Here is a 534,763-nt window from a genome sequence, read left to right on the forward strand (position 1 = left end):
AGTAAATGAAAAATAAATCAATGCCATGTTTTTTGGGGGGGTTTTCTCCGGCTTTGAGCCTGCTTGCAGAGTGAGAGGGTTTGGGGGAGGAGTGCCATGTGCACTCCTTAAGTGCGCATATGTGTTTGGCGGGCCATCAGGACTGTCTAAAACACACATTCGCACTTAGATTTCTCCAGCCCGGCTGCATTGAGCAGCCAGGCTGGAGACACCCCACAGCAGTAGCGGTCGGTGGTGGGAGTAGCGCCGGGTGGTGACGTGGGGAGGGGGAGGGGCAGGGTGGGGGGTAGTAATCTATGGATTACGGAGGATTACAGGTAAGTAAACATATAAATAAATAAAACTAATTTTGCTGCGCGCACTGCATCCCCAAATGCGGTGCAGTGCGTGCAACGAAATAATGTAGGGGTTAAGCCCTACATTATTTAATGAGTATCTAAGACCACTTGCCAAATTAATCAAATCACATGACATAAAGTTTGTGAACTATGCAGATGAAACACAATTAATACTTATGCTGAACTGCATCTCTTGTTCCCTAATGGCCTATTTTCATGATTGCATGCTCGACATCTCAGAGTTAACTCTCTTAAATTTGACGGAGATAAGACTGAGGTTATTGGTTGCTCTTCTGGGTCCTTTAGACATCCTTTGGCAGGAGACTTTTGGTCACCAGAGGAGAACTCACTTCCGATTACTGCAATAACAGTTCAAAATGTAGGAGTCGATGTGGATAATGCTTTATCTCTCTCTAGTCATGTTAATAGACTTTTCTCCAACTGGTTTGGTCTAATAAGGGTGCTTTGGGAAATAATACCTTTATTGCCAACCCGTTCCTGCCTTCTTGTGGTCCAAAGCATCATGTTGAGCAGATTGGACTATGGCAGTGCCTTGTTTCTAGGTGCACCGGGCTACAGGCTGCCCTCTCTTTGCCATTTCACTCCTCTGCCTAAACTGCTCTGGATTCTCTTCATTGGCTATAGCAAAGAGAATATAGTTGAAATCGCTGTGCATAGTGCACAGAGTTTCTCATCACATCTTGCCTCATCCATTTCGATAAAAACGACAACGCTACATTCTGCCTAGATCTCTAATTCTAATCTACTGAAGGTTCCCAGATTTAAGAAAGCTCAGACTGGTGGCAAAGCTTTTTCTGTGCAGGCGGCCAGTCTTTGGAGCGGCCTACCAATCTGGCTCCAGTCCATCAGTAACCTCTACGCTTTTAGGAAAGTTCTGAAAAACTTGGCTTGATAATATCTAGGTTTTTGCACGTGTCTGGGCTGGTCTCTGATAGCTAAGCACCAGAATGCCTTTATAAATAACACTTTGCACTACATGAATACTTTTAATAATAATGATGGAATATAGGACACATAACCTCACTGCCCTGTTTGAAAATGTGACAGGACTCAAAATACCAGAATGCACTTGGTCAGAGACTCTTCTCTTTATTGCCCACCCTCTTAATCTAGGAGTTAGCAAGGGGTTTTCAAAAATGTCCTATTCTGGTGCATGACGACGCTTTGAGGGATAAGGTGATGCGAACAAAACAATGCCGGATCTCTAGGCACTGAGAGTCAGACATGGAGGTCCTATTTAAATTCTCATGGCAGTGCTGTCACCGCCGTTAAAAATTGACTTGCGGCCTGATTCATCATAGTGCCGTTTTGCGAGTTTGAAATAGCGAATCATAAGGAATCTCTATTCCAGACTCGCAAAACGGCATTCATGTAGGAATCGCAAAAACAAAAGCGATTCCTACATATTCCTTATTTGCGATTAGCAAATTGCTAATCGCAAATAAGGAATAACTCCCCATTCATTCCTATGGGCCAAAAGCCCATAGGAATGAATGGGGAGTTATTCCTTATTTGCGATTAGCAATTTGCTAATCGCAAATAAGATAGCGATTAAAGGGTGCCAGGGGTGTCCAAAGGGGTGCTACAGGGTGTCCAAAGGACACCCTGTAGCACCCCTTAAAAGTAAATACGAACAGGTGTTGCGCACACACATGTCCAAAGGACATGTGTGTTTGCAACATGCAACTTAGAAAAATGCTTTTAAAAGCATTTTTCTAAGTTTTCGCTATTTACCACGAGGTTTGACCTTGCGGTAAATAGTGGGCCGAAATTGCGAATTCGCAATTTAAAAATGGATGATGAATTGCATTTAAGGAATCTCAAATAGAGATTCCTTAAATGTAATTCCTCGCAAATTTGCGAATTCGCTATTACCGATTTTTGCATTTGGGATGATGAATCCCAAATGCAAAAATCGCACTCGCAAAGGGCCAGATTCTCAGAATCTGGCCCTTTGCGAGCGCAAATCAGCTTGATGACTCAGGCTGATAGTGCACACCACAAACTGAACTGCCCCTTGTGTTTATAATAATAGATAATGCCATTTCCTGACTCAACACTTCTAATTGTATTAACTTTGGAAGGACATATGGTTGAAGTGAACTGTCCGAAATAGCATACAAAATCTGCAGCTTGCGCTTAACCCATTGCGCTATTTTGCAAGGGTTGGAACCTGTGCCCTGTGCAGATCGCTATGGTCGGTGTTTAATCTCACCGGTATTCAGAATATATAATTTACGGTTTGTCCCCTGAATATCGAAGCTAGAATATCGAGGTATACAAATATCAAGGACAACATATTGAATCCAAAATAGCAAAAGGTTTAAGTATACATTATCTATACCCACATGTATATACCTTGATGATGTATGGGATGGGTGTGGCACAGCAGCCAGAGTGGCTCACTCCAGAGCGTGGGTTCACGGTTTTATCCCCGGTGGCAACTAAACTCTGCTCAGCATCATGTGGCTTGGGCAATAGCTCACTTAGGGGCATATGTAGGTAATTTCCATTTTGCGATTCCCAAATAGCGATTTTTAAGGAATCACTATTTGAGAATAGCAAAATGGAATGTAGGTAAAAAATTGCAATTTATTTGCGATTCTCTATCATTCCATAATTGCAATTAGCAAATTGCGAATCGCAAATAAGTAATGAATGTCCCATTCATTCCTATGGGCCAAGAGGCCTATAGGAATGAATGAGGATACATTCTCAAATTGCGATTTTCTATGAGAAAATCGCAATTTGAGATTCGCAAATCCAAGAGTGCCAGGGTGTCCAAAGGACACCTGTTGCACCCCTGGAAAGTGCCTCTAAGTACATGTGGTGCACTTACATGCCCTAAAGGCATGTCTGTGTGCCACATGGCACTTTGAATTTTTAAAAAAAATGCATTTTGAAAGGAAATCGCAAAATACCCTCTACTTGAAGTAGGTGGTATTTTGAGATTCCTTAAGCCAAAATTGCGATTCCTTAAATGCTTGAGCAAAATAAGGAATAGCAATTTTTGTGATTCCTTATTTTGCTAATGTGCACCTACATACCAAGGCACCGTTTGCGATTTGCAAACGCCGAAATTCGCTGATTTTCTGCGTTTGCGAATCGCAAACGCCTACCTACATTTGCCCCTTAGTCTCTTCGATGTCCCCCAGCACGTTAAGACCCTTAAGGGGGTGATATGTTCGCACTTTACAAATATGAATTATTATTATTATGCCCTCAGGGTATGTAGATGTGGAGTGACGAATGGTAAAAATGATACTTTCTCTGTACGCACTTACCATTCAATATGTCGGTCTTTTATATTTTAACTAAAATGTTCTTGCTAGTTACATAAAGAGTGTCACAGATGGTGCTCTAGTCCACTCAACCTGTTTACCAGATTGGCGCATGTAAAGTGCAGGTTACACATAGATCAATGTGGCGGGTACATTAGTACCCAAAGCTATATTACCATGGTAGGAACATGTGACTTACTGGTAACACACACACACATCTGTGTTGACTCCTTCAGGTGGTGAACAACCTTTACAACAAAACTTTTACAACGCACTACCATTACAACGCAGGCATTACAACGCAAACCATTACAACGCATTGCGCTGGGGGGCGCTCTAGGATAGGGAATAAGTTTAATTTTCTATCCAACACCTTCCCTAGTGTCCATAGGGAATGGAGTTGGAATAGAAAATTAAACTTTTCACTATCCAGCACCTCTAAGCGCTATGCGTTGTAAAGGTTTGCGATGTAAAAACCACGTTGTAAAGGCATGCGTAGTAAAAGCATGCGTTGTAATGTCATACATCCCCTTCAGGTATTTCAACAGTACAAGAACATGTGACTTAACCATAACCTGGACAAGGGCACATTAACCCACGCATCCATCTATCTCCAGTCAACTTACTACATCACCTGAAGGTTATACAAAAGTCGTTGCTGCATCTGGCACATATACTTTGGCTGTTTTATTAAGGCTGTAGCCTGTCACCTTAAGGCTCCACATATATCTGTGCAGAAGCATTATCCCCATGAGTTATTTTGGCTGATCAATGGACAGTACTTGTGGGAGCGGTGCTTACTTTGAGCCACTGGTTTCTGGTGCTCAGCACTGGCACTTAATCATAAACACTAACGCTTTTCATGAGCACCAGTTATGGACACATTAACTGATGGGGAGATTAAGTGATTTGCCCAGAATCACAGGATATTAAGCCAACGCAGAGACTCAAACCTGGTTACCCAGCTCCGTAGTCTGCAGCTCTGGCCATTATGCCAAATCTGCTCCCCACTTTCATGGCTAGTAGTTGGTGCTGCTGTAGGCTGCGCTAACTGGAGAAATGGGCTGGTGCAAGCTGCCTCCTGACAAGAGCCCTAGCACTTCCTTTTTTTTTTTACAAATTGACCACTGTGTAGGAGTAACCCAGTTTATTCCACGCTTCTGTATATTGCAGTCCATTGACGCACTGCTGCAGGGAGCTATAAACGTAATATCTGCTCTGAAATTCACATAGGCAATAAAAATCAATTTATACATGATGTAAGCATTCATGTCCTGTGCCTTCCTTCTCACCCGCGTGAATAAGTTGGTTCATGCCATTTCGAGCTCCAGGAGCTAGTCTGGGAGGAGTGACTGACTCAACTCAAGCTCAACTAACTTTCTATGCGAAGGCAGGGCAGATAACCCTCCCCCCCCCCCACCATCCTAGCTGTGTGGTAACAAACTATTGAGTATGTTTTTTAAATATTGAGCTGTGCCTATGTCGACTCCACAATACGGACTACCAACGTATTTAACCCCTTCACTGCGGCGGCTATTCCGCCACAGTGCTAAGGGGGGAGGGCGGCCGAGCGGCGGGCGCATGCTGGTGACAGAACCGCTCCGTCACCAGCATCGGTTGCGTTGTGCTTATGACGGAGCGATTCCGTCATGGCTCCGCCTGCTCAATAGAACGCCCAGCACAGGCACGGAATCCGCGCCGCGCAGGCGCGTCGGGCGGGCCATGACGGAACCGCTCCATCATCAGCACAGCGCCACCGCGGCTGATGACAGAGCGGTTCCGTCATCAGCAGGGGAGGGGTTAATAGATGTTGATTGAAGAATCTTCACTTCCCTATCTGTGCTTACCCTGATGATATGCTGGTAGCTGATAGTCTGCAGTCGAATTCTGTGCAGGTCGATATTACTAACTTTTATATTTTGACAGCCGGCCCTCCTGGCACCGCCTCTAGAGCTGAAACCAGTCTTGGAGATGTTCCATTAAGAACGCGCCACATTACCCTCTTAATACGGCAGACATGCATCTGGCAATTTCTGGCGGGTAGCCTGCATCCACCAAGATCTAATTGACCCTCTATATGTCTATACACTGCCAGAGTAGAGCCACAAATTAGCTGGTGTATTTGATATTTATATTTATAAAGCGTGGCACATGCCTGACAGCATCTTGGCGCTAGTGTCTACAAAAGGAGAGAAATGCTGCAAGTAAAAAATTAGAACCCAAAACTACATAGAGAGTGGGAAAAGCCACGTTTTGAGGTGCTTTCTGAACATCATCAAATTCAACTGGCATCTGAGGTTCCAAGGCAGCTGATTACAAAGCTTGCAGGTGGAATATACAAAGCTTCTGCCACACCACAAGGCCATAGGGATTCTAGGAATCGTCACTGTTTGTGAAGTTGCCGACGGAGGACATCTTCTAGGGGAGTTCCAGGAGAATTTGTTCTTACGGTAATGAGGGCCAGTAAGATGGAGTGTTTTGTGCGCTGTACACAGGGCTTTGAAAGCCACTCTCGTTTATTGGCAGAAATAAAGCTCCTCCAGAGCCTTTTAGAATGGATCAAGTTTCCTGATGTTTTTAATGAGCTGCGCAGCAGCGTTCTGCACTTTTTGCAATTTCATAGGAGAATCTTACTACATGCCCAAAGAAAGGACATTGCAGTAATCTAATCTTGATAAAACCGGAGAGATTATGACTGTTTTCCGAACATCGAGTGAAAGAAAGGGCAACATTTTCCTCAAAGTTTTGAGCTGGAAAAAACAGGTGGAGATCAGCATTTTAGTCTGTTTAGTGAAAGTGAGTTTGGAGTCAAAGATTACCTCAAAGTTCCTCACTTTAGGTCCCAGGGTGGGAAGAAGACCCAAGTACTGAGGCAACCAGGATTTGCTCCAGAAAGAGATGTACCTGCTGAAGAGGATCACCTTGGTTTATTCCGAGTTCAATTTGAGCCAGTGACAGCTCATCCAGCTAACCACCGCTCGCATACAGTTATTAAACTGATGCACCACCTCCTCGATGCTGCTAGTGATAGACCCTACTATTTGTGTGACATCGACATAGGAGATGGTTGAGAAACCAAAAAATATTAAAAGGTTTTCAAGGGGAGCCATTTAAATACTAAATAGATTTGGGCTGAGGGGTGACCCTTGTGGGACACCAGAAGGCTAGGAGAAAGGATTAGCGAGGAAATCTCCAAACAAGACCAATTGGTGTCTTCCTGTAAGTAAGGAGCACAAGAGATCATATGCTGGCCCGCCAATGCCTATCCCCGCTAGGCTTTGCTTCAGGACAGAGTGGCTCACTGTGTCAAAGGCTGCGGATAGGTCTAGTAGGATCACTTCGGACTTACCTCCATTGTCCACAATGTTACGTATCTCCTCTCTGGCTACTACCAATGCTGTCTCTGTACTGTGAGCCTTACAGAAGCCAAGCTGGGGTCCACCCAGCAACTCCTTCTGATCTAGATATTCCAAAGAGCAATGTTCAGATATTTCTCTAACATTTTTGCAGGTAAGGGGAGCCATGAGATGGGATAGGTGATATTTTCTTCTTTTGGGTCTAGCAGGGGTTTTTCTTAGCTATAGAAGCCTTTTCCAATCTCACTGGAAGATGCCCATGTTGATAATTATATTTAATAGCACAGTAAGCTGCAGAGTCACTGTGCCTACAACCTCCTGAAGAATTTTAGGCAGACAAGGTTCCGATGGAGCGCATGATTTATTCTGCTTTATTGGATCTGACACTCTCTCAGTAATGAGAGATGGGAAATTGAGGAACTTCGGATGATTTTGCTCCAGGAGATCCTTCTCTACATAGGGGGTAATCGTGTTTGTAGCTGCATCGAAATCCTATATACTATATCAACCTTATTTTTAAAAAATTGACAAAGTAGTTTCAGAGTAATTGACTGGGCATCAAAATGTTACTAGAGGATGGACAAGAGAGATCCTGTACTGTCTTAAAATGCTCTCTGGGTGAACTTTTTGCCATTTTATGTTTTTCTGTATAGAAGGTAGTCTTCTCATCTTTAACAATGATTTTACATTTCTGAATTAGCTGTTTGTACTTTATTTCTTCTTCTGTAAAGTAATTGCTTGTACCAACATGACCTCTGTATCTGAACAAAATATCGGAAACACAAATATTGTGGGACGGAATATTGTGTCAAAAATATCAAGAATATTGTGTAGGTCATTGTCTACGGGTAAGTAAAGTTTTTCTATATATAACTCCAAATATATGTACTTTCACGATATATAGATCTTCAAGGTACGTAGATCTGGTGATAAGAATAGTAAATGTATGCTTACCTATTTGCACATTCCTTCTCAATATTCTTGTACACGATATTTTTGACACAATATTCTGTCCACACAATATTTGTGTGTCCGATATTCTGTCACTGGTCCCATGGCCTCGGAGTATCAGACCAACACAAGTCTTGCTTGCATGTAACCTGCATGTGCAGTGTAACCAAACTCAACAAAACATAACAAAGCGCTCTGGGAACCATTGCGTCTTTTTTGGTCTGTGTAAAAATGCCAAATAAATGAACAGATCTAGAAAAATATCAAAATGCTGCCTCCGAAACATAACACACCTCTCCAGGGTTGGCAGTTAGAATAAGAAACATTACCGATTACGTTTACAGACGGCAATCCGATGAGAAAAGTTCGTTTTAATAGGGTGTCACGAGAAAGAGCTGGGGAAAACAACTCATTATAAGTATGTTGTTTCATTAAAAAAAAGTTTACAGTTTAAAAAATAACAATAAGGTTATCATTTGTTTGGGTTACAGCATCAATCACATCACAAAGAATTGGTAGCTATGGCAACTGTGGGCACTTCTGTGAAGTTTATCACCCACGGGGACTGTCACTGAGCAGCTCGGACGGGGGACAGTCAAATACGCCTTGCCACAGTCACACGGCGCGTCGGCCGTGGTGCCGAGCTTTGACCGGGCTGTCTCATGTTTCCACTTGTCGTCGACGCGCTTAAACCAACGCCTCCCTCAGCCTCGGTAGCGACAGGTCTGAATTTTGGGTGGACTACCCCTTGGTAAGAAGGGAGAAGAGACCCCCCCCCCTCCTTTTGCCACAACGTCTCCGGGCCCACAGCAGGCCACCTGAGGGGACAACAGCAGCCTCTAGAGCCCTAAATCCGGCCATACTTTATAAAATCTTGCTGGCACGGAGTGGTTCTTCACTTGCAAGGCGCACACCTCCTTAAGGACCACTAACCCCTCTCCCCCCACACGTGCCTATTTTTTGTGCATATTTATATAGCGCGAACTCGACCGGGAGCTATTGGAGCGCTTTACATGAGCACCGTATTTAGATTGCACATTCAGGCGCGGGAGATTAAGTGATTTGCCCAGAATCACAGGATGTGAACGCGACCCCGAGGCTCGAACCCTGGTTTCCAGCACCTCGACCCTGGTCCCTCAGTGCCCAGCGCAGGAAAGAACTATTTGCGTCACCTGCCCTTGCGGTTGCGGTGCGTCCCCCTGCGCCAATCAGTGTCCGCCTCGAGCTCCCTCGCGCGCCCCTCGAGCTCCCTCGCGCGCCCCTGGATGTTACCTTTGCTTCCCCAGCTCCCGGGGGTCCTTCAGCATTTCCGATCCCAGAGTCCGCTCTCCCGAGGTAGGTCGCCCAGGTTGATTTTCCAGTCTGTGAGCTCAGCCGACACCCTGTGTTGGTTTCTGCTTTTCTCACTTCCCTCCCTTGCCTCACCCGGCCCCTCTCTTTCACGTGTTGCAAGAGGAAACTTCCTGCAGCGACGTGAATGGGGCAAGGAGCGCACGATACTTCAGCGATGCCCCCTAGACCTGAACATTAAACTGCAGGTGCGTCATTTGGAAAAGTAAACAGTGCCCCAAATGTGGTGTTCAGAGCTGGATACAACATTCCCGATGCGGGCATACACACCTGGGCACCATGCCCCAGGCGTGGCATTTGAAAGGCACACTGTACCACAGATGTGGCATTCACAACTGAAAAAACAATCTTGATAGACGAGGGGGTGCAGGCATGGACAATAGGCTGCAGATGTGGCATTAGAAAAGGTTACAATACCTCGTGTGTGGCATTCAGAACTGGAAGCAATATACCATATACAGGTATGGAAACCTGGGCAACATGCTCATGGTGTGGCATCTGGAAAATGACACAATACCCCATATGTGGCATTCAGAATAGCGAGCCACATCGCAGATGCAGGCGCCCGTACCTTGGCAACATTCTCCAGATGTGGCAGGCATCTGACAAGAACATAACCCCCAGATGTGACAGTCGCAAGTGGAAAAACACCAACCCAGATGCCTGCATCCAGGCATAAAACTATACTGTAGACGTGGCACCAGAAAAGGGCACACTTTAACAGATGTGGAATTCAGAGCTGGAAACAGCATACAATATGCAGGCATCCATACCTCGGCAACATATTTCATATGTGGCATCTAGTAATGTGGACATTTCCTCAGAAGGGGCATGTAAATAATGCTCTCCACGCCACTGGAGTCAAGCTATCCTGGCTGATGAGGGGGTGAAACCCCGAACCGGTCCCAAGATGCTTGTTTCTGGTCCAGAGAGGCCCTGGCCTGGCAGTTTGGGATGGACTGTTCCCATTGGGTGCAGAGTCAAGACTGATTTGCATATGGCTGGGTTCAAACTGGAATAGCATGTGGAGAAAAAACGATGGATTTAGGCCCAGATCTCTGTACTGTGGTGAATGTTTGAAATTGTTCTGCATTCTGTCCATCAATTGTTCTTTTTGCATGTATCAAATGACACAATGCTCCATATGTGCTATGCAGAACTCACCACAATAAATATTCAAGACGGGGTATCTCTAACTGCGAAAAGTTTGAGGTGTGGTCTCCAGAGTCAGTAGCTGTATATCAGATGTGGCTGAATAACAGAACACAATACTCCACATGTGCCCTTGAGAACAGGGCACTATACTCCATAACAGGCCTCCAGAGCTATACACAGTACTCGAGATGTAGCCTGATGACAGGACACAAGTCACAACTTTCCGTGTACCCCTTGGCCTCCTACCACTAGCTATCCTCTTTGACGTTTCCCGATATCACAGCTGTGTCGCAAATTAAGCAAATTAACTTCCAATTTTCATAGCATCTACGCAGAGGATTGGTAGTTGCTAGGCCGGGCACAGCCCCTGCGACAGATATATCTATCTGGTCTCACTTCCCTTCTATCTTATCACGTTTCCTTGGTGAATCGATTTTTTTTACTATGCCTACTTTTAATCAGATGTTCACAATATGCAGTGTTGAAATGTTCGATGTTATCATATCTTCTGAACTGGTGTGTGTGAGGGGGTGTGTGGTGCTTGCAACAAGGTCTTGGTGCCTTGAACAGAAATGAAACATGCTATGGCTGATCGTAACATCATTACTAGTATCTGGTTCTTTTCGTTTCTTTTTTTATAAAGATTCATAGGGAAGTATTCTTACAATAAAGACATTTTATAGAGTGCAAACAGATTCTTAGTCAGTCAGTCAGTCAGTCAGTCAAAGAGCTTTATTTCGGTAAAAAATACCATAAAAGGCCATACACACAATACACATCAGAATACACAATAGAAACTGTTTAGAAAGAATTTAAATATAAAATCTCATATAAAACACTTCCTACAAATGTTAAAAGACATCAGTTAGAAAACAAGAATATCAATATATAAAAATATTTAAAAAGCAGTGTGACACCCACTAAAAGTGGCCCTTGGCCAGGTGAGATCAAAAAAGAGCATCCACTAGTATTGCAAAGAATGTTCTACTGTGCATGTGGCGAAGTGTGAGCTTCCAACTTTAATATAGCACACCTCGTATACCACATAGACTGGAGGAATCTAGCTGTAGCGGACACTATCAGGGGGGTAGTATCATATTTAAGAATCCTAAAAACCTCCCTGTAGTCCCTGAAGCCCCTAGCCCTACATAACTGCAAGATCCATTTCTCTCTTGCCCTGGCGTAGGAGGGGCAGAAGAGCAGAACGTGCAGATCTGTCTCTCTGCTGCTCGAGCACCCCGGGCAAGGGCTCACCGAAGGGGGGGCGTTTGGCCACTTAAGTGTTAAGTCCCTCAACGGCAATGAGCCGTGTCTGAACTGAATGAAAAGTTTCTTGGCCAAAGGAGGCTGGATATCGTCCAAGAACTCTTCAAAAAGAGGGTGGGCCTTGATATTCAAAAAGGTATCAGTCAACCTGCCCTTGGAGGGGTTACTTATGATGAATTCCATTCGGTGACTCCTTAGTGCTCCGTTCAGTAATTTCTTTGAGAGCAGGGGACATGTTTCTTGGAGGAACGACCACAAGTCTCTTCTACTTAGAGCATGGTAGAGGTGCTTAATATAGTTTAACCAAGGTATTTTCCCCACGGCCCCCCTCTGCAAAATGTCTCTCAGGTCCTCCCTATAGCTCAAAAGCTCAGGGGTCCACCAGAAACGTCTCCAGTACATGAGAGGGCGATTTGCTACAATCTCCTGGATAGGTACCAGGCCCACATCAACCGCAATGGAGTCAAGGGAGTGCTCATAGGCAATCGGAGCAAGCGCCTAATAAAACTATTCTCCCTGAGCGTCAGGGGGGCAGCGCTGGTATGGCCCCATAGCTCTACGCCATAGAGCACGCCCCCTCTTGCCTGAGCCTTATAGATCTCCAGAGGAGGGCTGAGCAGTTTTGATGAGGTGTCATTAAAAACTTTTAAAATACCACCTGATGATTGGGCCAACTTTAGGTTGGCAGTAGCCGTATGGGTCCCAAATCCATTTTGTCATTGAGTGTGACCCCCAAATACTCAAAGGTAGACCCTCGGTCCAACACCGTTCCGTCCTTATGTGGGCGGGGGCAATTAGCCAATTTACTGTTGTAGACACTTTGTTTTGGAGAGATTAATCTCCAAATTTCTCAGTCGGCAGAAAGAACAAAATTCCTCTAGTGTTCGCTGTATGCCCCTGGACGATTTTGACACTAGGAGAGTGTCGTCAGCGAACATTAGGGCAGGTATCTTTCGCCCTGCCAAGCTGGGAGAATCCAGATCTTTTGACCCCGAAAGGTGATCTATCAGCCCGTTGAGGAAAAGGGAGAAGAGGGTAGGAGCCAGGACACACCCCTGCCTCACTCCCCTTTCCACCGAGAAGGGGGCAGACAACTCCCCTCTCCTCCCATACCTCACCCTTGCATTTGTGCCCTGATGCAGGCGTTTAAATAGGTGGCACAGGTAGGCTGGAGCGCCCATCTCCAACAGTAGTGACCAGAGCTTGTCCCTGTGAAGCAGGTCGAATGCGTACCTAAGATCCACAAAGATCAAATACAAACTACCTGCCCCAATGGTGACCGTCTTCCAGTAGACCAACTGTAATCTGAACAGTTGGTCAATGGTGGAAACCTTCGCACGAAAGCCCGCCTGAAGGGAGGTTAAGATGTGTTGTTCATCCATCCAACTCTGCAACCTTGTTAACAGTAGGCGGGCAAAGATTTTCTGGAGGACGTCAATCAAAGTTATGGGGCAGTAGTTGGCCGGGTCAAGGGGAGATGCTTTCTTGTGGATGGGGATTACTTCAGCTCCCAGCCATGTGTCGGGAACCTCCAGGCCCTGGAGGATGGCATTGAAATAGACACAGATATAGGGGGCCCAGACCTTTTGTTCGCTGCGGTAAAGGTCACCGGGGATCCTATCTAGGCCCGGGGCTTTCCCAAGCTTCAAGCTTCTGAGGGCCACCTGCACTTCGTAAATAGAGCAGGGTGGGCAAACTAGGACCAAGGCCTCTGGGAGAGCCAGTTCTGGGAGGCCCGTTTGAATTACGGCCTCGCCATGATGTTCAGAAAGGCCCAGTGAATAGAGGGGCTTAAAATGATCCAGCCAAACATCTTCACTAAGGTTAGTGGTAATGGGCATCCCCTCAGCCGACCCGACTCGCACAAGATTCCAAAATGACCTAAAGTCTCGAGCTCCCAGTACCACCCTGATGTTATCCCACCTTGAGGCTTTCCACTCAAACCTAGCCTCTTTGATCAGGCTTTTGTACGTCTCCCTCGCCTTTCTAATACTGGGTATTGACCCCGATTTTACTTCCCTGATCAGGCACTTCTTCGCATGTCTACATGTTTTGTTAAACCCAGTGATCTCGCTTTTTTACCCTTTGACACTTAAGATCACTAGAATAAAAATAGCTTGCCAGGGAGCCGAAGAGCTTGTTGTGAATGCACCTCAGCCCCTGAAAGTGGGAATGGGGAAGATCACTGGTGGTGGCCAAGAGGTTGAAAACATCTGTAAAGGAGCTTACCACAAGTTGATAAAGTTCTGCCAACCTGTCGGGCGCCAGCGCAACCCTCTCCCATCTAACCCGTCTCCCTCCTGCTGCTATGACTAGATTTGGATTAGTTGCAGTCTCCTCTCGCCTGAGTTCAGTATGGTGACCCAAAGGGACCGATAATTCTAATGACAGTAAATTGTGATCACTGTTGACCCTTGGGATCACAGAGAAAGCTTTAAGGCGAGCCCAGAACTCTACATTCACCAAGATATAATCAATTGTCGTGCTTCCCCCTGGTCTGTTGAAAGTGCTGGTACCCGGTACATCTGGGGCCAATCTGCCATTACACGCCCTTAATGAGTGTGAAAAAAACATCTTATTAATCGCAAGGGCCAGTGGCAGTAAGCACTTTTCAGGGTACATGGTGCAGTCCGGGATCAGCCAACTTTCGTCCTCGTCCGTGGTTATAGAGGGGATCCGCAGGAGCGGTTCAAAATGACAATTGAAATCGGCACCAATGATTTTGTGAACCGACGGGGGAAAAGATTGAAAAAGAACCTCCAGTGCTTCCAGAATTGATAGACCCAGCTGGAGCGGGTGGGGGCGCAAGTAAATGTTAAACACTGCCAACGATGTGCCACCTGTAAAATTAAGTAGCACACACAGAATGTCCGGACAGTGGGAATCTATAACCTTTACTGTGCATCTCAAATGGAGGGCAACCCAGATACATAACCCCCGAGGGTCTTCCTCTCAAGCCCTGTACTGCCGGAACCTCCCCTAACTGGAGGGGTTAGCAGCCAAGTCTCTTGGAAGAGACACAGATCACAGCTGTCCATCTGCTCTCCCCACTCCGGATTTGACAGCTACATTCCCAACCCTGCCACATTTCAGGAGCCAATGAGTGGCAAGTGTAATGGGACATGAGCGGGAGATTCTACCAATGATTGGATCTCTACAGGGCTAGAAGATTCTGTGTGTAGGGGACTACCCAAATCCCCTGCACCACTGGCTGAATCATAATTAGGGGACGGCTGGTGATGTATTTATTATTGACCCGTTCAGACGGGCAGTCAACCCAGAAGAGCCCTCCTCTATGCTCGAATTCCCCAGATCCTTGCTTGCCAGTTTATTCAAGACAAATCCTTCTGCACACAATATTGGTGGTGGTCAATCTATGTGACTTAATGCAGTGAATCATTGCCCACTGGGATATTATATTCAAACTCACGGCCTACAGGGAAGGAGTGAAGTGGTTCAGGCCCGCCTACAACAGAAGGTTGTGAATAAAAGTACCCCAGATGAACAGTATTAATAGTGTCCATAAAGGAATGCCCTCCATTGCGTAATATATGTCCCACAGCCCTTGGATCCCGAAAATTTACAATCACACAGTCACCACTAATGTCCTTAGATCTCGTCCCCAGCCAGCTAACTCTACGTGCAAACAAGATTTCCCCCTGCCCAGCTCCCATTAGGGGTCTATACCTACTAAGCCAGAAGATAACTTTGTTCTTCAGCTCGGGAAAAGATTCATCTCGTTCGCTAGAGAGGGGTGGAACACCTGTGAGCACCACCACGTATGGAGAGGCTTCCGAGGAAAGCTGGGGTGGACCCTTCGCATCATTGTTCATAGGGCGGTGTGGGGACCTGGTCGCCTTTGAGTGCCGAGGCGAATTCCGGGATTTAGGTCCAGGGACAGCTGGATATTTAGTAGGGCAAACAATAGCGCCTTGGCCAATTGGGGCTGGTATAGAATGCAGCATATTAGGAGGGACCAAGACAGGAATAGAGGAATTAGGGCAAAGGCTATCACCCGAGGGTTAGCCCTTCGCAGCTACCTGGATTGATCCAGGGGCCCCTATAGAAGTAGTATTCCCCAGTGTTGAAGCTGGCTGTACTTTCCCCAGTCCTTTACTATTTATCTGGGAAACTAGTCTATCAATCCTAGATGATAATGATTTAAAGTGAGTGTTGATAACCAGTTCCATATGGGCCTGGAGGTCGGTCAGTAGGTGAGTAGCCCAAAGAGGAGGACCAGAGTTGGAAACACGGGGGCCAGGATCACAATCTGCACGGACAGGATTAGATATTGGTCTCTTGGTTGTTTTTTTTAAAACTATTTTAAGCTTCTTAGATCTGGCACGGTGTTTATGCTCCTTAGGGAGAGCCAGTGGGGGGAGGAGACTGAGCAGCCTCCGTTACAAAATTCAGGTCAGACTCAATCTGGGTACAGGGTAAATCTGAGAACGAGGGCATAAGAGAAGACATGAAGTCAGCGGGAAAGGCTGACTACAGAGCAATCATCCAAGAAAGTAGGGGGGCATAGCAGGAGTGATTGAGAGGCGCCTTTCAGTATTTTCTATTGCATTTGCCACAACCCCTATCGTTTTTTGAAGCATTTTGTCAATGGCCATGAGGCTCGGGAGGGGTCTGGTTGATGCCGCTAATTGCCAAGTATTAGGCGGTGAAACAGTCGTCTTATCAACTTTACCCATAGTAGTACACAGAGCCACTTACGGCCAAATGAAGGGAGAAATACAAATAAATTAAAATACACAATTAAACAGGATGCAGGAAGAATATGAGGTTACAACAAAGTGGCCCAAGCAGGATTATCTAATAAAACGGCAAGTGCTAAAATTACCTTCGACTGAAGAATGAAAATAAAAACATTAAAACAAGGTACCGCGCTAAAAGGCGTCCGGTGGTTAGATAGTCTGTTAAGGGGGCACTTAGAGGGGTGGCCCAGCCCGGCCACCTACGGCCCCTGACGGCCACAGACGGTCCTGTCCTTGTCCCGGGCTTCTCCCGGGGCGCTCCCGTGCCGTGGGAATTATGGGTAGCTTAAGTAGTGGGAACCGTTGTGGGCGTGTCTCTGTCCAGGTCCAGGTGAGGTGGTAGGTGGAATCCTGGGACTTGGAGTACGCCCCTGTACTTCCGGCGTCAGACTCCAAGCCCGCGATGGTCAGCGGGCGAACAGCAAATCCGCACCTCAGCAACATGAGCCCCTGCAGACAACAGCCTTCCCGCAAGCACCAAGAAGTAGGAACAGGCACACGAAAAAAAAATCATGTTCTGCGGCGTGGTTCCTGACAGGACCGGATTTTGCAGCTAGCTCGTTCGACCATGGACGCCTGAATGCTCACGATTGGATGATACCATGTCCAAAATTTAATTGGCATAAGAAGGACATATCCAGGGGGAACCACACCGATGCCTCACCAATGAATCAAGATAACTTGACAATAAGATCAGTTACCGTCAGTGCAGATACCCGATGATAAATTGACATGACTACTGTACAGAATCTTATATAACAAGCCCTGAAGAAGTCACAGGTGTGACGAAACGCGTTGGCGATAGGCAATTCTGTATGTTTTAACTGAATTGATTATCAATAAAGAAAGTAACAAATCTACAATCAAGACTTGGAAATTGTTTATCTTTGGGAAATGATGATTTCTTGTAACATTGGACTGTTTCTTTGAGCAATACATAGATTATCATATTAATACATATTGAACACACATGTACCTTGGTGCGGGTCACTTTGTTTGTAACTTCAATCACCCTCTAGGACACTTCATGTTACGTTTATGTTTCATGTGTGCAGCCCACTTGGGGTAAAACAGAACCAGTGTAATGTAAAAAAAAATTGCAATTGCAAATTAGCAGCTTGTAGATATTTGCAATTTAGTGTAGAACTTTGCAATAACTTATTACTGGAAATGGTCCTTTTCAGAGCCTAGGCCCAGCTCTCAGATAGTCCATAGTTATAGCTTGGTAATTGTTGCTTCAAAATGCACATATGTTTTTAATTGTAGCGCCTCAGGGTATTTTCTAAGCGAAACTTGTGTTTTAAAATTTTTAATTTGTGTGAGCACAGATGGATGTGAGGATGAATTAATAATCGGGCGGATGATGCAGTGCATCAATGTATATATGAATGGGTGAGTGGATATATGAATGATTAAATAAGTGGTTGCATTAATGTACCCATAGGTGAATAAGTGTGTTATTTGATGGAAGCAGTTTACACTAATATTTCTTAGACAGCAGTAGGGACAATGGGCCAGGTGTACAAAGCTTTTTTCTGCTAGCAAACGTTCCAATTCACAGAATCGGGTTGCTTGTGACATGGAAAAAACATTTTTAGGGGGCGTGGCCAAGCCGGCGGCTCTGTAGAGAAGCTCCGGGGAACACACGGGTCCATTCGCAATTTCCCCCCATGACGTGACTCACTCTGTGCGGAAAGGCTTGCAGAGTGTGGAGGAAGCGATGCTGCACACCGAAGTCCGATCGAAGATAGCGGACCGTCCTCTGGGGCGATGATAGAACGACCCGGGATAGACCGGGGAGGAACCAGAGTTAAGGCACCCGGATTAACGGCGCACTGGCGCACGGACGGACTTGATGGTGGGAGCGGTGGCACACACAGATTAGAGTGCTGGAGCCGTGAGTGGAAACTGCTTCGGCGAATCTCTACCCCGCCTAGTTCCACATCCACGCCCATACTGCCTAAACTGCCGGCCTGGCCCTGCGACAAGCCCGGCGAGTGCTGCAGTGCGCGTGGACAGGGCCCCGCGCTGCAGTGATCGGGGGCCCGGGCGGCAGCCGTGCTCTGCGGAGACGGGGGAGAGAGAGTCTCGCTGCTCAAAGGGCGAGGGCAATCTGATAGGCCCACCCAATACAGCCACCATCTGATACCGCACACCAGACTGCCATCTAGGCAGCAGCAGAACTGCACCTGCCAGTACCCCCTATGCTTGGTGAAGCGCCTCAGCAACACATGCACCGCCACGGAACCCGTAGCCACACTAGGAAGCCACCCTTTGCTTGAACAAGGATAGCCCTCACAGACTTCCCATCCGCCTCCAGTATCACATACGGCAAACTTCCCTAAAGGTGACAGAGAGGATACAAGCTGGGCTTGGATACAATCTAGCTTCATCACAGAAACTGCACTGAATAGACGCCATTTTGCCTTCAAGTGTCCGGTTAAGCCTTCCACACGTCAGCCACTACGCAGATAGACTAGTGAATACCCATGGTCAATGACTATACCATTTGCCACACTACTGAGGTCAGTAGGCAGCTGTTCAGGCTAACAAGACTTCACTCCTGGCGCCACTGATGAGGCATGGGACGGAAGGACCCCAAACAGAGAACTCTTCCATTCGAGAAAGTGGCGGAGAGGGCGCCCTTACAACCTGCTGAAATGCCAGATACCATGCTAGCCATGGAACACGCATCGGGCCCCGAGTCACCTGTCACCGCTTTACTGCAGGAAATGAGGGCTGGATTCAAGGCACTGGACTCTCGCTTTGACAGCTTAGACAAGAACATTGCAGACAGAGGGGCCAAAATACAAGTCCATGATCGGTGACTGAACGTTGCAGAGGCCCGCATATCGGACATCAAGGATGGGACAGCGCAGTTTCTTAAGAGATTGGAGAGAGCGGAAAGACTACTGAAGGAGGTGGCGATCAAAAATGAAGATTTAGAATCCCGAAGCCGCCCCATTAACTTCCACATAACGGGAGTAACAGAGACATTGGCGATGGCCCGGATGGATCAATTCGTGGAAAAATGACTCACTGACTTGTTTGGAGTGGAGGCCTTCATGCAGAGCTTTCTGGTGGAAAGAGCACACCGATCACTAGGCCCCAGACCCAATCCTGGCCTCCCCTCCCAGACCTATAAGGCTATGGCAGGCGGATCTCAATCCTCCCCGCCACACAGCGGCTCAGATGCAAGTGCTGAGCTTTTTACGAATCCTGGCACTGGTTGACGCAAGTATCTGCTTCTAACGTATTTCTGTATTCCATTGGGAAATTACTGACATCATTCAAAGTTCTCACATATGGCTTATGTAACCCTGTGCTGCCACCCCCCAAGGTGTATACGCTTAGTTGGTTCCCACCCACCATGGGGCTTTTAGTAGGCGTTATGTTTGATCAACAGAGAGTTCCTATATACGACATGCTAGAGAATTCCTTATGGGTCGGCCTCCTCGGGGTTGGAAGGGGGCTGGGTGGGGGGCTGTGGGCGGGGAAGGGAAAAGTTCATTTCAATTGTTTGTTTTTACACCTTACTTCAATGTTCCTGGAAATATTTGACGTTCACTACAGTTCAGACAAGATAAGATGCACACTTTTCCTAGATGACTCGATTGGGCAATATCGCTGGGCCCTCTGCACTATCCTTGATGTCCTGGAACGTCAGAGGCCTCAACAGTAATCGCAAACGTAGGCAGGTACTTCATTATCGACTCCGGCACAATATAGATATAGCATACTTGCAGGAAACACATTTGCCCCGCACCGATGCACAACGTTTTGGCGCTAGCAGGGGTGCCCATGGGTTCTTTGCAAATTATAGCAGCTATGCTAGGGGCACCATCATCTTGATACACGAAAGAGTCCCCTTTAGCCTCAGTGCAATCCTTCGCAACCCGGAGGGAAGATACATTACAGTTGTTGGTTCTCTGTGCGGCCACAGAACTGCACTGATTATCGTCTATGCCCCTAATAATGATACATCTGAATTTTTCCAAACAATGGTAGCCCAGCTGGCAAGGTATGCACCCCAGAAGATGCTACTGGTCGCGGACCTTAACTTACTGCTTGACCCAGTGCTAGACAGTACCTCTAGTGCCCCTGACTCCAAGCCGCAGACGCAGAGAGCCCTGTGCGACCTCTGTGACCATTACGCCTTGGTTGACATTTGGCGGCGCCGCAATCCTACGCTGACTGAGTATACTCCCTATTCCGGACAGCATCACACCTGGACCAGGATCGACTATTGGCTAGTTACCACTGACATCCTTGACTGGTTTGCTCCCCACAAGACACTCCCTCGAACATACTCCAATCACTCCCCGATAGTATTACACCGGAAACTTCCGCGACCGGCGGGATATGAGTGGCAGTGGCGCTTCCCAGGCAGGACACTACAAGACGAAGTATTCAAAGCGGAGTTACGAGAGGCGATATATGACTATTTTGAACTCAAGACCGGTTCAGTTGACACCAGGGCGGTATTGTGGGAAGGCTTTAAAGCCGTTATTAGAGGTGTCTGTATTTCTAAACACGCTGGTGTGCTCAAAGATCTCCACAACACAACAGCCCGTATTGAACGAGACATGGCGGAGCTAGATTCTCAGTCCTCGGTATCCCCGACCCCTCACTATCAGGCAACTAGGCTTGCACTTCTGTCTGAGTACAGAGACACTGCGGATGAGGAAATAATGTTTCTGGGGAAATACCACTCGGATCGGCGTTATGGGGAGGGAGAGAGACCAGGGAGAGTGCTAGCACAAACGCTGAGGCCTCCATATTGTAAGTCATACATTATAGAGCTCCAATCAGCTGTAAGCGATACGCTTGACACTACCTCTGCCATCCGGGACAAATTCATGGACTATTATACTACCCTTTACACGTCTCGGGCGGGCACTAATTACACTGCCCAGACAGACTACCTCGAAGAAATGGCCTTGGTGTATTTGGAGAAATACATGCAGGACTTCATGGCGGAGCCAATATCAGAAGTCTACGTTACACATGCTATCGAAACAATCCAGGGCTCCACTGCCCCAGGACTGGGCGGCTTCACTGGAGATTTTTATAAAGAAATTAAAGATCGAAGTTTATGCAGAGGCATTGGAAAGGCAGATACTCCTCCCCCACATTTTGAGAGGCAGTCATAATTCTCCTCCCAAAATCCGGCAAAGACCATAGACAATGCAGCTCCTATCGCCCTTTGTCCTTACTCAACCTGGACTACAAAATTGTGGCTAAAGCCTTGGCTAATAGGTTGGCTCAATTAATGGAGTTCATTATCTGCCAGGTGCAATCTGGCTTCGTTCCGCATCGGTCCACTTCATTGAACACTGTTCGCAGAGTTGGACAGAATACAACCGGACACCCTCGCTGCTGCGATATTATTGGATACGGAGAAGGCGTTCGACTCTCTCGAGTGGCCTTTCCTCCTAGAAGTGATGAGACGTATGGGCCTACCCTTCGGTTTCACCGCAACAGTTGCTCTACTATACAATAGTCCTGTAGTGCGACTTCGTCTAAACGGCACCCTTTCTAAACCCTTAAAGCTATCTTGTGGGACACGACAAGGTTGTCCCTTGTCCCCACACTTGTTTATATTCTTAATGGATCTGCAGATCAGGCATTTTCAAGAGCGTCACATGCACCGTGGGCTGCAGCTCAACACTGGTCCCCTCTTAGTTTCCCTTTACGCGGATGACACCATCTTATATGTCCGAGAACCGCAGATAAACCTTGCACCCCTCATAAGGGAAATCATACGATTTGGAAGTTTCTCAGGGCTGGGTATAATCTGGCACAAGTCCACCATTTTTCCATTAACTTCGGGCACAACCCCATGGGAATGCGAGTATCCCCTGGAGTGGTGCAAAGACTCAGTAAAGTATCTTGGGATACACATACATCGAGACATCACTCACATCATCCGTTTGAATTACGGCCAAGCCGTTCACAAACTGAAGGAACAGATCGACAAATGGGTGAGGTTGCCATTGTTGTTAGAGGGTCGAGCTGCAATTCTGAAAATGGTAGTCCTTCTTAAATTTTTATATCTTTTAATAATATACCAATTCCGCTAACAGATGGCTTTTTCTCACACTTCGTTCCCATCTGGTCTGATTGGTATGGGGAGGGAAATACCCCCGCATTTGCGGGTCCATCCTAACACTACTGTACGACAGAGGGGGGTATAGTGTCCCCAACTTCCAACTGTATTATTTAGTGACACAATGTTGATATGCACACGCCTGGTATCACCCTGATGCACACATTCTATTTCTAAGACCAGAAGCAGACCTGGTGCTTCCAGATAAACTGTCCACAGTACTCCCTGGAGGTTTCCCTCACGATAGATGTGACATATAGACAGTCTCTACCACCTCCTGAGCATGGGGGAAATCGAGGAAGGTAACAGGCGCTGCACACCTATATTCGTCCTCCCTTCCCCTACCTAACGCTCGATGGTTCCTGCTCACAGGCGAGGGCTTAGTACAACGTACGCTTACTAAACTTGACATTAGTAAAATAGGGGACCTTTCCCTGAGGGACATGTATACTCCTTAGACGAAGACGCCAGGTGGGCAAGTTGCAGTTTTATGTTGTGATTCATTATGACCCGAGTCCAGTCAGTTCTCTGGGCCACAATTCCCACATTCCCACTAGAACTGGAATCCTCCCCCCCCTTTCACTAGTTATAGAGAATCCGGATGGGGCCCGACTAATTTCCAAAATGTATAAGGCAAGCATTAACATGAAACCAGTAAATGACACTAAACTCCGACAGGCATGCGAGGCAGATATAGGGGGACCCATAACTGACAACCAATGGGCTAAGTGCTGCGAGGCCAAAAAAAATACCAAAACCGTAGACACAAACTGATTAATTTCAAATTTCTGCGCCTGGCCTACTTTACTCCTACTATGGCACACAGGATTGACGCCAACAGGTCTCACACATGTTTGAAATGCACCACACCGCATTCCGATTTTATACACTTAGCCTGGACTTGCCCACAATTAGAAGCATTCTGGGCGGGCATACAAACGACCCTGGGGAAAATAGTTCACATCCCACTGAATCCCGTCCCTGAAATTGCGTTGTTGGGTTACACGGTGCAGATCCCCCAAAAAGTCAGAAAGCTGGCCTCAGTGGGGCTACTGTTGGCCAAAAGAGAAGTCGCCATACATTGGGGCCGGAAGTCTGCTCCCAAATTGCAGGACTGGTTCCGTAGTATCGCACATTGCAATGTTAATGCGGAATGTTATGCTAGCTTGATGCCTTTGACGTCCCGTCCTAGGGACATATGGGGGCCTTTCAGAGACTATGTGGCTGCTCGAAAACGGACTTCAGAAACACAGATAGAAAACGACATTGTACCAGAGGGAGTGAGTTGATTAGGTTGCTGCTACACACACAACAGGACTGTTCCAATGTTCGAAATGGTGCATCCATGTGAGACACGGGGAGATCGGGTTGGGGAGGCAGTGAGATGATAATCACATGACTGAAAGGTGGAGATGGGCTAAGTGCAGGTTTTCCGCTACAGGATAAGTGTAATAATGTGAAAATGATTTTAATGCTGTTATGAACGCGATTGTAGTGGAACTTAGAAGTGCAAAAAACTGAATTGACACAGTTTTTGTTTGTATTGACATGTGCAAGATGTTTCAACGATAATTATTAAAGTGTTAAAAACAACATTTTTCAATGTACATAGCACTATTTGCAATTCGGTAGGCTATTACTGATTTGCAATTTGAGATTGCCAGTCACTATTAGGAAGAGACGTGCCAAGGACGCCCCTTCCTAACAGCGAGTCACATTGGAATGTAGGAATGTTTTGCAACCGGGAATGCAGTTGCAAAACAGTTACAGTTACCACCAACCTCAAGTTGGTGGTAACCCATTCCCACGGACCACTGCCTACTCTTTTTTAAAAAAAAAACTTTATTGTGCAATGCAAATATTATTACAAGTATGGGCCTACAACCACAGGGGCCGGCCGCTAGAGCATAAAAGCAGTCGTAAAACAGCACAGAGCAGCGGCTGATCCCTAGAGGTCCGGCAAAATACAGGATACAATTCTCAGCAACGCAGGATGGAATCAGGATATAGTTATTTTTTGTTTTTTAGAAAAGAAGAAAAAACAGACAAACAAATCTCAAGGCGGAAAGCATTATGGACAAAGTAGAGCTCTGACGGGGGGGATCTTCAATACCGGATAGATAATCAGGAAGGCAATAGAGATGACTAGGGGGGGGGGAGTCAGTGGGAAAGTCAGATAATCAGGAGGAGTAAATTCTTCTAGGAATGTCAGGATCAGGGGGACAGAGCAATGTCCGGATTGTCCTCAAATGGGGGTGTACAGATGTTCCCTTTCGGTATACGTTCCATTGACCCCAGATTTTATTCCACGCCCTAGGCTTGCCCCTAGCCAAATACACAGTCTCCTCTCTGAACATACACCAGTCCATATTCTCCTTCCATACTGACATGGCGGTGGGCCGTTGGGAACCCCACAGCTGCGCAATATCCCTCATTGCGATCATGTTCCCCAGGGCCGCCCACCGGGCCTGAGCGACGTTGTAATCATTCGGCTCCCACAAATTCAGAAAGCATCTCCGAGCCTCAGGCAGTAGAGCGACCCCGGTGATACATTCCATTATCGCATGTACACGATTCCAATACTCCGCCACCTCACGGCATTCCCAAATGATATGGAGAAAGGTAGCACTCAATCCACACCCGCGTTTGCATAACCCATCCAAGGGAAAGCCCATAGCAACCAAACGAGGACCAGTAACATACACCCGATGAAGAATTTTGAGTTGGACGAAACGGAGACGGGCGGGAATGGCAACCTTGTTCGGGGAAGACAGTGCTGACTGCCAGTCTTCGTCATCCAACTCCAACCCGTCTCTGGTCCAGGCCTCCCTGAGACGCACAAGGAGAGCTCCCCGATTGTTGATTAATTTCTTATAAATCAATGAGATCGTACTATCGGGCAGATGACCATCAAGTATACGGTCCTCGAGTGGGGAGGACTCGGGAACATTAGCATCGGCAGCGAAGACCGACGTCAAGGCATGGCGGACCTGCGCATACCTGAAAAACTCTCTATCACTCAACTCATACCCACTCTGAAGCACCTCAAAGGTCTTGACCGCGCCTTTTACCCAAAGGTCACACTGCTTATACCGATCATATCCCATTTCTCAAAACCTTTCGTTGTCCAGAGGCATCCCAGTCTTTCGGACGCATACAGAAGGGTCGCTCGCGTCAACCGATCGTTCCATCCCATGGCCGCATTTGCATCCTTCCACACACGCACCGCAATTTTGGTGGGTCCCGGTAGATTCCTCCCCGCTGTCCGTGAGTAGAGCGCCCTATTGTAGTTACCACCGGGTAAATGATGTTTATCCATCTCGAAAGCCGGATTTGGACTGGGCGCATACATTGCGTGGTTGAATGCGGACAACTGGGAGGCCCAATAGTACCTCCTGATATCCAGGAGCGCCATGCCCCCGACATACCAGGGAAGAGTTAGCTTTGCAAGAGCAATACGTGCGCGGCCGTCCCAAACGAGCCTCCTCTGTAAACCTTCCACCTCCCGAAAGTAGCTTGCCGGAATGACGTCGAACGAATTCTGGAGTGCGTATAAAGACCGGGGCAGGGGCATCATTTTAAAGAGCGGCCGAGCGGCGACAATGGCAATCTATGCCACCGAACCACGTCCAGTTTAAACCTGTGGAGAGGAGGAAGGAGATTGTGCTCATAGCGGGCAGTTGGGTCTAGCGATATAAAGATCCCCAAATATTTGAAGCCGGATTGAGAGATCTGAATGGGAAATCTACTGGGTAATGGGAGAAGGCCGCCCGAGATAACGTATACACAAGGTTTAGACCAATTTATGATCAAACCAGAGTTCTTGCCGAACGAGGTGAGAACGTCAAACAGGACGTTAAGGGATTTACGAGGGGAGGTAAGGTACAAAAGGATATCGTCGGCATACAACGAGACTCGGTCCTCAAAATCGGGGGCCCACTCAATGCCCTTCATCGATGGCTCCCATCGGAGCCAGGCTGCAAGCGGTTCTAGGGCAAGAGCAAAGAGCAGGGGGGACAGCGGACACCCCTGCCTAGTACCCCTCCCGAGAGTAAAGGACTGGGACACTCGACCGTTGACCAGCCAGCAGTTCCGTATATAGAAGTTTCACCCACCCGACAAATTCCGAACCAAAACCAAATTTCACGAGGGCGGCCCAGAGATAGGGCCATTCTATCGTATCAAAGGCCATCGTGGCATCCAAGGAAGCCAAGATGGCCGGCTCCGGAAGAGACCCCGCCCTAGCGAGAACACCATGTAGGCGCCGCAAATTGAGAGCAGTGTTCCGGTGTGGAATAAAACCGGATTGATCAGGATGGACCAGGTCACAAATCACTGTAAGCAGACGATTAGCGAGGACCTTGGCAAGAACCTTAGGCTCAGCATTCAACAAGGAGATAGGCCTGTATGATGAGCAGCGATCCCGAGGCTTGCCCTCCTTGGGAATGACTACGATCGTTGCCAAACGCTGGTCACAAGGGAGGGTGCCAAGATCACGTGACTCCATAAACATATCGGGAAGATATGGCACAACTTTATCAGGGCGCAGTTTGTACAGCTCAATAGGCCCATAGCCTTGCCCGAACGGAGAGAACGAATTGCGGTCGCAATCCCGTCCACAGACAACGGAGCCTCAATACACTCTCGATCCTCCTCAGAAAGGCAGGGCAGCGCAATGTCCCGCAGCAATGAGTGGGAGTCATCCTCATCTCTATCGTACACCGGGAGTACACCGCATTGAAATAATCCGCAAAACACTCGACAATCTCACTCGGGTCAGTCACACTCTCACCATATAAAGTCTGAATCACAGGGACCACACGATTCGCTCTTTCCTTCTTGTCAAGCCACGCAATCAATTTACCCGCCTTATCCCCAACATCATACAGTCTACCCTGCTGCTCCCTGTACATTGTCTTGGCAGCATCCGTGACAAGGGATTTATAGTCAAACTGCTTCAGACCAAGGGCGTGGAGTCTATCCTGGGTAACGCCGGATTCTAGGTCAGCCTCCAATTCCAATACTTCCGCCTCAAGACTCACCACCTCCTGATTCCTAGCTTTCTTGGTTTCAGCTATTAAAGATAGGGCCTGTCCACGGATAACAGTTTTAAAGGCTTCCAAAAGGGACACAGAGGACGAAACGGACCCCTCGTTCTCCAGAAAATAATGGTCTAGGGTCTTTATCAGACTATTACGGGTCTTGGGATTACGCAGGTACCAAGGATTGATAGGGGCGATCCGCCCCGCAGCGTTCACCCCAGTGTCCATGCAGGGCCACAATGGAGAATGATCCGAAATGCCCCGGGCCAGGTGTCTGATCTCCCTAACGGAGGAAGACTGGGCAGCGGGCATAAGGATGTAATCAAGTCTGGAGAGACTCCCATGAGCCCCAGAGTGAAAGGTGTACTGACTCTGTGTCGGATGCAGTAACCTCCAGCAGTCCACCAGACCAAAGGTGTCCAAGAACCCACTGAGCCATGACTTGGAATTAGGAAGATCCCTGGGGGGTGGCGATCCATATTGCCAGAAAGCACAGAATTGAAATCCCCACCCATAAGGAGAATACTATCAGAGTGCTCCAGCATCACACGGCCAACATCTGAGAAGGTAGAGGTCTGGAGACCCGGGGGAACGTATACAGTGAGTAATGAAAGAGTCTTACCCTCCCACCTACCAGTGAGGGCGGCATAACGCCCTCTGTCATCGAGTAATACGTCATCAATCTCTAGAGGGAGAGAAGACCGAACCAGAACACCCACCCCTCTAGAACCAGTGGTGAACCCGGAGTGTGCGACAAGGCGATAACCCCACCTATTCATAGCATGACACATATTTCCTACCAAATGCGTCTCCTGGAAAAGTACCACATCAGGAGACAAGCGACCCAGATACTGCAGTACAACACCCCGTTTTATGCGATCACCCAATCCATTGACATTCCAAGATATTAACCTCAACCCACTACCCCACATCCCCACAAGTGATGCATGAGTCACCCCACAAAGAGCAGGACACTTGAACCATAGAAGAAACCAATACTTCGCCTTGAGAAAGAAAAACACATTCACAAACACCCCATCCCACCCCCCAACCAACACCCGTTACAACTCCCCCCTCCCTGCACCCCTGCAGTAGACTAAAAAGCCACCCCAACATGCAGTGTGCCTGTCGCCCTAACAATCCCACTCTACAAAAAGACCCTGGAGGAGGAAAGAGGCCCGTCCCTCCCGCCACCCAGAAGGGAGCATCAATAAAGCATAGTATACAAAATAAATAGAACCCATATGAGCAATGTCTAGTATTCGGAGATCAGGGGCCGAAAGGTCACTTCTGTGCAGGCTCACCACCCTCGGCACCACCAGGGTGCTCCGTCCGGTCGTTTCGGCCAGACAGGGAATCCAGCCAGTCACTCACAGTTTCGGACCGGTCAAAAAAGAATGTCTGTTCCTCGTATTCCACACGAAGCCTTGTAGGGAAAAGCATCCCGTACTTCAATCCTAAGTCCCGGAGACGTTGTTTAACCCCCTGAAAGCCCATCCTTTGTCTCTGGACGAGCTGAGTAAAGTCCGGGTAAAAGTTAACCGTGGAATTCTCAGATTTCACCGTGCCGCTCACTGTCAATGCCTGCAGGATAGCATCACGATCCCTGAAATGAAAAAGTTTGGCGATGATAGGCCTCGGAGGAGCGCCCGGCTTAGGCTTTCCACCCGGAAAGCGATGGGCACGCTCCACTGCGAAGAACTTGCTCAGTCCAGAAGGGGCAAGGTGGTTCAGGACCATGTCTTCAACCAGTAGGTCAATCGAGTGAGCCTCGGGATTTTCCGGAACACCTATGACGCGGATGTTGTTGCGTCTGGCCCTGTTCTCAAAATCCTCCAGCCGATGGGACATCAGGTCATTAGCCGATTTCAAATTGCCAAGTTCGGTCTGAAGTTCCGACACATCGGCCGTGAGGCTTGAAGTCTTCAGATCCAACGACTTCACCTTCTCGTTGGTCTTAGACAGGTCGGCTCTTATCAGGGTGACATCAATGGCAACCGTGTCAATTTTATGAGCAAGAGCCTCATATTGCTGGCCGATGGTCTCCTTCATGTTGGTAATGGCGCCCATGATGTCCTGCAGGGACAGATCAGTAGGGGCGGTTGGGTCCTCCTTGGCGTCCTCCGGGGTTCGACTGGGGACTCCAGGGGATCCTTTGGATTGAGTGTACCGGTCCATAACGTTGGATTGGACCGGTCCCACGAAGGGGCGTCTTAGTCTTCCGTCGACTTCGCCCCTGGCTGCCATGCTGGAAGATGCGCCCCGGAGGGGCCCGCGAGACCTAGTGAAAATGGCCGCCTGTGGGCAAGGCACCAACAGTCCACAAAAACTGGCTCGTGCGGCCAAGACAAAGTCACTACTTGACCCACCCGGCCGAGATGCTATAGTCGCACTCGCACTGAATAGACGCTGGACAGGTCCCCGACCAAGCGGAACCTTCTCGTACTCCGACCATGCCGGGACCCAGAAATGAAACCGAAAGTTGGAGTAGGGCTACTGGGGAGACCCCAATGCCGTTGTTATTCAACTTCGTCCCGGCTTCACAAGTCACCGAGTCCCCGGCTCGCCGCAAGGTGGGCCTCAAAAGTTCAAATCGCTGTAATTTCGGTTTCCCGAGTCCGAATTAAAATCTGAAAAGAGTTATGAACTCAGTCAAGGTTCATCTTCAATAATCCATCCAAGAATTCAGGATGTTTTCAGGATAAGTTGCGAAGAGTGACGAGGGTCCGGGGAGCCCTGTGCTCACGCGACCATCTTGGCTGCGCGCTAAGCTCCTCCTCCACTGCCTACTCTTAAACAAGTATTTGCAATGCAATAGGTCTCGCATTTGCGAGAGCTTGAGCGATTGGCATTGTAAATGACAATGCTTTTTATTTATGTGGTGGTTTTCAAAACAGATAAATAAAAGGCATTGTTTTTTTTTATTTTTATTTTTTAATTTTTGGTGAACCTTTATTATGAGTGCAAGCAAGTACAGGCAGAGGCCTACAACCACCTGGCCGGCCACTAAGGAAGTCATGATAATAGCAAAGCAATAATAGGAAAACATAGCAGCACACGGCCAGTAGTTCCCGCAAAGGCAGGACAGAACGTATGAGCAAACATGTGTGTAGGCAGTCAGGAGTAATGAAGGTTCGTTTTCAAATCTTTAAATCACAGGATCACTATCAAGCAGTCGTTCCAGGTCCTGCAGATAGTCCGCACAAAGTGAGAGGTCAACAAGCAACACGAATGCAGTAGGGAAAAAGGGCTACGCGTACAAATCAGGATGAATGCCAACACAGTCACGTATCATAGTATACCAACGACCCATCCCTCAAAACCGAAAACACTGCAGAGACCCTAAGGAACGGTAATACAGAAAAAGAAAAAGAAAAGAGGGCCATAGAACCAAGGGAGAAACAAAGATCTAGAAAGAAAAAACCCCACCCCCAACCCCCCACCCCGCACCCCTGCAGAAGGCCACAGCCTACCCCCCCAGCAGTGTGCCTGTCGCCTTAAATGAGAGACCCGAAATGTAGTAAGGTAGAAAAGTAAGGTAGAAAAGAAGAAAGAAAGAAAGCGGTGGAGGAGAAAAATCAATATGTCAGCACCCAGTCACCCACCCCCCGAGCCCAGGACCACTAAATCAACACAAAAGCGAGACCAGTGGCAGTCACAACAGTGCGCGCCCCTCTTAGTCACCAGGTAAACTAACACCATTAATCAATGAAGCAGTCCCAGCCCTGCCCCGTGCGATCGATTGCACCAGCAAAGTACAACCAACCAGCCGCCATGATGATAAATGTGGGCGACAAGGAGAGGCCGGTGGGTCGTTTTCCAACGTCAGCCGTAAACAACAGTGTGCAGTCAAGGGTGCCATGAGAGAGGTCCATGAGCGGCACCAGCCCCAGTCCCTAGCGACAGCCAGTAGTCCCGTAGTCATCATGGGAGACTGGCCCCCCAAAGCCACCATATCCACTGGGAAGAGCATAGCCCACCGCGCAAGTGTAGGGTGTGGCATAATGTCCTGAGCGGACGGAAAGTCCTGCAAAACGTGTCCAGCTACGGGAGTAATGGCCTCCAATTTGCTCCCCAGGTCGCGTGCACTGCAGTCCATGGCAACACGAAGGGCACCAAGGGCAATCATAACATCCCGGACCCCTGGCGACGTCCCATGAGCACAATCCACGGCACTCATCCCTACCATAGGCTCCTCAGCAGGCTCCGCCATGTTAGTAAGGGTGCCACTGACCCACGCATCTGATCGGGCATCCTCTCGCCCCCCATCAGAGCACAAGTGAGTCACAATTGCGAAAGTGGCTAACTCCATGATGTTGCAGAAAATGTCACGAAGGCGGCCTCAGCGGTGTCTGGATCTCGATCGCACGCCAGAGCCCCCAAGTCTCAAACACAGATCCCGAGGCGAACAAAATGGCGCTCAGACTTACTTCGGGAGAAATGCAAGGAACAGCCGAGCAGTGCACGGGCGGAAAAATCCCAAATGAGGTGTGATCCCCCGGTTCCTCAATGCGCCACCGGCACTCGACCCGCTTGGTGGGCCGGAGATCGTAGCAAGAGGCAAACAATGCAGGCGGATCACTTCGGTCAGCCGGCTCCTCCCCGTCACAGGCAATCGTTATCGTTGTATCGGGGGCCGGCCGTTCCTTGCACGCAAAGCCCCGGACCATCAGCTATGGAGGGCCTAATAGGTAGCAAGAGCATTTCTCCGGATCTACAGCTGATGGAAAGTTCGGGAGCACGTCACCGAGAGCCGCCACACTTCCCCTTCATAGGAATGCGGCTCGGGGTCAGGATAGAGTTCAGGATAAGTGCACAAAGCAACGGAGACGGCGGAGCTGAGTGCCTAAGCGGCCATCGCGGTCTCCGGCTTGGCTCCTCCTCCAATAAAAGGCATTGTTATTTACAATGCTAATAGCTTAAACTCTCGTAAATGCTAGACCTATTGCATTGCAAATGCTTGTTTGTTAAAGGACCGCATGCTGCACTTTCACTTCAATGGAGGCCACGCCCCTTTCTTTAGACGCTGCTGGTCTAAAGAGAGGAGCACGGCTGCCATTGAAGTGAAAGCACGGTATGGGATGCTATAAAAAAAAACATTTGTTTGCCAATTTGACAAACAAATGTTTTTTCTGTTGTAAAAGCACCCCATTCCACGCTTTCACTTTAATAACGGCCATGCACCTTTGTTTAGAAAAGCTGCATGTGCGCATTCCTTTGAGTTACCAATGCTGAGAGCAATCACATGAGTACAGCTCAAACAGACCACATTGTGGGTACTTGGAAGACTGCTGCCCCCTTTGAAGAGGTCGTCTTTGAATGGGAATGCAGAAGTACTGTAAACCTGCACTAAACGGTGATTGTGCAATATACAGGCGCATAAGAATAAGAAAACACACAAACACAGAAAGCAGGTATTGTCCCTGAATTTCGAGGGAATAGTGCATATATTTCACAAACAAATCTAATGAAATACATTTTGATTCAAAATTAAATATAATGAATGCATTTTCTGTTGTTAAATCATTGTTCAACCAAAGGCTATTTGTCACTCCAATATGGGTGAACCCCTTGCAGCAGGAGGCCATGTGCATGTTAAAACAAGACCATTCTCATACAAACAGGTCAACAGCCAGGGAAACCATACTGCAAAGGCGTCCTTCCCTGCTGTATGAAAAAGCTACATGTAGGAAATTTGCCCTTTCTGCCGGGTAACCCCGAATTAATTTTGCCTTTCGGGGGACCTATATTTTTGTTGGCTTCAGAACTCTGTGCACTTTTCCTCTGCTAACCAGGGATAAAGTGCTTATGCTCCCCCTTTCAACATGATGAAATTGGTATACACCTAACTTGCATTAACATATTTAATTTATTTGTACGTCCCTAGTAAATTATACAAATTGTACCCAGGGCATGTAAGGTAAATGCCACTAATGGACGGCAGCACGACTTGTGCCTTCCACTACAGTTGCAGTGCAAACCTAACTGCAGGTCTACCATTTGTAGCCTGGTTGTTGCAGTTTTAAACTACAAATTCAACTTGTCAAAATAACCCCTTTTGACTGGTCAAAACATTTCTTTTAAATATTTGTGTCACTCCTATGTTGGCCTTATTGCCCATAAGCAATGGCATATGATATTTAAAAGTATGGCATTTAAAAGTTTAATGCCACACATGTCCTTACAGTGAAAAAGACCTAAAGCTTTTACTGAAAACAAAGAAGTCTGTTCCATAGGACAAAACAATTTTACATTATTACCTTTAATAATGCTAATATTAGTTAAAAAATATATAGAAATATACTTCAAGCAATCTTTTTAATAGTTATTTCTAATCCAATTTAATGATAAAATCTAATCTGTAATAACTATTAAGGAAAAGACACCTGCAGAAAGTTACCTTTTCCCTGCCTAAAGCCTATGGAGGCCTATTTGCATGAGCGCTAACTGTCACCTGTATAGCCACCTTGATGAGGTGTGAACTTGCTCCAAAAGCAGGGACAAAAGGCCTTTGGTGTGGGAAGGTGTTGTGCCCCCTTGACAGGATGGCCTGCGTGCTAGTCCACAAACTTTGTGAACTTGATTAACTTCAAAGTGGTCTCCCCTTTCACAGGCAAATGTTAGCTGACAACTGGGCATGGCCCTTCCTTTGTCCTCTGAGCCGGGCAGGCTCCAATAACTGTGAGCCTTTTTTTGACACTACAATGTCAAATCCAGCTTGAATGTGAAATCCTGCTTGATTGGTCTTCTGATAGGTCTGATGGGGTTTGCATATAACACTTGGGGCACATCTCAAAGGACAACAACAGGGTGCAAAATAATTAATATGTATCTACAGTCTAGTTGCTAAAAACCCTACTTTTTGTTCTACCAGATTTCTGTCTCTGGGTTTATTGGGGGGACGAAAGCTGCTTCAAACTGGATTTTGGTGTTAGATGTGGGAGAACACTATGATTACCATAGTACATTCCCCACATACACCCCCAGCCCTCAGAGCCCATGTTTAGTCTATTTGAAGAGTTTCACCTAATGTCCACAATTTTAAAGTGGTCCACAGAAACTCCCCCCCCCCCCCCCCCCCCATTGGTTAGGGTGTGCCCAGAAGTCATTCCCAACGAATAGCTTATGCCAGATGTAAATGTGGCACTTCCGGGCACTCACGTCTGGACCTGTGGAATACCAGAAGAGGACTGAACCTGCTGTCTGAGAACTGGGAAGTGCCTAGAAGACTGAACCTGCTCTCACTCTTCTACCCAGGATAAAGAAGTGAACCTCCTGTTAAAGCTACAGGGACATATCAAGAGGCCTTTCCTGCAACTGCTAAGCTCACCAGTGGCAATTAGACCTGACTGGATCCTACTGCTTGGTCTCTGCCTGACACCCTGTGAATCTCTAAGTGCCTCTCTTCTAAGTGCCTCCCCTGAAACCCTATGCGTTTTTAGAAGTGTACTCCTGTGATGGATTATGATTTGAAGGACTAAAGTCAGAAGGTAAAATCTTTGACCAGGACGAACCTGGTTGGTGTATCTGACCTTAGCTCCATCTCAGTCAGCGTTAAATTGTGCCAAGTCTTTGGCAACCATTGACTATTATTGCCACTTTGTGCTTCTTGGCCCTATTTTTATTTAAAGTGTTACCATTCATAGCTCTGTTTCCCATCATCGGATATTTGTCATTCTGTTGTCATTTTGTTTAATAAATATTACTCTATTATCTAACATAGTTTGGGTTTTTCATTGTTTTGCATTTTCACTTTATAACTGTTTTAGTACTGCATATATATATTACACATTGCCTCTAAGTTAAGTATGTCTGTTTTGCATCTTAGCTACCAGGGATTTAAACCCATAATAATTTAGTGATTTTGAGGGTTCATGCTGGCAAGGATTGTGATCATTGCTTGAGGTGGGTACATAACCCCCTCAACTAATACTCCAATGTTTTACCCTGCAGAAAATTCAAATAATATATTAAAAAAATAACATTGAGAATTATAGTGCATTTACATACTTATTGCATCAGAAATGCACTTTTATGTAATTAAACCATACTTTAGCTAAAGGATACTTGCCATTCTTAGATGGTTTAACTCGTTGCTATGAGGCCATCTTGAAAGAAGGCCATGCTCGTAGAAGCACGCAATAGATCAAGTTAATCCATATTAGAAAGCTGCTTTTTTAACTGCAAGCAGTACTCAATGCATTAAAAATGCCTACTGTAATATATTAAAATATGTGAAAAAAACATCACTTTAAATCCCATGACTTAGTATTTAATAACTTTTTTCATTAAAATAACACTGACAAACATTGGAGTGCATTGCCAAGCTTATTTACATCATATTACAAGAAAGCATTCGTTTACAGCACATAATGTGTTGCTTCAACTGCAAGAAGCCTTCTTTTCAAGATGGTGTCTGGGTTCACCAAGTCGTAGATGCCACCTGCTGCTACTGTCACAGAAAGCAATGCACCGCAATGCCAAAAGCAGAATGGTTTAAGAGAAATACTCATCGGAAGCCCACTTTGTGTATTTTTTTGGGAAAACAACAAGTCAAACGTTGTGGCAGGTACTTAAGCTCTCTATAGCCAGGCCTAAAACGAAGCAGTGGCAAGCCAATAGGTCTGGCTTTCTTGTAGTAAAGCATGAAAACCCTGGCAAGTTCCAATGCTGTTGTGGTGCTCATTTGATGGTGGTAGTAATGGGTAGTGGCGGTTATGGTGTTTACAATGAAAGTGGTGGTGTGATATTGCTGTTTAATGGTGATTGGTAGTAAAGGTGGGGGTTTTAATGGGTATCACTAGAGTCTTGGCAAGCAGATTTTAAAGAACAGACTGTTGCAGTTAAAAGATACAAACAAGGAGTGCTTTCTGTACAAAGTGTACATGTAAGAGATAAAGAATTGTACATGTAACAAATGTGTGTATTTTTCAAATTTGAAATAGTTCCTCTTGCATTGTAAAGCAAGCACTCGACTGGAGGCAGAATGATACACCAAACAGCCAATTGCATGAAGCCAGAGAGTAATAATCCCATGGGTGGAGCTGAAGTCTACTATATGTACATTGTAAAAGTCTGTTTTCAATATGTCTTACAGACGGTTGTGCTGTCAAGTCAGACCTAACAACATTCAAGAACAGAACGATGCTGACACACTCCTTCCCAAGCATAAAAATTCTGAAATTAATGAAATAACACTAAACGGTATGTAAAAAAAGACACCACTGATGCACACTAGAGACAACCTTCAGTGTGCAGGCGACAAGAGATCATCAGCAGGCTTGATTCTCCTCCATCTCTTCCAAACATGCAACACAGCAGATTGAGTATCCTTTGGAGGCATCTCAACCGTTTTGCCAAGTGTGCCCTTACACAGTCCCACCCATCAAATATGTAAGGGGCCACCCTCCCTTTCATTAGACAGGCATTCTTTGTAGTGCTCCAAAGATTGTCACTGTTCCAGCCTCATTTCCACATTTACCTCTGCCCACTTGTCAAGGTGCCAGTAAGAAATTCTGAATCTACCTTCAAAGGCCTAAGCTCAGTTGCGTTGTGCCACCAGTAGCCGTCACTGCGTTTGCCGCCCAGTGGCCGCAAGTAAGAGCAGGGGGGGCGGGGTTGCTGGTGATTCTCATGACAGCCGCCTGCACACAGGTAAAAGCGGGAGCGTTTTTTTGGCTGCCACCCCAAAACTTGTGCCGTCCACCTGTGCTGCGCCACTACCTTAGCCCCCATCTATTGAACAGAACTAAGGTCTATTTGAAGTGTGTTTGTTCATATCAAGAGGTTTCTTCGCAACATGGCCGCCCAATGAGAGAAACCATTCAATATCAACTACCCCAGACTGATCATTCAAATTATTCACTTAGGGGCAGATGTATGACTGTTTTTTGCGGTCGCAAACAGGAATTTGGCCCACTTGCAACCGCAAAATAGTTCAGTCCCATGTACAAACCATATTTTGTGACTCACTTACCTATTAGCGACTCGCAAAATATGGTTTGCGACTCGCTATTAGGAAGGGGTGTGCCAAGGGCGTCCCTTCCTAATAGCGAGTCTGACTGCAACGTAAGAATGTTTTGCGACTGCATTTGCGGTCGCAAAGCACTCGCAGTTTACCACCCTTTTCAAAAGGGTGGTAAGCCACTCGCAAACGGGAAGGGGTCCCAGGGAACCCTTTCCCCTTTGTGAATGGCTGCAAAAATATTTTTTAAGAGCAGCCAGTGATACCAGGGACCGCTGCCTTCCCTTAAAAAATGAAACTGAAAAGTTTCATTTTTCTTTTTTAAATGCCTCCCGTTTTCCTTTAAGGAAAATAGGCTGCATTTAATAAAAAACAAACTGCTTTATTTAAAAAGCAGTCTCAGACATGGTGGTCTGCTGACCCCAGCATGCCATGCCTATGAGTGCTAGCCATTCCTAATGGGGTCGCAAATTGCGCTTGCCACATGAATATTGACGAGGCATTAAATTTGCGACCCCATTTGGAATTACAAACAGTGTCTGAGACACTGTTGTACATTTAGTTTTGCTAGTCGCAAATTGTGAGTCGCAATTTTACGCACTTTGCGACTCGCAAAAATGAATGGTCGTACTCTGGCCCTAAATCCATTCATTCTCTTTAGTGCCCTGAATGGGTGGCATTCTAGCTCTCTGGAGGGACCAATGGGTGTCACGCCAGCATACTCACTCCACAAAGCCCTGAGAGGCCAGGAACGTGTACCCTACGTTTCCCCTGGTATTTAGCAAGTCCAGTCTATGGCCAAAGACCATACAGGCAGTGGTCTGTCCTCTGAATAAATGGCTGAATGTGTGATTGGTGTTGTCATGTCTGAATTCAAGAGTGAGGTCACTATTGAGTTGTAAGCCATGTGTGATGTCATGAACAGTGCACTAGAGTTGGAAGTTATGATTGCATAGTTGTTGTCAGTGGTCTTTGTATTTCAGATCAAAACCATAAGAGCCCTCCAATTTGTAAGTTTTTATTTGATAACACGGTTTTGTTTGCAATACTACTAGAAAACCATAACGTAAATGCTATCCAATCTAAACATGAAAATCAGCATGAAAAGTCCGCCATTTTCAAACGTCACATTTGTTCATGAACGTGAGAGGTGTTCTCAAACAAATGACAATACAGAAAAGATATACAGGACTATTTTTTTTTAAATATACCTACCAGACAATTTCAGGCATGTTTCTTACAAGCAGAAAGGTTACTAACAAACAAACACACAGCTGGTGTTTTTGAACCTCGATAAAAGAAAGATGGCGCTTTTCCATAATGCATGAATGCGTATTCTGCTGCTGCATAATACATAAGGAGGCTCCCAGGGTATTTCCACACCCTTCAAAAGCCCGGCCCTTGACACAGCCGGGGGTATCCACAACCAAAGGGGGTTGTTTACAATACCTGGGCTGGCTCATGGCCACCGAGGATGTTAGGCCTATAGGCATAACCCTTTCCCCCGCCCCCATCCTTCCCTGCCTTGACATGGGGATTAGGGAGGGCATAGTTCACTGGTATCAGTGTTTAATTTGTGAAAAAAAATAAGTCAGGAGGCCTCTCCAGCTTACACAACACATTGCCCCTGCCATCCTGCCGGGGATAGCAACAACTCAGACTAACCATCACGTGCCTCCAAGTGTGACAATTCTGACTACTTCAGGCTCCTAAAGCAATAAGAATGGCTCGTGCAGCAGATAATAGTCAGTGTTAATGTATATCGAATTAATAATTAGCTGTTGTGGTGGTTCTCTCTAAATTAACCAGATAGTGCCACCTTGTGGCGGACTGTCACAAGCCCCGGAGTTGACAATTAAGTGCCCGTGCCAAGCACCTGAAACCACCCGCTCAAATTAAGCACTGATTGGTATTGATAAAGACACTAGGTCTGGCTTTTTTCAGGGAAAGTGCTTCTAGACGTGTTGGCAAAAATTGTTTGTGGGTGTGTAAGTGGAGAATACGAAGTAAGTAAATAAATGGGTGAAACAATGAATTGAGCGCATGGGTGAATGAATGAGTGCCTGTATGAGCAAAAGAACACAAGAGCCAGTGCATAGATGAATGAATGAATGGGTGAGTGAGTGAGTGAGTGAGCGAGCGAGTGAGTGAGTGAGTGAGTGAGTAGATGGTTGGCTGAGTGGCTGTATGACGAATGGGTGAATGTATGGATGAATAAGGGTTGAATGAGCAATCACATATATGGATGAACGGGTAGGGTAATAAATGAATGCACAGAATATTGGTAAACGGTGGAGCATAGTAATGCAGCACCTACATTACAAGGACTTTTGAGTAAGGCCTTCGTTTTTTTCCCTGATATTTACTTGATCCTTGGAGCTTTTCTGCAACCTGGTGCTGACATACCCAACATGTTTTTATTTATGCATGCTGTATCAAAGTGCTCAGGATCTTGGTTGTTTTTATAGAATATGAACATCACTAGCAGGAGGGATCTTGAGGCTGCAGAAGCGTTCATCAAAGTCGTACATGCTAGTTAGGTCACCGAGGTGAAGAAGGTTGAAGTAGCAGGGAAAGATCCGACTTGGAGAGACCATTTTGATTTTTGCCAACGATCAATCAAGTTTTACACTTTGTGCTAAATGTATGCCTTGTTGTCTTTATTGCATTAGGCAGAGATTCCATTCCAATATCCACTCAACCCTTCCTGTTCTAGCTGTCCTACTGTCACCGTCCCAAACTTTAATTGCCGGCCATCTGCTGCAGTTTCTTCCATTTCAGTTAACACCGGGCCAGGCATTGGAAATGCCCAAATTTTGGGCTTTGACTTGGGTTGGGAATTGTTAAAGGCTCATCCAGTGTCCTGTAGGCTTCCTCCTCTCCTTTTTATTTTCATAGGCCTCATTCTCTTATGTCTCCTTGAATTTGCCTAGCCCACTCTAGAGCACACCTACACCTTTACTTGCAACACAGTTACAAGAATCTACCCCTGGACAAATTTGGAAAATGTGGTTAGTGCACCCAGCCATACTGCAGGGAGGCCTCCAGTTGCCCCAGGTATAATTAATTAACCTTGGAACCAGAAGAGAAAGGATGCTAAGTGGCCACATATCACTTTCAGCAAGTCCAGGGTTCTTAGTCATCATTACATTGCTTGCTGAGATGTTGAAGACCATAATAATAATGCTAAAACTGAAACATGTTCAACAATGCAATGATATTTTGGCTAAAATGCTTCAACTGGTCAAAGTTGTCCCGCATGGCATTGGGCTTCTTGGACGTGGCAACCATCGCTCACTGTTTTCGGGCTCTGCTGTTTGCAGCTCATGCAGTAACTCAGTAAAAATCAGAGTTAATTGTAAATACAATTGCTTTAAAACAGATGCCCAGCTCTGCCCTGAACAAGCATAGGTGGTCATGAAATGGACCCAGGCGTGCCCATTAAATGTAGGTGCTGCTCACTGAAATAAAGGGCCCAAACAGAGCCAGAGATGTGCTGACAAGCGTAATAAGAAAAGGGAAGTGTTCAATCACCTCCCTGTGCAGCCTGTACAGTACTTGCATTGCAGACTTGTGATCCTCAAAACCTCTTTCTTTCCCCTTTCTGCATTTTTAGGTCGTGCCTAGGCAGCGCACATGCGCTGTCTGCAAGACCTGTTGCAAGACCTGTTGTTATCTCCTCTATCGGCTTTTGGCATGCTCATGAATTGCCATCTGTTTGTTGTTGTACCATTTAGAAATACAGGGTTTTTGTTGGTGCACTGGGTCTGATTCTTTCACATTTGTGTGCTTGGGTCACACCCAGTTGATTTCACTAATTGTTTGCTTGCGTTGGCCATCCCAATACGTCCGTGGTTCCTCCTGGTCATCCTGATCTGCCTTTTTATTTTGTAGGCTATCAACATTGTTTTAGGCTTTCAGGCCGTTTCACGAAGCAATGCTCTGTTGGGCATCAGCAAAGTGACAAATTATGTCCAGTAGCTGTTGAGCTACGCCAATAGCTCTAACTCAAAAAAATGCGAGACCTAATGCATTTCTAATGCTTGTTCTCAGGAATTATCTGATGAGGGAAAATAAGTGCTGGTCTCTAAAAATGAGTGCCAGTGGCCACCATTGGCAACCACCCATGGTGGATTTTCCTTTACGCTGGCATCGTCTCTCATGAATTTGGGAATTTTCATTAAGCTTGCTATGCACAACTTCTGAAATGATACAATTATGCCACATTGTTTAATTACCTATTGTGCGTGCAACAATGAAACACAACTGAATGTAAAACATCAGAACACAACTAGCTAATATTTGTAGTGCGTAGGTTTTTGCTATTTTGTTTAGCGCAAAAAGTGTCTTCATGTTTAAAATGGATGGGAGGATGCATTTTGTGCAAAAATTTAGCACAACATGCCAGCTATGCATTTCAGATTGTTCTTATAAATTCACATAATTTTTCCAGAATTTAGCAAAAATACACATAGGCAAATTGTTTAAATTTCACAGGCACCTAAAACCAGTAGCGGCTCGTCCCCAGCTAAAGTGGGGGACTGGCGGGACCTGAGGAGGGTGGTGGGGAGGAGGCAGGCGGAGAGGGTTCAGAGACAAAAGACAAAAAAGAAACAAATAAAATAAACTTACCTTAATGCTGCTGCCGTCTCCCACCCAATCATATTCTTCCTGCTTCTGGCCCTCGGCACAGGCTCCCAGCCTGCCCTGTGGCCAATCCTGAAGCTGCTCTCGCATGAGAACAGCTTCAGGATTGGCCTGATTGCTGGCAACTTGCGCTCTCAGGTAGACTGGGAGCCTGTGCTTTCTCTCTCCAGCCCCAGCAATGCAGCTGGGGCTGGAGAGAGCTTCACTGCGCATGAGGGTGCTGCCAAAAACCAGTATTTTGCAGATAAACAGTTTATCTCACTAAAACAATATGTAGTGCTGTTCAAAACCACAACCCATCAGGTCTTCAGGGAAAGATATCACTTTGGCAATCACCATTTCAGAGGGTTTTAGAAACGAGATGGAAAGCATTGAATCTGTGCATAATTTTTAATAAATAATTGAGGGGGCCCAAAGATGTTCCTAGGAGCCCACTACCACTGCTGGCGAATGTCTGGGTTGCCAAATTCCAAGGCTGCCTTGTCTTGATTTCACCTCCTGCTTCCTTCTTCCAGCACACTACACTTCCTCTATTTTTATCTCACTCATGTAGGTTCTTTTTCATCCCTGCTTTCTCCCTGTGTCACTGTTTTCCTATCTTCTTTCTCCTTTCTCCTTTCTCCTTTCTCCCACTTTGGTTTTTCTGTTTCGCGCTCTAGGACAAAGTCTTGTGATGAAAAAAAATCGATGTGCCAAAATATGAGTCCCACTGCCCACTACCTGTACCACCTGCAACCATGGCAAAAAGTGAGCCCTGGCATTGCTGGTGGAGGACTGATCATATTTGACATAGCTGCAGCATGTGACACAGATGACTATGCCATCCTGCTAAAAAGAAATACTGAACCCAGCAGTGAAGGGAATATTTTGGCTTTTGTGTATTTACACCAAATTTTGGAAACAATATGTGACATGCAAAGCTGGTACTTTGCGCTATATTTGAGCACAAATGGCATCCTCCAATTCATTTTTGACAAGAGAACACTTTTCGCGCTAACAAAATTGCAAGATTCTACACACTACGAACAGTAGCCGATTGTTTTCTGATGGTTCACGTTCAATTGTGTTAAATTGTTGTGCGAACAATAGGTAACTACACAGCGTGGCATAATTGCATTATTTTCATAGTTTTGCATAACAAGCATAACATGAAATTCCAAAAATCATGAAAGATTATGCTAGCAAAATGGAAATTCCATACAGATATTGCTTCATTTGAGCTGGTGTTTGGTGGTGTGGACTACAGCACACATTTAACAAGAGAATGAAAGAGAAAAATGAACAAAGGGGAAGGAAGGAGTGAGAGAAAGACGGAAAAAACTACACACAGGGAGAAAGTAGGAACTGGCACGATTGAGATAAATGGGCAAAACGTGTCTGGTAGTAGATTAAATAGGCGTGAGGTCAATTGAAGACTACCCAGACTTGGTATTTGGTGCACTGATGTGACATTTAATAGTGCTGGGTGAGGGCCCCTTAGCAGAGCTTTAGGCATCTGCACTCCTGCAGTTACAAATTAGGCACTGCATTTGGGCCTAATTTCTGGTGCTCTGCACCAGCACTTATGACATTCTGCTACACGGAGGAGCTGTTTGGCTGATTTAGAGTGCACACAACAACAGTTGTTTACTAATTCAATATACATTAAAATGACTAATACCTGCAGCCCAAGCTATTCTGATAGCTTTGGAGTCCTGGAATAGTCTGAATTGTCACACTTGTAGGAGTTTGATAGTAGTTGAGTTGGTACTGGCATTGGCAACACTAGCAGAAGCAATGCGTGGTGCAGGCTGCAGTGGCCTCCTGACGAGGGCCCTGGCACTTATTTGTTCACAAATGAAGCACTGCCTAATAGCAAGTGCAGGGATTTAAAACTGTATCACAAACCTACAGTGGCATAACACAAACTGATGGGGCCCCAAAGCAGAATGTGAGTAGGGAGTCCTCAATATCTCAAAGATATATCTGCCTTGGGCTGAATGGGGGCCCTCTGAAATGCTGGGGAGGGGGGACGCTCAAGTGTTAAGGCCCCCTGCACCGCAGGGCATGCAGGGGCCTATGTTACGACCCTGCAAAGCAAGTTAGATTCACTCAAGGGCTGAATGAAAAGATCAATTTGAATATACGGGCATTTGGCCTGCTTTAGGACTTACATGCACATTGTTCATACATGTATATGGAGGACAAATGCATTGGATGCACCACAACCAGTTCATTTTGTTATTCACTTATTTCAAGAAGACTTCCATAAAATAGCCCTGTCTGCTGGTTCTGCAGAATACAGCACATACAAAACAATCATTTACAATGCAATGGTCTCGGTATTGTTAAAGTTAGAGCTATTGGCATTGCCCATGACATTATTTTTATTTATGTTTTTGTTTTTAAAACATATAAATAAATGGCATTGTCATTTACAGTCCCAATAGCCTAATCTCTCGCAAATGCGAGACCTATTGCATTTGCACCCAAACACAGAGCCACACACACAAAGCCACCCACACAGAGCTACCCACACAGAGCCACCCACATAGAGTCATTCACATAGAGCCACCCGCACACATACAGAGCCACCTACACACACACACGGAGCCACCCTCACACAGACAGAGCCACCCACACATAGAGCCACCTACAAAAAAAGCTACCCACACAGAGCCACACACACAGACAGAGCCACACACACACACACACACAGACAGAGCCCCACACACACACACACACACACACAGACAGATTCACACACAGACAGAGCCCCACACACAGACAGAGCCACACACACAGACAGAGCCCCAAACACAGACACACAGAGCCCCACACACAGACACACAGAGCCCCACACTAAGACACACAGAGCCCCCCCACACACACAGAGCCCCAAACACACACACAGAGCCACCCCCCCCCACACACAGAGCCCCACACCCACACACAGAGCCCAACACACACACACACAGAGCCACACACACACAGACATCCCTCAGTCTAGGTCAGCCACACGCCCAACTCTGCCCAGTAACGCCCCAGGGAACAGAGGCAAGAAAAAAACGATCAGAAGCAGGGAACAGAGGCAAGAAAAAAACGATCAGAAGCAGGGAACAGGCAAGAAAAAACGATCAGAAGCAGTAAACAGAGGCAAGAAAATCGAGCACAAGCATGGAACAGAGGCAAGAAAACGATCACAAGCAGGGAACAGAGGCAAGAAAATCGAGCACAAGCAGGGAACAGAGGCAAGAAAACAATCACAAGCATGGAACAGAGGCAAAAAAATCGAGCAAAAGCAGAGAACAGAGGCAAGAAAAATCGACCACAAGCAGGGAACAGAGGCAAAAGAATCGTGCACAAGCAGGGAACAGAGGCAAGAAAATCGAGCACAAGCAGGGAACAGAGGCAAGAAAATCGCGCACAAGCAGGGAACCGAGGCAAGAAAATAGTGCACAAGCAGGGAACAGATCTGTACAGCAAGGCCTTCCAGTGTACACCAGTTGTCTCAAATCTCCAGCAGGGCAGACCCAGGCACCAAGCAAGATCCCACAACTCACCTAGCGGCAACAATGTGAGTAGCCCGCCACCAGACCCCCCACCAAGGTGTTCAGCGGGCATGTTCTGGACCACCCTCTCAACTTCTGTATGACCTCAGTCCAGCAACTATTTTCAGTGGCCCAGTACTCCCCCCCCCACCCCCACCCCCAGTGGTTAACCAACAGCCACCATCTCCCTCCCTGCACACCAAGACCTTGGTTATCAGTCTCGCTCCCAGAACAGGCTCATGAGACAATAGTTATCCCGCACAGTAATGTCCATCAACGAGGGCCTTCCTTCTCTTGCACACACCAGAAGCCACTGTGTTTCCCTTTCTCCCTGTGGGCATGGGCGTATGCTGTACGAGGTCCAAGCCTCACCCCGGATTTCCACTGTCCCGTCAGTGTGCTACTGTCCTTCACCCACCAAGCTGCTGTCCTATGGTGGGTCCCCCTCACACACCAGTGTGCTCCCCTTCTCACGCTTGCACACTCACCGCTCTGGTCACGAGACCCAGCCATGCCCAACATCTGTCTTCAGCACCTGTTCGCTCAGAGACTGAAATTCATGCCACTCCCTCAGGTCGTACTTTAGAGTCGATGCTGTCATTAATGGCAGATCCGACTAGTAAGTTCAGCCTGTGGTCTACCAGCCTGTCCCAATGCCTGCGCCAAGCCCCACTATAGACAGTTTAGGCATACCCTTCTGGGCACAACCGCAGCTTCTGCGCTCCGTCCCACTGCTCTCCACACATCGCACTCTCTCATCGCGCTGCCTCAGTCTTCAGCCCGAACTAGCCGCAAGTGATTCCTGGAGGCGACCCGAGTTGGCGGCAACCTTTTCTTTGAAGCAGCGTGCCACCGCCACTATTCACAGCAGGCTAACAGCGCAGGTCACAGCCTCATCCACTTCTTGCCTCACCTCAAAGCGGTACAAAAGGGGGTGGTGATGGACGGAGCATCTGAACCAATCAAACACTCGCACCCAGTCAAAAGATCTGGGTTTAATCCATCACCGTTCTTTAGCCCACTCTGCCACCCCAGTTCACACATGGCTATATGCAAATCAGTCTGACCCTGTGCCTCATGGGAACAGTCCAGCCTGCACTGCCAAGCCATGTCTTCCCTGGACCGGAAACAAGCTTCCGAGGACCGGTTTCTGGCATTCCAGCCGTCTTCAGCCCGGCTTGCTTGAATCCAGTGGCAAAGTGAGCAAGGGACTCACGTCTGAGCATACCCTGCCACAGGCTGAAGAAGGCTGATAGCCAGAAACCGGTCCTTGGATGCTTGATTCCGGTCTAGGAAAGACATGGCTTGGTAGTTCGGACTGGACTGTTCCCATGAGGTACAGGGTCAAGGCTGATTTGCATATAGCCATTGTCTGACCTAGGGTGGTGTGGAGTGCAAAAAAACGATGGATTTAGGCCCAGATCTTTGTACTGGGGTGAATGTAAGACATTGTTCTGCCTTCTGTCCATCAACTGTGTTTTTTTAAATTTTCACCCCGAGTGGGCTGGGTATGCTCAGACGTGAGTCCCAGGCTCTCCAGATCACTGGAGTCAAGCTAACCAGGCTGAAGAAGGCTGATAGCCAGAAACCGGTCCTTGGATGCTTGATTCCGGTCTAGGAAAGACATGGCTTGGTAGTTCGGGCTGGACTGTTCCCATGAGGCACAGGGTCAAGGCTGATTTGCATATAGCCATTGTCTGACCTAGGGTGGTGTGGAGTGCAAAAAATCGATGGATTTAGGCCCAGATCTTTGTAGTGGGGTGAATGTAAGACAGTGTTCTGCATTCCGTCCATCAACTGTGTTTTTTGCAATTTTCACCCCGAGTGGGCTGGGTATGCTCAGACGTGAGTCCCAGGCTCTCCACATCACTGGAGTCAAGCTATCCAGGCTGAAGAAGTCTGATAGCCAGAAACTGGTCCTTGGATGCTTGATTCCGGTCTAGGAAAGACATGGCTTGGTAGTTCAGGCTGGACTGTTCCCATGAGGCACAGGGTCAAGGCTGATTTGCATATAGCCATTGTCTGACCTAGGGTGGTGTGGAGTGCAAAAAAACGATGGATTTAGGCCCAGATCTTTGTACTGGGGTGAATGTAAGACATTGTTCTGCATTCTGTCCATCAACTGTGTTTTTTGCAATTTTCACCCCGAGTGGGCTGGGTATGCTCAGACGTGAGTCCCAGGCTCTCCACATCACTGGAATCAAGCTATCCAGGCTGAAGAAGGCTGATAGCCAGAAACCAGTCCTTGCATCCTTGATTCCGGTCTAGGAAAGACATGGCTTGGTAGTTCGGGCTGGACTGTTCCCATGAGGCACAGGGTCAAGGCTGATTTGCATATAGCCATTGTCTGACCTAGGGTGGTGGGGAGTGCAAAAAAACGATGGATTTAGGCCCAGATCTTTGTACTGGGGTGAATGTAAGACATTGTTCTGCATTCTGTCCATCAACTGTGTTTTTTGCAATTTTCACCTCGAGTGGGCTGGGTATGCTCAGACGTGAGTCCGAGGCTCTCCACATCACTGGAGTCAAGCTATCCAGGCTGAAGAAGGCTGATAGCCAGAAACCGGTCCTTGGATGCTTGATTCCGGTCTAGGAAAGACATGGCTTGGTAGTTCGGGCTGGACTGTTCCCATGAGGCGCAGGGTCAAGGCTGATTTGCATATAGCCATTGTCTGTCCTAGGGTGGTGTGGAGTGCAAAAAAACGATGGATTTAGGCCCAGATCTTTGTACTGGGGTGAATGTAAGACATTGTTCTGCATTCTGTCCATCAACTGTGTTTTTTGCAATTTTCACCCCGAGTGGGCTGGGGATGGTCAGACATTAGTCCCAGGCTCTCCACATCACTGGAGTCAAGCTATCCAGGCTGAAGAAGGCTGATAGCCAGAAACCGGTCCTTCAATGCTTGATTCCGGTCTAGGAAAGACATGGCTTGGTAGTTCGGGCTGGACTGTTCCCATGAGGCATAGGGTCAAGGCTGATTTGCATATAGCCATTGTCTGACCTAGGGTGGTGTGGAGTGCAAAATAATGATGGATTTAGGCCCAGATCTTTGTACTGGGGTGAATGTAAGACATTGTTCTGCATTCTGTCCATCAACTGTGTTTTTTGCAATTTTCACCACGAGTGGGCTGGGTATGCTCAGACGTTAGTCCCAGGCTCTCCACATCACTGGAGTCAAGCTATCCAGGCTGAAGAAGGCTGATAGCCAGAAACCGGTCCTTGGCTGCTTGATTCCGGTCTAGGAAAGACATGGCTTGGTAGTTCGGGCTGGACTGTTCCCATGAGGCACAGGGTCAAGGCTGATTTGCATATAGCCATTGTCTGACCTAGGGTGGTGTGGAGTGCAAAAACATTTTGTATTTAGGCCCAGATCTTTGTACTGAGATGAATGTAAGACATTGTTCTGCATTCTGTCCATCAACTGTGTTTTTTGCAATTTTCACCTCAAAGCGGGCCACGCTCCCACCGCCTCCACAGTACGTCCGGGCTGGCCCGGGTCCGAGTCGCTCCTGCAACCACGGTCAACTCCTCTGGACGCAGCCCACCCTTTCCGATTATTATCGGGCAGCACTACGCGCGGTCTTGAATGCCGCTTTTGTCCGCCGTGAGGAGAAGAGGTGTGTACTCCTTCCCTCTGCTCCAGTGTGGAGGATGCATCCCTCCACCGACGACGCCACAGACTCCAGGCCGCACTTGCCTGGCCGGGGCCTGACTCTCTCCCGCTACGCCTTCACAACTAAGGCCTCGACGTTGTTGCTGCACCCTGGGTGTCCGGAGGGCTTGCCCAGCAATCCCCGCGGTGTCTCACTTCAGATGCCTTAAAAAAACTGAGAAATGTGTCGGATTACAGGGATTAGTGGTGGAGCAGTCTCAAAACGCGTCCACCATATTGCCCTTGCTGGGCTAAGTAGCGTATAGCAGACAACATTTTTGAAAATGCGCAAACAAAAATCTGTCAGGCTAAATGCGTATCCAGCTCCACTATGTTAGTGAGATTTGGGGATATGTAAACGAAGATAAGATCTTACCAGTCGGCGTAGCTCACCATGTTTCTCCGAGGCCAAGCAGAAATGCCTCGGAGAAACGCAGCGTCATTTTCGGATTCGGGGGCGTGTTTTTCTTTCTCTCCCCTTCCCATTGGCTGGAATGTAAAATTCCAACCAATGAAGAGGAGAGAAGGAACATGAAAAAACACGCCCCTGAATCCCAAAAAGACGGGGCTTAAACGGACAGACGCCCGTCTTCTCCAATGGCTGGCCTCCGTTTAGGAAGCCAGCCAATTGAGAAGAGGGGCGGGTTCAAGCCCCACTACTGAAAAACATAAAATCTCAGCAGCGGGACTGCGCAAGCGCAGCCTACGCAGGCCGAGGCCAAAAAAGTTACATCTTATCTTATTTCGTTTGCATGCATGTTTTGTCCAGACGCTATTTCAGCTCGGATGTACTCTTTGCTTGTATTCACAAACCTGAAAATACCCACTCTGTTTTTTTTAATTAACGTAAGGCACAGATCCCAGCATCTTAATTTCAATTTCAATTTAGATTTTTGTAGTCGGTCCAAAGACACATTTGAGTGCAAAATTTAAAATGCATTTCAGACAGTGGGGCGGGAGAGGTTAGCTAAGGGAAGTGCAGTGGTACTGGAACAGTGCTTGCAGTGGGATTGCTGCCATCAATGTTACATCACTGAAGTCAGACGGATTGGAAAATCCAAGCCTTACATAAAAAACCCTTTAGCAAATGAACCTCTGCTATTTGGCAAGAGAGCGGTAAAGGTGTGGTTTGTAGCCAGTGGTGCGTTTTGGAACACACTGTTACAAGTATATTACTAAAGCATGGCGCGGTTCAGAACTGTCACTTACTGACGTCACATTTTCTATTGAAATGGTAACAAAATGTGCACTCACATGAATGAATGAATGAATGAATGAATGAATGAATTAATGAATGAATGAATGAATGAATGAATGAATGAATGAATGAATGAATGAATGAATGAATGAATGAATGAAACAGCACTTATAGAGCGAATAGCTACCCGGAACCATCCCATCAATTTTACACATGCAGTATTACTTAAAAAATGATATAGGGCACAAACGATAATATATGGGAAATTTGCTTCAGAAAATATCTATCATTTATACATCATCCAATAAAGTGTCTTTATTTGTTTAAATCCTATTAAAACCTTTATCCATCATAGTTCAAAATTTCAAAAGATTCGCTTAATTTATGCTTTCCTAACGGATATATTTTGAACTCTTTTTACAGTTCATTTACAGGTATTTATATGTTGTGCATAACAGAAAAAATGACATCCTACACCCTTTCCTTTCACACCAGCAAGATTTTCGGATAGCTCATTGCACAAAATCCCTTACATTTGCAGTCAGAGAAGGAAAAGTAAACACCAATCTATATGTTAAAAGAATAAGCAGCAATTTAAGAAAAGACGCAGCCTGGCACTTGACTTCTGTATTTGAATGTACAGTAACTATGAGAAGATACATACAAATGTAAAGGCATCTTTATTGCTCATTCACATTCTGAACTGCAGCATGGTGATTTTTGGGGTTCAGCAGCATCTCCCGCACCCCTACATACAGCGCCTAGAAGGCAATGCAAATTCTTATAAGGATTGTGGCAAATATAGTAAACTAGAAACAAATTTCTGGTTCTTATTTGTGATTGAGCAGCTACAGTGTGAAGGCTGTTAAACCTGTAGGGGTAATTCAGAGAAGTTGTGGTTTAAATGTATTTTTATAATCCAATGCAATTAGTGACAGTGAAAGGCAAGTAAATTGGATTTGTGATACAATGTGCAGCTTTTTGGCAATTGCATCTCATTTCTTTACCGATTCCACACGTCTTCGTGGGTGGCCTTAGGTCAGTGTAGTCATTCCATCACACTGCACCTTGTGCTTAAGCAGGGGCAGAATTGGCGAATTCCCGATAAGCAAATTTGCGCAAATTCGTAATCGCGATTCGCAAAAATCCGCCAAATTCCGCGATCTTGCAAATTATTTTTTTTTGCAAGTTCGCAAGATTTTTTTACCAGTTCGGGAACGAGAACTTGCTCATGCAGTCGCAACAGTCACGAACATGTTGTTTCCACTTAACCAGCCTGCTCACGAGGCCTTTTTCCTATTCCGGGTCGCAATGACGTTTTCGCGTTCGCAATTTCCTGTTCGGGTCGCAATGACGTGTTCGCAATTTCCCATTTCGGGTCGCAATGACGTGTTTGCGATCGCGGCGTCGCTCGGCCAGCTATCAAAATCTCGCAGCGCACGCGAACAGGGAGGTAAACTCATTAGCGAACGCAGAATCATGGTAAGTCAATGCCGCGTGTGCAAGATTGTATTTTTGAAGCGCGAACAAGAAAAAAAAATCCGCCAACTCGTGAATTGCGGATTTTTGGGCAATTTCGCACGATTCGCATATCGCAAAATTGCCAAAAATTCGCAAATTCTGCGAGCAGAACTAATTTTCCGCCCATACTTACTTGTGCTGCTTCTGATGCATATCATTAGACCAGTAGGCGTATTTGTATAGTGCCGGTACGTTTAATATTGGAAACAGGATTTCTGTATCCATGTTTGCAACAAGAGCACATTAAATAGAGATTTGCCAATGCTGGTTCTAAAAAAAATTCTTCTCACTTGCCGCACTATCATTAAGCGGCGATCTTTAAATGTTTTTTCTGATCATCCCAGGATGGCCGCCCACACGTGCTCATGCTCATGCATGTGCAGTGGGTAGTTGTGCCTGTGCTGTGATTTATTTCAACAAATCCCATTGAAAGATGGGCACGGCAGATGCACGAACATATAAGGCAGTCATCTTTGAGAGTGTTTAGTAAAAACTATTTACTAATTTAAAACAAAATGCCTTTAAAGATAGCCTCCTCGAATGCACACACTTCTAAAGCGAATACCTATAAATATAATTTGTTAAAACATATAAAAATACATTCAAAGTTTGCAGCAGTTGATGCATGTGGGCCCAAAACCACCATCTAAGAATCCATTTTGTTATATTTTTCAATCCTGTTTCAAGATGGTCCCCACGGATACACACACATTCGAGGTGGTTATCTAACGCAATAAAGCATTGACAAAACCAATAGGTGTTATAGCAGTGACCTCAAGTGCGTGTTCTTTTCAAGTTGGACTTTGCGGAAAACGTTGACCTGGGACTACATTATTTTCTACCTAAACTACATGTGGCGACGGTGCTATGCTCCACACCAGAAAATGACACCTTGTTCTGTGTAAAGCCATTATACCTTAGCAGGCTTGGGGAAAGCTGTGTGGCTCTTGCTGTCCCCAGTATCAACTAACTAGTTCCTGCATGGATTCAGCTTAACTACAGTGGCTAGAAAACTCAGCAGCATGGATCTTGCTGTGTCTGAGCAACAGTACCGTGTGTCCATATCGAACTGTTCGCAACACTTACGGACAGAGCTGGGAAGGGTGTTCACCACCCAAACTATGGCGCAGCGCACCTTGCATTGCTCTGCTCCAACAATCTCCAGCAAGAGATTTGGATATTACAAACAAATCAGAGCAGTTTGTCCTGCTTGGTTTCACCATGTGATTATCACAAAATTAATGGTGTGCATAATGTCCCTGGCACCTGGATACCTGAGTGATTATGGCGCCACATGCAGATCAGCTAACTTGACACATCTTGTCAGTGCTTGCAAGGCAGTTATGAAATTCTCTCTGTAACTCCAGGGATTAAAGCTACTGCAGACAGCTTTCTTTCTGATGGGCCCTTCACACAAACATATTCCAAATCATATATTTGATACTGATTGCTGTTGTTCAAAGTCCACCAAATGATGTATGGCCTTTACTAGGAATCGCACGCGCCTGCATGTTTGGAGTTTGATATTGATCAAGGGTTTCATAGTTTAAAAGTTTTTGAAATCCTTATAATCCCTGCACAGATTTGGCTTCACGAATGCTCCTTATAGTTGGTATTTATGCGCCACATCATTTTGAATAATGGCCATTTGTGTGCTATTTGAAGCTGCTGCCTATGCCCTTGGTTTATCTGCCAGCCTCATGCTTCAGAACTGCTATTGTGTATGCATGTTTTCTTTGATTAGATACTGATACACATTAACTTATATATTGCAGACCACCCTTTAGAAGGCTAGCATTTTCTATAATGTGATATCGACATACATTAAAACAAAAAAGAGGATTCCCTTTTCATGTACTTTAAAAAAGACTTGAGTCTCTAGGGGGTTCAAACCAAGGATAAAGGGTGAGCCATATGTTGTATCTAAGGTTGCATAGAGATTGACAAATTTACAATTAATTACAACTTTCCTCTGTTTCTGTAGTAAAGTATATCGACATACATGCCATACTAAACTGGTCTGGCAGCAAAGCTACTGGACATTTTACAGCCCACTCCACTAATGACACATATTTATTTCATGAAACTCTCTCTCTCTGCTGTGAAGGTAAAGAGACACAGGCTAATGGGAAATGCCGAATAACCTATCAAAGCAAAGCAATTTTAAGGTTGTATCTAATTTGTTGCAAAAGGCCCCAGAGAGGTTCATTCCTTTGAAAGCAGCAAAACAAGCTCAGTTACATTACCATGCACTTAGTCTCAAATGGAATTTGGTACAGTTACTGATGCAATGCAAATCGCAGCATGCTGCAGGGATCACTGACCCATCCATGTATGCTAAACACCTTGGGCCTTATTTACAATGAAATGGCACAGCACGGTACCGCAAGCAATTTTAGTGCGCGGAGTTTCGTCATTTAAAAACGCTGGGATGTGCAGTATTTACAAGACTATACTGTCCCCCTGTACTCTCCTCTGCACCGGCGCACAAACAGCATCTGTGCTCCAATGCAAGTACCCTTGCACCATGTGCCTGTGTTGCAGAGATGATTGTGTTTGTATTGGAAGGGACACCTTCCTGCACATAAACAATCATCAATGGTGTTTTGCTCTTTCTATGTGTGCTGCAGAATGCGACACGCATAGAAGGAGCAAAAAACCAGGAGAATTTAAAGTATTTCTCCTCGTTGTGCCACTTTAATGCCATCCTTAGAAAGGTGTTTGTTTTTTGGCGCTGCCTTAGATTTATGAATCCTTGTAAATCTGGGGCAGTGTCAAAAAGCCATGGGTGGTGCGTGGGAACACCCACAGCAACACCCATGACACGCCCCTTTCATGCAAAGTATTGCATGAAAGACAGCCATATTTACAAGCCTGTGTAAAGCCACTCAAAGTGGCTTTGCGTGGCCTTGTAAATATGGACCACCACACTGCACCACCGGAGCGTCAAACAAAGTGACGCTACGGTGACGCTAGGGGCTTGTAAATGTGCCCCATGTTTCTAATCTTACGTTTTCAGTAGGCAAAGCAAGGCATCCTGGGAGGTGTTTTTTGTGCTTCAGTAGAACAAATGGCACTCTAATGCTATGAAAAGGTAAGGTAACAACTGTGTAGTTGTCCTTTTTTAATTTTTCATGTGAACGGAGGATCGCTGGACCTTCAAACTGCCTCCAAGTGGAAGAGGACGTGATTGGGCTGTACACATGGCCCTGCATACAATCACCTGCACCTCAGACCCATTTACTAGTCTGTTTACCATATCTATGGATAAATAGATATAATGCCACAGCTGGCAAGTTTCCCAGGTCAATGTATGACTAGTTAGTCCAGTTCACTATTTTTATTAGACTTTTTGAGCTTGTAGTCCTGGTTTTATGCTGGATTAAATAGATCAAGTCCCAGAATTCTAAGAATCGTAACAGAACTGGACTAATATGTCACACATGCTCCTGGCAAACTTGGCACATACTAGTACATCAGGGAGGGTGTAGCTAGGAAGAACGTGTCCTTCCAGACAAGTACGGTGTCCTGAAGATGGCTGCCATCCGAAGACAGGCACTGACTCCACGGCACTGCCATGCGGCCTGCTCTTGCACAACCCAAGTGAGGCAGCGGCATGACTCAACCACAGCCTGCAAGCCTCCAGCGAACACAGCATGAAAATGCAAGGCAACAGCAAGGCCTTATGCAGTCCAAACAACGGGTGGGAGACTGAACTCTGATATAGCCCTAAAGAGACTAATAACCAAAGAAAGAAGGGAAGCGCTGCACCCGGACTTGCTTTCTACACTTGACAGCCCTTAATATACTAGGGGGACAGAAGAGGGGTACAGTCTGAGCCTTACTAGCTATATTTGCCATACAGGTAGGGTATTTATTTATTTATTTTATTTATTTATTTTATAAAACTTGTTGAGCGCACGAATACCTGGAGGTGTCTCGGCGCTTGACAGAGAATCAAGTATAGCTGATATTTTATGAGTAACTAGCAAGTCTATTGATTGAATAACCAGGTTTTTAACTGTTTTCGGAAAAGAGTTAAAGTAGGAATACTTTTAAGGTGGTTGGGAAGCGTGTTCCACAGCTTGGAAGTGGCAATCAAAAACGTTCTGTCCCCCCATGTAGCTTTCTTTGTTTTGGCTATCTTCAAGAGATTCGCTTTAGAGGATCTGATATTGCGGCCTGGCCTATATGGACAAAGAGAATGTTTAAGAAAAAGCGGCCCTTTTTCATGGAAAGTTTTGAAAGCTATGCACAAAGCCTTAAACTTAATTCTATGCCTCACAGGTAGCCAGTGGAGTTTCCGAATGACATTTGAAATAGGTTTAAATTTAGGTGTTGCGGTGACAAGTCTGGCGGCTGCGTTCTGGACCAGCTGAAGTTTGTTTAAAATCTGTTCCTGTGCATTGAGCAGTAGGGCATTACAATAGTCGACTCGGGACATGAGCAGAGTAGAAATCAAGGTTTTTATGGTGTTTGCAGGAAGATAGGGGAGCAATTTCGTGATCATTTTTAACGTATAAAAGGAAGCGGAAACTATAGAGTTTGCGTTGTGTATGTAAGAGAGTTTATTGTCAAAAATCACTCCCAAATTCCTAACTTTGTTGACTGGAACAGGTGGAGGTCCAAGCTCTTGAGGCCACCAGGTAGGGGGCCAAGTGGGAGTGAGTTTGCCAAAAAACCATAACCTCGGTCTTATCCGAGTTAAGCTTTAGGCAATTTCTACTCATCCACTTGCTAATGGCGTACATTCCCAGTTTGAAATTGTTGGCTACTTCCAGACCATTGTTTTTGGTAGCCAGGACAAGCTGAGTATCGTTAGCATAAGATGTAGCTGCTAGATGATGAGCTTTAATGATCCTCACCAAGTCCGCCACATAGATGTTAAAAAGTGTTAGACTTAGCGAGGATCCCTGGGGGACGCCACAAGGAAGAGCAAAAGGACAGGATGAGTAGCCGCCCATGGTCACAGATTGTTCCCGATTGGCCAGGAAGGAGGAGAGAAGGGTGATAGCGCTCATGGAAACTCCGGTTCTTCTGACACGGTCGATCAGAATGATATGATCGACCGTGTCAAAGGCCGCGGAGAGGTCGAGCATTATGAGCACCGCCGCACCTCCTCCGTCCACGATCATTCTGATTTTATCAGATGCTTTTATTAAAGCAGTCTCCGTGCCATGACCCTTTCTGAATCCAAACTGTGAGTCGTCAAGACAGTTGTTATTGTCTATGAATTCAGAGATCTAGATGTTCATGATTTTTTCAATGATTTTTGCTGGAAATGGGAGACATGCTATTGGCCTATAGCTGGTGATATTGGACGGGTCAAGAGTGGCTTTTTTAAGAAGAGGTTTGACTACTGTTTTTTTTCCAGATAGATGGAAAGATACCTGAAGTAAACATAGCGTTGTAAATGTCAGTGAGAGTGTGGCAGATAATATCAGGGGCCATGTTAAGTATAATGGGAGGGCAAGGGTCATCGGGTGAGCCAGAATTGATGGTCATCAAGAGTTTGTGAACCAGTTCAGGTGAAACACGATCAAAGGAGAATATTGGTACGTTGTTCACAATAGGATCCAAGGGAATGTTGGGGTTTATGATGTCATTAGTGTGTTTATTGAATTTCGAATAGATGTCGCACACTTTATCTTGGAAGAAGGTGTGGATAGGGCATCACACATAGATTGGGATGCCTCTTTGATTGTAGTTTTGTCCTGTCCTGAAAGATGTGAAACAACCTGAAAAAGTTGTTTAACCGAGTCTTGAGCTGACTCAAGACTATTTGATACTTTTGTGTTAGTATGTAAGACCATACTGTGATACAGTACTCTTCTTTTTGCCGAGTATAGGACTGAGCCCTACAGCCATCTTACTGCACTTCTGGGTGTATGTTGAGCTCTGAGCCTGCTGTCCCCCCACACTAACCTCTCTGAGTAGCCCGTAATTGCTCACCATCTGAGAGTCAGATACTGAAGAGGTCGTACGTGGCCCAATATGCAAAGCATAGTAAGATCGACCCCAGGACAGTAGAGGAAAAGGAACCCAGCCCCCCAGCGGGGGACCAGTAGCCCATGTCTGCCACTCCGGCTCCCCAAACGAGATGTGACATGTCATTCCAACAGTGGGCTCAAGAAAGAATTGGCTAGATCTGTGCCAAGATTCCTGGCCTGGTGCACTACACCTGCCGCTTTGGTTGATGTGGGTCATGCCTTCTAACAAGACCAAGCAAATCCCCTCCGAGGTAGCCATGGGCTGAATTGTCTCCGAATGATGATGCAGTCCTGCAATATTGCAGTCAACTTATTACCTGTCTCCACAGTTTCCATTACTAGGCTCGTGCTGACATTCTGGAATGCCCAAATGAAGCTAGTCATGACCTCCATCCTGGTGAGTGGCTCCATGTCTTGGTTAATCAACAGTCCACCTGCAGCTCCAGTGAAAAGATCCTACCAGGTTTGCTAACTACTGCTGTTGTGAGGTGCAGAGGAGATTTGTTTAAGAAATAAGTAACTTTATTTATGCGGAGTTAACTAAAACCATTACATGTACATAAAAGTATGCCAAAATATAATTATCATGATATTCCCATGTAACAGTGAAACATTATGGTTAAAAAATCAGTAAGTCAGTGCACAATATCACACTTAACTATGAACGGTTAAAACGTCACAAAATAATAATTTAATACTAGCAATTAAAATGCTGCACCCAATGTAGTAAAAAAAATTCTGAGGCCTACTTCACGGGAAACCCTTTTTTCTAGTAGTGATAAAGTGCATATCTGTTGTGCAAAACTTTCGCCTTAAAGTGCATATATTTTATTTTATAGTTAACAAAATAATATACTGTTTACCTTGACTAGAAGGTCTACGGAAGTTGAGGGGCGAGAGATTTCAATGTATACCACAATACCTGGCCTAGTCATGTAAATCACTTCAAACGTATAAAATACGGTCCGAACCACAGAATACAAATCTGCTGTGTGCCCACCACCTTTGGGAGGAACCAATGTTCTAATCTCAAATGAAGACACAGGTTAAAAGTCAGATACTGGATTTCACCAGCTCCTTAGCAGCTAAGTTTACAAATCTTACTGTTTTACCGGCCAGTTGCACAGAAGCTCCCCCAGTAAGGTAATGACAGCTGGTTGACATGACCTGATTTGCAGAGCTCTTAACAGTGCTTAATTTGAGCCGTGGGTTTCCGGTGCTCAGCACCAGCACTTAATCATTAACACCAGTGCTTTTCATGAGCATGAGTTAAGGACATATTCATTTATGGCAGGCATGGAGAGATTAAGTGGTTTGCCCAGAATCACAGAATGTTCAGCCAACAATGAGACTCGAGCCTGGTTCCCTAGCTTCGAAGTCAGCAGCTCTGGCCATAACGGCTCAGCCTCTCTCCACTTTCATGGTTAGTAGTTGGTTCTGTTTTAGATGGCGCTAACAGGAGAAATGGGCTGGTGCAAGCTGCCGCTTGATGAGAGCCCCAGCAGTTATTTTTTCACACATTAACCACTGGTTCTTAGAGTAGAGCATAGGAGTCTTTGTCTCTGTGTTAACAAGGCTGGGCAAACACACAGCAAATGAAGCATGGATTCTTTTTTTTGGCCATGTCTGAACTTGGGTGGTGGAGTGAGCTAAAGAATGCTGATGGATTAAACCCAGGTCAGTTGACTGGGGGTGAGTGCTTGCATTGTCCAACACTCCTTAAATCATCCCCTTTGGTTTTGCTTCATTTTTGGGCCACAAAGCCGACACTCTGAAATTGTCCAGTGCTATTTCCAGGGGGGTGTAAGATCCTTCGATGTGAAAACGCCAAGACGTAATATCAGACGTTTATGGTTCTCTGGCTCTGGTAAGTGCGCAGATAGGGAACCTCAAGCTATAGTCGATGGTATCTGGTCTTGCCTGAAAAGTAGCTTCAGAGGAAGCGGAGTAAAGACTCTTCAAATAGTGTTAACTGGTCTCCTTATCTTAGTTTTAATGTACATACTCATTCGTGTTGGCGTGTACGCTATTCATCGTTTCAATACTAATAAAGGCCTTGCTCTTCTTTTCCACTGGCAATTCCAGAAGAGGATGATGGAACTAACCTTGATTTTGACATTGCAAAATGGCATGAGATGAAGCTGAATGATTTAATCAATACAATAATGTCCACTGATTTATTATAGATGCTGCACCGTCTGGTGCAACAGGGTGGCATTGAGGGAAAATCAGAAAAATTGCTTTACATTTTCACAATTGATCACGTCACTTTCATTTTTTTACTGCCATTTTGCTTTCCATGTTGAGCCCATATAATACATGGAGCAAGAGAGCAGAGATGAGAGCCTTCTCAGCTCCCTTGCTTCCTATGTATTCAGGCTCGCTCTCCTGCTAGGCGCTGCCTAGGCAGCATTTATAAACGACTAGCTCAGCATCTGGCAGTTTACTTTCGTCCTTCTCATTGCAAATCTGTGCACCTCCCGTGCTCCTAATCTGAGTTTCGGTTCCTGTCGTGCACTCTCATTTAATCAAAGTATGAATAAAACCTATAAAAAACACATCTTGCAAATTAGGGAGGGGTTATCATTAAACTCTCACTGCTGATAGAGGGGGAGCATGCTACCCCGCCGCATAGCAATACTGAACTCACATTATGTTGCTGAATAACCTTGTGCAGACTTCATGTAGGCATATAGGAAGCTCATCCCTTCTCCGACACTCCCAGAACAAGCTGATCTCCCCAGACAGTAGGACAGCAGCCCTATCCAAACCAACATATTTCAAGCATATTTAATGACCTAGGGGCCATATGTATCAAGCATTTTGCGATTTGTTAAGGCCGAAATTCGCAGAATTTCAGCCTTAGCGAATCGCAAACGGCCTTTTTACCGATTTTGAAATGTAAGAAACATTAGCAAAATAAGGAATCGCAAAAAATTGCGATTCCTTATTTTGCTTAAGCATTTAAGGAATCGCAATTTTGCGTTTCCTTAAATGCTATGTATGAAGCTTTTTAGACTTGCGATTTCAGGTTTAGAAATCGCAAATTACCACCAACTTGTAGTTGGTGGTAATTTGCGATTTCTTGTAAATATGCACAATTGTGCATTTGTGAGGGTGGCATATGACGCATATACATGCCCATTGGGCATGTATGTGCGCCATATGCAAACACATATAATTTACAGGGGTGCAGCAGGGTGTCCTTGAGACACCCCTGCACCTTTGCAATAATTCTCAAATTGTGATTAGCAAATTGCGAATTCGCAATTTGAGAATTATTTCGCAATCATTCCTATGGGCCTCCTGGCCCATAGGAATGCATTGGAAATTATTCCTTAATTGTGAATTCGCAAAATGCGAATTCGCAATTAAGGAAGATTAAGGAATCGCTATAAAAAAGCGAATTTCTCCATACATACCATTTTGCAATTCCTAAATAGCGATTCCTTAAAAATCGCTATTTAGGAATCGCAAAACGGAACTTTGATACATATGGCCCCTAGTCTCCAAAGTAAGACCGCAGGGACCAGGGGCTGTGGCATTATGTAAAATGATGCCTCCCCTGAAGAATGTGAGGAAGGCCCCTGAGTTTCCCAGATCTCACAGATATTCATTGACTTTGAGTGGAACAGGCCCCACTAAAAGGTTTAGGGGCCTGAAGGGTTGGGGACTCCCAGTGCCACAAGGGCTGCAGGGGCCTGCGCAAGGACCCTGACCAGGGGGCTGCATCTCAGTCAGTCAGAATAACTTTATTTCGCCAACACAATGTAGGCATAAAAAGTATACTACAGTAAAAAGAAACATTTGCAGTGTTTCACAAGGGGGCTGCATCTCTTGTGAAGGGTGTCATTTGCTGAGCGGGGAGTGACTTTGCGCTGATCGGCTTCAGTTTCCAGGAGTCAGTCTGTTTCCGACTCTGAGCAAGCGGAGCTTGGTTCTGAACCAGCATGCTCCCCAGGTGGCCTCTGCAAAGGTTTTCCATCTCCTGACCATAAGAGCCTTTCTCTCCACCTCCTTACTTGAGCTGGTGGGTCCTGCAACTTAGTTGCCTTTACTTACCATTTACTTACCCCAACATTATTAGTATGAGCTACAGTCGCTAATGGAGCGCCTGATGCATTGCAGCTGTGTGATGGTGACCATTCTATTACCAAATGTTCAGAAGTGCAATAGCTTTCGTCGTCCCACAACAGCCAACTAGCCCCAGCACTTGGACTCACACAACAGATATAATCCTACCACCCTACATGGGCTATGCATGCACTGTACACACACATGCACTTTGCAAGCACATGGATGTCATCACAACATTCTGGGTTTCACATAACAGCAGAATTGTATACAACAGGGGTCGGTAGATTGTGTGCAAACTGACACAGAGAAAAAGGTCTGGTCACACTGCGAATTTTTCAAAACACAATACACTGCCACCACCTCTTTAAGTGTTGTACCTAGAGCAGAAACATTAGCCCTATGCTTAGTATCAGGGTGCGCTTGTTGCATTCCTCTAAGCCACAGAATAGAATCCTTTACATGTAATCAGACCCTCAGGGCAGGGATACACACCCACTTATCATGCAGGGGACATTCTGTCCCAACAAACTGTCAATACCCGAATATCTCTCAGTTTGCAGGGTTACAGTCATGGGCCTTTAGAACAGGATTATACTGCATCTTTATAATGTATTCACCAAATTTCTCATCATTACTCATAAATCTTTAAAAAAAATATGGGGTTCATTTATGATCCCCTTAAGCCGCCGGTACATTACTTTGGCCATATTAAAAGTGACGCACCGATGGCGCAATGGTTTTGTAAATAAGCCCCTATGTATCTTTGTTTTTAAGGTTAAGGTTTAAGGTTAATGTATGTTGGCTTCAATAGGGCATTTGCTTTCTTCTTTTCAATATGCTTGGTGATCCAGCAGAAATGCATTAAGCACCTTTTCTTTTATGAAAAGTTTTTATTGTGTTATACCTATTGAAGCTTATAAGGTAATACATGTACATCTCATCCACAAAATAGATAATGAGTTGACCAACATTTCTCAATTTGTGTTGAGATCACCAATCCATGCTTATCAATCTCTTTGTTTTATCACAAAAAAACCTCTGTGCTCTTTTGGATTGAGTTATTGTTATCTGAAAATGGTACCACCAGAGCCCCCGAAATGTCTATTTTTTTGTGGCCAACCACAGGCCTTATAAACAGGTTCTTCTATATGAGAACATCTATTGATCACTTTCAGCCATTCTCCTTTTAAGGGACCTCTTTCAGGCTTCAAGTTTTTTGCTATGTCTCTCTTGGCCAACAAGGCCCCCATTCCAACCATGCCTCTCTTCCCTTGTGTTCCTCATACATCTTGTAGCACCCACAAAATCATCAGTTTAGGAGACATGTCTATTGATCCTCCCAGCACCAGGTATTTATGATATATTGTCAGTAATGTGTAATGGCGGAACAGACTACGACCATGTGAAATAAGTCTGCCTCTCTTTGATGACACCTGCAACAGTCGGGGGAGGTTGTTCCCATTTTCCAAAGTTTCACTGGGCTATATTAGGTTGTATGAAGATAGTTAAACTGAATGCTTTAACTATCACTCATACTACAGTGGTATTTCTTGTGTATGTCTAGCATTGTATTGTGTGAATTGAAGGACTTTTCACCAACATTTTAGAGCCACTGGGGTTGGTGACAAGAGTGTTTTAGGGATCAGGTCTCCATAAAAGATTCCTCTTGGTTTTGTGTCTTGTAGATCTTGCCGATCAAGAAGGAAGGCTGGAATTTCCTTACCATCAAAATGCTACTCTTTCACAGTAAGCTGTTGTGAATTTCAGTAATACAGTTTGATTTCTGCCATACCCAATCCTCCCTCGTACATTAATTGGGTGCATTTAATAAATGCAATGTGTGTTTTTTTACATCCCCACAAGGTATGACGGTAAAAAAAAATCTGTGGTATTGTGAGCGGGAAGTTCTTCAAAGTGTAGAAAAGTCTCGATAACTCAATCATTCTGTATAAACCTGCTCTACCTGCATGTGTGAAGATCTTGTGCAGGGTTACAAAGACGGGGGACATATTTAAGTGCCAGCACTATTCCATTTCGAGCGCTATGCGGATCCTCAGATGTTTACAACTTTCTGATTGAACCTGCTGTGTATTCTTCCAGTTCAGGGTACCTTCACCACCCTTTCTTTGGATAATACTTGACTACTTCAGTTCACTATTAGGTTAAATGTTTCCCGGTATGTTTCAAGTGTGCACATTACACAGTAGGCACTTTATTGTTATGCACTAGCACCATGCACCTTATTTTATAACAAAGAAAGATTTTTTGACCCCATGCTGAGATGGCATAGTTTTGAAGCGCACTGAGGCAAGGGCAGCATTTAATGTGGACTTGAAATTAAAGAACTATGCTGCATTTTGTGTGTCACTGACATTTTAAAGTGTTTTAGACTTTCTCTGGCTCTATGGAAAATATATAGGTCAATGCACACTCTGTGGAAATATTCGGTATGTCTTTCTATGTGTGCAATCATAAAAATAATGATTGTGTAGACAGTACACAGCACAAAATACAAATGTAATGTTTGATGTCTGCACATAACCACTGACCTATTTTACAAACTAACGTGTAGGCAACAATATGATATGGGGGACAAAAGCATCAACCCCCTGAGCTAGCAACGTAAAATATGAATCTGTAACCTTTACATGTTATATTCTGCAGCAGGCACATTAACCCTCTGAGCCATTTTATGATGATTCAAACCAGACTCTAGCGAGTGCACGCCAACCTTTCCAATGAATGCATTATTCGTCAGATTACATTTCAAGTATTATACCCTGAAACTTGTTGGACACACACAGATTCCTACAGCATGCTCCATCAGCTAAAAAATGCAGTCTATGTGTGACCAAATAAGCAAGTCAGAACAGATTTGCTATCACATTTTATCATGTGGCCTATTTCTTTGGGGCCAGATAAAAGTAATATTTTTAATATATTAGGTGACTTATTTACTCCACTTCCCATGTCCATCCCGTTTGATTATCCCTCCCAATCAATCAATCAATCAATCAAGACATTTGTAAAGCGCGCTACATACCCGTGAGGGTCTCAAGGCACTGGGGGAGGAGGGGGGGGGGGGGGAGGGGGTGCTGCTAGTGATCGAAGAGCCAGGTCTTGAGGAGTCTTCTGAAGGCGAGTAGGTCTTGGGTCTGCCGTAGGTGGGTAGGCAGGGTGTACCAGGTCTTCGCGGCGAGGTGGGTGAAGGATCTGCCGCCGGCGGACCTTCTTCGGATGCGGGGGACAGCGGCGAGGGGGAGGCTGGTGGAGCAGAGCCGGCGGGTGGGGGAGTAGAAGTTGAGTCGTCTGTTGAGGTATGCTGGGCCGGTCTTGTGGAAAGCTTTGTGTGCGCAGATGAAGGTGATCCCATGTGCCCCCCACGGTCCACCCTCAATGTTTGAGTTCCTGGAGTGAATTATTCCATTTTCAGCACTGACTGCAACTAAACTCAAACTCCTTCAACACAAAAAAAATAGAAGATAGCTGATAGGACTCAGGGCAGCCCACCAGTCAGTCTCTAGGCTTCCCCTTGACCAGTCTGCTTTTACCCACACATCTGACGTAGTTACGGTGGGGAGACTCTCTCCAATCTTCTTACCTCCCTCTCTCCACTCTCACTTCCTTCCTGTGACTCACTCCCTCTTCATCTTCCCAGGGGGTTCTCAGTATCTAAGATTCACCCACGTTTCCTCGGCAACCGCTTGTGGTAATGACTTCAGCTGCTCATATCTCCCGCCAGAATCCTGAGTCACGCCGGCTTCCTGTGAGTGCTCCCCGCCCTCCAAAGCACAGCTCATAAGCAGCTCTCTCTTGCAGGGGCTCTCCAAATTCTTTGCTGGTTCTCGTCAAAAAGTTACCTGCCTGCATGGTTTACTACCAGCCTATCAGATTAAAATTACGCCCTGGCGAAATTTCTGTTGCGTCGACATAATCATGCTTAATTTTGCTTTACGCTTGTTTTGCAACATTGTGGAAATTACACAATTGCACCAAATTTTAGCACAGGAACGACTAGAACCCGTGTGCCCTTGCAACTTCTGTTTTTGTGGTTTAAAAAAAAAAAAAATTCTGAAGTTCTAAATGGGTACATCAGTGCATTGTCTGCTAAAATATACCGCTAAATGCTAGTTTTGCATTTTGTGTAATTTCACATAATTTCTGCAGAATTCCGTGTAATTACGCAAAAGAAAATTTCGCACATCCCTTATTATAGACCTCACAAAATATGACGGTATAGAGTAAACTATAGGTTTGCTATACTTAAATCTGAATATATGTCCCTTGGCAATATTTGTGTCTTCAAGGAATGTGGATTCATATTTGAGAAGAGAAAATCTGTACTAACCTATCTATGCATACCTTCACAGTATTCTGGGAGGCGATATTTTGATCACAAGATTTTGGCGGATCGATATTTTCGTCTTCAATATTTTCAAATACAACCTTTTGTCGACATAGAGGAGATTTTTAAAACTGGAAATCCGCACCAAAATGGGCTTTATCTCAAAAATATCCAGTGCAAAATGTAACCTGTGGGGGGAGGGGGGGGGGGGGGGGCACCAGCACTTATTTTTGGGGACACCGCTTATTTTTCCGCATCAGATATTTACTGAGCGCAACCCTCGACCCTGTAGTGGGGAATCAAGGGCAGATATTTTACCAGGGTGGGTGAACATTTATTTGCCTCTCATATAGAGAGTTAATTTAGGAAGAAGGGAGTGACCAAATATGACTATCTATGAAGGGGGAGAACCCCCAGACAGTGGGTAGGATAGTTTTAAGTCACGGTATCGGCTGTGTCCTACGTGGAGCTTATTAATCTGTTTTTATGGCGAGCTCAGATGATGCATCCCAGGATATGTTCTTAGGAACCGACACATTAGCAATAGAGTTAAATAAATAGGATTGGGTGATCTTTACTGATGAGTAGGGATATGTTTTCTCTTCTTCTTTTTTTAGTTTGGTTTTTTAAATCAAGTGTAACTTCCTCACTTTGATGAAAGACCACAGAAAGACTTGGGACTACAGTTGTGAGGTCAACGGTGCAGCTTTTAAACAATAATCCCAACGGTGAGTGGGATTAATACAAAGGTTAACATGCTGAGTATGGTGAGAAGATGGATGTAAAGTGACTTTGGAAATCAAGGGAAGGGGTGGGGCACCGATTTGTGTATGGCGTCCCAAAAGTTTGAATTATGTATGAATGACTTTGGAAGCATGACAAAAGGCTGAAATTGAAGTACCACCACAATCTGGCAGGTGAACACCAGTTGGTTTGGGTTGTACAAATTGATGTACGTGCAATATAATTTTTTAAGATGTCATGAATTATGATATGCATGTGAATATTCTTTTCTTCTCAGTTATATGTCTTTATTGCTCGGGAGATTCATTGTGTTTGTTCTGAAGTAGGTGGGGACCTACAAGTCCAGACCACCGGAACAACGTAAACACCACGTCAAGGGCCAGATGATTGACCATTCCATTTTGGGGGTCGCAAATTGTGAATTTTTGCGACTCTCAATTTGCAACTCTCAAAATGGAAGGTACCAATGTTTCTCAGACACGATTAGCGATTCCCAATGGGGTCGCAAATGACCTGCCTCATCAATGTTCATGATGAAGGTCGCAATTTGTGACCCATTGGGAATGGCCAGCACTCACAGGGATGGTGGCCTGCTGGGGGGGTCAGCAGACCACCATGTCTATGACTGCCTTTTAAATGAAAATGTTTTTTTTAATGCAGCCCGTTTTCCTGCATTTAAAAAAGAACAATGAAACTGTTCTGTTTCATTTTTTAAGAGTGGGCAGAAGTCTGTGGGACCACTGCCTGCTCATACAAAATATTTTCGCCGCCCAAGACAAAGGGCAAGGGGTCCCTTGCCGTTTGTGACTAGCTTATCACCTATTTGAAGTATGTGGTAACTACGATTGTTTTGCAACCGCATTTGTGGTCGCAAAACTATCATACATACCAGTGCGATTTGGTATTAGGAAGGAATGTCCATGGCATGCCTCTTCCTAATAGCAACTTGCAAAGCCTATTTTGCGAGTCGGTAATAGATTACCGACTTGCAAAATAGGGTTTGTACATACCTCAACTCTTTTTGGCGGTCGCAACAGAAAAGCGACCAGTTTGCGACCCCTCAAAAGGGTCGTACATCTGACCCCCAGTGCTTTGACTCCCTAAATATAACAGATCGGTTCCCAATACTGATGATTGCCTGTTTTATGTTTCTCCCTTATTCTTATGTTGTTTTGTTGAGACCTTTTATTGATATGTGTTGAGCCGTATTATGAAGATTCTATTTTAACCTCATTTTAACAATTTGTGATATTGATGTAATGATTTATCCAAATTTGAGGGGTATTCGTTGTTATGTACATATTTGAAGGCTAATATGAAAATTGTGTAATCTCATTATATTGTTGTGGTACTGAATTGGGCCCTTAAGGAGATCGAGCAGTGTTTGTGAGTCCGATGTGTGACTGTTTCATGTATGTCTGGGGAAACTAAGGTCTAGCTCTGTTATTGTATAGTACATTATGGTATTAGTAAGGTATGATGTGTTATTGAGGCATACAACTTATGAACTCCTAACCGCACGCATACACATGCTTTATGCAAGTGTGGATATCACCAGGTACTACAATTTAAAATCATGTAACTTACTGTAGGTTTTCCAAACTTGGGAGAAAGGCAGTATTACACGGAATGCAATGAGGAACAGTCATGAACAAATGCAGCTTCGGCGAATGCTGCAACATGTAACTATTTAAATTTAAGAAGTTGTGTTGTTATATGGCTCAGAAAAGACAGGCCAGAGAAGAGCGACTTACTGGAAAGTGATGTTTTGAAAAATCTGGAAAGCAAACAACAGGCAAGGGGAGCAGGTGGCCGAAGAAGATAAGGCAAAAACATAGGGGCATAAAAACAGCTAAAAAATGAGATAGAGCAGTATAGAAACATCTAAAAAAGAACAAGCAAAATACAAGCACCCAAAAAAAACTACTACAATCCAAGTGCAAGGAGTGTGGAAAAACACTAATCAAGAATTAATCAGTATTTGGTTCATGCTCTAGGGAAGAAACAAAAACACTGAGATGAGGTGAAGCTGAAATGCGCAGACGAGCTCACCAATGAAAAAAGTAGACAATTAGAATGGCAAGGAAGTCAACCAATGGTAAGCAATGGGGCGGCTACAAACCACTTTCTGGTGCTTTAAAAAACTTTTTTTTAGAAGCAATAGATCAATAGATGGTCACAAGCTACAGCGAGCTGTCTCATGCAAGACCTAAAAAGATTCTCGGAAAACCTCTGCTATCCTCTCATCTCTGGCTCAAGGTATATTCCACTAAGAGCAAAACAAGGGCATGCTGTGGAAAGCTCCAGGTTTTCAGAAGGAATTTCTGGGTGTAGTGGGGGGGGGGGGGGGGGGGGGGAGAGAGGGGGGGCAGTTCTAAAGCACTCGGATGGGTGAAATGCAAGCCAGCTACCACTGGAGTGGCGGAGGCATGAGTGACCCTAAAGAAGCTCTCAGAAAAGGTGTCCTGGGCAAACCATGCAATTAGCCAGTCTATGTCTCTTTTATTTTTTTTAATTTGTATTAATGTATGTTCTTCAAATTGCCCCCACTGAGCTAGAAACCCTTTATGACTATCTTCTTCACTGAGACCTCTGGCCTAAGATTTCTCGCTGTATTCTTTTGGTTCTCCACCCAGTTAGTCATAAAAGACTCAGGTCTTGAGAGCAGAGAAAAGTGTTTAGATGCTGACTGTTAGAACTGGGGTCTCTAGATGGCAGGGGTATGTACCACTGTCCAAATAGGGACCCTTGCTTCTAGTCAGGGTAAGGGGGAAACACTCCTCACAAGACCAAAACAACAAAAATGCAACATACACAGTTCAAGAATATGGTTTCAAAAAGTGTTCTTAAAGTTGCGTTAAAATAATCCACAGCTGCGTCACGTTTTACCCAACAGTACCTTTAGATGAGTCAACAGTTCCAAGGGAAAGCTGTAGCGTTGAAAAGCAAGCGATGCGTCACTCCTGAGACCCTGGGGAGGTGATGCGACAACCCCGCTAGACGCAGCGGGCGTGTTGTAGTGACCCTGGTCTGTACGGGGAGGGATACGATACCTTGCGTGGATTCCGGTGCACAGGTTTCGGTGGAAGCGGCTCGCAAAAGGTATGATGCGACGATCTTCGGGGCAGCGACGATCTCCAGTGCGGCGATGATGCTCGGCTCAGCGTCGATCTTCTACTCTCGCCGCCCCTCGATGCGATGGTTCTGCAACGACTCTCGCAGCGACGTGATGGGGTCTGCAAGCAAGCGGTGCAGTGATTTTATCCAGTGATGACAGGCTCTGCGACGATACTCGCAGCGATGGTAATCTTCCTGCACCAGACTGGTGCGTCCCGCAAACGAAGGATGCGACGACTCTGGCAGCGGCAACAGGCGCTGCGACGATCTCGGCCTTCGTAGCGGCGGGAATTTCCTCGCACTGAAGGGGATGCGCTCCGCAAGCGAGCAATGCGATAAACTTTGCAGAAAGTTCCTTAAACCTAGATTTCCAGCTTCCCAACACAGGTACAACTACCAGAGGCACCAAGCACTCTAGGAAGGACAGAACTCTCTCATCAGAGTTCAGGGAAGCTGGGGGTGAAGTCCTTTTGATCCTGGGACTTCTTAACAGGGAGCCAGCTCTTCTTCAGACCCTTGGAGATTCCTTCAAACAAGGGGACACAGCACACAGCAAAGTCATTCCCCTCTCCTTGGCAGCAAAGCAACAGCAGGGCAATCTTCCTTCTTAAGTCTTCCAGGTTTCTCCATGGCAGAGGTTCCTTCTTGATTCCAGGATGATCTAAAGTTAGTACAGGGGTCGGGGGTCCTATAATTATACCCCAAAAAGTATTTGTTCCCTTTGTGCAGGAGGGCTCTGAGCCTGGTCCAAACCAGTTCTGGAGTACTCTGTTTACATGACTCCTTCTTTCCTTTGACAGTGCAGAGCAGAAACATCAGACGCACCACAGGGGGTGGAGCCAGCACTGTGGGGGGCAGGCACAGTCCTAACAGGTCCCAGGTAGAACTACTCCCTCCCATCTTGATGCAGATCTCTCTATTCACCACTGGGCAGATTCATTCTGTCTCCTGGAATCCCCCAACCCTGTCACTCACAAACCAGACAGTCAATTCACGAACACGCCAAGGCACACAGAAAGGTCAAACAAGAGAACAGCCACTTTCTAAAAGTGCTGTTCTCCAACACAGGATTTAAAAAACACCTTTCCTAAAAGATGTGTTATTAAATTCCGAGTTCAGGGATACCAGGCTTTTATGTCCTATCTTGCTCCTATAGAAGATATGCAGGTAACCACTGTAGCCAGCAATCCCCATGATAGCCTATGGGCAAGATAGCCTTACAATAGTGAAAAACGAAAATGGCTGTAATTCACTACCAGAGCATGTCATCTGCACTAGTACATGCTATGCTCTACCTTTCACATACACTGCACCCTGCCCAAGGGGGTACCTGGGACCTTCCACGGGGTGACCAATCTGTACAGAAAGGGAAGGGTTAGGCCTGGTCAGTGGGGACACTGGCCAGGTTGACATGGCAGTTTGCAACTGCACACAGGCACTGCGGTGCAGGCCTGAGACACCATTTTAGAGCTACTTGTGTGGGTGGCACAACCAGTGTTGCAGGCCCACTAGTAGCATTTGAATCACCAGCCCTGGCACACTCAGTGCACTTTACTAGGGACTTCCTGATAAAACAAATATGCCAATCATGGACAACCAATCACAATAACAATTTACACAGAGAGCATTTGCACTTTAGCACTGATCAGCAGTGGTAAAGTGCCCAGAGTCCTAATGCCAACAACCACTAGTCAGGAAAAACAAGGGAGGAAGAAGCAAAATGTTTGGGGATAACCCTGCAAAAAGGACCATTTCCAACACTGACCGTCGCTAGAAAGTCAGGTCCATTTCCCTGTGACTCTGCCCCAAGCATGAGATGTCTGAGACACCCAGAACCTTACAGAGTATTATTCATATTGCTTTAAAGGGCCAGTACCTCAACTTCTCATTTTGCCCTTCTTGAGTTCTGGGACATCCCCAGGCCAACAGACAGTATCAATACTCATGGGATTTAAAATTATGAACCTGTACGTTGAGTCAATCTCTGCAGCAAGCATGTTCTCTGCTTAACAATCTTATCAGAAAGAAAAGATTGCTTTAACTCCCTCCTGGTATGTGCTCCACCATCTGCATATTAAGGAGTACTGTGAGCATCTGTGTGCACACTGTATTCAGAACATATGTCCTGGGTGAGGGGAACCCAGGGCTTAATTTGTAAATGAATGATTGCTGGTGCCTAAACCTCAGCTCAGAAGACAGTGGCCAGTGCAATTAAATGTCGATGTGCCTAATACCAAAGCTGTGTAGTTTTCGATTCACCTCAGGCCTCTTTAATCGGATGTACGTTGTTACAACGCATGCTTTTACCACGCATGCTATAACAACGCAAGTTTTAAAACGCATTCCATTACAACGCATTACACTGAGGGGTGCTGGATAGTGAATATTTTAATTTACTATTCCAACACCAGTCCCCGTGGACACTAGGGAAGGTGTTGGATAGTAAATTAAAACTATTCCCTATCCTAGAGCGCCCCCCAGTGTAATGCGTTGTAATGGTTTTCGTTTTAAAGTCTGCGTTGTAATAGCACTGCGTGCTAAAAGTAGCGTTATAAAGGTTGTTCCCCCTTTAATCCACTACCAGACACTCCCTCCCTGTTTATCTCACTCATCAAGTTTCTTGCTTTCTCCCTTTCTGACAGTTTTTCTGTCTTTCTCTTCATCTGTCTTTCTGCTTTGATTGTTTTTCTCTCTCTTGCTATCGGTAAGTGTCTGTGTGGAGAAATAAGGGCCAGTCCCCTAAAATAAGTGCTGGTGGTCCCCACCGGTAACCTCCTACTCAGATTAAGTACTGAACTACCTACAGAACAGAGAAATAGGAGGGTCTGAATATGTGCACAAATGTGATTATGCCTGCAAAATGCAAACTTGCATTATGCACATTTTTAGAAATTCCATGTTGTTTGCAGCTGCAGATTCGCACATTTTAGCATAGTTATTTTCAGTAGGAGACTGGATCGAGCAGACACTTCAATTTATTTACTTGAAAAAGTCCCTCTGCTTCTTAGGTGACTTATCAATGTAAGGTATACCTTTCAGTCATTTTTTAGCGCCATCTAGTGACATTTCATTTCTTGAAATGTAGTGCCATTTTTGCAAAATTTGGCAATGTTTTGCAAAAGAAAATCTTGCAGCGTTGCTCGAACCTATGAATGATGCAGGTCAGGATAGATGTGCACAGTGAGAGTTCTGTTGCAAGACTGTGAACCCAGGGTGCAGTGAGAATTAGGGTTGAAGGGCACTCTGGGCTCTGTAGGTGACTAAATACTGCTTACAAATGCACACTGCAGTCCTGATGGAGGTGCGTTGGCCCAATCCTGGATGGCTTGGTGGTTAAAGTCCAGTGCAATTAAAAAAGCAGTGGCGTTGTAGTTGGGAACTCTGTAGATGCCTTAGTTCGGGTGAGTGTTGATGTAGGGGACATGACACTTGTCACTTTTCCAGTCCTGGATTTTCCTCTGCATTCTCGTACTTGTTTTTTTTAATGGTCTGGCTTGACAGTGACACTTATGTGAGAATCACCAGGAGAGGGGCTTCTGTTAAGGCCAGATATTGGGAGCCAGAAGGGCATGTTTTGATTGGGCAGGCATTGTGTGTTTCCACAAAAGAAAGTGATTGCCCTCCACACACTTGTGATCATTGGTTTATTTATCCAGCTGTTCGGACTTTCAGGGCCATACACATTACATTGTAAGGCTATTAAAGTGCCTTAGATAACTACATCATTTATGATGCTGTTATCTGGCAGCAGCGCAAATAGAAAGAGATCAGTCATTAACCTACATGGATTTATAGGTCTGGCTTGAGAGTGCATCTGTCACTTGACCTTTTACCTACGCCAATATTGTATGATAGTTCTTTGGTTCCACGCAAACACATATATTTTCCCAGGCTAGCAACATATAATGCTTCACATTGCCATAAAAAAAAGAAATTTGAAGCCAGACCTATTGGCTTAGCCAGTGCTTCTTTTTTATTGTGTTCATAATGCAGGACTAAAGATACCAGAATGCAATGACAAACACAGAGATTGGGAAAACGTATACATTGTGTCTGGCATGGGCTATTTTATGAGGACAATGACATGGAAAGGGAACACAGGAAAACATTATTCTCTAAGAATTTCTTGCGGTAGAGGTCATGCGATCTTAGGCGTGTAATATCTTATACGTTTCTGGATTCCGCTTTGCATTCTGGTACTTGTAGTGTTCCTAATATTGCAAAAGCTCTGCACAGCACTCAGATTTTTTTTCACCTTTAGCTTAATCTGTTCTTGTTGTTAAAAAGGCTTTGTATTATATTTTGAAAACCAGGCACGTGGAGCCTGTAAATTGGGGATGGAAGGTGGGGAGGAAGGCAGAGACATGAGAAGTTCTGGCCACGCAAACTTCTTTGCGTAGGAGGGGAGGGAATAAGTGAATATTAGGGGAAAATGTGGTCTAGTGACTGAATTAATAAGTTTAGAACTTTCAGCAGTGCAGGGACAATTTTCAGAGTGGGGTTGCTGGCATCAATGTTAAATTACTGAAGTCATTGTTATTGTAAAAAATCCAAGGGGCATATTTACAATGAAGTGACGGAGTGCAGCCTTAGCCTTCCTGGCCTAACGCCGCACTCCCCCACTTCAGAAACCTAGGGCTACACCATATTTACAACAATATGGTTCAGCCCTGCGTTTCCCCCTGCGCTGGCGCTAAACTTACAGCCTAGCGCCAACGCAGGCACCCTTGAACCATAGTGCAGGGGTGTCTGTGTTGATGGGAAGATTGTTTATGTGTAGGGGGGTGTCCCTTCCTGCACATAAACAATCTTTAAATGCCGTTTTGCAACTTTTATGTGTGCTGCTTAATGCAGCACACGTAGAAGTTGCAAAATGTCATTTCTTCTTTTTGATTGTTTATGTGCAGCAAGGGAGACCTTCCTGCACATAAACAATCATTGGCGTTTAGCTCTTTCTATTTGAGCTGCACAAACCAGCAGACATGGAAACAGCAACATCGAGGAGAAATAAAGCATTTCTCCTTGTTTTGCCTGTTTAAGACTAGGTTTTCCCTGGTCATAATGTTGGTGCTGTCTCCTATTTACACCACCCTTGTAAATAGGGGGCTGTATCAAAATCCGTGGGTTTTGCGGTCGAATGCCCACCGCAATACCCATTGCCCTTCCCTTTCACACTAAATACAGCGTGAAAGGGGAGCTTATTTGCAAAGCAGAGTTAAGCCACATTAAGTGGCTTAACGCTGCCTTGTAAATAAGGCAAAGCCCCTATCGCGATCACAATGTCAATGAAAGTGCCATTGTGGTGGCGATAGGGGCTTGAATTTTGGAAAAGGTGATGGACAGAGTTTCTGAATGATGCAGAATACTCCTACCCAGTCAAAAGATCAGGGCTTGATCCATCACCGTTTTTTTAGCTCACTGCACCATCCCAGCTCAGAACCTGGCTATATGCAAATTAGTCTGTTCCTGTCCCAGTGCATGATGGGAACAGGGCAAACCAAACTACCAAGCCAATTCTTATACTGGGAAGGAGACAAGCTTCCGGGGACCGGTTTCTGGCAATTCAGCCGTCGTCGGCCCGGCTTGCTTGAATCCTGATGGTGCAATGAGCAAGGGACTCACGTCTGAGTAAACCCTCTATAGGGGCTTGTAAATATGCCCCAAGAGTCAAACAAAGAACAAGTGTTGCAAATGAGCCAAGTCTATTCAGCAGGAGATGGTAAGGGAGTAGTATGTATCTGGTGATGGCCTTTGGAACACACTGTTGGAAATATATTACTAAAGCATGCTTGGTAGTGCACTGTTATTTAAAGACAGCACATCTTTATTTGAAATGGCCACAAAATTCTCACTGGTATTCACTTTTACCAATAAAATTATGTTTTGCACAATCCATCATGTGCGGAAATTGATTTTCTGAAAATATTCATAATTTGCTCATTGCCAAAGTGTCTTGAGTTGTTTTGATCCGATTAAAATGTTTATTTCCATCACCCCTTAGATTTTAAAAAAAGAATATGCTTCATGTATGCTTTCCTAACTGCTGATATATTTTGAAATATTTGCACAGTTGTTTTAGAGGTATTTAAACGTGTCAGAAAAAACCTGACAACTACAGCCTTGCCTGTCACACTTCCTGTATGCTAGCAAGATTGTCAGATAATTAACTTGGCCAAATCCTCTAACTTTGAAGTTAGAGAAAGAAAAGTAGACGCCAATCTCCATTTCAAAAGAATAAGAAGCAGTTTGTCAGAAGACAGCCTGACATTTGAGATCTGTCTCTGAATGCACAGCATATGTGATGAGATATAAAGAAAATGTCAAGGTATCTTTGTTGCTCCTGCGCCTTCTGAAATCTAATATGGTTTTGTTGGGGTGTAGCAGCACTCCTACTTACAGCACCTAGGGGAACCTGGGATCTGGGTTTTAATCCTAGCTTTAGAGCATGGCTGATAATCACTGATCTAGAGTTTGCCAGATGAGTTACTTGGGCACAAAAGTGACAGACAGATATCCAGTTCACCTTATTCCAAGGGCCATAGGATAAAATGCACCTGGAAGGCTGTCCCTCACCTTTATGATGGAGTAACCTATCTGAACACTTTAAATCTGGCACTTAATCTTCCTGTGCCCAGAACTTAATGTGTCCAAAAAAGAAAGTGCCAAGGCTCTAGTCAGGAAGTCTCCGCAGTTTGCACCACCCTTTGCCACTGTCAGCATTGCCAATGGCAGCACCTACACAACTACTAACCTGGACAGTGGACAATGCTACAAGAGTGACAATTCAGCCTATTCATGGCCCCCAAAGGTATCAAAATAGCTGGGGCGACAGGCATTAGTTGTAATAATGCATACTGAATTAATAAACAACTGCTGTTCTGCTCATCTCTGAGTTATACAAACAGCGCCACCATGTCGACAATTAAGAGCCAGGGCCGACAATTAAGTGACTGTGCCAAGCACCGGAAACCACCAGCTGAAATTAAGCACTGCCTGGGCCTAAAATTTTAAATATGTAACACGATAATGCAATTGTAAAAATGTAAAATAAATATGGGATTCCAATATCGAATTACCTATTTTGATATGCAAAATCTGGTAATGTGTGCCACCAACCCCACTGAAATATATAAAAATGCTTTGCAGGTGTAAGAATTTGCCATACATATGTAAATCAAATGCATAGTTCACTGTTTGATGTACACCATCTTGTAGTGTCTCCTAACAGCTCAATCAATGCACAGGGCTCCAGTGCTCCCTAGATAAGTCTGCGATAGTTACATACACACAATATTAAATGGGTCCTTGTTCACAAGCAATACCACATAGACAGTGCCACGTGCGCAGGCTGTAAAAAGGAAGCATATTAGAACATTTAGCAGTTCTGTTAAATACCCCCACTTAACCCTGTTCCTTAACATGCCTGCTCCTACCCTTGAGCCCTGGCACTTCACAAAGTTTAGGAAGAAGCTACACTTTCCCCCCGTTAAACCACACTTTCAGAACAGTAGCAAAGACTGCCAGTCAGTACCATGCAGCAACGTAAAGGATTGTGGTGTTGAAAAGAATCAGCTTTGAATATGAGGGGGGGGGGGGGGGGGGGGGGGGCTAGTCTTCTCGCTCAACATTTTATCAGACACTCCAGATTTTACCCAATGCGCTTGTATCCCATTCCCTTCACTAACGTTAGCCCATCGGAAAACCCATCAAACCTCTAACCAAGTGGACTTTGGTAACAACAAGTGGCTTTTCAAGACAAATGAACAAATAAATACATACAACGATACATGCAAAATATCACAACAGAACTTGACTTAAAACTTCACAAGGGGTCCAAGAAATAGACTCAAAACTCCACATATTCCCTTCAGAACTGGATACAAAGCTCCGGATATGGCCCCAGAACTGAACACAAAACTCCAGGTGTGGCAGCCAAACTTGGACACTCAACTACAAATGGGGCCAATGGAATTGCACACACAACTCCAGATGCTGTCTTTAGAAGTGGACTCATCCCTCCAGATGAGACTCCTAAAACCATACATATAACTCCAGATGTAGCCTTTGGAAGTGGGCACAAAATTCCAGATGGTGTGTTTACATTTGGACACAAGACTTCAGATGTGGTACCTAAACTTGGACACACTACCCCACATGTGGCACTCAAACCTAACATTGCAACTCCAGATGTGACCTGTAGGATTTGAAGAAAACCCCCAGCTATTGCCGTTCGAACTGAACACAAAACTCCAGATGTTGCCTTTATAGCTGAACACAAAACTCCAGATGTTGCTTATAGAACTGGATGCACAACTCAAGATGTGGCCTCTAGAACTGGACACAAAACTCCAGTTCTGGCCCTGGAACTGCACATAAAGCCTGTGATGTGACCTTTAGAACTGGAAACAAAATTCCAGATGTGGCCAGAGACTGGGGCATAAAATTCCAGATGTATGCCTAGGAACCAGCCTCAAAACTCCAAATTTAGCCCCTATAATAGGACACAAAATTCCAAATGTGGCACTACAACCTGGGCACACAAATCCAGGTGCAGCCCTGATAACGAAAGGCTAAGCTCGGGATGTGGTCCCCAGCACTGGACACATAACTCCATATGTGGCCTTTAGTACTGGAAAGAAAGCACCAGATGTGTTAATATAGTTGTACATAAAACTCCAAATATAGCTGGTGTGGCCTTTAGAACTGGACGCAACATTTCAGATAAGGTACTCCTAACTAGACACATAACTCTACCCAGAATAAGCAAAAAAAACCTCATGTCCGGCCTTTAGACCTAGCCACAACACTGCAGATGTGGCCACCACGACCAACAGAACAGCTGGACATGAAAAATGTGCGAGCCTCTTGAACTGAACATGGAAGGTTTCCTTCTGAAGTAAGCGCCTGCTCCGGAGAGCCCAATCGAAATGTCCATAACTTTGTCCAATACTCCAGATGTAACCTATCAACTGGCACCTTATTCCTCACGTGCCCTCCATAAGTAGGCACCTCTTAGGATGCCACACCCCACAATGTGACACAATACTGCTGACGTTACCAAGAACTAGGAGCTGTACTGCAGAAGACGGCACCAGGGCGAGATCGACGGCTACGGATTAGGCCACCAATGCTCCAGATTCAGAAACAGAGGGGCTTAATTACAAGACCCTTGTGTCGCCGGTGCGTCATATTTTGTGATGTATCGGTGGCGCAACCTGCAGCCCCATGTTTACAAGGACACGTAAAGCCACCCTGAGTGAAAGGGGCGTGCCATCGGTGTTGCTGTGGATGTTCCACGCAACACCCATGGCTTCTGCCACATTTCCAGATGAGCCACTCATGAATGGACCTGGGAAGGTGGATAGCTCTGTGACAACACAGTATACCAGTCTGCATCCTGCTGGCTGAGCCTCACCTGAGACTCATCTGGTTATCACCACTGTTTGAAACCCTTAGTTCACAGGGAGGGCACGTGGTGCAGGTACAGCGCTGAGCACAGCCTCGGGTCCTCACTGAGTGCACAGTACCAAGAACAAGTAGAGTACACATAAAACACAGGTCCAAAACAGGGTGCACGTACAGCTCAGGGAGCAGGTACATCAGAAAGAAGTTACATCATACTGGGCAAAAGTAGCGGAGACCCATCACAGATGACATGCGCAGCAGAGGGCACAGGCAGGGTACAAGTCCACGAAAAAGAAGTGGGGTACTAACCAAGTAGCAGTATGCAAGTGGCATCATGGTGCATGATATTGTGTGTGGCATCACAGAAAGTGACATCACAGCAAGTGACATCAGATCTTAAAACCTCACACATATGTTTAGCAGGTCTAATATGACTACATTCGGGAGCATTACAAGATTCAACAAATGAACGCTGAATAGTACTTAAGCCTGTGACTTGAGTTACTTAAGCCTGTGACTTGAGTTACTTAAGCCTGTGACTTGAGTTCTTTAAGCCTGTGACTTGAGTTCTTTAAGCCTGTGACTTAAGTTCCCCGTCTGAACAAATTGACAGCCCAAATGGGGATGAAGTTTAGTGTCTGACTAAATACAGTAGACAAACCACCAAGTTCTGCAAGCTAGGCCTACAAGTCTTGGTAGGAAGAGCAAAGCACATTTCATGCATTGCATGAAAAATGATAGAATCTACTATTGTGAATACCAATACCAGAACTGTAAAATGTATTATCCTACCAAACATGCCACCATTATATACACTGACAATGTTAGCAGTTTGAACATTAAAAAAATGCAAGTGGCACACTGCATTTGGTATTCTGAGCATGGCAAATTATATTTCCCAATAAAGATACAGTTATAACTGGATATTCTACACATATATTAATTCAGGCATTGGACACGGTGGTAAATGTAGTTGTTGGTTGAGAGGGGTGTGAGCCTTTCTCAAGCAAAAACCATAATCCTTGTTATGGTGAGCCACAAAAGTCACTAAATCAACCTGTGCATAACCCTCTGGTAGCTTGACACAAAAGCAGTCAGGTTTGATTACAGGCAATGTGTAAAGCATTTATGCAGCACAAAAACAGTCACAAAATAAAAACACACAAGTAACATCTCAAACTAATTTAGAGAAATATAACAAAATGTAATAAATAAAACTACACCAAAACAACAAATATCCATTCAGTAGAACCAGATGTAAGCAATTTAAAACATTTCAGGTACATATAGCACCTAAAAGCAAAAAGCGCCACTTGTGGTTATCTGGTCTTGCAACACCATGTGAAAGTCACAAGTTCAGACTGACTATGAAGGAGCTGGGGTAGATAAGGGGCCAGATTAGTCCAGCTCAAAAAGTTAGTTACCTTCTAAAGTCCAGCACAAAGACTTCTGTTTACGGTGCAGGTCACGAGGAGCAGGGAGAGCATCACAGATGGTCGTCGCTGTAGCGCGAAGAGCAGGCTGAGTGTTGCAGACCGTCACTGCTGTACCATGAAGATCTGCTGGGGGTCGAGGACAGTTGTTCCTGGAGATTGACGTTGGCGGTTACCTTGCACTGTCGATGCTGTAGCGTGAAGACTATTTACCAAGAGCTGGATTGAAGGCCTCGATTGAGCGGACTCATCTTCACCGGCAATCTCCATCGGCTTCTTTCCTCCCATTTCTGTCAATGTGCAGCGCGTGCTCCAACCCCAATGGAAGGAAATGGTCAGGGTGACTAAGGAAGGTATAGGGGAGGCAGGAACAACAATACCACATTCTGGCTTTTTAATTGGCATGCAAGTGGTGGGTGACCCACTGAAAGCTTAAGCCAGTCTGGAGACGGTCTCGAGCCAGACGGCTGGTTTTGGCTCACTTAAGATCTTCTTCGGCCCTGAGTCCAACATGAGCCACGCCTTCATGTGTCTTCTGCCTGACACCATGCTCTAACCTCCTGCACCAAGAGTTGAAGACAAAGCATTAACAACTAACACAAAAAGATACCCAGCTAGGGCCGGTACTGCACAATGTGCAACACGAAAACCAATGATCCATCAAGGTTATCATGCTCACCAATTACGTGATCCTAGGTAAGTATTTTATTTCACTGAGCCTTTGTTTTCTTTATCACCACATATGAGAGTACCTTCAGATAGGTGAGTTCAGGATGTGCGCTGTTTAAAAACTTCTTGTATGTGATTTAATAGACTACAATATTGCTCCATTTATAATAACATTCTGGGTCAGTTTTAGGGTATGCGTGACAACTGACTTGCTTCCTAGATTACTAATGCCATTGTAGCCGGGGCTGGGATGGGAAGGACTGTTTACAAGTTCATATTTATAAAGCATTACTTTTAATCCACACAGTGATATATTCTGATGTACTATGGTGAAACGCTTCAGTGCACTAAAAAAACTTCAATGAATGTTGAAGACAGCATAACATATTTAAGATGCTGTTTGTTGCAAGATTGACTTGCCAAACCTTTCGAGGGTTCGGCTCGTACACAGGCTCATACAGCCAAACCAGACTCTTTGCTCGACTATTGTATTGTATTGAATTGTAATTGCATTTATATAGCGCTTACTAACCCTGACGAGGCGTCGCAGCGCTTTTTCGGCGAGTAGCACGCTACTCCGGGACCCATAGAGGATTAGTGTTGAATTAGTATAGTGAAACATGCAAGTACATTTTAAGTGGTGGATATGTTAGTCAGATATTTGGATTTGGAATGATAGCAGAAGGATAGAGGAGGACAAAGTTTTGTATTTATATAGCACTTGTTGACGCACGCTATTTAGGAAGCCTATAAAGGATTATTGGTGAATTAATATGGTAAAATATGAAATAATTTCAGTGGTGGATATTAGTCAGTTACTTGGAGTGAGAAGAATAGCAGAGGGATAAAAGGGGAAGAAAGATTTGCATTCATATAGCACTTGTTCCCCTGATGTTGAAGCGCTTTTCTGGCGAGTGGCACGCCACTCTGGAACCCATAAAGGATTAGTGTTGAAAATTAGTATAGTATAATTAGGAAGTAATTTGAGTAGTGGATATGTTATTCAGTTATTTGGGTAGTATATTATTATAGTTGAATATGTAATTTGAGAAGTGAACATGTTGGTCTGTTAATTTTGATTGAAAAGGATAGTGGAGGGATAAAAGAGTGAAGGGTTTTTTTTAGGTCTTAGCCGTAGGAGGAGGCTTTTGGATGAGTAAAAAGGAGTTTTGGAGAGAAGGAGTCAGAGGGAAGAGTTTAGAAAGGTTTGTTTTAGGGGATTGGTATAGTAAAAAGAGGTGTCAGATGATGCAAGGCGGGGTAGAGTAGGAGAGAGTTTAGGAAGGGTTATGTTGGCGATCATAGTAGTGGTATGGGGTTTGGGATAAATGAGAGAGTGGACGCAGAGGATGTATTGATAGATGTATAGGATGAGAGATAGGGTAGTGCATTGGAAGGAGTAGTAGAAAGAAGTTTGAGATGAGTCAGAAGGTTGGGCTAGAAGATATATTGAGCGAAGTATAGGCTTAGAAATAGGGTAGTGCATTGGAAATACTAAATTAGAAGAAAGTGATAAATATATAGATCCATAAGTACATTGAAAGTATATAGATACATAAAGGAGGTAAGTATGTGTAGATTAAGTATGGGTGTAAAAAAAATTTCCGCAATTTCGCGATCCACGAATCTCGCGAAATTGCAAAAAAATCCGTGAAATCGCGCGGAACGAATTTTGCAAAACTGAAAGCACTTAGCAGGTGCAAAAGTTGAAGCTAATTTGTAGCCATTCCCTGTAGTGCTACCTGAGGGGCCCCTCCAGAGTTCAGTTGCCTACTTGCAACTATTCTCTGACCCTGCTCTGACCCTCAAAGCAGGGTCAGAGAATAGTTACAAGTGTGGCACAATGCTCCTGTAAAAAAAACTGCAACAGGAAGCATTTACAGCTAAGGAAGCAGGTGCCAGACTTGAAGCTCAAATTCAGTGACACATTAACCAGCCCCAAATTAATTAATCTCAGTTGAAGCTGTGCAGGTGTGCTTTCCCCCCATAATCTACAGTGGTGAACCAGAGGGTGCTGTGATGAACCAGAGGGTGGCAGGGGTGAACCAGAGGGTGGCAGTGGTGAACCAGAGGGTGCTGTGATGAACCAGAGGGTGGCAGTGCTGAACCAGAGAGTGGCAGTGGTGAACCAGAGGGCTGAACCTGAGGGTGGCAGGGGTGAACCAGAGGGTGGCAGTGGTGAACCAGATGGTGCTGTGATGAACCAGAGGGTGGCAGTGGTGAATCAGAGGGTGAAAGTGGTGAACCAGAGGGTGCTGTGATGAACCAGAGGGTGGCCGTGGTGAACCAGAGGGTGCTGTGATGAACCAGAGGGTGACAGGTGTGAACCAGAGGATGACAGTGGTGAACCAGAGGGGGCTGTGATGAACCAGAGGGTGGCAGTGGTAAACCAGAGGGTGGCAGTGGTGAACCAGAGGGTGCTGTGATGAACCAGAGGGTGACAGTGGTGAACCAGAGAGTGGCAGTGGTGGACCAGAACTTGTAAAAAACCCTCGCGAACTGGCAAAAACCCTCGCAAACTGGCCCAAAAAAACGCAAATTCGCATGAATTTGCGGATTATGCGGATCGCGAATTTGCTTTCGCACGAATTCGCGGAACGCGAATTCGCAAATTTCGCCCATGTAAAGATATTGATAGAGGCACAGGATGAGAAATAGGGTAGTGCATTGGATATGCTTTTTCAGGAGAAAAGTAACCGACACACAGATCCAAGTACATGGAAGGTACATAGATGCACAATGGAAGTATGTACATGTAGACCAAAAATGATTTTTATTTATTTATTATTATTTTTTCTCTTAACATAATATTATTTTACATGTTTATACAAAGTAATACACAAAGATAGGTACATATCTATAGTGAAAACAATTGCTTATATATTGTGGTGCATGCTGGTACATTACTCTGTGCATAGTGTTATGCGTGGTGTGAGTGTGTTGCTCTGTTTGTGGATGTGGATGGTGTGGGCTAGGTATTGCTATGGCTCGGGTCTCCCTGTTCATTTGTTACCTATGTCTATTTGCAACAAAAGTTGATGGGGTCACGAAGGGCGGAGACATGGAAAGTAGGTTAACATTCAACTTTTATTTTTTTTCTAACAACTCTGCCACAAAGAAATTGGCAACAAAGAGAAATGTGACATTAAATCTGTTCTGGCTTAACTGGTTGCAAAGGCCACATTTTAAAATATCTTATGGGGTTAAAGCACCTGCTGCAGAGATCTTTGTGTTCTGAGTAAATCTCAAGGAAAAATAATAATGTGAAGATCACTCTGGTGATAAAGGCATAAGCTGGAGAGATATGTGTTTTGGCTGGTCACAGTTTGGGCTCAATGTAGCATAGAGGGTTAATATGTCTCCTGCAAAGCAAAACATGTAACACGCAGATTACATATTTTATTTTCTGTAGATGGGTAAATTGGTTACTGCTTTTAGCGCAGGGATCATTTTGTTACTTGCACATTCTAAATTGTAATCCTTCTAATCTAGCACAGTGAGCTATGAAGGAGGACGTGTGTCTCCTATACATTGGAACCCTCATTCAGCTCCACTAGAATTATGTGAATTTACAGTCACAGCATTTTCTTAATAATGATGGATTTACCCCATATTCTATCATTTGCTGCATAATCTGCAGATTTCAACAACAATATTTGTTTCTTTCTCAAATGTACTAAAGGTTACTAAAGCACAGATATAGCCACACAGTGGAAGGTCCTTTGCAGAGGTTGACTGATCACCTTTCTTTTGCTTATTTTTATATTTGAGTGTTAAAGTGGTACTAATGAGATGAGTTATTTGCCCAGATAATGTCAACATGTGTATAAATTCCAAAATAATAAGGTAATACTAGCACTAGATGTAATGCATTATGCTGCATAATTTGCCTTTTCATACCACATAATTTGTCATGCCACATAACTAAGGGTCCATGTTTTCAGTTTTCACGGATTTAACAGATGAATACAGACCCAAAACAATGTTTTCTGTCTGCATTTATTTTTAAAGTGAATAGATACAAAAAAATGGTGCTTCTTTTAAGTGACTCGCTGTGCTGTCTTTCATGAATCGTGACCCAACAGCTAGGGAGACGGATAGCATCGAAAATTAAAAAAAACAGGATGAAATGTCTTTAAATAATGTCATATGTCAACATACCTTTGTGCTACAATGCTAATATTTAGTGGATGAATCGTTTCGTGATATTTGGCAGCTTAAATAGCTAAATCCCAACAGACATCAAAGTATGAGTTTGTCTATCAGTTAAATAAATATGGAAATGTATAGTTTTACAACTTAATTTATACACAAAACACAAAATAAATATGGATAAATACAGATAAAATGTCCCAAAAATAATTATAGATAAACACAAACGGAAAGGTAAAAAAAATATATACCATAAAACCGGGTGCCCTACACATAATTTAGTCTACCCTGCCATACAATTTGGACTGTCCCTTCCACATAATTAGTGACCCTGACATCGTTGTATTATGCAACACATCCTGTACGTTGATTTATACACTTGTATGATTTATTGTCAATGTAAAATGTGTGCATGTGATGTAAATCGCTTTGACACCCTACATCGGGAGTAGCACTATAAAAGAATTACATTTAAAACCATTTGGCATTAAAATTGTTATTCATGTAAATACTTGTGCATACACATACATTTTATATTCCAGCGCATATAGAGCTGTTTTTATATGATTGAACAGCTTGCTTCCTAATCCTAGTTTCTGTTAAGTACTTAAGTGAGGCATAAGAAGCTGTGCGCCTTTGCTTCCCGTCCATAGCTCTGGCATCTAGGTGGTTGGCTCGAGATAGCTCCCAGTCAGGGTGCTACTCGAACCGAAGGAGGGCTGACGGCCCTTTAAATTAGGCATTTGTCTGTGGCCCAGTTGGAGGTGAAAGTAAGAAAGCCCCTCTAGCGCCAGCACGTTGCTGGTCCGAAGGGCAAGCAGGCAACGTGCAGGCGCTGCTGAATTTGTCCCGGTGTCGGAAAATTACACCGGGACATGTTCATCATATTAAATGGGGCCTAACTTCTTGAGAGGGGAGAGGGCATCAACCCTGTGAAAATAGTGGGTGGGCGACTTCCCCCCTCGTGTGTGTGCCCCGACTTGTGCCCTGGGCACAGGTGCAGCGCAGAGAACAGGACAGGTTAGGCAGCTGCCGCCCTCCCTCGCCTATGAGCCTGGGCTGGGGTTCCTCTTCCGCCACGTGACGGGGCATCCCATGCCCCCGCGGAGTGTGCCAGAATGTGGGTGCTGTGATGGTACATCCGTGCAGGGTACGTCTTCGGTGCAATTGGCAACACACTCCAAGCTACAGCTCTTCTAATGCGCCACTATCATGAGCTGCAGCACCTCTGCTCTCTAGTCCTGGGACCCGCCCTCAGTTAAAGGTCGCGCGGTGCACCGGAATCCTGTACTGCAGCCAGCACCCCTGCTGCCCTCACAGCCGGGCAGAAACACAGCTCTGCCAACGCACTTCAATCCTGACAGCAGGGAGCCGCTCCTGACCTGCAGCGCCAGGTTGTTCCAACGTTGGGACTCACACCCTGCTTTCAACCCCGAGCTGTAGCGCCCCTGCTATCCTAGCATCAGGAACAACACACAGCTCTGCAGAGGCACATCAGCCCTGAGCTGTAGCGGACCTGCTATCCTAGCACCAGGAACAGCACACAGCTCTGCAGAGGCACATCAGCCCTGAGCTGTGGCACCCCTGCTATCCTAGCACCAGGAACAGCACACAGCTCTACAGAGGCACATCAGCCCTGAGCTGTGGCGCCCCTGCTATCCTAGCACCAGGAACAGTACACAGCTCTGCAGAGGCAAACCAGCCCTGAGCTGTGGCGCACCTGCTATCCTAGCACCAGGAACAGTACACAGCTCTGCAGAGGCAAACCAGCCCTGAGCTGTGGCGCACCTGCTATCCTAGCACCAGGAACAGCACACAGCTCTGCAGAGGGACATAAGCCCTGAGCTGTGGCGCACCTGCTATCCTAGCACCAGGAACAGCGCACAGCTCTGCAGAGGCACATCAGCCCTGAGCTGTGGCGCCCCTGCTATCGTAGCACCAGAAACAGCACACAGCTCTGCAGAGGCACATCAGCCCTGAGCTGTAGCGGACCTGCTATCCTAGCACCAGGAACAGCACACAGCTCTGCAGAGGCACATCAGCCCTGAGCTGTGGCGCCCCTGCTATCCTAGCACCAGGAACAGTACACAGCTCCGCAGAGGCACACCAGCCCTGAGCTGTGGCGCACCTGCTATCCTAGCACCAGGAACAGCGCACAGCTCTGCAGAGGCACATCAGCCCTGAGCTGTGGCACCCCTGCTATCCTAGCACCAGGAACAGCACACAGCTCTGAGCTGTGGCGCCCCTGCTATCCTAGCACCAGGAACAGCACACAGCTCTGCAGAGGCACATCAGCCCTGAGCTGTGGCGCCCCTGCTATCCTAGCAACAGGAACAGTGCACAGCTCCGCAGAGGCACACCAGTCCTGAGCTGTGGCGCCCCTGCTATCCTAGCACCAGGAACAGCGCACAGCTCTGCAGAGGCACATCAGCCCTGAGCTGTGGCGCCCATGCTATCCTAGCACCAGGACCAGCACACAGCTCTGCAGAGGCACACCAGCCCTGAGCTGTGGCGCCCATGCTATCCTAGCACCAGGAACAGCACACAGCTCTGCAGAGGCACATCAGCCCTGAGCACAGCTCTGCAGAGGCACATCAGCCCTGAGCTGTGGCGCCCCTGCTATCCTAGCACCAGGAACAGCGCACAGCTCTGCAGAGGCACATCAGCCCTGAGCTGTGGCGCCCATGCTATCCTAGCACCAGGAACAGCACACAGCTCTGCAGAGGCACATCAGCCCTGAGCACAGCTCTGCAGAGGCACATCAGCCCTGAGCTGTGGCGCCCATGCTATCCTAGCACCAGGAACAGCACACAGCTCTGCAGAGGCACATCAGCCCTGAGCACAGCTCTGCAGAGGCACATCAGCCCTGAGCTGTGGCGCCCCTGCTATCCTAGCACCAGGAACAGCGCACAGCTCTGCAGAGGCACATCAGCCCTGAGCTGTGGCGCCCATGCTATCCTAGCACCAGGAACAGCACACAGCTCTGCAGAGGCACATCAGCCCTGAGCACAGCTCTGCAGAGGCACATCAGCCCTGAGCTGTGGCGCCCCTGCTATCCTAGCACCAGGAACAGCACACAGCCCCGCAGAGGCACATCAGCCCTGAGCTGTGGCGCCCCTGCTATCCTAGCAACAGGAACAGTGCACAGCTCCGCAGAGGCACACAAGTCCTGAGCTGTGGCGCCCCTGCTATCCTAGCACCAGAAACAGCGCACAGCTCTGCAGAGGCACATCAGCCCTGAGCTGTGGCACCCCTGCTATCCTAGCACCAGGACTAGCACACAGCTCTGCAGAGGCACACCAGCCCTGAGCTGTGGCACCCCTGCTATCCTAGCACCAGGAACAGCACACAGCTCTGCAGAGGCACATCAGCCCTGAGCTGTTGCGCCCCTGCTATCCTAGCACCAGGAACAGCACACAGCTCCGCAGAGGCACATCAGCCCTGAGCTGTGGCGCCCCTGCTATCCTAGCACCAGGAACAGCACACAGCTCTGCAGAGGCACATCAGCCCTGAGCTGTGGCGCCCCTGCTATCCTAGCACCAGGAACAGCACACAGCTCTGCAGAGGCACATCAGCCCTGAGCTGTGGCGCCCCTGCTATCCTAGCACCAGGAACAGCACACAGCTCTGCAGAGGCACATCAGCCCTGAGCTGTGGCGCCCCTGCTATCCTAGCACCAGGAACAGCACACAGCTCTGCAGAGGCACATCAGCCCTGAGCTGTGGCGCCCCTGCTATCCTAGCACCAGGAACAGCACACAGCTCCGCAGAGGCACATCAGCCCTGAGCTGTGGCACCCCTGCTATCCTAGCACCAGGAACAGCACACAGCTCCGCAGAGGCACATCAGCCCTGAGCTGTGGCGCCCCTGCTATCCTAGCACCAGGAACAGCACACAGCTCCGCAGAGGCACATCAGCCCTGAGCTGTGGCACCCCTGCTATCCTAGCACCAGGAACAGCACACAGCTCCGCAGAGGCACACCACTGACCTGCATGCCCCCTGCTAGTTCTGCCTTCCTTCTTACCTGACGCGAGGTGTGCCCCTCCGGGTCTCAGACAGATGGAGATGCCGATACAATTTCACTCTCCGCCGATACAATTTCACTCTCCGCGCTGGTGAATACTCTATGTCACCAGACTGTACTAATGTGCATGGTGTGACGTCACCTTCAGTAATTGCGCGCCCTTTTCCGGCGCCGACCACTCGAGGGGTGATGCCAGCTGTGAGGTAGCGCCTGCGTGAGCTGGGCAGTAAAGCGCCTCTCACCGCCCAGTCCGGCCTTCTGACGTTTACAAGCGATTATCTGCAGCACCTGTGCGAGTAACCTGGCAACAGCCGTGAGAACCGAGACGCACTGGCAGAGCTGTGCGTGAATCACAGCGCTGGATTAGTAGGCGACTGTGCTTTTTAAATTGACCGAGACTTAATTAAAGTGTTGTGACCGTCCAACAATCTAGGATTAAATACAGTACAATTCTCTTCCACTCTTATCTCTGTCATACATCAGGGTCACAGAATCACCGGATGCTGAGCCAACGGATCCCTTGCGCCAAAGTCGGCAGCTCTGGCCGTTGCGGCACACCCTGTCACAATGCCATATAGGGAATCCTATATCCGTCCTATCTAAATTATACAGCTATGGTGGGAGACTGTACCTATAGCAACCTTTGGGAAGTTGAATAACAATTTGACCCCAATATTCAGTGCATAATCAAGTTTACCCTTGGGCTAACCGCCACCCTTCTCTGTCCAGTGGCCCCATAAACTGTGACTGGCTTGGCAGTTCGGGCTGGACTGTTCCCATGAGGCACAGGGTCAGACTGATTTGCATATGGCCATGTCTGAACTGGGGTGGTGTGGAGTGCAAAAAAACGATGGATTTAGGCCCAGATCTGTTGACTGGGTGTGAGTGTTTGATTGGTTCAGATGCGCCGTCCATCACCACCCTCTTTTGTACCACTGCGTTTACGATGTGGGGCATTCACCATTACCTGTTACGTCACTGACAATCGATGGGGGGGGGGGGGGGGGGGGACTATGGGCAGCGATGCGCTAAATTCAAATCGCACCGCCCAAACACAATTTGGCCCTGGAACCCATTCGCCTCCCTGGGACCACGCATGCACCCCCCTGTTCAATGCCACTGACACCACCCACCACCTCGAACTCCCAGTGGCGCCTAGTGGCGGCTCCTCCACTATGGCGAAGGAGCATTGTCCCACTTCTTTTAAGCAGTGCAAATAAAGGAAACATAAAATGATAACTTTGAGTTATTAATATTTTACGCTTCCTGCTGCTTTGGGGGGCGGGGGCTGCTCTGCTGTCGGAGCAGGACACGGGTGAAGTGGATTGTCCACTCCTAAGTGCACATGACTGTTTGGCCAGCCCTCTGTTTGGCTAGAGCACTGTGCTGTCTGGCACCAATGCAGGCCCTCTGGGGCCGGCCAAACAGTCATGAGCACTTTCCCTGTTCTCCACGCAGGCTGCATTACAGCCTGTGTGGAGAACATTCCCAGGCCCCCAGTGCCCCATTGAGCACCGAACCACGGCGCTCAGACCAATCACAATGCTGCATTGCAGCGCTGTGATTAGCTTAGGGGAGGCTGGGTGCTTACCAATCACAATGCTGCGATGAGAGCTGGAGCAGAGGCGCATTACCCAGCAGCAAGGTGTTTATTAGAAACAAAATTCGTTTACATTGCGTCTCCCCTGCGCGCACCCCCTAGTCCCCCCTCATGCCTAACTCATCATCCACGAGCCCTGCTGGCCGCCACTGCTTATAAACAAAGGAAGTGTGGCCACGCTGAGCATCCATGCAGCACTGATGCAAATCGCAACTCGTGGTAGAGACAGCCCTAACGAGCCCAACTCGCCGTAACATCAACCGAAACACCACAAAAGCTTGCGCCGACCGACCAGACATCACATGACAGACAGCACTGTCAGCAGGGAAAAAAAGAGGGCGGAAATTGTGTGGGGCAGGTATAAGTACCTGGCCACAGCTAGGGTGACCAACTGGCATTGGTGCAAATTCAGGACGGTGAGTGTAAAAATTCAGGACAAAGGGTCAAAATTCAGGACACAAATTCAGGACAGGAGGTCAAAATTCAGGACAAAACTTCAGGACAATAGGTACGTTTTACAGACACATCAGAGGTCGCGCAATAGTATATAAGTAAGCCCAGCCATTTCCAAACATATTCAACCATTTGCAAACCTATCCATCATGTATCCTTCCATCTATCATTTCACTCATCCATCCCTTCATCCATCCCCCCATCCATCCTTTCACTCATCTCCATTATCCATCCATCCATCCATCCACCATTTCACCCTATCCATCTGTACACTTATCCATCCACTCTTTATCCCATCCATCCATTCACTCATCCATTCAGCCATTTACCCTTTCACCAATCCAGCCATCCTTTCACTTACTAATCCTTCCACCCATCCACTATTTTAGTCATCCATCCATCCTCCCTTTCTCTCTCCATCGACCCTTTCACTTAGCCATCCTTCCATCCATCCATCCATCCACCCACCCATCCATCCATCCATCTACTTATCCACTCATGAATCCATCCATTGATCCTATCACTCATCCATCTATCATTTCACTCCTTCACACATCTATTCATCAATCAATCAATCAGAGCATTTTTATAGCGCGCTACTCACCCGGAGGGTCTCAAGGCGCTTGGGGAGGGGCATCCTTTTGTCCATCTACCCTCCCTTTCACTCACTCATCCATCCTTACATCCACCCTTTCACTCATACGTCCATTCATTCACCCTTGCACTTATCAATCCATCAATCCATCCATCATTTCACTCATCCACCTACCCACCCATCATCCACCCAACCATCCACCCACCCACCATCCACCCACCCACTCATCCATCCTTTCACCCACCCACCATCCAATCCACTGATCCATCCTTTCACCCACCCACTATCCACCAACCCACTCATCCATCCATCCATCCTTTCACCCACCCACTCATCCATCCACCCACCCACTCATCATCCATCCATCCTTTCACCCACCCACTCATCATCCATCCATCCTTTCACCCACCGACTCTCCATCATCCATCCTTTCACCCACCCATCATCCATCCATCCATCCATCTGTCCTTCCCCTCATCATCAATCCTTCCCCTCATCATCCATCCATCCTTTTCCCTCATCATCCATCCATCCTTTTCCCTCATCATCCATCCATCCATCCTTCTACCCACCCACTCATCATCCATCCATCCATCCTTCCCCTCATCATCCATCCATCCTTCCCCTCATCATCCATCCATCCTTTTACCCACCCCCTCATCATCCATCCATTCCCTAATCATCCAGATCCATCCATCCATCCATCCTTTCACGCACCCCCTCATCATCCATCTATCCACCCTTCCCCTCATCATCCATCCATCCACCCTTCCCCTCATCATCCATCCTTTCACCCACCCCTCATCATCCATCCATCCATCCCCTCATCATCCATCCATCCATCCTTCTCCTCATCATCCATCCATCCCCTCGTCATCCATCCATCCATCCTTTCACCCACCCATCCATCCATCCTTCCCCTCTATCCATCCCCTCATCCATCCGTCCATCCCCTCATCCATCCATCCCCTCACCCATCCCCTCATCCATCCATCCATCCCCTCATCCATCCATCCTTCCCCTCATCCTCCTTCCCCTCATCCATCCTTCCCCTCATCCATCCATCCTTCCTTTCATCCATCATCCATCCTTCCCCTCACCCATCCATCCATCCCATCCATGTATCCTTCCCCTCATCCATCCATCCATCTCCTGATCCATCCATCCTTCCCCTCCATTCATCCACTCCATCCATCCATCCTTCCCCTCATCCATCCATCCTTCCCCTCCATCCATCCACTCCATCCATCCATCCATCCATCCATCCTGCCCCTCATCCATCCATCCTTCCCCTCCATCCATCCATCCTTCCCCTCATCCATCTTTCCCCTCATCCATCATTCAGCTACCCTTCCACCCATACATCACTCTATTTACATTTTCTCTCCATCCTTCCCCTCACTCATCAATCCATCCATCCTCTCTCATTAGCCATTTATTCAATCTTACATTCATCCATTCACCCTTTCACTAATTCATCCAGCCATTCACCCATCTCTTCACTTACTTACTCGCTGACCTTTCCATATTAATTTTGAGCTGAGCCCTTTTGAGAAGAGGCCCATCAAGAACTTCACCCTCGCTGCAGGAGCCATTCCAGGACTGGGACAGAAGCCACCCAGGGCGGAGACAGGATCCACCAGGGGGGGACAAGAGCCATCACAGGCGGGGGTGGACTGGAGCCACAACATGGGGGGGACAGGTGCCATCACTGAGGGGAGGGCAGGAGCCATCACAGGAGAGGGAACATGGGGTGGGCATGCAGTATTCGAGTATCATCGTGGGCTCCTCTACTGCACTAGACAACGAGAAGACTGTCCAAAATGCCATCCCCCACTGTGATGTACAGTACTTACAGGAGATAGTCTAAGAGAACTGATAAAACTGATTGTCCTCCATACTTTGTTAATCAGTGTGGGTGTGATTGTGCCATTTCTTTATTTTCTTACATTATAGACTGCATGTTTGAAGAACCGAGGTTTGCTTACAATTTAGTGACAGTAATTAGTGTGAGCCCCCCTCTAAATAGCAGAGACATGACACATTCAGGGCTGTTTGCATGTGAATAGATGTCGCTGCTCCTGAACCGGCAGCCCCTCCCTCTCAGTCACCTTCGAAACACCTCTTAACAGGTCATCAAGGGCTGGAGGTGTGAGGGTTGCCACCCCGCTGTGCCTCTCCAATGCTGCGGGGCATCTGAGGAGCTTTGGTGCAGCATCGGAGTGAAGAAAAGAGGTGGGTGCAAGCTGTGCCGGCTTTAGGGTGGAGCAACCGGTGCCCTGTTAAAATGACGGACAAATGGCGTCCGTTAAAGATTCCTTCACAGGCAACGGACAGACGGCCGAAATTACGGACTGTCCGTGAAATTTACGGACGGTTGGTGACCCTAGCCACAGCCCGTCAGGCACAGGACATGACACGGGGTGAGTGCCGAAATAGATGGACCTCTCCCTGTCCTGTAGACTGGTCAGATGGTTAGTGTGCCAGAATATGGCACTATGGGGTCACCCTCTTAAGCGGGTGCACTGGTAGCCATTGAGCTGTGTGTGAATCACAGTACTGGATTAGTAGGGGGTGTTGTCAGGGTGAGGTACATCAATAGAGCTATATCATGGTTCCTCTTGGATGTTTGGGACTGCTACACGTCACGACTGAGGAGCCATGGCGGAGTTGTGTTGATGTCTGAGCTGGAACAGCATGCCATGAGTGAGGTGCCTTGTCAGTTCAGAGGGGAATATTTACATACATTTCATGCAACGCAGGGCAGCAAGCAAAGTGGCTGTGCTGCGTTGTGTGAAAGGGAGACAGAAGAACTGCGCCACATCAACTAAGATATATCGCGTATACGATGAGAGACTACAATCCGTATGTATACCTTTACTGACAACAGCTCTATAGATGATTATGCCTGCCATATGTCTGTGGAAATTTCAATATCTTAAAAACAAATAAAATACTATACAAAAAAACAACAAAGATATGGCACCTTTCTGCTGTCTCATAGCATTGGCACACTGTGTGCTGTCTGGCACCAACTCAGGCACCCTTGCCCCATGGGTGCTTGCCAGGGCTTTAAGTGGGAACACAAAATTGGGGGTGCTCTAAAAGGGGCATGGCAAACCTCTTAACCCCTTCGATGGTGATGACGAGCTCAGCTCATCATCAGCCACGGTGGTCGTGTGCGGATGACGAGCTGAGCTCGTCATCTAACGCGGCTTTTAGAAAAAAGTCGCGTAGTGGAAAAATAACCGCCGCAGCGATGCGGTTAAAGAGGTGTGGCCTGTCCATTTAGGGACGAGGCCTAAATCATGAGAACTAGCATTGTGATTTGCATACACTGCATACACACAGATACCGGTACATACTGCATGCACACTTCTCTCATCTATACACACACTCTCTGCTAAGGCTCCATGTACACACTGCCTACACACTGGTGACACATGTACACGTCTTGCATGCATACATGAGACCATGAGCGCCATGTGACCTTACAGTGATTTGTGCGCTATATAAGAACGTCTGACATTTGACATACGCCCTCCCTTGTGAGCACACCAAATGGCTTTCCCTGCCTCACAAATATATGATCAGTTCCATGTACACCATGCCTGCACACTAATCACACACATTCACATGCTGCACACGCACACACAGCCTCCTTCCTGGACACACCAGCCTGCTGTCTTTCTACCTCACATGTATATCGGCAGCTCCCTTGTCACACTGCCTGCTCTCTTCCTGCACATCATGTACACATCTTACAAGCGCACACCCTCTCTCGTGAATACCCCAGCCTGATTTATACTGCATTCCCCTTTCAATGAGAACCTTGTAGTTTGAAAGCAATTGTAAATGTAAATGTGTGTGTCTTGTAAAGCGCACTGCTACCCGGAGGTGTCCTGGCGCTATAGACCGCTGAGGAACCCGTCCTGGCTTTCCCTGTGAGATGTTCCCTCCTGGGTATCTCCAAGGTGAAACGAGGCATCCCTGGCGTTTGTGGGAGGCCGTTGTGGAGATGAGGCAAGCTAATGCCCAGAGTTGCAGAGTGTGATCCCAGGTTAGAGTTGGCACCAAGGCGAGAATTATCGAGTCCGCTGACCCTGGTTCACGACCCTGCCGCGTCGGGAATTGAACCCTGGTCCCGGCCGACTTCTGCTCCCGGGTCTGTCGCCTCTAACCAGTGAGCCACACCACACCAATTGCTAGGTGTGAAATGACGAAACCAATGTGAAACCAATTATTTCCCCAACCCCTCCAATTATCCTACCTTCGGAAAGCACAGCATCCAAATCCTTAAGTGTAGGTCGATTTCAAGGTCAGCAGGCTGGATTACACTGCAGGCTCCACGCTCGGTGTGAAAGGTCAGAACAGGGTCGTGCTGGGGCAGGCTGCCTGTAGTGGTCTGACTCTTTGGTTTTTAAAGCAAGTCCTGTCTGTTGGTAATTCATCCGGTGATGTCTTCACTCCAAAGTCTGGCACCACCACGATGTTGCTCCCGCATTGCAAAAAGAGAAAATGACTTTAAAGGATTTCCCTTCCTCCAACAACACTCACTTGGCATGACGTCATGCCGTGACCTCCACTAGTCAGAAGTGAGCAAAATAAGCAAGCGCATATCGATGTGCATGCTCTCACTCAGGGCACAAGTCCTAAAAAAAGAAGTGGGGGGACACTGACGTCACAACAGGAAGTGACGTCACGAAAGGTGGCTTGCACCATCAGAATCATTGCCTCCCCTCGCTCACCCCTTAGCAAATGGAGCCACACATTGACTCTTAGGCCTCTCTGGGGCGAGATCTCGCCCCAGAGAGGCCAAAGAGTGAATGAGTGGCTCCTATTTTCTCCAGCTATTGAGCTCCCGGTAAAATAAGTGGGGGGACGCCGTCCACCCGCGTTGTACCCCGACTCAAGCCCTGCTCTCACTGCAGTCTGGTAAACAACAGACTGCCTGTGCGAGGCCAGAAAACAGAGCCCCATAGGAACTCATTTGGAGGTTCTTTTTAAAAACTGTAGGTGCTCAGCACCGGCGAGACCCGGCCCACTTAAGGCCCTGGTGCCTGTGTTACAGGAAGGATTGTTTTAGGGCAGGAAGGGATCCCTTCAAGCACAACAACAATCCTTTAAGGCATGTTCCTCTTTCTATGCATGCTGCAGACTGTAGCATGTATAGAAAGAGGGTCTGCAGCATGCATAGAAAGAGGAAGTTACGAGGGGAACTAAAGATATTTCTCCTCGATACGCTTGGTTCAGGGAGGCATTTTGAAGCATTCCGAGGTTTACTCACCTTTGTAAATCTGGGAATGCACCAAAATCCATGGGTGGATGCGTTGGAACGCCCATGCTCCACCCATGGAACACCTCCCTGATGCAAAGTAGCACAAGGCAGTGCAGTTGTGTTACTCTGGAGCAGATTTACTAAGATTTTGCATTGGGGGTGTCGTGTCTACGATGTGGGCACTGCGCAGCACAATCACTCAAGGACACAGGTAGGTGCATTCACGATTCTTTATTCAAGTATTACAACAGCTGGTCACACACACGTCCTTCTCCGTGGTCGCCTTGGTCGAATCTGTCCTCTTCCTGTCCCCTGACCGGATGTGGTGTCCGGTGACCTGGTCACCTCCCTCACGACCCACAGGGTCCTAGTGTCTGCTGTCCCTACTGTCCTGTCTCCCTGTCCGTCATCTGTTTGTCAGGTCATGACATCTCCCCCCTTGTTGCAAACAACAGTTCGTGGTACAGTTCTACTAATCACTCCGTGTCAACACCATTTACATCATTGACTCGCCGTTGCAGTGAGAGAGAAAAAGAGAGAGAGAGAGAGAGAGAGAGAGAGAGAGAGAGATTGTCAGTCTCGTCGACCCTTCTCCCCAGTCTCTGTTTTCTACTTCTTTCTACGTAGTCTCTTTGTCCCTTTGCATCCCTTCCTTGGTCGTTGTTTTCTTCCGTCATCTTTCTTTCTGCTCTTCAGTCGTTCTCCGTCTGTTCTCAGTTTGCCAGTCTCTCTTTCTCTTTGTCGTTGCTCTCTCCTCTTAGTCTTCTTTCTGTTCTTCCGTTGTCCTCCTTCTGCTCTCTTTTTGCCGGCCTCTCGTCGCCTTGATCGTTGTTCTCTGCCCTCCGTTTTGTTTCTTGCTCTTTTCTTTCTACAGCCGCCCTTTATTGTATTTGTTCTCTCCATTATTCTTTTTTGTTCTCTTCCTCTTTCTTTATTTCCTGAGTCTTCTCTTTGCTTGCTCTCAGCATAGCTGTTGTCTTTTTTATAAGTCATTGTTATAAGGCCCATCGTTTGGGCGGTGCTGCTGCTCATCAGGCATGGCCCTGGGACATCGCCTTGTAAAACATGAATGTCCTCCTTATTTATTTTGTCATTGTATCTCAGTTCCTCTTGAACTTCCCCAAGTTAGTTACTTCTTTCCTTGCCCCCCAAGTAAAAATCTTTACCTTGGACGCTCTCAGAGTCGGCTTTACTTCCATTCTCTCATACTCCGATGCACACATGGCATTGCAGGTTGCACCATTGTCCAGTACAAAGTCTGTTTCATGCACTCCTACTCTTATCTTTGCATGGTCTGTCTTTCCTCGGGTGCTTCTGTCTGCTGGCTGTGTTGTTTCTCCTGCTTCTTCTTCCTCGCTCTGCTCGGTGTGCACCTACGACATGTGATATAGTCTTTCTACTTTCTCTACTTCCTCTTCTTCACCTGACCCTCGTGATGAACTCCTCCTTTCGTTGTCAACATACCTGACATGTCCTGTCGTCGATTCCTGTTGTCTTCCTGTTCTCCCATTGTCGTCTCTTAATGGGGCACCTTGGCACATACTGGCGTAGTGATTTCTTCCACCACATCTTCTGCACGTCTGGCCAAATGCTGGGCATTGACCTCTGTGTGGAAATTCCATTCCGCACTTGTAGCATGTTCTTTCAGGTCGTCTCCTCTCTTTTTGTTCCCTCCAGTCATTCTTTCGTTGGTCTGTGCGATATCTGTTTGTCGTAAAGTGTGCGTTTTCTGTTTCAACGCGCTTCCCTCTTTCCATTTCCTTGGCATGTTCCGTTGCTCTCACCTCTGCTCTCGCTAGTGACAGGATGTTCTCCAATGAGGTTGGTTCCTTAAGTATTCTTGCTCTGAATCCTGTGTCGCGACAGCCTTCTATGATCCGTGGCCTGATTGCTTGCTCGTTATCAAATTTGTCAAACTCACAATGTGTCACCAATTTCCTCAGCCGTGTCGCGAAGTCGTCTAGTGTTTCGCCGACTTGTTGACATGCGATGGTAAAAGTATATCGTTCGAAGTCAATGTTTCGTTGCGGGTCGAATTTGGCTGTTAGACATTTCTTTAGGTGGTCATATGTTTTTGTTTCTTCGGTCGGCAGTGTCACCAGAAGTTCTTCGACGTCGTCCCCTGCCAAGTTCAATAGTAGTCCCAGTTTCTTTCCAGCTGCTACATCTGTATCGTCTACATATCTTTCAAACCGTCTAATCCACTTTTCCCACCTTATTCCTGTTTGTGGCTCCGATAAGTTAAACTGTAGTGGTCTCCTGTATTGTGCGTTGGGCTTTGGATCTGCCATTCGCCAGTTGTCGTGTCTACGATGTGGGCACTGCGCAGCACAATCACTCGAGGACACAGGTAGGTGCATTCACGATTCTTTATTCAAGTATTACAACAGCTGGTCACGCACACGTCCTTCTCCGTGGTCGCCTTGGTCGAATCTGTCCTCTTCCTGTCCCCTGACCGGATGTGGTGTCCGGTGACCTGGTCACCTCCCTCACGACCCACAGGGTCCTAGTGCCTGCTGTCCCTACTGTCCTGTCGCCCTGTCCGTCATCTGTTTGTCAGGTCATGACAGGGGGTGCATCACTTTTGTGGCTCTGCCCTGCGCATGATCATTATAGAGATTTACTAAGCCACGCTAAGCCACTTTGCATGCTTAGGATATACAAAGTAGTGCAACTCAGCGCATAGCACTGTTTTCTATTCTGCAGCACACAGAAGGAGGAGCCTTTAAGGACTGTTTTTGTGCATCGTTTAGAGCTACTTTATTTCTTGTACCAGAAGTGAGAGAGGTAAGGATATTCCATGATGCTTAGGGCACTTAATCCTCAGCACCTGCACTTACAGCACCAGTTAAGGACACACCCATTTGAAAGGCAGATGATTTTCCCCAGAATCACAGGATGTTGAGCCACTCCAAGACTCGAACCTGGTTACCCAGCTCCAAAACGAAAGCTCGAGCCATTAGGCCGAGTCCTCTCCAGAATAAGAAGTGCCGGGGCTCTAGTCAGAGACAGTTTGCACCAGCACATTATTCCGGCTGCCTCCTGAGAGGCCCGGCACTTTTTAGTTTACAAATTAACCACTGCATAACACTGTCATTCGTTGCACCATTTGGTGGCACGGGACTTCGACAGTGCCCAGAGCAGGACAGACTGTACTACAGCCGCCCTTGCCAGTGATGGGGAACGACCAATCACCGCCCTGAAGCGAACCAGACCTGGCAGTGCAGCTCACCCTCTTTCAGCTCATGGGAACATCCACTTAACATGTCCTGTCAAGACTCACGTTTCACAACCATTCAGAGAAGGAAAAAAACTAAAGATTGCGGCTCAAGATGAAGCAATTCTAGCCTCCTGCCAGGGGTGAACACCCTCTGCAGCAGCCCTTGTGACGTGGCCGGGTAACTCTTTAGGGGGCCCCCAACCCTTCAAGGGGCCCCCGCTCAGCCCCAAGCCAATACATATCTGTGAGTAATGGAAGACTGGGGGGGGGGGGCACACATTCTCCAGGGGGAAGGGGGGGGGGCACATTCTCCGGGGGGGAAGCACCATTTTACGTTATGCAACTGCCTCTCTCCTGAACCAAGGCTGCAGTCTACGTCAGAGAGATAGGGCTGAAGAGACCCCAGCAGGGCCTTTGCTGTCTGCAGCATATGTTTCTAGTCCCGGTCTCGTAGCCAGTGGACTGTATCATGATGTATCATGTCAAGCTGCCTTAAATTAACTGAATTCCCCTACCCTTGCAGTTTTTATTCGGCCATAATGAGCAGAAGACTACAAATCCCAGCATGCAAAGGGCCTTGGGCTAAAAGCAACACAATGGATTGAGGTGTTTAGTAGAGAAATTAGCAAGCATGGGACTTCAAGGTACTAAGATTAGACAACCAGGGTTTCCAGTTCAGAGGGAGGATTTCTGTCTGCCAGGTACAAGACTGGCCATTAAAGTAATGGGGTGACCCGAAAAGGTACTGGACCTGGGTTGTTTACGATACAGAAAAAATGGTCCAAGACCTCTATATTTTCATTAATACCTGAATTAATCAGTACATTTTCAAATCAAGAGCTTGTCATTACAGATCAGCTCAACACAATCAATGATTCTCACTCTACAAGAGATGAGAACTTCGAAAGCCACTTCCTATGATGTCAATTCCTGTGAGACCACATCATGTGCTGTGATGTCATGCTCCATGATGTCACGCATTGTGATGTCATGTGCCGTGATGTCACTTGCATACTGCCTAACTAGGTTAGTCCCCCCACTACTTTTTTTAGGACTTGTGCCCTAATGACATGCCAGTCTATGGAAGTGCTTCTGGCGGACTGTCTGCGACCAGGAGCTGTCCTTGTACCTACACACTGCAGTTCTGTCTCTAAACTGGTACCCTTCTTTACCTGACGGGCTAAAGTCCTTTCTCTAAGCTGGTACCAGTCCTGTACCGCGATACAGAAAAAATACAGAAAAAATGGTCCAAGACCTCTATATTTTCATAATACCTGAATTAATCAGTACATTTTCAAATCAAGAGCTTGTCATTACAGATAAGCTCAACACAATAAATGTATCTCACTCTACAAGACATGAGAACTTCGAAAGCATTTGAAAAAGGCAGCAGCAACAGACAAATTATATTCAAACACAAGTACTATTTAATATTACCAGGTCAGCAAATTACTCATTTCAAACATTGTCTCACAGGAATTGACATCATAGGAAGTGGCATCACAAGCTACGACTTTAATACGTATGTGTGATCTAGTGCACCCTGACAGTCAGCATTGGGATGAGTAGCACTATACAAGAACAAATAGTGGTTCTCAAATTATTTCAATGCCTCCTCAGGGGTAGTAAGCGCTATATGAATGACATTTATTTTGTGTAAATACTGGGAGAGACCAACACATCTGACATTCTTACAGTGCATGCATATCTAGTAAACAGATACTGAACTGAACAAAGTGAAAAGCTGACTTTCTTAAGTATGTGTGAAGTGCTAACCTTTGTTTCCCCTCCCCTTCATTGGCATCAGGTGTGAGGTTCCTGACTGCTCCCAGCCAAGAGACTCAGAAAAGGAGGCCTGATGACCCCTCAAATTCACCCTTTGTTTTGTGCCCAGCAAGAGTCTAAAATAAGAATGCCCCGTCCACACCTGCACGTTGTTGCAGATGGAAAGCAGACAACGTGCAGACGCTGCTGAATGTGTCCCTGTGTTTGGAAATTACACCGGGACGATTTCAGCACATTATTTAGTGGGGCCCAACTTCTTGGCAAAGTGGACGGCGTTCACTCTGTGAAAATAGTGGGGGATGCCGTCCACCAGCGTGTACCCCCGACTCGTGCCCTGCATGTCATAACATCTCAATCTGACCAAACAAATGTTCTGGATCCAGTCTGAAAGTAGCATATGACCTATCTTGAAGAATAATTCTTTATTTTTTTGTAGCATTTGTAAAGCGCTTACTACACTTATGTACGCTCCTAAGCACTTAGCCATACAGATATTACTCTACCCCATGTAGCTGTGTGCTTGGAAGTGTGCTATATTGCTTTCAGCCTATATGGCGTGCGCATTGAACACTCTAGAAGCATGAGAGATAGATGCACATTTTCGCAGTTATGATGCCAGCTCTGATTTGCTCTGCAGGTCCCTGTATTGTGTTGGTAAATTGTTCTTTTATGTTCTGAATCTGGCTACCTATGCTGGCTGTGGCAGGAGGGTGTCCACTCTGACACCTTATCGATCCGCACAAGGTAACAAAGCGTGAGGGCAGAGACATTTTAAGGCATGTTCAATGTGAGCAATTGCTGATGGACGGAGCACGGAAACCTTTCAGACACTCACCCCCAGTCACAGAACTAGGTTGGATCCATCATCGTTCTTTAGCTCACTTCGTCACCCCAGTTCAGACACAGCTATATGCAAATCAGGCTTGACCCTGTGCCTCATGGGAACAGTCTTGCGCAAACATGCCGAGCCATGCCTTTGTTGTGTTTCTATCTAGGACCCTAATTCGATAATCCCGATTCATGCCCTTATGTGGTTATAATCAATAATATCCTTGTAAAGGCATAAGAATCAGATCCATATTCAATAATAGCCCATGCAGTCCAAAGCACAGCATGGCTACTCCCATCGACTCCTAGGAAGCGCAACGTGTTCTTTAAACAAACCAAGCCTCCAGCAGCCAGGAAAATCCCCCCTGCTTTTGTTTTGATTTGAACAAGAACTCCTGGAGTCCAGAAAGAACTGTTAGTTCTTAGTGACGTCTTATGTCCAACCTTACGTCAAACTCAGCACCTTTCAGGTATAAATATACCAACAGTTGCCTTAAGCAAACACACGGTGGTTTGGAGCAGATTGGCTATCTACTTGCCCGAGAGCCCACGGAAGCTGCCCCTCCCGTTTGACGCACTGAGATAGACGCTGTCTTTTTCTCCAGCCGAGAAAATCCAGCTCCGGTGTTTCCAGCCTACCCTTGCGGGTTGCTGGGAGATCGAGTCCTGAAGAAAGAGATACCAGACCTCCCACATTCTATTACCAAGGTACGGAGCTGACTAAACCCTTAAGAGAATTCTTGATGCAGATTCTTGGCAAAATTATCTTAACCAACTTAACTTAAACTGCTACTTACTTACTCCTTCCCAAGTATTAGGCTTAGGCCAGGTTCACCGGGGTAGGCGTAGTTAGAAGCACCAGTTAAGTACGTTAGTCAATGTTTTTATGTATGTATATATTTTATCCATTTTAAAGTACCATATGGCTAAGAAACCATATCAATGCTTTTACAGTATTATTTCATAATACTACTTTTACTGTACGCACTTTACTTTATGATAAGTATTGCAATTGTGGCAATTCATTTCTCTTGCATGAGAAAGAAGACTGCTCAATAAATACCACCTTTTATTCAAAACGCCCGTCTCTCTATTTCTCTGCACTCTGGTGAAACTAAGTATGCATGATTGACTGAGTGAAATAGCTGCCTATTGTTTTCACACAACTCTAGAGATACACTCTTATTCTGAGGGAGCACAGTTGTCATATTTATGTGGTTGTCAGAAACTGAATCCCTTCTTGTCTAAGTCAGGGAAGTTCATCCCTCCCTATTCATTCAAGAAAGTTTCTAGTGATCTCTGAGCTAGCTGGCGCAAACCTAAATTAAGTCTAACATAGTCAGTAGAGACCTAGATGTCCTCAGTCCTACGTCTACACTGCTGTTTATGTCATTCCAATGCGCAGAGCCTATTGGGAAAATAGGAACTACACTACACCTTCCCTGGACCAAAAACAAGCATCCTGGGACTGGTTTCAGGCTAACAGCCCTCATCAGCCAGGCTAGCTTGAATCCAGTGGCAAAGTGAGCAAGGGACCCAAGTCTGGGCATACCCTGCCAACTTAGGGTAAACAAAGCAAACACAAGGAGATGATGGACAGAGCGCTAAAACTTTTCAGACACTCACCTCCTGTCACAGATCTGGGTAGAATCCATCATCGTTATTGAAGTCATTACACCACCCAATTTCAGACACAGCTATATGTAAAACAGTCTTGACCCTATGCCTCATGGCAACAGTACAGCCCAAACTGCCAAGCCATGTTTTCCCTGGACCGTAAACAAGCATCTTGGGACTGGTTTCGGGCTAACAGCCATGCTAGGTTGAATCCAGTGGCAAAGTGAGCAAGGGGCCCATGTCTGGGCATACCGTGCCAACTTAGGGTGAACAAAGCAAACACAACAGAACAAAGCAAACACAAGGAGATGATGGACGGAACACTGAAACTTTTCATACACTCACCCCAGTCATGGATCTGGATTGTATCCATCATCATTCCTTATCTCACTTCGCCACCCAGTTCAGACACAGATATATACAAATCAGTCTTGAGCCTGTGCCTCATGGGAATGGTCCAGCCGGAACTGCCAAGCCATGTCTTCCCTGGACCGGAAACAAGAATCTTGGGGCCGGTTTCAGGCTAACAGCCCTCATCAGCCAGGGTAGCTTGAATCCAGTGGCAAAGTGAGGAAGGGACCCACGTCTGGGCATACCCTGCCAACTTAGGGCGAACTGAGGTGACGAAGTGAGCTAAAGAATGATGATGGATTCAACCCAGATCTGTGACTGGGGGAGAGTGTCTGAAAAGTTTCAGCACTCTGTCCATCATCTCCTTGTGTTTTCTTTGTTCGCCCTAAGTTGGCAGGGTATGCCCAGACGTGGGTCCCTTGCTCACTTTGCCACTGGATTCAAGCTAGCCTGGCTGTGGATGGTGTTACCCAGAAACCGGTCCCAGGATGCTTGTTTCCGGTTCAGGGAAGACCTGGCTTGGCAGTTCGGGCTGGATTATTCCCATGAGGCACTGGGTCAAGACTGCTTTGCATATAGCTGGGTCTGAACTGAGGTGGCAAAGTGAGCTAAAGAATGATGATGGATTCAACCCAGATCTGTGACTGGGGGTGAGTGTCTGAAAAGTTTCAGCGCTCCGTCCATCATCTCCTTGTGTTTGCTTTGTTTACCCTAAGTTGGCAGGGTATGCCCAGACATGGGTCCCCTGCTCACTTTGCCACTGGATTCAAGCTAGCCTGGCTGATGAAGGGTGTTACCCAGAAACCGGTCCCAGAATGCTTGTTTCCAGTTCAGGGAAGACCTGGCTTGGCAGTTCCGCCTGGACTGTTCCTCTGAGGCACAGGGTCAAGACTGATTTGCCTATAGCTGGGTCTGAACTGAGGTGGCGAAGTGAGCTAAAGAATGATGATGGATTCAACCTCGATGTGTGACTGGGGGTGAGGGTCTGAAAAGTTTCAGCACTCCGTCAATCATCTCCTTGTGTTTGCTTTGTTCGCCCTAAGTTGGCAGGGTATGCCCAGAGTGGGTCCCTTGCTCACTTTGCCACTGGATTCAAGCTAGCCTGGCTGATGAAGGGTGTTACCCAGAAACCGGTCCCAGGATAGTTGTTTCCGATTCGGGAAGACCTGGCTTGGCAGTTTGGACTGGACTGTTCCCATGAGGCACAGGGTCAAGACTGATTTGCATGTAGCTGGTTCTGAACTGAGGTGGCGAAGTGAGCTAAAGAATGATGATGGATTCAACCCAGATCTGTGTCTGAGGGTGAGCGTCTGAAAAGTTTCCGCGCTCCATCCATCATCTTCATGTGTTTGCAAAGTGAGTAATTGCCCAGGGCTCCCACCTTCCTAGGGCCCCCTGGAAAGTGAACGTTCTCTCTAGCTCACCTTTATTTTTAAATCTCAACCTATTTCCATCTCTCAGGCTTCCACTACCTCTGACTTTATCTCTTCACCCAGTGCCATCTTAAGGATTTTTGAGGCCCCCTAAAATACATGTTTCATTTGTTTCTGTGTGGACCAGTTTTTGAAAAGTTAATTTAGCTGGCTCCGGGCAGGCTTGAATTAGCAGAAAATGAATATTAATAATCAAAGTTGTTTCGCACCGGGGCCCCAAAAATACTTTTTGCCAAGAGCCTCCCAAATCCTTAAGATTGAACTGGTGAGGGGAACAGAAGATCTGCTCAGATAGACCTTGTTTCAGCTATTATATTACAATTAGATGCCAAGTCAGAACATTCCAAAGATGAATTGCATTATATTCTTTCTCCATTAGGTCCAGACTGAGAGACATTTAGCTGCTTTGCCACGTAATTGGAATAATTCATAAATTATAAATACATAAACACATAGAGAAACCTTGCGTCAGGCCACTTTATTCTCTGGTTTGTCCAAGTGTCATTCACATTTTGTTTCTCCTTACCATATCATACATCATGGGGCAATAGGTCAGCCTGTCCCAGCCAATGGCATTTTACCTGAACACAAGGGCATTTATGCCAAAAATGAAATGTACTACAGTGCTAGGGTTGGTTGGTCAGTACATCACTAGGTCAGTGTTTTCTTCTATTACTTGTCCTTTTTATTTTTACGTCATTCTTGTATGTGTAAACTATGTCTCAGTTTAAAGTAATTCATAACCAGTAGTATATTTTCTTTGTGACAAAAAGAATCATATTTCCCTATCTTGAGCAGTACAACCAAAAAGGGTTTCTATTCCTGTTCTAAGTAACTCTAACTGCTCGAAGCACCCATCCTGTTCCATTAAAAATACATGCAACAACTTTGTTATTTTTTAAATGTAAAATTCTTATTGCTAGCACATTTAGGAGATGTCTCCTTTTTGAGCAGAACACGCTTGCAATATTTCTTTTTTTCAAAACTAGCCATTGCATTAGCTTGCCAAGGCGCGTAGTACTGACTTTGCCAATGCTATGTAGGATATCGATGTTCAAAGATTGTGAATATTTGGGACTTGTAGGGCAGTACACCTTTTGATCTGTTTTTTTACTTAATTGAACTAAAACTCAAATATGCCTTTTTCACTCAATATTGGAAGTAGCTGCTGCCTCTTAGCCCCTGAAAACCCACTTCCTGACAATTGAGATGAAGACATCTAAAAATAGTTACCTCCGCACATCACAGACATAGTAAACAATGCCAGCCCTACCTCTTACCTCTAATAACAAGACGGAGAACAGTGTTACTTTAGTCTTTTGATGGTCCTCCTGATCTTAATCTGACATAATCAGTGCTGCTATTTGATATTAATTAACTATTTGGGCTGGGCATTGCTCACATAATTTGCTGCAGCATCCTTACTTAAAATTACAGCACAATTATGCAAGATTACAACAGGATTATAACTCTGCATATAGCGCTATTTTTCAACCTGCAAAATGATTTCTGGTTTTGTGAACATCTCATCTCTCTGGGAATCATTGGTTACAACTTTAAGATCCACAAGAGGTCCTCTAACAGAACTAGGATCTTTAATCGAAGGAAATCAGCTCCCATCTATGAACAACGTCTCGACTTAATCTTTCCAGTGTCTGCTAGGTCCCTCTACCTCAAACTATCTGAGTTTCCAGTGAGGCCCAAGTATATCTCAACACTGACCAGCTTAGGAGATAGTCGTATTTTCTTTTCTTTTATCCTCACTTCACCCTGCTAAGGTCTCTCTGGCTCAAACCTTTAGTAAGATCTGCTGGAGTGTAGACAATAGGGCCTTCCCATAGCATTACTAAAATGCAATACCCCTCAGACAATCATATTGGCGTAAAAACAATTTTTACAAGACGCCTGTAGATGCAAGTCTTATTTTTTTCTGAATGAAATGGGCAGCATTAATGAGTGACTACAACATGAAGGAAGACATAATTGAAATGTTTTTTTTATATTTTCTTTTTTATAAGCTACTATGCTAATTTAACAATTACATTTTCTGATTATCATCAATTTTAAAGTTGACTTTTAATTCTTTTTATTTGCTTAGGCCCAGTACGTGGTATTGAATTTTATTCATATGTTTTAATAGGGTTTGTCCTCATGTAAACTATCTTTTGACATCTAATTGTGGAGAACCCTAATTGAAGGAGGCATTGATGATTTGGGACCGGGGCCGGACTGGGAACCCTAAACAGCCCTGGCAATTTTGTCGAACCAGCCACCTTGGACCGGTGGTGGGGGCAAGCGTGAAGCACTGTTGCTTTTGTTCCTGGTGGGCGATATTGCAGCACCGCTTCAAAACCGGGCCCCAGTAACAAAACAGGCCACCACCACTACAAAACTGGCCCGCACCCTACCAGCCTCCTGGGGAGATGCCCAATGCCTGCTAAGTCTAGTCTGGCCCTGTTTGTAACCAAAAAGGCAAGGATGCTCCTAAATGTTCTGTGGCCACATATGGGCGATAAGGTCTTCGGAAAATTTAAATCGTTTTGTGCTACTTTATTTCTTGTACTAGAAGTCTAGTCATTTTTAGCAATCTTGGTCTGATCTGCACCAAGGAGGAGGGCTCAATAAAGACCTGTCATATCGCTTTTCCATTCAGTAAGGTTCAGTAGTGCAGATTCCTGCGGTTGGCTCTGGAAGATCAGGAAGAGTTTCCTTGGGTGCTGTGTGCTGTCTAAACTTTACTGTGAGGAAAGATAATGTATAATGGCACAATGTAGATTGTTTGGGTCACATCTTGTTAGATTTCTATGTGAGTCCAAAAGGGTTGTTGCTGTTCTCTTGGATCTCATGAGTTGGGCTGATGGCAGGGACAAGCATGTCTATGATGCCACAAATCACATTCTTAGCAAGTATTAGCTCAAGAGTTTAACTCTTATCGTGAGTAGGAAAAATTCAGTGTAGAAGTGGGTTGCACCACTCAAGAAGGATTAGGGCATGTCTCAATTCTTTTGGTTCTGGTTGGCGGGATAATTATGTAATCTGGTGGTAGTTCAGATCAAATTAGGGTTGTAAGAAACAAACATTCTGTGAGCAAAAGATCAGCATGGTCTTAATCATGAACAAGAGTAAAATTGAGGTAGTATTGGAGATCTCAGCTCTAACTTTTAAGAGGGCATCATCTGTGTACTTAATAGATGATGATGTACTATGTTGTGCTTAATTTCAAGAGATTATTTAAGGAAATGATCTGAGATTGTGTTTGAAGTGACATCTGGATATAGTGATTGTGGTGATGAGCTAAGGTGTGGGGTCTGAGAAACTGAAGTCAGTGGCAAGAACTTGAAGAGTGATAGATGGTGTTTCCAGAAATATGATAGGCAGGTGGGGATTGTGAGAGTGTTTTTATTTTAGCAGAGTGCTTAGCAGAAAATGGTTTATGATAGTCTTGTGGAAGTTGCTGATTATGTTGCAAATGGGCTCATGATTTGGTTTGCACCCAGTGAGTACTTTTTGGGACGTTCCTAGGCGATTCTTTGGTTGGTTGGTGTGAGAAGCTGGCCTGGTATATGATGTACACTTATGTAAGTGGACACCCTGCACCAGTCCAGACAACCCTTATGGTAATTCAGGAGGTCTTGGACAACCTTAGAAAGCTCTCTAAGTGGTAGCTGTGGAGAGCAGCATTAAGGCTTAGTCCAGAAGGAGTGTAAAGCAGCTTGCTTTACCAGAAAACAATCTTATATGTATTGATTAGGTGAAAAAGAACCACACAAGGTATTTATAAAAATATTTATTTATTATATAATACCCTCTAATACGTTTAGATATCTCCTACCCAGGGATACGCACAATGCACACAACAATTTGCAGAGAAACACAGTAAATAGCACAGAATACACAGTGGACCCGGGAGGGGGGTCAAACCATATACTAAGAAAGTGGTACAAGAACCACCACTCGAGTCAAGACAATGTCAAGAGGATGTAGAAGTACTGGGGACACAAGGAACCACCCAAGGTGAATGACTAAGAACCCCATGGGGAGTGTGTGCAGTGTGGGAACACGACTGCATGCTCTGTGCAAGTCTACATGTAAGTCGCAGTTGGATTTTTAAAGATTAAGGACCCTTTCCAGTGGACCCTGAAGAAACCCTATGGAAAAGACAAGGTTGGAGAGCCACCCCACCAGTGGATACCCCAGTACCCACGTCACCTACACCAGAGAAGCCGGGTTCATAGGTGTAAAGTGGTTGGAAACCGCAGTCGAATCCAATAAAGGACTTTAGGAAAGTGCTGCTGCTGAAGAAGGAGAAAGTGTCCGGTAAAATCTAAAAGCTGGATTCTAGATGAGAGGTACCTGCGAGCAGAAGGCGAACAGTCTATGTCACTCAGGAGTGACCAAGAGACTTGGAAAACGAATGCCCTCCAATGTCAGATGTTGCAGGGGAAATGACGATAAACTAGACTCTCCAGCTATGAGGACCAGGCAACCCTGAGGAAGACCAGGAGCTGTGCACAAGCTGTCCCACGTCAGCTGTTGATTGCTGATGGGTCGGTGTCCGGCGGAAGCACCAACAAGCCTTGGCAAATGCACCCCACACAGAAGTTGAAGAAGGTGCAGTGTTCGGACCAGCAAGGTCTGGGTACTTACCACAAGCAGGGGAGTCAGGGCAGGCCCCAAGCAATCAGGTAGCCCAAAAGAAGTAAAGGTGGCCCTCCAATGGACCTACAGGTCTGGGGTACTGGAGTTGCGAGAGAACCTCAAGGAGCTCACCAAAAGATGCAGGCCGCGATGCACACGATGTGGTTTGGCCAAAGATTCTTGGCACAAGAGATGCTCGAGGTTGGGGCTACTTGGAGCCCGAAGATGTCCTTTGAAAGAAGCCAACTAGCCTTTGCAACTGCAAGTTGGTGCAGTGCACAGGGGTTCGGTTATTGCAGCCCCCATGAGGGATACTGGCCTCAAACTTGGTGAGAGAGCATGGCAGGCCTCGGGAGCTGTGAAGGACAACAGCCTGTGTTGCAGAACCTTTCGGAGTCCGGAGGAGCTCAGGATCAGCAGACCAGTTGACTTAGTTGCTGTGCCTGTGATTGCAGGGAAGTGACTCCTTCACCTCAAGGGTAATTATTTCAGGTGTCTTTGCTGCCCACAGGCCTTGGAAGGTTCCTGTATGGTGCACAGGCAAAGACAATGCAGAAGACTGGAAGGGAGACGAAGTCGAGCCCAAACGAAGTCCAGAGTGCCCAGACGGTAGAAGAAGTGGTGTCTGATCTGAATCTTGTCCCACGATGAATCTAGGACCCACCCACAGGTAAGCCTTTAAGTACCCTAAGGAAAGGGTTGGGACAATTCAAGGTGAGGGTCTGGACAGGGGGGAGGTTACTCCCATGTCCTTTGTCCAGTTTCATGCCAGAGCAGGAGCCAACGTATCCCAGCACGTGTTTGAACTGGTCTAGGGATGGGGACACCAAATGGGCCCTCATGCAGACTGAGTGGCACTAGCAAGGGCACCCACCCGGCCCCAATACACTAAATACTGTCTGGGAGGGGGGTCACACCTCCCTGTGACAGTATGACTATTGTTCTGCCTTCCCCTGCTCGAGCTTTACTCAGCTGCAGGAGGGCAGAATCATGTCTCTGGTCGGCAGCAGTCATGTTGTGCTGTCCGGGTCTAGAAGACTGGCACCGGGAACACTGAGACCCTAACGGAGGGTTCTTCCAGTGCATGGAATCATGCACTGGAAGAACTGATTCCAACATGTTTGATACTATACATGATAGGATTTGTTGCGGCCAGTTCCGAGATGGTCATCTCGTAATTACACTGTGCCCCTTTATATGGTATATGGCTGCTTCACTTACAACCCGGGAGAATTGATTCTGTAGGCTGCTGGAGTGTTCTGCTCATGCAGAGGTACCCTCTCACTTAGATCCAAGCAACCTGCCTTCAGGATTGCAAAGGCCTGCTATAGGGGTGACTTATAAGTATTAAGTGCAGTGACCCTAAATATAGGGAAACATATCTTTAGTAAATGGTGCTAGCACCATCTTACACAGGCTGCAATGGCAGGCCTGTAGTTCCATTTTGAATGGTCTCCTATGAGTGGCATAAAGCATGCTTCAGCCAATGGGGAACCTCTGGGATACCTATGCCCTGGGTACCTCAGTACCATATACTAGGGACTTATAAGGATACCCCAGTATCCAATCAGGGATGTACCCAAGTACTGAACATAACATTTTAAGGGAGACATGAGAGAGAATGGGGTCCTGGTTAGCAGGATCCCAGTCGGACTAGTCAAAAACAGCTTAGCACCAGGCAAAAAGGGGGGGGGGATAACCATGCAGAAGGATCTTACCTTGCTACAGTTGGCTGACAGTGACTGTCTTAAACTGTCTTTGGGCCTGAAGAAGAGGGCTGTCAGTACTACCAGAGCATTCTTAGTCTGTGTTATGGCTTTGCCATGCTGTTTTAGGGGATCAAATGGTTTGCTGGCCCATGATGGCTGCATTTTGGAAAGTCTGGCAATATGTTAGGGGCTGGGTTAGGGTTAGTCTTATTAATGTCATTCTACAACATTATCTGGTGGGTGTGTCCCATGTTATGATCATGGATAATCTAACCTGCCTTAGTGTTGAGATCCGAAGGTGGTGTCTCTGAGGGATGTGATGAGGTGTAATTCAGAGTGGAATGTGTGTAAGAAGTATTAGAATATTAGAAGAGCTCCAAACAGTGATGGCATCTTGAAGAAAGCAGTAGGGAGATGAAGGGATGGTGGGGGACATGTGATTCCACTAATGGCTGTATTGTAGCATGATTTACTGTTCTTCACCAATGGTAGAGGCCAAGACTAGGAGGATCCTCGGGGAGCTCCATAGAGTTGGCAATATGTGAAAGTTGATGTCTGTACTTCTTGGTGCTCCCATTCTGATTTAGGTTGATCTGCGGTTCACATTTCTGGTTTTGGTATGTTGAGGGAGTCAATTTTCACCATAGAGAATTCTGAAACCTTTTGAAATGGAGAATAGGTTCCAAAGTGTTTCCGTCTAGAGTGATATATCTGTTGTGAAAAAAGAGATTTGTTTTGATTGTATCCGATTGAAAGCTTTGGAATTAGTCACTTATTGGATTTGTGGGTTTGCTGTAAGGACTCTATTTTTATGATATTTGGGGAAATTTTAGAAAGGCAAGAAGGAAACTTTATTTCCAAAGTGCCATTGCTTGCATCCAAAAGTAGGATTTGGTATGATTAGTGGCCAGGTCAGGTGGTAGAATGGCTGGTGCCTTTAAATATTTTCACTGTGAGAGAGGAGCAGGAGTGAACTGGGGGAGGGGAGGGGGTGGACCTTCTCAACCCTCAGTGCCCTTGCACCATAGTGCAAGGGTACCTGTGTTGAGGAGATTGATTGTTTTTGAGCAGGAAGGTGTCCCTTCCTACACATAAACAATCATTAAAAAATGATTGCAACTTAAGCGTGTGCTGCACATAAACAATCATTCCCCCCAACGCAGGTACCCTTGCAATATGGTACAAGGGTGCCTGCATTTGGTGCTAGACAGCTTAAATTAGCGCCAGCTCTAAGGGAAATGCAAGGGTGCACCGTATCTTTGTAAATACAGTGACTCAATACGTTTTCAGCGTCAGCAAGTTTTGTTTAATGCAACGCTCCGTCATTCTGTTGTACATATGCCCCTTTGTGGGTTTTTTAATGTAGGTAAATGAAACGTAGCAAAGACAGTGTCCTTTTAAGCTTTCAGCTAAGAGATTGGCCTGCAATGAAGGTTCATTGTAAGAAGAAGCAAAAATGGCGGCCTTAGAGAAAAACAACTGCCAAGGTTAGGGCGTGTACAGTCACAACTGCAAGTCAAAGCAGCAAGAGAGCCTATATTTCAACTGCTAAAGGGAAGAGACTGTACATGAGCATTTGAAGTACAAATCAGGAGGAGGAGCAATAGAGGGAATTCAAGCGAACAAGACAGTCTTAAATTAAACTTACAACCACTAGGCCTTTGAAATATTTACAGGTACAATTTCAATTAAACTTAACATACACTGTTTATTTTTAAATGTAACATCTAGTAAAGGTCTCTTAAACTGTACAGTACAGGAGAAGTAGAAGCAGACACTAGGAAGGAGCTCTGAAAATCTGCTGTCAATAATAGCACCCAGAAACCAATGAGTGTCTTAATGTTAACTGCACATGTATACAATTGTGTAAAGCAAACATACCTGAATAAGAAAAGAAACATGTTTAGGATCATCTACCTGATCTGATCAGACTAGCCAAGATGACCACCCCCAATAGGAGATGAGAAACAGAACAGGATTATGGGAAGGTAATCATTATTGTGTTTCCTCCTTGAAGAGGGTGCAGTATAAGAGTTAACAAACTGCATTGCATTATTTTTCTATGTAGTTAGAAATTTTACCACTCAGAATGCCCACCTTCATGGGAGGGTCTCCATCAATGATAAGGACTGTAACAAAAACGGGGGACAATATGATAATGGCATTCCTTAAGGATTAAAAATCAAGACGTCAGAACACTTCTGATGTAATTGTCACAGGACACTATCATTTGCAATGAACAATGCTGGGCTTTTTCTTCTGATGCTCTTGGCTGTAGGTAACACCTTGGAGAGATACAGGTGATGCTGAATACTATCCCTACTGGCCCAGATCTCAGGATACTTGCAATGAAATGGCCAGAGGAGCTTCCTCCCACCTCCAGGGGATGCTGCGGGTGCAAAGGTCTGGCTCAGTGGATATTATCCTGTGGTCCAAAGATCCCAGGGGATCTGCCAGGCCTAACTAAATGTAAAAATTAATTCATAAAAACGAATAAAGTATATCTAATTAAAGGGAAAAAATGAATAAATGTGAACACTTTTCCAATATTTGATTGTGAATTAAATGAAATATTCCAATATTTGAGCATTTGAATGGTGTATACTTGTTTGGGTTTTGTGCTGTATTGTTTTGAGGTTCAAATCATTAAAATTACTTAGGCCGGGGGTCCCCGGCTTCCAATAATAACTCGGTGGAGATCCCCAGATTCTAGTAATAATTCAGTGAGGGTCCACGGAAGTCAAAATATTAAGAAACGTTAGCCTAGCTCATTTGAGGTGGTTGGAAGACTAGCAACAAATACAGCTCAACACAAAGCTCTCACAATCAATAAATGTTGGGCTTGCTCAGTTTAATACACACTTGCATTGATAAAACAATGACAGAGCGATCTCTAGTACAACCTAGCAGCCCCTAGCTTGACCTGTTCAGAAGTTATGACCCGTATCAATAGGTACACATTGGTATATGTAGTGCTGTGTCTAGGATGATGATGGGATCTTAGTATGAAACACTCTAAATGATGCTGTAAAATATTGAGGGATTTTCTTTTGCACCTGGGTGGTTGGAGCTGCAGCTGTTGGAGGAAGAGATGGGACTTGCTACTGTCTGATGCTTCTTATTATTCTCTTTCTTTATCATATTTAAGAATGAACCTATAGTTACCAGCTTAACCCTTGAATTCTTTTTCTTCTCAACAGGGTTAGAGTGCTGTATAAATTATTAAAAAGAAGAAGCAGAAAACTCTGGGAAGGTCACCAAGTTTAGCTGAAGAGCATCTCCTGGACAAAGATATCCTCTCTGAAGACCTAAAAGGCTTTCGTCACTTTACAGCTCTGCATGGATAGCAGTGTGTTAATCCTATGCTTAAAGACTTTGCTGTAGAAATGGCAATAGACTTTGTCCTTTTCTAGGTCAAAGTGGATGACACTTGCTAATCCTATACTTAAAAACTCTGCTTGAAAAACAGACATTTGAGGTGAGCAGATCTAGAGTGTCGCGGTGTGTGCTCTCTACCTAAACCTGGGAACTATCCAGAGTTCTCTGCTTCTTTTTTGCATAATTTATGCAGCACTCTTGACATATATATATATATATATTCCGAAAGTGCACAAGCAAATTGCCCCGGTACCAGGACGTCCGATAATCTCGGCCAGAGATGGTGTCTTTGAAAACACTTCGAGATATGTCGACCACTATTTGCAAGAACATGTGATTGCCCTGCCAACTTATCTGAGAGACACTAAGGACTTCCTGAGTAAACTCAATTCTATCAAGTGGTCCAATGATTACCTGCTTATGACGCTTGATATTACTTCCCTCTACACCAGTATAAGACACGAAGATGGTCTTGCCGCAACAGAATATTTCCTTCTAGACAGATGTATGTCCCTATACAATCACAACAAAATGTTGTTAAGTATGATGCGGTGGTGTCTGTTTAATAACCTGTTCATGTTAGAGGGCAAGGTGTTCAGGCAGCAACAGGGCGTGGCCATGGGTGCATGCTTCTCCCCCAGCTATGCGTGTTTACATGTAGGCTGGTGGGAGAGGCATGTACTCATGGAATAGCACAAGACAACTGTGGACAGGCACCTGGTCCACATATGGAGGTACATAGACGATATATTTATTGTTTGGAGGGGGACTGAACTTGAAGCTTTAGACTTTGTCAACACCATTAACAGCAATCATCTCAACCTGCAGTTCACAGCACATATTGATCAGCACACAGTAAACTTTCTAGACATCACAGTGCACATTGAGGATAACAGAGTCGAAACACGGCTGTTTCCAAAGCCCACAGTGGGAAACACCCTGCTGCACACCACTAGCTTCCATCCACAGCACACGCTCACCAGTTTACCCTACGGTGAATTTTTAAGGATTCATAGAGCATGTAGCACACCAGAAGCAATGTTGATAGCCCAGCAAGCTGCCAGAAGCAGACTCTTACAACGAGGCTACAAAGCTAAACTACTTGACACTGCACTAGTCAAAGCCAACACTAGGGATAGGGCAGACTTGTTAAAGACACATCCTACAGAGGAAATGACAGTGACTGACCAGCAGCAGGCTATCAATCAGAGCCAAACGGTCAGATCAAGCACTTCAGTCCCCTGTAGGTTCATCTCGACGTACAGTAGGCAGGCCAACGTCATCAAAAGCATAATCAATGCCCAATGGCCGAATGTACTGACAGACACAGTATTGTCACAAGTACTACCCACCAAGCCCAATTTCACATACAGAAAAGCTCGCTCTATGCGAAATGACTTGGTAAGAACTAGTCCAGAATTAGATCTACAAAAAGGGTGGCTAACTGCGAGCAAAGGCTTTCACGAATGCAGTACATGCCGAGCATGTAAATTCGGCATGAACGTCAAAACTTACACCACTGGTTTCTCAGATGCCCCGATAAGTTTGAAAGGACACCGATTATGCGGTGTATGTCCTTCAATGTGCATGCGTATTACGCTATGTCGGCAGCACGAAGTTGCCTGCTCATCAACGAATATTACAGCACCTTCGGGCGACTGTGAATTCTGATCCCACTTATCCTGTGGCCCGGCACGTAAATGAAGAACATGCCAGCAACCTTAACGTGCTTAAGTACTATGTCATAGACAGCGTTCCCCTCAGTAAGAGAGGAGGCAACCGCGAGCAAAAACTTAGACAACTAGAGACTAAGTACATAATCAAACTAGACACTAAAGCCCCTAAAGATTGAATATGTGTGAAGACATACACCATTACCTTTAAAGTGGCTGAACTAGTGAGCTTGTGGTTTCACCATACACGTACATTGAGTCTGTGATCCTCTGATGTCTTTACTGATTGTACCTTCCGTACTTAGGTGATAGATCCTCTGCCATATCAGCCATGATTCCCTTTCCAATTCAATAATGTTCAATTATGGATATTTGAATACGGAATTTATTCCCAGATTATATTTCACACATATCTTTTCACCATAGTTGGCATTAGAGTCACATATGCAAAATGTTGGTATATATTCATGGCCGTTCCTTCTCTCGACCCATAACACAATGTGTATATCACACACATTCTTTGAAACACTTTGCACCAATAATGTCACTAGCACTTTTTTCATGCTGTACAGGTTTAATATACAGTACTTGGCACCAAGCAGGTCCAACGAAATCATCTCGTAGTGTGAGCAGCAAGTATAATCTTGGTCGGTGTTCTGTATACTGACAATGGAATTGGTATTTTAACAGTTCCAAACATGTGCTAAATGTGTGGCGTTGGGGAGCAATTTGCATTTGTGCAGACAAAATGACCATCATGACTATATATGTCTCGGTCTGACCATAGACTGTTACCCAATAACGAATGCCAGTACACACTGTTGTCTTTGATATTTGAATCAATTCCAACCGGCCGTCATGAAAGTCAGTACCCATGTTTAAACTATTGACACCAAACGTGACTAGATTGCAAGTGAATATCTGTATTTGTACATTTACTTTCATGCTGTAGCTATGCTCAATCGAAATCACTAATGTATATCAATGAGTAATGTTTGATGCTATACACATTTTTGGCAATGTTTTTTACCAAAGACACTTAAATTTGTAGTTTCTTACCTGTCAGTATTTTTTCACTTTCAGTTGCATTGGTAGTTTGAATGTCACGTGATTTTCCACACATGTGTATTTAAATGCAAATTTTGAGCAACGCGAATATGTGAGCAAGGCCACGCCGTTGGCCAAAACGCGTCATCCTGTCCGTTGCATTAGCGCTTTTGGCTAAATAAAAAGTCACTGTTGCCAGCAGTGAGAGAAAGTCATTCCTGAGTCGGTGTTTCTCTACATGGTGGATTTAAGCACCGGAGCGGCAATTGGATATATATATGATATATATATATATATATATATATATATATATATATATATATATATATATATATATATATATATATATATATATATATATATATATATATATATATATATATATATATTGGCATTCTCAGTGTTTGTTAGCTGTTTCAAAATTAGTAACTGTGGCCTCAAAAGGGGTAGTGGTCGTCATAGTGTCTCAATCACGCCTGTTATGTTCATTCTATGTTAGCCTTGTACGCTGTTTTTCTTTCCACCATCTCTTACCCTTTTAGCACCTTCTTTTCACCTTGTCCTGAATGCCCTTCCTTGAATCCCATTCACTTCACCACCTCCTAAACATACAACGCACACTCTCGCCTGTATGCACTCCATTTTTTTTCACTTTTACCTTGTCAACATTTTGATAAATGTGTCTCTCCTTCGCACACATTTGAACAAAATCATACTTGAAACTGGAATACGTGACCATTGCTCGTTGCTTTCTGCAGAGAGGCCAAGAATTGAATGACCATGTATTCTGAATGCCTTTTTATCCCACTGAAATTGCACTGCCATTAGCCTGAACTCCAGAGCTCTACATTGTGGCCCTTTATAAACAATTGAAGGTGATTCATAATGCTATGGCTTGACATCACAGCTGTCGCCAGACAATTATGAGAGCACCACCAGAGAGAAGCTTTGGCTCCGTTGACATGTTGGGAGCCAGGAGTACATGTTTTGTTTTGGCAGGAGTTGTGTGCTTCCACAAAAAAGTGCTTGCCACCTTGTCCTCCAAGAAGCTGTGATGATTTTGTTTATTTATCCTAAGCTTGAACTTTCATGGGCACACACATGCCATTGGAATGCTATTAGTGTATTAGATAACTAGATAATGTATGTTTTTTTTTCTCTGGCAGCAGCACAGATTGAGGAAGGGCAGTCATTAACCTACGTGTTTTTTTAGGGTTGGCTTAACCCTGCAACTGTCACCTGACCTTTTAACTCACACCAATATTATCCTACAGTTCCTTGCTTCCACACAAATACATATTTATGCACATGCTATTTACTTGTAATGCTTCACACTGCCATACATTATTCCTTTAACCGCATCGCTGCGGCAGTTATTTTTGCGCTACGCAGCTTTTTCCTAAAAGCCGCGTTAGATGACGAGCTCAGCTCGTCATCCGCACACGCCCCCCGTGGCTGATGACGAGCTGAGCTCGTCATCAGCATCGAAGGGGTTAAAGCCAGACCTACTGGCATTGCCAATGCTTGTTTTGAAGTATGCACTATACAAGAGTAATATGCTACATGAAAAAAATGCAAAAACACAACATTAAGATAATAGCAAACACTCTTAGAGAACCTGAGATTAAGTAAGACATGTCAAATATAACCAGGAAGTACATCGCTGGCATGGATTACCTAAATATTGTTTGCATTCACTCTTGAGAAATAGACCAGTGTTTTTGTCATTAATGCTAAGGACATGAATATAGCGCCCTATAAGAGGCCATGTCAATGCCAGCTTTTAACCCCTTCCCCGCGGGGCTAATTCCCCCGCTGTGCTGGGGGTAGGGGGGGCGCGCGCAGCGCCGCGGTGCTTGCTACGATCTCAGCTCGTCAAGCAGCATGGTGGCGCTGTGCTCATGACGATGGGCTCGTCATGACCACGCCCGTTTCTTAGAACGCCCAGCACAGCAGGGGAATTATCCCGCGTGGGCGCGGCACAACGGTCATGACGAGCTGAGCTCGTCATGAGCACAGCGGGACGTGCCTCATGACGAGCTGAGCTCGTCATGAGCACGGATGAGGTTAATTACTAACGGGTCTGAGACCCGGAGGGACGCGGCCCACTTAAAGCCCTGAGCAGGGTAATGCTAATTTATCGGAAGACTCCGCACAGGCCTGGGTCAAAGTGTTTGCAAATCTGCAGCTTCCCATCCTATAGACTGAACAGGGTTGTGTAGCTTTAATTTGCAACAACTATTACAGAGTTACTTTAAGCAATAGATTTCCTCACTGGGTGAAAACATAGTTTTCTTGAACTCAGCACTGTGTAGTGAAGTTCCTTTTAAGGCTTCAGTGAATGTCTGTGATTGCGTGCAAGTGTTTCTGGTGTGACTTGGCTTGTGGTTATGGTTAAGGAAGTCCTTGCTGACACTGTGAACTGGATTCCAGTGTTTCAGCCATTTGTATTCTAGAACTGTGTCCATTTACAGTCTGGGGAAGCACTGTGTTTCAGACGGAGGAGCCCCAGCTGGGTTTTCCATTAGAAACATCCTCTTGTGGAACATCCTCCATCTGATATGGTGTTGGAAGGATAACCCTCTTTATGGCAGACCTTCTAATGCCATATCTCGGGGTGTTTTTAAGCCTTGCCTAAAGGCTTTGTGCATGGGCTGAAACTAAGGCGATGATCTATTTTGTCTAAAAGAAACAAACTCCCAAAAGGGGCTTTTAGTTACTTAGCATTCACTGGCACCCACATCACTCTTCTTTGCTGCCTTCTAATTCGCCAGAATATGCACTGCGTCACTTCGTTTTGTTTGCGAGCGCATGGAACAAGTTCAGATTAATTAATGTTAAATAGTGTTCACCCGCTGCTCGCGCTGTGATTGAGGTTCTATTTTTTCTTTCTTGGCATTTTTCTAATAGCACAAACTCGACCCAAAGGTATCAGTGCTTTACATTAACACCAGTTACATTCCACAACTTCACATTCTTTATTTTTTTAAGGGAATGGACATTAAGGGTTTTGTCCAGAATCACAGGATTTTGAGCCAACGTCAAGACTTGAAGCTGGTTCCCCAGTTCCGAGGACCGCAGCTCTGCCCATAGGCCACAACTTTCTTCCCACTCACATCCAGTATCCTGCCTCCTTCATTGCTTTTAGCCAAGCTGCATAGAAGCTGAGCTGCTGTAGGACATGGCTAGAAAAACATTGACATTGCCAATAGGTCTCACATAGGCGAGACCTATTGGCTTTGCCAATGCTTGTTTCTGTTTGGGACATCGTCAAAAAAATTGGCGCAACAGAGGGATTAGTGCCAGGTCGCCCTCCACTCACAAATCCATACACCACTCACCTAGTTACATAGAACACTGCGACCTTTAAATGTTACATCAACAAAAAGGGATATTTGTAAACACCCAGGTAAGGCTACGTTTATTTTATCAGTCGTGCCCACCTCCAAGTGTTCTTTTCTAAAAATAATTTGAGTTTTTCAACCAACCACACACAAGGTCACATCAATTAAAGAAAAAGAAAAACGTTGTGGGAAGTCAGAAAGTACATCAATAAGCACCACTCATAGAGCTACTGGTTGGTACTCACCAGCTTGCTCACGTTGTCATCATCTGTAACTTTCATGACAAAAAAAGAAAAAGGGAAAGTGAGTGTTCTTACCTAACAGAAGAAAATTGACAATATCCCAATTTGCACGGGCATTATTTGTTCATTCAGCCTCCCCACTTGCGGAGACAAACTTCAGAAAAGGAAAACAAATTGCTAGAAACTCTATCTTGTTGCCCTCGCCAGGCCAGCACCGTCAATATTTAGCAGACCTGTTTCAATAATGTCGGTGAAAGCAGTTTCAGTGTAAATATCCTGCAGCAGGGCTCAAGAGCAGTGTGCCAGCAAGGGGTCCAGTGGCGGCGAGCATAGGTAAGAACGGCGGGGTGGGTTGGGTGGAAAGTCGACATGCAACTGTATAGGTCAATTTAAATAAAACATAAATAAAATCACTTACCTTGTGCTCGCCACATCGCCATCTCGGCGACACCCCGCTCCCACCACGCCTTACCGCTCTTACCTGTACCGGCCGCTACTGAAGGGGCCACATGTAGCGGCACCTGCTTGCACTCGGTTTGTGCATCCCACCTGTAAATGGTGAAGTGAAGGCTATTTTCCATGATTGCACTAACCTCCAAATGCCTCAATTGAAGAACAATCAGTAATTCCTTTAGTCAAAGTTGTGTCCTGGTTGGAAGCAGGCCTAGAAAGCCAATGGGAGCCCAGCTCGACACTCACACCTGGTCCCCGGATTCAGTAGCCCATCAGGGAAAGCACAGATACACTCTCTGCATGCCGCTTCATGAGCTGCCCAAGGGATAAACCAAAAGGGTTTCTTTGTCAGGCTCTGAATGTCTGTGAGGCATCTAGATCTTTGTGTGTAGTTGCAACAATAGTCACAATTTATGTAGCACCAAACAAAATGTAATGGTTTTTGGAAAAATAATTGTTTTGGTGTTTATTTATTACTAACTAACCCATAAGAATCAATTTGATCTACTTTAGAAAAATGAACTAAATTCACAAGGATTGCAATGTGCTTCGAGCTTTTGTTCTCTGTTGGTAAATAACACCAGCATTGGACGTTGTTGTGACCTGAACATTAACCACATGTGCTAGCTTACAAATATTTTACCCTGTCACTTGTTGGATACATACAGATATCTGAAGTATGTTCCTTAACCCTAAGTTACCTGGAAATGAGGTCTGTGGCTAACAAGTTAAGACAGAACAGTTATACTATCATATTTTTCTTGTCAATTACTTTAGGGTCAGAGTTTTGAATAATGATGCATATGTACTGGTAGAGAACTGGCTAATGTCACCCTCTTTTTGCCACGCCTCTAATCGGTTAGGTTCTGTAGTAAATGATTTCCACTTCTAGAGAGTTTTCGTCTGCAAAAGAACCTGCTGGTCATGGTTTATATTTTCTGGATGCCCTGCAGTGCTTGGTTTTTTGGCCCCTCCCAGGCACCATGGAGGGACTAGATACCAAAACCAGCCCATATTTCAAGCTCTCCCTGTAGTGCTGGTTCTGTTTCAGAGGGATGCCCTCAGCCTGTGACACGTCAAGGGTAGAGCTTGGGCTTCTGGGGAGGATGTGACGTAGCTGTGACTCATCGCGGTCTGGGTTTCCTTCCTGCTTGGGGTGCCTCCTGCATCGGAAGCAGCTTGAATTTACTCTGGGCTGCCAGGAAGGTGGGGGCATTGGCGTTTCTTTCTCCTGTGGGTGACTGTTTGCAAACACTCATGATGGTACAACAGCTGGCGGTAGGTGTCAATGCTGGCTAGAAGGGGTCACGACCACAGGAGGCCCAGTGCACCATGGGATGTGCAGGCAGAACAACAATGATGGTTAAGAGCCCTGGCTCAATGCAGGTGTATATAGAGAAGGTGTGATGATGGCTCAATGAGATGTCATTTGTGGAGAGAGGCTGCTTTGTGCAGGCTCTTTTATGTGCTTCCTGGGCCAACAGGTGCCTAGGCCCAGCCCCCACCCACTTACCTAGCACTGGTCCTCCAACCAGTCTAGGCCATTTTGGGCCCGCCCTTGCTCCCGCCACGCACTCTCTGCAGTCACCTCTCTCCTCATTCTCTCTCGCTCTCTCTCTGCCACACACACACACTCTCGTGACAGTTTCCTGTTCTTTTTCTCTCTTATGCCTTCCTCTATTTAGCGCCTCGCTCTCTTTTGCTTTTCTACTCTCATTTACCACTTAATTCCACTTTGCGACCTTCTCTCCTTAGTGCCTTTCTCTCATGTTGACCTTTTTCGTTATCTGTGCAGTTTTCTCTTTTTTTAATTTTTCTCTTTTGTGCCTCTTTTCTATTAATGTGCTGTTTTCCAGTGCTTTCTCCAGTTTCAGATGCAAAAACCACAGTTGATGGACAGAATGCAGAACAATGTCATACATTCACCCCAGTACAGAGATCTTGGCCTAAATCCACCGTTTTTTTGCACCCCGAGTGGGATGAGATTATTCAGTGCCAGGAATTTTGCAGTGAGAAAACTTCCATCACTGATTTCCTGTGCTGAAAAGTTCTAGAATTGTTTCTGAGTACTGCATCACATACATTTCCATTTTTCTATACTCTGCTCAAGATGTACATTTTATGTTTGCCAATTGAGAGAAAGGATGCTAAAGGTTCTGGCATATTGTAGAATCATGGTCATACAGTGCACATTCTCTAAATCCCAAACATTGCTGAACTGGTGCAAAGGATGCAGTGAAGTCTTGTTTCTCTTTCTTTAGGTAGAGAAATGGGTCTTAGCAACTTCTGTTTTACAGCTGAGACGCCCACTAAAGTTGCATCAACCCACCCCTCAGACCTTACTTAGGCAGGAGCTCGGTAGGACTGACATCAGCTTAAGGCGGCGAAGAAGGCAGCTCTCTATTGGGCAACAGTGAAGGGTGCGGATGTTTCCACAATAGCTTATAGCTTCCGGCGGAAGCAGAGCAGATGATTGCCCCATTTAAAGGTGGAGCATTCGCCCATATCTTAAAATGCTAAAAATGTATATTTTAGCTAAAGAAAGTCTACACCGAAAATCACCTTTAAAAAACAGTTAAAGGAACATATGGTTGAACGTGGTTTCAAGTCTGACGGGAAGTTGCTTTGGAATTTGTGCTCCCAACCTTACCTGCACACTAGGGGCCTTATTTATGAAGGCCTTGCGCCACTGGTGCGTCACTTTTTCCCATTTTAAAAGTGACGCACCGGCGGCGCAAGACCTTCATAAATAAGGCCGTAGATATCTAGGGGCAGATTTACTACTTCTGGCGCATCTCTGCTAATCAGCAGGGATGCCACAGAAGAGTTGCGAGGCATCTGCCCACCCGTGCGCCACCACTGATGCGCCGCATTTACAATGCGGCGCACCGTGGCGCACGGATGGGCAGATGCGTGTCGCATCCCCCGGGGGAAAATGCGGCGCATTGCTGGAGTTGCGTCACAAGCGCAACGCAGCTCCAGCAAGGCTCAGGGTGCCCCTATCCCTAACATGCTGTGTCAATCCTTACGCCTGCTTCAACCAGGCGCAGTGTTTTGAGGCAGCATGGCCTTAAAAGTGACTGAGTGAAATCTTGTAGATTTCACTCAGCCACTTTTAGGAGGCGTTCCGGTGGCGGAAAGTCGCTCCCCCCGCACCGGAACGCCCACATGTGGCGCAGGGTTTTACAGCGTGACTCATCTCCCAGATGCATCACGTTGTAAATAGCCCGCAGCATGGAGCTGGCTTTGCGCCGCCGCTGCGTCACTTAAGTCACGCAATGGCGGCGCAAATCTGGTGTGAGGGGCTTGTAAATTTGCACCCTGGTGTTAAAGCCCCAAAGATACATTGAGAACTAAAAGCCCAAAGATACATTTTGGGAGCCTTAGCTCTCCCACAGCGAGAGGGTGATATGTCATTCCGATGACTTTACGTGCTCCTGCTGCCTTTGACGCAATGGCTCATTAAACAACAACATTGCCATTAGTATGGGAGCACATTTTGTTCTATTTGCGCTCTTTAGGTTGACTTACCGTAGAAATACTTTTTTTTAAATCTCTTTTTAATAATTTCTGCTTTCGCAGAATATGCATATACAATTAGGCATCTTGACTCTAAGGCATCATTAGGCATGCAGTAGAGAAGAAGTTACATATCCTCATTCTAAGGACCTGTGATGATACATTGTGTTAGATCGCAGTAGTAATATAGTATCTTCTGAGCCCAATCACCACCAAGTGTCTTTTGGGAGCCTTGCGCATTCCCATCAATACGATATTTCAATGTGTTATGATAGAACATTTGAAAACAAAGTTGTATGTTAAACTTTTGAGCAACGAGATCACTGAGAGGTTTATTATCTAGTCTGTCAAGAAATTTCTGTTCACTCTATGTCACGTGACTCTCTATTCGGTGAGTGAGGGTCCATCCTTGTCTAGGGTCTGGTCAGGGGGGATGAAGTACTCTCAAGTGGGTTGTCTAATTCCTCCAATTGAACCTTTTGGCGGGGAGTTGGGGGTGAGTGTTTATGGTTATGCATTCTGTATGGTAGTGGAAGGTCCCCTCCCCTTCCCACTCCCCTGGCATCCCATTTCCACAACACCTTCGCCCACAGATCTGCCATTGGGCGGCATCCCATGCCTCAGTAGTCCTCTTCTATCAATACTTGCTCTTCCGCCCTTGCCCCGGCCATAACATCCTTGTTTCCAGTCAGATACTTTGTGTCCTATTGAAGTCTGCCAACGCAGGGCTATCCGCATCTTTGCCAACCCCAACGCCAGTGCCAGATATATACACCCAGTGCCCCCTTTCCTGGCCTGGGGACTTGGGAACAGACCCAGCATGCCGGCCTCTGCTGTAAGGGGGATTGTGCGTGCCAATACTTCCTGTAGGATCACAGTGATCTGACACCAGTATCCTAGCAGCGCCGGGCAGTCCCACACCATATGTGCAAACCCCATGCCTGGAGACATGCATCCTGGGAATTGCCTGTCTGTGGTTCCTAGCATTCTGTTGAGTCTGTGTGGGGTTAGGTAGGTCATATGTAAGATATTAAACTGGGTGTATTTAAAATTGAAGTCTCTAGAAATCTTCTTTTGGGATACTCAGGACTTTGTTCCACTCTCCCTTTTCCATTTCTCTACCTATCAGGTCCCCCCATTTCTTTTGTAATGAGGTCAACGGCCTTTCCGACATCTCCCTGAGGGCTCTGTACATCCATTTTCCAAGGTGTCTGGCGGACCCCAGTGTCACTATCACTTGCAGTAATGCATGTTTACCTGGTTCTTGGTTGCCTCCTCCCAAAAGTGATCTAAAAGATTTCAATAACCCATGACAGTTCAAAAATTGACCTAGTGGCAGGTCATCATATTTAGTGAGAACGTCATCAAGGGCGATCAGTTCTCCCTCCTGATAACAGTTGCTGATTTTTAGGATTCCCGTGATAGTCCATTCTCTGAATTGAGCCTCTGTGAAGAAGGAGGAAGTATCACCGAGTGGGAGTCCCACCAAGGGAAGGGCAGGAGCATACATAGGGGCCCCCTCTGCTCACTGGGTGCCTCTGTCCCAGCATTTCAACACTACCTTGAATAAGGTGCCCTGGGGTTGAATCTGTATATTTGAACATAGTAGTCTCGCAAGTAGTCTCCCCCGTTGGTCTGTATATGTCTGGAAATCTAAAGTCTTCCATCCCGTTCCGTCTAACCATTGGGCGAGCCATTGAAGTTGAGGTGCCAAATTATAAGCTTCAAAGTCTGGCGCTCCCAGCCTGCCTCTCGCTGGAGATCTCAGCATAGTAGCCAGTGATACCCTGTGAAGTCCCCCATCTCAAATCAGCTCTCTCAACAGTGTCTAGGTCTCTGGACCATTTCTTTGGGAACACCACTGGGAGGTTGACAAAGTAGTATAATAATTCTGTCCATAGTGGAAAGTTTAATGAAGTTCCAGAATGAAATATTTTATTTAAGGGAGCACATTACCTGCTCCAGATTACTCTCCTTAACACCTTCGATGCTTGTGACAAGGTCAACTCGTCATGTTTGTTACCTGCGCTGTGCGTGTGACGAGTTGACCTTGTCACACACAATGGGATTTTGAAAATTGCAGCACAGCACGGGAATATAAGATAGCAATGATGCGGTTAAGGTCCATTGTTCATGGTACACTTGTTGACGTCCTTCGGAAACGTTAGTCGGCGAGGGGTTGAAGGTGTGAGTGGAACGCCGTGCTTTAGATCTGTTTAAGTGCAGTCCTGTCAGATTAGCGAATTCCCCCATTATGGTTATGGCACATGTGATCCCTTGGAGGCCTCTTCTTAAGTATAGGAGTATGTCATTTGCATATTGGAACATTGTGAATTCCCTCATGTCCAGAATCAGACCTTTTCTCCCTCCCTCCTGCCTGAAGCGTTCTGACAAAGGCTCAATAGCCAAAGAATACAGGAGGGGGGACAGTGGACAACTCTCTCTAGTCCCTCTATGGGTGTTATATGGTGCGGAGCCTATCCCACCCATTCTGACTCTAGCATAGGGCAGGTGTAGAGCAACCTTACCCATTTAAACAATCCCTCTCCCAGTCCCATCTTTTGCATTACCAGTATCAGGAAATCCCACTGCAGGGAATCAATAGGTCACCTGCTATTACCACAGCTTTGGGACATATTGTGATGTCTCGGTGGTACAGTAAGTGATATAGTTTTATAAGATTCCCCAATGTCGATCTGGTTGGAATGAATCCATTTTGGTCAGTGTGGATTAAAGCAAGCATGTGTGGGAGTAGTATTGTGGCCAATATTTTACATAATATTTTGAAGTCCATGTTTAATATTGACAGTGGCCTAAAATCAGAAGCGCTGGGTCTCCCAGATTTGGTTTTTGGAAGTAGGACCACCAGAGCCTCCCTTGTTGAGGCCGGCAGGCGACCAGATTGCAATGAGTTGGCATACATCTTCTCCAATCTGGGGCCTAAAGGTGGAGTAGAATTCTGAGGGAAGCCGTATGGGCCTGGGGTCTTCCCCTTAGCCATGTCTTTAATGGCTGATCGGATCTCCTGGGTAGTTATAGCCCTCCCAGACTTTTCTGAGTATCAGGTTCTACCTTATTCAATTGCAGCATATCAAGATATTTGTCTATATGTTCACCCGACAGATCTACTGGTGTCTTATATAATGTTGTGTAGTAGTCTAGAAAGGCAATATTAATAGTTTTGGGTGAGTATAGTGTGGTCCTGTCTTCAGCCAGCAACAGAGTGATGAGGGTGTCCCTACTTTCTGGCCTAATTAGCCATGCGAAAAGCTTCCCTGATTTCCCACCTTCAACATATTGCCTTTTCTGGTAAGCCTTGAGGTCAAGTAAGCAGAATCTTGCCGGTATTGTGTTATGTTTGCTCTTGGCTTCAGAGAGTTGTCTCTGGGTATCTTCCTGCTCCCCAGGTCTGGTTCCCTAGGAGTGAATCTGGGTTTCAAATTTATGGAGCTCACTATCAATTTCCCTCCGTACACCTATTGTCTGATCCATGCATTGGCCTCTTTTTACTGTTTTAAATGCTTCCCATGCAATCAGGGAGGAGCTCATAGTGCCCTGATTTGCTTGGAAATAGTCTGAAATAGATGAACGTAAAGTGTGCTGGAAGCAGGTATCCCCAGCATGGCAGGGTCCAGGTGCCAGATGCCAGACCGAGATGGCCATGTACTCAGGCGCCGGGGACAGAAACAGGATCAATGGTCTGATTTGCGCCCCAGGTACCCAGTATTAGTCCCTGCCGAGCTCAGATGCATTGAGCAGAGGAACATATCTAATCTAGTGTGTAAGTGATATAGTGGAGAGTAGTATGAGTAGTCTTGCGTGTTTCATGTTGGAGTCGCCATATGTCGACCAACCCCCAGTGTCCCATCCAATCTCAGAGGCCTTTCGTGGTCATGTTCGCCACTGTTTCATGCAGCGGGGGAGTGGACCTATCCAAGCCTATATCCGCCACGCAGTTATAATCTCCCCCCAGTAGGAGGTCGTTTGCAGCAACTCCCGCAAGTGTTTCAGATAGCTTGTGTAGGAATTGTATTTGGTCTTGGTTAGGGGCGGAAATACTTCCAACTATCACCTCTTTGCCTAGTACCCTACCGTTAACAATCACATATCGACCCTTGGGGCAGTAAATGTCTGTGTCACTTCAAAGGGGGTCCCAAGACGTATCCACACTAGGGCCCCCCGGAAGTATGCAGAGTAGGAAGTCGCAAACAGTTGCTCCCTCCATCTTCTGCAGAGGTGCAAGCCTTCTTCCGCTGTGAGATGTGTTTGTTGAAATAAACACTATGTGTGTTCCCCTTCTCCACAAATAACTGTGCATGTTGTTGCATTTTGTGGGAGACCCCATGCCCCTGCGTTTCAAGATAGGACTTTTATCCCCCTATTGTGTGAGTTTGCAACTGCCATGCAAGTAGGATTATATTTTAACCTCTGAGTGCTCAACTTTATATTCTTAAACCCAACTCCCCTGCCCAAGGGCAACAGCCTAACTGTTAATCGTGCAAACATGTAAACAAACCAATACATTAGGTGAGAACGCTGCCTTCCAATATATCAGGCTGTGCACTCTGCTGGGGGGGCGGATCAAGTTAGAGCAGTATAGGGTTTTCCATCCCGGCCCTTCTCAAAAGTTCTGCGCTGAGTCGGCTGCTCTCCTGGGAACCTTAGTGTCCCCCCACTTAAACCCCAGTTGGGGCAATCACAGGCCTCCTCGTTCCGTCTAGAGGCCCATATCAAGTCATCCAGTGGAAGCCCCAGCCGTGAGTCAGAACTGGGTCAAGTGAATTCATACAATATCATCTGCTGACCATGGGGTCAATTTTGGTGTGGGAAGTCACTCCCGATGGAGTCTCCAGATTCTGAGGCTGTGTATCTTGATTCAGATGAGGCAACTGTGTCCGGTCATCATTCGTAGGTGATATAGTTTGTGCCACTGCTTGTAGCGCCGCATGCCTGTCTTGTTCAGTTAGAGAGGCTGCAGGTTTCTGCCTTTGTATTTTTCTCGAGGGGCGGCTTAGCCTCTTTCTGATAGGGTAGGTCTGTGCCTGGGGGCCCTAATGGTGTACCCGCTTGTATGCTTCCAGCCAGGACAATGTCTCTTCCTAGGATTCACAGATGTGTGTGGCTCCATCAAAGAAAATTCTAAGCTTCACAGGGAACATTAAGGAGTATGGGGGTCCTGTCTCCCTGAGGGCCCTTTTGGCTTCCAGGAAAGATGCAAGTTGGGCCTGTACCTTGGCTGTGAAATCTTGAAATATTGACACTTCACTATTGTCTATCATGTAAGGGCCATGACTGGGGTCTTGTTGTAATACTTTATCTCAATCCCTACAGTGAAGGAGTCTTGCTACGAGGGGGCGAGGGGCTCTTCCTAGCACCGGGAGGTGGGCCGGAACCCTGCCAGCCCTCTCTGGTGCAAAGAATTGCGAAAGGTGTTCCAGGGCGATCAGGGATCATATCCACTTTTCCATAAATGCCACCATGTCTGTTCCTTCAGCGTCCTCCGAAAACACCTATTACTCGTATGTTATTTCATCGGCTGCGACCTTCCGCATCTTCAGTCCTACGTTCTAGGTTTGTTACTCTGGATGTGAGCTATTCTATCCTGGACGTGTTCAATTTTTGTTCAGGCCGTAGCACTGTTATCAAGCTCTCTATTTACTTTACTCTGTTGGCCAACTTATGGTGCTCAGCCTACAGAAGGCCCAGCCCAATGGAGAAGGCCCAATATCCTGCTGTAGGACTGTTTTAGTGTTGGCAATGGTTGCCAGCACTCTACCAGGTGCGAGTGAAGAGAGTTGTCCACTCCGTTGTTCTCTTCTCCCCCACCCCCATGGTGCCGGGGAGGTCTCTCTAGTAGTGGGCTGGGTCCACCTCGGTTTCTGCTGAAGATTAGGCATCCCACCACGGTCTAGGCCCCGCAAGACAGTCCGTGAGCTGATTGTATCGCAATAAGCAAGAGGGGGGTAACCTGTTATTCTTAACTTGCTGACTTGTGATTGTTGTTAGCAGTTAGTCCTGGTTCAAATCTGGCACTAGGCGCACACCGGTGGGGAGGTTCCAGGTATCGCCTTATTGGGGTAGCAAGTGGGCTGAGATCTGTCCTCACTCGTCTTGCTGCTCTGTTCATGGCGTGCTCTGTAACTTAAGTAGCCTTTATCCTGCTCAGAAGGGAGGCAGGGAAGAGGAAGGGATCAACCTAGGGGCACGATTTTACTCCTCCGCAGCTCCCCCGATGATCCCTCTATATGTGTACAGGCCTGTGGCAGGGTGGACTTATAGTCGGGTATTCGAGAAACCCACCATTGGATCCTCAGGCATGCCAGACTTTCACCATATCATCTCTGGACGTTGTGACAGCCTCCCTTTCGCATGGCCCCCAGCCCTCTCCGCATTAAGGTCATCTGTGTAGGCTACAGAATCTCATCAGGAAGATGGTCAGTCAGCTCGTATAGCTGTATCGCTTTCACCGCTGCATCAGAGCCCCCATTATGACCTCTGTACAGTGGGTCTGCGAGTCCAAGCCTCAATGTGGTTGGAGGGGCCAGTGCGGCCCTTCTCCTCCTATGTGTGAACTGAGTTCAGCGCTCCACTGGCTCTGCATCTTCCTCCGGGCCTCGCTCTTGGCCCCACAACAGTATCAGTTTCTCCTTTATTAGCATCAGCCTCAAGAGATATCTGTAGTCAAGAATATCGAGTACAGGGATATTGTGAAACTTTACTGTCTTAGCCAAAATATTGAGGGTCAAAACATTGAATGGTGAGTACACATATGGAAGTATAGATGTACTATAATTAAAGTCACTACCTTAAAAATTTTCACATATATATATATATATATATATATATATATATATATATATATATATATATATATATATATATATATATATATATATATATATATATATATATATATATATATATATATATATATATACACATATGTGTGTGTATATAATATATATGTATATACATTCTATTTGGAATAACTTTGGGGCCGGTGGACGAATCTTCGCGAATTTCTCTAAGAAAATGGCCTGCTCCACTTCGCTCCTTCCCTGAAAGTTTGGGGGTGATTCGTGCAGGGGGGTCCCAAAACGTGTTTTCCCCATGCAATTTCCCATAGGACCTTTAGCCAGGACTACAGCCCGAACGGCTCAACGGAATTACACCATACTTGGCAAAAAGGTAGAGTTCTGTTCGTAGAGCATGCTTTTTGTTGAATGGTGTAAATCCGTTCAGTATTTCCTGAGAAAATCAAAAGTAAAATCATAGATATATATTGGAGGTGTTACGGTAAACTTACTGTAAGCTTACTGTACTCTGTACCTTCCCGAGCACGAGCTGAATGCTAATTGGCTGTCAACTGTCTGTCAACACTCTAAACCAGAAAGTGTTGGCAGCCATCTTGTGCCTTGGTAGACTGAGGCACAAGAAAGCAGGGAAACAAAGGTGGAAAACACACAAAGGGGACAGGGTAGAAACACCCTGACCCCCTAGTCCTGCTCAGGGTGTGTCACAAGGACCCCCAAGGCCCAAAAATAACATATATTTTTTTAAATCGCAGGGTACCCCGTGGAAAAAAAAAGAAAAACCCGGTGTGACTTTTTTAAAATTAGCCCCCGGGAGGACCAAATGCCGGGGGCATATTTTATAAAAAGTGTGGGGGGCCCCAATATCCTGCCCACCTTGCCCGGGGACCGTCAGCCCCTGGGGAAAAGTTAGTATGCTAGCGGGGGGCACACGGCCCCTCGCAGCCCCGGGGACCGCCACCCCCGGGGCAAATACATTAGTGATGGGGGGCCTCTAAGGCCCCCGAGCCCCGGGGACGGCCACCCCAGGGGCTTTGCCTGTAAGTATGCGGGGGGGGCTAACAGCCCCCCGCAGCCCCAGGGACCGCCACCCCCGGGGCTTCGTTTTAAATAAAAAAAACTGTATGGGGGGCTCAAGCCCCCCCACATGCCCCGGAGACCGCCACCTACCCGGGGCACTAATATGCAAATAGGGGGGTCCGTGACGGACCCCCCAGCCCTGGGGACCACCACCCTGGGACTTCGTACATGTTGGGAGAGCGACCCCCTCCTGGAACCCTTGAAGGCCCTGGGGACCGCCAACCCTAAGGCCGGCTCTTGCAGTGTCCCGGGGTGCCCACCCCCGGGACACTCCTGTTTGCTGTGGTAGGGCGGGAGCTTCGCGGCTCCCACCCTACCACAGCAATCTGCTTTGATTTTTGAAAGAGAGAGCAGGAAAGCTGCTCTCTCTTTCAAAAATCAAAGCCAATTGCTTTTCTGTATGGGGAGCAGCATGTTAGCTGCTCCCTATACAGAAAAGCAATGCCGGCTCCCGCAGGATGCGGGAAGCCAGCAGGGACCGTGGGGGGCTTGGGGACCCCCCCATGTCCCCCAGCGAGGAGGGCCAGGCCCCGGGGGATGGAGTCGCCGGGGCCAGAAGTGGCCGGGGAGGGGGGCCACGCGGCCCCCCTCCCAAAAAAAAAAAAAAAAAAAGGCCGGCCCGGGGGATGGTGTCCCTGGGGCCTTAAGGAGGGCACAGGAGGGGGATATGCAGCCCCCCTCCAGAAAAATGAAAAAAAAATTAAGTTGGCCATGCCCCGGGGGATGGGGTCCCTGGGGCCGGAATTGGCCACGTGAGGGGGGCCACGCGGCCCCCTTCCCGATTTAAAATAAATAAATTGGGGGCAGGCCCTGGGGGATGGGGTCCCCAGGGCCCAAAAAAAAAGATAAAGAAGGGGGGTTACACAGCCCCAAAACAATAGAGGAAGTATAGAGGAATTGATAGAATCACCCTCCTTGTAGATCCACATAAACAAAAAGATTCTATCAAAAAATAAGGGTGCAGAAATTGAGAAGGGGTGGAATAAGGCTCTTCCTCAGGTTGGTGAGATGAAGGTACTATGTGCTTTTAAAATACCCCTCACACACTAAGAATCCCTTAGTGTCATGCTTCATCATGGGGGTCTTCCCGTCCCTCTACGGGGCGGGGCGTGCTGCGACCTACGAGCTACGCGGGAGCACTATTTTTGTGATGTAAGGCTAGTGGAAAAAATAATTTTATTTGCTTCCCTGGCTGGGAATGTTAAAAAGGGGTTGCGAGGTAAGGCTGTTGGCACCTACCAGGTCGACATGTTTCACAGACAGTCCCCTACTGTCTGCTCATCGGGACCTCTGATGGTCCCTACTATAAGGTACTCAGTTCTAACGTTTGCCTAGAGTCCTACAAATTGATAGCAAAAATAAGCTATCAATTTGTGCTTTGGGGGATGAGTTGGCCCAGGTGGAAGCAGAAAAATATATTCAAAATATTTTCAAAAAAAGACACATTGGTCTCTGTAAGGAAAGAGAGAAAAATAAAGAGAAAAGTAAACACCCAGTGGATGTATACATTATTTTGCACATAGTTCTCAATGATTTGCCCATTTTTCTTTTTCTTTTAGCATACAATCATGCATATATGTCCATGCTATATTTAGCAATGCCACTGGACTTTGGCCATATTTCTTTACCCAAGGTAGTGTGCTCCATCTTGTTGAGCCTGTTCATTTCTATGTAAACACACATGTAGTCTAGACAAGAACACATACATACAACTCTTACATAAAGACAGACACCCATATACAAATCTCCATGTAGAGCGTTCGTTTTTGCAATCGGTTTACTCGTTGTCCAAGTTTCGAATGCAAGCGTTAATAGATAGATAGATTTGGGATGGAAAAATATACATATATACAAGACGTGCCCCATCATGTCTTTGTAATTTTATCATGTTGGGTACTTATTTTTGCAATCGGTTTCCTCCTCATCTGAGTTGTGAATGCAAACTGAGTTGTTACAGAGTAGGGATGAGCGTAAGTATATTAGTATGTACATACTTTTCAAGTTCTGATTACGTGCCTCATGAGCCGGCGAGCGAGGGTTCTCAGACGCGGTTAACTGTAAAAGTAAATAAAGCCGCGCCCTCTTGTTAGATCGCATAGTTTAGCGAGAGCAGTTTTTACCTCGTATTCTTCAGAAGTTCCACTTCGCTCGACTGTAGATCGCAGTCTCGTACTTACATAACCGCCAGTGTACGATGCTTCATTCCTGCCTCCGTGCCGCTCCGAAGTAACACCGGCTCGGTGTTGCTGACATCCTTTTATGAATGCCGATTGTATATTGTCATCGTTCTCTAACCGGGTGCAGACACTAGACTGCCAACCCAAAATGGCCGCCCGTTTCTGGAACAGTCCCTGATTCATACGAAAGCAGTATTTCTTCTATGTTTTTTATATCGAAATTCTGAATATAATTCTTTTTAAATTATTAAGTTGTTACATATGGATATATTTAATATATACTGGGGTATATTTAGAAAATAGATAGTGATATGTGACTGGTTCAAAGAGGCAGCATATCCAGTTATTTTTTCAATATTACAGGGCTCTGATTTGTTTTCCAGGGCTAGGAAGCATCGCTCTTGTGACTATCCCTACCAGGTCCTATCCTTTGTGGTGTATGATGTTGAATTTAGTGGTCACTGGATAGTAAGATTGGATACTAAGATGCCACCTTATTTTAAATTGGGGACAGCTTCTCAAGCAGCTAAATGTACATATTTACAATCGGCCCCATGGAATGTCATCGTTCAAGCCGTTTTTGTTGGATTTCGAGTAGAAACAGAAGTCCTAGACAACAAGGCAGAGGAAGAAGCTTTCGAAGACCGAACTATCGAGGCACAAGAGGATGGAACAACTATCCCCCACATATGATGTTCCCGTATCAAGGATACGGCATGCCGCCTTTCCAGCACCCACAGGGGCCATCCCAACCCTGGGGTTATCAACAACAGGACTATGGATACTTTGACCATACGTCTTTTTTAGGGGCACGCCAAGGACGCAACAAAGGGAGAAACAGAAGAGGAACCAATGTGCACTGGGACACCACAACAGAGGACCCACCGAGAGTTTCCACGAGGAGCATGACAGGGGCATCAAAGAAATGAGCCTAGTTGTGAACCTTACAGACATTGAACTATCTGAACCACAGAAACAGGTACTAGAAAAGGGACTTGGATATGTCCCCACAGCTAACCTGGATAAATTCCATCTATGCAAGGAGCTACAGGAGTTCATGAGACGCTTAAAACTCCAAGTCTTCTTCAAAGACAAAAAAGACCGTCAAGACAAGGGAGACACAGGACTCAAACCAAAATCCAATTTCACTCCAATGGATAACACACTACCTGTGGAACTACTCGCATTCGAAAATGCGGTTATGAAGGAACTCGAGGAATTGAACCCTACAAACAAACGAGTGTACCAAAACATTTCAAAAGAGGAACGAATAGCCCTGCGCGAACTAAGCAACAACAAAGAAATAGTAATAAAACCAGCAGATAAAGGGGGTGCAACAGTAATTCAAAGTAAAGAGCAATATGACAACGAGTGCATGCGACTTCTGAGAGATCAACGAAACTATGAAATCCTTCGCGAAGACCCCACTGAAAAAGTAAGAACAAAAATTACCACAATGGTGGAGGAAGCTTTGGCCCATGATTGGATCACAAAAAAAGAAGGGGAATTTCTATGTCAAAAGAATCCAAAGACCCCCTACTTATATACTTTACCCAAGATCCATAAAAGCCGACAAAATCCCCCAGGACGCCCAATAGTCTCCGGGATAGGTTCAATTTTGGAACCTGTATCCAAATTCGCAGATGCTTTTCTTAGACCAATGGTCCAATGGACATCCACTTATCTAAAAGACCCCAAAGATGTACTAAACCTCCTTGAAGAGAGGGGCGTGGCTTGGACGCCGATCGGGATGGCGGCGTGAGCTCGCAGCTCCGCGCGGAATCCCGCTAATTCTCCTGTTTTCAGGACCCTAGGCGACCCGAAGACGACGTTCCTGCCCTCTGAAGTGTAAGGGGACAGCTGGGCGCAATCGGAGAGTCGCTGGGGGACTGCTGGCCCCGAGAAGATCGAGAGAAGAGGCGGCCGAGGTGTTGCCGAGGGTGAGAAGAAAATGGCGGCGAGGAGGTCGGACGGTCCCGAACTTCAGCCCTGAACCAAGTTGTCGCCGAGTGGCAAGAGATCCTGCACTTGGCTGCCCGAGGCACTAGGATTGGCGGTGCTGTGTACTGAGACCAGGGGACGCTGACCTGATTCACCCAGGAGCTCGGGGACCCTCGTTGGCCACCGCCCTGAGACTTATCCTTCCCCCCTCAGGCCGGAGGGGGGTGACGGAACGGAGCCCGTCCACCTGGCCATTGTTCCTGAGAGCGTCGGCGGGGACATTGCGCTGCCTGGTGCCCGGAGACCGGCACGGAACCACGGGCGTAATCGCAAAACGGGCGACAGGACTTGTGACGCAGCACCCTGGCATGGCGGCGATCGGAGGGCCGATGCCCGGGAGTCGCGAGGGGGACCCGGCGACATCAACTCGGCTGAGTGAGAGTCCCTCCCCGGAGCTTGATCAGGAACAGCGGCTGAACCGGCGTTTGGATGCCATCCTTGATGCGATCACCTCCACTAAGGAAGCATTGCACAATGACATTGCCCAAGTGGCCACGGGCCTGGGGCTGCTACGCACGGATCACGCGAAGCTGGCAGACAGGGTCAAGGACCATGACCAGCTGTTGCTGGACCTGAAGCCATCGGTGGTGACCACGGAGCACAGGATCACGGACATTTTGGCCCGACTGGACTCACTGGAACGGAGGGCGGAGGATGCCGAAGGCCGCAATAGACGGAACAACGTGCGGGTCGTAGGCCTGCCGGAACGGATTGAGGGGGAGGATGCGGTGGCCTACATGGAGAACTGGTTCCGCACTGTGGTGGCACCGGAGGGGCTTACTCCTTTTTTCACTCTGGAGCGAGCTCACCGGGTGCCTGCTCGCCCGCCGGGGCTTGGACGCCCCCCCCGACCGATGGTGGTGCGGCTCCTCCACTACAAGGACCGGGATCTTCTCATCCAGCGGGCCTGGATGTCCGGCCCGTATGAGGTGGAGAACAGTAAGGTAACGATCTTCCCGGATTACACTCAAGCGGTCCAAAAGAACAGGGCATCGTTCCTCGCTGTGAAGAAGGAGCTCAGGGAGGAAGGCATCCAGTACTCCTTGCTCTACCCAGCCAAGCTGCGGATCATTATGGACGGCACTACGCACTTCTTCCAGACTCCGGACGAAGTTTGGCAATGGCTCGAGTCATATAGAGCGGGGACGGACAGATCACACCAAAGTAGGCGAGACCAACCCAAGCAGCCCCGGGTGAGGCAGTCACAACGCATCAGATCCCGCAACAGGCGCCAGCGGGAGAAACGGGAGGCTCAAATGGCAGCGGAGAAGAGGGATGCGCTCGCAGCGACGGCGGCCATTACAGGGTCGCAACAGGACAGTGAACGGGCAGGAACGGACTCGGGATGGGAAGGCAGCAGAACAGGAGAGGAACTTTCAGAGGCGGAAAGCTCAAAGGGGCCGATAGTGACCCCACAGACATCGGATGGTATTTTCTGCGGCTGAGATAGCACTGGGACTAGATCGGGACTTCATGGTAGGGTGATATCCTGTTGATGGAGGGCGGGTTGCCGGGAGGGGGAGCTGTGTGCTTTGGAGGGGATGAAGGTGCGGGGCGCGGGCTCCGCTAGCTGGGGTCGGCGGCGACTCACCCCCCTTGGGCCCTTAAGGTCGACTGTGGTGGAGACCACAGGGTAAGAGTGTGAGAAGTTGGTTCAAGGTTTGGATGGGGGCGGCCATTGGGTTCGTGTGCTCTGTCCTGGGGAGTGGGGTTTGGGACGTGTTTCAGTTCTGGGAATGTTCGGGGGGGGGCAACTGCAATGGGGGGGCCATGGACCTTTGTTATTTGATTCGGACTGTACGAAGTTGGAATGGGGACATTACCTAACTTGAAATGCCTAACGTGGAATGTCCGGGGGCTGCGGACCATGGTGAAACGTCACAAAGTACATGCATATCTGGTACGCAGGGGGGTTCAGATTGCTATGCTCCAGGAGACTCATCTCACCAAAAAAGAGTGCGCTGCCTTGCAGAAAAGATGGCGGGCCAGGTGTTTGGCACCACTTACTCAGCGTATGCCAGGGGGGTGTTGATCTGGGTGAGGGCGGGGATACCCTTTCAAGTGCTGAATCAAGTAGTAGATCCGGATGGCAGGTTTGTGGCGGTGGAGGGGAGGTTATATGGACGGGATGTGGTTTTCTGCTGTGTCTATGCACCGAACACTGACCAAGGCCGATACTTTGATAGTCTCTCGGGGTCCTTGGCCTCTTTCCTGGCGGGTCCGATAGTGTTAGGGGGGGACTTCAACTCGATTACGGATGTTGCTCTGGATAGGTCCCATCCCCCCCTAGTAGACTCTCCGGTGCGCAGGCTGGCCGCGCACAGGAAGGACTGGCAGGAACGATGGGGGTTGCTGGATGTCTGGAGGGAGCGGCACAGGGGAACCAGGGATTATTCCTTTTATTCCGCTCTCCATGATCTACATGTCAGGATCGATTCGGTGCTTTGCGGGGGATCCCTGGCCCCATTGATTACCCATGCGGAGTACCTGGCTAGGACTATATCCGATCATAACCCCCTATTGGTGCACATTCAGTGGCAGAGAGAGCGCTCAGTGATACCAACATGGCGGCTTCGGCCGGAGACGCTAGAGGACTCTGTGTTCAGCGATGCGGTTCGGCAAGGCATTGATAGTTATTTCGGAGTGAATGAGGGCACGGCTGCGAGTAGGTCTATTGAATGGGATGCAATGAAAGTGGTGGTGAGAGGGGTGTGTTTGGGTAGGTTCTCGAATGCTCGTACGACTGTGCTGAATGACCTAATGAAAGCGGAAGAAACTTTGAGGGACTTGGAGCGCCGCAGGCCGGCTAGGCCAGGTCTACAGGCCCAGTTGTTGGAGGCGAAGGAAGTGGTTGCCACCGAGACGGAACGTTTGAGGTGCTATGACTATAGGCAGTACATCATCAGGGCACACGCAGAAAGGGACAAGGTGGGTACCCTCTTGGCCAGATTAGCTAACCCGGAACTTAGGGGCTGCCCGATTCTCGGCATTAATAATGCGCAGGGAGAGATGGTGTACTCCCAGGCAGCGGTATTGGAACGATTTAGGGGGTATTATGAGGAACTATACCGGAGTCAGCTAGGAGTGGGGGTTCAGGACATCGCGGAATACCTGGGGGAGAGGCGGCTCCCGGTCCTGGACGAGGACGACGTGAGGGAGCTGGGTGGCCCGATCACGCTCACGGAAATACGGGTGGCCATCAAACATATGGCCCGCAACAAGACGCCCGGGGTGGACGGACTGCCAATTGAATTCTATCAACAATATGTGAAAAGCTTGGCGCCCAGGCTGCTGGTGGTGTATACGGAAGCCTTCGAGACGGGGGCATTGCCTGGGTCCATGCGGGAGGCCTTGATTGTACCGCTCCTCAAGCCTGGCCGGGATGCCGCGGATGTGAGGTCTTATCGCCCGCTGTCCATGCTGACGGTGGATTATAAGATCCTGAGCCGAATCCTGGCCACCAGGCTGGCCCCGCACATGACGGGTCTGGTACACAGGGATCAGGCCGGGTTTATACCCACGAGGAGCACGTCGCTGAATATCCGCCGCCTGGTGGGAATAATGGACGCCATCTTGGACAGGGAGGGAGCACCGGCGGTTCTGTCCGTGGACATCAAGAAGGCCTTTGATAGCTTGGAATGGCCTTTCCTGGATGGAGTGCTAGAGAGGTTTGGCATGGGCGAGGGGTTTCGGAGGTGGACGAGGGTCTTATATACTTCGGCGACGGCGAGAGTACGATTGGGCGGCCTGGTGTCTGCGGCGTACCCAGTGGGCAGGGGAACACAACAGGGATGTTCTCTCTCCCCCCTATTGTTTGCCCTGGCGATGGAACCCTTGGCGGTCCATGCGAGGTCGGGTGACCGATACGCGGGGATAGTTAGTGGCGGGCAGTGGCATTATATATCGCTATACGCGGATGACTTGCTCCTGTACCTAGCTGACACCTCGGGGGCATTGGTTGGAGCGATGGACCTGCTGTCTGAGTTTGGCCGGCTGTCGGGCCTTAAGGTCAATTGGGCGAAGACCTGTGTGTTCCCGCTGCGAGCGGGATCGCCAGCCCCTAGCAGCGATTTGGGTGTAGTATGGGAACCCTCTTGCATCACCTATTTGGGTGTCCGCATTTACCACGCGGCTGCGGACCTATTGGAGGGCAACATTGGCCGCTGTGTCCGGGCGCTGCGGGGCAGCTTGTCCTTCTGGTCAACCCTCCCGCTGTCGGTCCTGGGCAGGATAGCACTGTTGAAAATGGTGGCGCTCCCCCGCTTCCTCTATTATTTCCGAACGCTGCCTGTCTGGATTCCCCAGGGGGTGTTTAGAGAACTGCGGTCAATGATAATTGGCTTTCTTTGGGGGCATGGCCGCCGTAGAGTAGCCCTGAGCACGCTACTTCGCCCCAAGCTGGAAGGGGGCATGGCTGTGCCCGACCTCGAGCTGTATTATCTTGCAGCGCAGTTGCAGGTCCTTACACAGAACGTAGCCAGGGTGTTCCGGGGCCCGGAGGAGGACCGGGATCGGGGAATGCAACGCCACGTGCTGTCCTACATCATCATGCAGCAGCGGCTCGAGTTACGGGCCCTCACCATGGAAGAGCGGACGCTCCGGCTGTGCTGGCAACGGAGCCTTCGGAGAGCGAGGGCATCGCGGCCATATGCCCCGGAGATCCCGATCGGGATGTTGACGGCATTGCCGCACGGAGGAGATTGGTCCCCGTTGCTGGATTGGGAGGAGGTGGGACTGCAGGTGGTGGGCGACTTGTACATAGATGGGGCTTTGGCGCCGTTCGAAGTGCTCCAGGACCAGTTCGGGCTGCCTGCTGGGGGCTTTCTCCTACACGCGGCAGTAGTGGCTGCCATACAAAAGCACTGGAAAGAGGGGCTCCTGGAACCCACGACGACTATGGCGTGCCAATATGTGGTGATGGCGGCTGGTACGTTCAAAGCTGTGACGTGCCTCCATAATAGGATGCTGAACGAGGGGTTGGAACCTCTCCAAGGGCTCAAGGCTAAATGGGAGGTGAGCGTCGGCCGGCCCATACCGGATACGGCATGGGGTCACATCCTGCGACGCACGTGGAAGGGCACTAGAAACGCGCGTTTTCAGCAGGTGCATTTCTATGTGCTCCATAGGGCCTATTTAACTCCTGAGAAATTACAGCGGTACTTTCAGGTGCCGGATGCCTGTTGCCCGCGGTGCTCGTCCCAGGGAGCGGACATGGACCACTTGTTTTGGGGGTGCCCACAACTGGGGACCTATTGGGCGGAGGTAGGGGAACTTCTGAATGAAGTGACTGACAGGGAGGTGGAATTCGACATGGCGGCGTGCCTATTGCTCTGGTTCCCGCATACTAAGCACACCAGGGTGACAAGCAAATTCATAGACCTGGGCCTGATATTGGCACAGAGGGAAATATCGTGGCATTGGAAGTCCAGGGGGGGACCCTCACTGCGTAGATGGAAGAATGAGCTGCTGCGGTGGTCTGACTGCGAGAGTGTGCTCCGGATGAAGCAAGCTGTAAAGTTGGGGAATGAGAAGGCATTGGATGCGGCGCGTGCATGGGAGTTAGTGGTACAGGCTATGTGTGATTCTTTGGTAGAGGATGAGGATGGTGAGGACTAAGCCGCTGGACACCGCGGGGCGAACACAGAAGTATAGCACCACGCACTGTAGTGGACCCATCCAATTCGACTGGACGAGGCACACACCTTAGCAGTTGCCAGGGGAGGGGGGGCTTTGGGGGGGTTGGTTGTTGGGTGTTTGGGGAGGGCCGGAAGCCATTAGATGGTCGCTTGTTAGGGCCTTGGATCTACTGGGACGGTGGTTACTATGTGGAGGGTAGAATGGCTGGGTAGAGCGGCCAGGTGCGACGACCCATGGCGCCTAGGGCAGGTCCCGACAAGGGCGACATCACTGACTATCACTGGGATGGCTGACGGGAATGTTGTTGTGGGAGGGGGGGTAAAAGCAGATACGCAAAACGATCTTTCAACCAGGGTCCCTATGGGACGTGCACTGTGATGTGTTCCTCTTGAGCGATATAATATGCCGCCCGGCCTACGGGATGCGGGCTGAATGGCTGTGTACGACTGGGAATTCTTATTGGACGGGGGGATCTCACAAGTGTACTGGCTGATTAATTGTATCCTGTGGTTTATAACTCTGCAATAAAAATATATTTAAAAAAAAAAAAAAAAATAAACCTCCTTGAAGATCAGACTTTCAACCCTAAAACCCAGCTTCTGATCAGCTGCGACGTAGAATCTCTCTACACGAGTCTACCACATCACGAGACCCTGACAATTATTAAAGACGTGCTTTTTGAGGAAGAATGGGACTACCAAACTACACGCAATGTCATCATGGAATGCTGCTCTCTGGCATTAAAAGAAAACTTCTTCGAATATGAGGGTACCATATACCTCCAAAAGCATGGGACCAGCATGGGGAGAACATTTGCTCCCAGCATAGCTGGTCTCTATGTCCACCATCTAGAGGTCACCAAGATGCTGAATCCCAGGAACCCTTTCAGGAGTAACATCAGAACCTGGAAGCGATACATCGATGATATCCTTATCATCTGGGATGGAGATGAAAAAACCTCAAACCAATTCCTAACATGGCTGAACTTACAGGATGAATTTCTAAAATTTACAAGCACCAGCTCTAATACTAATTTGGTTTTTCTAGACTTAAATATCTTCCCCAAAGAAGGGAAATTGATGACCACCACTCACTTCAAAAGTACATTGAAAAACTGTCTATTAATGTACCAGAGTTTTCACCCGAAACATCTGCGGGATAACTTGCCCTACGGGCAGTTCCTACGACTCCGTAGGAACTGCACAGAGGTCAGCAACTTTAAACATCAATCAAAAGACCTCATGAAAAAACTAGAAGAACGACAGTACCCAAAGAAAATCATCGATCAAGCCTACAAACGAGCAAGGAATAACTGTAGAGAAAGTCTTCTTGAAGACAAGATTCAGAAGGAGGAAGAGCAAAGACCAATTTGCGTCACCACATTCAAAACCAGCTCGAATCAGGTGACCAAGATCATCAACAAGAACTGGAAAATTTTAAACAGTGGCAACCTCCAACTGCCAAAACCTATCTTTTCCCATAAGAAAGCACAGAGTATTCGAGATTTGCTGGTTCACACTAGACCAAAAATCGCTCACAATAACCACACGAGGAGTGCGAACTTTGTACAAGGCCACCATCCCTGCGGAAATTGTAAGGTTTGCCGCTTGACCAAGAAAAGCACCACGATCACCTTCAATGATGGAATTAAGTGGGAGCAGAGAAACTTCAGTAACTGCAATAGCTCAAACGCCGTGTATCTCATAAAATGCCCATGCAACCTGGAATACGTGGGTATGACCAGCCGAGCCATCAAGATAAGGATAGGAGAGCACAAAAGTACAGTGAAATTTAAAAAATCCAACACAAAACTGACAAACCATTTCTTAGAAATGGGTCACAAAGCAGACAAAATGTGCTGGACAATAATTGAATTGGTGGCAAGGGAGGAACAACTCCTAGAAAAAGAACAAAGGTGGGTGTTCAGAATTAAATCCAACAAAAACGGCTTGAACGATGACATTCCATGGGGCCGATTGTAAATATGTACATTTAGCTGCTTGAGAAGCTGTCCCCAATTTAAAATAAGGTGGCATCTTAGTATCCAATCTTACTATCCAGTGACCACTAAATCCAACATCATACACCACAAAGGATAGGACCTGGTAGGGATAGTCACAAGAGCGATGCTTCCTAGCCCTGGAAAACAAATCAGAGCCCTGTAACATTGAACAAATAACTGGATGTGCTGCCTCTTTGAACCAGTCACATATCACTATCTATTTTCTAAATATACCCCAGTATATATTAAATATATCCATATGTAACAACTTAATAATTTAAAAAGAATTATATTCAGAATTTCGATATAAAAAACATAGAAGAAATACTGCTTTCGTATGAATCAGGGACTGTTCCAGAAACGGGCGGCCATTTTGGGTTGGCAGTCTAGTGTCTGCACCGGGTTAAAGAACGATGACAATATACAATCGGCATTCATAAAAGGATGTCAGCAACACCGAGCCGGTGTTACTTCGGAGCGGCACGGGGGCAGGAATGAAGCATCGGACACTGGCGGTCATGTAAGTACGAGACTGTGATCTACAGTCGAGCGAAGTGGTACTTCTGAAGAATACGAGGTAAAAACTGCTCTCGCTAAACTATGCGATCTAACGAGAGGGCGCGGCTTTATTTACTTTTACAGTTAACCGCGTCTGAGAACCCTCGCTCGCCGGCTCATGAGGCACGTAATCAGAACTTGAAAAGTATGTACATACTAATATACTTACGCTCATCCCTAATCTGTAACAACTCAGTTTGCATTCACAACTCAGATGACGAGTAAACCGATTGCAAAAATAAGTACCCAACATGATAAAATTACAAAGACATGATGGGGCACGTCTTGTATATATGTATATTTTTCCATCCCAAATCTATCTATCTATTAACGCTTGCATTCAAAACTCGGACAACGAGTAAACCGATTGCAAAAACGAACGCTCTACATGGAGATTTGTATATGGGTGTCTGTCTTTATGTAATAGTTGTATGTATGTGTTCTTGTCTAGACTACATGTGTGTTTACATAGAAATGAACAGGCTCAACAGGATGGAGCACACTACCTTGGGTAAAGAAATATGGCCAAAGTCCAGTGGCATTGCTAAATATAGCATGGACATATATGCATGATTGTATGCTAAAAGAAAAAGAAAAATGGGCAAATCATTGAGAACTATGTGCAAAATAATGTATACATCCACCGTGTGTTTACTTTTCTCTTTATTTTTCTCTCTTTCCTTACAGAGACCAATGTGTCTTTTTTAGAAAATATTTTGAATATATTTTTCTGCTACACCCTGGGCCAACTCATGCCCCGAAGCACAAATTGATAGCTTATTTTTGCTATCAATTTGTAGGACTCTAGGCAAACGTTAGAACTGAGTACCTTATAGTAGGGACCATCAGAGGTCCCGATGAGCAGACAGTAGGGGACTGTCTGTGAAACATGTCGACCTGGTAGGTGCCAACAGCCTTACCTCACAACCCCTTTTTAACATTCCCAGCCAGGGAAGCAAATAAAATTATTTTTTCCACTAGCCAGGGAATTTATAATTTTTAATTTCACATCACAAGCTCCCTACACTTCACTAATCCCATTCACAATGCACTAACACATAGTCTTACATCACAAAAATAGTGCTCCCGCGTAGCTCGTAGGTCGCAGCACGCCCCGCCCCGTAGAGGGACGGGAAGACCCCCATGATAAAGCATGACACTAAGGGATTCTTAGTGTGTGAGGGGTATTTTAAAAGCACATAGTGCCTTCATCTCACCAACCTGAGGAAGAGCCTTATTCCACCCCTTCTCAAATTTTTTTTTATAAAAACCCCCCAAAAAAACCTAACACTTGCACCCTTATTTTTTGATAGAATCTTTTTGTTTATGTGGGTTACACAGCCCTCCTTCGTAAAAGTTTTGTTTAAAAAAAAACGGGATCGGGAGGAGGCCACGCCCCCTCCCTGCACCTCTCTGCAAACCCGCCCCCTCACGCATTTGCAGAGAGGGAAGTAATTTCCCTTGCATACTGGGGGTCCCTGGGGGCCAACTAGCCCACCAGGAGCCTCCAGTATGGGCCAGGGCGCTCCCTTGCAGAGACGTGTAAAGAGGCCTCGCCCCTTTTTACACCTCTCTGCAATGGAGCCCCCTGGTGCATACTGGAGGTTGCTGGATGGGTAGTTGGCCCCAGGGACCCCCAGTATGCGAGGGGAATTAGTTCCCCCTCTGAAAAAGCACCAGGGGGCTGCATTGCAGAGAGGTGTAAAAATTACACCTCTCTGCAACGCAGCCCCCTGGCGCACACTGGAGGTTCCTGGTGGGCTAGTTGGCCCACAGGGACCCCCAGTATGCAAGAGGAATTAGTTCCCCCTCTGAAAAAGCACCAGGGGGCTGCGTTGCAGAGAGGTGTAAAAATGGGCGTGGCCTCTTTACACCTCTCTGCAACGCAGCCCCCTGGCGCACATTGGAGGTTTCTGGTGGGCTAGTTGGCCCCCAGGGACCCCCAGTATGCAAGGGGAATCACTTCCCCCTCTGCAAACGCGCCAGGGGGCTGCGTTGCAGAGAGGTGTAAAAAGAGGTGTGGCCTCATTACACCTCTCTGCAAGGCAGCCCCCTGGCGCTTACTGGAGGTTCCTGGTGGGCTAGTTGGCCCCCAGGGACCTCCAGTATGCAAGGGGAATTAGTTCTCCCTCTGCAAACGTGCCAGGGGGCTGTGTTGCAGAGAGGTGCAATGAGGACACACCCCTTTTTACACCTCTCTACAACGCAGCCCCCTGGCGCATACTGGAGGTTCCTGGCGTGCTAGTTTGCCCCCAGGGACCCCCAGTATGCAAGGGGACTTAATCCCCAACTTAGAACGTGTTACGGGACATGTTTGCACAGTGGTGAAGGTAGGGGGCGAGGCTTGAGGTGACATGTGTGCAAACACGCCCTGTGGCGCGTTTTAGGCTGGGGAATATATTCCTTTTCAATCCAGAGGTCCCCTAGGGTTCAACTAGTTCAATGGGTACCTCTAGTAAGTGCCATGGAGCTGCGCTGCAGAGTGTTATAAAAAGGGGGCGTGCCCTCTGAACACCTCTCTACAACGCAGCTCTCTGGCGCAAACTGGAGGTACCTGATCGGCTAGTTGGCTCACAGGTGACCTCAGGATTGAAGAGGAATACATTCCCCAATCTAAAACGTGCCACAGGGTGTGTTTGCACACATGTGTCCTCAGGCCCCGCCCCCTCCGTTCACTATTGAGCGAAATATTCCTCTAAAATCAGCCAAAGTACGAATTCCGATTTACTTACCTGCTATCACGAGAGACGTCAGTGCTGCATCTTTGAGCCCAGGACGGAACCTGAAAAGTAAATGCAACCATACTTACAGTAACTTGAATTTCCTTCCATAGGCTAACATTGACAGGTTTTACTTGGAAATTCTTCTAAGTGTGGAGTTTTGGAACTTTAAAAAATTCCACTAAAATCAGCCGAACTACGAATTCCGTTTTACTCACCTGTTATCACGAGAGACGTCCGTGCTGCATCTTTCAGCCCACTACTGATCCTGAAAAGTAATTCTAATCGTAGTTACAGTAACTTGAATTTTCTGCCATAGGCAAACATTGACATGTTTTACTTGGAAATTGTTCCAAGTGTGGAGTTTTGGAACTTTAAAAAATTCTTCTAAAATCAGTCGAACTACGAATTGCGATTTACTCACCTGTTATCTGGAGAGACCTCAGTGCTGCATCTTTTAGACCACTACTGATCCTGAAATAAGATTCTAATCGTAGTTACAATTCAATTCAATTCAAAGAGGCTTTATTCGAGCATTTCTCATAAAAGCACAATACATACAAAATATTAAAACAGTATTAAATGATTGCCTCAGACAGGTAAAAACAAGAATTTTTGGCAAAGAATCATATACATATAAGCAATATTAGATGATTGCCTCAGACAAATAAAAGCAAGAATTTTTGGAAAAGATCATGTACATAATATATATATATATACAATTTAAAATAAAAGGGACATCAAGTATCTTGTGATAGTAAAACTCACCCTCTATAAACAGTTACTCGACTATCAATTTATTCCTAATAGACCATGCCCACCCCAGGAGTTTCGCTACTGCTATAGCCAATGGCAAGTATGAGCTAGTACAAATAATTCTCATAGCTACAATACTACGTTTGGTGCCTAGATTTTTGCATGCAGGTTTTAACCAAGTTTGTCTAGGGATAGCATAGGCTTGACAGGCGAATAAAAAATGGCCAACAGTCTCCTTTTCAGATCCATACGCTGGGCAAGAAATGTTTAGTGAACCCCTCCACCTGCCAGTGAGTGCCCTTAGTGGAAGAGTACCTATCCTCAATTGGAAAAGGAGCTTCCTATCCCATGGCTTTGTTATTATGTCCCAGTAAGGTTCGTAATTGGGAGAGATTTTAGATTCCAGATAACATCCTGCAATAGATCTAGAATCAGTATTTCTCCAATCCCGCTCAGTCACATAATTCCAGTACAACTCCTTTACAATAATTTTACTAGGAAATAGTGCTCCTGACGGGTTATCCCAAAGAGTTTGGAGACCCAACAAACACAACAGAGATCTGAGGTCTTTTAGCCATTTAATTTTATGAAAAAGATCCCCTTTAATTATCGCCAAAAAACCTTCGGCATAGTGCTTAAGTTCTGGAGTGGTCCAGAGTCGTCTCCAGTACAGTATCGGACGAAGCTTTGCCAAATCGACCACATCCTTTCTGCCCAGCTCATATCTAAGGGGGAGAAGGGGGGTGCTTTTGGGAAGACCCGTAATTGTCCTAATAAACTTATTTTCAGACCTTTGTAGTGAATCAAGTTTTCCAAATCCCCACAACTCCGCCCCATAGAGTGCTGAGCCAAGGGCTTTTGCCTCGTAAACCTGTAGGGCTGGCATAATTGGTTTAGTTTCTGACTTTCTATGCTCAACCCCTAAAGTACCAGCTAATTGTCTATGCCTTAATAACGCTAGATCAATGTGCTGGGACCATTTAAGATCATTGCTTACATAGATACCAAGGTAGGTAAAAGCTTTGACTACCTCTAGTGGGCGCTGATTCATAGGTAGCCTAGATCGGAAGTTACGGTGAGGATTAAATACCATTAGCTTGGTTTTGGTCACATTGACTTCAAGGCCATGCTCCCCACAGAATTCCTCAAAAATATTAAGGGCACTCTGCAAGCCACTCGGGTTCTTTGCTATAATGAGAGTATCGTCGGCGAACATTAATATTGGGACCTTAATGTCCGCCAAACGAAGGGGCGTCTAAATTAGCAGACAACATTCTATCTACTACTCCATTAATAAATAAGGAGAATAGTAGGGGGGCCATGGCACACCCCTGCCTAACTCCCCGCTCAACCGGGAAGTCCGCAGTGACTTCCCCTTGACTGCCCCACTGTATCCTGGCAAAATTTGCCTCATGCAACCTCATAACCAGGGTCAATAAATCCTCCGGAAGACCCATTTTCCACAATACTGACCACAGGTCGAAGGAAGCCCGCAAGTCCACAAAAGCGGTGTACAGGCTGCCCCCGCCCAGCACCACAGTTCGCCACCATAGTAGAGTGAAGCGGAAAGCCTGGTCCACCGTACTGGTGGCCTTCCGGAACCCAGCCTGGTAAGGGGATAATGCATTTTTCAGACCATGAGCCTGTTCACCACCATCCTCCCCACCACCTTTTGAATGGTAGCTATCAAGCTTATGGGTCTGTAATTCCCCGGCAAACCCCTGTCGCCTTTCTTATGTACAGGGATAATGATTGCACCCTTCCAAGATGACCGGACAATTGCACCCTTAGCAACAGCATTAATCAAAAGCAGGATATATTTGCCCCAGCGTTTCTGAATATTAATGAAAAGGTCCGCCGGGATCCCATCCAAGCCGGGAGCTCTTCCTCTACATACTGCACTTAGGGCCAACACTACTTCGCCAAGACTAAAAAAATTACCATTAGGATAAACAGCCATAAAATCTTCCATCTTAGAACCGGGGTGGCTATCTGCATATTGAGGCTTAAAGTAGTTGACCCAGTCCTCTTCACTAACGTTATTATCTGGGCGATTAGATAGACCACCACTACCCCATTTAACAATGCTCCAGAAGAGCATGGAATCTTTGGTCTTACTAGCCTCCCTTAATTCATTCCAATGCTTCTCGTCCCATGCTCTTTTAGCAGAGGCTATACAATCTTTGTAAGACCTTCTTGCACAATGGATAGCCAATAGATCTCTATTTTTAATAGCTGTTCCCAAAGCTAACCTGGCTTTCCTACACTGAGCGTTGTACCACCTCGCAGAACTGGGAGGTACGTTCTTGGTTTTCCTACCTGGTTTCTGAAAATGAGATTTAATAGCACTAAAGAGATTATCGTGTATAGCAGTAGCTTCTTGTGACCCGGGAACAGCTGTTTTTATTTGATCAAGGGCAATTATCGCCTTGTTCACTTCCGTGTCTGTACTAGCCATAGACTGATGGTTAGCCAAAACCATAGGCCATTTTAGCCGTCGCATAACATTAGAGGATGTGGGCAGGGGAACACCAATCCACTCTTTTGGGGGCTTCCCTGTTGCGGGCCACCACCATTTGTGGGTTACACACAATGGGTCTTGGTCACTTTCCAACCTCTGCTTTGCTTCCATATCGTTGACTCCCTTCCATAGTTGAAGACTGCACAAAACATTATCTATCCTACTCCTGTTTCTACCATTATCGAAAGTGCATGCCCCCACCTTGTCACTGTTTTGCTCGCCCATTTAGAGCCCTGAGGCCCTTTTCCAGGCAAATGGCATTCAAACATATGATGTCCTCAGGCCAGCGTTTGATAGGGTCTAGATTTAGTTTAGGAACACCCCATATCATATCCTCATCCATCCCAACAAGATTATCACATATGTCCAGGGGTTCAAATGTACGATTAAAATCTCCGGCAATAATGATATTATTATTCATGGAGTATGTCTCAAGTAGGGAGACCAGAGCCGCAAGAACTACTGATTTTCCCCCGTTGGAACCCCTGGCGTAGACATTGTATATATCCAGACTCCCACATAGGCCCATGCTCACTTTTATAAGTTGGATATCGTTGCTACCAGTCTCAACCATATTGATATAAAAGGGCAGACATTGACGTACCCATATAATCAGGCCACCCTTCGGACGACCCTTTTGGCCTTTGGTTGCCGGAATTGAATAATTCAGATACCCTGGGAGAAAACATAGCTCACACATCCAGGTCTCCTGGAACCTACATACATCATAGCAATTTACAAAATCTACCCATTCCTGGGACTCCAGCTTAGGGCGGATACCAGCTATATTCCAGGAAACCAAGCTTCCTACACCCTCCATGTCATTTGTTGCCGGTTCCATATGAGTTCCTTGCGGGGTTACATCAGGAACTGTATTATTATCAGTATACTCAACTGTCCTGGAATTCCCCTTGGTTGGTACCACCCCTTGTGATAATGATCTTGTGGGCGGTTGATGGTATGCTTTGAGATGCTGTCGACTTGGTTACGATCAAGTCAGTCGCATTCATTAAGCCCCGAGAGGACATTGAATCTATTAGTTATTTCAACTACCCCTCTAAATCTGGAATCTCCCCCATACCAACGACCAGATGGAATCACATGAGGTGGAGGTCGCACCCCATGTCTTCCCATAGGATGAGTTTGATTAGGGAAATTCATCAGATGGGGAGCCTATGGAAGGGTTTTACCTGAGTACCTGGTCTATAGAAGAAACCAAGGGGCACGACTTCTATACCCTGTCCCCTCTCTAGTGAATACTGTTCTATCTCCCCTAGTATTCTACCAACTGTACTCGGGTTGTTAGAATTAATACCTATACAGTCACCCTCTCTGGTATTCCTTGAGCGACCCACCCATCCTACTCTACGGGCCATGAGTATGTCTCGTCCAATTTCATGGCCCTGTTCTAAATTCTTTGTGAACCAGTGGAAGACCTTTGACTTCAATTGGTAGAACCCCTCGGTAAAACCAGCTTGAAGAGGGGGGACATTCGTCATAATCACCACTAAGGGGGTACTTTGAGGAGGTAAGTTAAGTGTAAATTGATTACCTACAACTAAATCAGAATTGTTAGGAACCAAATACCCAGAAGCGATTCTATCGGGTTCTGCCCGGACTTCCTGATGAGATTGTAATGCACCCTTCGGTGCACTAGATACATCTGGGCATGATTCTTTAACACCTGGCTTGCCTAGGGCAACATCTCTATGTGCCACTGATTTGTTTCCATTATGCAGAGATTTACCAGTAGAAGGTGCTTGACTACTTCTTGTGGCTACCTTCTCTGGGTTAGCAGCCGGAAGTTTGCCCTTACTTTTTCCATCAGTCAGGAAGAGTAGCATTTGAGAATTATCCGTAACTGAGATTTCTAGTTTATCCAGAGTTGCAGTTATTCGTTTCAGCCTCTCGATAATAGGGAGTAAAAAGGAACGAAGCAGGTGTTCGACCTTCCCAACCAAAGACCCATCATCATGGGCAACTGGGGGGAGTAATGGAGAAGGAAGTGTGTTATCAGTCTCTATACAAATCCCCTCACCCACGTGCTTATTCCCCTTTTTAGTCGGTTTAGACCTTTTAGCTCTTTTATTTTGCGTATCCCCCCCCTTCTTTTCCTTTTGCCAGTGGCTCTTTTGTTTAAAGGCGGAGAGTCAACTACCAGACAAACCGGAGAGCCATTAGGAGATGATATACAAGTGGGAATTTCTACTGGATCACCACTACCTGGCACTACAAGGGATTTATTTTCCTCTAGGATGTTTGCAAGAGAATCTAATTCAATGCTGGTCTCGGGCAGACCCAAATCACTTAACCGTTGACTTATACAGGACTCAGGCGTGATACAGTGCTGGATTGCCCCCAGAGAAGAACGTTTCGAGAAGATTTCAGCTGATAATCTTTTCTCAACAGCACTTATCTGGTGTTCAAGTGCAACAGAGACCCTTGTGAAGTAATTGTCTAGAGTACCCAAAATGCTACCACTATTAGGTTTATCGCCATCCTTGCCTCCCTTAGAGGAGCAGCCATTACACCCCCGTCCAGTGATGTCAAAATAATCACAGGGAGAGACAAAAAGTAACAATAAGACAAGCAGAGAGATTACCGATGGTACAAACCAAGGGGAATGGCCCGGCCCAGCCTCAACCGGCCTCTGAAGGCCACAGACGGTCCCGCCCTTGTCCCGGGCTTCTCCTGCGCGCTCCCGCGCTGCGGATACAGATTCTGCTAATAACGGAAGTGGGCCACGCAGGGGGCAGGGCTAGCAGGGAGAGCGGGCCAGGTGTTGCTAATTGGCCAGGCAGGGGCTCCTGGTAGATGGAGTCCCTGCTCTAACACTCGCAGCCCAGCTTGTATCCCGCGAGGTTCCCCAGGCACTGCACACCTCCAGTAAGTCCAGATAACCCCACAGCCCTCCTTTGCGATGTGGGACCCGCGGAGCGGGTCCTAAGAATTGTTGTCAGTCTTGGCAAGGGGAGAGCAGCCAAACAGGATTCCCAAAGTCACGGAGCCACACAAGATAATTCGCGGGTCAGCGGTTCCACCGATTCAGCAGGCAGGGAAGTTTTAATGCAATCTGTGCGCAGGGGGCGGGGCTAGAAGGGAGAGCGGGCCAGGTGTTGCTAATTGGCCAGGCAGGGGCTCCTGGTAGATGGAGTCCCTGCTCTAACGCTCGCAGCCCAGCTTGTATCCCCCGAGGTTCCCCAGGCACTGCACACCTCCAGTAAGTCCAGATGATCCCCACAGCCCTCCTTTGCGATGCGGGACCCGCGGAGGGGGTCCTGCGAGCTGTTGTCAGTCTTGGCAAGGGGAGAGCAGCCAAACAGGATTCCCAAAGTCACGGAGCCACACAAGGTAATTCGCGGGTCAGCGATTCCACCAATTCAGCAGGCAGGGAAGTTTTAATGCAATCTGTGCGCAGGGGGAGGGGCGTGCAGGGAGAGCGGGCCAGGTGTTGCTAATTGGCCAGGCAGGGGCTCCTGGTAGATGGAGTCCCTTCTCTAACGCTCGCAGCCCAGCTTGTATCCCCCGAGGTTCCCCAGGCACTGCACACCTCCAGTAAGTCCAGATGATCCCCACAGCCCTCCTTTGCGATGCGGGACCCGCGAGCGGGTCCTGGGAGCTGTTGTCAGTCTTGGCAAGGGGAGAGCAGCCAAACAGGGTTCCCAAAGTCACGGAGCCACACAAGGTAATTCGCGGTTCGTAGTTACAGTGACTTGAATTTCCTTCCATAGGCTAACATTGACTGGATTCACTTGGATTTTTTTTTAAGTGTGGAGTTTTGAAACTTTAAAAAATTCCTCAAAAATCAGCCGAACTACGAATTACGATTTACTCAGCTGTTTTGAGGAGAAACCTCATTGCTGCATCTTTTTGCCCACTACTGATCCTGAAAAGTAATTCTAATTGTAGTTACAGTAACTTGAATTTCGTTCCATAGGATATCATTGCCTGCTATATAAAATATATATAAAATAAAAAAATACTTAAAAAAATAAAAATATTACAATTTCAATATTTTTAAAAATATTTATTTTTCAATTTATATAAAAAATATGTAATGTAATTTAAAAAATGTTATATCTAAAAATAAATAATTTAAAATAATGTAGTAAATCAGTATAAAAAAATATAACAATTAATACATTTAAAAATGATCATTTACAAAACCTTTGAAATTCACTGAAAAAAGCATAGGTTTTAGCCACGTTATAGTTAAAAATGAGCATTTAAAAAACAATAGAAATTAACTGAAAAAAACATAGGTTTCACCCGCGTTATAGTTAAAGATTAGCATCTATAAAACCTTAGAAATTCACTGAAAAAAACATAGGTTTCACACACGTTATAGTTAAAAAATTAGCTTTTAAAAAACCTTAGAAATTCACTGAAAAACCATAGGTTTCACACATGTTATAGTTAGCTGGACATTTCAATCATACAAAACCATTGAAATGCCCCCATTATATTTAACTATAACTCGCGCGCCCACAATGCGCTGCTGATGATGTCACATATTACATCACTCATGACATGGTCAGTGACATCACTCATGATATCACTGATGACATCTCAAATGTCCAGCTAACTATAACATGTGTGAAATCTATGGTTTTTCAGTGCTGCACACTGTTCCGATCACCTGATTTGTTACTTTGCAGTGATGTAAACGCTTAGGGCGTGCCGTGGACCGTCCTGTGGCTTGTGGGGGTTGTCATGGGCAACAAGGACGTATTTGAGCGTCCTGGCCTGCCGTACTGCTTTCTCCTGCCACTTGTACTATGGATATGATGGAGGAAGGTGCTGCTTTGGGTTGTCCCACGCAGGGGAGACTTCAGGTCCTGCTTAGACTCTGCTGTCTTTGGCTGTGATACAGCAAATGATCCAGGCAGCTGTAGTTGTGGCTTTTCAAGATAGGGAGGCTGTTCCTCCTTCAAAGAAGCCTCGGTGTGATCCTGGTCCCACCCATGACTCAGATGGTGAGAAGGATGTTGAGCTTAAGGGTAGTTTTGTGCAGGGGTCTGATCTTAAAGACGTCCTTCAGCATATTCACTCTAACCTGGTGTTTCTGTATTCTGGTGTTGAGGTGGAGGATACAGATTTCTTTTCTCAATATCAGAAAATGAGCCTGAGTCGTTGCCTCTTCACGCCTCTATTTTGAAGGGGTTGGACTCTGAGTGGAGTAACTTAGATAGAACTAATTTTCCCCGTTTTCTGGCCAAAGGGTACCCCTTACAGACTTTGCAGTTACTTTTCCAGCCTCAGTGACGGTTGATTCTTTGATGGCTGGCATGTCTTCTCAGGGCACTATTTTTTCGGAGGATACTTCTCCTGCCGACCCTGTGGATAAGAAGGTTGATGTGGCTGTGAAGCATACTTTTCCTGCCTCCAATTTTTCTATTAGAGTGGCTACTTATTCCTCTTATGTCATCCAGTCATTATTGAAGGACTTCGAGTCATTGGCTGAGTTGTTGGACCAGGGCAAGGACTTTTCTCCCACTCTCGCTCTGATGGAACAACAGGTCCGGCTCCTTTCAGACATTTAATTTGATTCCTTGGGGGTGGCAGCCTCTATGGCTAGGTCTTCTATTGCAGCTCATCGCCAGTTGTGGTTACGTTCCTGGAAGACTGATGCAGCTCAAAAGGGCTTGCTCATGAAGATTCATTTTCTGGAGTTAAGCTCTTTGGTGTTCCTTTGGAGGAGATGGTCAAAAAGTCTGCAGAAGATGTAAACTTTTGGCCCCGGAGAGATCGGCACGTTCACAATTTTTTGGGGCTCGTAGAGCATTTGGTCCGGCTCGTCAAGGGAGGGTTTCTCAGCCCTTTTGTGGACGGGGGCGTGGCCGTGGCCGGAGTGCTCCTTCCTCTGACAAATCCCAGTTCCCTGCCACCTCTTCTGCCTCCTCGAAGTCCTGACTGTTAGGTGTTGGGCCTGTGGGGGGTCAACTGTCTCTCTTTGTGGAAAGCTGGATGGGGAATGTTTCGGATCAATGGGTCCTTCAGGTGGTGTCAGAAGGTTTTTGAATTGGGTTCATCATGACACACTCAGACTATTTTCGGGTCACTCCCTGTCCCAGAGATGAATTGAAGAAGGAGGCACTCCTGCGGGGCCCCGTTGTCTTGTAGCCAAGGGTGCTGTGGTTCCGGCGCCCCAGGAGCAGGGGGGACTAGGGATATACTCTATTCTCTTTCAGGTGGAGAAGTATACAGGCAACCTCAGGCCTGTGTTGGATCTGAAGTGGTTGAGTTGGTTCATTCCTCCGGTCAAGTTCAAGATGGTGTCCCTAACGGTGATCCTTCCTTTAATCAATCAAGGGGATTTTCTGGCTTCCCTCAACTTACAGGATGCGTATCTCCATGTCCCTGTCCATTAGGAGTCCCAGAGGTTTCTGTGCTTCTGTGTGTTGGGCCTTTATTATCAGTTCAAGGTATTGTTTTTAGGTCTCGACCTCTGCCAATGCGCTTGCGCATTGCAGATGTCGAGATTACAGAGTTGAAACCAGGAAAGCTAAACCAGGCGGATTGCGCCGAGTGCATGTTCCCGTACACGCGCCTGCCATTTGCTCCCCGAGCCACCTGCAATGCATCAGACCCGCCACAGCAATGTCGAGAGCTTACGCGCCTGTCCTCTTTTTATTGTTATTACCAGCACACACTTAACGTCGCCCGAGCTTCCGGCGTCTACACAGCCCAGACGCTTTCCTTCACAATGTTGGCCGTTACTTTTACACTTGCGGTAAGATGCTTTTGTTACTTCTTTAAACCCCCACTTGTCTGTTAGACTCGTTTTTCTCTTGTTATCTGCCCTTATGCCCTCTGTTAGACTCGGTTTTTGTGCCTTTCTGCCCTCTGTTAGACTCGTTTTTTCCTTGTTTTTCTGCCCTTCTGCCCTCTGTTAGACTCGCTTTTTGTGCCTTTCTGCCCCCATTTAGACTTGTTTTTTGTGCCTTTCTCCAATGGTTGTTATTTTATTTCCCGTGCTTTCCCCTCAGCCTCCGTCCCATCGCTTTCACTTTCGCGGCTTGTTTCAGCACTCCACATGAGTGCTTTGTTTTCTCCTCTACCTCCATCTGATCACTTTCACTTTCGCAGCTTGTTTCTGCACTCCATATGAGTGCTTTGTTTTCTCCTCTGCCTCCGTTCGATCACTTTAATTTTCACGGTCTTTAAGATTTTGTTCCCTGGTTCCCCCACTTGTTTTCATTGAACCATATTCTATTTGAGGCCCTGTTAATCACTTAGAGGCTAGCCCTTCTCAAACCCATCTAATGTGTAAGAAATATCTGTATGGCGCTTTCCATGCCTCTCATTGTGCATACGAAAACTGGCGTCGTTTTCAAATTCCGACTTCATAAGGGCACAAACTTTGCAGGACTTTATGAATGCTGCAGCGAACTAAACACCTCCGATTTCATCATCTTGCAGAACATGGAGTTTAGAAATGAAGGCACATAGAGTGGTTGAGCGGGACATTATCGGAACTCAGACATGGTCTGCTTCTTTCCTGTTCTCCTGATTTGTTGAAAGTTGTGGTTTCGCAACAGTAAAAGGCAACGCTAACTACGATAGCCTATTGGTTAGTTAAGCTTGGTTTGCTTCTCCCTGCCTTACTACACATAGCCCAATATGGTGTCTTGTCTAAGTACCTGTTTTCATCTGCAGCCGGTTGCATGTGTGTGCTACACAAATGAAAATACCAGATTCACAGAAAAATTATACAGCGCAACATCCCATCGCAGACTGACACATATTCTTAACAGTGCCCTTTGTATAAGTTGCATTCCGACTGAAGTTGTGACTCATTAAGTTCTATATTTTGTCTATCTAAAGTGCTGTGCACAGACGTGTTCAGTGACTGACTTTTAAGAAGTACATATGTGGTCACAAATAAACAAAATGTTGTTTGCCCGTTTCCTATCACTTGTCGGCTGAATGAACCTGTAATTGCTTTGTTTTTGGCTAGGGTCACACTATAAAACTTTCACATGCATGCATTGTGCATTTTTCTCATTTTTTTGCAGTGTATTTAGTTGCCAAGTCTGCAGTTTAGAAGTGACATGATGACGCAGCAGATTATTAAGATGATCTGCTCACCATGCATTTTTATTACGTTTTTTTAGAACTTGAGACGCAATTATTAAACTATATGCCTTTAAAACTGCAATTTAATTAGTGTTGTTCCTAAAATAAATAAATTCAAATAACGAGTACAATGCACTTTCTCCTGTTTTACATCCTTCTGGAAATTTATGTTTAAATTTTGCTTTTTAAATGTTTCCCAATAGCCTCATGCACTAGCATCATCTCCCTCCTCTTGCCAACATTGTAACTCATGCTTATTGCCACAAACTCAAAGCATTGGGAGCCAAAACAGGCAACTTCTATCCCACATAACTTCCTTTCTTTCCTCTTCGTACTGCGGTCTGCTACATCACTGTGCTCTTCTGCATCACTGTGTTTTATTTAGAAAATGTTTTTCCCTTTCTCTTATTTTGCATGGCGCGAACAAGGACATTTCGTAAAAGTTACATTGTGTGCTTTTAGTAACATTAATGGAGGGCGCAAATGCACTAAGCTAGTAAAGGGTGCACTGCCACAAGCTATTACTAGGTTTTTTTTCCAACTCTCATGCTTGCCTGGCTGCCCTTCTCATCTCATCTCTGACCCCAAAGCTGGTCGTCCGCAACAAGGACTCAGGCCCGGCCCGCCCTCTCTTTTATTAAACACGGTCCCCCACGATTTTTTTTTACAACTCTCATGCCTGGGTGCCCTTCTCATCTCAGCTCTGACCCCAAAGCTGGTCGTCCGCAACAAGGACTCAGGTCCTGCCCGCCCTCTCTTCCCTATCCTGTGTCATCTCTCCGGATCACAAGGGGCTGCATTAGGCTACAACCCACCCCCACTCACTCCAACTCCACCATCCAACTCCACCATCCAACTCCACCATCCAACTCCACCATCCAACTTCACCCTCCAACTCCACCCTCCAACTCCGACCTCCAACTCCACCCTCCAACTCCACCCTCCAACTTCAACTCCACCCTCCAAATCCAATTCCACCCTCCAACTCCACCCTCCAACTCCAAATCCACCCTCCACCTCCAACTCCACCCTCCAACTCCACCCTCCAACTCCAACTCCACCCTCCAACTCCACCCTCCAACTCCAACTCCAACTCCAACCTCCACCTCCAACTCCACCCTCAAAATCCACCCTCCAACTCCACCCTCCAACTCCACCCTCCAACTCCACCCCCAACTCCAACTCCATACTCCAACTCCATACTCCAACTCCACCCTCCAACTCCACCCTCCAACTCCACCCTCCAACTCCACCCTCCTACTCCAACTCCACCCTCCAACTCAAACTCCACCCTCCAACTCCACCCTCCCGCTATCACTGTGTGCTCGTGTCCCTCCTGAGGCGGAAGCCGGGAGGTCTGTTGTGCATTTAATCTGTTTTTAAAACTTACTTGACACTTAGCTTGATTACGAAGCTTTTTATTCTCCTCACACCTCTCCCCTTCGCCTCGCTGCCCGGGCCAAGCTTCAGCCGACTATTAGCGCTGATCGGTCCCGGTTGGGCGTTCTCATTTTAGCGGCCATATTGGTTGTGGAATAGCGCTGTGATGCGCTCTAGCTGTTCATAAAAGGAGTATCATCGAGCCCTGCGCTCGCTATCACTGTGTGCCCGTGTCACTCCTGAGGCGGAAGCCGGGAGGTCTGTTGTGCATTTAATCTGTTTTTAAAACTTACTTGACACTTAGCTTGATTACAAAGCTTTTTATTCTCCTCACACCTCTCCCCTTCGCCTCGCTGCCTGGGCCACGCTTCAGCCGACTATTAGCGCTGATCGGTCCCCGTTGGGCGTTCTCATTTAGGCGGCCATATTGGTTGTGGAATAGTGCTGTGACGCGCTCTAGCTGTTCATAAAAGGGGTTTCATCGAGCCCTGCGCTCGCTATCACTGTGTGCTCGTGTCCCTCCTGAGGCGGAAGCCGGGAGGTCTGTTGTGCATTTAATCTGTTTTTAAAACTTACTTGACACTTAGCTTGATTACGAAGCTTTTTATTCTCCTCACACCTCTCCCCTTCACCTCGCTGCCCGGGCCACGCTTCAGCCGACTATTAGCGCTGATCGGTCCCGGTTGGGCGTTCTCATTTTAGCGGCCATATTGGTTGTGGAATATCGCTGTGACGCGCTCTAACTGTTCATAAAAGGGGACGGTTATGTCTCCGCGCAGCGGACGCGATCAGAGGACGCACCGGACCTGTGCCGGAGTCGTGCCAGAGTCCTGCCCGTCTGCGCCCGTCAGCGCCAAGGACGTGCCAGGGGCGGGGGCGTGGCTTGGCAAGCCACGATGGCGGCTGTGTCTTGCTGAGGCTCCGCGATCGGGCTAGCATCTTGCCCAGTTCCGAGGATCGCCGGGAGCCTCAGCCACTAGAACTTGCAACCGGAGTGCCACTCAGTCTAAGAGCACTCCTAGACGAAGCGCTATCTGTCCCAGGAGCGGAGTTGGGAGGCGGATAAGCTACTGGAGCCGCGCGCCAGGCTCCAAGATGGCGGCCGCGGCCCCGTACCTCCGATACACTGCTACTGCTGACCTGCAGTGACACCTGAACCGACCCGGCGCTACCCTGTCTGTGGCCGCGACCGACGGAGACTACCTGCGGCGATGCCCCGGGGCGCTGAGTGCTACTCACGCTGAATGAGGTGATCGGGGTCGGACTATCTACCGGAGCCGCGCGCCAGGACTCAAGGTGGCGGCAGCGGCCCCGTGACGCCGCTACACCAGCGCCCCTGCCCCGCCACGGGGCAGGTTCTGCCCCGGTGCTACCTCGCCTGATACTGTGGATCGACCGGGACTACCTCCTGTGGGGCCTTGATGTGCCGGATCCTTCCCGACGGCAGGAGCTGCCCTCCTAGGTGAGTGCCTAATTCCCCTGCTGTGCGGATCCTTGGGGACACGTTCCTTTGCCACAGGTGTGGGCTGCTGCCATTGGGACCCCGCTACACAGCGCGTCGCTGACGGGCCGAGACATCCCCTGGGGCCCGTGGACACTGGAACTCTCTAGGGTGCCTGACCCTAACATGGCGCCCGGACCTGCCCGCGCTTGAAAACGGGCGCAACACCTCCTGCTGGACCCTCGCCATAAGCGCTATGGCGCCCCGCCTAGCTGACCCCCCTCCTGCTGCGGAGATCACCCCAGCACGTTAGGAACTTACCTCGGCCGCACCAGGGCCCCAGGGGAACGTGCTGCACCACCTCCGGAGCCTACCGCCACTGCTGTGACCGTCTCAGGCGGTGGGCACGACGCGGAGATCAACTGACTGGCTGCAGCGTCCTCCACGGACCACAGACACCCGCTCCCTCGAGGTGCCCGACCTCCACAAAATACCTGAGGTCGATTGCATGTGGCGACGGGCGCGGAGCCCCCTGTCTCGCCATCGGGGTCCCTGCCGGCTGTGACCCAACTGCATGTTCCTGTCTCCTGCCCCCTGACAATCTGGCCGTGCTCCCCAGGGCTTCTAAACGAACAATACTAACCAGCCCTAGCTAGGTGTCTAGAGACTTCCCTACATCCCACTGTGGGGCGACTCTGTGTGGGGCTGTCGACATTCATCCTGGGGCACCCTTCCCCCGCAGGGGGACCCACCGTGGTGGGGCCACCGATAACCACGACAAGGACGCCGGTCTACACCCCGGACTGGCCCTCCTTGCTCGAGCGCCCAGGACCTGGTGGACTAATCCCTGACCATCCTACACCTATATTGGATGCGCATCCTCTCCAGCCTGGGGTATACCAGAGGGACTTCTCCTCAAGGGACCCATCTTTCCCCGCCCTCGTAGACACACAGTGCCCCACCTACTGTCAACATGGGGAAACCAAGGAGCACGCAGGTGACCGCCGTCCCTGAAACGGCCCCCGAGAACATGCCACACACCCGGGCCTGGTCGCAAACCAATGCGACGCAAACGGACCCCATCTTATCAGCGAAATTGGACCAGGTGCTGGCGGCCATAGAGTTGTCCCGACTCTCAATGGAGGAGCGCCTGGGCACTCTCTCGACGGACATCAGCTTGGTCCGCGACGACCACCGCAAACTGGCAGACAGAGTGAAGGAGGGGGAGAAGATTGTGGCTGACCTACAACCCGCAGTAAAGGTGCAGGGGACAGACATACAGGAGGTCCTGCGTCGCGTGGCGGCCCTGGAGGAGCGCACAGTTGATTTGGAGGGACGATCGAGACGCTGCAATATCTGCGTCCTGGGCCTTCCGGAGGGAATCGAGAACTCAGATCCCCTGACCTACATCGAATCATGGACCAGGTCCTTCACCCCCGAGTCGGAACACTCGGCGTTCTTCTCTATTGAAAGGGCCCACCGGGTCTCCGCCCGGAAACCAAGACCAGGCTTCCCTCCGAGACCCATGTTAGCCAGGTTCCTACATTTCCGAGACCGTGACGCGGTACTTCGCGCGGCCCGGGCAGCGGGTCCCCTGCAGGTAGAAGACCAGCAGATCATGGTGTTCCCGGACTATGCTCGAGAGGTCCAGCAGCAGAGGTCTGCATTCCTCGAGGTCAAAAGACGTCTCCGTGCAAACGATGTCCAGTACTCCTTGCTATTCCCAGCCCGCCTCAAGGCACTACACAAGGGTAAGGCCCTCTTCTTCATCACTGCGGAGGAAGCGCGAGATTAGGCTGAGTTTCACTGCCCACTGATCCCAAAGGCTGGGCCCCAGCGAGACCGAAATAATGGCTCACGGAGATCCAGAGGACGTGGCCTAAAGCGCCCCCAGATGGGCCCCTCCAAGAGCCAAGGTTCCTCCCTCTCGGGATCACAGGACTTAATTCAGATTGTATGAGAGAGACGAGACGCCCTGAAAGCAGTAGCTAGACAGCACTTGTCACCCCTGGCACCAGACTTGGAGCGCCAACCACACCTTTTCACCCCGGAGAAGGACCGAGACAGTGATGGCACGATGTCAGGAATAGGCCCAGCCTCTTCCCCCCTGGTCCTCACGCAAACGATGAACGCTACCCTGGATGGAAGAACCGACACCTCTCAAGTGATATGAGACTGAACTGTATATGGCACAATATCGGGGTTTGGCCCCATCTCTTCCCCTCTCATTGTCGCACACACGGTGGACGCTACCCTGGCTGGACAATCTGGCACCTCTTCATGATGGGCGGAAAGACAATTGCTGTATCCTCTTTTCTTGGTCGCTTTATGTGCTGTTTGTGAGACAATGCTACATAACCAGTTAACTGTGTGCGCTCGCGCGCGATAGGCACATCTCCTGCAAAAGCCCGATCCGCGCACAAGCCTGGCGGTAACACATGCTGCCACCCCCGCAGAATTCTGTTATATTTCTCCCCTAGTGGGACACTAGTTTGGATATGCCACCCCCGGTGATATATCCCCTGTATTGGGACTGTTTCCCACCCTTGGCTCTACCTGTTTTTACTCCAGTCAGTCCCCCCCCCATACCTATGGAAGCATGGCACGCAGGAGCTAACGCAAGACACATGACCACACTGTCCTCGGGGACTGCAGGGGGGCCCGATCACATACACGATCCCTTAGTAGTGGCGGTTCTGCGCTCGGACGTCAATGTCCTCACACTAAATGTACGGGGCCTTCACACGCCCAGTAAACGCTACTCCGTCTACTCCTACATAAAGCGCATGACAGCTAGTATTGCTCTTTTACAAGAGACACATATTAATGCTACTGAATTAGGCCGGTTACAGGCCAAATGGCGGGGGACCTTTTGTGCCACGACATACTCAGCATTTGCTCACAGAGCCTTAATTTGGGCTAGGCCTGCCACCCCCCTCAGACGGGTGGTGGACAAGGAAGGCAGATATGCACTACTAGAGGGACTTTTAGATGGACAGGGGATCCTCCTGGGTAGCATTTACGCCCCTAATACTGAGCAGGATAAATTTTGGGATCACCTTACAGGAGTCTTGGCCCAGTTCACTACCGTTCCTTGGGTCTTAGGGGGTGACTACAACTGCACGTTGGACCCTACTTTGGACCGATCACACCCCCCCCTGCACGTTCCCCAGTCCCCCGTCAAGCGGAGCTATTCAGAGCATGGACCACGCACTGGGCGCTTACTGACGCTTGGCGACACTTACATCCTCAGGCCCGCATTTACTCATTCCACTCGATACCCCACAACCTTCGGGTCCGCCTGGACAGATTCTTATGCTCTGCACCAATCCTCCCTAAAATAACCTCTCCGGACTACCTACGTCGGATCATCTCGGACCATGACGCCCACATATTGCGACTGACCTGGCGCCCCCCGCACCCGCCCATCCCCACTTGGCGACTCCCTAAGGACTGTTTGGCAGACCAGGTGTTCAGGGACTCACACAAAAACAGCATACAAGACTACTTTTCACACAATGCGAACACGGCATCATCGGCGTTGGTGGAATGGGATGCGTTTCAGGTAGTGGCACGGGGGGAATGCATCAAACAGATCGCAGGGGTTCGCCGCACATTGGAACAGACACTCTCAGCCACGGAACAGCACCTAGCTACACTCACTAAGCAAACCGATAGCTCAGAAGCACACGCCGCGCTCATAGCAGAGGCGAAGTCAACATACCAGGCAGCCTGTGGTGATCTCAGGAAACATAATTTCAGGGCCTATGCCTCCAGAGTCCATAAAGACAGGGACAAAACGGGAGCGCTGCTTGCCTGGATTGCGAGACAGGACACCGAGATCAAACCGATCACGGATATCATCAACCTGGAGGGTGTGCTAGTGCGATCTAAAGCTGAGATCCTCCTGGCGTTTCAACACTATTAAGCTAAGGTGTACGGGGCCCTAGCCCGGTTCTCTCCATCATTCATGGACCACTTCCTCGATCCACTGTCATTGCCCACGATATCGGATGCTGACAAGCGTACGCTCGCCGCTAAAATAGCACCCTCAGATATCACCCAAGCACTGCGTGCCTTGTCTCGTAATAAAGCCCCGGGTCTAGACGGCTTCCTGCTAGAATACTACTTGACGTTTTCCCCCCTACTGGTCCCTCGCCTGGCTCAGGTGTTTGCAGCGGCCCTTGATCTAGGAGTGTTACCCTGTTTATTGCGAGAATCTGTGATCGTTACCTTTCCCAAACCACACAGGGACCCACTCCTCATGAGTTCGTATCGCCCCATCACGCTCCTATCGGCAGACTGTAAGATCCTCGGGAAGATACTGGCTGACAGATACGCCCAGGTCATATGCCCACTGATCCACCCTGACCAATGCGGATTCGTTCCGGGGAGGAACACCTCACAGAACATCCGCCGAGTGTTCCATGTCCAGGACCAGGTACGGGACTGATTCCCTCGCGCCGCCTGCCTCATCTTAGATCTGGAGAAGGCGTTCGACACCCTCACCTGGCCGTACCTTTTCTCGGTCCTACGTCGTCTCAACGTTGGCCCGATACTCATAGCATACACACGCCTTCTATACACCGATCTGACAACACGAGTTCGGATTGGGAAACACATTTCGCCTGCATTTGAGGTCCGGCGAGGCACAAGACAAGGGTGCCCCTATCACCTCTTCTTTTTGCCCTAGCTGTCGAGGTGCTGGCAATCAGACTGCGCCAGGAGGGAATACACTGGGGCATCCCGCTCGCGGACGTCACACACTGCGTCTCTATGTACGCAGATGACCTCCTCATCTACGTCCGGGACATCGAAGCTGACCATACCCCCATAGGGGTGACGCTCACTGAGTTTGCAGACGCCTCGGGTCTCCGAGTGAACTGGGACAAGTCCACGATCTACCCCTTCCACCCGGATTTGCCACCCCGTGATGTTAGGCTGGGGACTCATGGACTCTCATGGTCCGCGGAGGCCCCCGGTACCTCGGTGTCCGCCTGTATCACTCTCCGATCGACATCTTCGACGGTAATCACCGTAGAGCGCTAGCTGACCTTCGCCGACTGTTGCCTTCTGGACCAAGCTCCCACTAGCCCCGATAGGGCGGATAGCCCTGGCTAAAATGGTGATGCTCCCCCGGCTCCTCTATCATTTCACTAACCTACCAGTGGTGCCGCCTAGGTCCTTCTTCCAAGACCTCAACTCTCTCCTTGGAACCCTTATATGGGGCTCAGGTCGACACAGAGTGGCCCTGAAAACCCTCCAACTCCCCACAACACAGGGCGGGCTTGGAGCTCCCTCCTTCGTATTGGACGGCGGACCGATATACCCAGGAGGCTTACACCCCGACCGGCAGAGTCACGACCCCGGAGCTCACCCGTCTTCTCCTCCCGGGCACCAAACGACGACGTACATACCCCCTTCAAGTCATGATAGCGTGTCAATGCATGATGCGGATCCACCGGATATCCCCCGGGAGGACCCCGTACTCCCCGTTACTACCGTTGGTAGGCTGCCCCAGACGGGATTCCCATTTCTCGGCTCCTACGCTCGCTGAATGGACGCACTGCGACATCACGGACATGGAGTCGCTCTTTGAGGAGGGTCAGCTGAAATCGATCGACCGGTTGGTCGCTGAGTTCGAACTCCCCCCAGGTCAATTCCTCAGATACCGGCAGCTACTCGAGGGCTTTCGTCCTTACCATAATCTCCAGGCCGGCAAACCTGACATGCATCCAGTAATACACACTATCCTGCACATGGGAATGGGACGCCACTTAGTCACCTGGCTGTATAAATCGATCCAAGAACTCTCGTACGCTCCCCTGGCGACCCTGCGGGCCACATGGGAGGAAGACATCGGGCGCGCACTACATGATTCAGAGTGGACCAAGGCGCTTGAGGCCCCGAAACGCGTCTCTAGGAATGCTCGTTTTAAAAACATCCAATACTACATACTGCACAGGGCATACCTCACACCGGCGCGACTGAAAAAGATTTATCCCGCAACACAATTCCTATGCCCCAGATGTCACTCCCCTGATGCAGATTTCCGCCACATGTTTTGTAGCTGCCCCGACCTCCAATCCCTGTGGCAAACTCACCGCACTCACATCATACCACACCTGAAGGAGTTCCACTCGCTCCCCATGCACAAACGAGCGCAATTCAACCTCCTTATATGCACACTTTCAAGGCACTACATAACAATGGCCCAGCATACCTCAACAATCCCATCTACTTTCACAAACCTTCCAGACACCTCTTCTTGTCTGGACTTGTTTGATACTGGTCACTCCTGAGGCAGAATCCGGAAGACAGACACTGAATCTATTTTATGAATGCACTTTGAATTGTGAATGTACAATTTTTAAAATCGCTGTTTTTTGTAACTTTTCACTGCAATTTCTTAGGGCACTAGAAACGTTTCCCTGACTGTACTTACTTAAGGACTCCTTCCCTCTTGGGACTCCTGCCGTCCTTTCTTGGCCGATTTACAGGCCCAGCAGGTTCTCACTCCCCTCGTCCCCAGGCGCAGACAGCGGCAGCCATCTTGGGTGAGGGAGAGGATAGCGCGCTAGTGCTACGGCCGATTGGGGGCCAGAGCAAGATAAAATGGATCCCGCTTTCCGTCGGCACAGCGGGCGGGCGCAGCGGAGGCGCGCCAGAGGCAAGCCCGTCTAGGCAAGTCCAGGCTCCACCGGGCTCAGGGCGCGAACCTATCCTCAAACCCACTGACAGCTCCATTTCCTACTCCCGAAGTGAGCTTCATGCCCTGAGACCCCGCAAGAATAAACACTGTCACTATTTGCATACATCTGAGCATATATTTGTGCGCTGCGACTTGTGTTGCACAGACCCGTTGGGTTCAACGCTGTACTACCCTGTCACAACGGACCTTCGTATGGCCTCATTGAACTGTAGGTCCCTCCCGAAACATTCGCTCAAACTTAATTTTTTGCTTCAAGATCATGACCTGGATATTTTGTTTCTCACAGAAACGTGGCTTTCTGCCAACTCCGAGGCCGACATTGTTAGCACTCTCCCTACAGGATACCTCATTTACTCACAGATCAGAACCTCGGGCAAAGGAGGTGGATTGGCTATTATATATAAAAACCATCTAACTGGCAGGATGAAGGATGGCGGAATCGCGGATTCCGAAAACTGTCACTTCCATTTCCAACTTTCCCCTACTACCTCCTTTACAGGCCTGTTAGTATATCGCCCCCCGGCCACTCCGGTCATTTCTCCAGTTCCCTCCTAGAAACGGTCATCGTTCTAGCCTCCTCCGCGCCTAATTTCACCATTTTAGGTGATCTGAATCTCCACTTCAATGAACCTTCTGACAAAGTAGCCTCTGACTTGCTACTCGATCTATCATCTTATGAGATTTACCTCAGGAATGTAGGAGCCACACACAACAAAGGTCACCTCCTAGATCTGATACTCTCCAACATTGGCTCACTTCAAACCAGTCCCCCGTTTCCCCTCCCCTGGACAGATCATTTTCTCCTGACTTTCACGTGGCAGGTTGAGCGTAAAACTGCTCATACGCCCAGTACCACCACTCACGACAGAAAGTGGTTGAAACTTTCAGTGGAAAAGTGGACTGATATCCTAGATTGCTCCCACCCCCCGCTTTGGACCCTGTGGTGGCCGATATTAACTTCAAAAACTGGCTCTCAAACTCACTGGACTTAGCTTTACCCAAAAAAGTCCTGAGGAAAAAGCAGGCCAGAACTTGCTCCGCCCCCTGGTACACTCCTGAGCTCAGAACCGTTAGGCAAGGCTGTAAGAGGCTTGAACGCATCTGGAGAAGAAACTGGGACACGGCCAACAAAAACACCTATCGTGACTCAATCAGAGCGTACAAAGTCGCCCTCAGAAATGCCAAAACTTCATTTTATGATCATAGAATAAAGAATGCCTCCAACTCAACGAGAGAGACCTACATGATCATGAAAGAACTCCTGAAGATCCCTGACCCCCCGTTACCCCAAGACCCTTTAGGCGCTAAATGCAACAAACTAGCCACCTATTTTAATCAGAAAATCAAAAATATCATTTCCACCCTACCCCAATTGGATACCCTCTCACACTATGAGACCCCGTCCCCGGACTTAAACCCTCAGTTGAACACCTTTAATTTAATCTCTGAGGAGGATTTCCTCAAAATCTTACCCAGTACCAAGAGTAGTTCTCCTAGTGACCCTGCCCCGATGCTTTTCTTAAAACAGATAGTTGCCATCATCTCCACCCCGGCAACCGAGCTCATCAACCTCTCTCTGTCTCAGGGCATTGTACCTCCCAGTTGGACAGGGGCCATTGTCAAGGCCTTCCTTAAAAACCTCACCTTGACCCTTTAGAGCTTGCCAATTTCAGACCGATCTCCCTTCTCCCAGGGATTAGTAAGATCACGGAAAAAGTGGTGAATTACCAACTCTCCCACTTTTTGGAGTCCAATGATCGGCTGCGCGATACCCAAACCGGATTCCGCCCAGGTCAAGGCACTGACACTGCTCTCCTCACTGTCATCGAGGAGGCCAGGCGCATTCTGGATGCAGGAGGATCAGTGGCAGTGATCCTCCTGGACCTGAGTGCGGCCTTCGATACGGTGAATCACCGTATCTTGATCCACCGCCTGGCCGAAGTCGGAATACGAGGGTCTGCTCTGACCTGGCTTTTGTCCCTTCTTTTGAATCGCATCTTCCAAGTCTGGGAAGGCAATTCTCAATCTGCCTTAATTCCCCTCCAGTGTGGTGTGCCGCAGGGCTCATCCTTGAGCCCCACATTGTTTAATGTGTATATGGCCCCCCTGGAGGAGGTGGTCGCCCCTTTTGGGATCAAAATAATAAGCTATGCCGATGATACCCAACTGGTCGTCTCACTTTCACAGCTTGGCCAATGCTCTGACAATCTCCATCATTGCTTGACTAAGATCCATGCCTGGATGTGTGACTTCTCACTTAAGCTTAACGGAGAAAAAACTGAAATCATGATGTTAGGCCACAAGTCGGCCCACCCCGAGAAAGGAAATCAAAAGTCTGGGGGTTTGGCTTGAGCAGGACCTTTCGCTTAAGACTCATGCGAAAAAGACAGCAGGTACCTGCTTTGGCCTACTCCGTTCTGCCCGCAAAATCCTTCCCCTCCTCCCGTAACATTCTATGAGGCATTTGATACAAGGTCTAGTTCTTTCTAGACTAGACTTCAGTAGTGCAATCTTCCTGGAAGCCCCGGAAGCTACAATCAACAAGCTTCAACAAACCCAAAACGCCGCTGCTAGGCTTCTAATGGGTATCCCCCTTAGGTCATCAGCCAAACCTGCTCTCAAAGCACTTCATTGGCTCCCCGTACGAGAGAGGATTATTTTCAAGTCCCTATGCATTGCCCACAAAATCCTCCAAGGTAAAGGACCCCCGATTATGAGAAATCTGGTCACTGCCTATAAGCCCAACAGACCCCTGCGTTCTGACAATGGGTTCCTGGTCACAGTGCCTAGAATTAAGAAAACTCGCACCGGAGGCCGCCGCTTTTCGGTCAACGCGGCCTCCCATTGGAATTCTCTCCCATTGCAACTTCGCGCGGAACCCGGTCTCCTCCGTTTTCGGAAGTCTCTGAAAACTCTCCTCTTTCCCAAATGATTCTCCCCCTTCCTCTCCTCGCCCCCCCCCCCTTCGGAGTCTCACTCTATCTTAGCGCTGGGATGCCTCCCGGTAACCATGCGCTTTACAAAAACGCCATACAATACAATACAATACTCCTACTTGCACACATCCCACACATACTTAAATCCAGATCTGGCACTTGAGCCTTCTCCTACATTGCTCATAAAGCATGGAATGACATGCAGCTAATCATAAGAACCTCCTCACTTAGTGAATTTTTCAATCAGCTGAAGACCTGGCTTTTCGAATAATCCCACAAGGCCCCAGGTTTGGCTAGACTCACACCTGCTCAGTGCCATGTAACCATCCTGTGCGATGGTGCATTGTACAAATCTGCAAAACATAACTTGTTTATTTTTAAATTATTATTTCAAGTTCATCAACATTCTATTTCACGGGGGTGTCTATATCCACTGCACTCTCTTATGTTCAAACATCCTGCTTTGTCTGTCTGAATTGATCACATCTATGCTTTGTTATACCATACAAACTGGCTTTAAGGTGAAAGCCCCGCTTATTGTTCATACCTTATTGTGGTAAGGATGGAGCATCAGTAGCAGCTGCTCTTCTTAAAGGGTGATGAGAAGGTGAGGGGAGAGGGTTTAAATAACAAAAAAACAACAAAAAAAGTACTTACCTGCAGCTGCCGTCTCAGGGTTCTTCAACTCCGGTCGTACACCGATTCTCCAGGGGTTGGTGCGCACTGCCATCCTCCCAGACTCCAATCATGGCACTGCTCTCATACTGGTAATATAGCATGGGAGAGCAGCACCATGATTGGTCTGAGCAGGCTTGTTTATTGCTCACTCAGGTCCTAGGAGCCTGTGCCTCTACCACACTCGGCTGTCCCACACAGCTCGGGTGTAGAGAGGTTAAAGTGCTCATGACAGTTTGGCCGGCCTTAGACAGCGGCAAAACCGTCATGCGCACTTACAAAGTGCACTACTCTTCCCCCTGCTCCCGTCATGGCCCGCCCCAACTAGACTTGACTTGCTGGCTTAAGCGTGGAAAAAAATATAATAAAATGGTTTTGTTATCATTTTATATGTTCCTCCTTCAGCTAGCTCTCAGCAGGGGAGCGTGACGCTCCTTCACCATAGTGGAGGAGCCACCACTGATTGGTGCATTCTCATTTGGGTCTCACACTCCAAAGTTTCGAAATAGGCACTGGGCGCTGACCCGCTAGTTGCCACTATAATAAGTGCTGACCCGGAGCCCATGAGTCATGACCCAGGGAACTCTGAACTCGAATGCCATTGGGGCATGCAAATGATTCAACTAGGGCACTTACCTTGCGTTTGAATGGGTGGAGATATTTGAAATTATATTGAAGCTTTGGTTGGTAAAGATTTTAGCGCAGCAAGGAAAAAAGCATTATTATTAGGGACACCAGGGAAAGAAGGTCAGCATGCTTTTAAATATCTACCAGTTTGTACAGATGGTGAGGGAAGAGCTATAGCTAATGTGTATGTTGAGGTGAAAGCAAGATTAAGAAAACATTTTTGTAAAGAAGTAAATATTGTGATGTGTAGGCATATATTTTACATGCAACCTCAAAGGAGTGACGAAACGGTAGACCATTTTGTAACACGCTTACGTGAGTTATCACTCAAGTGCCAATTCGGGGGGATGAGGGATGAAATGATTAGAGATCAACTCATTGTGCAGTGCCATAATAAAAAGATGCAAGAAAGGTTACGGGGCGTCAAGGAATCCCACGTTAGGAAATGCTATAGAAATAGCCAAAGTGGTCGAGCAGTCGGATGCATGTATGAAACAGATGGAAAAGAAAGAAAGTGCAACAGGAGTTACATGTGTAGAACAAGACGATATCGCTGCAGTTAATTTAAATAAAAATGATAACACCGTTGGAAAAAAAGTGGTACCTAACAAGAGGTACAATGGTAACTCTATGATGAGCTCAGAACACAATAAAACGTATCAAAGATGTGTACCAGGTGTGGCAGCACCTATCACACTGCTGATTACAAGAAATGCTATACAATCAACAAAGAATTTAGAAAATGTGGCCATAAGGGGCATTTTTTCAAGATGTGTAGAACAAATAACAGGTCTAAGGTAGCAGTTGTACAAAATTATGTAGGATACATAACTTCCATTTGTGATGAAAAAGGGGTAGACAGAACTCTATGCATTGACGAGGATTTAACAACCACTCTACAAAGAAGAATGAGACCCAAAGCAATTTTTATAATTCAAGACAAAGAGATTGAATTGATGGTGGACTCAGGTTCATTTCACACAATTATCCCACAAGAAATGTTTAAATAGAATTGGACAAATATGAAATTACTCCCTAAAGACAATAATCCTGATAGGTGCTTTGGAGTCGCGTTTGGAGCAGAGAACAAAGGTGCTTGCTCAAAAACATTGTTGGGGACTGTAATCTCTCCGTACCTGGCTGACGGACACTGATTCCTGTGCATTGCTGGTCCCCTTGCCGCCGCATCTCATCACCTTCGCGGCCGCCGAGGAGGGGATTGCAGCACTACACAGACCAAACTCCTTAGCCGTTCCCCTGCGGCAGAACGCCGCCACGCCATCTTTGCGCCCGGAGGCGCTTTAAATTGCGGCCCACCTCGGCAGAGCGGGTGCTTGCTCAAAAACATTGTTGGGGACTGTAATCTCTCAGTACCTGGCTGACGGACACTGATTCCTGCGCATTGCTGGTCCCCTCGCCGCCGCATTTCATCACCTTCGCGGCCGCCGAGGAGGGGATTGCAGCACTACACAGACCAGGCTCCTTAGCGATTCCCCTGAGGCGGAACGCCGCCACGTCATCTTTGCACCCGGAGGCGCTTTAAATTGCGGCCCACCCTGGCAGAGCGGGTGCTTGCTCAAAAACATTGTTGGGGACTGTAATCTCTCCGTACCTGGCTGACGGACACTGATTCCTGCGCATTGCTGGTCCCCTCACCGCCGCATTTCATCACCTTCGCGGCCGCCGAGGAGGGGATTGCAGCACTACACAGACCAGGCTCTTTAGCGGTTTCCCTGCGGCGGAACGCCGCCGCGTCATCTTTGCGCCCGGAGGCGCTTTAAATTGCGGCCCACCCCGCGACGCGGGAGCGCGCGGGAGCGTTGACGGGCTAAGCCCGGGCAAAGCGGGCCCTCTAAGGCCCTCAGAGGCCGAAGTAGGCTGGGCTGGGCCCACTTATTTTCACTTTTATATTCATTTGTTCAATTTCATTGTTTGTTTCCTCGTTTGTCTGTGTCCCGGACAATGTTGTGGCGGGCGGGGGCCGGGGCGGGAGAGCACGCAAACCTGAAATGCCTGCTTCCCCTACCCCCGCCTGCCCTGACATTCCCCAGCAGCCCGTGCCCCGCCCGCCCCGACCCTGGCTGCCCCGGATTCTTACCTTGCCTCTGCTGCTCACACCACCGGTCCATATTTCTCCGCTCCGCCGCTCTGCCACTCACCACCTGTCTGCCGCCACTCCTCCCCGCGTCATATCCGCCTCTCCGCTCCGCCGCGGGCCTCACTTCACCGCTCCTCCCCTGCGCGCCATGTCCGCCACTCCTGGGATGCTGCTCCTCCCCTGCTCCTGACGTGACGACGCACAGTCGCGGCTGGCGCTACTTTGGGGGAACTACTTTTTGTAAAAATGTAACTTTTTATATAACGTTTATTTAAAACATTTTTAAAGCCTATGACCATCTACACACCCTGCCGATTTCAACGGTGTATCGGGTGTGTAGATTGGCGCTGTGGTTCCCGAGTTTACCTTGCCTAAAGGTGCAAGTTCTCTCTTTATAATAGTAGTATAGATTAGCCTGTAGAAAGTATTGTACTTAGTTTCTCTCTGTTACAAAAATAAACATGACAGCTAAAAAGCTTCGTTCAGGGAGACTCTTGGTAGGAAGGTCTTGTGCAAAGACTAAATCTAACCCACATCGAAACAAGGATGTCCAAAACCATTTATGGGAAAAGCCTAAAGATAAGAATACGGCAACGGGGGCTGGCTCGGAGCAATTTACTGTAAACAAGGATATTGGTGTAGTCTGTTCCCCTGTGGGGATGCCTAGGCCGGCACTGTAGGGTCCGATTATGGAAAATAATTTAGCCGAGAACTCACAGGTTTGTGAGGGAATTAATCCAACACAATTTACTGCTTCCCTTAGCGCTAAGTCGCCCGCTCTCAGAGTTGAGTGTGTGCAGGAGCATAATATTTCTTCAATGTCTGGGATCAATTTGATACATGAACTAGCAGGTGGTTCACACCCAAGGTAAGTAGGTAATGGGGACTCTCAACTGCTAGATATTGATTTAGAGCTTTGTGGGCGATATTTAGCAGATGGATCCATGAAACTATTTGAGGCCACTAAGGACCCGTTCGCCTCTATTCCTTCAGGCCTCCAACTCTATAGCAATACCCCTTCTGTTAAATCCCAAGATATATCCTCGCAGTCTAACATCTCAAAGAGCCCCGAGCTGAATATATCAGGTATTCATCCAACTTCTTCCCCTTGTCCAGATAGACCTGACAAACCCATCTCCGAGTCCTTGATCGCTTTAGAACATCTGCTGTCCTCTACACTATTGTTATTAGGTAAATTTGTGGGAAGTTCTGACTGTGTCCTGGAAACAGTTACCCAGATACTGAAGGTCCTATTAAATAAATCTCTGGAAAAGGTACCCTGCTTAGATCCTGATGTTGGTTTGCTAGGGCCCAAGTTCTGTAGTGATATCTCTCCCGGAACTAAGCCCGTGGACTCCTTTCATAACTCAGTCCAGAATGCCCCGGCTGTCACCGTTAGAAACGAGTTACTATCGGCCCCTAAATCGTCTGCATATAATTGTATTGTGGACTCTGATCTTGTAGTTGTAGAGGAAACTGGTGAAGCAGTTGTTCTAAAACCTGATTAAGAGCTATTCCCTATTTTTGTCCAAGAGACTAAGGAGAAGGGGGAAAATGGAAAAATGGAAAAGCCTAAAAAGAGTAGAGGAAAAAAAAGGAAACGTACCTGCAGATATAGAAAAAAGAGGCAGAGACAAATAATCTTTGATGATTTTCAAAACTCGCATATTAAGAGTGATGAAAATAATTCTCTGCCCGTTACTGCTGGGATTGATGATGGAAATCTGAGGCAGGGTTCAAATACGCAAATAGATGATGTTCCAGCTCCCCCCATAGAGTACAATGACATCATCTCCAGTTGCTCGAATCCCAATTTAGGAAGTCCTAATATTGGTTTGGGGAGGTCAATGAATCTTATTCCGATAGTGGAGATGATAAAACCTGCTCCTAGCGTAGCATCTGCCCTTAATCCAACGGCTCCCTCTTTTTATGCCACGGTAGAAGGCGCAGTATGCAAAGAAAAAATCCTCGGTAAATCTCACCGAGGAAAGAATAGATACGCTCACGTTAGACTTCCTCCCTCTCTTTGACCCTGACTTAATATTGAATAGAACTTTGCTTCTTAAATGCTTCAAAGAGATGGAGAGTTTGAAGTTAATCCAATCTAATGACATCGATTTGGTCTCTATTTTGAGAGTTGAGGCTGGGTCGTGCATCAGGGTAAAGTTCTATTCCAAACTTATTGTGAACCTTATTCTGAAGCAGGCTGGGAGCTTTCAGAGTCGTGGGATTGACGTAATGCCTCTTTTCTCTAACTGTAGAGACGGTTCCTCAGATAGGTGGTCTTTGGGCTCGAGCCGGTTCTCCTATCATTTTTGAGGAATTAAACATCTGCATATCCAAATCTAAACGGCTAGTGACACATGTAACTCCTCCCTCTTTATCCATAAACAGTAATAAAGTAGAGGACAGTCAGCAATGGAATTGGTTGCCTGGTGCTCTATCAAGTAAATCAACTGACAACCCTAAACTATTTTCTCATCTTTAGCAGCAGCTTAAAAATTCTCTCATGGAACGCTGCTGGAATCAATAACAGTCCCGAAAAGTTGCAGTATCTTTTTTCTCTGAATGCTAGTGTGATCTGCATTCAAGAGACGTGGTGTGTGGACAAAATGATTGTGGGGAGAGATTATTTTGTCCTGGAAGGAGGGGCCTCCCCCTCTAAGAGAGGGCACGCTAAAGGGGGAATTGCGTGCCTGCTCTCTAATCGGATAAAGTGGAATTATTCCCACCACTTAGATCCTAGCAACCTTTTCCAGGCAGTGACACTGTTTAGTCTTGACAACGAGGAAAAGAAGAACCCCCTGGTAATAATAAATGCTTATATCCCCCCCGAAGATTGTTTTACTAAAGTATTAAAACAAGTCTTTGTTCTTATTAAACAAATTAAGGAGACAGTTCCCACCCCCATGTAATTTTATTGGGAGATCTTAACTGAAAAGTTTCGAACTCAAGCTTAGATCTATTTAGAAACAAGCTCAAAGAGGAATCCTTCCAGATTCCACAAGCTCTTTTTCCAGTTAAATTCTGAACAAATAAGAGAGGGAAACTGCTCCAGGAAGAACTGTCCGAAACAGAGGGTATTATAGCGAATGGAAGGCTTCCTTCCGATACACCGGCAAACTTTACGCACAAATCCAATCAAAGTGAGTCGATCTTGGATTACGTAATTATTGAACATTGCTTATTTCACCTTCTGAGAGATCTGGCGGTCTCTCAGACTTTATTCAGTGACCATAAGGTGATCACTATAACCCTTTCCATACACCCTCCCAATGCTGACCCTTGGTCCCTCAATGGTGACTCGGTCAACTTCAGCAATAAAACAGGAAGATGTTTTTGGAACTCAAAAGGCATGAAGGGCCTGGAGCACATCCTGGATAAAACAGTAAAAGATCTTCATAACTGGCAAGGGGCCAAATTAATTCATTTTGAGGATTTTATGAAGGAGGTCACTTTAGCCGCAAGAAAATTCAATCAAACCACAAAAAAGACCATACTCCCCAGATCGGTCATCCTCCTAAATAAGGACATAAATAAGCTGGTGAGGGAACAATATTTGTCCGGATCCCCCGAAAGATACCGCAAAATAATCCTCTTAAAAAGAAGGAGACGTAGTGCCAAGATTAAAATAAAAAAAGAAAAAGAGGATTCTTTATGGATCAATTTGCGAGAGGCCGTAGTTAACGGTCACACAAGATTATTCTGGTCTCTAATCGGGGAAGGCTGTGGAACAAGAGTCAGTCCCCGTCCAATCCCCATCTCTGAACAAATTTGGGTCAGTTACATCGCTAATCTATATGCTAGTAATGGGCCGGTGGCCGAGTATAGGGGATCCTGTAATGATAGTAATTTTCCAATAGATTTCCCTTCTGAAAAAACTATAGAACTGGCCATAAAGGAACTGCGCCCTTCTGGCGCAATGGGGCCTGATGAGCTCCTGGTATCCGTCTTGAAACAGGACCCAGTCGCCTGGAGCAAAATTCATTTTCTCATATTTAGGTTCTGCTTCATGAGTAAAACTGTCCCCTTGTCCTGGAAAGGGAGCATATTGGTGCCATTGTTTAAGAAGGGCGACAGGAATGTACCCAAGAATTACCGCCAAATCGCCCTGCTCGACGCAATTGGTAAAGTCTTCTCTAAATGTCTCTTATACTCGATTAATGATTGGGTTGATAGGAGGCACATATTACCCTTAGAACAGACAGGCTTTAGTAAGGGACATGGCACCCTGGACAACCTTTCCGCACTTCAGATAATCTCTGATAAATACGTAAGGGTTCGTGGGGGAAGAGTCTTTGCGGCGTTTATAGACTTCTCCACAGCGTTTGACAAAGTGGATCGGCCCTTGCTATGGAGAAAGTTATCTGCTCTAGGCATGCCTCCTCTCCTGTTAGATTTGGTGCAGGCTCTCCACTCAGACACATGGTGCCAAATCCTTCAAGGAGGGGAAAGGGGGTTGTCTCAAGTCATCCCTTCCATTAACGGATTAAAGCAGGGCTGACTTTTGGCCCCTTTACTTTTTTCCCTGTACATCTCAGACCTCCCTATGTCTTTATCTTCTTGTGATGGTATAGCCCCAATATTGGGGGGAACTCCAATTTCTTGTCTGCTATATGGGGACGACATCCTTATATTGGACTTAACGCCCAAAGGGTTAAGCAATCGTCTGCACGATCTGCACCATTTTGCAGAATCCCACTACCTGAAGGTAAACGCAGCTAAAAGTAAAATTAGGTGTATCTCAGGGAAGAAAAAATCAAAATATGAGAACTTTGGTTGGTCAGTAGGAGGTCATAAGCTGGAGGTGGTTAAGTCTTATGTCTTCCTGGGGAAAATAATATCTGATAACCTATGTGACAAGGCCCACATTGATAATAATATCCGAAAGGCCCTGTCTCAGGGTAAAAGCTTGAGTGCATTATACTCTGCCACTGGGAAAAGACATTTCTCTTACTTGCTAGAGGTCTTTCAGGCGAAAATCCTGTCATCCCTCTTGTACGGAATTGAGATAGTCGATCTAGGGCAATGGGATTTTTTACACGTTGCAGAAGGTAAAATCCTACGTTCTTTAGCCTCTACTAACATCGCCTGCACAGTGGCAGCCCTGAGACTTGAATTCGGCATCCGTAGTAGCTGGGTGCAGGGCTTGGCAGGGTTAGTGCGTTGGGTTGCCAGTCTGGCTCGAGGGGAAGTGGGGACCCTGAGACACTTGATGAAGAATGAATTGCTGGGCACTTTAAGGGAGTTCTCCTTAATTGTAAAGAATTTTAGAAGGGCTGTAGCCCTCCTACAATTGGAGGAGAGTACGCTTTTTTCTCTGTCTGCCGGCCAGTTAAAATCACTTTTGAAACAGGCTTCATGGGATCTTGCGTATTAAAACATATGCAACCCTATGTCGCCTGGAACCTATCTCACGGCATACTGCGGTTTTGGCTTCTCCTGAGGCAGGATCTGCTGCCCTTAAATAATCTTATGGCTAGGTGGTATGGTTGCTCGGCAATTTGTAATCTTTGTAATTTGTTTACTCAAGACTGTATACACGCTCTCTTTATATGTCCTGTACACCATTTCGGCGCAAGTGGCTGAGACAAATTAAACATTCTTACTGCCAACTCCTTCTTACACGCTTTATATAATCCCCCAATGAAATGTTCTGTTTTAGTATTTTTAACTTTTTTATAAGTTTTTTAGATATTTAATAGATGGTCTTTTAACTGTGTTGCGCTGATTATCTTGTATTTTGGTAAATTCTGTAAATGTCTTTTGCATTTGAACGAGTACTTTGTATTGTGTACCTTTTTAAGTGGACCTCTTTGGAGTTCCAAAACATAATAAAATAAACTTGAAACTTGGTAGGTACCAGGGTGAAAAGATAGACATTATAGGATACATGTTAACCGATTTTTCTTTCCATGATAGGGGTGTGAAGGGTACGGTTTACGTGGCTCAAAGTGGACCACTGATACAAGGTTGGTCACACCAATATGATTTGCATATAATAATACATCCTAGAGCATCACACCAAGTCATGGTTGTTGATGAGGTCACTACTGAATCAATTGTGGAAAGCATGGGTAATTTATTTTCGGATGACATTGGTGAACTTAAGGGATATGTCCACAAAATAGTTTTCAAGCCTGATACAGTCCCCATGCAACACAAGGTACGAAAGGTTCCCATTATTGCCAGATAAGAAGTGAAACGCATGCTTGCTGAAATGGTAGAACAGGGTATCATAGAACAAATTGAAACCTCTAGTTGGATTTCTCCAGTTATCACGGGCAAACCTGATGGTAGTTACAGGTTCTGTGTGGACCTGCACACTCTAAACCAAAATATAGTTGTTGATAATTTTCGCTTTCCAAACATAAATGAACTTATTATGTCTCTGAAAGGAGGGAAATTTTTCTCGAAATTGCGCAATGCATATCATCCAATCAAACTACACGTGGAGTCTAAACCATTAACAGCATTTATTACTACAGAGGGAGTATTTCAGTTCACCAGGATGCCATTTGGTTTAGCATCCGCTGCTGGGGTATTTCAGAGAATGATGGGTTCAGTTTTGAAAGGTACAGAGAATGTTGTCCATTTTCAGGAGGATGTGTTAGTATTTGGTGACACAAAAGAACATCACAACAAGGTTTTGAAGGAGGGTTTGAGTAAGATGGATAAGGCCGGCCTTAGCTTCAAGAAAGAAAAGGGCAGATTTTGTGTGGAAGAGGTGGAATACTTGGGTTATACTTTGTCTGCTGGTGGAATTAACCCAAAGTGACTTGTTGGAGGCTATAAGTAAGGCCCCTGCCCCTGCAGACCAACTCAGGTTGTTCCTTGGACTCATAGAATACTATGCCAAATTTGTATATAACTTTGCAGAGAAGAGTGAAAAAATCAAATTACTGCTTAGAAAGGGTTGCAAGTTTGAGTGGTCTCAGTGATTGATTCTTTGGTCTTTGTTTGTTTCTTGGTCAATAATTCAGTTCTGGTTTTTGTAGCTGAACGTTTTTGTGCCTGTTGGAGAATATGATCAGGATACCCTCGCTTTTTGAATCTAAGTATCATATCTTCTGCTTGTTGTTTCAGTGTTTCAGAATCAGAAACAAACAAAGACCAAAGAATCAATCACTGTAGTTTCAAAGTACTCAACAGCAAGTAAAAGATACAGAAGTATCATTAAGAGACATTGGGAAATTCTGCGATTCGAACAAGACTTTAATCACATTTTCGATGAGGATCCCATCTTTGCGTATACAAGAACCAAAAACCTTGGAGAACGGCTTAAACAATCATACACTGAGCCTATTTCATATAAGGGGACACTCCCCTGCTGGAACTGCAACCATTGTCACAGCATTATCAAGGGAACAACCATCAATCACCCGATGAAGGGCAATAAAATAAACTTAAGAGCAACAGCGACATGTGACACCGCCAGTGTAGTGTACATGTTAAAGTGCCCTTCTGGAAAGATATAAGTGGGACAAACAGAACGTAAAATCAAAACCAGATTAAATGAACACAAATCCAACATCAGGACAAAACAATTAAAATCAACAGTGGCTCAACATTTCTTGGAGATGAGCCACAATATAAGTCAACTGAGATTTTGTGTTCTTGAAAATGTATCCAAAACGGAAGGACAAAACCACAAAAAAAGACTATTGCAGAGAGAAAATTATTGGATTTCTTTATTGACCAGCATGACTCCATACGGCCTGAATGACCGCATGGAATTTACTTGCTATCTATAATTATGTTTTGTTGTTCCTTAAACTGACAAGTGGCTTCTTATTTTATCAATCCTAGTGTGCATATGACTAACACGTTAGTTATGAACATTTAATGACCGTAGCCTTTTCTGAAACCACGCTATACCTCACAGCCGTTTTTTAATAAACCTTTTTTGTAAACTTTATTGAGACACACTAGAACGCACACGTTACGTTCCATTTATTGTTTTCGACAACCATCTTTAGACATTTGTCTCACGGTGTATCCCGAGGAGTAATCCTGTAGTAATTACATATTTTGTCGTCTTTTAATAAACATTCGAGTGTTACTTAGCAACAGACGCGACCCGCTACTAAAACGTCTGGAGCGCTACTCTTAGTGCTTCCGGTTCATGAGAGGGGAGACACAAACATTTTTACGGTAAGCCCGTTTGTCGAGTGCCTAACCGCCTCGGTACTTTGATTAGCAGCGTTTACACGTTTCACCATTACAGATAGTTATAATAGACCCGAGTATCACTTTTCACAATTTACACCCGCACCGTTGTAAATGATCGAAAACACTCGCGTGGAGCGAATTCAATCATGGTATAGAACATGGGTATTTAGCAAAGAATTTTTGGGGTTGAATTATGTTTTTTTTTTAATACTTTGCCGGGCACAATGCTTAAGTGTTACGCTACGAGTCAATGGTTAACAACGCAGGTTAAGGATAAACATGTTTAAAAAGCATTTACTGTGAATATATAGCATGTAGGATTTACATTGAATGTTGCATTAATCTGTTTCATTATAGAGACATCCCCTGGAAGAAGGCAGTTTATTTGCCGAAATGCATTGGGAAAGCTAAAATGTTTGTTCATGAACTAAAGTGAAAAATTATTAACTTTAAATTCATGTGATAAAAACAAGATGGAATAAAACATTAAGTTTCAAACAGACAAACTATCGTACAGATTCATTGAACCTCCCACGTAGGAGGATTTATTGGAGCCCGGGGGACACACCCCATATTTATGGGGGTGCAATCAACAGAGTCATTTCCTTACACCTTACATTGGAGGGTGATACCTTGGAGCACCATACATCCATAAAAACTTGCAATAACCGTGTAGTGCGCCCTTACCAACCTTTTGTTAAGTTTAGCAACTTACCACCAATGCAGGCACACTTGCACAAGAGTGCAAGGGTGTCTGCGTGCAGGGGAGTATTGTTTATGTGTAGGAATGTGTCCCTTCCTGCACATAAAGAATCCTAGAAGTGCCATTCTGTCACTTTCATGCATGCTGCTTCATGCAACACACATGAAAGTGTCAAAATTGATTTTTTTTTAAAAAGTATGTTTATGTACAGGAAGGGACATCTTCCTACACATAAACAAACAATGGCATTTTGCTTTTTCCGTGTGTGCTGCACAAGGCAGCACACATGGAAAAAGCAAAAACGAGGAGAAATAATGCATTTCTCCTCGTTTCGCCATCTTAAGACCAGTTTTCACCTGCTTTTGAACAGCAGTGGTCCCTTGGAAGGAAAGGAATTGGGAACAATAAATATAGACTCAGTCATAACTATATTTGTTTTGACATATCCAGCCGGACAGAGGTCTGATATTTACTTATAAGCAATTATGAATTTATTTTACAGTAATACACAAGGTGGGGCACAAGCCTGTGCCCTACTTTTCACATAAATACATACAAACAAAAGCTGAACAGGGAAAAGGGGGCTTTTAGGCAAAAACTTAAGGTTCATTGTACTGAGAATTAGACGATGTCACAGTACAACAAGAGGTAACCACAACACCTTTACACTTTTAGGACACACAAAGTTTGACTTGTATAAGGTGTTTCCAGAGTGTCAACGGCGTTTTGATCCGCTTAATAGATATGCGGATCATCATCAGGACATAAATATTATGCCTAAAGGTAGGAAGCCTCAATTGCCTATGGGAAGGAAGGGAGGGAAAATACAGACATTCAGGGATTAGAATTTTTTCACTAAGTACAATTAACATTGAGGGTGAAAAAACATTGAGGGTGAAAAAGCGCTACATGCATAGGCAGACAATTGACCGTGAGCCTAGTGCATAAAGTGTATAGATTCATTGTTTAACAATTCAATTGCCAGAAGAAACCAAAGATGAGTAATACAGTCAAAAACCGGTATTAGGGGTCAACTCAAGGGAGGTACAAAGACTAATAAAGCTTTGAACAAGATGCATGAATAAAACAATACTGTGACATGTAAAAGGTCAATAACAGGAAAGGAAGTGCAAAGGAGAGGGGCTCGAACAGCTATTGAGGGAGGAGGGTGAATGACATGCCGGCTTACCGAAACAATACGGCGGGACGTTGTGAGCTAATACACGAAGTGTGTGATTTTCGGATGAGCGGGGCTACTCCACTCACTGTTAGGGAGTGGTACGTAGAACCTTACAGGGAAGTAGAATGAAGAGGTGAAGGATTAAAATCAAGGCGTCCTCGTGTGACTTGCGCTAAGAGAAATGCTCACCTAATGAATGTCAGGGAATGTGCGGCAATCCGGGAGCCTATGGGGAAGGTAAAGAAAGATAAGTGGGGCGGCCTGCAACAGACAATAAAGGCCCAATTGCCACGGGCGTACCAGGACTTACCAGACTCAACGATCCTGGGCAGCGCAAATGCGGGTCTTGTGAGGGAATGTTCACGGGACAGAAGGCGGCACGATGGCCTGAGGAAAAAAACGAGGGAGTGATGATTACAAGATTACTTAATCTAATCATCCGTGTGGAGGAGGGGTCATACAGGGGAGCGGGACTCACCGAATGCGATGACTAGGTTCTGCACGATCGCGGGTTCTGTGAATTGAGGGCAGCGTTCGTGATAAGGAAGTACACTTGTTGAGGTGGGCGTGGCCCTAGTGTGCTTGGTTACCGTCGGCATGTGAATGGAATAAGGAGTGAAGAAGTACTTGGAAGTGGTAGTGATAGGGGAGGCAGCCATCTTAGAAGGGAGGCAGAAGTTAGCTGAACCGGTGACATGGAAAGGAATAATGCATATTGTTGGATTATGTATACAATTGGTTCATTATATCAAACAAATGTAGGCGAAGATAGAAGGATTCAATCATATCAAAGCTGTCCAATCCTCAAGGAGGTTCAATCCTGTATTCAAGCTGTCAGTCTTTAAAATCCATTTAAGTTCTTCCTTGTTCAGAATCCTTGAAATATCACCTCCACTGGGGGGCAACTTCACGGCAGTAATAACAGTCTAACGAATATCATTTTCAGAATGTCCACTTTGCAGGGAATGCTCAATCAGTGGAGCGTTCGCTGTTTTACATCTTATCCTGCTTCTGTGTTGGGAGATATGTGGGCAGATTTTCTGGGTGGTTTGACCCACATATATCTTATTGCATGGACAAAAGATGGCATATACTACATTGCACGTGTTACAATTCGTGAATACTTTTAGTTCATTCCTGATGTCGTTAAAGGCAAACTCCTTGCATTCAAAAGTTAATTCGCAAACCACACAGTTACCGCATTTCAAGTGACCCCTTAGTGGTGCTAGGGACCAAATGTCTTGTTGGGTAGGATTGTTATTTTTAGTTGTGGTCAGAGCAACGCGGACCAATTGATCTTTAATATTGTTGCTTTTCTTGAAGGCAAACAAGGGCATCTCCATAATCAAGAGTCCCTGCATTTAGAATTGGCCGGTTTTTTCTAATAGTTTTACGAATGGCATTAGATACTGGCTTGAAAGTAGTGACACATACTAGGCGCTCAGAGTCTGTTTTAATTTGGGTTCCAGCAAGGTATCCCGTGGACAATACCATGCTCTTTTCATCGCGTTACGCACAAGGCGACGCAGGTATTCTCTGAAGACAAGTTTAGTACAAAGTGTGTTGGCCTCAGTGAAGTAGTCAGTTTTGAGTGAACAGTTTCTCCTAATCCTCAAGAATTGTGAGTAGGGAAGACTGTCTCTGAGTGCACGGGGGTAAGTACTACTATAACTTAGTAGTGTGTTGCGCTCCGTGGGCTTACGGAACAAGCCTGTTATTAGAATACCATCAGTGTGTTTGATAAGCAAATCTAAAAAGGGAATTAAAGTCTTGTCATGGGTAAGGGTGAATCTGAGTCCACTGCAGTTATTATTTAACCAGTGGAGGAATGATTCTAGAGTGTCCACTTCGCCCTTCCAGATAAGGAAAATATCGTCTATGTAGGGCTTCCATTTAATTATGCAAGAGCGGAAAGGGTTAGTATATGACATAATGTTATTGTGCTCAAGAGAGTCCATATACAGAATGGCTAGGTTGGGAGCAAAAATTCCCCCCATTGATGTACCTCACACTTGTTGGTAAAATTGGTCTTCAAAGGTGAAAACATTCCTTGTAAGACAAACCTCTAGGAGTTGCATAATGAATTGGGTTGGAACTGATTCTGTTTGCGATCTCTGATTTAGTATAGTTTGCATTACCAACAAAGAGTCTTTCTGGGGGATATTCGTGTATAAGGCCTTGACATCCAATGTACACAAAATCTCAGTAGCGGGGTCAAAGGGATGGTTCTCAATAAGATTTATAAAGGCCATACTGTCCCTAATAAAGCATTCAGTGGTGGGTACAAAATCTTTTATAAAGTAGTTAACATATTGGCCTAAAGGTTCCAGGACCGAACCACAACCTGAAACGATTGGTCGACCTGGTGGATTAGACAGTCTTTCGTGGACCTTGGGTAAGGTGTAGATGACTGGGATCCGAGGTGATTTGACATTAAGGTAGTTAAACTCATGTTTACTCAAGAAGCCATCCTCGAGCCCCTCATTAGTAATTTGTTTGATTAATGACTGTAGCTCCTTGCACAAGGCAGCACACATGGAAAAAGCAAAAACGAGGAGAAATAATGCATTTCACCTCGTTTCGCCATCGTTAGACCAGTTTTCACCTGGTCATAATTTTAGCGCTGCCTCCTATGTACTCCACCCTTGTACATAGGGGGCAGCGTCAAAATGAATGGGTGTTGCAGTGGAGCGCCCACCGCTGCAACACCCACTGCCCACCCCTTTCACGCTAACGCTGCCTTGTACATAAGGCGCAGCCCCTATCGCCCCCACGTCACTATAGGCGACAATGTGGTGGCGATAGGGGCTTGTACAGATGCCCCAATGCTCTTTCTTGTAGAGATCAAAGTTCTGCTATGTCAGTTTCACTGAAGTCCTTAGTACCTTCTTAGTTTCCTTGTAGAGTTTCGATATGCCTTCCTCACAACAACTCTGGAGCTATCCTCCAAAGACATTTCCTTGGAGTTTAAAATCTTTTTGATTCTAGTCTTTATGGTTTCCTCGCCAGATTTCACTGAACTCCTAGAAGGTGGCTGCACAGATCTTGTCTTTCAGGCGTTCACTTTGTGACTCCATATGAACCAGAACTGGAGTGGCACAGTCCTTGAATTCCCTGAGCTTCTTCTTTTCATCTTACAGTGCTATCACTGAGGCCTCCAGCTAGCCAATCCTTATCTTGTTAGCCAGCACTCTCCCCTCTGTTTAGCATTGCTGCTGTTGAATGAGGCCATATTTGTTTAAAGCGATTGCCATTTTGATATCTGGTGCAACTCACTACAGGTCTCTTAGGGCTGACAGGATTAGATTCCCTTGGAGACTTCTAACCATCATCCTCAATAGCTACGTTCATCATCTCCCTATCATTGCACCCCCTACTCTGAGGGCATTATGGAAGATCAAAAGTCAAATGGATCTTTCTTGCTTTTATTTTTGTTTCTTTTGGAGGCATGGAAAGTGCACTGCTACAGATCTCTTTAAGGGCAGGTTTTGACAAGGCCTCCAGGACCAGCTGTCATACGGTGACATTCATTCACTCTCCCATGGGACACCCCTAACTCTTCGGCCCACTCTCAGTTCTCCTGTCTTTCGCCACAGCACTTTTCATCCACTGGGAGGTGCTGGTGTGCGATTCCGGTACACTGCCGCTCTGAATTCTTGGTGTGGGTCACTTTAAATCAGCAGGGTCGTAATGGATGTCCTCTGCTATACCCACTTTTGGCAGCATTCCCACTGCTAGAGCTCAGGAGTGTTGGTGCTGCAATATTGACGAGATGTAGAAAGTAAGGCAGGCTGAATAATGCCAACTAAACTTGCGGTGCCGATGTGTTTTGAATACGCATCTAATCAACGGATTCCGTGCAGTCTTTACTTGACCACCGGACTCGGGCTTGAGAAGTTTTAGCCGCCGGTAGACACAGACAGCCCCGACTGGAGCGCTACAATTACAAACCGGGCATTCCTGCCCCACACACCACTTCAATAAGACGAGTGGGAGCACATCACATAACTTGGTCCTTGAGATACCATTGCTGGATTTGGAAGAGATTACTTGTTGGTCCTGAGGAGAACCCCACAATAAGGGGTTCGAAACGTGTCGACCCTTTACCCCCCATTGTCCATGTCAAACATTAGAAGGACTGTAGTATGAAACTATAGGAGTGATTCCAACTGATTCTGCTCCACTACATTAATGAAAAATAACTATGGCGTATATTTATGTATATTGAAGTAATAGTTGTGACAAAGGGCCAATACCTCAGAGGTATAAGATGTTTTGTTTTTGCTTGTATGTAGGATGCATGTAGTGAATGAGTGCTGGTGAGGATGTGATGTAAATTTTGTACAGTTAATGTTTGTTATTGCAAAAAATGTATTCATTTGTATATAGTCTGTATATGCACTAAGAACTATTTCTGATAAAAATATAAATGATTTAGAGTAGTGAAATAAATGACAATAAACTAGTGACGTTAGTGAAAACGGACTGGTTTGTTTTATTCATAACAGGTTCTGTGTCAAAAGGTTCTGAAATTAAGACCAGTATTGTCAGTTTTGTTGTTCCATGCAATATTGACGTTGCCAGGTTCACAGACGTTGTACTTCTCATGTTTCTAGCTGATAGAGGGAAGAAAACCTCATGAGGTGGAATCCTTAGGCAGATCTCAGGGAGAGCATTCCCCGTCCGATCTTGGGCCTAAAGCGACTTCGGGTCTGGAGAACAGGAGTCAAGCCAGAGTTCTCAACCCCCATAATGTGCTCCGGTACTTGGCCTTCTCGGGCCTCAATATATTTATTTTAAAGTACATTTGGTTAATGGGCTATGCAAATCTGGTATAAAGGGGAGGCACAAGTATATATATTGTTGGAATGAGTCCACCTCTCTCATTCCTAAGGACATTTTCAGAGGTATTGTCTTATCGGTAAATCTTTGCACCTCACTTCTGACTTTGGTTCATTGTCTAGCTGTCCATACTATTTATATCATTTTCAGAAACAGGAATATATACTTTTATTCAGAGAAAATGTTCTAATTTTCACAAAAAAGTAATTCAATTATATACACAGAGACTGTGGATGTGGATTGCTAAGGATGTTTTGATTGTATTCCGCTGGGAAACAGGACATACCACAGATCTAGGCAGCCTTTTACAATCACTCTGGGTTTTTAAGATATCTACCGCATTTTTTTTTACAATATTTGAGAAAAGCTTTATAATGCTGAGAGACTGGCTCAGCAGGTCTGCCTCAACTGAACTCAATCTGCCGGGCCACAGTCCACCGTCTACGCGGGCACCCAGTGACAAGTTGCTCAGCAAACACGGCCCCTGTCTCGGCCAGATCAGCAGGGCAACAAGGTGTACCACAGTGCCTCAGGGGCTCTATGCCACAATGGCAGCTGCCGTCTCGTGAGGTGCATGGATGGAATGTTTCACAGGGCAGTGTCTGCCATCCCTAGTGGCCTTGGGGGCCCTCAATGGCAGCCCTGGTGAGTTCACTGCCCAGGCAGCCCTCGAAGGAATTTTTACTGCCACTGTCATGCACCCTGACCCTCCTAAACTCGAATAGGCGGCTCCACCAGGAGGCACAGGCCTCCCCCCTAGCCCTCCCTCTCCCCTGCTTCCCCATCTCCCATTCTTCTCCCTTCCAAATGGGACGTTACCCTCAACACATCAGCCATACCTATGGCCAACACTCTCCTTTTCCCCTCTGCACCATCCTGGAATTCCGAAGTAACCCCCCAACCCAATCCAGCCTACGCCCCCCTTATTTAATCCATCTTTCCAAAAGCATGATCTCTCAGTTCACTCTGCATAATTCGCCTTATTCCCTCCCTTTTCGTCTACCCTACCTGCTCTCCCCCTCTCCTTGTATACTAAATTTTGCACAAACCCCTTTCATCTCTCTTCATTTTCCCATCTCTCCAGCAATGCTGCTAAACCCTTTATCTCCCCATGGCAATCTCTTCCTTTTCCCTCCTCTGGGCCTAGTAGAACCATAGTGTCTCTTCAACTACCCTCTATTTCAATCCTCCCCACTTCGCTTGTTGCCAATCCCCATACACTCCCCTCTGCTAGCCCACAGGACCTCTCCAGCCCCTACTCCTCTCTCCTAATCTCCTGCCCTTCTATGTCTCCCCTCTTTCCCCACCCCGCATTCCGCCCTCCCACACCCGTCTCCTCCTAAATTTGAACTCAATTCTTCTCCTCTGTTCAACATTTGCCCAGATAATTCTCTTTCCACCTCAGATGCACCAATAACTTCTACCAACCACCATCTACCTCTACCTTTTACTCCTGCACCCAAATACTCCTTCCTCACCCCCACCTCTTCCTGCCCTCCCTCGCAGATTGCACTCCATCCAGAACCCATCGAGCCACCTAACATTCTGTGTTCAGCCCTACTATCTTTAGAAAACAAACTAGGATTTCTCATCTCCTCTATCTCCCAGCTTGAAGCTACATCTCACTCTTAAGTACTAAAATATCCACCTTTCCCAAATGTTTTTGTTTTTAAATGTAAATGTTTTTGTACTTGTATAGCGCACAGCTACCCACAGTGGGTTTCCCGGCGCTTGTACGAATACCGCATGGGAACCCTTCCTGGCTTTCCCTGTGAAGTGTCCACTCCTGGGCACCCCCATGGTGCAGACCAGGCATCCCTCGCGTTGTGGGGACTAAGCAAGCTATTGCCCAGAGTTACAGCGTGGGACCCATGATCAGAATAGGCACTGAGGCGAGAATATCCGGTCAGGGGAATTAATGAGCCCGAGACCCGTCAGGGCAGGAATCGAACCCTGGTCCCTGGCCAGAGCTTTGCATCAAGGTTTGCCTGCTCTAAACATTGAGCCACACTTCTCCACACTTCTCCACTTCTCCCAACGACCCTATCTCCTTGGCAGGCACTCACTTCCTCAAACTCCCAAGGAGTACCCTTTTCCTGCGCCCCAAAAAAGCCACACACAATCTGTCATCTGCAGACATCGCTAATTTACTGGCTAGTTACAACACTTCTAATGCCATCGCCCTTCCCCCCTCCTCTCCAATTAAGTCTATTCTGTGCTCTATTCCGACCATCTCCTCTGCCCGAACTAAAAATCAGCCTTATTCTACCCTGGCCCCCTCATACAGGAACATTATTCATATCACCCCTAAAAGCCCAAATGTCCCCTTCACCAAAACAGTCTTGTCAGAGTTGCACTGTTTGCTCCACAACTGCAGATCTGCAATCAAACACAAACTGGAAATTTCTGACACCATCAATATTCACAATCTTGACATTCTTTTCCTCACTGAGACCTGGTTCAACAACACCTCTCATACTATTTTTGATCTTCTGCTGCCCACCGACTATTCCATCTTTAGAAATGACAGAACAGATAAAGTTGGGTAAGGTGTTGCTAGCCCCCTCCTTGTCCTCTCTGGACTTATAATTGAATTGTTATGCGTGAACTGTTTGATCCTATGTTTATTTTACTACCGATGTTTGATTCATGATGAACAAGTTACTTACCTTCGGTAACGATATATCTGTAAGAAACATTAGTTAGTGTTAGATTCCTTACCTTAGAATATCCCCAGGCGTCAGTCTGGATCCGGAAACTTTTGCGTAGCAGTACCCCTGCGCGTCGGTAGGCGTCGTCTGCAGGCGTCCCCTGCGGCTCCGCGTCCGTCGTCGGCGTCGTGCGCCGTGATGACGTCGCTGGAGTATATAGACGCCGCCTCCGCGCGCTGACGTCAGTTCTTTGTACACAGCTTTTCCGCGCCAGAAAACGCAGAGCCATGAGAGAACCAACACTGGTGCCATTTGAAACTAGGGCCCTGAAAGGGATGTCCTTAACCCTAGGTATCAGTTCGCAGAACGGGGAGGATGGGTGGGTTCGGTAAGGAATCTAACACTAACTAATGTTTCTTACAGATATATTGTTACTGAAGGTAAGTAACTTGTTCATCTGAAAGAAACACGTTAGTGTTAGATTCCTTACCTTAGAATAGATACCCCAGCAACACCAACCCCGGTGGTGGGTCTGCGAACCAATACATTCCTACACCAGAAAGTCCTGGAGGACCGAACGGCCAAAGAAGCCATCCCTCCGGACTTGACTGTCCAGGCAGTAGTGCCTCGCAAATGTATGCAGCGAGGCCCACGTAGCCGCCTGGCAAATGTCCTGCAAAGGGACTCCCCGGCCCAGGGCAGTAGTAGCAGCCGTGGCCCGAGTGGAATGGGCCCTCAGCCCAACAGGGGGCTCCTTCTGAGCCAAAGAGTAGCACGCTTTGATGCACAGAACGACCCACCGAGAGATGGTTCATTTACACACCGCCCGTCCCTTCTTCGCACCCACGTAGCCAACAAACAGTTGGTCATCCACCCGGAACTGGCGTGTGCGATCCATATAAAATGAAAGCGCACGTTTTGGGTCCAGACGACGGAGCCGCTCTTCATCCTTTGAAGGATGCGGAGGCGGGAAGAAGGAAGGGAGGGTGATGGACTGCCCGATGTGAAAAGCAGAAACTACTTTGGGCAGGAAAGAAGGTCTAGTCCTGAGAACCACCTTGTCAGGATGAATGGACAGGAAAGGAGGTTGGACAGAAAGAGCCTGGAGCTCACTCACTCTCCTGGCAGAGGTGAAGGCAACCAGGAAAGCCGTCTTCAAAGTCAGGAGGCGAAGAGGGCAAGAATGAAGGGGCTCAAAGGGAGCACACATCAGAAAGGTAAGAACCAGGTTCAAGTCCCACTGAGGCATCACAAACGGAACAGGTGGATACATGTGTGTGATGCCCTTCAAGAATCTCGCTACAATCGGGGACTTGAACAAAGAAGGCTGATCAGGAAGCCTCAGAAAGGCTGAAAGGGCAGAAAGGTAGCCCTTGATAGTGCCCAGAGCAGAGCCCTGCTGGGCAAGAGAAAGAAGAAACAGAAGAACCTCTGAAAGAGGGGCAGAAAGAGGATCCACAGCCTTTGCTGTGCACCATGCCACAAATCTGTTCCACCGACAGGCGTATACCGACTTTGTGGAGGGACGCCTGGCTGCCAGAATTACATCACAGACTTCAGGAGGCAAGTCAAATGGCCTCAACTGCCGCCGCTCAATCTCCAAGCATGGAGGTGGAGACTGGACAGGTTCGGGTGGAGGACCGTCCCCTGCTGCTGCGACAGAAGGTCCTCCTGAAGGGGCAGGCGGATCGGGGGACCGACTGACATGCTGAGTAGCTCGGGATACCAGTACCTTCGAGCCCAGTCCGGAGCCACAAGGATAACTTGGGCCCGGTCGCGCCTGATCTTCTTCAGCACTCTGGGCAGAAGTGGTATAGGCGGAAAGGCGTATAACAGACCGCAACTCCACTCGCGCCGAAAGGCGTCGCCGTGCGAGTGCCGTCTTGGAAACTCCAACGCGCAGAACTGATGACATTGCGCGTTCTCTTCTGTGGTGAATAGATCTAACCAAGGCTCTCCCCATCGCAGAAAGACGCCTTGCGCCACGTCCGAGTTCAGACGCCATTCGTGATCCATCGAGCACCGACGGCTGAGTTTGTCCGCCCTGGCGTTCAGAGAGCCTGCCAGGTGTTGAACCGTCAAGGTCACGCCCCGACGTTCCAGCCACTGCCAGAGGCGCAGAGCCTCCTGGCAAAGGGTCCACGACCCCACTCCGCCCTGTTTGTTGCAGTACCACATGGCGGTGGTGTTGTCGGTGAACACCTGCACCACACTCCCGTTGACAAAGGGGAGGAATGCCTTCAGTGCTAGACGAATCGCCCGCAGCTCCAACAGGTTGATTTGGAGCCGGGACTCCGCCGGAGACCAGATGCCTCTGATCTCTGCCTCTCCCAAGTGGCCACCCCAGCCCTGGAGGGACGCGTCCGTCACGACAACGTGCTCCGGTTGGGGAAGGGAGAGGGACCTGCCTCTGACCCAATCGCGGTCCGTAAGCCACCACTGCAGTTGTCTCGCAGTGCCCTCTGAGATCAAGACGTGGTCGGACAAGTTGCCCTGATGCTGGGCCCACTGAAACTTCAGGTCCCACTGCAGAGCCCGCATCCGCCACCGGGCGTGATGCACCAGAAGGATGCAGGAAGCCATCAGTCCCAGCAGCCGCAGCGTCAACCTGACCGAAACCCGGGATAGCGGCTGAAAGATGGGAATCAAAGCCTGTATATCCGGGACCCGCCGTTCCGGAGGATAAACCCGAAACTGCGCCGAGTCCAGAACCGCTCCGATGAAAAGGAGCTTTTGAGAGGGACACAGGTGTGATTTCGGCACATTGATGGAGAACCCCAGGTCGTGCAAGAGGTCTGCCGTCATCTGAAGGTGGTGGACGACTGTCTGGGGCGAGCCCGCCTTCAACAACCAGTCGTCTAGGTAGGGGAAGACTGAAACCCCCAACCTGCGCAGATGGGCTGTGACCACCGCCATCACCTTTGTGAACACCCGTGGGGCGCTTGTAAGGCCGAAGGGAAGCACGATAAACTGAAAGTGCTCCTGGCCTACCGTGAACCGCAGGTAACGCCGGTGGGCCGGCAGGACGGGGATGTGAAAATAGGCATCCTGCAAGTCCAACGCTACCATCCAGTCTTGTGGGTCTAGAGCAGCCAAGACCTGAGCTAACGTCAACATCCTGAACTTCTCCTTCCGGAGGAAGCCGTTGACGTTCCTTAGATCCAAGATAGGACGTAGGCCCCCCTTGTCCTTCTTGGGCACCAGAAAGTAGTGGGAGTAGCAACCACGCCCTACTTCTGGCCCAGGAACGCGCTCGATGGCCCCCTTGGCCAAGAGGGCCGTAACTTCCTCCTGCAGAAGTGTCAAGTGGTCCCCCGACACACGGTGGTTCTGCGGTGGCATGGCTGGAGGAGTTGTCTCGAAGGGGAGGGAGTAGCCCCTTCGGACGAGTTGCAGCACCCACCTGTCCGACGTGATTGTGCGCCAGTGAGCGTGGTGATGGCGAACCCTGCCACCCACTGGCGTCACATGGGGCCGAAAGCACGGACTAGGAGGATTTGGAGGCAGATGCTGCGGGGGGAGGTGTGGTCTGACCCCGCCGTTGACCCCGACCGCCGCCACGGCGGTTTCCACGGCCGCCACCGCGTTGAAAGGATTGTTGCGGTGCGTGGCTGGCAGCACGTGTGGGGACGCCCCTTCCTTGGCCACGAAAGGAGCGAAACGAACCCGTTTGCTGGCGCTGGGTCGAGAGACCCAAGGACTTGGCCGTGACCCTGGAGTCCTTGAAGCGTTCCAGCGCGTGGTCCGCCTTGTCACCAAAGAGGCGACAGCCATCGAACGGCATGTCCATCAGGGCATTTTGGACATCGGCCGAAAAGTTGGCGGATCTCAGCCAGGCGTGGCGACGAATCCCCACCGTCGTTGACATAGCTCTGCCCAGCGAGTCGGTCGTATCAAGACCACACCGTATTGAATATTTAGCTGCGTCTCGGCCCTCAGCGACAGCCTTGCCGAGCTTCGCCCGCACCTCCATGGGGCATTCTGGCAGCACTTCCGCGACCGTGTCCCACACAGAGTGGGTGTAGCGGCCCAAGAGGCATGCGGTGTTGCAAGACCGCAGTCCCAGACTCAGGGACGAGAAGACCTTCTTGCCATATTGGTCGTACCTCTTGGATTCCCGATCGGGCGGGGCCGACGGGAATGCGGACTGGGAGGTAGAGGCCTGGATCACCAGGCTCTCGGGAGTGGGATGGGCGGACAGGAATTTGGGGTCGTCCGGACATGGACGGTGGCGCCTGGCCACGTTCCGATCAACAGGCGAACCTGAAGCGGGCCTGGACCACGTGCCCAACAGAACGTCCGATAAGGCTTCGTTAAACGGCAGCAGAGGCTCCTGTGGGCATGACTGCGGTTTGAAGACCTCAGTGAGGATGTTAGGCCTCACGGCCGCGACGGGGAGCTCAAGGTGTAAGGCCTTGGCAGCCCTCCTCAGCACCACTGAGTATGCAGCTCCCTCCACCGACTCCACAGAAGGAGGAGAGACAAAGCCAGGGTTAGGAGAATCGTCCAGACCACTGGCCTCCCCCAAATCACCTGTCCAGTCCGGGTCATACTGGCACTCGCGTGACAGAGGGTCCTCAGACCCCTCCCAACCTTCCCCGTACTCTTCATCTTCTCCATACTCGGAGTCAACGATGTAGACCGGCTCCTCGGGGTTCACAGGCCCCATCGGCGTCGGACCCGGCGTCGATCGACGCCGGTCCGACTCCGCGTCCGGATTCGGGGTGGGCATGGGGACGGCGCCGCCCGGAGCCGGCGTCGGGCCCCCGGCGCCGGCCGAAGCCGGCACAGGAGAACCGGCGCCGCGCGAGGGCGGCGTCGGGGGCAACCAGCAGGCCAGCCGGCGTCGACCCCGAAGGCCCTTGCGGCGCCGGGGTCGGAGCCGTCGGCGACACCGGGCCCGGAGCACCCGATGGCGTCGAGCCAGGGACACCCGAACCGCCAGGGCCCTCGGACGGCAGCACTGGGCCCGTAGGCGCCGTAGGCCCCGTCGGAGAACTGAGGGCCCTCATGGCCATGAGGAACGCCTCAATCTCCTCAGGCGTCGCACCGTGCCCAGGGACCGGAGGGTATGGGGCAGGCCGCGCCGGCGACTCACGCGGAGCCGCGGGGTTGGGGTCACCCGAACCCCCGGCCGCGTCGCGACGCGAGCGTCGGGGGGAGTCGGGGGTACGATGACGACGCCCCGACTTCTTGTGTTTCCTACCTGATGATCCCGATGAATGGTGACGACTTCCGGAGCGCTCGGCGCGGCTCCGCGACCGCTCCCTCGAACGCTCCCTGGACCTCCGGACGGACCGAGACCTCTCCTGACGCGGGGCCGACACCCGGAGCTCCAGCAGCTTGCGGGACCGCTCCCGCCTAGCCTTGCTAGTGAGGGCCCGGCAGTCGACGCAGCCGTCCACGTCGTGGTCGGGGCCCAGGCACCGGAGACAGAGTCGGTGATGGTCCGTGACCGACATCGTGCGGTCACACCCGTCACAGGTTTTGAAACCGGGCATCCTACCAGGCACAAAAAAGAGTATTCAAAGTTGAACAAGTTGGTCAAAAGACCGGAGTACTGCTCTTCGGATCTGCGCTTGCTGGCGCGGAAAAAAGAAGAACTGACGTCAGCGCGCGGAGGCGGCGTCTATATACTCCAGCGATGTCATCACGGCGCACGACGCCGACGACGGACGCGGAGCCGCAGGGGACGCCTGCAGACGACGCCTACCGACGCGCAGGGGTACTGCTACGCAAAAGTTTCCGGATCCAGACTGACGCCTGGGGATATTCTAAGGTAAGGAATCTAACACTAACGTGTTTCTTTCAGATCTGATTGTTACCTTTCCCTATACCTGTAAAGCGCTCTGATATCCTTCGGGATCTAGTCCGCGCTATATAAAACTTTATACATAAATAAATAAATAAATCATTTCCTGGAAAAACCCTTTAATTCAAGGTTTTTCCTAACAGCTCCTTCCGTACATTCAAATACCTTTCTCTGGAGCTTCAAGTGCAACACTGCTCCCCTTTCAGATTTCATGCCATTGATCACCCGCCTGGTGACTGCTCCTCCTTCTTGGAGGAATTCACTGCCTTCGCCAGCGACCAATACTCTCAAAGTGACAGACAGATTTTACTAGGAGACTTTAATCTTCACAGGGGCTCGTTGGAAGACTCAGCTGCCAATAGGCTTGCCACTTTTCTCTCAGAAAATGTTCTTATTCAACACTGCACAGAACCAACACACTCCAAGGGCTCATTTCTTGACCTTCTTATATCCAAAGCAGATATGCTAACTATTGCTGGCCCTATTCAAGTAGACTGTTCTGACCACTTCCTCACCCCCTTCTCTCTGCACCTATCTCACTCTGTAACTCTTGGTCACCCTAAAAGGACTACTACTAGGTTCTGTAACACCAAAAACATTGACCATGACATTCTTTGCGATTCTGCTATGCTATCTCTTCCAATGTTAGACCCTAATTCTGATGTCAACGATCTTACCTCCCAATGCCTTTCCAGTCTTGCAGTCGAAATTGATAGTGTTGCTCCACTTCCAAGCAAAAAGGCCTATTCCTTCTGCACCATGGTTCAATTAATCCCTTTATGAAGAAAGGAAGAACCTGAGATTTCTGGAGAAACAATGGAGACAATCTCCATCCACCACTAATCTCTCTATTTTACATTCAGCAAGATCAGAATACCACAAACGCATCTTCCATGAAAAGGCGTCACACTTCAAAATCCCTCTTCGACTCAGACAAAAACAGACCCAAAAAACGATTTGACCTCATAAAAAATACCAACGTCTCTCCTTCAACCATCAAAGAAAACAGCAGAATGCGCTATATTCTTTGATGAAAAAGTGAAATGACTGGTGGATCAAGTCATTCACCCTACCCCCCTAGAGGAGCGCAAATCCTTAATCAGTTGGCAGAACTTTGATGTCACCTCTGAGGATGCCCTCCTCAAATGCATTCTCGAAACAAAACCCTTTAACCATTCTTTCGATCCCATCCCTAGTGACATCGCCATTGACTTGCTTTCCTATTGGACCACTCTGGTTAACCTTTTCCCCAGCCAAGGATCCCTTCCTGTTGCCCTTAAAACAGGATGGGTTACCCCAATTCTTAAACAAGCATTTGCAATGCAATAGGGCTCGCATTAGTAAAGTTAGAGGCATTAGTATTGTAAATGACAATTTTTTTATTTATGTTTTTGTTTTGAAAATAGAGAAATTAATAACTTTGTCATTTACAATGCCAATAGTGTTAACTTTTGCAAACGTGACACCTATAGCATTTGTAATGCAATATGTGTTGTATTTACATGACTTAGATGTATTAATATTAATATTAAAAATAACAATGGGTTGCATTTTTTTCAATAATTAATACTTAAATAAAATTTCTTGTAATTTATAATTGCAATAGCTTAAACTTTTGCAAATACTGAATTTCCGGTCAGAAAGTACCATGCTGCTATTATCTTCCACCTTTCACTGCTCCCTGCCAACAGTCTTCGGCTGATGGTTTCTCCGCACTACACATAACATTACTAGGAAATGTCATTGTGTTCACTGTCCTGTGACATCATGAAAAGGGACAGCAAAAGGTTTTTTTGTACGATCAAGTGCGGTATTCAGTGAGTAATGTGTATTAATGAGATCCTGGATTTAAAGTAATTGTAGGTTTGCGTTGTAGGGGCAATACTACTTAATTAGTGTCTAGGGCAAGATTGCTAACAGTAGTGACATAAATGCAGACACTTTCTAAATGGTGGCACAAAGTACGAAAGCTGCTGAGGCTGCAGCGGCAGGGCCGGCCTGCAGCAGACTCTAAACAAGCACTGGGGGAAGAGAGCACGGCCTGCGGCCGTGAATAAGTGACGGCGGGGGCGGGGCAGCGAAGGCTTTGATGTGCCAAATGCTGGTTAAGTGCCTGAATGGGGTTCAGTTCAATGTGCGCTATTAGAAAAATGCACACTGACATACTCTATATGTACACTTCCATACTGCACAGTGCACATACTAATAGCGCAGTAAATTGTAAACGATGAACACAAGCGCTAGATTAAAAAAAAAAAAACGAGCTCCTGGAAAGTGGTGGCCCAGCAGACCGGTGGCGCCATCTTATACTCAGTATGGGGAGGACGGCATGAGATGGTCTTGGGAGGCCTGAATAACCACAGCTGCTCACAGATGAAAAGGCGGTGTAGATGATACACTGCAGTGGTGGGAACAGCTTACGGTGGAGAAACGGACGGTGCTTTGATGTACTTCGGAAGCGTATCTCCCGAAGAGAGTTCAAATGGCGGAAGCCCTCCCACGCATAGACTGCAGCGGCAGGGCCGGCCTGCAGCAGACTCTAAACAAGCACTGGGGGAAGAGAGCACGGCCTGCGGCCGTGAAGCTCTCAGTGATGTCTTTAAAGCAGTTCTAATCACTTAATGCTGGCTTTTAAGCAGCATAATGTAATTTTCTTAAATATACATGATTGGGCATATGTGCACATACTGAATTTCCGGTCAGAAAGTACCATGCTGCTATTATCTTCCACCTTTCACTGCTCCCTGCAAACAGTCTTCGGCTAATGGTTTCTCCGCACTACACATAACATTACTAGGAAATGTCATTGTGTTCACTGTCCTGTGACATCATGAAAAGGGAAAGCAAAAGGTTTTTTGTACGATCAAGTGTGGTATTCAGTGAGTAATGTGTATTAATGAGATCCTAGATTTAAAGTAATTGTAGGTTTGCGTTGTAGGGGCAATACTATTTAATTAGTGTCTAGGGCAAGATAGCTAACAGTAGTGACATAAATGCAGACACTTTCTAAATGGTGGCACAAAGTACGAAAGCTGCTTAGACTGCAGCGGCAGGGCCGGCCTGCAGCAGACTCTAAACAAGCACTGGGGGAAGAGAGCACGGCCTGCGGCTGTGAATAAGTGCCGGCGGGGGCGGGGCAGCGAAGGCTTTGATGTGCCAAATGCTGGTTAAGTGCCTGAATGGGGTTCATGTCAATGTGCGCTATTAGAAAAATGCACACTGACATACTCTATATGTACACTTCCATACTGCACAGTGCACGTACTAATAGCGCAGCAAATTGTAAACGATGAACACAAGCGCTAGATAAAAAAAAACGAGCTCCTGGAAAGTGGTGGCCCAGCAGACCGGTGGCGCCATCTTATAATTAGTATGGGGAGGACGGCATGAGATGGTCTTGGGAGGCCTGAATAACCACAGAAGCTAAGAGATGAAAAGGCGGTGTAGATGATACACTGCAGTGGTGGGAACAGCTTACAGTGGAGAAACGGACGGTGCTTTGATGTACTTCGGAAGCGTATCTCCCGAAGAGAGTTCAAATGGTGGAAGCCCTCCCACGCATAGACTGCAGCGGCAGGGCGGCCTGCAGCAGACTCTAAACAAGCACTGGGGGAAGAGAGCACGGCCTGCAGCCGTGAAGCTCTCAGTGTTGTCTTTAAAGCAGTTCTAATCACTTAATGCTGGCTTTTAAGCAGCATAATGTAATTTTCTTAAATATACATGATTGGGCATATGTGCACATACTGAATTTCCGGTCAGAAAGTACCATGCTGCTATTATCTTCCACCTTTCACTGCTCCCTGCAAACAGTTTTCGGCTAATGGTTTCTCCGCACTACACATAACATTACTAGGAAATGTCATTGTGTTCACTGTCCTGTGACATCATGAAAAGGGAACACAAAAGGATTTTTGTACGATCAAGTGTGGTATTCAGTGAGTAATGTGTATTAATGAGATCCTGGATTTAAAGTAATTGTAGGTTTGCGTTGTAGGGGCAATACTACTTAATTAGTGTCTAGGGCAAGATTGCTAACAGTAGTGACATAAATGCAGACACTTTCTAAATGGTGGCACAAAGTACGAAAGCTGCTTAGACTGCAGCGGCAGGGCCGGCCTGCAGCAGACTCTAAACAAGCACTGGGGGAAGAGAGCACGGCCTGCGGCTGTGAATAAGTGCCGGCGGGGGCGGGGCAGCGAAGGCTTTGATGTGCCAAATGCTGGTTAAGTGCCTGAATGGGGTTCATGTCATTGTGCGCTATTAGAAAAATGCACACTGACATACTCTATATGTACACTTCCATACTGCACAGTGCACGTATTAATAGCGCAGCAAATTGTAAACGATGAACACAAGCGCTAGATTAAAAAAAACGAGCTCCTGGAAAGTGGTGGCCCAGCAGACCGGTGGCGCCATCTTATACTCAGTATGGGGAGGACGGCATGAGATGGTCTTGGAGGCCTGAATAACCACAGAAGCTCAGAGATGAAAAGGCGGTGTAGATGATACACTGCAGTGGTGGGAACAGCTCACGGTGGAGAAACGGACGGTGCTTTGATGTACTTCGGAAGCGTATCTCCCGAAGAGAGTTCAAATGGCGGAAGCCCTCCCACGCATAGACTGCAGCGGCAGGGCGGCCTGCAGCAGACTCTAAACAAGCACTGGGGGAAGAGAGCACGGCCTGCGGCCGTGAATCTCTCAGTGATGTCTTTAAAGCAGTTCTAATCACTTAATGCTGGCTTTTAAGCAGCATAATGTAATTTTCTTAAATATACATGATCGGCATATGTGCACATACCGAATTTCCGGTCAGAAAGTACCATGCTGCTATTATCTTCCACCTTTCACTGCTCCCTGCAAACAGTCTTCGGCTAATGGTTTTTCCGCACTACACATAACATTACTAGGAAATGTCATTGTGTTCACTGTCCTGTGACATCATGAAAAGGGAAAGCAAAAGGTTTTTTGTACGATCAAGTGCGGTATTCAGTGAGTAATGTGTATTAATGAGATCCTGGATTTAAAGCAATTTTTGGTTTGCGTTTTAGGGGCAATACTACTTAATTAGTGTCTAGGGCAAGATTGCTAACAGTAGTGACATAAATGCAGAAACGTTCTAAATTTTGGCACAAAGTACGTAAGCTGCTGAGACTGCAGAGGCAGGGCCGGCCTGCAGTAGACTCTAAACAAGCACTGGGGGAAGAGAGCACGGCCTGTGGCCGTGAATAGGTGACGGCGGGGGCGGGGCAGCGAAGCCTTTGATGTGCCAAATGCTGCTGGCAGGGGGAAGGATCGGGCAAGCTCGTCCACGAGCTTGTGAACTGTTGGGAATCCTCCTTGAGGACAGCCAATCAGCTGCCTGAAGAGAGCCTTTGGGGAAAGAAGCAGATCAGCGACATAAGGGCTCCCCCTGTTCTATTTCTGCGAAATAGAAAAGGGACGAGCCCTAAAAACCCTCCGCTGGTGCAAATGACCACAACAACTTCTGCCCCATCACCAACCTCCCTTTTCTTGTGAAAATCACAGAAAGATGTGTAGCGAAACAACTTTCCCTACATATCCCTTTAGTTAGGGTCAGTGAAAAGCTGGAGCCAGTTCAAGTTGGGAGAGGATGTTGCCTTACGGCTAGAGCGGTCGATATCGAAGCTGGGGAACTAGGTTTGAGTCTCGGCTGGGCAAATCACTTAATCTCCCTGTGCCTAACAAAAATGAATGTGTCCTTCTGTAACAAAACTGGGGCTATGTAAAGCACACTGATACCCGATATGTCGAGTCTATATAAAACTCTTTACCAAAAAAAAGTTCTGCTTGTGTAACACTTGTCACCCAGAAAGTACTTGCTGAGCATGAATGGGCCAGGGGCATGTTTTGCTTTCAATCTATCTAAAGGGTGACATTGGAATTTAAGGCTCCCACTTTTTATAGATTTTCATACCTAAAGATAAGCCATTTCACTGTCTGTATTTTTTTTAAGGTAAAATACTGCATTAGATCTAATTTTAATGTCTTGCTATATTTCCAGTCGTCACTACAAGGCCAGTAGCTATGCGTAGAGGCAGCACATGAAGCAGGGAAAAATGAACATCAAATAATTGCCTAATAAAACTTAAAAACGGCTGCTGTGCACACGAGCTAATACTACAATACTAAGGGTTTCGGCCTAGTGCATTTCTCTATTGTTATCGTCTTACAGATAGGAAAAATATTGTCCTACAGATATCAAAGTCTCAGCTTATGTTCAATAAATGTAGAGTTATACGACAGCATTTTCACTTTTTCACCAACCAAAAATATGTAAAAATACCAATAAAATGTGGGGAAATAAATATTGATAAATACAGATGAAAAAATAAAATAAAATAACCTAACATCTGGAACTACCTCTCTGCAGCGAACATTTCCACTCTATTGGATAGCAAGTTAATCTGTTCTCACATATGACTTATTCACTGCAGACATACTGTGTGCACATATGTACCTATTTCTCACAGGGAATTATTGCATTTCATGTTATGTTTATGGCATTCGTCCTATAACTTATAAAAGGATAAATACTAATTGAGAGAATGCGCTCATTAAATAGTCTCAATAAAATACACTGTCCATAAACACCAGCAATAACATTTGATAACTTTCAAAAGTGCAGTTAAACAGCCTCCCTATCTTTACACCCTGTAATTTACATGGGTTTAACGGGCAGAAAGCTGGTTCTCAAGGTCACAATGCTTCTAGCATTCGTACCTTTGCATCAAGTAAACTCGATGTTGGAAAAATGAGGAAGCTGCAACCTGAGAGAAAGGCAAAGCTCATCCTCCCCTCTGTGGAAGCAAGAATTGATTTTCTCAGCGCCCTGCGGTAATGAGTGTTGGTTGTTTATGGATTACCAACGTGTATTACAACTCTCAAAATAAACGGCCGTCTATTTGTGGTAAAATAGACCCTAGGAAACAAATCTACACCGCCTCTCAAAATATTTTTTCCAACAAATTGTTCGTAGGATTTGAAGTGTCTTTCCCAACAGTCCAAAACGCTATTCACAAAGCTACATGCGGAGTTTACGTCTCTGCCTCTCCTGTACGTATAGGGGAAGAGATCTCTGCTCCGCAGATTCCCCGTACATGCAAATATGTATTTTAGTAGGAAATGTGAGAGTGGCTAGAAAATGGGGAGTACTTACAAATTTTAAAAAATCCGGCACTACCTTTCAAAAGAATTTGTTGTGAAAAATTGTACCTAGGATTTGAAATGCCTTTCACACATACAAGACTTGTTCCTTCACTTCAAACTAGTAAATCTGTCCTAACATCGTTACACAGACAAGATGTACACATGCACTGATGACATAGTTATGCTCTACATGCCTTACTATTGCACTGCTATTAACTACAATAGTGTGTATCTTTTTTATTGGAATCATCACAATACAGATGTCTTCTCTAGACCAGCACTGGTCCCAAGTTATTTAGGTGTGCTAATTATTTCTTCACCCTATTTCCTCAATTGCGGCTGACCACAAATGGACACATCTTTTACGCAGCTCACTGTTGTAGTGCTGCTGACTGCCAATCACACTTGCCTACCTATTGCACAAAGTGTACTACATCTACACCAGATCTATTAAGTGCAAATGATCCTTGACTCAAAATGAACCTTTGTTGTAAAGCACTTGCCACAATTCAGTTTGTAGCAGAGTTATATGAAAAACTATTATATAAATAAATTAAATCTCAGTTTGAAGAAACCCACCAGAAACTGGCATTTACCTTATCTGAATATGTATATTTGTTTATTTCGTTTTTTTTAATAGTATTAACATGCGGCCCTTCAATTTTCATCCACTTCAGAAAGTTCCATAAAACAAGGATGCAGAAAAGTCAAAACAGAACCACATTCAACCAGTAACAGTGACCAGAGTGCATCAAAGGATCTGTGTAGCTCGCTGACACTCTCTTTTTCATGAATACGAAAAACCACAAACTGCGAAAACGTGAAGGCAGCAGACTGAGGGGTATGCTCAGACGGTGAAAACAACTGTATCCTTGGAGGCCTCAACTCTGTATGGCCTGAGGCAGGAGTTTCTGCCCCTTACAAGAACTCCCACCAGACATGAGAGGTTCAGTGTGTATGTTGGTGTGTAAGTGTGCGCTTACACCAGTGGAGCAAGAACTATGTTCAGTTGGCTTCCTTCCATTCTCTCTTTTGAGTAAACCTACCTTGAGTGGCCTTCGTGCAATGGAAGAATTTACAGATGGAGGAAGCCAGTCTCCGCTTTGTCCCAAAATTCAAAGTGCTGTAAAGATGCTGCTAGAATGCTCCTCAAAATAATCATAGTGCTGCAGAGCTTTCCTGAACATACTGAGCCCTATTTTGTTCAAAGCATTTTTTTCGCCTTGAGGTATAAATTTCTAAATCATAGCCCATACACGAGTCTATCAAAACACAGCCAATAAGAGTGAAGGACACCATAAAAATTACCCCGTCACCCTAAAATTTATACCATCAACTTCCCAGGACACTAAGGGACCTATTAGGATGGCGGACGGACCGCCACCCCAGAGGAGGAGGGACCGTCCGCGGGGGCAGCGGCGGTCCCTCCGTGCTAATTAGGATGTGACCGCCACCCTGGCGGTCACATCCTGTATTTTTAACATTGCGGCGGGTGCTGCTTGAAGCAGCACACGCCGCAATGTTAAAAAGACCATGTTTTCCCTTGCGTGCACGAAGCTGCAGGCACCGCATGGTGCCTGCCGCTTCGTGCACTCAAAGGCAGGGGGGTACCATAGGTACCCCCAATGTGCACCCCCCACCCCCCCTTTACCCCTGGGGGCCTGCAACGGGCCCCCACATACAGGTCCGTATGCCTATCCACGGCGGAAATGCTGCCATGTAAAGGCATAGGACTGACATCCTAATATGGCTGGCAGTGTCTGATAGACACCGCCAGCCAAGGGGCTCATTAGGATTGCGGTTAATCCGCATCCTCCGAGCCAGGGGAAGCCACCGCCGGCCCGGAGGATGCGGATTAACCGCTGCGGAATGAAAAAAGACCCCCGCCAGATTAGGATGGCTGGGAGATCTTTTTTCCGTCCGCCGCTTTTCCGCCGCGGTCGCCTTCTGACCGCGGCGGAAAAGCTCTAACATGGCTGGTTGTGTTTATCACCCGCCGCAATGTTAAAAATACAGGATGTGACCGCCAGGGTGGCTATCACATCCTAATTAGCACAGAGGGACCGCCGCTGCCCCTGTGGACGGTCCCTCCTCCTCTGGGATGGCGGCCGGACGCAGGTCCATCCGCCATCCTAATAGGCCCCCATGTTAGAGCTTTTCCGCCGCGGTCAGAAGGCGACCGCGGCAGAAAAGCGGCGGATGAAAAAAGATTCCCCAGCCATCCTAATCTGGCGGGGGTCTTTGTTCAGTCCGCAGCGGTTAATCCGCATCCTCTGGGCCGGAGGTGGCTTCCGCCGGCCCGGAGGATGCGGATTAACCGCAATCCTAATGAGCCCCTTAGATTGTATTCTGTTGTAGCATTGATACACCACGTTATAAACTTGGATTGATTACCAATGTGGGAGCTTCTAAAGAGGCATTAATGTAGCCCCTGGTGTGAAAGGAAACTTTGAATATGATCCAGTAATCCAGAGGACCACAGAGGTGATGGAAGGTTGAGGCTACGCATCCTGTTAGTGCAACGCCAACCCTATTCCTCTAAAGTCTGGATTTCAAGTTTGGGACAAAATAGAACCCTAACGAAACAAGCTCATCAATACGCTCATTATCCAATTTAAGGTGTACATGATTTATTTGCTTCCCTTCTACCTTTGTAAATGTGTACAAGGTCTGTTTTGAAACAAACCACACATTTTACATGATCCTGTCGAACTCTCTAATCTGTGATCAGAAACTCCTTGGATTTGAAGTGAATGGGTTGAGTCTTCTGTTTGATAACTGGACTGGAAATGAAACTGGTCTGGAGGTACAGCTTGTAGGGCAAGTCTTCTGTTTTTCTTACAGTTTTCTTTTCGGGGTAGATTTACCTTGCGAGACTTCCAATTGTCAGCTAGAGAGCTACTCTATCATTTTCTTCAGTATTCACCCCATTTAGTCTCAAAAGGTGACTTCAAGGGCAGTCTGCTAAAATCTTGCATTACTTTAATTGTTTTAATCTCCGTAGAAAGGGGCTTAAAATTGGGTTAAATGTGGTATATTCCCACATTTAGCACTGTCATTTATGAGTGTTCTGTGGCACAAATTTAGTAGTTAAGCGCCCATATAAAGAGGAAGGACCACCATGAAAACCCTGTACCCGGAGTCCAGTGTATTAACGTTTTTTGTTCAGATGCCCACTTCAACAATGTTCCTATAGATGAGCTACTGGAATATGCAAACACATTACGCTGATTCATGATGCTCATTACATATTTTCTTCAAATAGACAACACAATAACTCTTAATCTTCTAGCCATTTCGCATGTATTACAACCTCTCTTCAAATACTGGTTAAGGGACTAAACCTGTTCTTGTAGTACTGAATATTATATAAATACACTAATTAAAGCAAAGTAAACCACAGCTGCCATTGGAAGTAGCCTAGAAGTCCATGATGTGTAAACATCTGGACACAGTACTGAGAGTAACTCCTCGCGTAGGAAAATGGTCCCCTGAAATATTGGTGACTTCAGAGCAAGACTCTGTGAAACCCAAAAGAGCCTGACATCTTCAATGTCGTCTTGGAGATCCCAAGCAAGCAAAGTACCCTTGCCTGACCACTATGGAATAGTCACACAAAGAACTCCTAAAGTCCTTATGTGGGTAAGCCACTTGGCAATGTTGTCTTCTGCTCAGATGCCAGCTTACACCTTCTGATTCTTCATACCCATCTTCTGCAGAACCCTACAGCTTCAGGCCCCAGTCTGAAAAGTTTGCCTACACATGGAACCAATTATTTCTGGTAAGGCGTCCAAGAGCTGTCATGGAGTTCGAGACCAGAGAGTCAAGCCGTGCACCTCACAAAAATTAGAATCAGGGTAACGTTGACCTCGTTTTTCCACAGCTACCTCCTCCGTCCCTGTTCAGGAGGAGGAAATGGGGGGCTGTGGTCACATGTGTGTCAGGTTAAGTCATAGTGAATCCTTGGCCAGAGTATTAGAACCCAGAATACCGTAGAGACTTGAAGAGGCCTAAATAGAGTGTCTCTCACACTCTGTCACACAAAGCAGGATGAACACATTACAGCAGGAAGCCATTTTAAGCATAACTACGCTCATCGACTCAATTCTTTATGTCAGCGCTAGTGGAGTCCAAACTCTCTGTATGGAACAGAGAATATTACCAGCATGGTAAGAAGTGAAAAAGGACCACAATGTGGACAAGTGGCTTCGCTGGCCCCTAAAGGAACATCCAAGTCATAGCAGGCACCAGGGCTGGTCCAAAATGCACATGTGACAATGAAGTGGTTTGAAGTGAGTCACTGCTAATCCTTGTCCCTACGCTGTGGATTCTGTGTGCGTGTTTGGGGAGTGGAGGTGGGTTGGCAGATATTGAGATCTAGTTCAGCTCAGGGCAGTCGTCTGCAGATCAAACACCAATGGTATGAAAAGAAGAAATACCGAAAGCTGCAGCAGTCCATGAAATTCTCTCTGTGTTTCAAACAATAAACTGTTATGGCTTGAAATGCCAGGTTTTGGACTTGGCCCTTATTGTCCTAACATTTTCAGCTTTTCCCACTAGCCTTTTCACTGACATGGTGTGTCTGAACTGAAAATAATAAATGTTGTGCAATGGTGTCCGCACCTTTATTTCCACCATTGTAGAAATGCACCTTTGTAAAATGTCACTTTTAAAATGGACGCCGTTTCAGTCTGCTTGTGCCGCCTGCTTGAGGTGGGTTGGCGGTCTAGTGTTTGAAGCGACAAGGTGCTCTACACTTTCTCCACAGTGACAGTTGAGGCTGAGGCTGGAACTGCCAGGGACCTTCTAAAAGCTTCCAGCCCTTTCTGGTACGTGGGAGGAGGGGTGTATATGTAGAACAGTAGAGATGCCATGTGCTCAGACTGAACGTGGACTTCTTTGAGAGGGGACACTCTGCCAGGAGGTACCACCGCAAGGGCCTGTGTGCTGGCCACAGAGCCCACCTGTACCCCTCTGCTGTCCACAGGGCCTGTGAGAGCCTTTGCTGGAGTGTAGAGTGCTATGTCAAGAGGAGTGCCACTTCATGGGAGATGACTGCTTCTAGGAGCTGCTGTCCTGTACTGAATAGTGCCTACTGTCTGCTGATCTTGCCCAGCCTTGCCTGCCTGCTCTGCTGCCCTAGAGCCTCGTGAGCGCTATACTTTGACAGCCTGTATTCCAAGGAGGTGAGGAGTGTGGGCACTACTTCCTTGTGTGGGACTCTGGATCCTCGCCAGCCCTCTAGCGCCTTGTGAGGGCTGCAGCTTTATTTGGTGGGACCTGCAGCGCGTGCTGCCAGGGAGAGCTGGTTATTGTCAATGCAGCGCTGTGCTGTTAAAGCATATATGCAATTCCCGGCATTTTTGCTGCAGCTTGATTCTGTGGGACCCTGATGGCATTCCTGGGACCCAGCGTCTCGTGGGCACTACTGTCTTCTGTGGGACTCGGGATCCTCACCAGCTCCCTTGCGCCTTGAAGGCACTATTTTCTTGGTTGCCAGAGGAGGAGTGACGCCTGCAGTGCTGTCCTGTCAAAGCGCTTTATTTGGTGGCCTGTACTTCAAAGAGGTGAGGAGATGACGCCTGCAGCGCTGTGCTGCCAGAGCGCTACTTTATTTTGGGGAACCCTGGGACTGTGAGCCATCTAGCGCTCGTGAGCGCAGCCTCCAGCCCCTGCCCAGGAGAAGGTGCGTGGGTCCTGCAGTGCTGTGCTGCCAGAGTGCTATATTCACATTGACTGTGCTCTGCTTGCTGTCTAGAGCCTCGTGAAGTGCTAGAACTGTTTTCCAGCCCTCTTAGTCCTGTATTCCTGGACTTAGCGCTGCAACTTTACTCCTGCATGAGGAGAGCACTTTGTCTATACTGCCCACCTGAGAGACAGCTACTTCCAGGGAGTGGTGACAATCTTTGCAACATGTGTGCATGTATGAGGTTCGCCCTTCTGACTTGAGGCCTAATGCATTTCTACGCGCAGTGTAATCCTGCCATGTTCATGCTCTTATGCTAATGAGAAAATGCCCTAATGATGCTTAATGTACCTGCAAAGGTATTTATACCCCAGGATTGATGCCTATTGTATTTGATGATGCCTAATGCCATGATGTATGCCTACAGTGTCTTTGCCCTAATGATATTGCATGTATGTATCATCTGTTTTACTGCATAAGGTGGCTGCAGGCTAATGCTATGCGTAATGTGTTTCAAAACCTAAGGTTGAGGCCTGATGTTCTTTTCCCCCTAAGGCTTATACTGTTGGTGTTCTGCCTAATGATTATGCTCCATGCTCATGACTCATGCCTGTTTCCGTTTTTGGACCTAAGCTTAATGTCAGGTTAGGATGCCTCATGATTTATGCCTAATGACACCGCACTTATGCGAATGAGGTTTTTATGCCCACTGTCATGCATAATGTGTTTCCCGGTTCATGTGATGCTGAGATTATGCATAAGATGGTTTATTCTTCATGCTCATGTCCCTAATGACATGCCTCGTGTGTTGTGCCTACTGCATGTGTTTATAATGCTAATGGTTTCTTTTCCCCTGACGCTTACCAGGTTGGTGTTCTGCATAATGTGCCATGCCCCAGGCTGCTGATGAAGTATCCTGATTTTGTTGTGTCCTGGAAGTGTCATTTTGAATTGCGCACTCCTATGGCAGCTCTTGCACCTAGGTCCCTTCTCTTGCACTGCGTCTTGGTGTCTTGCCAAAATGGAATCTGCCTTTGATTTTGACCATCTGTTTAAGTACAGTGTGGCGGAGTTGAGGGGGTTCTGTGAGGAGAGAGCTATAACAGTAAGTGGGTCAAACACCAAGCCAGTCCTTCAGGGATTCCTGATTAAATGGCAAGAAGATGAGTGGGACCGGGGGCACTATGAGCAAGAGAGGGCTCTCACCGTATGCCAGGAGGGTGGATCTAAGGAGTCTGAACAGGAGGTAGAAAATGACAGGGCGGGGACACCAACAAGTAGTGAGGACCCCATAGACAGGAAGTCCTGTGCTGGGTCCGGTGTCAGGGGCACTGCACCATCCCTTTCCCTGCCCCCCGAAGAGTGGGTAGATAGGAGGGAAGAAAGGGAACATCAGCTGGCTTTGGAGAAGCTCAGGTTGGAGCACACCAAGGAGATAGCACAGCTGAGGGTGAAAGAGAAAAAGCTAGAGACCGAATAGGTCCTTGCACAGGAAAGGATGGCTGAGGCGGAAAGGGCCTTCGCCCGGAAGAGACTAGCTCAGTAGGGTAGGTTGTCACCTGAGAGTGGTTTCAGGAATCTGGATTCACCTGTGAGGGTGGGATCCAGTGGTGGCAGCGAGAGTGAATCCAGTGTAGGGAGTCCCACTCCCAGAGCCCGGAAGACGGTGGCTGATTCCCAGGAAGAGGGGGACAGGTTGGAGTTCAAGGGCAGTGGAAAACTGGCTCACCAGTCACCACACACTGAAATGAACCAGAGGTCGTCATCACTTCTCTCAACAAATAAAAAGACAAAAACTCATGAGCATATGAAGGCGTATCATAAATATATTTCAGTTGAAATTTTCTAAAACCAATTCATAGTAACTCTATACAAATTCATAATGAGCACAACGGCTGAAAGACAAATAGCAGGAAATGCCCTTCCCTGGTAAACGTCATGACTGGTAGTACCGCCCACCTATTTTAAATATCTTCCCACGAGCCAATCCCCAGTTAGGTTAAAGTCACGTGCTGACACTTGCCCCATATGCACAGAGATAAAGCTCACTGCTAGGGGGTAACCACTCATGAACCACGACAGAAGGCAGATCACACGAAAGTGAGAGATGGGGAAGCGATACCCGGAAGCATGCCTGCCTCAAGACAGTAAGGGGAGCTTGCAGTGGTGTGTTACAGCAGGATCTAAACTTCTGATCCAAGGAAGGACAGCTAACAGCCTCCCTCCAGAGTTAGATCTCTCTGCTTGCTAAGATACCTATTGGACTCAGCCTTCGAAATAAAATATAAAAATATGGGGTGGAAAGAACAAAAGATAGCTCAGAAAGGAAGGCAATAACGTGAATTTCCAAGCAGAGGAAATTACGTCTCGTGTTTGGTAGCAGGTTACCAACGAGGTTATACGTTAGCTCAGTCAAACTAAGAAACAAACTAAAGTTACCTACCAGCAGCATCTGGCCATGAATGGAATACTATTTGAAAGTCTAATTGTTTTTCTTACATATTTCCGGTTCTCTACCTAAGGTATTGTTTTGCAACTACCCTGTGTCAGCAATTTAAATTTAAATTAACTACCCTGTTTGATTATATTTTATGCCCATTTTGAATTATCTCTGCTTTAGTGCTAACTTTACGGGTGCTTTAGTATACATTTGGGTTTTTAATACTTCTTGTGCTAATATAGTGTTAGTATATTCAATTTCCCACAGGTTGTTAGCAGTACCGAATGATTTACAATGAGACTTTACGCTTTAAGTGCTGCCAGAGACAGGAATACAAACCCAATCCTGTCACCCCAAACTTAATGGGCACATTCTGAACTGAAAATGTACTTTGGGGAGGAAGAGATAAAAGCCTACAGGGGCTTCATGTATCTTTCAGCTTGCAGAGGCGCGGGTATGTGATTTTCACAGTGTCAAAGTGAGGGCCCGTGGGTTTTGGGTCTACAGTTTTCAGGAAGTGTAGTTAAATGTGGGTCCCACTCTTCAGACCCTAGAACTAGACATCTGACAGCACAGCACTGACGATTAGTACTGTGCAGCACAGAATGAACTTCCCCACATTATCTCAATATTATATATATTTTTGGGGGGAGGGTGGCGGGGGGCTCTGAATTGGTCATATCAAGCCAACAACGCAAAAGAGATTAGAAGAGCCAAGCAAGAAGTGACGTAGCAGGACTTGTGGTTTCCTGAAAAGCACAAACAAAGTAACACTCAGACATAGCAGACCATCATCCAATCAGACCATTCTGATCCTGGCGTCCCCCCATATCACAGACTACCCCTACCTGCCACCACCAGTGCTGCTAATCCTCCATCTTGATCGCACACCTTCCATCACAGCGACTGCGCGTCCTCATTCTCCACCCTTGCCCTGGAGGCCCTCAGAGTAAGCGTCATACGGCCAGTGCCCACACTCGGGCTACCAACTTAGCAGTGTTTTTATTAAGGGCACAATATACGGTTATTGTAATATTAACGTATTTATATATTTGGTACCAAAGCAGTTGCCATTTCTAAATGTTATGAGTAACAGGTGTTACCATTTCCCTGTTTAGTGACATTCAGTGCTCATGCTCGGGCAACAGAGTGAGGCTGTTACTCAAGGCTCAGTGTTAGTTTTCAGGCCTCACAGAGCAGCTACTCTGTCCGGGAAGGCCTGATATCCAAGGACCTGCAGTGCTGTATCCTGGCCGTGCTGCCCTGATATTTGGCTTTGCAGTGATGATATTCAGGTCTCATACACAAGCCTGATTGGTGATTGCATTCAAGTCCAACGTCCATAAAATCAGTGCTGGGGTCCTGGCATGGCAGTGCTGTTACTCCGGTCCAGAAGAGTTGTTGTCAGGCCCAGCAGCGCCGGTGTTCAGACCCAGAAGCGCCGGTGTCCAGGCCCAGAAGCGCCGGTGTCCAGGCCCGGTAGCGCCGGTGTCCAGGCCAGCAGTGCGGTTAAACAGGCCCGGCAGTTATCTTATCCATGCCTGGCAGTTCTGTAATAAAGGCCTCTCAGTGCTGTTACTCCGGTATGGCAGTGCTAGTGTCCAGGCCCTGCAGTGCTGGTGTCCAGGCCCTGCAGTGCTAGTGTCCAGGCACAGCCGTGCTGGTGCCCAGGCACAGCCGTGTTGGTGTCCAGGCCCTGCAGTGCTGGTGTCCAGGCCCTGCAGTGCTGGTGTCCAGGCCTAGCAGTGTTGCTGTCTAGGCCCTGCATTCTTGGTGTTCTAGCCTGGCAAGCTGGTGTCCATGCCCAGCAGTGCTGGTGTCCAGGCCCGGCAGTGCTGGTGTCCAGGCCCGGCAGTGCTGGTGTCCAGGCCCAGCAGTGCTGGTGTCCATGCCTGGCAGTGCTGGTGTCCATGCCTGGCAGTGCTTGTGTCCATGCCTGGCAGTGCTGATGTCTAGGCCCGGCAGTGCTGGTGTCCAGGCCTGGCAGTGCTGGTGTCCATGCCTGGCAGTGCTGGTGTCCAGGCCCGGCAGTGCTGGTGTCCAGGCCCGGCAGTGCTGGTGTCCATGCCTGGCAGTGCTGGTGTCCAGGCCTGGCTGGTGTCAAGGCCCGGCAGTGCTGGTGTCCAGGCCCGGCAGTGCTGGTGTCTAGGCCCGGCAGTGCTGGTGTCTAGGCCCAGCAGTGCTGGTGTCTAGGCCCAGCAGTGCTGGTGTCTAGGCCCAGCAGTGCTGGTGTCCAGGCCCAACAGTGTTGCTGTCCAGGCCCAGCAGTGCTGAAGTCCAGGGACGGCAGTGCTGTGACCCAGGCCCGAAAGTGCTGTTACTCCGGTCAGAAAGTGCTGGTGTCCAGGCCCAGCAGTGCTGGCATTTAGGCCTCAAAGTGTTGGTGAATAGATTCAACGTATTCCAGTACACGCTGCCAATCAGGGCCTCCTGGGCGCAGCATCTCTTCAACAGTCTGCGAAAGGAAGAAATACACAGTCACATGCCAACTAGAAGAAGATAAAAAACATTTGTTTTGATGATCATTTCAGTCCATAGTGGCTGTTACTTTCTCGCCTGCGCTGGCATCATCACCTAACATGCAATATTCAATGCAAGCTCCCCCAGTACTGAATTACTGTATAAGCCCACTTGGCCCTGGAAGCCAAGGGGTGGTTGCAACAGTTGAACCTGGCTCCCACTACCCCTTAACACTGATTGTTCACTGCATGCAGAAAATCAAGGAATGCCAGCTATGCCCAATCACCCACCTCCACTACAAAGACTTTACCTGGAAAAAGCATCATATAATAAATAACTCTGGGCCATCAAGCTGCATAATCCAGGATAAGATTTTGTGGCAAGTAATGGGGATGGACCTTTTGGGCCACATTGCTCCTGGCATTAAGTGACTCACAGGCCCATGCTGTTTAAATTTGATTTTTAATGTTTCATAAAGGCCCACAAGCTGTCCTGTGAATGTATAGCTATATCAAACTGGGGAGAACAAATGGCCACCTTTTTTATGCCTCCGTTCACATCTACAGTGATCCCATACTTATTAATCAGCACTCTGCCTCTACCTCACCTATTTCTTGCTCCAACTGGGCACAACAGGAACATTTCTCTATTAAGGACAGTAGTCAAGAAGGACCTCTTTGTGTAGCCTTCTCTGGCAGAGTGCTGTGAGCACAAGACTGTCGCAAGAAGGCAGGGGACAGGGCAACAGACACAGTAACACTCTCAGAGATTGTTGGAATAGCACATGACAACAAAAATGTAAGACAATCAATGCGACAACTCAAGGCCAAAAACTCTTTCCCACACTTCATCTACTGGAGCACACTGCAGGGATAACCCACAACACATTTGTCACTCACGCAGGTTACAATGAAATAAAACAAGATCACACTTTTACAGATCAATACCGTGGGGAAATTCTTCACCCCGCAAACCACCCTCCCTATACTTACTGGGGGATCAGGGATCCTCATATAATCGATTCCCCAGTACACGCACGGAGACCCTCTATCGAGCACATCTATAAATGCATAATGATGTTTGCCCAAGAACTGAATACACCAATAGGCCAAGAAACAGGCAGGCAGGCAGGGTTTTGTACAAATAAGCATAAAATGACATTGCTAGACTTAGCCCTTTGTGCAGGATCATCCCCAGACTATTTGCCTTCCTACTATTTTTTGCTGCATTTATTTTTGTTGGGCATAGGACTGTGCGCACTTTACCACTGCTAACCAGTGCTAAAATGCTTTTAATCTCTTCTTAGAACATGGTAGAATTGGCTTATACCCAACTGGCATATTTAATTTACTTGTAAGTCCCTGGGAAAAGTGGCCTGCAGCACTGATTGTACCACTCACTTAAATAGCCCTTTTGAACATGTCTCAGGCCTGCCATTGCAGCCTGGGTGTACAGTTTTATGTTGCCATTTTGACCTGGCAAGATAAACCAGTTAAAACATACAGAGAGGAGTAGGGTCATAGGGAAACCTTTTAAGACCAGCCCAGGTTCACTTCCCCAAACACTATACATACAACACATCAAACCGGGGGTCTAAAGGCCAACAAGTGAAGGCTAGCTAATTACACTCTCTCAAAAGTAGAGTGTTATCTGTGAACTGCCAGAAAAAGTCATGAAGCCAAGGTACCCAAGAAGCGACAAAAGAGAGACTATTAAATGTGATTTGCGGTGGGGAACAGCTTTTCATGATGTACGAATAACCATTAACTATTCCAGATGATCAGTATTATCATTTGGCCAAACGGCTCAAAAGGTCAGTGTATCTCTTGATCAATAGAGTACACCGTCCCAACAGGTATTCAGCCGAATACCACCCACATTCACTATAAACAGTCCAGCGGGAAACTGACATATGAAAAGATGGAAGCAGTGCAAAACACAAAAAGTGGGGGGCGTGGCTTGGCGGGCGAAGATGGCGGTCGCAGCCTTGTAGAGCTCCCGCCGGCCCGGACTTAATTCGATCATTTATCCTGACCCCCGAGCCCACTGTTGGTGCCCAGTGATTGCTTTCGATCTAGTGAAGTCTCCTGTCTACTTTGGTGTGTTGATCCTGCAATTCTTCCCTTCCTGCGATCGGAGGGAGGCGGCGGCGGAGTGCGGCCTGGTGGCCGGCCGGAGTCCGGGGTCCTCGAGTTTCGCGACGCCTGGTGGCAGTTGCGACCTGGCGGGTGCGGGTGGCATCCGCTACGCCGCCCTTGGCTCATTTCTTCGGCCGCGATCGCCTGGAGATCGGGACGGTGCCAACAGCTCCTACCCATCGGCTCACCCCCTGAATGACCAACGAGCGGTGGCGGTGAGGCGTGGCCCCGCGACAGTCTGGAGACGGGGTTCTTTGTGCCCCGAGGCAGCCGGTGACGGACTAGTGGACGGTAGTGGCATCCGATCTGCCTCTCCTGGCCCGGCCCGCTGGATACGGCTGCCCACAGACCACGGACCCACGGATTCTTCCTGTTGTACCTTGGACGGCTGCTTGTGGGGACGAGTGCGGGTGCGGCCTGTCCTGCCGGGGTGACGCCGGGACCTCGATTTTCGCGACACCCGATCACGGCGGCCGGCCCGCATCCCTCTCTGGGGCCTCATCTGGGCCGCCCCGCTCAGGACTTGTGACAGTGCCCGAAGGTTCGAGGGTGGTGTCCGCCCTGCCCAGCGCTTGCCATGACCAGGGACAGAGGAGGTGGCCCGCCTAAACACGGCCCCATCGATAAATTCACCGGGCCGAGTGGTGGCGCCGGGGCGGCCGGTGGCAGCGGCGGCCCCGGGCCGGACAATGCAGCTATACTGGCGGCCGTCACCCAATCCCGAGCCATGCTCGATGCCAAGATTGGAGCGGTTGGGGCGGATGTCACGCTCCTGCGCCAGGACCTCCGCAACGCGGTGGAGCGGATCGCTGGGGCTGAGACCCGTATCACGGAGACTGAGGCAGACATTAGTGGCCTAAAGAAGCGACTGGCGGAGGTGGAGAGCGTCCAAAAGACACTGGCGGCCCGCGTGGAAGATGCAGAAGGGCGCGCGCGGCGCAATAACCTCCGCTTCATTGGCTTTCCGGAGCGGTGCGAGAAGGACAACATGGAGCGGTTCCTAACCGGGTGGCTGGAGAGCTGGCTCCCCGAAGGGGCACTGTCTACGTGCTTCGTAATTGAGAGGGCCCACAGCGCTCTGACCCAGCGGCCACCGGAGGGTGAGCACCCACGGCCAGTTATCGCTCGCCTGCTGAACTATCATGACCGGGATGTTATCCTGCGGGAGGCGAGGAACAAGGGCTCACTCGCCTTCGAGAATCATACTATCATGATTTTCCCGGACTACACGAAGATGGTGCAGCAACAGAGGCAATCCTTCATGGACGCTAAGGCTAAGCTTAGGGGCCTCAAGCTCCAATACTCGCTCCTGTATCCGGCTCGCCTGCGAGTAATATATCAGTCTCGGACCCATTTCTTCGATTCGCCGGAGGAGGTGTTCCGCTGGACCGATGAGGCGGTGCGACTCCGGCCCCATGCCCAGCCGGGGCTGGACCCGGGCAGGTCTCAGGGATCGTCGCCGGAGCGGACGGATCGCCCGAACAGGAAGGGCCGCCATCGGAGGTCTCGCTCCACGAAAAGATCGGCTTCCGCCTGTGCATCGCAATCGGGTGGTGCCAGGGACTCGGAACACTCCGATGCGGGCAGCTGAACATTGCTGGGCCTACACGCACTTTGTATGCTGCATACTGAACCGCTCTGCTTTGGCTGGTGAGACTGTTTCATTCTGTCCTTGATGTGCCAGTCGGTTCCCATGTGAAGACTTCAGTTTGTGCCATGGGGACGCAGTGGGGCTCGGAGGGTACCATTTGTGGGCCTCAGACCCTCACGGATGTGAGTGTTGTTGGGGGGGTGGTGTGTGTGTGTCATTGTGGGGTTGTGGGGATCCATTGGTATGGCGGGCCCTGGGTCCTCTGTTTTGGACCCGGATCTCTCCATGCCGCGACAGATACTTCAATGTTTTCTGAGGTATTGGGGTGGTGGGTGTGGGGCGTGGGGGGGGAGTTCTGGTGTTGCACTTGTTGGGGGGGCTCTGGGTTGGGAAGGGGGCGCTGAGTTTGCGGGCTGGGGGGGTGGGTCCACACATGTCTGAGGCTTTGATTCTTGTCGATTTGCGGGTTGCACCAGGGTGGGAGGGAGGGCCAGATTCTGGACTATATATTGACAATGGCTGATACTGCGCTTATGTCTCCTTCAAAGACCCTGCGGGTGGTGACATGGAATGTGCGGGGTATCCTGGATAAGATCAAGCGAGGGGCTGTGCTGCGGTGGGGGAAGAGGGAGATGGTGGATGTACTCCTGCTCCAGGAAACTCACATGCTGGGCTCCAAGGCCCTTAGCCTTCAGAGGTTCGGTTATCAACAGGTCTATCATGCTGGCTTTACGAGGGGATCACGGGGGGTGGCCATATTGATACATCGTAGGGTGGCCTATGTCCATGAGAAGCAATGGATTGATCCTCAGGGCAGGTTTGTCTTTGTTAAAGGCCTACTGGGTTCCGAGCCGGTGGTCTTTGGAAGTGTTTACGCCCCTCCCCCCCTGCAATGGGCATTGTCTGAGCGGCTGTTTGCGTTGTGGGACGAAATCCCCGAGGTCCTGACCGTGGTGGGGGGTGATTGGAATGAGGTCATGGATGTGGGCCTGGACCGCCTGAGGCGAGCGCATGTAGTGTCTGACCCCCCCCCCCGCGGCTGCCCCCACCCGATTGTGTGCGACTGTGCGTAGTCTGGGCTGGATTGATGTGTGGCGGCATTTTCATCCCGCAGTGCAGGCCTTCACGTATGTATCGGCGGTGCATGGGTCCTTCTCGAGACTCGACTATCTGTTTGTACCGGGTGCCTGTCTGAGCCGTGTCAGGGACGCCACGATACTCCCCAGGGGCCTCTCGGATCATTCCCCTGTCCTAGCCACCGTGACCCTCCCCTCTAAACGGCAACCTTTTCGCTGGCGTATGTCCGCCTGGCAGCTGCAGCGGCCGGAGTACGTGGCGCATTTACGCGAAGAGATCGATCACTTCTGGCGCGAGAACTTGGTGGGGGGTGTCGATGCCATTGTTGTGTGGGAAGCGCTGAAGCCTACGATCCGGGGCATTGATATAGCTTGGTGTGCGGCCGGTCGGCGGGAGCGTCGGGAGGCCATTGTGACCGCCGCGGCCCGCGTGGAGGAACTGGAGCAGCGTAGTCGACTCGGGGGTGACGAGGGCGTCGTGCGACAGCTCCTGCAGGCCCAGCAGACATATTCCTCGGTCCTGTACGAGGAGGCCCGACAGGCGTGGCTCGCCACGCGCAGCAGGGTGTATCAGTGGGGCGATAAGTCCTGCACCATGTTACATAGGCTTTGCCAGGCGACTTTCCAGCCCCTTGAGCTACCCGGCCTTACGGCGGAGGACGGCTCGGTTATGACCGACCCGGGTCGGTTGGCGGCTAGCTTTGCCCGCTACTACGAGGCACAATACGCTCCTCGGGACCCTTTGGTGGAGGGCGAGATTGCCTCCTACTTGGACGACCTACTCCCGCAGGCAGTCCCGGAGGAGACTAGAATGGCCTTGGAGGCCCCGCTTACGTCCGAGGAACTTGGGGAGGCCCTTGGCCAATTGAATACTGGGAAAGCGCCCGGCCCGAGCGGTTATCCTGCCGAATTTTATAAAAAGTTCCATGTCCAGCTGGGACCCCACTTTCGCAACGCCCTGGAGGCGGCGCGGACTAGAGGCGAGCTGCCACCTGACTGGCGTCATGCCGAGATTGTAGTCTTTTTGAAGCCAGGCAGGGCGCCGGACCGGCACGACTCTTACAGGCCGATCTCCCTCCTCAACATCGAGGCCAAGATTTTGGCGAAAGCCCTGGCGAACCGCCTTCTGCCCCACATCGCCGACCTGGTCCACCCTGACCAGGCCGGGTTCATGCCGCGCAGGGTCTCCCGGCATAATATCCGGCGGGCGCAGGCAGCGATCGACGCCATGGGTGCTAGGGATGAACAGGCCGCACTCCTCCTTGCGGACATGGACCGGGCCTTTGATTCAGTGAGTTGGGCATATTTGTTCGCCTTGTTGGCCCGCCTCAATCTAGGGCCTGTCTTCCTGTCCTATATCCGTCTCCTATACACCAATGTTACGGCGTCGGTCCGTGTAGCCGGTGCGGTCTCAGGGCGCTTCCGAATCGGACGTGGTACTCGGCAGGGTTGCCCGCTGTCCCCCTATCTGTTCGCCCTGGCCATGGAGCCCCTGGCGTCGCGGATACGAATGGATGCCCATCTACGTGGCTTTGTCTGGAACGATACCCTAACAGATAGGATTGCACTTTACGCAGACGACGTCCTCCTGTTCCTTACCGACCTGCGGCGCTCGGGCCCTCGAGTTTTGGAGATCATGCGGGGGTTTGGCGAAGTCTCAGGGCTCCACCTTAATCTGTCTAAATCGACCCTGTGGATTTTACATGGCGGAGTGGTTGCCGACCCTTGGGCCGCCGACCTGCGCGTGGCGACGGACGGCCTGAAATATCTGGGTGTCTTCCTCTCGACTTCGCGAGCCGTGGCCTGGACACGCAGTGTCTTGCCGGTGTGGGAACGGGTCCAGGCTGATGTCAAAACATGGTCCAGGATGCCCCTTACAATCTTTGGGAGGTCGGCCATCTTTAAGATGGTGGCGCTGCCGAGGCTGTTGTACCAACTCCAACACTTTCCGCACCCTATTGGCATGGAGTGGTTCCGCCAGGTGAACTCTGTGCTGAGCCGCTTCCTGTGGGATGGCGGTGCAGCCAGGGTGGCCCTGAGGACGTGCTTTCTGTCCACATACTGTGGTGGTTTGGCCACATCCGACCTCCTCTCCTACTACCAGGCGTCACATCTACTTGTCCTCAATGACTGGTGGTACGGTGATAGGAGTGACCCGGCCTATGCCCTGGAGAGACATCTCATGGGAGATCGTACGCTCCACACCATTCTTTATTCGGCCCGTATACGCCGTGGGTTGCCGTCGGTAACTAAAGTGGTCTTTGCAGTGTGGTGGCAGTCTCTGCGCCGCATGGGTTGGTGGGGCAAATTAACGGCTGAAACGCCGCTGTGGCACAACGGTTTGCTCCCGGAACTGGCGGCCCTGGCCGGGTTTGAGGGTTGGGAGGCTATTGGAATTACACAACTGGGCCAGGTCGTATCAGGCGCCACCCTCAAGTCCTTTGAGGAACTCCGTGTGGAGTTCCAGATGCCTCAGTCCCAGTTCTTCCGTTACCTGCAGCTGAGGCATGCCCTCGCCCCGAGCATTGCCGGCCTCGACTCCCTGCCGGAGTTCAGTCCGATTGAGGCGAAAGTGTTTATGGGAGACTTGGGAGACAAGAAGGTCTCTAGGATCTATCAGTCACTTGTTACTCACTGCTCATCCACTCTCAGCTCCCTTCGGGAGGCGTGGGAGGTAGACGTGGGCGCCTTGGATGAGGACGATTGGAGGGAGGCGCTGGAGTCCCCGCGCGGCGCCGCTATTGCGGTTCGGCTCCGCCTGATACAATTCAAATACCTGCATCGTGCCTACTATACACGTGAACGTCTGTGGAAGGCTGGTTTGATTGCGTCATCGGAGTGCCTGCGCTGTGGGGAAGTGCCTGGCTCCCTGCTGCATACGGTGTGGTCGTGTGGTCGCCTGGCTGGATTCTGGAGGGGCGTATGGAGTTGCCTGGCTGAGGTCCTGGGCTGGGATCTTCCTCGAATCCACCGGCTAGGCCTGCTGCACATTATGGAAGGGGTTGGGGGCAACATGTATAAGCGTCATCTGTTGCTCCTGGGCCTGGTGGTTGCTAAGCGTGACCTGGCTCGGGCCTGGAAATCTGTGAGGGCCCCCCCCCTGCCTGCGTGGAAGGCTGGGCTGGACTACTTTATGGGTCTTGAAAAACCGGTCTTTGAGGCGCGGGGCTGCCCACGCAAACACTTCAAGATCTGGAAGCGGTGGGCCGACTACCGTGGCCTGTCCTTGGAACCCCCGGCGGAGCAGGAGGAGGACATTTGATCGCAGTGACTCTTCTGGCCCGAATGGCAAAACCCTGGTTGCATTATACCTGCTTCTTCTATGTGTATCGTCTTTGTGTTGCTTCTGTACATGTGTGGCGGGGGAGGGGGGTGTTGGGTACGGGTGGGGGTGTAGTTGGGGTTGGGATGGGTTGTTAGGGCATTTTTAAAGCTGGGCTTCATTGACACTTGCTTCATGGAATACTATGTATGTCACCATTACATTGATACTGTTGTGGGGATCTTGGTGTGTGAAGATACCACATTCTTGATACTCTTTTGCTCAATAAAATTGGTTGTGAAAACACAAAAAGTGTGTAAAGTGGTGAATAAAATAGGGTGGTGTGCCCTATCACCAAAAAAAACTTTATTAAACACCGACACACCCCCTAACTAAAAACAGAACAGTGCAAAATGCAGTTTGAAACAATAACTGGCAAAAAAAAGGATAGCAGATACCATCTTAATTGAAATACAGGTGTTGGAATCTCAAATTAAAACAACAATAACCTCTACTTTATTTAAGAAACAACAGGAAGAGTCAAATAAGACAACAAAAGAATTTGAGGATTCCATCTTGCAAATTAAAATAGATACATTTAAGAAAGATTTATCTAAGTTTAAATATGACAAAGTATACCGTATACGAGTGATTCATACTCCCCTCCCGAATTTAGAAACAATGGGAAACGATACGGGTCCAACTATTCGGGGTCCAGCTCTGACAGGAGTAGTGACTCAGATAGTGCCGGGACATCTGCACAACAGCAAAGAGAACGAGGTCGACCAAATAGGGCACCCTAATTCCAACTATCAACAATGGTGGCCACCCGCCCCCTGGGGCTATCCTCCTCACCCGACACATCCACCACACCCTTTTCAACCCTGATGGGTCCTTTTGCAGGTTTTCAGAATGATTATTATAATAATCAGTCTTTTTTAGGGGTAGGTCCCCGAAGATCATGAGGCAGGAGACAGAACCCCCAACCACAGGTCCATTGGGAGGATCAGACAGGCCCACATATGGGAACCAGGAGTCACACGAAGAGGACTCCACAACCAGGGACATCAGGGAATCAAGCATCGTAGTTAATTTATCTGCGAGAGGGGTTAACACTATGGAGGAACTGGTACTAATCAGAGGCTTAGGTTTTGTCATGACACATAATGGGGATCCCTTTGAAGTCCAATGCGGATCACGGCAAGAGAGGCTCAATTTTTACAGAAACAACATCCAGTATGCCGTATTTCTACATCTTGCCTAAGGTGCACAAGCCCCAGAGACCTCCCCCCGGAAGACCAATCATCTCTAGTCTGGGCTCAGTTCTCGAGCCCTTATCTACCTTTGTAGATCATTTTCTTAGACCGCTTGTGCAACAAATGCCTACATACTTGCAGGACATGAAGGACGTGCTCCGAGTCATACCTGAAATCGAGTTTGATGCCGGGAGAGACTTTTTAGTCTCTTACGACGTAGAGTCCCTGTACACCTCGATCCCCCAGGATGAGAGCTTGGAAGTCATCACATACATCCTGGGGGATACGACTCTGGACACCATCACGCCAGTGCCTTTCATAATGTCCCTTGCAAAACTAGCTATGAAGGACAATTTCTTTCGCTTTGAGGACAACATTTATCTCCAAAAATCAGGTTAGCATGGGCAGCGTTTTTGCGCCGAGCCTAGCTAACCTTTATGTACACCGATTTGAGCAACAACATATATTGACCTCCACAAACCCCTTCTTCACGTCCATCCGTTGGTGGAAACGTTATATTGACGACATCCTGGTGGTGTGGCGAGGTGATTATGGGTCAATTCAGGCTTTCCACCAATGGCTGAACGTAAGAAACCAGTACCTAAAATTTACTGTAGAAATCAGTAAAAAGAGGCTATCATTCTTGTATTTGTCCATATATGTGACTCCTGCAGGTTTGCAGAGTGAGCTCTATCAAAAACCCATGGCGAGGAACTCTTTGCTGCAATATGAGAGCCTGCAAACAAAACAGGTGATGGACCGAATGTGGATCAATGTCACACATTCACCCCAGTCCAAAGATCTGGGCCCAAATCCATCGGTTTTTTGCACTCCACACCACCCTGGGTTAGACAATGGCGATATGCAAATCAGCTCTGACCCTGTGCCCCATGGGAACAGTCCAGTCCGAACTACAAAAGCCATGTCCTTCCCAGAACGAAATCAAGCATCCGAGGACCGGACCGGTTTCGAGGTAACACCTCTCATCAGCCCGGCTAGCTTGACTCCAGTGGTGTGGAGTGCCTGGGACCCACGTCTGAGCATCCCCAGCGCACTTATGGCAAATTTGCAAACAAAACAGGTGATGGACCGAATGTGGATCAATGTCACACATTCACCCCAGTCCAAAGATCTGGGCCCAAATCCATCGTTTTTTTGCACTCCACACCACCCTGGGTTAGACAATGGCGATATGCAAATCAGCTCTCACCCTGTGCCCCATGGGAACAGTCCAGTCCGAACTACAAAAGCCATGTCCTTCCCAGAACGGAATCAAGCATCCGAGGACCGGACCGGTTTCGAGGTAACACCTCTCATCAGCCTGGCTAGCTTGACTCCAGTGGTGTGGAGTGCCTGGGACCCACGTCTGAGCATCCCCAGCGCACTTATGGCGAATTTGCAAACAAAACAGGTGATGGACCGAATGTGGATCAATGTCACACATTCACCCCAGTCCAAAGATCTGGGCCCAAATCCATCGTTTTTTTGCACTCCACACCACCCTGGGTTAGACAATGGCGATATGCAAATCAGCTCTGACCCTGTGCTCCATGGGAACAGTCCAGTCCGAACTACAAAAGCCATGTCCTTCCCAGAACGGAATCAAGCATCCGAGGACCGGACCGGTTTCGAGGTAACACCTCTCATCAGCCCGGCTAGCTTGACTCCAAGTGGTGTGGAGTGCCTGGGACCCACGTCTGGGCATCCCCAGCGCACTTAGGGCGGCATATGCAAAAACAACAAGTGATGGACTGAATGTGGATCAATGTCACACACTCCCCCAGTCAAAAGATCTGGGCCCAAATCCATCGTTTTTTTGCACTCCACACCACCCTGGGTTAGACAATGGCGATATGCAAATCAGCTCTGACCCTGTTGCCCCATGGGGACAGTCCAGTCCGAACTACAAAAGCCATGTCCTTCCCAGAACGGAATCAAGCATCCGAGGACCGGACCGGTTTCGAGGTAACACCTCTCATCAGCCCGGCTAGCTTGACTCCAAGTGGTGTGGAGTGCCTGGGACCCACGTCTGGGCATCCCCAGCGCACTTAGAGCAGCAATTGCAAAAACAACAAGTGATGGACTGAATGTGGATCAATGTCACACACTCCCCCAGTCAAAAGATCTGGGCCCAAATCCATCGTTTTTTTGCACTCCACACCACCCTGGGTTAGACAATGGCGATATGCAAATCAGCTCTGACCCTGTTGCCCCATGGGAACAGTCTAGTCCGAACTACAAAAGCCATGTCCTTCCCGGAACGGAATCAAGCATCCGAGGACCGGACCGGTTTCTAGGTAACACCTCTCATCAGCCCGGCTAGCTTGACTCCAAGTGGTGTGGAGTGCCTGGGACCCACGTCTGGGCATCCCCAGCGCACTTAGGGCGGCAATTGCAAAAACAACAAGTGATGGACTGAATGTGGATCAATGTCACACACTCCCCCAGTCAAAAGATCTGGGCCCAAATCCATCGTTTTTTTGCACTCCACACCACCCTGGGTTAGACAATGGCGATATGCAAATCAGCTCTGACCCTGTTGCCCCATGGGAACAGTCCAGTCCGAACTACAAAAGCCATGTCCTTCCCAGAACGGAATCAAGCATCCGAGGACCGGACCGGTTTCGAGGTAACACCTCTCATCAGCCCGGCTAGCTTGACTCCAAGTGGTGTTGAGTGCCTGGGACCCACGTCTGGGCATCCCCAGCGCACTTAGGGCGGCAATTGCAAAAACAACAAGTGATGGACTGAATGTGGATCAATGTCACACACTCCCCCAGTCAAAAGATCTGGGCCCAAATCCATCGTTTTTTTGCACTCCACACCACCCTGGGTTAGACAATGGCGATATGCAAATTGGCTCTGACCCTGTTGCCCCATGGGAACAGTCCAGTCCGAACTACAAAAGCCATGTCCTTCCCAGTACGGAATCAAGCATCCGAGGACCGGACCGGTTTCGAGGTAACACCTCATCAGCCCGGCTAGCTTGACTCCAAGTGGTGTGGAGTGCCTGGGACCCACGTCTGGGCATCCCCAGCGCACTTAGAGCGGCAATTGCAAAAACAACAAGTGATGGACTGAATGTGGATCAATGTCACACACTCCCCCAGTCAAAAGATCTGGGCCCAAATCCATCGTTTCTTTGCACTCCACACCACCCTGGGTTAGACAATGGCGATATGCAAATCAGCTCTGACCCTGTTGCCCCATGGGAACAGTCTAGTCCGAACTACAAAAGCCATGTCCTTCCCAGAACGGAATCAAGCATCCGAGGACCGGACCGGTTTCGAGGTAACACCTCTCATCAGCCTGGCTAGCTTGACTCCAAGTGGTGTTGAGTGCCTGGGACCCACGTCTGGGCATCCCCAGCGCACTTAGGGCGGCAATTGCAAAAACAACAAGTGATGGACTGAATGTGGATCAATGTCACACACTCCCACAGTCAAAAGATCTGGGCCCAAATCCATCGTTTTTTTGCACTCCACACCACCCTGGGTTAGACAATGGCGATATGCAAATCAGCTCTGACCCAGTTGCCCCATGGGAACAGACCAGTCCGAACTACAAAAGCCATGTCCTTCCCAGAACGGAATCAAGCATCTGAGGACCGGACCGGTTTCGAGGTAACATCTCTCATCAGCCCGGCTAGCTTGACTCCAAGTGGTGTGGAGTGCCTGGGACCCATGTCTGGGCATCCCCAGCGCACTTAGGGCGGCAATTGCAAAAACAACAAGTGATGGACTGAATGTGGATCAATGTCACACACTCCCCCAGTCAAAAGATCTGGGCCCAAATCCATCGTTTTTTTGCACTCCACACCACCCTGGGTTAGACAATGGCGATATGCAAATCAGCTCTGACCCTGTTGCCCCATGGGAACAGTCCAGTCCGAACTACAAAAGCCATGTCCTTCCCAGAACGGAATCAAGCATCCGAGGACCGGACCGGTTTCGAGGTAACACCTCTCATCAGCCCGGCTAGCTTGACTCCAAGTGGTGTGGAGTGCCTGGGACCCACGTCTGGGCATCCCCAGCGCACTTAGAGCGGCAATTGCAAAAACAACAAGTGATGGACTGAATGTGGATCAATGTCACACACTCCCCCAGTCAAAAGATCTGGGCCCAAATCCATCGTTTTTTTGCACTCCACACCACCCTGGGTTAGACAATGGCGATATGCAAATCAGCTCTGACCCTGTTGCCCCATGGGAACAGTCCAGTCCGAACTACAAAAGCCATGTCCTTCCCAGAACGGAATCAAGCATCCGAGGACCGGACCGGTTTCGAGGAAACACCTCTCATCAGCCCGGCTAGCTTGACTCCAAGTGGTGTGGAGTGCCTGGGACCCACGTCTGGGCATCCCAGCGCACTTAGGGCGGCAATTGCAAAAACAACAAGTGATGGACTGAATGTGGATCAATGTCACACACTCCCCCAGTCAAAAGATCTGGGCCCAAATCCATCGTTTTTTTGCACTACACACCACCCTGGGTTAGACAATGGCGATATGCAAATCAGCTCTGACCCTGTTGCCCCATGGGAACAGACCAGTCCGAACTATAAAAGCCATGTCCTTCCCAGAACGGAATCAAGCATCTGAGGACCGGACCGGTTTCGAGGTAACACCTCTCATCAGCCCGGCTAGCTTGACTCCAAGTGGCGTGGAGTGCCTGGGACCCACGTCTGGGCATCCCCAGCGCACTTAGGGCGGCAATTGCAAAAACAAAGAGTGATGGACTGAATGTGGATCAATGTCACACACTCCCCCAGTCAAAAGATCTGGGCCCAAATCCATCGTTTTTTTGCACTCCACACCACCCTGGGTTAGACAATGGCGATATGCAAATCAGCTCTGACCCTGTTGCCCCATGGGAACAGTCCAGTCCGAACTACAAAAGCCATGTCCTTCCCAGAACGGAATCAAGCATCCGAGGACCGGACCGGTTTCGAGGTAACACCTCTCATCAGCCCGGCTAGCTTGACTCCAAGTGGTGTGGAGTGCCTAGGACCCACGTCTGGGCATCCCCAGCGCACTTAGAGCGGCAATTGCAAAAACAACAAGTGATGGACTGAATGTGGATCAATGTCACACACTCCCCCAGTCAAAAGATCTGGGCCCAAATCCATCGTTTTTTTGCACTCCACACCACCCTGGGTTAGACAATGGCGATATGCAAATCAGCTCTGACCCTGTTGCCCCATGGGAACAGTCCAGTCCGAACTACAAAAGCCATGTCCTTCCCAGAACGGAATCAAGCATCCGAGGACTGGACCGGTTTCGAGGTAACACCTCTCATCAGCCCGGCTAGCTTGACTCCAAGTGGTGTGGAGTGCCTGGGACCCACGTCTGGGCATCCCAGCGCACTTAGGGCGGCAATTGCAAAAACAACAAGTGATGGACTGAATGTGGATCAATGTCACACACTCCCCCAGTCAAAAGATCTGGGCCCAAATCCATCGTTTTTTTGCACTCCACACCACCCTGGGTTACACAATGGCGATATGCAAATCAGCTCTGATCCTGTTGCCCCATGGGAACAGACCAGTCCGAACTATAAAAGCCATATCCTTCCCAGAACGGAATCAAGCATCTGAGGACCGGACCGGTTTCGAGGTAACACCTCTCATCAGCCCGGCTAGCTTGACTCCAAGTGGCGTGGAGTGCCTGGGACCCACGTCTGGGCATCCCCAGCGCACTTAGGGCGGCAATTGCAAAAACAACAAGTGATGGACTGAATGTGGATCAATGTCACACACTCCCCCAGTCAAAAGATCTGGGACCAAATCCATCGTTTTTTTTAACTCCACACCACCCTGGGTTAGACAATGGCGATATGCAAATCAGCTCTGACCCTGTTGCCCCATGGGAACAGTCCAGTCCGAACTACAAAAGCCATGTCCTTCCCAGAACGGAATCAAGCATCCGAGGACCGGACCGGTTTCGAGGTAACACCTCTCATCAGCCCGGCTAGCTTGACTCCAAGTGGTGTGGAGTGCCTGGGACCCACGTCTGGGCATCCCCAGCGCACTTAGGGCGGCAATTGCAAAAACAACAAGTGATGGACTGAATGTGGTTCAATGTCACACACTCCCCCAGTCAAAAGATCTGGGCCCAAATCCATCGTTTTTTTGCACTCCACGCCACCCTGGGTTAGGCAATGGCGATATGCAAATCAGCTCTGACCCTGTTGCCCAATGGGAACAGTCCAGTCCGAACTACAAAAGCCATGTCCTTCCCAGAACGGAATCAAGCATCCGAGGACCGGACCAGTTTCGAGGTAACACCTCTCATCAGCCCGGCTAGCTTGACTCCAAGTGGTGTGGAGTGCCTGGGACCCACGTCTGGGCATCCCCAGCGCACTTAGGGCGGCAATTGCAAAAACAAAGTGTGATGGACTGAATGTGGATCAATGTCACACACTCCCCCAGTCAAAAGATCTGGGCCCAAATCCATCGTTTTTTTGCACTCCACACCACCCTGGGTTAGACAATGGCGATATGCAAATCAGCTCTGACCCTGTTGCCCCATGGGAACAGTCCAGTCCGAACTACAAAAGCCATGTCCTTCCCAGAACGGAATCAAGCATCCGAGGACCGGACCGGTTTCGAGGTAACACCTCTCATCAGCCCGGCTAGCTTGACTCCAAGTGGTGTGGAGTGCCTGGGACCCACGTCTGGGCATCCCCAGCGCACTTAGAGCGGCAATTGCAAAAACAACAAGTGATGGACTGAATGTGGATCAATGTCACACACTCCCCCAGTCAAAAGATCTGGGCCCAAATCCATCGTTTTTTTGCACTCCACACCACCCTGGGTTAGACAATGGCGATATGCAAATCAGCTCTGACCCTGTTGCCCCATGGGAACAGTCCAGTCCGAACTACAAAAGCCATGTCCTTCCCAGAACGGAATCAAGCATCCGAGGACCGGACCGGTTTCGAGGTAACACCTCTCATCAGCCCGGCTAGCTTGACTCCAAGTGGTGTGGAGTGCCTGGGACCCACGTCTGGGCATCCCAGCGCACTTAGGGCGGCAATTGCAAAAACAACAAGTGATGGACTGAATGTGGATCAATGTCACACACTCCCCCAGTCAAAAGATCTGGGCCCAAATCCATCGTTTTTTTGCACTCCACACCACCCTGGGTTAGACAATGGCGATATGCAAATCAGCTCTGACCCTGTTGCCCCATGGGAACAGACCAGTCCGAACTATAAAAGCCATATCCTTCCCAGAACGGAATCAAGCATCTGAGGACCGGACCGGTTTCGAGGTAACACCTCTCATCAGCCCGGCTAGCTTGACTCCAAGTGGCGTGGAGTGCCTGGGACCCACGTCTGGGCATCCCCAGCGCACTTAGGGCGGCAATTGCAAAAACAACAAGTGATGGACTGAATGTGGATCAATGTCACACACTCCCCCAGTCAAAAGATCTGGGACCAAATCCATCGTTTTTTTTAACTCCACACCACCCTGGGTTAGACAATGGCGATATGCAAATCAGCTCTGACCCTGTTGCCCCATGGGAACAGTCCAGTCCGAACTACAAAAGCCATGTCCTTCCCAGAACGGAATCAAGCATCCGAGGACCGGACCGGTTTCGAGGTAACACCTCTCATCAGCCCGGCTAGCTTGACTCCAAGTGGTGTGGAGTGCCTGGGACCCACGTCTGGGCATCCCCAGCGCACTTAGGGCGGCAATTGCAAAAACAACAAGTGATGGACTGAATGTGGTTCAATGTCACACACTCCCCCAGTCAAAAGATCTGGGCCCAAATCCATCGTTTTTTTGCACTCCACACCACCCTGGGTTAGACAATGGCGATATGCAAATCAGCTCTGACCCTGATGCCCCATGGGAACAGTCCAGTCCGAACTACAAAAGCCATGTCCTTCCCAGAACGGAATCAAGCATCCGAGGACCGGACCAGTTTCGAGGTAACACCTCTCATCAGCCCGGCTAGCTTGACTCCAAGTGGTGTGGAGTGCCTGGGACCCACGTCTGGGCATCCCCAGCGCACTTAGGGCGGCAATTGCAAAAACAAAGAGTGATGGACTGAATGTGGATCAATGTCACACACTCCCCCAGTCAAAAGATCTGGGCCCAAATCCATCGTTTTTTTGCACTCCACACCACCCTGGGTTAGACAATGGCGATATGCAAATCAGCTCTGACCCTGTTGCCCCATGGGAACAGTCCAGTCCGAACTACAAAAGCCATGTCCTTCACAGAACGGAATCAAGCATCCGAGGACCGGACCGGTTTCGAGGTAACACCTCTCATCAGCCCGGCTAGCTTGACTCCAAGTGGTGTGGAGTGCCTGGGACCCACGTCTGGGCATCCCCAGCGCACTTAGGGCGGCAATTGCAAAAACAACAAGTGATGGACTGAATGTGGATCAATGTCACACACTCCCCCAGTCAAAAGATCTGGGCCCAAATCCATCGTTGTTTTGCACTCCACACCACCCTGGGTTAGACAATGGCGATATGCAAATCAGCTCTGACCCTGTTGCCCCATGGGAACAGTCCAGTCCGAACTACAAAAGCCATGTCCTTCCCAGAACGGAATCAAGCATCCGAGGACAGGACCGGTTTCGAGGTAACACCTCTCATCAGCCCGGCTAGCTTGACTCCAAGTGGTGTGGAGTGCCTGGGACCCACGTCTGGGCATCCCCAGCGCACTTAGGGCGGCAATTGCAAAAACAACAAGTGATGGACTGAATGTGGATCAATGTCACACACTCCCCCAGTCAAAAGATCTGGGCCCAAATCCATCTTTTTTTGCACTCCACACCACCCTGGGTTAGACAATGGCGATATGCAAATCAGCTCTGACCCTGTGCTCCATGGGAACAGTCCAGTCCGAACTACAAAAGCCATGTCCTTCCCAGAACGGAATCAAGCATCCGAGGACCGGACCGGTTTCGAGGTAACTCCTCTCATCAGCCCGGCTAGCTTGACTCCAGTGGTGTGGAGTGCCTGGGACCCACGTCTGAGCATCCCCAGCGCACTTATGGCGAATTTGCAAACAAAACAGGTGATGGACCGAATGTGGATCAATGTCACACATTCACCCCAATCCAAAGATCTGGGCCCAAATCCATCGTTTTTTTGCACTCCACACCACCCTGGGTTAGACAATGGCGATATGCAAATCAGAATACACAACAACAAATAATATCTGGGGGTCATAGAGAGGGTCAGTAAGTCTAGCACGAAGGACCACTATACCAAATGCATGCAAAACAGTATCAGTGAGAAACAATAGTTAGTGAACGGTCAAGTCAAGACTCAAGAGTACATGGAGAAAAATGTATTGTTCCCATCAGAAGCCACACTGTACCGCCCTTGTTGTCATCATTTGGGATCTCCTTACCCAGGAGACAAGACGGCCGGTAAATAGTTACCGTGACCGAGATGTGATGTGAGGGCAGAACAGAAGGGTATGATAGTGGCTAATGACAAAAGCAGTGTATGGTGATTGGAGTGACAAAGTGAAGGGTAATAATAAAATTAGGTGAATTGGGTGGAAAAAGGAAATTTATTAATATCCCCCAATCCCTAAGATTAAAAGGCAGGTGTGGGTGCAGGTTTTAAATAATAACCGCACTTAATGGTGGTCGACATGTTTCTGCATTTCACAAGAAAGAATTTTCTAATGCATTCTTCAGGACCTAAAAGGTACACTACTGCTTTGTAAATATAAATAAGATGAATAATAAAAAGATATCACCTGGACTTCCAGGCGTACTCAACCGTATACCTTATGTGTAGGTTGAGAGGCTTCACCCCACCTGGCTGCAGCGCAGGTAAAAGGAGCACCGCTCTCTCCGTCGGTGTCTCCGGGCAGTCTTCAGTACTGCTCGGGGGGGCAAATTCGCCATAAGTGCGCTGGGGATGCTCAGACGTGGGTCCCAGGGATGTATGACGTTACAACGCATACTTTTACAACGCCTACCTTTACAACGCGGTTTTTACCACGCATACCATTACAACGCATAATGCTTTTAGGCGCTGGATAGTGAATAGTTTAATTTACTATTCCAACTCCAGTCCCCGTGGATAGTAGAGAAGGTTATTGGATAGTAAATTAACCTATTCCCTATCCTAGAGCGCCCCCCAGCGCAATGCGTTGTAATAGTTTGCGTGGTAAAAGTTGCGTTGTAATGGTAGGTCGTTGTAAAAGTTGCGTTGTAACGGTTGTATACCGGGTCCCAGGCACTCCACACCACTCGAGTCAAGCTAGCCGGGCTGATGAGAGGTGTTACCTCGAAACCGGTCCGGTCCTCGGATGCTTGATTCCGTTCTGGGAAGAACATGGCTTTTGTAGTTCGGACTGGACTGTTCCCATGGGTCACAGGGTCAGAGCTGATTTGCATATCGCCATTGTCTAACCCAGGGTGGTGTGGAGTGCAAAAAAACGATGGATTTGGGCCCAGATCTTTGGACTGGGGTGAATGTGTGACATTGATCCACATTCGGTCCTTCACCTGTTTTGTTTGCAAATTTGCCATAAGTGCGCTGGGGATGCTCAGACGTGGGTTCCAGGCACTCCACACCACTGGAGTCAAGCTAGCCGGGCTGATGAGAGGTGTTACCTCGAAACCGGTCCGGTCCTCGGATGCTTGATTCCGTTCTGGGAAGGACATGGCTTTTGTAGTTCGGACTGGACTGTTCCCATGGGGCACAGGGTCAGAGCTGATTTGCATATCGCCATTGTCTAACCCAGGGTGGTGTGGAGTGCAAAAAAACGATGGATTTGGGCCCAGATCTTTTGACTGGGGGAGTGTGTGACATTGATCCACATTCAGTCCATCACTTGTTGTTTTTGCAATTGCCGCCCTAAGTGCGCTGGGGATGCCCGGACGTGGGTCCCAGGCACTCCACACCACTTGGAGTCAAGCTAGCCGGGCTGATGAGAGGTGTTACCTCGAAACCGGTCCTGTCCTCGGATACTTGATTCCGTTCTGGGAAGGACATGGCTTTTGTAGTTCGGACTGGACTGTTCCCATGGGGCGACAGGGTCAGAGCTGATTTGCATTTCGCCATTGTCTAACCCAGGGTGGTGTGGAGTGCAAAACAACGGTGGATTTGGGCCCAGATCTTTTGACTGGGGGAGTGTGTGACATTGATCCACATTCAGTCCATCACTTGTTGTTTTTGCAATTGCCGCCCTAAGTGCGCTGGGGATGCCCAGACGTGGGTCCCAGGCACTCCACACCACTTGGAGTCAAGCTAGCCGGGCTGATGAGAGGTGTTACCTCGAAACCGGTCCGGTCCTCGGATGCTTGATTCCGTTCTGGGAAGGACATGGCTTTTGTAGTTCGGACTGGACTGTTCCCATGGGGCAACAGGGTCAGAGCTGATTTGCATATCGCCATTGTCTAACCCAGGGTGGAGTGGAGTGCAAAAAAACGATGGATTTGGGCCCAGATCTTTTGACTGGGGGAGTGTGTGACATTGATCCACATTCAGTCCATCACTTGTTGTTTTTGCAATTGCCGCCCTAAGTGCGCTGGGGATGCCCAGACGTGGGTCCCAGGCACTCCACACCACTTGGAGTCAAGCTAGCCGGGCTGATGAGAGGTGTTACCTCGAAACCGGTCCGGTCCTCGGATGCTTGATTCCGTTCTGGGAAGGACATGGCTTTTGTAGTTCGGACTGGACTGTTCCCATGGGGCAACAGGGTCAGAGCTGATTTGCATATCGCCATTGTCTAACCCAGGGTGGTGTGGAGTGCAAAAAAACGATGGATTTGGGCCCAGATCTTTTGACTGGGGGAGTGTGTGACATTGATCCACATTCAGTCCATCACTTGTTGTTTTTGCAATATGAGAGCCAGCATCCTAAGGCCCTTAGGGATAATTTGCCTAACGGGCAATTTCTACGTGTACGTAGAAATTGTTCCACTGATCAATCGTTCCGCCACCATGCGATGGGGCTGACGAAACAACCTACTGAGAGACATTATCCAGTCGCTCTGATTAAACGCTCTCTTAAGCTCGCTAAGAACAATCATCGCGAAGCGCTACTAGAGCCCCCGGCTCCCAAACCACCTATGGACAGGCTGACTTTAATAAGTACATTTAGTACTAAAGCCAATCAAATCCAAAAGATAGTCCGGAGACATTGGCAGATTCTCAATCACAGTAGTGAGAAAATTGCACAACCCTTATTTGCATTTAAGAGGGCAAGTAGTATAAGAGACCGGCTGGTCCATACTTGCCCTACGACTGTTCCCATGAGAACAGTCGGTACCCTGTGGAACCTTCGGGCTGTGGTGGGCCATCACCCATGCAGAAGTTGTTCCATTTGTCCACAAAGCAGACACACGACCAGTTTGGATATAGGGACAGATCGACACTGGGATCAACTGCATTTTTCAAATTGAAATAGTCAGAATTTAATTTATCTACTGACCTGTCCTTGTTCAACCAGATACGTTGGCATGACTACTCGGAAAGTACGTGTACGTATGCTGGAACACAAGAGCTCATTCCGGTGTAAGGGAACCATCACGAGACTCACTAAACATTTTGTAGATAAACAATACGGGGAAGAGGATTTCCAATGGACGGTTTTTTAGAAACCCGTTATACCATCTCATATAAGTGACGTCTCTAGATACCTATTCATTAAAGAGCAAAGGTGGATATTTAAGCTCCGCACAGACATTGTGGGACTTAATGATGACATACCTTCCTCTAGTATGTAAAAGATTGGGGACCGTTTATTTACTAGAGGGTCTTTGTCAAGTAGCCCCCAGTTATATCCCTTGACTGTATTACGCCTATAGTTGATTGACAGTAGTACTTATCTATAAGAGGGAGATAGGACATTGTAGGGGTCACAAGACGGTAGTGACTCTGTACATGGTGGTGGGTCCAATAGGATCACAGTTCAATATAGGTGAGAGAGGGCTAGTAGAGAGTAATTCTAGACTTTCTATTATTACAACTTTATCTCCCTTATCCTTAAGAACGTATATTAAGTGGAGTGCGTTAGATGTAAGGTTAATATCAGTGCTTTCAGACTCTGCCTGATCACACTCTAAATCCTTTTATACTCACATTCTCTTGATTTGTTTCATACTTTTTAATTCTGACTTAGCCGCCATAGGTTGACAAATGCAATTGATATATACCACATGTCAATGTTGCCCTAGGGTGACTATTGGCCTGGACATAGAAGGTCTGAAATGTTAGGGATGTAGGAACTACAGACGCCATATTTGTGACATCAGTCTAAGTTCCTCAACGCTTTTCCCACAGACCTAAAGGCAGGTTGAAATTAGCATTTTTCCCCATATCGTGAGGCTTACTAATGTGCACTCGCGAAAGACAACATGAAATAATTATTTTATTCATTAATATTGTGACAGAGTTACAGAGGACCTCCGTGTAATTTTTTAAGATGGCGCGAACTACAGACGCCATGTTTTTGACGACATTCTGTAGTTCTTAAGACGCGCCGCTACGAACCCATTTGTTGGAATGTTATGGATGTATGAACTACAGACGCCATATTTGTGAAGTCAGTTTGAAGTTCCTTACCGTGATTTCCATACACCTAAGTGCAGGCTGGAATTAACATTTTTTCCCTAAATCGTGAGGTTTACTATAGACAACCTGAAATGATTAATTTATTTATTCAAGATTCCGACCGAGCTACCGAGGTCCTCCCTTGTGTAAATCTCTAAATCTTTAAGGTAGCGCGAACTACAGACGCCATGTTTTTTACGTCATCCTGTAGTTCCTGAGACGCGCCGTTACGGACCCTCTCGGTGTAATACACCAGAGAATAGAAGACTCAATCAGCGCAAATATTTAGTGAGCGGCATTGCTTTGTGAACGTATACTAGCGCCTACCACTATGACTACGTGGTATGAGGGTTGCTATGAGAAGTGAGAATATTGCATTTGCCGCCCACGAAACAAACTTATTTAACACCGCCTCCTGATCACGTCGGTGCCTCCCCCTAGACTCAGAGAAGTCCTGAGGCACCGACAGACAGGAAGGTTGTAGCATGGTGTTGGCCTTGTGTTGCTCGTATGTTTGGCGATTTCATCACTTTCTTCATCAGGCAGAAGTTAGATGAGAGCTGTGCCCTGATTTTTTGTTTGAATATGTTTTATTATTATTATTGCATTTCGTATATGAGGTTACATGAGAACAACAAAGAAAACACAATCGTGTTAATTGGTACACTTTTTGTTTTTTCCTATATCCGTCTCTTGTACCCAACAAGAGGAAGGAAAACGACAAATATATCAAGCATAGCTGTGCAAGGATATCCATAAACAACAACAGTCTGCTGTAATAATCACCACTCCCACATGCAACTGTAAGGCGAACAAGTGGGTTAAGGCACATTTTTCTTTAAACAGGCAATAAAGGCGCAATTTAGAGCCCTTATAATCGATCAGGTGCACCTCCAGCAATCTAGATCTGGTGTACTCCGACCAAGAGGCACCATCTCAGGCAGAGGGTGTGTTATGGCAAATGAGGTCCAGGCATTCTGAGTGTCTCAGTGTGTCAGGTCATGTCCATCGTGCTGCAATGTCCCCGTCCCCAATGGTGTGTCTCCCGTTCATTGCCCAAGTAAAGTACTCTCGCTCCTGGGTACTGCAGTGTGTCAGCCCATCGCAATCCGCGGAAACGGTCACTGGGCGGGGCCCAGTAGGATCTATGGTTGAGTCAATATTCAATACTTTTTATACAACCTGGTAACCATGGAACCGAAACCCGTAAGAACAGGAACTGAATTTCGTACAAAATCAAAACAAACGGGGGATAACACGGGCAAGCACGGGTGTGCATGATTCTCCATTAAAAATGTAAGTCATCTAGTGTACCGGTCCATCGTCGCGGCGGGAGAGGGGGGGGGGGGACACCTCTGGAGTCACATCGCTCAGGGCTACGCAGGTATGTCCGTGTGAGCGTCTGTCAGCAAGATTTACCTCCCCATGAGAGTACAAGTGCGGGCATATCACGAGGGGCGGTCTCCTGCCTTGGTGTTATTACTGGAGTGGTAAGTAAAGGGACGTGTGCCTAAGTGATACCTCTCTGTAAACACGCCCGGTGGAAAGCGGCCAAGACATCATCCCAAGCCTGGGCTATGGAGTACTTACAGATACCCGCTGTCTCCTCCCTATGTAAAGCCACGCTCTCCGCTCTCGCCGAGTTGTCAAAGGAGTAGCGCCAGTGTATAGCTTGTGGGGGCTCACCGTTCTTCCAGCGCTTGGTGATGAGTCTTTTTGCTGTGATTAGTCCAAGGTCCCAAAATCTGTCCGGGACCTTCGTCAATTTTGTCCGCCTGTAAAGGCCCAACAAACAAGCCTCCCATGTGTGTGGCAATCCTCCTCCCGCACCTGCCACCAATGTGGTGGATATCGCTACCCAGTAGTCGTGCAGGGAAGGGCAGGCCCAGAGCATGTGCAAAAATCCCGCATCTGCCAACCCGCACCTGGGACATGCTGTTGTGGCTAGCCTATAATAGCGATTTATCTTATCTGGGGATAAGTACGTCCGATGTATTACATAGTATTGGATAATTTTAAAACAGGAGTTACGTGGGATATTTAGAGTTCCAGCAAGTATCTTTGCCCATTCTTTGTCGGTCCAGTCCCGACCTCTATCCTCGGTCCATTTATCTTGTAAACGCTGTGGGGAAAATTGTGTGTGAGTATGTAGGGCCTGTGCAAGCCAATGCACCAAGTGGGACCCGTTCCCCATCACGTGTAAATACTGTATCAGCAGATGGGTCGGCAATTCTATCGCAAGATCACCCCAAACACGTGCTAACGCACGCATGAGTGCTGCATGTGTGAGGAATTGCCCCGCTGGCAGCCCCGTGTCAGCGGCCAGCGCCTCGAACGGTATTAACACAACCTCCTCGTATAGGTCGCCCAGTGTGTCTATTTCGGCCCGCATCCAACTGCTCAGCGCCGCTTCCGTGAGCGCACCATTTTCCCAGGGCTTCCCTAACAATGGCAGGTTCGGGGCATACGGTTTGGTGCGGTTTGTGAGTTTCAGGCTCCGCATGTAGCATTTCCGCGCCACCGCCAGGTGTATCTGTACGGGGCAGCGGGATTTCATCAGTGGATGAAACAACACATGTATCTGAGCAGCATTCATAACCATCGTGTCCGTGGCAGTGTCAGACGGGTTTTTCCCACTCAACCAATAGGCTACCCACTGCAGTTGCGCAACTAGGCAGTACCGATGCGTACAGTGTCCGTAGCGCAACTCTGGGTCGTCCCGTGCTCCAGATCAGCCTCCTGATCAGAGTCTCCAGTTCACGAAATATGCGGGTAGGGACATAAACTGGCAGGTTGGCATAGAAATATAGTAATCTGGGCAACACTACCATTTTCGGCTCGGGACGTTTAGCGGGAGGGAGTTCCAAAACGTTACTTGTGCTGTAAGCGAAATATTTGCCCGCATCAGGTTGCCTTCCAACACGTCAGCGGGGTCCCGATTGATAAATATATCCAGGTATCGAAACGTGGTAGGGTACCACGCGAGCCGCTCTCCCAGGACTGTGATATTACATTCCGGCGTATCAACTCTGCGTGCTTGTATTGTCAATGCTCCGTCCATCATTTCCTTTGGTTTTTCTTTGTTCGCCATAAGTTGGCAGGGTATGCTCAGACGTGAGTCCCTTGCTCACTTTGCCACTGGATTCAAGCAAGCCAGGCTGAAGAAGGCTGAAATGCCAGAAACCGGTCCTCGGTAGCTTGTTTCCGGTCCAGGGAAGGCATGGCTTGGCAGTTCGGGCTGGACTGTTCCCATGAGGCACAGGGTCAGACTGATTTGCATATGGCCATGTCTGAACTGGGGTGGCAGAGTGGGCTAAAGAACGGTGATGGATTAAACCCAGATCAGTTGACTGGGGGTGAGTGCTTGTATTGTCAACGCTTCGTCCATCATTTCCTTTGGTTTTTCTTTGTTCGCCATAAGTTGGCAGTGTATGCTCAGACGTGAGTCCCTTGCTCACTTTGCCACTGGATTAAAGCAAGCCAGGCTGAAGAAGGCTGAAATGCCAGAAACCGGTCCTCGGTAGCTTGTTTCCGGTCCAGGGAAGGCATGGCTTGGCAGTTCGGGCTGGACTGTTCCCATGAGGCACAGGGTCAGACTGATTTGCATATGGCCATGTCTGAACTGGGGTGGCAGAGTGGGATAAAGAACGGTGATGGATTAAACCCAGATCAGTTAACTGGGGGTGAGTGCTTGTATTGTCAACGCTCCGTCCATCATTTCCTTTGGCTTTTCTTATCTCGCCTGATCAGCCACGATAGTAGCTTGCCGGGCCTGTCCCCAAAACTATGTGTGCGCACTGAGTGTGCAGCATAGTTCAAGTGCTTCAATCTATCAAGTGTTAATGCGTGTCGCTCCCTAGTCGCCAGCAGCAAGGCCCCGTCATCTCACTCGACCGTCTCTCGCTCCCCATCCAACAGTTCCGATTCAATTTGTGTGAGTTCTCTTTCAATTTGTTTCCGCATTCCCACCTGTGTGCCCAAACAGTGGCCTCTGATGACTACTTTGAATGCGTCCCATTCTAATTGTGGAGAGGAGGCGGTGTGATTATTTTCCTCAAAGTATTGCAGGAGGCGGGACTAAAGTGCTCCCCTAAACGGGACATCTAGTAGTAGGTCTGGCTGGAGCCGCCAAGTGGGCACCGGTGGGTGTGGACGTTCCCAAGCAAAGTCTAATGTGTGGGGGTTATGATCAGAGTGTGTGCGGCTCAAATAGCAGGAGTCCGTGACTTGGGGGAGCAGGTCACTCGTCAACATGTATCTGTCTAATCTGACATGTAATGTGTGGGCCCCGGAATAGTATGAATACATCCTTGTGTGAGGGTTGCGCTCTCTCCAAGCATCATGGATATCCCACTGCCCTGCCCAGTCTGTGAGTGCCCTCATGGCCCCATTCACGGAGCGCTGGCCAAGGGGGGAACGATCGATCTAGGGCAATATCCAGAACACAGTTGTAGTCACCCCCTAGCAAGAATGGTATACCATGCTATGGCGCAAGCACTGCTGACATTTGTGTGAAGAAGTGAGCTTGGTCAGTATTAGGGGCATAGAGGGAGGCCAGAACAATGGGCTGTCCGTCTAGATTACCTTGTAGAACTACATACCTGCCCTCTGTGTCTACTGTACAGTGGGAGAGCGCAAAGGGAACCCCAGGGCGCACCCAGATCAGCGCCCCCGCGCATAAGCTGAATATCCGGTGGCATACAGCTGTCCCCTCCATCTGGCAGAGTGGGCTAAAGAACGGTGATGGATTAAACCCAGATCTTTTGGCTGGGTGTGAGTGTTTGATTGATTCAGATGCTCCGTCCATCACCACCCCCTTTTGTACCGCTTTTGGCCGCCATAGGTGTGGCAGGGTATACTCAGACGTGAGTCCCTTGCTCACTTTGCCACTGGATTCAAGCAAGCCGGGCTGAAGACGGCTGGAATGCCAGAAACCGGTCCTCGGAAGCTTGTTTCCGGTCCAGGGAAGACATGGCTTGGCAGTTCGGGCTGGACTGTTCCCATGAGGCACAGGGTCAGACTGATTTGCATATAGCCATGTCTGAACCGGGGTAGCAGAGTGGGCTAAAGAACGGTGATGGATTAAACCCAGATCTTTTTACTGGGTGTGAGTGTTTGATTGATTCAGATGCTCCGTCCATCACCACCCCCTTTTGTACCGCTTTTGGCCGCCATAAGTGTGGCAGGGTATACTCAGACGTGAGTCCCTTGCTCACTTTGCCACTGGATTCAAGCAAGCCGGGCTAAAGACGGCTGGAATGCCAGAAACCGGTCCTCGGAAGCTTGTTTCCGGTCCAGGGAAGACATGGCTTGGCAGTTCGGGCTGGACTGTTCCCATGAGGCACAGGGTCAGACTGATTTGCATATAGCCATGTCTGAACTGGGGTGGCAGAGTGGGCTAAAGAACGGTGATGGATTAAACCCAGATCTTTTGACTGGGTGTGAGTGTTTGATTGATTCAGATGCTCCGTCCATCACCACCCCCTTTTGTACCGTCCCCTCCATCTGCGGCGGAGTATTAGCGTCTCCGGGCCAGTCAGATGAGTCTCCTGTAAGAGTGCTATTTGGATGTGGTGTCTATTGAGGTAAGAAAAGATATGGTAATGGCGGGATGGTGTGTGCATTCCCCGCACGTTCCATGTACAGAATGTAATCGTAGCTATAATATTTACGTAATATCAGCATTCCCCCCGGCCGCCCGCCCCCACCGGCCCACACCACTGCACGACCACCCAGACATTCATCTACAATACCAACATAGCGCCATACAACCCGGGACTCGTGAGGAGAATGTGAGGGAAGAACAAAGGAGCAGTCAATTCTGAAAACAAAGAGAACAATAATACAATACCAAAAGGTCGACAGCAGAACATGTTATCGTCCAAACGCTCTAGGGAGCTTAAGAAACCGTGACTTCGAGGGGAGGTCGCTGAGCACTCGGCTCTGTCGCTATAAGCACATCATGTGATCAGGTGGAGGGTGCCTCCCCCCACAGGCTTCGCATGGCCCTTGGTCGGGTCCCAGCAGGTGTCATTATGTCTATGGATCACAAGTCAGGTAGATCCTGATGCCCCGACGGGGGCGAGGTGATCCCATCAGGGCCTCAGTGATGTACAGCGCAGGCGAAGAAGTTCTCCTTACGGGGTACAGAGTCTCGGAGTCAATCAAAAGGTGCCAGATTGTCTAGGCAGGCTTCAGTGAATAAAGTCGGCAGTTTGCGGGGTGACATCTGGTAGGTCCGCCGACACCTGCGAGTCCGGCAGTCCATACATACGCTCATCATCGCTCGGGATGTCGCAGGGGCTAGCCTCCAAGTTTGAGTCCGCTTCCAGCGAGCCACTGATTACCGCCAGCATTCGCAGGGCCTCTTGTTGTTCGCTGTGCATGAGCTCGGCCGGGGGTCCGATGTCTGCCTCTGTCCTCGCCCGCCCCGACGGCGATGGCCGTCGTCTGCGACGACGTCAAGGTCCTCGGTTGCGCCGCATGTTCGATGTTGATGGCATTGAGCGGGGCTCCGTGTCGGTGCCCGAGTCCAGGCAGGCCTCTACTGCATCCGGAGTATCGAAAAAGTGGGTCTTATCCTGGGCTACCACACGCAGCCGGGCCGGAAAGAGTAGAGAGTATTTCAGTGCTAGGCAGCGAAGACGCTGTTTCACTGCCAAGAAGGAGTGTCTCTGGCGCTGTACCTGAATGGTGTAATCAGGGAATAACATAATCTTAGCGTTCTCAACTCGGACTTCTGATAATTTCCTAGTCTCTCGCAGTATGGCATTGTGGTCTCGATAGTTCAGGACGCGGATAAGCATGGGTCTTGGGTTGGAGCCTTCAGGAGGGGGCCTCGCCGGCACCCTGTGGCCCGCTCCACCACAAAGTGTTGAGAAAGGGAGCCCTCAGGAAGAAGGTCAGTGAGCCATCTCTCCACGTGTACCTCTGGGTCCCTACCTTCTCATCGTTCCGGCAGACCTACGATGCAGACGTTATTCCTTCTCGCCCTCCCTTCTGCATCCTCCGCGCGGTCCTCCAGGAATTCCACATGATTGAGGAGGTCCTGGACATGCTTGTCAGTCTGCGTTACCTTAGGTGTGACATCCGCCACAGTGGCCTCAAGGGCGGCCGTAGGCTCTGACAGTTTCTTGTGGTCAGCCCGCAGGTGTGTGAGGTCGATGGCCACGCTATCGATTTTCGTTTCTAGAGACGTGCGAGTGAGTTGCAGGGATTCCTCAAGCCGCTCCATCGCCGCCAGCATCGTGTCCAGTTTAGAGGTAGTCTGGTCTTGGTCCGCCGTTTTCGCCATTTTCCCCTTCACCTGTGTGACGCTAGCACCTGCTCTCGTTTTAGGTCCCCCAGACATGGGCAGCGTGGTGTCCTTCAATGTGTGGGCGTTTCCGGGAACCCCTTCAGGGTCCCAGAGAGGGCTCCGGTTCCTGCGATGGCAGAGGTGTCCGGGTCAGGGGCGAGCGAGGGATGGGCACAGGATATCTCTCTCTCGCGCGCGTCCAGTGCCACGGGGTGACTGGTGTCCCTCTAGAAGGAAAAGTCCGATGTGGGGGTCATGATAGTCCCCAGGCCTCTGCCGGTCAGTCCTCCTGCTCCACTGGCCGTTCAGGCGGTCCCGGGCGCACCATAGATTGGAGGGGGACAGCTGCGCGCTTCCTCAGCACCCCTGGCGGTGCCCTCCGAGCTTTCCCAGTGGACAATGGCCTCAGCAGCAGGGCGGACAAACACAGAGTCACAGCAAAGCAGGTACCGCAACTCACGGCTCACCCTGGGCACAATTCAGAGGACCGACTCCGGGCTAGCAGGCAGGCCGTCAGCGAATTGCGCGTTGTCCGCACGTCAATAAGGGGGGGGGGGGGGGGGGCCTCCAATTTACTAGCAGCGATGTATGTAGCCAAGGCCAGGGGGGTCATTCTCCATATGTGTGCGTCTCAGGCGCCCACCTCATTGCGTAATATTGCCCCGCAATTGCGCCTGTCTCACTACACAAGGGCGCCTCGGTACAGCCAACAGCAGGAGGGACCTTCCGTGAGGCTTCCGGTCTCGGGCCCGCACAGGTTCCTACGGTGGCTAGAGGAGTCGGTCCTGAGGATGATCGCCTCTGCCACAGGTCTACTAGACAGCAAACGCCACGACCTCCTCCAGGGACAGCTGGCCACGCCGGGCCGCTCCGCTGGGCATCGGCTTCAGATGGGGCAGTAGTCACATTGTCCGGCGTGGTCGCTGGGACCCACGCTGCAAGCCAGGCACAGTCAGGCTCTGAGATAGCGGCGCGGTCCCCAGTATCGCGCCAACCTGCGCGCCGAGCAGGAAGACCAGCAAAGATGGCCACCCCGGCCTGTCACCTCTGGAGCGACCAGCCACTCCCCACCAACGCAAAAGCCACCAGGGGGCCCAGACTATGTCCCAGCGTGCCTCCGCCAGTATAGGGGGGAGGGCAGGTCCAATGTCACGGTCTTCTGGGTCCGCTACGCGTCAGGCATCAGCCAGGCCTCTCATTCAGGGCTCAGCCCCGGTCTCGCGTCAGCACACACGCCGACCCGGGGAGCTCGCAGGAGAGGCACACTCTTTCCAACCCCGTGGAAGCAGCCAGGAGCCACCGCTCTGCACCAGACTTAGCAGAAGCACGGGGGACAGCTTCACACAGCTCCGCTGGTAACGGGGGCCATGTGTGGATATCTGTCACGGGGAATTTGCCTGTGGAAGGGGAGCTCAGCACGGAGCTCTACCCGGGCACGTGCCGCCATTGCGTGCTTAGCCACACCCCAGAGAGCTGTGCCCTGATAGCCACTTTTAATTAAATTTGTCCTTTAAATTTGTCTCAGAAAATAGAATGGAATTGTTTAAGATCGAAAATATAAGGACATGATGCATATATATTTTCTTTATAAGTGTTAGATGAATCAAGGAGGGTTAATGAACACTACTCTATACTAATTCTCCTCATTGTACATAGACCAAGAAGCCATGTTGCGGACACGTGGAAGGTCCTTTTTTTGTAATGTTGAAAAGACTGAGAGGTGTGTAATGCTTTGAGCGGCAGACGATGTACCAGTGGCTGTTGTGAATGTAATGCCATCTGGTTAGCAAGAATGAAAGTTTAGGTGGGCAAGGGATTTGTTACTTGTAGGGACTGTATATTACAGCTCCTGGTTTCCATACCCTGCAGCCTCCCTTTCTCAATCTTGATTTCTGCAGAGCGGGCCTCCATATCCTGAGCACGGTCAAGGTGAGGTGAAGTCTAGTCCCCGGTCAAGCTGGGTGAGCATATTTAAGTTCAATTATTTAAATATATTTTTTGCAAAGGAATACATGAAGCGACTAGAGAAATGTATTCCATGTTAATCTGATTTATTCTAGTTGCTATCTGCATACCCTGACGCGGAGGATCTGGTTTACACTGGTTGTATATTTTTTTAACTTTATGCTTGTTATTACATTGTCGAATAGCAGAGTATATTTTTTGTTTATTGATAATTTTCACTATTTTGATCACGTATATAAGCAGTAGCAATCTCTTAGAGCAGAAGCCCTAAAGAAAGCCTAGGGACTTGCAGCCTGCCTGGCTGAAACATGTCGGCTCTTTTTTTTGGCAGTTATTGTTTCAAACTGCATTTTGCACTGTTCTGTTTTTAGTTAGGGGGTGTGTCGGTGTTTAATAAAGTTTTTTTTGTGATAGGGCACACCACCCTATTTTATTCACCACTTTACGCACTTTTTGTGTTTTGCACTGCTTCCATCTTTTTATATGTCAGTTTCCCGCTGGACTGTTTATAGTGAATGTCGGTGGTATTCGGCTGAGTACCTGTTGGGACGGTGTACTCTATTGATCAAGAGATACACTGACCTTTTGAGCCGTTTGACCAAATGATAATACTGATCATCTGGAATAGTTGATGGTTATTCGGACATCAGGAAAAGTTGTTCCCCACCGCATATCACATTTAATATTCTCTCTTTTGTCGCTTCTTGAGTACCTTGGCTTCATGACTTTTTCTGGCAGTTCACAGATAACACTCTACTTTTGAGAGAGTGTAATGAGCTAGCCTTCACTTGTTGGCCTTTAGACCCCCGGTTAAGATAAACCTGTTGCCAAGCCCAAACTTTCATTTTAATGCATATGTCACCCCAAGGGTAGGCCCTAGACAGGGCAGGATGCAGTTTACTTAACCCCTTGCGTGCTACGGATGGCCTCCTGGCCGTCACACGTCCCGGTCGGCATGCAGAGGATGGCCGTGGGCCGTACAAATCCCGCAGACTCTTTATTTTACCTGCATAGCGTGAAAATTCGGACAGTGGGCAAGGGGTTAAAAAAGTTTTACATGTTCTGGTAGTGGAAAACTCTTATATTTTGTTGTCACTGCTACAAAGCCGTCCTTTCCCAAAGGATAAGATTGGAGCTACCGTATTACATTTAATAAGCTGTAATTGTCAATTGGGACCAGGTGAACAGGTTATGTTTGGTGTCAAAAGAATTGTAATTAAAAGCGCTCTTTAATGGTAAAGTTGGATTTTTAATCACAGTTCTGAAAAGAAAAATGCTACTTACCAGTATGCATCTGTTCTTGGCATGTAGAGCTGCAGAGTCGTACACTTAGCATTAGATTGTCACCTGGTGTTGGGCTCAGATGACTGCATGTTGTTGTCGTCTTGGAAGAAGTCTTTTGTGGTCACGAGATGGGTGACTCCTCCCTTGGACGATAGTGAGCATGGGCATCGGCTCCATCCTTAGATTGTTTTTCGCCATGATGGGAAATGATGGAGTTAGTAGAAATAAAGAAGGGATGTCCATGTGTATATCTAATTAAGATGAAACTGGAACAGATACAGGTCCTGGAGAGGCGGGAGGGCGTGTACAACTCTGCAGCTCTCCATGCCAAGAACAGATGCATACTGGTAAGTAGCATTTTCCGTTCGAGGCATATGAGCTGCAGATTGTACACTTAGCATAGATTGTGCTGCAATGTCTCCCCTAGCGGTGGTCGCCTGTATCTGCTGCAGTATTTTGAAAGAGAGTTTTTAGAACAGCTTGGCCTACTGCAGCTTGCTGCTTGGCTTGCACATCAACACAGTAGTGTTTAGTGAAGGTGTGTGTTGTAGACCATGATGCTGCCTTGCAGATGTCTTCTAGGGGAATGTTTGCTAAGAAATCCATAGAGGCTCCTAGTTTGCATGTGAAGTGCACTCTAGGAGGAACTGTTAATGCACGTTTTGCTTTTTGATAGCATATTTGTATACATTTTACAATCCACCTAACAATTCCAGCTTTGGAGATGGGGTTGCCCTTATGTGGTGGAGAGAAAGCTACAAAGAATTGCTTTGTTTTGCGAAAGGATTTGGTCCTATCTATATAATAGAGAAGAGCTCTTTTAACATCTAGTGTGTGTAGAGCTCTTTCTGCTACAGAGTTTGGGTTTTGGAAAAACACTGGTAACTTTACAGATTGGTTTAAATGAAATGGAGTAATGCTTTTGGAAGGAATTTAGGATTTGTTCTACGAACCACTTTATTACGGTGTAATTGTAAAAATGGTTCTTGTATAGTGAAAGCTTGAATCTAACTAACTCTCCTGAGAGAGGTACTAGCTACTAGAAAAGCTGTTTTCCATGTGAGGAATTGCAGTTCACATTTGTGTAGAGGTTCAAAAGGTGGTCCCATAAGCCTTGTGAGAACAATGTTTAGGTTCCACACTGGAGAGGGTGGTAACCTAGGAGGAATGATTCTTTTCAATCCTTCCATAAATGCTTTAATAGCAGGCACTGTAAATAAAGACTATTTTGTAAATATGCTGCAATTGCTGCCAGATGTTGGGGTATAGATGAATATGCCAAGTTACATATTTGTAAATGTAGAAGGTAGCAAATGATATTTTGGATGGAAGCATCTAGGGGATCAACTTGGTTATTGTTGCAGTAAATGGCAAATCCTTTCCATTTAGCAGCATAGCAAGCTCTAGTAGTAGGTCTTCTGGCTTCTTTAATGATAAGCATACAGTCTGGTGTTAGGTTAAGATAACCAAACTCTAAGACCTCAAAAGCCAGATCGCCAGATTCAGTTGGCTTGGGTCTGGATGGCTGATGTCCTGCTGGTTCTGCATTAACAGGGATGGTGTCAGACGTCGTTTTTGGTGTGGAACTAGGGATAGTTCTAGCAGTGTTGTATACCACGGTTGGCGTGCCCATGCGGGAGCTACTAAAATCAGTTTGAGTGGCTGTTGTCGTAGCTTGTGCACTATTAGTGGTATTAGTGGTAGTAGCGGAAAAGCATACGCAAATCTGCCTGACCAGTTCATCCATATCGCATTGCCCTTGGACAGCGGGTGTGGAAACCTGGCGGCGAAGGTTGGGCATTTTGCGTTTTCGTGTGTGGCGAACAGATCTATGTCTGGATGGCCCCACTTGTGAAAGAATGGTGGAAGAACTTGCGGATGTAGTTCCCCATTCGTGAATTTGTTGTGTCTGTCGACTTAACAGATCTGCTATCTGATTGTGAACTCCTGGAAGGTGTTCTGCTAACAGATATATGTTTTGTGGAATGGCCCATCTCCAAATGTTCTGTGCAAGCTGGGACAGCTATAGAGAGTGTGTCCGCCCCTGTTTTTGTATGTAGTACATGGCTGTCATGTTGTCCGTCCGGATTAAAACAGCTTTGTTTTGTACTTGTACTTGGAATGCTTTGAGCACCAAGAATATTGCTAGCAGCTCTAGGTGGTTCATATGGAACGATCTTTGTTGAATGGTCCATTGCCCTTGAGTTGTAGGATATAGGAGATGGGCTCCCCATTCTGTGAGAGATGCGTCTGCTGTAAGTATTATTTGTGGAACAGGTTTGAGGAACGGCCGCGCTTTTGTCAAGTTTTTGGTGTTCCACAACTGCAGAGAGCGATGTGTGCGGCTGTCTACCAACACCAGGTCTGTTAGTTGTCCTTGAGCCTGATTCCACTGTTGAGCTAGACATTCCTGTAACGGACGCATTTGCAGTCTTGCATATGGTACAATAAAAATGCAAGATGCCATCATTCCTATTAGTCTCATGAACACTCTGGCTGGGAGAGAGTGTTGATGTTGAAACTTTGTGACTAAGGCTTGAATGCTCTGTATCCTTGCTGGACTGGGATACGCTAGAGCTGTAGACGTGTTTATTGTAGCCCCTAAATATTGATGTACATGAGTCGTGCAATGTTTGAATTGTCTGATGTGTGTGTTGGACGCACTGTTTGAACGACTTGGCTTTTATGAGCCAATCATCTAGATATGGGAAGACATGTATCTGTTGTCTTCTGAGATGTGCTGCTACTACTGCTAGGCACTTTGTGAACACTCTTGGTGCAGTTGTTACCCCTAATGGAAGGACTTTGAATTGATAATGCTGTCCTTCCAGTACAAACCTCAGATACTTCCTGTGAGAAGGACGTATGGGAATGTGTAAGTAGGCGTCCTTTAGATCTAATGTTGTAAGGAAGTCGCTTTGTTGCAGCAATGGGAGCACTTGTTGTAAAGTGATTATATGAAAATGATCTGAGTGTATATATTGATTGAGGGGTCTGAGGTCGAGAATTGGTCTCAGTGTCCCATCCTTTTTGGGTATTAGAAAATACAGCGAATAAACCCCTGTTCCTTGATGTTGTGAAGGAACTATTTCTATTGAGTTCTTTTGAAGAAGTGATAGGATTTCTTGCTTGAGCAGTATAAGATGTTCTGCAGACATTGGACGCTGCCTGGGTGGTATGTGTGTAGGGGTAGCTGTAAATTCGAGGCAGTAGCCATACTGGATGATTTGTCTTACCCACTTTTCTGTTGTGATGGAATTCCAGACAGGTAGGAACTGTGTTAGTCTGTCCCCCACAGGAGTGGAGTGCTGTTGGGGGAGCAGAGGGAAGTCACTGTTTTGTGGTGGAAGAGGTTTGATTATTGTTGTGACCTCGACCTCTTCCTTTATTGTTGTTGCCTCTATAGCCTCCTCTAAAATATCCTTTACTGGAGGATGTCTGTGTATTGGATTTGAAGGTTTGGAGCCTCCTCTATAGAAGGAGCGACGAAAAGAGCTTCTAGCTTGTGTGGATTGCAAAGCTTCCATAGATTTGGCTGTATCGGTATCTTTCTTCATTTTCTCAAGTGCTGCGTCTACCTCTGGTCCAAACAATTGATGTTGGTTGAATGGCTGATTTAAGATGGTAGTTTGCACTTCCTGCTTAAATCCTGAAATGCGTACCCACGCATGACGTCTAAGTAGGACACTAGTGTTTACAGCTCTAGATGCAGTGTCTGCTACATCAAGTGCGCACTTGATTGAGGCATTTGAAATTATTTTGCCTTCTTGTATAAGGTTGTTTGCCTGCGCCTTATATTGGTCAGGTAGATGTTGTAGTAATGTCTCTAACTGATCATAGTGAGCCCTATCATATCTTGCAAGGAGGGCTTGTGTATTAGCAATAAGCCATGTATTGGTAGCTTGTGCAGCTATCCTTTTGCCTGAAGCATCTATTACCTTAGATACTTTATCAGGCGGTGGTGCATCACCTGATGTCTGTGAGTTGGCTCTTTTTCTAGCATGTGACACGACTAGAGAATCTAAGGGTAGCTGTCCTTTAATGTAGGCAGGATCCTTAGGAGCAGGCCTGTACTTTTTCTCAATTCTAGGGTTTAGAATCCTAGCACGTACAGGATCTTTAAATACTTCTGGAGCATGTTGATGACTCCTTTAATCATAGGAAGAATTTGAACAGACCTTTGTGATTGTTCAAACGTATCTAATAAAAAGTCTTCCTCTGCCTCATCTGAATGAATGGTAACCCCATGATAGATGGCAGCCCTATTCAGTAAGTGCTCAAAACCAATGTTGTCTTCTGGGGGAGAAGGTTTTGATGGATATGAATGTGGGTCAGGAATATGTGGCACATCTTGAGGGTTTGGGTACTCCCAATCTGGATCATCAACAGGGTAGGGTAAAGGCTCATCTGGGTCTACCTCTCTCCCTATGCTATACTCATCATAATTTGGAGGTGTATGTGGTGAAGAATGAGGAGGAGAGTTTTCAGGAGAATTTTGAGGTGAAATGTTAAGAGGAACAGGAGAAGGGGGGAGAATGAAGTATAGGAGAAGAAGGGTGCATCGGAGATGTGGCAGAGTCCTTCTTCTTGACAGGCACTGCAGGTGCAGGTGCTGTGTCTGATTTCCTCTTCCTGTGTGGTGTAGTGGATACATGACCTGTCTTTGGGTCAATGTAGATCTTCTTTTGTAGGGGATCAGGCTGGAAAAGGTCTTCTCCTTGCGGAACCTTTGCCGGCGCCGATTTTTTCGGTTCCGGGAGTGTCAAGTAAGCTTTATTTCGATAATTGTCATAAAAGCATGTTCCACATATAAAAGTACATGTATAAACTTCTAGTAGTAAAACCATTTTAAAAACAAAATGCCAATTTCATAATAAATAATAAAAAAAGAAACGTAAAAAACCTTAAGAACTGTACAAATGAGCAAAATATTGTTCTTACAAGAGGCATCCAGCTTACAATGTTAAGTACTGTATTATTCCTTCAGAAGTCGGGCTCTGATCGTCCATGCCCAACCTAGGTATTTTGCCACCGCAATATACACAGACATATTAGGACTGGTACGGATAAGTCTAACTGCAGTAATTCCTTCCCTTGTTCCCAATGACCTACACATCGGCTTTAGCTTTAGATATCCACAGTTGGTAATTTATGCTTTTTGGTGATATTTTCACTGAAATGATTTACTAAAAAAAGTTCTATTTTTCTAGCATGTGGTGGAATGCTTTTTGTGTGGCGTTTTATTGCACAAACACTTTAGACATTGCCTCTAAGTTAAGCCTGACTGCTCTTGACCAAGCTACCAGAGGGTTGAGCACATATTAATTTGGGGTTGGCTTGTACCTCACAGTGAAAAGGATTGTGGTTGCTGATTGACCAGGGCTCACCTCCCAGTCAACCAAACCCCAATTTATTACACGCATATGCAACAAAAGCTTTATGTAGAAAACTAGGGCCCTGAATATAGATTAGGAAGGAGGGGCAGGGTTGTGATCGATCCAATCAGAATTCTGAGATTTACTGTAAGCATCACGCTTTCCCATGCTAAATTTTGGCTGGTCAAACCTGCTGAAATTTACCATGGGAAAACATGCAGTAAATTCTGATATATTCGAAACTCAGAGACAAACATGATTTCTGAAATGTACTCCTAATTTTCCAGAGACAAACTTTAAAATTGAGATATGTACATGAACCAGTACCTACTGAACACTGCAGTATGAGTATTTACCAGATACAGTAAACACACCATCTTTTCTCTGTCCACCGATAATCAAGGCCAGGATACCGAAACACAGCAGTGTAAGATTTATGTAAAGCTAAGTGTGATTAAAAATGGTCTTGAGAATGGATAATCAACAGATAAGGCAAGTTTGCTCTGAGCTTGGGCTAACTGTGTCCCCAGACAAACTTTACTCCAACTCAACTGACACTTAAACACATATCAAAAGTCAAAGAGGTGCTGGTCTCAACAATGAGATACTGTAAACACCTCCTAAAGCATAAATGAGATTCCACTTACGAAGAGAGAAGATCCTCTGTTGGTTAAGTCTTTAACCTACCGATCAGAAGTAATTAATTACAAATCTGCAATGTAAAAATTGTTAATCTTTCTCGATCTTACTTGATCTCTGCTGGTCTTTCATTACTTTGCCTCTCTGTAATAGTAATGATTCATCTCCACTTTTATTTTCATCACTGCCTTATCCTCAAACCTCCTCTGTTAAATGTAAATCTCTATTAAACTTTGCACAAAGTGACCCATCCTATTTTTCCAATTTTTGCTATTTAGGAATTTAATTTGAAACTGTGTCAGTCTAATATTAAAACTGGCATGAGTTGTAAAACAAAAAAAACACAATTTGCTCTCTTCTGCTGCCTTAAAAGCACAGTCAGTCCTAACAAGCAGGCATTGTTATTGCAGCAGTGTGTGGCTTTTCATCATTAGTGGTTGTGGTTTTGGACAGCACCGATTCCTGACCTGTAGGTGTCACTGTAAGAAAAGTGTCCCATTCTCTTATACCAGGGGCTGTGCCACTTAAGGAACAGTTCCAATCTCAGTCAGCAGGTGTCACTGTAAGAACTGTACTTTGGGCTCTATAGGTTGTGTTGTTGAAAGTTAAACAGCATTATTGGCTATTAAATGAAACAATAAGAGGAGTAAGTGTCTCCTTTACACGGGTATTACTTACCAGTGTTTTGGGGATTCCAATGCTTTCCGCTGTGTCGAATGCCAAAGTCAAATTCTTTTTCTAAAAAGCGGGATAAAGAAAAAACCTTTAGAAAAGAGGTGCATCAGCAAAACTCTGAGTGATTCTCAGTATTGCAGTCCAAGAATAACAAAGACTATTATGTTGCTGGTATTTACTGGAATTAGTGAGTAAATGTCTTCAACTGCCTTCCCTAATGATGCTTTGGGAATTACCTGGCAGAATGTAACACAAGAATCCACTCATTTTGCACAGGAGATGAAAGAAAGAAAACCGTGAATTTTGACTCGTTCAACCTCACGAGAAACTTGTCTAGCTCACCTGTGAATCTATAACGATGCAAACTGCACAACAATGCAACATTGGGCATGAATTGTGGATTCACATGCAATGCATAGATTTGCAAGTAGGTATTCTTAAGTAGGAGATGGGTTAGACGAGCGGTTTTTAATCTTTTGACTTCTGTGGACTCCCACTTAATCACTACTGAAGTCTGGGAACCACAAATTAATCATCAAGGGGATCTGGGGACCTCTAATGAGTCATTACTGAAAGATTTCAACTGCAAAACACTACACAAAAATACAGAAACAAGCATTTATTAATAAATACACAAATGATTAAATATTTTGTTTAATTCACAAATATAAAAAAATCAATCAAAATGTAAATCTTATTGGGAAGGTTGAAGCTTTTCTAAATTCAGTTGAGGCCACTCATCATCCATAATATATTTTGTTTGGTGCATCTGCACTACTCCCCCAAATGAGTCCGAGGATATTAACTTAATTCTTTGCGTCCAATTTTACATTGTGCTTCTTTAAATATGTACACTTTATTAATCGGTCAATATTATATAATTTTGCAAACAGTTGCGAACCCCCTTTGTAGGCTTCGCGGACGCCCAGCGGTTCCTGGACCGCAGTTTAAGAACCACTGGGTTAGAAGATTTAATTGCATAATACATTGTTTAGATACTATGTTTACAGATGTAGATCTTTTCCTCCTTCTCTAACATTACAGTGATGTTTTGCAAATGTTTGGGCAGAATAACTAGTAGATGACCAGAAAATGTCTGGCGAGGGAATTCTGCCCCGGGAAGTGGTTTCTCCTTGTTCTTGAATAGAGTGCGCTCCAGTAATCTTCACCTATTCATTTCTAATATTGCATTTATACAGTCTTTTATTTGGTCTAAGAAACTTATTACCATCCATCGAATGTCTAATGTAGGGGATTTCTTTTCAGAACCGGTTTGTGGCTCTTACAGGAACAATGGAAGTTTTATAGGCTCACTGATATGCAAATGAGTATTAGCCTGGTAGGTATATGCAGTGATCTACATTGATCTTCTGTTGCTATTATTATGTTTTATTCAGTCTTCTGAGTGACACAGCACGGTAACAACACATCAATCTATGTTAAACTATTATCATTGCATTTTAATATTGGCACAGTGGGGCATCTCATTGGTCTAGTCCAGCCAGGTGGGGTTGCCACGTACGAGTCACAGTTCTGGATGGTTGCACCTGGATATGTCACGTCGGGCAGATGGTGGCAGCTGTCGAATGTGAGGGAACAGGCCTTTACCCCTACCTTTGGGAGAGGTGCCTATCAACTCTGTGCTGTCATTCCCGGGATCCTTCACTTCGCAATAAGTGCATCTGTGGTGTAGTCATGCTTACGTGTAGTATGCAAGGAAATTATGTGCGATACGAACAGTGTCCTTATGCTGCATAGCACCTAAGATGGTGTTTCCCTGCAACAGCGTAAGGCTCATCCAGCGTCTCAATCCCTCAAGTGTCCCCTGATGCACTCAACGTCAAGCCATTATCGTAATAGAGCCATTGCCTGATTTCTCAGCTGCAATCTAGAGAGATTGAAACAATGTACTGGCTGAAACCAGTTTAAATGCCTGGAAATACCCAGAGCAACTGCTCAACCCACTTGGGGAGTCTGCCATATAAATGTGTAGCCCTTCATCCTTGTGTTGTGCTGGTATCTGCACAGCGATGACGAGAGCCTGCTAAGAGTATCTTGCTTCTCTCCAATACACAGAATTCTTGCCATTTCCGCTTTCCTGTAGCACTGAAGTGCCTGGGACGAAGCGCCATGCACTGGTTGGATGGGAAATATGGTTTGTATAAGTAATACACCCTGGCACTGCCCCTGGCTTGACAAGTATGCTCAATAGAACTGGGGCCGCATTATGGTAAATGCACATTTTCATGTGTTGGAAAGTAGTGTGTGAAATGCATAACTAGATGGGGGAGGTGATAATTTACCACCATCCCCACCTGGTTAAGCCCAGTGATATTAACCAGTGATTACATTCACGGTTTCCATGAAATGTGCTCCCATTAGCCGATTTCATGGACAATGCAGAGAAGACTTTCAGGGATAAGCATATTTTTTAGGCCACATACATTAAACAGTTTTTTACTACACCTTATACAAAGTGTGTGTGATGTTAACTGAAAATCAGGTTTTTAGAAAAAAACTACTTATATACACTACGTTGGGACAAATGCACAATAGGTTTAATTGCTCTTGGTTAATTGAAGAATACTTTAAAATAAATCCTTACTGGGAACATTATGAGTTTTAAAAAGTACACATCTAGTTCAACTTAGTCATATCTGGCGGTCCTTTAAGCCCATTATTGGTGCAAGGTAGAAAACAAATTCAGACACTGGATGTTCCTGGCCCCAATGCTATCTGTCCAATTTAGTAATTAAATGTAGCTGTTTTCTACGCTCTTGTTTACAATTGTGTTCTCAGCTTGCATAGTAAGCAATGCAATTTTTAAGTTGAAGTCATAGCTCACATACCAAGGAGCGAAACGAGTGAGGAGAAGTAAGATGCAGATAATGTTCAGCTGATATACGAAATGTAATTGACAAGTTGTCTTATTAACTAAAGGTCTTCAACACCTGAGAACTAAAGCTGTTTTTACCTAAATCTAACTAGACTCTTATTATGCTCCCAGAGTAGGAACCCAGATTAGACTCTAGGAAACCAATATTCGATTTCAAGAAGATCCTTATTATAGCTGGCGCAATGTTGGAATTCAAGAACTTCCAAGAAGCCAAATAATAAGGGAAGCTTCACCACCTATGGTTGCAACTTCCAAAAACCACAAATATAGGGATATACTCTTTGGGTTATTCAGGAGAAGCCTCAGGAGGCAGTAGAGTTAAACCTGCCATCAAGGATCCTTAGCAAGTTAATGAGATTCCCAATTCTTTAAATAAAACATTGACGTCAGTACAATTATCTTAAACTGGTAAATTAAGAGGACTAAAATAAATTAAACTTCTCTTGCTCTCGAACTTTCTATCTTCTGTTTGAACATTATTCCTGCTAACCATTACGTTATTTTAGGTATTGACTAATACAGACCTAGCCCCGAATGGCAGCAGCTTTACAAATAGAATAGGGCCCTCATATCTATCCAGGATGGACAGTGTGCCCAGGCATGAATGAAAGTTTACAAAAGCACGGCGCCAGTGGGTAAGAGGTGGAGTTGGAAGGGATCAGTGTGGGAAGGACGGAAAAATACAGGGAATACGGATCTTGGCATAGATCACATATATACAACTTGTGAAAAAAAACATTTTCAGAAGCACAGTAATTTGCAAATGATGCATACAGTTATAGGCTTATCATGGAAGAAGCAGTTGTAGAGTGCCATATGGGAACTGGGTACAGATCACAAAGATGGAAAAGTGAAAAGGGAGCGAACCAGCCAGCTATATAAGGAACTGCAATGAACTGCAGGCACTGCTCACAATCAGATTTCAAAATAGGAGAAAAGTAATAATTGTCATAGGTTATAATACTCTCACCTTACAAAGACCAAGGCAACATGAGATGCCATTTGGTAAGAGAACATCAATAGCTCCTACTCAAAGTATACTAAGATCCAGCACCCTTTGTAGCAGCATATTTTCACAACAACAGTCATTAGGAATTAAGGAAATAGATGGCCAACATGCTGGAATACATACTTTGGATAAAGGGACAGATTCTAAGAGTGCTTGTAGGAACACATACTTTGGCAACAAATGTTTGATCTCAAAAAGAATCTGTAGGAAATAACAGGAGTGAAGAAAAGGTAGGCTGTGATGTAGCAGCAAGTGAAAATACACGAGTGGCACTATTAAAGTCTTCTAATGCCAGACAAGCAGAAATGAGAGGAACATTCACAAAACATGATATTCGGGGAGGGGTACAAGAGAAAATAATGAGACTTTTAGAGGCTAGATGATCCAGACACCGGCAGGACCAGGGTGACCTGTACGAAAGTTCTTTAGATCCTCTCAGACTGTAAAGAAGTAGTTAAGTGCCAACCATTGAACTAACTGGGTGCAGACATTTGCATAATGCCCTGAAGGAGCCAAACTATTAGAGGAGACTCGCTCATTAGTACTAGGAATTTTAACATTAAGATACCCTAAACTCATAGGTTCAGATACTGGCTGTAAATATTCATTGTAATGAGTGTATTCACAAAGATCCTAGAGTCATGGTGCTATAGCAGAATCATTCCAATATTTGAGAATACACACCAACAACATGTTTCAGACCCAGTTTTATGTGTGTTTGCCTGGGAGCTGTTGACTGGCCCAACAAAGGTGCAATCATTTGGCCCATCACCTACTGTATGAAGAGGCACTCATGCCAATAAAAAAAACTAAAAGATCAATGTACGCCGGTCACAATCATTGTATGTGAAAGCTAACCACTGGTTAAAAGAATTATGGAGAGTTTTCTAATGAAGTCCGCGATTACCATTTCCTTAAACTAGGTAAAAAATATAAAGTCTGCACTGCCACACACAAAATCAATGGTGAAGTTTTAACTATATGAATTATAACTATATTAGTTTACAGGCTTACAGCTGTGGTGCTGGTAGGAGGTGGATGGGGTCTCCCAATTCACTCTGGTTTTGACCCTGAGGTCAGTTGACAATACTGAGGACAGATGTAAGGCAAAGTAATTGTTCCTGAGGTTACAAGAAGTAAATATGGTTTGGCAAGAGTAATGCTGCAAAATATGTTGATGCTGGATACGTTTTTTAACTGCAGCTATGTCACACCACCACCAGAGTCTTCATGCAGGGAACTTAAGACATCTCTGGGGAATGTGGCCACATAAGCTAAAGAGGATTAAAACAGAAATAGAGTCGGCCGTTAGACGTGCTAGTTTGAGACAGTGCCGTGGACACATATACAAAAGCTCTTTACACGCACATGAAAAACAAGGTCTGGAACGCCACCGCAAGGGGAAGTCAGGCCTGGGTCAGGAATACCTTAAAATTCACTGTGGACCAAAAAACCTGTCAAGAGGTATCTAAATCCTAGGCGGGGCAAAAGGACATGGATAGTCTGCCGATAAAATGTCCACTTGGCAAAAAATATGCCCCTTTTAAAGCATCTTGATGCCCAGTTCTGTAGACATTTCCAAGGTTGGTATAGCTATCTCCAGCTTTTGGCATAGATCCCGTGGAAAAAAAACTTTCTCTGTATAGCAGGAGTGTACTTTTTCCAAGCTCTATGAAACATGATCGGCTCAAAATAAACCACTGGCCTGAAGGGAAGCCTTTTATCTAGAGTCCCTTCTCTAGCTCTCTTTTTATGCCAGAGATGAATCATCATTTTTTAATAATTTACTAGAGCACATACATAAAAATTAGCATTATGCCAATATATATGTAGTTTACATCATGGACTATATCACAGACAAAAGTACACCATGTAAGACTACGTAGGTAGACTGTCCAGACCTCTCCGCAAGAATTTACTTCTCTATGCTCTGTCAATTAATAACAAATACAGATTACATTTTTGAAACTTGACTATTTTATGACAGCATGTGTTTGCTAAACATTTCAGTGCACTGAATTGAGGTCAACTAACAATATGTGTGTGGTAAAATGCCAAGCATTTCAATCACATGATTGTGTGGGGTGTGGGGTGTGTGTGTGTTTTATTTTCTTCACACCAGGCCCCCCTTACCTCAGGGGGCTTCAAGTAAGGCCTGAGGTGCGTTGGTTGTGATGTGTGCTTTTCAGGTGCTGGAACAGAGCAGGACCTGCAAGCCAGGACTGAGGTATTTTGTCAGTACTGTGTGTGGCCTCCAGTATAACAGTAACTATCAGTACTGCATGCATAACAGAACTGATGTGCATCTATGAGAGCTTTGTGTGGGCACAGTGACAGAACAGCATGCAAAGGTGGTGTGACTTAATTATGTGCAATTAGATTCACTCAACAGTAGACAGCACAGCCACACTCAGAGGTGGTGGATGCATGGAATAGCCTCTGTGAAGAAGACCCTCCTACGGAGAGACAGTTACTAGCGGAAGAGCAGCTCCTATTCCAGACCCCTAGGGCTCCTCACCTTCTCAAGCGGGAACAACCTTTGGTAGGTGATCTTTTCAGGGACGTAGGTATGGAGAAGGGCGCATAAGGCCATTCCATCTGCCCAACTTGAGCTAAAATTTGTGATCCTTACGTTCTGGAAAAAAAGAGAAGAGAGATCAAGATGAGGACACAATGTATTGAATAGGCAAACTTGAGAAGAAGGATTAAATCAGTGCAGTAAGATCAAATGTAGTTTCAAATCTAGTGGCATTGGGAAAATTGAGTTTTTGGTATTTTGGAGGGGCACACAAGTGGCAATGTCACATGCAACTAAATCCTCTGTTTACATATCGCTATTATTGCGACATACATGACAGATCCTAATGCAGGAGGGATCAGGTGACTTGCATGGACTATACGAGGGCTAGGCAACCCTAAATAGAAACGCCAAATACTGGCCTACCTGAATAGACACTGCATTGAAGTTGTGTTCTTACAAGAGACCCACTTGAGTCTGGCAGATTCAAGAGGTTTCGCGAGAGCATGAGGAGAGAATAAGTTCTGTGCATCCTATAGTACATACGCTAGAGGCTTATCCATACTCATAAAAAATTCATTACAAATCCAACTGACATTTCAACATGGGGATGCTGCAGGGCGATATTTATATATAGAAGGGAAACTGAAGGGTACTCAAGTCACGCTATCAATTCACAAGCACTCAACACTGATGATCCCGGGTTCTTCGAGGATATTATGGCCATGTGCCATCAGCACGCGGCGAGCAGTGCCATCTGGAGAGGAGATTTTAACCTAACAATAACAATCCGAATTGCAGCAACCACCCAAAAGCTGCTATGATACTGAGACAGACGATTGACATGGAGGGATTGGCTATCTGGAGAGAAAGAGTATACTTTTATCACTCTGTAGTACACAACACCTACTCCCTTATCGACTTTTGGTTACCCAGTAATGAGGTGCTCCCATGGGTCCGCATCACCACATACCTGCCTCGCAATCGCTGACCACTCCCCAATAATTCTCAGAACTTACAGTACCTGATGATGGGCCCACATATCGCCCCTGGCATTTACCGCAAGGGACGCTTAGAGACACAGCCTTTTTTGAAGACATTAAGAGCGTGATGGAAGAGTACTTTGAGACTAATATAAATTCAATGTTAACTTTTGCCATGGTTTGGGAAGCATTTATAGCATATATATGGGGTTTCACTATAAGCAAATATATTGGAGTCCTAAAGTCGATCCGTACGAAGTTGACAAATTAGACTAGTCTCTGACACTTAGAAGCAACATATGCATTAACCCACAATCCACACTAGCTGAAATACACAAGGCCATACAGGAGGCCATGGACCTTAAGGACAGGAAAATCAAATATATAATCAAAGACAGTAAAGCTTGCACATACGGAGAGGGGGAGCGCCAGAGAAAAACCCTGTTGTAACTGCTGCAAAAAGTGTGCGCGCAGGACATAATACATTCCCTTGAGCTCAGCACTGTGGACACAATAACAGATAGGACTGATGAAGTCCAAACATTTGAAGAATACTACGTCACTATACATTGGCCAGACAACAAACTCTACTGCTGACATACAGCATTACCTAGGCAGCATAGTGTTGGCTTGGGTGGAGGGGAAATAGTGCAATCTACAGCTTGGTGAACGAGAAGTCCCCGGGTACCGACAGTCTCACAGCTGAGTTCTGTAAATCATATAAGCTATTGCTGGCACCTCACCTTGCCACACTCTACGAAAAAGTGTTGGAGGAAGAAGAACGCCCTCCACTACCAGAAATGTTGTCTTTACAGCCATATTGAAAACCGGTAAGGATGGGAAGCTCTGCCAATCTTAAACCTAGATACTAAAATACTGACATGCATTCTGTCCAATAGAATGGCTTCTTTGGTGCCCAGCTTGGTACTACCGGAATAATCAGGTTTTATCCCGGGAAGGGATACCCTAAAAACCCTGTGCACTTTCTTTGCACTGAGAAGGCGTAGAACTCTCTCAAATGACCTTTCTTGTTTGCTATTCTACGGTGGCTGGGCATCCCCCATAAACTATTTAACCAAATGTACACTAAACCTTAAGCGTTAATTTGAATTAACAATTGCCTCTCAGACCAATTCTCCACTAGTAGGGGGACAAGACAAGGATGCCCCTCTCACACCTCTTATTGCTTTATTTATGGAACCACTGACTACAATCCAAACATCTATGTCGAGCACTCACATTTCAGAACGAGTGAATATTATTGTCTTTATACGCAGATGACATACTACTGTTTGTAAAGGACCTAGAAACAAACCTTGCACCCCTCAAAGTAAAAATAACATGATATGGGAACCTATCTGGCATTCATAATAATTGGTCAAACTCAGATTTGTTACCGCTATCAGCAGCAGTTCAGAAACCGGTGGAGTATTCCCCTGCTTTGCAATCAAGATGACACTGAAGCTCAGAGACAATAAAACAAATAGTGCTGGAAAACTATGGCCCAGGGCTGGCTAAATTGAATAAGCAAATCGAATGGGGATCACACTTCCATTATCGATGGCAGGGCAATTTACACTAAATAAAATGCACCGACAGAAACACTACCCACACTTGATATCTTTGACTACATGCGCCTGCGACATGTAGTTGTGGCTGCCTGACGATCTTTCCCACTGTGTACCCCCTGCTTACATATCCCATCAAAATCCAGTTAGAAAAGGCATGGGCTCCTCTTTATATCTATTATACATGGATTTATGCACAAGTAGCTATAACAAAGCGCTGGAGAAGTGGAAGACAGATATTGAGCAAGGTACAGACACAGGTACTGCCACAGTATTACTTAACACCGAAGGAGTAATTTCTGTCCTGTAACTCCAGTTCTGTAGTAGGGGTATCTCTGTTATAGTCATAATCTAGTGAATAGTCCCGCCCATGTGCGTGGACCCCGGCAATCAAAAATAATATCTTAAGTTGTCAAATCATGCAGAAACTGCAAAGACACTTAAGAGAGAATTTACAGACAAATAATGCAGCCTATATCCACAGGCTGCACTGTCCAGTACTTCAACTAGAAATTCCACCAAACAAAACCACACACAACACAGCCTGCCCAGTTTCTTCCATAGAGAAAGTTGCCTCTACCGGTAAAAGACTCTGGAATGATAGAGAAAAAGGCATGGACAGACAAGCCCCATAGGCTGCCATTATGTGGCTTAAATAGGATACTGTGCCTTTAAGAGAACTCTCCAGAACTTTCTCCCAGTATCCCAGAATGCACAGCAGGTCAGCTGAGCAGCGAAGTTCTACTTAACTACCTCCTATCAGAAGAGACCTCAGAGCTGCATCTTTTGAGCCCAGTACTGAGCCTGAAAAGCATTTCCAACCCCACTTACAAGTAAAACTAGCTAAAATGTGCCTGGCTGCTATTCACTGAAAAGCTCATTCTGTGTACATTTTTGGCATACGTTTGCTCCTGCTGGGTCAGCCAAGTGGCAAATTTCTACTTAACCACCTGCTATCATGGGAGACCTCAGGGCTGCATGTTATGAGCCCAGTACTGATCCTGAAAAGCGTTTTCAACCCCACTTACAAGTAAAACTAGCTAAAATGTGCCTGGCTGCTATTCACTGAAAAGCTCAATCTGCGTACAATTTTGGCATACATTTGCTCCTGCCCGAAGATTGTATGGACATACTGAAGGAGTCTAAGAGACCTTCCACTTATTTGTCTTTAAATTATCTCTTAAGTGTCTTTGCAGTTTCTGCATGATTTGACAACTTAAGAGATTATTTTTGATTGCCGGGGTCCACGCACATGGGCGGGACTAATAATTAATTAATTAATTAATTGCAAGTTTATATAGCGCTAGGATCGACTCCCGGAGGAGTATCTCCGCGCTTCGACCGCTGCGAAACCCTTCCTGGCTTCCCTGAGAGATGGTCCCTTAATGGGTATCTCCAGGGTGAGACCAGGCATCCCCGGCGGTCTGGTGGGGCCGTTAGTGCAGATGAGGCAAGCTTATGCCCAGAGTTGCCGAGTGTGATCGCTGATCAGAGTGGGCACCGAGGCGAGAGAATTATCGAGTCCGCTGACCCTGGTCCAGAAACCTGCCGCGTCGGGAATCGAACCCTGGTCCCGGGCCGTCCTCTGCTCTCGGGTCTGCCGCCTCTAACCAGTGAGCCACACTACTGCACTTCACTAGATTATGACTATACACAGAGATCCCCTGCTACAGAACCAGATTTTGGTTCCCAGATTGTTTGAAAAGTTACAGTTTGGTAATTAACAGCCACACATTCTGATGGCCTGTGTCTACCAAGGGGTAGTTACAAGGCCATGCAGGAGAAGCTAGGGCGCTCGACCTCGGACCTGGGGATCTGGGTTCGAGTCTCGGTAACGACGCCAAAACCTCCTGTGATTCTGGGCAAATCACTTAATCTCCCCGTGCCTAAAATGAACGTGTGTCCTCATGTAACATAACTGGTGCTATGTAAAGCGCTCTGATACCCAATTCGGTTCTGGTCTAGTTCGCGCTATATAAAACTCTGCAAACAAAAATATATATATAGCATCTGGAAAGACAAGGCACAGGCACTGAAGTCTCCGGAAGGTAAGATCTGGCGTTGTGTGCAGACACCTTATCGAATGAGGCTTCAAGAATGCCACTTTTTTAGCTACCAAGTTCGCTAACTGGGTCTGGGGCTTTCTGCTCAGGAGCAACACCCTGATTAACTAGTTAAGAGTGGAGGAATGGGGGAGTGTTTCTCTGTTGGATACCATAGCGAAAAATCATCCCTGCGTCTTGGAATGTTTTATCTAGCTGATGCTGGGGAACCTGGGCCTGGGATGTGATATTTTTTTTCTCTTTATAAAATTGTATTAACAGTCGTTCTACATGTTTTTATACCTACCAGTCCAATTTCAGCATATGAAGGTGTGTTCTTCAGCCCCCAGTTTACTCCGTTTGTACATGCCTGTTCTGCTACAGATATATCCTGCAATTCTCTGGTAATGGGATGGGCACATATTAATATCCCTCTTTCAAACTGAGGATTTGAGGCGTATGTTGCTCTTAAAATCATTATATAATGAAAGCCGTTATCTGCTTTCGAAAATAGCATTTGATATTAATGATTCATAGAAATCCCCTCGCTGTTTCACTTGGGGAGGTCTTGTGTAGATCTAGCTGAAACCCCAGGGGAAGACAAGACGACATTCTGATCTTGGTGTGCAAGGCATATGTATGGTCATGATGTAGTTAACCTCTACCCGTACTGTTCTTATAAACCTTTGCTGCCCCTTACTTTGAAATCAGAGGTGGCTCGTTGTGGCTTAATAATGAGCAAGTTGCTCATGGAGACCTTTTGTAATTATGCTGTCTGGTTTCCCATTGGTAGGGCAGTGCTGCGCCGAAGCCATGTGCTGCTTTTTACTCCTACCAGCTCTAGGCTGAGCGAATAACAAACTAAGCACGTTTCTTGCAGCAGGATTCCATGCAAATCAGTTGTCATATTTTCCAGAAACAGATATCGCCCAGTTTATTCAGTTTAAAAACAGGCAGATGGTTTTCATTGGCACACACAGTTATGATTTCTGCTCATAGGAATTTAAAATAGCATTTACATTTGTATGTCTAAACAATGTGTCAGCACATATGCATGCAATCATGTTTGTTCATCTCTTTTTTTGTCATGTTTTTCTTTGCAAAGTAAAATGTTGGTTTAGTACTGCTTTACTTAATCACTTGCTCATGTCAAAAAGTATTTTGTTAAGGACATCTAGCATGCGGTAATGTACCATTACCGAGTGTCAAAGCAGCAACACTAAGGCCTTCATTCCTTTGGGTTTAGAAATCCCAATTTGGGTGCAAAGAGGAGTTTGCGTCTGAATTGTGCCTAAATTGTCACACAAAATACATACAAAAGAAAATAAAAGAAAAAATTAACCAATGTGGCCACACAGCGCAGGAGGATAACTGACACTGCTCTGCCTCTGGGCTTTACGGCTACGTAGCTCTGAGGGCTTTAAGGCTCTCAGGGTGTTGCTTGTCTGGAGATCTTAGTTCTACATCTCTGTTGCTTGAAAGCAGATCGATTCAGGTGGTGCTTGCTTCACTCCGTGTCCCAAGCAGTGGTTGAAGTGCAGTAAAAACAGTATGGGGACGCGGCGGGCCCAGATTTCGCAGGCACTTTTGTAAAAAGTGCTGCCTTTTTTACTAAAGTGCTGATTTCTCAATTTTCGTGAAAATCGCGAAATCCTGGAGGGTCTAGAAAATGCCAATGACAGTTGACCTTGCTAGTAATGACTAATGTACCTGTTTCTGATGTCCTTTAAATGCACACTTATCAGATGGTTATTAATCATATAGCCTGTGATAGGTATATCCCACGAATAGCATTGATTTCATATTGCCACGTGCCGAAGATACTGATGTGATCTATTTCTCTACGAAGTGAAACCCATGATGTCAACCCCTGATTGTTGTTTGTAATACCTTTACCTGCATTCATAAAAATCTTTAAAATGGCTGTTGTATCTTATCTTCAATACAATGCATCTTTCCTGGTTCATGGTCCTTGCTGCTCAGCCAATGTGGATGCTGTAGAATGTTGGTATGAGTGGTGAGGTCACAGAGTGTTGGGATGCCTGGGGAGTGTGAGTTGAGAGTATGGGCTGAGCAGCAAGGGAGCTGCTCCTGGTGGGGCTTCGCATTATAATCTACAAGGCTCTCACTTAATTGATAACTACCATCTTCAATAAATACCATCTTCATCATCTACACCTCAGCTTCAATGGACTTATTTTATATTACCACATTTGGCAAAGACACGTTATGCTGTGCCATCCTTTACTTTTCCTGCTGTGTTTTCAGGTCTTCTCAGGCAGCGTGAAGGTTTCCCACTTTTCTGAACCGCATTACAAACTTGTCTTTGCTTGGTTTTTCAAGGTATTTTGCGGTGATGTTTCTTTGCCAGTGTGTTTTTAAACAATTCACATTCACTTTCTGCTTTTAGTATTTACATTATTTTATGCAAGTTCAGTATTCCAATTTTCTCTGTTTTAATGAATTTTAATGCTACATGATTTAATTTGTCACCTACATTTCCTGCTTCATTTTCATCAATGTACCTTGCCTCCAAGTTTTACAGAGACATGTGTGTTTTAATGGTCTTGTGACTATGTGACTTTAATTGTCACCAACATTTTCAGTTTTATTTTACACTGCTTTGCTTTAAAGTTTTAAGGGATCCTTTTATCTGAATTGAGGTTTGCATTGTGTTATGGCCTATTGGCTATGTGACTTGCCATTTTAACACATTACTTTGTGTGGATTCGTCAGTTACATTGCTGGAGATGTTAGTTACATATATTTAGTGCATGCTACTTTTACTTTATATGTTTAAATTGTAAGATTCCTTTATGTGGGATCTACACTGAAATGACCTAATGAATTTAGTCAGCCCAAGTTTTCAATTTTGCGCAAAAGTCTTCTGTGGGTCTGGCATTTGAGGTTTCTGACACATTTCTTTCTCTTTACTCCTAGCGGGTGTTCTTTTCACCTTTCTCCTTTCGAGATCCTGTTTGTTTTATATTGTTGGGAGTATCTCTTGTCTTTTCTGATTGTTGTTTCCACATTTTAATATTTTATTCTCAGCTTATCTTCATACTAGTCTGGCCAACTTGTGTATGGTGGTGACTCTGAACGTTGTTCTGCTGTTCGTTCTTTTGGTGTCTGCACTTTGCATCCTTAATTTTATTTGTCATTGTGCCCTGAAAAAGGGGAAGATGTGTGTTCTACTTATTGTCCTGGTGCCCTGAAAAAGGGAAGAGGTGTGTGTCTTGTGTCACTTTCATTTGCTTCTCTGCGATGTCTTTTCCTTGATCACTGTAGGTTTGTGTCACTCTCTTCTTACTATTTCTCGTTTATCACTGTAGGGTTCCTTAGCATTTTACACATAGGATTTATGACATATCTTCATTTAATGTTTTGTGTGTCTTTATAGTTTCCTTCAAGGTGTTTCGTAGCTTCCTCATGTAATTGTTACCAATATGATTGATATGCCTATTTATTGATTTGTTATTCACATAATTGTTATTGATATGATTATTACATTTACTTCTTGATGTATCATTCAGTTGTTACTTATAAGGGGGAAGATGTGTTGTATCTTATCTTCAATACAGTTCATCTTTCCTGGTTCATGGTCCTTGCTGCTCAGCCAGTGTGGATGTTGTAGAATGTTGGTATGAGTGGTGAGGTCACAGAGTGTTGGGATGCCTTGGTAGTGGGAGTTGAGAGTATGGGCTGTGCAGCAAGGGAGCTGCTCCATGTGGGACTTCGCATTATAATCTGGAAGGCTCTCACTTAATTGATAACTACCATCTTCAATAAATACCACCTTCTTCATCTACACCTCGGCTTCAATGGGCTTATTTTATATTACCACAGTGGCCTTCAAGAATATGTAAAAGGCTGTCAATAGCTGGATAATAATCCCAAAGGTGGCTATAAAAGGTTCCTGTTTTTAGAACGAAGACGTTTTCAGGTAATCTCCTCTGCACTTTGCACTGTAGATCCTCACTTTCATACCACCTCTCTAGGCGGATGCCGGGTGCGGAGAGTGTGAATTTCTACGCTGACTACAAGCGATAAGCGAGCAATTTTAAAAAGCGATTTTAAAAGCATACAAGTTATCTTGTTTTTAATTTTATCTCAATTACCTGTTGTATCGTCCTAAACTGTCGCTGCTATCTATTGCACTACGGCTGGAGCTGACTACGAGCTCACTACTCTGTGATTGTCTCCTCTGCACTTTGCACTGTAATTCTTCTCAGGCACCTGGGGCGGAAAGCCGGGTGACCGTAGGCCTCTCCGACTTTTAATTCTTTCCTTTCTCCTACTCACCCTGAACGCGACGCGCTGCTCGGCCCGCATCTCCTGTCCCATTCAGCCGTTACATTGAGCTGCTGAAGGGTTTCCAGGGACCGGCAGGCGTGCAGTTCTGTGGCGGCCATCTTGGGGGTAGGCTGGCTCGCGAGGCGGCAGTCTAGTGGTGCAGAATAGCGCCGCCCGTGACGCCTTAAAACTGTGCTTCTCCTTAGCACGGGTTAGATCCTCACTTTCATACCACCTCTCGAGGCGGATGCCGGGTGCGGAGAGTGTGAATTTCTACGCTGACTACGAGCGATAAGCGAGCAATTTTAAAAAGCGATTTTAAAAGCATACAAGTTATCTTGTTTTTAATTTTATCTCTATTACCTGTTGTATCGTCCTAAACTGTAGCTGCTATCTATTGCACTACGGCTGGAGCGGACTACGAGCTCACTACTCTGTGATAGTCTCCTCTGCACTTTGCACTGTAATTCTTCTCTGGCACCTGAGGCGGAAAGCCGGGTGACCGTCGGCCTCTCCGACTTTTAATTCTTTCCTTTCTCCTACTCACCCTGAACGCGACGCGCTGCTCGGCCCGCAGTCTCCTGTCCCATTCAGCCGTTACATTGAGCGGCTGACGGGTTTCCAGGGACCGGCAGGCGTGCAGTTCTGTGGCGGCCATCTTGGGGGTAGGCTGGCTCGCGAGGCGGCAGTCTAGTGGTGCAGAATAGCACCGCCCGCGATGCCTTAAAACTACGTGCCCTTCTCTCCGCGCTGCGGACGCATGCTGCAGAGGCGCCTAAGGAGCGCCAAAAGAAAGCCCGTCTGTGCCCGTCAGCGTCCCGGAGGCGGCCGGGCGCGGGTCTAGCTGGGCAGGCATAGCTAGTAGGTTAAAATATACAATGGATGAGTTGCTCTCCCTTAGGACCCCGGGCAATACCTGCTCTAGGGTTCTCCCCAAATGCCCTCGGATTAGTCACAGATGCTCGGCCTGTGGCTGGACGCCAAGCCAGGGATCTGTTTCTCCTCCTAGTCCTCCTCCCAATAGCAGAAGGTGTCTGTTGTTGAACACCAGGTCTTTGGGAAGGCATGCGCTGGATATCCATGATTTATTGACGAACTCTAAAGCGGACTGTCTGTTTCTGACGGAGACATGGCTGGGAGAGGGTGCAGGACCTGACATTGCCACTGCTATCCCCCCGAGCCATGTGATCTTCAGGAAGGACAGAATTACTGGCAAGGGGGCGGTGTTGCTCTAGTCGTTGACAGGCGCATCACTTGTTCCATTCTTCCCATGGACAACATCACTGGGTGTGAGGTTCTTGCCTTCTCCCTCGCCTTCTCTCCTCAGCAATCATGCATAGGTCTTTTGATCTATAGGCCTCCGGGCCCAATGGGTACTTTTTTTGAAGAACTTCATTCGGCTATTTCCATACTATGCCTTAGATCTAATCACTGTCTGCTCCTAGGCGATTTTAAACCTTTATTTGGAGATAAGCAAGGAAAAAGGAAGTGCATACATGATTCATACAGTCATAAATGGCTATTACAGTATACCGAAATACTCAAAAGAGTCCTGAGTACAGAGTGGCATATCAATCAGTATATACAGTAATTGTAGAGATCACATAGCATGCAGGAGAGCGATGACCCAGGGCGCACAGGTACACTGATGAGAAGGTACAGTATGAGCATATTCTGTGAGCGCAAAATAAAACAAAGGAGAGGCAAAGAAAGGATAATACATGTAAGGGGAAACAAAAAAAAATGCCAGCGTCAACGACACAAGCATATTACATGCATGATGTACTCCACCAGGCCCCCCTCAGCCGCCAACTGAAACCAGACAGGGGTTCGATCACTATCCCCACCATCTGAGTGGCATACAAGGAAATACAGCCCCCTAGATCTCGCAGAAGAAGGAAGCAGTGCAGCCCCCCCCCCCCAATACCTGAGGACCAGCAAATGTAGAATGATATCGCGGCCCACCGTGATGGCGTTAACCAACCCCTACTCTGTCCTCATGTTCAGAATCAGAGTCCTGCACAGCTCTAGTTAGGAGGTACACCTGTAGCGGGCTCCAAAAGTCTTTGGGTCTACACCTCACGGGCATCAGTTCAGAATAGACATTATATTGGTCCTGACAGTATATGAGATCATTCAACCAATCCTGGAAGCGCGGTACCCTGCCACGACCCCAGCAACAAGCCACCCTACGCTTGGCCAGAAGCAAGGCCACGTCAACAAATCTACGATGAGGGGCAGGCACGTCCCTAGAATAACCCAGCAACATCACCAAGGGGTCAAACGCCACCCCATCCTCCGCCATAACCTGCAGGGCCACATGGACCTGAGTCCAGTATTCCAGCACCCCCGCACAACTCCAAGCCAAATGCAGAAAATCAGCACCTTCCGCTCGACACCTAGCGCATCTGTCATCCTCCGCTAAGTGGAACCGAAGTTTCTTCGCCGGGGTGTAATAGTACCTCTGGACAAATTTGTAATGGATTATTTTCAGGCGACAACTGGAAGAGACATTGGCAGTAAGTCCACAGCAATACTGCCATTGCTCGTCGGTAATAGGGGCTCCCAGTTCAACAACCCACTGCTCACGCACCCGATTGGACGGGACAGAGCGCTGTCGGCGAATAGCACCATATAATTTCGACACCAGGTGACGCCCATCTGAAACCAACAGCACATGGAGGGGGAGAGTGACCTCCGGCTCCGAAGGAAAATCCGGTAGCAAGGCACGCATGCCCTGCCTCAGACGAACATAGTAAAACAGCTCCAAAGGGGACCAGGCAGCAGCTCCAAAGAAATGAGCCTGGGTACGGAAGGCGCCTTCATGAAACACGTCTCCCCACGTAAGAATACCTAGCCGCCTACACAATCGTTGAAACCCCGTTTCCAGCAACAGAGACAAATCAGGATGATAGGATAGAGGCAGGGCCGGCGAATAAAGAAAGGAGACGCCCAGCAGTCGTGCTACCCGTTTCCAGGCATCCACCGTGCATGTCACCGTCGTTTGAGGCGTATCCACATCTGACACCTTGCCCAATACTAACCCCTCCAGCGGGAGCGGATGGGCAACCCAATGTTCGGCCGCTATCTGGGGCATAAACGGCGTGGGGCGCATCCAGTGATAAGCGTAATGCGTTTGAGCGCTAAGATAGTAAAGCTCAAATTCAGGGACGTCAAATCCTCCATCAGAATAGGGTAGTGTAAGGGTAGCCCAGGCCACCCGCGGCTGTTTGCCCCCCCAAAACAATCGAATAAGCTCAGAGCGAAGTCTACGAAAGAAATAAGCACCAGGGTGATACGGAAGGTTTTGAAACAGGTACAGAAATCGGGGCAAGACTACCATCTTGATGAGGGACGCCCGACCGGCCATGGAGAGAGGCAAGGACATCCATCTAGTGACGTCATCTGCCAGTTTAGTAATAGCCACACCATAATTAAGCCTGATCGTTTCTTCTCTGTCCAATGACACAACAATGCCGAGGTACCGCAGCTCCGAATCGCACCACTCCAAAGGGTAATCAAGAGGAAACCTACGCACAGCCGCAGTAATGGGGAAGAGTTGGGACTTCCGCCAGTTGATATGGACACCGGAGACACCCCCAAAAGCAACCAACTCTCGCAAGAGCGCATTAAGGTTGTTTTCAGGATCTTTTACATAGAGCGTGACATCGTCCGCGTACAAAGAGATCCCGACCTGACGCTGAAGACAATTGAAGGCGCTCTGCTGGTGTAACTGACGAATCCTGCAGGCTAGAGGCTCAATAGCAATGGCAAATAGGAGGGGCGAGAGGGGGCATCCCTGACGAGTCCCCCTTGTGAGAGGGAATGGGGGGGATAGCACCCCATTCACCACCACCCTCGCCATCGGATCAGTATACAAGAGCTTAACCCATGAAATGAAGATCCGAGGAAAGCCCATCCGACAAAGTACATCAATAAGATAGCCCCACTCAACGGAGTCGAACGCCTTAGTGGCATCAAGGAAGATGGCGGCGACTGGGATATCAGGAGCAATGGTCGAAATAAGGGAAAACAAGGTACGAAGGTTGTGGGAAGTAGCACGACCAGGCACGAACCCCGACTGATCGGGCAGAACAATAACAGGCATGAGCTCAGCGAGTCTCACCGCCAGGACCTTCGCGAGTATTTTGACATCGCAATTGAGCAACGAGAGGGGCCTATAGGAACCCACATCCAGTGGATCCTTTCCCGGTTTGAGCAGCGACGTAATAGCGACCTCCCGCATGGAACACGGCAGTCGCCCCTCCTCCAGGGATTCCTCAAAAACCTCGCGGAGAACGGGGGCCATAATGTCCACATAACACTTATAGAATTCAGCAGGAAGGCCATCCAGACCAGTGGCCTTCCCATTATTCAGAGACATGATTGCATTCCTGACCTCTTCCACCTCAAGGGGCCTACCTAAGAAAGCCCGATGATCATCCGACAACCAACAAAGTGCCAACTCATCCAGAAACCCGCCATACCGTGTCTCACCAGTCTGCTGTGTCGTGTAAAGGTGTGCGTAGTGGTCAATAAAGGTACGCTGAATCTCCGCAGTGTCCCGACAGCGAGTGCCATCCGGCAAAACCAATTCCAGCACGTCAGACCCATGCCGCGGATGCCTAGTAAGTGCAGCAAGGACCTTACCGGGCCTCTCCCCCTCACAGTACCTCCTCGCCGTCCAATACTTCCCCCTATGTTTAGCCTCCCTGGCAGCCTCCTCCTCATACTCGGAGAGCTTGGTGCGGAACTGACTCAAAAGATCGGGATTCGAGCCAGCCTGCATCCTGCGTTCTAAGTCACGCAAGTCTCCCTCCAAGCCCACTAGAGTCCGAACAATCAATTTAAGCATTCCACAACTTTTAGAGATAGTGACTCCCCGGATCGTAACCTTGAACGCCTCCCATATAACCTCGACACTGTCGACAGAGCCCTTGTTTCTGGGGAAGAACGCCTCCACCTCCTCGCCAAGCTCCGCCCTGAACACAGGGTCAAGCAAGGCAGTTGGAAAAAGGCGCCAAGGCGGGCGCGGCCTATGCAGCCCGGGAACAGACAGGACAACCTTCACCGGGCAGTGATCAGAATACGTACGAGCAAGATGCACAGCCTCCTGCAGTCCAGCCACCAACCCCCTAGAGAGAAAAACATAGTCCAGCCTTGCCCATGAGCTCGCGTGTGCAGTGTAATGAGTGCCCTCCCTAGTGGCAGGGTGAGAATACCTCCAGCTGTCAATCAACCCAGCCTCCTCCACAACCCCACGCAGAACTTCTCTAGCTTGCACATTATACTGAGGACTCCCGTCCGATCTATCCAACTGAGCATGAAATGCAAGATTGAAATCCCCCCCCCCATACAATGTGAGTGGCATCGACAGCAAGCACATGGCCCCACAACGTAACGAAGAAAGTTGGTGTGTCAACATTGGGAGCATAACAATTAACAAACAGCACAGTGATCTGCCCAAGCCGCCCCCACAGTAGCACATAGCGTCCCTCTGGGTCACCCATAGATCCCAGTTCTTGAAATGCGAGCGATCTTTTAACAAGGATAACAACCCCTCGAGCATAAGAGGAGTATGAAGCAAACATCCTGGCCGCTGCCCACCTCCCACCAAAGCAGGGGGAAGGTCCAGGACGCAGATGCGTCTCCTGGAGGAGGGCCACATGAATAGCATGCCTGTCCAAGTACTGGATCACATTTCGACATTTCCTTGCATCATTAAGACCCCTTACATTCCAGGACAAAATCGATATCTTGTCTATAGTGACAGTCGACATTAGCCATATTCAGGGCCCCACAGGACCCAATGAGCAAGGGCGGTGTGTCCGACTCCCAGCAGCAGCCAGCAGCAGGACACCAGCCCAGGATGCAATCGTCCCCCCACATACACTCCACACACATCCCAGCCATCTCCAAACCAAGCAACCAGAACCCCAACAACTCCCCCCCAACAGCACCATCTGTGCAACAGGCACCCAGGAGACACATTGCGCAGCACGCAGCAAATACAGCTCATCCGGCCCAGAACTCGCACACGCGTCCCTCGTGTAGCGTGCTCACCACCATGCGGTCGCCGGAAATAGCGGCCGTTGCTCTCAGGCTCACAGCGAACGAAGGCAAGGGCCCCAAGACCATTGCCGCACAGAAAAATAAAGGACCAGCCAAAGCAGCGGACACGGAGCCGCGTCCGTACACACAGACAGCAATAGCAATCATCGCAACGACCCATGAGACCTGGGCGAACACGTATCGTCAGCATCATCCCCACCCCAACCACCCACCTGATGACACCCCAACTATCAGGCCATGCATACTCCCTCCCTACTCCATTCCCCAACACACATCCAGTCAACCAACAAAGGACTAGAGTCCAAACCAAAGGTACAAGTGGGGTACACCCTCCTGGGAACCCTCTAGAGGTGCACGGCACCACTCCCACACACCACGCCAGTGTCCGAGCCAACGAGTCCCAAATGGCCCCAGGCGCAGCGCGGGGGGGGGGGTGGGTGCCCAGAGCGCGAAACCAAATAGCACCATCCTGCTGTCCCATACCGACCCCAAGAACCGCCGCTCACACATACACTCGCGAACAGCCAAGGTAAAGCCCCCTCCCTAAAAGCGGATGGCCGCGAGGCCTCCGACGCAGACAAGGAAGTAAATGCAAAAGTCATACGTCAATAATGTCTCAATACAAAAAAAGAACAAGGTCACCCCAATCAGGCGACCTCCTCCTCAGCCGCCGAATGTTCACCCTCAGGGTCTCGATCGCCTCCTCGATCTGCAGCCGCTCGATCGCGCTTGAGGCGCTTTACAAAATCCTCAGCATGCTGTGGGTTAGTGAAAAAGTGTTGCTTAGCCTGGTGCGTCACTCTAAGTTTGGCAGGGTAAAGCAAAGCATAGTCCACCTGCAGTTCCCGAAGTTTCTTTTTCACCCCTAGGAACTTACGACGCTGGTCCTGCACCATCGGCGTGAAATCGGGGTACATGGTGAAAGACACCCCTTCAAAGGAAAGGGCTCGGTTGGTGCGGGCAGCTTGGAGGGCAGCGTCCCGATCTCGATAGTTTAACCCCTTCCCCGCGGATGACAAAGCCAGCTCGTCATGGGCATTACCTGCGCTGCGCGGATGACGAGCTGGCTTTGTCACGTTACGCGGGATTTTTAAAAATGCCGCGCACAGCGGGAAAAGCCGCCGCGGCGAAGCGGTTAAAAGACGCGCAATGATGGGGCGCGGTGCGGCTCCAGAGGCCGGCCGAGGTCCCAGTGACCGGTGCGCTCTCTCGACGATGAACTGGGACGAGAAGGCATCCGCACCAATGGCGCCCACCAGGAGTCTCTCCACATAAGTTTCCATCTTGCCAACATTCGTTGATTCCGGCACACCCACTATACGAACGTTATTGCGCCTACTCCTCGCTTCCAACTCCTCATTCTTAGCGGCAATAATCCGCAATATATTATCCATTCTCGCCAGCTGCGTGGTATGAGTGGCGGCAGTATCGTCTTGGTCCGAGATGCGCTGTTCCGCCGTTGTCAGGCGTTCCTCGTGCACGTCTAGCTTCTGGACCACCGCATCCATGCGCAACGATATTTTGTCCACCTTGTCCACTATCGTAGCAAACCCCTGCCTCATCTCCTGCATCATCTGGTGAAAGTCCGGGGTTTGTGGCTGCGGCACAGTATCAGCAACAGGCGGGGGGGGAGACCGTGAGGTCCCAGCATCCTGGAGCAGTCGCGTTCCCCTCCTAGCCGCTCCAGATTCAAAGGACAACTTAGACTGTTTAGTGTCCGGTGTCCCCATGATAAAGCGCTAATAGCACAGCGGGGCACCAAAGGTAAGAAGAGCCAGACTGCAGGCCGGTCCAAGCACTCGACCAAACGCCAAAGCACGGGGGCACGAGCAGGCATGGACGCCCCGCCACTCCCAGAGGAAAAGATGGCCGTCTCCGCTCCCAGGCCAAAGGGGTTGCTCTCTAGGCGACTAGACGATGATCCGCTGTGCCTCCGTAATCAACAGTTCCTGGGGAGGCAGAGGTAGAAGTCGAAAAAAACCAGTTCGAGGACAGGGGAGCACTCAGCAGCATGCCCGGCCAGCTAGCAGGCCCAGTGGAGAGAGGCAGAGCAGGGCCTACACCCCACGTGCGGAGCCGCGGGCTAGCGTGGGTAGTGACGCCGGACTACGGAGCACCCGACCTCCAGAGCGCAAGTCGGGGAAACTTGTAGCCCCCGTAACTTCGGCCAGCAGCCTCCGAATGGAACAGGAGTTGGACCGTGGGTGGCCAGTCGGTATCCCAGCAGATCTATAGGGTCAGATCAGGGCGCAATGATGGTAAGCAGGATCCCTAGTCGGATAATAGCTCCGGGCAGCAGGAGCCTCACGGCAGTGCGGCCATTCTGCAGTGCGCCCTCTAGCGCCCCCGGCGATTTTAATATTCATATGGACCTTGTGACGGATCCCGATAGTATAAAACTCAATTACATCACCTCATCCTTAGGGCTTATCCCGTATCTTCAGTCCCCCACGCATTGTAAAGGTCACACACTGGACCAAATTTATTCCACTATCCCAGTTGACCTGACCTCTCTCGCTCCTGTGCTTTGGTCTGACCATTTTTTGGCAGATTTTCAGATTCCTGCTTAAAGAGAGGAGTGTCTATAGTGGACAGTGGCGTGAAACGTATCCCTCCAGAGCGTTCCATCGGGTTTCCCCGTCTATGCTGATACAGGCCTTAGACATGCAGAAGGCGAGGGAGAAGGTGGAGAGAGGAGCTGGGGCTCCTTGGTATAATGACTCCTTACGGGATATGAAACGTGGGGTGAGGAGGAAAGAACGAGCATGGCGGAAAGAGTATGACGCCACTGCCAAGAAAGAATATATTTCATCCTTAGCGACTTACAAACTAGCCATCCAAACTAGGAAGGCTGCTTTCTTTGAGGAAAGAATAGTTGCAGCTAGAAATCCACAGAAGGAAATCTTTCGGGTCCTGGCTGAGCTCAGGATAAACAAAGAGCAAAGCACTGAGTTCGCCCAGGAGGATTGCCAGAGGTTCCAGTACTTCTTTGTGAACAAGATCTCCGATATTCTGGCAGAAATTGCTGCAACCACACCCCTCGACTGTCCTCGCCCACCTGACCACACTGCCCCGCCGGATATTATACCGTTAGCTGAGTTCTCCCCAATTGCAAAACAGGAACTACTTACGATTACGGACCGAGTTAAATCCGGCTCCCTGGTTGATCCATGCCCTCCTGATGTGTTCAAATTGGCACTGCCAGGTATTGAGAAAGAAGTTTTGCATCTGTTGAACACTTCCCTTCACACAGGACAAGTCCCTCTAGCTTTCAAGGAGGCTCGCCTGATTCCTCTACTAAAAAAACCTGGATCGGACACGAAGTGTTTGAAGAACTTCTGACCCATCTCCCAGTTGCCTTTTCTGGCTAAGGTGATTGAGCAGCATGTGCTGGCATTGCTCTCAGGACATCTAGAGAGCAACAACCTGCTGGAGTCAAATCAGGCAGGGTTCCGTGCCAACCATAGCACGGAATAAGTCATGCTATCAATCCTGGATGAATTGAGGAGTCGAGCTGATATAAAAACACCGAGCGCCCTGGTACAACTGGATCTCTCCGCGGCCTTTGATACCGTGTGTCATGAACAACTATTGTCGCGGTTGAGGTCTTTTGGTATCAGGGGTTCAGCACATGCATGGCTTACATCATTCCTGCAGGGCAGGACACAAAGAGTACAGTTGGGGGACTTCCTTTCCACCTCTGCTCCCATCACTTGTGGGGTTCCACAGGGTTCTGCCCTGTCACCCCTACTCTTTAATATTTACTTGCAGCCATTAATTGCACTCCTGAATAGGATGGACTGCCTAGTATACAACTACGCCGATGACACCCAGATAATCATCCGGCTGGATGATGGCCCGGGAGCGTCTACCAGGTTGCAGGACATACTCAAAGCCACGGTTAATTGGATGTCCGAGAACTCCTTAAAAATCAACCCGGACAAGACGGAAGTGTTGCCTATTTCCATCACGGGCAACCCCTGGAGCGAGAAATTCTGGCCTGTGGAGCTGGGTGTGCCACCGGAACCGGCGACTGCAGTCAAAAGTCTGGGCCTGTACGTGGATGATAAACTCTCCATGAAAAAACAAGTCACCACGGTAGTGGGTACCTGTACAGGCCTGATGCGACAATTGAGGAAGATCTCTGCACTACTCTCATTTTCCACCTTGAGACACGTGGTCTCAGCCACAATCCTGGCTAGGCTGGACAACGGAAACTCCCTGTATATCGGTCTACCCCAGCGGCTGCTGGATAAGCTACAGGGGGTTATGAATGACGCAGCCCGGCTGATTTACAAGAAACCTAGGACTGCCCACTCTTCCCCTCTGATGCAGGAGCTACATTGGCTCCCGATTCGGCAGAGGGTTGTATTTAAAGGATTGTGTATCGTACATAAGGCGTTGTATGGTAATGCACCAAGATACTTGAAATCCCGCCTATCCCCATACACACCGAGCAGGACTTTGCGCTCGTCGGACGCTACCCTCTTGTCCCAATCCCGTTTTAAACTGGCCACGGTGGGGGGACGTGCTTTTTCCAACACACTCCCAGCTTTGTGGAACAAACTGGCCCCAGAACTAAGGAAGGAATGCAATCTGTTATCCTTTAGGAAAAAGTAAAAAACTGTACTGTTCAAGCAAGCATGGAGCAGCCTCTAGTCGTTGTGTTAAGATCAAGTAAATACCGAACCCCACTACGTAATCTGGACAAACAGCGCTTAGAGACCCCGGTGGTTATAACGCGCTATACAAATTAAATAAATAAATAAATAAATAAATAAATGCATCCATGCCTGCTGACGGGTACTCTGGAAAAGGACCTCGAGCTTTTGCAGGACTGGTTGATCCAACGGCTAGCTGACCTAGCTCCTCCTGTGCCCCCTAGGACACGATCAGTGAAAACATCAGCCCCATGGTTCTCACCAGCACTTGCTACCAAGCGTCGGCAGTGTAAAAAAGCCGAAAAGGTATGGCGTAAGCACTATGACGCCAGCGCCAAAGAAACCTATAGGGCTTTGGTTAGAGATTATCACCAGGACATCACAGCTGGTAAAAAGTCCTACGTGGCTACCAGAATAGAAGATGCTTCCAGTTCCTGTCAGGAAATTTTCAGGATAGTTAAGGACTTTATTTCGCCTCCGTGGTGTACCCCTAAATCTAAGCATTCTGAATCCTGGATTTCCGAACTTGCTGACTTTTTTTCCAGCAAATTTCGGACTATCGAGGCCTCTTTTGGAACTAATGATACGTCTCCCATTCCTGACCCGTGTTCTCCACATCTGTGCCCGACCACTGTGGGCCCTGCTCTGTGGACTTTTCCTCCTTTGACTGCACAGGCCTCCTTAGATCTCCTCTCCAAATTGAAATCTGGCTCTCCGTCAGACCCGTGTCCTGCTAGTCTTCTTGCACAACTGGGCCCTACGTTAAACCATCTTATCAACCCAATACTTAATCTCTCCCTTAGTTCGGGTGAGGTCCCCCTGCCATGGAAACAGGCATTCATCCTGCCACTGCTTAAGAAGGCCAACCTGAATCCAGAATCCCATGCAAATTACAGACCCATCTCTCTCTTGCCAGCGCTTGCAAAAGTGGTCGAGAAACATGTTCACACCACCTTGTCCCTCTTTCTCGAGACCAACGACATACTCCACAAGTCGCAGTCTGGTTTTCGCTCCAATCTGAGCACCGAAACAGCTCTGCTCGAGATCACCGAGGTGATTAAGGAAACCTTAGACAATGGAGGCAAAGCTATGTTGGTGATGCTGGACCTTTCATCGGCTTTCGACACCGTCCCCCATGACCGCCTCCTTTCTAGACTCTGGAGATTGGTCTGAGGGGGACGGTGTTCCAGTGGTTTAGGTCCTTTCTTTCGAATCGCCAGCAAACGGTCTGGGCCCCGCCTTTTTCGGCCGTCATGCCGTCCTTGGAGGTCGGAGTTCCACAGGGCTTAATTTTTGCGCTCATGACCCCATTGGCGGCATTGGCGGAGGATTTCGGGGCCCAGATCGTCTCGTTTGCAGATAATATACAACTGCTGCTTACGTGTGGCAGGGGCTGCGATTTTGACGGGCCATCCATTCGGGGCTGCCTTGAGGCTGTGTTTGACTGGTTTAGTCGCAACAGCCTCAAGTGCAACCCCGATAAGTCAGAGGTGCTCTTCTTTGGTGGTCCTGCAGACCCCCGTTGGAAGGAGTGGTGGCCTATTGCCATGTTCGCTCCTGCCAGCGATTCAGGGGCCGCAAAGAATCTGGGCATTCAGATTGATAATAGCCTCTCTTTCAGGGCCCAGGTTTCCGCCCTGGCCGGCAAGTGTTTTCGATCCTGAAGATGTTGAGGAAGTTCCTGCCGTTTCTTTCCTTAGAGCATAGAAAGATTACGGTACAGGCCCTGATAGGCTCTCGTCTGGATTATTCCAACGTTCTATACCTAGGCCTTCCGGACTTCCTCCTTGCGCGTCTCCAGGTTGTGCAGAACTTGGCGGCCCGGGCCATTTTTGGCCTTAATCGAAGAGCCAGGGCCAGTGAACTTCTTAAAACCCTTCATTGGCTGCCTATTAAGAAGCGGATTACTTTTAAAGCCCTGACCATTGCCTTTAAGGCCCTCCATGGTACCGGTGCTTGTTATCTTCGAAAACGGATCAGCTTCTATCTTCCCTCCAGATCCTTGCGTTCCGCCACCCAGGGCAGTCACCCCAGTGATCCGTCGTGCCCGCTGCGGGGGGCGGTCCTTCAAACAACTCGCCCCCGGCTTTGGAACGCTCTTCCTTTGTCATTCAGATCTAACACCAGTCTGCTGGCTTTTAGGAAGGATCTGAAGACCCTGCTTTTTATGCAATAAATTCGTTTTTCCTCACTCTGTCTGCTCCCTCTGTTTTATCTTCCACGTTGGGTTCGTGAGGGTCTTCAGCGCCGGGACACTCTTTGGAGTAGCCGTGCGCTATAAAAGTACCCTCTTAACATAACATAACATAACATAATCGAGAGTTCTACAAATAAATTGGAACTCTAAAATTCGACCCACAGCTCTGTTTTCAGACTCTTCCTGCATCTCGGAAGTGATCTGTCTAGGCTTGTGTTGATTTATGCTGACTGCCAAAATGAAGCTCTCATTAGTAGACCTTGTATGTAGATGCACAAAGTAGTGTAGAAGTTGCCAAGCTTGGGGCACGCTCTTGTAGAGTTGGCTTGAACATTTAGCAGGATACAACTGGTCAGCCCTAACATGCTAAATGAATATATTTTCAAATGTTATTCTCACGAGCCGGTCAAGGGTGATAAGTGAAGGGAAGATTTGTTCCCTGAGATCAGTGAGAGTTACAGCATCTAGCTCTGTTGTCTGTATGGGACAACAACCCTCCCCTTCTCAGCCTTTAGGTTAAAATTAATGGATGAACGTGTGAAAAAGCCCAAGTTATGTGTGACCGCAGAAGGTGGTGAAAACATGTGCCAAAAGGTATGTCTTTCTGCATGGCTTTGGTCTCTGAGGTGTGTTTCCTGGTATGAAAGATAGGTTCAGGTCCCTAGGCGACAGACTCAGGACTGTTTGTCTTTTATCTAAGTCAAACTGCAAGCAGGCAGTCACCCCTAGATTATAGGAGGTTTCCAAACTCCCACATAAATAGATGGAAAAGTACCTCGTCCATCCAAAACAGATTTATGTTTAACATTCTCTCTTTCAAGTTATTTACTTCTGTTTTATTTTGATGCTACTTTATATTTTTACTAATAAAGTGATTTTTATCTATTTCTTCATACATTTATTCCTCAAAATTCCAATAGAGCTCCTTCTGATCGCTGCCAGCTATGCCCCTTTTAAACAAGTTGCATAGTTTTGGTAATGCTCTTTCTAGTTGATAACCGAAGATTCCTCAAGTAGAAAACACCCACACCAGACTGGATCTAGAAAATGTTTTCACAGCAGTGCTCCTGCACACCAATAGGTGGCGTTGTGCAGATCTGCGCTAACTTCAAACCACCCCGGAAGTCACAGAGCTGCATATAAATACAAACCCTGAGAGCTGACGTCAGTTTCTTATCTTTTACCCTTTCTGGACCATCAGTGGTAGAATGCAACCAAGCGTTGGTAACAGTTTACGGAGTACTAATTTGGGACCTTTTTAGACACCCAAAAACAACCCAGCACCCATCATAAATGATTTTCACAGAAGGGTGAATGGTGGCAAGGATGACATCCATCACTTTAGGTAGGTAGCAAATCAAACACTGTCAACAACCACCACTCAATCTCCATGCATGTAGGTGTAGTCTGCCTTGATTTGGGGAGATGACCCTGTCCTATTACTAAGACAGGAGTTCCCTGCAAAGTGGCAGACTGAACGGAGGACAGATGTTCATGGCCAGAAGGTTTGGGTAACACACTCTTCTGACCCAATCCAAAGACAGCAGGATGACTTGGGCCCGGTCGCTCCTGATCTTTTTCAGAACTTGGGTCAGGACAGGCAGGAAAGAGTAAAGCAGGAAAGAGTACAGAAGTCTATTGCTCCATTCAGACTGGAATGAGTTCCCTAATGAGTGCTTTTGAGAAAACTACAAGTGCAAACTTTGAAACTGCCTGTCCGCGATAGTGGTGTAAAGATCTAGCCAGGGCTCTCCCTACTGTTAGAAGATGCCCTACGCCGCCTCAGGATGTAGATGCCCACTTGTAATCTGCAAGACAGAGCTTGGTCAGTTCATCCACTCTGGCATTCAAGGATCCTGCTAGGTGGTTCACGATCAGTAACCTGCCCTGGGGCTCCAACCACCTCTAGAGATGCAGAGCTTACTGACAGAGGATCCAGGACTCTCTCTGGCCTGCTTGTTGCAGTACCACATGGTAGTAGTGTTATCCAAAAGAACTTTCACAGGGTTTCTCCTTTATAGATGGCAGGAAGGCCTTCAAAGCCAGACAACTTGCCCGCAACTCCAGAAGACTGATGTGGTACCGGCCTTCCATGTTAGACCAGAGTCCTCCAGATGCTTTCCCAGCCTAGTAGGTATGCGTCCATCATCACTATCAGCTCTGGGTGGGAAAGAGGGAGAAGCAACTCGCTGGACCAATTGCGTTTGAGCAGCAACATCTGAAAATCTCAAGCCATCTCCTCTGCGCCCTCAATAGCATCTGTCAGACTCCCTTGATACTGGGCCTAAAAGCTCTTCAAATTTCATTGAAGAGCCTGCATGTGCCGCCTGGCACAGCTGATGAGGAGGACAGATGAGGCTAAGAGGCCAAGAAGCCTCACAGCCCCTCCCACCTGATCCAGGATTGAGCCTGAAACATCAGGATCCTAGCCCAAATGCCCTGGATTTGTTGTTGTGGAGGAAAAGCCCTGTACTTCAGTGTCCAGGGCTGCCCCAATGACTGGAAGTTTCTGGGACTTCGGCTGCCAAGAAGTTAGGTGTAACTTCAAGTCATGGTAGTGAGACTCAATGGTGTCAAGGGGTGCATCAACATCTAGAGATGGTCTACTACTGACTACGGCAAGCTTCCCTTTAATAGACATTCATCATGGTACAGAAATACTGGTTTGCTGACCTCTGAAGATTGGCAGTAACCACCACCATAACTTTTTTTAATGCCCAAGGAGCACATGGGAGGCCAAAGGGGCAAACAGTGAACTGAAAATGCTCCTGGCCTACCTTGAAATGCAGATAACATTTCTGAGACTGCTGGATTGGTATATTAACCCGTTCGCTGCTTCTGTCGGCCATCGGACGTCGCGAACACTACCTAGCTAGTGCTGCACACATCTGTTGGCCGACGCGCCCCGTCCACTCTTTCAAACCGCCGCACCGCAGCGGAATTCGTGCCGCGGTTAAGCAGTTAAAATACAGGTCCTACAGGTTCAAGGATACCATCCAGTCACCCTGGTCCAGAGGAGACAGGATCCGGGCCAGCGTGAGTATTTTAAAATTGTCATGCTGCCAAATGACTTTCAGAGGCCGAAGGTCCAGAATAGGCCTGAACACTTCTATTCTTCGGAACAAGGAAATACCAAAAGTCTCAAGCTCCTCCTCTTTCCAAGTCTGGCAATTTCTAGATGGCACTCTTGGAGAGCAACAGTCGCACCAAAAGTGACAGAATGGACAGGTGCTTGTCTGAAACTTGCTGTGGTGTGGGAGGACTAGTGGGGAGGTGAACAATCTCTAATCTGTCGGAAGTGATGGATGGCAGACCTGGGAGGAAATGTTTCATCCTGACCCCCATGCACCACAAAGGGCAACTTAAGAGGTTTGGTGGCAACTGCATCACGGGAAGAGGAACTGGAGGCCCACATGTTGCCTGCTAGACCTGTATCCATGCCCTCGAAAGGACTGGGGTATCTGCTGCATCGATGGTTGGGAATGCTGTCTATGTCTATAAGTCAGCCCTTTGGAATAGCCTTTGAAGTTTCTGAATTGATGCAGAGACAGTTTGACAGGTGTCAACAGCCAAAAGGAGCCCGCTGTAGCTCTGCTGTACTTAAGGTGCTCCAATGCAGAATTTGCCTTTTCACCGAAAAGCCGAAACACATCAAAAGGCACATCCATAAGGAAGGTCTGTACATCACCAGAGAATTCTGTAGATAACATTCATGCATGTCATTGAAGGACTACATTGGTACTGAATGCCCGACTCAGGCAATCCGTAGTGCCCAGACCTGCGCGATTAATGTATTCGGCGGAGTCCTGTTCACTGTGAACCTTCTGGGCAAATGAGGCCCTAAGTTCTTCTGTGACAGCCTGCAAGATTTGCTGGCCACATCCTTAAGGATATCTTTGTAAAGGCCCAACAGATAAACAGCATTCACGCACCGCAGAGTCAGACTTGCACTTGCCAAAAGCATCAATCATCCTGGTTTCCCTATCCGCATGAATTTGGATTCACCTTACTGGTTGAGGCCTGTCCCATAAGATTCTCTGGGGTGGGGTGCTTGGGAGAAAATCTGAGTCACCAGGTACCAGTATGGCCAACTGAATATGCATAGGCAGGCAAGTACAAGGATTCGATCAAGTAGCCATCAAAGTATTTGTGAGGGCATCACTGAAAGGAAGTAAGGGCTCAGAAATCACTGATCTAGGCTGAAAAATCTATGTTAGAATATTAGTTTTGCTCTCAATGGAGGGTAGCTGCAATTCTAGTACCTCAGCAGCTCGCAATTTAAGACCATTGCAAATGAGGCCTCTCTTCCGCTGGTGGCCCAAGTGGCGAATAAAGCTCTGTCTCGGGATAGGTGTCAAGCCCACTGGCATTCTATAAAATGAATGAATAAAGTATCACCCCTATAATGAGCGGGGAGCAGCTATCCCCATCACCACTTGGGTGCCCACTGCTCTGGTACAGGATCAAAGAACCAAATACACAGGTGAGCCACAGCTAATAGGTGTGACACTGCAGAGGTATTGGATTAGTCAGGGTGCAGGACAACCGGTTGCACTTTTGTAATTTCATAGCGCAACATTGGCTAGGTTCAAGCTAAAGTCAGTTCGGGGTCCAGCACTGATGTGACATCACATCACCTTTGGGCACCTGTGACAGGGAATGTCATAAATCTCGGGGCAGGAGCAGAAGTCAGCACTGTTGGCGTTATGGGCCTCATAACGGAGTTGGTGCTGGAGATGAGCCTGCTGGTAGTAACACAACAGGAGGTCCCTGCAGTTCATAGGGCCCAAAGGTGTGCCAGAGGAAACCGAAACGTGCCAAAAATTTGCAGTAAGGCCTTCTTGAAGTCTGCAATCTGCAACAGGTTAGACAGCGGCTGAGGTAAGCGTTGGGGATCAGCTGAGAAATCAGGTTAGTGACCGGTGAACTCAATGGGGTACAACTTGCATTTTGATGACCTGGGGCTTTGCGTTTATAATTAGAATGTCAGGATGGGGTCAAGTCCTTATTTGCTGTCTGATGCTTGCACTTGGACTTACTGGAGGACTTTGAGTGCACAGTTGAGCTGTCAAAGGTGCGGCCTTCAGCACCAGGTTTGAGGCCACGGTTTGGGCTGGAGTGGGACCTACGCGAAGGCTGAAAATTATTTGTGTGTTTGGTGACATACAGTTTTGCTTCCTGGTATTGGATCAGCTTTGGGTGCATAAGGGGGCACTTATGACATGACTTACAGTCGAATCCAGACAGCAAAGACACACCTTGTGAGGGTTTGTGACAACATTTGATTGTGCAGTGGCAGCGTGGCTTGGGGACATCATTCTCCAGCACCAGCAGTGGTCTGAGCAGGTGAGGGCAGTGGGGTGGGGATGTCGACAGATGACAGAATAGGATTTATTTATTTAATTGATTTTCCCTATTCCGTTGTCCGTCAACTCCATCCGCGCTTAACTGCACAGACCACCGTGGTATAGCACGCTGTTGAAACCATTAGAAATCATCGGAAAAGAGACAAAAAACAGAAGCTGAGCAACGCAACCACGTCAGAATGCACAGAAAGAAATGAACTGATGTATGTGCTGTATATGAGGCCCTGCTCAGTCACTTCCCGGCAATGTGAAGTCAAAGCAAGCTGCACAACGTCACCTAGTGGTGCATGGGAGCACTACTATGGAAAAGTTTTCCGGATCCAGTCTGGAGCCAGGGGCGGCTCTAGGCTCATGGCAGCCCTGGGCAGGGAGCGTAGGTAGGGGGCCCGAGGCTGCCAAACCCCCTGCCAGGGGCCGCCACCCAAATATGTATCTTAGGATATATATTGGCGTTGCGGCCCCTGGAGTTTGACAGCCCTGTGCAGGTGCACAGCTTGCACATGCCTAAGGCCGGCCCTGCTGGAGCCTTAGGAGTATTCTAAGTTGAGGAATATGCAGTTAGAAGTATACATCAGAAGTGTCAGTTATTGGAACCTTTTCCATGCAATGCACTGCCCCATGCACTGGCCAGTCATGTCCATGGCATCTCAGCCCTCATCTTCTTAGGAGTAGGTGGGATTTCTGGAACCTCCCCAAGATGGAGTCGTTGATGTTAAATGTATTTTCTCCAAAGTGCCAGAGGAAGGTCACTTTAAGGAATCCTCAATTTTCCACCTAATTAAATTCCTTTGGCAACTTTGATTACCTCAATATCTCGGTTTCATAGTGCATCCAAACTGCAGATATGGACACTGGCAGAAAGTGAAGTCCAGCCCAAAGTGGCTGCTGAAAGGCTGACTGGAGAAAGGAAAGAAGGCGAATTCCTTTGCTTTTTGGTAACAACTGAGGAGTGTAACTGGTACACTAGGCTTAATCTCCACATTGTGCTCTGCATCTTGAGGCCATATTTAACTGCAATTCCTCCTGTTAGGTAAACGTACTACTAGACCGTCTTTTGTTTCTTTGTAGAACATTTCTGTGTACCACTGTACATTTCCTTCAATTTATGTAAATTCTACGTTTTTCCTGCTTGATCTTCATAAATCACAAGATGAAGGAGTCAAGAAGATTGAGCTTGACTTTTTGATGTAAGTGTTGTTCACAATCTAGTGAAGCTGGGTAACTTGTGTTTCATTTCAGAGTTAGCCACAGGCCCAGCATATTCACCAGCAGCAGTGTGATCATCAACCAGAAGAGACTGAAAAGGGCCTTCCTGGGTTTTCAGCAGAGATGAGGAATAGGCAATGCTCTCCACACTCTTGAGGGACGCTTTGCTTACAATTACATGTTTGTTAAAAACTAAATGTGTGAAAATTCAAATAATAAGAAATTCCAGATTTACGAGGGTGTTCCCAGCAGTGGAAAAGTGTGTGCAGTGGTTCCTTAGGTATTTTTGTTTCTATGAGTGGAGCAATAGGGACTGCAGTCCCTCAAGGACACTTCCGTGGGTTGGGGACACACTCCAGCACATACCTTGTAGCCTTCCGTCCTGCCCTGACACCACCGGAGGAAGATCCCCCTCTTTGATCCTCCATAGCGCCGGAAGAATGCCTCCGAGTCTTCGGCCCATTTGTCACTGCAAGAAACGAAAGGCAAGACAACATCACAGATATGGACATCTTCTCGGACTAGTAAAAAGACCGGCATCAAGCCCAATGTCGACCAGATAATCAGTGTTAGGATTTGTCAACTTCCTTCCCAGAAGGCGGACCGGTTGTCAGGTTACGTAACAGTGGCCCTAAGTCGTCGTCATGGGTCCTTCAGTATTAGTGACTCTACTGCCCATGCGGTAGCAGAGGGCGGGAGTGCATATGAGGGCTTGGGACCAAGTACAGAGATATGTGGTTTGATTTCAGGGTCATCGTTCATCTTCAGGGAGGCCATGGCGCTCTGACCACTATTGACATGTCGTTTGAGTATATGTCCTCCAACACTGCCCTACCACTAACGTTGCACCCTCCCCCTCCCCACCACCTCCCACTACTTACTGATCCCTCCATGGCTTTCACTACTTCATCACCATACACCACCGGCTCTTCCACCTCAAAGGCTGTGGAGAAACAGCTTCCGGCCCAGACAGAGGTGGTGTTTCCAAGGGCACTAATGGAGAAGCCCATTTTTACAATAAAATTGGCAGCTATGAACTGTAGTAATGGAACAGCTGGGAAATTGTTTTGTTACAGGGGAGAGAGAAACTTCTCCCCACCCATATTTTCTTCTCAGCCATACAACCCTGAAGCACTGCGCTAACTTCAAAACTGCCCGGTTTGGCATTCTCTACCTGAATATGTCCTTCTCGTTGGGAATGAACTTCTAAGAACTTTGGATCTCTGTATTTTATTATTTTTATTTTTAACGAATTAAGTACTGGGCAGGCTACGTAATTTGTAACAATAATAATAATATTATTAAAGTGTAGGGGCCCGTATTTTCCTTAGGAGTCCACTTCCGATTAGAAGGCAGCTTGGTCTTCGTTTTGATTTCACCTCTTGCCTCGAGTCTTCCACCACCCTGCACTCCCAGGCTCGTTAGCTCACTTGTGCGAGTTCTTGTCCAGCCCTTCTATCTCCCTTAATTATTGTTTTCCTGTCTGTCTCGGCTTCCTTTTCGGCCTTTATCTTTCTTGCTCGGGTTCAAACTCTAATGAGGATAAAAAAATAAAAAAACAGTCCTGGTCCCCAGGAATAAGTGCTGGTGATCATCACCTGCAGGTACCGCGCAAACCGGCCCTGCTTTTCCTTCTGAAGTCGTACGTGACGCACGACGCACGCACGCACATTTACTGTCTGTCAGCAAGGCACGTCTTTCAGAAAGGTAAAAATACACACATGAAAAGTGATCTCTGGTTATCTGGCACAAGTTAAATCCCGGGGGATTTGGCGTTTTCTGTGATCTTATGGATTATGTTCAGTGAGGGAACTAATTAAACTCAACGAAGAGGGAGAGATGGAATCCTACAGGGTTTAGAAATGCGTGGTCACATCGCAGCTCTCAGAGCGGCTGCGTCAGTCACACAACAGGGCCTGTCACTCTGAAATGTCAGGGGTGCTTGGAACATAGTCCGCCTGATGCTTCTGGTAGGGCTGAATCGAGTCACTTCACTTGGTGCTCTGAGGCCTGTAGGGCTGCGGGAATGTCAGTCACGTCAAGCTGGGGCTTCTGAAGGGCTATCAAGGTTCGGAAAAATCAGTCACTTGTCAGGCTATTAAATGTGGATTTAAAGGACGATGTAGTCACAAATGTCCTTTTCGACAGAAAGAAAACCACCCACCTGGCAGTCAGCTGGCTGGCATCCGTCGAGCTGGGTCTGGTGGAGCGCTCTCCCCGGTGGCTGATGGAGAGAGACCCGCGGGCATCTGTGAAGGAACCAAGAATGGATGTGAGAGCCCCCAGGCCGGGAGCAGGAACAGAACATAACATAACATTTTCAAAGTAATGAACTGAGGTTATTTGACAGGGAATGACTTGATGCGGATGAAAATGAATGACAGAGAGAAAAAAGTGCAGCACAGTGGTTAAACGTGGACACCTGTGAGATACTATATAAATAATACAGAATAACAAACAGCAGGAAATAGTGTAAAAACTTTGCATACTAAGGGCCACATGCATCAAAAGATAAACCGGTCGCAAACGGGCAGATTCGCAGAATCTGCCCCTTTGCGACCAGTATGTTTGCATTTGGGATGCATCATCCCAAATGCAAAAATCGCAATTTAAGGAATCGCAACATTTGGGATTACTTAAATTGCGATTGCATTTAAGGAATCGCAAATTGTGATGTCTCAATTGCAATGCATGATGCTACAGAAAATAGCGATTTCGCTATTCGGGGATGCAAATTACCATCAAATGAAACTTGACGGTAATTTACAAAAACTTTGAAAAATGCACTAAGTGCATTTTTTGAAGTTTGTGGTCACACACACACATGCCCTTGGGACATGTGTGTGCGCAACATGTCTTCACATTACAATTTCAGGGGTGCAACAGGGTGTCCTTTTGGCCCCTTAAAATTGGAGGCCCAATATCCAAGTACCTATTGGGCACTCGCAAATTGCACATGCAATTCCAATTCATTCCTATGGGCCTGTAGGCCCATAGGAATGAATGGTTAGCCATTCCTTAATTGCGACTCGCAATTTGCGACTCGCAATTAAGGAATGTGTAGGAATCTCAATTTTTTAGCGATTCTTACATGCATAGGCTTTTGCGATTCCACTATTGCGACTCCTTAATAATCGCAATTAAGGAATTACACAATCCTACCTTAATGCATGTGCCCTAAAAGTGGATAACAGAAAGGAACGCAAAGCAACAACAGAGAACAGAGTTCGAGAAGAGAGCAGTTTGTATGTGGGTGCAAGGTGCCTGTGTTTCTTCTGTTTTTACGCTCTTCTGATTTGCCAGCGTGATTCACCTAATCCTAGAACATCTCACCTCGGGGGACTGATGGTCTCGCGCTAAGTGTTCTTATCCAGCCCTCCCAGAGGATGGGCTTCGAGTACTTATCTTAGGCTTCAATTCTCCCAGTGCACAGATTAGCCTCACCTTGGAATCGTTGACGAAATCAAGCTCTTAATTGAGTCGAAAGGCCTCCCCAGGCAGAATAGTGACAGGCTGCTGCAGGCACCCTGGCGGCCCCCATACAGCATTTCCCGCCCACTCCTGGCCACCGAAACACTGAACCTACTGCTACAGGTCTGGTCAGGAGTAGGAAAGTGTGCGATGTGGCCTCTCCAGAGTTACTTCTCATAGGGCAGGCCCACAGGATGTAAGCTGGTTGCGGGGGAAGGTTAGTTGCCATGGTTGCAGCAGTGCATCAGGTAGCTGCTCTACAGTTTGTTTCCAAGGGTAGAGCAGACTGTGAGGGGTTTCCTCCTCAGGATGTGATGGGGGGGGTGGGGGCTGTGTGATGCGGTCTCCCTACAGCTGCTTCTCACAGGTGGGGCAATAAGTATGGTGGCCTTTGGTTAGGGTTGGCATAACTGTAGCCTTGTATCAGGTGGTTACTTCAAAGTTCATTTCCTTGGGTGAAGCAGCGTGTGAAGTGTTCGTCAGGAGCAGGGATCTCCCATGGGCACGTTTTTCTACACCGGAGGATCAGGGTGTGAGACGGTAAATCCAGGGTTGGGGTCTGTGAGTGGTGTTGTTTCTGAGGAGTTCCCCCGCCTGAAGTTTTTCCCAGGAATTAAGCAATGTTTGCAGCACTGGTTTTCATGCCTACACGGAGCAGCGTGTGAAGTGGTCTCCTGGGTGTGAGTTAGTTCCTATGGCTAGTCTCAGCTCCTCACCTGTTAGACTCTTTTGCTCTCTCTCCGAAGTTGAGAAGCTCCTTGCGCTGCTCGACTTCACAACATTATCCTGAACCAAAAAGAAGACACAATAGTGAGAGGTCTGCAGGGATTACTATTAACTGGTAATTAATGTTACACATAGGAACACAACTTCTAACGCAATAAATGTTTGTAATAGTGCTGAACTTTAGCAGGAAGCACACCCTATTATCAAAAACGATCTGAGGTAGAGGGAGTTGACCTCCAAAGGCTAACTGATATCTTCACATTAATCTTTTATTGCAGCACCCCAACATCCCACACAGCCCGTGGCCAAGATTTCAACCTAATGTAAGGCATCACTGCTACAGGGGGGTAGCTCACCTTGGCTTGGACTGTACCATTCACAGCCAAGGGTGTCACAGTGAGGGTTTTGGGCATTTTTCTGCCATCCAGAGTCCGGCATCTCTCAGTACCGTCAATTGTGTCCAAGCTGGGTACAAAAGAAAGTGAAACAATATGGTCCTTAGTAAACAGTAATGACTTTATCACAACCTTACTGCACTTTCAGAAGCACTTGCCAGCCGACCACTACTCTAATGAAAGTTCAGAGAATTACCTCTCCCTTGACATACTCTTTTTGGCATTTGCATCTGGAATCCATGTGAAGTGTCTTCTTTCCCTCTCTAGGCACCTGCCCCCAAGCATGCTGTGCCCTAGCCTCTTACCCCAGCCGCCGGGCTTGCTGTTGCTTCAGCTCGGACTTTAGCCCCTCAGCCTCTCGCTGCACCTCCATCAGCTGCTCCCGGGTGGCCGCCAGCTGCTCCTCTGCCTCCACCTTGAAGTCATCGGCCACGGCCACCGCCGTCTGCAGGTCTGACTGGAACTGGCGCCACTCCGCTGCATCAACCTGTGTGGAGATTTTAACCAAAATCATCAAATCACTCACTCTTTTCCTACAGAATTCTTATCTGAATGTCCTTGCTTCCTACTTCTAATTCAACTGGGACTGTACTCTTGCTGCTTTACGTTTGTGGTTGTTTTATATCTACTGGCACCTATCCTATGTTATTAACTAGTGCCCTGGAACTCACCTGCTTTCATAAAAGTTCTGGAGCTTCCTTTCAATAGATTCATCATCTTTTTATCCATTCACAATCTCATTAGTCCATCACGGTCTAGATTTTGGTAACATCACTCAACCCGAGGTGACCATCATGCACATATCCAACCTGCATGCCTCCACCCTGCACAAAGACTTGTAACCAGTGACCATATTATTGTTATTATTATTGTGCCCCGGGGGCTTAATGGGTGTGTGCACCTGCTTTGTGTGCCCCCGGGGTGCAATGGTATTACAGAAGGGACTACTGATGCTTGTGCAGACTTTTCTGCAATACTGATAGAGATGGTGCACAAGTAGCACCAGCGCTGTAATGAAAGCGCATTCCCTTATTTGCATGGGGCGTGGCCACATGCAAATGAGGGAATCTCTTTGCCTCCGCACCTGCCCCTTATAGATGCAAACAGGTCCTCAGGAGGCACACCCGCAGTATGCCACATAAAGGTGGCACACTCTCAGTGCACCTCCAGAAGGCAGCCCTCTCGAGGGGTTAAAGGGGGTCCCATGGACCCTTCTGTAAAATGCAGGCAGGTTGCTGTCTGCACAGGGAAACATATAGCAGACACTTCATATTTCACTGAATGCACTGCCCCAGGGCAGTACAAGTCCACAGCGGCCATGGGGGCAGCTAATTCCTTATAATAGGTCCCTGTTTGCGCCCAGCGCACCTCCTGAAAGGTGCACCGTGGACAAACAGGGAAATTGTGCCCTATGCGTAATACACCCCCTGGTCCAATACAGACTCCAACATTGGCCAATCAATGATATAAGGAACCTCCCTCTAAATTCATCACATGCCATATCCCAGTATAGCCCCATTACTTTTTAACCTGAATGCCCTCCTTGTGGACACACTGATCCCAATGAGTTCCACTTCCTGCAAGCTTAAAAGACCTCCCCTACTGGAATGGCCTCCTCTCAGAGCTCAACACTATACCTTGCTTTCAACTTTTTGAACATAAACTAAAATCTCAAGTTATAAATAGTGTGTATCACCACTGTTTCTATATATATAAGGAAAACTTTATTTAACAATTAGGTTATAGCTTTTAGTGCAGTGAATTCACACGCAGTCAATACTCCTACTATCCATTGTTTGGATTAGAACACTACAAGTAGTTTCTCTTCAAATTGCTGTTGGTTTCAAGGTAACTTGTGGCACCTCGGAAAACTACGATGCATCAGGACACAGAACCCAATGTTCCTAGGTATACAATTTACATTTTTAGTATTCAGCAATGTATTCACTCGTAAGTATCCTGTTATGTCTAGCCTCTTGTATACCCACAATCTACAATAGACGATACCCTTGCATTTAATTTAACGAAGCCCCTTTTAGTTCTATATGTGAAATAGGATAACTATGTACAGCACTTCTGGTAGTAGCGATAAACCTAATAAACACTTTCTGACAAGAAATTCAGAAAGTAGCAGGGCCTACCAAGTAACACCTTGGAGATCATTCTATGAAAGAGGCCATTCACATGGCCACTATGTCATACCTTGATGAACACTGAGAAATAAGCAGTACAAGTTACTCTGCCTGATAAGTCACAACTTTGCAAGTATGTGGAGACAGAAGCACTTCTCAACTGAGCCTGCCCTGTTACAGACGAACAAGTTACTTACCTTTGATAATGCTGTGTCTGGTGGATACTCCATCTAAACAGATATTCCCCTATGCGTCAGACTGGATCTTAAAGATTATTTTCACAGCACAGCGCTCACGGACCATGGACTCCACCATGCTCAGGATTACCTCCATGAATTCAAGCCTCAGAGAAGGAATCAGGTGGGACTTTAGCCTATTTATAGTGAACTCCGACAATGTTGAGAGCTCTGCTGTTGTCCAGGGGTGGTCAATAACGGACTGCATAGAGCCCGCCTTCAGCAGCCATTCATCGAGGTGCAGGAATACAGGGACTCCCGATTTCTTAAGATGGGAAATATTCACTACACTGAAGGGGAGCACGACAAACTGGAAAAGCTTCTGGTCCACATTCAACTGTAGATAATCCCTATGAAACTGCAGAACGGGTATGTGAAAATATCTGAGTCACCTGGGTTCAGGGGAGACAGGGTTTGGCCTAACATGAGCATTCTGAATTTGTCCTTCCGCAAGAAGGTATTCAAAGGTTGCAGGTCCCAGATAGGCCTGAGGCCCTCGTCCTTTTTTGGCAAGAGGAAATAGCAAAAGAAAGAACCCCTGCCTTTCTGTTAATCCCATGTTAATCCCATACCCTGTAAAATGGCACCAATAGATTGTATCAGGTGTATCTCCAGTTGCAGGATGGACAGTAGCTCCTTCAAAATTCACTCTAGTATGGGAGAGATAGTGGATGGAGAGGAAAGAAAATGCAGGGCATAGCCATTTTGAAGAATTTATATCTAAAGGACAACACTGGCACCCAACAATCGAACAGGCAATCCATGGCATTTAGGTCTGAGTGGATAATATACTAACCCATGTCCTGTCCATCGTGTACCATTGGGGGAAAGAGGCCCTAAGATCTTCTGGGACTGGCAGCACGTTGCCGCGCTGGCCATGTCCCAAAGGGCATGGCTGTAGCAGCCCAGCGGTGCCAGACTGGGGAAGAAAACCTGCATTTGCAGCCAAAAGCATCAGCCCTCTTGGAATCTATATCTAGAGGAGGGGTTGTAAATTAAATTCGAATCACCTTAACAGTTAAAGAATGGACAATAAGGCTCTCTGGAGTTGGGTGAGAAAATCTGGATCACCATGCACAAGTCTTTCACATCTATCCACCGGCCAATTCACAGGCAGGCAAGAACATGGTTTGGACCAAGTAGGCATCAGAGTATCTGGGAGGGCATCATTAAATCTTAATAGGGCGCAGATGTTGCTCGCCTAGGCTACAGAATGTCAAAGTGAATTATCTGTAGTATATGCAATATCTGTATGATGGGGTCTTTGTAATGGACATGTGCATTTTTCCTCTCCAAATGTATCGAACATACTCTAAAGGTTTAATGTGTTTTAATTGTTTACTTTTATGGCTTTTAGTGGCCGAATAAAGTATTTGTGACTTGATGTGTCTGTCAAAACATTGAATTTGGTCTCATTGGATGCTCCGCTCTGAACCACCACTGCAGATGAGGCTCTTTCTTCCACTGGTAGCCCATGTAGCAAGCCAACTTCTCTCTCAAGAGAGGTATCAAGCCTGCGGGCATTCTGTGAATCATTGTATATGATATCATCAGTATAATGAGGAAAGAGTAAGCTGTCCACTTCGCTTTAATGGCGGTAGGGGGGCGTGTCGTGGGGCCAGGGGGGGAGCGAATGTAGATAAAAAAATAAACACTTACCTGTCTGCTATCGTCACCGCCTCCTCTCCCTCTTTTCCCGCATCCAAGGCAGGAAGCACCTGGCGTTGTAATTGGTCTGAGCATCATGGATCGGCGCTCAGCCAGAGAATGGGAGGCTGGGCATGTTCTACATGCAGGGTGTAATGCAGCCAGAATGGAGAATGCAAAGTGCGCATGACAGTTTGCCCAGCCCGAGACGGCCAGCCAAAGCGTCCTGCACACTTGGAGTGAGCAAACCTCTCCTACCCTGCGAGCAGAGCAGCTCGACCCAACCCAGCTGAGCAAGGGGAAAAAAATGATAATAACAATGAGTTATTATCATTTTTTTCCCCTCTTTGACTTGCTCAGTGGGGATATGCCCCTCTGTCTTAGTGGAAGAGCCGCCACTGAAGACAACTGTCCCTGGACATTTTAATTCTGAGAGTTGAAGCGCTTCCGTTGAATCGTAAGGCACAGAGTCTCCTGTGATTTGAAACCGAGGTTGGGGGCGGTGGAGGGGGGGTACAGCTAAACAAGTCTTCTTGCCAGGGTGCCTGCCTGAAAAATGTAAATATCCTCAACTGGTCAATATGCAAATGTAAAGGGTGCTTGGAAGTCGGTTTTGGCTTTAATTGGTGTGATCACTTGAAGTTTCATGATGATGCAGATGTATTCTATTGAGTGGTATTGAAAGGGAGTTATCAGTTAAACTGTGAAGTGTGTACTTTTAAAGGACGGGTATAAAAAAAAGTGCATTATGTACAGTCTGGGTGTTACAAAAATCCAGAATTTGGAAGCACTCCTTTACCTTAACACCTTGGCTGCTAAAGTGATTATCCTGCTGTGCTGGGCCCCTATGTAAATGGGTGTGGCCGTGACGGAACCATTCAGTCATCAGCACAGCCCAACCGTGACTGATGACGGAATGGTTCCGTCACAAGCATCGAAGGGGTTAAACATTTGTGCACATTTTATAGCAGCTTTTCTTCTACATTGTGCAATGCAAGTTTAATTACTGACATACCCACAGTGCTTTCTGCCACAGACTGGGACCGCTTAGCACTAAACATACATGAGTCACTATTGTCAACTGCACCAACCCGGATTCAATTCTGTGGCTCTCTGGTTACAGACACAGATCTCTGCTGTGCATCAACTAATTGAGGTTTCACAATTTACAATAGCGCATTTCCCAACTAACTGAACTTGCATTTATTTTTCATTGTAGCTATAACTAATTCTATATGTAGTTACCTGAAGGTAAAAGGCTGAAAAAAGTTACAAAATAAATTATGTTTTTAGCCACCCTTTGACCATGCCCCAAAGCTCACTCTCCCAATCCCTTTGCATACAGCATTACAGTTTGCATACTTTTTTTAAATGCATTTCGACCACTCATTAGCACCGTGGAGTCTTAAAGTGCGCCCACTTATGGAGGGCCTTCTGACACCGATGTTTCGATGTTCCGTACCCAGATCTGCAAGGCATAGCAGGTGTGGGTGTGAAAAATCATCAATGGCTCCTGCACAGGAAGAAAGCTTATTGCGTGCCAAGACCATCCCTCTTCTGTATTTCAGAAACAAACCCTACTTCCAGGGTTTGTTTCTGAAATGCAAAAAAAAATGCTGACATGGTGGGTGGCTGCATTGCAATTTTGCTGAAACAGTTCCTTCCGGTGCACCACACTGGGAGCAATTTCAACAAAACAAGATGGACGCCGAGCCGGTGGGGAATTCCAGAATATGCTGGAAGGTTCTGCTCCAGGCTGGAAGAGATGGGGTTACCGTCACCCTGGGGATTTCTCAGACCACCCACCGGATTCTTTGGTTTGGCTCCTATACTAAACCTTTCTTCCTGATATCTCTCTATGTTTACCTAGGCACTGGGAGGAAAGAATGGCAGGTAAGATAAGGCCATAAATTCCAGTTAACTTTAGGATAAAAAAAAAAGTATTAGGAATTTGTCAAACAATTGAGGAGACGTCAGAATTCAGGAAACAGATTGTTCGACACTGCAGGAAGGAAGTTCATACTTCCGCAGTCCTACAGTACTGACAAGACAGTGTTACAAGAACACGACAACTCCTGGAGTCCAGTGGGAATGAACGGAAACAGTTGGGAGAAAGGTCACAACAGAGAAGTTTTTAAGCGCAGCAGGTCATTGATGGAGAAAGACAACGATGATGGAGCTCCTTCTATAGTGCAGACGGGCAGCTGGAGTGAAAACCCACACTGGTGGCCACACAGCACTGCTGCCGACAGCTCAAATACCGCGAGACCTGAACCACTGAAAGCATCAGCTGGGGTCTGGTATAGAATGCTTGTACTGGCCATGGGGAGAGAGAAAGGGGTTTCTGCATGCAGGAATCAGGAGGAGGGAGACTAGCCTCCCAACACTCACCGCTGGCACTCAAATCACAAACATCAGCCAAACCAGTTTCCATTCTGTGATGTAAACTCTGGATCAGTTTCACACGTCAGACCACATTATCAGGAGTGCTGCTGAGCCGTATCAATGGCAAGTTGTGCACTGCATGGATTACAATTAACACTTAAAATTAGTCATGGATATCTTTCACAGAAACTTTATTTTGGGCTCACCACCACAAAACATAGGAACACTACCAATTACACAATGCACACTGACACCATTTAGATTCATATGTACACAAATCAATCACATACACTATCTACTTATTAAACATTGAAAAATGATATCAATTCATATGCACCTCATATGCGTGTGCGTACACACACACACACACACAGTCCCTACTTATCTACATAAGACTGAGGAAAATGTGACGGGAAAGTTCCCAGTGCTGATTTCTACACACTTCTTCGGAGAAAGCCCCACTCTCCCTCCTCCACTGGCTTCTTACATTTTCCTAATGTGAACAAACCACCAGGCTTGTTGTATTTTAAAAATTCACTCTAGTTCCCATTCCCTTATTGCATACTTTTGTGACATATTACATGAAGGAGGTCGTACATACACCATTTCTAGAAGTTATTCTCTAAACTATAGCCTGGTTAAAAAAAAACAGAGCCAGGTGTGGTGTTTTCTTTGCTCAATTTTTGGAAAGCAGTTATTTGGGCTTGGGAGGAGACCTTTCAAAGATCTCAGAAACAATCTTTTATGCATAAAAGCGTTTTACAAAATGTATTTGTTCGCACATATAGGCTCGGGCAGGGCTCTGGAGAGGGTGCTTCCTGGTCTATGTTCTTTTCCTGTACAGACTCCGTCAACCTTTTTTTTTTACGAGTGTGACAATCTTGTGAGCTTGTGAAGGGTCCCCGCTGTTACTGGACTGAGTCCCTGCGTGGAGGTCAGGAGTGGCTACCCACCTTCTATCTGTCTTTCTGGATGGGACTGGAGAAGTGTGATTGGTTGTAATGAGGCAGCATTGTTCCTTGTCTCCTTCCGGTGGATAAGCCTTCTAGCCTCCCCATGTAAACATTCTGCCAGTCTCCCTGAACTTGGGGATTCGACCTGCATAGACATGGCCTAAGTAAAGGAGATAGATATGTGTTCTCGATGTGTATGTAAGGGTTGAGCACAGTGCTTAATTTGAGCTGTTGGTTTCCAGTGCTCGGCACCTGAACTGAATTATCAACACCAGCGCTCGTGCAGTCTGCCACAAGATGGCGATGTCTGGCAATTTAGAGATGACCACAACAACAGGTAATTATTAATTCAATATACATTAAAAATTACTATTACCTGCCGCCCAAGCCATTATCATGGCTTTGTGGACCTGTAATAGTATGAATTGTCACACTTGTAGGAGTGTGATGGTTAATACTTGTGTTGCTACTATCATTGGCAGCATGGCAGGGGCAATGTGTGGTTCAAACTGCAGTGGCCTCCTAGTGAGAGACCTGTCACTTGTTTTTTAACAAATGAAGCACTGGTTGAGCTTGAGGAGTTTGTGTGCATTTATTACAGTGCATGGTGTGGCGTGTGTTCACACATTGTTTGCATAGGTGCCCACCATCATGTGCATCAGCCCATCGTTCTTTTAAAGCCTGGGGCCTCAGTTTCTTATTGTAAATGATACTTCCTTTTATTGCATGTTGCGTGAAGCATGTTTTGTGTACTATGACAGTGTGACCCCCTCCAAGAGTCTGACAATTTAGAGACAACAGTGGAAACCATGTCACTGACCCAGGCATTGGTTTTTTGTCTTTTTTTAATTTATGTAGGTACACAAGTCCTGGTGTGGATAACACATTCTCCCTGACGAAGACCTTCACATAAAACGTGCCAACAAGAAGATTGAAACACTTTGGTGCTTTGAGGAGAGGTTCTCAACCGAGCCAAATTGGAACTGGGTCCTTTATTGGACCAAACTATCTTTAAAACGAACAGTGTTTATTTCGTGCTCGGAAAAAATTCCCCAAGACCTCTCACGTGGCAAAGAAAAAGTCAGATAAATTCGAGGACAGTTCAATATAATACACTGCCTTGATACATATACAGACATTTCCAAGAGAAGAAACATAAGCCGGAAGAATTCAAGTGGCGAATCATAGAGAAGATTAGACTACCTGAAAATAAAGGAGGCAGTAAAATAAGAAAGAAAAGGGAAGTCTTCTGGATTTTCTGAATACTATTAAAAACGGGCTTAACAGCGATATTCCGTGGGAAAATGCGATAGTCTGAATACTCTCCCCACTGACATTATTGGCCATGATCCTAACGCAAATTTGAATTTAGTGTAAAGTGCCCTTGTAGTTATGTAACTTAAGGTTGTGGTACAAATTTTTTGAATATAGAAAACTGGTATAAAGTTTACTTTTTGAAGTCCCCCTAAAGGTATTAGATCTTGCTAGAGTATTAGATCAATATTGAAGGTGATTAGTTTCCCTTGATATTGATATTCCCTTGATATTGCAAAATTAATTGAAAATATTCACTACGCTTTTTTTAAAAGAATTCCATATATATCGGTATCTAGACAGTCTATTATGACAATTTTGTCATAATATGAGATTTCTAAAGACCCCATGGTCTATTTGTGTCCTTTTGGAGACTGTTGAAGTTTTGATTGTACCCCAATTTAAGATGGAGGACATGACTCCTGAATATCACTGTGGTTAGTCCCCCTTTTTTATCTTTGTTAGATCACTGTGATTGTTGTGATCTATACCGTATATTGAACGGTTTATATCTTTATCGGCGACCTGATTGAGTTGCCTCAGAAAGTATCGGATTCATCTTAACAACCCTAAAATATAATAATCTTTGTGTATCGAGCATAGGTTTGGCCTTTTCCCTATCTAAGAGGGAGGCCACAACCAACTGATATTCATACTGATAGTCCTTTTTTGATTTTTGATATTAGGATGTACGGTCCTTTCTCGATTGCAGTGATCTGTGCGGTGTTTAGGGCGGTCTGTAACTTTCCCGGCAGGCTATTTAAACTGCATTACTAACGGAAAGTTTGTGCATCTTTTTTCCAGCCGAAGGTGACACTGGTATCTTCGTGTGTTTGTCTGCAATATCTTGCTATTTTTTTTAAGGTAAGCGACCCAATAGATAGAACTCTAGCGTTAAAAGAATTCGGGTGTTCTGGTTACCTCGCTTTTGACTTACTTTATTACACGCTAATTGAAAGTGGGCTATGGATGAAATTCTTAGTTGAATTTCTTTTTTTTTTCTTTCTTTAGAAAACTTGACTAGCGACAGGGTGCCGTAGGTCACTATCCTCGTCTGCCTCACCAAGCAGAACACATATTAACTGTGACTTTGTCTGCGGATAGGAGATATCTGCCTCTAAGGTAGGAATGTAGCAGTCATTCGCCTGTATTGATATACCGCTTTGGGCAACTTCATAATTACTATTAAATCTGGGATTTTGTCTTTAGGATACCCCCCCCCCCCGTGCCTAATGGAATAGTGCTACCTATCACGTTCGAAAGTCGAGTGTACATTGAGCACCACCAGGATAAGGAATCCATTGCAGCATTAATTTTATCCTTGGTATGTGTTTTATCACTCTATTTGCATGCTTTTTCTTATCCCTTTCATCTAGGATTAGACGATTTGAACAAACACTACGAAATATCTCTCACGGTCCCCTCTTTATCTTGTATGTAGGAACCATTTTACCTACACTGGTGGTGAGAGTGGGACGTACGCCGTGTGCGTCTTTCCTATTCGTTCTTCCTTTTAAACAAGGTATCTATCTGAACTATGTTTGATAATAGTATCCGTCCTACTAGATTTCCCCTTTGAAATTGAAACAATATCTTGTTAGAATGCCAATAGCTTGATACTATATAACTCTTTCTAGCCTATTCTGACTCCGCGAGTATAGAAGCATTTTTCTTCCTCTTTGTTTAAACCAAACACTCTCTAGAGCTGGCGTTTATGTGATGTTTCATTGTATCAAACGACTAAAACCATCTTGATTCACCATCTAAGATCGCTTGGATTTACAATAACTATTCCTGTTACTATTTATGTTACTATAGAGTCAGGAGTATATCGTTTCCTGAACCTTTTTTATCAACAGACTGAAATTGAAAATATCGTCAAATCCAGTGACTCCTTGTATCTATAGTGAGTTCTCTCTATTTAATTATACTTATGAAATCATTTAAAGTCCGCTGTTCCATAATATCAGTTGGGTGTAACATTGAGATTCTACTTCACTTTTTAAAATCTTGCATAAACTATTATCTTGCTACTATGACGTACTTGCACTTTGTTTTAAAATGATATGAATATGATGCATCCACTTTTAAAGTTTTGTGTAAAGAAAAACGCCCTCATCTTATGGCGCTTATGTACTATGTCCGTTGCAATAATGTTTTTATCAAATCCCTTCTCTTTCTCTTTTTTTTCCCCTCCACCACCCTCCCCTGCCATCCCCTTCTTGAAATGTGGGTACTCTGTGATTTGTATTATGTATTATCAAAAGTCTCTTTGGAATCAAGTTATGGCTGATATCCAATAATGACAGTAGGAAGGTTTTTTAGATATTTCATTGTATGATGAAATATATGAATTTTATTGTGATATTTTTTACTGAATATTATTGGACTGTCTATGTTAAAACGTTACTTTTATATATATGTTTCAGATTAAAACTGTGTGGCTCCTGAAGAAGGCGTTGTCTACACCGAAACGTGCGTCGAAAATTTAATCGCTACTGCTTTTCTTGGACAGCGTTTATGTATTTTGTCTGGTTGTCCATGATTGTATGATTAGTGTTTTTTTTATTAAACGTATAAATTTGTTATGAAATTATGTGTTTGTATGTTATCATACAGTATTTACTTTCCGTTTTACTATATCATTTTTAAACGTGTTTATTAAAATTCGGTCCTTTATTTTAACTTTTCTTGGTTACTGTCATTATTTGCCACTTGTCTTTCCAGTATATGATTGCCTAGGAATTTTTTTTCACACATTGTTTTGTGTACTATGACAGTGTGGCCCCCTCCAAGAGTCTGACAATTTAGAGACAACAGTGGAAACCACGTCACTGACCCAGGCATTGGTTATTTGTCTTTTTTTAATTCATGTAGGTACACAAGTCCTGGTGTGGATAACACATTCTCCCTGACGAAGACCTTCACATAAAACGTGCCAACAAGAAGATCGAAACGCTTTGGTGCTTTGAGGAGAGGTTCTCACCCGAGCCGAAATGGAACTGGGTCCTTTATTGGACCAAACTATCTTTAAAACGAACAGTGTTTATTTCGTGCTCGGAAAAATTCCCCAAGACCTCTCACGTGGCAAAGAAAAAGTCAGATGAATTCGAGGACAGTTCAAAATAATACACTGCCTTGATACATATACAAAAAATAATAGGACTTTTCCCCTTCCGAACACGAAGTTTTCGGTGTTTTTGTACCTTTCGTTTTAATGTATATATTTGTTTCACTTGTGTAATGTATATAATACTTGAGTATTCAATACAGCACTGTATATAATTCACGGGCACACTGCATCTTGTTTGAACAAAATAGTTAGATTTGTGGTCTTGTACGGGGTCCTGTCGATGGGCCTTGTTGTTTTGCAACTGTTTAAAAAGTAAAAAGAAGTAAATATGGGATACATACAACCCAACGTTAATTAAACAAGCATTGGAAATGCAATAGGTCTCGCAGTAGTAAAGTTTGAGCTATAGGTGTTATTTATTTTTTTGTTTTTTATTTATGTGTTGTTTTTTCTAAATGGCTAAATTAATAGCTTTCTTCTTTACAAAGCCAATAGTTATAATTTTTGTAAATGTGACACCTCTAGCATTTGTAAAGCAACATGTTTTGTATTAACGGGACTTATATGTATTGATATAAAAAAACTCAATGGCTTTAAAAAACAATTAATGATTAATACGTAAATAAAATGGATTTTATTTTATATTGCCAATAGCTTAAAGTTTATTAAATATATTTAGTGAAGATGCTGTGGTTGCGCTGAGTGAGGGTGAGGGTGAGTGAGGGGTTGAGGGTGAGTGAGGGTGAGGGGTTGAGGGTGAGTGAGAGTGGGTGAGGGGTTGAGGGTGAGTAAGGGTGAGTGAGGGTGAGTGAGGGTGAGTGAGGGTGAGTGAGGGTGAGGGGTTGAGGGTGAGTGAGGGTGAGGGTGAGGGGTTGAGGGTGAGTGAGGGTGAGGGGTTGAGGGTGAGTGAGGGTGAGGGATTGAGGGTGAGGGGTTGAGGGTGAGTGAGGGTGAGGGTGAGTGAGGGTGAGGGTGAGTGAGGGTGAGGGGTTGAGGGTGAGTGAGGGTGAGGGTGAGTGAGGATGAGGTGTTGAGGGTGGGTGAGGGTGAGTGAGGGTGAGGGTGAGTGAGGGTGAGGGTGAGTGAGGGTGAGTGTGAGTGAGGGTGAGTGAGGGTGAGGGGTTGAGGGTGATTGAGGGTGAGGGGTTGAGGGTGAGTGAGGGTGAGGGTGAGTGAGGGTGAGGGGTTGAGGGTGAGGGGTTGAGGGTGGGTGAGGGTGAGTGTGAGGGGTTGAGGGTGAGTGAGGATGAGTGAGAGTGAGGGGTTGAGGGTGAGGGGTTGAGGGTGAGTGAGGGTGAGGTGTTGAGGGTGAGTGAGGGTGAGGGGTTGAGGGTGAGTGAGGGTGAGTGAGGGTGGGTGAGGGTGAGTGAGGGTGAGGGGTTGAGGGTGAGTGAGGGTGAGGGTGAGTGAGGGTGAGGGTGAGTGAGGGTGAGGGTGAGTGAGGGTTTGAGGGTGAGGGGTTGAGGGTGAGTGAGGGTGAGGGGTTGAGGGTGAGTGAGGGTGAGGGAATTCACATGTACTGCGCGTGGGTGTCCTTCCTTTCCTGGAAATGCTAACTTTACTGTCTTAAAAGAAAGTGAAAGCAAAGCAGACTAAAGATCGAACAGAGATCGTCGGGGACTTTCCACTTCGACGCAAGTGTGGCTTTGTTCAGCTGTTAGGCAGAGGGTGTTTGTGGAGTGTGGGCGGGGCTACCTGTATTTGATGGGTGACATCACCTTTCGTAGGAGTTTGGAGCTTAACATTGGCCACAGGCTAAGCCAATAGGCCCTAGAGCCCTAGTCTTCAAACTTTTTAAGCCCCCGCGTCAATACATTTCATTAGGGCTCCCAGGCGAGCGTGGGAAAGGAGAGGAGGGGAGAGCAGCAGAAGAAGCCGAATGAGAGAGATCGAATGAGGAGAGAGGCGGGGCAGGAGCCTGCTTGTTAATAAATAATCCCCGGAGGTGGTGATATTTCCCGGGATTGTGACAGAACATTTCTCGCTGCACCAACACAAACAGAGGCAGCGAGAGACATGTCACCGGGGGAGGGGGCGGGTGTCTGCGTGCTGCTCCGGGGACAGCGGGGGAGGGGCGTGTGTGCGGTGCTGCTGGGGAAGGCATGCGGGGCTGCTGAGCAGGGACAAAGGCAGAACAAAAACGGAGGTTGGATGGGCAAAGGAAGAAAGAGGTGACACACGAACTGGAATAAATAAAACTAAAAAGTAGAAAATTGGGGATATTAAATAGAAAGGGGTTAAAGAGGGGGAGGCAGGAAAGTAAACGGAGAGCGGTGAGACAAAACGAAGACGACTTTCAGGAGGCGAGCGCGGGAAAGGAGAGGAGGGGAGAGCACGGCGGGCAGGGGTGGGGCGGAGAGGGGAGAGGTGCGACACGGCAGGCAGGGGAGGAGAGTAGGAGGAGGAGGGGGGAGGAGAGTAGGGGAGGCACAGAAAGGTCTTCTGCTCGATATTAATGATAGCCAAATGGCATATATATAACCCAGACGGGGCTTATTTACAAAGCCAGCGGGGATCTTCAAAGGGTGGCACAGCTCTTGCCCCGGTGGAGCAACAATGGGCAATGCAGCCGTCCAGGACTTTGTAGCTATGGAGAGCACAATATTATACCATTAGTTGCCCGAGGCTATGCCATGTTAGCTACAACTGTAGGGTGTTTGTAACACGAGCTCCAGACATTTGTTTCCACGCTCTAGGCATTGACAGTTATAGCCGCTCAGCAAAACTTCGTGGTGCCTTTGTCTGGTGGAGCGCGGAGCGTAGATGATTTAAAAGGCAGCTGAGACATGCAGGATGAAAGAGGAGTGTCACTGTAGAATGCTGGAGATGAGAGGGACTGCCAGCCTAAGATCCAGGAGGCGAGAAAGACCGTCAGTGTGGAGTGCAGGATTCGAGAGAGACTGTCAGTGTGGAGTATAGGAATGAGAGAGAGCGTCAGTGTGGCGTGCAGTATTCGAGAGAGACTGTCAGTGTGGAGTATAGGAATGAGAGAGCGTCAGTGTGGCGTGCAGTATTCGAGAGAGACTGTCAGTGTGGAGTATAGGAATGAGAGAGAGCGTCAGTGTGGCGTGCAGGATTCGAGAGAGACTTGTCAGTGTGGAGTGCAGGAGGTGAGAGAGACCGTCAGTGTGGCGTGCAGGATGAGAGAGAGACTTGTCAGTATGGAGTGCAGGAGGCGAGAGAGACCGTCGGTGTGGTGTGCAGGGGACGTAAGATATTGTAATTGCTGGGTGTACGAGGCGTGGGAGACTGTCATGTAGGGTGCAGCAAATGAGAGAGATTGTCAGTGTGGCGTGCAGGATACGAGAGAGACTGTCAGTGTGGGATGCAGGAGATAGAGACACTGGAAACGAGAGACTGTCAATGAGGCGGGAGAAACGGTCATTGTGGGAAGCCGGAGTTGAAATAGACTCAGCGTGGGACGCCTGGGATAGGAGAGACTGTCGCTGTGGGATGCAGAAGATGAGAGGCAGTGTGAGTGCAGGTGTGTGGGTAGGAAAGGACGGCGTGTACGTCATGAGTGCGGGTACGGTTTCTGTGGGGTGAAAGGGAGAGGAGGGCTGCTGGTCTGGGAGGGTGATCTGTTGGAAGAGGGGGTCGCCGTGGGAGGCACTGATGACGCAGTACTGAGGGAGAGAGTCCGTATTTGCACCGAGTGGTCGTCGGAGCTGTGAGGGCACAGGCCGCGGTGCCCGTGACATTGTGAGTGAGGATACGAAGCCGGATTTGACGGACGGGATTGTGACAGAACATTTCTCGCTGCACCAACACAAACAGAGGCAGCGAGAGACATGTCACCGGGGGAGGGGGCGGGTGTCTGCGCGCTGCTCCGGGGACAGCGGGGGAGGGGCGTGTGTGCGGTGCTGCTGGGGAAGGCATGCGGGGCTGCTGAGCAGGGACAAAGGAAGAACAAAAACGGAGGTTGGATGGGCAAAGGAAGAAAGAGGCGACACACGAACTGGAATAAATAAAAACTAAAAAGGAGAAAATTGGGGATATAAAATAGAAAGGGGTGAAAGAGGGGGAGGCAGGAAAGTAAACGGAGAGCGGTGAGACAAAACGAAGACGACTTTCAGGAGGCGAGCGTGGGAAAGGAGAGGAGGGGAGAGCACGGCGGGCAGGGGAGGGGGCGGAGAGGGGAGAGGTGCGACACGGCAGGCAGGCAGGGGAGGAGAGTAGGAGGAGGAGGGGGGAGGAGAGTAGGGGAGGCACGGTCTAGCGGCCGTGCAATCAAGAAGTGAGGGGCCGGGAGAGTAGGCAAGGCAGGCGGCTGGGGGCATGTGCACGCGCTTTTAAGCTCAATGCGCATGCGCATTGAGCTCAAAAGTCACGGGCACTGCAAGGAATCGCCACGATTCCTTGCAAGTTGGACAAAGAGTGGATAAGCCCCCATAGTCTCGCTTGCTCGATGCGCATGCGCATCGACAGGCGAGACCTAAAAATGGCTTGGGAAAATAATTTATTTTTTGTATTCATGGTGTCAGAGGTAATTTGTTTATTGTATTCATTTAATTCATATATATTCATATAAGTAACCGAGGAGTTGGCAATTCAGGTGCAAAGGCTAGAGTTGCCGACTTTGGAGCTATGGAACCAGGTTCAAATCTCTGTGTCAAGGCCCAACATCCTGTGATTCTGAGCAAAACACTTAATCTCCCTGTGCCTAAAAAAAACTAAAACGAATGTGTCCTTCTATAATGTAACTGGTGCTCATGTGAAGCGCCTCAATACCTGCAAGTAGTGTTTGTGCTACGAAAAACTGCAAAAAAGAACATATATAGATTTATTTTTTGCATTTTTTATAGCAGAAACTCTATCATGGTGTTTTACATTACTCCTAGTGGTTTCCTATATGGTTTACTACAAGTCAGAATTCCCATTAGATTCTTCTCACACTACATCATAAATTACGGGGACACTTTCTAATAATAACTCTAAGAAACAGTGCAACTACAGCAATTCCACTCCCTCGGACAAAGCGATGCACCTCAGAACGCAGGCAGCGTGTTTCTCTATAGCCACACACACACTGACTGGGTTTTGACCGAGAGCTTGGCCTTGCGGGCACAGGGCATCTGTGTTCCCCACGGGTAAGCATTCATGAACTACACCTTTCTCGTGATAAGACTCTTCCCTGCTTATTCTCATTAGCAAAGACTCAGCAGGAATGGAAACTATACAGAATAACAGGTTGTATATTTTTACATTATTTCCTTTTAGTTTGTTTTACCTACAAAATAAGCCCACCCATAACTTCCATGGCTTGCAAGGAACTCCCTGCACTGGGCTCAGGTCCATGCGCCCGCCCCCCTGGTACCTGCATCTTCTCCTGGAGAGCGGCCATCTTGTGCTGCAGCTCCTCGTGTTCCTTCTGCAGCCGCTGGAGGGAGTCTGTGGAGACAGGGCGCAGAAGGCACCGTCAGGCACTGGCATGCTACACAGGGATCACCCTCCGGCATTTTACTGAATCTCTTGGACAGACCGGAAATGATGTACATTGGACAGACAACACCAAAGGACAACGTTGGAAGTGTTTCCCTTCTGCACAAACCACACAGGGTTGAAAACCTGCACTCATATGCTCTTTCAGGCACCTGACTGCAGGAGACTAGTGACAGGATTCACAATGCCGACACTACACACATTACTCACACTCACTGTCCATCATGGGCATGCTTGGTTGCTCTTCTACCCCTCCTGGTGTACTGGTGACACAATTACACACTGAGTGCAGCACACACAAGAGTCCCATCCCAGTACATTAGTGAACAGATTCGGAAACAGAGTGCACAAGTAATGGGATTCTCACTCTCTGTGCACTTATTAAGCGTAGTAAAAAAAAATTCTACTGCAAATAGAAAAGACTATGAATTACAAAAACAATAACATACTCCAGGTGCTCTAGTTAAATAACTCAACTATATTTCACCAGTAGTCTTATTCACACTCCAGGGCACTAACGACAAGATTCATGCTCCCAGTGATCTGAAGTGCAAAGAATATACTGACAAGATTCCCACCCGAAGTTCATTTTTCACAAGTCACACTCCTTGTGCACTAGTTAAATGATTTTCAATTCTAACATATGTGCAACAAACTTAACATTTCCAGTAGAAGAGGGACAGAAGTATATTTCCAGTGCACTAGTGATGAAAAAAATCACCCAGTGGTCTAGTTAAAAGATTTACAATCCACCTGCACAAGCAATTGGATTTAGAGAAGTAACAAGCAGGCAGCAAGATTTGCACACCCAATGCTGCACTATTAGTCACTAATCCAAACGCGGGTTTTTTCAGGTGATACACTGGTGTGTGCATTTTGTTGCCATAGAAATTTAAATTCTGTCACATAATTTTTCAAGTGTTTATCACTAGTGAAAATCCTATCACTAGTGGTACTATTTATTTTTCATGCTACCGGTAGTAGTAGGATCGCGCTGTCTTTAGTTCTCAGAGGTGAATGTGATCTCTAGCGCATAGAGGTAGTGTGAATGCTATTTCCGGTGCGACGGGAGTGGATTGTTTCCTTGCTGTTCTTACACCAGCGCCTGTGAGCCAGTGCACAAACACCAAGTCGTGCAACTACAGCTTTTAGAGAATGAATCCTGTGCCACTGGTGCCTTTGGGGTGTGGTATTCTGCCAAACACCTGTGATGCTCCACAACTCATCCTGGTGCCATCAACACATTCGATGCACCACAGCAGGCAGCCATGCAACCAGCATAGCGCCGACAGACTTTCAGACACAAAATGGTACTCTTAAGTAGTAGTGCAACTTGCAAGTCCCAAACCTAACCGCCTGTGGCAGCTGTCAGAACCCAGAAGTGTGGGCGAGGCCCAGGCCGCAAGGAGGGCGTTCCAAGTATAAATTAATGCAGTGCAGGGAAAGAGAAAACGCGGCAGACCGAGCATCAGGCGCCATCTAGTGGTCATAAGTCGAGTTAGGCACCTCGCCGTTAATAAATGAGGAGCTTTGCTATAAACCCATAAATAAATGTTCCTCCGTGGGTTCGACGTTCGAGCTCTGAAAAAGCGTGGGAGCTGGGAAACAACGACTCTCTCTTGTTACTACACTACACTGGGGATGTGTTAATCTTTCCCCTGAGCCACAGTGAAAGGGAATCATTAGTGGCATCACTGGCAGACCGATTGACAAGATTCATTCACACATGCACTAATTACATCATTAACACTCCCATCGAAGTAGTGAGAATTCACACCCCCAATGTTCATACTGGTGCCAGGGCTCTAGAGACACTATTTATAGTCCCCGAGCAGCAAATATAAGATGTTCAATAGCACTGGTGACGTTCTATTAACATAAAACCAGCAGGAAAACACAATGGCACACTCGTGGCATGATTCACACTCACACTGCACTAGTAATATGATTAACACACATAGGGCACCGGCGGTCGGATTACCACTCCCGGCGCACAAGTGCCACACATGAGAGCCACACATGAGAGCCCCAGTGCACCAGAGACATGATTTATACTCCCAGTGACTCAACCAAAAGAGTCACACTCAGTGTGAGAAGGATAGGATTCACACTACAAATGAACCTGTTGCAGACTGTACAGTACACTATATGTGCAATAGAAATACACTTCATTTTTCCAGTGCGCTGGTTACAGTATTCACACACTCGATGCACGTGCCACAACACTGACATCACAGCACGGCCAGGATTCATTCACACGCTCAGACAGACCAAAGAAGCCATCATGATACAAGGCTTCACACAAATGGGGTTTAAAGCTGGATTTATAATCCAAATGGACCGGGGGGATAATTAGTACTTCCAGTTGATCAGCACAAACATTCATACCCTCCGTGTACTAGTTAAAGGCTTCAAACCCCAGTGCACTTGCGCAGCAGCCACATTCCCAGTGCACTAGACCAGTGTCGGTGTGTAAAGTCCCAGAGCGGTAGTGACAAGGTTACCAAGGCACCAGCTCCCTATTGCTGTGACTCGTGTGCTCTTGTGACCAGCAGGCCCCAGACGTACCCTGCAGCCGAGTGGCTCCGGCCTCCGCCTGCGTCCTCAGCCCCTGCTCCTTCCGTCGCTCAGCCTCCAGCGTGCGCACCCGCTCCGCCAGCTCCCCGCTGCGGGCCTCCTGCTCCCGAAGACCCGTCCGAAGCCGCTGCGCCTCCTGCTGGTGCTCCGAGGCTGCCAGAGCCCAGGCCCCTTCCAGCTGCCGGCGGTCCTCGTCGCCCTGAGGAAACAAGAGAATTGTTGATGAAAACGTGTGATTTCGCAACTGCATCCCTTGAACACTCAATTTTGCTAATCCTGCCAAAGCACAGAAGCTACAGTGGAGCCCAGGGGTCGATGGGAACAATTCTCTAGCAAGTGAACAAGTGCTTTATTTGTGACTTGCTACTCACACGCTAGTGTTTAGCCGCTTCCTCGCAGCCCTCGGCCACGTGTCATTCTTTGAACAACCAAATGGTGTCACTGTTGCACTTGTTTGTATTTGCGCTACGGAAGCTCTCAGCTGAATCAATCACAGGGTGTCAATGCTTGAACATTGGCTGTCTAATTGTTTACAACTCCAGTCATTGCCATACTGAGACTGGCCACAGAGTGTCACTACTCTCCCACTATCAAGTGTTTGAAATCGTGCTTCCGATGTGTTTTTGAGATCAATCCACTATCAACTGTCCCATTGAAATAAGCTTCATCCCATGGTTCTTCAACCTATTCTGTAGTAAAAGCTATTTATGTTCAATGAAAATCTTCCTGAGCTACTAATGTTATTAGTGTTGTAATAGTGGCCACATCAGACAAGAGTACATTAGTGACCACGTATTTTAAGACTATTAGCAGTGATCAACTCAGTGCATCAGGCAGGGTGCCCAGCTGTAATGTGAACAAGCATTTACAATGCAATGGTCTCGTCTTTGATAAAGTTCGAGCTATTGTCATTGCAAATGTCATTTTTTTCATTTATTGTTTTTTTTAAGCCGATAAATATATGGTATTGTTATTTACAATGGCAATAGGTAAGTATTAGAGAGTAGTAGAGAGTATTAGCAGTGATTAATAGTTAGTAGAAAGTGATTAGTTGATTAATAGAGCCACACACACAGAGCCACACACACACAGAGCCCCCCACACACACAGAGCCCCCCCCCCACACACACACACACAGAGCCCAACACACACACAGAGCCCCATACACACACACAGAGCCCCACACACACACACAAACACACACACACAGAGCCCCACACACACAGAGCCCCCACACACACACAGAGCCACACACACACACACACCGAGCCACACACACACACAGAGCCAAACACAAACACACAGAGCCAAACATAAACACACAGAGCCAAATACAAACACACAGAGCCAAACACAAACACACAGAGCCAGAGCCAAACACAAACACACAGAGCCACACACCAACAAATAGAGCCACACACCAACACACCGAGCCACACACCAACAGACATACCCACACGGATTAAGGTGCTAGCGTCAAAGCCCTTCATGTAGCTAACAGTCAGAGGTTTTAATTTCAATTTGATATCTCAGTAGGTTGAGTGAGGCAGTGTATGTGCGTGTTGAGTGACATAGCTTGAAGGTTGGAATATTTTGAAAGCAAAAGAACAGTAGCTCTACTTTTCACTAGAAATCATTGCAGGAGTATTCTCAAAACTCCTCGTAAACAAGTTTCTAAATCCTAAAATGTGAGCAGTTGACTGTGCTTTGTTAATTAAAGAGCACCATTTGCACGACATTACACACAGATTTCCGGGGCGGGGGAGCTTCAATCCCTTTGTGCCGTGGCCTTCAAACTATACTGATTTACGAAATCTGACTTTACTAATTTGCTTAGAATTGGAATATCTATCCTTATATTTGATACAAAATGGTATGCCATAGTCCCTAAAACAATATTATGGTCTTATAGCGCTCAGCAGTACCATTCTGCCATCTATAAGCCCATTTAACCAATTGTATCCCATTTAATAGCTCTCTATTTATCAACCTTGGAAGAATGAAAACAACTGTTGACCCTGACCCTGGCGACCTGCAGGTCACAGATAGATAACTGCAGCCATCACTTATATCGCTGACCTATGTTGCCACTTCTAAAATCCTTTGCCATATCCTTTTATTCTCTCAGATATTTTCGTGGTCCAGCCTGTTCTGTGGGAGTGTGGGTTCAAAAATAGAGAGGAGGGAGGGAGACACAGCACGTTTTCTGCATGCAACGAAAACCGTCTAGAGAGATGCCAAATATGTCCCTTACCAGGTCCTTGCTTACCTGCGCCTACCTTGCGGCGGCGTTGCGTCGCAGCACAATAAACAAACCCCCAGCCTTCACTCACCTTCAGCGCCGTCGCAATTACCAAGAGTCAGGAGCTCTTAGTGTGAATGCACGCCGCTTGTTTTTCTAAATAAACAACTCACGGATAAGCACGGCTTCTCGTCAGTACACCAAAACGCTGGCATTTTCTCCCAGTGTGGGGCCGAGTAACCTGTCTTCCCAACAGCTGCCAAACATGCCTGCGGATTTCCCTATTCAATTATTGCCTGAGCACTGATGTTACCTCGCGGGGAATGCAGTTTTACACAGAAGGGGAGAGCTTTATGAAATGCATAATTTGAATTTTTCATTCCAAATTTCCCTGCTAGCAATTTTTGTGTACAAATTATTGGGTGTGGTTAATATATTTCAATTACTGGGATAAGGTTTAGTGTGCTTCGGTGCATCTTCAAAGCACCTTTATTAAACATTGAACACGGAGAGCGGGGAGACGGACAGCGCCTGGACACATGGGGAGCACTGACACCTTTGGGGTTCTCCGCAGGGCTCCACTGGGAGTGGCGGCGAGCAGGGCCCATGCAGTCTCCCCGCCGCAACTGAGGCCAGGCGAGCATCGAGGGGCTGCTGGGCGGGACTCCAGTTGCTTCTTTGCTGCTGGAACTGCTGGCGGTTGCCAGAGCGGTGGGTCCTGCGCCCGGGTCTTCGCCAGCGACTCGGACTGAGGAACTACAACGGAACCATGAGGTGAGGAGGGGTGAGGTGGAACCAGAGTAGCGGCGGAGCAGCAGGGAGGCCCTTTCCGGGCCAGGGCAGTCGCCTGGTGGTGGCGCGAGACGGAGGGAGGAGAGAGAGGAGGCCCCGGGGGGAAGACGCACAGACGAGACGCGGGCAGACGGGCAGCAGGAGTCTGTAAGCCCCGTCCTTTTTGGCTTGGGGGGGCGTGTTTTTCTTTAGAGAAAGAAACGAAAAAAACACGCCCCTCAATCCGAAAAGGACGGGGCTTACAGCGAAAAGAGATCGTCATAAAGACCTCTTCTCCAATGGCTGGCTGCCGTTTAGGAGGCCAGCCAATGGAGAAGAGGGGTGGGTTTAAGCCTCGCTACTCTGAGACATAAGATCTCGCCAGCGAGACTGCGCATGCGCAGCCTACGCTAGCCGAGACCTAAAAAGGGTTTCGAATATGCTACTTACTAGTATGCATCTGTTCTTGGCATGTAGGGATGCTGACATTCATATCTGTGCATAGATCGCCGCCTAGTGTTTGGTCCAGATGATTGCACATTGTTGTCCTGGAAGAGTCTTCAAAGTATCACGAGATAGGTGGCTCCTCCCCTGGACTACAGTGCGCATGGGCAACCTCTCCATCCTCAGATTGTTTTTCGCCATTGTGGCAGAGATGGAGTGTAATACAGTGAGTGATGTCCATGCTAGATAGTAATTCTGAATGCTACAGCTGCTACAGGCGCCGGGGAGGAGGGTGGGCGATATGAATGTCAGCAGCCCTACATGCCAAGAACAGATGCATACTGGTAAGTAGCATATTCGGTTCGAGGCATGTGGGCTGCTGAATTCATATCTGTGCATAGATTACATAGCAGTCCCTCCTGTTAGCGGCGGCTGCCCGTGCCAGCTGCAGCAGTCTGAAAAAGAGTTTTGAGAACAGCCTGTCCTACAGCTGCCTGCTGTTTAGAATGCACATCTACGCAGTAGTGTTTCGTAAATGTATGTGTGGTGGACCAAGTGGCTGCCTTACATATCTCTTCTACAGGAATATTCCCCAGGAAAGCCATGGACGCTCCTAACTTACGTGTGGAGTGTGCTCGTGGTGGAATGGTCAGTGTGCGTTTAGCCTTAGCATAGCAAATCTGTATACACTTAACGATTCTCCGGGCTATCCCTGCTTTGGAAATGGGGTTGCCTTTGTGTTGTGGAGAAAAGGCAACAAAAAGCTGTTTAGTTTTTCTGAAATCTTTTGTTCTGTCTATATAGTACATTAGAGCCCTTTTGACATCTAACGTGTGTAGGGATCTCTCTGCGACATTTTCTGGATTAGGAAAGAAAACTGGCAGTTCTATGGTCTGGTTCATGTGGAACTGCGAAATCACCTTAGGCATAAATGTAGGGAGGGTGCGTAATACAACCCTATTTGCGTGGACCTATATGAATGGCTCTTGAATGGTTAGTGCCTGGAGTTCACTAACTCTCCTCAGTGAGGTAATGGCTACTAGGAAAGCAACTTTCCAGGTCAGAAATTGAATCTCACAAGAGTGTAGAGGTTCAAATGGTGGTCCCATCAATCTGGTGAGGACCACATTCAGGTTCCAGACTGGTGACGGTGGGTGTCTGGGAGGGATCACTCTTTTAAGTCCTTCCAGAAAAGCTTTAATGGCAGGCACTCTGAATAATGAGAGGTGCTGCCTGTTCTGAAGATAGGCTGCTATGGCGGATAAATGTATACGGATGGAACTGTACGCTAGATTACATCTGTATAAATGCAACAAATAACAGATGTTTTGAATAGATGCATCCAGTGGGTTAATGTCATTGTTGGTACAATATATGACAAACCTTTTCCATTTAGCCGCATAGCATGCCCTGGTTGTGGGCCGTCTTGCCTCCTTGATGATATTCATACATTCTGGCGGCAAGTTGAGGTAGCCAAATTCTAGGACTTCAGGAGCCAGATCGCCAGGTTGAGCTGTTGCGGATCTGGATGCTGAATGTCTCCATGGTTCTGCGTCAAAAGCCTGGGTATGAGGCGTAGCCTTTGATGCGGTACCACGGATAGTTCTAGAAACGTGGTGTACCATGGTTGGCGTGCCCACATTGGAGCAACTAGGATGAGGGTCATCGAGTGTTGCCGTAGTTTGCGTGCCACCAGCGGTATCAAAGGTGCTGGGGGAAAAGCGTACGCAAATTTGCCTGACCAGTTCATCCATATCGCATTGCCCTGCGACTGTGGGTGTGGGAACCTGGCGGCAAAGCTTCGGCATTTTGCGTTTTCCCTTGTGGCGAACAGGTCTATCTGTGGATGACCCCACTGCTGGAAGTACGGTTGGAGTACTGATGGATGTATCTCCTACTCGTGCATCTGGTGGCTGTGTCTGCTGAGCAGATCCGCCATCTGGTTGTCTTTGCCCGGGAGGTGTTCCGCCATGAGGAAGATGTTCCTTTGAATGGCCCACTTCCACATGCTCTGAGCCAGATGAGACAACTGTGGAGAGTGTGTTCCTCCCTGCTTCTGTATGTAGTACATGGCAGTCATGTTGTCCGTCCGGATCAACACGACCTTGTTGCACAAGAGTAGCTTGAAAGCTTTCATCGCCATGAAGATTGCCATCAGTTCCAGAAGGTTGATATGCATCTTCTTTTGCTGTGCCGTCCATAGTCCCTGCACCGTGTAGTGGAGTACATGAGCTCCCCATCCCTGGAGAGACGTGTCTGCCGTCAGTACAATTTGTGGAACAGGCTCCTGGAACAGTCGGCCCTTGCAAAGGTTTTGTGGGTTCCACCAATGCAGAGAGTTGAATGCCCGACCGCTCACCAACACTAGGTCTTTTAACTGTCCTTGATCCTGATTACACTGACGTACTAAGCACTCCTGAAGTGGACGCATATGAAGTCTCGTGTGCAGGACTATGAAAATGCAGGAGGCCATCATGCCTATCAACTGCATGAACACCTTCGCTGGAAGCGAGCGTTGAGGTCTGAATTTCTGTATCAGCAATTGCATGCTGTTTATTCTCACTGAATTTGGCTGTGCTGTGGCTGCCAGAGTGTCTATTGTTGCACCCAGGTACTGTCGCACGTGGGCGGGCTGAAGGTGTGACTTCGGATAATTCAGTGAGAATCCCAGACTGTGAAGAAGATGAATGGTGTGAGACATGTGGCTGGCACACTGCTGGGCCGACTTTGCTGGAATAAGCCAGTCGTACATGTGAGAAGTTGGCCTGGTATATAATGCTCACTAATTCTTAGTGATCACCTTGTACCATGCCAAGCAACCCTTATGATGATGGTTGTAATTCAACCTTGTAGACCAGTTATCCTAGTGGTAACGTGGACAAAGCAGTCTTAGGCTAAACTCTGAAAGGCATGTGAAGCCAGCTGTTATACCATACACAACCCCCTTGAATACCAAATGAAAGGGACACCACACAGATATATATTGAAAATATATATTGATTCATTAACTATAAAATCCCCTGGACTCTTTATGAGCACAGAAGCACAAGCGTTAAATCACAAGACAGTTTAAAATACACAAAAGTTGCACAATATGGATGAGCCCTAGGGGCCACCTAAACCATATACTAAGAAAGTGGTATAAGTGATACCAATAGGAAAGGGAACAGGCCTAGGGCCTTGGGAATCGCTGGAGCTATTCGAGACTAGCAATGATTAAGTCGGGAAAGGCCCACGGGACTCGGATGCAGTGTTCAAAGTGCACGCACTTTCTAATGCAAAGTCTATGGTGCGTAAAAAGTACAAAGTTAGAAAGTTAGGAACCTTCCGAGTGACCTAGGGAGCTGAAACTTAAGACACAGGCCCTTGAGATGTGTACCAGTGCAGGAGCACCGGCGGAGCTGAGTTACCTCACCCACAGGAAGCAGGTGCACAGGGTCGAAGTAGTGTCGGGTTTCGTCACGCTGGTCGATGGTGCTTGGAGCTGAAGATGCTGCAGGTGGCTCGATGTGAAGAGTTCCGGTGGATCCAAGGGTGGATCTGAAGATGTGAAGACCTGAAAGCAGAGGGGACAGTGTTCAAAGTCACTAGCCAGTGACTACCGTGGAACCAGATTGGAACCAGGCGATGTCGGGTGCAAACAGGCGTTGTCGGGTAGCTTCTTTCTGCAGCCACGTGGATACCCGGGGTCGAGGACGTCCAGGAGTCGGTCACGAGCTGTCCCACGTAGGCTTCTTGCTGTTGGCGGTGTCGGCGACCTGATCGGAGCAAACAGGCCTTGGCAAATGCAAGCCACGCAGACGTTGAAAGATGCTTATCACTCGGACCAGCAAGGTCAGAGCGGGTGCTCCTTTTTACAGGAGCTGGGTTAAGTCTGGAGCAACCAGACCTGCTGTGTAAATCGTCGGTTTTGTCGCCAAGATGGCCGCTGACCACGTGGCTAGTGGCCGGGATGGCGCGTCGAGTGGCACAATGCAAAAGGGCCCACGCAGATCGTGGAGATGCTGGAGGGCTGATCTTCGGTGCAAGGGCTGCTCGGTGGTGGGGGTTCTCAGTCCCCAAAGCACAACATCGAGGATGCCTCAGAAGCTGCGCAGTCAGCTTTTCGATTGTCTTCCAAGAGGTCCGGTCCCACGTCACTCGGTGCCTCCACGGGTCCCTTCTTTGCAGGGACTGTGGATCGGGCTCTGAGAGGTCTGGGAGTCTGGTTCTTGTCGGGCTCTGGGCTCGGGCTCCGGCGGGAGGTGGCGGCAAAGCAGACGTCGAGTTGCTGGTTGGTACCTGTGTTCACAGGGTGGCCACTCCTAGGCCACAAGGGAGATTCTCTTCAGTCTTCTGTGCAGCAGAATGTCGAAGTCCAGTCTTCTTCTTCGTGTAAAGTTGATTCAGGATGATCTGCTGTGCAATGGCACTGCTCCCACTCTTATTCCCAATCTGAGGAGTGGATCACCTACTAGGTCCCTCCTCTGGGAGGAACCAGGAAGGGGGGCGGTTACACCCCCTTTCCTTTGTCCAGTTCCGCGCCAAGCCTGGGTCTGGAAAGTCCCAGGACCGGTTTGGACTGGCCTATGCACGGGGACACCTTGTGTGCCCCGGGCATGTCTGATTCTATTCAGCCCTGTCCTACCCAATACACAAAACCCTGTCTGGGGTGGTGCTCGCACCTCCCAAGGCAGGAAACCCTTTGTCCAGGCCACCATCTGCCGAGTTTCGGTCAGCAGCAGGAGGCCAGACTCGTGTCTGTGGTGGCAGCATCCATTTTGTGATGCTGAGGCTCTGTTTAACTTTAACCGGGGTTAAGGCTACACACATGTCGTGTCCCTCTAGAAGGGTGGAATGCTATCCCCGTTGCCAGAATTGGCGAGGGGATAGTATTCCAATTCGTATGACACCTTACTCGACATGTTTTGATAAAGCCAAACCAAAGATAGCAAATAACCGCGAGGATTATAATGCACTTAAGAGTATATGGTATGGCAATATCCCGGAACAGCTTAGGGAGTGGTTCCCGACAGCTGCAGACAGGCTCAGCTCATGCTAGAGCACCATCTCACATATTTCCAAGCACTCTGCCTCCAGGATTGATGAGGTCTTCCATAGGAGTGGCTGATAGGAACATATGTGTCCAGTTTAGGGTTAGGCACAGACATACTGTACCTAAGTAAGAGGTGATTACACCAACTTACCCCAGCTGAGTGATCAGCCAGTTGTGTCAAATATGGAGGCCAGGCCAGGGGTGGCACAATACATGCTGCAGCCCCTGGTAGGCCTTGGATACACCTATGCCCTGGGTACCTAGGGTACACTACTACAGGGGCTCATAAGGTGAACCAGTTCGAATTCGTAATGCACCTAAAGTGCATTGGCAGTAATTTAGAGAGAGAACAGCAGGCTGTGGGTCTGATTAGCAGGCCCACAGCCACATTAAGTCAGAAACCAGTGAAGCAAAAAAGCAAAAATTTGGGGTGACCATAGGATAGCAGACCCTACTCTCCTACATAACCCCCCCACCCCCAAACGCAGGGACATTAGACTAACCTTGACCAGTTGTGTCTTCATGTTCTAAGTGGAAGTACCTGGAGAGACCATCTGCGTTGCCATGGTCAGTCCCTGGGCGGTGCTCCACTGTAAAGTCCATCCCCTGTAGGGAAATGGACCACCTGAGTAGTTTGGGGTTTTCACCCTTCATCTGATTAAGCCATAAGAGGGGCTTATGGTCGGTCTGAATCTTGAAGTGAGTACCAAACAAGTATGGCCTCAACTTCTTCAGGGCCCACACCACAGCAAAGGCCTCCCTCTCTATAGCTGACCAACGTTTCTCTCTGGGGGTCAGCCTTCTGCTAATGAAAGCAATGGGCTGGTCCTGGCCATCTACATTAAGCTGTGAAAGCACTGCTCCCACTCCCAACTCAGAAGCATCTGTTTGGACAATGAACTCTCTTGAGTAGTCAGGACTCTTCAGGATAGGTGCAGAGCACATGGCCTTCTTCAGGTCATCGAATGCCTTTTGACAGATTTCTGTCCACTGAACCTTTTTGGGAATCTTCTTGGATGTCAGATCATTAAGAGGAGTCACAATGGACCCATAGTTCTTAACAAACTTCCTGTAGTACCCAGTCAGGCCCAAGAAAGCTCTGACCTGAGTCTGGGTGGTTGGAGGGGACCAGTCCTTGATGGTCTGGATCTTACTCTCCAGTGGTTGAACTTGGCCTCCACCTACAAGGTGGCCCAGGTATACAACCTTACTCTGCCCTATCTGGCACTTGGTTGCCTTGATAGTGAGGCCTGCCTTCTGCAGAGCCTCAAGTACTTCCTTCAGGTGGACCAGGTGATCCTCCCAGGTGGAGCTAAAGACAGCAATATCATCCAGATAAGCTGCACAAAAGTCATCCAACCCAGTAAGGACTTGATTCACCAACCTTTGGAAGGTGGCAGGTGCATTTTTCAAACCAAAGGGCATTACCACAAACTCATAATGCCCACTAGGGGTAGAAAATGCTGTTTTGGCTTTAGACTCCTCAGCTAACCTGATTTGCCAGTAGCCAGCTGTCAAGTCAAATGTGCTCAATTATTTGGCAGAAGCCAACTTGTCAATGAGCTCATCTGCCCTTGGAATAGGGTGTGCATCTGTCCTGGTGACAGCATTGAGTCCTCTGTAATCCACACAGAACCTCATCTCTCTCTTGCCATCTTTGGTGTGAGGTTTGGGGACCAGAACCACTGGGCTAGCCCAGGGGCTCTCTGAAGGCTCAATGACACCTAATTCCAGCATCTTTTGCACCTCAGTCTTTATACAGTCCCTGACGTGGTCAGGTTGCCTGTAAATCTAGCTCTTTACAGGAAGACTGTCACCAGTGTCCACCACATGTGTACACCAGTTAGTCTGACTGGGTGTCAATGAGAACATATGCCTGTATGCCTGTAGAACTTGTCTGCAGTCATGTTGCTGATGCTCAGTGAGGCTGCCACCTAAGGCCACACCATCAACTGAACCATCCTCAGGGTTCTGAGTGAGCAGGTCTGGGAGAGGGTCACTCTCTTCCTCCTGTCCCTCATCTGTAGCCATGAGCAAGCCCATGTCTGCCCTGCTGACATATGCCTTCAATCTGTTCACATGGAGCACCCTGTGGGGGCTCCTGGGAGTTCCTAGGTCCACCAAGTAGGTAACCTCTCCCTTCTTCTCCAGAATTGTATGGGGTCCAGACCATTTGTCTTGGAGTGCTGCTGGGGCCACTGGCTCCAACACCCATACCTTCTGTCCAGGCTGAAATTCAACAAGGACAGCCTTTTGGTCATGCCAAGCTTTCTGTAATTCTTGGCTAGCCTCAAGGTTTTTGGACGCCTTTTCCATGTACTCTGCCATCCTGGAGCGGAGACCAAGTACATAATCCACTATGTCTTGCTTAGGCTTTTTGAGAGGTAACTCCCATCCTTCCTTCACTAGACACAGGGGTCCTCTTACAGGGTGCCCAAACAACAATTCAAAGGGGCTGAAGCCAACCCCCTTTTGAGGGACCTCTCTGTAAGCGAACAAAAGGCAGGGCAGTAGGATGTCCCATCTTCGCCTGAGCTTTTCAGGTAATCCTTTAATCATGCCCTTTAGGGTCTTGTTAAATCTCTCAACAAGCCCATTTCATTGTGGGTGATAAGGAGTGGTGAACCTGTAGTTGACACCACATTCCTTCCACATAGCTGTCAAATATCCTGACATGAAGTTGGCACCTCTATCAGATATTACCTCCTTAGGAAACCCCACTCTGGAGAAAACTCCAAGTAAGGCCCTGGCCACAACAGGAGCTGTTGTGGTCCTAAGTGGAATTGCCTCTGGGTACCTGGTGGCATGATCCACTACCACCAGTATGAATCTGTGCCCAGATGATGTAGGGGGATCTATTGGACCAACAATATCAATCCCCACTCTTTCAAAGGGAACCCCCACCACAGGTAGTGGTATCAGGGGGGCCTTTGTTGTTCCACCTGCTTTACCACTGGCTTGGCAGGTTTCACAGGAGCGACAAAACTCCTTGGTGTCTTCAGACATGTGAGGCCAGTGAAAGTGAGGGACAAGCCTGTCCCAGGTCTTGTTCTGGCCTAAGTGTCCTGCTAGAGGAATATCATGGGCTAAGGTGAGAAGGAAACCCCTAAATTGCAGAGGTATAACCAACCTCCTGGTTGCACCAGGCTTGGGGTCTCTACCCTCTGTGTAAAGGAGTCCTTCATCCCAATAAACTTTATGGGCACCTTCAGCATTCCCAGCAGCCTCAGCAGCAGCCTGCTGTCTGAGGGGTTCAAGAGAAGGACAGGTTAACTGAGCCTGCCCCAAGTCTGCCCTAGAAGGTCCCCCTGTCCCCAGAAACTCAACCTGATCAGGTTCAAGTTCTTCAGAGACAGTTCCTTCAGGGGTCTCAAGATCAGTTTCCTGTGAAGCCTGATCCTCACTTGCAGGCAGTTGGGAAGGCACAGCCTTAACCCTCCTGTTCTTTCTCTTGGAAGGTGCTTGGTCCATTGTTACAGGATCCAAGACCTGAGGTTCAGAGAGGCACTTTTTGGCCTGTGACCTGGTCACAGCAAGGACATGTGATGATATCCCTAACATCTCTGCATGAGTCCTGTACTCAACTTCTGACCATAGAGAGTTCTCCAGGTCATTGCCCAACAAACATTCTACTGGGAGATCAGCACTAACCACAACTTTCTTTAGGCCAGTTACCCCTCCCCAGGAAAAGTTAACAAGTGCCACACTATGTGTAGTAGTGACATTGCTGGCATTGGTCACCAGGTAATCATCGCATGGCATGTATTGTCCAGGGTCCACAAAGTTAGGTGTCACCATAGTGACACTGGCACATGTGTCCCTGCAAGCTTGAGCCACTTTATTGTTGATCAAAGGTGTCTGTCTGTATTTGCCCAGGTTACTGGGACTTATGTCAGGGGTCAAATCTATGTCCCCTTCACAAATCAGAACAGCCTGTGTAAGGGTTCTGACTAGGTCAGAATCTCCTTCAGTTCCCAAAGTGATACCCACTAATCCCTTGGTTTGAGGACCAGCACTGCTAACTGTACTAGTGGGTGCAGGTGCCTTAGGGGCTGCAGTGCTGGGGGCTCCACCCTTTTTACACACACTTGTCCAGTGAGAGGTGTTCTTACAAGTTTTACACCAGGGTTTCTTCTGACCTTCTTTCTTCTTCTTCTTGGAAGTTTGGGACCCACACTCTGTCTCAGTTTGGGGCCCTGTTGAAGACTTCTGGTCTTTAGCTTTCTGCTCCCCACCCTTCTGGTCTGTTTTCTTCTGGTCACCACCCTGGTTCTGGTTCTGGTTCTTTTGCTTAACTCTGGTTCTTACCCATTTATCTGCCCTCTTTCCCAATTCTTGGGGAGAGGTCAAATCTGAGTCAACCAAATGTTGATGCAACTGCTGGTTCTGACAATTATTTAAAATTTGTTCTCTCATCAGCAAATTATACAATCCTTCATAGTCTGTAACCTTGCTTCCCAGCAACCATCCCTCCAGAGCCTTAGTGGCACACTCAACAAATTCAGACCAGTCCTGAGTCTGTGTCTTCTGGGTATCTCTGAACATTAACCTGTACTGTTCAGTGGTTAAGCCTAACCCATCAATCAGAGCACTCTTCAGGACCAGGTAGTTTCTAGAATCCCCATCACTAACTGCGAGGAGTCTGTCTCGGCCTCTACCTTCAAAGGAGAGCCACAAGATTGCTGCCCACTGCTCCTGAGGGATCTGCTGTACCATGCAGGCTCTCTCAGGTGCAGTCATCCATTTGTGGATATCATCCCCAGCTTTGTAGGGGGGCACAATCTTACTCAGGTTTCTTGTATCAAAGGACCTGTCTTTATCCTTCTGGATAGTGCTGCCACCAGTGGATCCTAATCCACTCTCTCTAGGCTGTCTTGCTCTAGCAAGTTTCTCTTGGGCCAGGGCAATCTCTAACTCTTGTCTCTGGACTCTCAATTCAGCCTCTCTAATTTGAGATTCTCTCAATTTGGTCTCATGTTCCCTTCTCTGAGGGCTAGTCATCACCTTTCTGGAGTGACCATGAGAACCTCTAGAAGCATGGGAGTTGTCAGAGTCACCTGAGTGAGTCCTTCTCCTCCTGGGCTTCTGGTTAGTCCACCTGGGGGTCTGAATGGGTTGTTACCAGATTCATTCCCAAGTTGGCTTAAGTTAGCCTGGTTCAGTCTGCTGACCAGCACCTGACTATTTCTGTCATCATCTGACTCACTGCTTTCCACCTCTTCCTCTTCTTCCTCTTCCTCTTCCTCCTCATCTACTTGAGGAGCTCCAGTGGTGGAGGCTTCCTCATCTACCAGGATGATAGGACCAGGGGTGTCTACAGTGTCATCTTCTGAAGGATGGCCTCCTTCAGCATCCCCTGTGGGGTTTGCCTTAGAGGGCTTTAGAGCCTCAGACTGGTCTAAGAGCTCTCTTAGGTGGTCTGTAGTAGGGGAAGGCCCTGTCTTCAGACCCCTTAAGACACAAAGCTGTCTTAATTCCTTAAAGGAAAAAATAGCAAATTTGGATGGTGCCCTTGGAGGGTCACTCTCAACAGGAGTAAGTCCACTGGACCCCTCTGCTCCAGACATTGCTCTAGTGTGGGTGGATGTGTTGCAATCTACCTACACTGGTGTTTACCTACTAAACCTATCTAGTAGTTGTAGCTAGGGTGTGCTACTCCCTTTGCTCTACAACAACTAAGTTCAGTAGAACTTACGTATACTAGTCTTGTTTTATATGTACCTAGCAGGTACCTGTATGATCTTTCAAATGATAATCTCAAAGATTGCAATGGTAAAACAACAGCAAGCTCAGATCCCAATCCGCTGCTCACCAATGTGAGAAGTTGGCCTGGTATATAATGCTCACTAATTCTTAGTGATCACTTTGTACCATGCCAAGCAACCCTTATGATGATGGTTGTAATTCAACCTTGTAGACCAGTTATCCTAGTGGTAACGTGGACAAAGCAGTCTTAGGCTAAACTCTGAAAGGCATGTGAAGCCAGCTGTTATACCATACACAACCCCCTTGAATACCAAATGAAAGGGACACCACACAGATATATATTGAAAATATATATTGATTTATTAACTATAAAATCCCCTGGACTCTTTATGAGCACAGAAGCACAAGCGTTAAATCACAAGACAGTTTAAAATACACAAAAGTTGCACAATATGGATGAGCCCTAGGGGCCACCTAAACCATGTACTAAGAAAGTGGTATAAGTGATACCAATAGGAAAGGGAACAGGCCTAGGGCCTTGGGAATCGCTGGAGCTATTCGAGACTAGCAATGATTAAGTCGGGAAAGGCCCACGGGACTCGGGTGCAGTGTTCAAAGTGCACGCACTTTCCAATGCAAAGTCTATGGTGCGTAAAAAGTACAAAGTTAGAAAGTTAGGAACCTTCCGAGTGACCTAGGGAGCTGAAACTTAAGACACAGGCCCTTGAGGAGTGTACCAGTGCAGGAGCACCGGCGGAGCCGAGTTACCTCACCCACAGGAAGCGGGTGCACAGGGTCGAAGTAGTGTCGGGTTTCGTCACGCTGGTCGATGGTGCTTGGAGCTGAAGATGCTGCAGGCGGCTCGATGTGAAGAGTTCCGGTGGATCCAAGGGTGGATCTGAAGATGTGAAGACCTGAAAGCAGAGGGGACAGTGTTCAAAGTCACTAGCCAGTGACTACCGTGGAACCACATTGGAACCAGGCGATGTCGGGTGCAAACAGGCGTTGTCGGGTAGCTTCTTTCTGCAGCCACGTGGATACCCGGGGTCAAGGACGTCCAGGAGTCGGTCACGAGCTGTCCCACGTAGGCTTCTTGCTGTTGGCGGTGTCGGCGACCTGATCGGAGCAAACAGGCCTTGGCAAATGCAAGCCACGCAGACGTTGAAAGATGCTTATCACTCGGACCAGCAAGGTCAGAGCGGGTGCTCCTTTTTACAGGAGCTGGGTTAGGTCTGGAGCAACCAGACCTGCTGTGTAAATCGTCGGTTTTGTCGCCAAGATGGCCGCTGACCACGTGGCTAGTGGCCGGGATGGCGCATCGAGTGGCACAATGCAAAAGGGCCCCACGCAGATCGTGGAGATGCTGGAGGGCTGATCTTCGGTGCAAGGGCTGCTCGGTGGTGGGGGTTCTCAGTCCCCAAAGCACAACGTCGAGGATGCTTTAGAAGCTGCGCAGTCAGCTTTTCGAGTGTCTTCCAACAGGTCCGGTCCCACGTCAGTTGGTGCCTCCACGGGTCCTTTCTTTGCAGGGACTGTGGATCGGGCTCTGAGAGGTCTGGGAGTCTGGTTCTTGTCGGGCTCTGGGCTCGGGCTCCGGCGGGAGGCGGCGGCAAAGCAGACGTCGAGTTGCTGGTTGGTACCTGTGTTCACAGGGTGGACACTCCTAGGCCACAAGGGAGATTCTCTTCAGTCTTCTGTGCAGCAGAATGTCGAAGTCCAGTCTTCTTCTTCGTGTAAAGTTGATTCAGGATGATCTGCTGTGCAATGGCACTGCTCCCACTCTTATTCCCAATCTGAGGGGTGGATCACCTACTAGGTCCCTCCTCTGGGAGGAACCAGGAAGGGGGGCGGTTACACCCCCTTTCCTTTGTCCAGTTCCGCGCCAAGCCTGGGTCTGGAAAGTCCCAGGACCGGTTTGGACTGGCCTATGCACGGGGACACCTTGTGTGCCCCGGGCATGTCTGATTCTATTCAGCCCTGTCCTACCCAATACACAAAACCCTGTCTGGGGTGGTGCTCGCACCTCCCAAGGCAGGAAACCCTTTGTCCAGGCCACCATCTGCCGAGTTTCGGTCAGCAGCAGGAGGCCAGACTCGTGTCTGTGGTGGCAGCATCCATTTTGTGATGCTGAGGCTCTGTTTAACTTTAACCGGGGTTAAGGCTACACACATGTCGTGTCCCTCTAGAAGGGTGGAATGCTATCCCCGTTGCCAGAATTGGCGAGGGGATAGTATTCCAATTCGTATGACACCTTACTCGACATGTTTTGATAAAGCCAAACCAAAGATAGCAAATAACCGCGAGGATTATAATGCACTTAAGAGTATATGGTATGGCAATATCCCGGAACAGCTTAGGGAGTGGTTCCCGACAGCTGCAGACAGGCTCAGCTCATGCTAGAGCACCATCTCACATATTTCCAAGCACTCTGCCTCCAGGATTGATGAGGCCTTCCATAGGAGTGGCTGATAGGAACATATGTGTCCAGTTTAGGGTTAGGCACAGACATACTGTACCAGTTGTGTCAAATATGGAGGCCAGGCCAGGGGTGGCACAATACATGCTGCAGCCCCTGGTAGGCCTTGGATACACCTATGCCCTGGGTACCTAGGGTACACTACTACAGGGGCTCATAAGGTGAACCAGTTCCAATTCGTAATGCACCTAAAGTGCATTGGCAGTAATTTAGAGAGAGAACAGCAGGCTGTGGGTCTGATTAGCAGGCCCACAGCCACATTAAGTCAGAAACCAGTGAAGCAAAAAAGCAAAAATTTGGGGTGACCATAGGATAGCAGACCCTACTCTCCTACAGTACAGATAAGGGTAGACATGTATGTGCTGTCTCCTGAGGTGCGCTGCTACTGTTGCCAGGCACTTTGTGAACACTCTGGGTGCTGTCGTTACTCCGAAAGGGAGGACTTTGAACTGATAATGTTGATGTTAAATAGTGAACCTGAGATACTGTCTGTGTGATGGGTGTATGGGTATATGGAAATACGCATCCTTTAGATCAAGCGTTGCGAGGAAGTCTCCCTGACTGAGTAATGGCAGAACCTGTTGCAAGGTGGGCATATGAAAATGCTCTGACAGAATGTAACTGTTTAGAGGCCTGAGGTCCAGTATAGGTCTGAGAGACCCGTCCTTTTTGGGTATTAGAAAGTAGAGAGAGTACACCCCTGACCCTTGGTCTTCTACAGGCACGAGCTCTATGGCCCCTTTTTGCAGCATGCTGATGACCTCCTGCTGCAATAAGTGTAAGTGCTCTGCGGACATAGGACGATGTCTTGGCGGGATGTTGGGTGGAGTGGACGTTAATTCCAGACAATACCCGTACTGTACAATGTCTCTCACCCACCTGTCTGTGGTAATGGACTTCCAGACCGGCAGGAACTGTTGTAGTCTCCCCCCGACAGGTGTTATATGGTCGGGGGCAGTGACAGGGCGTCACTGTTTGGTAGTGGCAGAGGATCTGGAACTGTTGTTTCCTCTGCCTCTGCCCTTGATGTTGTTTCCCCGATATCCCCCCCGGTTGTTCTTATTGTAGGTGGATTGTGTACCTCCCTGATTGTATTGTGTCTGTTGCGTTGACTGGCCTCTTGAGGGGCATCTAGTACTGGAGCGACGAAAGGAGCCACCCCGAAACTGCTGTGACTGCAGAGCCCCCATAGACTTTGCAGTCTCAGTGTCCTTTTTAAGTTTTTCAAGGGCGGTGTCAACCTCAGGTCCGAATAAGAAGTCTGGGTTAACTGGCTGATTGAGGATAGAAGTTTGAATTTCAGGTTTGAATCCTGAAATCCTCAACCAGGCGTGTCGTCTTAGCATAACACTAGTGTTGATGGCCCTGGCTGCAGTGTCAGCTGCGTCTAGAGCGCACACTTGATAGAAGCATTGGTCATGAGTTTCCCCTCCTGGATGAGTAGCTCTGCCCCCTCCTTGTACTGATCAGGTAGGTGTAGCAATAGTGTCTCAAGGGTATCATAATGTGCCCTGTCGTATCTGGCCAAGAGTGCCTGAGTGTTGGCAATGCGCCAGATGTTAGCCGCCTGCGCAGCTACTCTTTTACCTGAAGTTTCCATAACCTTGGACTCTTTGTCGGGAGGAGGAGCATCACCTGTAGTCTGGGAGTTTGCTCTCTTACGTGCATTACAAACAAGCAATGAATCCAATGGCAACTGTCAAGGAGGGTCCACAGGGGCCGGCCTATATTTCTTCTCAATCCTTGGGTTTAACACCCTGGCCCTAGTGGTATCTTTAAAAATGTCAGCAGCATGCTTGAGGACCCCTTTGAGCATGGGTAGGGTTTTGACTGACCTTTCTGACGTTGAAAAGGTGTTGACCAGAAAGTCTTCATCCACAGGGTCAGCATGAAGCTCGACGTCATGATTACTGGCTGCCCTTTCAATAAGGGCTTTAAAAGCAGTTGTGTCCTCAGTAGGAGACGTTTTCACACTGTACACATGAGTGTCTGGGCCAGTCTGCGGATCCCTTGAGTCAGCAGGGTCAATCCATTGTTGGTCTTGATCATCAGGATCAGTGTCCACATGATAGAGGTCATTCTCATTGTCATTATCCCCTGTCTCCACATCTGAGTATGTTGGGGAAAAATTTTGAGGTTCCTGTCCATAGTGATGGAGGGGTTCCACAAGAGCTGGAGAAGTTGTAGAAAGTCTCTTTTTCTTCAAGGGAATCCTATAAGATTCCATGGGAGTCTCTGGCATTAACTTTGTTTTGTATATGGACAGTCTCCCAGTTTCCGAGTCGATGAATTGTCTCGGCTCTTGGTCTTCAGGCTCTTCCGCAGCCTCCATTTCCGTCGACACATGTTTAGTGGCGCCGATAGATTGTTTCGGCTCGAACATCTTCGGACGCACCGAGGGGGGTAACCCAAAATTGATAGGTATCGACGCGGTCTGAACTTGTCCGACCAGCTTCGGCGTCGGGGCCTTCTTCGGTCCGACCGATGTAGCCTTATCCTTGATGCATTGGAGCGACTCCCGACACTTCTGTGGCTATGAACGGACTGGGTCGCGTCGACTCGACAGGGTCCCTGGGGCCAGTCTTCGACTTGTCCATAGGCTTCGACCGAGGATCGATCCAGTCTTTCGGTTCGAGCCTTTTGTGCGAATCGACACCCTTCGGCGTCGGCTTCGGTGGGTCGACGGCCTTGACCTTGGTCTTCGGCGCCCCAACCATCGGCTCGACGACCTTCTTGAGTTTTCCAGCATCGACGACCATTTTCTTTTTCTTCGGCCCCGAGGGGTTTGAGGCCTTGGAGCCGACGAGAGGCACAATCACTTTCGGTTTCGGTTTCTGCAAAGATGCTGTCTGTTTCGATTTCTTTGTATCGACCGATGGCGGTTTCGAAACCGCAGGCTCTTTAGAAATGTTTGAAGCCGGGCCTTTTTGCGGGGCTGTAGAACGAGATTGTGGATCTTGGGTAAGGCCTAGTGGCGATCCCTCGACCTGAGCCTTATTGAGTGCGTTATCCTCGCCCCCCGTGTAGCCGGGTTGGCCTAGCTCTTCGCCCGAGCTATCTTCTACGGCCCTAAGGGCCTCCACGTCGTCTCCTACCTCATCGACGACGTTCTCGTCTTCGTCTTGTACCTCCTCGTCTTCGGCGTCATACTCGGGAGTCATGGCCCGAATCCGGATCGGAGCAGTGTTCCTGATCCTCCAGATCAACGACCTCCTCGTCTTCGGTCCTGAAGATGTTGACGGGAACAGGCGCTGACTTCTTCAACTCCAATCGAATCTTGAGGGTTTTCTTCGACCTGAACCGGGCACAGGCCATACAGTTGGTTTCGTTATGGTCTGGGGACAGGCACTTGTTGCACACCGGGTGGACATCGATGTGCGGGTATTTAGCATTGCAAAGGGGACACCTCTTGAATGGACTTCTTTCCATTTCAGATCTAAGATCGGGTAGAGTGTGGAAAGAAAAAACCTGTTGAGTCCTCAATGTCCTCTAGAAGCAAAGGCACCGATACCGAACGAAACCATACCGACGCTATCGAAAGCCTTTTGGCTTTGTAGAAAGTTTTCCTAATTTGAGCTAAGATAGTAACATCCGAACCCAATGGCGGAAAAAACAATCTGAGGATGGAGAGGATGCCCATGCTCACTGTAGTCCAGGGGAGGAGCCACCTATCTCGTGATACTTCGAAGACTCTTCCAGGACAACAATGTGCAATCATCCAGACCCAACACTAGGCGGCGATCTATGCACAGATATGAATTCAGCAGCCCACATGCCTCGAACATCAATTTGCAGTGCCTGTACATGGGTAATACATAAAAAACACAGCGTACTGCCCCTGGCGCAAAGGTACTAATAGTGCACTATTTCTCACTTATACATTAGCTTTAAATATAACGTGGATTTGTAAAGCACATGTGCAACCTAAAGGGTATATTGCAGCAGAAATAAAATATGCTTATTGGTACCCAACTCAATTTTTAGCATGGTTGAATTGGAAATTGAACTGGAAGTTCAATTGGAAATTCAACATCAGCTTATGAGTTCTGAAAATACACACATTTTCATTAAGAATAAACTCTTTTCAATTTTGATATACATTTATATATTAATTCAACCAAGTAAAACATTCTAATTGAGTAAGTTGGGTTGCATATGAAGAGCTACATACAGGTAGCTGGATAGCTACTAGTGGCTCACCAGCTACTCCTCGGAGAAGCCTGGTACAGATAGTTTGCTACATTCCATTTAGTGCCACAGCTGAATAAAAGGCCGCCTGCTCCCTGCCAGTCATCCACCACTGCCGCAGTGAGACAAGTTGTGGCTTGTCTCTGCTGCATCAGTGTCTTTGCCCTCCTAGGCCACAGACAATTACACAATGTGACTCACGTTTGGATGTCACAGCTAAGCTACATAATCACACTATTAAAGAAAGAATACGGCTGATATGATACATTTGTCATATCGGATTTTGTGAAAGAGAATTCTGTGAAAAGCAAGGCCCTTACCACAATATGAGGCATGCTTCATCATCAGGCATCTCACACCCAGGCCTGTGGATCTGTGTGAGCTCTACCACATACTGTGGGAACAATTTTTTTTTTTGTTGGTAGGGAAATATTTCTTATGCCAGACGGGTGAGTTAAAACAGTCTAGGACATCCACTAAATGTAATCTTATTTGGGAAGCCCAATAATGAAGCATACCATAAATTGTGGTGAGGATGTTAGTTTTCCCAGAATCATATCTCCCATGAAATTTGTGATGTGAGCTATGTATCATATCAGTCCTTTTCTTTCTTTAATAGAGTGATGTTAGACCGTTTAAGGAGAATGGAAGAATAGGTGTTTAGTCCCTCTCTCTGCTCATAAGTGGATTTAAATACAGATACACTACAGACTGCCTGCTCCATCGATAACTTTACACAAGTTAATTTTGATCCTGGCCACTAGGTGTCATTGCTACACTTGTGCCTGCTCCCTGCATGACCTCAGTGAAGGCAATACTGTGCCTGGACGCAGGGAGTCACTGGTGCAACACCCCTACCAAATTCAGCACGTCAAAACCCAGCTGGAGCAAAATCACAGAAGCAGACTGGCTCAACGCCCTCAGCACTGAACAGTCTAGCCCTACAGACTACCTTGAAAAGGACATCAATAACGTTAACAACTGGATCAAGAATTGCGCGGATTCCCTCGCACCCATCAAACCAAACAAGCATAGTAGATAAAACAAGCAGTCCAGCTGGTACACAGAAGACCTCCAAGACAACAAACAGCACTGTAAACATCTAGAAAGAAAATGGAGAGGCAGCCACAACACCACTGACTGGACTACCTACCAGGCTGCACCCAGACTCTAACACCAACAAAATGGCACTAGTGGACCACATCAAAGGAAGCTCCAATAGTTGCAAGGAGATCTTCTTGATCGTCAAGAATTTCACCTCACCCTCTCTCAACAACCACCACATCCAACATAATCCCCAGCAAAATCACAAACATCTACAGCAACTTCGCACACAAACCCAACCTCAGGATACATCGGTAACCTACCCACAACCAACCAAGACTGTCTTCTGGTTGAATGGCTAACCCTCTCCAGAAATGACACAGCAGCAATCATGCGAACCATCCACTTAGGAGCCTCAAAGGACCCATGCACCCACCACATCTGCAGCCACAAACATCACCATTCAGCACTACCATGACCAGTGTTCCCTGTAACGCGCGCGCGCGCGCAGTTTGCTGACCCCGAGCGCGCAGAGTCCCGTGGAAAGCGCGCACACATCCATCCTGTGAGTGCTTTCGCGCCCCCGCGTTTAAAGCGCGAGCGGCGCGAAAACGGCATTTCCGTGTTTGGGGGAAAGATCATAGATTGCTCCGCACTAATGAGCTGTGGCTGCGGGCTGTTTGTGGCCCTTTGTGAAAACATTTGTTAATAGCAGCACCGTCATGCGCTGCAATTAACAAACATTTTCACAATGGCTCACAATCAGCCCCCAACCGCGCTCCCTTAAGAGAAGACATTTAGCAAGTCCAAAAGCACGAATGCTTTTGGACTTGCTAAATGTCTTCTCTTAAGGGAGCGCGGTTGGGGGCTGATTGTGAGCCATTGTGAAAATGTTTGTTAATTGCAGCGCATGACGGTGCTGCTATTAACAAATGTTTTCACAAGGGGCCACAAACAGCCCGCAGCCACAGCCCATTATAGAACAAATTTAGCAAAAGAAAAGACAGGATCAGGCGGTGTCTCCCGCCTCTATTTTGCCACTTTCAATCATGTCACCTCACCAGCCCCTCCTCGCTAGTATTACAGGTCTCTGTTGTGGCTGGCTCGGGCATATGCATGTGCGCTCTGCGCTCTGCTCAGCTGACAGTTCGGGCGGGACAGAGGCCATAGCTACCAATGTTTAAGCATAGCTGCCAAGGTTTCAGATTGCTATGTGTGACATTTTCGTAATTTCACTGAAATTATGTGTGACATTTCAGCGACTATGAGTGACACTTGCTCGCGGACAAAATAAAGCAATGAAGAAGAGGGAATCATAAATATCAGAAATTACAATCATTTGAGTAAAGAGAGAGTTTACGTTAGCTGCTTCACAGCATAAGAAATAATAGTTAAACAACTATTTTATCAGACTGCAGCCAACATTTCAGAAAATAGATAAAGCAGACTGGAAGGTGTCCATAATTTATTATAGTCAGGTGATTGGTTAGCAGACTTACTCGATTGCTGCCGACTACATGAGCTGTAAGTAGCGCTGCATTAGAAAGTGGAGCGTGGGAGGCGCTCATTTAGGCCACAGCTAGGCTGATAGCAAAGTCTTTCTGACCAGAGTTTCAGAACACTTTACTTAAAAGGCGACGATCCAGCTCTGTTGTTAAGATTATGCTCAGTCCTGATGGCACGAAAGCTGTGATGTATTGGGAATTGCACATTTATTATTGCAAAAAAGGGTGTTGTCCTCGTGTGAAGAGTTGGATGTCATGCATGTTCCTGGCCTCCAGCTATTTTCAGGCATCAATTAAAATGTCTAGATAATCTGGTGATTAATAGTCTTGCTGGAAAGAGATAGAGGTTTGTCTAGTGCGATTTATGTGTGAAAATCCAGTCTTTTCACTTGTTCAAGCATGAGTTTGGATTGATATTTGGCGCTGCACCCACACGCGCGGTCTGGTTCCTGGCGCACATAACCATGGCTGCAGCGCACAGAGACCCCACACTGCCGCACACAGAGGAAAAAAATTAGAGGGAACATTGACCATGACCCACATCATCAATACCTCCATCACGTCTGGCACTTTCCTGGATGAATGAAATCTTGCAGAACCCAATGCCCGCCTCAAGAAGCCCATAGCTGGCCAGAATCAACTGAGCAACTTCCGACCAACCTCCCTTCTCTCCTAGCCAGCCAAAGTAATTAAGAAGACCATTAACAAATAACTCATAACCCACCTCGAACTTCACCATCTTCTAGACTAACACACAATCAGGATTCAGAAAGAACCATAGCACCGAAAGAGCACTCATCGCGGCCACTGACGACATTTGAAACATCTAGGGCCGAAGAGAAACAGATGCCCTCATCCTGCTCAACCTCTCCACAGCCTTCCACAATGTCTCCTACATCAACCTCATTAGAAGAATCCACAAGATTGAAAAACAAGGATCCACTCTCAAAAAGATATGTTCCTTCCTCATGGGAAGAACCCAAAGGTTGAGGCTCTCCCCCCTCACATCAGAAACCAAGCAACTGATATGCGGTGTCCCACAGGGATCGTCCCTCAGCCCCGCTCTTTTCAACATATACATGACACTGCTTTCCAGCATCATCTGATCACAAGACATCACGGTCATCTCCCACTCCAGTGACACCCAACGTATCCTCTCCCTGATGGACAAGACAAACACCACCAGAACCAACTTCACCAACTGCATGACCACAGTAGCAGACTGGATGCAAACCAACTTCCTGGAGCTCAACTCTAAAAAGACAGAAGTACTGATCTTTGGAAACAATACCTCTCCATGGGATAACACCCGGTAGCCATCTGAGCTAGGACCAACACCCAGAGACCACACAGGAAATCTAGGGATCATCCTAGATGACAACCTCAACATGATGGCAAGGATCTTCAAATGGTTGCCTCAGATCTCCAGATGGAATGTCATACAAGAACTCCTCACCAACATGCTGGACTTTGGTAACACTCTCTAAGCAGGAGCCTCGAAACAATTCTTACACAGACTCCACCCAGATTCCCATTCACTGGATCCCCATTCACAAGCACAGCCAATTCAAACTTCTCACGCACACATACAAAGCCTTACACAAACAGGACCAGAGTACCTGAATAGCTGCATACACTTTCACCAACCTACAGACACCTACTCTCTGCCTCACTTGCACACACCCCACATCCGCCAAAGCAAAACTGGAGGTTGCTCATTCTCCTACATCGCACCCAAGACATGGAACACCGTCCCTCAACACATCAAAGTCCCCACCTCACATACTGAATTCCGCAAGAAGCTGAAGACCTGGTTCTTCATATAAGCACCTCAGGCACTACACACCTACACACCATGCCCAAGCGCTTCCGGATGATTAGTGCACTATACAAATCAGCATAACATACCATCACTGCTGTCTGCTCTATTCAGGACTTAAATACAATACTGTGAAAGGCCACTGTGTGTCCTCAGTCTTCTCCCACTATAAATCACCAATGACACAATCCGAGGGGTCACTAACTGCCACTGCAGAATCCTCCATGCACTGGGCTCAGCTGCACTACTGTCTGCACCGTTCAAGATTAGGTGTGAGCAAAAATAAAATCTCCTGGAAGTCCGGATTATTATCCAAGCCACAGTCTGCAGAGATTGCCCCTTTTCATACACACTTGCATGTTTTTGTCTCGTGCTTGTTAGTTGCTGCTGGTAACGCACTGGCCAGTGGCGGCTGGTGGCATTTGAAAGTGGTGAGGCGGAAAGTGATAATCATACTGCACCGTAGCGAGTGAGCGTAGCGAGCGAGCCTGAACCCCCTAAGGAGGGTTCGGGGGGAATTCCCCCCGAGAAATTTTTAAAAAAATAGTGGAAAAATGGTGCATTTTCAAGCAAATTTGAGAAAGCAGGAAGGTTAATAAAGCAATTGTGAAAGTGCAGGTATTACATTATTAAAGAGCTGTCATATAACATAGGTAGCTGCTTATTCAGTATAACTACAGAGCTTTATATCAGACTTCAAGATACAATGCTGAGAACCTCACAGATGGTTTTTATTTAAACTGCAAACAACAAAACAAAGAACTTTTTTGATTTAAACTGCAGACAACAAAAGAACCAACTAAACAGGTCACAAACTATCACCATTCAACATATTTACTCTTTGTATCTAAATTCAGCACGTCTGTACAATTTTTACCTTGCAGTTTTCAATAGCTCACTGTTGTATGTTTGGATTTTTACTTAAGGGCAAGTGACAAAATGATTTCTATGACAAATGCAGTGACCCACTGACCTATTTACTGCATTTTGTGCTCTGCATCAGGTACATGTTCTTTGCAGCAGGCACATTAACCTTCTGTGCTACCTTTCCATGAGTCAAAACTTCCATTAAACAAAACTCTGATCTCTCTCTCTGAAAAACATGAACAATATCCTTGGTGCAACAGCAAGTGTTGCATGGCTTAACATTTATATTTATAAGGCCCCAAAGGCGCGACCTGTATGAGTCTTCAGCCAGCACCCTTCATTCATTGATCTGTTCAACTGTTGTTCATATTTTGTTTCCACACACAATTGCATGGGGCAATGGGTCTGCCCACTCAATCCATTGGCTGGGTGGCACAGTTTTGCACGTGTTTAGCCTGAGCCCTGAACACGTGCTCATCCGCCTGAAAAGAAGTGCATTTCAATGCCGACACTTCTGGGATAGTCTTTTATGTCATATACTCTATAGTTTTCCATTTTTTTGCAAAAATAAATATATCGATCAAAATTGCATGGTTTAAAAGGCCAAACTAATTGGCTTTGCCATGGCATAGCTTGTTCATTATTTTCACCTACAGCAGCCATCAGCGAAAACATTCCTGAGCGGAGTACATATACTAGTATAAAATAGTATCTCAAGGTATATTTCGTAAACATAAATCAGAAGTGTTGCAACTTCTGATATAAAACATTCCAGTTGAGTTTTTAGCATTAGCTTAGCATTTTTCACAATACGTTTTCTAAAACTACCGTATCCATAGTGCCATTAGGCCCGGCCTGTCCACCTTCAAATACATAACAGACCAAAACATAGCATTACAAATAAATAACACCTGCAGCATAACACACTTAAAAATTACATAACATCAGAGCTGTTGCGCAGCACTAGAGACAGAGAACTTAGGGGATTAAAAGTGTTGCTGCCACAGCCTAAGATTGCTCCCATGCACGATGCACAGCCACCACCACCAATTACAGCACGAAGTCACGCCTGCACAGTGCACACACCCTGGCTTGCATATGAGCCTGCCTTTATTATTTCCTCCTAGAAATCGCTGGGCTCACAAAGATGTATGCAGGCTGTACAAATTAAGCACCGGTAAAAAATGCACCTATTACTATACTGAGTATAAATATTAATTTTGTGGCATCACGTGTTGCATATAAAGGTAGTGCTGCCACTTACAAATGAGGGTGTCTCTCTGCTTCAGAGGAAGCGCCTTGAGTGGAAACTTTGGCACTATGAGAGCCCGAGAGGCATTACTGAAGAGCCCCATCATGACTGACATATGATGAGGGTCATAGACAGTAGTTTGGCGTAGTAGTAGTACAAGCAAGTGCTATCTCAGTTACAGACTGTACACATCTGTGCCCTCTGACTGTCCCGTAACCCCAGTGGTTTCAAGGGCTGCATTTTAACACTTGAGGTACACATACGTGGTAGCCACAGAATCGGCTGTGGCAGTATCCTATAACTGCTCACGGAAATACCAGTCCACCGGACTCATAATGACAGCTAAAGTATATACTGTTGAAGTACTTGGTTGCCGAGTTCACGAGCACAATAAAAAAAGCGCAAATAAAGAAAATTGAAGAGAAAGTAATATTGCATACGTATCAAAAGGACATCGTTTTTGTCAGTCTCCACATTTTTCCCTGCCTGATTTTGTTGATGTTAAAAGAGTATACACTATGCTTCTACTAAACAGTGGCATAGCACATCTGATAGCATTCAGATAGATGACAGACAGAAGGTGAAATGCAATTACAAATGCTACAGAGGGTTTTGCGCCTAGGAGTCCCAGAGGGGTAGGGCGGTTTGGGCATAGTTTGATCTATGAATTGGTGAGGTGATTGTTTATAGGTGGTAAGGGGAGCAGTATTTGACAGTCTTTTGTTGTGATTGCGCTATTTTAACTAAATGACAAGGTCCTCACAACACGTTTCTGATTTACTCTTGTTGAGCCACAACTAACAGGATTATTCATATCTGAGTTTGTATAGCCTTCCAACTTTTCATGCTATTTATCCCTCTTTGAAGCACTAGAAAAAATATTAATTATGTGGCTCCTATCTAAAAGGAATCACTTCAGTCATAACCGCCCATTTCTCATGTAATGTGTGACACCTTCAGCCAGTACTGGCTTTTACTTCAATACCACTACTCGTGCTGGGATTTTTTTTAACCTACACTTACAATTGCCGCGCAGTTACATTGCTAGGTTCTTTGCCTGGTTTACATGCAACCACCTACCGCCGCCCGGCCTTTGGGTTGTGGGCTGATGGGCCGTGTGCACAGCAGTATGTCACTTGACGTAAAGTCGTTATTTTATTGAAGCTGTCGGCGCAACTGTTTGTATGCTATCACTGTCTGCGACAAAAATAAAGTTTAAAAAAAAAAAACCTACACTTACAATGTTACGAAAAAAATGAAAGTCCCATAAAGTAACAGGCAGTTGGTTGAAAACTCATGACTTACTGATAAGACGTTACATGAAAATACTTGGCAGCACTGTTTATGGTGCTACGAACCAGCAAATTGGTGATTGCAAACGCTGGATACATGTTTCTACGAATTTTGCGTCCCCTCCAAAAACATACACTGTATGCAGGGCCGGGTCCTGCCGGTGCCAAGCAGGTGCAGGTGCGGAGAAGGGTCCTTATTAGGCTCTCCAATGTTTGCCTTTACCCTCAGGGTGAAAATAAAAATCTTCACTCTGCAGCAGTACCATCCTTCACAGGCTTTGATATAACTTATAAGAGACTCGTTTTACATTTTTCACAGTCTCATGTCATAATTGAAGCTTTTTCAATATTATATACAACGAAGCAGTAGTAGTTGCTTATTTATTTTATGCAACTAACAACCATTGACAAAGCCAATAGTCCTGGCTTGTTGTAGGAGTAATGTTACTTGTTTTATATATCTGGATGCAGTGACAAAAGCAACAAAATACAAGTCAGGCAGCGCAGCACACTATGCTAAACACCGATTTTTAGCTTACGTGTTTTAAAGCAGTTGTAAGGCACGGCCACTGGCCAGGCCCCTTTGAGAGAGACCACGCCCCCCCCCCCACCCCCCAACAGTTTTTTCATCCCACTTAAAGCCCTGACTGTATGGTACCTGCATTTCTATCGCGTTTTCTCCCCACCTGACTGTGTGTGGGTCTGAAACACCAAAATACACTCTGGGACTCTGGCGCTGCTCAGTGAAAGTTCCACCCTGTCCCCGTTGTTACTTGGTCCATCCGTACCACAGGCAGTCAGGACTCAGTCAGACTCCAAACTGCCCGCACCATTCCCGGGGACGATCGCCGCTTTACTGGGGATTCTTGGACCATTTTTTTCTTTCATGAACCATATTCAGTGATGGCCAGTGTGCACTGCAAACAAAATAATCCTTGTTGAAATTTGGATTCTGCAGCTTTTAAACCGTGAGTCCGTGACTAATATTGTGCACAATTAAAGCGCTAGGAAACATTGAAGGCTCACTTGCTGTTAAAAGACCTGCAGTCACACTGCTAAATAACAGTGCTTGAACAACAGTCCATAAGAGTAGCACTGCCATTTACCAGCTCTGAGTAGCTGCAATGACGCCCCTCTGAGAGCAGCGCGAAGATGGCGCTGCGTTATCACCACTAGCAGCAGACAGCCCTACACGCCTCAGTGGGCATGCTTTCCTCGTGAAAGTTGAAGTGTTTATTCAGTAAGCAAGGTGCATGCCACGTTTTTGGGTGCCAATTTTTTTTTCTAAAGAATTGTATTTTCGAAAAAAAAATCTCGTGCATATTTAAAAGCAGATTTTATATTTTTTTTTAATTTGCAGTAGAGCTGATTTTGGATGTGAGTGCTTCTGCAGATGTGTCACGGGGAGGAACGAGGCTTTGAATTGCGCATGCAGATAAAAAGGAAGAAAGGGTGTTTTCGTTTGAGGAAGAGGTGACATTTACCAACTTTACCCATCACTAATGCTCAGCAAGGTTCAGAAGCTCTGTGTTTTTCAGAAGAGGATTTGTCTTCTCTCAGCTGCCTGTGTGCACTCTTCCACCTTAGTATTCTGTCCCCACCCTCCCCTGCCGATTTTTTTAAAGAAGATAGTTCCGCGGGTTGAACAGAGCTCCTGCTTCCAAGACCCTTTTGAGAGATCTCACGGTCAAATCTATCAACTCAGATTTCAATCCTTCCCAATAGGTTAAAAGCAGCACTTCCATTGAGCTCCGTCATTGTGCAATCTATTATTCGAGTGCCTTTTTTTGTTCTACGCCATAGCAACATCAAATTCCTGACAGCTGTTTCGAAAACTTTAATAAATGAGGGACTAGAAATGGGAGACTAGTTTTGCTGAGTTGGCGCCTCATTACCTGCACTGCACAGAACATGCATACCATTCACTGCAAGAGCTGTTGCTGCTCAGAGAAGATAGAAAGAGTCTGAGCCCACCGTATAACGCTGTATCTATGCCCCTCTATTTCTTCCATTATCTTTTTCAAACATTGTTTAATGTAAGCTGCGCATATTTAAACGTTTGCACCTTCGCAACGCTGTGGACAGTTGCATTGTAATTGCAATTATATCGCGCTTACCTGGTTACCCCTGACGAGGCGTTGAGGCGTTGAAGAGCCTGTGTTAAGTATCTGAAAATGCACATAACAGGGCAAGACATGCCAGTGACAAACTATCAGCACATGATGTTGTTTATGCCACTCGCCACCATGATGTTACAGTCACCAGTCACCACTGCCGCCACATGCCCATTAGATGCCCTTTCAGATTAACTTTCTGATCAGAATGATCAACACTGAACGACCATCGCACGACTTCCGTCCCAGAGGTGACTTTTTCTGGTAAAAGTACAGACACCCACGTGCAAGGAGTAAGGACAGCTGCGGATCTGTTAGCAGCAGACCCCGGGCCCTGTCCCATTTCACCATCCCACTTGACTTAAGATGATGCAAGCATTTGATAAATATTTAGGCACTTCAGAGGTTGTTTGCAAGGCCCACGCTTGTGATGGCGGACGCTCCAGTCAGCCTCGATAGCAGCAACAGATCAGTTTGATGATGATGAGCATATAACTTATAACATAACTTACGTGGGTGCCACCCGGACGTGGTCCGCCGGGTCCGGTCGTGCTAATCGATCGACGATGGTTGTAAGCTGCTTAAGCAGGCCTGTCCGTCCAGGCAGCAGCCAGGCGGTCCGACTCAGAGTCCACATGACGACGACTCACTCACTCCCACTCCCACAACAGTCCTCGACCTCGGCTCTCCTCACTATGGCATTGGCATCACATGATCGTATCTATCGACTTACTTCCAGACAGCGTCCACTGACTTTCACTTCTGGTGTGTGTGTTGCTGTGCAGTACTGGGCATCTCTGGCATTCCAGCATGCGCAGTGATGAGGGACAATGTGGCCAATCACTGAAGACAATGGCTCAGAGCAGCCAACACCCACGCACGCTGCACCATCCTGCCGCAGCAGCCAATCCTGGCGCAGCGTTAGCAGTGCCACTGCGCCAGGATTGGCTAAAGAGCAGACTGAAATCTGCCCACTTTGAGACCCGGGGCCCCGGGTCCATGCCTACATCGATAGTGGTAGGTCTAAAGTGTGCGCATGCGTGGGCCCGTCGAAATCTGGACAACTCCGGCCTTTTGCATGCGCACTCGCAGTCACCCTCTGCCTGTGCGTGCCTCAGCCTGCCTGGGCTGTCACTCTCCGCTGCAGCTCCACCCCCCACGGGCCGGCCCACTTCCATATTGATGCCCGATCCTGTCAACTGAGTGCATTTCTTGCGTAGTTTTCACACAGATGTTGTTCAAAACAAACTTTCTAGTGCACTAAAATAAACATATTAGCTCAGATTTTCAATAGAAAGCACAGCTCGCATGAAACTAAGTGACCTTTGCGTATGTTTTTCCTAGTTCTGAGATATGACATTCTGGTTCTGTGTCACTGGCGTCTGCTTCCTTGGGGGTTTTATCCAATGCTGCCGCGATACTGATCACTGGGTGGCACCGCTGAGATGGCCTCTGTGTGATGCGTGTGTGGCTATCAAGTGTCACGGCTGCACTAGCGACTCTGGAGACAATATCAATGCTATACACGAATATACCACTGGGTGTCACTATTGCATCAGCACTTCCTCTCTGAACTCCAATGCAGCAGTTGAGAGTAAAGGTGGGTTCTAGGAGGTGATGGCATTGGTTCAAAGTACTACCATTAAACCTGCCAATCCACCTAGAAAAGACATGACCAGGGAAGGGGTCTTCCTTCGGTTAGAGTACTTAATATGTAGCGGTGGTTTCATGGATCGCCCTAGTAAGGTTTCTCATCCCCAACACCATATTATTTACACCTCAGGTAAGCTCCACATTTATACAGGGTGGAGTGGGGATTGCTTTCGGGGTGGACTAACAAGTCCACAGGTAGGGACTGGCAAGCAAAGTCCGTCTGCTCCACTGCACCCAAAGGCGCAGCCCAAAAGGGAGTGTTCTGCACAGTTAAGAGTGTGCAGTGTGTTCTGCTGCACCTGGTAGGGCTGATTTAGGGAGCAAAGATCTTGTCCCCCAGTTCTCCATATTTAGGGACCACTCTGCGTCCTTTCGGGAAGGGGTGAGGCTTTCACCTGGGCACACATTGTATGTCTCCACAGAGCACCCGCTGGCCTCCAGTAGCCAGGAGCCTTCCCCCCTTCCCCCCCCCCCCACCCCCATGAATCTATTTTCTGGTAAATAGTTGGGTACTGGTGCTTTGAGTCAGGTATGAGGAGGTAGGTGTCGGATTTCACTTGTAATATTTACATACACACATATAAAAAAACACATACGCTCTTTCCCTCTCTCTCTATTTGTAAAGTCGTCAAAAATATTTGTTTTACAAAATATTGTGGTTTCTCTCACTTAAGACCCCTACCAATGCGCATTCCTCCTCCCGTAAGCCCCTCTCATGCACCCTGCTTGTTGTAACTTTTACTTTAACATTATATGCCAGCGTGACTGATGGAAAATCTGAAGCTCACACCTATGGATGTCAATTCACCAAAAAGCCAGGGGTAGCGTGCCCCTTGACCTTCACTTTCACTCACACATACATATGCTTACACATACACATGCAATCACACATACACACACTCTGCCTACACATGCTCACACACACACTTTCTTACATAATAGACACAATCAAAACTGCAAGCACGCACACAACATACATGCATTTAAAAGCATTCTGTTTGACTTCCCTCAGTTGCAAGGGAAAATGATATTCCAGCTATTTTTGTAATGTGTTTGCATTTTATAAAGCGCACTTCTACCCTGAGGTCTCGTAGCGCTGTATTCATACCGCTGCGGAACCCTTCCTGGCTTTCCTGTGAGATGTCCACTCCTGGGCACCCCCAAGGTGAAGCCAGGCATCCAAACACTGCTGGGGCCGTTGTGAAGATTAAGCAAGCTATTGCACAGAGTCACAGAGTGGGACCCATGATTAGACTAGGCACCAAGGCGAGAATTATCAGGTCCGGTGAGATTGAGTCCAAGAGCCGCCGAGGCAGGGATTGAACCCTGGTCCCGGGCTAGATCTCTGCATCAGGGTCTGCCGCTCTAACCATTGAGCCACGCTTCTCCAGTTATTATTAAACGAATAGCGGATAATGTAATATTAGTCAGTATTATTGTAATAACATTTGGCAAAAAAAGAATGAGTGAAGCCCCCACCGACTGTTCCTGCCTCTGATTTTGCCACTGCTGACACTAGGGGTCGCAAATGCAGGGCCAGGAGTCAAAAGGGCCATGCCAGGGGTCACAGCAGTGACCTCTGGCGACCCCTAAATGACATCCATGATCACTCCCCCAATCTTACTGACCAAGCTACGCCCCTGCGGTAAGACGCCAACTCCTCTTAACCTCTTAGTTACTCGCCTTAGACAGTGCCTGCTGCAGTTTCTCGATTTCCTCTTCAAGCGCTCGGACTCTGGACTCAGCCTTCCGTTTGTCTCCGTCTGCCACCCACGTTCCTGTTTTGGAAAGAGAGAGAGAGTCCTAACTGTGTTACTTTGTCACCCAAAAAAATGTTCTTTTATTTGGTTAGTTAACATGTTTGGATTTTTATAGTATGAAATTAGACAATTTTCTATATGTGAACAACAATAAGAATCAGATGGAGTGAAGACGGAAATGAATCTTAACCACTTGCAATTGCTCTGGGCAGCATTCCATTCCATCACTTTTTTTGCTTAGTACACCATTATAAACTGGGACCAACATTTATGCAAACCAGACAACCTCATCCCAAAAGCAACAATCCACCACAATCCGCACAGATTTTACTCAGAAACAGTGGATGTGCTTTCACACACTTTTACATTAAACTCTTACACTTATAGTGCAGTGATTCAAGGCAAAAAGTTGGAAAATAGCAACGCGAAGGAAGCGCCATTTGAAAGAAGACGGTCATTGAATGAGTTAATTGATCGTCGACGAAATTTTCAACAATGGTCAGAAAAATCAGGAATCCATCTCTCAAGGTTCTTGAACAATCTCTGAGTGAAAGCGCCCTAAAATGTTTAACAATAACAGAAAAACATCACACACATTCATTGGCAAAGCCAACAGATCTGGCTTGGAAAGGCAACCCTAACAAGCATTGGCATAGCAAACGCTCTGGCTTTTATGTCCCAACAAACAAACACAGGCATTCAAAAATGCTGTTTGCATGCATGGTATGCACATATATTGTTTATCCTGTCCTACTAGCTTTGCCAATGCTGGTGAAAGTAGCAAAAATATTGCTTTCTGTGTAGCATGCATACAGGAAAAAAAGAACTGAACGTGACTAGGAGCATAGTTGAGTTTATTTTTCAGATTAAGATTAATCCCTTGTGCATTCTATTGGAAGTGCTTCCTATATGGTGGAGTGACCAATCTCCAGCTGATAGCATAAGGTGGAAATGGAACAGCCTTTTGAGTAGAGCTAAGACAAAGCCAACTCTATGTATCTTATAAAGAATTGCTAAAAACATGCCATGCAGACAGCTGTACTTTCAAGCCGCTTTCGATACGGTTAACTATAAAATACTTCCGTCCAGGCTCAAGGAGGTAGGGATAGCGGGTGCAGCATTGAAATGGTTCCAATCGTATCCATCCAAGAGGCGACAGGCAGTGGCACTCTCGCCGTTCCAATCTGAGTTTACTAACAACCCACAGGGTGTGCCTCAGGGATCTGCTATCAGACCTATATTATTTAACATATATTTGAGACCATTGCTGACTGACATTAAAGCTCATAACGTTAGCCTTATTAATTATGCCGATGACACACAGTTCATCCTGTCATTGGAGGGAAACCATTTCACCTCACTGGAAGATTTCCATACCTGTATGAAGGATGCCTCTGGCTGGCTGAGAGAAAACTCTCTTCAATTTAATGCAAACAAGACAGAGAGATCTTGTGTCCACTACCAGATGACTTCTGGCCTATACCGACCGATACTCCTCTGAGATATTCAGAGATGGTGCGTAACATAGGAGTCATATTCAATGATAAATTGAGCCTTGAAACCCAGATTAACATAACTGCTGGATGTTGCTTTGCTGTCATCAAGGCGCTCCGAAAGATCCCACCAATGTTATTATCCCAGGCCAGAGCATTGGAAGTTAGAAGCTTTATCTTGAGTAGATTGGACTACTGTAATGCACTGCTGCTCGAGTCTCCTTAGTACCTAATTGAAAGACTGCAGAGGGTTCAAACGACGGCGGACAAATAGGCTTTAGCAAGACCAAGATATTCATCCGCCTCACAAGCGCTGGCAGAGCTACACTGGCTTCAGTTTCAGAAAAGATAACGTTTAAATCTCTCTGCCTAGTGTTCAAGGCTAGGCATGGATTTGGACCCAAACCCATGCAGTACAAATGTGCATGGTATGTCCCCACCCAGAGTTTACGTTCATCCTCAGCCAATTTGGTCAAGGTGCCCAAATTCAGAAAGAGAACTTCAGGTGGGAGAGTTTTTAGCATTGCGGCAGCAAAACTCTGGAATACGCCTCTCACCAAATCAGACTGTTAGAGGATCTGATGCCATTTAGGAAAATAGTCAAAACTTGGCTCTTTTAGAGAGAATGAAATCTATTAGCTCGCCTCAATCAGTCTACTCAGGGCTGTTTTGTCCATCCGCGGCTGACCTGAGCACATGTTCAAGTAGCGCCAGGATACCTTTTGTGTGACAGTGAGCTTTACAAGTGACCGATACAATACAAGCCAGATCTAAAAAGAAAAGTTTGGCTTAACTAGGTAGACCATTATTACACACAAATTAGAATAGTTATGCACTAATATTTGGTGTAGTTTGACATTAACATACACACTTCTTTGGGGGTCATATAGAATATGTGGGGAGCTGTAAATTGTGGTGAAATGGGTGGAAAGGGGTTTTTAGTGCATTTAGCACTAGTTTTGCATCACAAGAAAATACTACAATCGGTGCCTAATGACACCAGAGCACAAGCAAAACGCTGTTGTTAACTGTACACCAATAATGAAACAAAACTTGCACATTTATCTCTAAACATGCAACAAAGTCATGATAAGTGCTAGTGGTAACAGTATTTCTGAATTGTGGTGCATCAGCAAAACATCCAACGTTCTATAAATGACTCCATTAGTGGGGCGGTGCTCGATTCTTCCAAATGGTAATGCATCACAGCTCCACTCTACATAAACAGCAGAATGCTGTCCTGAAAGTACTTCGAGTGATGCCCTAAAATACTCCTCTGACTCTTTAAGGAGGTAAGCTTTTCCTTGTTGCTTGATACCACTAAGGACTTTATAACAATGTCTCTGATATCGCCTGGTACCCCATCCCCAGAGCTCCTGATACAGGGGACACTGATAACTGGAGCGGGAGATTGGCATTAGAAATCAAAAGGATCACAAGTGGTCCCAGAGGGTCGCTTTAGAAATACGGAATTACCAGGGAATCATTAGCTTGACTGCCAATACTTCTAATATTTCACCATGAGACCCCCCCTGACGTTCAGCAGCCAGAGTCCCTGAGTGGGCGTTAAGGGGTGGTAAAAGTTTAAATGGTTCAGAAAAGGGTAGCATCAGGGAGTATAAAAAGTGCTTTTAGGGTTGAGGGAAAGTTAGCGTCAAGGAGCAGTAAGGGGTTAGTAAGGTTTAGGGAAGGGTAATCAGGGGAGTGTAGCATTGATGGGTAGTAAGGAATTTTAGGGTTCAGAGATGTGTATTGTTCAGGCATAGAAATGGCTTTTTAGCATTCAAGGAAGGGCAGCGTTAAGGGGTAGTTATGGTTTTAGCGTCCAGAGAGGGGTAGCATTAAGGGAAAGCATGGGGTTTGTATGGTTCATGGAAAGATAGTATAGTATTAAAGGTTTTGTAGGGTTCATGGAAAGGTATCATTAAGTGGTACAAACAGTTTGTGGGGTACAGGGAAGGGAAGCGTTAAGTAGTTTTAGGATTCTGAAAAGATTAGCGCTATGGGCTAGTAAAGGATTTTAACGTGGAGGGAAGGGTAGTGTTAAGGGGTGCTACTGAGTTTTTAGGGTTCAGCAATGGGGAGCATTAAGGTGTAATAAGGGCTAGTTAGTGTTAAGGGACAGTAGTGTTAAGTAGTGAAAAAGTGTGTTTGTAGGGGTCTGGGAAGGGTATCATTAATGGATTGTAAGGGTTTTTTAGGGTTCAAGGATGGGTAGCGTTAAGGGGTAGTAAGGACTTTTTGGGTTCTGGAAAGAGTTGCATTAAGGGACAGTACGTGGTTTGTAGGCTTCAGAGAAGGGTAGCATTAAGGGATTTGTAGGGTTCATGGAAGGGTAGCATTAAGAAATACTACAGGTTTTTTAGGGTTCCGGGAACTGCAACACAACAACATTTTCCATCGACAGTCTCCTCCCATGAGTGCTGCTGACAGAGAAGAACAAACACCATAGTTACCTAATTATCAAGAGAAACATACCATTGCAGTGGCGTGTGTTTGACCCAAAGCGAAAACTCTGTTGTAACACAATAGCCAGGCTTGATAAACAACTCTGGCACCTCGATAAAAAAAAATAATTACAGCTCTTGGAGGGTTAGGACCTTTTCTGTAGAAGCACACACCTTCTGCCCAATCAAAACATGTACTTCTGTCCATCAACCCCAGGGTGGAGCCAAATCCCTTCTTTGTAGTAATCCTGAAACATCTTTTTGGCTGCACATATAAAGGTTTGGCAACAACAACCACAAATCAACAACTCTCCAATATGTTCAGCAATCCCAGATAAATATTTCCCAGATGCCCAGTTTTTATAGATAGGCATCCCTCCCACTTATCCAAAAATAACCGACAAGAACCCAACAAAATTGTACATGATCCCTGTTGGAAATGGCCCGTTTTGCTAGGTTATACCCAAACTTTTTGCTTCTTCCTCCTACTTTTTCCTGACCTGTGGTTGTTGGCTTTAGGACTCTGGGCACTTTACCACTGCTGATCAGTGCTAAAGTGCATATGCTCTCTGTGTAAATTGATATTGTGATTGGTTCTCCCTGATTGGCATATCTGTTTTACCTGTAGGTCCCTAGTAAAGTGCACTAAGTGTGCCGGGTGAGCGAATCAAATGCTACTAGTTGGCTTGCAGCACTGATTGTGCCACCCACATGAGTAGCCCTAAAAAGTTGTCTCAGGTCTGCCACTGCAGTGCCTGCGCGCTGTTTGTTAACTGCCATTTCGACCTAGCCAGTGCACCCACTTGCCAGGCCTTGCCCTTCCCTTTTCTTGCACATAGGACACCCCTACAGTAGGCCCAATGTACCTCCCTGGGCAGGGTGACATGTATGGGAAAGGTAGGGCATGTACTAGTGTGTGTAATGTGTCCTGATAGTGAAATACAGCCAATATTAGTTTTTCACTATTTGAAAGGCTATCTTGCACATAGGACAGAATTGGGAATGCTCTGTAACATTTTTACAAGCATATCTTCCCATAGGAGTCAGATCGAAAATTGGAGTCTGGTATTTCTGAACTAAGAATTTAATAACACATCTTTTAGTAAGGATGGTTTTTAAATTCTGTGTTTGAAAATGACTATTTCCTTGTTCAACCTCTCTGGGTGCCTCTGCCTATTTGTGGATTGACTGTCTGGCTTTAGAGTGACAGAGGCTGCAGTGGCTCCAGAAGTCTGGGTGAGTCAGAACTAGGCTGAATAGACCAATCAGCATTGGGAATGGTGGGAGGAGTAGCAACTGTACCTGAATAGGGCTGTGCCTGCCTTCCACAAAAGACTGGCTCCACCTCCTGCGGTGTGCCTGGGACCCAGGCCCTCACTGACAAAGGAAGAGGTTTGTATTGGCAGAGGGCTCCCAGAACTGGTTTGGACTGGGCTCAGAACCCCTTACACAAGGAGAACAAAGACATTTTGGGGTATAAATATTAGAGCTGAACCCCCTGAATTTTAGACTACTTCGTAATCAAGAGGAACCTTTGCCAAAGATGACAGTTAAAAAGACTGAGGAGAAGTACTGCCCTTGCTGTGTGTCTGGGGTTGGCCTGCAGTTTGCTGTTTCAGCTGAGGGAAGGACAATGGACTTTGCTGTGTGCTGTGACGAACTGTACTTGAAGAAAAGTACCCAAGGGCCTGAGTGAGCTGGCCTCCTGTTGTGGAAACTCAGGAACATCAAAGTTTCCAAAATCATCTCAGCGACGCTGTGTGCGTGTGTCCGCCAACAGCTCTACCTGCACTGAGATCGTTGTGAGGCCGGCGCTATGTACGTGTGTCTGAACACAGCCCAGCCTGACCTGTAACCTGCAACATGACCATCGAAGTGCTGCATGTTAATCACCAGAAAAGACAAGGGGAACCCAGTGGGTAGCTAGGGACCATGGGTATCAAGTATTTATAAAGGAAACAAGCGGCCCTCAGCATAAAAGAATAAAGGTAAACAAAAATTATATAGACCACAATGGGCTACTATATATTTATCAGTCCCTTGTCCAGCCGGACAGGGAGTTTTTAATGATCAAACAAATTGTTCAAGGTAAGGGTACATATCAGAAACAAGCATTATGGTTACAGTAGGGCACAGTCCTGTACCGTACAAAGAAGGGGAAAGTAAGAAAGTCATAGAGTGAAAGATTACCAGGCAAACAGGGTGAGCTTACAGGCCACTGTCATGAATCGGAATTAGCAGTGTGTCCTGGAGTAAACCATACATACAATAATATAATGGGGTGAAACGTATGTTTACTCAAAGGAGTCGACGTTTCGATCCCACGCTCAATTTATAAGGGGATCATCTTCAGGACTAGGAGAATGGTTTTGCCTGAATGTGAGTTTAAACGCCAATTGCAGTTGAATTGGAGGAATTCGGATCAGTTTGGCCAGAGTTAAGTTTCCAAGCAGGCATCCAACCACACGAGATGTGGTGCAAGTAGGGATCCCCGTTATATATTTCGAGGCGTCTGGGTAGACGAAGTTCCGATTCTTTGACGTTTTGGGGGCACAGCCGGGGCTACGCTTCCGTGCAGAGTTCAGTTAGCACGGTGCGAGATGCTGTAATTGCATCGCGTTTGAATTCTTGCATCCATTAGAATTTCAGAGGGACAGCTGTGCCTTGCCGGATCGCACAGCTCGCAATCGGTAGACTGACATCTTTTCCAACACTCGCGGATTACACAATTAACTGACCATGCCTCCACAGACGGCGCCAATGCTCACGCCGTCCCTCTGAAATTCTAATTGATGCAAGAATTCAAACGCGATGCAATTACCGCATCTCGCACCGTGCTAACTGAACTCTGCACGGAAGCGTGCACTTCAATTAAAAAGTAAACTTCTATTAAGAGACATATCACTTATGATCTGCTAGTTATTTTTTTAAATGCCTCCATTGCTTCAGGTTTACTCAAAGTTGCAACTATTGGGACTCTGAAGCACATCTTTCCAATTAAAAGACACCAAGGCCCGTATTACGATACGGGCACACTTTCTCTATTTGCACCAAGGCGCACTTTAAAAGAGTTGTGCCAGGTGCAAACAGGGAAAGTACGCTGTAATATGGTGAATGTGATGCCCTCAGGGTTGCCGCAAACTCGTGCTGTCCTGGGGACAGTGCATTCTAGTTAAATACAGAGCGGCTGCCTCCAAACTGAATAGTAACCAGTTAACTTTTGACAACTGTCGGGTGCTGTATTTCACTTGTAATAAATGATGTATTATAGTAAGAAACGTTTTTTGGTGAGTGTTGAAATCTGCATACACCAAAGCAGATGGTGAATGAATAATGGGGGAAAAACCAGAAGGTCAATTTTCATGCAGAAAAAGTTGTGCTCATAGCACCGTGCAGCTCCAAATGTCTTGATGGAGGGGTTGTAACATTTACAAAGACAACTGAGGTTATTACCATTAGTTACAAATTACAGTGGATTTGTGTCATCCAGAATCAAGGTCAGAGAGATTTTGCACACATCTTTACCATTACACTAGATTTGGGAGTCAGTACCAGAATCACGCAGTGAGAAGAAGTAACTCTGACAACAGGAGGGTGGGAGGAAAGAAGGAACACACACAACGGGAGGGTGGGAGAGAAGAAGTAACACGGACAAAGCTAGTGTGGGAGGGAAGAAGCAACACGGACAACGGGAAGGCGGGAGGGAAAAAGCAACACGGACAACGGGAGGGTGGGAGGGCAAAAGCAACACGTACAACAGGAGGTTGGGAGGAAAAAGCAACACAGACAATGGGAGCGTGGGAGGGAAAAAGCAACACAGACAACGGGATGGTGGAAGGGTAAAAGCAACATGGACAACAGGAGAGTGGGAGGGAAAAAGCAACACGAACAACTAGAGGGTGGGAGGGAAAAAGCAACGTGGACAAAGGGAGGGTGGGAGGGAAAAAGCAAAGCGGACAAAGGGAGGGTGGGAGGGAAAAAGCTACGTGGACAAAGGGAGGGTGGGAGGTAAAATGCAACACAGACAACGGGAGGGTAAAAAGCAAAGCAGACAACAGGAGGGTGAGAGGGAAAAAGCAACGCAGACAAAGGGAGGGTGGGAGGGAAAAAGCAACGCGGACAGAGGGAGGGCGGGAGGTAAAAAGCAACGCGGACAAAGGGAGGGTGGGAGGGAAAAAGCGACGCGGACAAATGGAGGGTGGAAAAAGCAACGCAGACAAAGGGAAGGTGGGAGGGAAAAAGCAACGCGGACAAAGGGATGGTGGGAGGGAAATAGCAACGCAGACAAAGGGAGGGTGGGAAGGAAAGAGCAACGCGGACAAAGGTAGGGTGGGAGGGAAAAAGCAACGTGGATAATGGGAACGCAGACTGAAGAGGCAACGCAGACAATGGGAGGGAGGGAGGAATGAAGCAACACGGACAACGCTAGGGTGGGAGGGAAGAAGCAACATGGACAGTGGGAGGGTGGGAGGAAAGAAGCAACACAGACAACTGGAGGGTGGGAGGGAAGAAGCAACAGGGACAATGGGAGGGTGGGAGAGAGGGAAGAAGCAACAGGGACAATGGGAGGGTGGGAGGGAGGGAAAAACATACACAGACAACAGGAGGGTGGGAGGGAAGAGGCAACATGGAAAATGGGAGGGTGGGAGACAAGAAGCAACACCGACAACCGGTGGGAGGGAGGGAAGAAGCAACACGGACAACGCTAGGGAGGGAGGGAAGAAGTAACATGAACAACTGGAGGGTGGGAGGGAAGAAGCAACACAGACAACGGGAGTGAGGGAGGGAAGAAGCAACACAGACAACAGGAGAGTTGGACGGAATTAGCGACATGGACAAGAGAAGGGTGGGAGGAAAGAAGCAACACAGACAACAGGTGGGAGGGAGGGAAGAAGCTATAAGGACAACGCTAGGGTGGTAGGGAAGAAGTAACATGAACAACTGGAGGGTGGGAGGGAAGAAACAACACAGACAACTGGAGTGTGGGAGGGAGGGAAGAAGCATCACGGACAACAGGAGGGTGGGAGGGAGGGAGGAAGCAATATGGACAACGGGAGGGTGGGAGGAAAGAAACAACACGGACAACAGGAGGGTAGGAGGGACAAAGCATCACAGACAACAGGAGGGTGGGAGGGAAGAAGCAACACTGGCAATGAGCTGGTGGAAGGGGAGAAGCAACAAGGACAACGCTAGGATGGGAGGGCAGAAGCAATATGGACAACGGGAGGGTGGGAGGGAAGAAGCAATACAAGCAGTGGGAGGTTGGGATGGAAGAAGCAACATGGACAACGGGAGTGTGGGCGGGAAGATGCAACTTGGACAACAGGAGGGTGGTAGGGAAGAAGCAACACCTCAACAGGAAGGTGGGAGGGCAAAAGCAACACGGACAAAGGAAGGGAAAAAGCAAAGCGGAGAAAGGGAGGGTGGGAAGGAAAAAGCAAGACGGACTACAGGAGGGTGGGAGGGGAAAAAGCAATTTGGACAACAAGAGGGTGGGAGGGAAAAAACAACGTGGACAACAGGAGGGTAAGAGGGACAAAGCATCACAGACAACAGGAGGGTGGGAGGGAAGAGGCAACACTGGCAATGAGCGGGTGGAAGGGGAGAAGCAACAAGGACAACGCTAGGATGGGATGGAAGAAGCAACATGGACAACCGGAGTGTGGGCCGGAAGATGCAACTTGGACAACGGGAGGGTGGTAGGGAAGAAGCAACACCTCAACAGGAAGGTGCGAGGGCAAAAGCAACACGGACAAAGGTTGGGAAAAAGCAATGCGGAGAAAGGGAGGGTGGGAAGGAAAAAGCAGCACGGACAACAGGAGGGTGGGAGGGAAGAAGCAACACTGACTAGAGGAGGGTAAAAGCAACACAGACATCGTAAAAAGCTCGCAGAAAACAAGAGGGTGGGAGTGGAAAAAGCAATTTGGACAACAAGAGGGTCGGAGGGAAAAAACAACGTGGACAAAGGGAGGGTGGGAGGGAAAAAGCAACGTGGACAAAAGGCGGGTGAGAGGGTAAAAGTAACGTGGGCAAAGGAAAGGTGGGAGGGAAAAGCAATGCGGAAAAAGGGAGGGTGGAGGAAAAGCAACACGGACACAGGGAGGGTGGGAGGGAAAAAGCAACGCAACAAAGAGGGTGAGAGGGAAAAAGCAACCCGGACAAAGGGAGGGTGGCAGGGAAAAAGCAACGCGGACAAAGGGAGGGAAAAAGCAACGCAGACAAAGGGAGGGTGGGAATGAAAAAGCAACAAAGACGAAGGGAAGGTGCGAAGGAAAAAGCAACGCAGACAAAGGGAGGGTGGGAGGGAAAAAGCAAGGCAGACTGCCGAGGGTGGGAGTAAAAAAGCAACACAGGCAACTTAAAAAGCAACGCAGACAAGAAGAGGGTGGGAGGGAAAAAGAAATGTGGACAAAGGGAGGGTGGGAGGGAAAATATAATGTGGACAATGGGAGGGTGGGAGGGAAAAAGCAATGCAGACAAAGGGAGGGGTAGAGGGCAAAAGCAATGCGGACAAAGGGAGCGTGGGAGGGAAAAAGCAATGCAGAGAAAGGGAAGGAAAAAGCAACGCGGAGAAAGGGAGGGTGGAAGGGAAAAAGCAAGGCAGACTGCGGGAGGGTGGGAGTAAAAAAGCAACACAGGCAACTTAAAAAGCAACCCAGACAAGAAGAGGGTGGGAGGGAAAAAGAAATGTGGACAAAGGGAGGGTGGGAGGGAAAATGTAATGTGGACAAAGGGGGGGTGGGAGGGAAAAAGCAATGCAGACAAAGGGAAGGGCGGAGGGCAAAAGCAATGCGGACAAAGGGAGCGTGGGAGGGAAAAAGCAATGCAGAGAAGGGAAGGAAAAAGCAACGTGGAGAAAGGGAGGGTGGGAGGGAAAAAGCAATGCAGAGAAAGAGAAGGTGGGAGGGAAAAAGCAATGCAGAGGAAGGGAGGGTGGGAGGGAAAAAGCAATGCAGAGAAAGGGAGGGTTGGAGGGAAAAAGCAACGCGGACAAAGGGAGGGAAAAAGCAATGCGGAGAAAGGGAGGGTGGGAGGGAAAAAGCAATGCAGAGAAAGGGAGGGTGGGAGGGAAAAAGCAACGCGGACAAAGGGAGGGTGGGAGGGAAGAAGCATCGCAGACAAAGGGAGGGTGGGAGTAAAAAAGCAACACAGGCAACTTAAAAAGCAAAGCAGACAAGAAGAGGGTGGGAGGGAAAAAGAAATGTGGACAAGGAGAGTGGGAGGGAAAATGTAATGTGGACAAAGGGAGGGTGGGAGGGAAAAAGCAATGCAGACAAAGGGAGGGGTGGAGTGCAAAAGCAATGCGGACAAAGGGAGCGTGGGAGGGAAAAAGCAATGCAGAGAAAGGGAAGGAAAAAGCAATGTGGAGAAAGGGAGGGTGGGAGGGAAAAAGCAATGCAGAGAAAGGGAGGGTGGGAGGGAAAAAGCAATGCAGAGGAAGGGAGGGTGGGAGGGAAAAAGTAATGCAGAGAAAGGGAGGGTGGGAGGGAAAAAGCAATACGGACAAAGGGAGGGAAAAAGCAATGCGGACAAAGGGAGGGAAAAAGCAACGCGGAGAAAGGGAGGGTGGGAGGGAAAAAGCAATGCAGAGAAAGGGAGGGTGGGAGGGAAAAAGCAACGCGGACAAAGGGAGGGTGGGAGGGAAAAAGCAACGCAGACAAAGGGAGGGTGGGAGGGAAAAAGCAATGCAGACAAAGGGAGGGTGGGAGGGAAAAAGCAACGCAGACAAAGGAAGGGTGGGAGGGAAAAAGCAACGCAGACTGCCGAGGGTGGGAGTAAAAAAGCAACACAGGCAACTTAAAAAGCAACGCAGACAAGAAGAGGGTGGGAGGGAAAAAGAAATGTGGACAAAGGGAGGGTGGGAGGGAAAATGTAATGTGGACAATGGGAGGGTGGGAGGGAAAAAGCAATGCAGACAAAGGGAGGGGTAGAGGGCAAAAGCAATGCGGACAAAGGGAGCGTGGGAGGGAAAAAGCAATGCAGAGAAAGGGAAGGAAAAAGCAACGCGGAGAAAGGGAGGGTGGAAGGGAAAAAGCAAGGCAGACTGCGGGAGGGTGGGAGTAAAAAAGCAACACAGGCAACTTAAAAAGCAACGCAGACAAGAAGAGGGTGGGAGGGAAAAAGAAATGTGGACAAAGGGAGGGTGGGAGGGAAAATGTAATGTGGACAAAGGGAGGGTGGGAGGGAAAAAGCAATGCAGACAAAGGGAAGGGCGGAGGGCAATAGCAATGCGGACAAAGGGAGCGTGGGAGGGAAAAAGCAATGCAGAGAAAGGGAAGGAAAAAGCAACGCGGAGAAAGGGAGGGTGAGAGGGAAAAAGCAATGCAGAGAAATGGAAGGTGGGAGGGAAAAAGCAATGCAGAGGAAGGGAGGGTGGGAGGGAAAAAGCAATGCAGAGAAAGGGAGGGTTGGAGGGAAAAAGCAACGCGGACAAAGGGAGGGAAAAAGCAATGCGGAGAAAGGGAGGGTGGGAGGGAAAAAGCAATGCAGAGAAAGGGAGGGTGGGAGGGAAGAAGCAACGCAGACAAAGGGAGGGTGGGAGTAAAAAAGCAACACAGGCAACTTAAAAAGCAAAGCAGACAAGAAGAGGGTGGGAGGGAAAAAGAAATGTGGACAAGGAGAGTGGGAGGGAAAATGTAATGTGGACAAAGGGAGGGTGGGAGGGAAAAAGCAATGCAGACAAAGGGAGGGGTGGAGTGCAAAAGCAATGCGGACAAAGGGAGCGTGGGAGGGAAAAAGCAATGCAGAGAAAGGGAATGAAAAAGCAACGTGGAGAAAGGGAGGGTGGGAGGGAAAAAGCAATGCAGAGAAAGGGAGGGTGGGAGGGAAAAAGCAATGCAGAGGAAGGGAGGGTGGGAGGGAAAAAGTAATGCAGAGAAAGGGAGGGTGGGAGGGAAAAAGCAATGCGGACAAAGGGAGGGAAAAAGCAATGCGGACAAAGGGAGGGAAAAAGCAACGCGGAGAAAGGGAGGGTGGGAGGGAAAAAGCAATGCAGAGAAAGGGAGGGTGGGAGGGAAAAAGCAACGCGGACAACGGGAGGGTGGGAGGGAAAAAGCAACACAGACAAAGGGAGGGTGGGAGGGAAAAAGCAACGCAGACAAAGGGAGGGTGGGAGGGAAAAAGCAATGCAGACAAAGGGAGGGTGGGAGGGAAAAAGCAACGCAGACAAAGGAAGGGTGGGAGGGAAAAAGCAACGCAGATAACAGGAACACGGATAGAAGAGGCAACACAGACAATGGGAGGGTGGGAGGGAAAAAGCAACACAGACAAAGGGAGGGTGGGAGGGAAAAGGCAACGCGGACAAAGGGAGGGTGGGAGTTAAAAAGCAACGCAGACGGCCCAGGAGGTTGTAGGCCCTACATTGTGCTATTTTGAAAATGTACAATAAAGGTCTTAAAAAAAAAAAAAGCAACACAGACAAAGGGAGGGTGGGAGGGAGGGAAAAAGCAATGCAGACAAAGGGAGGGTGGGAGGGAAAAAGCAACGCGGACAAAGGAAGGGTGGGAGGGAAAAAGCAACGCAGATAACGGGAACACGGATTGAAGAGGCAACACAGACAATGGGAGAGTGGGAGGAAAGAAGCAACATAGACAACAGGCGGGAGGGAGGGAAGAAGCAACACAGACAACGCCAGGGTGGGAGGGAAGAAGCAACATGGACAGTGGGAGGGTCGGAGGGAAGAAGCAACATGGACAGTGGGAGGGTGGGAGGGAAGAAGCAACACAGACAACTGGAGGGTGAGGGGAAAAAGCAACACAAGACAACGGAGGGTGGGAGGGAGGGAGGGAAGAAGAAACATGGACAACGGGAGGGTGGGAGGCAAGAAGAAATACGGACAACAGGAGAGAGGGAATTAGCAACATGGACAACAGGAGGGTGGGAGGAAAGAAGCAACACGGACAACGCTAGGGTGGGAGGGAAGAAGCAACATGGACAGTAGGAGGGTGGTAGGAAAGAAGCCACACAAACAATAGGAGAGCAGGAAGGAAGAAGCAACATGGACAACAGGAGGGTGAGAGGGAAGCAGCAACATGGATAACGGGAGGGTCAAAGCATCACAGACAACAGGAGGGTGGGAGGGAAGAAGCAACATGGACGAGAGGGTGGGAGGGAAGAAACAACACTGGCAACAAGCGGGTGGAAGGGAAGAAGCAACATGGACAACGGGAGGGTGGGATGGAAGAAGCAATATGGACAGTGGCAAGGTGGGATGGAAGAAGGAACATGGACAACAGATGTGTGGGAGGGAGATGCAACTTGGACAATGGGAGGGTGCAAGGGAAGAAACACCACAGAAAACTTAAGAAGCAATACAGGCAAAGGGAGAGAAGAGGCAAAACGGACAACAGGAGGGTGGGAGGGAAGAAGCAATGCAGACAGCGTTAGGGTGGGAGGGAAGAAGCCACATGGAGCATGAGAGAATGAGAGGGAAGAAGCAACACGGATAACAATATGGTGGGAGGGAAGAAGCAACACTGACAACAGGAGGGTGGGAGGGAAGAAGTATCATGGACAACTGGAGCATGGGAATTAAGTAGCAACACAGACAACTGGAAGGTGGGAGGGAAGAAGCAACACGAACAATGGGAGAGGTTAGGAGAAATAGAAGAAACACAGACAATGGTGAGGGTGGGAGAAATAGAAGAAACACAGACAACGGTGAGGGTGGGAGAAATAGAAGAAATATGTACACCAGGAGGTGGAAGGGAAGAAGCAACATGGACAATGACAAAAGGGGAAGAAGAAAGAAAAATGTGTATCTCAATCATAGCACAAGCAGTGTAAGGACACTAATAAGAATAAAGCAATCAGAACTTCCAAACGAAAGAAAAGGAAGTGAAACTGGCATGAACTGAGCAATTAGGACGTAGCAAATAAGAGTTTCAATGTGCCAACAAATGGTAAGCAATGAGCAGGCTTCAAGTCCCTTTTAGTATACAAAATGGCTCACAAGCGACAGCGCGTGCATTGCCTTTCAGGCGATACCTAAACATGTCCTGGAAAGTGCTGCTGTAACCTTTGTACAAAGTCTGAGCAAACATTTGACAATATGTCTTTCACAAGAACATGTAGACAGTTTAGTAGTGAAAGAGTTAATGTTGGAAGCTAGCATAGCTCATGCACCAGCACCATGAGGCCAGCTGCCCCCCATGGTGGCGACTCCCGGTCATGGACCCGGGGACCCTACAGGCCCCAGAATAGGGATGACTGTGGTGTTATGCCAGACTAAAGGGTAAGAAGCTTGCGAAAGGTGAAGAAGGTTGACACCTGCCCCAATGATGGCCACTAAGCTTGCTACGCCTGATTCTGAAGCCCGCAGGCCATATGTGTTGCACATGATGCAAGGGCCACAATTAGTACAACTTTCCTAAACAAATTAAGGTGGCCTGTAAATTCCCACTGATTAACCCGATCCCAGTCCTGCACAAGAGAAGGTACACATTTCGGTTCCTGGTGCCACTGACTATGTCGCTCTGCTCTCATGCAGAAGCACACTGCCCAGAACAAAAGGCCTGCCTTGGATGCTGACCAGGCTTAATCATGCTCAGACGCCCACTCTCACGTGCTCACCCCCAGTGCCCTTGTCAATGCTGTACTCTGTTGATGCTGCAGAGTGTGCATCGCTGAGCCATGAATGAGCAGACACAACCATAAAGAGGAACAAAGACAGATCTACCATGTGCTTTCCCATGACCCTGCACCAGGACTCACAGCAACACAAAGAATGCAGAGGCCAGTTGCTGCACACCTGTGAGGCAGATAAAGAAAATCAGACCCTGTTTTCAATCACAGTCGACGACACACTTGTGGCAAAGAAGACTCTCCTGATCTCTGCTCCAATTTCTACGACTGGACCATTTGGTATAGACTCTGTATCAAATCAAAGGGTAAGCCATCCACGCACTTCTCAATCTCTCCCCTAGTCTCCTAAAGCAACCATCCTGACAACACCAAGTAGTCGCCACCCAAGCGCCAGTATTAATATGCAATAAAGACCACTCGTCTCATGCCTAGCATGGTCAGAGAATTCAACCTACTCAGGTGAAGCAGTCAATCCCTCACTAGCACTGCCCTGACAACTCGCAGGCCTACTGGGAAATAAAGCCCACTCTAACTTCCATGTTTTACATCTCAACAGACTCCAGGTCCACACAGTGTGAGGTTGACAGGCACTCATGCAAATGCCTTCTGTGAAATGATGCACATCCATCAAATCAGAAACCAAACCATGGCCCTCGTCATAGTGAAATTAGGAGTGAAGATGTTCTGCTCACAGAAGCCTTTGACGCTGCTATCTATATGCACAGTTCTGACCAAATCTCATCATCCACGGGTCCACCGGTAACTGAGCACTTAATCCAGCTCTAGTTTCAAGATCAAACATGTTTTTTTTCGACGGAGTAACAAGTTCTCATTTGTTAGCACGCAGTGCCCTGCTCAGGCTGGATGAAGGAAGAGCTACAACAGACATAGCTCTGCAGGGCTTACGTCTCAGACATGACCACTACTGACCAAGTGGCATCTCACCACTGAACTGGTACCGATGACACTGTACCAGTCCTGCTCTGGCGCTCCATGATGCGGTCATTGGTATCAGAGTGACTCACACCCAGGATTCTTCTCATTCCTTCCCTCCGGTGAAGTATCCAATTGACATCCACTTCACACTGAACGAAACAAGGAAAGCCATTGAAGTGGCTAAATCAGGCAAAGCACCAGGACCAGACTCGGTCCCAATGGATCTTTACAAACTTTTACCGGATCTTTGGGCCCCGCTTCTTAATAAATTATTAAACGCGATAAAAAACACCAATCTCCCTGATTCCTGGTCCTCTTCGCTACTAGTTCCCATCTTCAAGAAGGGCAACAGGGACAGTCCATCCTGCTATCGCCCAATTTCCCTCCTGGACTCTATTGGAAAGATGGCAGGTCGCATACTTCTCGATCGCCTTCAGGAGTGGTTGAAAGAACAAGGCGTGTTATCAGACCTGCAATATGGATTCAGGGCAGGACTGAGCACCGTGGATCAAGTCTTAAATCTAACACTATTGGTTGGAAAATACGTAAAGGCAAAAAGATCCTGCCTACACATGGTTTACGTCGACCTCACAGCAGCATTCGACTGTGTGCAACACTCAAAACTTTGGACAATAATGCTGCAAATGGGGATCGAACCACCAATAGTAGACTTTCTCCGTGAACTATACACAGGAGCTACGGGCAAGGTTAGATTTGGGACAGATGGCCAATTGACAGACAGTTTTCCTATCCAGAAGGGGGTCAGACAAGGCTGCGAACTGGCCCCCTTCTTATTCACGCTTTACACCAACGGGCTCGAGAGGGCAATGTTAAAGGATGTGAAAGATCTCCCCGAAGCCGGTCGTCGGCAGATTCCTGCGTTATTGTATGCCGACGACGCGGTAATTCTTGCTCAGACTCCTATCCAACTTCAGCGAGCCCTAAACAATTACTGCTCCTTTATGACAAGTTTAAACTTGAAAATTAATATAAAAAAAACGTATGTGATGCACGCAGGCACCAAGGGGAAAAAAGTAAAGACTATTTTTGTGGATAATCTACCCCTTGAAAGGACAAATACCTACCCATACCTAGGCATCACCATGGATGACGATCTTAATTGGAAAGAAGCAGTAAACTCACGGAAACTGTCTCTTATAAGAACTACTGGCACACTAAAAGCCTTCTCCCTTCGTCTTGGAAAAAGACCTCCCACTGAAATGATTAAGATCTATAATGCCAAATGTATAAGCGCTGCCACTTTTGGAGCCGGGGTTTGGGGAACAACTAACGTTGACCAATTGCAAACAGTCGAAAATTCTTTCCTAAGATTTTTATTTGGCCGTCCCGAGAAGTACAACAACTTATGGATGTCATCTTGAACTCGGGGTCGAATACATTTCTGATATTATAAAAATTCAGCCCATCATGTTATGGCGCAGAATATGGGCCACGGACGAGTGTCATCTTACAAAAACAATAATCCAGGATTGCCTGAAATTAGACAAAGCGAGAAAGATAAAATGGCTGGCTTACGTGGAATCCTTTTTTATAGACATTGGTCTCCCGGGGTTTTTCGAAGATCCATCGTCGGTCATAGACTTATCAAAAAAGGAACTAAAGGGGGGCGTGGCTGGCAGCCGAACATGGCGGCAGCATAGAGGACTAGCTCCGGCGGGGAAGCGACCTCTCCATCTATCCGCACGATAATCCGTGACTATCTATTACCTCCAACGGCGGCACCGAACGCCCGGGACCGGGCGGGACTGGCGGCAGGTCTCCAGACGATAATCGAACATTGAATGCCGGAGTTATCGTCGAAAGTTGAATCGACCGGAGCCTAGGCCCACCTCTGGGCCCTCGAGTGCTAGCTGAGTCCGACCGGAAGTGCAGCCTGCCTGGCAGCCACAGACAGGAAGTGGTCGGTGCAGGAGCCCCACGCCCAGTAGCGATTCTGTCCTGCGTCATTCGACTCGCTCTCTCCAGCGGCGTCTCACTGGAAGGGTGGCCGCAACCTACCGAGGCCACCGGCCATACCTTGCCCGACAGACCGTGCAAGAGTCTAACTTTTAACGACGGAGGTCCCTCCATCCGGCACCGGGAGCAGCGCGGCAACAACTCGTCCACCTGGCACCCCACCGGACCGACGAACTGTATTCCCTCCGTGACCGAACGATGGCCGGGAAAGGTGTGAAAGGCGGCACAACCCAGACTCGTATTGACCGCTTCACCAACGACAGGACCGCTTCCCCTCCGGCGGAGGGAAAAACTCCCCCTGTGAAACCAGGCGAGTCCGGGGGGCCGAAGAAGGCGACGCTGGACGATATCATGAAGGCTCTCACTCAGGTCCAGGCAACGGTGGGCTGCATCTCAACAGAAATCACCCTAATCCGCGCTGACTTTCATAAAATGGCGGAAAAGGTAGGCTCACTGGAGCTCGTCACGAAGTCGCTGGTGGAGGATGTCTCGGAACTGCAGACGGCCATGGAAGCGGTCATGGCCGAAAACAAGCACCTTAAGGACAAGCTCGACGACCAGGAGGGCCGCTCCAGGCGAAACAATGTACGCATTCTTGGCGTTCCGGAGTCAGAAGGTGTGAGGGCTACGGATCTCTATGTGGAGGAACTCATTAAGACTCATCTTAAACCCAAGGGCCTGTCGGCCTTCTTTTCTGTGGAGCGAGCCCATAGAGTCCCGGGAGGTCAACCGAAACCAGGGGCCGCGCCGCGGCCGATCCTAGCGAGACTTTTTAACTTCCGTGACCGGGACATCATCCTGCAGGCGGCACGTGTCTCGCCGCCGGTGAAAATTCTTAACTCAACGGTAGCTTTCTTCCCGGATTACACGGCGGAAGTGGCCAGGCGGCGAAAGACATTCTTGGACATCAAAAGAGAACTTAGGAAACGGGAACTCCCATATTCTATGATCTTCCCAGCCAGGCTTCGTGTGGTGGCGGAAAACAGGACATGGTTTTTTGATGACCCAAGCACTGCACGAGACTGGCTGGACGGCTGGCGCCCGGCTTCTCACTCTCGTCGCCCTGGACGGACTAAGACCGGCTCGCCTCACTCTGATTCCGCCGCTGCAGGGGCCGAGGATACGAACAGTGGCAGAAGCTCTCCGACACGAGGTGAAACTGCTTTAAGTCTGGAGGTGGACCCTTGACCACATGAGTGCACTGTAAAAGTTTGGTACTGTGGCTGGAACCGTCATGGACACTGGGCCGAGGGCCTCCGTGGAGGGAATGAGGGGCCGCTGGTTCCGGAGCGCTCCTCACCCCCAACGAGCAAGTAACTGTGTGTTTTCTTTGGGGTGGGATGAAGCACTCTGCTAGATTGGGGTGGCGGGCAGTTTGGAGTCCGTGTAGCAGGGAAGCAGGGAGGGGTGGGTTGTTGGGAATGGGGGGGTTGTGTTGGTTGTTTAATTTGGTATGTTTGGCTCAACTTCTTGTCTTAGAACTGCTAGTGTTCACGCTTGACAGTATTCCTTGTGCCGGGTTTATCGCCTCTGCTCCTCGATCACCGTATCGGTACACACGCACATTTAGTCACGATGGCTTGGGGTTTTCCCTATCTGTTAGGCCTCCGCCCCGCCCTCTAGGGCACTCAACTGTCCGATTGACCACAACATGGCGGATCCCCTGCGACCTGCTGTAACAACGCATGACACTGGGATGGGGGCGGTACCACCGCTTCGGGTAATGTCCTGGAATGTGCGGGGGTTGGGGGACAAAGTGAAGAGAGGGCTGGTCCTACACTGTATTAAAAGACTGAACTGTGATATCGCCCTCCTCCAAGAGACACATTTAGTGGGGGTTGCCTCCAAAGCCCTGGATAGGAGAGGATACCGTATGCTGATACACTCAGACTTTACTTCGGGATCCCGGGGAACTGGGATATGGGTAAAAAGGACGTCACGTTTCATTCACCAATCCACAAAAACAGATCAACATGGCCGCTTCGCGGCGGTGTGTGGACAGTGGGAGGGCGTGCCCGTCAACGTGGTGTCTGCGTACATCCCGCCGGCGCTACATTCATCGGCACTTCCGGCCCTGGGTAAATTTCTTTTGGAACTCCCGGAAGGGGATTTGTTAGTGGGCGGAGATTTCAATGCATTGGCTGATTCTGAAATGGACAGGTTCCCGGCTCGCCCCCTCCCCACTGGCCGAACGAAATTCAGGGACTTCGTAGAGGCACAGGGTCTGGTAGACATTTGGAGGCAGCTTCACCCTACTGATCGCCACTACTCATACTATTCCTCCACTCATGCCTGCCTGTCGCGCATAGACTATTTCCTCACTCTGGGGGGTGGTAAACTCACGTTTGACAATGTACACATCGCACCACGGGGTATTTCTGATCACTCTCCCCTGCTCGCTACACTGTCCTGCTCTGCCACGGCCCGCACGCGTCTCTTTCCCATCTACCCTAGCTATCTTAAAACTCCCCCGATCCGAAAATCCCTCAAAACTGCCACAAAACTTTACTTCCAGGAGAACTCCGGGTCGGTGTCCTCGCCGACGGTTCTCTGGGAAGCATACAAGACGGTGCTCAGGGGCCAGGCCATTTCGACCATAGCCGACCATAAACGCAAACAAAAACAGGAAATGGTCGAACTGGAACTGCAATTGGAACAAGCAAATGCGACTCACATGGCCACACCGACAGAGGCCACCAGGCACGCGCTGACTCTCTGCCAGCTAAAACACGACGACTTTCTCCGCCGTAGGGTGTTGGAGCGGATCGAATCAACGGCATGTAGAGTGTATGATGTAGGCGACAAAGCCAACAAGTTACTGGCTTGGTTGGACAAAAAGCGGGACGGGGGCAGGCATATCCTGCAGTTGCGAGACCACACGGGGACGCTTCACACGCACCCTCCCAAGATAGTTGACCTCCTGGCAGACCACTTTCAATCGGTTTACACCCCAGATGTAGTGGTCACGCCGGAACAGGCAGAACTGGCGCTTCAAGAGATTGAGGTGGAGGGGCTAACGCCGGAGGCGCAGACCGAGCTGGAAGCGGATCTCACAGTGGAGGAACTCCGTATGGCGATAGGCGCACTGCACACGGGCAGAGCGCTGGGCCCAAACGGGATCCCAATCGAATGGTTCCAAACGATGTCCGACACACTGGGCCCACCGCTACTGGCCATGTTCGAGAACTGTCGTGAGTCAGGAACGCTGCCATTGGATCAGCGCCTGGCAACGATAGTAGCTATCCCAAAACCTGAGAAACCTCCAGAATGTTGTGCATCCTACCGCCCGATCTCGCTACTCAATGCAGAGGCGAAGATCCTGGCGAAGGTGATCGCTAATCGACTGACCCCACACCTTGGCCAGCTGATCCACCCAGACCAATCCGGCTTTATGCCTCACAGGAGTACAGCACTAAATCTCCGCAGAGTACACGGCGCGTTGGCACGTGCACACTCCTTGGCAGAGCCAGCAGCCATCCTGTCGCTGGACGCCAGGATGGCCTTCGACATGGTGGAGTGGCAATACCTGTTCGCAGTCCTGCACCGGATGGGCTTCGGTCCGAAGTTCCTATCCTGGATACGACTACTTTACACAGGACCAGTAGCTCACGTAGCGGCCAATGGCCATATCTCCCGTGCGATCTCTTTGGCGCGTGGAACCCGCCAGGGCTGCCCCCTCTCCCCATTATTGTTCGCGTTGGTCCTTGAACCCCTCGCGATCGTCCTCAGAACGACACCGCTGTTGAGGGGCATCAGGTGGACGGAGACCTGGGAAGATAGAATATCATTGTATGCGGATGATATGCTGGTGTACGTGTCGGCACCCGAACAGAGTGTTCCGATTTTATTGGCGCTCTGCGACAAACACGGTGCGGCCTCTGGTTACACAATTAACTGGACGAAATCGGTCCTTTATGTACTGAAGGGCCCTCGCCCAGTCCTCCCGGAACATTGTCCGTTGGTGGTGACAGATGTTTCCTTCAAATATTTAGGTATCCATGTCACTAACGATATGACCGTCTTCACCAATCGAAATCTAGCGCCCCCCCTCCTCCGTCTGAAGGCAGACGTGCGGCACTGGTCGTCCCTGCCGCTCACACTTTTAGGCCGCGCTGCACTGTTCAAAATGATGGCGCTCCCGCGCTTCCTCTATGTCTTTGAGAATGCGCCTGTCATGATTCCGCCCTCCTACTTCCAGAAGGTTACCGCGTTGGTTACTACTCTACTTTGGGGTGAGCGTCCCCCGAGGATAGCGCACCTCAAACTGAACCGCGGCTGGTACGACGGTGGCATTGCGCTACCGAACGTACAGCTTTATTATTGGGCATCCCAACTTAAGGTACTTAACCAATGGATCCATGCACCACACAGTGACCCGGCGTACATGGCGGACAGGGCCCAGCTCGGGACTCAGAGTCTCCTGGCCCCCCTCTATAACCACAGTCTACTCAAGAACTTGATTGGCCCCACTAAACACACGATCACCCTATGGTACAGGGCACTCACCAAGCTACAGTGGAAGGGAGTCATTACGAAGCTTACCCCGCTTTGGGACACTAAAAAACTGGGCTGCCTGAGGACCAGTAAAGGATTCACCCAATGGGACAATATAGGCATCTCTACAGTGGGGGACCTCTGGACGTCCACTGGGGTGATACCATTCGAGCAACTCCAACAACAATATGAGCTGGGCCCCACGGAAACATATAGGTACGTCCAAATCAGGCACGCTCTCCTGGCGGTGTTGGAGCCGGGAACCACAATCCCGGAATCTTCGCCCCTAGAAGACCGGCTCCTCACGGATTACATGCAAACGAAAGCCACCTCCCTCACCTACCGTAAATTGCTGAACAATCTCTCTGACCCCCTACAGACCCTGCGAGAAAAATGGGAGGATGAGTTGGGCGCTATGGATGAGACGGACTGGAACGCTGCGGTGGCATCCCCGAGAGAGGCTGGGGTTTCCGCAAGGTTCAGACTCATACAACTGAAAATACTGCACAGAACATACTACACGAGGACCACCCTACACAAAATACACAGGGCTGACTCCCCTCGTTGTCTTAGAGGCTGTGGGGAGGATGGCACACTACTGCACACGTTGTGGGGCTGCCCTCTCATTGCCCGGTACTGGCAACAGGTCATGCGCACGATTTCCCAGGCCCTTGACACCTCCCTCACACCCGAACCGCGCCTCTGTCTTCTGCATGTTTGGGAGGGCACTGATCTTAACCTCAGACAACAGCAGTGGGTTACAATTGGAACAATGATGGCTAAGCGTGATATCGCACAGAGGTGGGGGGTGGCTGAGCTACCTACCTTGTCGCTATGGTGTCAAAATATGGACAAACTGATGTTAACTGAACGCACTGTCTACAAAGTGAGAGCGAACCCGAGGAAATGGAACGGGGTGTGGGAGGCCTGGAATAGATATAGAGGGGACCTGTGTGACCCGCTTCAGGAGGCTGAAGACGAAGACTCGGAGGATGAGGAGGAATTGATTGTTTAACCTGTGGGCTGCCACGGGGTAAGACTAGTACTGTACTCATATGATGGGAACTCCTGCTCACGCCCGGCGGGGGTTAGAGGGGTTAGGCCTGGGTGGGGGGTCGGTGTGTTCTACTAGCGTCTTCTGTTCTATGTCGCTTCGCATCTAAGCACTATTACTGAGCCACTTTGTTTGGTTTGTTTTTCAACGTTTTATACATGGAACAGTTCACAAAAATGTTATTTAAAAAAGTAAAACTTCATGACTCCGATGTTTTTCTCCTAATGGTCTGCCGTATCATCCTCATCCTTTGCTGCCGGACCGGAGGGTTGTCGGCTAAACAGCTGTGTATTGTTACGGGACATCCTGTTCCTTTATCCTGTCGTGATTACTGTGTAATTGTCCTGTTGTAAAATGGATGTTGGACATCAATAAAAGTTTTTACACCAAAAAAAAAAAAAAAAAAAAGGAACTAAAAACAATTCGTATGTCGCATTTATCCCAACTTCGGCAGATGACAGAAATAGGGAAACGATCAGTTCAGCATTGTTTAATGATCCAGCTGGTCCCTACCATCCAACCTTATTTGCAATATGATTTGACACAATTTGAAAAATTTCTTCTCACCCGTTTTAGGTTTAATTTATATCATTATTTGGTTCTGTTTCCCAAACAAAATGACTGGACACACAATATTTCAGTATGTCCCTGTGACTCAACATCATTACAGTCCACAATTCATGTTTTATTCTTTTGTAAATTTTATATTCCACTTCGTAGACGATGGATAATACCAGTACTAAAAGTACTAAAAATCCGCAGATGCCGCCCTGCCTATCTGGCACTACAATTCCTGGAAAATAATCTGATGACTAAATCGGTTGTACAGTATCTTAAACTTTGTATCAAGCATCGATCGAACTTATGACCTTGTTTAAAGATGGATGTCCAACATTAAGTTTTATGAATTGCTAGAGTTAAATTGAATGTAATTTTTTAAAATATTTATTGTGTTTTTATGTACTTTTATGGTCTTCAAAATATGAAAACCGAATAAAGTTGGTTTGATTTGATTTGACTCACACTCTGAAGTCAGACAGACTTACAGACCTATGCAACAGAGGAATGCTCTAGACATATCCATGGCAAGGTGATGTTCTGAACCAACTACAAAACCATCAACGATCAACACACTCACTTGATCCCTAGATAGCATCCAGCACACGGTGACCATGATGCATCTGAGAAGATGCCACTAGAAATATGCGATTGGGCAGCCGCTGTGATTTTTGCATATTATGCATGTGCCGCCTTGTAAATGTAAATGTAAATGTGCTGGACTTGTAAAGCGCACAGCTGCCCGTAAGCGTCCCGGCGCTTGCTTAGGGAACCCGTCCTGGTATTCCCCTGTGAGAAACCACAGCAGGGTGTCCACAAGGTGAAAGCCAGGCATCCCGCCGCGAGGGGCCGTAGTGGAGATTAAGCAAGCTATTGCCCAGAGTCGCAGAGTGTGACCCCGTGAGTTGAGTAGGCACCAGAGCGAGAATTGTCGAGTCCGTGGAATTTTGAGCCCGAGACCCGCCGAGGCGGAGAATCGAACCCTGGTCTACGGTCGATCTCAGCTTCCGGGTCTGCCGCCTCTAACCACTGAGCCACGCTTCTCGCCACATAATCCATCATCTGCTGCATATTCTGCAGACTTAAAAAAAAAATTCTAGCTCAAAAGGTTCAAAAGTTAATAAAAATGCAGCAGCACATGTTGCCGCGCATTGGAATGCCTTTTACAAAGCTTAACTGATCACTTGTCTGTTTCTTAGTGTCATATTTTGGTGTTAAACTGGCACTAATGAGGTGCAACCAATGCCCAGACATTGTTACCAAGTTTTAAAATGACACAATTATGAAGTAATACAATTGAAAAATGGGTTGCGTTATGCCACATAATTTACTTTTTATTGCCGTACAATTTACTCAACCCTGCTGCATAATTTGTCCCTTTTTTGCCACATAATTCCAGGGGCCCTGTCTATAAACAAACGGGCAGTTGATCATCAATGCCATGAAGTAATCCATTTAATAACAAATACTCTGGTCCGTACAACTCTCATAAGAGGCTTCCCAGCTAAAACAAGATGCGTCAGCAACGCACGCAGAGCACATCGGCCATCTTGGGATTTACGTCGGAAGTCCTTGAGCCCTCATCTGCTCCCTGTCGGTTTCCCACGCCATTCACTTCATCCAGAAGAACAAACAGAGTGTGAAGCATTTCACCTCTCCCATTCTCTGCCCTTAAGTCGGGCAGAATCCCAACACGCCCTCCTCAGCTTCGCCGTGCCTGACAGGGTAATATCCGGAATCCTTTCCCGCCTGCCAGTCACTGTCAGGCCCTTTGTCATCTGCAGCCTCTCCCTGAAACTTTCCACTTCCTCAACGAACTGCACTCTCACGGTTCAGCCAGGTCGTTTTATTGGGCAATGATTCAGTGAAAGTTTCCACATGCCTCTCTACTGCAGGGCCGCCGCCTCATAGCACCAAGATGTGTTCGACCAGTTCTCCTGCTGCTCAGTGCAACTGACACCCTGTATAATCCGGGGGTGCACTTATCCATTCATCCATACACCTGCCCACTGCTGGACAGTCCATGCAGGCCTTACAGAGTATTCTGGCGTGGGGGTCATGGGGGTAGCACTCAGGGCTGAATGGGTAGAATGCCCCCAACCCTCGGTGGGCGCAGGGCGGGGAAAGGGGGGTAGAAAGTGCACAATTATGTTCGTAGACATATACATGATTCGTTGCTGTATGGATGCAGTGCTCCCTGGTCCCATGTCAGTGCCTTAAGCAGTGGATTATTTAATAGGTACCCACAAGAAGTCCTGTAATAACCTATATCCATTTACACAATATTCCAGGAAACCTGTAGTGTAAAATAAAATGTGGGATCATTTTTGGGGTGAGTGTAACCAACTCCCGCTGGAACGCAAGAGAATCCGACTCACTTGTTAGCTTTACTCTATGGCAATATGATACTTCCAGTTGTTTGACAGAATATCCATAACAAAAATATTGCTGCAACATAAATATTGCGCCTTAAATTATCGTTAAACATATTGTTCCATTGGGCAGACTTTCTGTTATTAAGTCCAATTGAGTGATATTTTTGCCAACAATAGCAAGGACACAATGTTTTAGTCAGATGATACTCTAGCACCATACCGCACCCTTGACAGCCTACACCAGTGCCAATAACTCACAGTCTCCCAAAAACTCTCACACCCCAACACAAATTGCCTCTTACTCAACAGCAGCTGTTTACATCCTCTTCTAGAACTTCTCCTAACAACAGTTCAAGATGCCCCCATCTATCCACAACCATCATTTCTTCATCTTGTTCAGAGCCCCCACCTGCTTTCCCAGCGTCCCCTTTCCATTAGTTTGCCCGCCTTGAGACAGGTGGGACATAAACAAGCTAAGCAAATCCAACACACCCGCTCCCTTCTCAAGAGAAACCTGTACCTCTTGACTCTCAGAGTTGGACCCACAGGGCTACTTCCTCTTCTTTGTCAAGGGAAGTACAGGCAAAGGGTAAAAACTGGCAGCCAGCCAAAAATCCCCCCAACAAATGCTAGTGCTTCTAATTTGCGCTACCGGAGCCCCCAGACCAGTCGTGGCTGGTGTTGGGGCAAAGTGGCGGGGCAGATAGGAGTGTGGGGGCACTAAAACAAAAAAAAGTACCTGAATCCCACCACATCACCGCTCTTCTGGCTCCACTGCAAGTAGGCACAGGCTCCCAATCTGCCCTGCGGCTAATCCTGACGCTGCTCTCAGCATCAGGATTGGCCTGTGTGCCCTCGATTTGCATTCCCAGGGAGACTGGGAGCCTGCTGCCTCCAACCCGGCAATGCAGCTCGAGTTGGAGAAAGCTTCAGTGTGCATGACAGTTTGCAAACCATCATGTGCACTGAAGGATAATGCCCACCACTCCTCCTCAGTGCCTGACTTCCTCTGGCACCGCCCCCAAGACCACAAAGTAAGAGAAAAATAAATCGATAATAAACATGGTTATTTATCGTTTATTTTTCTTCCAAGTTTTGCAGCAGCGGCTGCTGGCGGGGGGGGGGAGAGGGGGGGGGGTACGTGATGCTCCTCCGCCACAGCGGAGGAGCCGCCACTGACCTCTACCAAACACCGCAACACAAGGAATACTATACTATCAACCTCAAGGACAAACTGCGCTTTGGCATCCTCTTCTAAAGGCACCTTCTTCTTTATGGACTATATGATGTAATGATTTACATAAAGGGGTGACCCGGTGTCCCTCAGAACCTGGGTATGTAACAGTTCAACAAAAAATTGGTTCTGTTGGGTAAGACAGGTTATTTGAACAATGATCATAGATGCAAGTAAAAACAAATCAGCTCTCTGATACAGGGAACAGTGTTTAGTGAGAAATCAATTGCTCAAAACACGGAAGAACGAAGTTATATGTTCAAAAGTATTGTATTTTACATATTAATACATGTTTGCTTCTGTACAAAACTGAATTACTTTATTCGTAAATTAATTCATACATACATAGCTAGACCGTGATAAACAATTTTGTGACTTTTTGTGAATGGGTGCTCAGTGAACAGGATAAAATATATACAGTGCGGGAAATAAATCTATACAGATGTATATACAGGTACAATTAGGGTTGGTCAGATGATGGTTTGATCTCAACCGAGGATTCCTTTGTTTACTGTGGGAATCCTGGTGATTCTGAACCTATGGATTCGTCGACGTTTCGACCCTTGTGTGCCCCTGTAGGTGTTCACGGCGGGTCTTTCTCAAGACAGAGGGGAAGAGGGACGGTTTAAAGATCAAAACAGGGGTATCCTCGGGTTGATCTAGTATGGCTCAGTGGCCTCTCGCATCTGACGCGTGTGTCTCGGGGGTGAATATCACTCTCTGGTGCCGGGAACCGCGGTTTCCGGCACCAGAGAGTGAGATTCACCCCCGAGACACACGCGTCAGATGCGAGAGGCCACTGAGCCATACTAGATCAACCCGAGGATACCCCTGTTTTGATCTTTAAACCGTCCCCCTGCCCCTCTGTCTTGAGAAAGACCCGCCGTGAACACCTACAGGGGCACACAAGGGTTGAAACGTCGACGAATCCATAGGTTCAGAATCACCAGGATTCCCACAGTAACCAAAGGAATCCTCGGTTGAGATCAAACCATCATCTGACCAACCCTAATTGTACCTGTATATACATCTGTATAGATTTATTTCCCGCACTGTATATATTTTATCCTTTTCACTGAGCACCCATTCACAAAAAGTCACAAAATTGTTTATCACAGTCTAGCTATGTATGTATGAATTAATTTACGAATTAAGTAATTCAGTTTTGTACAGAAGCAAACATGTATTAATATGTAAAATACAATACTTTTGAACATATAACTTCGTTCTTCCGTGTTTTGAGCAATTGATTTCTCACTAAACACTATTCCCTGTATCAGAGAGCTGATTTGTTTTTACTTGCATCTATGAGCATTGTTCAAATAACTTGTCTTACCCAACAGAACCAATTTTGTGTTGAACTATATGATGCAATGCTCACATTAGGGAACTTCAGCATCAATAGTTCATACTCTCTGTGAAAGAGTCTGACGTACTGAAGCTGACACAACCAAGGCCAGTTGCCACCAGCGTACCCGTTCACACACTAGGATCTTTATCAGAGAATATCTAGATCTCACTGTAACCAATCAACGCATAAGTTGGATTGACAACAAACATATCCACTTCACCCTACCCTCAAATACCAAATCAACCAACCTTCGCAGTGTCAAAGTTCAGAAAAGGAGGAAAACTCAAAAAGCCTCACCGTGCGCACTATGAAGCACCTCCACAATTACCATCTTACGTAACCGGAGCACCTCCCAGGCGCCACACACATCCCTAAACCATAGCAGATTTAAACTTCAGCACTCCCTGTAGGGATGCTTGCATATTTCCATGAAAGCAGCATCAGAAATATATATTTAGAGAAAAACAAGCACATTCTGAAATAAGAACCACACAAGCCACAATCTCTACTAGATGCGTTGCTCTTCACTAGTAACAGCACATTCCTTGGCCAGTATAAATGAATCCATCAACCAATTAGTTTCCAGCTCTTTCCCTCATTACATAGCACCACATACCACCGCCCCAATACAAAGTACCCAATCCAGTCTGCCATAAACACCATCCCTGCTCTAATGCTGAATAACTATGCAATCATCACAGCCCGCAGCCAACTTCAACAAAGCATCTGCAAGGAAGACATTATAGAAGATTCAGTAAAGAGACATAGGAAGAACCCACCCACTGACTCAACTTCCACCCTGTAACACAGTAATCCAAGTTAAGTCATGTACTGTCTAAAAAAACAGGCAATCTGTACAGGTAGGTACCAACTAGGATAGGGCCCTGGAATTTTGCAGCAATAAAGACCAAAATCGGCAGCAGCGTTAACTAAATAAATTACATGGCAAGGAAACACAAACTATGCAGTCCCAACTGACACGCTTTGTGGCAGTATTACTTCGTTATTTTAGCAGACCTTAATAAAGTCTATGCATATGTTATAAATACAATTTAGCATTTAAAAACAATAATTAGCAACTGAAAGGTGACCTGTTAACCTCTGCAACGTGTCTGCCACTTCGCAGCACTACATGTGGCCTTTTTTAAAGTTACTTTTGATGAGTTTGAGCCAGAAACAATTTTTGAGAGAAATTTGCTAATTCTGCAGGACAAGGTGGAATATGTGGGAAATGTGATAAATCTTGAATTATGGGGAAAAGGCCACATCTGCATAATCACATAGTTCCAGTGGCCCTCAACCATAATGCTTCTTGTCACTGCAAGACAACACTGTTGTTTTATACAAGACAGATAAGTTACCTAGGAAATAGCTTGGTTTTATTTCTAAAAAGCCTAGAGATTCTCTAGGGAACACATTGAGAATGGAAGAGGATTCCAGGAAAAGCATGCTAATACCCAAAAGCGAAGACACCCTTCATCTTCTTTAACATTGGCACAGTCATGAGGTTTTAACTGGGAGACCTAAAGTTGTGAATTGAAGCATGTTGCAAGTAGACATGCTACCTTCCAAAAACGAATTCACTACTCCGTTTAATAACAGGAAAAACACTGATATAACCGAAAAAGAATGAGTATATCAACATATTAATTCTGCTACAGGAGCGGGATAAAAGGAGAACACGGGCTGACCCAAAATACTAAAGATAATACAGAAGAGAAAAAATCTCTCAGCTGACATTGATAGCTTATGACGTATATATTTTTTATGGTAACAAGGACATTAACACAGTCCTTTAGCACTTTTTGTATAAACTGGCTCTAATATTGCTCCAGATTGGTACCCCGACAGCTTTCCAGACAAATACACACAAATCTATCAAAACATTAATAACTATCTTGGAGAAGTTCTCTTAAACCATTAGTCAATTGGTCAAAACTTGTGATAACAAGTTGATGGACACTAGAAGCCACAGGCTTGTTGTTTGTACTTACTGTTGTTAAATAATAAAGTCAAAATACATCAGTGGCAATACGATGGGTCCTAGTGCTTTTATTCCAAATTAAATTATTGATGACATTGCCCATGATCCAAGATATACATATTACAAAACAGTGGTTATATGGGACCATGTGCACGAAGGCATTTTGAATTTCCTAACAGTGCAAAACGCAATTTCGGGCCATTAAGAAATGCAAAATGCCATTTCGGATTGTACGAAAGCCATTTGTGGTGGTGCAAAATGTGATTCCTACCTAGTACAAATCACATTTTGGAAATCGCAAAATAGGAAATTACATATAGGGATTTTCAAATTGCGAATCGCTAACCGCATGTACAACAGATTTTCTAATTGCGACTAGTCGCAAAATGTCCATTTAGGAAATGCAATTACCATTGATTTGGATCAGGTGGTAACCAAGTACAAACTATAAAAAGGCACCCAAAATGCAGCAGGCTCTTTCACAATGGCGGCTTTGTACGTTCTGGCAAGGAGTATGCAGATTCTGGCTGGGAGGCAGAGAAGGACGAGGAGACATGAGAGGACATTTAGGGTGAGGGTCTCTCTGTTTGAATAGACTGAGGAGGAGATGTATGAGAGGTATAGACTCAGTAGTCAGGTGATACTTGATTTCTGCTGAGTTACAACCTCAACTACAGGCCCCAACACTCAGAAGAAGCGCAATCCCACCACATGTGCAGGAATTGTGCTCCCTACACCTCTTAGCTTCTGTCAGTTACCAAGGGGCAGTGGCGGGGTATGTCCCTAAGTGCCTTTTCTGGGTTCTTTTGCAGGTTTCAGGACATCATGGTGATCAAAGTGAACCAATATATATCATTCCCAATAACCCCCAATTGTTGCACCAAAACAAATTGATGTTCTACAAGATAGCACAGTTCCTCAATGTCATTTGCTGTGTTGATGGAACACATATTTTCATATGTACCCCCTCAGCAACTGAATACATATACAGGAACAGGAAAAGCTTACACTCACTCAATGTGCGGGTGGTGTGTGATGCCTTCTCTATCATAACAACCTTGTGGCCAGATTCCCAAGCTGCACCCACAACTAATTCATGTTATGCCACTGCGGAATACAAAACCGACTGTCACAGGGTGAATTTGGTGATGGTTTCCTACGAGGTAAGAGAATCACAGGCTCAGTGAAAACTATGGCCAGGAAAATGCGTGTAACATGACCTAACAGTGTTCCTTCTCAGGCTGTTAAGGTGGCAGTGCATATGCCTTACCTCCCTGGATATTCACACTGTACCGACTACAAGGACAAGGCAGTATAACAGGGCACACAGGACAACATGTTCGATCATAGAGCGGAACTTTGGGATCCTGAAGTCCTGGTTACGCGGCCTCCACAAGACCAGTGGGGCACTACTATAGAGACCAGATACATGCTGCAAGATCATTGCCACATGTGCCACCCAGCACAATACTGCACTGTAGAAGGATCTGCACAACATTCCCATTGACCCATTGAGCCTGATTCCGACTCTGATAATGATGTACCCCCACTACAGGTGCAGCAGGAGGGTACACATGCAGCAGAGGGGCGTGCATGACCTAGAGTGATCACCAACAACTATTTCCGAGGTAAGAGTAATTAGCACATCTAATAATGAGGTATCACACATGATGGCTTGGTGCATAACTGAAAGACTACCTTTTATTCGGGTAGGAACAATATTGTTTCACTCAAAGATCAACTGTAACCTGGATGTAACATTGTTAAAAAGAAACATCAAAGTAAGTAATACCAAACAAAAGTAAGGCGACTCATTCCTCTGAGTGTTCAATGGATCACTTCTTTTGGCTGCTGGGGATGGGTGCCTTGTCAGCAAAACAGGGCTGTGGGACTACTGAAATGTCAGTCCCAGAAGTGTGTCGGCGTGAATGTCTAGAACTGCATGCCTCCTAAATGGACTGGCCATTGAAGCTAGAGCCCTCTACGCTCTCAGGCTGGAGCAGGATGTTGGAGATACAGAGATTGTGGGTCTGGATATTCTGAAGGGCTGTTGTCACTTGCACTAGCCCATGTGCAATGCCCCAACTGCAGTGCCCCATGTCGGTCTGAATGTTCACAGTCCGCCTTGCAAGCATTGTTGTGGCTACTGCCAAGGGGTTGGTGGACCGGGTGAATGAATCAAACCTTGCCAGGTGCTGCCTGTGCCTCTGTCCCAGCAGATGGGGCCCCTTCTCCATTGCTGCTAGCCACCAGTCCCATCCTTTCTCAAATTTCTACAGTAACATAGACAGTTGTAGCAGATGCCTATTGACAGTCCGTGTTTGTTTTGTCTGCAGGTGCTAGAAGGAGATGATGGACCTCCCCAATTCACCATACTCATGGGAACACTACGGCAGGTCTAACATGATATCAGTATGGACTACTAATGTTTGACCCTGCGCTGTCTGTGTGTCCTGCCCTCTGATGTTGTAGGGTCTCTACGCTGTGATTGTACCTCATCACTATCCACAAACTCTGTCAGGGGTGAGATGGTTGCTCTCCTGGCAGCTGGAGTAGGGGTGATGGGCTGAGGGGATGATGGTGTTGTGTCCTCAATGACCACATCAGCTGCAATGGCTCCTGACAAGTCTAGGCTGTGGACCTGTTTGAAATGCATGTAAATAGTTTGTGTAAATAAATGGTTAATGTTTGCCCACAATGATGTTGTGACTCTGCTTCATGTGTTTGTGACATGTCTATGTTGTACAGATATGTTTGCTGCAGTCATCAGCACACAGTACAACAGGCAACTGATGTGTACTAGAACTCCAATGATGCATTGCCAGGGTGGGGCAAGCATATCAATTGAGTTATTCATGTTGTGCTGTATGATATATGGATTTGCAAACATAATTTTTTGTTAGGTAAGTAAAAGGAAGATGACTTGCCTTGGCTGGTGCCTGCCGGACTGGAGGTGTTGATGTCAACTACTCCACCACACTCTACGGTTCCAGGGTCCCCTCTATGAGCATCTCCATGGGTGTCGGAGTGGGGTGTTTTGAGGGTCCTCCACCTGTTCTACGTCTCTCAGCCAGCCTGCTGGCTGCCTTCTACTGTGTGCAAGACCTTAGCTCATGCCACCTTTAGGGGCTCTCTGGGGTAGTCCTCTTGGTGACTCATGGGGGAGTTAACCTTCTCCAGGATGCTTGTCCAGATACTTGTTTTTTGGCTCTCTGGGACTGTGAAGGAGGCCTTCCCAAACAGTTGGTCCATATGGGACACACATTCTTCTGTCAGGAGCTCCAGCTCCTTCTCAGAGAATGTTATCTTCCTCTTCCTGATACCAGAGTCCCTGTTCCCATATTCTGCAGCCATGGTGTTCTCCAGGACTGGTATGATACACTGACAGTAGTGATGTAGAAGCACTCCTTCCGAGGCCGCTGGGCTGTGGCCACACCCTATATTTGTAAACTTCCTGGTCTGACATCCTCATTCTGCATCCAGAAAGCTCAGTTTTCTAATTTGCGAGTTCTTATTAGGAAATCACAATTTTGCAATTTCCTATTTGCGAATGCGAGTCCACAGGAATCGCTAATTGTGGAATTGGCATTTACATACGTACTGTTTTGCGATTGCCAAATAACAATTTCCATGGAATCACTATTTGGAAATCGCAAATCTGAAATTTCATACACATGGCCCATTTACATACATACTGTTTTGCGATTGCTAAATAACAATTTCCATGGAATCACTATTTGGAAATCGCAAATCTGAAATTTCATACACATACTGTTTTGCGATTGCCAAATACCAATTTCCATGGAATCACTATTTGGAAATCGCAAATCTGAAATTTCATACACATGGCCCATGGTCCCTTAGAGTGCCCAGTCTGCTCCTTATCACAACAATTTTGACTTAAATATAAACAAACTAGCAGCCCGTCCCGACGTTGTCCGGGAGTAATTAGGCTTCAGGGCCCCCGCCCGCCCCGACGTTGTCCGTGGGTCCCCCGGAGCCTTCCTCCATAAATTGCAGTATTATACCTCTATGTTTACTTTGTATGCTTTTGTAACCTGCACACGTCACTTTTTCCTCCTATACCTCTATGTTTACTTTCTACGCTTTTGTAACTTGCACACGTAACTTTTTCCTCCTGTAATGCACCGTTTGGCCCACTTTTGTAATGCTCCGTTTGCTTCCTCTTGCTACCTGCACACGTCACTTTTTCCTCCTACACCATTATGTTTACTTTCTACGCTTTTGTAACCTGCACACGTAACTTTTTCCTTCTGTAATGTACCGTTTGGCTCACTTTTGTAATGCTCCGTTTGCTTCCTCTTGCTCACGATGTACGCTTTTGTAACCTGCACACGTAAATGTTTCCTCCTGTAATGCACCGTTTGGCTCACTTTTGCAAAGCTCCGTTTGCTTCCTCTAGTTGGCGATTGTCATTTTTGCTTCATTTTTCCGCCGCTCACCGCTCCTAACTAAATAAATAAATAACCTACCTCATCCGCCGCTCACCGATCCTACCCGCCTGTCCGCCGCTCCTCACCGCCTGTCCGCCGCTGCTCCCCGCCTGTCCGCCGCTCCTCACAGCCTGTACGCCGCTCCTCCCCGCGCCATGTCCGCCGGTCCTCCTCGCGCTCCTGGACGCCGCTCCTCCCCGCGCTCCGCACGTCAGCACGCACGTCGCGGCCGGCGCTTCGTCCAAGGGACTACTTTTTTGGGGGGGTAAATTTTTTAAATAACGTAGATTTATTACGTTTATATAGCCTATGTCCATCTGCACACCCTGACGATTACAACAATGTATCGGGTGTGTGGATTGGCGCTGTGGTTCCCGAGTTTACCCGCCTCAAATGTTCAAAGTTCTTCCTTTATAATAGTAGTATAGATACTTCCATTTATTACAATATATTGTAATAGGTATGGATTTGTTGTTAGGAGGGTAAAGTAACAACACCTTCTGGTGGGAAAATTATGAAACTCCTGAACCTTATATGTTTGCAGCGCAAAGTGTAAAATACTCCACCACACTCAGGCATTTTGTGTTTGAGCTTTTGCTATATAAAAACCCCAAAACCAAAAACATAATACAATTAACTTGATTGCGAATCTCACCTGTGGTCCAAACCTAGCCAGAAAGCAAGGTTTTTACACCACAGCCGGTGACTGGCATTCACCCATCTTTCTGGACTCTAATGTAGAGATTCTGAGCTCGATAAACTACAGCCAAAGCTACGCTTGAGTTTATAGTCAATTCCAGCTAGTCACTCTTTCGACAGTAGGTGAAACGTAGCTGGTGTTCACTGCATCTCTTCGACCTAGTACCAAGATCTTGGTTCATCCAATGCAAAATCTAGGTGTCACCAGCGCTGAAGTACCAGAGGAAGGCAGGGGAACAGATGAGGGAAACTGGATGCAGAATCTACTATGTAAAGGGGTCATCTAGTGCAGAGAACAAAAACTGTTCTTTACCCAGTCCTGCATTGCCAACAATATCAACAGTAGGCATTCTAGAATGTTACTTTGTTTGATGAAGTCTGCTTTGGATTTTAGGTGATTTGTTACATAATTCACCAAATGGCTCTTTTGATAAGACAGGCACGAGGGGGATGCCTTGTCCAGCATCTTGTGGATGTAGGCCCGCATGAGACAAGAAAGGGAGGGAACAAGAGCAATGGTGTAGACCCTTTCCAAGAGGAAATACAGGCGGCACTAAGTCCTGTTTATATAATGCTGGCTTCAGCCATGTGGATTGGAGTGCCATGTTGGTAGCCACTGGCAGACTTAGCAATGGCACCACTTGTCACTGCTTCAAACATAGAACTGGCTGCTCTATGGTACCAAAAACTAGCACAGGAGTGTGTTCAGACGTAACTGTCCATTGGAGGAGCTCATCTATGAAGGCAGTTGTGCCAGGACTAAAATTAGACCCTTGTGGAGGTCAGGGATGTGAAACTATGCTTTTTTATGAACAGGTGGGGTCACTGGAGAGCTCTTTGGAGGCCTAAAACCACAGCTGAGCCAAAAGAAGAGCCTCCAATATTAGATCACCAAGGGGTGATGGTTGGAGCATTCCCTCCAAGGGTCTTTAGAAGATCCAGATAAAGGAGTATCTGTGTTTCACCACGGGGCAAGTGCACTAATGAGGTACAGAAAAATCCATCTCATGCATCAGCTCTAAAGTCAAGGAGGTGGTGAAGCATTAGGCTTTCCAAATCTTTCGCACCTCTTTAGTGAGAAGGAGCAGGGCTTTAAGTGGGATGAAACAACTGGAGGTTCTCTGAAAGGGACATGGCCAATGTAATTAGGGTGTGGCTTAAAAACATGTAAGCTAAAGATCTGTGCTTAGCATAGTGTGCCGCCCAACTTGTATTTTGCTGTTTCTGTCATTGCATCTAGATATGATACAACAACTAACATCATACCTACAACAAGTCAGGACTATTGGCTTTCTCAATGGCTGTTAGTTGCATGTGACACCACGACAATGTTGCTACTCCTGAGTGTCAAAAAGAGAAGGGAAATCCAGAGAGAAAATGAATCTCTTTAAAGGATTTCCCTTCCCCTACAATGCTCACCTGGCATGATGTCATGCCGTAACTTCTCCACTAGTGAGAAGTGAGGAGCGTGAGCAGCACGCATCAATGTGTCTGCCGTCACTGCAGTCCGGAAAAAAACTGACCGCCTGTGCCAGGGCTCAAAACAGAGCCGGATAAAGACCCGTTTTGAGACCCCCTTTAAAAAACTGCCACTGCTCAGACCCGGTGGGACCAGGCCCACTTAAAGCCCTGAGAAGGAGATACAAACATTCACACCAGAAGGAAGTGACAGTGGTGGATCCCTAGGCCCCCAAAAGTTCCTTAAAACATGTAGCAGGTTAACTAATTTTGTGCATTAGTACATAGTATTTTTAAGGCTGCTAATAAGTGCTTAATTTTTGCCGGTGATTGCGGCAACGATAGTTAATTGTTAACACCGGCACTTACTTATGACACTGCACCACATGGTTGCACTGTCTCCCTAGTTTTGTACGAAGCGCATCAGTTTAACAATTAAATACACATTTTAAAAAACAATTCTAGAGCGTCCAGACTATTCTTACTGCCTTTGGTGGCCTGGAATTGTCAAACTGTCACATTTATAGGAGTGTGATGCGTAGTAGGGAGCATTTATAATTGCATGTGGCAGTGATGGTAGTTCCAGTTGGTAGTGCAAGTTTCAGAGGCCTCCTGTGCAATACTTTGGCTCATGGCATTTGTTGATTTTAATTCCAAATTACGCAATAGGTTACAGTGCCAGATTCGTTACATATTCATCTTTTTTACAGAAGGCTAGGCAAGTCACCGCTTGCGATCAAGGCATTTCATCATTTGTTTTCCCATGAAATAAGGGTGTGATCCCATCCACTTGATTTATGTCACAGCCAGAGGCTCTGTACTTTGCATGAGCGGACCACATTATCAAAGACAACCGCAATGGTAGAATTCAATTGACAGAACGAGTCCGCGTGATGTCCAAGAGCCAATGAAGAATACTTCTTTCAAATTGGATGATGTTTTACAAGGGTGGGCCATCCTGGAGGACTCTGTGGAACAACCTTTGTGTGAGGGGTTACTGGGCCCGCCCCGCCCCACAAGGACGGGTTGCTGCACCTTTCCTCTATTGGCATCCGCTACACAGTTTCCAAGCCAACTGCTACTGCACATTGCAACATAAAGGCCCTATAGGAATTTTCACACTCTGTCACAGGGGAGCCTGTATATCCTTGGAGAGGTGGCCAGCATGCCTGGAGCCAAAAACGTCTGACCATCAGCCTTCAAAAACTAAAACCCCAAGGTGTACCAAGGCTTTGGTGGCAGCTTGGCGAGTAATTGCACTGTTGTATGTTGTCTCCTGTGACTCATTTATAGGGCACTATGTAGCAAAATATCGACTACCACTATATGGTAAAGAGAAGTATATGTAGGCAAGTATAGATTTAGTATATTGAACTCCACATCTACTTACTTTGATGATAAAGAGGTAGCAGATGATCTGGTGCAATACTTTTGTGCATCAATATTTTGACCTCAGTGTTGTGATTCCCTCCAATCGTATGCTGCTATTCTTAAGGATGCCTGGGATTCTTGGAGCCTACTGCAGCCTACCGTGACATCACCTCCACTGTGCAAGCTACCTAGAAGAAACATGGGAGGCACCTTGGTCGCTTGGGTGTTGGTATAAAAACTTTGTATAATGCACAAAAAGGAGCTATAGAGGGCACAACAGGGAGCCCTCCACTCAAAGCTTCCGTAAAAAAAGCCCCTGAAACATACACTGGGGGCACTGGGGTTGCTCCTAGATAAATACTTGAACCATTCCCTCCCAAAATATAGAGTAGGGGGATCCCTTGTACTGTATATTGGATGTGTGAGACGTATCAAGGGCTTTTTGTTTTGGATAAAAACTTTGCATACTGTAAAACTGATCAGTTTTGCGTATGAGTTCCCCCTAACTCTTGTGCTCAGATACGGTTTCCACTTCTCTTCTGCCTCACTTATAGATTTTGTAGGACTTAGCAGGGCCTACGTATATGTAAAATACTGACTAGGCCCGGGCGTTGAACTCTGTTCCGTTCGCGGAGTTTGCAGAGTTTTCTGCTTTCCACGAAGCACGTGAAGTTCCGAAGGAACAGAGTTGTTTTCGCACTCATCAATGTTAAGTTGGCGAGCATGAGCATAATTCAACGCTAGACCACCTTTCAGTGAGATTTCTCAGCACGGGCAGTCGTGGATGGTCGCTACCGCTTGTGTTTAGAAACCATCCTTTCACATTGAGGAAGCTGGCGCTCGAGTGGAACTTCTACTCGAGTAACAGAAAGAAGCAGCATCCATCTGCGCTGATCGTGGTGCGGTTAGCGCACATTTTACAGTGTGGGACAAACACCGGGAGCTAAAAATCAGTGCAAAGGGCACGACATAACTCACTCTGCCACTTCCGGAACTCTGCGCAGTACAGTGGAGTTTTTTTGTCACTTCGCGGAGTTCCACATAGCGGAACTCCACCCAGACCAGGCATTGATAACATCTAACTTACAGTGATCTGCTTTAGGTCTTGCCATTGTCAAATACATATTGTGTACAATACCAATACTTAAAGTGGGCTTTTGGTCAGTCAATTGCTTACTATTGGTTGTCTTTCATGTCAATGTCATTTACTTGCTTCTTACTCAATGGATTTCAAGCCTCTTCTTGGTTTTATCCCTCCCCTCGAGCATAGCTTCTTCACCATGCTTTTGATTGGATAATTTATATCCCTCCCCGGCTTCTATTCAGGGCTTCATGCTCTCTCTTTCTCCCCTGTGTGCCAACTCCCATTTCACATTCTCCACCCCTGCATGATACCCCAAACTTGTTTGTTCCTTCCTCAGCCCATCTAACTTTTTTGTTGCGGATATGAACGTCTTTACATCACTGCTTTGTTTTTGCCAGTACCCTTCAACCATGGAAACTGTTGTGACTCCTCAAAATGAAGCATTTCTCTTCACTGAGGGGCTCCAGTCTAGTTTGTGATAAATACTTAATTGCTGCATTTTTCAGTCCAGGAGTCTCTGCAGGGCGCCCACTGTACTTCTTTTTAAGGAGGCCTATTCAAGATCATAAAAAGACATTAAACACTTGGCTCATTTGCATCTACCCTGAACTTCTATACTGCGGCTCACAGAGCAAGCACCATGAATGATGACTAGATGAGGACTTGCCACAGACCTACGGCTACTGCTCAGCCCTGTTTTTGACAAAGCCGTCCTAAATTTCGAAGCATTGCTCGCTTGACGTGCGTCACCCAAGTGTTTCCGGATTCTGGATACATGGTCTTCTATTAACTGCCCATATTGAAAAGAAAGGTTCCTGCCCTCTAAAAATGCTTTAAAAAGAATTATTTAAAGGACTGTGAGGGGTGGGGGAATAATAGAGAAGCTGAGTTAGAAATCGGAGGGTGAAGCAACGGACATGATTGAGGCAGTTGGGCTGAGGGTTAAAACCAGTGCTTAATTTGAGCAGGTGGTTTCCAGTGCTCAGCACCGGCATTTCCTTGACAACACCAGGACTTATGACAGATACCACATGGTGGCGCTGTTATGTGAAATATAGAAATTACTATGACAACAGTTGTTTATTAATCAAATAGACATTAAAACAACTAATACCTGACTCTCAAGCCAAACTTATAGCTTTGGGGGGTCCTCGTACAGTCTGAATTGTCACACTTGTAGCAGTGTGATGTCTTGTAGTTGTGTAAGCACTGTCATTGGCAGCAACAGCAGTGGCTATGGACGGTGCAAGCCAGGGTGGCCTTGTGACGAGGGCCCTGGCACTTATGTTTTTTTACAAATTAAGCACTGGTTAAAACGCCAGGGTGTGGGGAAGCAGCATACAAGAGCTCATTGAGAGCTTACAGAAAAAGAAACAAAATGTGAATGGTAAAATTCATCTCTTCAAAAGGATTACAAAGAAGCAATACTCCGGGGGAGGGACATGCACATGATGTGGCATGAAACCCATTCAATAAGAAGCAAACGAGAGTGACTATTTGGGAACCAATGGTGAGCAATGGGCTGGCCCTACGGCCATTGTATCTTTTAAGTTACGCCCACTGTATCTTTTAAGTTAACATCAGGTGAGACCTGAAAAGGCTATATGGCAGGGGTCTTCAAACTGTGGGACGCGACCCCCAGGGGGGCCGAGGAGCGATGCAAAGGGGGTCGCGCCCTCACAGTCATACTTCTTCCCAGGCCCAAGGGCTTCAGCCCCCCTTCTCCCGCGTCGTGTCTCTCAGCCCGGGCTGCTGCAGTGTAACTCGAGCTGTGTGCTGGGCTGGGCAGTGTCTGGAGTCATCTCCAACAGGCCCGAGTTTTTCACAGGTCTTTAAAGACCATTTGCATATTTACATGCCTTTGTAAACTGATTACAGAGGCTTAGTTTTTTCCTGGTTTCAGTACTCCCTGGCCCCCCACTGTGCCTGTTCCTTACATTTGTATTTTACCATTACTGCTGTAGTGTGAAAATGTATTTAATGAAAAGGAATATAAAGTAGGGTTTGCCAAAAGAAAAATGCCTCCTCTTGACACTAAATAGACTTTTAAATACAAAAGTATCTATGCATTAGTTATGTGACTTTTCTGTCTTTTGTCTCTTTGCCAGTCAGGGATCATTGAGGCAGCCCTAGAACACAAATAAAAGTGCTTTCCATTTATATTTGTTGTTCGAAGTATGCACAGATAAGAGCTTAAAATACAGCTTTAGGTGTATGCTTATTTTTGTACCGACTGGGCCATCAAAATAATCTGCTGGCAACTCTAACCATAGGACTGCAGGTTTGTTGCGGGATCAGCACATTATTTATTTCCTCCACCCTTAATCCCCGCTTAATGCCGCAGTAGTTTAACTTAGATCTTAAACCCTACGCCACTGTGAAGAACATGCTGAGTTAATTCAAGTGTATGGAAATGCACCCTGTATTCAGACAACTCGCTCCTCTTTCTCGCCCTTCACTTTCACGCTCACTGTGCACTCACACTGATGACCATGCACTCACACCATTCACCCTGCACTCACAGTAATCACAATGCACTCACACTGATCACCATGCACTCACACCATTCACCTGCTCACCCTGCACTCACAGTGATCACTCTGCACTCACAATGCTCTTGCGCTATTCACCCTATGCCTCACCCTGCAGTCACACGAGTTAACTACTCATCCTGCACTCATGTGACACTTCACTCACCTGACCCCCTCACTGCTCAATAAGCAACTCACTCAAATAAGCCCATCAGTAATCATACATTTGTTTGTCCCATTCTGAACTTGCATCCGCACCCAAATTCATACGCCACCTCACTCACCCTGCAGTCACTTCTCTTACCCTACTCTCGCACTGTTGCATCTCTCACCGTGCACTCACATGGGCCCTCTTGTCACCCACACAGTGTGCAGAGGGTTAATGTTCCTGCTACAAAGAACGTGTACCATGCAGATCACAGAACTGAGTGTGAGTAAACTATGAGTAGCGCTATAAAAATTAAATGTTTGTCAGAAAGTTGCTATAGAGAGATGAGGTGCATTGTTAATATGAGAGGTTCAATGGGGAGAGTTCAGATGTTGTAAAAAGGGGTGAAAGAAAATGACCTATGTTTATGTATTTATTTTTATATAGCGCATAATTCACCAATAGGTCTCAGAGCGCTTGCGAGACAACTGGAGAGAAGAAAACCCAAAGGGGATTCATTACCGACTAAAGAGCCATGTTTTAAGGTTTTTGCGGAAAGTTTTAAGGTTGGGGTCCAGTCTGATGGTTAGTGGTAGTGTGTTCCAGGTGGTGGGGCCTATTTTGGAGAAGCTCCTGTCTCCGTTTCTTACGGTCCTGACCTTGGGGACCTTTAAAAGATGTTTAGTGGAAGAGCGCAGGGTTCTCCCGGGACAGTAACCTTGGAGTTTCCGCTGCAGGTATTTTGATCCGTGTCCATTGATGGATTATGCACCAGGCAACAGATTTTGAAATACGTTTTCTTATGGGGAGCCAATGGAGCGCCTTCAGACAAGGGGCTGAGGGTGTGCGGGGTGGGAGGTCTAGAGTCAGCCTAGCCGCTGAATTCTGCAGAGTCTGTAGTTTGGTGAGGGCACTGTCGTTCACATCGGCCAATAACGCATTTCCATAATCAAGACGACTGATTATGAGGCCTTGAATGAGGGGTTTTCGAGAAGCAAGTGGGAGCCACTTAAAAAAATTTCTAAGACTTCTCATTAATCCAATACTTGAATGGACAACTTTGTTTATGTGTGGGGTCAGGGATAGTTTATCATCAATGATGACTCCCAGATTTCTGACTGTATTTTTGAGGGGCAGGGCAGGGGCCTAGGGCCGTAGGCCACCATTCATCGGAGCAGATTTTATTGGCCATGCCAAATAGCATGATCTCTGTTTTTGCAGCATTCAGCATTAAATAATTGTTGTTCATCCATTTTTGAATGTCGATCATGCACTGTTGGAATCTGATTTTGGCATCTGCAGGATTGGAGCCTAAGGTTATCAGAATCTGAGTGTCATCAGCATAGGATATCGTATAAAAGCTGTGTGCTTTGATTACCTTTGCCAGTGGGGATAGATAAACATTAAATAGAGTAGGGCTCAATATGGAGCCCTGCGGTACTCCTTTATCATTTTCCACAAAGGAAGACGAGAATGGACCGATCTTAATCTGAGATTGTCTTCCGGCAAGATAGCTCTGGATCCAACTGTGTGCGCGACCTCCGACACCAATCTCCGCCAGCCGTCTCAACAAGACGCTATGGGAAAAGGTGTCAAAGGCTGCCGACAGATCCAATAGGATCAGGATGGCAGATTGTTTGGCATCCAGGGCCAGCCGGATGTTGTCTACCACCTCTAGAAGCACGGTCTCAGTGCTGTGGCAGGCTCTAAAGCCCTATTGGGAGGTGTCCAAGATCATGTTGTCTTCTAGATATTTAGTCAGTTGATTATTTATTAGGGACGGGGGGCGTGGCTTGGATGCCGAGGAGGTAGGCAGCGTGAGCCCGGAGCTCCGTGCCCGATCCCGGAAAATATCCTGAATATCTGATCGGACCCCGGTGTAACCAGTATCATCCGGTACTGGAAGGCACTGCGGAGGGCCCGGGGCCCACGGAAGACGACACCGAGCCATTCCGCAGCGATATTTCGGCTTTGAAAGTTGGACCCAGGCGAGAAGTCGCGGACCCCAAAATGGCGGCGAGGGCATGAGACTCTGAAGCGACGGAGACATCTGCCTGGAGACCTGCAAAGGACTGCTCCCTGGCGACTCAGGGGTGTTGACGGCTGCATCGCGCCTCTCCCCCCAGGTGCAGAGTGGACCTTGGGCGCGCCCTCGGGCGGAGACTGGGGACCCCCCCTGGTAGGGGCGACGACAGTGCGATAGTGACCCAGCAACAAGAACCCTGGGCCCCTGGCACGACTGGCGCCGGCCGGGCTGCGGTCATTCAGTGTTTCCTGCTTTTTTTAGATAACTTCGGGCCCGGGAGCCCTGCCGGAGGGCGATACCCAACGGCACACGGAGGACGGCCAGGAAAGTACCCGGAGGCCACCGAACGAGACGGCCCAGATGGGGAAGACGAAAGGGAAGGGAGATGGCGCGACCGATACTGAGGCCGCGGAGGGAGCGGAGCGAGACCAAGCGGCATTGCAGCGGATGCAGGATCGTATCCTGGAGGCCATCGCCACCACAAAGGACGCCCTGCAGCAGGATATAGCTCAGGTGGCGACGGGTTTGGGCCTCCTGAAGGCCGACCATGACAAGCTTAAGGACAGGGTGAAGTCCGTGGAGACCACGATTAAAGAATTAGCCCCGGGCCAAGCCACAATGAAGGCCCAGATGGCGGACGTGATGGACCGTCTGAAGGTGTTAGAAAGGAGGGCCGAAGATGCGGAAAACCGAAACAGGCGCAACAACGTTCGCCTAGTGGGCCTGCCGGAAAAAAATCGAAGGCGACGACATGGTGGGCTACCTTGATAATTGGTTGCGGACGGAGGTGGCACCGGAAGGATTGTCCCCCTTCTTCTCCCTGGAGCGGGCACATAGAGTTCCAGCGCGCCCACCAGCCTTGGGCCTTCCTCCTCGCCCAGTGGTGTTTAAGTTGCTCCACTACCGGGACAGAGACTGGCTCCTACAGAGGGCGAGAGAAGCGGGGCCATTTCAAGTGGATAACAATAGAGTCACCATGTTCCCGGACTATACATTTGAGACGCAGCGACTCCGGGCAAACTTTCTGTCCCTCAAACGGGAGCTCCGCCAGGAAGGCATCAAGTACTCCCTGTTGTTCCCTGCCAAGCTAAGAGTGGTGGTGGATGAGAAAACATTATTCTTCACGACCTCCGCAGACGCTTGGGACTGGTGGGACACTTATAAAGCGGGCACGGATGGTGCTAAGGCCAGGGAGGAGGAGGCTAAGGTGGCGCAACCGGTCAGGCAATCCCAGCGGATCAGGAGGAACCGCAAGAGGACTGGAAAACCATCGGTGTCGCAGACGGAGGCGGAGAGGCAGGCGGCACTGCAGGCGGTAGTGGACTTATCTAGGACCGGCAGGAGTCGGTCCGGGAAGGGCACGGAATCGGAAGACCCGGGCACGGGCTCAGAGACGGGACAGTCGGAATTTGGTGGAGCCCGGGGCCCTATCGTGACGCCGCAGACTTCGGGGGAGATACTGGAGGCGTGTTGAACTGAACTGGTGGAGTGAACTCGTTGTTTGGACACCGGGGCACTGGGCCCGCAGCAATGGACCGTTATTGATTGAGGTTTTGGGGGGCTGTAAGGTGGGGATTGTGGGATGGAGTGCACGGGGCTGACTTGTTTTGGGGTTTACATTGCATTGAGCCACGCCTTACTGGCCCCTAAGGTCACCGCAGTGGGGACTGCGATTGTTACCGCCTTTCCTTGAGGGGTGGTCGGGAGTGTTGGTTTGGATGGGGGTACTTCCAGTTGCGGGGGGTCCTGTCCTGGGGGGGTGGGAGAAGCGAGCAGTTGGGGTTGCTCGGGGGGTAGTTGTTGTTGGAGGGGTTCGGCTTCCTGTTTGGAGTGGGTGGGTGGGCGGACCCGTGGTCGCGGGACTTTTGCGGACAATGTTCTTTGCTCTTTGGTCCGGCTGTGTAGGGGGGGATGGCTAGTACCGGGGCGCTGAAATGTGTGACCTGGAATGTGCGGGGTATGCAGTCCATGACGCGCAGACATAAGGTCCAGGCGTACCTCAAGCGTAGGGGGGTTCATATAGCATTCCTGCAGGAGACGCATCTTAACAAGCAGGAGGGGGCTGCTCTGCAGAGGCGCTGGAGGGGGCAGTTATTCTACACGACATTTTCAGCTTTTGCAAGGGGGGCACTGATTTGGATACGGGCGGGGGTCCCCTTCCAGGTCTCGAAGTCAGTGGTGGACCCGGAGGGCAGATATGTGGCGGTGGAGGGGAGGCTGAGAGGCAGGGTGATATCTCTCTGTAATGTGTATGCTCCTAATGTAGAACTCCCCGCCTTCTTGTCTACTATCTCGGGCAAATTGGCGGGTTATTTGGCAGGGCCGGTCCTCTTAGGGGGGGACTTCAACTCGGTTGAGGATGTGTTACTAGATAGGTCCCATCCCCCGCTGCGCGCGTCGCCAGTGCATAGGGTCGCTAAGCGTAGGTTGGAATGGCAGGAAAGCTGGGCCCTCACGGATGCATGGAGGGCGTTGCACCCCACCACTAGGGACTATTCCTTCCACTCGCACCTACATGACCTGCATGTGAGGTTGGATGCGTTTCTTTGTTCGGCGTGTGTGCTCCCCGCGGTGGGAGGGGCGGAATACTTGGCCAGGACGCTATCGGACCACAACCCTTTGTTGATGTCTCTGGAATGGATGGTGACTGTTAACTGCGTGCCAACATGGCGCCTGCAACCTGACACCCTGGATGACTTGTTGTTCAGGGAGGCCCTGGGTGAACGCATTGAGAGATATTTTGAGGAGAACAGTGGCTCGGCCTCCACTAGGGCGGTCGAATGGGATGCGTTTAAGGTGGTAGTGCGGGGACACTGCATTGGCCACACGGCAGGGGCTCGGAAAACACTGCTGGATGACTTAGATAAGGCTGAGACGAGGCTGAGGGACTTGGAGAAGAGGCGCCCGAATCACCCTGAGCTGCAGGAGGGGCTTAGCGGGGCACGGGAGGGGCTGGCGGTAGAATTAGAGCGGCTGCGCAGCTTTGATCATAAGGAGTACATGGCGAGGGCGCATGCGGAAGGTGATAAGGCGGGGTCGATGCTGGCTTGGCTTGCTAACCCCATCCGGAGGGGTGTGCCGATCATGGGGATCCAGGAGCCAGGGGAGGAGCCCTGCCACACTCAACCCGGGATCCTGAATAAGTTTCGTGCTTATTATGAGGGGCTCTATGAGAGTGGTGGAACGGGAGGGGCGGACGAGCTTGAAGAGTTCCTGGACGGGTTACAGTTGCCGCGAGTGGAGGACTCGGAGGCGGAAGAGCTAGGTCGGCCCATCTCTCTTGGGGAAATAGGTTGTGCTGTAAAGCAGATGGCTAGAAATAAGACCCCGGGACTCGACGGACTGCCTATTGAATTTTATGGTAAATACCTAGAGCACCTTGCCCCACGGCTGCGCGAGGTGTACAACGAGGCACAGGCGAAGGGCCGACTCCCGGGCTCCATGTGCGAGGCCCTCATGATCCCGCTCCTGAAACCGGGCAGAGAGAGTGCGGCTCTGTCCTCGTATCGTCCGTTGTCTATGTTGACGACGGACTACAAGATCCTCAGTAAAATTCTGGCCAACAGACTGCTGGTACACATGACAAGCCTGGTTCACGGTGACCAGTGTGGTTTCATACCGACACGCAACACCACTCATAACATTCGTAGGCTCACGAGACTGATGGGAGCGGACTGGCCTGACGCCGTCTCCCCATTTGTCCTCTCCATTGATATTGAGAAGGCATTTGACAGCCTTGAATGGGGATACTTGTTTGAGGTGATGCGTCGCTTCGGCCTGGGGGACGGATATATAAAATGGACCAAGGTCCTGTACACCGAGGACCTTGCGAGGGTTCGGGTGGGCACACTGATCTCGGGACAATACCCGATTAAACGTGGCACTAGACAGGGTTGTTCCCTATCCCCGCTCCTATTCGCGTTGGCGATGGAACCCTTCGCGGCGGAAGCCAGACTGGGCCGCCACTACGCAGGCTTATCTTTTAGGGGGAGACCGCAATTCATATCACTGTACGCGGATGACCTGCTGATGTTTTTGGCCGATGCGGGCCCCGAACTTCAGGGAGCGCGGCAGCTACTGGGGCAGTTCGGCCGGTTGTCGGGCCTGAGGGTCAACTGGCCTAAGTCCTGTCTGTTCCCCCTGAGGCCGGGTGAACCGTGCCCACTCACTGCTCAGGAACTCCGGTGGGAACCGCGCTGCCTGCATTATTTGGGGGTCTATGTATATCACACCCTGTCCGACCTACTGGATGGCAATATTACTCGCTGCATCAACGCTCTGCGGGGGTCCATGGACTTCTGGGCAACTCTGCCGTTGTCCCTGGCGGGTAGAATCTCCCTGCTTAAGATGATAGCCCTGCCCAGGCTTTTGTACTATTTTAGGACGCTCCCGGTATGGGTCCCGAGCTCTGTTTTCAGACGCCTGAGGTCATTGGTCATAGCCTTTTTGTGGGGCACGGGAAGGAGGCGCATAGCGCTCGACACCCTGTTGCGCCCCAAAGATGATGGAGGGATGGCGGTGCCGGATTTTGAAGGATACTACCTAGCCGCGCAACTGCAAACCTTTACTCAGGAGGTGGTGAGGGTATATAGAGGCCCCGAAGACGCGAGAGTGGAAGGTACCCCGCGACATGTTCTGGCGTATATTACGCTGCACCAGAGGCTCCGGGTGGGAGACCTGACGGTCGAGGAGCAGACGTTCCATCTTTGCTGGGACCGGGCCCGTAAGCGGGCGGGGGTCCGCTTTATGTATGCCCCCGAAATTCCGCTGGGGATGGTCACCGCCCTTCCACATGGAGGCGACTGGTCGCGCTTAATAGGATGGGAGGAGGCGGGAATACAAATGCTGGGTGACCTTTACGAAGATGGGGTGTTGCTGCCGTTCCAGGGCCTGCAGGAGCGATTTGACCTTCCGAGGGGCGACTACTTGCTGCACGCAGCAGTCACAGGCGCCATGCAAGCTCACTGGGGGGAAGGGCTGCAGGAACCGGGCACCTCGATGGCCTGCCAGTACACCATGATGGCGGCGGGAACCTTTAAGGCGGTCACGTGCCTGTACGCTAGGATGCAGCGGGAGGCCTTGCAGCCTCTGGCGGCCCTGAAGGCCAAGTGGGAGACGGACCTTCAGGTGGAGATTCCAGACACGACCTGGGGCCAGTTGCTAAGGCGGGCACGGAAGAGCTCGAGAAACGCCAGGTTCCAATTGATTCATTTCTATATCGTCCACAGGGCATACCTCACCCCCGGGAAAATACAACAGTATTTTGGGGCGACCGACGCTGCTTGCCCCAGATGTAATGCAATTGGGGCGGATTTGTACCATATGCTGTGGGATTGCCCCTCTCTGGGAGACTATTGGCAGGAAGTTGGGCGGGCCCTTAACGTCGCGACGGATAGGGATATCCAGTTTACCAAAGCGGTTGGTGTTCTTCATTGGTTCCCGCACACGCCTAGGAACAAGATGACTAGTGCATTTATAGACTTGGGGCTCATTCTGGCCAAGCGGGAGATCACAAGGAACTGGAAGTCCAAAGTGGGGCCCACGTATAATAGATGGTATGGGGAATGCCTGAGATGGGCCGCGTGTGAAAGTACCTTACGGTACCAGATGGCCTGGAGGTTGAATGACGAGAAAGCTCTGGAAAGGGCGACTGCATGGGAAGTGATGGTGCAGGCGCTCCGGGATGTGGACGATGAAGGGCAGGATGGCGAGAGCGAACTGGGCGGGGCGGACCCCGTCACTACACAGGAGAACACACCTTAGTGAAAGATTACTTCCTCCTGCATCACACCGGACACTTTTACACTGTTAGTCCAGCGCAGAGCGACCACGGGGGAGGGTGGGTAGGAGGCTGTTTTGGAGGGATGTTGGGGTACCGAAATTTGGGGAGGGGGAGGGGTGAAAACCACAAAAGCAACCCAGGGTTATTAGCCTAAGAAAGCGATCAGACACTGTAAGGAGCTGCGAGAAATGAGCAGGGATGAGGTCACCCGCAACACGGCTGAGGTGACCCCCCGGTTGGAGATCGATTGGGTCGTACTGAGTCTGTACATGCTGTATTATAACTGATAATTGTATTGTCTGTACATTTATATTGGTGATGCAATAAAAATGATGTTAAAAAAAAAAAAAAATTGATTATTTATTAGGGACTCCATTACTTTGCCAAAAAATGGTAAAAGGGAAATAGGGCGGTAGTTAATAGACAGTTTAGGATCTGCATTGTTCTTTTTAAGGATGGGTTTCACTGTTGCTTTTTTCCATGTTGCAGGAAAGATGGCTTGGGTAATCGACAGGTTAAAGATTTCTGTGATTTGAGTTGTCATGACAGGTGAAACTTTTGCAAGGATCTGGGCCGATGCTGGATCACTTGGGGAACCTGATTTCATTTTCCTAAGTTTATCATTAACTTCTTCCTCTGTAAAGGTATTAAATTCTGAGAGGGATATAGGCAGAGATGTTAATTGGGCGGCAGGCAGTTTGGGTGTGCTGATGTTTTTTTCCTTAGCGTCAGTGAGTTCAGTTTCTTTAGGAAAGGTTTCGTGTATGATATCTATTTTGTCTTTAAAGTAGCTTGAGAGCCTGTCAGCCCACTCCTGGGACTCAAAGGTGGGAGGTTGGCAGGAAGCAGGGTTGGTGAATTCTTTTAGTATAGAATAAAGCTCTTTATGGGAATTGCCTGCTTTTTCAATTCTATTTCCCAGGTAACTTTTTTTTGCTGCAGCTATCTGGCACATATATTCTTTATGTGCGGACTTGTATTTTTGTTTATTAGTAACGTCATTAGTTTTACGCCATTTGCGCTCTGCGCTCCTGGCAGCCTGTTTGGCAAGTTTCAACTCAGGAGTAAACCAAGGAGACCTAGTATTAGGACATTTGGTTTGTTGTTTTGGGGCAATGTGGTCTAATGCCTTAGTGATAGCTATGTCCAAATTTATTACAGCTATATCTGGGTTCATGTTGGGAGTCACAGGAGAGAGTGTAAATGCACTGGCAACAAATGTTAAACTTTATTATCGTATGGTCTGACCATAGGACTGGGCAGAGTTCCACCATTTGTATATTCTGGGAGTTAGTACATAAGAAGTCAAGAGTATGGCCAGCCTTGTGTGTAGGACCAGTTTCTAGTAGCGTCATGCCAAGAGAATTGATGCTATCAATGAGTTCCATGGTGTGCGTGTCTTGTTTTAATTCTATATGATAGTTAAAATCACCTATTAGCAAGAAATTATTGCAGGCAAGGACATGCGGGGCCAGAATCTCTAATAACTGGGTGGTGAAATGTGTTTTGCTCCTTTCCATGATTCATTATTGTTTACTTTTAGGGAGAAAACTAGAAATTCACCTCTCTCTGTAATTTGCGTGTCAATGATGGCAATATTTATGTGAGATTTAAATACTATAGCTGTTCCACCTCCCCTTTTTTCAGTCCTATCTAGTCTTAAGATACTGCAGCCCGTGGGTAGGGCTGTTGCAAGGTCAGGGAGGGATGAGTCTTTCAGCCATGTCTCCGTAATGAAGAAAAGATCTGGCTGTTCTAGGTCAAGTAAAGCCCATACTGCTAGGGCATTTTTCGGTAGTGAACGTACATTGCCATACATACAGCTAAGATGTTTGGGACATGGCGTAGATAGAGGCTGTTGGGCAGGGCTATGGGGCAGGGAGTGGGAAATATTCAGAGAGAGGAGCTCAGACCGGGTATACCTGATGATGGCCATGGCGCGGTGTTGCCTCAAGATGCAAGAGAGGTGGCGGCTGGCGCTGGTCTGGCGCGGACGGGCGCAGACGGGCTTTAACTCTGGCGCAACTCAGGCGCACCACTGCGCGCATCCGCTGCGCGCTCTGCCTTGTGTGGTAAATTTATAACTAGCAGCACCACTCGGCCACCGCCTACCCTGCAAAGTGAGAGAAGGATCCGGGGTTAGAAGAGGAGAGAGGGATGGAAGGGAGGGGGTGAGAGGAAAGCTGCATGGGTAAACTACTTAACCATGCACAAAACCGCAAGGTTTTTAACGGACCCCTGCCTCTCCTGGCCAGGGCCAGGTGAGCTTCTAATGTGGCAGCACGTATTCCTGTGGAGTGGAAGGCCCTCCCCATATTTGACTAGAAATCTTTCTGATGTTAATTGCTGTATTTTGGTTATAAACGGGTACTGATGTGGTGAAATCTTTCCTCAGTGTTACTGTGTGTAAAACATGTCAAAATAATGAAGAAATGCTATCCCAAAATATGCGACATCACATAACATCACTTACATTTTCTTCCCACACAATTTAGTCAAGCCTCTCGCGTAATTTGGTCCTCACTTGCCTCATAATTCTAGTAGCCCTGCCTACAGGTTTAGACATTTTTGTCGGGAGGGGGTCCTTACGCCTCAAAATGTTGACAGGGGGGGTCTATGCATCCAAAAGTTTGAAGACCTCTGCTAAATGGTATACACAAGTTTTGTTTTTAATGTAAAGAGTTAATTCAGCCTAATGCTGTTATATAGAATAACACCACAATTTCATTTAAGTTAATCAACTATTATGACTTGCATTTAATAGACCTTAACAGAAAACAGGGATTGCAATCAAAGAATACCAGACATGGTTCACCTGTGTGTCTGGACTCAAACCTCCCCAGCCTACCGGGCTATTGTAATCCGCCACCCCTTCGTCAGGTGCCCTGACTTAACCGAATGGAGACTCCGAGCTCACGACAAACTAAAGACTATGAATAGAAATTAAAAAAAAAACTTTAACATGTAGCAAGCTATAAACGTCTTAATTAAATAAAAGGCAAATTAACCCGCAGCATTAGCCCTACTCACAACCAGAAACCATAAATGCTTCTTTGCACAATCAGATAAAACTGCAAGTTTTACTCATTGACAACAGGGGCCTTTTAGGGACCTGTAAGACAACAGACATCCAACTTTGTGGGGAAGAATAAGATAATCCTTCTTCAAATGTGAACTACTTAGAATGTTTATCTAAAACTAGTTTTACATAGCACTGCTGTGAAAATCCGAACTCCAGATACTTTCTCTTTCCAGATTACTCTGCTATAAACTGGAAATATTTCAGACAAAAAAGGCACGTGCAGGGGGTCTGTAAACCATTCACGCATGTGTCCCAAAGATATTCTCTTTTGTGTCAGCTTGCACCTTGTACGTCCTGTTTCGATCAAAGATCGGTACATGTTTGTATCGAATGCACTGCAAAGTAAATACCACGATTTAGCACCCCCAGGAAGGTCAAGGAACTGAGGCACATGTAGGGAATATGAATGGCCTAGAGTCACCCATAATGATCAAGTGGGGGAGCCAAAATGTTATGATGCTGAGAGTGGACATCGTTCTTTTCCACTGGGTGTGGACTGCTTGGTGGGCGCGGCAACAAATAGCACAGCCCAGAAAGGGTGTAGGCAGAGCAAAACGTCCAGTATGACATGCACCACATTATGCAAACATGTATCCTTTGCTATGTGAAGGGTACAACATGGCATTTGACAAGAAATGTACAGTGTTTGAATGAAAAATCTGAAATCTATTAGGAAAAAAATGCATTGTGTGGTATACACCCTGATATGTACAACAAGGTAGTTGCCATATGCAATAAACAAAGTGACATAGGTATGAAATGTTTAGGGTGCTTACACAGATATAATCATGTACGGTGTAACGGGGCACCATGCATAGTGGTGAGTCAAAAGATGATTCAGTCCATAGAGTGCACAGTTTAAGATGCTTAAAATTAATACAATTGTGTTAAATTTGCTTGCCCTTCACCTCATCTGGAAATCCGATCTGCTGCGGAGGCCCACAGAACAAACCTTTTCTCCAATGAGCCCAGTGGCTCCCATGCCACACATAGGGGCAGAATATGATGTTGTGTGAAAACTTTCCGCCTGACACCGTCTTGGATTGGGATCCGCCTGACTTGCGGTCAGCGGTTCCGCCCGAGCGATTACAATGTGACCGGTCGGATTCCCATTGATTTCTATGGGAGCACATGTTCCGCCCGACACCACAGGCTCCTATGGGGAAAAGAGGTGTTTGCAGAACACCCTGCACCCTGTCGCAGGCACCCCATTGTGCCTCCCACACAGTGCAGGGTTTTACTGGGGGTCCCATGGGTACCGCTTTGGCCCCCAACCGGAGGTTGCAGAGTGAAGGGGGCCCTGCTAGGGGCCCTCAAAGTCACTTTCCTGCAGCCTTTTCGTGTCGGACAGGCCAACTCAGAAAGGCTGTTGAAAACCAACATCGTAATCGCTCGGTCAGAAACAGTGTCCATAGAGCTGTACGATGTGGTCCCAACCGACACAGATGCTCTGAGAGACGTTCGGAACAGATTCAGAAAGACCATGCGGTTAACAATCCAATTGCGAACATCGTAATCAGTCAGGCGGATTGTAAACAGACCGAGTCGGTCGGAAGGGTTCCGACACGGTGGGGGAGATTCTGAATGTCGGGAGGAGGCTTTCTGCCCCACATCGTAATTGGCCCCATAGTGTGTGTAAATCCAGATTTGCGGGAGCCTCCCATTTCATCTGAGTCGGAACAAAAAATAACTGCAAAAATACAGGCAACATTAATTTCTAATGAAACAGAAACAAGACTGCACCTTTTTTGTTGATTGTGTATGCTATCAACTCAGCTATGGTTTGAACACTTTATACCGATACCTTATAATGATTTTTAGGTTTCGGCTGCAAAAAAGCTGCGCAAGCAGCTTTTGCGCAGGAGAAATCTATTGAGTTACAGTATGTGGCTCCGGAATCCGCCCTCTGTTTCATTGCCTAGCTCCATAAATGGAGGCTAGCCATTGGAACAGAGAGGCGTCCGTCATGGCCGGACCAGATTCGGGGGCGTTCCCGAGAATTTTTGGCTTTTGGCTACGTCAGGCAAAAGCCAAAAATTCATTGCCCATGAAATCGTCCCTGCCGCCGCCCGGCGCCCGACCAGGAAGTCAGGCAGGCCGGGGGCGGGCCCCCGGGACACCCGGAACCGGAAGTAGGAGGGCGGGAGCCTACCCCGCCTCCCCCGGAAAAATCGCAGCTGCATTGGGCACCGGGGCAGGCAGGAGCCTACTCTGCGCCCCGGTGCACTCACCCGGAAGAAGAGAGGCGGCGGATGGTGCAGGCGGGGCTCCGTTGCGAGGAGGAGAACCCCGCCGCCCAGGAGAAAGGAGCCGTCCGCCTGTCCAGCCACGGGACCTCCATGCGGGAGCCTACCCCGGAAGAATCGCGGCTGCATTGGGCACCGGGGCAGGCAGGAGCCTACTCTGCGCCCCGGTGCACTCACCCGGAAGAAGAGAGGCGGCGGATAGTGCAGGCGGGGCTCCGTTGCGAGGAGGAGAACCCCGCCGCCCAGGAGAAGGGAGCCGTCCGCCTGTCCAGCCACGGGACCTCCATGCGGGAGCCTACCCCGGAAGAATCGCGGCTGCATTGGGCACCGGGTCAGGCAGGAGCCTACTCTGCGCCCCGGTGCACTCAACCCGGAAGAAGAGAGGCGGCGGATGGTGCAGGCGGGGCTCCGTTGCGAGGAGGAGAACCCCGCCGCCCAGGAGAAAGGAGCCGTCCGCCTGTCCAGCCACGGGACCTCCATGCGCTGAGGAGGGCCCGCATCCTGCCGGAACCGCAACAGCAGGAGAAGCCGGTGAGTGGGGCAGCTGTTTCTGCTGTTCCCTGCTTGTGCCTCAGTTTTCGTGCCTCTGTGGCCGGCTTCTGGGTTGTCGCGCCTGTGCGCAGATCTATAGCAACCCAGCTTGGCGTGCATCTCCCGCTGCCATCTCAGTGGGCGATGTACTGGATTTCTAGGCCTTGTTTGGTCTTCCATGTCTGGTTTTGCTGGGGAATAGCTATAACCTCCCACTCAGTCAAAAGATGGAGGAACAAGTCAGTGCAGATGTCCTGAAAAAGAAAGAGCTCCAAATAAGCAGTGTTGTTCGTATGTGTCTTGAAAGCTGGATTCATTATCCTGCTATGGTTACACTCATTTTTCCGTAGTGAATGTCATGTCAGTCTCCTCGCTTCACGGGTTGGCTGAATCTCCAAAACCTGAATGTTGCTCCTGATAGGAACTGGACCCCTCCTAACTACTCTTGAGCTACAATAGATACTGCCCCCTTTGTACTAGTACTGCAAGTTCATCTCATTGGCTCTCCTAAGTAGTTACTGATTTCACTGGATCCTCCGTGCTTTGATCGCCCCAACACTGTTCTTGCAGTCATAAATCAGGGCCCCAGGTCCTGATACATATCCTAGTCTCATTCCGTGTAATTAATATCTCTGGGTCCTCGTGTGACTCGCAGGGTATTTCTCTACTTTGTTTAGCTCTTGCCACATTGTCCCAGGTCCTCTAATGGGGTGCTTGCTTCTTTCTCTTAAAATCTTGATAATCCCCGGACTCTGGTTCCATTACCTGGCTTCTGCTTTCCTCTTCTTTTAATTAGTATAACCGAGGTCCAGGTTCTCTCCTTTGTTGATGCGTCTCTCTGCTATAGTACTGAGTTCCAGCTCATCTGAATGGCTCATGCTTCTCTTTATCTAGTTCATGAAAGCCCGAGGTACCCGTTCCCTTGGCTGGCTGGAGCTTCTCTCACTTTGGAATTCATGACAGTCAGTGGGTTCTCTGAGATGATGTTACTAATCTCTTGCTGTAATTAACGATAGTCCCTCAGCCATGAATGGCTGCCTGTGATTCCCCTTAATACTCGGCCACACAACCTTTCACTCACTGGCACCTGCTTTTTTGTAGCTCCTTTAAAATGATTGTGTCACTTTCACAGGACCTCGGTTTAAAAGCTGCCTTTTTTGGTCTGGCTAGAGACTGCATTAGCTTCAGTTTACAGCTAATGTAATCACACAGAAAGTGCTTTAAGAAGCATTATTGATGGCGGCTTGTGGCCCACCTGTATGTTGGTCTTCTGTACAAGTATTAGACTGAGGAGTAGTTCTGTGATTCAGTTTATTAAGTAGTTCTATTTTAGCTTATGGAATGTCAAATGTCCTTGTACTGCAATGGACTTGTATTGTTACACTATATAGCATCAATAGAAATGAAACCACATGTGTTTATTATGTACTAGAAACTGCTGCCGGTGTTTCAGCAAGAACAGAGTTTCAGGCCACACAAGCCAGCAGCATGGCCAGCTCAACGGGCATGATTGCCTCATTTGAACATCATGGCATTGTGGCAGATTAAGTCTTATCTAGAGCACAATTCGTTCCTGTGGCCCGAAGGTGAGCCACGTTGGATTATAAGGGGAATATCTTCATTTACAATTGCATTGATGTCAAAGTCATGAAAAACCAACCATCTAAAGTGATGAGATTTCCTCACAATTTAGTTTCACTGGAGGGGTTTGAGGGTTTCTCTCAGCTTCCAACTTCCCTGGTCTGGCAGGCCAGCAGATGCATACCTCACTGACCTGTGGTGAGAGCTTGCAGCAGAGTGGTCGGAGGAAACTGCACCCACTCAGCTGTATCTGTACAGCCCCTGCCCCCAAGTGCTACATCTGTGCCCTGAGGCTCCCCTACCAATCTACTTTCCAGACCTAGTGCAGGCAGATTATTGTAACTGGCCTGGTTGTCTATAAAGAGATTATATATATAGGATTAACTATTGCCTGTCATATGTAATAAGGATGTTGTAGTTTACTGAGGAGTCCCATGTCCATGTAAAATAACGAGACAGAGGTCACAGCTCCCTTATAAGGTCATGGAACTCTAGGTGACTTGCAATATCTTTACATGGTATGTCCTGAGGCATGTTATTCCTTACAATACATGGGCACATAACATCACTCTTCCAACAAACATCTTAAATTCTTGGGCTTTTGCTCCTTCATAAGAAAGAGATAGTGTGGTTTGGACGTGAAGGATAAACTTTAAATCTATAGTACGAAACTAAACGCACCAAAAAGTAGTTAGCAGAAATGTATAGGGAGTGCAGAGTGACTAGGGAGTGCTAGGGAGTGCAGAGTGCTAGGGAGTGCAGAGTGACTAGGGAGGGCTAGGGAGTGCTAGGGAGTGCAGAGTGACCAGGGAGGGCTAGGGAGTGCTAGGGAGTGCAGAGTGACTAGGGAGTGCTAGGGAGTGCAGAGTGACTAGGGAGTGCTAAGGAGTACAGAGTGGCTAGGGAGTGCTAGGGAGTGCAGAGTAACTAGGGAGTGCTATGGAGTGCTAGGGACTGCAGAGGCTAATGGCAATGTAAATGACAATGCCATGTATTTATCTGTTTTCAAAACCAACACATAAATACAAATTTTGTCATTTACAATGCCAATAGCTCTAACTTTTCCAAAGGTGAAACCATTGCATTGTAAATGCTTGTTTAAATAAATGTTTGCTTGGGCTCAGGAGCAGGAGAGTCTTCTGGGCTGATTGCTTTCTGGCCCCTGGTTCCTGGACTCTCATCTTCCCTACGCTCTCTGCTTTCCTACTTTTTAACTACTTTTTCTGAGGGCCAAGGAGCTGAGAACTGCTACTGGGCCACTCGTTCTCACTTTAACAAGCTGCATTCCACATATGCATTATTATTTTACTGTAATATTCCAAGAAGACTATCTGCTATCTTGATAAGCTAAATTAAAAATAAAGTATAAATATGACCAAAGCATAAGCGTGTAGATGCATGGCAGCAAACTTTCAATTATTTTTCTTTTGTTTGAAGAAACATTATTGGCAGATGGAGTAGGACATCCACCTTTTCTAAATGGTCACCTTGGTTGTTTCAACTTTTGCAGAACCCTGTATCTTTTCTGGTTTTAGGACTCTGTGCACTTAACCAGTAGTACAGTTTATATGCTCCCGCTTTAACCATAGTTAAATTGGCTAATTCCTGATTGGCAAATTTAACTTGCCAGTAGGTCCCTAGTATATGGTGCACAAAGTGCTCCTAGGGCCTGGAAGATAAATGTCACCTGTGGACTGCAGCACTTATTGTGCCATCCACTACAGTGGCAGTGCAAACCTAGCTACAGCCAGACCCTGTGTAGCCTGACAGCTGCAGTGTAAACCTGCAGTGAGACCTATTTAAAAAAACTTTCTGACAGTTAAAAACCTTCCTTTAAAATATTATTTAGTAATCCCTGTGTAAGCTATGTAGCTCACAAGGTAGGGTGCATGGTATTTAAAGTGGGACATGTAGAAAGCTAATATTACTGTGTTGTTACAGTGACATGGCCCAGAAAGTTATGTTCACTGTGGCAGGCCCAGGGATCCTATGTAGAAAACCAGAGTGCAGATTAAAATACTAATACAGCTAACTGGGCAAAGGGACCAGCAAGTAAACATATATTTTTAACTGTTATTAAAAATCTAATTCAATGGTGAAGTTACATTTTTAATAAATATTAAGTCAAAGTAACCTTTAGCAAGTTACCCTTTATCTGCCTGAACTGTCAGAAGGAGAATTAGCATAAGCCTCTGCCATCGCTCAGCCTGTGCTCAATCCTTGAATGATGTGTGAAATGCCTCCCAGGAGCAAACAATAGGCATATCTGAAGAGACAGAGTCGACCACTCTAAGCTCAAGAGAATGCACAGGGTAGGGGCTGTCGGACTTCTTTTGACAGTATCAAATAGCACTTTACAGGTTTGATAAGACGCATGTAACACTTGGGGTGCACTTGAAAGGGAAATAAAAGGATACCTAGACACTTGTTGTGGATCCTCTGTCTGGTTGCTGAAGGACCCTGCTTTTGTCCTACCAGGCCTCTGTGTCTAGGTTTGTTTGGGGTACACTGTCAGCTTAAAACTGGATTTTAGTGTTATATCTGGGTGGACCCTAAGACTACAATATTACACTGGAAACAACCTTTACATTGCGGTCATTACACTGGGATGCCTTTACAACGCGGTTGTTACAATGACCGAGTTGTTACAACGCAATGCCATTACTACGCAAGTCATTACATCGACCTGCAGTAGATGGCGCTGTAACATAAGGAATAGTATAATGTACTATTCCAACACATTCCCTTCTGTTGCGTAGGCTGGAGCTGGAATTATTCGGCCTGGGTGGATGAAGAACCAGCAGATTCCATGTCATCAATAAGTAAATTAGCCAAAAAAACACTGGTGGTTCCCCCTCTAAGGTCTTCCCTTTTGTGATATCTAGAACTTCGAGTTGCACTCTATAAAACAACCGTAGAGAGGGAGGGACGCTGACTTTACGGATGGGGCGGATTGCTTTTATTCCTCCCGGGATTTATACTCTTTCCCTTGACCTGATAGGTTTGGAACATTGTGCAGCTTATAAAGATACATTGTTTGTTGAACTATCAAAAACTTGATTTTTACTCTGCTCCTCAGCTTGTTGTTTATTCACCTTTCTGCTCTATTTAGCCCTCACCAGTCGCAAGGCCAGCATGTCTTTCTTTTCTTCTTTTCCCTCTTATATCTACCTCTGAGGCCCCCAAAACCACTGGAGTCCCTCTCACCTGTGATGGGGAACAAACCTGAGCTCCCACAAGTAGTTGCGCGTCCTGCAATTGCTCTAATTCTGCCTTTGGAAGAACACCCCCAGCTGCCAAACACACCGGGAGAGCAAAAATGGCAGGAGAAACTATATCCTTGGACGCCGATCCTGGCTCTCCCGTGATCCGCCCGGTCGCGTCAAAAAACGAACTGATGCTGACGCTGCCTCTGTTAACCCGGAGGAGCCCGCTAGCCACCCCTCTGCGGCCCCTCCTCAGCTCCAGGGCGGCTCTTCTCCAGCGCGTCAGACAGGAAGAACAAAGAGCGCCGGGGGGGGTCCCACACGCATCCCCAGTCGGCACAAAAAACACTGTGGGGAGCCCAAAACACAACGCGGATCCCCAGGAAACGCCCCGACAGCTCAACGGCCGTGCAAAACCAGGTAGGGCGGCATCCTGCAATAGAACAGGTGAGAAGTGCTCCGGGTGCAGGCGGCTGCTCACATAGCAGACGCCATGTTCTCCAATAGAGCTGATGGTTCTCAGTTTCCTGTTTATATGTCATTTCCAGCATGGAAAGCTTGTCTGTCATAGGTATAACTAAGAACATCAGCACCTTCATTCAGGACTGGTGGAGGGTAGAAATGAAGATGAAATGTGAGGAATGAGGGATCAGACGCCCTAAAATGGACAAATCGCTGTCCATTTTAGGACATCTCATTCGTCAGTTATCATCACTTGCCATCTTTGTCCATTTCACTCATTATTGAGGAAGAGGGCCGATCAGTGATGTATGAGGGATGAGAAGTGAGAGATGATGGCTAAGAGATGAGGAATGGTGGTAATGGATGAAGGATAATGACCGAAGGATGAGAGTTGACGGATGCTGAATAAGTAATTATCAATGATGGACGAGTATTAAGGACATGAAATGACAGATGAGGGATGATGGGAGTGGAATCAGAAATGATGGACAATAAATGACAGATGGATTAAAGAATGAAGTATAAGGAATGAGGCATGAGGGAAAATGGATGAGGCATGAGAGAAGAGGAATACGGCATGAGGGGGTCCAATGTATGTTGTATCAATGCCCCGCACAACATTCCATCGTCTCATCCTCCCAATCCATCGTATAATGAAGGAGGAGGCATGTGGTCACTAATTCTGTCAATATTCCACACAATGTTGTTTCCCTCAGGTTCGCTTGTGCAATTCTGCTTAGAAGTAATCATACTACAAATACTCAGGAGATTACTTACATATGGTGCAATGAGAACACCAATCATCTGTTTCAAATTCTTTAATACTCCCGACTGGCAGAAGCTCATGTACCTTGCAAAATCTCTGATCACTGCAAATGAAACGCTAAAGTATCACCTTCTTGTCCTGAGAGGCATCGCAAGATTATTTAAGTTTACTGGAGGGGATACTGCTATTATCTGGGTGTCAATAATCCTGTTATTTTTTCAAAAATGGGTAGTTTTCAGACACACTGTAAAAAACTCAGATATATTATATTTGTAATGAATACGATTTATATATATATATGGCTGGTTCAGATGCTTTGGAGACCGTGGACAACCTCTGACAGGATTAATGGAAGAACACAGAGGAGTCAGTAATTATAATTGTAACTGTATTTATATAGCGCTTACTACCCCTGACAAGGTGCTGAAGCGTTTTTTGGAGGTAGCCTGCTACTCCGGAACCCAAAAAGGATTAGTGGGAGATTGATATAGGGAAATATGAATATAGTAGTAAAATAGGGAAGTACAAATTAATTTGAGCGGAGGACATGTGAGTCTGTTAGTTGGATTGAATAGAGTAATGGAGGGACAGAAGAGAAAAGAAAATCAGAACTGTTAATTGGGAGATCATAGTAGTAAATTGAAGCCTGAGATGAGTAAAAAAGACATGGAGGAGCGAAGAGCTTGTACAAAGTGATCACGGAGAAAGGAAATCAGAATGGGATACGCAGTTAATGTCAAGCATGGAGTATGTATTAGTCACACTTCATTCATCGGATCGGATGCAAGTGTGGTCTACCACTGCCGTGCAGAGGCCCCTCCAATATAATCTAAATCACCAGTGACCTAAAGCAGTTGTGCATTTTATCCCAATTATTTAACATACATTGGCCAGCCTCCCATCCTCTCTGGATACTACTGTAGTTTATACACTAGATCCAGCATCTACCTACTAAGTATTCAAAAGCCGAAAACGGGTAGAATGGAAAAGCTAAGGAATTAAGCCACATTGAAAATCATGTTGCTTAGGAAGAAAAAGTATTTTGTCTTAGGATAACAGAGAGCCGAAGGGGGCAAAAACATAAATCATCTCTACATTATTAATAACCAGCAGCCTTGATCTCAAGCAAATCTACACTTAGAGGGGCGATCCCCGAAAGCTATGATAGTAGGATGTGGGCAATAGGATTTAACCGGCATTTTGGGAGTTTCTCGTTAACCTAAATGTGAGGAAACACATTGCCAGTGCAGCCCCAATTCTAATATACAGTGAATTGGTCACGTGGCATTTACAACAGGACTATGCTGCAGAAGCCAACAATGGGGCTGAAATGAACATTGTTATCCAACTTAAAAGAAAAAATAGAGAAAGCAAAGGCTACACTGTGTAATTTTGGGCCACATGTGCAAACGGTTTCAGAAGTAGATACCGGAGAATCGAGCCATTTGTGACAGCTAAATAGCCTTTTGACAGGTACTAACCCTATTTTACGAGTCGGTAACTCATTATCAAATTACAAAATAGGGTTTGCGAGCCGGTATTAGGAAGGGGCGTGTTAACGGCTTCCCTTTTTAGGAGCAGGCAGTGGTCCTGTGTACCCCGTGCCTACTTGGGACCACTGCCTCCTCCTAAACAAGCATTGCAAATGCAATAGGTCTCGGATTTATTTGAGTTAGAGCTAATGGCATTGTAAATGGCAATGTCTTTTAGCCATGTGTTATGGAGTGTATGCATGTGGTGTGTAGTGGAATTATGTGGGTTGGATTGGAATTGTAGCAATAGTGGCATGCTGCGCTTTAGATGAATATGTTTAAAAGTAAAGTGCACCATACTGCGATTGCTACAATAGTTAATTGTGGATGCGTTAACAATTGATGTGTGCACTGATCGCTGGTGGTGTGTGTGCCTGGTGGAAGGGTGCACCGCCAGCTGGAGATGTGTGTGCCTGGTGAAAGCATGCACTGACGGCTGGTGGTGTGTGTACCTGGTAAAAGCGTGCACTGACGGCTGGTGGTGTGTGTGCCTGGTGAAAGTGTGCGCTGACGGCTGGTGGTGTGTGTGCCTGGTGAAAGCCTGCACAGACGACTTATGGTGTCTGTGTCTGGTGAAAGTTTGCACTGACGGTGTGGTTGTGTGTGTGTGGTGGTGAGTGTGTGGGGCCTTATGTGTGGGGTCTTATGTGTGGGTCTTAGGTGTGGGGTGTTATGTATGTGGTCTTATGTGTGTGGTATTATGTGTGTGTGTGTGTGGTGGACTTAGTTCGAGTTTTCGTACCCTGCACACTCACACAGTGTTCACCTTACACACTCACACAATGTTCACCCTGCACACTCACACTGTTCACCCAACACACTTACACACTGCTCACCCTACACACTCACACACTGTTCACCATACACACACACACTGCTCACCCTACACACACACTGCTCACCCTACACACTCACACACTGCTCACCCTACACACACACACACTGCTCACCCTACACACACACTGCTCACCCTACACACACACACTGCTCTCCCTACACACACACACACTGCTTACCCTGCACACACTGCTCACCCTGCACACTCACACACTGCTCACCCTGCACACTCACACACAGCTCACTCTACACACTCACACACTGCTCACCCTACACACTCAAAATATTCACCCTACACTCACAATGCTCACCCTACACACTCACACACTGTTAACCCTGCACGCTCACACACTGCTCACCCTGCATACTCACACACTGCTCAGCCTGCACGCTCACACACTGTTCACCCTGCACGCTCACACACTGCTCACCCTACGTAATGCGAAAAGACCTAGCTCTGCCCTTTGGCCTGTGTTGTAATCGTACAGTAGGTTGTGAGTAGTTGTGCTTGATTGGTTGGGGCGTCCCCTCCTTGCTGCTCCCCTCACAGAGGACCGGCTGCCTCCATGAAGCTCCCAAGACATGTTCTTTGTTTTAGCTCCTGTGTGTCAGTGCACCGTGTAAGCGCACAAGCATACCCTGCTCTCTCTGCACTCACTCTCACTCTGCACTCACTCTGCAGTCACTCTGCACTCACAGTCACTCTCGCACTCACTCAGCACTCACAGTCACTCTCGCACTCACTCAGCACTCACAGTCACTCTCGCACTCACTCTGCACTCACAGTCACTCTCGCACTCACAGTCACTCTCGCACTCACTCTGAACTCACAGTCACTCTCGCACTCACACTGCACTCACACTGCACTCACAGTCACTCTCACACTCACTCTGCACTCACTCTGCACTCACAGTCACTCTCGCACTCACTCTGCACTCACAGTCACTCTCACACTCACTCTGCACTCACTCTGCACTCACAGTCACTCTCGGACTCACTCTGCACTCACTGCACTCACAGTCACTTTGGCACTCACTCTGCACTCACAGTCACAGTAACTCTGCACGCACTCTGCACTCACAGTCACTCTGGCACTCACGCTGCTCTCACTCTGCACTCACAGCCACTCTCGCACTCACTGTCACTCTGCACTCACTCTGCACTCACTAACTCTGCACTCACTGTCACTCTGTGGAGAAGTGTGGCTCAATGGTTAGAGCGGCAGATCCTGAAGCAAAGGTCTGGCCCGGGACCAGGGTTCAATTCCCCGCCTCGGCGGGTCTTGGGCTCAAAATTCCACAGACCCGATAATTCTCGCCTCTGTGCCTATTTCAATCATGGAGTCCCACTCTGCAACTCTGGGCAATAGCTTGCTTAATCTCCACAACGCTAAGGATGCCTGGCCTCCACCTTGGGGGTGCACAGGAGTGGACGCCTCACAGGGAAAGCCAGGATGGGTTCCACAGTGGTATTCGTACAAGCGCCATGAGACCCTTGCGGGTGAGTAGTGTGCTATACAAGTATCAATTTACATTTACTCTGGCATTCACTGTCACTCACTCTCTCTGCACTCAGTCACTCTCACACTCACTCTGCACTCACTGTCACTCTCGCACTCACTCTGCACTCACTGTCACTCTCACACTCACTGTCGCTCTCACACTCACTGTCGCTCTCGCACTCACTGTCACTCTCATGCGCACGGACAGAATTCATGTCCGTATTACTTCATATAGCACACTTGTTGTGCATTCATGCGTGCAGCATGGTGCCGCCCTTTGCCACTAACATGAGGTTTAAGTTCTCTTTCCTGGCCATCACCTTCCAGGTCATCCTTATAATTTTGTTTGCTATTTTTGTCACCTATGACACCCCTCACCATGACAACCATGGGAATAGTACACACGCCGAAGAGGACAAGTTCATCAAGCTGTACCCATGTAAGTATTTGTTTTTGGTGTTCATGTATTTACTGGGAGCTGTATAAAGCGCCGCGAGCTGCCTTGCCGACTTTACGGCGCTATTACAATAAAGATGATGTGGATTGTTAGAACCCACTGCTTTGAGTTAGACCTAGGTGAACAACCCTTCCAGCATAAAGCGCTACGAAGCTATCTACGTGGTAGGACATGTAATGTAGTAATGCTGGTAACTTCACATTTTGTAGCATTTTGCAGTTTGCTTGTGTTTTCTGACACTGAACGAGTCCCTAATAACACTGCCTGCCTTTTGAGCACTTCTGCTCGACTAAGCATTAACTTGAATTCTTTAAAAAAAACATAGGGGGTGGTCTGTGGTTCCTCACAAGAGTCCAATCACACAGATGTTATTCCTATTCACAGAGAATGTGCGCGCGCATTTTTTATTCTCGCTGAGGAAAGGGCATTTGGAAGTGACCACGGAGAGCATCTCGCGGAGGTAATTGTTTTCGTCACTCACAGGCGTTCGGAGGCAGAGTTGTTTTCTCTTTGGAAGCGTGAAACGGTTTCTGAGTCCGGACGAGGCGCTGTCTTGTTCTCCAAGACACAGTGCATTTAGGGCAGCTCCTTGTCATCCAGCTTGTGCGCGCGATATGACTCCCGCTTCTTGTAAATGAGCGCAGCTTGTTTCCCGTGCTGGAAATGCTGGGAGTCACCGAGTGCAGACAAACACACCCGAGGCAGCCCGTGACCATCTTCAGGGCAGTTTCAGGCGAGGCTCCGGAAATATTTTTTTTAAATAGGGCATAATGGTTCGCATTGCAACACTCCAATACACAATCATCCTGCACATTACAATGGGCTATTATTTTTCTGCGACAGTACATTATGAACATGCACATAAAAAAGTGAGCCCTTGAGGGTATATGTCATTATCAGCAGCATGCACGTAACTCACTGTGCCATCTTGCTGACAGGGAGAGCTCCGTGAAAGGGATTAAAAAAAACAAGCAGCACTGAAAAACCGCCGGCGAGTGGTGCACGCGCGTGCGCCACTGCCACTATATGTCTTAAATTATCTCCGCCGTGACGGCCGAGATAATTGAAGATATATGGCCTTCTGGTGCGCATAACAGACACCAATAGGCCATAGGCAGAGCTACTCGACCGCCTATGGCCTATTACGTGTTCTGTTTCTAAAGCACACGCACATGAAGGCCAATAGCAATGCAGCTAGCAAAAAAAAAACACGACAAACCACGAGCATCCTGGAATTCGTAGGTACGTTTTCGGAAGCCCTGAGAAAAGGACTCTTGGGCCACGCCCACTGCTGACGGTAGGCCCGAGCCCTAAAAATGGAAAGAAAACTTTTCATCTTTGTTTTTGAAATGCATCCCATTTTCCTTCAAGGAAATCGGGCTGCATTCCCCCCAAAAAATCAGATTTATTTAAAAAGCCATCACAGACATGGTAGTCTGCTGGCCCCAGCACACCACCATCACTCTGATCTTGGCCATTCCCAATGGGTTGCAAATTTAGACCTGCCTCATGAATATTGATGAGGCAGATCCATTTGCAACCTACTGGGAATAACAAACAGTGTCAAACAGACTGCTGTACTTAGCATTTTGTGACTTCCTAATTGCGAGTAACAAAAACAAGCAATTAGGAACTCGCAAAAAGTAGTGATCATACATATGGCCCAAAGTTGAGCTTCTGGCAAATTATCTTAATGTTATTTTTTCTACCCCAGAAGACATACTCAAAGCCTGCAACATCTTGGTATGTAATAAAGTCTATATTTTAATGGGGCTTCTCAATATTGTACCTACTACCTACAAATACACCATAGGGTCACTAGGAATAAGAAGGGCTATGTACATTGAGATCATGCAAATGAATTGGGATTCTGTCTTTCTTTTTGGACCTTCATGAGAGGTCACGAATAACCTTAAAGAAGGGAACATTTCTATACAGAAAAAGAAGCTGGGATAAATATCCAGGGTGGATGATAATGTTTAGTGGTAATGCAACAATTCTGCATTTCCTCAACACCTGAAGCATAATAACTGAGTGCATGCTGATGCTCTCCTAATGGGGCACTTACAATGAGCCTGACAAACACTTGTATTTTGTCCTCTTTCCTCGCTTTTTGATTTAAAGGCTATTCAAACCTCGCCAAGGCTTGTTTCGTGATTAGGTAATTAAGATCTAAGTATCTCTTTCAACCCTCCCGAACTCTTTAGATATTAGCACAGATGTACACAATCACTGCTCATGCTTCATGCACTACTCTGTAATTTTAATTTTACTTGTTAAAGCAACCTATTTTTTCTTCTACGTTTGTAGTGTGCTTCTTTGTGAAGAGCTATTGGTGAGAAAAGACCAAACAAAGCTTTTTGTCAAAAGAAAAAGAAATGAAGTAGGAAGTTTTTGATGTTAGGGCTCACATTGGCCAAAGCGATGGATGGCTCTATGATGGTTGTCCCAGGGAGCTCCCGTGTTCGCTGAGTGGCTGAAAGATATGGCTGAATGGGCAAATGCAAAGAATGTTATATGCGGAAAACCCATAGGGACAATAAAATTGAGGATGATTTGTGGGTAAGGGCTGTAATGCATAGTGAGCTGATGGTCCTTCTTGAACTAGACTGGGCGGGAGGTTGGGCCCATGAATGGAGAGGGGGTGGGGGGATTAGTGTTCACTGGTGATCAGGGCGACGGGATGGGTATGGGCTCTTTTTCCAAAATCTGGTTTAATTGTTGATTCACTATATTGTCTTGTGAATGGGACAGGGATGTGGGATTCTGTGTGGGTAGAGACCCTGTATCCTGCTGAATGTATATTGTTAGGAACCATTCAGTCACCATGCTGACCTGTGTGTGATACTGTATGTAACGGCTAATATAAAGGACCAATAAAAACCTATACACAAAAAAAGCCTTGTATCAGCCACCTGGCCAGCTCCACCCGGGTTTGCTGGGCATAGGAAAAGAGACTGAAGGGGACTGCAGCCGAGTACCTTAAAACAAGTCATCCAATGACAAAAAAAACTAAACATGGAATAATTAGCTCTTCCCAAAATGCAACTTGCGGGCCGATGCACGAGAATACTCCCCCAACTTCCCCACAAATTCTGCACACCTACCTTCGGGCGCCTGCATTGTGCTCTCAACATTCGCATCCACAGTGTCAACACCCTGTCTGTTGGCTGCTGGCCGAAGCGTAGGATTCTCTTTGCTCCTTGACATGACACTGTCCCTGATCAAAGACATGTTCTGGCCTTTCAGCATCTCCAAGTCATTAAGGGTGGTGGTTACTTTCTGTAGAATACCCACTAACTGGGACTCCCAGGTTTGAGCCATCACAAGCAGTCCACCCTGAGACTCCACTACTAACGCCTCCAAGGAAGCCTCTCGGCCAGCCTTCCCCTGCATCCGTATGGCCGAGGAAAGCTCAGGGCTTCCCATGCCTGGTTGGAATGTCCTTTTACCAGAGTCTACTCGTGAAAGTAGCCCAAGGAGGTCCATATGCAGGTTAGAGACCTCAGTTGATACTTCCTTTAGATTATCTGAGGCCCGCTGGAAGGGATCGTCCTCTCTGTCCACCTGGTTGGGCCAATAGAGCTTCATAAAGTCCTGGTTGGCCAGAGCAGAGTTCCAGCTACTGCTTGAGTAATCATCTGTAGATTCATCTTCACCGGGAGAGACGTAGACCCCACTGCTGGAGGAAAGCTCAGCAGAGCTCCCTGTCTGCGACTCTGAAGACAGGCCAGTGAGAGCAGCTTTAGGGTTCTTTTCTGTTCTCATATTTGTGTGATCACCAGTACCAGCAACTCTTTCCTCAAAATCCTGGCTGACCTTTTGGTGAGTCTTGCATTGCCCGTCATCACTTGAGCTCTGGAGGCCGGGCAGTCCCTCTCTGTGCAACTCCTTCTGGCTCTCTGTACGCACACTCGCCGTTGCATCCTTAGGCCTCCTATCCTCTCTGGAGAATGAACCTGAAGACACCGGGGTAGAACAAAAGGCAGATTTCGCTGCCAAGCTCTGGCCATGCTTCGAAACTGATCCAGGGGGTGAATGACCAACTTTAGAGAGTTTCTTGCTGATGCGGTCTAGAATTGGACTGGGGAGGCGCTCTGTGGGCGTCGAAGGGCTGGCCAAGGGGGGAAGGTGCTTGCTTGTCGGGGTAGACCCACCCTGCGACTTGCCACTCTTTCTATGAGGTTTGTAGAGAGGATGAGGCGACTTGTCCGAAGAGGAATCGGATCTTTCAAACGCAGGAGATGCTGCAAGAAAAGATAAGAGACAATGTTATACGACAAATAGAGTATGGCTAGAAAGAGTGCATAATAGCACGAGAACTAGAAGGAAAGACTTGTACACATATCTGTAGCAAGCAGAGAGGGGACTTAAACATGTATAGGAGTCTTCTGGTGACCCTGTGTGCATGTATCGGAGTTATGAGAATATAGTACAGAAGCACGGATGAGTATTCATATAAGCAAACTTACTGGCTTCGTCTAGATGAACAGTGTGGAGATCCCATTTTAGAGGTGGGTGAAAAAAAAATGTCTGCGCTTAACACATGAGAATTATGGGTGTTATGGTTATTATGCATGGCAATCTGTTGGATACTAAACTGTACCTCAGGTATATCCACTTGCAAGCAAAAGGCATGATATGCCAACTTAATGTACTGCCAATAACGTTTTTTACAGTCCATCATGACTTTTGAACGTACAGGGCATTCAGCTGTGGCACACATCTATTTCTACAGTTTACGCAACACATTTTCTACTCGAACCAAGTTTCTTGCGAGCAGAAGCTATTTTATCAGTGTAAACATGATAAAAACTGAAATTATGTGTCACACAAATAGCATAATCATTGGGTTTAATGCAAGATTACACCTGAGTAAAAATATTTGCGCACAACCCTACCTCATATGTGCAAAAATAAAAAGAGTAAACACTGTATGCATGTCAAGGACTTAGGGGACCTTATGCACTTGTTATGTACTGGACCACTGATGAGATCCCCTCTATATGAGCACCGTAAAGCCGAATAGACCCATATTTGGAGCACTGAGTAGGCACTGTATGTGAAACAGTAAGTAGAGCTTGCGCTTGTGTGCAGAAGAATTGCGGAAACCTATATACATAGGAGCACTGAAGCCTCTTATGTGTATCAGTACTGAGGAATAATGTCTGGAGAAGCACATATGGAAATTCAGGATACCTACTGTCTAGGTTTCTAGAAGTCCAAGCACTGCTTTTTGAGTCTGGTTATATTTTTAACTCATTGATCAGCCATTGTATAGTCGGCTTTTTAATATGACCATGCGTTTCTGCAGAATGCTTAGTATTTCTCCTATTTCAGGCAATTTTATGCATCTCCCTCCAGCTGACTTCTTGCTAACATTTGAAGAAAGTGAGAAAAGTAAAAAGGTGCAGTGAAATACTTGAATTATTCACAGGCACTGATAACTACTTGGGGTACAAATCCAGTCCATCATTTTTACCCGCTTTTTCACTCTATACAGAGACGAGCTGCATGCAAATCAATTTTGGTCCTGCTCCAAAAGGAACAGTCCAGCTCCAACTACCATACCAGGTCCCTTCCAGATGGGAACACAAACAACCCCCGGCCGCATTAAGTCTCATCGGGGAGGTACAGCTTGTGTCTGATGGCACATAGATCACAGGACCCCTATCTGGGTATACCCAATCAGAGTTGCATTGAGGAAAACAAAAAGGTGATTGGTGGAAGACACTGTTGAGTACTCAGGCCACACCTCAGTTCCTCATTTTTGGGGGTTGCTGATGTTTCTATCAGGAAGGATTCTGCCTGGTAGTTCAGACAGGACTGTTCCCATTGGAGCAACATGAAGAGTGATCTGCATATGAATGATCTTTGGCAAGAGTGTCAAAGTGGACAAAAAACAAAGTGGAAAACAGCACAGAGCGATGGCTAGTGGCTGACGTTTTTCCAGCATTTTTCCATCCGTTTTTTGCTTGTTGCAGAAAACGGTATGGGCAAAGGTGGATCCTGTGCTCACAATGTCACAGAACTCAAGCTATACGTTACTGGTGAGGCTGAAGTAGGCCCAAACTGGTTTAGGTTGCTTGCGTGCCTTTCTGGTGACACCCATAAATAGCAGTTTGGGCTAGATATTTACTATGGGTCATGACCAAGACCGATTTGCATATGGCTGGTCTCTGTGTTTGGAGGGATAGTGGCAAAAAAAAATCCAAAAACAAATTCAGTGGATATGGATGCAGCCCTGTACGATCACTATTTTATGGGACTAGTTCTAGCATTCCTTCCGTAATTTGGTTGTTTGTTGCAAACATTTGAAGTCACCAAAAGTAATTATGAATTAGAATGCCCACAGAATAACTGGGGAACTGGCTACTTCTGACTCCCAATTAAAATGGCGGTTAATAGGGACAGAAACTGGGATCTCTATCTCGCTGAACCCAACACACACCCAATCCTGAAATTGTCTAGGGGTTGCAAGAGGAGTTTTAAGGGATTGCATGTATGATTAATAGCAAGGGATAGCCAATCAGAGAAGAGCCTGTGCTGTCTGTCACCTCAGGCAGCGAGTCATGAGACTGGTAGCAAGGTTTCAAAGCAACACAATCTTCTTTAAACTCCCATGTCTTGGTTCAACAGAAGGGGATAACTTTGGACATGTTGGAATCTGCAGCACCAAGCTCTGAAATCACTTCCTGCAAATAAATGGAGCAGAGAGTTTGTTGTGTTTTTTTCTGACAGTTCATTTTAAGAACAACTAAACTCTTCCTGGGGGCTTCTAGAGCCTGATCCCAAATCCCACAGATTCTGGAACCAAGTGAGTGTATCAATTATTTGTAAAGGGAGCTTTAATCTTAGAAGCTTTTATTGGCGCTTTAAAATGGAGTCTAGCAAAGCAAAATCAGAGCATAGTTACTATTTGAAAAGTAACATCTTAAGTTCACGTTTGTTTGTTTGAAGCTGTAGATATATGCATGTTTTGTCTTTTTTTATTTGTGACTCTAAGGCCACTGCAAATTTGTCTTTGGTCAATGAGATTTTATCATTATAAACTAGCCTGGTGTTCCAAGATTCTCTTGTTTGGTGTGGCTTGAGGTATTTGGCTAATATCCAGTGTCACACGCTTGTCACAGGCGTTTTCACACAACAAGATTGCTGTCTTAATGTCTTTGACAATGAGAGACAAGGAGGATTAACAGAATTGTCTGGTACACAGCTAAGAGGGACAGAGGCTTAACACGTTTGGTCATGGGGTGGGGAAAATAACTAACTACTCACCCTTTAGAAAATTACCGAATAAATGTACGCTAAATCCGTCCTCCTCACTATCAGGGACTGTCACAATTTACTCTGCCTCTTAACTTCACCTGACACACCTTTAACAATTTCAGTCACTTTGAGGAACTTTGGGCTTCAGCAGAACATTCAGAAACAACTTGAGAAATGTTCTAAACAGAATGGTTTCATATAAAAATAGCAGGAGAATCCTTGCTTTGGACCTGGATGCCTATGGATAATATTGGCCTGATATATACGGAATAAAGTACCCACTGCTGTACATTATAAGGATATTGCAAGTCACAGGGGAGGCGCAGTTCTTTTATAAGGTCATGCACCTCCGGGGTGATTTGCAATATGCTTATACTGTACGGCAGGGGGACTTTATTCCTTATAATGCACAGTTACAACATCATCCTTCCTGCAACCTGCTTGAATCCTTAGTGTGTTCCTTTTTCATGAGAGATAGGATGTTTGCAAACATAAAAATATTTAGGTAAAATCTGTAGTACAAAATTGAAAACACCAAAAAGCAGTTAGAGATTTGATGCAAAAAAGATATTAGCATTACTTTAATGAAAGTACAATTTTTTGTAAACGCTGTAGCTCAGAATGTGTAGAAGCATGCAGAGATATTATTCGTTCTATATTTCCATAAAGCATTAAAAAATAAGCATGTTGCCATAAATATCACCTTTCTGCTTAGCACTGATTGTGTAGAAAAACAGAGGAGAGGAAAAAAAACATGTTTTGTTTTCTTATTTTAAAGTGAAGATTTAATTATGCTACATGTTCTGCTTTTTCCCCTCAGCCTCTGTCTCTGGCAGCAGGCGTTGTGGAGTCAGAACTTAACTCTGATAAGTTATTACAGTTAAACGGCTACATCATTTCTTTATTACAAGCCTGTAAGTGTGTCACAAATCGCCTGTAATGAGGAAGTTAAAGACCAGCTTTAATACAGGGATTGCAGGCTCTAGTATTATACCACAGATTATCAATAGCTCCTTAGGTTGGGACAGGATAACAGCAGCGCTCTAACAGACCACTAAGGTTGCTGGTGGAGTCAGTCCAAGGCAGACCATGTCCCTCTTCGACACTCATGTATCCCACCCTCTGTAATGAGTGACAGAAGGCGCCAGGGCCAGGGTCTGAGGTGCTGTACGGGTGCAGACTATACTCAGCTCTAGTTTGAACTCTGGTAGAATGCAGAGGATGAACTGTAAGAGTGAAACAACTGAAGAAAGACAGGGACATCTTGGAGAGACAAACTGTGTGTTCATCTCTTTTTAGGAGGCCTGATGCTCGCTACCCAGTCCAGTAGAAGGATTAAATCATGGGTGTCACATTGAAAGGATCATTCATCAAGCCACATCAATGTGCTGACGTCTTGTTACTGATCTAAGGTACCGGGGGGTGGAGAGTAGTTTGGGCCCATCTTTTGTATTGACAGTAGGAGTGCGTTATAGTCACTGTAGTCTGCACTCACCTGTATTTTGTGTGACTAAAGAATGAAAAGAAGAAAGTGGACTACAAGATGTTTAAATATTCTCGTGATTAACGCAAATCTTGTGTACTTTAGAGATGTAACTGAGAAAAGTGTGCATTAACACTTTGTTGAGGGATAACAAACTAAATATGTTTGCTAATTTTGTTAAACATTTTGCTCATAATGCTATTGTTTCATCGGTTGACATTTATAAGTGTTGAAGTATATGCTGAAAGTATGACTTATTTGCTTGTAGAAGGGTGCACATACTGTAACCTGCTCGTTGTTCATTTAGCCTGACTGTAGGACTGAAGTGCATTTTCAAAGTACTTTCCAGTTAGATGTTTTAAATGTTTGAATTCGCATTTTGCTGGCACTGTGGAATGTTGCATGTATCTTGTGTTCCCACTGCAGGTGGACAAGGCTTCATTAGTTGAGAGAAAGAGTTACTGTTCACAGTAGATAAAGAGGCTTGAGAAGAAGAACTGTGATAACGGATGGGGGACAAGTTCTCGTGGGAGGAGGAGATGGCACCAAGGGCGTAGAAAATATCTCAGCATGTGAACTTGTAGGAGGAGGAAGGAAGCAAGAATTTGCTGGAATAATGGATTAACCCCTTCAGCGCGGCGCGAATTTTCGCGCTGTGCTGAGGGTTCTAAGGTTCTAACGGGCTCATGACGGAACGGTTCCGTCATCAGCACAGCTTTGTGCTGATGACGGAACCGTTCTGTCATCAGCATGGAAGGGGTTAATACAAGTAAAGCTGTGGGAGGCGCCTTAATTCAGTGATTGCTTATATTGTAATGTAATTACAGACAGCTGTTACTTTTGCTTTAGGACACCTTGAGGTACAGACCTCATCTTTGGATCTATGGCATCATGCTAAATGACTTTGAAAGTGGCGCGCGAGGGGACGCATACCCACTAGAAGCTGGCAGGAGGGTAGATGGATTGGCCTGGAGGAGGTGAGGTAACGTTCTCTCTGCTGGCTTGTTTCACATTTAATGGTTTTGGCAGCAGTCGCAGAACTTGCCCTGCCCATAAGTTTGCGCCTGAGCGTCGGGGAGAGGCTTCCTGTCCTCTCCCAGGCTCCAGGCAGGCCCCGGGCCTCACCAGGTGCGGGGTGAGGCCTGGAACGCGCCCCCTAGACCTGCTCGGCTCACCCGGCAGGTTTGCGGCTGCTCTTGGGCGGCTCCTGAGAGCTGTGTGATCTTTGGCAGGGTTCCCTGGCCTGCGCGAAGCACCGCCCTTGACTTACAGCGAGAGCTGCGCGTTCATCTGTATGTGATAGGCGGAAGGAGGTGCACTTCCTATTATTTGCCAGACTCCTGTGACCATCACCCGGTAGGGGAAATTGTGCAGGCCAATGCCTCTGCAGACACTAGTAGTCTGGCAAGGAACTGCCCTTGATCCAGCCCAACGGGCCTTTCAAAGGAAATAGCACAACATGTGGGTGACTCTGCTCGCGCACTATTCTCCGATTAGATGACCGTCTCCACCCCAGCCCGTCCACCATCAGAGGCATCGGCTTACCATGGATTCACTCCACCCTTCTACTGGCAGCCTCTCAGGGGCAGCGAGCCATGACGTCACGAACTCTGCTCAAGTCTTATCAGGGACATCTTTCTAACAAGGGAGTGCTTGTGCCCAGGCATAACCGCCTCTCAGAGCGGAGCAGAACGTGTTCCAACACTGCCGGGCCTCCTCTCTGATGCAATATACAACCAAGCGATCAACAACAGGGGGCCACGCACTGGAATGCTGTCATATGGCCAAGATCACACAACCTGTCAACTGTAGGCAGACAATGACCGGGCAGGGGAGGTGGACTCCCACCAATGAGAGGTCTGCAACCTTCACTCCCAGATCCAAGGACAGTAGCTTCCTGGATTCTGATATTGACACAGAAACTGATATGGAAAGGCCGTGAGCAGAGAGGGGGAGGGGCGGGGTGGTGGGTTGGAATTGACGAGACCGAGGGGGAGAGAACGAGATGAGAAGGAGGGATAGAGAGGGAAAACAGAGGAGAAACTGACGGGCGAGGAGTGAGACAAGCAATGTGTGTGTATGGAAGAGAGTGATCGAGTTTATGTGTGCCTAAAAAAGATAGGGGGAGGAATACGCTTGTGTAGGTGTGCCTGTAAAAGAGAGGACGTCAGGGCTTTAAGTGGGAAAAAAACACTGGCGGTGCTAAAAAACGGGCGGGGTAAACCGCGAAGGGGTGTGGTCTAAGTAGGGGCGTAGTCTACAGGGCCAGACTGGGAACCAAAACTGACCCTGGCAAAGTGCTCGGCCGCCCCCCCCCTCCCCCTCCACCAACCCCCATCCCCGTCCCCACTGGGGGGGTTGGAGGTGCCGCCGAGCGCTTTGCTAGGGCCGGTTTTCAGCTGATTTTGTTGCAGGGCCGATTTTGCAGCTATGCTGCAAAAACGGCCCTGTAACAAAATCGACCCCCAGGGGCTCAAAACCGGCCCCAACCATTGCGGCGACCGAGGGATTGCCCGGTGCCCGCTATGGCCAGTCCGGGCCTGGTAGTCTAAATAAAGATAACTAGTGTAGCAGTACCCCCTGCTCTGACAAGCCATCAGCTCTAGTACTCCTCAAAGCCCCCGCTCCTCTGTGTGGCAGCCCATGCTGAGACAGCTTCCCGGGCACACACACAGCCGCACCCGAGTACTTCACAGGTCTTTAAACAGACCCTCCAGGAATTCGCGATTTGCCGCGAAATCGGCACTTTTGTAAAAATGCCTTGATTTTTACAAAAGTGCCAGCGAAATCGGCACTTTTGTAAAAATGCTGCGATTTTTTTACAAAAGTGCCTGCAAAATCGGAAGGTGATGTGTGCCTGCCTGAGGTCAGACTTAGAACACCACCCCTATTATTGCAATGTATCCCCTCCTGTTATATTCTGTAGGAATTAATGGAAAAATCATAGAGAAGATGCATGGGATAAGAAAGATATAATTAATTTACAATGTTAGCTTGCCTAGTGATCTGAAATAAAAAGTTCAATAATGGTGTGAACAGCCTGGGGTAATCAGTGCTAGTGCTTCTGCCTCCTAGGATACACTTTAATGACTGGGGTGTCCCTACTGCTGACTTCCTCACCTGGAAACACTAGGCATGGAGTTGCAGAAATGAGAACATTGTCGCTCACGTCAAGACCACTGGTGTCAATAAAAAGGATCAATGAACTTGGAAGATAGAGAGGATCTCTCTTTCAAAATGTGACCCCCCACCACTTTTATCTAGGATTAAGATGGAGCCTCTCCAGGTACAGCAGAAGACCTGATAGGATTTTAGTTTCACTGCCCTATTCGCTAGAACCATAAGACTTAGTGAGATATTTCCCATGGGTCTAGAATCAGTGTGACTAGCTGCAGCCAGTGCAAAACTACCACAATGCCTACTGCGAAAAAAAAACCCTCGGTCTTTCTGGGCCTGGAGAGTGGAAAACACAGGCATCCACAAGGACAGGGATGTTACAGGGAGTCCTTGAATAAATCTCTGCAGGTCCACGATCCCCCAGTCACCCAGATGTTTATGTGCCCCTCTCAAGTCCATCTACTTATCCCTAAGACTATCTTTGACCCACCCAGTACCCATGTAGAACATCCATATATCACCCTCGTCAATCATTACTAATCATCATGTATTTAGTTATCAGTTGACACACATTACAACATACTCTATTGTGTTGCATGGCACAACGAAGTGGCCATAAGGCACAATGCAAACACTATATAAAAGAAAGAAAAGTCAAACAGACTTATGCATTTCCCTGCTACACTCACCGGATGCATCTTCTTTTGATTCCATGGTCCATCATTTGTTCTTTAATTGCACCCTTCTCAAATTGACTTTTAAGCAGTACACAGTCTTACTTTTTTGCCTGAGTGGCTTCGGAGCGCTGCTGTGGCCAAGTTGCTGTATCTTACCCAGCGTTTGCAGCCATCTTACCATTGATTTAAGGCTGAGAATGAATGATTATGAGTAAAATAAAGTGCAGCAAAAATGCTGCTAAATTTCCATATTTGTGCCGCTTAATTTGCTAATCCATGCCGCTATATCCTGGGGGGGTCTGTTTAAAAGACCACTTGCATGTTAATGATTCTTTGTAGTTTTTTCACCCCTTCTTAGAGCCCCTGCATCGCCACACTTCCTACTACAGTGCCCACAGGCGTTTTGTTCCACAGTGCAAATTCTCCCTCCTCCACTTCGTCACCCAGGCCCGGACTGACCGTTGAGGGCACCGGGCAATTCCCCGGTGGGCCGCATGGTTGGGGGCCGGTTTTGGGCCCCTGGGGCCGTTTTTGTTACAGGGCCGTTATGCTGCAAAAACGGCCCTGTAACAAAAACGGCCGAAAACCGGCCCTGTCACAGAGCGCGGTCGCACCTCTCCCCCCTCCCCTCTCCTCCCAGAGGGGGGGGAGGGGGGCCGGCCGAGCACTTTGCCAGGGCCGGTTCTGGTTCCCAGTCCGGCCCTGTCGTCACCCTGTGGGTATGCCAGAGGGTACTTGTCGCCAGGACACTAAATAGGCCCTGCTGTGGCTTTAAACACGCCGAGAGGCTTGGGGTGTTCCAAACAACTGGACGATGCTGCAGGCCAGCGTCGCAGCGCACAAAATCAACCTGCTGTTCTCACACTTGCAAATAGGGCTGTCACATCCTCGTTATGATGCAGTCACATAAAATTTCCTTCTGTGCAAACACGTTTGTATTATTTCACGTCTAACTTTTGTTTGACTGGACTTTTACAAGCAAGTTTCCCATGATCAGAAGTAAAGAAGAGATATCAAAATGTAGGCAGTTTCTCACACAAAGTGGTTTAAGCTGCTAAATGATCCCACTTGAGTTACCATTGATCAACACAACGGCGTGATGAAAGCACACTACCAAGGAGTTGTGGGCACTTTAGTTGCGCCTCTGATCGAGCTGGTGTGGGGATGCCAGAGGTACTGGGAGCATATTAGCTTGATTTGCTTAAGCAGTGCACGCACATGTTCACCCGAAACACCAACAAAAACCGGGACGTCTGGTCACCCTACCTTTGAGGCCCGAAAATAGAGCCCCCTAGAGACCCCTTTCAAGGCTCCCAAAAAAAACTGGAGGGGCTCAGACCCCCCCCCCCCCCACACTTAAAGCCCTGGAGGACGTGACACAAATCTGAGCGAGAGAAGCAGTCTAACAAATGTACAGAAGAGGAAGGGGGCCGTCTCTCCAATTCAGGCTTCACCCATGTACTTCTGTACGTAAATGTGCACCTCGATCTGTGTTTCCGTCTTTCTGCTTGTGTTCGCATGCGTGTGTCTACTGGGTGATGATGATGGTGTGTGAACGCAAATGAGGTGTGGGGGCCTTTATCTGTATGCCTTGTCTGGGTATGTCTGTTTATTAGTATGCACGTCTGTGTGAGCATGGGTGTGTTTGCCTCTGTGTGTCTTTTGTGTACTTTCATGTGTGTATGTCTTTTGTGTGGTTTGGTGTCTATACCAATGTGCGTGATTTGGAGTTTGTGAATGATGTGAGTTTGCCTTGGTGTGTGTGGTCCGGCGTGTTTGGCCTGTGGAGTGTGAGTTTTTGTGGTCCAGTGGATGTGGGTTTATGTGAGGATTAGTGTATGGCTGCTGTGCCGATGGAGAGTTTGATATGTGTGTTGGGGTTCAGAGTGTGGGAGTTTGTGTGCAATTTAGTGTGTGGCTGGTGCACTTGTGCCGGTTGTGTGTGTGTTTTTCAGAGTGTGGGAGAGTTGTATGGTTTAGAGTGTGGGGCTGTACTCTGATGTGCATTGTGGCGTGTCCGTGTGGGAGGTTGTGTGTGGTTTAGGGTGGATACGATATGAGCGAGTTTGAGCGGCAGAAAGGTACCGCCACTGGACGTGAAATCTAGACCACAGCATGGAGATCCCTTCTTTTTTGGTGTGGGGGGGGGGGGGGGGGGGGGGGAGAGTGGTGATTTAATATAGCGCGAACTAGGCCGATTATATCAGAGCGCTATACATGAGCACCAGTTGCATTTCAGATGGACACATTCATTTTTAGGCGCAGGGAGATTAAGTGATTTGCCCAGAATTACAGGATGGTGAACGTCCCGGCCGAGACTCCCGGTTCCCCAGCGCCCGGGTCAGGGCTTTAGTGGGCCGGGTCTCACCGGGTCTGAGCACCGGCAGTTTATTAAATGGGGCCTCGAAACGGGTCTCTATCAGGCTCTAATTTGTGCCCTGGCACAGGCGGTCCGTTTTTTTCCGGACTGCAGTGACAACAGGCACATCATGTGCATGTGCTCACATTGCTCACTTCTCACTAGTGGAGAAGTTACGTCATGACGTCATGCCAGGTGAATGTTCTAGGGGAAGGGAAATCCTTTAAAGAGAGTCATTTTCTCTCTGGATTTCCCTTCTCTTTTTGAAACGCAGGAGCAGCAACATTGTTGTGGTGCCACCAGGGCTTTAAGTGGAAGCTTTTTCAGTATTCTGTACAACAAGCCTTAGTTGCTGCTTATTTATCTTATACAGCCATTGACAAAGCCAATAGTCCTGACTTGTTGTAGGTAAGATGTTATATCATATATCTGGATGCAATGACAGAAGCAGCAAAATACAAGTCGGGCAGCACAAAATGCTAAGCAAAGATTTTTAGCTTATGGTTTTTTAAGCCATGCCTTTAATTACATTGGCCACGCCCCTTTGAGAGACCCCCCCAGTATTTTCATCCCCCTTAAAGCCCTGGTCCAGGTGGACCGCTCTAAGCCTTTAGGCCACATCCTCTCCTCACACCAGATATCCTTTGATAAAGCACTGCAAAGCTTGATCAAGGATACCAAGCACTATGTAAATACCACTAAAATGTAACACACTACATGGGTGTTCCCAGCCCACTGGCAGCATTTTCTACTCTGTTCTTCAGGGTAAAAGGAGCAGCAGTGATTCACCAAAGGTAGTGTTGCACAGACTATCGAAGGAGGCGCTTTTGACTACCTCCATCGTTCTATGCTATCCTCGATTGGATGATGTCACATGGTACACTGTTAAAGACCGGGCAAAATCACCCAAAGGAATGCTTACTAATGTGTACACAAGTAGTTATGCTGAGGTAGATTAAGCTCACACTTGCATCCCCGGCCAACTTTCACCTTACACACTATGTCCCTCACACTAAACTAATAAAGTTCACAGTAACCCCCACACATTCTAAACAAAGCTACCCAATGACATTGGTTCTAAGACCCTCTCTCCCCTATCCCCTCTCCTTTTTGCACAGTTTCCAAAGTTCAGTCTTTTGCTTCTGGTCCTGCCTTCACAATCAAAGAAACTGCTGTTACTATTAAGACCATCCACTCGGGCCTATCTGACTCTTCTCCCCACCATGCCTTCAGCAAAGGACACCTACCGATCACTTTCCTCAATTGACTCAGGGACATTCAAGCTCAACTGGAAACCTGCCACCGGCACGCCCCTGTTCAAGAACCTATGAACAGACCCAGCCACACTCTCCAGCTATAGGCCCATCTTTCTCCTACCATTCCCGGACAAGGTCTTAGAGAATCTAATGAACCAAAGCCTCACCAACTACCTCAGCAACCACCAGCTCACCGATGCCACGCCCTCCAGATTTAGGCCCAACCATAGTCACCACCACAGACAACATTCGGATGACCCTTGGCAGAGGAGGTATGGCTGCCTTCATTCTCCTGGACCTCTCAGCAGCATTTGACACAGTCTCATATGCGAGCATCATCGGGCACCTGCACAAGATTAGCATCCAAAGACCAATCCCCGCTGGATCTGCTCCTTCCTAATGGCTAAAACACAATCTGTCAGCCTGGCACCTTATCCCTCGGAAGCCCGCACACTCATCTGTGGAGTGCCTCAAGGTTCATTGTTTAGCCCCACCGTCTTCAATATATACATGCTCCCCCTACTTTGTAAAACCCACTTTACATGGTGAATAGTAGGAATTTCTGGTTTCACAAGGAATGTTATCAATTTAATTTAACATGTCATGAGTGATGTAATATGTGAGGTCATAAGCAGTTCATGACGGCGGCATGTTAATTGACTAAACTAACGCGAATTTCAGTGGTTGTTCAGGGTTTTTAAACATTAGTTCTTATCTCAATTCCACACCTAACGTCACGTTAACACTTGGTTTTTATAAGTGAAAATAAACACACACACACACTCACAGGTAGGACTGACTTCAAGTCAATAGAGTGGAAGAAGTCGTACTGCTTTTAAAGACATCAGGATATTGGAATGAACTGTGCAAGTGGCTACAGTGCTGGTAATTTGGGTCTGTACAGTGGAGAACGGGAGGAGTGATGGAGATGCGGATGCTGAAAAGGGATCTCGCATTTTGTTGAATCTGTGTGTTTGTGAAGTGTATATGAGGTTGGGGGGTGCAGGGTTGTGAGTGATGATTTGGGGTATGTGAGTACATGGACTTTGTGGCACGCCTCAGGCACACAGTGTTGTGCTTCGCAACAAGCTTGTAGCAGAGGTTCTGACACGCTGTCCTTTTCAGGCCTCAACAAGCCCAAGCATGAGTTGCCATAGATCAACCCTTTGCCTATTAATGTGGCTTGCTTTGGATGTTGCGAGATATCTCACTTACTGGGTGGGAAATGAATCACAAGACCTGTCTAGCCCAAAGAACTTCAACTGTGAGGAGGGGTTGGAAAATGGCCACTGGTTAAGGATTTTGTTGTACACAGGAAGTGGTGTGGCTTTCAATGGCCATGAAGAAGTGTTAGTCTTAGGGTGCAGGTAGGTTACAGACTAGATTGTTGGAGCAATACTTTGTCCTCCAGGTTTTTAAAAATGTTTTTTCTACATAGTCTTTATTAAGTTTTGCAAGAGCAGTCCATCAACAGCTCCACCCCCTGCTGATACCTGTGCACACATATTTAAAGTAAACTTGGCACCAGCAGAAGTAGTTGCATTACTATCCATTAGAACATTGGAATGTTGGGAGCTCCATTGAAAACAATGGAGTGCTCTGGGCTTATAATGGCTGGTATAAGCCTGGAGCTCCAACATTCCAATGTTTCTTTGTTCACAGCTCTGGCTGTGAACAAATGCTTCAGGGAGCCTGAGGGGATTTCAATCCCCTCACGCTTCCAAAAGGCTTTGGTTTTTTTGTCAGAACATTCTGTCCTCTAGTGACAGAATGTTCTAATAGCCTTATAGCCCTTCGTAGATGGGCTATACCGCTATTAAAGTCCCTCTCCCTTGTTAAAGGCCCTCGCCTTCGGCTCGGGGCCTTTAACGCTGGAGAGGGCCTTTAATAGCCGGTATAGCCCTCTACGGCGGGCTATAAGGCTATATTGACCTCCAGGACACCACTTCTTCAAATTCAATTCCTATGGATAGGCCAATCACGCCCTAGAACCGCAGGTGACACAGTCAAAAGTTTGTTAAGCACCTTAACCAAGTGACATTGTTACAGACAGCCATACAATGCATCTTCACTATAACAGATCTTCAGGGCAGCCGCGCATCTTTCTCCTCCAAGTTGCATTCTCCTCCAAGCAACTAATGGAATTTCTTTTATATAACATGGGAAGCACATCACAGGTGTGCCATCCATGGTGTTTTATACAATTGTTTTCAAGGGTCGTTCTCTTGTTCCCAGTTGTTTATCTTACAGAGACAAGATGTGTGGGTTAAAACAACCCTAGTCAGAGTCGGATTGGTAAGGCGGGCATTCGGGCAATGGGCCGGTGTCGGATTTGCAGCTGTGGCCGCTTTTTTGGCCAGCGTGGAGGCCGCTATGGGCTGTGCCTGCGCTGTTCAGATGCCACCAGTGGCCCGGTGGGGGCCTGAGCAGCCTTACCAGAGGCAGATGGGCCTCTATTACCCCCTTTTACCAAGGGGGCGGGGGTGTCATTCCCAGTCTCTCACTGGGCCCGGCCCATGAATGAGGGCAGATTGAACAAGGGCAGGAGGCCTGAGCAGAAGTGGCCTCACTTATATTCAAGTGAGGGTCACCACTGTGAAGTAATCCTTGCACAAAGAGTCCTGGAAACATTTGCAATTTTTTAAAATGTCAGTGAAGTTAAGAAAACATGCCGCTTAGACAACCCTCTCCCAGCTTTTCATTCTACTTCAAACACTGAAGCAGTGGTTTGCGAAAAGGTACAATCCGCAAATATGGGCCACTGTTTTTTAGGGTGCCTGGGCCTATTTTGCATCCCAATCCAACCCGGCACCTAGTGTACAGTTGGAGAATAGATTCTGGTTGAAGTTTACGTTGCTAACCCAACCAAAACAACTTGCAGCTTTTTTCCTAGCTTGTTGTATGAGGGTGGTTTCTCAACATATAATTTCTGTGTATGTGATCCACCCAAAGGGTATGGGGAAGTCAGCATCCACTGTCAAGGAGTAGACAGCACATTCCACAGCAAATGGAGTACAAACTACGACCTAATCCGAAAATATGTGATGCAGGGAAGTTTGGCACTGCGCATGCCCAGGAGCCATATCTACCTGCATTAGGAGACAAGAAACCATCTTGCAAAGCAGTCGCTGTATCAAAGGAAAGCAAAACAGGAGGGTCTAGGAAAGAGCATTCACAAACGCTTTTGTGGCTTTGAAGAAGGTAATACTTTTGTTGCTTTCCTAAGCAATTGTGGTTTGGTAATAGCTGGCTTTGACAGACATGACTAATTGTGTGTGTGATATGAAGAGGTTTGTAGTGACGTACGATCTTGCCTTACTGTATCATTTACCAGTATTTCCCCCGGCTACAGATGCTTATATTCAGTACTCGGGTGTACCAGGGTGCAGATGGTGTGTATTACTGCAGTTCGTTCTTTTATGCAGTTTCCATTATAGTGTCTTCAGCTGAGTGCCTATGCCAGTTGTGAATGCTGCAAGGGTAATTTTTTGTAAAGTTTTATGTTTTTATAGCTATTCTGTGTTTTTTGTGTTGTTGTTTTATATTTTAAGGCACCTTCGTACAGGGTTTCCTGGCATTGTTTTGCTTTATAAACTTAACTAAACCAACCCGTAGTGGTGAGGTCTTGGATGAGAGGATCTAAGAAGTGGTTATTGAATGATCATGAGAACCGTGCATCCTGGTTGGTTGATGGTTCTCGAATGAGCATGAGAACTCTGCGTCCTGGTTGGTTGATGGTTCTCGAATGAGCATGAGAACTGTGCGTCATGGTTGGTTGATGTTTGGTTGGTTATTGTGAGAAGGATGGTGTGATGGCCTAACCAAGAAAGACATACTGGTGGAGAATATTGGCGGGAAAGGAAAGATAAAGGGATGAAGTCCAAAATTACGCCATCCCTGCGAGTTGGGTCAGTCATGTGTTTGGTGAAGTCCATAGTGTTGATGTGTCCAAGTAGGATTTTCCTCCACACCTTGGTGTTTGGATCTCCAGAGATGTTGAAATCGCCAGGCAATATGTTTGTACAAGTGAGGGAGGTGAAATAATCGATTTAGCACTGTTACTAATACTTGAGCAATAAAAATGCAGTCAGAGTGGGTATTTGCGAGTGATAAGAGGCATGAAAAGGCTTTGCAGGAGTGCATGGTAGCACAGCCACCACTCTGACCTATGGCCTGAAAGATGCTCGATGAGGTCTAGGCTCCCACCAAGGGGAATAAAGTAATTTCCTGGAGACTCTGAAGCGGGGGAACCCTTACTCCTAGGGGACCGCGCCAGATTCAATATTTATGATACAGATAGCCAAGGCTAACTTTTAGGGGCCAATCATCAAATTTGCAGGCCTTGTTATGGTTTTGCATTATATCATGACAACCACACATCTTATGCGTGTGGCCACAGCCTTCACAAGTCCATGGTTACAAGGTGGGATCTGTAAAATGAAACCCTCAGGGTAAGCCTGCACCCCAGCGAACCCCTGTGTCTGAATCCATTCCTGAGCTCCTCTAGATTGCCCATCTTGACCCGCGTATTGGCTTCCAATAAAACCAGCAGCTTCCATGAGTGGGCAGAAGAAATTGCTAATTAGCATGTCTTGCTTTATATAAAGCCCTTCACATCACAGCACAATACTTCCTTTGTTGTAACTACAAGATGTTTGTAGGGAGAAAGAAAGAGCCTCCTTGTTGTTTATGCCGCATGTTCCTTAAAGGCTTTGTGGTCTGGGCAGTAACACGCCTTCCTTCGTGTGCTGGCCTACTGGGTGCCTTATCTTGTTACACACTGCTAAGTACTCTGCGGTTTTCTACCATTTCACAGGTCTGTAACTTCAGTTCACAATTTCGAGTTTGGGAGTCTTCGATTTTCTTTTCAAACTCACCGAAAGAGTACCTTCCTTTTGCTTCATATTTGCTACAGTGGATGAAAAAATGATTTTTCATCTTCTATACGATGGGTGGTACATTCTTTGTTAGATCCTGCCTGCCTGCAGTTTCCAGGTCTGGGTCTACCCGCCTGTTTTCCAGTCCCTGGCCACCAACTCTAAAAGTGGCCTTCTCTGCCTGTACCTGTGTGTGCCTGGGTTTGAATGGAGGTGGTTCATAAAGTATGTGTATCTGTCATGCTGAACGGATTCCCAGGCCAGTAGACAGCCAGGCCGTACTCCACTAAGACCCAGACTTGAGGCCTTGTGGTTGGATTTAAAAGGCCTGTGTATGGCCCCCAGGCGTCTGGCAGCAGACTCGCTCCTGCTGCTGCTCTCCCATAGTCCAGGCTTGCTACACAGACTATCCAAGTAGAAGCAGGCACGGCTATGCCTATCAATGGTACAGCAGGTGCAGTGTCACCGGGGCCCAGGATATTAGAGGTACCCCTATTATGGTTGGCATTTACTACTTAACGGGTGGGGATGATGGCCCATTACCTCTGCGTGTACTAGGGCTCCTAGGCACTCTTGTACGCCACTTCAACCAAGTCCAATTTTTCTGGGTAATTCAACCATACAATGTGGTCAATATGTTTGCTGGTGGTGGGTACGAGAAGCCCTGGTATCCTCAGGTTTCTGATCAAGCCTCAATGCACTCAGCACATTTGTGGAGACACTAGTCTCAGTCCTGGTACAGAATGTGAGCCAGAATAATTCCAATGCTGGGAGCTATTCTTATGTCAAACCCGGTCTCCGGACCAGGCTGGCGAACCACTTAGACTGTGTCCTGTTTCGACTGAGTGCCTTTGTAGCAAGAGCTGTGAAAGCAGCAGCTCGCTAGCACGTTAACCTCATCGCTGCGGCGCATATTTTTGCGCTACGCGGCTTTTTTCAAAAAGCCGCGATAGATGACGAGCTCAGCTCGTCATCCGCACACGCCCCCAGTGGCTGATGACGAGCTGAGCTCGTCATCAGCATCGAAGGGGTTAAGGTGGTTGCAGACTCCGCTTGCGAGCTGGCTCCAAATGCCACATTTCAATGACAATCAGCAATTCCATATGTTAAAGTTATGACCTGGCTAACAGAAATTGTCAAAAGTAGCACGGCTGGATATGGCAACATCTCATCTCCAGTCTTAGTATCCCACTGAGGGAAAGAAGAAAATGTTCTGCTTTTTACACTATGGTCTGTGTGTAATTACAGGCACCCAATGCAAACTAATTTTGGTATGTAATACGGACTAATTATCACCCGACATGATGGAACCCATTTTATCTTACAAGTATAAAAAGAGCTAAAGTCTACACAAATGGAAACATGTTTTGCTGGTTCCATGCTGCTGTTTACTACAGGCACAAATACCACTGAACTATTGCATGAGGACTGTAACCTGAAATCACAAGTATCACTGCAATAAACTCATTACATCTCTGAGCTGTCTCACATAGACCACAAACCTGTGACCTGGTCGCAGGACACAATCAGAGGCGTTTCTTAGTCACTGAGATTCAAGGGATGTGATTCTGAGATTCCCTGAAAATCACTCCTGTGAATCTAACAAAAAACAATGGTACAGCGTGCAGGCTATGGGTGGAGTGCAGGGACCGACAGGGTCAGGCGTGCCAGTAGGAGTGAGCACTATACTGCTAACCATGCTTCACAGCTTGAGCTAACACCCTCTGATTACAGGCTCCCGTCCCAGTAATGATAGCTAAGGAAGCAGAGCCCACCGCGAGCTCTGCTAGTATACTACATGTCATATATGGCAATGACAGTGAGACAGTTTGGATGGGAAACAACTTTACAACGCAACTTTTACAACGCACTACCATTACAACTAAACTTTTACAACGCAACATCCATTACAACGCATGCCATTACAACGCAGCCATTACATCTCAACCATTACAACGCATGACACTACAACGCATACCACTACAACACATGTCATTACAACGCAGTCATTACAACGCATACTATTACAACGCATACCATTACAACGCATAGTACCCTTACACTATCCAACACTTACCCTACTGTTGCACCCCCTGGAGTTAGAATAGTAATTTTTACCCCTACACTATCCAACACTTACCCTACTGTTGCACCCCCTGGAGTTAGAATAGTAATTTTTACCCCTACACTATCCAACACTTACCCTACTGTTGCACCCCCCTGGGATTAGAATAGTAATTTTTACCCCTACACTATCCAATACTTACCATACATGCAATGTAATGGTATGCGTTGTAATGGTATGCTTTGTAAAGGTAGTATGCGTTGTAATGGAATGCAATGTAAAGGTAGTTTTTAAAAATTAGTTGTAATGGCATGCGTTGTAATGGAATGAGTTGTAATGGATGTTGCGTTGTAAAAAATGCGTTGAAATGGTTTGCGTTGTAAAAGTATGCGTTGTAACATCATACATCCGTTTGGATGGTTATTACACCTGCAGCACATGTCAAGTAAACTGGCCCCTGCAGGTCAGAGGCTCTGAGTCAAATGAGTTTGATCAGTAGGCTAAGTATCGACTACTGTGATCTGTTTGAAAAGTGCCAGTCACTGGCCAAGTCAAAGCCAGTAAGCTAGTTTGGTGGGTTGATGCACCTACTGGCCAGAGAATAAGACAGACAGAGAGAGAGGCAAAAAAGAGAGAAAGAGAGAGTTTGTGTGGGTTAATTAGGCCTGGGTGTGAAATTCGGCTCCACTCATGGAGTTAACAGGGTTTTTCCTACTCCGGCTCCGCGTAGCATGGGGAGTTCTGAAAAACTTGTTTTCTCCACGCTCGTCAGCGTTAAGTTGGCGAGTGAGGAAAATCTTACTCCGGATCACCTCCCAGAGAGATTTCTCAATGCGGGCGGTCATGGATGGCCGCTGCCGCTCGCATTGAGAAACCTTCCATTTACGTTGAGGAAGCCGCTGCTCGAGTAGAACATCTACTTGAGTGGCAGAAAGAAGCAGCGCTCTCTTGCGCTGCACATGGTGACATTTGCGCTGATTTCCCAGCACGGGACAAACATCCGGCGCTAAAAATCAGCATGAACCTTCGCAACCTAATGCACTCCACTGCTTGCGGAACTCCGCCAAGTGCAGCTGAGTTTTTTGGTCCCTTCTCCGCCCAGGCCTAGTGTTAATGTGAGAGAGTGAGCAACTCTATGGTTATTTTTATTGCTGTTCGGTATTTGAGGTAGTCTTATGTTAGCTCCTAGAAGCGATACAGGGTATTACAGAGAACAATTTTATATGAGTAGGAAAATGAGGTACGGTAGAAAAGGCCATATTGTGTGCAAGAGGTGTTGTTGAAACCAGATTAAAAAAACAAATATAATGATGATGTAGGCAATAGCAACTTGTTAGTAGGAAATTGTAATCTCTGGTCAGAGATTTGAATCAGGGTTAGTGTGCCTGCTGCTAAGGATTGCACACAAGGTGTGTGATCAAAACTAAAGGTGCCTCAATGTGGCACTGTAAGTTTTGATATTGAATATTTTTATATGATACACATTTACAATTTGAGATGAAGGGAGGGACAGCATTTTATCCACAATTGCACATAGTGAAACCTACATTCTAACCAATGTCTTCAGGCTCCAGGATCAAAATGACTACATTTAAAAAGGATATTAATAGAAGCTGTCTCTCGGAGTGCTAGGTAGGTTGAGTGCTTCCGTACTATTAATAAAAGACACATCAAATATATACAAATGAGCCAGTCAGCATTGATTTGTTAAATAGGCATAGTTGTGATGTAAAAATAGCCACTTTATGGGCCTTTGCACATTCCCTAATTTCCTCTTAAAAGTTGTCTTTTTTCCATAATCCAGTTTTTCCTCCTACATTTTTGAAAAACAAAACAGGTAAGCTGCTGAACAGAAAAATGCTGTTCTTCCCTTGCTGTCGGAGCAAATACATATTGTAGCAGGTGACAAAATAAATAGGCGAAAATAATTCAAAGTTCAATAATTGCAGGAAGCATGGATTTACAGTGGGAAGTGTGTCTCTGGAAGTTCACTATAGAGCCTGCAGGCCAGAATAGATGTTTATTGCTGCTTTGTCTGTGGGGTGGAAGAGGAGGGAAACACAGGCAAAAGTCTGCGTTTTTCAGTGCTATCGGTACCCTGTGAAACCTGGCAAATCTAGCTGTCAGCCCCTAGACCCAACTGCCAACCTTAAAATTACCATCTTTTGGGGGGGAGGGGAGGGTTAGCCCCCCAAACACACCCTCACTGAATATCCACCCCCAGTCACATGCAAGCCTCAGCAGCAGGCACACTAACCCAGAAATTCTCCATAAATTACACACAGATCTATGCAGCAAGTGTGATAACTGCCTAAGCTATAGCAGTGTTTTACACAGAGACTTACTGGAGGCACATATATGTCTAAAGCACTTCGGCAGCCTGACCTACTTTAACCCCTCCACTGCTGATGACGGAACCGCTCCGTCATCAGCCGCGGTGGCGCTGTGCTGATGAAGGAGCGGTTCCACCATGGCCTGCCCGACGCTCCTGCGTGGCGCGGATTGCACGCCTGCGCTGAGCGTTCTATTGAGCGGGCGGGGCCATGACGGAACCGCTCCGTCATAAGCACAGCGCAACCGACGCTGGTGACGGAGCTGTTCCGTCACCAGCATGCGCCGGCCGCATTTCCGCCCCGCCCCCTTAGCACTGCGGCGGAATAGCCGCCGCAGTGAAGGGGGTTAAGACGCGATCTGTTTCTGATCAACAGACCCATTACTGATACAGCCTGTTAACGTCACAATGAGTGCCTTCTACACAATAAAAATATATTGCATCTTCCCATACCTTACATATCAACACAAACTGCAATCCATCTTCACCCTCGTAATCTCCAAGCTTGACTATGCCAACACCCTATGCTTCTGCATACCTATATTCATCATATGCAAAATACAAGTCATCCAAAAACCTGCTTCAAATCCTCTTTTCTGTCGTCACCCAAAGGGAATGTGCAACTCCAGTCCTGCAATCACTCTACTGGCTTCCTACAGCTAGCAGGGCAATACTTAAGGCATTCTGCATTGTCCATAGAGCCTCCCAAGGAAAAAGACCCTATACATAGACCCTATTCCTACAACTTAAACTCAGGCGAATTAAACCAAACAGAACACTGCTCTCCAGGCAAGAACAACTTATCATCATACCACCTTACGCTAAGAAATCCGTAGGAGGCACTGCTTTCTTAGTACAAGCCGCCAAGATGTGTAAGTCATTACCCAACAACATTAGGAGCACCAAGGGGCATGTACACTTCCAAAGACAGTGCAAAGCATGTCCCTTACCTAGATAACCGTGCCACCTTTCATCCCGGCAAGAGAGCCCAGAAAACATTTTGTACTTTCAAGCGCAGTCCTTGTACTTCATTATATGACAGTTATGTCCTATACTAATACTAAGATGATTACTCACAGCAGTCAGCAGCAAACTGCAACTTATAACCAGGGCCGCAGGAATTATAAGGCAGGAGTGGGACAAATTATACGGCAGGGTTGAGGAAATTATGCAGCAAGAGAATGCAAATTATGTAGCATAATGTGCCATATTTTGTAATACTGTTATTTCATTATTTCGGCATTTTTAAACTTGGTAACACTGGCTGGGCATTGGTTGCACCTCACTAGTACTAGTTTAACACCCAAATATAGCAATAAGCAATAGAAAGGTGACCAGTCCAGCTTTGCAACGGGCTTTCTGCTGCCTGGCAACAAGTGTTACTGAATTTTTATTAGCTTTGTAAGCGTTTTAGCTAGAAACAATTTTTTGTTGTCATGCTCGACGTGGAAGCACTTCCCACACAGGATCAAAACAAAGGCAACATCCAACCACCCACCACACACGATGTAGCGTGCTATGCAGGCAAGCGCTTCAGAACCCCACATATGGATAGTAGGCACTATATACATAAAGGATGTGATGCAAATGCAATACAATGCAATATTGTGAACCAGAACAACGTTCCTGCCCCATGGTCCACGCTGGTAAGGCCTGTGTGTCACAGGTTGGTCATTGGGGCCTGCTTAGAACCCCTGCAGCTTGCAGCAGTCTCGATGGGGAAGATGACAAAGCACGAGAGGGCGGGGTTTAAGGTAGCATGCATGAGGTCACGAGACTTCCCCTGATACCTGAATGAGGAAGGAGATGTCAGCAAATAAGACAGCTCGGCAGGCAGACGTCATAGGAAACCGGGTTTTATGGCACAGCGTGAGTGGCATCATACAATTTAAACTGTAAACAAATCAAGGGAGCGATCACGAGCTACAGGTGAGAGCTTACCTGTGGGAGTGCCCGGAGTGGACCTCGAATTTGAGTTCCCCATAACCCGAAGACCTTTCTGCGAGGACGAGCGTCAGCCGGAGTCACTTGTTCAGTCCGCCTCTGCCTGGAAAAAAGGGGGATGCGTTAGAATTAGAATTAGAATTAAAATAACAATAAAAATAAACTACATCACCCCTTCTCTCACCTATACTACCCCCCCCCTAACAACCAAAGAATGAGATGATCCACCCCATATCCCCGTCCTAACACAGAATTCTGATGCCTCGCTCCTTGCAAACACACAGCCCAGTGGCACATCCTTACTCCACGCGCACAGCGCCCCATCAGTGGGTATCTTACTCCTTCTTGAGGGTTACACACACACACACGCGCGCGCACAGAGCCCCTATTGAGAGGACACATTCCCTTCCTCCCTCTCATCAGCGGGCACCGCACTCCTTCCTGAGAGGACTTTACCCTGGTCGGGCTCCTAGCACACATACCTGCCCCGCGCAGGCTGCGACACCCGTGTCTCACAGCCCCACGTCCGGCGCCGTCGTGCACCGCCGCCCTCCTGCGCTGCCGACACCTGCCGCCGCCGCGCACCGCCTCCCTCCCTTGCGCTCTCACCGGGCGGAGCGTGCCTCGGCCCCGGCCCTCCTTGTTGACTCAGGCCCCCGGCACGCGGCCGAGCCGCGGCTCCCTGTGACCTCACCGGGCCGGCGTCGACGTCACCCCGGCCGCGCCTGCCTGGGGCGGCAGGCATGGGACACGCTGCGATAGGAACGGCCTCTTTGAATGACTGGCCTGGACTGGGTGAAGCCGTTACGCTTCGCATGGGGCTACTTGGCAGGCGGCCACGTATCAAGCTTGGCACTTCAAGCCAGTCCTGGCGAGGCAGCACTTTTTCGACCCCAAATTAAATAGTAAATCCAACCCTCAACGCCCAGAATGCAGTTGACTGAAAGCCACAGGTCGCTGAAGGTTTCGCCCTTGGCATAAGGCCACTTGGTAATATGGTTAAAAAAAAAAGTTGAAATATTTCTTAGCTAAATAAATAAAATAATGTGAGGGAGTGGTGGTGGGTGGGGAGTGAAAAGAAAAAAAATGTTAGAAATGCAAGAAATATTTACTAAAAGTCAGGATATCCCCACCCTGGAAAATTGGTCGGTCGAGCCCCTAGCACGGCTGCCAGAAGCAGCAGATGTGGCCCCAGGTGAGGAGTGTGGCAGAAAAATGTAACTAATCTGCCCAGCGTGACACCTTGTTTCCAGTCCTAGGCTTTTCTTTTGCAGGTCGAGTCAAGTGTGTTAGCTCAATGGACTCAATTAAAGCAAAGATCACAACTCCCAGAATGCCCTGGTGAGTTAACTGACTGCCCAAGACTGGAAACACCAAACGAGGACATTTATAAATGATTAACCAACCATAGTTTCCAAGTTTCACAGGTCCATGTGTGGCTGGCTCAGGGGTCTCCAAACTTTTCTGTAATAAAAGCTACTTATGTTCCATGAAAATAATCCCGAGCTACTTGTAATATTAGTGTTGTAAAAGTGACCACTTTAGACAAGATTACATTATTGGTCACCATAGCAAGATCACCAACAGTGATCCCCTCACAGCATCAGACAGGGTTGGCAGCAGTAATGTAATGTGGAATTCCTGTACCTGGGTAATACATACCAGCCAAAGCTGCAATGCCCTTCGCACCAGGATTTAATATGAGTATTAGGCCTCCCCAATACCCATGATTTACTACTCAAATAGCAACTTAAATAGATTTTGGAAATCCAACCTTTTTCTATCAAACAGTGGCTTATGAACTGTCAGAAGGACACGCTGACTTGCATATAAAGCTGCCCTTTTTATGCGCAGCGTTTGCGAGCAGCATTTACGCCATAGTAACGCCAGAGTCCAGCCCGTCTGCGCCCGTCCACGCTAAGGACGGGCTAAAGGGCGGGTTATTCCGGACCCTGGATGGTCCTCGACATGCCTCCTTTGGCAGGTCCTCTATATTCCTACAAAGATCTTATCCGTTTGAGACCTGCATGGCTTCCATGCCATTACTCTTGCTCCCCGGACACTCTCCGAGACGCTTTTTACTGCAATTGTTCTAATATATGTGGTAAGCCTTCGATAGCTCGCTCTTCTAGGCTTTCCTCTTTCTCTGACACTTCCCCCATGTTGCCTCCTCTGAAGGAATCGAGCTTTCTGATTAACACTAGATCGCTAGTGAAAAATAATATCGCCTTTCGTGATTTTGTCACAGCAAGAAAGCCCACATGGGTTTTTCTTACTGAAACTTGGGCCACTGAGTCCTCGGGGCCTGATCTGGTAGAGGCTGTGCCGGATGGGTACTCTTTAGCTAGACTGGATAGAGTGGGGCGTAGAGGAGGCGGCCTGGGAATCCTTTATAAGACCTCCCATAGCTGTCATACCACTCAACTTTACAGGCCCTCCGATCTGTTCCAAGCCCTTCACTTCCTCATAAAATCTCCTGATGCCGCTCCTTTCGTGGGCATCCTGGTGTATAGACCCCCCGGGCCCAGGACAGATTTTAGTCAATCTCTTCTTAACATCTTAGAGCCCTATTTCAGATCTGCCAAGCTGACAGTTCTGGGTGACTTACATTTTCATTTAGACAACCCTGATTCTAAAGATTCCTTGGCCCTCCTGGATTCATTATCTACATATGATCTTCTGCAATTGGTTAAACATCCTACCCATCAGGCAGGTGGTCATACACTTGACGCGATCTTCTCGAATGATGATAGGCTCAAAATAGATGTTCCCATCCCCCTGGCTTGGTCTGATCATTTTGCTGTTCCTTTGGAGCTTCGGGTTGCTACGCTGCCTGTAAAGACCGGTGCCCCTAGTCAAACCAAACATAGGAGGAACCTCAGGAAAATCACGAGCGCCTCGTTGGCCCCACTGATACAAAATCACTTTGAGGATGTTAATCTAGCCGCTTCGGAACTGTCCAAAGCCATAAGTGCAGCAGTAGATTTGCTGGTTCCTCTGTCCTCTTGCTACTCTGCGAGAAAGAAACCCTCCGCACCCTGGTTTTTGGAGCCTCTTAGACTCATGAGACAGGGTTGCAGGAAGCAAGAAAGGGTTTGGCGGACGAGCTGGAATATGAAGGAGAGGGATAAACACAAGAAACTCCTTAAGGAGTACAAGATGGAGATCATCAGAGTGAAGCAAGAGTACTTTGATAACCTGACAATGGCCCTTTCCTCTCCTAGGGATCTTTTCAAAATAGTGGACTCGCTCTGTACGTTACAGATGCCCGATCCTGTAGTAGGCACCCAGGAATTCTGTGATAATATAGCAGGATTCTTCCACTCGAAGATTGCGGACATTTACGCGAATCTTGAATTACAAAGATCCGTCACCCCCCCTCCGCCTGCCCCTTCTGTTCCGCTCTCGAAGGAGATTTCATCTACCACCGTTACGACTCTGTCTGAGTTTCCGCCCCTGTCTTATCAGGAACTTGACCTGCTCTTAAACAGGACAAGGTCGGGATCCCCATTGGACCCATGCCCCCTTAGAGTCCTGAAGGAGTGCAGAGATTCCTTACTGCCCTTACTGCTGGACATTATGAATAGGGCCATGAGAGAGGGCACTTTTCCATCCCAATGGAAGAGTGCGGTGGTCAAGCCCCTCCTAAAGAAGCCTACACTTGATCCTGAGGTGCTCAAGAATTATTGCCCCATCTCTTTGCTTCCAGCTCCGGCAAAGATGATGGAGACTCACCTCAATCAACATCTGGCGGCTTTTCTAAACTCCTCGGATCTCTTGGATCAATCCCAACACGGCTTCAGGAGGCACCATAGCACCGAGTCAGCCCTCACGGTCGTCCTGAATAACATCCGCCTGGAGGTAGACCAGGGACATACCACCGTCTTGGTCCTTTTGGACCTAACAGCTGCCTTCAATACCCTTTCCCCCTCGATTTTAACATCCCGCCTGAGGGAGATAGGAGTGGAAGGGGCGGCTCTGAGTCTGCTGGCCGCCTTCCTGGACCAGAGGGAACAGAGGGTCAAGCTGGGAGAGTTCCTATCTCCATCCCTACCTGTGCAATGCGGGGTCCCACAGGGGTCGGCATTAAGTCAGACCCTGTTTAACTTCTATGTGACCCCGCTTGCCAGGCTGATTAGATCTTTTGGGATGGAGGTAGTCTCTTATGCTGACGACACACAGATCTTGGTGCCCCTTTCCCATCTGGGTAACTCGTCACCGTTCAACTTTAGGAACTGCATGGAAGCAGTGTCCCAGTGGATGATTTACAATTCACTAAAGTTGAACGGTGAGAAGACTGAGATCTTGGTGTTTGGCCCTAATAACAACATCTGGTCACCTGATTGGTGGCCGCCCTCTTTGGGGACCTGCCCCACTCCTACGGAGTCGGCACGGAACTTGGGAATTCTGATTGATCCCGCCCTTGCTATGACTTTGCAGGTTAACAGAACTGTTGCTACCTGCTGGGGTATTATTAAAATACTCCGAAAAATAAAATATTACCTGTCACCTCAGGCGCGGAGCAAGTGGTGGTAGCACTTGTCGCTTCGCGACTTGACTATTGTAATGCCCTATACACCGGCATGAATAAGAACCTGCTACAGCGTCTTCAGACTGCCCAAAATGCGCCCGCCAAATTTGTTCTGGACGCTCCCAGATTAGCGTCTGCAACGGCAGTCAGGAAGGCCTTACACTGGCTTCCGATTGAATCAAGGATCACCTTTAAAACACTCTCTCTGACCTATAGTGCTCTCTCTGGTAAAGGGGCGGGGGGTATCAAGAAGCTGCTACTACCCTATGTATCGGGCAGAGACTTACGCTCCTCTTCAAAGAACCTGTTGGTGGTCCCCCGTTTCCGTAGGAATAAATGGGGCGGTAGGGCTTTTTCTTCAATTGCCCCTAAGCTATGGAATACCCTTCCTTGCGAAATAAAATCTCAACCCTCTGTCCTGCTTTTTCGAAAAGCATTGAAAACATGGCTGTTTTCAAAGGCGTACCCGTAGTTACTGTGCATTTATTTCTATGGTTTTTGCTGTTAGGCGCCTTGATGCCTTCGGGCTTAGTTTGCGCGTTACAAGTTTCTTTTCATTTCATTTCATATGAGTTTTGAAAATACACACCTTTTTTGTCTTGAATACATGCTTTTTAATTTTGATATAAATACATTAATTCAACCTAATATAAAGTTTTAATTTAGTAGGCTGGGTTGCACATCCGAGCTACTTACAACCAGCAACAGAGCTACCAGTATCACACAAGCTACTCATTGGAGGAGCCTGGACTAGTCAGTCCAGCCTTTGTTTTCAGAATTTTGCAGCTGGTAGTCCTGGTGGTTTTACACTGGATTATATAGACTACAAGCCCCAGAATTCTAGGGGAAAAAACAGGACTGGTCTAACTAGTCACCCATGGGGCCCGGAAACTTGGCAGCTATGAGCAACCCAAGAATTTACTGCAATGCCCTCCTTAGAGCATTCCTCACAAACCTTTGAAGTAACGAGAAGGACACATGCCATGAAATGCTAGTCATAGTGACGTTACCATTAAAAGCATGGAGTTCTCGGAACTATTTGAAGAGTGACAGAAAGAAAGTTGTATTTGCTTTCACTAAAAATACATCTAATCTGGTAGCTGGATGCAGCCTCTAGGCTGAGCTGCTGCAATTCCCCATTTAGACTCTGGCAACTCAAAAGGACTAGTCCACCTACGCTAAGCTGCCAAGCTTCCCAGGGCCATGCACTAGCTGCTCCAATTCAGGTGTTTCGTTTCTGAGACTTGGAGTCCTAGTTTTGTAATGGAAAAAACAAGAGTACACACCCCATAATGTAAATAAAGAACCTAGACTGGAGCAGCTAGTCACATATAGATCGCTGTAACTTGGCAGGATTACGCGTGTTTGACCCTCATGGGCATAGATACAAATCCCAACAGGCCCACTTGGGCGTTCAATTTTTTAAGCTTGATAAAATCATTGAGTTTGGTAACAAACTTCCCTTATCGATCACTGGCACCAGGAGACCTCCTGGATTGTGAATGTCTGCTCTACAAATGCCTGTTATGCTACGTGTGCTATTTTCAGTTAGATCAGTATTTTTGTAAATACAGGTTCAAGAATGCATGTGTGCAAAGTGCTGTTGACTGCAAAGCCAGGAATGGGGACATTTGGGCGATACAGCTCCCACCTTGACCAGTAAAATGCCTTGTATTTAAAATCTGGCAGGGACAGGAAGAGCAAGTCAACTATTTGCAGTGCTTAATTTGCAAACATTATAAGTGCCAGGGCTCTCGTCTGAGGGCACTGCAGCTTGCACCACACATTGCCCCAGCCATGCTGCCAATGATAGTTACAACACAACTACTAACCATCGCACTCTTACCAGTGTGACAGCTCGGACTATTTAAGGCCCCCAAAACTATAAGAGTGGCTTGGGCAGCATGTAATAGTTATTTTTAATGTCTATTGAAATAATAATTAACAGTTATTGTGCTAATCGCTAAATTAGCCAGGCAGCGCCACCGTGTGGAAGACTGTCAAGCTCCTGTGTTGACAATTGAGTGCCGGTGCTGAGCATCGGAAACCACAGGCTCTAATTTAGCACTGCCCATTTGCCTAATGTCTGACGGATTCTGTCCCAGCCCTAACGTTTTAGAGTCACAGACGTGTTCGTTTGAGCATGAATTCAAATTGACGAAGAGCGAATAAGCTTCGAAAGTGACAAGAAAAACAGAAAGTGCCCTACAGGTCAAAAGGTATGCAAATCATTTGTGTGTCTATTTTAATTACCACATGCATTTGAGGTTAACCTTTAGTTACCAGCTGCCTGCTGAGAAATGTGACACACCCGCTTTCTAGCCCTGGGCTTTCAAAGGTTTAATCAGTGGTTTAAGGTTTGTCAGACCACTTGGTTCATGTAAACCAAACTAATACTATGAATCGCAGAATCCACTTTTTTAAATTAAAACCCAGGACTAGAATCTATGTCCTTTGGAACTGAATCACCTGATAACGGGGCCTAGGGGTCCATTGAACTAAAGCATCCCTTTCAATAATCCGTGTTTGACCTTGTGATCACAGGTTCAAATCCCGGATGGTCCACACAGCCTTTCATCTCTGAGGTCGATAAAATAAGTACCAGTGAGTTGTGTAATAATAAAGATCTGTTCAGTGCCAAGATGCCCCAAGGGATGAACATGCAAATAAATACACATGTTAGATTATAACTACAAGGTTACCCTCTTTCTTCTAAGGCATTATTGAGCTGTCAGTTCAGGGGAGGTCGGCTCCTGGTAGAGGTCAGCAGTGAGCGTAGCAATAATGGGAATATACTCTGGGGACATAATTGTGCGTCAATGACTGCCGAGCACCCTGAGGGGGCAGCTGGTGAGTGCTGGGAGATTAGTGTTACAAATGTTTAGAGGGTAATTTATAGAATCCTTGAAGCTTCCTGATGACACAGATGTATTCTTTTTGAGGCCTATTATAAGGGAGCTGCAAAGTGTGTGCTTTTAAAAGGCAGTTATAAAAAAAATTGCACTATGTATAGTATGGGTATTACTAAAAATATCTTGAAAGCAAGTTTTTTTTATCTTAAACCTTTTTGCCCATTTTGTAGCAGCCTTTCTTATACTGTGTGTACTGCAAGTTTAAAAATAATGACTTACATATTCACAGTGCTTTGTCACAGACTGCCCTCGTAGCACTAAACATACATAAGTAAGGTAAGCCCGTCTACGCCCGTCCGCGCCTGGACCGCGCCCAGTGCCTGTACCCCAGGCCCACGAAGATCCCGACCGACCCGCCTGACGTACACCGCCGCCACCCTCTTCGCACTCAACACCGGCCGATTCCCAGGATGCCACCAAGCCACACCACGACGCACCCACGGACCCTTCAGCTGCCACGCCTGCAAGTCCACCTGCATCCGGACCTGCCTCGCATCAGCACCCGCCAAGTCGAAAACCAGCAGCACCCACCTCAAGTGCATCCTGCTCAACACCCGCTCCGTCCACAGACACGCCATCGAACTCTGGAACCTCCTAGACGCCACAGCCCCTGACGTTGCCTTCCTCACGGAGACCTGGATGAACGCCTCTTCAGCTCCCGACATCGCCATCGCCATCCCAGAGGGCTACAAGATCACCCGGAGGGATCGCACCGCCAACCAGATGGGAGGAGGCATCGCCATCATCCACAGGAACACCATCCGTCTCACGACCAGCACCGACAACACCCTGACCACCGCCGAACACCTGCATTTCCAGATCCACACCGACCCGAACACCACCCTCAGAGGCACCCTGATCTACCGACCCCCCGGACCACGCACACAATTCAGCGAGGACATCGCCGACTTCGTCAGCCCGCATGCCCTCCCCTCCCCTCCGCTGACTACATCCTCTTGGGGGACCTCAACTTCCACCTGGAGAACAACAGCGACCGCAACACCAGCACCCTGCTCGACAACCTCGTCAATCTTGGACTCAAGCAGCTGGTGTCCACCCCCACCCACCTCGCCGGACACACACTCGATGCAGTCTTCTCATCCAGCACAGACATCGACTTCAGCCACGCCACAGAGCTTCAATGGACGGACCACAGCTGCGTCCACTTCACCTTCAAAAGAACGACGACCCACCACCACCAGCAACAGGCTGCCCGCAGAAGCTGGAACAAGATCACAGCAGACCAGCTCGCCACCTCCTTGAGCCAGCACCCTCCTGCCAGCTCAGCGAACCCCAACCAGGCCGCCGACAACCTCACGAAGTGGATCAGCAACTGCGCGGACGAGCTCGCCCCGCTGAGGACCCCGCCCAGCAGACCCGGCAGCAAGAAAGCCCCATGGTTCACCGACGAACTCAAGAGCTCCAAGAAGAACTGCCGAGCCCTCGAGAAAGTCTGGAGAAGGGAACCTACACCGGACAACAGGACCACCTTCAAGCTGGCCACCCCGAAGCACCACCAGCTGATCCGCGCCGCCAAGAAAACTGCATTCAAGGACCGGCTGGACAACAACGCACACAACTGCAAGGAACTCTTCAACATCGTGAAAGAGCTATCCAACCCCAGCGCAGTAAACAACGACATCACCCCATCGCAAGACCTCTGCAACTCCCTCGCCTCATACTTCCACAACAAGATCGCGGACATACACAACAGCTTCAACAACCAACCAATGCACACCACGACCGAACAACCACCCCCCACCACCACCCTCCACGCCTGGACCCCGATCAGCACCGAAGACACCATCCGCACGATGAACTCCATCCACTCCGGATCGCCGACCGACCCCTGCCCTCACCACGTTTTCAACAAGGCTGACGCTGTCATCGCACCCCACCTACGAGACATCATCAACACATCCTTCGACACCGCCACCTTCCCTGAGAGCTGGAAGCACGCCGAACTCAGCGCTCTACTCAAGAAACCCACAGCGGACCCCACTGAACTCAAGAATTACCGCCCCATCTCGCTCCTCCCGTTTCCAGCCAAAGTCATCGAAAAGACCGTCAACAAGCAGATGGCCGCCTTCCTCGAGACGAATGGATCCCTCGACCCCTCACAGTCTGGCTTCCGAGCCAACCACAGCACCGAGACCGCCCTCATCGCCGCCACCGATGACATCCGAGCCCTGATGGACAACGGAGAAACAGCGGCCCTCATCCTCCTAGACCTCTCCGCGGCATTCGACACTGTCTGCCACCGCACCCTAGTACAGCGCCTCAGCAACATCGGAATCCAGGACAAGGCGCTGGAATGGATCATCTCCTTCCTCGACGGAAGAACACAGAGAGTCCGCCTACCACCGTACAAGTCAGAGGCCACCGAAGTCATCTGCGGCGTCCCTCAAGGATCCTCGCTGAGCCCCACCCTCTTCAACGTCTACATGAGCCCCCTCGCGGCCATCGCACGCCAACACAACCTCAGCATAATCTCCTACGCCGACGACACCCAGCTGATCCTCTCCCTGACCAACGACCCCGCCGTCGCCAGAGCCAACCTGCACGAAGGGATGAAAGAGGTAGCCGAGTGGATGACGACCAGCCGCCTGAAACTGAACTCAGACAAGACGGAGGTCCTCATCCTGGGCTCTTCACCCTCCGCCTGGGACGACTCCTGGTGGCCTCCCGCCCTGGGCACCGCACCCAAACCGACAGACCATGCACGCAACCTGGGCTTCATCCTGGACTCCTCCCTCTCCATGACCAGGCAAGTCAACAACGTCTCCTCGGCGTGCTTCAACATCCTACGCATGCTACGGAAGATCTTCTGGTGGATCCCCACCGAGACCAGGAAGACCGTCACCCAGGCCCTCGTCACTAGCCGACTGGACTACGGCAACGCCCTCTACGCCGGTACCACCGCCGAGCTCCAGAAGAGACTCCAGCGGATCCAGAACGCCTCAGCCAGACTCATCCTCGACATCCCACGAACCAGCCACATCTCCGGACATCTGAGAGACCTACACTGGCTCCCCGTCAACAAAAGAATCACCTTCCGCCTCCTCACCCACGCACACAAAGCCCTACACGACCAAGGCCCGAGCTACCTCAACAGCCGAATCAACTTCTACGCTCCCAAACGCCACCTCCGATCAGCCAACCACGCCCTCGCCGCCGTCCCCCGCATCCGTAGAGCGACTACAGGAGGAAGGTCCTTCTCCTACCTGGCCGCCAAGACCTGGAACTCCCTCCCGACCGACCTGCGCCTGACCCAAGACCACCTCTCCTTCAGGAAGAAGCTGAAGACCTGGCTATTCGAGCAGTAGCGGCACCTCCCCACCCCCAGCGCCTTGAGACCCTACGGGTATGTAGTGCGCTCTATAAATGTCTTTGATTGATTGATTGATTGATAAGTCATTAGTCTCCACATCACCAACCAGGATTCAATTCTGTGGCTCTCTGGTTACAGACACTAACCTCTGCAGTGCATTAACTAAGAAAGGTTTCATAATATAGACTTAGAGCCCCCCGTAGCAGGCTTTTCCGGCCATTACGGCCCATTCCAGCATTAACGGCCGGCGAAGGCGAGGGTCTTTAACAAGGGAGCGGGCCTTTAACGCCGGTGGAGCCCGCTATGGAGGGCTCGCAGGCTATTAGAACATTCTGCCCCTAGAGGGCAGAATGTGCAAAGGCCTCACAGAGCCTGGGGGGATTGAAATCCCCTTGGGCTCCGTGAGGCCTTTTGTACACAGCAACAGCGGCCATTAGAATCCCTACATTGTTTTCAAAGGAGCTCCCAAAATTCCAGTGTTCTAATGTACGTTAGTCCATTTCCCACTGATCAATATAACTTGCATTTAATTTCCATTTAAGCTGTGCGTTATTTTATATATATTTACCTGAAGGTGAAAGCCCAAAAAATGTAACAGAATATTTATCTTCTTTAGCCACGCCTATGACCACGCCCCTCCACACACTTACCCTGCCTTTCATTGCGCAGCATCACAGTTCCCATACTTTTTTTTATGCTTTTGGACCACTGCAGAGACGTCATTCATCACACGCCCCCCATTAACATAAAACACCACACAGAACCTCCATGGAAGGACTCATTTTACTTTAACACTAGCAAAAGACCTACAGTTTCAAACTATGGTTTGTCAAGTTCAGTGGCATTCCAACACCCGCAGGAAACAGCGGAATGTGCTGGAACACAATAAAATGGTTGAGGCAAAAAACATAACACACATCATTACACCCCTATATTTGCAGGACAAGCGCATTCAACTCTCAAACTTTCATTTCACAACCTAGTTATTACATTCTTCAGTATGGAGTATTTGTTTATTTACATCGAACCAACTGACTGGTAAGTGCCCCCGATCCTGTGTGCCACTCTCAGTCCACCTGGCGTTACAGCCAAGCGCACAAAATATGCCTGGAATTTGGAACACAGGTCCACTTGGGGCATGATTACGAGTTGCTCGGTATTGACCACACCCTGTAAATAACATAATAAAAGAAAACCCAGGACTGGCGTCCTACCAACATGGCGTCAGGTGACAGTCCTAGAAAGTTATGAAAGTGGACCCAGCTGCAGCAGCCTTCGCCAGGTCCTGCTGCGAGTCCTGCGCGTGCTCTGCTAAGTTTGATGGGGCCAATTTACGACTTCTGGTGCATCTCTGCTAATCAGCAGAGATGCGCCAGAAGAGTTGCGACGCATCTGCCCACCCGTGCACGACCACTGATGTGCCGCATTTACAATGCGGTGCCCCGTGCCGCTTGGATGGACAGATGCGTGACGCATCCCCGGCGGAAATGTTGCACATTGCTGGAGTTGCGACGCAGATCCAGCAAGGCTCAGGGGTGTCCTATCTCTAACATGCTGCATCAATCCTTACGCCTGCTTCAAGCAGGCACATGGTTTTGACGCAGCATGGTCCTAAAAGTGATTGAGTGAAATTTCACCCAGCCACTTTTAGGAGGCGTTCCTGCACCGAAACGCCCCCTCCCCCGCGCGCAGGAACGCCTTCTTGTGGCGCAGGGTTTTACAACGTGACGCATCTCCCAGATGCGTCACGTTGTAGGTACCCCGCACTATGGCGCTGGATTTGCGCCGCCGCTGCGTCACAAAAGTGCAAAGGCGGTGTAAAAGAGGCGCATGGGGCTTGTAAATCTGCCCTGTAGTACTTGGTGCGTGGTAAGCAGATAAGGGCAACATTCATTCAAGCATAGAGATGATGGAGCTGCTCCCAGGGACTGAGTGCAGTATCATTCTCAAACGGCACAACTAACTGAGATTGACAGTTAATTCCATGTCATTGGTGACCTCAAGTGCTGAGTTCTCATATAACCAACGGTGCATTCTGGGAATTGTAGTCCAGCAATAATCTAAAATGAAACAACTGGGCAACAGCTGTGTGTATCAATGATTTGCAGAACGAAAATCTGGACTGAAATATTGAGTCTTTGCGCATTTTCGGTGACATTTTGAGGCTCCAAGGAGGGTGAACGCGAGAGAGAGTTCATGGCGGATGATACCACTGAAGTCCAGGGAGTTGAATCATTTTTGGAGAGGGAGGAAGGAGTGGAAGGCACGTTCCCCCCTCGTGCGTATGGGGACCATGTGGACATTTTGTAGAATGAAGCGATTCCAGTCCGGTCCTGCCTCTGGCACCGAGACATGCCACTGGTTGTAGAGCTGCAGGAGGGAAGGGTTCTCTCACCTGTCTGGAAGAGCTCGGCTATCTCCCTGAATTCAGACATTGATCCGTGCCCGGTGACATGTGTTCCTGTATCCGGGCAGCTGGCGGGAGCTGAGGCATTATTTCCCACAGAACTCGACGGAATCCAGCTCTACTCTACGAGGGAGTCCGTTTCTAGATCATGAACCCCAAAACTCAGCCGGAGATGAAAAATGTTGGGCTCCAAGCCCAGAACTACCTGTGAGCGCAGCTACAGCAGCGGCGCCTCAGTAACCTCGTCATCCTTCACGGGGACCTGCCCCGGGGATGGACGGGCAGCTCCCCTGACTGGAAGAGAATCGGGGGGTTGGGGGAGTAATCCCGGGCGAGGGTGCGAGGCGCTCTCTTACCTCACTGGCCCATCTCCGGGGGCCTGGGCATGGGATGTGTGTCCGGCGGCGGAAGACAGAGCTCTGGTGCCTGCAGCGCCTAGCGGGGGGAGCCCTGGTACTCTGCGCTCTCCCCCTCCCTCCACCGCCCCCTCTCCCCGCAGGATGAGGGTGGGCTGCAGGGATGATCCAGCGGTCCGGATGCAGCTGCGCCTGCCCTTCCCGTCGCGGTCCCTCTCTGTCAGTCTGTCTGTCTGCCTCCCTCTGCCGAAGCGCCGGGAGCTGCCGGCGTGGGAGGGCCGGAGGAAGCCTGTGGGGCCCGGGCTGTGTGAGAGGGAAAGGAAAGGGTGTGCTTACAGCACCAGGAACAGCTTCTCCGAAATGTTCGCGGATATCAAACGCTGCACATTCATACAGTGGCATTCAGATATTTTTTTTTTTGCGTTCCGTGTTTTGTAAAAACTTTGGGAAAACTTGCAAAACCTTGCCTTCCAATGAGGTTCACAGAGATTCGAATTTTTTTGAATTTGAAATGCGGGAAGAGGGGGGCAGGAGAGGGAGGGGTTTCTGGGGGCGGGAAAGTGGTGACAGAGGGAAATGAGAGAATAGGCTTTTGTTTTGCACTTGGAGAATTCTCAGGAATGACCAATACAAAGTAAAGAAATAAAAACGTTACCAGAGTAATGACACAGAAGGCAGCATGGCTAAAGACAAATTATGATGGTCTTCATGCCTAAACTTTCAACTTTTATGTTCTTGTAAGAGTGAATACTACTTTGTTAACTGCCAAGGAGCATGTATATGAGGACACTGGGTGCTAAATTATGCGGTAGAGTAGACTAAATCATGTTAAGAAGAGGTATATCAGGAGGCAATAGAAGGAAAATTATGTATCATATTATGCAGATAAAGGCAAATTATGTAGCACAGTCCCTGGTATTATATTCTAGCAACTTTTTAAATCGCATTGATACAAAAGGAATTCCAATGCTGAAAAAAACATATGGGATCCTTAAAAAATGAAACTTATCATATTCAGCTGATCCTGTAAAAATGTAAGTCGCCAAAAATGAATCATAGTGTTTCGCTTGGAGGCACAGGGATTTCATTTTAATAACACTGCCTTTCAACTTTCCTAGTAAATTAGGTTGTCCGAAATATATGCATCATTTCACTCAGCAGAAAACAAGCCTACGTGTTGTATGTATCTATGTAGCAGTATTTGCGTTATGCAAACCTAACTAAGAAAGCGACTGGTTGCTGACACGTACACAGTACTTTTAATGGAAGATGAGGCTTTGGTATCCCAGTTATGTTCTACAATTTGTCTTCAATTTTAGATTTCTTTCTATTAACACTAAACAGCCACTGGAAATTTCAAATTTTATTTACCTATTTATCTGACACTTTTCTATAACACTACTGCCTCTCTTTAGTATTATAACACTTAACAGAGAACAGTACACACCTGATGTTAAAATAACGTAGACCCTGATTTATCAAGTTTTTTATTCAAGGTTATGTCACTTTTTTTGTAGCAGCCCAAACGCAAAATCTATGTTTGGATTTACAAATCCACGCAAAGCCCGATATGTGTGACTTTGTTAAAAAAAAAGAAGTTAGGTAGCGCATAGCGCTGCCTTACTTTACCTTGCATCACGTAGGCGTTGCAGGGTGGGGCATGGGTGTTCATCCACCCATGTATTTTGCAGCAAACACATGTCTACAAAGACTTGAAAACATGAGTTTGCACCAAAATGGTGCGCCCAACTAAGGCTTGTGTAACAAGAAGAAATGTCTTTATTTCCCCTCATTACTTCCTCCTTGCTTGTGTGCTGCATTCTGTAGCACACATACAAACAAGAATACGCTTCAGAGGATAGTTTTTGTGCAGGAAAGTACCCCTTCCTGTGCATAAACTCATCCGACCTTAACTCAGGCACCCTGAGTCAAGGCCAGGGCCACTGGAATTATGCGATTATGCAGCCGCTGTGTTTGTAGCATCATTATGGATCTGCCACATTTGCCACATATTCCATCATCTGCTGCATAATTTGCAGATTTGAAAAAAATTAAATGGTTCCTACGTCAAACGGTTTAAAAATGACTTAAAACGAAGAGACACGTGTGAAAGACCCTTAGCAAAATTTGGATGGTCACCTTTCTGTTGCCTATTGCTATATTTCCTGTTAAACTGATACTGATGAGGTGCAATCTTTGCCCAGGTAGTGTTATCAAGTATAACAAGTATTGGTAAATGCAATAGGATTCCCCTACGTGATTAGTGATGATTTTTTGTTGTTGTAAGTTTTAGCTTGGTGAGCTGGTGTAAAATTGATATGGTAAAGTAATATTAGAACAGCAGTACCTGAATGCCAGAAGGTATGGGTGTGACATGCAAAAGGTGTGCCGGCTCACCAATAGATGTAACGAAAATAATAATACCTTACTCTCTGTGGGGCACTGTAGGAGAATAAGGGACAACATTCTAATGGGCTGAGCCAGGGAGAACACAATGGTGCAAAAATAAAATGCACAGGCAAGCGACTTACTAAGAGTAAAGTATGTATTACTGCCGTGAGCAGGTGGGTTTAGACACTGCTGCAGGCCCCTGATGTCAGGATGAGAGGCAGAAAGGAGTAATATGTGGAGCCCAAAGGAAGGCACGCTGGTGCCGCACTAACTGGGCGGGATTAGGGCCCCAGGTTTGTGTGCAGCTGCAGACAGGGCGTTATAGACTAGTGGGTTGGTCTGTGGCATTCCACTGACTACTTAAGCCACCAGCAGACCAGCCTTTGCCCTAATCAGGGATGGGCGCGGGGAGATTAGGTGCAGGGCACGCTGGGGGGGGGGGGGGGCACAATGGTCTTACATAACAAAAAGGTAACCATAGTCATTTCAAGAATTAAAAGCTCCAGTGATTTTAGACAGAGGGAAAATAAATGTTTACGTTTTATTGGTCAGAGAGAAAAGAGATTGTCAGGAGGTACCTTCTATTGAAGGTAAATAGAACAACAAGTTTGGACAACTAAAAAGCTGGGTTCATGAACTGAATTGTCCTGACCTGCACGTTTTACCTAGGGGGTAACAGATTGGCGAAGGGAGTCCCAACTGATCAAACAAGGGACACCTGATGAGTTTTTAAATGGGAGTATTTTACTCCTTATTTTGGAAAGCTGGCAATAAAATAATTTCTTAGGAAGTAAGAAAGGCAATTCATGATTAAATCTATTTTATATTTTAAACAACTGATATATGTTTTACATGCATTAGAATCAAAGACGAATCTGTAGCTGTAGAAGAGTGGAGTACCCCCTCTACTATAAAAAACAACCACAGCAGGGTGTAGCCTGGAAAGTGAACTGGACGGCTGCATTGACCTAGGACTTCTGGCTCATCCTGTTTCTTAAGTCCAAAAATGGAGATTACTGGTTACCTGCTCTGTCTTGGGGCTTGTTGGTCTTCAGGCATTTTAAATAAATTGTTCGGGTCTTTAATGATCCCTTTTCACAAAAACTCTCAGAACTGAAAACCAAGCTACTGCAACCAAATGTCTTTTTGTGAAAGTTTTTTGACTATTCAGACTCACATAATAATATGCCTAATTAATATCACACCTATGGCCTGTGGGTGGTAGACATTTTGCTCCCCATTGTAGGAACCAACGTCACTCTCTGACTCAGGTAACCACCCAAGAGGCCCACTGACTCTAGGATGCGGCTGCACATAATTGTGTGCTATTGCAGGACACATGGGGAATGGAGGAAGAAAATTCTCATGTTGCCCAAGTACCAAGAGAATTTAAGCAGTTCCTTTAGGTTAATGGGAAATACCAGTTGCAACAAATTACCTTTTTTTGCTTGCCATTCTTTTTGACTTTTTAAAATGTTTTCCCCCTGGTATTATGACACTGTGTCCTGTAACTCTGCGTTTTAGTAACCCATTATGTGTGCCTTGTCCCGAACTGGATATTGTGAAATTGTTTACACCCTGGTGGCTTAACTTTCCAGTAAGGTATCAGCAGGTTGTTACAGGGAATGCACCAATGGCATGAAAGCTACATTCTAAAAGTAGGTTGCAGCATATATTTATACACGCCACATATATGATTAATGCGTATGGTTCAGTGAACTTCATAGTGACCTGGCTCGGGTGAAGTTGTAAAACTAGTGTAGAGACACACAGCAAGGAAATGCAATTTGCCATGCAGAAACCCCATGTTTAACCTACATTTGAACTTGGTTGTAATGTGATCCTCTGACTGCTGCTGGGGCGCGCAGTGCACCCAGTATTGTCGGCATCCTGCATATGTTGGGCAGTCTGTCTCACCTGAATACATCTGAGCAAGAACATCAAGAATAGCATATGCTCCCCATTACCTTATGTCACAATGAAGGCCCTTAATTTCACTACAGGTCAAATCGCTGCCAACACTTAGGGCAATTGAACTTTTTCTTGAATATTCCTGTGAATTGCAATGAGGAAATCTGGTATCTCCAGCCTGTAAATCGCTGTCAACACTTAGGGCAATTGAACTTTTTCTTGATTATTCCTGTGAGTTGCAATGAGGAAATCTGGTATCTCCAGCCTGAAAGTGCTGCGTGCAGAGGTTATTGCTTCTGGATAGATGGGTGAGTTTATCCAAATTGTTGGGTTAAAAGCGGTGAAGGATATGATAGGTGCATGCAAGGTGCCGCTGTGTTGATGATTGAAGTGTGCCTTGGCTTGCTTGGCACGTGCTGACTGCAGAAAGCGCTCTATCCCGACAGCAACTGTATGCAGTCACATCAAAGGAGGTGCACAGATGTTTTCCTTTACTGTGTGTAACTGAACAGGAGAGCATGCTGGAAGTATGAGGGCAACAAATCAACTTACCAGCAAGCAGCATCTTTTAATTTTCAAGGTGGGCATGCTCTCTGAACTGTGCTACGGAAGCTGACTGCTCTTGCAAGGGGACATGCAGATTGGCATGATGTGCCACATTGGAGCTTCATATTTTGTTTTGTGTTGCTATGGCAACCAGGAAAGTGCAAGATGCGTTGTAGATGGCCATTTTTGGTTTGGGTAAAACATTGTTCCCAGTGAAGATAAAAAGGGGGCATAAATGTAGCAGGGCAACCAATTTGAATCTCATTCCAGGGCATAACCTTCAAGTGCAGACTCTATAAAGCTGTGTTTTAATTAAAAGGGAGAAATAGAGGCGGAATGTCTGTCATCTAAAGTAGGACTGTACTGAATAACTAACAGAGCAAATCACATTATTCTGAGTTGGACGCAAAGTGAAACAAGCAGGGATGCTGACACACTTGCTCATAAGAAAGAAGTTCCATCAAAGCGGATGAACATGTGTACTTGGGGCAAGGGACACTGACAAGAGAAACACACATAGGACCAACAGGAAATAGTATGCAACAGCCAATAGAAATGGAGGTAAAGTAACCAATGAAAAGTAAGGGCAGAATGTAAGCCCTTTAAAACATTTTTTTATCAAATACAATAGATTTCACAAGCACAGCATAAGCACTGTGTTGGCAGTTTTAGTAATAACTTTATTCGGTTTCAATTCATAGAAAACCATAAAAGTACATACATAAAATATTGATACATTCATCAAGGAAAAAAGAACAGTACATATTTGCATTAAAATACCATTTGGTTAAAATATGCAGCAAAGAAATTAAAAACGAAAAAGAAAACCTCCAATCTTCAATTATAGGTTCTTTCTGTGTCGAATACAAAATGTTAAAAACCTGGCAATGTTTAAGGCTAAGGGTTCAGACTCAAGAAGTTGGAGAACCACTGTGTAGGCAAAACCTAAAAATGAAAAAAAAATGCAGAAATACAGTCAGAAAATAAGCAGCATTACAGCACATAATTTACCTTTTCTTGCCGTATAATTTAGTAAAACGTGCCACATAATTTGGCCCTCTCAAGCCGCATAATTCCAGTGGCCCTGGCACAAGGGTGCCTGCATTGACCCTAGACAGCCCAAAGTGTGCCAGCTAAGGAGAGAGTACAACTGGGCCATATCTTTCTCAATATGGCACATCGCTGCTCTTCCCCTTTCACATAGTGCAAGAACGTCGTTGCTGCACTGCATTGCGTGAAATCTTAGTAAATCTATGCCTTTATTTTGGTTATGGGGAAAGTATCAGACACATGAGTCAATTTAAGTGCAGATAAAATGATTTCAGAACAAGTGCACATCAGTTTGCATTTGCACTTCTACAGTGTAAGAAATTGGGTTATTAATTGAAAATGATGTGAGCCCAGTGCAAGTGGGGAGAGGATGCAGTCTGATGGCTAGATTGCTTTGGTGCTGGAAACCAAGGTTCGAGCTTCGGGGTGGCTTCCACATCCTGTATATCTGCGCAAATCACTTAATCTCACTGTGCCTGAATGTACCCTTGTGGAACGTAACCAGTGCTCATGTAAAGCGCTCCGATACCTTTGGGTCGAGTTCGCACTATATAAATCTGCATTAAAAAAGTGATAAATCTGCAATTTTTATTTTTACTCGGAACCAAGCATCCTGTTGAAGCACATGACTCTCTCATGGGAGCGAAGCGGAGCAATCCAAGGCCTATTCAGGGGAGGTGGTGTGGGATAGTAATCTCCATTGCTGGCACACAACAACACACAATGCATTTTTGTCCAGACATGCTTTTTGTTTCAAAATTAAATAATACATTTATTACACACACTCTACTAAATCCTATGCATTACATTTCAAATATATTCATCAGGTGGATGGAAATATCATTAGTGACACCAACAAATCATAATACACCCCTAACGGGTCCTAAACCCCATGATCATAATGCCCCCCACCTATACCGGATAGAACATCACAATATAAGGCAATGTAATTTAAAAAAGGCTGGAAGTTAACAAAGGCCTTTGCCCAGAATCTCCCCTAGTGGACTCTATCCATCTATCCACCCAGACAATTTGTACATCTTTTTTTCAGATCTGTATGGTTGCACCCATGATGTAAGGTTGGAAGACACAATCCCTCCAAATTCTACCTCACCCCCCTTCTTCGCTGACCATATGGTTGACTGAGACAATGAGGGCATTCAAATGTATAGCTCCTGGAAAATCAGCCGGGGCAGATGGGTTCCCAAGAGACCTCTTCTTGTCCAATATTCAGACATGGGCTACATACATAAACATATTAATCGCCCTGATTTTAGCAGGTATGGAAATCCTCCAGACTTGGAAAGCGGCTGAAATTGTATCCATCTATAAAAAGAGTCAAAGATATTTCTCTGCCAACTATAGACCCATTAATCTTGTTGACGTCATGCAAAAAGTATTTTGTAGGCAGATCCTCTTCCAACAAGAGCAATGGATAGACAAACATGGAGCCCTGGCCTACCTCCAAGCGGGATTTCGAAGCAAGAAGAGCACTATAGATCAGGTCTTCAGGTTCATGACCATCTACTGGAAGACTGTGCTAGTCGAGAAATCTCATCTATATTTGGTCTTTGTAGACCTGAAGCCAGCATGTTACCTGGTCCCCCACTCCAAATTATGGGATGTTTTGAAGGAAATCGAGGTTCCCCAGGTCTTCTAGATATCATTAGGTGTCTACATAATAACACATACATATACACAAAAGACAGCCGCAACGTATCTGAGAGGGGCACAAATGGTGCGGGAGCGTTTCATCTGAACAGTTGTGTTCTTTGGGACCCCACCCTCCATATGCCAGGTCAAGTGGTATGGTTCAATAAACTTGTTATGTCACCATGTTGGCGGAACTCCCTCCACATTGCCTTACATTGATGGGCAAGAGTGACTAATACCCTTTTAACACCTAATTAAGGTAAGGGGGGTATCACAGGAGACTGGGACAGTAAGACGTCCTGAAGAAGACCGAGGTGACCTATTATTCGAGGGCATTCATAGGTCGAAACATGTTGACTGTAGCAGTAAAGGAGGGGCGCTAAGGGGTTCTAACACCCTATCTTAGCACTACCATCCATTTATTTTTAATCCTGACCTTGGAACCTATCAATAAAGTTATACTTGTTATCCAGGAGACGGTTTTAATTCCACTATTCCCTACTACAATTTTTTGTTCTATCACTGTACCCAGTTTTGATTTGTTGTGTTTGTTTGTGAACACTGTTGTCACCTTCAGTCCTGTGTTGCACGTTGTTTCTTGTATTATTTGTTCCCCCTCCCTATGCTCCGCCCGTAGCGTGGCTACGCCCGGGCGTCGTAGCAGACCCGATGATGAAGCATGTCACACACATTGTGTGTGAGTGAGGGCAGTTTTTCATCATACACAAGTGTGCCACTGCTTGTACACTTTTGATTTGTTTTCCTGTCTTCTCCACCCCTCTTTTGTGTATATTACATTGACTTAGGGGGTTCGGGGTGGTGGAGTTTCGTGTAGACCCTCTCCCCTTCTGTGTGTGAGAATAATAACACATACAGCCAGGTGCACTGGGGCCCTAGGGGGGAATCCATGGATTGGATAGGTATTCTCAAAGGACTCAGGCAGGGGTGCGTACTTGCCCCCACCTTGTTTTCATTATATTTCAACTGGGTGGTTTCCCATTTAGAAGACTGTGTGAGTGAGCACCAAGGTTGATGGGCAGAAAGATAACCCTGCTCCAGTTCGCCCACAACACCCTTTTAATTTCCAAATCTCCAAAAGGCCTTCAAAAATTGTTTAACCGATTTTGGGGAGTTTTGCACAGAAACAGGGCTTGTGATTAATCATACCAAACCAAATTTATGAGTATTATTAGCCCACACAAGTCCTTTACTGGATCGATTCTCGGGATGGTTCACCAGTAGATAATGTCACGGAATTCACTTACCTGGGTATCATGCTCACTAAGAACATGTCATGACTTTCCCAGGTGAAGGATAGTGCTCTTAAGGTCCCCCACCAGGCCGCAGCAATTCTCAGACATTATAAATCCTCGAAGCTTAAGGTGTTTCACTTGCTTTAAAGGTTGATAGGTCCAAGGCCAAGTCTAGCGCACCCTAGGTTGCTGAGATCTGGAGCTGCACAAAGATCTTAGATCTTACTATAGCTGAAAATAACTTCCCGAGATCCCTAGTAAATCTCACTAAAAGCACCTCATACTACCTTTGTTAAATGATATCCGGGTCGATCCGATAGCTTCAAAGGCACATCTTTGTCTTTTACTATTTTGGCACAGACTCAAATATACTCAAGTCCCCTCTGACTATTATAAAGCTCTAAAATAGGTTGAGACATGTGACAAATCGCGTAGAATGAAATGATTATGCTACGCGAAAGACATGTTAGCAGAATTGAACCTCAGCGATTATTGGCCTGAAGATTCGCCAATTCTCTCTTGGCCTGCTGTCCAGCACTGTGACAATCTGCTGCCTCTCTGTGTGGGTCTCAAATGTAGATCTGCATGGTGCCTCGGCTTTTGAAAGTAGCTCGTGTTGGAGCAGCGGCATGACTATAGCCCCGCTTTGCCCCCTTCTAGCATGTGGCCGCATCCCCCATTGGGGCGGGTTCAAAACATCACCTGGCCACCTATAGGATAGGTGTTTTCGCGCCACCTTTGGTGTGCAACCTTGACATGGAGAAGGGAGCCCCCTTTGCTGCTGGGCACGCTGTGGCAACCCAAACCAGTTTTTTTGGGTCCCCGGCGGGCGTCATGGTGCCAGCCCATGAGGCCCCTTCGAGGGTGGCCTCTGCTAAGTCGGGGACCCTGGTCTGAGCAATTTCTATGATTTGAACCTCAAAAAATACACAAAACTACAAAAGCAAGTATACATCAAACAAATGCACAATTTATGCTTTTTCTTAAATTCTCAAACAAACTATTCACAAATCAAAATGTTAATTTCATTTGCAAGGTTTGAGGTTTTCCAAAGTTTGCTTTATTTCTAAAGGACAAAGTGATATGCTAGACTCTAGCATGTCACTTTGTCTTTTTTGATTCTAATGCATCATCTCTTTTTGTCAGTGCTTTAAATGAGGCCGCCAATCATCCGTACTATTGTTTGCTGTTCTTGCGCTTCTCCCACAAATCACGCTAAGGACACCAACTTAATAATTTCCCTCAAATTTCAACTTCCTACTTCCTTCACATTTCAGAGCATTAAAATGTTTTCGTTTTTACATTTTGCTTTTTCATATGCATAAAGTTTATTACTCTGCTAATATTATTCATTTGCTAAACTGTCAGTGCCCCCCTCCGCCCCCCTGTGAAGGAGGCGCGCACTGCACCACTGGATAAGAACTGTTGGTCTAGATGGTCAACTGTGCCAAAGGCAGCTGATAGATCAGGATGGACAAGTGGGTAAGAGTAACCCCCATCCAAACTGTGGTTAACATCATCCGCTGTCTTACGCGTTTCTGTTTCTACGATTTAACCAGAGCAGAAGTCTGTCGGGTAGTCTGCAACAAGGAGATGTTCGTCGATATAAGGGATCGGTTAATTTAAAACACGCTTCTCATTCACTTTCTCCAGTCAAGGTAGACTTGACAATGGCCTGAAATTAGATAGAGAATTAGAATGCAGGTTTGCTTTTTTCGTAACCAGTGTAATCTGGCCAATTTTGGTGGATCTGGGAAGACTCCTTGGTCAAGCATATCATTAATTAATGAACACCGGATTGGCTAAAAGTTGGAACTTTGAATTTATGATAATATCCAGGAGAGTGTTGTGGAAGTAGCTTGCAATTTAATACTTTGTAGAGTAATTCGACAGAAATAGTTGAAAAAAATAAGTGTACCACATGCTGTTTGTCTTTGGTCGGCCATGCTATCTATATTCTTTTAATGTAAATGTTATTTTATTGTAAAGCGCTTTGATACCCCCGTGGGTCATGTATGCGCTATATAAAACTTTATACATAAATAAATACGAAGGAGATCAGGATAAGATGGCTGCTGTCTCTGATGGAGTTGATTTTGTTGGTAAAATAAGACAGATATGCCTTGCATCTGTATACTGAAAGTGAGTTTAGGACTGCACAAGAAAGAGTAAAGTTTGTATTTTATAACTTTAAGTATGGTTTGCATAATTACGACAGGTTGTAATTTATTTATGCAAACAGCTTTAGCAGAGGATGTCTTGCTTATACTCAGTGCTTAAAGGCTGGTGAGAGGCAAAGGTGAACTGGAGTTCAGCCAGCTTTTCTCTCTTTGACAAATTAGTCTTTGTTTTTACTGCAAGGGGACATTGAACCTAGGCTGGCAACTGAGGGTGTAGTTTATTCCGGTGTCAGGGTGCAGTGGTGTAAACACACGTATCAATGATGTCATCACGTTTCTTTAACGTGCCCCTGACATTTGCAAAACGATCAAGAGGAGGAAGAAACAGCCCTGCAGAAGAGTACAGTTAATTTTATATTTACTGTGTTCATGTCTCAGTTGACACACCTATTTGTGATTCTTCTAAAGCCTGAGAGCCCATTTTATCAAAAAATGTAATAAGCTTGCACTTTTAATGCTGCTCTTCATGGGGCTTCTAGGAATAGGTCAGAGGTGCTGATGTGAGTAGAGCAGCAGGTGCAGAATCAGGGGCGCCCAGGAGTTTTGGGGCCCACTTCACCCAATTAATGGTTGATTGATTGATAATACTTTATTTCAGGGGCATGAGGCAGCCATAAAAGCACAATGCAAATCAATAAAACATTATCACGCCCTCGTCTACTCACAGAATTTATAAACAGCAAATAAAAAATGCATGATAAAAATAGACGATAACAAACATTAAACAAATAAAACTCCTTAGTCAAATGACCAGGGTTAAATGCCCACACAATTAATGGTTATTTTTTAAACTGTGAAGCCAGGTGATGAGGCCCAACACTCTTGCTTGAAGTAGGGTCACTGGTGGTATTGCTACAGCACTGAAATGGGTGCTGATTTACTACTCTTTGCAATTTTCAGACAGGACCTCGGTAATCCTGAAAGCTGCACCAGTCACACGTTTTCCTGAATAACTATTTCGAATGCCATGAGGCAATGTTTCAATATTGCAGTTTCCCCAGTGCAAATTTGTACAGAAAGTACAATTCCGCATTGGGTTAAAGCCTCCCCACTGTGCAATTGTTGTACCTTTTTTGTTTTTTTCGTCCATGGGAAAAGACCCAACCCCCACACCCGCACAAAGTTTATGGTGTTACACAGCGCATTCTATCCTTGAAGGGAAAATACTCCAGCCCTTTGTTGGACCAAATCTCTGGAGCTTTCCAGGACTAAAAGAGGGTAAGGTAAGAGACAGTGCAGGAATTCCCACAAATGTGTAAGTTTGTGGGGGGATTCAGAAACTCGTTAACTCATATTTTGACCCACCCTCTCCACACCCATTGTGTGATGTTTACAACTGCATAATTGGATGCAGTGGTGGCATCATGTACTATTAAACGCTTTTATTCATAGTAGGTACTATTCTGTGGTTACCTGACAGGCCTAAATACAGCCATTTTTGTCCGAATTTACGAAGCGACCCATGGTATTCAAATGTAGACCTGCCCTGACTGTAAGGTCATATTCCCTAGTTGCACCGTACATTTTCCCATTCAATAGACTACTACACAAGCATCCTAGAGAACAGTAACAAGTACCTGGGTTGCTTTACTTCTACCACACTTTCATTTCTCATGATTCACGCACAGATATCACTCTTGACAAGTGTCTACCCCGCAAAGCCTGGGCCAGAGAGTGCTGTAAACTATAAGGCCAATCAAAGTGCACCATTTTGGTGTTTGCTCAGTGAAAGGTCTTCACAACCATCACTAACACAGAGAGGATGCACAGCTTGGCTAGCACCAGCACAAGCTTTCCAACAGGTACACGGAAGATGGTACAGCACAGCCAGCAGCACGTGGAATTCCCCCCTCCCAGAGAAAGCACATTGTAGGGAACAGGATTACAAAGATGCCTTACAAGATAGATTGTTGTTCAGGGTAGGTGCGTCTTTTCTTGGACATCATAACCTGTATTATTCACAGAGCATGGTGTAACATTTCTGGAAGCCACACAAGCTTCGCTTCCGGATGAAGTACAATCAGTATATGACACAAGCTTCGCTTACAGGCAGAGTAAAATCGGTATATGACACAAGCTTCGCTTATAGGTACAGTACACTCGGTATATGATTAAAGCTTTGCTTCCATGTGCAGTACACTCAGTATATGACACAAGCTTCGCTTCCAGGTGCAGTACACTCATTATATGACACAAGCATCACTTCCAGGTGCAATACGCCCAGTGTATGACACAAGCTTCCCTTCCAGGTGCAATACGCCCAGTATATGACACAAGCTTCGATTCCAGGTGCAGTATACTCAGTATATGACACCAGCTTTGCTTCCAGGCGCAGTGTACCCAGTATATGACACAAGCTTCGCTTCCAGGTGCAGTACACTCGTATATGACACAAGCTTAACTTCCAGGTGCAGTACACTCGGTATGTGACACAAGCTTCACTTCCAGGTGGAGTACACTCGGTATATGACACAAGCTACGCTTCCAGATGCAGTACACTCAGTATATGACACAAGCTTTGCTTCCAGGTGCAGTACACTCGGTATATGACACAAGCTTCGCTTCCAGGTGCGGTAAACTCAGTATATGACACAAGCTTCGCTTCCAGGTGCAGTTCACTCAGTATATGACACACGCTTCGCTTCCAGGTGGAGCATACTCAGTGTATGACACTTGCTTCGCTTACAGGAGCAGTACACTGCGTATATGCGGCAGCCTAGGGATTTACAGGGTACCAGGGTCCTGCCATGACCTGCACCATCAGTCTGCTATCACAAGGCTAGTGCAAAAACAACAGTTGATGGACAGAATGAAGAACAATGTCATACATTCACCCCAGTAAAGAGATCTGGGCCGAAATCCATTGTTTTCTGCTCGCCATTCCAGTTTGAACCCAGCCATATGCAAATCAGTCTTGACCCTGTGCCCCATGGGAACAGTCCAGCCCGAACTGCCAAGCCAGATCCTCCCTGCACTGCAAACAAGCATCCTAGGACCGGTTTTGGCCTTTCAGCCCTCATCAGCCAGGATAGCTTGATTCCAGTGGCATGGAGAGCACCGGACTCACGTCTGAGCATACCCGACCCACTCGGGGTGACAAATGCAAAAACAATAGTTGATGGACAGAATTCAGAACAATGTCATGCACTCACCTCAGTACAGAGATCTGGGCCTAAATCCATCGTTTTTTGCTCACCTTGCTGTTCGCCCTATGTGGGAAGGGTATGCCCAGACGTGGGTCCCATGCTCACTATGCAACTGGAGTCAAGCTATCCTGGCTGATGACAGCTGATAGCCAGAAACCGGTCCTAGGACGCTTGATTCCGGTCCAGGGAAGACATGGCTTGGCAGTTCGGACTGGACTGTTCCCATGAGGCACAGGGTCAAGACTGATATGCAAATGGCCATGTCTGAACTGGTGTGGCATGGTGAGCAAAATAACAATGGATTAAACCCAGATCTGTGACTGGGGGTGAATGTTTTGCCAATGTGCAAAAATCCATCCATCATCTTGTGTGTTTTGCTGCTCGCCCTATGTGGGAAGGGTATGCCCAGACGTGGGTCCCATGCTCACTATGTCACTGGAGTCAAGCTATCCTGGCTGATGTTGTCTGATAGCCAGAAACCGGTCCTAGAATGCTTGATTACAGTCCAGGGAAGACATGGCTTGGCGTTTCGGGCTGGACTGTTCCCATGAGGCACAGGGTCAAGACTGATTTGCATATGGCCATGTCTGAACTGGAGTGGCGTGGTGAGCAAAATAACGATGGATTAAACCCATATCTGTGACTGGGGGTGAATGTTTTGTCAATGTGCAACATTCCGTCCATCATCTTGTGTGTTTTGCTGTTCGCCCTATGTGGGAAGGGTATGCCCAGACGTGGGTCCCGTTCTCACTACGCCACTGGAGTCAAGCTATCCTGACTGATGATGTCTGATAGCCAGAAACTGGTCCCAGGATACTTGATTCCGGTCCAGGGAAGACATGGCTTGGCAGTTCGGGCTGGACTATTCCCATGAGCCACAGGGTCAAGACTGATTAGCATATGGCTATGTCTGAACTGGGGTGGTGTGGTGAGCAAAATAACGATGGATTAAACCCAGATCTGTGACTGGGGGTGAATGTTTTGCCAATGTGCAACATTCTGTCCATCATCTTGTGTGTTTTGCTGCTATCACAAGGCTGACATATCCCCTGGCGTGTTCCTCCACTCCAGAGCTTGAAAGGAAAATATTGAAGTGCATGTACTCACTGCCATAGTGTTTCCATTTTCTACTGAGGAGTGCAGGTGCTGTCCCATTAGCAGCATTGCACCACAGCTGAGAAGTGCAGGCACGGTCCCACTAAAAGCATTGCACCGCAGCTGAGAAGAGTAGGTACTGTCCCATTAAAAGCACTGCACCACAGCTTAGAGTTGTAGATACTGTCCCATTAAAAAGTACAGATATGTCCCATTTAAAAAGTGCAGATACTGTCCAATTAAAAGCATTGCACCACAGCTGAGAACTGCAGGTACGGTCCTATTATTAGTATTGAACCGTGGCTGAGAAGTGCAGGTGCTGTCCCATTAAAAGCATTCCAGCACAGCTGAGGAGAGTAGGTACTGTACCATTAAAAGCACTGCACCTCAGCTTAGAGGTATAAATACTGTCCCAATAAAAAAGTGCAGATACTGTTCCATCAAAAAAAGTGCAGATACTGTTCGATTAAAAGTATTGCACCGCAGATGAGAAGTGCAGGTGCTGTCCCATTAGTAGTATTGAACTGTAGCTGAAAAGTGCAGGTACGGTCCCATTAAAAGCATTGCATCGCAGCTAAGAAGTGCAGGGTCTGTGTCTTTAATAGTGTTGCAACGCAGCTGAGAAGTTCAGGTACTGCCTCATTAACAACATTGCACTGCAGCTGAGAAGTGCATGTACTGTCCAGATGGAGCAAGGATTCGAATGTGAAGCGACTTGCTTGTACTCATGAACCTCGAATAATGTTAACGAATTAACCAACATGTTTGTTTTACTTCAACATTGAGTGTCCGAGCTAAGCTTGCTTATGTGTTTTACTAAACATAATACGCTTGCATCTAAAATGGCTGTTGCTACGCAAGGGATTCTACTGTGCATGCGTCTGTCATACTCACGTGACATGACGTACTCTTAGCTTTGGAGGGAATCTGTCGCTTCTGCGCACTAGAACTAAGATGGCTGCTCTATGTTCTCACATGTGAGAAGCTTGCACTGCTGCTTTTGCTAAACTGTTCGTTCTGCCTAATCCTAAAGCTATAGTTACAATTAAGACAATGGGCATAGAGTAGAAATACATGGTATACAGTGTATTCATTTATTCTGTGTTTTAAAACTGTTTCTTTTTCATTTCATGCTACACTTTGAAAACTGGCCTGACTTATAACGCTGTACTCCATATTTGTTGAAACTGCGAATGCGCGAAAATCTCAAGTCTCTGGAACAGTGATCTTTGGACTATAGCCAAGGAGCTGACTGACTAGAAGATGCTCCTGGGAACGTGCACTTGTGAACCCAAATTTATAGAATGTTAAACAATGTATTTGTCAATAGAACATCCATTGTAGGGTGGAATAAAAACTTAATGAGAACCTGAATTTGATGGGCGGGAATGAAAATTTGAATAAGAGACAGTAAAAGTCTAAAATTTGGGTGGTGTGATGACGTCTCCTCTTCTTTTGTCCAATCGAAATTAGGGATACTTACACTTGCAACATTGGGGGATGGTACTCTGCCCTAGAAAATGGTATAACTAGAGTAGGCTTAGCTAGTTAATTTGTCCGACTTGTCCGAATAGCTGACCTGTCACTGACCCAACGCACTCAATAGGTGACTAAGAGCAGAGTGCTGCGAAGCACTCTGTCAGAAGATTCGCTGACCCAATTGGGGGTTCGGGGAAGCTGAAGTGCTGGCGAAGCACTTTGTTGGTATAAGCTGTAACCCAATTGGGGTTTTGGCTGATTCCTTGCATAGAGGGAGTAGCGCAGGCGTTGCAAGTGAACTGCGGGTGCTGGTCTTAACCTTTGGTGGTTCTGTCCTGATCCAAATCTGGTTTATCCTGTCCTGATTTCCAATCTGCACCTGCTGGCCTACTGGCGACTGCATTCTTTGGGGTTTTTTCTGTCCTTGACTGACCCGTGGCCAGGGTTGATCTTCACACCATTCGAGGTAAATATAAATCTGTGTGGGAAAATTGTCATTATAATTTGTGTCCTTTTCTTTACCCTCCCTAATTTGCTAAACCTTTGATTGCATATGTTCCTTTTTCTTACCTTTCCCTTGGTAAATGATAAATTCGGGTTTTCTGATTTTAATAGCGTGCTCCACTTTTTCTTACCCTCCTTATAGTTGAATGCTAAAACGCTTTTCATGATTGCATAAAATGTTTCCCTTTTATTCACCCTCCCTTTGAAAGTGATTAAGCTTGGCTATTCGTTTTAATAGTGTGTTCCATTTTCTTACCTTACCTATAGCTATATATTCAAATTGTTTTCGTGATTGCATATTATGTTCCTTTTCTTTACCCACCCTTAGACAAATTGTGCAAGTTGTTTAATTAAATAGCATGTTCCTTGTTCTTACCTTCCCTTATTTTTTTTTCTAAATGATTGGCATAATATATCTTTTGCATAGTTATACACTATTTCTAATCTTGGTTATTGATAGTCTTATTGCTTTTAATCTTTGTATCATGACTTATGATGAGATTTAGATAAAGAGTTTTAAACCTTCCCGAGTCTGTGGTTATTATATGAGTGCAAATGTTATTTTACATATTATGTTATTGGCTACCTACTTTAAAACTAACTCCCTGTTCCAAGAGGTTACAGATACTGGTGACTAGGATTGGTAAGTCAATGGTATAGGACCTAGTAGGTAAAATATCTGGTAGTAGAGTGAAGGTTGCCTGATTAAGTAAATGTGTAAATGATTATGGGCCCGGGTGAGTATGGTAAATTTATAGTCAGGTGACCTGCGCGCTCTATCAGTCCCATTGATAGTATTGCCACGCAGCTGAGAAGTGCAGGTACTGCCTCATTAACAACATTGCGCTGCAGCTGAGAAGTGCAGGTACTGTCCCATTAAAAGCATTACTCTGCAGCTGAGAGGGACAGATACTGTCCCATTAAAAAAGTGCAAATACTGTCCTATTAAAAGCATTGCACAGCAGCTGGGGAGTGCTGATACTGTCCCATTAAAAGCATTACACCTCTGTTGAGAAGTGAAGATACTGTTTCATTAGCCGAATTGCACCACAGCTGGGAAGTGCAGTTACTGTCCCATTAAAAGTACTGCACCACAGCTGAGAGGTGTAGGTACTGTTCCATTAGAATCATTGTACCGCAGCTGAGAAGCAAAGGTACTGCCCCATTAAAGGCATTGCACCACTGTTGAGAAGTGATGGTACTCTACCATTCACATTATAGAAGTGCTGGCACTTAGGGCCAAATTCCGAGTTGGAGGTGCAGTGGGATCCGGGGATTGCCGCACGAGTGGTTCAACTGCCGTTTTATAAGTACGGTGGTCAAACCGTTGTGGGACAGCTGCAACCACCATGGAACAGCGTTCCATGGTGGTGGCGCAGTGGTCTCGGGCAGCAATATGCTTGGCCGTGCCGCTGCGTCACCACAAGGCATATTCTGAGTTTCCACACCGCCAGCCTCTTCATGGCGGGGAGACCACCATGAAAAGGATGGAGATGGGGAAACGAAGGGGGCCCTACAGGGCCCCATGTAGCTCCTGTACACTGGAATGCATGCAGGGTGCCACATGGTGTGCCCCCCTTTGGATCACTGACTTAACATCGACAATCAAAATATCGACTTGCAAAAATATCGAGGTAAAAATATAGAATGCCATAATATCGACTTCCTATCTACAAACAGGTAAGTACAAAAATATCGACTCCAAAATATCGATAGGAAAAAATATAGACAGTCAAAATATTGAATTTTTTAAATATCTTAAAAGTTATTTAAAAGTAATATAATAATAAATATAATTAATTTAAGCATACTTAAAATACTTAAATAAACTTAAAATTATAAATAATTAATGTAACTTAAATTTTTTTTTAAAGCATATATATATATATATATATATATATATATATATATATATATATATAAGGTACGTGGCGCTCCTTAGGCAACACACAGCATTCAGCCGATCAGAAGACACAGGAACCAGCAAGACCCGTAGTTTGGTGCAAATGTTTTTATTTTAGTATTTAGCCCAGCACCAGTCCGCCATGACGCGTTTCGGCTAGAGATAGCCTTGATCACATGACAACGTCACGAGGGCTGATCACCCTTTTAAAGTGCAATATGCCATCACATGGGTTAGAAACAGAAAAAATACTATCAATGTTTCTAAACTTTCCACAATAAATAATTACGGCGTAAATGCCCGTATATTACATAAGTCACACAATAAGCAGCATATATTCATGTTACAATAAGTAACTTTGTGAAACTCTGCACAATATCAGAATTAAAAATGCATGTTAAATACAAATACATTCACAAGGCGTGGGTGATAACAAACTTTTAAAATTCATATAAAAGTTAAAAGTCTATAAATAGTTATATACATATAAAAATATAACTGAAATTATAATTCATTTATTTACACATTTGATCCAGGTGTGCTATATTAATACCATGGATCAATTATAAAGTGCAATAGTGCCCAAGTGGGCAAATCCCAAAGCCTAAGATGTATACTCTATATTGTGCAAAATATGCTAATTGTGCAACATGAGCTGATGGCAAAAAAGTGCTACCAAGTGCTTGATAATTAATAAAATCAAAATTAAGAAATGTCAGTTGGTCATGGAGGGAAAAAGGGATAAAGTATGTTCATACAGAATGTAAAATCCACAGTTTCTAAACAAAATCCAATTTCTAGAAATACAATTATTTAACTTTGACAACTCAGATCGAATTTACATGGATGACAGGCTCAACAAGTCTTTCATATATACATATAATCATAGATAGGTGTGGCAATCCTCCCCTGTATTGAGACCAAACGGTGCCTTGGTATCTAAAAGGATTATATAGCGAGTCTCAAGTTTTCTTAAAAGGGACTCTCTATCTCCGCCTCTCCTTTGGGGAGGAACACAGTCTATCGCAAAATATTTTAGTAATGATACATCCTTTCCATGGTTACTCTCGAAGTGCCTGGCTACTGGATAAGCTGTATCTGCATGGATAATCGCTCGCAGATGTTGAAGTATGCGCTTATGCACTTGAGGCCTGGTGCTGCCAACATATCTTAGGCCGCACTGGCACTCCAAGACATACACAACAAATTCTGACTTACAGTTTAATTTTTGTTGGATTTTAATTGGAAAGGGTGAAAGAGGGGTAGATACCTCAGTCTTACTGATGCCATGCTTGCAAGCTTTGCAGCTTGAGCATCTTTTAAAGCCTTTACTGTCATTTAACCATGTTCCTGAAACCACTTCAGGGCTGCTGGATACTAGACTATCCTTCATTGAGTGTGCTTTACGATAGGTAATGCTAGGATTTTTACTGATATAAGGTCCAATCACAGGATCACAAGAGACTAAAGACCAGTTATCTTTAATTATTTTGTGGATACATTTATGTTGTTTATTGTAAGCCATAATTAGTCTTGTCTCATTATTGGTATTATCAGTTACAGAGCTAGTTAGTGCCCTTCCTGAGCCCAGGAGTGCAGTTCTATCAATCCTATTAGCTCTGTTAGTGGCATTGTCTATCGTGTCTGTTTTGTAGCCTCGCTCAACAAATCGAGCCCTACATGCTGATTGTGCCAGCCGGCATTCATCCTCACTGCTACAGATCCTTCTGATACGCAGCATCTCCCCATAAGGGATGCTGCGTATCAGATGTGCTGGATGGTGGCTTCCAGCATGTAGCAGTGTATTTGCCGCTGTAGGTTTGCGGAATAGTCTAGTATGTAATCTATTGTCACAAACATATTGTTCCACATCCAAGAATACAATGGATTCTCTGCTCAGGGTGCTCGTGAATTGTATATTCAAGCTGTTATTATTCAATTCCTCTATGAAAAGGGCCACCTCTGACTCAGATCCATCCCATACAAAAACCAGGTCATCTATATATCTTAACCAAAGTTTAACTTTGGTGTTCATAACGGTGGCATATTGCTTCCTCAGGACCTGCTCCTCCCAGTACCCCATGTGTAGACAGGCGTAACTGGGAGAGAAGCAGGCCCCCATTGCCACTCCCCTGGTCTGTATAAATAACTGGTTAGCAAAAAGAAAGATGTTATTCTCAAGACAGATATTAATCATATCCAACAACATTTTAGAATGATCATGGAAACACTGATTTCTTTTTTCCAAAAAATGTTGCACAGCCCTCAAACCATCAATGCGGAATATGCTAGTATACAGCGAAGTTACATCCATAGATACAAGGACATAATTGGGGCTCCATATGAAGTCTTGAATCTTACTCAACAAGTCACTGGTATCAAGAATGAAAGAGGGCAGGCCCTTCACATATTCCTGGAGGAAAAAGTCAATATATCTGCTCATGTTCTCCAGTAAGCTATTACAAGCAGATATTATGGGCCTGCCAGGGGGTTTTTGTACGTTCTTATGTACTTTAGGGATGAAATATATCACCGGAGTCACCGGATGGTCTTTTTTCAGGAACTTATATTCATCCATCGTGATGAGGCCCTTACTTCTCCAAGCAGATAATTTGAGGTAAATTTCGTTCCTAGAATTAGATGCCTCTTGCATGGAGATACGACGATAGCACTCCTTATCGTTGAGTTGCTTGTGGGCTTCCTCTAAGTACATTGTACGTGGCCAAAGGACCACGTTGCCCCCCTTATCTGATTGTCTGATCACCAGGTTCTTGTTGGCTTTCAATTTTTTGATTAAGGTATGGTATTCTTTGTCTCTGTGGTCATATCGTTTGGTTTGGTTGGCAGTTCTGATTTGTAGCTCCTTGAGTTGTGTGACAACACGATCGTGGAAGATATCTATATTATCTTTGAGCATGAGAGGGCAAAATTTCGATTTCAACTTAAAATTAGTTGCACATGATGTTGGCAATGGTTCGCCCCCCAATGCCACTTGACTCTCAGTGTTGGGACCAATTTCATCTTGATGTAGTTCCAATAGTTCTTGTGTTAGGGCTGCACCCAACACCGTAGTATCACCTTCACTACCAGTTAGATTGGTGGTGGGAGCTGTCGCCTCACTGATATTTCCAAGATTGCCACTGGAGCTAGTCCGAGATGCAAAGTGTTTCCGTAGCTTCAGCTTCCGGACAAACTTAAAGATGTCGATTTTTGTAGTTGCATAGTCAAAATTTGCCTTTGGACTATACGATAGTCCCAACGAGAGTATAGAAATTTCTTCGGGTGTCAGGTTCACATCTGAAAGGTTAATAACCGCTTGTGAGTTTGTTTGTACAGTCTCTAAGGTAGCTATTGTTGTTGGGCTACCGGTGGTTTGTTCCACTGCTTTTTCGTGCGCTGTTTTCGCGGTTTGCCATTTACATTTGCGGCGTTTGTTGCAGGCCCGCCTTTCTGCGCGTTTCCTATTTTTGCGCTGGCGCCGGCCGATTGTGTCCCAGAGCGGAGAGTGAGTTTTCGGTCCTGAGTTACCATCTCCATTTCTTGCCCTGGGGTAAATTTGCAAAACCCCGACATCTGTTGGCGTCTGATTTCCGTTTCAGACTCACTCTCGTACTGTGAACTCTCACCCGAAACAGAAGATGCTTCATTTTGTCGTGTTGTCGAAATTGCATTTTTATCAGCCTTAGTGATGGCAGCAGTGTTTGAAAGTTCTTTACCATGTCGCTGTTTGATTTTATCATAACGCTTGGCAAACGTGAAGATTTGGCCATTCTCGTAGTCCAGCCGATCACGCTGGAATTTATATGCCTTCCTCTTCTTTATTATCTCTTCCTCACGCTTGAGTCTTACTGCCATTTCCTCTCTGTATTTGGTTATCTCGGCAGATGGGGGAAATTTGTCAATTTCAGCGTTAATGGCGTCAATTTCCTCAAGCAATTTGACCCTATCGCTCTCAGCGTATTGTATTAGGATCCCCATCAAGCGTTTGGAATTCTCTAGGTTACACTGTGCCCAGTCGGTTAGCATCTGGGGGTCCGGTTTCTCATAAGATGGTGCTAATAAAATTCGCAGACCCCTCGGCACACGTCCCACCTCTAAGTAACCTGCCAGCGATGTATGCTCCCACCACTTCGACTGCTCACTTTTGCTGCACTTTTCCAATTTTTTGAAAAGTTCTTTTAGCCCGGAGCTCTGCTCCGGTGCAGCAATAGAACTGGGATGCACGACGGACTCCCCAGCCGGGGGGTCCGTAAACATGCCCTTAGACGCCTCCATGCGCCCCCTTAACGTGTCCGCGGACATGGTGTTATCGGGCAATGGAATCAACAAGCACACTCAAAAACGCGTCCTACCGGAAATCCGTGGAAAAGCGTTTCTGGAACTCCTCACAGGGAAATAATGCAGTCCGTTTAGCAGCCGCTCCTGGTAATCGCTCAGCAGGCTCAGGATGTCCGGACCAACCGACGCTGGTCTGAAACCTCCGAACCACTTCCGGGTTTTCCTCACGAACGCGGCCAGCAATCAGATCCAACGAACCCTGGGGCGTGGCAGCTTCTCCGAACACGGAGCTTTCGAAATTTCCTGAAAGGAAGGTTGCTTCACGCTGCAACTTCGCCCAAAACCGAGGAGGGGTCTCGCAACAAGCCAGGGAAGCTTCCCAGCTAAGATACAAGGTACGTGGCGCTCCTTAGGCAACACACAGCATTCAGCCGATCAGAAGACACAGGAACCAGCAAGACCCGTAGTTTGGTGCAAATGTTTTTATTTTAGTATTTAGCCCAGCACCAGTCCGCCATGACGCGTTTCGGCTAGAGATAGCCTTGATCACATGACAACGTCACGAGGGCTGATCACCCTTTTAAAGTGCAATATGCCATCACATGGGTTAGAAACAGAAAAAATACTATCAATGGTTCTAAACTTTCCACAATATCGATAGGAAAAAATATAGACAGTCAAAATATTGAATTTTTTAAATATCTTAAAAGTAATTTAAAAGTAATATAATAATAAATATAATTATTTTAAACATACTTTTTTTTTTTTTTTATTCAAAAGATCTTTATTGACAGCAAAGCCATTGACATCACCAGCATTAACACATGTGCATGAATGAACTCCGGGATCGGCGCCAGGTTCTCAGAAACTGCTAGATGTAAGTCGTACACAGCCGTAGTGCCAGCATCCCGGAGGCCTGGCGGCGAGGTAGTATAGTAGCAGCGCAACCATGCCAATCGAGTGCTCCCAACATAGTTAGCGTATTGTAGTGGTGTGACAACTGGCAATCAACCTGTCCATATGCTAGTCAGCGATCCAACAACATGTCTACTATAAGAAATTAAACAGCGCCCAACAAACTGCCCCCCGACCCGCCCGTGTGTGTCTGTGTGCCTGCCTAACCCGTCCCGACTATATAACCACCCGAGTGTTCCTACCCCGCGTCCCCACCCCGTCCCCCCTATAAACCTGCCCCTACTCTACTATCCTTCAGCAGCCCATCTCCGGGTTCTCACAGCCACCCTCAGTCAACCAGAGGCCTCCCCATTCCCGCCTCCCCCGTGTCTCCGTGCTCAGTGCTGGCTACGATCTCCTCTACTCTATCTTGCAGTTCCACCTCCTCCGCGGTGTCAGAGCCGTCTTCCTCACTCCTCTGTTTGTACTCTTTGTAAAGGTCCCAAAAATTCTTGGGCCTGCTTCTGGGCGGAAGAAGGTCGCTATACAGTTCTGTCTGGGTGCAGCAGTACTGCAGGTCCCTCAGCCATTTAGCTTTTGTGGGGAGGGGCCCCCTCATCCAGCAGGTCGCCACCACACGCCTTGCAAGGAGCAACGCCATGTCCACTAGACGACGCAGTCCCGGGGCTAGCGGTTTCGAATAAGCGAGTAGCGCCAAAGCAGGGGCACGAGGTAAAGGTTCCCCCAGTATTTGGTCGAGTTCCGCAAAGACCTCCCCCCAGAATGCCTGCACTCCCGGGCACTGCCATGCCAAATGGTAGAAATCAGCTGTCGGAGTCCGGCAGCGTTCGCATTCGGCCGAGGCGCGAAGGCCATAGCGATGTAGGCGAGCAGGGGTGTAATACACTCTTTGTAAAAATTTGAAATGCACCAAGCGGTGTCGTCCGTTTAGAGATATCTTGCGAGTGCTTGTGCAGCAGTAGCGCCACATTCCATCATCTATGGGGGATTGTAGGTCTGCCTGCCAGGCCTCTCTGGCCTTCGACGGCTGCAGACGCTGCTGTGTCACACCCAGCTTGTTAAGCTGTGTAATGAGTTTCGCTGCGGAGGTGGATTTCAGTATATATGTTAGTTCCGGGATCTCCTCAGGTTCTTCCAAATCCGGGCCCAGTAGCTCACGAAAGGCCGAGCGGAGCCTGTGATAGTGGAATTTTTGCAAAAGAATGTGGCCTGCCCCGGCATCTGGTAGCTGGTCCCAGGTTTTAAGTACACCTCCCTCAAACAGGTCCTCCATTTTCGTTACACCAAGAGAACTCAGCGCCTTGACTACACCCTTCTCACCGAGCGGGTCGAGCCATAGGGCCCACTCCACCGGTAACAGTGGGGAGTAAAGCAGAGTGCAGCCCCGAGAGCGCACTAGGCAATTCCAGGCGTGATTGGTCGCTTTCAGGGAGACCATCCGGCCAGTTGCGCGGTCTGTGGGCAGGCAGACAGTAGCAGGTAGAGGGAGCGGGTCCGCAAACAACCGCTCCAGTATAAGGTGCGGGGTCCGAGGGTCGCCATGCACCCATGAGTATAAGTGCGACGCCTGGGCGACTCTATAATACCGTTCTAGGTCCGGCGCCCCCAGTCCCCCCATTTCGCAAGGTAGAATCAAAGTCTTCCACCCAACCCTGGGCTGTTTCCCCCCCCAAGCTAGTCTCACCAATACCGAGGTGAGCTGCCGAAAGAAGGTCTTAGATAAAACCACAGGTAGATTCAGGAAGAGGAACAGAAATCGGGGGAGTACCACCATTTTCATTAGCGCAATCCTACCCGATAGGGAGAGTGGGAGACGGATCCACTTATCTACGTCATCCACTAGGTTGTTATAGGCCACTCCGTAGTTGTCTCGAACGAGGACTTCCGGGTCCGAGTGGAGTTGAATGCCCAGGTAGCGAACTGAGTCGGCGGACCAGTGCAATGGGTAGTCCATGTCGAACTGCCGTGTCACCGGAGTGAGCGGGAACGCAATCGACTTGTCCCAGTTCACCTTCAGGCCCGATAGCGAGCCGAACCGGACCACTTCGCGGAGCACCGCAGGCAAATTAACTTCCGGTTCTCTGACGTACAACAGCGTGTCGTCAGCGTATGTTGATATCCCGATCTTATATGTAGGGAAGCTAACCCCCTCTAGGCTGTGGTACTCCCGCATGGCGCACGCCAGGGGTTCCGCCACCAGTGCGTAAAGCAACGGCGACAAAGGGCAGCCCTGTCGAGTGCCTCTGCTTATGTCAATCGGGTCCGATACTCTGTCACCCAGGCGGAGCCTAGCGAAGGGTCGATGGTACAGCGCTCCAACCTGCTGAAGGAATTGTTCGCCCAATCCCAACTTGCGCAACACCCGAACCATGAAGGGCCATTCGACCGAGTCGAACGCCTTCTCCATGTCAAGGAATATTGCCAATGCGCTATTCTCCTGTTTAATATGTTGCATCGCGCCTAACACAGTTCTGATATTGTAGGTTAAATTCCTGCACGGGACAAACCCGGATTGTTCTGGGGCGACCAACCCAGGTACCAACAGGGCCAGGCGGGTGGCCAGAACCTTGGCATAGATTTTGGCGTCTACATTAAGTAGACTAAGGGGTCTATACGAGCCGCAGAGATCGGGGGGTTTACCGGGCTTGGGTATGGTGATGAGTAGCGCCTCCCGCATGGTGGTCGGCATTTCACCATTCTCGCAGATGGCATCGAACAGGGTGATTAAGTGTGGCAGCAGCAGATCCTTAAATGCCTTATAAAAGCCAACCGTGAGGCCGTCTGAGCCCGGCGCACTGCCCGAGCGCATGCCTGCCAGTGCCTCTAATATTTCGTCTTGGTGGAAGGGGGCCATTAAGAATTCCCTATCCGAGTCCTTGAGGAACGGCATGGCTATATGGTCTAAATAGTCCTCCATCTCACCCTCCACTCCCTGTGTTTTAGCTCGATATAGCTCCGCATAATAACTCCTGAACGTCTGGAGTACCTGCTCCTCGTCCGTCACCGTGTCGCCCTCCGGAGTTCTCAGTTCCTCTATGACCAGCGGTCGTCTGGTGCTGTGAACGATGCGTGCAAGAAGTGCCCCAGGCCTCTCACCCTCCCCATATTGTCTCGCCGTGGCGTATTTGCCCATGTACAGGACCTCTCTGTCCGCCAGTGCCTGAAACTCGGACAGGAGTTCGGACAGCGCCCCGTCTCCCGCCTCGCCGCCCAGCCGCAGCTGCTCTGCCTCAAGATCCGCCATCTTCGTTTCCAAAGTTGTTAGGTCCCTACGAATGGATCTTAGCACACTAGAGTGTTTCGACATCGCCACCCCTCTGATGTATACCTTAAATGCCTCCCATACCGTGAAGAAGTCATCCACTGTGCCTATGTTTGTAGTGAAGAACTGCTCTATTTCCTCTGCCAGTTCCCCTCTGAAGGCCTCGTCAAGCAGTGCAAATGGCGGGAACCGCCAGGTGAAGGCTGGGATCCCCCTCCTGGGTGTTGCGAGGTGGAGGAGAATAGGGGAGTGATCTGAAAGCGTGCGTGGGAGGACTGTGCACGTGCGAATGTTGTTAAGTACCAGGGGGGGTGCCAACCAGTAGTCTATCCTGGTGTGTACATCGTGAAATGCAGAATAGTGTGTAAACCCACCCGCCCTCGGATGCTTTTCCCTCCAGACATCCAGCAAGTCAGATTTGATCATCTCAGCCGCCATGTACGTGGCCGAGGCCACGGGCCTCCGGGCAGGGCCCGCTGAGCGGTCTATTGATGGGTCAAACACAAAGTTAAAGTCCCCGCCCCACAACATCCAGGGCTGTGCATGTGTCTCGCAATAGCTGACAGGGTCTTATAGAATTCAGGGTGGTCATAGTTAGGGCCATAGACGTTCACTAGTAGTATGTCCATCCCCTTACCCACACATCTCGCCAGGACATATCTACCGTCCGGGTCTGAGTGCACCGGAATGAGCCGCAACTGTGACTTTGGATTGGCCCAAATTAACACCCCTCGGGCATGTGTAGTGTAACCCGCCGCCACAGTGTTGCCCGACAAACCTCTGGATTTGAGCATTCTGCTGGAGAGTGGTAGGTGTGTCTCCTGCAGCAGGGCTATGTCAACGTGATGTCTGCTAAGATAGTTAAGGACTTTCCTCACTTTGCGGAAGTCGTTCAGGCCCCGCACATTCCAAGACAGTAAATTCAGCTCATTCCTGGCGTGTGCATGCAATGTCGGTGTGGTATCAGCCATTGCTAAGTGGGTTCAGAGCATGGGCCGAAAGGATGGATAGTGCAGGACACAGTAGGACCCCCCAACTCATCAACGCCATCCGGCGCTCGCGAACAGGGACAGCAGAACACCTCAATTCACACACTTCACAGGCAAACCCCGTCAACAACCCCAACCAAACATCCCCCCTCCCCTCCCCGATTCTAGCTTCCACCCCAAGTACAGCAACCCACCCACAGCCGACCTCCCCCAACCTGGTCAGACAGACCCCACACTCCCCCCCCATGTACCCCCTACCGGTGTGGTGTCAAATAGTCCGACACCAACTCCTCAGTGAGAAAAAACAACCAAAAGCTCGAGGGCAGAGCGCACCAATGCAGTACACTCCTAACTGTTCCAAGACATTGCGAGTACCGCTCCCCTCTCAGCTCCATTCAAGAGTCAATGCTCAAGGCATGATGAAAAGTGTTACTCAGCACCACTCTGACTGGCTCCCCCGGCTCAGTGTATACTGCCACGAAGCACACACCCCCTTACCAGCGCCATAGGGTAACCAAGTTGTCCGTCCCAAAATCGTGGATCAGGTGCCATTGCAAGGCCAGGGCGCCCACATTGTCCGGGTCCGTGATCCGACCAGTGTGTAGAGGATCAATCCCCTCGTCAGCCGCCATTTAGTCCTCTTCCTCCATAGATACCTCCTCCTCGTCCTCCCGGCCACTCCGGGTCTCCTTCCTTTCCCGTGTCCAGGTCTTAAGGGACTTATGCAGTTCTTTCGGGTCCGTGAAGTAGTACGATTTCCCACCAGTATTGATTCGAAGTTTGGCCGGATACATCATGGCATAGTCCAGGCCTAGTGTTCTGAGCTGCTTCTTATATGGCGCGAATTGCCGCCGTTCCTCCTGCACCTTGGCGGTGAAGTCCGGGTAGAGGGAGATGTTCATGCCCTCATGTTGGAGTTTGCCCTTCTCTCTCGCCACTCTCAGAGCAGTGTCCCGGTCGCGATAGTTGAGCAGTTTCGCGATTATGGGGCGAGGTGGCAGGCCAGGCTGGGGCTGCGGGCCCAGTGTGCGGTGGGCGCGTTCCACGATGAACATGGGGGAAAAGGCTTCCTCCCCCAGAAGTGTTTTCAGGAGTTTCTCCACATATAGTTCCATTTTCCCCGTTTGCGTGGATTCCGCCACGCCTGTGATACGGAGGTTGGATCTGCGAGAACGTGCCTCCAGGTCCTCCGTCTTGTCTCTGATGACTGTCAGGAGTCTGTCGAATTGCTTGCGCTCCTTGTCCCATTCCATCTGGGCTTCTTCGGCCTCAGTGAGCCGGCGCTCCGCCATGTCAAGGCGCTCCGCATGTTTGTCCACCCGCTCTGCCATACGGTCCATGCGGTACGACAGAGCGTCTATCTTGTTGCCCACCGCCGCAATACTCTCCTGTATGCCTTTCTCCATGGCTGCCAACATGTCCCGGAGCTCCGTCGGAGCCTGGGCCGGCGCTGCTGCCGCACCCTTCGGCGACGTGTCCGGTGCCGGAACCTCTGATCCTTTCAGACGGCGCCGTTCAAAGGAGATCTTCCCCTGGGTCGCATCGTTCTTCCCCATGTTATTTACGATGCGTGACAGCACCGAGCCAAGAAGCCCACCGCGCAGGCCGATCAGGTGTCCACTCCGGTCCTCGATACCTCGGCGCCAGCGGTCAGGTATCCGATGCGTAGAAAATGGCGGCGTCAATGGCGGGCAGCACTTCTTAGTCCGCTGATTCCAGAACGGCCCAGTGCCGGTTAGGGACAGGTCCTTTTCAGCTGTCCCAGAGAGTCAGTCCCTCCGCAGAATTAGGGGGGACGGCAGAGCCTCATGCGATCTGTGCAAGTGAGCCAGGTTGCTACGCCACGTGGCGCGGTGCCTCAGTTTTGGTGCTCCACCGCTCCGCTGCTTCTCCAGTCCCCTGTCCCACCGTGGCAGTGTAGGGTAGAAGGTGGAGGACTTCGCAATCCAGGGTCCGTTCCAATCGCGCCTCGGCTTGCACGGTGTACGACAGCCACCGGAGTTATGGCCGCACGCAGAGTGACGTCGCCCGGCCTCTTCTCCAGGATAGCCCGCTGCTTTCGGCCTAGTCCGCCACAGGCGCGCCACCAGGCACAATGCCCCGGAATGTACAGGAATTCCCGCTCTTCAGCCGGCCAAAAAGATCTTCGATCACTGCCCGGGGTGCCAGCAGATGGTTCCTGGCAAGCTATAGCCAATTCGAGCACATCAAGGATAGTCAAGCAGGATAATTCTGGAGCTTTGCGAGGAGCCGAGGGCTCACGCGTCCGCCATCGACGCCGGCTAGCTCCGCCCCCATTAATTTAAACATACTTAAAATACTTAAATAAACTTAAAATTATAAATAATTAATGTAACTTAAATTTTTTTTAAAGCATATATATATATATATATATATATATATATATATATATATATATATATTTATATATATATCGATTCCGTCTGGCCCAGATGCGGAGGCTCTCAGGCGCTCTGCGGCGGTGCACGCGAGGCGCAGCAGGACCCGCTGCGTTAATATCATTCAGTTTATCCACAAGGGAAGGTTTTTCCTCATGCACTCCCGTGTATTGAAAATCAGGAAAACCACACCGGGTTTAAGTTGCAATCACAATTTCTTCTTTATTCTTTTTACAGCATCCAGCAAAACCTACGGAGACCTTGGTCACAGGTTAGTTTCTTAAGGTACTGGTTTGTGTTAAGTAAACAAAAGTGAAAAGGGGTGAACACCATGGCATTACATCACTTCCTGTTTGCACTATAGTGTTTCTGGGACATGTAGTTTTGATAATTAAACCAACCATTTAACAGATCTATTTTATAGGATTTCTGAAAACAAAAATTGGCACTGACATCTGACAACCTAGTCAAAAATTACTCACGGGGCTATTTGAGTCAATTAATCGCATATTAGAACCCTCCAGTGGGTGGATGATTATTATACCAAAAAGGGTCATTTGAGAGATTAATTAAGCATGTACAGGCACAATTGAGCCCTCCAGTGGGCAACCAAGCTATTGTGTGTATTATTGCATACACTCCTGCTTGAGAAGGATTTGCAACTACATGCAAATAAGTCCAAAATAACCAACAATAAACAAACATTTTACATGTGGGTTCAAAGACTTAAAAATTAGAGTCAGCATCACTTCCAGTCTGATCAATGAATCAAAATTGTTTTACAAGTGGCAATGCAGTTCTTCATCCTGATTATGCCCGAAAGGGCTGAGGGTCCGAAAGTTCATGATATGTTTGGACTCCTTTTGCCTCAGTACCAGTTCACGATCTCCACCTCTTCGATTCGGTCCCACGCTTTCGATTCCATAAAAGACTAGGGACTTCCAATCGCCCTTGTGTTCTTTTTCCATGTGTCTGGCCATGGCATTGCTGCGATCGCAGTTGACAGTTGCACGGACATGTTCTAAGATTCTCAACTTAAGTTCTTTCTTGGTGCTCCCAATGTATTTTAGGGAGCATGGACATTCCAGGGCATATATCACAAATTGAGTTTTACAGTTGATTAGTTGTTCAATTTGCCATGTTTTTTTGTTGGCCATTTTTATTTCTTTGGTTGTTTTTGCGATGCAGCATACTTTGCATCCTGAACATTTGAAAAAGCCTTTCGGTCTTGGCCAGGCTTCTGGTTTTTTTAGCTCTTGAAAATGGCTGTGTATCAATTTATCTTTTAGATTCTTTGCCCTCCGGTAAGTTACATTGGGATGATCACCAATGATTTGAGACACTGTGGCGTCCATGTGAAGAATGTGCCAGTTTTTTTTGAGGATCTTTATAATGGATCGGTTGGCTGTTGAATGCGTGGTGATGAATCGTATCTTTTCTGGTTCAGCTTCTGTCGCTTTTTGTTTATCTTTTAGTAGCTCACTTCTGTTGATCATTGTAGAGCGGTTTGAGGCAATTTGTATCCATGTCGGATTGTATTTTCTTTTTAAGAATCTAGTTTTTGCTGATTCTTGATGTCTTAGGCAATCATTGTCATTTGAACATATTCTTTTGATCCGGAGGAACTCTCCATACGGAATGTTTTGTAACAAGCTTGGTTGATGAAAACTTTGTGCATGTAGCACCGCATTTGTCGCTGTACTTTTGCGGTGTAACGTGGTGTGTAGTACATTATCTTTGACAAAGATTTCCGTGTCCAGAAACACGACCCTGGAGTCACTGATCGTGTACGTGAAATGCAAACCAAAATTTGAGTTGTTCAAGATTCTGAAGTAGTCTTCAAATTCCTCATTTGTGCCTTCCCATATCAATAGCAAATCGTCAATATATCGTAACCATGCTATGGTTTTTTGAACTGCTCGGTCATTTTCTGATCTCCATGCCCATGTCTTTTCCCATTGTCCCATTGTTAAACAGGCATACGAAGGGCTAAAAGAAAAGCCCATCGCAGTGCCTTTAGCTTGTCGAAAGATTTCATTTCCAAAAAGGAAGATGTTTTGCTCCAGGCACATCGAAATCATGTCTAGCAACATATTGTTATGATCTGTAAGTTGTATACTTCTGTCCTTAAGGAAGGCTTTACATGCCTCCATGCCAATTTTGTTTTCGATGTTTGAATATAACGATATAACATCCATTGTTATTAATTTGTAGGTAGGTTGCCATGGAGTATCCTGGAGTCTTCTGAGCATATCGCCCGTGTCTTTGATGTATGATGTTAAATTTTTTACATAGGGTAATAGAAATACATCGATGTAATTTGCAATGGGTTCCAATAATGCCCCTTTGGCAGAGATTATAGGTCTGCCTGGTGGTCTAGTGGCATGTTTATGGATTTTAGGCAGGAAATAAATTGTTGCCATTTTGGGATGCTTGGTTTGTAAGTATTTATGTTCGTCAGGGTCCAGTAGTTTTTGTGAGAGCCATGAATCTAGTTTGGTATCCAATTCCTCCTTCAGTTGTGGTAAGGGATTGGTTTTTAGTCGTTCATAGTATTCCGTGTTCTGAAGTTGAGAATAAGCTTCCCGCATGTAGATCTCCTTATCTTGTATAACAATATTGCCACCCTTATCAGCAATTTTGATTTCAATTGTATTGTCCTGTTGTAGCGAGTTGAGGGCCTGGCGTTCTTGTCTGGTTAAGTTGTCTTTTGTGAATGGTATATTAAGTTGGTAAAGATCTTTGACAACACATTCTTGAAAAAGGTCAATTTTGTTTCCCGGTGGTAATTGGGGGTAAAATCTGGACTTGGGTTTTATGTTAGAGAGTCCAGCTCCTAGTTGTACAAAATATGCTTGTACTTGTCCACCTCCTTCCTGGGGTGCCTGGCTTAGTTCCATTAGATTAACGAAGTGTTCAGCGTCTTCAATAGGAGTTTGAAAAGTAGGTTGTATGGTTGTTCTCCTGTAGGTAGCCATGTTTGGTTTGTCAATAAACAGTTTGGCAAGTTTTATTTTTCTAACAAATTTGTAAAGGTCTATTCTTGTTTCAGCTAAATTCATGCTGCTGGTGGGACAGAAATTCATGCCCCGTTTGAGGACTTGTAATTCAATGTCATTGAATTCTTTTGATGACAAATTGATAACTTGTAGTTCTTGATTATGAGAGGTATCTTGTTCATTAGTGTCATTGTTGATTATGTTTGAATCCATTGCAATGATGTTGTCATTTTCGATTAGACATTCCATTTCTTTCTCATGTTGCGAGTCATGGTGCCTACGCGGTCTGTGCCAGTAGCTTGTGCCGTATTTTCGTTTGCCTCTCCTTGTTTGCTTTGGAGTGTGTTTCCTCGTCCTCTTCCCCTCCCTCTTCCTCTCGGGTTTGTATATCTGGGGGGACCGACTGATTTTTCCCAAGTCTTTTGGTTGAAGGCCAGTTTTAGATCGCCTAAAAAAGAATTCCTTGCTCTGGCTTCTCTTTGTTCTTCCTCTCCCCCACTGAGGCTTGGTTCTGTTGAGACAATGGAGGAGACAGATGACATACTTCCGAATTCACTATTTCTGAATTTTTCATATTTTTTGGCATAAGTGAAAATACGTCCATCCTCGTAATCTTCCTTATCCCTTTGAAATTTGGTCTGTTTGCGGATTCTGACACTTTCCTCATGTTTATCAATGAATTTTTCTAAGTCCTCTTTAAATTTCTTCATTTCTGGATTTAAGTCTATTTTAGCCAAATCATTTTCTAAATCTTTTAGTTGTTTGGTGATTTTTTCCAAGGCTATTTCAACATGTTTTATCAGAATCTCCATTAATCCTAGTGAGGATTTTAAAATATATTCTCCCCATTCAGTCAGTAGTTCGTTGCTGGTATCTTGGTGGCTTGGCATGAGGTTTATGCGTAGTCCACGCGGAATGCGTTTTACATCCAAGTATTTTTTCAAGGCTGCAACCTCCCACCATTTATTGATTTCTTTTTTGGATAATTTCTCCCATGCACGTAGCATGTTCTTAACATCTGATTTACGTGCGCCGGCTCCATTGCTGGTCGTGGCTACATCATCATCAAAACAAGTTTGTATTAGGGTTGTGCGTGATGCTTCTCTTTTATCCATGTTTTGCTGGAGTTAGTTCTTTTTTTTGCTGTGTTTTTTTTCAAAAGAAAATAACCAAGTTGCGCTGATACACACGGCTCCTACAGTCACTTTGAAACTATTGTCAGTTTCATTTCACCGTAAATTGAAAGGACCTTGTTCCCCGAGTTATGTGTCACTCGTGTAACATGAATGCAGTGAGATGGACTGTTTAGGAGACCAACCAACAGTTCTTTAATAGTGCACCAAATTGTTTGTAATTTGTTAGGGCGAAAACACGTCTAGGTCGCTTACCGGCAGCAGGGTACTTCGGATAGACTCGCTCCCCTCCGAGATCGTCGTCTCCCGTTTCCAGCCTGCGCCAGCAGGTTCCCTTTTCCGTGTTGTTTCGCGTCTTTTTTCAAGTTGCTCCCACGTCGGCGTTCACCCGAGCCTTCTTGTTGAATCGATTCCGTCTGGCCCAGATGCGGAGGCTCTCAGGCGCTCTGCGGCGGTGCACGCGAGGCGCAGCAGGACCCGCTGCGTTAATATCATTCAGTTTATCCACAAGGGAAGGTTTTTCCTCATGCACTCCCGTGTATTGAAAATCAGGAAAACCACACCGGGTTTAAGTTGCAATCACAATTTCTTCTTTATTCTTTTTACAGCATCCAGCAAAACCTACGGAGACCTTGGTCACAGGTTAGTTTCTTAAGGTACTGGTTTGTGTTAAGTAAACAAAAGTGAAAAGGGGTGAACACCATGGCATTACATCACTTCCTGTTTGCACTATAGTGTTTCTGGGACATGTAGTTTTGATAATTAAACCAACCATTTAACAGATCTATTTTATAGGATTTCTGAAAACAAAAATTGGCACTGACATCTGACAACCTAGTGAAAAATTACTCACGAGGCTATTTGAGTCAATTAATCGCATATTAGAACCCTCCAGTGGGTGGATGATTATTATACCAAAAAGGGTCATTTGAGAGATTAATTAAGCATGTACAGGCACAATTGAGCCCTCCAGTGGGCAACCAAGCTATTGTGTGTATTATTGCATACACTCCTGCTTGAGAAGGATTTGCAACTACATGCAAATAAGTCCAAAATAACCAACAATAAACAAACATTTTACATGTGGGTTCAAAGACTTAAAAATTAGAGTCAGCATCACTTCCAGTCTGATCAATGAATCAAAATTGTTTTACAAGTGGCAATGCAGTTCTTCATCCTGATTATGCCCGAAAGGGCTGAGGGTCCGAAAGTTCATGATATGTTTGGACTCCTTTTGCCTCAGTACCAGTTCACGATCTCCACCTCTTCGATTCGGTCCCACGCTTTCGATTCCATAAAAGACTAGGGACTTCCAATCGCCCTTGTGTTCTTTTTCCATGTGTCTGTCCATGGCATTGCTGCGATCGCAGTTGACAGTTGCACGGACATGTTCTAAGATTCTCAACTTAAGTTCTTTCTTGGTGCTCCCAATGTATTTTAGGGAGCATGGACATTCCAGGGCATATATCACAAATTGAGTTTTACAGTTGATTAGTTGTTCAATTTGCCATGTTTTTTTGTTGGCCATTTTTATTTCTTTGGTTGTTTTTGCGATGCAGCATACTTTGCATCCTGAACATTTGAAAAAGCCTTTCGGTCTTGGCCAGGCTTCTGGTTTTTTTAGCTCTTGAAAATGGCTGTGTATCAATTTATCTTTTAGATTCTTTGCCCTCCGGTAAGTTACATTGGGATGATCACCAATGATTTGAGACACTGTGGAGTCCATGTGAAGAATGTGCCAGTTTTTTTTGAGGATCTTTATAATGGATCGGTTGGCTGTTGAATGCGTGGTGATGAATCGTATCTTTTCTGGTACAGCTTCTGTCGCTTTTTGTTTATCTTTTAGTAGCTCACTTCTGTTGATCATTGTAGAGCGGTTTGAGGCAATTTGTATCCATGTCGGATTGTATTTTCTTTTTAAGAATCTAGTTTTTGCTGATTCTTGATGTCTTAGGCAATCATTGTCATTTGAACATATTCTTTTGATCCGGAGGAACTCTCCATACGGAATGTTTTGTAACACGCTTGGTTGATGAAAACTTTGTGCATGTAGCACCGCATTTGTCGCTGTACTTTTGCGGTGTAACGTGGTGTGTAGTACATTATCTTTGACAAAGATTTCCGTGTCCAGAAACACGACCCTGGAGTCACTGATCGTGTACGTGAAATGCAAACCAAAATTTGAGTTGTTCAAGATTCTGAAGTAGTCTTCAAATTCCTCATTTGTGCCTTCCCATATCAATAGCAAATCGTCAATATATCGTAACCATGCTATGGTTTTTTGAACTGCTCGGTCATTTTCTGATCTCCATGCCCATGTCTTTTCCCATTGTCCCATTGTTAAACAGGCATACGAAGGGCTAAAAGAAAAGCCCATCGCAGTGCCTTTAGCTTGTCGAAAGATTTCATTTCCAAAAAGGAAGATGTTTTGCTCCAGGCACATCGAAATCATGTCTAGCAACATATTGTTATGATCTGTAAGTTGTATACTTCTGTCCTTAAGGAAGGCTTTACATGCCTCCATGCCAATTTTGTTTTCGATGTTTGAATATAACGATATAACATCCATTGTTATTAATTTGTAGGTAGGTTGCCATGGAGTATCCTGGAGTCTTCTGAGCATATCGCCCGTGTCTTTGATGTGTGATGTTAAATTTTTTACATAGGGTAATAGAAATACATCGATGTAATTTGCAATGGGTTCCAATAATGCCCCTTTGGCAGAGATTATAGGTCTGCCTGGTGGTCTAGTGGCATGTTTATGGATTTTAGGCAGGAAATAAATTGTTGCCATTTTGGGATGCTTGGTTTGTAAGTATTTATGTTCGTCAGGGTCCAGTAGTTTTTGTGAGAGCCATGAATCTAGTTTGGTATCCAATTCCTCCTTCAGTTGTGGTAAGGGATTGGTTTTTAGTCGTTCATAGTATTCCGTGTTCTGAAGTTGAGAATAAGCTTCCCGCATGTAGATCTCCTTATCTTGTATAACAATATTGCCACCCTTATCAGCAATTTTGATTTCAATTGTATTGTCCTGTTGTAGCGAGTTGAGGGCCTGGCGTTCTTGTCTGGTTAAGTTGTCTTTTGTGAATGGTATATTAAGTTGGTAAAGATCTTTGACAACACATTCTTGAAAAAGGTCAATTTTGTTTCCCGGTGGTAATTGGGGGTAAAATCTGGACTTGGGTTTTATGTTAGAGAGTCCAGCTCCTAGTTGTACACAATATGCTTGTACTTGTCCACCTCCTTCCTGGGGTGCCTGGCTTAGTTCCATTAGATTAACGAAGTGTTCAGCGTCTTCAATAGGAGTTTGAAAAGTAGGTTGTATGGTTGTTCTCCTGTAGGTAGCCATGTTTGGTTTGTCAATAAACAGTTTGGCAAGTTTTATTTTTCTAACAAATTTGTAAAGGTCTATTCTTGTTTCAGCTAAATTCATGCTGCTGGTGGGACAGAAATTCATGCCCCGTTTGAGGACTTGTAATTCAATGTCATTGAATTCTTTTGATGACAAATTGATAACTTGTAGTTCTTGATTATGAGAGGTATCTTGTTCATTAGTGTCATTGTTGATTATGTTTGAATCCATTGCAATGATGTTGTCATTTTCGATTAGACATTCCATTTCTTTCTCATGTTGCGAGTCATGGTGCCTACGCGGTCTGTGCCAGTAGCTTGTGCCGTATTTTCGTTTGCCTCTCCTTGTTTGCTTTGGAGTGTGTTTCCTCGTCCTCTTCCCCTCCCTCTTCCTCTCGGGTTTGTATATCTGGGGGGACCTACTGATTTTTCCCAAGTCTTTTGGTTGAAGGCCAGTTTTAGATCGCCTAAAAAAGAATTCCTTGCTCTGGCTTCTCTTTGTTCTTCCTCTCCCCCACTGAGGCTTGGTTCTGTTGAGACAATGGAGGAGACAGATGACATACTTCCGAATTCACTATTTCTGAATTTTTCATATTTTTTGGCATAAGTGAAAATACGTCCATCCTCGTAATCTTCCTTATCCCTTTGAAATTTGGTCTGTTTGCGGATTCTGACACTTTCCTCATGTTTATCAATGAATTTTTCTAAGTCCTCTTTAAATTTCTTCATTTCTGGATTTAAGTCTATTTTAGCCAAATCATTTTCTAAATCTTTTAGTTGTTTGGTGTTTTTTCCAAGGCTATTTCAACATGTTTTATCAGAATCTCCATTAATCCTAGTGAGGATTTTAAAATATATTCTCCCCATTCAGTCAGTAGTTCGTTGCTGGTATCTTGGTGGCTTGGCATGAGGTTGATGCGTAGTCCACGCGGAATGCGTTTTACATCCAAGTATTTTTTCAAGGCTGCAACCTCCCACCATTTATTGATTTCTTTTTTGGATAATTTCTCCCATGCACGTAGCATGTTCTTAACATCTGATTTACGTGCGCCGGCTCCATTGCTGGTCGTGGCTACCTCATCATCAAAACAAGTTTGTATTAGGGTTGTGCGTGATGCTTCTCTTTTATCCATGTTTTGCTGGGGTTAGTTCTTTTTTTTGCTGTGTTTTTTTTCCCAAAAGAAAATAACCAAGTTGCGCTGATACACACGGCTCCTACAGTCACTTTGAAACTATTGTCAGTTTCATTTCACCGTAAATTGAAAGGACCTTGTTCCCCGAGTTATGTGTCACTCGTGTAACATGAATGCAGTGAGATGGACTGTTTAGGAGACCAACCAACCAAGACGTGTTTTCGCCCTAACAAATTACAAACAATTTGGTGCACTATTAAAGAACTGTTGGTTGGTCTCCTAAACAGTCCATCTCACTGCATTCATGTTACACGAGTGACACATAACTCGGGGAACAAGGTCCTTTCAATTTACGGTGAAATGAAACTGACAATAGTTTCAAAGTGACTGTAGGAGCCGTGTGTATCAGCGCAACTTGGTTATTTTCTTTTGAAAAAAAACACAGCAAAAAAAAGAACTAACCCCAGCAAAACATGGATAAAAGAGAAGCATCACGCACAACCCTAATACAAACTTGTTTTGATGATGATGTAGCCACGACCAGCAATGGAGCCGGCGCACGTAAATCAGATGTTAAGAACATGCTACGTGCATGGGAGAAATTATCCAAAAAAGAAATCAATAAATGGTGGGAGGTTGCAGCCTTGAAAAAATACTTGGATGTAAAACGCATTCCGCGTGGACTACGCATCAACCTCATGCCAAGCCACCAAGATACCAGCAACGAACTACTGACTGAATGGGGAGAATATATTTTAAAATCCTCACTAGGATTAATGGAGATTCTGATAAAACATGTTGAAATAGCCTTGGAAAAAATCACCAAACAACTAAAAGATTTAGAAAATGATTTGGCTAAAATAGACTTAAATCCAGAAATGAAGAAATTTAAAGAGGACTTAGAAAAATTCATTGATAAACATGAGGAAAGTGTCAGAATCCGCAAACAGACCAAATTTCAAAGGGATAAGGAAGATTACGAGGATGGACGTATTTTCACTTATGCCAAAAAATATGAAAAATTCAGAAATAGTGAATTCGGAAGTATGTCATCTGTCTCCTCCATTGTCTCAACAGAACCAAGCCTCAGTGGGGGAGAGGAAGAACAAAGAGAAGCCAGAGCAAGGAATTCTTTTTTAGGCGATCTAAAACTGGCCTTCAACCAAAAGACTTGGGAAAAATCAGTAGGTCCCCCCAGATATACAAACCCGAGAGGAAGAGGGAGGGGAAGAGGACGAGGAAACACACTCCAAAGCAAACAAGGAGAGGCAAACGAAAATACGGCACAAGCTACTGGCACAGACCGCGTAGGCACCATGACTCGCAACATGAGAAAGAAATGGAATGTCTAATCGAAAATGACAACATCATTGCAATGGATTCAAACATAATCAACAATGACACTAATGAACAAGATACCTCTCATAATCAAGAACTACAAGTTATCAATTTGTCATCAAAAGAATTCAATGACATTGAATTACAAGTCCTCAAACGGGGCATGAATTTCTGTCCCACCAGCAGCATGAATTTAGCTGAAACAAGAATAGACCTTTACAAATTTGTTAGAAAAATAAAACCTGCCAAACTGTTTATTGACAAACCAAACATGGCTACCTACAGGAGAACAACCATACAACCTACTTTTCAAACTCCTATTGAAGACGCTGAACACTTCGTTAATCTAATGGAACTAAGCCAGGCACCCCAGGAAGGAGGTGGACAAGTACAAGCATATTGTGTACAACTAGGAGCTGGACTCTCTAACATAAAACCCAAGTCCAGATTTTACCCCCAATTACCACCGGGAAACAAAATTGCCCTTTTTCAAGAATGTGTTGTCAAAGATCTTTACCAACTTAATATACCATTCACAAAAGACAACTTAACCAGACAAGAACGCCAGGCCCTCAACTCGCTACAACAGGACAATACAATTGAAATCAAAATTGCTGATAAGGGTGGCAATATTGTTATACAAGATAAGGAGATCTACATGCGGGAAGCTTATTCTCAACTTCAGAACACGGAATACTATGAACGACTAAAAACCAATCCCTTACCACAACTGAAGGAGGAATTGGATACCAAACTAGATTCATGGCTCTCACAAAAACTACTGGACCCTGACGAACATAAATACTTACAAACCAAGCATCCCAAAATGGCAACAATTTATTTCCTGCCTAAAATCCATAAACATGCCACTAGACCACCAGGCAGACCTATAATCTCTGCCAAAGGGGCATTATTGGAACCCATTGCAAATTACATCGATGTATTTCTATTACCCTATGTAAAAAATTTAACATCATACATCAAAGACACGGGCGATATGCTCAGAAGACTCCAGGATACTCCATGGCAACCTACCTACAAATTAATAACAATGGATGTTATATCGTTATATTCAAACATCGAAAACAAAATTGGCATGGAGGCATGTAAAGCCTTCCTTAAGGACAGAAGTATACAACTTACAGATCATAACAATATGTTGCTAGACATGATTTCGATGTGCCTGGAGCAAAACATCTTCCTTTTTGGAAATGAAATCTTTCGACAAGCTAAAGGCACTGCGATGGGCTTTTCTTTTAGCCCTTCGTATGCCTGTTTAACAATGGGACAATGGGAAAAGACATGGGCATGGAGATCAGAAAATGACCGAGCAGTTCAAAAAACCATAGCATGGTTACGATATATTGACGATTTGCTATTGATATGGGAAGGCACAAATGAGGAATTTGAAGACTACTTCAGAATCTTGAACAACTCAAATTTTGGTTTGCATTTCACGTACACGATCAGTGACTCCAGGGTCGTGTTTCTGGACACGGAAATCTTTGTCAAAGATAATGTACTACACACCACGTTACACCGCAAAAGTACAGCGACAAATGCGGTGCTACATGCACAAAGTTTTCATCAACCAAGCTTGTTACAAAACATTCCGTATGGAGAGTTCCTCCGGATCAAAAGAATATGTTCAAATGACAATGATTGCCTAAAACATCAAGAATCAGCAAAAACTAGATTCTTAAAAAGAAAATACAATCCGACATGGATACAAATTGCCTCAAACCGCTCTACAATGATCAACAGAAGTGAGCTACTAAAAGATAAACAAAAAGCGACAGAAGCTGAACCAGAAAAGATACGATTCATCACCACGCATTCAACAGCCAACCGATCCATTATAAAGATCCTCAAAAAAAACTGGCACATTCTTCACATGGACTCCACAGTGTCTCAAATCATTGGTGATCATCCCAATGTAACTTACCGGAGGGCAAAGAATCTAAAAGATAAATTGATACACAGCCATTTTCAAGAGCTAAAAAAACCAGAAGCCTGGCCAAGACCGAAAGGCTTTTTCAAATGTTCAGGATGCAAAGTATGCTGCATCGCAAAAACAACCAAAGAAATAAAAATGGCCAACAAAAAAACATGGCAAATTGAACAACTAATCAACTGTAAAACTCAATTTGTGATATATGCCCTGGAATGTCCATGCTCCCTAAAATACATTGGGAGCACCAAGAAAGAACTTAAGTTGAGAATCTTAGAACATGTCCGTGCAACTGTCAACTGCGATCGCAGCAATGCCATGGCCAGACACATGGAAAAAGAACACAAGGGCGATTGGAAGTCCCTAGTCTTTTATGGAATCGAAAGCGTGGGACCGAATCGAAGAGGTGGAGATCGTGAACTGGTACTGAGGCAAAAGGAGTCCAAACATATCATGAACTTTCGGACCCTCAGCCCTTTCGGGCATAATCAGGATGAAGAACTGCATTGCCACTTGTAAAACAATTTTGATTCATTGATCAGACTGGAAGTGATGCTGACTCTAATTTTTAAGTCTTTGAACCCACATGTAAAATGTTTGTTTATTGTTGGTTATTTTGGACTTATTTGCATGTAGTTGCAAATCCTTCTCAAGCAGGAGTGTATGCAATAATACACACAATAGCTTGGTTGCCCACTGGAGGGCTCAATTGTGCCTGTACATGCTTAATTAATCTCTCAAATGACCCTTTTTGGTATAATAATCATCCACCCACTGGAGGGTTCTAATATGCGATTAATTGACTCAAATAGCCCCGTGAGTAATTTTTGACTAGGTTGTCAGATGTCAGTGCCAATTTTTGTTTTCAGAAATCCTATAAAATAGATCTGTTAAATGGTTGGTTTAATTATCAAAACTACATGTCCCAGAAACACTATAGTGCAAACAGGAAGTGATGTAATGCCATGGTGTTCACCCCTTTTCACTTTTGTTTACTTAACACAAACCAGTACCTTAAGAAACTAACCTGTGACCAAGGTCTCCGTAGGTTTTGCTGGATGCTGTAAAAAGAATAAAGAAGAAATTGTGATTGCAACTTAAACCCGGTGTGGTTTTCCTGATTTTCAATACACGGGAGTGCATGAGGAAAAACCTTCCCTTGTGGATAAACTGAATGATATTAACGCAGCGGGTCCTGCTGCGCCTCGCGTGCACCGCCGCAGAGCGCCTGAGAGCCTCCGCATCTGGGCCAGACGGAATCGATTCAACAAGAAGGCTCGGGTGAACGCCGACGTGGGAGCAACTTGAAAAAAGACGCGAAACAACACGGAAAAGGGAACCTGCTGGCGCAGGCTGGAAACGGGAGACGACGATCTCGGAGGGGAGCGAGTCTATCCGAAGTACCCTGCTGCCGGTAAGCGACCTAGACGTGTTTTCGCCCTAACAAATTACAAACAATTTGGTGCACTATTAAAGAACTGTTGGTTGGTCTCCTAAACAGTCCATCTCACTGCATTCATGTTACACGAGTGACACATAACTCGGGGAACAAGGTCCTTTCAATTTACGGTGAAATGAAACTGACAATAGTTTCAAAGTGACTGTAGGAGCCGTGTGTATCAGCGCAACTTGGTTATTTTCTTTTGAAAAAAAACACAGCAAAAAAAAGAACTAACCCCAGCAAAACATGGATAAAAGAGAAGCATCACGCACAACCCTAATACAAACTTGTTTTGATGATGATGTAGCCACGACCAGCAATGGAGCCGGCGCACGTAAATCAGATGTTAAGAACATGCTACGTGCATGGGAGAAATTATCCAAAAAAGAAATCAATAAATGGTGGGAGGTTGCAGCCTTGAAAAAATACTTGGATGTAAAACGCATTCCGCGTGGACTACGCATCAACCTCATGCCAAGCCACCAAGATACCAGCAACGAACTACTGACTGAATGGGGAGAATATATTTTAAAATCCTCACTAGGATTAATGGAGATTCTGATAAAACATGTTGAAATAGCCTTGGAAAAAATCACCAAACAACTAAAAGATTTAGAAAATGATTTGGCTAAAATAGACTTAAATCCAGAAATGAAGAAATTTAAAGAGGACTTAGAAAAATTCATTGATAAACATGAGGAAAGTGTCAGAATCCGCAAACAGACCAAATTTCAAAGGGATAAGGAAGATTACGAGGATGGACGTATTTTCACTTATGCCAAAAAATATGAAAAATTCAGAAATAGTGAATTCGGAAGTATGTCATCTGTCTCCTCCATTGTCTCAACAGAACCAAGCCTCAGTGGGGGAGAGGAAGAACAAAGAGAAGCCAGAGCAAGGAATTCTTTTTTAGGCGATCTAAAACTGGCCTTCAACCAAAAGACTTGGGAAAAATCAGTAGGTCCCCCCAGATATACAAACCCGAGAGGAAGAGGGAGGGGAAGAGGACGAGGAAACACACTCCAAAGCAAACAAGGAGAGGCAAACGAAAATACGGCACAAGCTACTGGCACAGACCGCGTAGGCACCATGACTCGCAACATGAGAAAGAAATGGAATGTCTAATCGAAAATGACAACATCATTGCAATGGATTCAAACATAATCAACAATGACACTAATGAACAAGATACCTCTCATAATCAAGAACTACAAGTTATCAATTTGTCATCAAAAGAATTCAATGACATTGAATTACAAGTCCTCAAACGGGGCATGAATTTCTGTCCCACCAGCAGCATGAATTTAGCTGAAACAAGAATAGACCTTTACAAATTTGTTAGAAAAATAAAACTTGCCAAACTGTTTATTGACAAACCAAACATGGCTACCTACAGGAGAACAACCATACAACCTACTTTTCAAACTCCTATTGAAGACGCTGAACACTTCGTTAATCTAATGGAACTAAGCCAGGCACCCCAGGAAGGAGGTGGACAAGTACAAGCATATTGTGTACAACTAGGAGCTGGACTCTCTAACATAAAACCCAAGTCCAGATTTTACCCCCAATTACCACCGGGAAACAAAATTGACCTTTTTCAAGAATGTGTTGTCAAAGATCTTTACCAACTTAATATACCATTCACAAAAGACAACTTAACCAGACAAGAACGCCAGGCCCTCAACTCGCTACAACAGGACAATACAATTGAAATCAAAATTGCTGATAAGGGTGGCAATATTGTTATACAAGATAAGGAGATCTACATGCGGGAAGCTTATTCTCAACTTCAGAACACGGAATACTATGAACGACTAAAAACCAATCCCTTACCACAACTGAAGGAGGAATTGGATACCAAACTAGATTCATGGCTCTCACAAAAACTACTGGACCCAGACGAACATAAATACTTACAAACCAAGCATCCCAAAATGGCAACAATTTATTTCCTGCCTAAAATCCATAAACATGCCACTAGACCACCAGGCAGACCTATAATCTCTGCCAAAGGGGCATTATTGGAACCCATTGCAAATTACATCGATGTATTTCTATTACCCTATGTAAAAAATTTAACATCATACATCAAAGACACGGGCGATATGCTCAGAAGACTCCAGGATACTCCATGGCAACCTACCTACAAATTAATAACAATGGATGTTATATCGTTATATTCAAACATCGAAAACAAAATTGGCATGGAGGCATGTAAAGCCTTCCTTAAGGACAGAAGTATACAACTTACAGATCATAACAATATGTTGCTAGACATGATTTCGATGTGCCTGGAGCAAAACATCTTCCTTTTTGGAAATGAAATCTTTCGACAAGCTAAAGGCACTGCGATGGGCTTTTCTTTTAGCCCTTCGTATGCCTGTTTAACAATGGGACAATGGGAAAAGACATGGGCATGGAGATCAGAAAATGACCGAGCAGTTCAAAAAACCATAGCATGGTTACGATATATTGACGATTTGCTATTGATATGGGAAGGCACAAATGAGGAATTTGAAGACTACTTCAGAATCTTGAACAACTCAAATTTTGGTTTGCATTTCACGTACACGATCAGTGACTCCAGGGTCGTGTTTCTGGACACGGAAATCTTTGTCAAAGATAATGTACTACACACCACGTTACACCGCAAAAGTACAGCGACAAATGCGGTGCTACATGCACAAAGTTTTCATCAACCAAGCTTGTTACAAAACATTCCGTATGGAGAGTTCCTCCGGATCAAAAGAATATGTTCAAATGACAATGATTGCCTAAGACATCAAGAATCAGCAAAAACTAGATTCTTAAAAAGAAAATACAATCCGACATGGATACAAATTGCCTCAAACCGCTCTACAATGATCAACAGAAGTGAGCTACTAAAAGATAAACAAAAAGCGACAGAAGCTGAACCAGAAAAGATACGATTCATCACCACGCATTCAACAGCCAACCGATCCATTATAAAGATCCTCAAAAAAAACTGGCACATTCTTCACATGGACTCCACAGTGTCTCAAATCATTGGTGATCATCCCAATGTAACTTACCGGAGGGCAAAGAATCTAAAAGATAAATTGATACACAGCCATTTTCAAGAGCTAAAAAAACCAGAAGCCTGGCCAAGACCGAAAGGCTTTTTCAAATGTTCAGGATGCAAAGTATGCTGCATCGCAAAAACAACCAAAGAAATAAAAATGGCCAACAAAAAAACATGGCAAATTGAACAACTAATCAACTGTAAAACTCAATTTGTGATATATGCCCTGGAATGTCCATGCTCCCTAAAATACATTGGGAGCACCAAGAAAGAACTTAAGTTGAGAATCTTAGAACATGTCCGTGCAACTGTCAACTGCGATCGCAGCACTGCCATGGCCAGACACATGGAAAAAGAACACAAGGGCGATTGGAAGTCCCTAGTCTTTTATGGAATCGAAAGCGTGGGACCGAATCGAAGAGGTGGAGATCGTGAACTGGTACTGAGGCAAAAGGAGTCCAAACATATCATGAACTTTCGGACCCTCAGCCCTTTCGGGCATAATCAGGATGAAGAACTGCATTGCCACTTGTAAAACAATTTTGATTCATTGATCAGACTGGAAGTGATGCTGACTCTAATTTTTAAGTCTTTGAACCCACATGTAAAATGTTTGTTTATTGTTGGTTATTTTGGACTTATTTGCATGTAGTTGCAAATCCTTCTCAAGCAGGAGTGTATGCAATAATACACACAATAGCTTGGTTGCCCACTGGAGGGCTCAATTGTGCCTGTACATGCTTAATTAATCTCTCAAATGACCCTTTTTGGTATAATAATCATCCACCCACTGGAGGGTTCTAATATGCGATTAATTGACTCAAATAGCCCCGTGAGTAATTTTTGACTAGGTTGTCAGATGTCAGTGCCAATTTTTGTTTTCAGAAATCCTATAAAATAGATCTGTTAAATGGTTGGTTTAATTATCAAAACTACATGTCCCAGAAACACTATAGTGCAAACAGGAAGTGATGTAATGCCATGGTGTTCACCCCTTTTCACTTTTGTTTACTTAACACAAACCAGTACCTTAAGAAACTAACCTGTGACCAAGGTCTCCGTAGGTTTTGCTGGATGCTGTAAAAAGAATAAAGAAGAAATTGTGATTGCAACTTAAACCCGGTGTGGTTTTCCTGATTTTCAATACACGGGAGTGCATGAGGAAAAACCTTCCCTTGTGGATAAACTGAATGATATATATATATATATATATATACATATATATATTATTAACAAAACATATACAATATTTTTTCCGTAGGATAGCGAGAGGGTTAAATTTATTATTCCCACTACAGAGAGTGCAACAGTAGGAAAAAAATTACTATTCCCACTCCAGAGAGTGCAACAGTAGGGAAAGCGTTGGATAGTGAGAGGGTAAAAATTACTATTACCACTCCAGAGAGAGCAACAGTAGGGAAAGTGCTGGATAGCATAGGGGTAAAAATTACTGTTCCCACTCCAGGGAGCGCAGCAGTAGGGAAAGCATTGGATATCATAGGGGTAAAAATAACTATTCCCACTCCAGAGAGTGCAACAGTATGGAAAGCGTTGGATAGCTTAGGGGTAAAAATTACTATTCCTACTCCAGTGAGTGCAACAGTAGAGAAAGCGTTGGATAGCGTAGGAGTAAAAATTACTATTCCCACTCCAGTGAGATCAACAGTAGGGAAAGCGTTGGCTAGCGTAGGAGTAAAAATTACTATTCCTACTCCAGAGAGTGCAACAGTAGGGAAAGCGTTGGATAGCGTATCGGTAAAAATTACTATTCCAACTCCAGAGAGTGCAACAGTAGGGAAAGCGTTGGATAGCGTAGGGGTAAACATTACTATTTCCACTCCAGTGAGTGCAACAGTAGGGAAAGCGTTGGATAGCGTAGGGGTAAAAATTACTATTCCCACTCCAGTGAGTGCAATAGTAGGGAAAGTAAATACTTCATATATAAATATAAATAACATAAATATTAATACCAATTACAAAATAATTAAAATATTTTACAATTTTATAAAACATATTAATTAATCAATTAAAATTACAAATACAAATTAAATAATAATAAAAATTACCTACTAAAACTAATTTTTTACCAATTATTAATAAATTAATTTACAATATAAAAATAAATAAAAATTAGACACAAAAAAAATTTAAAAAATGTAATTACTTACAATTAAATTACTTTCCAAGCTATTCCCCTATAAACCCACAACCCGCTACAGAAAATAAATTACTAAAATTAACACATTTATCAATGAATCAATTAAAATTAATTACCAATTATATTTTAATTAATTGCCAATTAATAATTAATTAACAATTAATTCTAAATAAATATCAATAAATTAACATATTTCATTAATTATAATTAAATTACTTCCCACCCTATTCCCCTATAAACCCACAACCCGCTACAGATAATAAATTACTAAAATTAACACATTTATCAATTAATCAATTAAAATTAATTACCAATTATATTTTGATTAATTGCCAAATAATAATTAATTAACAATTAATTCTAAATAAATACCAATTATAAATTAACATATTTAATTAATTATAATTAAATTACTTCCCACCCTATTCCCCTATAAACACACAGCCCATTACAGAATTATATTACACAAAAATAAAAAATTTATATTAACTTACCTTAAATTCGATATTTTTGTTGTCTATATTATGTCTAGTCGATATTATGTCCATTCTATATTTTCGATTCGATATTATGTCCATTCTATTCGATATTAAAATGTTCTAGTCGATCTTTTGGTAGTCTATATTATGTCTAGTCGATATTTTGTCTATTCTATATTTTTTACTCTATATTATGTCTAGCCGATAATTAAAACTCGATATTTTGTCTCTATACCCCCCCTTTGTGCATGGACACCCTGTTTCTGCACGGCATGGACTAATCAGTCCATGTAATGCAGAAATTTGCCTTGGCGGTCCAATTGTGGTGCCTTTTTCAAAGGCACCTCTGTGGGAATGCCAAAGGACCGCAAGAAAACTCCTAATCTGGCGTGCGGCCGGCGGTCAACTTTCATGGTGCGGGAGCGGGGCAGTTGGGTGCTGTCCCACTCCTGCACCGCTAAAGTCGTAATCAGCCCCATAGTACATGAGAGTACCAGTCGATTTAAAGCCCTGCTCTTCACACTGTAGTTACTCCAGGCTGCAGCCAGCCCCCGCTGTGCCCCATGCCTGACAATGAATTGACACCATCACAATTCTGCTTATTGGGTCCTCACAAGCCCCTGGAGCCGTTCTAACCACTCATGCTTCTCGCCATTCCATACCTCCAAGAAATGCCTGTGTTCGTATGAATCTGCTGAAACTCAGAGTAGAGGCATATAAATCCCAGGGAGTATTTGAGGATAAAGATGATTTATTATTCTATCTCCAGTCCTCAAATATTTGGTGAAAATATTATTGACATGAGGCTCTATGCACATCTAAGAGTGTAAATCGCCACCTCCACCTCTCCCACCTTTTCTATGGGGACTTAAGGGAGGCCCTCACACATGTAAGTTTATCTCTTAGTAGTAAATTTGGGAGGCACCTAGAGGAGTGGCTGGAGAAGAGGGTATACCTAACACTAAATAGAAGAGGTTTAAGGAGGATTACGGAATTGTTTTAGCAGGGACATGCACCCACCATGTAAGGGGAATGCTCATTGCTATTCACAAACTGCACTTCTAGAGTTATTACAGCCAAAAAGGGATCAAAAACAGTAGTTAATTACTCCATCTCAGAGCTGGAGTAATTCCAGCACCACACATGTCCATGGAGATTGGGGCTTAAAATAAAACACCATTAGAAATGATGTTAAATTATATTAGGTCATTTAAAATTGTCAAAGATATAAATGAATATAATTTGATGTTTAAATAAATCTAAAAATAACACCTCCACTATCCTTCTCATTCTAACTAGCTAACTAACATATCCACCACTCAAATTACTTTAATATTTCACTGTACTAATTCACCAGTAATCCTTTATGTGTTCCAAAGTAGCGTGCTACTCACAGAAAAGTACTTTGATGCCTCGTCGGGGTAGTAATTGCTATATAAATACAAACCTTTTTCCCTCTATCCCTCCCCTATCCATCTCAATCTGAATAACTGACTAACATAACCACCACTCAAATTACTTTATTATTTTCACTATATTAAATTCAGTACTAATCTTTTATGGGATCCAGAGTAGTGTGCTACTCACTGAAAAAGCACTTCAACACCTTATTAGGAGTAGCTAACGCTATATAAATGAAAAACCCTTTCCCTCTTCTTTCCCTCCACTCTCCTTCTCAATCCAAATAACTAACTAACATATTCACCACTCAAATTACTTTCATATTTCTCTATACTAATTCACCGCTAATCCTTTATGGGTTCCTGAGTAGCGTGCTACTAGCAGAAAAAGTGCTTCTATGCCTCGTCAGGGGTAGTAAGCCCTATATAAATGCAAACATTTTTCCCTCTATCCCTCCATTATCCTACTCAATCCAAATAACTGACTAACATATCCGCTACTCAAATCACTTTCATATTTTCACTATAATAATTCACTACTAATCTTTTATGGTTTCCGGAGTAGTGTGCTACTCATTGAAAAAGAGCTTCCACACCTTATCAGGGGTAGCAAGTGCTATATAAATGCAAACCTTTTCCCCTCTTCTTTCCCTCCACTCTCCTTCTCAATCCAAATAACTAACTAACATATCCACCACTCAAATTACTTTCATATTTCTGTGTACTAATTCACCACTAATCCTTTATGGGTTCCGGAGTAGCATGCTACTCGCAGAAAAAGTGATTCGACGCCTCGTTAGGGGTACTAAGCGCTATACAAATTCAAACCTTTTCCCCCCCATCCCTCCACTTCCTTCTCAATCCAAATATCAGACTAACATATTCACCACTCAAATTACTTTCATATTTTCACTATACTAAGTCACTACTAATCCTTTATGGGTTCCGGAGTAGCGAGCTACTCACCAAAAAAGCACTTCAGCACCTTATCAGGAGTAGCAAGTGCTATATAAATGCAAATCCTTTTTGTCCCTTCTATCCCTCCACTATCTTTCTCTATTCAAATAACTAACTAACATATCCAAAACTCAAATTACTTTCATATTTCTCTGTACTAGTTCACTGCTAATCCTTTATGGGTTCCGGAGTAGCGTGCTACTCGCAGAAAAAGCACTTCTATACCTCTTCAGGGGTAGTACGCGCTAAATGAATGCAAACTTTTTTTCCTCTATTCCTCCACTATCCTACTCAATCCAAATAACTAACATATCCACCACTCAAATCACTTTCATATTGTCACAATAATAATTCACTACTAACCTTTTATGGTTTCCGGAGTAGCGTGCTACTCATTGAAAAAGCACTTCAACACCTTATCAAGTGCTATAGAAATGCAAACCATTTTCCCTTTCTATCCCACCACTATCCTTCTCAATACAAATAATACACTAACTAACATAACCACCACTCAAATTACTTTAATATTTCTGTGTACTTAGGGGTAGTAAGCGCTATATAAATGCAAACCTTTTCCCCTCTATCCCTCCACTATCCTTCTCAATCCAAATAACTGACTAACATATCCACCACTCAAATTACTTTCATATTTTCCCTATACTAAGTCATTACTAATCCTTTATGGGTTCTGAAGTAGCGTGCTACTCACCTAAAAAGCACTTCAACACCATATCAGGGGTAACACATGCCATACAAAAGCAAACCCTTTTCCCTCTTCTATTCCTCCACTATCCTTCTCAATCACAAAAACTAACTAACATATCCACCACTCAAATTACTTTCATATTTCACTATACTATTCATCAGAAATCCTTTATGGGTTCCGGAGTAGCAGGCTACTTGCAGAAAAAGCGCTTAGACTCCTTGTCAGGGGTAGTAAGCACTATATAAATGCAATTACAATACAATACATACTTATTAGTTAAATATAAACTATTTTAACAACATTTTTTGAATTATAAATGAATGTAACAATATTTTTTAATCAAAATATAATTAACTGACTTTTACTTAATTCTGTACATCACTTTTAATAATTATTACTGCATAACAAGCACTTTTTTTTACCTTAAGTCAAAATTATTTTTTTAATTGAAACTTCAGAAAAAATATTTTATTTTATTTCTTTTATTTAAATAATTAAACATTTAATTAAAAATTAGGTTATTATGATTGTAGCATTTTTTTTTCATTTTAAACTACATTTAAAATAAATACATAAAATTAATTTGCATTAATATTTAACATAAACATTTTTTGCAGTTCTGACAACGGGCTTGCCCTTTGCAACTCCTGGCTGATTCTTTGCAAATCTTGGCACTGTAATTATATCAGCAGGAAAGAGCTGGGCAATGTTTAATCTGTGAAAATGAATGCATTATGACTGCAGGGCTGCTTGTCTTTAAAGTATACTTACTAACATTTTGTGATCAAATAGAAGTTCGAGTTTGGTCTAATGACAAAAAATCATCAGAACATGGTATCACCTTATTTAGGCCAGATTGTGACTTCACAGGAAATCATTTCAAATTACATGATGCCTTGATTAGATAATTCATTACCCATCTATTTTCAGGTAACATTCCCAACATGCAGAACATTAGTCGAGAGATACCATTTTTGAGCAATCTGCTTAGCCCCCCTTTTTTCGTGATTTTTCTGATGACCCTCATTGTTAGGTCTGGAAGAGACCCTTACTAGACGTGGGGTCGAAACGCCATTGACACATTTGAACAAACCATTTTATGGCCTTCACAAATGGGGTAGAAGGCTAGGAATAATGACTATGTATTGAATAATGGTAGTTTGTTGTTGATTTTTAAACCTCAATATATGTTATAAATTGCCCCTCTGGTGATCAGCGTGGTCAGTGCAGGTAAGGGTGATTGGGCCGGGGGGAGGTGGGGGGATTTGGACGGATGATGACAAGGGAAAATACATCATTTATTTAAGTTTCCCTCGTCATCGTCTACCCCACCTGGCCTCACCGCTCTTACTTGCACAGGCCACTCCTGCTGGTGATATAGGTTATATGTTGACTTGGGACAATAAGCACCTTTTTTCTATGGTACTATATTATTTCCACAAATATTATTGTCCTATGCATTGCATTCTATGTGATTGGCCTTCTTTTTCAGCATCACTATATCAATGGTAACTGTCATTGCGCATCAATAATATTAAGTATCCTGTACATTGTCCACAAGAACGGCTGTCTCTTTAGTACCTGATTAGATAAAAGGCATTTTTGCCTTTTGTTCCTTAGAGCCTAATGATAAATTAAAGGTATGGTCTAAAGGTGTGGTTTTTGAGCAACCTTCCGCCCACATGTTTCAGCATCAAACAAGGGTAGCGCAAAGATGCCAGTTTCGGAAGCAGAAATAAGATTGCTCAGTCTGACATGCACTGTCTGCAAGGCTGCTTGTACACTCTTATGGTAAAAAGATAATTTAGAAAATGTATTGACATTAGGAAAATATACAAACATGAGGCTGTATATTAAGCTGATTCATCTATCTGACTATGCTCGCTCATGTACCCCTTCTGTGTAAAGCGCTCTGATATCTGCAAAGATCTTGTCCGCGCTATATAAAACTTTCAAAATAAAATAAATAAAATAAGCAAACGAGTGCCTAGTCCTCCTGTCATCAAAAAAGGTTGAAACATCAACAACATTTTGTTTCAGAAAGATGCATGGTTCATTTTATTTGTCAGTTTTAAAGAAATCAGATCCTTCTGCAGATTAATTCCATAGTGCACTTACTGTACTGTGAACACCTTCCACGCCGCAGGGTGAGTACCGTTCCGATGTCCTATGAAGTGAATAAACTGCATATCTCAATCAGTGGCGTAGCAAGGTCAGGTGGTACCTGGTGCGGAAAATCACCCGGATCGGCCCGCACCCGCCACCACTGCTCTCAATGAAACCTACCCAGACAGTGTGTCTCTCCCCACTATACACTGAACTGAATTTTGCCTACACTACAGTATTTTTATCTGCTTTAGTTTCTTTTCCAATACCGTCATTCAATGATGTCACTTCCTTGACGGTCACTGGTCTCAAAGGTCATGTAAAGTAATTTCTTGTGATGTCAGGAGGTGGCGGATCGAAGGGTGTATGATATTACTTGCATTTTGGTGAATCGACGTCCATACACATCCGTCAAAAGAATTAGTGCTAAGGACCACCTTTTTTCTTAAGAGGCTGCTCAGGCTTCCTATTTTCACAACAGTGCCACCCACTGCCACCAAGGGCTCTGAAAACCATATCTGATGCTGGCACTGAAGTTATATATAATATAATCACTTGTAAAGGGGTTCAGACCGCTTCTTAAACCACTGGTCTGTTATTGTGTCATTCACCTTTTTCTTCCTCTCACTACACTGTACAGCCTGGGGAAATGGGTCAACCCACTTCAGCCATTGCTAACTTCACTGTGAGTGATGGTATTTTGCTCTTTCACAAAGAACGCGTTGTCTCAAAGTACTTTCCCTCATTACCAAGGACTGCTATGGCAAAGTGTGCTTTGAAAGACAAGAACATCTTTTTGTGTTTAGCCAATGTTTACTGTTTATATTGGCGTGCACCCAGCCACCACTCCAAAATAAAGTTTTACATAAACAATGACAAATCAAAACAAGCACTGGTAAAGCCAAAAGGCTGTCTGCCCCCGCCAGACAGTGCCTTTGCCAGTGCTTGTTTTTGTTCATGAGGACAAAATGAACCCTGAAGTTTTTTTCACACACCACTATGCACTTTCGATTAACTGATGGAGGTTAATGTTGTACTATGCAGGTAAATAAGCTTCCTAATTTTCCAAACTGTATTTTAAACCAAGAGTACTCAAATATGAGGTTTCACTAATTAAATTAAATATTTATTTTCCGTGTGTGGAAACAGAGCCTTCCCTAGAGACATACTACGTGAGCTACAAGAATTTAAACACATTTGTCTGCCTTAGCATAACCGTAATCTGTTACTGCCTGTTTTCCTGCTCATAGTACGGTGGGTTAGAAGATGAGCCAGTCTCTGTGCTGTAAAATTGGAGCTCAGCTAGGAACCTGCTTGTTCTCCGGGCAAGTGATTGATGCTAAAACAATGCAAAAAGAATAATTGATGGACAGAAGGCAGAACAATGTCATACATCCACCCCAGTCCAGAGATCTGCAGTAGGATATATGTTTGAAGTCTGCCTTGCATCAGTGAAGTTTGGAATTTGGTGATTATGCAGCCGCAGCGTTTTTCGGATAATTGTAGATTTGCTGCATTTGCCATATGATCTGTCGTCTGCTACATAACCTGCAGATTTCAACAAAAACAAATTTTGTTTCTCGCTCAAACAGTTACAAAGTTACTAAAAATGCAGCGACACATGTTGCTGCGCAATGGCAGCTCCTTTGCAAAGGTTGGCTGCTCATCTTTCTTTAACTTTTTGCTATATTTGGATGTTAAACTGGTACTAATGAGGTGTAACCAATGCCTAGAAAGTGTTAGCAAGTGTAAAAATAATAAAGTAATACTATCACAAAATGTGCCACATTACGCTGCATAATTTGGCTTTTCTTGACCCATAATTTTCTCAATCCTGCCGCATAATTTGGCCCTCCCCTTCCTGTGTATGTGGATCCCATTATCGGTAAACCCTTTGGTTCACAGGCTAATTCCTCTTACAGCAAACACGTCCAATCACAACCACAAATGAGACCAAGATGTCTTTCACAACTTGCACTTACTTAAATGCTCATTGGAGAGTTTATGGAAACAACTATAAGCACGCACTGAAGGACCGAGTCACTACCGGGTAACATCTTGTCCTCATGAACGGACGTGACTTCGCGCAATAAACAGACCACGCAGTTATAGGCGTAAAAGGCCATTTATTAGACCAGAACTGCGCATAACAATAGAACAGTAAACAATAACAGAAACATCCCACTCATACATCCCCCCCAATCGTTTTCAATCATTCCTGTCAGTACTGAGCCCTAGCGGCTCCAAACACCCTCCACTTGCCGTCAATCACCCTTCCAGCCCCCAGCCATTGCCAACTTCAAACCCAGTTCGATCCGTCCTGCCAAGTCTCCCCCCCCAAGGGATGGGTATGCCCGCTCTTGACCCCCTATCCCTTCGGAACCTGCCTACCGCAGCTCTGGCCTAAACTGGCAACGCAACAAAGCCAACCCACAACCACCTCTAACTGCCGGGTGGGTGGGTGGTCTTTTTCGAGCTCCCTCCCGATGGTGCCAGGCGCGGAAAAGAGGAAGATCCCTTCCTCCCCCGCGCTTAAGTACCCACCCCCTAACTCCTCCCCTTCCCCTGCCTGGACTATCCCCTGCGCGAAAGACCCCGGGGAAAGACTAGTCTGCGACTCTGCTTTCCCCGGGGCCCGGCATCGCGCAATAAACAGACCACGCAGTTATAGGCGTAAAAGGCCATTTATTAGACCAGAACTGCGCATAACAATAGAACAGTAAACAATAACAGAAACATCCCACTCATACATCCCCCCCAATCGTTTTCAATCATTCCTGTCAGTACTGAGCCCTAGCGGCTCCAAACACCCTCCACTTGCCGTCAATCACCCTTCCAGCCCCCAGCCATTGCCAACTTCAAACCCAGTTCGATCCGTCCTGCCAAGTCTCCCCCCCCAAGGGATGGGTATGCCCGCTCTTGACCCCCTATCCCTTCGGAACCTGCCACCCAGTGGACCCCCTGTAGGGCGGTACACTGCCCCACCCCCCCCGCCCAGGGGCTGTCCGTCTGTCAGGGCCCAGTCACTCCCTCCGACACCAGATCGATTCATTCCACAGCTTGCTCACCACATCCCTCAGCTCCATCATATACCAAGCATTCCCCAGCTGAGACAGGTGCACACCGTCCTCCCTAAAAGCTAAAGGCTCCTCCAGGCGAATTCCAGGATGTGCGATGACTTTCACCCCCCTGTCAACACAGTAAAGTCTCATTGCCCGATTCAACTTTCTCCGGGCCTTCTCAATGGCCCCATGTTTCATTGCCCCTCTCCAAACTTTTCGGGGGACCAGCTCCGTCCAGGCAATGCAGGCCCCCGACATCCTTGCTTTAAGCACATCCAAGTCCCTCTGCATCAATTGCAACAGAGCCAGTCCGGACAATTGCACCAGGTCGTTCTCTCCCAGATGGATGATCAACAAATCCGGGCAGCCCCTCTGGGGCACCATCTTCGCGAGCCAGGGCAGTAGTGCCCCCCATCGCATTCCACTCCTTCCCCACCACTTCACCTCGTGCAATTGTCCTCTCAGTCCCAGGTTACGTCCGTAAACCTGTTGGTCGGCGTACTTGGATGCCCAGTGCACAAAGGAGTGCCCGACGATCCACGTCACAGTCTTACCACCCGGGCCACCCACGCAACCTACGAAGAAAAAAGGAGTTAGAAACGGGCAAAAAAGAAATCACAAACCAACAACCTGCCTGGGACCCCCTCTACTTCCTCACATACCGCTCGCAGCAGCGAGACTTCCAACGACCAATGCTCCGAATCCGGTCCCAGGACCAGCCCAGACGGGCCGCTGCAGTGGCAGCACCGATACGGAAGGAATGAGTACCAAACCCCGCCCCATTCATCCCCAATCGACCCAAAGCCTTCCTCAACACCGCCAATAGCTGGCCAGCCGTCAACCTCGCACCTGAAACATGCTGGAAAATCTCGCCCCCCCGCGGGCCCCCCGCCCCGCAGAAGGAGCGCCATTCTCGCACCGGGCAAACCGCCCCACCAGCCTCGTTCAACCACACCCACGTACCCCGGCCCAACTGATCAGTCTTCGAGCGGCCCAGCCAGATCCCCAAACGCCCCGCATCCACACGCACATCCTCATACAAACGGCCAGGCCCCCGCCTCGTGCCCAGCAACTCAGACACCCGGAAGGCCCCAAAAAACATCCACACCATGCACAAACGGAACAAGCCCACCTCCGGGCCGTCATAGCAACACTCAGGCAACACCCCCACCAGTCGTACCAACAGGTCAAACGTCACCGCCTCCCGCGGGCGCCCCCCCCCAACACTCCTCTCCCGACCCCACCCCCGCAACATGCGAGCCAGTACCACATCCTTGGTGGGGTCGAAACCCAGAAACAAAACACAGTAGAAGGAAATGCCAGCCAACTTTCCAGAAATCGTCGCCGCCGTCAGGCCCCTGTCCATGCAAGACAGCACATAGCCCCGCACACCCCCCCGCACTCCCGACTCACCACTCACCACACCGTCCACCGTCCAACCCATAAAAGAACTAAATTCAGACCATGCCAAACGATATGACCTCCTCGTGGACGGAGCCAGCGAACCTTCCACCAGACCAATCATCCTCACTCCCCCAAGGCCCAGATGCCGGCCGGCAGCTCGGTCTTGCAGGCGTCCGCTCCCGGCGCCAGATGTCGGAACCGCTGCCACTGCGAACGAGACAGAGCATCCGCAATGTCATTATTCGCCCCAGGGACATGCTTGGCTCGAAACACCACATTCAGTTGCAGACACGCCAGCATGAACCTACGCAACAGCTTCAACACACGCAGGTCCCTCGCCCTCTGGTTATTCACAAGGTCCACAACCGTCATGTTGTCTACATGGAAAAGCACTGACCTGTCCCGAAAGTCCTCCCCCCACACCACCAGAGCCACCAGCAAAGGGAAGAACTCGAGAAAAGCAATGCTCCTGCCCTGCTTCAACCAGGAGGCCGGCCAGCTCTCCGCGCACCACCGCCCATCCCAAAACACACCAAACCCCGCCGACCCGGCCGCGTCGGAAAAAATCTGGCATTGCCACACCACCCTCTCCTCATCAAACTCCAAAGGCACTCCATGGAACTCCCGCAGAAAGGTCATCCAAGTCCTGAGATCCGACCGCACCCCCAACGTGATTCTCACCCGGTGATGCGGAAGCACTGCCCCCGACATGGCCATGCCGAGCCGCCGACAGAACGTGCGCCCCGCCCGGACAACCCTGCACGCAAAGTTAAGGAAACCCAGCAGCCTCTGAACCGCCCGCAACGGGATCCTCCTCTCCCCCACTGCCCACTCCAGACACTCCAAAATCTCCCGCACCTTAGCCGCAGGCAGACGAGCCAACCACGCAACAGAGTCCAATTCAATCCCCAGAAAAGTGAGGCAACAGCTGGGACCAGCCGTCTTCTCAGGCGCCAGAGGCACCCCAAACTGCACCGCCAAAGACTGGAAACGCGACAGGGCCCTGCCACAATCCCCCGACCCCGCCCTTCCCAGGAAGAGGAAATCGTCCAGGTAGTGAGTGACCTCTCGACACCCGCTCACCTTCACCATGGCCCATTGCAAAAAGGAGCTGAACAATTCGAACAGGGCACAGGAGATAGCACAACCCATGGGGAGGACCTTGTCTACATAGATGGCACCCCCGAACTGCATGCCCAAGAGCCCGAAATCCGCCGGGTGAATCGGCAAGAGCCGGAAGGCCGACTTGATGTCGCACTTCGCCAGCTCCGCCCCGGGCCCGCAGGAACGCACCATCCGGACCGCATCGTCCACCGACGCATACAGCACCCTCGAGTCTTCCTCGGCGATGAAGTCATTCACCGACCTACCCTCCGGCCAAGACAAGTGATGAATCATCCTGAACTCCCCCACCTCCTTCTTCGGCACAACCCCCAGTGGCGAGACAATCAGGTCAGGCAGCGGCCAGTCCAAGAAAGGACCCGCAACCCTCCCCTCCGACACCTCCTTCCGCAGTTTCGCAGCCACCACCTCCGGCAGTTCCCGCGCCGACTTCAAATTCTCGGCCCACCGCCGCTCCCTGGGGCCCTGATAACCCACCCGAAAGCCTTCGGTGAATCCCCAAAAGAGCCGCGTCGCGGCCTCGCGGTCAGGGTAGCACGCGAGCCACGGGGCCATCGCCTCCACACTAACCGGAGTAGGCGCCCTTCGGGCCAGGCTGGCCTCGTCCCCTGCCATTCCGCCACTGCTCCGAGGGAGTAGCGAGGGAGAGGCACTGAGTGATGGGGTGCTTCCCACCGCACTTGGAACACTCATGTTTAAACTTGCACGGGTACCTGGAGCAGAAACCCCGACTGTAGCTCCAACACACTCCCGTTGTGGCCCCCCCTCCCCCCGGCTTGGGCGACTGACCGGACACAATGGTGCTGGGCACAGTTCCGCCCCCCGCCCCGCCCTGGGCGGGACGCGTCGGAAAAGACCGATACAACACCGGGAGACCGCTGGCCGTATGAGTAGAGGCCGACGAGTGCGACGACGCCATCCACTGCATCCACAGTTCCTGATCCACCTCCCCCCAACACTTCTCCGGATCGGCACTTACTCGGGCCCGGAACTCCTCATCATAGCTCAACCAAGCGAAACCCCCAAATTGCATCTGCGCCTTGCGCACAATGTCCATGTATTTGAACAAGGCAATCGCCCGGTCAAGGTACTTCACACAATACACACTCGCATAGATCAAGAAAGCCGATGTCCAATTCTCCATCGTGATAGGCACTCTAGGCCGCCTCGTCAACTCCCACTCCTCCTCCTTGGAACCCTCCTTGGCCTGCACCTCCCTGTGCAATAACTTAAAAACGTCCACAAACTCATGTTTCCAGATTTTTTCCCTCATCTTCTCAGACAAATGAGACCCCAACGGCATTGCCAGCCCCATGTATGGCATCTTCTTCGGGACCTTCACCCCTTTCTCCTCCTTCCCGTCACCCTTGTCAGTCTGCACCCCCAAAGTTACCGACTTACCATCCACCTTCTTACCATCCTCAGGTGGACCGCCCGAAGGCGCCCCCCCCTCCCGCACAGACCCGTCACCCACTCCCACCGAGCGGCAGGGCCGCTTCCTCCCCTCCCCCCCCCGGGGCGCGTCATCCCAAGCCGCCCACCAGGCACTCTCACCTGTAGGTGCCTCCGTCCTTTCCCGGGGCCGTTCTCTGGACTCCTTCCCACGGGCCTTAACCGGTCCAGTCCTCCTCCGAGATCCGGGGTCGACCTGCAAGACACCAAGGTCGTCACCCCCCGATGTGCGGCCTACACCTTCCAGGTCATCCCGCACCTCCCCCTCTTCCAACTCCTCGCTCTCAGCACCGTAGTCCAGTTCAAGCACCGGTTCCTGATCCACACCTTCAGACGAGACACACTTCACTGCACGCTTCACACCCTTGGCTCCACACTCGCGGCCACGCTGAACGGTGGCGCCACCAGAAACCGTTGCCCGATCCCGCGGGGGAGGGACAGCCGCCGCGGACTGCCCTGCTGCTTCCGGCCTGCGTCTCGGAGCCGTATTGCGCCCGCTAGGCCCCCCTTGGCTCTGCCGACACCTGCCGACTTGGATCCCCTCCCGCCCCCCAGGTCGCTCGAACCTGGCAGGGCCCCGGCACCATCGGGCCTCAAAGCCGTGCTGGCCGTCCCTACCCCGGCCGCGCCCCCGGGAGGGTGGGCGGCCAGGCCTGACCTCTGCAACCTAGCCCGCCGAATCTCCTCTTCCTGCCTCTCAGCCTCCCGCTCCTCCTCCGAGGTGGGGGTGGGGGGTCCCTCAATGTCGGGGCCCCACACAGAACCAACCCGGGCCCTGGTCTCCTCAGCCCACCTGACCTCCTGAATCTGCTCCAAAATGCGTTCTCCCCTAGCCCTCTCCTCCCAGGAGACGGAACCCCAGATAGGGGGCTGGAGCGGCTGGCCATGACCATAAAATTCGCACCCCCGGGGGAAGAAACCCACCTGATGGAAACCCTGGACCCAACCCGGGCCGCCAATGGGGACCAGCGAAGGGGAAGCACCCCTACCCATAGAAAACCCAGGCAACAACGGCCGGACCACGGCCGGGGAGCCCGCCCTCGAGCCCCGTGACAAGTCAATTGGGCCGCCCCCAGGCACCCGCAGGTCCAGCCCAGGCCCATCCCCGCTAAAGGAAACCCCTTCCGAAAGGACCAAGGCCCCGGGGGCCCCGCCTTCACCCTCCGACCCGACCAGGCCCTGCGCGGGCCCGGCCCGGGCGTCACCTAGCTCCACCCCCTGCTCAGCACCGTCCGGCGCCATCAGAGGACCGTGGAGCGGAAGCCCCTCGGGCACGGCCCGCACGGCCGCCCCCGAGGCCCCAGGCACAAAATCCAATTGGGGAAAGGGGCGAGTGGAAGTCGACCGGCGCTTCCCGCCCCGCGCAGTATCCCTAGGGGCACCCCCCCCTCTCCCGGCCCCTGAGCCACCCTCCTGAACCTGATCGTCCTCCAGGCAGGCAAAAACCGCCGCCTGCACCCCCGCCGAGGCAGCCCTCGTGCCCCTGGTGGCCCCCACCCAGGCCTGATCCATGACCCCGGGCCTAATCAAATCATCGCGGCCGGCCCTAGCGAGCAGCAACAAGGCCTCACGGACCTGTTCCGCCGGTACCCCAGACATCCCAGCCAAACTAGAAAAGCAACAAGAGGAAGAACACAAAACCCAGCTGTCGAACGAGCAGCTCCGAAAACAATTCCCAAAAGTAGCACTAGGCCTCAACTATACACTAACTACAACTCTTTTTCGAGCTCCCTCCCGATGGTGCCAGGCGCGGAAAAGAGGAAGATCCCTTCCTCCCCCGCGCTTAAGTACCCACCCCCTAACTCCTCCCCTTCCCCTGCCTGGACTATCCCCTGCGCGAAAGACCCCGGGGAAAGACTAGTCTGCGACTCTGCTTTCCCCGGGGCCCGGCAGACTCACGCCTCAGCGCCCTCCTGGCGTGCGTGCGTGGGGTGACGTTGTCTTACGTGTTTCCAAGAGACAACTTCGGTTATCTTCAGTCACGACTTTCGAAATAGTGTCTTTTCCAAATGAAATATTATTTGTCTCAAAGCCGGAAGTAAAGTGTCTCCGAGTCCCGAGTCTGACTCGATGTTACTCAAACCGTGACTGCCTATTGAATCAGACATTTGATTTAGCGTGGGCGGCCTGTGTCTATCAATGTTGTGTCTGTGTCTATTCCTCTTCTCTGTATTTCCTCTTCTTCTGTAAACATGATCTTGTCCCAGCCAGTCCTGTTCTCACAGGGCTCCCTGCTGCCTTGGAGGCATGTCGTATTTCACTCCCTGAAGATCCCACTGCTTCAAGAAACAAGTCAGCGGATGTCTACAGCTAACACAGTTTAATAACTATTCAGAAAGTATCACTGCTTGACACATCACTTAGGAAGCAATCTCTGGTTTTCAGCACTCGTAACTTCTTCGTATTGAGGACCACAATCCTATTTTCCACAATGGATCAGCTTCTCTCTCACATGGCAACATTTCTTCAATTCTGCATGACCTACAGTGTGCTCTTTGAAATGTCTTCCAACTTCACTGGACATTTCACAGCCGGCACACGGCATTTTCCATGAATTATTGGTATCTTACCTTTTGGGTCGCAAATTCACAAACCAGATCACACATCCCAAACCTGCTGTCAACCTTTTGCTGCACTCCACTTTGACTATGAGTGTTATAATGGATCAGAACGTTGACTACTTTTTAGTTGGTTTTCTCCATGTAGCTCTACGTCACAAGCATTAAAGTTTAATTATTTGTCGATCTCCCTCTCACCGACTCACAGTCTTATAGGCAGGTTACCAATCTCTGTTACAGTAATGTTGGTGATTGCCCGATTACTTACAGGTAATCTGCATTCCTCCTGGTCCCGTTGTCCACGTCCCATTCATGATTTATTGAGATAACCATCTCCCAGATGGAAAAAAACAGAGGAATGCTGGGAACCCTTCCCCCCCTCCCACTGGGAATACTTAACCTGTACTTATCCATTACTCTTCCTGAATTACCAAGCCACCAACAGGAAGGGCAGTCGTCCGGGAGGGAGGAAGGGGCATCATGAATGGGACAAGGACAACGGAACCAGGAGTAATGAAGATTACCAGTAAGTAATACGGCATTACCCCCAGGTACCTCCAGTCCACTGTCCATTCGTGACTTATGGAGCATACCATAGCCAGGAACCTGGGCTTCTGAATCCCAAAAGAACACCCAGGACACCCCACCAAAAGCAGCATCCCAAGCGAAGTAGATGGGAGAACCACAGGTAAAAAACAGGCAGAAGCAGAGAGCCTGCAACACTCCCAACCATAACAAGCACTGGAAATGCAATAGGGCTCGCATTAGGAAAGTTTGAGCTATTGGTCTTATAAATGAATTTTTTTTAATTTATGTGTTATTTTTCTAAATAGCTAAATTAATAGCTTTGTCATTTACAATGCCAATAGTTATAACTTTCGCAAATGTGACACATTTGTAATGCAACATGTTTTGTATTTACGTGACTGAGATGTATTGATATTACAAATAACAATGGCTTTTAATTTTTTTAAATAATTAATACTTAAATAATTTATTTTATTTGTAATGGCAATAGCTTAAACTTTTGTAAATAACTTTTGTGAAGATTATGTTCAGTGTTTTTTAATGTGACGAAAATCCAAGAACAGAAGTGAAATATTAACATATTTTTGAGTGATTCTGTGGTTGCGCTGAGTGGTGTGTGCATCGGTGGAGCTTAGTGGGTGCATTGGTGGAGCTTAGTTGGAGCATCGGTGGAGCTGTGTGGTGGGTGCATCGGTGGAGCTGTGTGGTGGGTGCCTCGGCGGAGCTGTGTGGTGGGTGCCTCGGCGGAGCTGTGTGGTGGGTGCATCAGTGGAACTGTGTGGTGGGTGCTTCGGTGGAGCTGTGTGGTGGGTGCATCTGTGGAGCTGTGTGGTGGGTGCATCTGTGGAGCTGTGTAGGTGGAGCTGTGTGGTGGGTGCATCGGTGGAGCTGTGTGGTGGGTGCAACGGTGGAGCTGTGTGGTGGGTGCCTCGGTGGAGCTGTGTGGTGGGTGCCTCGGTGGAGCTGTGTGGTGGGTGCCTCGGTGGAGCTGTGTGGTGGGTGCCTCAGTGGAGCTGTGTGGTGGGTGCATCGGTGGAGCTGTGTGGTGGGTGCATCGGTGGAGCTGTATGGTGGGTGCATCGGTGGAGCTGTGTAGGTAGAGCTGTGTGGTGGGTGCATTGGTGGTGCTGTGTGGTGGGTGCATTGGTTGAGCTGTGTGGTGGGTGCCTCGGCGGAGCTGTGTGGTGGGTGCATTGGTGGAGCTGTGTGGTGGGTGCATCGGCAGAGCTGCGTGGTGGGTGCATCGGCAGAGCTGTGTGGTGGGTGCATCAGTAAAGCTGCGTGGTGGGTGCATCGGTGGAGCTGTGTGGTGGGTGCATCGGTGGAGCTGGGTGGTGGGTGCATTGGTGGAGCTGTGTAGGTGAAGCTGTGTAGTGGGTGCATCGGTGGAGCTGTGTGGTGGGTGCATCAGTGGAGCTGTGTGGTGGGTGCCTCGGTGGAGCTGTGTGGTGGGTGCATCGGTGGAGCTGTGTGGTGGGTGCATCGGCGGAGCTGTGTGGTGGGTGCATCGGTAAAGCTGCGTGGTGGGTGCATCGGTGGAGCTGTGTTGTGGGTGCTTCGGTGAAGCTCTGTGGTGGGTGCTTCGGTGGAGATGTGTGGTAGGTGCATCTGTGGAGCTGTGTGGTGGTTGCTTCTGTTGAGCTGTGTGGTGGGTGCATCTGTTGAGCTGTGTGGTGGGTGTATCGGTGGAGCTGTGTGGTGGGTGCATTGGTGGAGCTGTGTGGTGGGTGCTTCGTTGGAGCTGTGTGGTGGGTGCCTCTGTGGAGCTGTGTGATGGGTGCCTCTGTGGAGCTGTGTGGTGGGTGCATCGGTGGAGCTGTGTGGTGGGTGCCTCGGCGGAGCTGTGTGGTGGGTGCCTCGGTGGAGCTGTGTGGTGGGTGCATCGGTGGAGCTGGTAATAAATCTACATGTACGACCGCGACTATTCTTGCACTCTCTGAAAAACCTCATGCTTTGACAGACCAAGCTTACACCACATCATCATACCTTGCACACCGCACTCAGCATGTCCCAATCAGGCCAGGCTACAAACAATATCCGTTTAACCATGCACTGAGCAGGGCAACTATGACTGCAATGCAAACCGAAGAGCTTCATGATCTACCAATGAGAGTTAAGTGCTTTAAAAATAATACAATCAGGGCACCCAGAATGGAGGTTGGACTACCCAAGGGAAAAGAAAGTGATTTGGAAATATCAATACATTACAGATGACGTATGTGTGTTATCATAGGTTACCGAATCAGCTATGACCGGAGTGTTCTGTAACCATGTGATAATGTGTTGTTCTGTGACAAGCACATCATCACTGGAATATAGGTGGTGGAATTGTGAAGGAATCAGTTAGAAAAGACAGTACCCAATAAAAGAAATGTGCCTTCATTACCTGAAGCGGGCTGGGGCTATTTCGTTACAACTTAACAGTATATGTTTAGAAGAATGGGTTAAGATGGTTAAAAAAAATAAAATATTTGACCGGGGCAGCTCAGTAAAGTGGCTTTTCCACCCTAGCTCAAAAGAAACTATAATGTAGGCCTGGGCCACATCCGCTCTCAGCGTCAGTGCCAAGAATACATTTATGCACAGGCATTAAATGGTAACCAAGACAAGCATTGGAAATGCAATAGGGCTCGCATTAGGAAAGTTTGAGTTATTGGTCTTATAAATGATTTTTTTTTATTTATGTGTTATTTTTTAAAATAGTTAAATTAATAGCTTTGTCATTTACAATGCCAATAGTTATAACTTTCGCAAATGTGACACCTATAGCATTTGTAATGCAACATGCTTTGTATTTACGTGACTTAGATGTATTGATATTACAAATAACAATGGCTTTTAATTTTTTTAAATAATTAATACTAAAATAATTTATTTAATTTGTAATGGCAATAGCTTAAACTTTTGTAAATAACTTTTGTGAAGATTATGTTCAGTGTTTGTTAATGTGATGAAAATCCAAGAACAGAAGTTAAATAGTAACATATTTTTGTGATTTGTAATAAAGCGTGAAAGCTTGAAAACAGCTTGAAACATTGAAAGAACATATTTGAACCAGTGATGCTGTGGTTGCGCTGAGTGATGCTGTGGTTGCGCTGAGTGATGATGTGGTTGCGCTGAGTGGTGTGTGCATCGGTGGAGCTTAGTGGGTGCCTCGGCGGAGCTGTGTGGTGGGTGCCTCGGCAGAGCTGTGTGGTGGGTGCATCGGCAGAGCTGTGTGGTGGGTGCATCGGTAAAGCTGCGTGGTGGGTGCATCGGTGGAGCTGTGTGGTGGGTGCATTGGTGGAGCTGGGTGGTGGGTGCATAGGTGGAGCTGTGTAGGTGAAGCTGTGTGGTGGGTGCATCGGTGGAGCTGTGTGGTGGGTGCATCAGTGGAGCTGTGTGGTGGGTGCCTCGGCGGAGCTGTGTGGTGGGTGCATCGGTGGAGCTGTGTGGTGGGTGCTTCGGCGGAGCTGTGTGGTGGGTGCATCGGTAAAGCTGCGTGGTGGGTGCATCGGTGGAGCTGTGTGGTGGGTGCTTCGGTGAAGCTCTGTGGTGGGTGGTTCGGTGGAGATGTGTGGTGGGTGCATCTGTGGAGCTGTCTGGTGGGTGCCTCTGTTGAGCTGTGTGGTGGGTGCATCTGTTGAGCTGTGTGGTGGTTGCATCTGTTGAGCTGTGTGGTGGGTGCATCTTGAGCTGTGTGGTGGGTGCATCGGTGGAGCTGCGTGGTGGGTGCATTGGTGGAGCTGTGTGGTGGGTGCTTCGGTGGAGCTGTGTGGTGGGTGCCTCTGTGGAGCTGTGTGATGGGTGCCTCTGTGGAGCTGTGTGGTGGGTGCATCGGTGGAGCTGTGTGGTGGGTGCCTCAGCGGAGCTGTGTGGTGGGTACATCAGTGGAGCTGTGGTGAGTGCATCGGTGGAGCTGTATGGTGGGTTGGCAGGCGCATTGGCAGAGGTCGAGCCCTAAAAAGGGGAAAAAAGATGGCCACTGAGATTTTGAAAGGTCAGTCACAAGAGTAAATGTACCAGATTCTGTTACATAAGAAATCTTGCATTAACAAAATGTGGCTGCACATTAAAAAAAATTAAATCACAAACCCTGGAGTTTAAGATAACATCTGGTTCAATATTTTAAAAACGGAGAAGGACCGCAATTGTGAACGGACACACCAGAGAGCACAAGTTTAAGCGGGAAAAAACCCAAGATTACAAAGCATTGTGATCACCGGTAGCGGCCACAGAGTAAATAAGTGAAAATTAAAAACGGCAGCTAAACAAGCAAGTTGGTATGAACCGTATTATCACTACAATAGCACACAGTTGCAAGAAAAACAATCTACTTTGCAAGGTCGAGTCCTGTGAAAAGCATCTGCTGGGTGCCAGAACCGCCCCAATCAATAGACATACATTGCACACGTGTTAATAATACCAAGTCTAAACTACAAATAGGGGTAAAATTAACATAGCATTCTCTAATTCAGAATGCAGTACGAAGTCTCAAAACAATAAGAAAGAAACCCCGGATGTCGGATAAAGACCACGACCATGTTTTTTATTAAAAGTATTTCTTTAAAGAAGAATACCGGCATGGAGCTTCCCAGTATAGTCCAACAGTTCAAAAGCAATCTACAATGGCAGAATAATACGAGAAGATCTGTACATGAAAAAACAAAAGAAAAGTACGGTCTCATGTACCATGATAGCATCTAATGTAAAGAGCTGACAATGACACCACTAAAAGCAAGACACACGGGGAGCAGCAGCCTTTGATGTGCCGGCTGGCCGTGGGCAGTGAATAATTAGGGGAGGAGAAAAGCCAGAGCACACGCTGGAAAAAGCTTGTGGGGGGGGAGGCTGGTGGCTTTGATGCTGTGCACGCGCTTTTTCACGGGCACAGCATCAAATCGCCCATTTAGTTAAGCTCTGGATAAGCTGCAATATGTCTCGACATCTGCAATGCTTGCGCATTGGCAGAGGTCGAGCCCTAAAAAGGGCTGCAGCACCCTGAACAAGCAGGAGATGACCAAGGTGAACAAAAAAGTCAACCAGCAAGCCCACAGCACTGCCACACAACCACAGCAGACTCCCAACGCCACACCACCCAGAAGGCAGCAAACCCACACCAGTAACGCCCCCGTACCAACACCAGAGGAGGAGCCCCCACCAAGAAAGCACCAGAGATGGCCCTCAACAGAAGGACAGCGAGGAGGCCACAGACAAAAGAAGGACGAAAGTGGCCAAACACCAGCAAATCCAGGGAGAGACCAACAGGGACACAACCAAGGCCCTGGAAGAACAAGGACCCAACACCACAGCTGTTAACTCCAGCCCCAGAGACAATCGGAAAGAAGAAACCACCACCCGCACAAAGGAAGCATCAAAGCACCAAAAAATGACAAGCAGGGCACCCTGGCCCCCAGAGCCCCCAACCCCCAAAGCCACAGAGTGGAAGAGAGCCAGCCCAGAAAACCACCATGAAGCCGACAAGGCAAAGACAACCAAAGCCGAGGCCGGAAAGGAGGCACACCATAGAAACCCCAAGCACAAAGACCAATCCCCAGAAGGGAAATGGTGGCCGAAGCAACGACACCACCAGAATAAAAGGCACAAGGAGGACCAAAACAGACTGAGCCCTCCACAGAGTATGCAAGGCCTAAAAGGGCTCCCACAGGGCCACAAGCCGGCCAACACCCAGGGCCCCATAAGCTGTCCCAGAGACATGGCAGTAGAACCGACAGAGAGCACTACAAGTAGATGACTGAAGGAACATCCAACAACACTGAAAGCCCTCACAACCAAATCCAGAAGAGAGCCGAGGGGAAGCAGGGGAACACCGAAAAGCCACCTGCCCAAGCTAGGAAACGGTGAGCGATTGGGCCAACAACGGAACCAACGCCACCACTACTGGAGAGACCCATAGCATACCAGCCCAAAACAAAGTCGGGCCGGAGCCAAGGCACTCAGATACACAGCAGCAAACCGTAGAAAGGAAAGGAGTAGGAAAACCGCTACACGGTATTCACTCTCGGGCCGAACTCCTGACTGCACCGTCTGCCACAACAACGCCTCCACCAATCAGCCCAGGCACGCACCACATGCCATAGCATCTAGGCAGCAGCCAATCGTCCACACCGGTAGCAAGGCACTCCAGGGGCACCTCCAGCACAGCCCCCGAGCTGCCAACCAGCTGCCGCTGCACATCTTCCATGCGGCCCAGCCACCAGGATGACACGCTCCCACAACCCGGAACCGCCCGGGAGGGATGGCGCACCAGGCGCAAAGGGCCTTCCTGTAACACCCGCACCTCCAAGCAAGCCCATCAGGCGGGGAGACACACAAAAAAACCCTGTCCAGGACAGCCTAGCAGCCAGATGGGAACTCCACAGAAGACCGCTACTCCCATCCAGCAGGAGCATCACCCAGCACCTAGTCCCATTCTTTCGGCAGACAGAAAAAAGAACAGGAAGAATGCTGGGTAAGTACTGGTTAAGTACTCCCAGTGGAAGGGGTCCTAGCATTCCTCTGTTCTTTTTCTGTCTGAGAGATTGTTATCTCCTTAAGTCATGAATGGGACGAGGACTGAAGGGACCTGGGGGTAATATCCATGATCTTGATGTTTTTTTCTACATTTTAACACTAGACTTTCGCTCAAAATTTCACTAGATTATATAGGCACATATTGCAAAAGTATAATAATACTAAGAAATATTTTATTATAATACACCAGTTAGATATACTTTTATATATGTTGTTAAGTTGCTGGCTGAGCGACCTGTTAGGATAATTTATTGCACAATTATTTACAATCATTGCAATCATATTAAGTTAAAATCAAGTATAAAGGGCATAGTTTTCAACAATATATAAAAAAAACTTGTGACAATTTATGGTCCTGTTAGTCTGAAATTAAACATTTGTACACCATTTTATCAGCTTTGATATTGAGCATTTTATCAGGGTTGAAGAGTAAAATGGTTGACGCTGCTTTATGCATTATAGTTCTATATAGTTATCAAGGCTCAACGTGGATTTTACAGCTGTCATGAATTTCATGAAGCGTGCGGCCAGTTGCACTGAGTTGCCTTTCAATCACTCTACCAGGACTTCTTGCCATGTCCGCACATTTAAAATATGCCGAATAGGGCGAGGCCAGTAAATTCTCAAGGCGCGCAGTTTCTCGCAAATACACAGTATATGAACTCAGGGCACAAGTCCTAAAAAAAGAAATGAGGGGGACGCTGTCACCGGAAGTGACATCATGACAGGAAGTGATGTCACCGAAGGTGGCTTGCACCATTGGGCTCATTGCCTCCCCTTGCTCACCCATTAGATGTGATTGGATCTGAGAAGCCAGTGCGTGTGCAGCGTGCTGTGAGCTCCGATCTCGTCCCAGAGAGGCCAAAGAATGAAGTCCTGCTGTTTGGCAGGGGGGACGGCGTCCACCCGGTAAAATAAGTGGGGGGACTCCGTCCACCCGCGTGGTACTCCGACTTGAGCCCTGTATAAACTAGTGTTTCCTCTTCTCCCCCGCATAGTTGACACTGTGTGGCTATGTCTTCCTTATACCCTTGGCTATACTTATATGCCAGTAGTGGATTTAATCAGAACAGTAGTCTCATTAGTTTGCGCTTCATAAATTGGCTGAAAGGGAGAAGACAGGTGGTGTGGCAGGCCCCCGGTGTTATAAAGTTTTGACACCCAAGTACCATTTTTCAGGGCTTGTGCGTCACTGTCAGCCGACATTTACTTTGCTTGCTTGGTTAGTAGCTTTTCTGCTGCAGTTGTAGGTATGAGGGCAGACCATATTTCATAAACTTCCAGTACTTCTTTGCAGTGTGTTAGAAATTCGTGCCAGTTTGACCCTGGGTTAGTGATCATTAACCAAATAAACTTCTTTCGCACGTGGTAAATGGCTTGTTTGGCTTTCAGTCAACAGGCTATGAACCTAGCTTTTAATAGCCACCTTTGAGATGTCAAGTTAAATTCCGTACGGATTTGCGCATGGGAGGTAGAAGTTGGTATTGGTAAAAAAAATACTCTGTGGAAGGAAGCTGACTGAGCTCTGCCCAACCAAGTCTACATTTTGTCTTTAAAGCCTATTGCGCCATAGGCTACTGACTGTAAATATTTTTCCCCCATTGCTCGAATTAGGAAAGTAAGATCAGGTGTACTTATGGATTTCCTTACTCTGCATAAGGCCCGCTCTAGCGATTGGGCCATTCCATGCGGTCATATGAGTGGTCTGCCTTCCTTTATGGTCGATCCATACTCCCAGTTTTTTAATTTTATTCACAATCTCGGACGGGCCACACTATCAAATGCTGCTTGAAAATCGATGTATGCCACATACAAAGCCCTAAAGTATAACATATGAGCCAGTTTGACTGCTCAAAGATCAATTCAGTTACCTAATCTATTTACTATGGTGTGGAATTATCTGTGCAATTGGTACACCTGCTTTTTTAGCTCAATTTGGATCGAACATGAAAATATGTCCAAAAAAATAAGTTTCAGACAATTAGGACTTTGATAGACGCAGCCCTGTCATAACGGCAACGTCTGCTGTTCTTAAGATTTTAGGGTTAGCCACAAAGCAACAAAGGTACATTGTGAGTCTGAATTAACTTTCTGAGTCGCAGTGTGCAGTGTGCATCTCTTCGGAATTAGGAAGGAGGGGGTGGCATGAGAGTGGTACCCCTCGTCTGAATTGTAGTGCCGTGTACGCACGCAAATGTGTGGATACCCACTGCAGTAAAGGGGTGGTATCTAGGTATCCAATCATATTGGTGTGTTGTAAATGGCAACACCTTTGTTTTATTCAGTGTCATACAGGCACATGCATCAAAGCTATTTGCGATCGCAAACGGTGCGAATCGCATAAATCGGCCATTTGCGATTGTAAAATTAGCTTTTGCGATGCATGAAACAACTTGCCACTCGCACTTTAAAAAATCACAATTATTTGAGAGTTTTCAAATTGCGATTGCATTTAAGGAATCGCAATTTGTGATTCCTTAACCCCTTCTCTGCGGGCGTTTTCACCTGCTGTGCGGGGGGAGGGGGCTGCGCCCGGCGCCGCTGTGCTTGTGACGAGCTCGGCTCATCATGAGGCACAGTGGAGTTGCACTCATGATGAGCGGAGCTCGTCACGACCACACCCGTTTTAGAATGTTCAGCACAGCGGTGCAATTATCCCCGCGTGTGAACGTTCCAACAGTCATGACGAGCTCAGCTCGCCATGAGTGCAGCTCAACCGTGCCTCATAACGAGCTGAGCTCGTCATGAGCACGCAACAGGTTAAATACAATGCAAGAACTACTTGAGAATAGTGATTTTGC

At 47.1% G+C, this 534,763-nt stretch overlaps 2 protein-coding genes across 3 annotated transcripts in view; both read right to left on the reverse strand.

Annotated features, from left to right (window-relative positions):
• LOC147703159 (adenosine receptor A2b-like) overlaps positions 1 to 9,314 on the reverse strand; it is a 32,274-nt gene extending 22,960 nt beyond the window's left edge. Inside the window, exon 1 of the mRNA XM_086931700.1 lies at positions 9,220 to 9,314. The gene's annotated coding sequence lies outside the window, so the exon portion shown is untranslated. The remainder of the gene's footprint in view (positions 1 to 9,219) is intronic.
• A 207,782-nt stretch (positions 9,315 to 217,096) lies between these two features.
• LOC147703160 (uncharacterized) lies at positions 217,097 to 460,393 on the reverse strand. 2 transcript variants are annotated; one of them, XM_086931701.1, is made up of 14 exons: positions 460,172 to 460,393; positions 446,632 to 446,737; positions 422,363 to 423,502; positions 351,939 to 352,033; positions 317,839 to 318,046; positions 315,146 to 315,219; positions 298,394 to 298,575; positions 298,050 to 298,158; positions 297,684 to 297,753; positions 295,661 to 295,745; positions 293,863 to 293,965; positions 265,109 to 265,225; positions 258,689 to 258,748; positions 217,097 to 218,580 (listed from the first exon to the last, which is right to left on the reverse strand). In XM_086931701.1, exons 2-14 carry the CDS (start codon positions 446,672 to 446,674, stop codon positions 218,491 to 218,493), a joined length of 2,376 nt encoding a protein of 791 aa, XP_086787827.1. In that variant the 5' UTR covers positions 446,675 to 446,737; positions 460,172 to 460,393; the 3' UTR covers positions 217,097 to 218,490. The 2 variants fall into 2 exon arrangements, with proteins under 2 accessions (XP_086787827.1, XP_086787828.1); XM_086931702.1 differs by lacking the exon at positions 460,172 to 460,393 and adding an exon at positions 447,117 to 447,233.
• Between the last annotated feature and the right edge of the window lie 74,370 nt (positions 460,394 to 534,763).

This window comes from Lissotriton vulgaris, chromosome 7 (genome assembly GCF_964263255.1).
Source record: "Lissotriton vulgaris chromosome 7, aLisVul1.2, whole genome shotgun sequence".
Lineage (NCBI taxonomy): Eukaryota > Metazoa > Chordata > Amphibia > Caudata > Salamandridae > Lissotriton > Lissotriton vulgaris.

Coding starts and splice junctions, on each gene's coding strand:
- LOC147703160 (XM_086931701.1), bottom strand. CDS start 446,674: ATGGGGAACTCAAATTCGAGGTCCACTCCGGGCACTCCCACAG. Junction 315,220..317,838: donor CGGAGCCACTCGGCTGCAGG/GTACGTCTGGGG, acceptor CTGTCTCCACAG/ACTCCCTCCAGCGGCTGCAG. Junction 297,754..298,049: donor ATGGTACAGTCCAAGCCAAG/GTGAGCTACCCC, acceptor TTTTTGGTTCAG/GATAATGTTGTGAAGTCGAG.